Raw genomic sequence first — 485,842 nt, 5'->3', positions numbered from 1 at the left:
CCATCTAGCCAGAGTAGCCTTGGAAGCCGCTTCCCCCTTTCTGGGACCTCCAAACAAAATGAACAAACGATCCGACGCTCGGAAGTCCTGCGTTCTGCTCAAATATGCCCGCAAGATGCGTCGAACATCCAACTTAGCCAGACGACGTTGAGAGAGATCACCAGACCTATCCCCCAACACTGGTAACGAGATCACCTGATTTACATGAAAGGAGGATACCACCTTAGGAACAAACGAAGGAACTGTCCGCAAAGTCACTTTCTCCTTAGCCAAGGAGAGAAAAGGCTCTCTACAAGACAAAGCCTGTAGCTCCGAAATTCTACGCGCCGACGTAATGGCCACCAGAAACACTGTCTTTAAAGTAAGGTCTTTACACGAGATGGAAGCCAACGGTTCAAACGGAGGGCCTACCAGCGCCTCCAAAACCAAATTCAAATCCCAAGGCGGAACCGTCGGCCGACGAGGCGGACGAAGCAACTTGACAGCTTTCAAAAACCGGCACACGTCCGGCGAAGCCGCCAAGGAAAACCCCTGAATCTTTCCCCGGAAACAAGACAACGCTGAAACCTGTACTTTCAGGGAGGAGAGCGAGAGCCCCCTGTCAAGACCGTCCTGCAGGAACTCCAAAACTTCCGCGACCGAAACACGTAGAGGAACATAATCCCGCTCTTGACACCAGCTCTCAAAAATGCGCCACACCCGCACATAAGCCAAAGAAGTAGACCTCTTACGAGAGCGCAACATGGTATCAATTACCCTGGCCGAAAAACCTTTCTTCCTTAATCTGAGCCTCTCAAGAGCCAGGCCGTAAGCGAGAATGGAGCAGGGTCGGCCATCTCGATCGGCCCCTGAACCAATCTCACCCTGGACCCCAACGGAATCGGAGCCTGCACTAATAACCGAACCAGGTCTCCGTACCACGGACGTCGAGGCCAAATGGGCGCAATCAGAACCACTAGACCTGCATGGCGCCCGATCCGCTGCACCACGCGGCCCACCAGCGGCCACGGCGGAAATACATAGAGCAACTGTTGAGTCGGCCACGGGAGCACTAACGCGTCGATGCCCTCGGCCCGAGGATCCCTTCGACGACTGAAGAAGCGAGCGACCTGAGCATTGTCGGCCGATGCCATGAGATCCAGCACCGGCCGACCCCATTCCAACACCAGACGATTGAACACTGAGGGATGGAGGGACCACTCCCCGGGGTCTAACGTGTGCCTGCTTAGAAAATCCGCGCTCACGTTGTCCACCCCTGCCACGTGTCCCGCCGAGAGCCCCTGAAGATGAGCTTCTGCCCACAACATTAACTCCGCTGCCTCCACAGCTAACGCTTGGCTCTTCGTTCCCCCCTGCCGATTTACATATGCGACGGCCGTGGCATTGTCGGAAAGAACCCTGACTGCCTTGCCTTCTAACAGGCTGTGAAAGGACCGAAGAGCCAACCGAATTGCTCGAGTCTCCAGGCGATTGATGGACCAAGATGCTTCCTCCAACGTCCATCGTCCCTGGGCTACCTGACCCAGGCAATGCGCTCCCCAGCCCGAGAGACTCGCATCCGTGGTCAGCACCGTCCAATTGGGAGCGTCCAGCGACATGCCCTTCGCTAGATTCGGCGAGTGGAGCCACCAGCGAAGGCTGCGACGGGCAACCCCCGCCAGAGGGAAACTCTCCTCCAGGTCCTGACACTGAGGGGACCAACGAGACAACAAGGCTCTCTGTAAGTCTCTCATATGGGCCCTGGCCCAAGGAACCACCTCTATTGTTGCTGCCATCAGCCCCAACACCTGAAGATACGCTCGAGCCGAAGGCGCCCTCTGCGCTCGGAGTAGCCGGATCTGTCCCTGCAGCTTGGAAATGCGAGGAGCTGTCAAAAACACCCGGCCCTTCTTCGTGTCGAAGCGAACTCCCAGATACTCCAGGGACTGGGAAGGCACCAGGTGACACTTTGCCAGATTGACCACCCAACCGAGCGACTGCAAGAAGGTCACCACACGGCCGGTGGCCTCCTCGCTCTCTGACCTTGATTTGGCCCGAATCAACCAGTCGTCCAGATACGGATGAACCAAAATGCCCTGCAAGCGCAGCGCCGCCGCCACCACCACCATCACCTTGGAGAAGGTGCGAGGCGCAGTCGCCAGACCGAAAGGAAGCGCACAAAACTGAAAATGTCTCCCTAAGACCACAAAGCGAAGAAAACGCTGGTGCGCCTCTAGAATGGGAATGTGTAAGTAAGCCTCTGTCAGGTCTAGAGACGTCAGAAACTCTCCTTCTTGCACCGCTACAATAACTGAGCGCAAAGTCTCCATCCGAAAGGAGGGAACCTTTAGAGCAGCATTGACCTTCTTGAGGTCTAAAATGGGCCGGAAGGCACCCTCTTCCTTCTTGGGCACCACGAAGTAAATGGAGTAACAGCCCGTACCTCTTTCTAAACTGGGGACAGGTACCACCGCCCCTAAACCGATTAGACGCGACAGAGTGGTCCGTACTGCTCTTGCCTTGCATCTTGAATGACAGGGAGACACGAGAAAGAAATCGGAGAGGGGACTGTCGAATTCTAGGGCGTACCCGTCTCGCACTATCTGTAGGACCCACTGGTCTGACGTAATCTGGACCCACCTCTGGTAAAACAAGCGCAAGCGAGCCCCCACGCGAACCAGAGGCTGGGTCCCCAAACCATCATTGAGACACACGGGACGTACCGGACGCTCCCGAAGAGAAGCCTCGCCCCCCGCGACGGCCACCCCGAAAGGGCTGGGTTCTCTGGAAAAACCGACCCCTAGTCCCCCCAGAAGACCTACCGGGCCGATAACGTCTAGCCTCCTGAAAACGCCCCCGCCCTGCTGGCCCCTTAGACACCTTGGGACGAAGCTCAGGAAGCCGAGGGGCCTTAGCATCACCAAGACCCCTCACCAACTTATCCAATTCCTCCCCGAATAGCAGAGAGCCCCTAAAAGGGAGGGAACAAAGTTTAGTCTTGGAGGCGGCATCGGCCACCCAGCCCCGCAACCACAGGGCCCGCCTAGCTGCCACCGCAAAGGTCATGTTCTTAGCAGAGGCCCTCAACAAATCGTACAGCGCATCCGCCAAGAACGACGACCCCATCTCCAACTTGGCCAGCTCTTGAACAAGAGAAGCCCTATCAGCCTGCGGGCTATCCAGGAGCCTCTCCGCCCAGCGAAAACAGGCCCGAGCCACCAGACCTCCACAAACAGACGCTTGTAGCGCCAAGGCAGACAGATCAAAACTCCGCTTTAGAAAGGTCTCCAATTTCCTATCCTGAGGGTCCCGCAACGCGGCCCCCCCATCCACTGGAATAGCCGTAGCCTTAGTCACTGCCGTCACCACGGCATCCACCGTCGGGGGCCTGAGAGACTCCCTGTCCTCCTGAGGAATAGGGTAGAGCTTGGTCATAGCCCGAGCCACCTTACACTGAGCCTCCGGCGAATGCCACTCCTGCGTGATCATGTCTCTCAAGTCCGCATTCATAGGGAAAGAACGAGAGACCCGCCTGATCCCCTTAACCAAAGGATCCACCTGCTTCCCATCCCCAATGGGAGCCGCCGCAGGATCAAACCTTAAAGTGGCGGACACCTGCTCAATGAGGTCAGATAATTCATCCCTGTGAAAAATCCTAACCACAGAGGGGTCTTCCCCAGGCAAAGACAGGTCTCCATCCTGCCCTGCAACCGACCCCTCCTCCTCTTCCAGTGGACTAAAATCACCCTCAGAATCCGGAGGGGAAAAGACCTCTACATCTTCAGAGCACTCCACTCGAGGTCTTTTAGCGGTAGCCCCCCCCAATCTTGGACTAAGGGACTCCGCACCCGATGGGCCCGCCTTCCAAGCCTGAAACAGACTCCACACAAACTCTGGAGGGAACCCCATGCTGCCCGAGGCCTCCCCCCCAGCGGTACTCGAAATCGGGAGAGGCTGCGGCCCCACGACCGCCTCAGCGCTCAAAAGGCCCGAATCCAAGATGGCGGCGGTTCCCGCCAAAATCGGGACCGCCGCTGAAGCGCCCACCTGAGCCGGCCCACTCTCCTGCGATCCCGCAGAAGGAACTTCCGCCGCTAGCACCGGTGGCGCGAGTGATGGGGCCTTGGGCTCCCCACAAAACCGGCAGGGACCGCCAGCCGCGTCAACACCCCGACGCGCGCACAGCCGGCAACGAATTAACTTCCCTGACATACTCGCGCCTAAACAAAAAACAGCTGATTGCAACCGGCGAAGCTAAAAGAAAGAAAAACCAACACTCATGGCGCTTGCTTATTGACTCAGCTCTCCCAGACCGGCTGAACAACTCCGGAGACACCGGAGTGCAGCTCCTGCAGTTCTTCACACGAGGAGTTTTTTTTTTTTTTTTTTCAATATACTTTATTTGAGCCCTGCTGCTAAGATCTGAAAGGCACTCAAGGCTGCAGGATTAACACTGCAGCCGAGGCACAACGCTGGCCAAAACGGGAGAGCCAGTCGGGGGAGGGACCCGGCCACCCGGGTGTGACACCCCAGAGGGGACAATGGTAGGCCCCACCGGACCTACCAACCCCTTGCACACTACAGCGTTCCAGGCACAGGGATTACTGTACACCAACTTATCCCTAGAAAATCAGGAAAATTAAACTAGTCTCACAAAATCCTACCAGACCGGACAAGCTGCACAGGCTGCATGTCTACCCTCTGCTGAGACTGAGAAAATACTGGAGATAGAGGGCTAGCACAGGTTATATGTACTCAGTTTGAAGTTAGTGTTCTCAGTCTCCCTCTGCTGGTAGGCATGCATAACCCAAGCGTCTTGACCGGTCTGGAGGGTTGCTGAGGAAGGTGGGCTTTTAGCTTAGATTTGAAGACGGCCAGAGATGGAGCTTGACGTACCAGCTCAGGAAGTCTATTCCAGGCATTTGGTGCAGCAAAATAAAAGGAATGGAGTCTGGAGTTAGCAGTGGAGAAGGGTGCAGATCAGAGAGATTTACCCAGTGAACTGAGTTCCCGGGGAGGAATGTAGGGAGAGATGAGAGTGGAGAGCTGCAAAGTGAATGCACTTATAGGTCAATAAGAGCTGTTTGAACTGTATGCGGAAATGGATAGGAAGCCAGTGAAGTGACTTGAGGAGAGGGCTAATATGAGCATAACAACACTGGCGGAATATTAGTTGTGCAGCAGAATTTTGAACAGATTAAAGAGGAGAGAGATGGCTAAGTGGGAGACCTGTGAGAAGCAAGTTGCAATAGTCTAAGCGAGAGGTGATAAGAGTGTGGATGAGGGTTCTGGTAGTGTGCTCAGAAAGGAAAGGGCAAATTTTGGTGTTATTATAGATATTATATGTCCCTATCCTTTCTCCATGCCCAACACCTCTCTGTCTCCCTGTCCCTATGCTCCCTCCATGTGCAGCACCTCTTTTCTGTCTCCCTGTCCCCTCTCTCTTCTTCATGCACTCTCCACCCTAGGGCCAGTATCTCTCCCTCTCACCCCCTACCTCATAGTTCAGTATGGCTCCCTTCTGGGTCTCCAGTGTCTATCCCTCTCTCTTCCATCCAGAATCTTGTGGCGATCGCTCTTGCTGCTGGGGAGGCTGCCTCTTATATGGACTGCCTATGCTCAACCTGCTTTCTCTATGGACAAGCAGGATAAAATCAGCCACAGATAAGCAATATCATCCCTGATGGTGCCTGATTAGCTGATTGATTCTGCTGTCCATACATTGTAGGTCAGTAACCTCACTTTCTTTCACTTAGGGTTTGTCGCCTGTATTCAAGACAAACAAAACGTGCATGTCCTGTAGCTCATGTAGGGGCCCTTTTACTAAATTGCATTAGACAGGGGCCTCTTTACTAAGCAGCAGTAGGGCTACCACGTGGGTAGAGCATGGCAAAACAGCGCCACTGGGCATGCCCAGGCGCCCGGTTATAGTTTTTTTTTTTTTGCCACAGTTTCCCATGCCAGAAAATAATTTCAAATTTTCTAGCACGGGGGGATGGGGACTAGGCATGCCTGGCGGTAATCAGGCAGCGTCATGTGCTACCTGATTACTGCCAGGTTAGTGTGTGAGCCCTTACCACCTGCTAAATAGGAGGCCAGCTGAAATTTGGAGGGCCTATACCCTCACTTTCTCAGTCAGAAGCCTCACCCCAAACTATGATGATTTTCTTATACAAAAACAGACATCTGTAAATTGATTGGAGGAGTAGTTTAATGGTAGACCAAGAACCAGGAAAGCCTAGTTCAATCCCACTACAGCTGCTTGTGATCTTGGGCAAGCCACTTAACCCTCCACTGTCTCAGGAATAAACTTAGGGCTCCTTTTACAAAGCCGCGTTAGCGATTCTGGTGTGGCAAATGCAACGAAGCCCATAGAAACTGAATGGACTTAATCGCATTTGCCACGCCAGAATTGCTATTGCAGTTTTGAAAAAGGAGCCCTTAGATTGTGAGCCTTCCAAGGACAGTACCTGAATGTACATCACTTTGATAGCCTTTGGGCTTGCAGGTGGTATATAAGAACTAACCCATATCCCAGAAAATAAAGAAAGGCCACAATGCAGAAAACAGTGTTTGGAGAATGAGGCCCAGTGAGTAGCATGATGGAATTATTCCCAGGGAAACCAAGGTTCAAATTTTCAATCCCACCACTAATGCTCCTTGTGACCTTGGGCATGTCACTTTTGGGCTCATTTTCGAAAGAGAAGGACGTCCATCTTTCGACATAAAACAGAAGATGGACGTCCTTCTCACAGAGATGTCCAATTTGGTATAATGAAAACCCGATTTTGGACGTCTCCATCGCAAGGACGTCCAAATTTCAAGGGGGCATGTCAGAGCGAAGGCGGGACTTTGGCATGCCTAACACTTGGACGTCTTTGACCCATAATCAAAAGAAAACAAGGACGTCCCTGATGAACACTTGGACATTTTCACCTTGACGTGTTTTTATTACGAATAAGGCACAAAAAGGTGCCCGAAATGACCAGATGACCACTGGAGGGAATCGGGGATGACCTCCCGTTACTCCCCAAGTGGTCACTAACCCCCTCCCACCCGCAAAAAAACATCTTTAAAAATATTTTGTGCCAGCCTCTATGCTAGCCTCAGATGTCATACTCAGGTCCATGATAGCGCATGAAAGTCCCTGGAGAAGTTTTAGTGGGTACTACAGTGCACTTCAGACAGGCGGACCCAGGCCCATACCCTCCTACCTGTTACATTTGTGGAGGGAACAGCAAGCTCTCCCAAACCCACCACAAACCCACTGTACCCATATATAGGTGTCCCCCTTCACCCGTAAGGGCTATGATAGTGGTGTACAGTTGTGGGTAGTGGGTTTTGGTGGTGGTGGGGGCGGTGTTGGGGGGCTTAGCACACAATGTAGTGTGGAGTGGAGGAGTGGCCTAGTGGTTAGAGCACTGGTCTTGCAATCCAGAGGTGGCCGGTTCAAATCCCACTGCTTCTCCTTGTGATCTTGGGTAAGTCACTTAACCCTCCATTGCCTCAGGTACAAACTTAGATTGTGAGCCCTCCTGGGACAGAGAAATATCCAGTGTACCTGAATGTAACTCATCTTGAGCTACTACTGAAAAACGTGTAAGCAAACTCTAAATAAATAAAATAAATAAGGTAAGGGAGCTATGTTCCTGGGAGCAATTTATGAAGTCCACTGCAGTGCCCCCTAGGGTACCCAGTTGGTGTCCTGGCATGTCAGGGGGACCAGTGCACTACAAATGCTGGCTCCTACTTTGACATGGACGTCTTTGGTTTCGAAGATCACCTAAAGTCAGAAACATCCAAATGCAAGGACGTCTAAATCTAGGGATGTCCAAATTTAAGGATTTGGACGTCTCTGATGGTATTTTTGAAGCAAAAGATGGACGTCCATCTTTTTTTCGAAAATATGGGTTTCCCCGCCCCTGGATGTGAACGTTTTGCAAAGATGTCCAAATCGCAACTTGGACGTTTCTTTCGAAAATGCCCCTCCACGGCACCAATTCTGTATCAGCTTAAGGGCACACCTAAGCTTCTCTACAATACTAGTGCAAAGCCACACTGGCACACCAAAAGTTACATGTGCCTACTTACAACAGGTCAATGGCAGGTGTTAAGTGTGCACAACTGATAGTATTCTATAAATTGTGTGTGTCACTTGCTGACACAGCCATGCTCCACCCACATGTATGCCTCCTTGACAGTAACACAGTAAATGACAACACGGGCCATCCAGGCTGCCCAACAAGGTGGCCAGAGTTGCTCCCACCACTCTGTGTGGCCCCAGTCACCCATGCTTAAACACTGGTTGCATCATGCCAACCATATAGGCAGCCAAACATGAAGGAGTCTTGGTTATAACGACATACCATCCCCAAGTATTGCTGACAGTATTCAACTTACCAGTCAAGATGGCTTCCCTCCCCCCTGAGCTGCACATTCATAGCACGTGACAATACCGTGATCTTCTACACTGGAGTTGCCGAAGCTTCACCTGTCTTTTGCCATTTGGGGACACAGACTGTAGAAGTCTGTTCGGCATCAGCCTCAGTTCCCACTACTCTTACCCAAGATAACACCTCAACAGCAATGTTGCGTTTCCGTTCTATTTCTATTTATTTATTTTATTTATTTATTACATTTGTATCCCACATCTTCCCACATAGCAGTAGGCTCAATGTGGCTTACAGGCATCCCCTATGTCTATCCCACACATTTTTTAATTCACTCAGTTGCCTTTTACTAAGCTGTGCTAAGAAATGGGCTTAGCGTGTCCTTATGGAGGCTTTTCCCGCACACCAACCCCATTTCTAACACAGCTATCAAAGAGGGCTTTTTCCTATTTGTTTTATTTCTGGTCGTGTGCTAGTATACATTAAGATCATTTTTGAAACTACAGTATAATTTATGTAAATACATTAGGTTTGTATTTGTTTCAGTAAAGGGATTTAGAGGTGGGTGGGATGGGGGAAGGATTTGGGGCCAGGGAATTATAAGAAACCAGAGTTCCTGCCTACCGGTAGCTTTTGTAATGGGGTGGGTGGACTTATAGGAAGGGAAAGATGTGGTGTCTTAGCTTTCATTGTTTGGTTATTATTAAAATTTTGTATCAACTCCGTTGTTTAACTTGGTGGAAAAAAAATAATAAAAATTGTTTTGCAAGTAAGAAAAGGGATTTAGTGAAACATTTTTTTGCCTTCATTTTAATATAATTTGGTATCCCATGGTATGAAAAAAAATTCCTCTGCTGAAATTTTCCTACAGTCTTCCACTCATGTCAGAGTTTTCTCATAGAATATCTATTCTCTCCTGACATTGAGATTGCAGAGACAGGTAGGGCACTTGTAAAGTTTCCCAATTAACTCTCTTTTAGTAGGATAAGAGCAGAAGCACAGCAGAAATAGCAGAGCTGTGTCATGCTGAACTTGCTCTGAAAACCATCTGTCAACACTAGTATCCAAGAGGTGGAGGTAGGGGAATGGAATTGGAGATGCTTGGAACAGCAATCATACCTGTAAGAAACCACAGCACTCACAGCATCTGACACCCGTTCCACACCACTGCTTATATGAGTGAACAGATTTTCCAAACTATCTGAAAGCAAAGAAAACAATAAAATAAAAAATAGCCAAATTCAGCTGTCTGCACCAGTCAACACTCATCATGACTTGTAAAGTATTCGGAGATGAGCTCTCGGACTGTCTCAGCAGTGCTATCATCCATGGATTCACACATGGGATGGCTCGGCTGTGGGAACTTTGAGGTCTCTATGGCTTCCAACCACTTATCAACAAACTTTTCATTGTGTACTTGGCACACATTGTGGAGGATGCAGCAGGCCAGAATCATAGTAGGTACCAGCTCCACCAAGCAGTCATTGTGTGTCAGGAGGCACTGCCAGCGTGCCCTCAGGCGCAGGAAGGCATTCTCAATCACACTGTGAGCACGCTCCAAGCGGTAGTTGAATTTCAGCTGCTGCTGCGTTAAGTTCTGATGTTCTTTGTATGGCTTGAGAAGCCAATCCTGCAGAGGGTAGGAAGCATCTCCCAGTAATACATACTTTAGTGGCACCCCCAGGAAGGGTCGTGGGGGTTCAGGGAACAAACTGCCTTCTCTCACCAGCTCCCACAAGTAGGAATTCTGCAAGATGATGCTGTTTTCCATACTGCCAGGAAAACCAGCACACAGATCCCAGAACTTTCCTAGACCATCAACTGTGGCCTGTAGAACAACTGAATGCCAACAGCGACTATTCCTGTAGTCAGTGCTGCACTGAGAAGGGACAGTCAGGGCAACATGGAGACTGCCCAGAGCACCAATGCAGTGTGGAAAGCCCCAGCGGGCATTAAAAATTCGAGCCATATTGTCAAGTTCCTGCTCCTTGGGCTGCTGGAGATACAGAGGCTTCAGCAGAGAAACTATGGCTTGGCACACTGCCTTCACACATTTGTGCACCATTGATTGGTTCATACCAAACAGAAAGCAGATGACTCGGTACTCAGTGTTGGTTGCCAGCCGCCAGAGTGCAACGGCAACCTTCTTTTCCACAGAAAAAGAGGGCTGCAGGTGGCTTGCATGTCGGCAGAGCTTTGGCTGCAGCTGACCACAGACATAGAAGAAAGTGTCCTTGGACATTCGGAATCTTTCCAGCCAGTCCCGTGGGCCAAATTCCTTCATCACCACTTGCTCCCACCAGTTGCTCCTTCTGATGCTGGGCCATGTACAAGGATGAATAAAAGGACCCTCTCTCCTCCTGTGAGCAATCAACAGCTGAAAGGTTTACATACAAGGATAAAATATCAGCATGTATAAGCACTGGCAAAGGTAAGAATAGCATAGCTGAGGAAAAAGGAGCAACAGGCAAGCAGTATGAGCTTAAACAGCAGGAGCAATAAGACAAACATATTTTAATGTGACAGAGACTAATAGCAATTTAGAGACTAACAAGCTGGCTAAGGAATAAATTTACAATGACTAGAGGCCACTTTGTCAGATGCCTCTGAAGACGTGGAGGCATATTTTCAAAGCACAAATAGTAGCCTATGGAACTTTTTAAGTAATGTGGAGGGGAATAATCAAATGGCGCCGGCAAAATACATGGCCGGCAATGTATTTTGGCGATGCCGCAAACAGCTGGCCAGACCCGTATTTTCAAAAAAGATGGCCGGCCATCTTTTGTTTCAATAATACGGTTCCGGCCAGCCAAATGCCTTGGATTTGGCCGGGGTTTGAGATGGCCAGCTTCGTTTTTTAACGATAATGGAAAGTTATGTCGGCCATCTCAAACCCCGGCCAAATTCAAGGCATTTGGCCGTGGGAGGAGCCAGCACTTTTAGTGCACTGGCCCCCCTGACATGCCAGGACACCAACCAGGCTCCCTAGGGGTCACTGCAGTGGACTTCAGAAAAGCTCCCACGTGCATAGCTCCCTTACTTTGGGAGCCGAGCCCCCCAACCCCCCCCCCCCCCAAAAAAAAACCCCCCACTACCCACAAATGTACTGCACCCACTAAACCTGCTCCAGGGACCTGCATACAGCCTCTAGGACTTATTGCTGCTGTATAACTTTGGCACACCAGTTGACACCTGAAGACTAATCTCTTTGAAAAAGTCCTTTATTTGAATAAGCACATTTACTCACAGTTAACTGCAGATCAGAGGTTGTGCCCCACTGGCAAAGAGTCCCCTGGTACTAAGATGAGCAGTAGGTCAGAGCTGGCACAATGGTGTACAATGCCCTCTTTCAGCACCATTCAAGGTAAGAACTACGTTCTCTAACGTGGGTAACACAGGAAAGGGAACTAAAACTGGCTTACAAAAATGGCCACTACTACCGCATGGACTACAACAGGAAACAAAACAGGGCACACTCTGACCCAGTAAGCAGGGGGAAAGCACCAGGGGAGTAGAGCCTACCAACTACCAATACCTACACCCACCACAATGCATTGCTGTTGTGACTCTGCAGTGCAAATAACAGAAAACGTGTCACACTCACCCCAGAACCACATCACAAGCAGGAAAAGGCTGTCGGAGGACAGAACACATTCTGCTGTCATGGAGGTGGGTACAGCATTTGAGGCTGGCATACAGGCTGGAAAAAAAAGTATTTAAAGTGGGGGGTTTTTTGGTGAGAGGGAATTAGTGACCACTGGGGGAGTACGGGGAGGTCATCTCCGCTTCCTTCCGGTGGTCATGTGGTCAGTTTGGGCACCTTTTTGAGGCTTGGTTGTGAAAATAAAAGGACCAAGTAAACCCGGCGAAATACTGCTTAACGCCGTATTTTTTTTTCCATTATCGGCGAAAACCAGCTATCTGGTAGCCACGCCCATACCCACCCATGTCCCGCCTTCGCTTCGCCACCGACACGCCCCTTTGAACTTTCGCTGGCGAGGCGACGGGAAAGCGGCGATGCTGTCAAAAAAAGCAGCTTTCGATTATACCGATTTCGCCGCTTTTCCGAGATCGCCAGCCATCTCCTGATTTGTGTCGGGAAATGGCCAGCGATCACTTTCGATTATGAGCTGGATAGTAACATAGTCTAAGTGCTTTGAAAATGCGCCCCGCAGACTGTTGTCTAACACAATAAATCTATTAGTTTATAAGGTGCCACCAGATAATCTATTGTTTCTGCTATCAGATACTATAAAAATAACTTTATTTTCACTTAAGATTTCTACAGCCCCTCTGGAAGAGAAATGAAATGCATATCAGAAGCCAGGATATGTCTGCAATGAATAAGGAAATAGAGGCTTTTAAAATTCAAATATTTCTTACCCTTAATATTGTAGGTTTGACTGTACAGCTCTACAGATCCCTCAGATGAACTGTCTTTTAAGGGCCCTTTTACTAAAGAGCGTTAGAATCTGGGCTTAGCCCATCTTAACGCTGGACTTTCCTGTGCACTAAGCTCAGATGTAATGTGGCAGGAAAGTCATGATTTTTTTTTTTGCAGGTCCTGCACTATGTTCCATTAGCGCATGGCATTTGAAAAAAATTAACATGGGAACACATACCAGTTCTTATTTAGAAGGTGCTAAGTACTCCTGAGGTCACTCAGCGTTAGCATGTGCTAATACAAACACATTAGCTGGTTAATGCTTCCATGTAGCCCCTTTCCCACCCATAACACACCCCCTCAAAAAATATTAAAAAAGAAATAGTTAACATGTATGTAGCACACACTAACAGGCAAAATACCGCAAAGTGCTTGTAACATATTTTGTGGTAGCCTATTTTTCACACGCTAAGCACACATTAGGGCTTAAACCTCTTTAGTAAAACTGCCTCTTAATATAACACTTAAATTCAGAGCTGCCAAGTTACCCAGTTCCACAACAAGATTTTTTTAAACCACTCCTGGTATTCTGACAAGCCTATTATGATGCATTATGGGACCCGTAATACTGATGTCAATGCTTTGGGGTGTAAGTTTAAAATCAGGACTGGTCATAAGTCTCTCTCCTAGATCCGAGATATTTGGCAGCTCTTGCCTGCTGGATGCTTGCAGTACCAATGCCGCATTTTTTGTCTAGATTCAGTGTTGAGACACCTTGATCATGTCTTGTCTGTTTATCTTGACTAGACTGTAAGCTCTAAGGAGCAGGAACTTTCCATTAAGTGTCTCTCTTGAGCACTGTGTACATTTAATATGCTCCTTATAAATCATGATAATAACATGGGGCTGTAGGTGCTGATACCCAATAAATCAGGATCAATGAAGGGGGGGGTGGAAATATAGACAGCACACTGACCATCAGGAGTCTGCTATGCTTCTGCATGTAGTACTGACGAAGCCGCCTCCTCCTCTCCATATCTTCCCTTCTCTTGGAGGCCTCACTTTGTGGGCTGCATCTCCTGTTTCTCAGCATGTACAGCAAGGGCAGCAACCAGGACTGCAGCAGTTCAGCCTCCTCCTGCTTCTCAGGCATTTTCAAATCAAAGACAGTCCAGATGTGCTGCTTCCAGGAAGCATAGCTTCAAGGGTCAGAGTTAAAACAAGAGAGTGCAGAAACAGGCACAGCACACATAGGAAGAAGACCCTGATCTCCCTCTACTGGTCGTTAGCTGTAAATTCAGATGAAAGAGCAAAGCAAGAAAAACAAAACAATCTTTTTCTCTAAAAAGTACTGTTTCTACTGAACCTTGCTATTTTGGTCCTGGAACCCACCCTTTTAGCTGAAATGAGGGTACTTATCCCCCAAGGAATAGTTGCATAGCATAGTGATACCAAAAGAGGTTTTGGCCTCTGAAAGCTAGTCAAAAATGTATTTAGTCCAATAAAAAGGTATCACGTTACTTACCTTTTTTTGTTTGTTTTATATTTATTAACCAAAGGTACGGCTGCCAACCTGATTTCCCCATTGTATGCCCTAAGAAAGGAAGACTACAAATCCCAGCATGCACTGGGGTAAACCCAACTGGATCAGCCCTGTCCTGAAAATTTGGATCCAGTTGACAGCCTTAGCCTTGTTACTACTGCTACCTTTTCCCCACTGTGACTGCTGCCCTCCTATTGATTTATTTGCACTTACCCCTGAGAAGAGCAAAAGCGATGTACGAATAAAAGTAACATTACAATAAAATAAAACAAAAGTTCACAGAGCATCAAGCATTCAGGAACCAAACCCCAAAATACAATGGGCTCCTTTTCCTAAGATGCGGTAAGTGCTAGTGCACGCTAACCACAACTTTTAAAAGGGCATACCGCAGGGCGCACTGAGGCATCCTGGGGTAATAGCCCATTTCCATTTTTTTAAAGTCCTTTTACCCGCTGCGGTATAAGGGGGCAACACGCTGACGCTACCGCAGAGCCCCTTTTACTTTTTGAAACATCAGGGGGCTCATTTTCAAAACAGAAAAATGTCCAAACAACAACACAAATTGGCAGATGGACTTTTTTTTTTTTTTTTTTGCAAAAACCTCCAAATCGCTATTTTGAACATTAATTTTTAAGATGTTTTTCTATGCAGTTCATCTAAATCTCAAGGAGGCATGTTGGTGGCGTGTTTTGGGCAGGACTAGGGTGGGCTTACAATTTGGACACTTTTCTGTGATAATGGAACATTGTAAAAACATCCAGAGCAAAAAAATAGGATGTTTTTGGCTAGACCTGTTTCAATGATGGCTAAACGCTAAAAAGGTGCCCAAACTGACCAGATGACAACTGGAGAGATAAAGGCATGACCCCCCCCCTTAATCCCCCAATGGTCACTAACCCCCACCCACCTCCCTAACAGCTGAAAGTGATAGTACATGCCAGGCTCTATGACAGCTGCAGATATAATGGCCATTACAGCAGCAAGCAGGTCGCTGGAGTAGCCTAATTGTCAGTGCAATGGACTTTAGAGAAGGGGACCAAGGCCCATATCCCACTCTAACTGTTACACTTGTGGTGGAAAGTGTGAGCACCCTCAAAACCACAAAATACCTACTGAACCCACATATAGGTGACACCTATAGGCATAAGGGCTATTGTAGTGGTGTATACTTGGGTACAGTACGTTTTTTTTTGCTAGTCCTGAAGGGTTCACCATACAATATAAGGGGGTTATGAATATGATTTGATGTGTACCTGGGACATTTTATGTGAAGTTCACTGCAGTGCCCTCTAGGCTGCCCTACTGCTCTGCAATGGCTTGTTTTTGTGCATTTTCCCCTTGGACATGTTTTGTTTGAAAATGGCCCTAAAAGAAAGACGCACTGAGCACAAAAAAGTCTAAAATAGGGTGATTTTCAAACCAGAAAAATAGATGTTTTCTGGTTTGAAAATGACCATGTTTGGCACTGCATTTAAAATCAGATTTGGATGTCATATCAAAAATGCCCCTCCAAATATTGCAACCCAGCACATTAGTTCTGGGATCTGTTGTTTCCCAATTTCTACTACCAAACAGATTTTCTTCTCTTAGCCACTAGACGTGATCGCCAGTTTCAGAATCCCAATGTTTAACAACACTTGAAGAAATACAATTTCATATGAAGTGGATTTAATTTTGCTTTGTCACCCTATTTCTGAGTTGTAATGTAGGAGAAAAAAAGAGAAAAGTTCAGTACCTCATGAAAGACTCCAGAGGAAATTGGAGAGTCATGGGATAGGAGGTAGTATCCTACTGTGGATTAAAAACTGGTTAAACGATAGAAAACAGACAGTAGGGTTAAATGGTCAGTATTCTGAATGGAGAATCTTTTCCGGAGATGGGAAGGCGGTAGAACGAGAGGACATGAAATGAGATTGAAGGGGGGCAGACTCAGGAAAGATGTCAGGAAGTATTTTTTCACAGAGAGGGTGGTGGATGCTTGGAATGCCCTCCCGCGGGAGGTGGTGGAGATGAAAACGGTAACGGAATTCAAACATGCGTGGGATATGCATAAAGGAATCCTGTGCAGAAGGAATGGATCCTCAGAAGCTTAGCTGAAATTGGGTGGCAGAGCAGGTGGGGGGAGGAGGGGTTGATGGTTGGGAGGCTAGGATAGGGGAGGGCAGGCTTGTGCGGTCTGTGCCGGAGCAGGTGGTGGGAGGCGGGACTGGTGGTTGGGAGGCGGGAGGTACTGCTGGGCAGACTTGTGCGGTCTGTGCCCTGGAAGGGACAGGTACAAATTCAAGGTAAGGTACAAATTCAAGGTAAGGTATACACATATGAGTTTTTCTTGGGCAGACTGGATGGACCATGCAGGTCTTTTTCTGCCGTCATCTACTATGTTACTATGAGAAGGGTAGATAGTGTGGTTCCCCAAAGGTCTGTGCTGGGACCACTGCTTTTTAACATATTTATAAAAGGTCTAGAGATGGGAGTAATTAAATTAGCTGATGACACAAAGCTATTCAAAGTTGTTAAATCGCTAGAAGATTGTGAAAAATTACAAGAGGACATTATGAGACTGGGAGACTGGGCATCCAAATGGCAGGTGATGTTTATTTATTTATTTATTTATTTATTACATTTGTACCCCGCGCTTTCCCACTCAAAGCAGGTTCAATGCTGCTTACATAGTAATTGGGATTACAAAGTATTGGTGGAGAGAAATAAGTTGAGTATTATCGGAGTAATAAAAGAAATAGGAATGTAGAAATGCAGGGATGAGGGGAGTAGGAGAAGTATGAGCAAGGGTAAGTGAGCAACTGGAGGGTAGATGAAGCAGAGGGGAATGGGCAAGAGTGAAGGGAGTAGGAGAGGTGTGAGTAAGGGTAGGTGAGCATTGGGGGAGGGGTCGATGAGGCGAAAGGGGATAGAACAGGGGATAAGCAGGGGAAAATGAGGCAGGAGTTGTAGTCTAGGTCGTTTAATGTGAGCAAGTGCAAAGTGATGCACGTAGGAAAGAGGAACCCGAATTATAGTTATGTAATGCAAGGTTCCACATTAGGAGTCACCGACCAAGAAAGGGATCTAGGCATTATCATTGATGAAACGTTGAAACTCTTTGCTCAGTGTGCGGCACTGGCTAAGAAAGCAAATATAATGTTAGGTATTATTAGGAAAGGAATGGAAAAGAAAAATGAGGATGTTACAATGCCTTTGTATCACTCCATGGTGCAACCGCACCTCGAATATTGTGTGCAATTCTGGTCATCATATCTCAAAAAAGATATAGTGGAATTAGAAAAGATACAGAGAAAGGGAATGAAAATGATAAAGGGGATGGGATGACTTTCCTATGAGGAAAGGCTAAAACGGCTAGGACTCTTCAGCTAGGAGAAAAGATGACTGAAGGGAGATATAATAGAGGTCTATAAAATAATGAGTGGAGTGGAATGGGTAGACGTGAATCACTTGTTTACTCAAAAATACTAGGACTAGGGGGCACACAATGAAACTACAAAGTGGTAAATTTAAAATGAATCGGAGAAAATATTTCTTCACGCAATGTATAATTAAATTCTGGAATTCATTGCCAGAGAATATAGTAAACGCAGTTAATTTAGTGGAGTATAAAAAAGGTTTGGATGGCTTCCTAAAGGAAAAGTCCATAGACCATTATTAAAATGGAATTGGGGAAAATCCACTACTTACTTCTAGGATAAGCAGCATAAAATGTATTGACTGTTTTGGGATCTTGCCAGGTACTTGTGACCTGGATTGGCCACTGTTGGAAACAGGATGTTGGGCTTGATGGACCTTTGTTCTGTCTCAGTATGGTAATACTTATGTACCTATTATGGATATGCAGAAAAACTGACCTGTTGACAGCTTGACATCCAATGATTGGGAGTGGAAACCAAAGGACACGTCAATATTCTTCCAGAATCCAGATCTGCAGAAATAAATGTGCAAACTATTAACAGCTGGTAGCAAAATGCTATTGAAAACAACAGCAAAAGATTATTAGAAATAAGGGACTGCCTCTCGTGGTCCATCTGTAACGAGTCTAAAGGTGGGGAAAATTATTATTGTTTATTTATTTGTACTTATTGGACGGCTTTTTAATTTATTTGATATGTAGATGTAAATATCATGAACTAACAACTGAATATCACTAAAACAGCCTAAAAATTATTGTAGGCGTTAGAAACAGCAATTATGAACTCTGTAGTTTGTGTTTTTTTTTTCTACACAGTTCTATACAATACAGATGGCCAAATTTCAGTGAGAATATCCTGTTTCCTGATGGGTTAATCTTAGCTGTTGTAATCTGCCTTGGGAAGCCTGGTGTTATAAAGATGATGGAATATATTGAAATTAAATGGAAATAAAATTAAACTATCCTTTCATTGGGGCACATGGAATCACATCTTCATCTGTTTTGTAGAAGTTTACCTTTTAGATATACAAATGGATTATTCTGGTTTGAACATGTTTCAGGACCAAGGGATTTTATAAGTCAAAATAAAAATAAATATTTTATTTCATGCAGATCTCTTTTATTTAAACATAACTAAATGGTCTATAAGCCCTTAATGCAGTCCATTGGTTTTCTTATATTGTTCTTGTGATGACTTATACTGTGCCAAAACTGAAAACTCTTCTATCTGGTTGATAATAAAAGGAGCTCATTGTGAACATTATCCACCCTAAAAGGTTGTTTTGTGGTTGTATATGAAGAATTGTGATATTGAATAAATAAGTGTTTGCTTTTGTGTCCCTAGTCATGCATCCTAAGTTTATATAATCCTTTCAAGAAATCAAATTAATTGTTTAACTTATTAGTGGAACATAACCACAGAGGCATGGTATGGTCACATTTTCAATGTAGTAATACTAGGGCCCAGCTAAGGAACAGGCTATTTTGAGTTCATCTTCACTGGACCAAACTTGTTTTCCTTGTGCCATCACTATCCAGTGGGTAAGCAGAGTCTTAAAAGGTGTAAGCAGAGACATATAAATCACACATAATCCCAAGCAAAGTTGGGTTCAATTTGGCTTAAATTTGAAAATACAACGAGACAGAATAATAGAATTCAATTATATAATGGGAAGAAAGGGATATGTCTGAAACATTTAACAAAGTTGACATTAGCATATACCCAACTCAACATTTAAAAGTTTATCCTTTAATGATGCTACATGTTCAGAAATCATCCCAAGGCAGATTATAACAACAGTTAAGAAGATGAATCCATCAGGAAACAGGATATCCTCACTGAAATCTAGCCATCTGTACTGTATAGAACTGTATGAAGAAAAACGGGCACAAACTACAGAGTTTATAATTGCTGTTTCTACCAGCTACAATCATTTTTAAGCTGTTTTAGTGATATTAATTTGTTATTTATTTTCTCCTTCACCTTTTAATGCACTGCCAATCCAACTGAAACAGTTTTAGACTTGTTACAGATGGATCAACAGTAAAGAGGGAGAACGTGGATGCAGCAGCTAATGGGTTTCTTGCTTTGTTTTGAGTGTATGGCAATGACGGCTGCGCAGGGGAGTGGAAACAGAGATTAACCAACTTGGCTTCCTTGCTTACATTGGACTTGATAGGATCACTTCCACTCCTATCTATCAAACCTCTGTGGGTAATACCCAGTTAACGCACGCTTTCTCGCTCCCACTTTCACGGCGCATCTGGATGACGTTGCAGCCGCGCGACAATATTTGCGCATGTCTGTGACGGAGAGATGAGGTGACGGAAGTTGTGCTGGTTGCGGCAGGCTTAGGGTCTCTGTACTCGCCATGGTGACTGAGAAAGAAGTAGCGGATGTGGGTCGGGTGCTAATAGATTCCGGACAGCCTCTGAAGGCTCGCTTCCGTGCCCTCTTCACCCTGCGCAACGTGGGCGGCCGGACGGCTGTGGAGTGGATCAGTCGAGCCTTCGTGGACGAGTCTGCCCTGCTGAAGCACGAGCTGGCTTATTGCCTGGGGCAGATGCGAGATGAGGCGGCCGTGCCGGTGCTAGTCCGAGTGCTGGAGGACAGGGACCAGGAACCGATGGTCAGGCATGAAGCCGGTGAGGGTGGTACACGGGAAGCTGCAGTTTATGTGGTTTAAGTGGTGACATTATGATGTTTTTTTTTCTCCCTGTTTTATGTATAAATCTATTATGTCATGTGTTCATGGTAAGTATTGTAGGTTTGCGGCGTGAAAGTATTTTTTTAGTAAATATATACAGTAATTAACGGAGCAACCTGACACGCTTGACCTGGGTTCAGTCTTTTTTTTTTTCCTAAGGAGTTATTCTGTTAAGCTACAGTAAAAAAAAAAAAAAATAGCCCTTAACACACCCTTATGTGGGACTTTCTTGTATGCAAAAGCCATTTTCACTGTTAACTGTAAAAAAAAAAAAAGAAGCCTTTTTTGCTATATTTTTGCTTTCACGGCCACGTGCTAGTGATACTATTAACTGTGTGACCACAACAAAGCAGGAAAGTGCTTCCACGATAATCAAAACTGAAGAAGAGAGTGCCAAGAACAACCAGAAGTCCAATGTTTTCAAATAAAAGTTTATTCTCCAGTCGGTTCAAAACTCTGCTGCCCGTCTCATCTTCCGCCAGAGTCGCTTTACTCATACTACCCCTCTCCACAAGACCCTTCACTGGCTCCCTATCCGTTTTTGCATCCTGTTCAAACTTCTTCTTCTACTAACCTATAAATATACTCACTCTGCTGCTCCCCAGTATCTCTCCTCACTCGTCCTTCCCTACACCCCTTCCCGTGCACTCCGCTCCATGGATAAATCCTTCTTATCTGTTCCCTTCTCCACTACTGCCAACTCCAGACTTCGCGCCTTCTGTCTCGCTGCACCCTACGCCTGGAATAAACTTCCTGAGCCCCTACGTCTTGCCCCATCCTTGGCCACCTTTAAATCTAGACTGAAAGCCCACCTCTTTAACATTGCTTTTGACTCGTAACCACTTGTAACCACTCGCCTCCACCTACCCTCCTCTCTTCCTTCCCGTTCACATTAATTGATTTGATTTGCTTACTTTATTATTTTTTGTCTATTAGATTGTAAGCTCTTTGAGCAGGGACTGTCTTTCTTCTATGTTTGTGCAGCGCTGCGTATGCCTTGTAGCGCTATAGAAATGCTAAATAGTAGTAGTGGTATATGCTGTCCAGACCCTACACGGGCCCTGTTTTGGCTGTGTGCCTTCCTGAGGGGTCCCAACTTGACGGATAAGCAAGCAATATGGAGAAGAACCATTTTCTCCCAGCTCTTCTGTCTATTTGCAGATACCAAATGGGGATTATTACCATCAGCCTTTTTTTTTTGTTCTTAGTTGCATTATTTATCGCCACAGGCCCTGTGCAGGGCACAGCTTCCACCACAGACCTTGCAGCTCCGTTAACTGTGTGGCCACTTTTAAACACTTTTGCAGGAGCACTTGCCGCCTCCTGATTTGTAGGGCTTCAGTGTTATCCTTGTGCTAATCACTAACTGGTTAGCGTAGGAATGCTTGCTCTTCACACCTGATATGCCCTCTCAAAAAACAAACAAAAAAAAGAACTTAGTGCATGTACACATTCCAAAATTGCCACATGATGCTATATAGCAAATCCTACGGTAGTCTAATTTTTGCCGCATTAGGTGCTTGTTAGTGCTTAACATAGCTTAAAAGGGCCACAAAGAGGTGTATTTTCAAAGCAGACTTACAAAGTTCCAAGTCTAAGTGCTTTGAAAATGAGCCCCTAAGTGTCTTAATTTAAGGAGGAAGATTTCTTGTCAGGCCTTATATTTGATAAATTACATCCAGTGGATTTTATTTGTAGTTAAATATCAAAACACAAAACATCAGCAATGAAACATATATTTTGTGGTTGAGAAACATTTGTCTATTGTCAAGTGTGTGTATAGATATAGATAAATATATATCCCTTCTCCCCCCATCCTATATGCAACTGATTAAGAAGGCACTTTTACATTTCCTCCTCTCCCCCAAACTGTTGCTGTTAAGTGTTCCATTCTCAACAGAAAATGCATTTGATTTCTCCATAAAGAAATGGTTGGGGGCTCGGTTGTATGGGGTTTACTAACAATGCCTACACCACCTTTTGGACAAATATTTACTGCAGTAAAGTGAACAATTCCACGTCATTTCTATAGTCCACCCCTTCAAAGAAATAGAATAGATTGGTGAGGCAAGATTTCCATTAATCCATGCTTTTGAATATGCTCTGTAATTTTGTTCTTTATAATAGTCTCTACCATTTTGCGCAGCACTGACGTCAGGTTCACCGTTCTATAATTTCCCGGACCCCTTCTGGAACCTTTTTTAAATATCAGCGTTACATGGGCTACCCTCCAATCTTCCAGTACCACGCTCGATTTTAAAGATAAATTACATATTACTAACAAAGAACTATTGTTAGTAATATGTAATTTATCTTTAAAATCGAGCGTGGTACCAGTTCATTTTTCAATTCTATCAGTACTCTAGGATGAATGCCATCCAGTCCAGGAGATTTGCTACTCTTCAGTTTGTCAAATTGCCTCATTATGTTTCTTACGACTGGAGGATTTTTATTTTTATGGCTATTTGTCTTGTATGGTTGTATATCCTTTATTGTTGTCATTTGTCTTCATTGTATTAGTGTTACATGATTTATTTATTTTTTTCAAATAAAACTTATTTCTGTTCTTTCAGGGGAAGCTTTGGGAGCCATTGGAAGTCTGAAGGTCTTGGATCTGCTAAAACAGTACTCTACAGACCCAGTTATTGAGGTAAAGGTTCTGAGACTCTTATTTTTTTTGAATTGTAATATACAACTTAATAATGATATATAGAGATATATTTTTAAAGCGATCAATGTATAGCAGTAGGCAGGCACCTTCATTAAATGTTTCTATTTGTGGATATTCCAAGAGTCGGTGCAAAGTTAGGGGAGCCTAGCACAAATTCTCAGTGTTAACTGGCCTCTTTTTTTCTTCAGGTAGCAGAGACTTGCCAGTTGGCTGTAAGACGACTCGAATGGCTACAGAAAAACAGAGAGTATCCCGGCTGCAACCCTTACTTCTCGGTAGATCCTGCTCCCCCTGCTGAGGAGAAGGATATAGAAAAGTTGAGACAAACCTTACTGGACGAGTCCCAGACACTGTTTGACAGGTATCAGGCTATGTTTGCCCTCAGGAATATTGGCGGTGAGAGAGCTGTGCTGGCACTTGCTGACGGTAAGATATTGCCTCATTCAGCAATACTGTGACAATTCAGCTCAAATTTGTTTTTTCTATTTATTTTCTACCTTGAACATATCCCTCACTTTTTTATTAATCAGCGGTAGTCAAGGCCTTTGGTAGCCCATTCATAGCCACTGGCATCCCTATTTGGTGCTTGGCCGAGACATGCAGATTTAGCCGCTGAGAACCTTTGTTTATGACTTATATACCGTGTTTCACGGTGATGTGCTGTGGCTAAGAGAAAACAGGCAAACATACATAGTGCCATGTTTTTTTTTCACACAGCATATGCTCGAACAGCATGATTCCCCTGGTGCTTGCTCCCTTGTGAGTGAGATTTGTAGGCCCCTGTGCAAGGAGCTGCAACCTTTGTCTTCCGTCCGATCCTGATCTCAGAAGGCACGCTTTCAATGTTAAATTATTTGTCATTGCTCATTAGTCTGGTCCATTGCTTTTCTTTCTTGTTTTAGGTCTGAAGTGCAGCAGTGCTCTTTTCCGACATGAGATTGGCTTTGTCCTTGGTCAGATGCAGCATGAGGCCTCCATACCCCAGCTGTCTGAGGTGTTGGTGAACATGGATGAGAACCCTATGGTGCGTCATGAGTGTGCGGAGGCTCTGGGATCTATCGCCAAGGAGTCTTGTTTGGAGACATTGCGAGTCTATGCCCAGGACAAAGAGCGGGTAGTGAGAGAGAGTTGTGAGGTAGCATTGGACATGTATGACTATGAAAACAGCACAGAGTTCCAGTATGCAGATGGACTGAGTAAAATTCAAGCTGTAGAGTGACCTGCAGTGATTCCTGACTGCAAGATCTTTTTCAGTGTGGAAGGAAATAAAGTGGCTGCAAAGACTGAATCCCAGATTTATTTAATATGCTGCTTTTGATATCTAGAATTAAAAGGACATGAACACTTGCTGAATTCTTTTTTTTTTTTTTTTACTGTGTTTGTTACATTTTCAGGAACCCTGTGCTTGACTACATTAAGCAATATTTGTGTGTACTGGAGGTTATGCTAAGGGCTGTGGAATCTGTAAAACTGTACAGACTTTAACTCCAGCTTCAAAATAAGTTTGCAATATATTTTTCATCATTTATGCTTATTATACATATCTGAACCGATACACTCACATCACCCCTCTCCTCAAATCACTTCATTCGCTTCCGATCAGGTACCGCATTCAATTCAAGCTTCTGCTACTAACCTACAAATGTACTCGATCTGCAGCCCCTCCTTACCTCTCAACCCTCATCTCCCCTTACGTTCCTACCCGTAACCTCCGCTCTCAAGACAAATCCCTCCTTTCGGTACCCTTCTCCACCACCGCCAACTCCAGTCTTCGCCCTTTCTGCCTCGCCTCACCCCACGCGTGGAACAAACTCCCCGAGCCCATACATCAGGCCCCCTCCCTCCCCATCTTCAAATCTCTGCTTAAAGCCCACCTCTTCAATGTCGCCTTCGGCACCTAACCTCTACACCTCTACCCAGGAAATCTAGACTGCCCAACTTGACATTTTGTTCTCTAGATTGTAAGCTCATTTGAGCAGGGACCGTCCTTCTTTGTTTATTTTGTACAGCGCTGCGTAACCCTAGTAGCGCTCTAGAAATGTTAAGTAGTAGTAGTTATGCTTATTATACATATTTTTATCCTGGATCTACCTTGGTTAAGGGACCACATCGAGGATTGAAAAATAATAGAAAACTGGGTGGTCAAAGGGCCTAGGGGCAAAACTTCTTTTTCTATTTTGACTCCTAACCTTGTTATGTTCTTTTTGTCTATCTTGTATTATGTGTATGTTGCTTTTTTTGGGCCTTATGTACAGGTGGTGGTTTATCTCTTTAAATACACCCTTGCAACATTTTTCCTACCTCTGTCCTTCATATCTCTCTCCTATTATGCTCAGCATCTAATAGGGCTGACTGTCACCACCTCCGTTGCAAGGCCATTTCAGTCTACAGGACCAATACTTGAAGGCAACAGCTAGGTGCTGGTGCATTAGCTGTGGTTGCATCAGTACTCCTTAGGCTTTGGCTGAGCCTCTTTTCTGCATTCACTACTCTGTTCAGTTCTTTTTCCCTCTGTGCAGCTCTGCTAATGCATTTCTGTTCTGCGCTGCAGCATGTCACTTACTTATCTAATACTGTAAATACATTTAGAAAAAGCAGGTGTCCGAAAGGAGTCTATGAAAATTGGTTTGTAGTTTGTTCGACTTCTTAAACCTTTTAGGTACCAGGTACTCTGGCTTCAGGGATTTTTCCAGCCCTGTTGGATTCTACAGCCCAAGTTTTTTTTTTTTTTTTAATTTCAGAATATGTTCTAGAATTGTATGTTAATGGACTACTTAACTGGCTTAGCTGGGACAAAGGATTTGAGTCTGTCATGGGAAAATACTCCACCCCACCCCACCCCATACTTTCCTGTGTGTGTTTGGATCATAAAGTCTCTTAGAGGTGTAGGCTTCTCCATGCACAATCTCCTTACGTTTATAAATCCTCTTTCAAACTGCTCTTGTTGCTTCTGGATGTTGTAGCCGGTGCAGTTAGTCCTAGCACCTAACAGATATATTTAACCCTTCCCTTCCCAGCAGAGAGAAACCTCACTGTCATGTTAGGCTTTTTTAGGTTAAATAAAACAAAAAGGATATAAGATAATACCTTTTTATTGGACTAACACAGAAACCACACTGCTTTAGGCTTTTTAGACATTCTTGTACAACAAGGGTGTTGAGGTCTTTTTTATTTTTTTTTTCAATAGTAGGCCACATAATCAGAAATCCATTCATGCCTCCCACATAAATTACTTTAGTCTACTATGAAGGGCATTTTTTGGAAATGACATCAAGTCCAACTCTGGTTATTTATGGCACTTTTTTTGTGTGTGGCTTATTCGTTGTTAAAACAGGTCTAGACCAAAACATTCAACTTATAGCCCTGAATGTTTTTGTTTTGTTCCATTATGACAGAAAAATATCCATGTGTTAGGAATGCCCAGATCACACCCTTTACATGCCCCTGACACGCCCCCCCTCCCTTGAGGTTTGAATGCACTTCTGACAGACTTCATAGAAAAATGTCTAAAAATTGATTTCAAAAATATCAATTGGAATTTTTTTTTTTGTGAGAAAAACATCCAAATCCAGATTTATGCCACTTTTTGGCAGTTTTTCTCTTTTGAAATTCCCTTTGTGACTTACATTTGTAAAAATCTGAACTTTTCTGAAATTGTGACTTTGTGTCCATTAAATAGCTCTAAAATTCTTCAGAATCGTGTGTGCTAGCTATGTAGTTAAAATAGCAAATGGACTGTGTCACGTAATGCCTGAGTACTACCTCTAGCACCGACCTGGAGTTAACCTTATGGCCACCTGTAGGGTACTACCCAGGCCCACCTGTGCCTATATTGTCATACCCTCTGCCCACCTGCTGGGTCCAGTGTGCCTCAGGGCAAATCTCCCACCCGCAAGTTATTTTCCACGGTGGTTTCTAAATCCTAGGGGTCCCACAGTTTCCAGAAAACCACTTGCAGACAGAACACAAACTGTTCGGATTCTTAGTCGGTCCTGGACAACAAACTAATAGGCTTATTATAAAAAGTAGAATAGTGAACAATAAAAGTTTTAAACAGTAACAGGTAAAATAACAAGGATTTGGTGTTAAATCTAGCTGAACACTTTTTACTACCTAAGTACCTGGGGAGATCAGGAAAAGAAACTGGCCACAGGAATTGAATAGGGCCTCGCTGCAGAGGTCTGCTTCCTCCACACTCCCAAGTCTGAGACTGGGGAATTCCAGGCACATTCTGGGCTAGGTCTTTGGCTTCAGGGCTAATCAAGACGCTGAGCATTAGCACTAAGGGTGTTTGGCCAGTGGCACTGCAGGTTACTTTTCCCCTCAGGGGTTTCCTCTGTTCCTTTTGTGAAGGTAAGCTAAAAAAGAGAACAGACCTCTGCTACAGATATAATGTTGAGGTCAAACCCCGCCTGCTGGTCAATCAGGAAATGCACTGAAGGGAAGAAAAGTGTCAGGGCAGCATTACAAATGCATGAAAGTTCCCAGTTTTGCCACAGGCTGCAAGTCAGATGCCCCTATTGTAAAATATAAGAATATTCATACTGGGTCAGACCAATGGTCCATCTAGCCCAGTATCCTGCTTCCAACAGTGGCCAGTCCAGGTCACAAGTACCTTCTCACCCAGTACTTTCCTTGCCCTTAATTGTCTTTCTGTATTTTTAGATTGTAAGCTCTATCGAGCAGGGACTGTATCTCTGTGTCAGGTGTTCAGCGCTGCGTGCGTCTGGTAGCGCTATACAAATGTTAATAATAATAATAAAAAACAATTAGTAGCAACATTCCATGCTACCAATTCCAGGTCGAGTAGTGGCTTCCCTCATGCCCATCTCAATAACAGACTATGGACTTTTCTTCCAGGAACTTGTCCAAACCTTTTTTAAACTCTAACTTCTGTTACCACATCCTCCAGCAACAAGCTGCACAGCTTAATTATTCTTTGAATGAAAAAATATTTAATCCTATTTGTTTTAAAAGTATTTCCATGTAATTTCATTGAGTGCCCCTTGGTCTTTGTACTTTTTGAGTGAAAAATCGATTCACTTTTACCCATTCTACACTGCTCGTGATTTTGTAGACCTCAATCATATCTCCCCTGAGCCATCTCTTTTCCAAGCTGAACAGCCCTAACCTCTTTAGCTTTTCCTCATATGGGAGGAGTTCATCGCCTTTATCGTTTTGGTTGCTCTATTTGAACCATTTCTAATTCCGCTATATCTTTTTTTTTTGAGATACGGCAACCAAAATTGAATGTAATACTGAAGGTGAGGTCGCACCATGGAGCGATACAGAGGGATTATAATATTCTTGGTCTTATTTTGCATCCCTTCCCTAATAATTCCTAGCATCCTGTTTGCCACACACTGGGCAGAAGATTTCAGTGTATTGTCTTCAGTGACACCTAGATCTTTTTATTGAGTACCTACTCCAAAGGTGGACTCTAGCATCAGGTAAGTATGATTTGGATTATTCTTTCCAATGTGCATCACTTTACATTTGTCCACATTAAAGTTCCTGTTTAGCCAGCCACGCTAGTGGCTGGCTGTGTGTGGTACTGCTGACACAATCCACTTTGAATGGGCTGTGTCGGCAGTGCTACGCTGCTTTGTGTAAATGGGGGGGGGGGGGGGGGGGGCGGGATGAATTTCATTTGCCAGTTGGATGCCCAGTTTCCCAATCTGTATGTGTTGTGACAACTTTGAATAGCTTTGTGTCCTCTGCAAATTTAATTGCCTCATTCCGCTTTCCAGATCATTTATAATATGTTAAAGATCCCTGTGGCAGTCCACTATTTACCCTCCTTCACTGAGGAAAATGGCCATTTAACTCTACCCTCTGCCTTCTGTCTAATAACCAATTCCTAATGTACAACAGAATGCCTTATGGTGGAATCATGTTTGTCAGTCTGTGACCTCATCGCAGAGGTAGGATATAGTGATGGAGTGTGGTTGCAGTCGTTGAGCTTTAAGCTGCTGGGCTCCAAGAACACCACTGCCACATCTGTATACTTGTAGTGGGAGTCTATCTTTTTGCACATGGTGTGGTACTGTCTCTGTTAAGAAACATGGTATTAATGGTGGATAACGGACATGGTTAGAAGATCCCAGGTCCGAATACAAGGTTAGTATAATGGGATGGACATTCCTGAAATCCTCCAGTTAAGTATTTCTAGTCATCCTCTAACCTCTTGCTAGTGACGCAAGTTGACAAAAGGTGCTGCAGGGAGGATTAGCACCTGGGTCTTTACACTGAATCCTAGCTGGCTTAAAGATTGCTCTGCATTTTTGCTTGATCTGCAGCTAAGTTTAGAGTAGAGATTGACCTTGGCTGAAGGAAAAGCAAAGCAGACTGACCTGACTTGTCCACAGACTAGTGTTTGTCCTCTCCCCCCCCCCCCCCCCCCCCCCCAGTGCTTTGGACACACCATTGGTGTGCTTTGCTGTAGCACATATTACCTCCCTGCACAGAGCAAGTGCTGAAGGGATGTTAGAAATGGGAGAGAAATAAAGAGCTCTGGGCTTTTTTTTTTTTTTTCAGAGAAGGGGGGGTAGCTTTTGTCATTGGTCTGGATAGTGACTCTGCTGCTGTGAACGTCTCTTGCTTCTTGCAATAGGTTTCTAACAGATGAAGTAAGTGGGCTTATTCTGTCTGCCATGCACCAAGAAAAGTTGCTGTCCCAGTTCCTGGATTATTTTGTTTTTGAAAGTTAAAATGTATATTCTTGGTAATTTGTCCAGGATCAGAGCTTTCGGGCCATAATTTGGATTTACAGGCCTGGATCTGGATCCAGAGAAAATGCTGCTGGTTGGTTTTGTTAATAGAACTTCTGGAACCTGGAGTGGACTCCTTTGCATTCTTCAAGGCAGGTAGGGGCAAAACCAGGACTGTTCATGTTCAGGTCCTTAAATGTAGTCTAAGGCCTTAATTGTACCTGCTGATTCAGTAGAAGCCCAGACAGTGGCTGTGTTTTGCACATGACATAATTTTTAGTTTTGTTTTTTTTAAGTATTAATGAAATGCTGGTTCTTTTTCCCCACGTTTAAAATCGTTCCCTGCTTTTTCTTTTTTTTTTTTTTTTTTAAATTTCCCCACCCCCCCACCCCTTATTCTAGCAGAATTCAAATGGGCACATGAAGGCTCATAATACTGGAATGTATTTTTTCAACTATTTTGCCTCTTGCTCTCCCCCACCCTCTAAAAACCTCTACTAGTAATTGCAGCAGCTGTGACCCTGAATCTAAATTAGGCTACTTTTATGAAGTCCTATCTAGGCTAGGTGAAAGCAATCATATGATGTTACAAGTGTATGAGATCAAATAAAATCAGCCTCATAAAAGATCAATAAGATGGCTAATATAAAGACTGTCCTGAATCATTATTTATTTGGATTTCATTTAATATGGACATTTACATTCCACTTTACATCCTCAGTTCAAGGTAGTTTGCAAATTTTATGCCAGCATTAGTACAATATTCATCGGCATTTAAATCCCATACTCAGATTTTAAACTTAAATACTTTTGAAGCAACCACCCAAAATGGAGGCATCAAGACTGGGAAGACTAGGTAGGGCCATTTAGTCTTTATCTGCTGTGGTCTGTTATGTTACTATGCTTTTGGCTCAGCAAGTGCAAGATATACAAAACTTTGTTCTGTATTAATGCTACATATGCTTCCATTATTATGACAGTGACTACTCTGACAGGAGCAATGCTTTGTATCTAGAAACAGCCTGGAAGGTCATCTGAGTCTTCATCGAGACATAAGGTTATCCAACTTCATGTAGTGGGATAGACCGAAAGAGAAAGTCAGTACAATTTGATTCTGGTTGTTTTATAAACACCTAGTGTCATAAGCAGGGCTGCGTCTCTGAGGTTCTCAACAGCAGAGCTGGACCACTAGATGTGACATCGGACGTCCATATCTGTCTTCTCACCAGTACAATATTTTAAAACAGACTCCTGGAGATACAAGAGTTATAACATTAGAATCCCCAGATCTGCAAGAATAGAGAGAGAAAGCTAGTGAGATGGAGACTGAAAGTAAGACAAGTAGAAAACAAATTGGAAAAAAAAATCCAATTTTTTTTTCATTCAGCTAGATTGGGCCAATATTTTCTTTGCTGTGCCCTTCTACTCATCTTTTAGTTATTGTGTTTGCAAACCCCTGGGAGTAAGTAGGTGGCTTTTGGAAGAGCAGAGACTCTGGTGATGACTTTGGTGTACTTAATCGTGTTACTGTGGAACAAAACTGCAAGGTGCTTGTGCCCTTGAGGGTGGTGGTCTTGCAGACATCTGATCTCCAAACACTTGGTGTGGAGTCCAAAGGTAGGGGAACCTGAAAACAGCCCCTGTTGAAAGACTACATCAAGCAACAAGCTTTTTTTTTTTTTTTTAATTGCTGCACCCAAGTTGTACAGACTGATGACAAGTTCAGCTCTTCCACAATTCTCTAACAGCCTGAAAGCTATTGAACTGGTATGGAATTCAGAGCTGGGTAAGGAGATGGATTTGGACAGTCAGGGCAGTGTGTCATTTGAAGCTCAACATCTCTTTCAGCATGGCTCCCAGAAGGAGGAATCCCTGTACATAAACTACAGACCCCCATCCCTAGATGCCATTCTTTTGCCTAAACATGTACTGTATCTCCTGATGGCTGCCTTTGTGGTGATTGCTGTTGCTTATGCCATTGTGGGGCACCTTATCAAAGACCTGATGCATGACTTTGCTGGTGAGTGTCTGTGGCTATTTCCAGTCTTCTTTTGAATAGTATGGATTCTTAGACATCTGTGTAAGCTCTGATATGTCCTTGGATGCTCTGTAGGAAGATTTCATCTTCAGGTGCGAGGGATGGGTAAGGGGAGGGTCTTACATCCTCGAGCAGTAACAAATTCTTATAATTTCCTAAGCTGGGAAAATGGGGTAGGCATGGATGTATGCTAAATCCATATTCTTGTGTTTCTCTTCTCTTCAGACTGGGCCTTTGGTCCTAAGCCAGAAGAACAGAAAGGGACAGGTGGTCTCGGCTGTGCCATTGAGAACCAAGACATGGACGAGGAAGCGGTGCAGAAGGTGGATGAGATTTCCGTGTTTGTAGGGGAAGAATCTAACAGACCCTACGAAAGTAACAGTAAGTTCACCCAGAGTGGTAGCATTTCACCCTTGCTGGAAGCCAATCCCACTTCTCACCAGACAGGTCATCGGGCCACCTCTCTTTCAAGACCTCCTGCAGAAGTAAGGTCATCTGGTGTAGCTGGAAATCAACCTGATGAGAGTGGAAAACCTGCACTGGAAGACTTATGGAGAACGCCAACAGTCAGCAAACATGATGAACTAGGAAAGAAATTCCAAACAAAGCAGCAGCTCTCAAAGCAAGAAACTTAAGATGTTTGTTTTGTTCCCTGCCCCCTCCCACCCACCAGAATGTACATGATAACACAAGTGACTTGTATTTCTCTAAAAGTCTTGTCTCAAAGGGGGTAAGGGATTGGACTCAAAAGTGGAAGTGTTGGGCAATCTGTAGTCCAGTAGCAGTGGCTTCTTTAGCTGGTGCATCAGCGGGCATATAGAGTGAACCTCTGACCTATCTGATCTGGATGCAGGATGCCTCTTTCTTACTCAGACAAGCCATTGATTCTGTTTAGTGCAGTGGCATTCATTCTAGTCCTTGGTCCTCTCTAGCGAAGCGCAGCCAGAAAATTCTTGATTCTGGCCCTTTTGTCGTCAGGGTAGCCCAGTCACCGAGTGTGCACTGATTCGAAAGAGAGCATAGGGTGGGCCCATGCACTGGTTTGAATGAGCACACTCTTCGCATGTGTGCCCTATTAGCAAATAAATACTAAGGGCTCAATCTTCAAAATGATTTCAACAGTGAGGAGAGGCTTCTGATCATTTAAATAGCTTGTCCAGGGCTAACTGTGCATTTTCATTGGCACTTAACTGAATAAGGCTGTTGAAAATGCTTGGTTAGTGCTCAAGATTAAACTGGCTACTTAAGGGATGTTTGAGGACAGAGTTGCCACTTAAGTGGTTAAAGCTAACTTCATTAAAGACAGTTCTATCTTTATGCAGTTCTTTATAGCCAGTTAAGTGTTGAATATTGCACTTAAGCGGCTATAGTTGGTTGATTTTGTATACTTGGAAATTCAGTTCTTGAACCTGGACCTGACCTGGCATTGAATATCTGGGTGTAATGCTGGTGGTCATCCAGCACAACACTGAATATCAGCCCCTAAATGTAAGTATTTTTCCTGTTCTGTTTTGTTCATTAACAACATGGGATATGTCGACACTTCCTGTGTCGATACAGATGATAGGTAGGGAGGGAAATCCACCTAGGTGGATGAACAACAAAATCCCACGGGACCAACAAAGTGCTAAGGAAAGTGGGAAGTGGACCAATGACTCCAGAGACTGGGACAACTGGATCAAGTTACGAGAAGTTTTATTACAGACTTGACACAGATCTGTGTTTCAGTCACAGGCCTGCCTCAGGAGTCTCCATAATGTATATTTAAAAGTAAGCTGCCACAGGATTAAAAAAAAGTGTCACGCCGTTGCGTGTTCAAACCACAAGGCTTTCCAAAGGTCTTTTTCAAGACCATTTGTTCTTTTATCCTGTGGGAGTTTACTTTTAAATATACATTACGGAGACTCCTGAGGCAGGCCTGTGGCCAAAGCACAGATCTGTGTCGAGTCTGTAATAAAACTTCTCGTAACTTGATCCAGTTGTCCCAGTCTCTGGAGTCATTGATCCACTTCCCACAATACCGATGATAACCCATCTCAGTTACCCTCTAGATGCTCTAGTTTTCTGTAGGCCTGTAGTGAAAATTCATAACTCACATTCACAAATTTTGAGATAGCCACTTTTGTACAACAACCAACTCCCTACCCCATTGGAGCTACGTCATTAGCTAATGCAGGAAGTGGAAAAATCCAGTCAAGAATCAAACCCAAGCTCTGCCATATACTAAGCCGTCATGCATCAGGGTTTTCAGGATACCCCTAATGAATACACATGAGGGTGATTTGCCTATAATGGGTCTCCACTGTATATAAATTTCTCTTCTCCGAGGACAAGCAGGCTGCTTGTTCTCACTGATGGGTGACGTCCACGGCAGCCCCTCCAATCGGAAACTTCACTAGCAAAGTCCTTTGCTAGCCCTCGCGCGCCCGCGCGCACCGCGCATGCGCGGCCGTCTTCCCGCCCGAAACCGGCTCGAGCCGGCCAGTCTTCTTTTGTCCGCACTCGGTACGGTCGTGTTTTCGCCGTGTCGAGCCCCGGAAAGTCGACCTCGCGCGTCCAATTTGTTTGAACGTGTTTTTTTCCTTCGGGAAAGCTTTGTCCTAGTCGGGAAGTGCTCCGGAAACCCCCCGCCGGGTTTCGTGTAAATCCTCCCCGTACTTCCAGCTTTTTTGCCCCGGTAAGTTTTCTTTCGTCGTCGGGGTAGGCCTTTTTTCGGCCTCGGTCGAGATTTTTTCTCCCTCTAAATTTGGTGCTTCAAATTTCGCCATTTCGGCTTTTGATTTCGCCGGCGTGATTTTTCCGCCCATGACATCGAAGCCTTCCAGCGGCTTCAAGAAGTGCACCCAGTGCGCCCGGGTTATCTCGCTCACTGATCGACACTCGTCGTGTCTTCAGTGTCTGGGGGCCGAGCACCGCCCTCAGAACTGCAGTCTGTGTTCCCTGCTTCAAAGGCGGACTCAGGTAGCGAGACTAGCCCAGTGGAACGTGTTGTTCTCGGGCTCTTCGTCGGCATCGGCACCGGGATCTTCGAGTGCATCGACGTCGTCAGCGTCCAGACCATCTTCCTCGGCCGCCCCTGCATCGAGTGCATCGAGGCATCGGGCCTCTGCATCGGCGCCGAGACATCGGATAGCTGCATCGACGTCGGTGGTGCCAGGACCTCGTCTGCTGATGTCGTCGGACGGTGGTGCATCGGGTGGAGTGCAGGTGAGGGCTGTCCATTCCCCTGCTGGTGGCGGTGAGCCCTCGGGTGGGTCTCCGCCTACCCTGAGGGCTCCTGCGGTACAGCCCCCCCGAGATCGACCTTCTTCAGTCTCGGCCCCGAGGAAGCGACGGGTGGATTCGACGTCCTCCTCGTCGGTGCCGGGGAGCTCCGGTGACATGCTTCGGAAGAAATCGAAGAAGCATCGACACCGGTCTCCTCCCCGTGTCGGCACCGAGAGCTCTGGGTCGCCGAGGGATTCGGCACCCAGCAGGCATCGGCACCGAGAGGACCGCTCACCCTCTGTTCAGGAGGTGTCGATGCGCTCCGCTCTGGACAGCCCGGAACAGCCTCCACGCCCGGAACAGGTACTGACGTCGACGCCTGCATCGACCTCTCAGCCTTTCTCTGCAGCCGCTCTAAACGAGAGCCTCCGGGCCGTTCTCCCAGAGATTCTGGGAGAGCTGTTGCGCCCTACCCCTCCGGTACCGGCGGTGCTTGCGCCACCGGTACCGTCGAGCGTGGCGCCGGCTGGCCCATCGCCCAGGTTGAGGTCCCCGACGTCGGTACCGCGTGCGGTACCGACCGCGGCCACCTCCCAGGAAGGCTCCCCGACTACGTCGGCGGAGGGAGCTTCGCCGACGCGGGCGAGGGAGTCTACCTCTCGACGCCCCCATCGTGGACGGGGTTCCACGGAGTCGAGCAGGGCGAGGTTGCAGACACAGGTCCGTGAACTTGTGTCTGACACCGAGGGTGAGGCCTCGTGGGAGGAAGAGGAAGATCCCAGATATTTCTCTGACGAGGAGTCTGGGGGTCTTCCGTCTGATCCCACTCCCTCTCCTGAGAGACAGCTTTCTCCTCCCGAGAGTCTGTCTTTTGCCTCCTTTGTCCGGGAGATGTCTACGGCCATCCCCTTCCCGGTGGTTGTGGAGGACGAGCCCAGGGCTGAAATGTTTGAGCTCCTGGACTATCCTTCTCCACCTAAGGAAGCGTCCACTGTTCCCTTGCACCATGTCCTGAAGAAGACATTGCTTGCGAACTGGACCAAACCATTAACTAACCCCCACATTCCCAAGAAGATCGAGTCCCAGTACCGGATCCATGGGGACCCAGAGCTGATGCGCACTCAGTTGCCTCATGACTCTGGAGTTGTGGATTTGGCCCTAAAGAAGGCTAAGAGTTCTAGGGAACATGCTTCGGCGCCCCCGGGCAAGGACGCTAGAACCTTAGACTCCTTTGGGAGGAAGGCCTACCATTCCTCTATGCTCGTGTCCAAGATCCAGTCTTACCAGCTCTACACGAGCATACACATGCGGAATAATGTGCGGCAGTTGGCGGGCTTGGTTGATGCTCTTCCCCCTGAGCAAGCCAAGCCTTTTCAGGAGGTGGTCAGGCAGCTGAAGGCGTGCAGAAAATTCCTGGCCAGAGGAGTTTATGACACTTTTGATGTTGCGTCCAGGGCCGCTGCTCAAGGTGTGGTGATGCGCAGGCTCTCATGGCTGCGTGCCGCCGACCTGGAGAATAGAGTCCAGCAGCGGATTACGGACTTGCCTTGCCGTGCGGATAACATTTTTGGCGAAAAAGTCGAGCAGGTGGTAGAGTCTCTCCACCAGCGGGACACCGCATTCGACAAGTTCGCCCGCCGGCAGCCTTCAGCTTCTACCTCTACAGGTAGACGATTTTTCGGGGGAAGGAAGACTGTTCCCTATACTTCTGGCAAGCGTAGGTACAATCCTCCTTCCCGACAGCCTGCGGCCCAGGCTAAGCCCCAGCGCGCTCGCTCTCGTCAGCAGCGTGCGAATCAGCAAGGCCCCGCGGCTCCCCAGCAAAAGCAAGGGGCGAGCTTTTGACTGGCTCCAGCAGAGCATAGCCGACATCCAAGTGTCAGTGCCGGGCGACCTGCCTGTCGGAGGGAGGTTGAAAGCTTTTCACCAAAGGTGGCCTCTTATAACCTCCGATCAGTGGGTTCTCCAAATAGTCCGGCAAGGATACACCCTCAATTTGGCCTCTCAACCTCCAAATTGTCCACCGGGAGCTCAGTCCTACAGCTTCCAGCACAAGCAGGTACTTGCAGAGGAACTCTCCGCCCTTCTCAGCGCCAATGCGGTCGAGCCCGTGCCATCCGGGCAAGAAGGGCTGGGGTTCTATTCCAGGTACTTCCTTGTGGAAAAGAAAACAGGGGGGATGCGTCCCATCCTAGACCTAAGGGCCCTGAACAAATATCTCGTAAAAGAAAAGTTCAGGATGCTTTCCCTGGGCACCCTTCTCCCCATGATTCAGCAAAACGATTGGCTATGCTCTCTGGACTTGAAGGATGCCTACACACACATCCCGATACTGCCAGCTCACAGACAGTATCTGCGATTTCAGCTGGGCGCACGCCACTTCCAGTACTGTGTGCTACCCTTTGGGCTCGCCTCTGCGCCCAGGGTGTTCACAAAGTGCCTAGCTGTGGTAGCAGCGGCGCTTCGCAGGCTGGGGGTGCACGTGTTCCCATATCTCGACGATTGGCTGGTGAAGAACACATCCGAGGCAGGAGCCCTGCAGTCCATGCAGATGACTATTCGCCTCCTGGAGCTACTGGGGTTTGTGATAAATTACCCAAAGTCCCATCTTCTCCCAGTGCAGAAACTCGAATTCATCGGAGCCCTGCTGGATTCTCGGACGGCTCGCGCCTATCTCCCAGAGGCGAGGGCCAACAACTTGTTGTCCCTCGTCTCGCGGGTGCGAGCGTCCCAGCAGATCACAGCTCGGCAGATGTTGAGATTGCTGGGCCACATGGCTTCCACAGTTCATGTGACTCCCATGGCCCGCCTTCACATGAGATCTGCTCAATGGACCCTAGCCTCCCAGTGGTATCAGGCCGCCGGGGGTCTAGAGGACGTGATCCACCTGTCCACGAGTTTTCTCGAATCCCTGTATTGGTGGACGATTTGCTCCAATTTGACTCTGGGACGTCCCTTCCATATTCCTCAGCCTCAAAAAGTGCTGACCACGGATGCGTCTCTCCTGGGATGGGGAGCTCATGTCGATGGGCTTCACACCCAAGGAAGGTGGTCCCTCCAAGAAAGCGATCTACAGATCAATCTTCTGGAGTTGCGAGCGATCTGGAACGCTCTGAAGGCTTTCAGAGATCGGCTGTCCCACCAAATTATCCAAATTCAGACAGACAATCAGGTTGCCATGTACTATGTCAACAAGCAGGGGGGCACCGGATCTCGCCCCCTGTGTCAGGAAGCCGTCAGCATGTGGCTCTGGGCTCGCCGTCAAGGCATGGTGCTCCAAGCCACATATCTGGCAGGCGTAAACAACAGTCTGGCCGACAGGTTGAGCAGGATTATGCAACCTCACGAGTGGTCGCTCAATTACCGTGTGGTGCGACAGATCTTCCAGGCGTGGGGCACCCCCCTGGTGGATCTCTTCGCATCTCAAGTGAACCACAAGGTCCCTCAGTTCTGTTCCAGGCTTCAGGCCCACGGCAGACTGGCGTCGGATGCCTTCCTCCTGGATTGGGGGGAAGGTCTGCTGTATGCTTATCCTCCCATTCCTCTGGTGGGGAAGACTTTGTTGAAACTCAAGCAAGACCGAGGCACCATGATTCTGATTGCTCCCTTTTGGCCGCGTCAGATCTGGTTCCCTCTTCTTCTGGAGTTATCCTCCGAAGAACCGTGGAGATTGGAGTGTTTTCCGACCCTCATCACGCAGGACGAAGGGGCTCTGCTGCATCCCAACCTCCAGTCCCTGGCTCTCACGGCCTGGATGTTGAGGGCGTAGACTTTGCCTCTTTGGGTCTGCCAGAGGGTGTCTCCCGCATCTTGCTTGCTTCCAGGAAAGACTCCACTAAGAGAAGTTACTTCTTTCATTGGAGGAGGTTTGCCGTCTGGTGTGACAGCAAGGCCCTAGATCCTCGCTCTTGTCCTACACAGACCCTGCTTGAATACCTTCTCCACTTGTCTGAGTCTGGTCTGAAGACCAACTCCGTAAGGGTTCACCTTAGTGCAATCAGTGCATACCATTACCAAGTGGAAGGTAAGCCGATCTCAGGACAGCCTTTAGTTGTTCGCTTCATGAGAGGTTTGCTTTTGTCAAAGCCCCCTGTCAAGCCTCCTACAGTGTCATGGGATCTCAATGTCGTTCTCACCCAGCTGATGAAACCTCCTTTCGAGCCACTGAATTCCTGCCATCCGAAGTACTTGACCTGGAAGGTCATTTTCTTGGTGGCAGTTACCTCGGCTCGTAGAGTCAGTGAGCTTCAGGCCCTGGTAGCCCAGGCCCCTTACACCAAATTTCATCACAACAGAGTAGTCCTCCGCACTCACCCTAAGTTTCTGCCAAAGGTTGTGTCGGAGTTCCATCTGAACCAGTCAATTGTCTTGCCAACATTCTTTCCCCGTCCTCATTCCTGCCCTGCTGAACGTCAGCTGCACACATTGGACTGCAAGAGAGCATTGGCCTTCTATCTGGAGCGGACACAGCCCCACAGACAGTCCGCCCAATTGTTTGTTTCTTTTGATCCCAACAAGAGGGGAGTGGCTGTAGGGAAACGCACCATATCCAATTGGCTAGCAGATTGCATTTCCTTCACTTACGCCCAGGCTGGGCTGGCTCTTGAGGGTCATGTCACGGCTCATAATGTTAGAGCCATGGCAGCGTCGGTAGCCCACTTGAAGTCAGCCACCATGGAGGAAATTTGCAAAGCTGCGACGTGGTCATCTGTCCACACATTCACATCTCATTACTGCCTGCAGCAGGATACCCGACGTGACAGTCGGTTCGGGCAGTCAGTTCTTCAGAACCTGTTTGGGCTTTAGGATCCAACTCCACCCCCCGAGGGCCCTGTTTGTTCTGTTCCAGGCTACACTCTCAGTTAGTTGGTAAATTTTTTAGGTCAATCTCAGTTATGTCCTCGCCGTTGCGAGGCCCAATTGACCAATGTTGTTGTTTTGAGTGAGCCTGGGGGCTAGGGATACCCCATCAGTGAGAACAAGCAGCCTGCTTGTCCTCGGAGAAAGCGAATGCTACATACCTGTAGAAGGTATTCTCCGAGGACAGCAGGCTGATTGTTCTCACAAACCCGCCCGCCTCCCCTTTGGAGTTGTGTCTTCCCTTGAAGTGTATTGTCTTGCTACATACTGGACTGGCCGGCTCGAGCCGGTTTCGGGCGGGAAGACGGCCGCGCATGCGCGGTGCGCGCGGGCGCGCGAGGGCTAGCAAAGGACTTTGCTAGTGAAGTTTCCGATTGGAGGGGCTGCCGTGGACGTCACCCATCAGTGAGAACAATCAGCCTGCTGTCCTCGGAGAATACCTTCTACAGGTATGTAGCATTCGCTTTACATATTCATCAGGCAAATCCTGAAAACCTGACCCACTGGTAGCCCTAGAGAACTGGAGAGGAATATCACTGGTCTGAACCTTAAACCGTCCTGGTGATCCACAGACAGTTAGGTTTTTAGGTTATCCAAAATGAATTGATTTGCTTGCAAAGTCTCTAGGACAGATTTGGGAAGCCCTGTTTTAGCCACATCCATCACCCACATCATCAGGTTCTTCTTCCCATACTCTACATTATGCAAGTATGCAAATAACATACAATGACCAAGAAAAAAAAAGTTGGTTTAATCCACCCCACCTTTGGATTCTAGCTATTTTGCTGTGTAATTAATTTAAGCTTTCTTTGCATGACTAAATGCCTCCTTAACATGATTATACATTAGAAAACTGAGTAAAATATTTAAATCAGTTTAATTTTTGAAATGGGCTAGTTTTGCCCCAAGCATCTATCACAAAAGAAATTGCACCCATGAAAAGCACAATTAGGAGCAGATGACTAGGGGCAAAATGCCCAGGGCTCTCCACAGGTAGGGGCCACCTGAATGTACCTAATCCCCCACCCCGAGCCTCCACCCACTGCAGCAGGGATCACAGCAGAAAAAGCCTGAAAGCAGCCACACTGGCTAGTGGGGTCTTTCCTCTGCTGCATTCTGCCCACAGGAAGTTGTAGCAGGGAGGCAGGGGGAGTAATGCCTAACTAGATGGGAGGGAGGCAGAGGTGCTAGACTTGAAAGGGCAGAGGGAAGAGAGAGCAAATGCTGGACTTGGTGGGTGTGGAGGGGGGACAGCAGAGAGAAGAGATAGAAACTGGACCTGGTGGGAGTTCAAAATGGCTGCCGAGTAGGACGGATGCATTTTTGTTGCTCCTGCGGAATTCTTTTTTTTAGTGACTTAGGTGATCTATTCGCCACAGTCTTACCTCAGAATGCCGAAGAGAAGGGGGAAAGCCGCAGCTGTTGTCCCCCAGCGACTTGGAACCCCAACCCGAAGTGGCACTCTTAATCCTTTCTTGTAGCGGACACAGGTCGCTAGTACACCGGTGGGCGGCTCGCTGTTGTCTCCTGCGGCAGTTGAAGGCATGCGGGAAACACTAGAGCTGGAAGTCTCATTGAGCCCCGACGTTCGAACGCCTCCTCCTCCTCCAGTGCCTCGCGGGCTTCCCCCCTCAGAAGCGGCGTCTCCGAGCCTAACCCCGGAAGGGGAAGTAGCAGACGGAACGTTGGGGGCGAATGAAAGAGTGGAGCTAGCCACGCTGGTCGGAACATCTCTGGAGGAGAGAAACCGCTGTAGCGGGGCAGGCAACGCCTTACAACAACAATCAACAGAGGTAGGAGCCTTTTCATTTGCAATATCGCAAACCAAACCTCCCAATGTAACACTTGATTGCCTTTGGACACTTATAATGGATTTGGGCAAAGCTTTAATACCCCAGATACAGAAAGTTAAGCAAGATGTTGACCGGGTGGAAGATAAAGTTAAACAATTGAATTTACAGGTTGAACAACAGGCTAAAGATATACAACAATTACAAGAAGTTCAAAATACAGATTTAAAAGACTTAACTAACTTAAGACGAAAAGCAGAGATAATGGAAAACTTCTCTAGAAGCAATAATCTTCACTTTGTTAATTTTCCCTATTTGACTACTATGGCTCCTAAAGAGATTCTTCAAATAAAAGAGGAGAATATACCTCCTTTTGCTCAAGTGTTTTATCTCCCTCCCAGGAATCAACAACAATCAGAAAATCAACCCTTGGATGTATCCGCTCTGATAGAAATGTCAGATACAGAACAAGTAATACCTGCTACTTTGGTGGCTATGGTGGCTTTGTCGCCAGATAAGCTTTGGATACTAAGACTATTCTATAAAAATTCCGCAAAGCTCTTCAAGGGTTTAAAAATTAATATCTTTCCGGATGTATCTGGGGAAACACAGCTGCGCCGGAAAAAATTTCTACAGAAGAAGCAAGAAGTGATTAATTTGGGAGCAACATTTTTTCTGAAATTTCCATGCAAGTGCTTAGTCTCCTATCAATCCGAAAAATGTGTGTTTTTTGAGCCTGCCCAACTAGAGACTTTTATAACATCTAGAAGGACAGTTGGAATAGCTTTTCCGACTAGTAATAACATTTGATTAATATAGTATGATGACCAATATGCGTCCCTTCGCTCTCTTTATAAGATTTCTTGTTTAATTGCTTCAACTCTATTTTATTTTTGAACTCCCTCAACGTGGACTTATATTGGTTTGAGGAATATTTATGAGGATAATAGATTTTTCCTGAATTGTTGTAACCTCAATTTTCCAATTTTTCTTAAAACAAGTTTGTGTACTTGTAAAATGAAAATCGAATAAATAAATAAATAAATAAAAAAAAAGAAACTGGACCTGGTGGATGGGGAGAGGGGAGAGAAGAGAGAGAAACTGGACCAGAGGTAAAATAAGGGACAGAAGATGGACCAACAGAGGAAGAAACGGGTCAGGGGGTGGGGTGCAGCAGGAGGAAGGGAAGAGAGAAGCTGGACATAGGGAGGGACACAGACACAGAAGAGATGGTGGCCGTGGAGGAAATAGGGATACAGAGGGGCAAAACTGGACACAAAAGGAGGGAAAGGGACACAGAAGAGATATGGTGAACATGGGGGAGGGGGAGGATAGGACACACAGAAAAGAAGGACAGGAGACTGGAGAGTTTTTAAAAAGGCAGAAAAACACAGAAGAGATATCAGGACCAAAAGCAATGCTCAGGCAGCAAAGGTAGAAAAAAAAGTATTTTTCTGAATTTATTAATTGTAATATGTCAGCTTTAAGAAAGAGGGACTAGCAAGCAGGAAGCAATCCAGAAGCATGCTGATATTGTGAACTTTTATGGTTACTCGCCTTGACACAGCGTTACTTGTGAAACCTTGGCTGAAGTCGGTGTGTTGAACCGATGACCCACCGGTTGCTTTGTACCTGAACTTGAAAGCTAAGTTACTCTTTTGACTTTCATATGCTGTAGAATCCCGAGCTGATTCTGTTGAGCTTTAGCATCTCTTTTTACTATTCTTGGAATTAAAGGTTTTTTTTTGCCTATGATGATATAATTCCCAGCAAAAGTCTTCTCAACCCTTGTTATTACTAAATGACTACTTTGGTTGGAGGTTGGGTTAAATTCAGAGGCTTTTCCCTTAACTCCTTTTAAAATAGATGCACTCTACAGAATCCATAATCTATTGTTGAAATTACTATTTTTTGCCATTACATAAGAGAGTTCTTTTTTGCTGTGTATTTACATATAATACCCTCTCTTCCTTGAGTTGTGATATATAGCTTTAAGAAATGTGCCATCTTTGTGCCCTCTCCCCGTCCCCATTACCTTAGGAGTGATGGTGTTATTTGGGGGGGGGGGGGCGGGGGTCTCAATTTTTCTGCCCACTGTTCATTTAGTCTTAGCTATGCCACTGCAGGAGACCTTTTTAAACCCAAATATTTTATTGTTTAACACAAAGTAAGAAGCACCAGCAACCTCCAGCTAATATTCTGGCAGTCATGCTGAAGCAACACAGTTGCTCTTATGAAATTCATTTTGGGAAAGTTTCAAATCCACAACCAAAGCCTCCAAACAGTACCACTGCAGAATGAAAATGAGGTGCTAAGTGAGCTAAACATCTTTAATTTATTGTGTATTTTCAGGCAGAAGTTCCCCTCCAGTGCCCCAAAAACAATGGAAGGGAAAGAAAACTCGTTAAGCTTCTGAAGAATAATCAACCCTACTTATTTTACAATTGTAAAATTATCATTTCTTAGCCTCATTTTGGCTATGGGAGGCTCCAATGCTGACTTTCTTGCCAAGATTGAGAACCTCTATAATATGGGAATGGAATGGAAGGGGAGAGGTTAATGCTTTGCTATCTGTCAGGATAAAGCTGATGGTTTCTTGATCTAGTAGACGAGGGTAAGCAAATTTATCTCATACTACATTTTCCTAGCTATAAAAAACATCAGATATAAATCTATATTGAACAGCGATTTCTCACATACAGGTTCAAAATGGTGGAACTCCATCCCTAGTGAGATAAAAAAGATTACCAACTATCTAATATTTTGCAAATTTCTCAAGGCATTCTTTTTTAGCAAATGTTTTTGCATTGTTAGACAATGAACTAAACAGCAAATGTTATGATATCTTTGTTTGCTCTTTTCAAAATCTCACTGTTTATATTTTCTTCATACTTGTAAAAATATATTGTATGCATTTCTAGTCTTAATTATTGTAAGCCACCTAGAACTGAATAATTAGCATTCAGATTATATGGGATATAAGCACCAATAAATAAATAAATAAAGTAATCATGACCAAGAATAAACCCTTCTGCTAGGGAAAAAGTGCTTTGCTCATAGTTGCGGAGAAACTGACCCTACATTTAGTATTTCTCAGAAACAGTTGCTAATGATTTTTTTTTAAACCACCACTCTGAATAAAAGGGATCAAAAAATGTGGACTATTTTAGTAAAAATAGCCTGTGGGGCCACTAGCAGGAGTTGGTAGTCACTCTAAGGTCACCAAAAATATGTTGCGAGAACACCTGGCCTAGTCCCACTGCAGAGTTTATTCACAGCATCACCCTTTCTCTGCATTAAATCTGTGACTGGTCCTCTACCTTCCCACTCACTCTCACAACCTGGTCTCACTGATGCTGCTGCGCCTCAACCAGGGACTGTTGCTGCGATGACTGCACCAAAGTAAGTTAGGAGGAAGTATAAAAGAGGGGAAGAAATCCCTGTGTAATGGTATCAGTTTAAATTATCAGGATTATTGATTATGCTGAATCAGATATACCAATATAAAAATGCAGCTTTTAAAAGATGTATTGAAACTGCATTTCAATACCTTCTTTCCCCTTTTCCCTTGGAATTTCTGGTAGCAGGGCTAGTCAATTATAAACACTTAACAAAGACAAAAGAGAGATATATAGCTTCCTTCTCCTCCCAATTGAAGGACTGTTTAACAAAAGCATGAATAAAGTGGGTACCTGAAGGCTCATCCAGACATCTCCGAAAACCAAAGACCCAAGAGACAGAAAGTCTGGAGAACAAAGAACTCGGAGGAAAACCATAAACAAAACATTTGCCTGTCATCAGAGGTATACCTGCCCCCTCCCATCAGCTATCAGCCAGGACATGTGCAGTAAGGAAAGACTTGTAATGTGATCATATGAACACACTGAAACCTGTGCAAAAGCCCTCAAGCTATAGAAAGCCATTTGCCAGCAGATATCAAGGAAACGTAACCATGCTTCCCTGCAAACTACAATTCCCAAAATCTCCTGCAAACTACAATATCCAGGACATTATAAAAGGCCTAGAAACAGCCCAGCTCTCTCTCTTGGGACCTGCTGCTCTCTTTGGGATCTGCTGATGCCTTGCTCCTGACCATGTGCTCATCAATCAGCTGGACCACAGCATGCTTGTAACAAGGACTGTAAGTTAACCTATAACCTTAAGATTTGGACCTGTTACTTTGTTCTATTTTATGCACAAATTCTCTGTTCTAAGATCCTTTTAAAAGCTATCTCTCATTTGCAATATTATTTGTATATTAAATAAACCCTTTTGAAGCTAAAAATATAGTCTCTTTGTGTTCTGAGTATATGGTACCTTTTAAGGTTATACTGATAGCGCATGGTCACTTTTACAATTTAGTGCCATACTCTGAGTACATACTTTTAAATCTTGCAGTACCTGCTAGTGAAATTACAAGCATATAGCATTTAATTCCTTGTAATCTTGCAATTGTAAATCATTCTTACCTTGTAGGTAAGTGGTGGAGAAATTTTAGCGAGTGCTCTTAAAATATTCCCCTGCTCTTTGTTCTTCCTTAGCGTCCCTCCGGACCGGACCGGACCAGGATTGGACTGATGGGTTGTGCTCGCCTACCAGCAGGTGGAGACTGAGAAAAAACTCTGACTCTAGAGAGCCAATAGGAGCCCTGGCCATGTGACCTTAGCCTCAGTATTTTCTCAGTCTCCCAGCAGGTAGGAAGTGAGCCCATTAGTCTCTCTCCTTTTCTCTTTAGATATTACAGATATTTGTGATAATTCTTCTGTGCCTGGAATCTTATTTAGAGGCTTGACAGGGTTTCCTTTCTCTTCTTTCTTTGACAGCCTCGGGGGTGTTAAACTCGGGTGTCTCGAGTCCACCCCCCTTCCTCCCATTCTCCCTGGCTTAGCAGGGAAGGGCCATCCCTTTCTCTGGAAAGGTGTACCGTCTTTGGGAGAGGCAGCCACTTTTAACAGGTAGCTGCTTTAAAAGAATTAAATCAAATAAAAGGAAATTCAAAGAAGCAGCCTTTCTTTCCCCAGACTTCTAACGAGCAGGCAGCTCCAGTGTTTTATTATGATTGAGGGGTTATTAAAAAAAAAAAAAAACAGAAGAAAATAATTCAGTGTCTGTGACTTTAAACAGCGATTTTTCTCGTCAGATTTAATTTCCTCCATTTTCTTGCGTTTTGGCAGCGGCAGTTTAAAGAAATGAAAAAAAAAAAAAGAAAGGTGCGAACTGCATAAGCGCGGCCACCTGTTTTTTCTGATATGGCTTAAAAGTTCAAACAGCTGCTGTCGGTCAGGCGCAGTTCACGCAGCCGGAACGTGTAAATTTTGCTCTCCCTTCAAGGTTTCTTCGGGTCCAGTGCTGCCTCCGGTTTTTTCGGGGCCTTTTTCGCCGGCTGTTGTTTCTTCGCCGTTCCACTGGGCTTCGCTTGTTCGGAGGTGTTGGGCGCGCTGTCGACGATCACCACAGGGCCAGTGGCGTGAACGGCGGCCATTTTGTTTCTCCCTCCATCTTATCAGTCGGGGATCTCTCTGCTGAAGGTAACACTGCAGTTCATAGAGCAGTTCGGCTCCAAGATGTGTACACTTTTGTATGTGCTGAACGGCGTATTCTAAAATGCTCTTCACATCAGCAGGCAATATTTGATTGAAAGGGGGCTCCTTTCATATATGGATATATAACAAGCTTTTCTTCTTTTAAATTTCTATGTATCACGGGGCTGTTAACACTAGTTTTTTCTGGTGCTCAGTCATTTTTCATTGCCTGGTGGAAAATCTACATCTTATCATAATATCATAATTCATTTCAAGCATTTTCCTCAATAGCTGTAGTATTATACAGTGTTTTAAGAACTTTAGAAACTTTCTCTATAGGCATAGAGTAAATTTCTGTCTTTCTCATTCCCTGGTGAATAGGACTACATTGTCTAAGAGTCAATTGATTGGTACTTTGCAATTCTGACCATAATATCTTAGTTCCTTTCAAGCATTTTACTCCATGCCTATGATGTTATATAGTGTTTTAAGAACTTAACAGACACTCTCAATGGCTGTAGTGTTATACAGTGTTTTCTTTTTCCGACTTTAAGAAGCCTTCTCTAGAGGCATACAGTATATTGTTCAGATGCCATGGGGATATATCAGCTCTTTCATATTCTCTGAGGGACAGTCCTGTCTACCAAGCTCCCAGTCACTCAGCTGCCTTAGCAGGCATGCTTTATTCATGTCTTCCCTTCTTTTCCAACTGCCTTGAAGCCTCTCATATTTCATTTTAGCTTTCTTCTGGTTTTTACAGGACATATGGTCACTTAGAGAATAAAGTCATCCTTTCACTTAAAGATAGTGGACGGTCCTCAAACCATCTACTCGTGTTTGTCTCTACTCTATCAGTTCAGCATTGGCAGATTATAAACATCCTGGTTTGGTCCAGTATGCCTATACATACCATCTGCTATCTCTTCCTCTTCCTTAGAGACCTGATGTTATATCAAGCTTTCTTGAATTCAGATACAGTCTTGTCTACACTGCCTTCACCAAGTGGCTGTGGCACAACTTCACTTTTTTCGTTACAGGTAATTTCCAAGTTTGTCCTTTTTCATTTTCATTCTATGCGCCTTCACTCCAGAGTGTTCTTTCAATTGGAAGGGGATTCACTCACTTCCTGTGTATTTATACCATAGGTACATAAGTATGGTTATGCTGGGTAAGGCCTAAAGTCCATCAAGTCCAGCATTCATATCTAATGGGCATAGGTACATAAGTTTTGCCATTCTGGGGAAGCTCAAATGTCCACCTTTCTACAGCCAGAACAGCATTAAAGAAAAAAAAAAAACTCTCACGAGAGTATCGAACAGAAATCTCTGCTCTAAAAGCAAGGCTTTGCAGTAATTCTGCAAACTAACGCATACAATATTTGCCATGGCTGTTCACCACTAGGAACACCGGGGACCCTGGGCCTAGGTTCGGTGTTTTAACCTGAAACAAGCTCAACATTCATATCTATTGGGTGTGAGTCTGGTACTACTACTTAACATTTCTAGAGCGCTACTAGGGTTACGCAGCGCTGTACAAATTAACAAAGAAGGACGTTCCCTGCTCAAAGGAGCTTACAATCTACATCTCAGTGAGGGAGGACGCATGACCGTGGTATGTGGATTAGTGGTATGTGGATTAGGGAGATCCAAGAAATTACAGGCCGGTGAATCAGACGTTCATACTGGGACAATTTTTTTCTGTCCGGAGCGTACTACCATAGCTGGTGGACTCCTATATTCAGAACTTTCTATATTCAGAACTTACCCAACTATGGAACGCCATAGAGATAGGGTTGGAGTTTGTAGCCCTATTTAACTGGTGTCCTTGGTCACCCTTCCTCTTCTCCTCAGGATCCAGAGAATGGCTAGTTTTTTGCTTATGCATTAACCGGTCATTTTCAGCAGTACTCTCTCTTCCGTTCTTTTATAGATCTAAGAGGATGTTCATTGCGCTCTTAGGGTCATTTCATTCTTACCTAGACGACTGCCTAATTGGAGAAAGTCTTATCAGCAGAGTTCTCGGGTCACGCACCGGGTGTTGCATTTCTTACAGTCTCTAGGTTGGGTGGTGATTGTAGCCAGGCCTCTCATTTGATCTCTCATTTGATCTCTCATCAGATATCTCTGATTTTCTCTTTGTTTAGTCAGGTTGGCGCACAGTCTTTTGTCTCCTCTGCAAACATCCCAGTTTATATTTTTCTTGGTGACCTTGGGCCTTCGGCCATTTCCTCGCTCTATTCTGCAGAATGCAATTTTACTCTCTAATGCCCAAGAAGGAATTTTCCTTCATACTATTGCGAATCTCAGGGTCATCAATCGCGCTATTTAAGTGTCATCTAGTTATCTCAAGAACCTTAGTTCTGTCATTGGGATGCTTCGTGCAGTACACTTTTTGGCAGAAGCTTTTTTGTATATATTTTTTTTCTGGGGGACCTCAGCAATTCGTTTTACCTTCGGGTGAATTTTGTTTTCCCTACTGACAAACAAGGCGGAGACAGCTATGTTGGGCAATGGGTTATGTCATCCGCCAAGGAGGAGTTAAGAGTATACTCTTGAGTTTGTACTCATTTTTTTCTTAGTTGTGTCACCCTGCATTTAGGTGAATGGACTCTCATTTTTTCAGCCTTACTTCCTCACTGCGACACTTCAGGGCTATCTCTTTTGCCTTCAGGCTCATGAACATTTCTTGCTTCTTCCGTTCAGCAACAGTCTTGACGGAGACAGGGACAGATGCCAACGTCCAGCAGGGGTTTTTCAGCCTTCTTTATGCGTTTCTTCCATCATCTCACTAGGTGTTTACGCAGAACCAAGGCACCCTTCTACATCCGGACCCCCAGTCACTCAAACTTATGGCGTGGTTACTGGGTCTGCAACATCTTTGATATTTTCGCAGGAAGTACTTCAAGTTTTAATTGCTTCCAGACAGAAATCTACATTAAAGTCCTATGAATCAAAGTGGCGACGGTTCACTCTGTGGTACTCCTCTCGCCACTTCATTCCACAAACAGTATCCATTTTGCATGTTTTGGAATATCTTCTGCATCTTGCGAAATCTTGTCTGTCTTACTCATCCATTAGAGTTCATTTGGCAGCTCTATCAGTGATGCATGATACTGTTGACAACCGCACGCTTATGCAGCATCCACTGTCAAAGCGGTTTCTTAAAGGAGTCCTGCACCTGTACCTCCCGCTTCATCCACCAGCTAGGTGAACTAGGTGAACAGACTCTTAAAGTTCTGTTTTCTAGTAGCCATAACTTTTTCTATAAAGTTTTCCTCTTCAAGCAGTGTTTCCCAGTAGCCATTGCAGCAAGTAGATCTATGTGTGGAATACTTCTACGGTTGGTAACTTCTTTTCGGTCTGCTGTAGTTTAAAGTTTTCACCTTTCCCAATCGGTTTTTTCTTATTGGTTTTGTCCTTCTAGCCAGTAGGCGTAAAAGTTTTTCATTGTTTCTAACCCGCTATATCGCGAAGGATCAAGGAAATGAGAATGTCTATTTCTCTTCTCGCTGAGAGGGCAGTTCCACAGCGTATTACAACATATTCCACAACTTCAGAAGCGGGCTCTATTCTTACTATGGCGATTTTTGGTGCTCTCGGTGCACATTGGTAAGTTGGCAACTTAGTCCTAGTTTCATTTTATTTTGCTCATTGGGACACACTACATGTTAGTTGTCGCCAGGTGGCCTATGCAGCATGAACATTTCTCTGCAGTTTTCATAAGGTCCCTCCCTTCAGATTACTGCTTTGGTACTTCCCATCAGTCCAATCCTGGTCCGGTCCGGAGGGACGCTAAGGAAGGAGAAATTAGATCTTACCTGCTAATTTGCTTTCCTTTAGTCCCTCCGGACCGGACCAGGCCCCTCCCATGTTCTCTCTACTCTTTAGCTTCTTTTATTAAGTAGGAAGTGTATTCAGTAGGAAGTGTATTCATTCCTTTACGATTCGTGGAACAATACTATATATATACAGAACTTTACGTGGTCTATACCACTTCTCTGGTGGTTGCTGGTGAGCTCAATTGCTGGAATCTATCTATAAAACCTTAAATACGCCATACCACTTCTCTGGTGAGAGTTGTGGCTGAGCTCAGTTGCTGGAATATCTATAAAACCTTAAATATGATTTACCACTTTTCTGGTGAGAGTTGCTGGTAAGCTCAGTTGATGGAATATATATAAAATCTTAAGTGGGCCATACCACTTCTCTGGTTAGAGTTGCTGGTGAGCTATAAGACAAGTGAGCCATACCACTTCTCTGGTGAGAGTTGCGGGTGAGCTATATTATATGTGAGCCATACCACTTCTCTGGGGAGAGTTGCTGGTGAGCTATATTACATGTGAGCCATATCGCTTCTCTGGTGAGAGTTGCTGGTGAGCTATAGTACAAGTGAGCCATACCACTTCTCTAGTGAGAGTTGCTGGTGAGCTGTAATACATATCGGGCCATACCACTTCTCTGGTGAGAGTTGCTGGTGAGCTCTGATACTTGGCATTGCCGAGTGCTTTGTGGCTGCTAGGATTCCATACGGCACAGAAGGTCTTTCTTTCTTTCCTGCTTTGCTATTCAAATACTGAGGCTAAGGTCACATGGCCAGGGCTCCTATTGGCTCTCTAGAGTCAGAGTTTTTTCTCAGTCTCCACCTGCTGGTAGGCGAGCACAACCCATCAGTCCAATCCTGGTCCGGTCCGGAGGGACTAAAGGAAAGCAAATTAGCAGGTAAGATCTAATTTCTCCTTAAATATCATATTAGGACTGTGACAATTTTGTAACATTTTTAATGGATATTAAGAACATTTAAATTATTTCCGGTAACACCTGGATAATTGTGAATGAAGGCTTAAAGAGATCTCTGCCTAAGTTCCATTAAAAATGGAAACCCAAAGGTACAGGAGGAAAATGCCAAGTAAAAAAAGAAAAATAAGGTTATATTTTTGTTGGAAACAGGTCTACTGGCATCTTCTCTCTTATTGGAAGTTTAACAGCAAGAAATAGATTTCTCCCATTGTGATTAATGTGTATTTAAACTCTGGAATTCTTTGCCAGAGAATGTAGTAAAAGTAATTAGCTTAGCTGGGTTTAAAAAAGATTTGTATAATTTCCTAAAATAAAAGTCCATAAGCCCTTATTAAGATTGGCCACTGTTGGAAATAGGATACTGGGCTGGATGGACCTTCAGTCTGTTCCCAGTATGGAATCACTTATGTTTTTATCCTTTTGATTACTCTTACTGGATTATTGGTCTGAGCCAGCGTGGTATTTGTTTTACAAGGAGGTGGCACCACATAAACCTGTCCTGCATTTTGAGAGAAGAATGTAAGCCTTGATCCTGGCTTCTAAAGGCTTTGTTTATGGCAAGAGCACCCAATTATGGACTTTGGTTGCTGTGAGTCATTTCTGTCTCTATGACAACAGATCCAAAGTACTAAGTGCCATTTAGAATGACTGCTCCCCTTTTTGCCCACTGCTAAATCGTGTTAGATCAGTGGTTCCTAAACCTGGTCCTAGAGGCACCCCAGTCAGTCAGGTTTTCAGGATATCCACAATGAATATTCATGAGAGAGATCTGCATGCAGTGGAGGCAGGGCATGCAAATCTTTCATGAATATTCACTGTGGATATCCTGGAAAACCTGACTGGCCGGGGTGCCTCTAAGACCAGGTGTGGGACCACTGTTAGATTTTCAGGCTGAAGAGGTGAAGTCCTCACTGGGCAAATTCCAGGAATGTGGACATTCTCATGTCCCAGAGGTGTGTATAGAGAAGGAATGTGCTGGATGCAATTGACACCCAATGTAGTGTTAGATTCTTGCATTTCAGACAGCTGTGTGTTTTTTCTTTTTCCTTAATCATGCGTGGTACTCTTTGTTGTGTTATGTCATGCTCTCATCCATTTGATCTGAACCTTTGCTCAACAACTAAACAATGCTTGCACTTTTTTCTCTTGGAAAAAGTGAATGTTTTCCTTTTGGTAGATTGACCTTAGGAATGTGCTGTTTTTAATAATATCATAACACTGATATTTCTAGGGTTACCATATGTCTCCAGAAAAAAAAAGAGGCTATATTGAGCAAGTCCGGATTTTACTTCTATTGAAAGCAATGTAAGTAAAACCTGGACTGGCTTAATCTGTCCTCTTTTTCTGGAGCCATATGGTAACCCTAAATATTTCCTCTTTTATGTTATCTGTTTCTATCCAAAAACAGCCTATTGCAATATGTATCTTTGTTTTAGCACTTAATATCCGAAAAAAAAGGGCAAGGGAAAATAATTCACCAATAACCTGTGTGTGAACATAACAAAACCAAGCTAATGAAAAGCAAATATGCTTAACTTGAGGGAGGGAAAAACTTCAAAAGTCTGAAACTGAGCAACTTATTTACCCCATTCTTGAATAAGGGCTGACTGGTTGCTACTATATCTAACAAAAAAATCAGTTGTAGTCCAAAAACCTCTGGTTCCATAAATATACTACTATACAATTAACATTTCATATGTTAATTGACCTCAAGGATCACCATTATCACCAATACTCTTCAACATGATGCTGATCCCACTGGCAAAGTCCCTATCCAACCGTGGCCTCAACCCGTTCATCTATGCAGATGACGTCACAATCTACATTCCCTTCAGTCATGACTTAACAGAAATAACCAATGAAATCAATGACGGCCTGAACATCATGGACTCCTGGGCAAACTTAATCCAACTGAAACTGAACACTGAAAAAACACACTGCCTCATCCTCTCATCTCAACATAGCAAGTACAAACCCACATCCATAAACACCCCAGTACACACCCTCCCTACCTACCTCAGACAGCCTAAAACTACTCGGCGTCATAATCGACTGCAACCTTACCCTTGAGAGCCAAGTAAACTCCATAATAAAGAAAATGTTTTACTCAATGTGGAAACTCAAACGAATAAAACTTTTCTTCCCAAGGGAACTTTTTCGAAACCTAATACAATCAATGGTCCTAAGCCATACAGACTACTGCAACGGAATCTATGCGGGCTGTAAAGAACAACTCGCAAAAAAACTCCAGACCGCCCAAAACACAGCTGCCAGGTTGATATTTGGCAAAACATGCTTCGAAAGCGCTAAACCCCTCCGAGAAAAGCTACACTGGCTCCCAATCAAAGAACAGATCATCTTCAAAATCTGCACCTTGGTCCACAAAATTATCTATGGTGTAGTCCCAGGATACATGACAGACCTCACAGATCTACCAACCAGAAACAGATTCGGATCATCACGATCATACCTAAACCTACATTACCCAAATTGCAAAGGACTGAAATACAAAACAATTTATGCATCCAGCTTCTCCTACTTAAGCGCACAACTATGGAATGGACTCCCAAAAGCTGTGAAAATAATCCATGACCATCTAAACTTCAGGAAATCACTAAAAACCACCCTCTTCAAAAAGGCTTACCCCACCGATCCAATGTAAATCCCCATACCCAGCAACACAACCAATGATCGTACAGAACAATATACAATCATCATCCCTTCCATTCTCATGGTGCCTGATACACACCTACCTCACTTCGACCACAATATAACCTGTATTTGTTATCAACCGACGGACGAACGCCTGTACGGTACTATGTAAGCCACATTGAGCCTGCAAATAGGTGGGAAAATGTGGGGTACAAATGTAACAAATAACAATAATATGTATTTTATAATTCACAAAGTGGAATAAAACAGCACTTATCTCAAAAAAAACTTTTATTTATTCATTATTGTATCCCACATTATCCAAAAAGTAAATTTCAGTTTAATGTGGCTTCTAATTTCTTTTGGAATGAGATTCCACCATTTGGATCCCTAGATAACTAAATCCAGCTATATGAACAGAATTGTATTTAACCGACGGGTCCCGTTTCACCAACAGCTTCATCAGGGGATCATAGAGTGCGTGAACCTGAAAAAGAACAAACTTTGTAAACTGTTTTTGCTTTATGATGTGGGAAACAATTGAGTCACAAATTATAGAAATGACTTATTCCCGAACAGTATCCACACACTTACTGTGTTTCACTTCTGGCATTTCTTCAGTGCTGCTAGTGTTGAACATAAAAAAATGGCGTCCGAAGAAAACTAAAATGCCAACAGAGCTTGTCCAATCACAGCTCAAAATGTTAAACAATGTAATGACACTAAATCATTCATAAAAAAGCCACCCATTCAATGTGATTATTCAGGCCAAAGGGTTCCATGGATCTTAAATGAAAAAGCCAGCATTCACTCTACAAGAGCCTCATACTAATGTCTCTACCTTGTCTACTGGGAAGCACTAGGTTGCTGTCAAACCCATGCTGTGCTGAAAAGCAGTGTGCTACAAATGGAGCCCAATCTCTGTTTCAATACACTAGAGTGATGTTCATTAATCTGCAGGTGCAACAGTCTAATGGTCTTACCCACATAAATTTTATTGCAACTGCACCTTAACACATAGACCACATGATCTGATCTGCAGTTTGTGAAAATTTCTTGTTATGCATGTTGCCATCCATGGAGTTAGTAAAAGTGGTCAATTCCTAAGTCACAGCCTAGGTCTTACACAGGCCACATTTATGATGTCCCAGTGGAATCTGATCACACTAGAATCCTGCGACAAATCCATTGGTAATTATTAGACCATTGCACCTGTGGATTAATGAACATCACTCTAGTGTACTGAAACGGAGATGGGGCTCCATTGGTAGCATACTGCTTGTCAGCACAGCATGGGTTTGACCATATCACCTGTTTTGCAAGCAACCCAGTGTTTCCCGGTAGCTGAGTTGGAGACATTGGTAAGTGGCTCTTACAGAGCAAACAACAATGGATTCTTCACTTCTTCATATTGAATGGGTGGCTTTTTTTATGAATGATTTAGAGGGGCATTTTCGAAATAAAGGTCCAAGTTACGATTTGGATGTCTTTGCAAAACGGCAAAATCCAGGGGCAGAGAAAACCATATTTTTGAAAAAAGATGGACGACCATCTTTTGTTTCGAAAATACCATCAGAGACATCCAAATCCTTAAATTTGGATGTCCTTAGATTTGGACGTCCTTGCATTTAGACGTTTCTGACTTTAGGTGATTTTCGAAACCAAAGGCGTCCATGTCAAAAACGCCCAAAGCCATTTGGATGTGGGAGGAGCCAGTATTTGTAGTGCACTGGTCCCCCTGACATGCCAGGACACCAACCGGGCTCCGTAGGGGGCACTGCAGTGAACTTCATAAAATGGTCCCAGGAACAATAGCTCCCTTACCTTGTGTGCTGAGCCCCCCGAAACCACTACCCACAACTGTACACCACTACCATAGCCCTTACGGGTGAAGGGGGCACCTATATGTGGGTTTGTGGTGGGTTTTGGAGAGCTCGCTGTTTCCGCCACAAATGTAACAGGCCTGGGTCTGCCTGTCTGAAGTGCACTGCAGTACCCACTAAAACTGCTCCTGGGACCTTCATGCGCTGTCATGGACCTGAGTATGACATCTGAGGGTGGCACGAAATATTTTTAAAGATGTTTGTCTGAGGGTGGGAGGGGGTTAGTGACCACTGGGGGAGTAACGGGAGGTCATCCCCAATTCCCTCCGGTGGTCATCTGGTCATTTCGAGCACCTTTTTGTGCCTTATTCGTAATAAAAAAACATGTCTGGGTGAAAACGTCCAAGTGTTCGTCAGGGAAATCCTTGCTTTTTTCAATTATGGGTCAAAGACGTCCAAGTGTTAGGCACACCCAAATCCCGCCTTCGCTACGCCTTCAACACGCCCCCTTGAAATTTGGCGTCCTTGCGATGGACTGCAGTTGGAGACGTCCAAAATCGGGTTTTGATTATACCGATTTGGACGTCTCTGGGAGATGGATGTCCATCTTCCAATTTATGTCGAAAGATGGACGTCCTTCTCTTTCGAAAATGAACCTGTTAGTGTCATTACATCATTTAATGTTTTGGGCCATAATTGGACAAGCTCTGTTGGTGTTTTAGTTTTATTCGGGCACCATTTTTTGATGTTCAACACTAGCGAGACTGAAGATATACCGGAAATGAAACATAGAAAGTGGGGATACTGTTTGGGAATAAGTAATTTCTTTAACTTGTGACTCTGTTTTTGCTTTACGATGTGGGAAACAATTGTTTACAAAGTTTGTTCTTTTTCAGATTAAAGCACTCTATGATCCCCTGACGAAGCTGTTGGTGAAGCGGGACCCGTCGGGATTGTTTTTTCGAGATAAGTGCTGTTATATCCTGCTTTGTGAAGTATACAGTACATATGAAATGTTAATTGCATAGTATTTATTATATTTATGGAGTGGCAGTTTTTGGCCTATGATTGATTTTTTTTCTTTTGTCTGATATAGTAGCAACCACTCAGCCCTTATTCAAGACTGGGGTAAATAAAATTGCTCAGTTTCAGACTTCCTCCCTCAAGTTAAGCATACCGCTTGTTAGCCAGTTAATCCACAGTTTGGTTTTGTTGTGTTTTTTGCTTTAGCACAACCCACCTTTACTTTGCCAATAGCTTGTGTTAAAGTGTTAAAACATACACTATATTTTCTTACAGCCTCTGAACTTTGCCAGTACTGCTATTTAGTACTTGCTAATGTGTTTCAGCATGCACTGTTGGCAAAATATGTATAGAAAAAATGCTAATGACAAAATAAACTGATGATGTTGATGGAAAAACGAGAACACTTTTTTTTTTCAACGTACACCTCTACTTGGTACCACTATGAAAGGGAGAGTTGGTGTCCAGCAGAGTACAACACCAAGAAGCCCTATCTCTGATGTTTAATGGCTTGGTGGTCTTTGTCATCACTTGTAAAACAGCTCAGAGAGGAGGTTTCTGTGCTGTCCAGAAGGATCTCTGAGGTCCTGGAGAAGGAGAATGTTTTTCCAAACATTTTTCATTCTCCTCTCCACTTGCTTCTCCTGTTTCATTCACTCCTCAGAGAAAGGTTAATATTGTCTTGTTGCTATGCAACCCTGTAATCACACTTTAGATTTTACCCTCTTCAGTGCAATAAAACAAGTCGGACTTTAGGCCCAAGAAAATGAATTTATCATTCAAGATGCTTATTTTTTGCACACCGTTGTCAGATGATCAAGGAGTTGGTGAGAGGGGAGTGCCCTTTGAATCCAGGTCCACCTGTCTACCTATAATACTTGATTAAAGATCCAGCCTACTGTCTTCCTCTTCAGCTGAACAAGTGAGAAAGCAATTGATTTCTCAGAAGCACCATGTCGCCTGTTGCTCTTTCCTTGGGGCTCCTGCTTCTTATCTTGTCTTCAGAGGCTCAACCAGGTACGAAGCTGCTCTCCGTTATTCTAACTTGCAGGTTTGAGGTTTAGGAGGAGGTAGGGGTGGCCAAAAAAGAGTGGGAAACAATAATGAGATGAGGAGCTTAAGATGGGAAAAGGTATGTTTCTTTTAAAACCAATGGACATGTTTGTTATGATGCAGGCATTGGAGCTGTGGAATATTCAGCCAACAGATTTCATAGAAGCTTCTAAAAATAAATGAGACACAATCTTAACTGTTTATATGCACCAAAACAAATGTAGGGTGGCAAAGCCGCTCCCCCAAAATTCCCAGTTTGAAGCAGCAATAATTACAAAGCCTTTGTAAAAGATGGAGAGACTGAGAGCAGAAGGAGAAATGACTATTAAAGAGGGGGAGAGAAAGATAAGAACAAATGTGAACTAGGAAGGAGAGACTGAACAGAGGAAGGATCTTGAGAGAAAGAGGGGGACAGGAGACGGATGTAATCTACTTCATCACCAGAAAGACAGGGTAGAAAAACTGATATCTAGAAAGAAAGAGGAAGAACAAAGAACATTTGGGCCCGATTGATGGAACAGGATGTAGGGAGGAAGTAAGTTTCAGAACAGTACTGAAACAGGTTTTTTTTTAAACACACACAGATGTTTGTTTTGCTTTTGCTGTTTCCTTCTGCTCCTTTTGTTTTTGTTTTACCTCTACTTTTGTAACAGCACTTCCCTTCTCTTGCTACCTAGTCCAGTAGATGTGTATGGTGGGGTGACTCCCTTGCTCAGTGCCCATGGGCCACTTTGCATCCCTAGCCCTGGCTGACCCAGGAAGCTCAAGCTGAGTCTGGGAATCTCGAACCCAAGGTCCTTCTATTGGCTGCACTGAAACTAAGCCATTGGACCAGCTTCCTTGAATTTTATCTTAAGACATTCTGCAAGACCACAAAAACGAAAAAAGAGGATATTGGCACCTAAAAGGCTAAAGGATTTCTTGAAGCATGAGCTTTGAGGACAAAGAGTTTGCTTTGTCAGATGCATGACATCTAGTGGAGGAGGTGATCATATATATATATATTTGAAACTATTTCTTTTGTTTCAGCAGGAGGAGCAAAGGCCACAACCACCACTGGCACCAGGACCCTGCAGCCATGGCTGGTGGGGCTCACTGCTGTGGTTGTCTTCCTCTTCATTGTCTTCACCTTGATGCTTGTAAACAGACTCTGGTGCAAAAAGGAAAAAAGGTGGGGAGACTTTGCTTCTGTAATGATATACACAGAACCAAAGCAGGGCCTTCAGTGGGTGCAAATATACCAGCTTCCGGTCAGACATAAGTAACCAGCTCATAAGTACTGTGCCTCTGGAATGAGGGTTCAAAGACCCATAATCTGACTCAAAATGCTGTGCCAGAAGCTAGCCCTGTGAATTTCATTGTAACATAAGAGTATGCTGCTTAATTCAGCCGGCCTCACACGATATAGAAGTGATTTAAAAAAAATAGACTTCTGTCTGTTTAGGTGTTGCGTATTGTCACTTCACATCGCGGCTTGGAATGTAGGTGGTATTTTATCACCTATAAAGCATCAAGCTTTGAATCAGAAAACAATAATTATAACTTTTCTGCAAGAAACACATGGCCCATTATTCAGTGCCGGGACCCGCAAAGCTAGGCCGGCCAAAGTTAGGACAGCTTTTGAGCTGTCCAAAATTTGACTGCTTAGCTAGGTGGATGCTGGCAGAATATTACCAGCATCCGCATAACCCCGGGCTCCCCCCTAATGCTGCCCTGCACTGCCCCTTTTTTTGGGAACGATAGCATATATGAGTTTATCTTGTTAGGTAGACTGGATGGACCGTACAGGTCTTTATCTGCTATCATCTACTATGTTACTATTTTCATTCATGTTTTTATATAATTTCAATTTCTGTAACAAGAAATCATAAAAATCTCTCATCTCCATAAAGGCGGAGTGGAAACTTCCATTAAAAAAAGCAGGAGTGGACCCATTGAAATTTAAGTTTGCCCTTACCATAGCATGATCAAATATTTTAACGTTGCCTGAATCATCATAAAAATTCATCTAGAGATCAGAATATAATTAATTCTGGACATGGAGGAATGAGCCCTTGATAAATGTATATAATTACGCTCTGCCAGATGTAAAGTCCTCCACATATCCACCAAGTCCAGAACCTCACATAATAAAGGAATTCCTCTAGAAGCATGACTATATCCACCAGGCTTTCCATGTGACCTATCCAATAAAGGATCCCCAACTTCATTAAAATCACCCTCCACTAGCAAAGGAATCGTATTAAACTCCTGGACATGCTTGATAATTTGTTTGTAAAAATACTTACTGTAAAGGTTTGGTGCATAAACATTACATAACACTAAGTTTTGCCATTCAATAGTTAAATGTTACATCACAAATCTACCCAACTCATCTCGAATAACCTTGTGTGGGATAACCTGCAAGCCTTTCCGAATTAAGATAATAACCCCAGTCTTCTTATCTTGTGCAGGCAGTACCGCTGAATATCGGGGGTGGGGAGTGAGGAGGTAGCGACAAGTGATTTAAGTGGGCAGGAGCCTCTCTTACCCGCTTAAATTGCTTTGAATATTGGCCCCTTAGATACTAAGGAGCATTAAAAAAAACTATGTAAATGGTGGGTGGGAGATTATTTTGAAACTCCTGCACAAGATAAGATCCAATCATGTTATGCTACTACTTCAGAAACAAAAAAGCAACACTGGGCCTTCAGGATTGAGATGATCAAAGTCTCTTGTTTATTAATTGACAGATAGACCCGACACGGGCCGTGTTTCGGTGCACTGCTGCCTCAGGGGTCAGCTAATCCTGATCAAAAATTGTAGGTGGTACTGTCACAGTGTAGCACTGGACTGCAGATCAGAGAAAGAATAGAGTTCTTCTGATGCAAGATGATTGTTTAAGGAGTTTAAAAACAATCTTGCCAATGAGTCGGACTGAGTCTGTGGGAACTCTTGAATGACTGCTCTTAAAACATTTGCATTCATGCTTGTGATCCCCCCAAGCTTCTCTCTGGCAGCGTGCATCACAATATTTAGCAAACTTGCACTGGGAGCATTGAAGCAGGTGATCTTTCCTCAGGCAGGTCACAGCAGCTAAATGTATTCAGTAAGGGCATAGCCATGGGCTTTAGTTCTTCCTTCGCTGGGCCTAATCATCAGCCTCGCTCTGTCTTTTACTTCAAGCAGAACCACTAGCTACCCATTACACGCCGAAAACAGCACAAGATCTTGACCCTGACACATAAGGTTTTACATATTGGAATCCCTTCCTATCTTGCCTCTCTCATCTCCCCTTATCTTCCTTCCCGTGCACTACGCTTCTGCTCACCGTTTTTCTGTGCCAGCTGCTCATTGTGTGAGGCCTTCTACCCATCATTCAGCAATCTTTTCCATGACTCCGTCAACATTCATTCCCAGCAATCTTACTCTAAGTTTAGGTCCCTAATTAAGACCTATCTTTTTGAACAGGCTTTTTCTTAAGGGGACTGGTGCTGCTATGATAGCTGATGTTATTGATGTACAATGTGGTGTTTTGTTTTTCTTCAGTAAATTTTTTTCTCTTCTTTGTCTTGTCAGTTATTTGGAGTTCTTTTCTACTTTTATATCTTGATTTTAAATGTAAACCACTTTGATTTTATTGCTGAAAGGTGGTATATCAAGTTTTAAATAAAGATACGCTAGAAGTATGAAACTTTACACTGCCCTGTACAGTTACCTCAGCCTTTGTTGTTGACTTATCTCTGCCAGATCACTTATTGTGATCATAAAGGCAAGTCAATTGAAATAGTCAAACAGCTGTCTCAAATCAACTTTTGGAAAAAAAAAGTCTAACAATTAAAATATATGGGACAGCAATTAATTCTGTGTAGTTTTACATCCTCGGGATGGGGGGAGGGTATGATGTCACCTGGTTAGTATGCTCTAAATGTTTTCTATTCCCCAGTGATATAGTAAGTGATGGCAGATAAAGACCAGCATGGCTTGTACGTGTTCTCCCCCCCACCCTCCATGTCTGCCTGTTTTAAGTGTGAAAGTCATTTGTTTTGGATTTTTTTTTATTCCTTCCTCTTGCTAGATAGGGATCCTCTTGTGTTTATCCCATGCCTTTTTGAATTCTGTCACTATTTTGTCCCCACACTCTCTAGTGGGAAGGCATTCCAGATATCCACCACTTTCCCTATGAAAAAGTATTTCTTGATGTTACTTTTAAGTTTACTCCTTCTAGCTTGATTTCATGTTGTCCAGTTCTACCACTTCCCCATATTTGGAAAAGGTTCGTCTACACATTCAAGCCTTTAAAGCTCTTCTCATATGTCTTCTGGTGCAGATCCCATAGCATTTTGATCACTTTCCTCTGAACTGCTTCAAGTCTTTTTATATCCTTAGTGAGATACAACTTCTAAAACTGAACACAGTACTCCAAGTGAGGCCTCACTAATGATGTTATCACCTCCTTTCTGTTGGTAATGTCCCTCCCTATGCAGCTCAGCATCCTTCTGGCCAAGGCTACCCACTTGTTACATTGGGTTAAATGTTATTAAATGTTCTAATTTACAAAAGTAGAGATGGATGGATACAACTCAAAAACAGTAAAATAAAACTTGGAAGCTACTCAAACTGTTAGACTAGCACCACGGACAAGGCACTGCTCTCTCCCTCTTGGGTCATAAAGCTGATGTGCAGGACTGGTATTGGCTCGCTCCCAGGGGGCTCAAAGAACAATTCAACTTTTTTGTCTTTGCCTTATTCACTAAAACCCAGATGAGTCACTGAATCCCTTACACTTCAGTTCTAGGTAGCCCTAAATATGTAAGGCCAAGGTGGCTGTGGATACATTTGGATTGTAATTTTGATTCCAATATTGCCAACCTCTATCTTTCTCTTTCCACACAGGCAGGAAGGTGAAGAGGACTTCGCAAAGGCAAGGTAAATTGCTCCAGAGGGAGCTTTGGTTTCTGGCCTGCTCAAAAGAGAGAGGTTTGGTCTTCTGCCATGGCTCTTATCCGTCACATCTTGGGATAGCGTGGTGCCTTGTACACTAGCATGTGAAGTCACGGCAGTGCTGCCCCTGGCATTGTAAGCAAAAGGCTGATGCATCCTGCTCTGCTTGAGCTGGCCTGCCTGCAAACAGTTAGGGTCATCAGAGAAACTCGCATATGCAAATGTGAACTTGGATCATACTTGACCCATGCATATGATATTCATTATAGTTATCCAGGAACCTGCATTTATTTGGGGGAGGGAGAAAGAGAAGGAGGAAGGGAGGAGTGGAGGAGTAGCCTAGTGGTTAATGCAGCAGCCTGAGAACCTGGGGAACTGGGTTAAACTACCCACTTCAGCTCCTTGTGATTCTGGGCAAATCACTTAACCCTCCATTGCCCCAGGTACAAAAATAAGTACATAATATGTGAACCACTTTGATCATAACCACAGAAAAGTGGTATATCAAGTCCCATCCCCCTTTTGAGGCTGAAATCGAGAGCATTAGGCTTTGGAACTTCCTTTTACTATTACATTTGCAAAACACAGAGACAGACAGACTTTTGCATTAGCTGGGAGTTGTAAAGCTGTAGAAAGCCCTCAGGCTCCTCTTTTCTTTTCCTCTCCTAGACATTATCCTATGAACATTAATTAAATGTATTTGCCATGAACCCAAAATGTCAGTCAATTGACTGGAAAAAAAAAGAGGAGGGGAGCCCTAAGGTTAATCCAGATGCCTCCTAGTGGCTAGCTCATGGAGGATGCTTGCTTACTAAGGGGTCCTTTTACCAAGCTACAGTAAGTGCTAGTGTGTGCTTACCACAGCTTGAGAGAGCTTACTGCGGGTCCAATGGTAACTTTGCAATCTGTGCACGCACACCATGTGCTAAAAATTCTATTTTAAATTTTTTTGTGGAGGAGGCTTGTCTGGGAGGTGGAGAATGGATGTTTCTATGCTAATCAGAACATGATTAGCATGTGAGGCCTTACTGCCTACAAAATATGTGTAAGGCCTCACATGCTAAGGACAACATTACAGCGTGGCCATTAATGCTAGACATTGGAAACTTCCCTACCCCTGCATACTCCTGCCGAGATCATGGTGGAACAACATAAAATGATGATTTATTTCTTTGTGGTGGTGAAGTTGGCCTTGACCCAGACTTGGCGACAGCAGTCTCTACCGCCCATTCCTCAAATTCTCTGCAACTTGGACTTTATTTTTCAAATGTCTAAATTGACTGCAATGTGACGGGGACAATTAGCTATGTTTTCCAAAATTTGATGATGCTCTGAGACCTGGTGGTTTGCTCAAGCCCCTGGTGCTATTGGTTAGGCACCAGTTTCTCTTTGGGGGAGGGGGTTTATTGGGGGTGCTGTTTGGTTGCTATTGTTGCTCTGCTTTCGAGATTACTTGCTTATTTTTTCAATACACTTAAAAAAATTGGAAATTAGCCATTTTTTTTAGCTGTGAAAACAAATGGCTTTAGCTCATGGGCATAAGGGCATACTAAGATCACTTTTTCCCATACCTTTTGTAAAAAGATCCCTAATTACAGGAAGGGCCCATGTTCCGTGGATCCTGGAAAAGGACTGTAGCTGTAATGACTGGGCTATTTGGAGAGGATAAAACAATCCATGTAGTTGCAGCCCAAAAGAAGCTGGTTCTGACTACACCAGAAGGGCCAGGAAAAAGATGTTATCATACTTCCTTGTTACAGCAAGGACTGACCTCCAGTCCACTCCAACATTAAACCTGATCTTGCTACTGCAAACCTACAACTACAACTGCCACCCATTTCGCGCCCTAGTGACTTTAGATAGGACATTGAGGAGATCAGTGTTTGTTTGTCTCTTGATTGAGCATCATGTTGATGCTGGTTTTTCTTCTTATGCTTTTGACAGAAGCAAAGATGCAGGCTTCGATAACATAGCCCTGGAGGTGGAAGCGGAACCAGAAAAAAGCAACGAAGACAAAATCACGTCCATGTAAGATGCATCCCGAAAGCACCTGGCTCTGCTTATTTCCCCAAAGTACTCCGGTTCACTGCACCCATCTTTATTGAATGAGAAGGATTGAGTGCAGTTTGGAGTGGGCATGGGGGAGGGAGCAGCACCCTCTTCCCCCCCAAAAAAATATTTGTGAATTGGTCCTCCTCCCCCTGCTGCCAATATGATCCCCTTACCCTTTGCTTATTACCCTCCGTCCCATAAGTTAGTAGGCAAAGTACTGGAAACATTTGTTGGGACATAAACTGTTTGGACATTAGGCGTATATGATGTTTTTCATTCACTGATGTACACATTTCCACTGGTGATGTTGGGTGTGGTGGTGATCAGATTTTCTGCTTACACTAAATAGATTTCTTTTTGTCCAACAAGCTACTGTCTTTAGAATTTTATGATCTGGAAAATAAGATAGTTTGAAATGTTGTGCTAGATTTCATTTTTTTTATTTTCTAAGTTTTTTTATAGAAGGAAATTTGATGAATTGCCTGTTTTCCTTGGTTCCCCCCCACCCCTTCTGTGAACCATTTGGGTTTCTGTTTGCTGCTTTGCCTAATGTGGGGTTTTTTTTTTGTTTGTTTTTAATAAAGTCATTAAGATGCTATCTGCCTGCCTGGCTCCTGTTTCTCCTTGCACCATCAAACCTGTCTTATGAAGGTGCAGGAACAAAACCACCACTATAAACAAGTCACAGGAAAGGGAGTAGGGTGTATGATGGCCCTTCCAATATCGAGAAACCAGGAGACTTGAGTCCAAAACAATGAGTTTATTGTAGCAAATGTACCACTAAGACTCGAAATGTAGGAATGCATTTCGGTCCGTGGGTTTACGGTAAATTGAAGTGGTGAACTGATAATACAGAAACACAGAGGTGAAACGTGTTCAAATAAGCAGTAGTACAGACCTGATCTGTAAATGAACGCCCCAGCTCACTCTCAAAGTGCAATAAAAGGGGAAACTTTTGAGGAGTTTCTTTACCCTAATAAATTGTATATTTGAGATATCATCTTGCTCTGTCGAAGCCCATGAGACAATAATTCCTTGAGATATAGCCTGTAAGAACCTTCCCCTTAGCAGATCATCTTGGAGGAAATGTTTAATGTGTAGATTCCAAGTTTTAGTTGGAATCTGATACAAGTATATCATGAAAAGAGCAAAAACTTCCCTTTAAGGGTTCCACAAAGGCATCTCATCCAGTGACTCACCATATATCGGATAGGATTCTGAATTTTCCCTTGCCTAGTTATCTGGTAGTGTGCCCACAGAGCCTGTCAGCAGGAGGTAGAATCCAGAAACGCCCCCTCAATTCACACCCAGGGCAAGGGGTGACTGGCTTCCCAAGATAGAAGGGATCTAATCTGAACCACCCAAAAGTATCTGTTTAGATTGGATACCCCCAGTCCACCCTCCGCTCTCTCTCATCAGCACCATCTTGGAAACTTAGGGCGGGTGTTTTCTCCAGATGTCTTGAAAAAGTTTACGTTGCTGAAGTGTTTAATGTTCCCCAATGTATCTATCATACATGGACCCTATTCTACCACAACCACACCTTCTACTTGTGCACACTTTGCATTTGTTCAGAACCAGCAAACGCCGCTACGGTACTATGTAAGCCACATTGAGCCTGCAAATAGGTGGGAAAAAGTGGGATACAAATGTAACAAATAATAATAATAATCTTTTCTAGATCTCAGTATCAGAAAAGATGATTATCAGTTCATCACTTCAATTTACTGCAAACCCACGGACCGAAATGCATTCCTACATTTCGAGTCCTAGTGGTGCATAACCTACAATAAATTCCTTTTTTTGGACTCCAGTCTCCTGGTTTCTCGATGTTGGAAGGGCCATCATTCACCCTGCTCCCTTGTGTTTTCCCATCAAATTTGTTGCCATGGACTGAAGCTTGTCTTCCGATGGGACAAAGGAGTCTCAACAGAATGAGGAGCCTATCTGTAGTTATTGTGTTTTTTGAAATTACCACCCATTTGAGTTATTTCCTTCCTTCATGTGTACGGAGAGATCATTCAGTGTCATCAAGTTGAATGGAATGGAGTGGGTATGTGTAGGCTGCTCACCCACTACTCTCCCTTTTACCAAGCAGTGTGGGTGTGCATTACTATTCTTTTCTTTCATCTTCTAGCATAGAAATGATAGGCAATCAAAAATAATCTCATTTGTTTTCTCATGGTGTGTAAGCAAATTGTGAGATGGGTAGCCAAAAGTGAGAAGCAAACCCCCCCCCCCCCCTTAAAAAAAACATAGCTCATGAAAAATAACCTCCAGTTAATGGGGCTTAAACTAGTGCCAGGTTTTATCGTCCTCGTCGTTCTGTCAAAGCTGATGCCTGGACACATAAGAACTCTCCCATGAATGTGTCCATTTGGGAGCGCTGGACTGATCTGTCTATTTCTAGGCTCAATGGCTAATGGATGTGTAGTTCCTTTCTACTCTACCCTGTCAAGGTCCTTTGTTCTTAAAATATTCTATGAAAGGGGTGTTATAGGCAGGGTATTATAGGGGACAAAGTCTAAAGCTGTCTAGTCTGCTTCACTCTGGCTGAGAATTAACCTTAAATTTCCTTAATCAGCTGGTTGCTGAGTAGTTTACTGAAAACGTTCCCACCCCAAAGACATACCTGCCTAACACTTTTTTTGTGGATATAGCAGGTTAAATTCTATCTTTTTTCATTCCTTTTCAGTCAGGATAGCTAGACCCAGTTTTGCTGGGCAGGAAGCTGCAGTGCTTCCATCCATCTTCAGGTGATCTGAGTTAAGTGGGCAAGTATCATTTCAACATTAATTTATATTTAAATTCTGGCTTTCCAAATCAATCAAAACATGACTAACCCTAGCATGCTACTTTCTGGACATGGTAAGTGGGAAGCTGGGTCACCATAAGCTAGCTATGGCCATCTGCTGTTTTGGCCCTTTTAATTCACTAAGGGTCCCTTTTACTGAGTTCCTGTTACCGCAGAATGCACTTGGGTATCCTGCAGTAAGTTTCTAATTGGCATGACTAACCGATCAGTTAACTTGTCTGCATTACTGCCTATAAAATAGGTATCACCAGTGAAACTTTGCATGCCTTTGCAGCTGTTTTGGAGTGTTGGGTAGTTGGGCTACATAAGTACATAAGTATTGCCATACTGGGACAGACCAAAGGTCCATCAAGCCTGGCATCCTGTTTCCAACAGTGGCCAATCCAGGTCACAAATACCTGGCAAGATCCCAAAGCAGCACAATACATTTTATGCCGCTTATCCGAGAAATAAGCAGTGGATTTTCCCCAAGTCCATTTTAATAATGGTCTATGGACTTTTCCTTTAGGAAGCCATCCAAACCTTTTTTAAACTCCACTAAGCTAACTGCTTTTACCACATTCTGTGGCAACAAATTCTAGAGTTTAATTACAGGTTAAGTGAAGAAATATTTTCTCTGATTCGTTTTAAATTTACTACTTTGTAGGTTCATTGTGTACCACCAAGTTCACTGCCAGCATTCTGGCTTGGTGTTTTGCTAATATCACTTCATATTTTGTCTTTGAATGTTAAGGGATTTTTGAGCCCTGTCAAAAGGAAGAGGATTCTGCTATAGTGCAAGTATTTGAAGGCGGACATATGTTTTTACAGGAACCCCACCTGCCAGAGGCTGAAGCTAAGAAGCTCTGTGGCGGTTGGGTGGAGGCATGCTTTTGTTCTCCAGCGGTTGGGAAGCGGAATAGGGTGGTCATTATATTTAGGAAAGGACTTGGTCCAGAGGTGCTCTCTCATGTTTCTGATCAACAAGAGCATTAGCTCTGTCTGCTTGGGAAGTTCATGGGTTGATCTATTATGCTGTTGAACATTTTATGCCCCTAATGTGGATAATGCCAAGTTTTTCTGCTTTGTGTGGTAAATGTAATGTGGCCTTGAATGCAAATACTGTTTTGGGAGGAGACTTAAATTTTTCCTTGGATCCTGTTCTTGATAGGTCATCTGTCTGCCATCCCACAAAGATAAATTCTCGTCTTGTTTTCACTTCCCTTATGCAGAGCAATGGTTGGATAGATGTGGTGAGTTTGAATCCTTCGGAGAAGGATTTTGCATTTTACTCTGCCATGCATTGGACATACTCACAAATTATTATTAGATTTAGATTTATTAGTTTCTTCTAGCCACTTTTCTCCAGATTGGGTTACAATAAAACATCCGTAAAAACATTCAACAAAAAACACAAAAAGAATCCAATAAAGCAGAAGTACAGCAATCAATTAGAACAAAAAAAAAAAGCGCCTTAAACAAAAGAAAGTCTCTGAGCTGTTTCCGGAATGTAGGACTACTGGTTTCACACTTAAGTCGTTTGATTATTTTCTGGTCTAAGGATCTTGTTCCACGGCTTCAGACTTTTAAGATTCATAGCACTGAGCTGTTAGATCATGCAGTAGTTTCATGTTTGTTCTAATGGCCTGATAGTGTGGAGTGTCCTTCTGGCTGGAGGTTGAGCTCAAGTTTGCTTCAGGATGACTATTTATTGCGCAAGCTGAAACAATTGACAGACTTCTTCTTGTGGAATGAGTCTGAGGAATTGTCCTAGATTATGATTTAGGAGGCCTACAGTGCTGTTATAAGGGGGGAAGTGATCAGCCATGTGGCGCATAAGCAATGGCAGAGTGCCCAGCAGCTAAAAAATTTGGAAGAGGAGATCAAGTTGCTTGAGAGTTCTCTTTATGCTAGGCCTGACTCTGTATCGTTGATGAAGCTACAGCGCTTAAAATTTCAATTCAATGAGTCGCTTAGTAAATTTGTGTCTGGGCAGGCCTTTTATCAGAGTGCAAAGGTTGATCAACTCCTGACATCTTATTTGAAGGGCAGGAGGCAGAAGCGTGCAATTCATGCCATTCGGAGCACCTACTGATACCGACTGTATTCTGGAGCAGTTTAGGATCTTCTGTTCTAAGTTCTATACTTCAGAGGCTGCCCTGCAGGCCTTCTTTGTGATGCTGGATCTCCCTAGTTTAGGCCCTCGGCAGGTGAATCAGTTGAGGTGTCCTTGAACTGCGAAAGAGATACAACTTGCTATCAATGTGTTGGGCCCCTGGTCTGGATGGATTATCTTCTGAGTTTTTTTTTTTAAGTTTTGTCCTCTTAGTTGGTTCCTAAACTTTCACTTCTGTTTAATTCTCTGATTGGCCATAATAGCACTTCTGGGCAGTTTCTTGAGGCTGCTGTTATGGTGTTTCCTAAGCCCCGGGGAGATGCTTTCCTTGTTCAGAATTATTGTCCTTTCTCCGTACTAAATTCTGACATAAAATTTATGACAAATTATTAGCACAACATTTGGAGACTGCAGTGTCCCATGTTGTTCATCCAGATCAGGTCAGATTCCTCCGGGGACAGCAGGGTGTGGATAACACTAGGTTATTTTGTCATGTGATGCAACTTGCCAATAATTCTTTGTCAGAGGTAATCTCGGTATTGCTAGATGCTGAGAAGGCTTTCAGTAGCGTAGAGGGTTTTATGTGTTGGAGCAATTTGGTTTCCCAGCGGAGTTTGTTGCAGGGGCGTAGCTACGGGTGGGCCTGGGTGGACCCAGGCCCACCCAATTTCAGCCCAGGCCCACCCAGCGCCAGCACCCATTGCCGGCCACTGCTGCTTTTCCTGTTGAGCAGCAGGGCCGGCGCTACAAAAAGAAGAAGTGCTAACGGCGCTAAGGACGAGAAATGTTTAAAAAAAAAAAAAGCGTGGCACCGGCAGGCACTGTCTCGGCAGCCTTGAGGCATTGGCTGCTGAGGCATTGGCTGCTGCTCGCAGGCTCCTCCCGTCTGCGGGAGGAGCCTGCGAGCCAGCAGCCAATGCCTCAGCAGCCAATGCCTCAAGGCTGCCGACACAGTGCCTGCCGGTGCCGCGCTTTTTTTTTTTTTTTTAAACATTTCTCGTCCTTAAGTTAGCGCCGTTAGCGCTTCTTCTTTTTTGTAGCGCCGGCCCTGCTGCTCAACAGGAAAAGTGGCAATGGGGGCTGGCGCTGGCATGCAGGGCGGGCCTCGTCGAAGAAAAGAGGGAAAACATGGAAGGATGGGGAGAAAAAGAGGGAAAACAGATGGAAGGATGGGGAGAAAGAGGGAAAACATGGAAGGATGGGGAGAAAGAGGGAAAACATGGAAGGATGGGGAGAAAAGAGGGAAAACAGATGGAAGGATGGCAGAGAATGAGGGAAAACATGGAAGGATGGGGAGAAAGAGGGAAAACATGGAAGGATGGGGAGAAAAGATAGAAAACAGATGGAAGGGTGGGGAGAGAAAGAGGGAAAACGGATGGATGGGGAGAGAGACTCTGGATGGAAGGATGGGGAGAGACTGGAAGGATGCAGAGAAAGGTGAGAGACTGGAAGGATGTGGAGAGAGATGGGACACTGAACAGAAAAGGGTAGAGTGATACAGAGACACTGGTTAGAAAGAGGGAGAGAGACATTAGATGGAAGGATCAGGAGAGAGGATAGATGGATGGAAGGATGGGGAGAGAAAGAGGGAAGACGCTGGATGGAAGGGTAGGGAGAAAGAGGTGACACTGGACGGAAGGATGCAGAAAGAAAGAGGGGAGACTACTGGAAGGATGGGGAGAGAGAGGGGAGACTGGAAGGATGGGGAGAGAAAGAAGAGAGCTGCTGGATGGAAAAGGAGAGTAGTGAAAGACTGGAGAATAAGAGGAAGGGGCATGGGGAGAACAAGGGTGAGAAAAAGATGAAAAGCCATAAGTAGATGAAGGAAATTAAAGAATGGATAGTAAGAATGAATTAAATCAGGACAGAGAGAGAGAGGCAGAAAAATATTGAAGAAAGCAAAGAAAAAGGAGAGAAAAATGAGAAATGGCCAGGAAACCGTGGCAGAAGAGTTAAGCGAAAACGAAGGAAAGCAGAATCTAGAGACTGGGAGCGACACAATGAGAAAAAGTAAATGGCCATACAAGAAAGGTAAAGAAAATTATTTTATTTTTAATTTAGGATAAAGTAATATGGTACCTGTGTTAATGAAGTTTCAGAGACCAATACTTCCTTCCTTAGGTCAGGCGAGGATACCGTAACAGCATTATACTGACCTGAGGCAGGAGGTTTTGGCCTCTGAAAGCTCACTGAAAAGGGTGTTATGCTATTAAATAAATTTTCTGAAATCTGATGCACTGAAAAGCAGCACTTTACCCTGTGTGACAAATGCATCTGATTAGCGTGACTAAATTTTGCTGGGGGAGGGGGGTAGAGAGAAAATTTTGTGCCCACCCACTTTGGGTTCAGGCCCATCCAAAATTGGCAGTCTGGCTACACCACTGGTTTGTTGCCCTCTTGAGAATGCTGTACTCTTCACCTACTGCATGGATCTTTGCAAATAACAGGTTTTCAGCACCCCTCGAGCTGGTCCAGGGTACAGGGGTGTTCGCTCTCCCCTTACATTTTTGTGCTGGTGCTGGAGCCCCTGTTGTGTTCCATTTGGAGCAGAGCATCTGTAAAGGGGTTTTTAGTGAATGACCAGGAGTAAAAATTGTTTGCATATGCTGATGATATTTTGTTGTATCTTACTCAGTCACAGGAATTCCTCTGTGAGCTTGTCACTGTCATTAATCAGTTCTCTGTTTTCTCAGGATACTGTATTAATTGGGATACAACAGAAATCTTGTCCCTTAATTATTTGAAACCCCCTCGTGTGCTCAAGTAGGCCTCTCTGAGTTAAAGTATGTAGGTGTGTTTTTTGGGAGGGATCTGGCTGACGTAACTCGACAATGTTGAGAAGTTATTTGCAAAGGTTAAACAATTGTTAGCTCTCTGGATGCCTCTCCAGTTGACCTTGTGGGGGCGACTTGACACCATTAAAATGGTGATTTCCCCAAAGGTCTAATGTGTCCTTAGAATACTTCCCCTCCCCTTTTCTTGAGTGATCCTGCAAAGGATTGAGAGCCAGATGCATCAACCAAACGTAAAAAAAGCAAAAACGCAAAAGCTGTTACCGAATTTAAAAAAACAAACAATGCAGCAAAAAAACAAGTCGCACATGTTCGGTGCGGTATTTGAAAGTACAATGCATCAATCTGCTGGAATCCCCGTTGGTAATCGGCCCCTAAAGCATGCGCAGAGCAGCCAAGCGTTATGCTGGCTGCTCTGCGCATGCCACACACGTCAAACCCCCCCCCCCCCCAAAAAAAACCCCCAAAACACAAACATGTGGATCGGGAGGGGGCAAAGGCGCTCATCAGGAGTGTCCTGTATGGACGTCCTTGCCCCCCCCCGCCCGTGGTCGCCGCTGCTGCTCCCCGCTTCCTCCCCCAGCATGAAATAAAAACACAAAACAAAACTCAAAGCTTTAGGAGCCCTGGCCCCCCTCCCTTCCTGTCTCTAAACTCTTTCTCCACACAGCTCCGCCTCCCTCCACCCCGTGCCCCACCCCCGCCACCCCCCCTGAGATCGTCGCTCCCCCCTCCACCAGGCCCTCCCGCATTACCGGGCCGTGCAGCGCCTCTCACCTCTGTATGAAAGCGCTGCACGGGCAAGAAGACCATCAGATCGCTGCAGTCTTCAGGACGTCTCTCTCCTTCTCTGACCTGGCCCAGCCCTTGTCTGACGTAAGAAACCTACGTCAGACGGGGGCGGGGCCAGGGCAGGGAAGACGAAGGAGAGAGACGTCCTGAAGACTGCAGCGATCTGGTCTTCTTGCCCGTGCAGCGCCTTCATACAGAGGTGAAAGGCGCTGCACGGCCCGGTAATGTGGGGGGGGGGCCTGGTGGAGGGGGGCAGCGGCAGCGACGATCTCAGGGGGGGTGGCGGGGGCGGGGCACGGGGCTGAGGGAGGCGGAGCTGTGTGGAGAAAGAGTTTAGAGACAGGAAGGGAGGGGGGCCAGGGCTCCTAAAGCTTTGAGTTTTGTTTTGTGTTTTTATTTAATGCTGGGGGAGGAAGCGGGGAGCAGCAGCGGCGACCACGGGTGGGGGGGCAAGGACATCCATACGGGACGCTCTTGACGAGCGCCTTTGCCCCCTCCCGAACTTTTTTTTTTTTTCAGTTTTATAGTGATACAAGGGGAGCGGGGAGCAGCAGTGACCTCGGGTGTCAATAAAAGACGCCCCTGACGCGTGTTTTCACCCCCCCCCCCGCTTTTTTTTTTTTTTTTTACATTACAGTTTTCAGTCGGATAGCCCTAACCACAGGTACAGACCTGTCGTTAGCTTTCCGACACTTTTCATACGTTAGGGTAGTCGGAAAACTTTGATGCATCTCGTTTCAATGGGGTTTCTACACAATTTGCTCATCTGCATTCCACTTTCGTTTTCTGCTACCGTGGTCGGAAAATGGCCTTTAATGCATGCCAAAGTTCGAAAATTCTTCATTAGAGGGTCGTTAAAGGGTCATTAAAGCTTAGTGCATCTGCCTCTGAATGCCTCCTGGTGCAGTTTTTGAGGGAGGGCAGGCCGCCCCGTATTGCTCTGCCTAAGCTTAAGGTGCTGAAATCTAAGGGAGGTGTCTGCTTTCCTGATTTCCAGTTGCATCATCAGGCCTATCTGTTAATTCCAGGATCTTATTGGTACTCTAGGCTGACATTGGCAGAGGAGCCTTGCTGGCTCCACCTGGATTGCTGGGACTGAAGAGGCTGGCTGGAAGCTTGGATGCTCCTTGGGGGTGGGGGTGGGAGGGCTCGAGGCAGCTCTCTCTTTGGAACAACCCAGGCTTGCTTATTAATAACGTCTTGGTCTGGTGGCCCTTGTGGCAGTCACATAGAGTTTGGTCGCTTGCAGATGCTTTGGAGGGGGAGTGTTTGGCAACCTCTGAGTTAAGCTGGGCTTATTAGCTTCTGCCTACTCAGTTTTACCAATGGTGTTAATTGGCGCATGCCATTTGGGCCCAGAAACTGCAGTATTCAAGCTTTTGTCTGCTGTGCTTGAGCTTGAATTGGTTTGTGGCAAAGTATGAGGTGCAGGGCATCAGGCTTCGTTTTTATGATTCTGAAGGTTCTGGAAGTGACCATTGTCTAGGGACTCGAGCAGCAGTGGGTTTGTGATTTGGGGGTTGAGCTCACAGTGGCTCAATGGGAGGGTTTTGAGGTCAAATATTGGCAGTCTCTTGTTCAGCCTCTGTAAAGCAGTCATTTTTTTAATGGCACATAGGGCACTCTGGACTCCAGTGTGGCTACAGTGGGTATGGACTAGTAACTCTAATTTGTGATGTTCTTGCCACATTAGGCTTGGCTCTTTCCGTCATATATTTTTTGATTGTCCTAGCTTGAAGCTGTTTTAGAGCCAGGTATGGGCAACTATTCTGAAAATTTTAAAAACCGAGGATCCACTTTCTTCTTCACTACTGTTTTTGAAATCTGGTGCCCTGGGTCGCTTGGGCAGACCTAAGAGCTCCCTTTTAGACCTATTAATTGTGCTGGTGTTGAGGCATATCCTATCCTTTTGGAAGGAATTTAGTAGTGTTGGCCATCATGCTTGGTGGGAATAGTATGTGCTTGACTTATAGATATGAATTGTATTTGGCTACTAGAGCTTGTTGCCGTTCCCGATGTTTGCAGAAATGGCACCCTATAGCTGTGTATCTTTCTCTGTCATGCTGGTTATTACCTATGGTTGACGTGCTGCCTTTCCTTGCCTTTTTAAAATTTTGTTGGAATTGTTGCTGTTAATCTTGTTCCACCTTGTTTTACGCTGTATGTTTGAATTTGTTGTTTAAATAAACGTAGATTAAAATAGGTGTCGGTAAGTCCTTATGCGGTAATTCTTTTTCAATTAATGCAACATTAGCACTTGGCCATTAATTGAAAAAAATAGGAACTCGGCCATTTTCCAGCTGTGGTAAAAATGGCCTTAATGTGCAGGAAAAACCTGCGTAAGGGGTGCTAAGGCCACTTTTACTGCAGCTTAGTAAAAGGACCCTTTACGTAACTGCCAGTGCTGGTATTTTCCTATAGGAGGAAGAACACCACATGTGGAAGCCCTTTTACCAAATCGTGGTAAAAAGTGGCCTGTGGTAGTGTGGGCGCAAGGAATTGCCAGGCCACTTCTTACCAAACTGGGAAAAAGGCTATTTTTAAAATGGAGGTTGTTAATTGCTGTGTCATGCTAATATAAAATTGGTGTGTGGCCATTTACCACCTGAACTCTTGCAGGTCGGTAAGAGCTCACATGCTATCCCGGCGGTAATCAGGCAGCTCGTGGTGCCTGCCTGATTACTGCTGGGCACACCTACTCCCTGGCCCAATATCAAATTATTTTCTGCTGTTGGAAACGGCGTGCAGCAAAAACAAAATTATGGCTGGGTGCGCTCTGTGGTAATGCTGTTTTGCCGCCCGCTACCCATGCGGTAGCCTTACCGCCAATTGATAAAAGGGCCCCTTAGTCTAGGTGCTCCCTCTTTATAGTTCAACATTTTTATTGATGACACTTTGAAAAATAAAATCATATTCCACATTCTGAATATACAAAGATCCAAACTAGAAGTACACTCAGCAGAGTCAAATTGTTACTATCTGCCATCAAACTTTTTTTTATCCCTCTCCCACCTTCGTATGTCATGTTTTTATTACTTAATTGCCATGCTCGCATCAAGGTACATTAACAATCTGGGAAAATATCCTCTTCATCTGAGTATTTACATGACAAAACCTCAGATGTCTATCTTCAATATCTTCCCTCCCTCCCAACGACTTACAATTAACGTTGTACCACCTTCCACCCATCCTTTTGGTGGTGCTCCCTCTTTATTGAATTCCCTGTGACAGAGATTCTATAAATCGACGCCTCATTAGTGCTTAATGCCAATTCTATAATGGCACTTAGGTGCCCCCAAGTCATTAAATACTAGCACAAAGCCGAACTGGCACAGCAAAAACTAGGTGCCCACTTGCGACAGGTCAATGGCTGCTGTAACTTGTCATGGCTAAACTATGCTATGCAAAGTGCACAACTGATAGTATTCTAGAAGTTTTGCATGTCATTCGGCAACTTGCCCATGCTCTGCCCACTTTTACCCTCTTCTCCCCCTCCCCCCCGACAGTTGTATGCTTAGCGATTTAGGCACACAGAACAGAGCCCTAGTGTTTATGCATGTAACTGGCAAACATTGGCGCCACTCACGGAGGTCGGGTGCCACTGTTCTGTAAACTGCGTGCACTATTGGTGCTTAGTTTTAGGTGGCAGCTTCTAGAAGTTTCTGTGGCTGGCTTTGGGAGCACTAGAAGAGGGGCAGCACATGTAATGACTCAATAACTGCAGAACCTGAGTAAAATGAGTATACTTTGGGGTTAGAAACAAAACAAAAAGCACCAAGGGCCTTCAAAAAAAGGGAAAATAAAGTCTTTCCCCCTTTTTTTTTTTGAAGGCCCTTGGTGCTTTTTGTTTTGTTTCTTGGCTTTTTTGTGCTTTGCTCCCTCTCTCTGTTATATACTTTGGGGTTAAGCATGAGCACTGTGATCCCCACTGGGACAAAGTTCACAGCAGCATGAGATTGAGAAAGAAGTTGGGAAGAGCTTGCACATTAAGCAAGGATTGAAACAGCGAGACAGATTTAAAGGTACCTTGGGCCCCAGGCAATGCTCTAATCTGGGGCCCTTATGCTGTGTTTTTTGCTTTTTTATTTATGACAGTGGTTCTCAGGATACGCACAATGAATATGAATGAGATAAAGTTGCATGCCCTGCCCCCATTCTATGCAAATCTAGCTCATGTATATTCAGTAGGAATATCTTGAAAGCCAGACTGACCTGGCCCAAGGACTGGGTTGAGAACCACTGGCACATGGCAAGGGTACAGCAGTTCAGTCCCTGAGGCAGAGGTGGACTGAGGGAGGTCTGATGTTCTCTCTCCCCCCTCCACCCACCCACCATAGCCACTGCAATAAAATATTACTTTTGATGGAGGGGCTGCCAAGCCCTGCCAGCTGAAGACATCTCCTGCCTGAGTCGCATCTGTGCTGAATGAGCAGCACTTAATGCAGCAGGCGCATTTCGGCTGCTAATGCTGGCTCTCCTGTGTATGTGCAATTCAGGTTTAACTGAGCATATGTGAAAGAGCCGGCATTAGTGGCTGAAGCGCACCTGCTGAATTAAGTTCTGTCAGCACAGGTGCGACTGATAGAAACATGATGGCAGATAAAGGCCAAATGGTCCATCCAGTCTGCCCATCCTCCGTAACCACTAACTCTTTTCCTAAGGGATCCAATGTGCTTGTCCCACGTAGTCCTCATCTCCCATGACCTCTACCAGGAGGCCATTCCACACATCCACCACCCTTTTTGTGAACAAATACTTTCATAGATTCCTCCTAAGCCTATTTCCTCTTAACTTCATTGTATGCCCCCTCATTCCAGAGTTTTCCTTCATTTGAAAAAGGCTCACTTCCTGTACATTAATGCCCCTGAGATATTTAAACGTCTTTATCATATCTCCTCTCTCCTTCCTCTCTTCCAGTGTATACATGTTGAGGTTCATAAGCCTGTCCCTATATGTTTTATGTCAAAGACCACTTACCAATTTTGTAGCTGCCCTCTGGACCAACTCCATCCTGTTTATATCCTTCCGTAGGTCTGGTCTCCAGAATTGCACACAGGACTCTAAATGGGGCCTCATCAGAGACTTATACAAGGGTACTATTACCTCTTTTTTTTCCTGCTGGTCATCCCTCTCCTTATGCACCCAAGCATCCTTCTGGCTATGATTGTCAATCTTTCAACCTGTTTTGAAACTTTAAAGTCATCAGACACAATCACCCCCAAGTCCCGCTCTTCTTTTGTACACAGAAGCACTTCACCCCCTATATTGTACCGTTCCTTCGGATTCTTGTGACCCAAGTGCATGACCCTGCTGGAGACATGTTTGGCTGGTGAGGCTTGGCATCCCCGCCAGCCATGAAAGCAGAGGTGTATGCACACAGAGTACATACACACATTTACATATTCTTTGGACCATATGTAAATGTATGAGAATTTGTGTATCAGAAACTTATCTTCAATAAGAAAAGTCACTGAAGGGTGTCAGGGAAAACCTCATTGGATGTACTAGTTGATGAGTTTACATTTTTCACTACATACTGTTCACTTAATACCCCCCTCACAACTGCTCATTTTGAAAGTTTTGACTTTTATGAATAGACATAAAATTGCCACTTTTTTGGAGTCACCCACACTTGGCAGGGTGTATTACTTAACAGAATGAAGCCGCAAATTTCAAAAACTGACATATTCCAATCATTATATTAAAAATTAACAAAAGAAAAAACAGAAAATAAGATGGATACCTTTTTTATCTGCCAAAACCTACTTCCTTTGGTTAGGACAGTATACCATAATAGCCGTAAACTGTCCTGACCTGATAAAGAAGGTTTTGGCCTCTAGTCAAAAATGTATTTATGTCCAATAGAATGGTAATAACATTATTTTCCATCTTTTATGTTTATTTAGTAACCTTTAAAGTGGACTACTGCAGCTACCACATTACTTCATCCTAAATTACAAATAAAATTCATTTTCTATTGTCTGGCCTGGGATTGGTAGCATGGAATCTTGCTACTATTTGGGATTCTGCCAGGTACTTGTGACCTGGATTGGCCACTGTTGGATGCAGGATACTGGGCTGGATGGACCACTGGTCTGACCCAGTATGGCTATTTGTGTGTTCTAATTTTTCTAATTGTGTTGGTCTCAGTCTCTGGTTACTGCTTTCCTGTTTTCTTTTAAGTGTTTTTGCAAGGGTCTTCTTTCCATTTGTCATTTTTCACTTTCCTCTTGTCGTCATTTTCACCACTTCTGTCCAACTCCAACATAGATCTGTTCCTTTCAGCATTCTTCCATTTTTTTCTACTTCTCTATCCACTCAGATTTCATTCATTCCTATCTAGTCTTCACGTTCCCTCTTTTTATTATATCTACCTTCAGTTTTCCATTTTTTTCCACCAACTTGACTCTCCCATTCTCCTTTCTCTTATTCCCCAGTCTTTCACTAACCCTTCTCTCCCTCTCTGCCATCCAGTAACTCCTCTTGATCTCTCTCTACCAGCCCCCCCCCCCCCACCATCCACCATCCACCGTCCAAATGCTCCAGACTGCAGTTCTCTACACTTCAATTGCTTCCTCTGCCAGTCCTGCTCCTCTGACATTAACTTCCTCTTTTGAAGGGGGTGGAACAGGCAGAGGAAGTAGTGATGTGCAGAGAGCTGTGGACCTGCAAGTCTGTGGGCTCAGGAATGCAGTGAGTCCGTGGGTACAGAAGGCTGCAGTTGAGGCTTGGAGGCCTAGCCTCACTATGCCCCTTATACAGGCTGCTCAGACACCATCAACCCAAGGTTCCTTCCTGGTCCATGCACATCACCCTCAATAATTATATCACCCTAATATCACCCTCCCTGAACTGTCCTATCAAAATGCATTGACATTATACATTTCAATATTAAACTGTGTCTCCTCTCTCTTTTTCTTTCTCACTTTCTCGATTATATATATATATATATATATATATATATATGAAAATGTATCATTATGGCAGTGGATAAATGTATGAACTGATGGTTCTTTAAGTTTGTGTATCTGTCAGGACACTTACTTTGCTCTTTGCTGCTTCTGGAAAATGCTGCCCTAGGCAGCTGTCTTACCTCTGATGGTTAAGCTGGCCCTGGTGATATTGCTGCTGCTAATTTTAACACGACATATTTCAAGGGCTGCTGGATGATGGTCTTTCAATATTTAAGGATTTTATAACTAATCTGTTTCTCCAGCAGAGGGCAGCACTTACCTCTTCTTTTTTCCTCCCCTGCTAGACATAATGAATACATAGGCAATTTCAAAATTGGCACCCGCTGCTGTTTATTCAAAATTTGCCAGGAAAATCATATGCATTGCATAAGGGAGAGGACAGAAAATCAAGCCTGACCATTCCAGTTCTCTTTTTTTAGGCTCAGAGAGCTGCAACATTTCAACTTCTCTCCAGGGCCAGTGTTAGACACGCTGGGGGGGGGGGGGGGGGGGGGGGGGGGGGGGGGGGGGGCAGGGAAGAAATCTGTAAAGAAGCCCCAAGCTTACCAGTATGCTGTGCTGCCTTCAATTTTGGCCAGGCTTTGAGTCCCTTCTGGCATGGGGGTCTAGGGCAAGTGCCCTGTTTGTAAGCCCCCTTACGCTGGCCTGCTTCCCTCAATGTAAGGGCAATGCCCCATTACAAAGACAGGCACCAGTCTAACTATAGTACTTTAATGGAAGTTGTGGTTTAAATGGAGAAAAATAGTGATGCAGTTAAGTTTATTAGCATTTAATATACTGCTCTTCAAAGTACAAATCAGAGCAGTTCACAAAAATAAAATCAATATTAAAACACAATAAAAGAACTCCAACTAATTAAAGAAATGTAAAAATAAAGATATGAAAATCATAAGAGCAGCAAGCTTCACTGAACACAGCCCATCCAAATTAAGCAACATGCTTGAATGCTAAAGAAAATAAATGGGTCTTGAGAGATGCCTTAAAACGAGAAAAAGGGAAATGGGACGATATACCGCCTTTCTGAGGTTTTTGCAACTACATTCAAAGCAGTTTACATATATTCAGGTACTTATTTTGTACCAGAGGCCTCAGCACATAATTCAGGAGGATGTAAATGCAGTGGCATAAGTGAATGGGCTTCCAGAAACGGTACTGGGTAACCTGCACGTTGTGGCAGTTAACTACCTAAACAACAGTTGCAAGACTGTATCAGGCTTCCAAGAAAGCTGAGTAACCTGCAAGGGAAACCATGGTTGAAACCTAAATTCCAATAGGCCTGAGAAGACAGGACATCCTGGACAATGTTTATGCTGATTTTGGGAGTGGAAACTTGGAAATAAGACCAGAAAGGGGACCTGGGTGTTGTGTTTACTACTGTTGGTCTTATTGATCAATATAGTGAAAGTTGGCAAGGCCTGAAATGGTGTACCAGTGGAGGTAAAGGAGGCTGGCGTTACAGCATGCTTGAGATTGGGGTAGGGGCACTGCTGTAAGGTTTGGGTACAGAAGAGAGGGGTGAGGAACTGGTTTTGAGTTAAGTCTAGGAATTTATATATGTAGCTCACCAAAGTGGAAGAATTGTTGCAACTGGACACATCCAAATGGGGTAATTTGATCTTTCTCTGTTATCACGTACGGTGTTACTGTGAACATAACTATGCATGGTGATGAGGGATCCTATATTTAGTTCTATGTAGTGATGGGGCAATCCATGTATGGTGAGGGATAAAATAGCAGCATACAAGTGTTGGGGGGGGGGGGGGTGGCTGAAGAAAAGGCCAATCTGAGGTTTAAGTGGAAGGAGAGAAGCCTGGGAAGCTGCACTCATATATGAGGGAAATGGAGCACAGGATCGTGGGGAGAAAGCACTCAATTCAGGGAGCACCAGCTCTGTGACTTCCTCCAGCAGTCAATGCTCTGGATTTTATGTTTCTTCCTGAGCTGTTAAAATGAGTATTCTGCAAACTCAGTTGCATTTCTTTATCATTAATAATTACTGTTTTTCCCTTGCATGGCCATCCATCTCAGGGAGTTTTCTATTTTTGTGTGGGGAAGATGGACTGGCACTGGACCTCCGATCTAGGTCACTTTGCAGTATTTCTGGGGACCTCTAGTACCAACAGCTTTTCCTAATCTCATTCTTTTCCTGTTTTTCATGTCCAAGCAAACAAGAACACTTGAAGTTGGGGTAAGGGCAGGAGTGCCCCCTTCTATGCCATCATCCTGTCATGTTCAGGTACACAGTTGTAGGGACTAATTCTGTTAAACACCCAGGAAATGCTGAATATAATGACTTGGACGTATCCTAACGTGAGCTGCTTGCACTCAGTCACATGCTGTTCAGGACAGACAATGAACCCAAGCATAGGATCTAAAATGGATCCATCCATCAGAAAAGCATTGGAAGCTGGGAGGAGGAGAAGATACTGCTTCCCACACAGCTTAGGAAACATGGTATAAGGAATGACATATCAAATGCAAAGTGCTGATAAAGATGGCAAAGGGAGACTTTGAAAAGAAGAATGATTTATAGGCAAAAACACATACAGTACAGACTCGGCTATCCAACATAAATGGGACTGACCCGTTGTTGGATAAATGGAAAAACGGATAATACGGAAAACACTGCACAAACCCCTCAACCAATGCATAAACAAAGGCATAGAGTTCCTGATTTCCAAAAATTGTTCTGAAACAAACATTTTAAATAGAAATAAATGCAATGATGTCACTGGGGAGGGGGTCTGTCCGATATGCTGGATGGTCAGATGGCGAAGGACGGATAATCAAGATTGTACTGTAATAAGAACTTTGTTAGGTATATTAGAAGCAAAAAGCCAGTAAAAGAATCATTGGACCACTAGATGACCGAGGGCTGAAAGGGGTCCTCAGAGACCACAAGATCACAGTGCATAGAATAAATGAATTCTTTGCTTTGGTCTTTACTGAGGAAGATATGGAGGAGATACCAGTGCCAGAAATGTTTTTTTAATGGTGATGAGGTGGAAGAACTGAAACAAATATCTTTAAACATGGAAGATGTAATGGGGCAATTTGACAAACTAAAGAGTAGCAAATCTCCTGGAACGGATGGTATACACCCCTGATCAGTGGTGTGCTGGTAAATTTTTCACAACAGGCTCTCTCCCCGGTCAACCTTGGCGCCCCCCCCATCCACCACTGCGCCCCCCCCCCCCATCCACCTCTGCGCCCCCTGTCCACCTCTGCGCCTCCCCAAAATTGCAGAGCTGGCTATAGCCGGAGGGGGCAATGCATTACTCTCTCCAGGAAAAAAAAATTAAATGATCCCAGGTTCCAATCTAATTCATGATTAATATGGGATAAAATGCCATAAATAAGTAAACAAACAAACAAACAAATAAATAAATAAATAAATATAAACTTTTAACGTTCAGCACCTGATTCTCAAAGTGGACATATTCCAAGCACTATAATGAAAATAAAATTATTTTTTTCTTCCTTTGTTGTCTGGTGACTTTGTTTCTCTGATCATGCTGGCCCAGTATCTGATTCTGCTGCTCTCTATCTGTTCCCTTGACTCCGTTTCCAGGGCTTCCTTTCCATTTATTTCTTTTCTTTCCTCCTTTCGTCTTCATTTTTGGTCCTCCGCAGACTTGACTGTACAGTGGATCCAGCTTCTGCCTATTTTCTCCATCCATGTGCAGTTTCTCTCCTCACTTCCTTTTCCTTCATCTAATCTCCTTCCTCTATCTTCCCTCCATGTCCAGCATTTCTTCTCTCTCCCTTGTCCCTTCCCTCCCCTCCATCCATGTCCAGAATTTCTCTTGTCCTCCCCTCCATCCATGTCCTGAAACTCTCCTCTCTCCCCTGCCCCCTCTATCCATCCATACCCAGCTATTGCCTTCTCTCCCCTGCCCCCCTACCCATCCATGCTCAGCAATTCTCTTCTCTCCCCTGCCCCCCTCTACCCATCCCTGCCCAGCAATTGGCTTCTCTCCTCTGCTGCCCCCTCTACCCATCCCTGCCCAGAAATTGGCTTCTCTCCCATGCCCCCCTCTACCCAACCATGTCCAGCGATTCTCCTCCCTCCCCTGCCCTCCCCTCCCGCTCCCAAACATGTCCAGCGATTGACATCAGAAGGTGGGACTAAGGGCACGAACGAACACGTCGAAGCAAGCAGGGAAGGCTGGAGATGGGCAGCAGGGCTTAAATAATGCGGCGCTTCAACAGAGAGGTAATAAACAAGATGGATGGGAGCGGGAGGGGACGGTGGGGGCGAAGGACAATCGCTGGACATGTTTGGGAGCGGAAGGGGAGGTAAGCATGGCGCCCTCCTGCCATGCTTACCTCTGTAATGGAGCCGGCTTGCCCTAAACAACAACCGGCTCGCAAGAGCTGTCAAAATTTAACAAGTGGCTCTTGCGAGCCGGAGCGAGCCGGCTCCAGCACACCACTGCCCCTGATAGAACTAAATATGAACTCACAGAGCTATTATTCCTAATATGTAATTTATCTTTAAAAACAAGTATAGTTCTGGAAGATTGGAAGGTGGCAATGTAAAGCCAATTTTTAAAAAGGGTTCCAGATGTGACCCAGGAAATTATAAACCAGTGAGCCTGACATTGGTGCCGGGCAAAACGGTGGAGACTATTATAAAATTATTGAAAATATACATATGCATGGATTAATCGGACAAAGCCAACATTGATTTAGCCAAGGGAAATCTTGCCTCACCAATCTGCTGCATTTATTTGAAGGAGTGAATAAACATGTGGTTAAAGGTGAGTCAGTTGATACTGTGCATTTAGATTTTCAGAATGAATTGACAAAATACCTTATGAATGACTTCTGAAAAAATTAGAAAGTCAGGGGATAGGAGGCAATGTCCTATTGTGGATTAAAAACTGGTTAAAAGATAGAAAACAGAAAATAGGATTAAATGGTCAGTATTCTCAATGGAGAAGAGTAGATAATGGGGTTCCCCATGGGTCTGTGCAGGGCCCACTGCTTTTTACCATATTTATAAATGATCTAGAGATGGGAATAACTAGTGAGGTAATTCAATTTGTTGATTACACAAAGTTGTTAAATCACAAGAGGATTGTGAAAAATTGCAAGAGGACCTTATGAGACCGGGCATCCAAATGGCAGATTATGTTTAATGTAAGCAAGTGGAAAGTGATGTATGTGGCAAAGAGGAACCCGAACTATAGCTACGTGATGCAAGGTTCCACATTAGGAGTCACCGCCCAGGAAAAGGATCTAGGTATCGTAGTTGATGACGCTTTGAAACCCTCTGCGCCGTGTGCAATGGTGGCAAAGAAAGCAAATAGAATGTTAGGTATTGTTAGGAAAGAAATGGAGAACAAAACTGAAAATGTTATAGTGCCTTTGTATTGCTCCATGGTGCAACCACACCTCAAATATTGTGTGCAATTTTGATCACATCTCAAAAAGATACAGCAGAATTAGAAAAGGTACAGAGATGGATGATGATTTAGATGATAAAGGGGATGGGATGACATCCCTATGAGGAAAGGTTAAAGAGGTTAGGGCTCTTTAGCTTGGAGATCAGACAGCTGAGGGGAGATATGACAGAGATCAGTAAACTACTGAGTGGAGTGGAACAGGTAAACATGAATTGCTGTTTACGCTTTCCAAAAATACAAAGACTAGGGGGCACACAATGAAGCTGCTACATAGTAAATTTAAACAAATTGGAGAAAATATTTCTTCACTCAATGTATAATTAAATTCTGGAATTTGTTGTCCGAGAATGTGATAAAAGCAGTTAGCTTAGCAGGGTTTTAAAAAGGCTTGGCGAACTTGTAGGAGTGGTGCCAAGATGGCAGCAGCTTGAGTGCACTGCTCCATGTTTCATTTCCTATTTTTAGTTTCTATGGGCAAAAGGAAAGGAAAAATGAGAGTATATCCCTTGGAATCTTCCCTTTCCGGACCTATGGATGAGGTTGTGACTCATGGAGAACTCCAAGGAGATAGGACTGAGGACATTGTGCTGCTTGGCTACTGAAGTTTCTCTCAGCCCAGTCCATCAAACATCGCAGCAGCAACCAGACACCTTTCCTCTCAAGCAAGCATGACTAATTGCAGATCGAAGAGCTTGCCATTGATCAGTGCCCAGTTGGGGGGGCTGAGTTGGGCCCTGCTGTGCAGGAGAATGCGCTAGATATGCTAACAATGCAGGAGGAAATATCAGGATTTCTCTTGGCAGTGTCTTTGCTGAAAGAAGAAGATCCCTTGATGTTACATCATGGAGCAGAACCAGGTTAGTCATCCACTATTCCACAATTTGTGTTTCACCCTCAATGTCCTGAACAATTTTCTTTAGAGGCGACATGGAATGTGGTTGCATAGCTGGGACAGGCTTGCTAGTGCCTCTAAATGCACTGAATTTTAAACTTCAGGAACAAGAAAAAAAGCTGTGGAAAATTGGAAGAAAAGATTTCTGTTTTACAAACAGAAGTAAGGTACAGGTATCTTCTATCAATGAGGTTCATAATACCTTGATTAAAGATACTGTAATACAAATTTAAGATTTAAAGTTGGAACCTTAAAAAATCAAGCCATGGCGTTGAATCTACTGAAAATTAATCTTGAAAGGTACCATGAGAAGTTTTTTATTAGATATTTAACTGAAAGTTACCAAAACAGTCATTACCCCTAGAGTGCAAATAAATTATTTGCCACCATCTAATAAAGACCAATGATCAAGTACAGACTGAAACAGGAGCAGCTGCTGTAAACATTTCTGAGATTTTGGAAACATCTGACACAGAATTGAAAGAGCTTTCAACAGTGATAGTGACTTTTGCCTTAAAAACTGATAGAGACTTGGATGTTCAACTTTTCGACTGTGTTTGATCTTCAAGGCCCTTAAAATTTTTTTTTTTGTTACATTTGTACCCCGCACTTTCCCACTCATGGCAGGCTCAATGCGGCTTACATGGGGCAATGGAGGGTTAAGTGACTTGCCCAGAGTCACAAGGAGCTGCCTGTGCCAGGAATTGAACTCAGTTTCTCAGGACCAAAGTCCACCACCCTAACCACTAGGCCACTACACCCTGAGTATTTGAAGAACGGGATGACCCTCTACACACCTCCAACGCATAATTAATTGAAGAACGGGATGACCCTCTACACACCTCCAACGCGTAATTAAACACTGGAATTAGTTGCCGGAGAAAGTAATGAAGGCGGTTAGCTTGGCAGAGTTTAAAAAGGGGTTGGACGGTTTCCTAAAGGACAAGTCCATAGACCGCTACTAAATGGACTTGGGAAAAATCCACAATTTTGGGAATAACATGTATAAAATGTTTGTACGTTTGGGTAGCTTGCCAGGTGCCCTTGACCTGGATTGGCCGCTGTTGGGTGACAGGATGCTGGGCTCGATGGACCTTTGGTCTTTTTCCAGTATGGCATTACTTATGTACTTATGTTCAAGGGATATCCTTAACCACACCCTCTCCAAAAGATATTACACAATGTGATACCTGCAAGTGAGTCTTCTCCGGAGTAGCCCCCACACTCTGGAATGCATTGTCTGAAAGACTCCGCTTAACCCAAGACTATCTCTACTTTAGGAAACAGGTGAAAGCTTGACTCTTCAACCAGACCTTTAATGGAAGAAGTAACTAACTTCTTAGTCTCACATAAGTGACACAGGTTGCACATGCAGTAGGACATGTTTATCTACTCCTACCCTAGCTGAGATAATTATCTCTCTGACCTCATGTGCAACTTTCTTCAGTCACTTTATTTTCCAACTCCTCTTACTCTCTTACCTATCTATATGTTCCATCTTTGCTTTCTATTAAAATGTTCTATTACATATTGTGTTGATATTGTAAAGTAATATACTATGCCATACTTTGTGGTGTCATTTGAATATTTTTACTGCTGTAATTGTCTATTGCTTATGTTTGATTTATTCTTACTGTACACCGCCTTGAGTGAATTCTTTCAAAAAGGAGGTAAATAAATCCTAATAAATAAATTAAATAGCTAAAATATAAGGATGTTTTGTTTCTGAATAGTAAAGTAAGAATGTACCCAAATGTCTTGAGGAAGACCCCAAAACATAGAAGAGACCTGGGGGTATTCCAATTAGGAGCCATTTTCTGTTTAAAATTTCCTTGTAAACACCTAATTAAATATGTCTGTTAAATATGTTTTTTTATTCAACCTGGGTAATTGTCAACTTTCCTGGCTGCTAATAAGAAGATTGTCTTATCTATTGTAAGTTCAGAGAAATAATGTTTGGTTTAAAAATGTACTTGGGGATTTAATACACTCAACTGCCAATCTTTTTCCTCTTAATTATCAGTGATTTCCTTGACTATATGAGTGACTCTTTCCCCTTTCTTTCTTTCTTTCTTTCTTTCTTTCTTTATCTATCCATCCATCCAAATTTCTATTCCACACAATCCTACGTTCTTGGCGGATTACAAAATTAACATACTTAGGGGCCCTTTTACTAAGCTGCACTAGTGTGCTATGATTAGCATGGGAGTTTCCCTACACACTAAGGCCAGTTTTAGCACAGCTGCAAAATGGCTGCATTTCCATTTGTCCCATTAATGGCCAGGCTCTATTTCCAAATTAGTGCATGGCCATTAGCATATGAGCCCTTACCGACACCTGTTTAGTAGGTGGAAAGGGCTCATGCGCTAACCATGCACCAATTGGCTGGCATGCGACAATGTAGCTGTGCTAGGCAATTAGTGCTGGGCATGCCTACTCTACCCCAAACACACCCACAATGCTAAAAAATACAAAGCATTTTTTAGCACCAGGGAAGCATGTGTAGATGTCTTAACTACCACTGGGCGCCTTGCCACCCTCCAATCTTCAGGTACTACAGACGATATTGACAACAGTTTACAGATCACTAACAGCAGATCAGCAATTTCATGTTTGAACTTTTTCAGTACCCTAGGGTGCATGCCATCTGGTCCAGGTGATTTACTACTCTTTAATTTGTCAGTCTCAGTACATCTTCCAAGTTCACCAAGGTTTCTTTCAGTTCCTCTGCATTGTCACCCTTGAAAACCATTTCTGGTACAGGTAGATCTCTTACAACTTCTTCGGTAAAGGATTTTTTCAGTCGCTCCGCTATGGCCTTGCCCTCCCTGTGCTCCCCTTTTGCTCCTTCATGCTCTAATAAGTACATAAGTAGTGCCATACTGGGAAAGACCAAAGGTCCATCTAGCCCAGCATCCTGTCACCGACAGTGGCCAATCCAGGTCAAGGGCACCTGGCACGCTCCCCAAACGTAAAAACATTCCAGACAAGTTATACCTAAAAATGAGGAATTTTTCCAGTCCATTTAATAGCGGTCTATGGACTTGTCCTTTAGGAATCTATCTAACCCCTTTTTAAACTCCGTCAAGCTAACCGCCCGTACCACGTTCTCCGGCAATGAATTCCAGAGTCTAATTACACGTTGGGTGAAGAAAATTTTCTCCGATTCGTTTTAAATTTACCACACTGTAGCTTCAACTCATGCCCTCTAGTCCTAGTATTTTTGGATAGCGTGAACAGTCGCTTCACATCCACCCGATCCATTCCACTCATTATTTTATACACTTCTATCATATCTCCCCTCAGCCGTCTCTTCTCCAAGCTGAAAAGCCCTAGCCTTCTCAGCCTCTCTTCATAGGAAAGTCGTCCCATCCCCACTATCATTTTCGTCGCCCTTCGCTGTACCTTTTCCAATTCTACTATATCTTTTTTGAGATACGGAGACCAGTACTGAACACAATACTCCAGGTGCGGTCGCACCATGGAGCGATACAACGGCATTATAACATCCGCACACCTGGACTCCATACCCTTCTTAATAACACCCAACATTCTATTCGCTTTCCTAGCCGCAGCAGCACACTGAGCAGAAGGTTTCAGCGTATCATCGACGACGACACCCAGATCCCTTTCTTGATCCGTAACTCCTAACGCGGAACCTTGCAAGACGTAGCTATAATTCGGGTTCCTCTTACCCACATGCATCACTTTGCACTTGTCAACATTGAACTTCATCTGCCACTTGCACGCCCATTCTCCCAGTCTCGCAAGGTCCTCCTGTAATCGTTCACATTCCTCCTGCGACTTGACGACCCTGAATAATTTTGTGTCATCGGCGAATTTAATTACCTCACTAGTTATTCCCATCTCTAGGTCATTTATAAATACATTAAAAAGCAACGGACCCAGCACAGACCCCTGCGGGACCCCACTAACTACCCTCCTCCACTGAGAATACTGGCCACGCAATCCTACTCTCTGCTTCCTATCTTTCAACCAGTTCTTAATCCATAATAATACCCTACCTCCGATTCCATGACTCTGCAATTTCTTCAGGAGTCTTTCGTGCGGCACTTTGTCAAACGCCTTCTGAAAATCCAGATATACAATATCAACCGGCTCCCCATTGTCCGCATGTTTGCTTACCCCCTCAAAAAAATACATTAGATTGGTGAGGCAAGACTTCCCTTCACTAAATCCGTGCTGACTTTGTCTCATCAGTCCATGTTTTTGTATATGCTCTGCAATTTTATTCTTAATAATAGCCTCCACCATCTTGCCCGGCACCGACGTCAGACTCACCGGTCTATAATTTCCCGGATCTCCTCTGGAACCTTTCTTAAAAAATCGGAGTAACATTGGCTACCCTCCAGTCTTCCGGTATTACACTCGATTTAGGGACAGATTGCATATTTCTAACAGTAGCTCCGCAAGTTCATTTTTTAGTTCTTTTAATACTCTGGATGAATACCATCAGGTCCCGGTGATTTACTACTCTTCAGCTTGCTGAACTGACCCATTACATCCTCCAAGGTTACAGAGAATTTGTTTAGTTTCTCCGACTCCCCCGCTTCAAATATTCTTTCCGGCACCGGTGTCCCCCCCAAATCCTCCTCGGTGAAGACCGAAGCAAAGAATTCATTTAATTTCTCCGCTACGGCTTTGTCCTCCTTGATCGCCCCTTTAACACCATTTTCGTCCAGCGGCCCAACCGACTCTTGGCCGGTTTCCTGCTTTTAATGTATCTAAAAAAATTTTTACTATGTATTTTTGCTTCCAACGCTAATTTCTTCTCAAAGTCCTTTTTTGCCCTCCTTATCTCCGCTTTGCATTTGGCTTGGCATTCCTTATGATCTATCCTGTTACTTTCAGTTGGTTCTCTTCTCCACTTTCTGAAGGATTGTTTTTTGGCTCTAATGATTTCCTTTATCTTACTGTTTAGCCACGCCGGCTGACGTTTAGTCTTTTTTCCCTTTTTTCTAATACGTGGAATATATTTGTCCTGAACCTCCAGGATGGTGTTTTTAAACAGCATCCACGCCTGATGCAAGTTTTTTACTCTGCGAGCTGCTCCTTTCAGTCTTTTTTTCACCATTTTTCTCATTTGTCGTAATCACCTTTTCTATAGTTAAACGCTAGCGTACTTGATTTCCTAGTTTCACTTCCTTCAATGCCAATATCAAAACCGATCATATTATGATCACTGTTATCAAGCGGCCCTCGTATCGTTACCCCCTGCACTAGATCATGAGCACCACTAAGGACTAAGTCTAGTATTTTTCCTTCTCTTGTCGGCTCCTGAACTAGCTGTTCCATGAAGCTGTCCTTGATTTCATCAAGAAATCTTATGTCCCTTGCGTGTACAGATGTTACATTACCCCAGTCTATATGCGGGTAATTGAAATCCCCCATTATTATTGTGTTGCCCAGTTTGTTTGCGTCCCTGATTTCCTTTAACATTCCGCATCCGTCTGTTCGTCCTGGCCAGGCGGACGGTAGTACACTCCTATCACTATCCTTTTCCCCTTTGCACATGGAATTTCAATCCACAGTGATTCCAAGGAGTGTTTTGCTTCCTGCAGAATTTTCAATCTATTTGATTCAAGGCTCTCGTTAATATACAATGCTACCCCTCCACCAATCCGATTCACCCTATCACTACGATATAATTTGTACCCCGGTATGACAGTGTCCCACTGGTTATCCTCCTTCCACCAGGTCTCAGAGATGCCTATTATATCTAATTTTTCATTTAGTGCAATATATTCTAACTCCCCCATCTTATTTCTTAGGCTCCTGGCATTCGCATATAGACATTTCAAACTATGTTTGTTGTTCCTAAGTACATCATGCTTAGTACTTGACAGTATTAATTGGCAATCTTTTGTCTGATTTTTATTGTTATTTAAAGATACCCGATCTACTACAATCTCTTTTGCAACCTCACTATCAGGATACTCTATCTTCCCTGTTATGGTGATATCTTTGAAAGATACCTTATCCCGAACCATGCTCTTTTGAGCGACTGTCGGCCTTCCCCCCATTTCTAGTTTAAAAGCTGCTCTATCTCCTTCTTAAACGCCGATGCCAGCAGCCTGGTCCCACTCTGGTTAAGATGGAGCCCATCCTTTCGGAATAGGCTCCCCCTTCCCCAGAATGTTGCCCAGTTCCTAACAAATCTAAAGCCCTCCTCCCTGCACCATCGTCTCATCCACGCATTGAGACTCTGGAGCTCTGCCTGTCTCTTGGGCCCTGCGCGTGGCACAGGTAGCATTTCAGAAAATGCTACCCTGGAGGATCTGGATTTCAGCTTTCTACCTAAGAGCCTAAATTTTGCTTCCAGAACCTCTCTCCCACATTTTCCTATGTCATTGGTACCCACATGTACCAAGACAGCGGACTCCTCCCCAGCACTATCTAGAATCCTATCTAGGTGACACGTGAGGTCCGCCACCTTCGCACCAGGCAGGCAAGTCACCAGGCGATCCTCACGTCCACCAGCCACCCAGCTATCTATATGCCTAATGATCGAATCACCAAGTACAACAGCTGTCCTAACCTTTCCCTCCCGGGCAACATTTGGAGATATATCCTCGGTGCGAAAGGATAATACATCCCCTGGTGGGCAGGTCCTGGCTACAGGAGTACTTCCTACTTCACCAGGGTGATGCTCTCCTTCTAGGAGACCTCCCTCCTCCAAGGTAGCACAGGGGCTACCTGACTGGAGGTGGGACTTCTCTACAACATCCCTGTAGGTCTCCTCTATGTACCTCTCTGTCTCCCTCAGCTCCATCAAGTCTGCTACTCTAGCCTCAAGGGAACGGACACATTCTCTGAGAGCTAGGAGCTCTTTGCATCGGGCACACACATATGACACCTCACCAATTGGGAGATAATCATACATGTGACACTCAATGCAAAAGACTGGATAGCACCCCTCTCGCTGCTGGACTGCTGACTCCATCTTAGTGTTTTTTGAGTTTTTCCGTAATTTAAAACTTGCTAAAGTATTAAGGATATCAGCCTATCACTAACTTACAGTTCCTCCTTTAAACCCCAATCTTCAAGTTCCGAAAGCACAAGCAAAATTTGTTCACTTACCAGAGAAATATCCTCTTCTCCCAGAACTTATTAGAAGGAAAGCTGGTAGGAGCACTGTGCACCTTGAGCAGAGGCCCCGAGTGGATCGGAACGGACCTGGGAGTCACTCCGGCGAAGGCTCCGAGGATATGCAGATGAGCTGCAAGTCCTCCACGGCACCTGAGAAGGCAACCGGTGGGAGAGCTGGGCACCTCCAACCAAGAAAAGGCTTACCAGGGGTTAGGCCGAAGCCAGCATTCCTCCCCCTGAGGGTCACCTGATCCTGGCTAAGAAGTACCTGGTAGCTCTGGGTAGGTGGAGCGAAAGCCCTGGGTAATTGTGGCGAAGGCCCTGGGGAAGGTCGGGGTGGATTTGGGAGTCACCCCGGATGCAGCTGTGAGGATATGCAGAACGCTGCAAGTCCTCCACAGCACCTGGTAGGAGCACTGTGCACCTTGAGCAGAGGCCCCGAGTGGATCGGAACGGACCTGGGAGTCACTCTGGCGAAGGCTCCGAGGATATGCAGATGAGCTGCAAGTCCTCCACGGCACCTGAGAAGGCAACCGGTGGGAGAGCTGGGCACCTCTCAACCAAGAAAAGGCTTACCAGGGGTTAGGCCGAAGCCAGCATTCCTCCCCCTGAGGGTCACCTGATCCTGGCTAAGAAGTACCCACAGATTCCCCCACAGGCATTCTGCTTCTGGATGTGCCTGAAAAAGTCGTTATTGTGAATTTTTGCCTCTGCGGCAAGTTTCTCTTCATATTCTCTTTTAGCCTTCTTTATCAATGCTTTGCATCTAACTTGCCAGCACTTATGTTGCTTCTTATTTTCTTCTTTTGGGTCCTTTTTCCATTCTTCGAAGGATGTTCTTTTGGCTCTAATAGCCTCTTTCATTTCACCTTTTAACCATGCTGGCTATCATTTGCTCTTCTTTCCACATTTGTAAATACATGGAATGCATCTGGTCTGTGCTTCCGAGATGGTATTTAAAAAAAATGTATCATTGAAATATATTACATCAAGAAAAATCCTGAAACACAGCAAGTGTGATTACACAAAACACTTCAAGAATACACACTCAGCAATCTGAACTAAACATAAATCAGCTATGCTAGACCACACTTAAGGAGAAGAATCCAACCCAAGGAATGCCAGAGGAAGCTGGTCAAAAGAAAAAGATAAGAAACACAAAAAAAAAGAACTATGCAGTGTGTCCATTCCATATTAACTTTACCATCGGTTCTTTAGTAGGCGAAAGAAAAAACTAAAGAGCTAACAACGCAACCCCTCTACCTTCCAAGAAATATTGCAACTGAGAAGATTCATAAAACACATAACTATGTTGATTCAGGAAAAGTAAACACTTACAAGGAAACTTCAGTTGAACCCTGGCTCCTAAAGGAATAACATGTGGCTTAAGTGCTAGAAAATTCTTTCTACATAATTGAGTACATTTAGAGCCTCTTTATCTTGTAGGAAAGCAAAAGTCACCAAAAGTGTAGATCTAGATCTAGAGACACTTCTTCCATGGAGGTTTCCAAATTTGAGTAATACTCAGACTATCAGAGAACATCCACAACAGAATTAACATCTGGGGACCTTGAACGTTGTCTAGGAACTAGAAGATAATATAGCCTATGAAGAGGCAGACAGGCTAAATCTGAATATTTTAACTTCTCCTTCAAGAATCTGTAAAACAGATCCTTTGGGGATATTGTCATGTCTAGGAAAATTAAGCACACACAGATTTAAATGTCTCACATAGTCATCACAGTTTTCCAATCTTTGGTGAACTAACATTTTGTCTTGAGCTTGTGTGGCTTGGGACTGCTGAAATTGAGACTCTAAAGCAAGAATTTTTTTTTCCAGAATTAGCTTTCAAGACTTCCTCACATTTGTCAATCCTGGGTAGATGTTGATTAAAGAAGATTGAAGTTCCAGCACATACTGTGTGTATAGAGACTCCAATGCTGTCCATGTGGAGGGGCATAATGGAACAGAAACGCCTATCTCCATGGGCGTTTATCTCCGAGAACGGGTCCGTGAAGGGGCGGGGCGGATCGTATTTTTTAAAAGAAAAAGACGCCCATGTTTTATTCGTCAAGGTGTGAGCTGGGCGTTTTTGCTTTTCAGCGATAATGGAAAATGAAATCGCCCAGCTCAAAAACGAATAAATCCAAGGCATTTGTTCGTGGGAGGGGCCAGGATTCATAGTGCACTGGTCCCCCTCACATGGCAGGACACCAACCGGGCACCCTAGGGGGCACTTTTACAAAAACCAAATAAAAGGTAAAAGAGCTCCCAGGTGCATAGCACCCTTCCCTTGGGTGTTGAGCCCCCCAAATCCCCCTCAAAACCCACTGCCCACAAGTCTACATCATTACTATAGCCCTAAGAGGTGAAGGGGGGCACCTACATGTGGGTACAGTGGGTTTGGGGGGGTTGGACGACTAGTAGCATTAAGCAGCACAATTGTAACAGGTAGGGGGGGGGATGGGCCTGGGTCCACCTGCCTGACGTCCACTGCACCCCCTAACAACTGCTCCAGGGACCTGCATACTGCTGCTTGGGAGGAGGGTATGACATTTGAGGGTGAAAGTAAAAAGTTGTGAAACATCATTTGTTGTGGTGGGAGGGGGTTAGTGACCACTGGGGGAGTCAGGGGAGGTCATCCCCGACTCCCTCTGGGGGTCATCTGGTCATTTAGGGCACTTTTGGGGGCCTTATTTGTCAAAAAACAGGGTCCAGGAAAAGTGTCCTAAATTCTAGCTCAAAACTGTTCCATTATCGGCGAAGGGCGCCCATCTCTGTTCGCCCGATAACCACGCCCCAGTTCCGCCTTCGACACGCCTTCGATACGCCCCCGTCAACTTTGTCCGCATCCGCGACGGAGTGCAGTTGAAAGCGTCCAAAGTTCGGCTTTCGATTATACCGCTTTATTTGTTTTTGTGAGAAGAACGCCCATCTCCCGATTTAGGTCGGAACTTGGGCGTTATTCTCGTTCGATTATAAGCTGGATAGTCTCCAGTGTCACCTCTGCTGGCTTTGAAAGGTGGGGAATAGATGGAACAGAGGGAAGAACCCCTCTAACTCCACTCCCTTGCAAAGACTCTCCAACACCAGGTCTCTGAGTCAGGTGTTCCAAACCTGGCTATGCCCACGAAGAATTCGGCAGCAGAGGTCTGTCCACGAGTTCTCCCTGCGACGCTGCTTCCATCGGTAGGAGTGACCCCGCTGTTGCCGAAACTCACGGTGGTTAAGGAGGAACCGGTCCTGCTGAGCTGACTGATGTCTCACTCACGAGGCCAAAACTCTCCCTCACATTCAGGCCAGCCACCGTGCCCTGTGAAGAGGATGATATGAAACCAGTGATCTCAGCCTGCCTCAGTCCAAGGTTTGAGGATCTTCCCTTTCCTCTTAGGCATCGAAGAAAAAGAAAAAAATGGCATGAAAGCACCAGGTAATAATGAAACAGCAGAGAACAGGGAACACTGGCGTCTCACTGCAACGCCATCTTGGATCCTCCCAAGATGGTATTTTTAAACAATATTCTAACCTTTGTAGCCAATCTTTTTAACCATTTCCCTCATTTTATCAGTTGGTCTTTCAAAAATTAAATGCTGCTACACTAGATTTCATTTGTGACTTCATGCCAGATATTAGCTCAAATTTGATCATGTGATCACTGTTTCCCAGTGGACCCAACACTGCATTCCATTAAGGACTAGATCTAAAATAGCTCCCCCTCCTGTCGGTTCTTGGACCAGCTGCTCCAAGAATAAGCATTTATTACATCTAGGAATTTTACCTTCCTAGCACTCCTTGATGTAATTTTTATCCAGTCAATACTGGATCATTCATTATTATGCTTTTGACCAATTTACCAGTTTTACTAATTTCTGTAAACATTTCTTCATCTGTCTGTTCTGTCCCACTGGACGGTAGTAAAACCCCTACAAGAATAATCCTTCTCTTCACACATGGGATTTCTATCCATAATGGTTTCATGTAAAATATTTATTTTGTTTAACTCAATTCCCTCTTTAACATATAGCACAACCCCCCCCCCCTCCAATTTGATCCATTCTATCATTGTGATATAATTTGTATCTGTTAACACAGTGTCCCATTGATTGTCCTCTTTCCACCAAGTCTCTGAGATGCCCATTATATCTACCTCTTCATTCAGTGCTATATACTCCAACTCTCCCATCGTATTTTTTAGGCTTCTAGCATTTGTATACAGACACTTCAAATTGTGGTTTTTCCTTGCATCTACAAGCTGCTTAGAAATTAATGGGGATAATTTGCATCCTTTACTCTGCTCTCCCCTTAAACTTTCCTGGCTTTCTTTCATTATTGAAATCTCTCTGCTAGGATTCCTTAAATGTCCTGTTTCAATTGTATCTTTCAAGGATGCTCCACACCGAACTATGTGCTCCTGGGCGACTGTGGCTCCCCCCCCCCTCCCATTTTAGTTTAAAAAGTTAGTGCCAGCATCCTGGTTTTGGGGTCTCTGACCTGCAAGCTGTACTTTTGTCAGATAAAATGTATGTACTTTTTAGCCCACCTCTCTTTAAATAATGCACAATCTTTATGCTGCACAGTGTGCCAAGTTGGATCTTAAACTGTTAAAATGATTAATGGCATTTACGATTCACCCAATGGCTATGTTCTCACTTGGACTTGGATAAGAGCACACCAAGTCCGAGGGACTCTCGGTTTCTTCGGGGAGGGAGAGGGGTTTAAGATATTAATAGATAATAATTGTGACATTAGACTGTATACTTTTTCATTTTTATTGTTCTGAATAAAAATAATGCTCAAAAAAATGCTCAAGGTGCAGAAAGGCCCTTTCCCAGAAGGGTACCCGAGGCAAGGGGGGAATTAAACAATTTGCATCAGTGGGGGGGGGGGGGGGGGGGGGGGAGTGGGATTTGAACTCTGGTTTCATCCATAGTCCATTGCTGGAACCACACTCTTCCTAGTATCCAGAAACCCGCAGGGACATTCCTCAGAAACCCCTGCTCAAATATTATACAGCTAGAACTATTTTGGAGTATAGGAACATATTAAATAGGGGTTCTCTCTCCTGTTATCCATGTGTCCTCAATCTGGATTTTCTACATTAAAAAAAGAAGAAGAAATGATGTGCTTATATATGTCAGAAAGTACTGCTATAAACATGTGAAGCCTCATTAGGCATAGGATGTCCAGGTTGGGACATTCACAATTCCCTGCACATTTTACAAAAGGTTCTGCTCAATGCAGAGCTTTTTGTAAAATATATGCAAGATAACTACCTGAAATTTCAATAACTGTTTAAGGCTTTTTTTTAATTGCAAGAGGCTTTTAAATAGACCTATGGTAGATCTTAAATCTGGTACCAGATTATATTTTTGATTATATATTAGTCGAGTTTTTTGTTTTAAGATATGTACATATGTTGTAAACTACCTAGTGCATTAGTGCAGTCTAGACATTGTGGAAATTAATAAATAAATGTATTTGCTAGCATATACAATAGGAATATTGATTTCACATTAAAGGAGTGGCATCACGCAGGGCAATCCATGTTTAAGTGCCGGTAAATACACATATAAGTGCCAATGTCACAGGAGTGCACACACAAGTGGAGCCAATTAAGAGGAAGAGTGAAATAACTCTTATTTTAAACAATTTGTGAGCTGGTGTTAGACAACAATGAAGCAGCACTGGTGGAGACCCCAGGTTCAAATGAGCAGGTGGCTGACACTTATGCCTGTCTTAGGAGGTCTTTTACTAAGCGGCAGTAAGCCCAACACAGGCTTACCACTCACTAAACTGGAAGTACTGCCAGGCTACCGCAGCAGTAGTTCCCACCTCCAGCGTACACCATTTCCAGCGCTACAAAATATTTTGATTTTTGTAGTGCCAGTGTTTATCCAACAGTAATTGGGCAGTGCCGCCGTCTGCCTGGTTACCCCAGGTTAGCACAGGAACCCTACTGCCACAATGGGTGGCGGTGTGCTCCCCCCCTCCCCCCACGAAATGGCCTTGTGGCAAGAGCTTCACTTGACGCACAGCCATTTCTTAAAAAAAAAAAAAAAACCCAGCCTATACTGCTGCAGCTTAGTGACAGGACACCTTAGAGCAGGTATAAATGCCGAGGGAATTTTTGTTTTCAATATACATTGTAAAATGGGCAAACAGAAGTGTAATTTTTGTGATCTCCCAAACCCACCTCTTTAAAATCTGTGTTGAGTATGATTTCATATCAAGAATATTGAAATGATGATTTAAATTCATTTTGTATGATTGTTGAGTTTTATTTGAAATCACTCTTTTACCCTGATTTTGATTTTCAATTTGAAATCACATATTCAATTGTTTTTGTTTCTTTTTTTGTTAATAAATCAAAAATCATTTGCTGATGGATATTGATTTAATCTTAGAATTCATGGATTTATTACTGTAATGGTAAATAACACCAGTGAGGTCTAAACTTGTGCCTAAGCTACCAATGTCTGTAAACCCTATTTATATATTAATTTTTGCCGTATATGGACTTGTAATTCACACATCCAATATTGACGGATTAGTCTATAATCCTGTCCTGTAACAATTACATTTAATAGTAGTACCTTACTCTGCCGATTTTCAATTTGAAATCATTTGTTGACGGATTTCAATTTGAAACTGCAACTGGCTTACTGATTTTCATTTCAAATTCATTTTGTACTTAGTGATTTTGATTTGCAATCATTGTCCAAATGATTTTACCCAACACTGTGTACATCCCTTGGCATCGACACAAGTAAATAGCAGCATAGCAGCCAGCTCTGTGGGTGCTTGAGGACTCCCAACATTGAGCGAACTCCTTGACTGTGTCTAAGCAGGGGCAAACTCCATTGGGTTTAGCACCCCCAATCATTTTGAAGTTGGCTCCTATGAATAGCAGCAGTATAAAATCGGTATTCATGTATCAGTGCAACCCAACTGTTTTAATGCTAAGTCAGTGCTTCTGAATCCAGGCCTTGGGGCACGTCTAGCTAGTCAGGTTTCCAGGATATCCAAAATGCATATGCATGAGACAGATTTGCATACCAAGGGGGCGGTGCATGCAAAACTATCTCATGCATTGTGGATATCCTGAAAACCTGCCTGGCTGGGCATGCCCCAAGGATTGGGTTGAGAAGCACTATGTTGTCATTCATTTATGCCCAGAAATGTATGGGCAGTACTCTCGATGCTCTCCCAGTTTTTGGCTTCTGTTGTGGATAGCTACCAACCTGGGGGATCTGCTGTAAGCATGGTTCTGAATACTGAGACTTAAATCACTAAACCCATTTCCTATAGGGGGCAGCCCTTTAACAACAGTGACTTTTCCCTGTAGAAGTGCCTACACATTGCATAAACATACGGCACACTTTAAATACACACACATAAAATGCACAAATGTATTGCTACTGAGACTGGCAAATGCTAGATTGAGCCACTTGGACTATCCCAAACCTTTGTGCCTAACAACAGTTACAGCAAGAAACCAGACACAGACTCTTACCCATAACATGGATGGATTGGGGGGGGGGGGGGGGGGGGAAAGAACATCAGACTGTTTGATAAAGTTGTAGCATAGCTTGTTTATTTTTTATACATTTTTAGTTTTTTTTCTTTTAGTTTTTTTTTTTTTACTTTTGTTTTTTTTTTTCTTTGTTTTGCATAGGGGAAAATGAAAAAAAAAAAAAACAACCATATGGACTTGCAGTAACATTGTATGTAGGTGGGAGAGCATCAGCATCACTGTAATAATCGGCATACACAATGTTATTATCAAATACGGTGAAGGGGAGCACCAGGGTTTGCAAACCAAGCTGTCGTTTGGGATGGACACCCAGTTTATTGGGCTAGCTACAAAGCAATGGTGGGAGCCAGGCCAGGCTGCTCTATTTAGACTTGCCCAGCCATTCCATGCTGCTGTCCCCACCTGTTTAATATTGCCAATGGAAGGCTATAGGGTGAGGGGTATGTGGGGGGGGGGGGGCATGGGGAGGGGACATCAGAGGCAAAGAGGGATACCATTAGAAAGGAACATATAGCAATAAGCTGTGTGCCCTGGGGCACTGAGTTGGAATAGGGGTCAGGTACAATTAAAGAGTGCATTTCGGCAAGGTTTTGTGCACCCTGGTGCATTGTGGGTATGTGCGCAGCAAGCAAGCAAGCAACAGAATTAACTAGTTATTGTAATATTGGTAAAATATAACTGAAAACAATGAAATTAAAAATTATAAATTGCTCATGCGGAACCAGCACTGTCCTAGTGAAAACATTATCTTGTTTTTTTTTCCTCCCTCCCTCCCCCCTCCAAAGTTTTCTGTTTTTCTTAAAACAAAGGGGGAAAAAAATCAAATTCTTAAATTCACATCTGATGCTGAGAAAAGAGACAAAAAAGACCAGAGCAGAGAGAGAACCCCTTTCCAGAGCAGGCTGCCAGGTTAACCCTTTTTGTTATCACAGAGCCACACAGTACAAGTTTAGCTTTTTTTTCTCTGTGTGGTGGTGGTGGGGGAGAACAAGTGTTAATTACTTTGGAAAAGGAACACTCGCCAATTTCATGGCACCCCATACTTTCCTGTATTTTACATGATTTATTTTTTTGTTGAAAATTTCTCCAACTGGAGGTGAATTCTCCCTTTTGCTCTTTCCATTCTACAGTATTAAAGCTGTTGATACTGCACCCCCTCTAGCCAAGTGGAATATCCAGTCTATCTGGCTCAATATCTCCACCTAGTGGCCAGTTGAGGCATTACAAATTGATCTTGTATGTACTGTAGGTGGGATGGCTGGCAGTGGCTGAAGTCTGAGGGTAATGGCACATTTTCATAGGTTATAAAAGGAGGAATCCTTTGGACATGGCCTTGTGATGTGGTGCAAGGCTGTACAGCATGTGCACTGCATCCATATGGATTCACCAATCAGCTCCATACCACTTGAACAATCCGATCCAGTCCTAGCTTTTACCCATCAGTGCACTAAGAGCTTCACAAACCTGGCTGGGGGACCTCACAATCAGCCTGGTTTTCAGAATATTCACAATGAATATGCATAAGATATATTTGCATATGCTGGGTCACCAGTATATATGGATTTCTCTCAACCATTGGGGATACCCTTAATACATGATTGGCTGTGAGGTGCCCAGGACAAGTTTGGACAAATCCTGATGTCTGGACTCAGTCTTGTTCTCTGACCAAAGTACCCATCTACAATATAAGCGGGAAGCAGGGTTCAGTCAAGGGAAAGAGTGTTGGATCTGGGGTTCTTGTTTTGGGTCATGGTGTATTTCTATCTCTGAGCAGAGCACTGAGGGTTTTTTTTAATGCCTTCACCACCCAGTGGACACTGAATAATATACTTTGGTCATTCCCTTTCCCTTTCAAATTAGGGTTTTAAAAAAAATCCATGCAGTGTGGTATAACGGTTTAAAAAGGGTTTAGAATTCCTAAAGGAAAAACTCATAAACCATTATTAGCCATGCAGGCTTAGGAAGGGTCACCACTTATCTCTGGCTATGAGCAATGAGGAATTCATCTACTCCCTGAGATCCTGTTGGGTATATGTGACTTGGACTGTCCACTGTCACAGATGGGATGCTGGGCTTGATGGAGCTTTTGTCTGACCCAGTATAGCTTACTTTATAAAGTTTATTCCTGTGTACTGTTTCTTCCAATTAATTTGTTTCTCGTCATAATTTCAGTATAGGCCATTTTTTTTTCTGTCGCAGTTAGGGGCTGGTGCTCTGGATTAGTATATTACAATCCTGTCCTGGAGGTACACCTATCCTGTTGGGCTTTCAGGATTACCACAATGAGCATTCATGAGATCGGAGACCCACTGCATGCAAATCTACCTCATGCATATGCATTACAGGAATCCTGAAAATCAGTTGGTTAGATATACCTCCCAGTTAAGGTTGGGAAACTTTTCTAGACCAATTTCTTTTCTATATTTGCTTCTTCCTCCCCCTAAAGAACTAATGTCCTGTTAGGAACAACCAGGGAGGATCATTAGGCACTGTCAATCTAAAACAAGATTGCTTTTCTGTTCTTAAAGCCAGGGTGGGCCCAGTCTGCTTCTGCTGACATCCACTAGGGGGCCCCTGTGAATTCCCCCGTATGACATGCAAGCCATACCCTCCAGCTTGGTCCTCCTGACAGTTGTGTTTGGAAAGGGGATCCCTTTGACAGAGAGGGGCTGTGCAGATCATACAAAAGGTCCCCTCTTCCCCCTCCCCCCACCAGGAAGACAATTTTTACATGCAGAAAAAAAACACATACTTTTCTGAAACACCTACACCAATAAAGAACAAACATTTAAAAAAAAAAAAAGCCTGCAGCAAAAATGTTAAGAGGCACTCCTAGACAATGGGCTTTTTTTTTGGTATTGATTTATTTATAATGCTGCTGCTTTTTTTTTTTTTCTTAATTATTGATCAGCAGTTCAGACTGCTGTGTCCTGAATCTTCTTAAAATGAAACATTAAAACAAACAAACAAACCTCATAACCCAAAGCTCCACCTTTAATGAAATAAAGGTTTGGTGCATTCAAGGACACTGCAGCTTTTTCAGCTTCTTTATATTCTTGTCTATGATCTCTCTCTCTCTTTCAAACGTTTGGGCCACAATGACAATTAAGGACCGATTCCAACCCAGCAAGACTGATGCCCCTCTCCACCCCAGCCACTTCTCAGCAGCAAAGGGGGCAGACAGGGATCAGAAGGATCATGTTAAATTAAAGGAGAGATCACTGAGGCGGAGAAGATCCTAAACTCTGTGAGAACCCAGGATGATGTGCAAAAAAGAGGGACATACAAAAGCAAGACTCTTAATAAGAGTTAATAATACATACAAAAACAACATATTTTAGAAAGTAATAGATCTTCATAGATACCACTGCTGCTCATTGATGGTGCTGAAAACAGTTGCTGGTTCTTAGGTTTGTCTGCCCAGTCCTGCATAGTGTCTTCCCTCCTTCCCACCCCAATGAAACAACACTAAACCTCCATCTTCCAATTAAAGTCAGAAGGATTTTACCATTCGGAGGGGGGGAGGGTTCATTTCATGCCTGGGATAGCCAGATCTTCGGCTAAAGCTCTGTAGCACTGTATCATGATCTACAGGTGTACTTACATATACACATGATATATGGCTCACTGGATCTAGATGGAGATTATAACTCAAGATGGTGTAGTGAATTTAGTACCCAGCAGACCAACAGCTGGGTTTGCAGGTCAGTTAATTGCAGTTCAGCAAGAATCAGAAGTGCAGGGAAAGGGCAGAGAAGATACAGTAAGCATGCCACAGGCCAGGCTGGTTGCAACTTTCCGTTTTCTATACTTTATTTTTAGGATGGGGTGGAGGTAATTACTGCTAAGTAGGTTTCATGTCTAAACCATTGTCACTCATGGGTGCCTCCATACCAACTAAGACTTCAGAAGAGGTCTACCGCTGAGCATCTGATTGTCAGTAGAAGCTCTGAAAGAGCTCTCAGGTACTCAAAACACTACATGCCCCTTTCCTATGCTTTGGGTCTGACCTCTGCTCAGTTCCACTCCCCTCTCCCTTACCTCCCATGAAGGTTCATGAAATCTGCATAGCTACACTGCCAACTCCAAGCAAACTGAAATGTATCAAGCCTCCTTCTTTGCTTGCTCAGATCATTCAAAGGTATTTCCAGAGAGTAATGGGCAAGTTACTGAAACACACAGTGCTACTGTATCTGATTCTCTTCGCTGTGGCAGATGAGGAGGGAGTTAGGATGCTTCTGTTAGTAACAGTTTTAGGGGAAGGGAGAGAATCAACCACCTCATATGCTTCCCTCCCCTCCAAAAACCACCCCAACATGATTCAACATACTGGGGGGGGGGGGGAAGTTGAAATGAAGGAGGATACAGTCGAATTTGCACATTCCCTTCTAAGACAACTGGTATGTTGCAAGGAACACACAAAACCCCTTTATTAAGGATTTTAAAAAATTCACTATACACTATAGACCTAAATTAATATCCTGTGGTGGTCCCATCTTCACAACCATTTTATGGTGTGTGGCGATGACCCAGTGGGCCCTTGCTGTAGTTATTCTGGAACTGGAAAAAGGGTGCTGATTGTGGAGCAGTGCAAAGTTTAACAGGGTTTGAGTTGGGGGATGTTTTGGTCTGACTGGTGAGAAGTGGCTCTAAGTCATTGGCTTCCATGCCAGCCTTCCACTAGGATTATCAACTGACCCTGTGACATGTGGATATTACCCATAAAGATCTGTTATTCTTAGAGAAACTGCAGTTGTAAGCTCATAGACACAACATAAGGAAATCCAGGGCTGTTTCAGCCTGGCCAGATGTGGGAGTTTTAATTGACAACCCCAGTGGAAAGCAGCCATGAGAACCAATGGAAGAAAAACAAAATCAAGATCAAAATAAGCCAGCTGGATGCCAGTTTCCTTTAGATTACAAGGAATTCCACTGTATTTTACATAGACCTTTGGGGTCTATATTATGTTGCTTCAAGTGCCACCAACCTTGTACGCACCTGATGAAATTCTCAGAACCCCTGTGGATGTCATAAACCAGAAAGGCCTTGGTCTTCACTGTCAGTCCTCAAATGCCACCAACAGGTCAGTGTTTCAGGATACCCCTAATAAGTATGCACGAGAGAGGATGTGAAGACCAAGGCACTAAGGTGTTGTTATTGTTTTTTTTTTCTTTTTTTAAAACTTCATCTCAGTCTTTATCCATTTTAAGGGAAAACCTTCCATCTAGCTCTCATATCCGTTTGAAGAGTTTATGCAGAAAGCCAAGGTAACCTCTTCCCATCCAGTTACAAGTTTCTAGAAACCAGGCCATATGCCACTGTTTTACAGTGGTTTCTTAAAGCATTTGAAGATGTGTAATTCTATGGGGAAAACTGGACTACAGATCCCAGCATACTAAAGCTGATCTGAAGGTCACCCTGTGGTTATCACCAGCTATCAACATAGACTGGGAAACTATGAACAGCTGAACTTTAAAAAGTATTTTCCGTATGCAAAAATATGAAAGATGTGTTTTCATTCCAAAACCAAGAATCTCTCTTTTTGGCTGTTTCAATAGAGTGATTTGAAAGTCCTTAGAGCCACCAAGTCATTAGCAATCTCTACCAAAAAGACATGCCAACAACCCTCTCCCCAAGCCCCCTTTTTTTTTTACTTGAAAAGAAAAAGTACAAATGAAATTAGTTGCCAAGATGGCATCATTTATTTCTTGCATGGGGTGCTGTGTGAATGAATATTTTGTGCCAATTAAGAAATACCACACTTGCAAGGGTATCCCAAAGGGGGCCTTTCCAAAGCCATCGCCAACCCTCCCAGAGGCAGGTAACCAACCACAGCTCCTAAATCCTTCTCTACTTTTTTTGTTAATGCATTTTTGAAAACATAAAAAAACTAGTCACCAGCATTGCATTGTACTTGCAGAAACAATACTGTACATTGCATAAAAAGTAATTCTGGAGGGTGCTCTATGGCCCATTCTCCACAATGCGCGTGCGTTCACACTCACACACACACACACACACACACACACACACACACAATCACTACCTGCATCGTCTCTTCCTCCTCACGCACACACACTCAATCCAGCTACATCCCCGTCGTGCTTAAGCATGTAAAATTCAACAAGAGTTAAATGCCTTTCCTCTCTTACCCCTACCAAATAAAAATAAATGAACAAAAACGTGTACAGGAAGAACTGTACAGATCAAACAAATCCTAAAAGTCTCCCAAAAGTGTTTGCACAAGACTCTCACAAAATCATCCTGTGAAACTTGAACATATGCTGGTTCTCTCTAGTGTCAAAAAGTGTGTTTTGAATTGTTTACCTAGACAACTATCACTGTTGCCTTTAACACAAGCCTCTTTCTTGGCCATGATTATCCTAGTTGACTGAGGGACTCACTTCCTTTTCTCCTTCTGCAACAGAACACATTTCATTGGTTTTAAGGACGGTGGTTACTGGTGCACTACCACAGTTTGCAAGAGCTGAATTTTTTTTCTACTCTCCAGATAATATACAATTGCCACTGTGATTTTTGGCTCAGCAAAACAGTTCAATTTCCTTTCTTTTTACAGTAATGTGATATGGTGGTCTTAAAGATGGTTGACCCTGCCATATGGAACCTTCACACCTTTAACTCGGTGACCAGAACTTTGGAAGTACAGGAATATGTAAAAAAATCAATTCAAATCAAAGCTATCAAATCACTGTACTTTGGGTAAAATGGTAAAGAATTTAACACCATGTCAGACTGAAACACCAGCTTCAAACAGGGTGATACACTAATGGGAGTACATATCCATATATGAGCATCTAATTGAATTACTTTTGCATATATGAATACATATATAATATGAGCATCATTGTAAATCATTCTAAATATTAGAACCATGAAATGGAGCATTTTTGTATTTCATCAGTACAAAATGGTCAAAATCCTTCTTTAAAAACAGGGAAAGCTCCATGCAATGCTACAAGAGCTCATAAAGTTCAGAAGCTGGAACAGTCAGCATTCACTGGATTGAATACGGGGCAGAACAGTACTTGCTCCCCCCTCCAAGGGGACCATGGGGGTGGGCGCAGCCAGCCACACTCTCCTGTCCATTCTCTTACACAGTGCTGCTGCTTTACCTCATCACAGTAGTGTAGCCACAGGTGGGCCTGGGTGGGCCTAGGGCTCAGGCCCACCCAACAGTAGCACACATTTAGCGGTAGCTGGTGGGGATCCCAAGTTCCGCCAGCTGAAGATTCCCCCTGATGGTAACAAAAATGCTACTCTCCGTGATACCAGTACCTGCGCATGCTTAGTTTTTAGCGCATGCCTGCTGCAGACTGCCAAGGTGAAAAGAAGTGTTTTCCTGCCAGCTGAGATATTTGTTGGTGGTGGTGGGGGCAGAACACTTGGTGCCCACCTACTTCTTGCCTAGGCCCACCCAAAATCTGTCTCATCACTTCTTTTGCTAAATCTTTCTGGATTCTTAGACCAAATATGTTCCCCTTCCCCAGTCTGGCACTTTATTCTCTCTCCTACCTTCTTTATCAGGTCTGACTTTCCCCCTCCCCTACTCCCCATAAAGCAAAGACCCATATTCAGTTTCAGCCAGAGGTCCTTTACTGACCAAGGACTATAAACAAAGTATGCCTACAGTTCAAATTTTCAGTGGAGGAATACTGCAAATGCCAGGGAGGAACTCTCTGGCATTAGAAGAAGAATACATTACAAATTTCATTCTATACATTCAATAATTATTATTTTTAATTAAAAAGGAAGGAACCTAGCAGATTCCTGCTCTTGCTCTGGGTCTATGCTCACTGATTATCCTTAAGACATGAAAAATATATTGTTAAAAGACTGATCATACTTACTACAGGGAAAGTTAATGTCTTTTTTTGTTTGTTTCAAATAATAAAAAGCAAACAGAATTAAATCAACATGATTTTCTGCTTCTCAGCTGCTCTCTGAGATCTCCTCCTCAACCTAATGCCAAACTTTTAATGGGATGTGAAGCATGACTAGTATGCATATACAGTCAACCCCCTACCCCAAACAGAAATGAATTAAGAAAAAAATAGACCCAAACCAGGATTCTGATTGGTTATAGATTATTTGTGTTTAAATGAGTTACACATGCAGACAAAACTGCATATATATATATTCACACTGTTTATATTAAAAGTTCACTGGAAGACATACTTGAGGGGAGAGAATATCACCCATAAGCACTGAGGACAGGGATGTGCATGAATTTCACACCCAAAGCAAAAAGTGCAAAAATTGGAGTGTTCACCATTGTGAATATAATTTGTGAAAACAAAATACCCACTTCCCCACTTAATCGTGTACCTTGGATTCACGGATGCATGTTTTGAACGACCAGTTCATTTTGCAGTCCATTTCACTAGTGTTCACCCTAAATTGTGTAGTTTCCACAGTTCTGCTATGTTCCACTGCGCTTTCACCAGATGTTCACTGTTTGCATGATAGATTTTGCATGTGATTGTGTGGGAAATGTTTTTGGCAATAAAGCTGGCAAATGCCAAGTCCTCAGAAATCAATTATCTTTGCTTGGTGAAAAATGTATTTTTCACACATCCTTAGGGAAAAAAGGGCGAGTGAAAGGGTGGTCTGGAATCCAAAATGGCCAGATGAAAATAAAAAGATCTCCCCATCCCACTCAAAAATGGAAAAAGTATGGACTCTTTTGGGCTTCACAGTCAAATTAGGACACACGGTGAGTGTCCTTTTCAAAGAAAGCCCGTCCCATTTGTGAAGGAGAGTTTCATAAACATTATGTACATGCAATATTAAAGTCTGAGGTTCTTGTGTATGAGATGTTGTAGTTAAAGAGTTTCTGCATTCATGACAGCCTTATAGGAAGCCCTGTAGAGTAAGGTGAAATTAGGCCTTACCTGCTAATTTTCTTTCCTCTAGATCCTCCAGACTGTTCAAGACGCTTAATAATAAAAATGAAAGCTGGAATTTAGTATTTTCTCAGTCTCCCTCTGCTGGTAGGAGTGCATAACCCAAGCGTCTTGAACGGTCTGGAGGATTGCTGAGGAAGGCGTCCTTTTACAAAGGTGTGCTAAACACTATGGGTGTCTCTAGCATTTATAGCTTATTTTTAGCATGTGCTAAAAATGCTAGCCCGCCTTTGTAAAACGACCCCTGAATGCACTATTTTTACACCACTGTGTGTATGACTATTCACTGAAGAAACATGGGCGTAGAAAAATTCTCAGTATGGCCACGCAAACATGAATATTATGGGTTTCCTTCTTTTTCTTCTCTGTAGCAGGAAAAACAGGTCTGGGATTTTAGGGATTTTTCAAATTTTGATAACGAAAGCAAACATTTGGGCTTATATGGGAGAAGGGGCTAGGATTACTGACACAATGAATTGTCAGAGCTATCAACCCTGGAATATATAGTGATCATCTGCTGTCCTGGTTTTGTAATTTGTTGAAAAACTACATAATTCTAAGTTGTATATAGAAAATACACACACATATACACATACACACACACACACACAGCCAGGACTGCCTGAACTGTTTTTACCTAATCACCACACCTCTCTGTCCTGCCATACACCCCTCCAAGATGAAAATCACCTTCAAAAGACCAGTCTAATGTCCCATGGAGAGGTCTTCAAACTGAGCCTGCAGTCAACTGGGGGAGGGGGGCATCCTTTTGGCCAAAATTAGCCAGCATTGTTAATTCCTATTTGACAACCCAAGTTGCATACCAGGAATAGAGATTCTGGGTCAATGACACATCATGACCTTCTCCACAGCTAAAAGGCCTACTAAAATTGTTGCCAAGTCCAAAACATTTGAAAATAGGAGCCACATGACCAAAGCACTGGTTGGAAATACAGGAAGTTCCAATGCAATATTACAAACCAGATGGAACAAAAACAAGCCCTTAGCATTAATAAGTGTCTTTATGATGGCATAAGTATCCTTCCCCTTTTTTTCTAAATAGAAGTCAGTTCATGCAATTATTTCTGTGCAGTGATTATTAAAGTTAATATTTACTTTCAGAACGCAAGGCACATTATGTGGTATAAAATTTCGTGCAAATTAGGAAGATGATATTTTAAGGGGTTTTTTGTCATTTTTTTCTTTTTTTTTTCCCCTTTATTTTAATAGGGTGGTGTGTGAGTTGGGGATCTTAGAAAAAAGGTATGCCAGTAATACAGTCAGCCATGCACAGATCAGCCAGTGGCCGATTGGTTCAGCTTGGGTCACATAAATTCCGGTCCAAAGCACCATGCAATTTTCTTTTATTGTTGATTTTGGCTGTAGTATTTTTTTCTGTTTATGATTTGTTCCATCAGCTCCCTGAATGAGTTTGCTTGGATGTACAGTCCCCCGAGCAAGTAACTGGTGAATGGTGAGGGATGGCTACTGAGAGAAACAGCAGCAGCAGCATGAAACACAACTCCAGGAGAAATGTAGAGGCAGTTCCAAGAGGAATTTTGAAACTTCCAGCAGCAGCCTTAAAAGTCTTTTTCACAAATCTCAGCTGCTGGATTAGTATAACACACCGAAGTTAGGTTTCTTGACCCCCAATTCCAGTTTCTGAAGACCAGAAGACGGGGAAAGGGGGAAGGAGGGGAGAGGCGGTCTCAGGGGGAACTGAGGTGCTATGGATCTGTGATATAACATGAAAAACCTCAGCTACATTAGTGATATCTCCCAGATTTGTGAAAACAGTCCCTTCATATTGATGATAGGAATCTTTTAAAGCATTTCTAGAAAAAAGAAAGCATACCAAGGGATTTTCAGTAGCAACAATAACCAGCTAAGAGACAGGTATTTTGTTAGTTGTGACCTAATTTGGATTTAAAGGGTATGAGTAACAAAAAAGGACCACTCCATGCAGGGACAAATTATTCCCTTCTGCTTGCCTGCAATCCATCCCCCACCCTTCTAGATCTTTCTCCTAGATTTGAGGAGCTTATGCTTAAAAGAGGGGAACAGGGAGAGGAAAAAGGAGGTGCGTGGAATGGTGGATGAAAGCTGAACCCTTTCCCCTCAAAAAACACTGTTTTGGAGTGCACTAGGAGAAATTCACTTTTCTTTTGCCTCCTGGAAGGAACAATATTCTCTTGCTCTGGGCTCAGTAAGACCAGAGAACTGATACCAGCCACTGCAGAATGCACTGGGAAGAATCCAGTGAAAACTGGTCTAGAATCCCTCTCCTGATGAAGAGTTATTGTAAGGCATCCAAGAAACTACAACCTCAGGATGGCTTAAAAGCTGACATTTGGCTTTCCTGTTCTTTCTTTGTAACCCCCCCTCCCCCAACTCTTCTCCTGTTAGTAGCACATTTCCACTACCCAGCTGAAATGTGCTATGCCATCATGCTAAGAGTTGATGGGTGCTACCTGTGGGACATCTGAACTTCAGGGTGGGATTTTTCTTTTCATTTGCCCCTCCTCCTTGGTCTCCTTGAAAGAGGCAGAGGTGTAAACCCAGTAGTCTGACAACTTGAAACAATAAAGACCCCAGAGGCACTCAGCAGCTCATGGCTGGGAAGAAGATTGAAGACTTCGAGTAAGTCACCAGTTTACAGGCTGAATTCTTCATAGGAGGTGGGTCAGAGAGAAAATGAAGACAGGACTTGGTTTAGTTGGCATGGTGATTCCACTCAGCATTTACTGTTTCTGATTTCTGACAGTTGAAATGCTCCAGAAACCTTTGGCTTCAAGAAGGGCCAAAGAATGAGAAATAATAAACCGACTCCACTGGCTTATGCAGTTTCTTTATAGCACCACTTCTGCTGAGGTGATACAAGCCAGTGGTGGTCTTTGCTGTGGTATAACTTACCACTATATATGCACTTATAAATTACAGCTATTTGGAACCTTGGATCCAAATTTTGTCGCCTCCCTCTTCTCACTTGTCCAACAGACAGGTCTCAATATGAGGGTCTAGCAGAACAGAAGATGACAAGGCCACTTCCGGGTATGTGTTTGTTGTGAGGGGGGGAGGGGACACCTCCAAATCCTTGAGAGCATCCAAGGGGAAAGGAAGAATTTGTACACACCACTACTTCCCTGACATCTCCTGGCAAGCTCCCGTGGGAAGCAACCACTGTCTACTGCCCCCACCCACAATAGCAGATTTCACAAATCTGCCAGATGATTTTTGGTCTGTGCCTGTGAGCAGATGACTTCTAGAGATGCAGACACCTCTCAGAGCACAGAGTACAAAATTCAGGCACTTAAATCCATGAAGAATGAGCAAATTTAAGCGAGGCACAATTTATAAAGAGCACATGGGATTAAGATGCATGGATATAGGTGACCTACGGCCCTAGAGAAGGGACTACAAAGTGAATCCAAAAATGTATGGTGGATGCACATTGTGACTGAGCAAAATCATTTCAGGCTGTCTTTCAAAACACATACGGGCTCACTGCTGTTTCTGCTCTATCAACACAGAGCGTGGTGACTGGGAGAAGGGTGGGGAGAACAAGCATGCTGAAAAAGATCAAAAGTACTTCTAGAAGCTTCACCATCTTGCCGTGCCTTGAACTTAACGTATCATTAAATTGGTCGTCCTGATTTTAAGTGCCAAAGCAAGGCATTAGGATAGTCAAATCTGGCATTACGGAAAACCAGGACTACAACCCAGAGAATGCTCAGGGCTGGACCAAACTGCTGCTCCACAACTCCTACAGTGATGTCTTACCTGCCCATGGAAAATGCCAGGTGGAAGGACATTTGAAATGTACTAAAACTTCCATCAACCTTAAAGACAATAGACGTGGAATGAGGGAGGGACATGGAGATGCCAAGGGAGAGGTTTACCTTTGGAACCTGCCTTTTTTTTAAAAACCTTATCCACACTCCTCCCCTCTCCCTGTACACTCTGGACTTCAATCTCCTTCCTTCTCTCTCTTAGAAGGTTATGTCTACATTAGATGCACTGCACTGTGAGATTATAGTCACATCTTTTTGAGTGACTCTAGCAAAATTCCTCGTAACCCGAGGGTGTGGTCAGAATTTATTTCGACTAGTGGGTTCCCCAGATAGTCTATGTACAATGTACAGACTCAGAAAGGACAATCCACTCAGCAGCAGATTTTTGAAGCAGGCCTAAGGCCTTGTCCGAGTAAGACCACACAAATGGGCCTGAAACACCTTTAAAAATGATTGTTTCTGTGCAAATCTATACTAACATTTCAATACGGTGAGCATGCAAGATTTGTTCAGGTGGCCGAGTACATTCCTGACTGGTATAGTCCAAGTTCATGCCTGGCCACTACATGTCTGATTGACTTAGCAACTCCTTTCTTTAAAAAAGGAAAACAAAAATGGAACCTTGATTCTTAAAAATAATGACACACTTGACTCTTCTTTTTCTCACTGTTTTTTTTCTTAAAGTGCATGTTCCTATAAAAATATGCAATATTATGGACGCTGTCCCTAGCTTCAGCGCCTCTGTGTACAGGCACATAGACTGCTCGTCACTTGTACGAGCTTAACCTCTCTGCTTTCCTCTCTTTCCCTCCACTGAAACCTGGGGATGATCTGACCTGGCATGAGACTGCAGGTTTCATCCCAGGCTATATCATATTCTGAAAAAAAAACAAGAGACGGAGAAAGTGCACTAAGTTCATGGAAAAATGGAATTCAGTCCAAACACATTCCCCTCCATCCCCGCCCGACCCTATCTTGATCATCTGCGTGGATTCTGTCCACTGGTCCAGAACCACCAACATGTATTAAAAGAATTTGAGACTCGCATGCCTTAAAAAAAATTAATAATAAAAATGAAAGCCGGAATTTAGAAAAGTCTGTACCTGCATCATGTTCGAGACACTGAATGAAGACTCCTGGTGCTAAGTTCGTAGGAACTATAGACGGAATTTGGGGCAGGGAGTTAGGATAAAAGAAAATACAATCAAAAAAGTCCCTGTTTTCTGTTTAGCCTTAAATGGTTCACCATTCTTTAGAACAGCTATCTAGTGCTACATTATATATAGTCACACATTTGTTTTGCTACATTTAAATGATTATTTTCCTCTGTACCAATTTAGCATATGGGATTTAGAAAACAATGAAGATAATAGAAAAGAGATGCTCTTATTGGTTTCTGCCAGTTCTCCAAATTGCACATGACCGAGCACATCTGGCAGACTAATAAAGAACCAAATCACATGATTACAGGAGCCTGCATGGATCTAGGCTTTCAAACTATTTTTTTTTCTCTTTTGGTTTGAATTCCAAAACTCCTTGATACTTTATGCTTGAAGCTTGGAGGAGTGAGTTACAAATAACTTTCATTGTCTGTGTCTCTCACATAGGCTCTTAAAAAACCCAGGAGGCCCCCGCCCCCCCCCCCCCCCCCAGCATCTGCTCCTGTGGATAAAGGCCAGCATAGGCCTGCCCAAGAGCAGACAGAGAGACTAAATCGCTTCAAAACAGTGTTTTGTGCGAAGAATATGTGAGGTGAGGGTTAGGTGTGCTGTGGCCTCAGCAGGGGGAATCTATAAATGTGTGGGATAATATAAGCCACCTTGAATTGACAGGTGAGTGTTAAAATATTTATCAGCTCCATTCATTGTAATATTAACCTATCCCTTGCCATTTCCTGCAGGCTTCAGGTGCCAAGTGAGGTGTACACAGATTCGAAGAGCTAGACCCAATATCCCTCCCTTTTAACATTTTTACAGTTTCCTTCCCCTGAGGCGCTGCAGCAAAACACCATAAAATATACCAACCCTACCAGTCATAAGAGAAATTTTAACAGGGGTTAAGGAGTGGTATTCAGTATTTTTTTCTTTTAACTATCACCTTACCGCATCGTATTTGTAGACCTATGAGAATGAATGATTAAAAAAAAAAATTACAAATCTCTCCTTCAAAATTCCACCAACATCCCTGACTCTGTCGTGCTGAATGGTGTCAGTTCTTACTTCCCAACACACAACCTAAGACTGTACATGCAGGTAATATTTAAAAAATACACACATATGATTTAAAAAAACGCATCCGATCATGAAGTAAAGGCCTGTTACACATCTCATTTCATGCTAGGAGATGAAGGTCTATTATATGTGTGCCTCCTTCCATCCCCACTTTAAATGCTCCCATATCTGTCCCTGTACTTGGATGGGGAAGGGGAGAGGGTAGGACTGAAAGGTTCATAGTAGCACAAATGAATATTGATTTAAATGAAGGCTGGTGTAAATTTGTTCTTTACACTCATACGAAGCCAAAAAATTAAAATAAAGAGGATTTTTGCATATACAACCCTTGGAGAATCCGCGGGAGAGCTCCGGCGGCTGGAAGAAATCACTGCAATGAGTTGCATTAAGTCTCCGGCTAAGGCGGTGAGAGAAAGCCATAGTGTTTCCAGCAATAATTTTTTTTTTTTTTTTGCTTTTCCACCTTGCTTCGCTGTGATTCATTTATATTTTCTCTTTAGCGAAGAGGAAGAAAAAATAATATATGTGTTCGACCTCGCCTCTGGATCTCCTCTCTTCCCATCCACAGAGCTGCTGCAGGCCACAGCTGCAAGATAAGTTTGCCACTGGATGGTTTGTAGTCTGTCTCACCTGCAGTCTTTCGTTCCCCATGGCTGCCCATTTCAGGTTTGTTGTTGTTGTGGTGGTGGTTTGTTTCCTCTTTATGAATTTTATCTTTTTCTTCTCTGGCAGGGCTGTTTTCCCGGAACACAAGAGAAGGGAGACTTGGGAAGAGAGGGGGTGCCGGGGGGGTGGGGAGCTGTCGGTTAACCCAGGTACCAAGACTGCAGAAAACAAGGAAGAATATAAACATAAAGTTATTCTGATTCCCTGCGTGGAGAAAAAAAGCTTTTTTTTCAGTAAAGAAGTGAGATCAAACAATTTGTTTAACATAAAAACTAGAATTTCTCTATGATGTAATAAAGAAACTAGGAATGTCAAACTTGCTCATTCCTAGTTCCTTTAATACATCATAGAGGAGTTCTAGTTTTTGTGTTTGTATTGAACCTAATCTCTTTTAGATAAGACTCATTTTCAGATAAGCTCAGGGAGAAAATAAAGTGGTACATTTTGAAATTCTATATACTAAGACAACAATTGTATGTACTTTTTACTCCAAGGACTTTAGTTTCTTAGTTTCTCTCTCTCTCAACTTTGTTTTGATATACTGCCTCTTTTGAAGCACAAATCAAGGTGGTTTACATATACCTATGCAGGTACTTGCACTGTCCCTGGTGGGCTCACAATCTTAAGTATACTGTACCTGGGGCAATGGAGGGCTAAGTGACTTGCCCAGGGTCACACAGAGCTGCAGAGGGAATTTAACCTGGTTCCCCAGGATCTTAACCCACTGCTGACCATTAGGTAGCAATGGGAATTGAACCTGGTCTCCCAGGTCCGCAACCCACTGCACTAACCATTAGGCCACTCCTCTGCTCTTAGAAACATCCTGAGAAAAATGTCACATGGTGGTCCTCAACTTTGTGGTTGAATTCTGCTGAAAGTCCACATGAAGATTTTAAAATGCAATTTATATCTGTAGACTTCCTCTCTCTCTCTCTTCTCCTCTCCCCACTACTTTGGTACATCTTTCCCCACCACAGATCAGGACTGAGTGGCAAAGCAATTATCAGAACTGGGGCTAGAGTGTTAATATCCTAAAAGTGCCCATTTGTCTCTTAAGAAAGTTCACGTGGTCAGCTTGGGAGCCGGTGTAAGCATATATTGTTGAAATATGCACACAGTATTTCATAACCTGCAAGTATGCTTCATGACTCTGTCCAAACTTCTCCCTCGGGTACTGTAAAAATACGTGCTGTCTTTTCACCATATTTACTTTTACAAGCGGAGTAATTTTTGACAAGCCTTTTATGTACCTACAAAGGGTTTATGTGCAAAATATCCTTTACAAATTACCCCACAGAGCAGGAGTACTCAAACCTGGGCCTGGGTATACACAGGTCAGTTGGGTTTTCAGAATATCCCTAATTATGCATGATAGAGATTTGCATGCCTGTCACCTCCATTATATGCAAATCTCTCCATGCATAATTAGGGATACCTTAAAAATCCGACTGGCCTGAATGTGTACTTTTCTTTGTTAACAATTGTTTACCAGGTGCTGAATTCTTAGTCGTCCCCTCCCCCCCTTCATTTTGGTTGTTTAAAAAGCAAAGGCAAATAGAACAGACCTGAGCAGGAAAATCTGAGGGTTCTGTCTTGCTGTGTCTCCAGTGCTATTGAGGTTAACTCTCCTGGGACCCAGGGGTTAGATCAGGTCTCTGCTCTCAGCCAGTGGATGGCTTCTAATTTGCTGGTTTCCTGTATGATCACTAGCTAGCTCCACTTGCAGGGGACCAGGCTGGGTGCTCCCAGCCCACAGGCACTTGTGCATGGCATAAGGGAGGGCTCTGGTGTGGTTGAAGGACTGTTATTTTGCTGAAGCTTCAAAGGTCTGAAGGAGAGGTTTACAAGCAAGGCATCCTTCCCCATTAGCACTCCCCTTTCCCTCCCTGGGCTGGCAGAAGGAGCAGCTTGTCTGCTGAGGAGATAAACGTCAAGAGAAAAGATAGAAGAGAATAAAGGAAGGGAAACCAAGGAAAATTTTCCAAAAGATCTAAGGAGGGCACAGGTGTACAGTCTGTGCTGTAAGGTTATGTAGCACCAGGCAGAACAGTCTCTGGACAAAATGGCATTCTGAGAAGGTGTTGCTTTCAGTGTCCCTTTCTCTCTTGGGCTGGCATGCTTGAAGTCTCACAAACTGATTCAAAAGGGCAGTGTGGTGCCCTCCTCGGCTAGTGCCCTGTTCATCCACATCTATGGTTGTTCCAGCAGTGAGACTATAGGCTGACAATCCCATCCTGGTGCACTTTGGTATCTGCCGCAGTGCTGGTATTAGTGGGTAGCATCAGGAAATATAAATATCTGCAGCCTTGTAAAATGATTGACTGGTGAGAGGTTGGCTGTACTATTTTTATTATTAGAAGATCTTTTTATTACATTTTGTAAAGATTAGGTATCAAGAGTATACAAGACTGAGAACTGATGAACCCCACCCGTTATCTTCCCTTTGAGCAATACATCAGAAAATGATATTAACAGATACAACTATCATCATAATATTGGTTTAGGATCATTGGCAGTACCATTTTTTTTTTAAATGCCGGCTGTGGGGTGGAAGCAAGCTCACTTCTTTCTTGTCCCATTTGTATCTGGTCATCCTTAGATGGAGTATGACACGTGGATGGGCATAATCAAAAGGGGCGGCCAAGTTTTCCTAAGGACGTCCTCACAGGACGTCCTGGTGAAGGGGCGGGGAAACCTGTATTATCAAAACAAGATGGGCGTCCATCTTTCGTTTCGATAATACGGTCGGGGATGCCCAAATCACGAAATTTAGGTCGACCTTAGAGATGGTCATCCCTGATTTTCGGCGATAATGGAAACCGAGGACGCCCATCTCAGAAATGACCAAATCCAAGCCATTTGGTTGTGGGAGGAGCCAGCATTCATAGTGGACTGGTCCCCCTGACATGCCAAGACACCAACTGGGCATCCTAGGGAGCACTGCAGTGGACTTCAGAAATTGCTCCCAGGTGCATAGCTCCCTTACCTTGTATGCTGAGCCCCCCAAAACCCACTCCCCACAACTGTACATCACTACCATAACCCTAAGGGGTGAATGGGGGTACAGTGGGTTTCTGGTGGGTTTTGAAGGGCACACATTTACCACCACAAGTGTAACAGGTAAGGGGGGGATGGGCCTAGGTCCGCCTGCCTGAAGTGCACTGCACCCACTAAAAGTGCTCCAGGGACTTGCATACTGCTGTCATGGAGCTGGGTACGATATTTGAGGCTGGCATAGAGGCTGGAAAAAATATTTAAAAAAAATTTTTTTTGAGGGTGGGAGGGGGTTAGTGACCACTGGGGGAGTAAGGGGACGTCATCCCCGATTCCCTCCGGTGGTCATCTGGTCATTTAAGGCACATTTTTGTGGCTTGGTCGTAAGAAAAAAAGGACCAGGTAAAGTCATCCAAGTGTTCATCAGGGATGCCCTTCTTTTTTCCATTATCGGTTGAGGACGCCCATGTGTTAGGCATGCCCCAGCCTTCGCTATGCCGCCGACACGCCACCATGAACTTTGGTTGTCCCCGCGACGGAAAGCAGTTGAGGATGCCCAAAATCGGCTATACTGATTTGGGCGACCCTGTGAGGATGCCCATCTTGTGATTTGTGTCGAAAGATGGGCGTCCTTCTGTTTCAAAAATAAACCTGTTGGGGACTCACTGGAGGAAGGTATCATTGAGGTATTGAGTTCCTGTGATCCTGGGTTTGGGGGGAGAGAAGGGAATTGGACACAGTGGAGGAACTCAGAAGAATCCTTCTTCAGGGGTCTTGGAGGACCCTTGATTCTGGATTTTGCGGGGGGGGGGGGGGTGTTGGCGATAATGGAAGGGACTCAGAAGGATCCTTCTTCATTGGGTTGTAGGGGTGATGTCAGAACTCGGAAGCCCCTTAAGTCTTTGGGTGGGGGATGGGGATTAATGAGGCTTGGAGACTCTTTCTTGGATCTTAGGGTGGGGGTTATATTGGGGCACAGAGGCCCCTTCTTACTGCTAGGGATTTTGGTGGCAGTGCATGGGAAACTGAGGCTCAGAGACACCTTTTTCTTGGGGGGGGGGGTGGAGGGAAGGACAGATTTTTGCCTCATAGGCATTCTGCATGTTGTGCTGGGAAGGAGTGGAGGAATTCCTTCACCAAGTGACCCTTTCAGTTTGGGTCAAATTACACAGGAAATTTCGAACCACAGCATGGCTGCAAAGAATTTAACATCTTGTCCGAGACAGACATAACATTTTTGACCTTTACCAGGTGCACATTATAATAACAGCTGTGGAGCACACACCACTATTTAATATGGGCCCAATGAAGACCCATTTGTGTCTGATGCTCCTTCACTTTCTTTCTGGTGCTATCACATACGAACTAATATATGGGGGGTTAGCATAATGTGTAAAGGCTCTTAAATTCCCACATCACAACTTTGTGAGGGGAGAAGGGTAGGGAACAGGCAATGGATCTGAGGGCTGTCTCTATTGGCATATTAGCAGACTTACTGACTGACCATCACTGTGATGAAAGCAGAGACTCATGGCAAGAAATGGGATTCTCTCATTCCTCTCCTCGCTTGCCCAACCTGTCCCTCAGCCTATTATCCACTCTGAAACCCTCTCTCTCAATCCCTTTCCCATAACTCTCACTACCAGTACAACCCTTTTCCTTTCCATCTAACCCAACAGTCTTTTTTTCTATTCCTTCCTTTCTTATGCTTCCCTAGTACTTTCTCTCCTTCTTCTGGCTGTTTTGTCCTGGTTGGGGTGTGTGTGTGTGTGGGGGGGGGGGGGGGGGGGAGGGGGGAATGGCTACATATGCGATTAAGATAGCGTGGGGTAAGAAGGGCCTGAACATACCACTCCACTTAAACATATCTGGACAAGAAGAACAAAAGCAAAACAAGAAAGCACATCTTTGTTTATTACTCTGGCTTTTCTAGTTTTCTTTTTACTTCTCTAATTCCTTATGTTCCTGCCAGATCTCTTCACTCTTCTCAACAATAACTGTTAACCATTGCTTCTCATAGAAAGGTCTGTCTTGATATCACACAGTGAGGCCCCTTTTTACCACAGCGGGTAAAAGGCTGTCATTGAGGCGAAGGTAAAGGCTCAAGTGGTAACCCGGAGCTACAAAAAAATAGAAAATATTTTTGTAATGCCGGAAGTGGAGCATGCTGGGGGTCAGGGCCGCCAAGGGGGGGGGGGGGCAGGGGAGACAAAATTCCCCAGGCCTCCAAGAGGGGCCCGGCACCGGGGTCAGGCCGCCAGCGCTGCAGTCCCCGGTCTCACCTGCCTGCCTCCTCGGCTCCGGGCCCCCTGCATTCGAAGCGGCAGTCACAGATTGCCTCCCTTCGGGCCTTCCCTCCCTGTGTCCCGCCCTCGCGGAAACCAGAAGTTACATCAGACGAAGCGGGACACAGGGAAGGAAGGCCAGAAGAGAGGTGATCTGTGACTGCCGTTTTGAATGCAGGGGGCCCGGAGCCTTGTAGGCAGGCAGGTGAGACCGGGGACTGCAGCGGCGGGGAGAGCGACGAGGGGCGGCAGCGGCGGTGTGGGGGTCAGAGGCAGGGTGGCCTTGCCCCAGGCCCAGCCTAGTCTCTTGGCGGCCCTGCTGGGGGTAGAAACTACCGCCGGGCTCCTGCGGTAGTTCTGGATAAGCAAAAGGCAAGTCTGTTGTTGCACGCCAACCCTTTAGTAAAAGGGCCCCTTATTGTTTTGAGGCTGCCTTTGGACAAGTTATGCACTATGCAGCCCTTTTACTAAAGGGTTGGTGCCAATCCGGAACGACTAGTTCTCACCCCCAGTGCGCACCATTTCCGGCGCTACAAAAATGATTTTCTATTTTTGAATCACAAGTGTTTACCCAGCAGTAAACGGGCAGCGCTACACACTGCCCAGTTACTGCTGCGTTAGCGCGGGAGCCCTTCCCGCCACCTCAATGTGGCAAGTGGTTAATTTTTTTTTCTTTCTTCACTGCAGAGAGCTAATGGTATGACTTATGTGATTTTTTTGTCACTTTTCCCACATCCTTTTGTATTTTTAAACCAATTTTTAATTAGCTTTAATAAATAATATATGTTGTTGTGTATGTTTCATAATTTCTTTATATTAATTTTACATTTTAGCTAGGATATATAGATTATTTTCTAAAACTATGTACCCGTCTTCTCATTTGTTTTTTTTCTTCTTAATTAAAGGCCAAGCGGCAGTAAAACATGGCCTGCGGTAGTGTTAGCGCATGGAATAGCTGCGCACCAAGGCCACTTTTTACCACGGCAGGAAAAAAGTATTTTTTGTTTTGGTGTCGTTAATGGCCGTATGATAATATCAAAAGCGTGCGGCCAGCTGTGCCCTGTCACCTATTTAGTCAGCAGTAAGGGCTCAAACGCTAACCCGGCGGCAATGCCCGATTACCAAAGGGAATGCCTCCTTCCCGCCCTACCACCACTTAGTAAAAGGGCCCCTTAATTTCTGTAACTGCAACGATTTTTAGTGGAATATGCGATATATATATATCAAATAAACTTGAATCTTGACCCTTGATCAGTCGCCCTCTGGCAACTCTAGTATTTCTAATGAAGGCAGGTGGCAGCCCTGTGAATGAGGAACTGGCACTGGATGGCAAAACTGGGAGGGGGCAACACTAACATTTTTTTTTTTTGGAGATTTTAATCCATCTTCCCAACTCTGGTGGTAGCCAGCTGGCTAATGCCTGAACTAGGTTTTACTGGTACTCCTGCTTCCAGCTGAAGCTGTCTCTAAACACAAAGAGAAGCCCAAGCAACAAACCAATAAATAAAATCATTAAATCCTCTTTTATATTGACTGCAATTACATCCTGAAGCAGGGGTGATGGAAACTTTGCATGTGAGCCCCTGCCTCCTTAATCTGGAAGAGACATGGAAAGCCTAAATCCAGCCACAATCTTTAAAAGGAAACAAATACAAACAACTCAGTTTTGTTTTTCTTCATCTCTTCAGGGAGGAGAGAGACAAGCAGAGGAGCTGCAACTTGCTGAAAGCTGATTAGCTGTAAATCAATACAGGCGGGACGGCCGCTCGGCCCTAGGCCGCTGCTCCATTGTTCTGTTCTTACTGAGCCCCAAGTTCAAGCTACGATGACATCATGTCTGGTTTCCGCTGGCAACCAGACAGCTCAGGCACGACCCTCCCACTGCAAGCTGGCCCACTCCTCCCTCTCTGCCATTTCACAGTCCCTCTTCTCCTGACCCCCCCTCCTCAGCTGAGGCACTGCAGCAAAGGCCATCAGTCAGTCAGAGCTTAGTCCTACCCAGCTGTGCAGATTGGGGTGTGGCTCTGGGGTGTGATGGCTAGTAGAGCCCTGAAATACCTGCTGGAGAAAATCCTGGGATGTGAGCTCAAATCCTGACCCATCCTCCTGTTCTACAACAGGACCGAAGATGAAATACTCACTCTATTCACACAACTGCAATTAAACAGCAATGATTGAGCGAGATTTCTTCCCACTCCCTTGGATAACTCTGTTCGGGCCAGATGCTAGAAAGCTGCTGCTGGGATGTTTCTAACATGCTATATGGGGAGCCATTTGGATGCAAATGAAAATATATAGAAGCTCAAATTGTCTTGATTAATGGGGAAGAAGCAGTGTAGGGTGCTGGATGAAGTGATGAAATACAGTAATTTCATTTGGTCGAGGGATTTCACAGAGACGCACACACATTCTATACTTTTCAGAATTTCCCTACAATCACCACATTCATAATGCAACATGTTCAGGCATCAGACAGTACATATATGTGCTGAACATGGTGCGAGGCTGGGACCTCAACACCTGGAAAAAAGGGAGGGGGAGGTCATCCTGTTTCCTTACTATTTAAAACTCAAAGCTGGGAAGACAGGCTGTAACAGCAAAGCAATATCTACTCAGGAGATTTATGGTGTCATAAGACCTACTGCAATAGCAAAAGGAACCTCTTCCCCTGTCATGCAAATCCAGTTCAGTATGCTCTCGGCATATACCAATGAAAAGGGTTCAGGAAAATTGTGCTGGTGTCAGCATGAGAGAGGAGAGCTCTCATGCTGTGCTGGTGTCAGGTATAGGGAGAGGGGCTCCCTCAGTCTTTGCTAATGTTATGTATAACAAGATGGGCTCCCTCATTCTGTGCTGGTAAGAAGTATAGGGAGAGGGGTCTCTCAGTCTGTGCTGGTGATAGGAACGGGCGAGGGGGGCTCCCTTGTTTTGTTCAGTTAGGGAACAGACTGGGGGCACCAAAAAATTGACAGAAGACTCTGCTCAGGAAGTCTACAGAAAATGAACAGTTTAGGGGCATTGAGGAAATACATTACCCATTTTATTCCCTCTCTATTATCATACACATAATTTGCTTTTCAAGGTGGGTGAAAACTTTAAAGAAAACATTGTTCAACAGCAAAAGAGTGTCTCTGTCTGTGGATTGTAGATTTACGATCATTAGTAATTTAAATACAAAACCGGCATGAATGCAGTGCTGATATTAGACTTGTTGAGCCCCAGGGCAAAAAGTGGGGAGGGGGCCCCAAAGCCCATTCCCATGCTATGCCTTCTTCAGTTTTAGCCATGCTTGAGGCCCTGTGACACAGAGGCTCTGGGCATTCGCTCTGTTTACCACCCCCTAACACCAGCCATGTATGGGTGCAGGGCCAGGGTTTAGGAGTACAAACAGGGCAGTCACCCTGGATCCCCAGGCCTTCCCATAACTGAAGGCCTTCTTACAAATGTCTGCCCTGGGCCCCAGCATGTGGGGATGAGACACTGCTAGGGGTACATTTATAATAATTCATATCATCACTTTCACTTCCAAAAATGATTTCAGATGTATCCATTGGCCAAGTGAAAAATGTGCTTTCTCCCTTGTGACTTTCAGGGCCTGCTGTATTCTTCAGCAGGGCCGCTGAGAGACTAGGCCGGGCCAGGGCCGCCCCGCCCCGCCTCCCCCCGCCCCCGCACTCACCTGCCCGCCTTCACGGCTCCGGGCCCCCTGTATTCAAGGCAGCAGTCGCAGATTGCCTCTCTTCGGGCCTTCCCTCCCTGTGTCCCACCCTCGTCTGATGTAACTTCCAGTTTCCGCGAGGGCGAGACACAGGGAGGGAAGGCCCGAAGGGAGGCGATCTGTGACTGCCGCTTCGAATGCAGGGGGCCCGGAGCTGAGGAGGCAGGCGAGACCGGGAACTGCGGCGCCCGTGGCCTGACCCCAGCGCCGAGCCCCCCTTGGAGGTCCGGGAAATTTTGTCCCCCCTGCCCCCCCTCTCGGCAGCCTGTTCTTCAGCATTGCCAGACCTGCCTCTTTGTTCAGGTCAGCAAAGTCTTCATTTATCTGTCTCTCAGTTCTAAATTATTCTGACTGACATATATAAGACTTTTTTTCACTTATTTTCCCCAAGTATGTTATTAGGAATAATTGTGGACTCAGGGGCGCAGGTTTTGATGACCCCTTCCTGGTGGTTAGAGAAGCAGTGTCTTCTTCTAGATCCATACAGTATGAAGTCTGTAGAACCCACAGTTCACACTACAGGACGCAGTGAGTCTGCAAGGTCACATTCAGAGGGATGGCAGGCTCGCTGTGCACACCAACATCCCAGAGCTCTTTATGCTGACAGAAGGAGGGGTATCTTTTGACCTCTCACTCCAATGCTGCTCAGATGGATTATTATTTTGGATGAGGGAGGCTGGGGGAAATGTTTACATTTTTCACTGAGGGAAAAGAAGTGTCCCTTGTGAAGACAGAGATTTGTCTGCTCTGCTGTGTACAATTTCATGAGTTTAGAAGTAGGCAACATCTGGAACTCATTACCTAGGGCGGCAACAGAAAATGGAGCATTACTGCAGGGTGGGGGAGGGGATCAATGCGGGTTGGGAGGTGGAGTAAAAAAAAGTGTAAGCAGTGTTCTCTAAACACCCCTGTTGCTGCTAGCAAGAGCTTCCTAAAACAGCCCTTTTAGGTTTACTACCCATGATGGAACTCCACCGACTATGATGCCTCAAGGACTGTTTCTGCTCAGCTACCATTGTCAAGGTAGGTACGGGATTCAGGGCAATGTCTAAAGAGGTATTCAACACTCTGCAACAAAATAATAATTTAAAAAAGTGACAATGGACAAAGTATATAGGACAAGGTACAGAATGAACTATGACCAGGGACTCTGGTCTTCAACAGAGTTCAGGAAACTCAAAGTGGGATCATGATCTTCCCAATAAATAGGGATTAATATTCAAAGTGATTTTACTGGCCAGACATTTGCTTATTTCCGATCTGACCAAGAAGGGCAACCTTCGAAAGCTAATCAAGAAATGTATTAAGTTATGTCCAATAAAAAAGGTATCATGTTATTTTCTTTTGTTTTATTTCTATTGATTACCTTTAAAAGTGGACTAACATGGCTACCACACCTCTCTACTGGCCAGAAAAAAAGCTCTTGCTTGCTCAGGGCTATCCGCTGTTATTCAGTGGCTCTTAAGTTTATCAATTTGATATACCGCCTGTTTTAAAGCACGAATCGAGGCGGTTTACACACAACTATACAGGTACTTGCACTGACCCGGATGGCCTCACAATCTAAATATATTGTACCTGGGTCAATGGAGGGCTAAGTCACACGGAGCTGCAGAGGGAATTGAACCTGGTTCCCCAGGATCTTAACCCACTGCCAACTGTTAGGCAGCAATGGGAATCGACCCTGGTTAGTGCCCCTGAATATCATCACAAAACTCAGTCGGCTATTCTGTGAACAGTTTGGGGGTGGAGTTGGCACTTATGTAGTTAAGTGCCGATATTCAGCACCTAAGTGTCAAAGTTTAGCGGTTAAACTGGACTATGTAAAAATCAGTTCTATCTTTAAGCAGTGTCGCTTATGCAGTTAAGTGCTGAATATCGACGTTAATTGCATAAGAGATAGATGGCCACATAAACCCAGATATTCAATGCCAGTGCCTAGATATGGACCGGTACTGATCATCCAGGAAGAACACCAACACTGGCTGAATATTGACCCTATACTCTCCAAATATATCCCACTGACATGCCTAGTGACCCTGGGAAACTTACTTCACCTTCTGTTGCTTCAGGTACAAATTTATACTGTCAGCCCTCTGGGGCCAGGGAAATTCCTTCTGTTTCTCATTGTAACTCGTGCCCCGATGATCAAAACTCTGATGCTGCAGGGAACAGCGCTGGAGTTTTACTGCCACAGCAGAGCCCTGACCTAACTCCCTCGTGATGGAAATTAATAGTATATAAATGATATGTGTGCTATTAGCTTCCATCATAAGGGAGTGTCAACCAGGGCTGTCAAGTGTCAGCCCCGGGGGTCCAGTGCACATCCGGAACCCCCACCCCTCCATCGGTAAGGCCCCAGGTGTCTGGTGGACCCCGAATCCTGCACACAAATAAAACCAGCCTGGTGGTCAAGTGGGACCTCTGTCCTCTCCTCTGGCCGCCGCTGCTGAAGGTCCAGTGTGACCCTTGACAGGAGGCCATCCTCCCCCACTGAAAGGCTTTCCCTGGTGGGCCTAGTGATGGTGGAGGGATCCCGTGACCCAACCCCTTCCCCAGTACCTTAGAAGTTGGAGGAGGAGGGACCAGCACTTCCTCCTCCTTGGCGGATGCCACCTCAAGATGGCAGTGCCCTGCCCTACCTGGTGCATCATGGGATGCATGGGGCGGGGATTTAACTTCCATATAGGGAATTTCTCCCTTATATGGAAATTAAACCCTGGCGCAGGTTACACTGAACTCTCCTTTTAACTCTAATGCCAGCTCTGAGCTGGCGTAGAGTTAAGGCAGTAGAAGCGTGGGTGAATCAGAGCGTAGTCTCTGATCATGAGTGGGGGGGAGGAATACCAATAAAATACCAATACCAATAAAATATAATTATATTTTAAATGAGCTCTGCGGTATCCCCTGGTGTGCTTGTAGTTTCACATGCTAGAACCCTCTGATCATTCTGCGCAGGTAAATGAGCCCCTACGTCTTGCCCCATCCTTGGCCACCTTTAAATCTAGACTGAAAGCCCACCTCTTTAACATTGCTTTTGACTCGTAACCACTTGTAACCACCCACCTCCACCTACCCTCCTCTCTTCCTTCCCATTCACATTAATTGATTTGATTTGCTTACTTTATTTTTTGTCTATTAGATTGTAAGCTCTTTGAGCAGGGACTGTCTTTCTTCTATGTTTGTGCAGCGCTGCGTACACCTTGTAGCGCTAAAGAAATGCTAAATAGTAGTAGTAGTAGTAGTAAATGCAGGTGCTAGTGGCCACTAGCACCCACATTAACCTTTGATCATCTCCCTATCACTCTCAGCTGCCAATGAAAAGGCCTGAGCTAAATATATCCTGTTTTTTCTCTATTCCCTATTCTTTGGGCCAGCTCAATCAGAATCCATACTGGGATCCTAATGCCATAAGCCTTTGTTCAGCAGTGCCTGAGGGAATATTTTCTCACTAGTTTAATAGACTCTCTCCACTGCTCTTAATCTGGTCATTTACATTAATTACTTACATTATTAAATTTGCTATACCACTTTTTGCAGTAACCCCAAAGTGGTTTACAGAGCACTATATAAAACCAAAGAAAACAGGTAAGAGGAACTACCAGAACCTCTTCCACCCCACCCCCACACAAAATAAAGATATATCACAAATAAATCAGGCAAGACAATGCTAATCGCTCATGCCACTGGCAGTCAGCCTTCAAAGGGTTGATTAAAGAACCCCTTAAATTACAGAAAGATAGCCTCAAAGACTCTATTTCAGGAGGACACACCCACTCAATCTTTCAGGATATTTACAATGAACATGCAGATTGATTTGTATACAATAGAGGGAGTGCATGCAAATTTATCTCATGAAAACCTGACTGTCTGGGACTGGGTGTGTCCCAAGGACTGGGTTGAGAACTGCTGCTCTATTTGACACACCAATGAGTTGATGTAATACCCCAAGCCATGGTTCACAGTAGGCCTGTGAAATAACACAGGGGGACAAACAAGTGTTTATTTAATTGAATCCTGAGGCCTGTTAGGTCACAGGGCCAGGAACACAAGGTAAAATGCCTCTGTAGTTCAAGAAGCACAGTCTTAAGCAGGCCTCTGGCTGGCAGGCCCAGATCACAGTCTGTGGCTGGTGGGGCTGCCATGCCCTAAACACTGCCTGTAAGTCCTTCTCAGTTCTTCTCCGAGTTCTAGGGTCTGGCTCCAGCCAGACCTCGGAGCAAGGCTCGCAAGTCTCAAACGGGAAACAAAAGTGGCTTATCTCAGCCAGGTCACAATTATTAACTGTAAGTTGTAGTGGCATATGCTGGGGCTTTCCTGGGACTCCTTAACCTCAGTCTGGCCCTGTCCCAGTGGCGATCCTAGCCGGCATGAAACCCGGGGTGGAGCGCCGATGCGCCCCCCCCCGGTGCAGCGTGCCCCCCCCCCGGGAGCACGCCGCTGGGGGGGGGGGGGGTGCCGCGGCGCGCGCCTGTCAGCTGAGTTCGCTGACTTCGCTGCAGCTCCCTCTGCCCCGCCGGAACAGGAAGTAACCTGTTCCGGGGCAGAGGGAGCTGCAGCGAAGTCAGCAAACTCAGCTGACAGACGCGCGCCGCGGCACCTCCCCAGCGACGTGCACCCGGGGTGGACCGCCCCCACCTTGGTACGCCACTGCCCTGTCCTTTATACTTCCTGGTTCCGACTCCACCCTTCCTGGCTCACTTCCTTCCGAGGCATGACTAGTGTTCTTAAGGTGGCTGGGGCTATCTGAGGGACTATTCTTAAGGGTGAGGGGCAGTGTTTTATAAACCCCCTTCATAGTTGATATTCAAAGCGATTTAACTGTCCAAAAACGGTTCCTGGCCAGTTAAATCACCTGTTTGGGGCTAACCACTAATTTTCAGTGGCGCTTAATTGGTTAGGGCCGAACTCAAAACGGGCTATTTTGCAGTCATTCTGGAGGTGGAGTCAGCAATTGACCAGTTAAGTGCCGATATTCGCACTTAACTAGCTAGGTTGACCGCATAAATGGGACCACATAAAAGTCAGTCTTATCTTTATGCAGTTCACCATATCCAGTTAAGTGCTGAATATCTCACTTAACCCACTATCAGGCTTATTTTCGAAACAGAAGGACGCCCATCTTTCGACACAAATCGGAAGATGGGCGTCCCTCTTACAGGGTCACCCAAATCAGCATAATCGAAAGCCGATTTGGGGCATCCCCAACTGCTTTCCGTTGCAGGGACGACCAAAGTTCCCAGGGGCATGCCTAACACATGGGCGTCCTCAACCCATAATGAACAAAAAAGGGCGTCCCTAACGAGCATTTAGACAACTTTACCTGGTCCAGTTTTTCTTACAACCAAGGCACAAAAAGGTGCCCGAACTGACCAGATGACCACCAGAGGGAATCGGGGATGACCTCCCCTTACTCCCCCAGTGGTCACTAACCCCCTCCCACCCTCAAAAAAGAACTTTAAAAATATTTTGTGCCAGCGTCTATGCCAACCTCAAACGTCATACACAGGTACATCGCAGCAGTATGCAGGTCCCTGGAACAGTGCACTTCAGGCAGGCGGACCCAGGCCCATCACCCCCCTACCTGTTACACTTGTGGTGGTAAATGTGAGCCCTCCAAAACTCACCGGAAACCCACTGTACCCACATGTACTACTACTACTACTATTTGACATTTATAAAGCGCTACTAGGGTTATGCAGCGCTGCACAATTTAACATAGGTGCCCCCCTTCACCCGTAAGGGCTATGGTAGTGGTGTACAGTGGTGGGTAGGGGGTTTCGGGGGGCTCAGCACACAAGGTAAGGGAGCAATGTACCTAGGAGCTTTTTCTGAAGTCCACTGCAGTGCCCCCTAGGGTGCCCGGTTGGTGTCCTGGCATGTCAGGGGGACCAGTGCACAACGAATGCTGGCTCCTCCCACAACCAAAGGGCTTGCATTTGGTCGTTTCTGAGATGGGTGTCCTTAGATTCCATTATCGCCGAAAATCAGAAACGACCAAGTCTAAGGACGAACATCTCTAGGGATGACCTAAATGTCAAGATTTGGGCGTCCCCGACTGTATTATCGAAATGGAAGATGGATGCCCATCTTGTTTCCATAATACGGGTTTTCCCGCCCCTTCGTCGGGACGTCCTGCGAGGACGTCCTCAGGAAAACTTGGGCGCCCCTTTTGATTATGCCCCTCCACGTGTTAGCCAGCACTGTAAACCTGGAAATTCAATGCCAAAGCTCAGACATAGCCCAGCATTGAATTTCCGGGTATGACACTGGCGGTGTTCGCTGCTGACTAAATATTGGGCTCCAAGAAGGTAATTCTATAAGGAGGGTACCAACATTCAGGTGCCAAGAACACATATAAATGACCAGAATACCGGTACATACGTGTATAAATGCCAATATTCCAGCTACACGCTATTCTATAAAACATAACACAACTCTTCCATTGTACGATTCCCTAGTGTGGCTGTGTCACATGAACTTTATCTTACCACAGCATCACTTTGTATTTGTTTACACAGGAGTCTGTAACGCCTCTCCGGTACTATGTAAGCCACATTGAGCCTACAAATAGGTGGGAAAATGTGAGATATACATCCCTAATTTATACCAGATCTATGGCAGGTATAAGTGGCCGTGCCTAAAATATTTGCCCTGTTACACTAGTATTCTAAAAAGGCGGTATATCAGATCCATGGCCCCTGGCCCTTGCTCCCTGTAAAGGAAATTAGGGGGGGGGGGGGTCAATATTTAGATCGTGGGAGTTAGACCGGCTAATTCCCCCAGTCAGCACTAAGCCAGATATTCAGTGACAGGCCATTGTAGTGCTATAGAAATGATAAGTACTAGTAGTAGTAGAGACTGGCATTGAATATCTGGTTTATTTTTTGGCTGATTTGAAGATACCCCACTACGTCAATATTCAGACTTAGCGGGTGTGTTCAAACCAGCCAAAGATATACCAGGTTTTCAAGCAGCCAAACAGTGTGATATCACCGGCTATCCGCTAACTGCTAACTGGGGATATTCAGCGGGGGATAGCTGGTTGTCCCCTGCTGAATATCAGCAGATAGCCGGTTAAGCGCTATTTAACTTGCCAGTAGCCGTTCTGGCCAGTTAAATAGCGCTAAATATCGGGCAGTAGGTGCCTACTTTCCTTTAGAAAATCAGCTCCAAGTAGGGGCCTTTTGGTCACCTAAAAATAGATGCTCCTCTACTCCTGTGGAGGGCAATTTAATAATTTTATAAAGTCACTTTCACAGACATAGGGCCGGATACAGTAAATGGCACTGAAAGTTAGGCGCTGGAAAGATCCGCACTAACATCACATTCTATAAAGGGCACTTAGCACTGAATCACGTGATCAACCTGGTGTAAATCCTGGTGTGCACGTTGGGTTTACAATCCTAGAATTCTATAACATCACGACTAAATTATGGGAATGCCTCTGACTCGCTTATGCCCCTCCTATGGCCATGCCCCTTTTTGTGCTGTACGTGAGATAATGTTGGTGTACAAGTTTATAGAATAGCGTGCGGGCAGAAGCACGTACAAATACAAATAGTTGCCAATTAATGCTAATAATTGGTGTTAATTGGCTCATTAAGTAATGATGTTGTGCATGCATCTCAGGATCGCGCTGGCACACAAATTTTGGCAAGCTTTGAAGAATCCTCTTGCAAAATTATCCCATATGTAACAGTAAACCAGATGGCAAGATTGTGTGTACTGCATGCACATTCAGCGCAGGCATGTTCTGGATGCGGTTTGAACATAAGAACATACCCCCTCCCCGATATTCAAAACCATTTAACCAGCCAGGAATGGCACATGGCTGGTTAAATGGCACTTAACTGGCTATCCAGCAATTTTCACCTGGGGATAACTGGCTATCCCCCACTGAATATTCCCGGTTAGTGGCTAGGAGATAATCGGCTATATTGCACGACATACCTGGCTATCCCCGAATAGTCAGCACATAGCCAGCTATTGTAAGCAGTCATATCGGGGTATAGCTGGTTAAGATTAAACTCTTTCTTGCCTGCTGCCATTGATTCTCTCTCTGCTGCTGTTTAAAAAAAAAAAATGGCTTCTAAAACTTCAAGCAACGGCCTCACAAGGCTTCCGAGGAAGTCTTGCGCGGCCACCAACTGAAGTCTCTGAAGCTATTTTAAAGAAACAGCGGCAGAGAAAGGATCAGCGGAGGCGGGAGGGAAAGAGTGGGGATCTTTCCTGCCCCACTGGACCACCAGGATGTACTGAGGTCAGTGACGATCCTAGGTCAGCTGCCACCTGGGGCGGATCGGCGATGCGCACCCCCCCCCCCCGGATGCAGCACGACCCCCCCCCCCCCCCCCGGCGCAATGACACCCTCCCGGCGCATCAACCCCCCCCCCCCCCGGGTGCATTCTTGGCTGCTGGGAGCAGCTGCGTGGCTCTCGGCTCCGCTGGCTCCCTGCTTCCTCTGCCCCGGAACAGGAAGTAACCTATTCCGGGGCAGAGGGAGCAGGGAAACAGCGGAGCCAACAGGCGTGCCGCTGCTCTCTGCACCCCTCCAGCGGCGTGCACCCAGGGCGGACTTCCCCCACCGCCCCGCCCTTGCTACGCCGTTGACTGAGGTCCAGGGCAGGAGGGAGGGGAGGGGAGAATAATCCACAGTGTTAAAAACATCAACATGTTTTTTTTCCTTTTTTTTTTTAAACTATATTTGTTAAATGTCCGTATCTCAATGTTTGTGCAAGAAAAAGGTGAACTTTTAAAGGTTTTCTAAGAGGATCTAGGAGGATGTCAGGGATCCCACTGTATCTGTCTTTAACCATTTGCAGATTGAGTCATGCATGGGGGGGCATGGGTGAGAGGGAGGGAGGGAGGGAGCTGGAAAAAACTTTGTTAAGGGGGGCATGCATGGAGAGGGAGGAAGGGAAAAGGGGAAACAGAGCACACAGTAGAGAAGAGGATAGAGAGGAGAGGGGTTATATGCTGCTCATGGGTGGGAGGGAAAGGAAAGGAAAGGGAGATATGTTGCTCACGGATGTTTGCTTTTTTTGAAAATGTGCATTTAAAAAAATGCTTTTTAGCAGAGTATGGAAGAAAATGCATTTAATTTACTTTTATCAATATTTATAGAATCTGGCTTTCTTGGGGGGAGGGGGTCCAAGGTGACTGTGAAGCGAGGTGTGATGTAGTGCGTTGGTGCAGGGGCTGGGTGGGCCGGGGGTGGGAATGGAGGAGATTACTTGTGGTGGGCGCGGGTTAGGTTTTTGCGGGGATGGGCATGGATGGGTTAGTTTCTCATGGGGATGGGTTAGATTTCTGTCCCCGTTCAACTCTGTAGTCAGAGGGCATATTCAGTGACACTGTGCACTTAGTTGATGTTGAGTATCTAGGCATAGCCTTCTGAGTGGGGTTTAAGCATTAAAACTCCTTTTAATATCTACCCCATACTTAATAAAATATGTACAATCATGTGTACTGCAGTTATAAAAACATGCAACTACATTTCTACAGGATTTGCACTAGTACATAAGTACATAAGCACTGCCATACTGGGAAAGACCAAGGGTCCATCAAGCCCAGCATCCTGTCTCCGACAGCGGCCAATCCAGGCTTCAAAAACCCAGCAACCCCCCCCCCCCCCCCCCCAAAAAAAAATAAAAATTAATAATGTTCAATGGACTTTTCCTTCAGGAATCTGTCCAAACCCCCTTTAAATTCCGTAAGGCCAGCTGCTGTCACTACATTCTCCAGCAACGAGTTCCAGAGTCTAATTACATGCTGAGTAAAGAAAAACTTTCTCCTATTTGTTTTACATCTACCATATTCTAGCTTCATCTTGTGTCCCTTGGTTTTGTTGTTGTTTGAAAGTGTAAACAATCGCTTCACATCTGTCCGCTCTACTCTGCTCATTATCTTGTAGACTTCTATCATATCACCCCTCAGCCGCCTTTTCTCCAAGCTGAAGAGCCCTAACCTTCTCAGCCTTTCCTCATAGGGAAGTCGTTCCATTCCCTTTATCATTTTCGTCGCCCTTCTCTGCACCTTTTCTAATTCCTTTATATCTTTTTTGAGATGCGGTGACCAGAATTGGACACAATACTCGAGGTGCGGTCGCGATACAATGGCATTATAGCATCCTTGTGTTTGTTTTCCATCCCTTTCCTAATAATACTCAACATTCAGTGCGCTTTCTTAGCCGCCGCAGCACACTGAGCAGAAGTTTTTAACGTCTTACCCACGATGACTCCCAGATCCCTTTCTAGGTCCATAACTCCTAACGCGGAACCTTGCATGACATAGCTGTAATTCGGGTTCCTCTTACCCACATGCATCACTTTGCACTTGTCAACATTGAACTTCATCTGCCACTTGCACGCCCAATCCCCCAGTCTCGAGAGGTCCTCCTGTAATCTTTCACACTCCTCCTGCCACTTGCCAACCCTGAATAATTTTGTGTCATCTGCGAATTTAATTACCTCACTAGTTACTTCCATCTCTAGGTCATTTATAAATATGTATTTTATACAGACACACAAGCACCTGCAAATAGGTGTTTTTTTGCCCTCTTAATCCAGGTAACTAGAAGTAACCTCTACATGACTGTACAAGGCTGCACGCCTCCAGAAGCTCTTTTTGGTACCTCTGAGGCATCTGAAGTGCTGGCCAACCCAGGGTGTAAAAGACCTAATTTGGCAACTATTCAGTAATTCCAACTTCTATACCGCCCCCACCTCCCAGGACATTGCACCATGCCACCTCCTGCAGAGAAGTCTGTGGATTCTGATGCCTTGCTGAAAACCCTTTTCTTGCCAGCAACCATGGATTCAGCAGTGAAGCCAGTCACCACAGCTTCTCTGATGTGCTAGCATTCACCCACTAGTTTTTTTCTTCATCAATAATTTGTAGATTTTCCTTTCTCAGCACAACTATGAGCACAGTGCCTGGGGCTGCCTTTATTCATAAGAGCAGGGATGTGCTGGCTTTGCTTTCCAACTTGGAAGAACAGGAAGTGCCCAGAGCCAAAAATATACAGGCTGGTCGTAACCCAAGCTGGGTCCTCCCTGCTTCCCTCTGCAGGAAGAGCTAAGAACCAGTGAAATCCTGTCTCTACTGAAAGTGACAGGGTCAGCCTAAGCTGCAGGCTTTGCCACCAGTATAATTGGGAGACCCCCAGTGAATGAGCCAATGATATATGACTTTATGTTTATCTGTTTTATATTCTAGGCTCATCTTGTGGAGGAGTAGAAGGCCCGAGAACCTGGGAAACCAGGTTTGATTCCCACTGCAGCTCCTGTGACTCTGGGCAAGTCACTTAACCCTCCATTGTCCAGGTGCAAAATAAGTACCTGTATATAATATGTTAACTGCTTTGATTGTATCCATAGAAAAACAGTATATTATGTCACATTTCTCTCTTGTATGCAGATCTGGAAGTATTAGACTATTATTATTAATTTGGATTTTGCTCATACCCATTCCAGTGGTAGTTCAAGGTGAGTTACATTCAGGTACAGGAGATATTTCCCTGTCCCTGAAGGGCTTACAATCTAAGTTTGTACCTGAGGCGATGGAAAGTTAAGAGACTTGCCCAAGATCACAAGGAGCAGCAGTGGGGTTTGAACCAAGCAATCATGGATAGGGAGGTCCAGGGCTACTGGGGGGGGGGCGCAATTCCCTGAGCCCAGCCTCCAAGGGGGGGGGGGGGGCGCAGCACTGGCAAGCTTCTTTCTGCCTGCCTGCTTCCGGGACTGTCTCTCTCCTGCTCCTGTGTACTGGGACCTGGATGATGCAATCATCCGGGTCCCAGCACATAGGAGCAGGATACCACAGGCCGAGGGAGGAGCAGTCAGACTATCAAACCTCCTTGAGTCAGACACAGGAAGGTAAGGGGGCAGTGGCCCAAATGTGTGTATGTGGGGGGGGGGGGAGGCACGACGCAGCAGCACAGGTGGGGGGGGGGCAGTCGATGGTCCATCCTTGGACTCTGCTGTGTCTCTTGGCAGCCCTGGGGAGGTCCAGTGCTCTATCCACTACACTACTCCTCCACTAACACTCAGAGCAAAACAGTGGCATAGCCAGACTCAGTATTTTGGACAGACCCTGAGTTAACTTGGATGGGCCTTTCACACTCCCCCACTTCCCAGACATAAAAAAAATTACAGATTTTTATCACCTACTCCGCATCCAACATCTCTCCCCTCTCTCCTCAGTGGCATCCCGGTATCTGCCTCTGAACTCCACCTCTACCAGTGTACCTTGCAGGACGCCTGCAGCAAATCATTTTTGCTGCTTGCCCTGGCCCTGCCCTTGCTGACATCAGTGCTGTGGAGGAAAGCGGGGAAAGAGCAGTGTGGTGCCGCCACTGGGTGGGCTTGAGCCAAGAATGCTTTGGGCCTGTGCCCACCCGTAGGTACGCCATTGGAGCAAAATGGGTGGTGGTAGCTAAAAGGTGCAAAAACAATATCATGCTAGTCCCTTGATGTGTCGCTCCCTCTTCCGGACTTCTTCCAAAATTTCTTATCTTCTTAATTTTTGTAGCTGGATATATGCAGGTTAATATTCAGCCAGTAACAGTCACCACTGCTTAAATCACACCGAAATATTCAATGGCAGGCCATGTTCAGGCACAAGCACTAAATATTCGGATCTTCAGCAAACCCGGAAGTTATGCGGGCACTCGTACCCACATATCTAAAAGACCGGACCACTTTTTATACAGTCCTATCTGCCCAGTTAGGTATATGGACACCAGCACTGAACATGAGCTGGTGCCTGCATAACTTCTGGGTCCGCCCTGACTCTGCCCTGGCACTGCCCAGATTGTATCCAAACCCCCAATGTCTAGGAAATTCAAATTACATACCTGTGCTCTTTACTATAAGAACTATAAATCAGCACAGCATACAATTAAAAAAACAATAATAGTAACATAGTAAATGATGGCAGATAAAGACCTGAACGGTCCATCCAGTCTGCCCAACAAGATAAACTCATTTTACATGATAAGTGATACTTTATATGTATACTCGAGTTTGATTTGTCCTTGCCATTGTCAGGGCACAGACCGTAGAAGTCTGCCCAGCATTCCTTTTGTACTAAAAGTTCTGAAGCTAATGTCGAAGCCCCTTAAAATTTACACTCAAGCCCATCCATATCTATTCTGTCACAATCAGGGCATAAACTGTAGAAGTCTGCCCAGCACCAGTTTTGCTTCCCAATTACCCATCGCTACCCAATCTCTGCTAAGATTCCGTGGATCCATTCCTTCTAATCAGGACTCCTTTGTGTTTATCCCACGCATGTTTGATATGAATGTACTTAAGTTCAGGCAGATGCAACCATAGTGGCAATTGGTTGAACTGGTGGAACCATCACTGCGCATTCAATGTTCAATGTTCCAATACCGACTGATCAAGACACCAGCAAAGGTATCAAACCACATTAAATATGAGATGCAAAATCAAATATGATGCTGAAAATTCACACAGTGTCTCATAAAAAATCAGTACTTATCTGTATACATTGTCCTCAATACCCAGGAAAAGGTCTTCCTTACGTAATGAACAGTCAACTCCATGAAGATCTCATTCAATCCAATCAAGCTCAATACAATCCACTCGCAGTGGTTGCCCTTTCCCCAAGTGAAAAGTTAAATTAAAATTAAAAAGTTGATGGGACTAGAGAAGCGACAGCATCAACTTTTTTATTTTAATTTCACACTTGGGGAAAGGGCAACCACTACGAGCAGATTGGATTGAGCTTGATTGGACAATGAGATCTTCATGGAGTTGACTGTAGTCATTACATAAGGAGGACCTTTTCCTGGGTATTGAGGACAATGTATACAGATAAGTACTGATTTTTTGTGAGACACCGTGTGAATTCTCATCATCATGTTTGATTTTGCATCTCATATTTAATGTGTTTTGATACCTGGGCTGGTGTCTTGATCAGTTAATATTGGAACATTGAATACTGAATGCACAGTGATTGCTCCACCAGTTCAACCAAATGCCACTATGGTTGCATCTGCATGAACTGAGCACATTCATATCACATTTTCTATATGTGTAGTAATTATTTTCTTAATTGTATAGTGTGCTGATTTATAGAACTGCCCAGATTGTGCCAGGTGGTCAGCAGCATTGCCTGGGTTAAAAGTCACTGAATATCAGTAACGAGAGGACCAATAATCTGCAGATATCACGCCGGAAAACATGAAGGGCAGATAACCCAGGCAATCTGAGCTTGAGACCTTTCCTGGTTGAGAATAAATGATTGAGGTGTTAAGTGCCACAGAATATCAACAGCCAGCGAGCTCAGTTTGGACTAAGAGGGCAAGAGCCTCTCTGGCACTTTCTAGAGATTTATAAATTTGGCATCTAATGTTATGTGTTATTTCCATGCTTAAAAATCAGCACAGAAAAGCGTTATAATGGAAGTAAGGTGCCAAAAAATGGCAGATCTGCCTGAAACTACACTTAAGAGTAGCCATACTGGGTCAGACCAATAGTCCATCTAGCCCAGTACTCTGTTTTCCAAACAGTGGCCAAGCCAGGTCACAAGTACCTGGCAGAAACTCAAATCGTGGCAACTCTCCATACTACAAATCCCAGGGCAAGCAGTTGCTTCCCATGTCTGTCTCAATAGCAGACTACAAACCTTTCCTCCAGGAATTTGTCCAAACTTTTATTTAAACCCAGATACGCTAACTGCTGTTACCACCTCCTCCAGCAAAGAATTCCAGAGCTTAACTACTTGTTAAGTGAAAAAATATTTCTTCCTATTTGTTTTAAAAGTATTTCCATGTAACTTCCTCGAGTGTCCCCTAGTCTTTGTACTTTTGGAACGAGTAAAAAATCGATTTACTTCTACTAGTTCTACACCACTCAGGATTTTGTAGACCCCACTTACAAGCCCAGTTACAGAATAGTGCCTAAGTGTTTCGGCGTGGATCTGAAAATGGGGTGTAACAATGGAAGGGACATGGGTGGGTTAGCGGCGTTCCCTTAAAATGCGCGGTTTAATAGAATTCAGGGGATCCGCGCCTACTTTGCATGCTGGGATTTATACCTGCTTTCAGTTGGTGTAAATCCTTGCTCCCAAAGTTGGGCACAGATTTCGGCACTACACACAATTCTATAAAGGGTGTCCATCCTTAGATACCCTTGTTAGAACACAGTTTAGCACCGATTTTTTGGCACCATATACTGAACTAAGCCTTAATGCATGCTGTCAACTCCATTGTGTTTTCTACCTTCCCAATTTCTTTCTTTGCTCTCCATAATTAAAGTTCTCGTGCCCTGGCATCCCGTGCTGTCATCCTACCTTGTACGTGTGAACATAATACTTGCAAGAGACTCTGATGATGAAGAGGGCATGGCTAATTAGGAAAACGTTTCCTCTAAAAATTCTTAATGAGAAAAGGGGCGTTCATCCAGTAGGTGAAGAGATCTCAAAAGACCTTTTTAATGGGAGTGGCGCCGAATACTACAGAGGGCTTTAACATCAGGAAGAGCCAGAGACTGAAACTCTTTCTTTTCATTTCTTAAATGTTTTTGCGAAAAGAAAGGATTGCAGTTGCATGACCAGCGCGGCCGCCCATTAGTTTTTAAACGATTTTACTTCTAACGTCACTGATCAATAGGATACATTATAATTATTCTAATCCTTAAACATCTCCACCCCTCCCCTGATTCCCACCAATAAGAGTTTTATGTTTATGAGATTCTTGCTATATTGCCTTTCTGTAGTAAAACCAAAGTGTAACCTGATTATGGAAATTATATGATCTCTCAGATCAAACACATGCAAATCTCTTTCTTATCATTATTCATTGTGAAGACCCTGAACATCCCAGCTCTGTCAGGAAAACTTGTGTATTTTCAGTGGGAGGACAGTATTCAGAACCACCTGCTTTAGATGGCTCAAAAAAAGGTTTGCACAGCTGCCTGACAGCAAAAGTAGAACCTTCCTTTTCAGAGGATGAAAGATTGCTCAAGACCAGGAAGACGAAATTGTTCCAGGGAGATGTTCAGCTGCAAAGCTTTTCAGTCTCTTTCACCCCCCCCCCCCCCCCCCGGGAGGTGTCCTAATCTCTGCATATGATTCACTACAGAAAGATGAGTACTGCACAGTGGTTCATAGAGGGGGTGGGGCATATCATTAATTGCCTGAATGTTTACCTGAAGTACTTCCTTAGAGACTGTGGTAGTAATGTAGCTTTTAATGGGTCCCATATTCCACTTCTTTCCCCACCACGTCAGCAGGTAGTGCATGTGATCCCTGGAGGGAGGGGGAAGGAGGGAGAATAGGGCGCTGCATAGCACAAATATACTTAAAAGGCATTTATCAGTTATGGAGCTTATCACCAGTTTATATAGCAAGTGTGATAGAGAACAGCCTGTTCCCTGTGAATGAAAGGGCCACTCACCTGAGCTGACACCAAATATGTTCCTTCTCAGGAAAGGAAAACAACATGAACCAGCTAAATATTAATCTAGGAATCTCTCCTCCCACCCTCCCTCCTCACTACAGTTAACATCGACAGTGGCCTCTTGCTGCTTGGGGCAGAATCCAGAGGTGGAAGGGAGGGCAGACTTCTCCTCATTTTCACAGCTGATGCCGTGGGGTAACTACAGGGGCCACAGTGATTCACTTGGCCAGGTCTTCCTGCTTATCCCAGTCTACATACAAATATTCTTTTGCTTCCTTGATCCCCATTGTAACTGAAACACATGTTCCTTATTCAACCACAATACCACCTGTATTTGTTTCTTTACCGGACCTGGCGAACGCCTGTACGGTACTATGTAAGCCACATTGAGCCTGCAAATAGGTGGGAAAATGTGGGATACAAATGTAACAAATAAAAATAAATAAATAATGAAGATTCCTTAAGGAGTGGGGCTACAATCCACCCTATGAGGGTAATATTGTAACAGGCAGCCTAAGTTTTGTGGGAGACACGCATGTAAGTACTTTCCCTTTTAGAAATGACCCTATAAGAAACACAGGCAAACATTTACATCTGCTCTGATGCATGTGTAATTTTCTATTTTATGGGCTTGTGTATGTATTTTGCAAAATATCTGCAGATGTGCAAACACTGCCCCTGGGAATACCTCTGATCAGGTCAGACAAGCTTATGTGCATACGGGATTTATGTGCATAAATTTAGACATATATCCCCCCAATATTCAGCCAGCGGTGGACAGCATTTTTTAAAATGCTGATCATTGCCAGCTAAATTATCCCCCGATATTCAGTGCCAGGCCATGTCCGGGCACCGGCACTGAATATCGGGGAATAATTTGAGGTGGGCAGGCTGCCGGTGGTTTTGTGGGCCTAGCCGATATTCAGCTGGGGCAGCATAAGAGTTATGAGGCCCCGGCTGAATATCGGGCCAGGTGAGCTCTGTATGCCCCCCCCCCCGTGCCAAAGTCACCTCTTTCCCTCCCCCCAGCCCGCATTATGACCCCCACCCCCAACTGTGAAGGTAAGCCCCCGGGCTTACTTACATCCCTGGTGGTCCAGCGGGGTCGTTAGGAGCAGGATCGCAGCATCCTCACTGCTGCTCTTTGTGGCGCCTCTGTACAATGGCTGCCTTGACCTCTCAGGGGCTTACCTTCACGATCAGGGGCAGGCGGGGGGGGGGGAGGGAGTCTTAATGCAGGCTGCGGGAGGGAAGGAGGGGATAATTGGGGCGGGGGGGTTCAGGGTTTTTTTTTTTTGAAGAAAAAAAGTTATGTGGATGCCGGCCCAATATTCAGAGCCGACACCTGCATAACCTGGAGCTCTTCACTAGTGTCAACTGCAGCACCACTCCTGACTTGCCCACTTTTGGTTTGGGCAGTCTCAAGGGATATTCGGCGGCACTGTCCGGTTAAGTGCTGCTGAATATTCCTGGTTAGGTGGCGGGAAGCTATTTATATGGGCAGGAGAGTCTCCTGCCCGCTTAAATCTTTGAATATCAGGCCTCATATATACCCTATATGTGTAAAGTGCTTTTTTAATGTAGAGAAGTGTCTTTAAAAATTACCTCTGCCTCCCCCCAGCTTACGCATGTTTATAGTCAGTGCATGGAACTTAGTAATACAGGTACTAGGATACAGGACCAGATTCAGTAACTGGCACCCACAAAAAAATCTGCCGTCATGTTTCTAATGTATGGTTCACTCTCTGTACAGCAAGCCCATGTGACAGCCACCGGCTCCATTTCATGCATATAAACCTGGCTGCCTTATTACATCTCTGTTGGCGTGCTGTCCTTGATTTATGTATGTTCCGCTAAGTGTTAGTCAGGCATATTTTTTTATTTACTACTTGTTATCAAGGGGGGAAATGAAAGTTGTTAATCAGTTGTTTGAGAGATGTTTTTTTGGAAACTGCCCCCATTGGGGTAAATTTTATAACAGGGTACCTACACTTAACCTACAACTGCAGAGTGGAAAACTACACAGCCCTACCAGTCAGCTTCACTCTATTAAGTAATTCATCCTGTGGAGTGCCTGGATTCAATGCCCGCTCGAGCACAACTGTAAATGTTTACGCTCATACACTGTAACACTTCCACTCAAACTCTGCCCCTCAAATGTTTTCTGTATAGTGCACAGCAGCTTTCACCACAAGGACTTTTAGGCATGACTTTCTCAAAGGGCTCCTTTTATTAAGTGGAAGTAAGCCCAATGCGGGCTTACTGCTAACTATAATGGAAGTACCACCAGGCTACTGCAGCAGCCCGGCGGTACTTCCCACCCCTACAGCGTCGTCATTTCTGGTGCTAAAATTATTTTATTTATTTTTGTAATGCTGGACTGTACCAGCAGTAATTGGGCACTGCCTCATGCTGCGGGGTTACCGCCGAGTTAGTGTGGGAGTCCTTAACGCCACCTCAATAGGAGGTGGTAAGAGCTCCCCCTGAAATGGCTGCGTAGCAAGTGCTTTATTTGCCGCACGGTCATTTCCCGCAGTGGAGGAGGGTAGTTAGTGGGGTCCTGCAGGGGTCTGTGCTGGGTCCGTTGCTTTTTAATGTATTTATAAATGACCTAGAGATGGGAATAACTAGTGAGGTAATTAAATTCGCCGATGACACAAAATTATTCAGGGTTGTCAAGTCGCAGGAGGAATGTGAACGATTACAGGAGGACCTTGCGAGACTGGGAGAATGGGCGTGCAAGTGGCAGATGAAGTTCAATGTTGACAAGTGCAAAGTGATGCATGTGGGTAAGAGGAACCCGAATTATAGCTACGTCTTGCAAGGTTCCACGTTAGGAGTTACGGATCAAGAAAGGGATCTGGGTGTCGTCGTCGATGATACGCTGAAACCTTCTGCTCAGTGTGCTGCTGCGGCTAGGAAAGCGAATAGAATGTTGGGTGTTATTAGGAAGGGTATGGAGTCCAGGTGTACGGATGTTATAATGCCGTTGTATCGGTCCATGGTGCGACCGCACCTGGAGTATTGTGTTCAGTACTGGTCTCCGTATCTCAAAAAAGATATAGTAGAATTGGAAAAGGTACAGCGAAGGGCGACGAAAATGATAGTGGGGATGGGACGACTTTCCTATGAAGAGAGGCTGAGAAGGCTAGGGCTTTTCAGCTTGGAGAAGAGACGGCTGAGGGGAGATATGATAGAAGTGTATAAAATAATGAGTGGAATGGATCGGGTGGATGTGAAGCGACTGTTCACGCTATCCAAAAATACTAGGACTAGAGGGCATGAGTTGAAGCTACAGTGTGGTAAATTTAAAACGAATCGGAGAAAATTTTTCTTCACCCAACGTGTAATTAGACTCTGGAATTCGTTGCCGGAGAACGTGGTACGGGCGGTTAGCTTGACGGAGTTTAAAAAGGGGTTAGATAGATTCCTAAAGGACAAGTCCATAGACCGCTATTAAATGGACTTGGAAAAATTCCGCATTTTTAGGTATAACTTGTCTGGAATGTTTTTACGTTTAGGGAGCGTGCCAGGTGCCCTTGACCTGGATTGGCCACTGTCGGTGACAGGATGCTGGGCTAGATGGACCTTTGGTCTTTCCCAGTATGGCACTACTTATGTACTTATGTACTTATGTACTTATGAAGTGAGACCTTCCCTTTTACCAGCTGTGGTAAAAGGGGGACTCGTCACGTGAGGAAAACACGCGCCGACGCCACCGCCGGCCCCGTTTTGCCGCAGCTTGGTAAAAAGGCCCTCAGACAGTATTTCTCAACCCAGTCCTTGAGGCACATCTAGTCTCATCAGGTTTTCAGGATATTCACAACGAATATGCATGAGATAGATATGCATGAACTGCCTCCATGGTATGTAAATCTATCTCATGCATATTCATTGTGGATATCCTGAAAACCTGATGGGACTAGGTGTGCCTCATGGACTGGGTCGAGAAGTGTTGCTCTATGATCTCATTTGTATGCATAATAGAATTTTATGCAAAAAATGGCCTTATAAAATTGCTCTCTAACATCACCAGACAAATATTTATTATTTCAGTGCTCTCCCTTGAAAAAGAGGGAAATGGGGAGGGGAGGGGGCTGCAGTTCTCAGGATATGGTAGGTTCGAGTTACACAAACAGCAGAAGGCAATGTGCCAGGAGTTATTTAGCTATGTTCCAAATGTCAGAATAGAGGACATGGCACAGGGACCTGGCCAAATCCCATAGCCCAATGTATCAGGCTTTATCGTAACGTGCCTGGCCACCAACCAAAAGAATCAAATCTTATTGCAATCCTCGTACACCCTGTAACTCTTCTATTTTACAGCGTTTTCACTTTTCTTGGAAAAGGAGTAGCCTTGAGGAGCACAAGCAGGCCTCCTTTTCAGGACAAGCAAACCACTTTGATAGCTTTCAGACTTGCAGGTGGTATATAAGAAATTAAATTAAATTTAAAAAATAATGTAAAACTGATGTGCTGAGTGAAATCTTCCTATTAGTCATGCTTGGTTACTGTGAAAATTATCACTGGAGTTTGAGACCCTGTCTTAAAAGTTGCTTCCACCAGTTTTCAGCCTCCTACACCTATGCCCCCCGATGCTCAGAAGCAAAGGCGGGAGCTAGAGGTCATTAGCACCGGACTAGTGCCCGCATTTGCTCTCATAGAACGCTGAAAGGGCTCGAGCGCGCTGGCTCACACTGCAAGTCGCATGCAAATGCATACAAACAAGCTCATTACCTATTCCTCCCTAATGCTCAAAGGACAGTGCGCCAAAGAATGGTGACCTGCTGCTGGAAACTGTACGCCAGCTCAGAGCTGGCATTAGGGTTGTGCTGAACAGTGAGGGTGGAGGGATGGAGGATGAAAAGAGCCCTGTCCGAATACCCCATGGAAAGCTTTAACATTCTCATTGGAAAAGACATTTGTGGTGTCAGAGGCGGACGTGTTAGAGTAGAGGTTGGAGAAAAGCGCAGAGTCAGCATGAAGGAGCTGGGCATTATTTAAGGTATGGTGCTTCATGCTAGCTTGGACTAAACATGGAGCAAAAAGGTACCTGAAGGTGGTCTTCCTAGTCGGCTTGTTGTCAAAATTGGCACTCCTTCTTCCTCCCCCTACCCCGGGCATTGTGGACATGCTTAACGCACAAGTCTTCAGTGCATGTGCCAGACACTGTCCTCCCACTCAACTCCCTCATGCTCATTGCTATGAGAGTGCCTACATTTGCATCTCATTAGCATCGAGAATGCTTACATTTGCATCTCATTAGCACTGAGAATGAGGGAGTTGTTTTTCTGCGCTGATCCAGCAGTAAAATTCCAGCATTGTTTGGAACAGCGTTGGAGTTTTGAGAATTGGGCTGTTATTGTCTGAGTTAATTTGCATGTTGCTCACACCTTTTTCAGTTGTAGCTCAAGCAAGCTCCATTCAGGTACACCGAGTATTTCCCTGTCCCCAGGTGACTTACAATCTAAGCATGTTCCTGAGGCAATGGAGGATTAGGTGACTTGCTCTAGATCACAAGGAGTATTTGTGGGATTTGAACCCAAGGCTCCCCCCCCCCCGGATCACAGCCTCACCACTAGGCTACTCCTCCACAGCTGGAATCACCTCTAATGCCTACATTAGCTCTGGCTTTTCTCTTGAAGCATGAACTCAGCTTCTTCTGGCTCCATCACAGGTTGAATACTGACCTATGCCTGGATCACATCTAATAGTAATACAGGCTCTCCTCTTCCATCCAAATAACAAGGTTTCCTGTCCCTTTAACAGCCAAATGCCTTTCTGCTTAGTATTAATGAAGTGCCAGAACATACAGAGAAGCCTTGCTGCCTTCCAACAGAGAAGCAGATGAGAGGAGCCTAACCACTGCCAAGCTGCACACACAAGTGGCTGGGGAAGCAGGAAATCCATTGGCCAATGGCCTTTCCACTGCACATGTAACCAATCAAATGCTAGGGCCTGTGCCAAGGCCACTAAATAGTTTTGTAGGGTGGGAGGAGGACTGGCACGGAGGTTTCAGGTTTATAAAGATTTGTTTCGCCTATTTTTGCCAATTGTCTGTTCTTTGTATGTGCTGAGTTTTAAACCAGGATCTGCTCTGATATTTCACAGAGGGCACAATTGTCAGAAGTCTTTTTTTTTCTGAAGGTAAAAAAATCCAGATATTTATCAGAGGAAACACACCTTCTGAAAATACCCCTACCCCTTTGTGCAGTGCTTCTCAACGCAGTCCCCGAGGTACACCCAGCCAGTCCGGTTTTCAGGATATCCACAATGACTATCTAGCTTATTTTCGAAAGGGAAGGACACCCATCTTCCGACACAAATCGGGAGATGGGCGTCCTTCTCCTGAGGTCACCCAAATCGGCATAATCGAAAGCTGATTTTTTGCGTCCTCAACTGCTTTCCGTTGCAGGGACGACCAAAGTTCACGGGGGCGTGTTGGCAGTGTACTGAAGACGGGACGGGGGCGTGGTTATGAGAGGGGCATCCTAGGCCCATAATGGAAATAAAGAAGGGCATCCCTCGCGAGCATTTGGTCAACTTTACTTGGTCCTTTTTTTTTCACTACCAAGCCTCAAAAAGGTGCCCGAACTGACCAGATGACCACTGGAGGGAATGGGGGATGACCTCCCCTTACTCCCCCAGTGGTCATCAACCCCCTCCCACCCCCCAAAAAATTAAAAAACATTTTTTCCAGCCTCTATGCCAGCCTCAAATGTCATACCCAGCTCCATCACAGCAATATGCAGGTCCCTGGAGCAGTTTTTAGTGGGTGCAGTGCACTTCAGGCAGGCGGACCCAGGCCCATCCCCCCCCCCCACCTGTTACACTTGTGGTGGTAAATGTGAGCCCTCCAAAACCCACCACAAACCCATTTTACCCACATCTAGGTGCCCCCCTTCATCCCTAAGGGCTATGGTAGTGGTGTACAGTTGTGGGGAATGGGTTTTTGGGGTGTTTGGGGGGCTCAGCACCCCAGGTAAGGGAGCTATGCACCTGGGAGCAATTTGTAAAGTCCACTGCAGTGCCCCCTAGGGTGCCCGGTTGGTGTCCTGGCATGTGAAGAGGACCAGTGCACTCTGAATGCTGGCTCCTCCCACGACCAAAGGGCTTGGATTTGGTCGTTTTTGAGATGGTCGTCCTCGGTTTCCATTATGGCCGAAAACCGGGGACGACCATCTCTAAGGACGACCACCTCTAAGGTCGACCTAAATGTTGAGATTTGGGCGTCCCCGATCGTATTATCGAAACGAAAGATGGATGCCCATCTTGTTTTGATAATACGGGCTTCCCCGCCCCTTCGCCGGAACGTTCTTAGAGATGGACGCCCTTAGAGATGGTCGTCCCCGTTCGATTATGCCCCTCCACGAATGAGAGAGATTTGCATACCAAGGAAGCAGGGCATGCAAATCTATCACATGCATATTCAGGCCCTGATCCTCAGAAGCCAATGCAGGCACCAGAGAACATTCGTGCCGGACTGGAGTCCACATTTACTAGTGCACAAATGCTCAGAGGCTTGGAGCATGGGAACCAAAGATCTCGCTGAACAGCAGCACAATGACACCTCGGAGCTGGCGTTAGGATGTCTGCCCTGCGAGCTTGCGAAGAGTCTGCCCTTTCCAGACAGGACAGGAATGCCACCAGCCAATCAAAACACAGAGTGGGCGCTAGGTTGTAATTGCTGGAGAGAACGGCACAATAATGGGAGAGAAGGAAGCATGGATTTGGCACTCTTCTCTCTAACAATGCTTCCTATTTGCTTGTCTTTTATGTCAACCTTTCAGGTTTAACAGAGGAAGTTTTATTTCCCACTCTTTAAGTATGCAGCCCCTCTTCATCCAATCCTTTCACCAACTCTGTGTAAAAGCAAGGGAAAGGCTTTTAATTTGTGACAGAGGAAGTTTCATTCACTCTCCATCCTTCAGCAACTCCTTCTCTCCCTGCCCCATCTGTGGATCTTTTGTGTGCATGCCCAGGCACAATCCTCCCCCTTAACTTCCTAATGCTCAACGCTAACAGTGCACCTATATTTGCAGACCATTAGCCTTCAGCATTAGGAAGTTGTTTTTGCCATGCTGATTCAGCATTATTTTTCTGGCGCTGTTCCATACAGTACCTGAGTTTGGAGCATCAGGGCCTCACTTGGACCAGGGGCGTAGCTAGGTTGGGCCCCTGCAGATTTAGCCCTGGCCCCCCTGCTTTCACCCCTCCCGCCGCCAATTCTCCCCCGCCACATTCGACCCCCCCCCTCCCGCCGCTGCCAACCCTCCCCCACCGCCGCCGTTGGGTACCTTTGCTGGCAGGGGTCCCCAATCCCCGCCAGCCAAAGTCCTCTTCAGCATCGGTCTCTGGCACATTGCTGATCTGGATTTTGTTTCTGTGAGTCCTGACGTCCTGCAGGACATCAGGACTCACAGGAACAGAATCCAGATCAGCAATGTGCCGGAGACCGGTGCTGAAGAGGACTTCGGCTGGCGGGAGTTGGGGACCCCCCCCCCCCCCCGCCAGCAAAGGTACCTGGCGGTGGTGGGGGAGAGTTGACGGTGGCGGGAGGGAGGGTAGAAAAGGACGGGGGCGCCGGGAGGGGGGGGGTCAAAGGTGGCAGGGGGGGTTGGCGGTGCTGGGAGGGGGCTAAAATGTGCCCCCTCAACTCAGGCTCTGGACCCCCCTCCCGCTGAAGTCTGGCTACGCCCCTGCTGTGGATATCCTGAAAACCTGGCTGGATGGGTGTGCCCAGAGGACCGGGGCTGAGAAGCACTGCCTAGTGTACTATTCACCGCACATGCACATGTATTTTTTTCCGCCATGACTAGGGCCACCCTGGAAATGCAGAGGCAGGGAGATTATTCCCAGTGAGCAGCATGCCTCTGGAAACTCTGCATATACTTAAGTATCAGTGGTGCCTGATGAGTAAGAAATCCTCAAAGGGTAACTCCACGGGGAGCTTCCCTTTGAAAGAGGCAGCCTGCAGCTACAAAGTACAAAGGGCTTGCAAGCACTACAGGCAGTATGAAAAACTCCCACGGAAGGGGCCTACTTACTAAGGTGTGTTAATGTGAGGAGTCAAAAACAGGTTAATGAATGTTATGGAAAATACCCAAAAATATATATCAACAGGAGGAAAATATTAATAAGCTATGCAGCATGGGAAGCAGCATATTAATATTAAAATGCCTCAGTATGAATTGTAGTAAGCCAGAGAGGGCACCTGGACGCATCAAGGAGGATATACAAGACCCTGCCAGAAACCTTCTATGGAGCAGAATATCAGAAATGAGTTTCCTGCTTGCCAAGTTACTGCTTAAACCGTAAGCTCCTACTTGGGCAGAGACATGGTTACACTACTTGAATTGCAACTTGCTCGAGTTCAGATTTGGAAAAGGCAAGTAAATAAATTTCAAGTCTAGATCCAAGTTGGAGGAGCTCCAAACACCATTTGATGTACTGTGGAAACTGACAGAAACCAGTTGTCCTTCTGTTTCTTTATTTATTCAAATCAGTTATTGGAAAAATAACAAAGATCTTGATGCTTCTTTATTTTTTTTTCCTTTGTTTCACCGGCAAAACTTTATGCTGAGATGTAATATGTTATTGGCAAGGTGTGCTGCAGATATTTCAGGCTAAGGTGGCCATTTTCTTTCTCATTCCTATTCAGTGGGCTACAAATGGATAATTTTTCTTTTTCACCTCTCTCTGAACTGCAGAACTGTTAGGCAACTAGAAAAAGACCCTCCAGTGGAGTGGAGGAGTAGCCTAGTGGTTAGTGCAGTGGACTTTGATCCTGGGGAACTGAGTTCAATCCCCACTGCAGCTCCTTGTGACTCTTGGCAAGTCACTTAACCCTCCAATACCCTTGGTACAAAATAAGTACCTGAATATATGTAAACCACTTTGAATGTAGTTGCAAAAACCTCAGAAAGGTGGTATATCAAGTCCCATTTCCCTTTCCACCTAATCAGATATGTAACTAATTACAAACACTCTTTAGCAAGATAGTCGCTAAAACAAGTCATTCAACTCACATCACTTTTATGGCTGTCCCTGAGAAACATGTGAAAGGACAGGAAAATATAAGGCATAACAATCATTCCCCCCTCCCAAATAAAAGATTTTGCTGTGGTTTATGTCCCTTTCTAACAATTAAGATTTCTTTTGTAGACATCAGCAATTGCAACAGTTGATGTATTTATATTAGATTTACCACCTGCTCTTAGCGATAGTCTCTGCAGTCGGGATGGGAAACTTAGGTCTGAAGGACTATCTGAAGCCCTCTGTTGTTTCTTACCTGTGGCTGATAGATGCTTCCAGGATCTCTTGGTCCTAGTCCCACGAAGGAACGGTTTGCAGGAGGCGTGCCAGGGGCTGAGTAGGCTGAGGAACAGAGGAAAAAAAACACATTATAGGTGCGCTTCTAGTTCACAGCTCATTGGGGGGTCCTTCGCATCTGAAGAAGACACCTATGTATTTAAGGGATAATTCTCTATCGATTGTCATTATAGATATTAGCATCAGTCTGCAGTTACGCACCAACACTTAGGCATGAGCACTTCCACCATGTCAATGACTGGTGTAAATCTCCTCGACTAAATGTTACAATCGCACTTGTAACTGTCTGTATTCTATAACCTTAGCACGTAAGTTCTGGCCACAACCCTGACCCACCTATGCCCCTCCCATATCCATACACCCTTGCAGTTACACACTATCTCCCTAATTCTATAAAAGTCGCCAAATACTGTGCACGCAGATTTGGGCATGCGTCCAATATGCATGTGCAATTTAATTGGATACTGAGCTAATTAGCTCCAATAATTGCCACTGATTAGATTTAATTGGCATTTACACGCAATCTGAAAAAGGGGTGTGGAAATGGGAGGGTCATGAGCATACCATAGGCGTTCCTTAATGATCATTGTTATAGAATAACAGGGATATGTGCCTAATGTAGGCGTGTACATTTGTACCACATTTCAGTTGGTACAAAAGGCCGGGCCTAAAGTTAGGCTTGATTCCTGGGCATAAGCACTATCCTATAAACTACGCCTAACTTTAAGCGTGGCTTATAGAACAGCACTTTGCTTGGTGTCATATATAGAATCTAGCCTTATAGAATTTGTGCACTAAGGTTATAGAGTGCCAACTAAGTTCACTTATACATGTAACTGCAAATTAGTGAAACTCTAACAACTAAAGGAGAACACAAACTCTATAGAAATAATTCCAACCTAATAAAAGGAGTTTGTATTATAAAATTGGTTTAAAGGTGTCCCAATCAATTGCGAGGGAAAAAAACTTCCACCTTAAGTATAACATATATATCAAATGGAACCTCAAACCTCCACACAAGGGACCATTCCAACGGAATTTAACACACCTTGCATAATTCGGAGTCCATTACTATCATAGGTTCCTCCCAAGAAGGAAAAGGAGAAAAACCCCCCAGATGTAAAAACTCAGACTACATGAGAAAAAAACGAATGGGATGGAAAAACTCTCTTTCCTTCTTGTATCTACCAATTAAATGGACACCTAACCCAAACCAACCCAACCTAGGCTGTTCCCTCTCTCAAAGAACTACCAAAGAACACTCCCGAGAGGAATACCTAAGCCCTTGTAAAATAGGAGGGAAAACTAAGGGGCAACAGTCTAACTTCCCCCTTAAACCTTAAATGTAATCCCCCTAAAAAGCCAACTTGCTAGAAACATGCCAGCCAGTAATATGTCTGAAAAATTACTTAGCTTAGTCCAAACAGGGCTATTTCATTGGAAAAATACCCCTCAGAAGGTCTCCGGAGCCTTTAAAAAAAAATCTTCAACTGAAGAAAATGCCAGCCCTCTAAATCTTCGGCCGATGACAAACGCCAGCCCTCCAACAAGAGTGTCCTGTTTCGCCAACCTTGTGGCTGCCTCAGGAAGGGTGCTTACAATCCATCTAACATTGTAAAAAACAACACTGAAAACCAAGCCTCAGTCGTATAAATGCCAAAGATGGTGCAGGAGCATTTATACGACTGAGGCTTGGTTTTCTGCGTTGTTTTTCTATCCCATTCGTTTTTTTCTCATGTAGTCTGAGTTTTTACGTCTGGGTTATACTTAAGGTGGAAGTTTTTTTCCCTCGCAATTGATTGGGACACCTTTAAACCAACTTTATAATACAAACTCCTTTTATTAGTTTGGAACTGCAAATTAGTGCCAATTAGAGTCAATTAACATCAATTGGTTGTTAGTGCCAATTGGCAGCTAATTTGTCAATTAAGTTACCTATGTAATTGTAGATATTCTATGACCAGTGTAGGCAATTTTGGCTAGATCCTGTTTATCACGCCTTAATTTCCACGAGAAAATCAAAGCGTATTCTATAAAACATGCTTTAATTTAAGCATACAGTGGGGGAAATAAGTATTTGATCCCTTGCTGATTTTGTAAGTTTGCCCACTGACAAAGACATGAGCAGCCCATAATTGAAGGGTAGGTTATTGGTAACAGTGAGAGATAGCACATCACAAATTAAATCCGGAAAATCACATTGTGGAAAGTATATGAATTTATTTGCATTCTGCAGAGGGAAATAAGTATTTAATCCCTCTGGCAAACAAGACCTAATACTTGGTGGCAAAACCCTTGTTGGCAAGCACAGCGGTCAGACGTCTTCTGTAGTTGATGATGAGGTTTGCACACATGTCAGGAGGAATTTTGGTCCACTCCTCTTTGCAGATCATCTCTAAATCATTAAGAGTTCTGGGCTGTCGCTTGGCAACTCGCAGCTTCAGCTCCCTCCATAAGTTTTCAATGGGATTAAGGTCTGGTGACTGGCTAGGCCACTCCATGACCCTAATGTGCTTCTTCCTGAGCCACTCCTTTGTTGCCTTGGCTGTATGTTTTGGGTCATTGTCGTGCTGGAAGACCCAGCCACGACCCATTTTTAAGGCCCTGGCGGAGGGAAGGAGGTTGTCACTCAGAATTGTACGGTACATGGCCCCATCCATTCTCCCATTGATGCGGTGAAGTAGTCCTGTGCCCTTAGCAGAGAAACACCCCCAAAACATAACATTTCCACCTCCATGCTTGACAGTGGGGACGGTGTTCTTTGGGTCATAGGCAGCATTTCTCTTCCTCCAAACACGGCGAGTTGAGTTCATGCCAAAGAGCTCAATTTTTGTCTCATCTGACCACAGCACCTTCTCCCAATCACTCTCGGCATCATCCAGGTGTTCACTGGCAAACTTCAGACGGGCCGTCACATGTGCCTTCCGGAGCAGGGGGACCTTGCGGGCACTGCAGGATTGCAATCCGTTATGTCGTAATGTGTTACCAATGGTTTTCGTGGTGACAGTGGTCCCAGCTGCCTTGAGATCATTGACAAGTTCCCCCCTTGTAGTTGTAGGCTGATTTCTAACCTTCCTCATGATCAAGGATACCCCACGAGGTGAGATTTTGCGTGGAGCCCCAGATCTTTGTCGATTGACAGTCATTTTGTACTTCTTCCATTTTCTTACTATGGCACCAACAGTTGTCTCCTTCTCGCCCAGCGTCTTACTGATGGTTTTGTAGCCCATTCCAGCCTTGTGCAGGTGTATGATCTTGTCCCTGACATCCTTAGACAGCTCCTTGCTCTTGGCCATTTTGTAGAGGTTAGAGTCTGACTGATTCACTGAGTCTGTGGACAGGTGTCTTTCATACAGGTGACCATTGCCGACAGCTGTCTGTCATGCAGGTAACGAGTTGATTTGGAGCATCTACCTGGTCTGTAGGGGCCAGATCTCTTACTGGTTGGTGGGGGATCAAATACTTATTTCCCTCTGCAGAATGCAAATAAATTCATATACTTTCCACAATGTGATTTTCCGGATTTAATTTGTGATGTGCTATCTCTCACTGTTACCAATAACCTACCCTTCAATTATGGGCTGCTCATGTCTTTGTCAGTGGGCAAACTTACAAAATCAGCAAGGGATCAAATACTTATTTCCCCCACTGTACATTATAGAATATGCTGAGTGGTGCTCTGCACAACTAATTGTAGTTACGGTCAATTACGCCAACTAAAACCTGGTGTAAATCCCCATAACCCGCCCATTCCACTCCTGTAACCATGCCCACTTTTCAACTATGCAACTTAGAATTTACGCACACCATGTTACAGAATACACTTACCGAGTTGTGCACATAACAATTAATGCCAATTAGTGCTGATAATTGCTTGTTAACATCCAATTAACAGCGCTGATTAGCTAGTTAACCAATTAAGTTATGTGTATTGTTATAGAATACACTTCGACTTCCATATGGAAATTAAGGTACCATATATAGAATCCTGGTGTAAGCGTAAAATTGGGCACAGAAGATTATGGAATGAGGGGGTTATTGTCTGCAAAGCTCATCTTTGGATAATTCTCACGCTGGATGAAGTATAAAAACCTGTAGAGAATCCAGTTTTATCTGCTGCTAGAGTTCTGTGACCAATATTACTTTTTGTAGTAAATTCTCCACAAGAAGATAGCTGCTCCCTAAAGGTCTGCGTTGAGGCATTTTTTCTGCTTGCATTTATATAATAACAGGTTGGATTCAGATGCACCTTTCAGTCCAACAAAATCTGAAGATATTTCCAGTCAGAACACTAACAGAGATAGCTCCAGGGACACACCTCTGATAAAATTACAATTTAAAGTGGATAGGGAGCCTGTTTGGATGAAAGGTGCCATGTGAATAAAAATCAGGTGCGTAGCAAGGATAAAAAGTTTGTAGCTTTGGACTTGAATAATAACCCAAATCTCACAGACAAAATGCCATGGGCCAGCACAATATCACCACTTACAAGTGACCCTCAGCTCCATTCCACCTCAGCATTCCTCAGCATTTTTATCTAGAGGAAACACTAGGACATTTCCATTGTATCTTGATTTAAAAGATGAGTGCTTTCTGAGAGGGGAGGAACTGCGGCCAAAAATATTCCTGTTTCTAAGCATTGATGAAATGTCTAGTGGTATATTATTATTATTGCAAAAAATATATACCACTCATCCAGACTACAGCCTTCTCTCAATGCCTTACAGTACAACGTGCATAATATCATCACAGCACAATAACAAACAGAACAAAACATACTGAACCTCTGCTCCTTCTTTCCCTATTCTCTCTCCCTTACATGTTCCCCCATCCCCACATGCTTTTCTTAGCCTCATTCCTTCTCTCATTCTGCTGTTCATTCCTTCTCCTTCTCCCATTCTACCTAATTCCCTTGGATTCCAGTTCTTCACATTTATTCTGGAGACCGCACCTACGGAAAGATATAAACAGGATGGAGTCGGTCCAGAGGGTGACTACAAAATTAGTAAGCGGTCTTGAACGCAAAAATTATAGGGACAGGCTTATGAACCTCAACATCTATACGCAGGGAGAGGGGAGGGAGAGAGGAGACATGATAGAGATGTTTAAATATCTCAAGGGCATTTATATACAGGAAGAGAGCCTTTTCCAACTGAAGGAGAGCTCTGGAATGAGGGGGCAAATGATGAAGTTAAGAGGGAATAGGCTTAGGAGTAATCTAAGGAAGTACTATTTCACTGAAAGGGTGGTGGAGGTGTGGAATGGCCTACTAGTGGAGGTTGTGGAGTCGAGGACTGTTCCAGAATTTAAAAAGGCATGGGATAAGCATGTGGGATCGCTTAGGAAAAGGAAGAGTTAGGGGTTACAGAGGATGGGCAGACTGGATGGGTCATTTGGCCTTTATCTGCCAACAAGTTTCTATGTTTCTAGCCATCCCACTGATGAAATCTGCTCGAAAAATAGTTGGATATTTATCTATTCAGTTACCACAATGACTAAATAATTCCCATTCTGAGTAGTAATTGTAATATTCAAATAGCCTAGAATATGAGACAAAGATACTCCTCCCAAATATGACTCACAAAGAATCACAGACTTTGTTTCATAATGGCTGAGTAATTTCCATCCATGTCACTACCACAAACCAAGACACAGTAACATAGTAGATGACAGCAGATAAATTGCTGAATGGTCCATCTAGTCTGCCCAACAAGATAAGCTCATAGTATAAGGTATGATATGTATATTTGGTCTTGATTTGTCCTCACCATTAACAGGGCACAGACTGTAGAGTCTGTTGTCACTGGCCTTGTTCTCCACTTATGGAAGGTAAACCTGTCCAGCCTCGAACAGGGCACAGATCATAGAAGTCTGCCTGGCACTGGCCTTGTTCTCCAGTTACAGAAGCTAAATCTGTCCAGCCATGATCAGGGCAAAAAACGTAGAACTCTGTCCAGCACTGGCTTTGTTTCCCAATTACTAGTGTTTCCATCTAATCACTCATAAGCTTGTTTGGTTCTACACCTTCTATACAGGATTCCTTTGTTTTTATCCCATGCATTTTTGAATTCCGTTATCATTTTCATCTCCAACACCTCAGGCAGTAGGGCATTCCAGGTGTCTACTACCCTCTCTGTGAAAAACGTCTTCCTGACATTACTCCTGAGCCCCCCCCCAACCTCAATTCATGTTCTCTAGTTCTACCGCCTTCCCGTCTCTGGACCCAATATGGTCTGTGTTTACCTGTATCACTGCTCTTCAAATCAAGTGTCCTCTACTCTATTACTACTGTTTTCCAGAACTTCAAGACAGATGCCTCTCCCTGTATCAATACCCCTATGCTCCACGTTCACCTTGGAAGGTGTCCATCTACACCATCATGACTGTTCTCCAGACCTACCAAGACAGGTGTCCATCCAGTTCAGTATCACTGCCCTCAAGACCTAACATGGCAGATGTTAGATATTAGAGTACAATAGATACCCATGCAATGACAGTAACATTTCGAGTTCTTCTCATATAATTTATTCTGTTTTGGAAGATAAGGTCCAGTGGTGCTTACTGGGTGAAGTTGGAGAGGAGGTTCCTCCATCTGAAGTTGTCGTCGTTGACTTGGAGTCAGGAGGAATCGTCAGCCGGGGCATGCCAGGTGGAGGGGGTGGTGCCAGCATCTGTGTGGAAATATAGTGGCCGGGGACTTTGACTTGACCACTTCCATTTAACTTAGGAAACAGAGCACACAAACATGCTAGACTCAGAGCAGCAGGCAAAACCTTTAGAGATCACAGCAGCATCTGACATTCCAATAAAAAGGCGCATCATGCCATCCCTGGGGCTGAGGCGGGGGCTGCACAGGGTAGCTGTCTCCCATTTCTCCTCCCTAAATGGAACTGACCACCAAGACAAAGCAGGAGCTAAGGAGCTAAGGACCTGCTTCTGAAGAGCTCAATGCACTTCTGACTCCACCTGTCTCCCAACAGCTGGAGTGTATTTACAAAGTACCTGCCTGAGAGGTGGGAACAATATATGTCAAAGGGTTCTCACCTTCATTTGATGAGATGATCCTTAACGTTATATTATTATTAATAAAGAAGTGATTTCTGAAAAACCATCTAACACATCACTCAGTGACTGGCAGCAGCGACTGTTCTTTTCATTAACTATGTGTGATTAGAGCTGGTGAATATTATTGTTTGTCAGCTCTGCAGGCCTTTTAAGATACGGTAATGGGTTCATACCCAGGGTCACAGCAAGATATGTGCAGCCGATGGGGCCACACAGGGCACAAGGGAGGTGGGGGTGTCAAAACTGCACCCTGTCCATTGCCTCCTCTGTTTGGCTGCAACAGAATGGGTGGGCTGTGAGCTCTAGGGGTATTTCACACAGGGTGCATTTCTGGCTCAGGATATGCCTGTTTACACCTATGGTTTTGGGAACCTCTGCCATAGGGAGGGCATGCTATGCACCAATGGAGCTGTCCATGGTACTTTGACAACTTGGATAGTAGGAGATAAGATTAGTTGTGTCAATACTTTTGAAGAAGTGATAAAGCAGTGTTAGGCCTGGAGTATGGAGTAAGTGAAGGTAGGCAAATGACAGCAACTCTTACCGGTCCAGGCTGCTGAGCTGATGGGTCACAGGCCAACGAGACAAGATCTTTAAGGGGATCCTGAGGGTTAAGATGAGGAGGGTAGCGGATGGCTGTATGCTGGAAATATGTAGAGGCCGTCTGGGGAAGGATTGATGTGGTGGGGAAATGTAGAGCGGATGAAGGATGTGGGCTTCTTGTGATGCCTAGAGAAAAAGGTGGGAGAGAAGAATGGAGAAAAGGAGAATGGAAAGGGAAGGTGGGAGGGAAGGTGCAGAGAGGATATGAGAGAGAGAGAGAGAGAGAGAGAGAGAGTACAAAAAGGGAGAAGAGAGAAAGAGATGAGAGAAAGGTAATGATAAAATGAAAGACAGAGACAGGCAGAGAGGAGAGAAACAGAAACAATTATTATTTTGAAATGCTAAAGAATAGAAAAGCCCTTATCTTCAGCAATTTCACCTCTAAGGATATGATAAACCCTCTCCCCCCCACACCTTTTCTTTTACAGGGGATGTCCTTACCACTGTGCACAGCAATGACGGGGCGATGATGCTGGGTGAAACTGCTGAGCCTCGGGGAGGAGTCCTGGGGAGAGGGGCTGTGAAAGGGAGACTTGTCAATCTCACTCTTCTTCACCGTTGGGGAGATCCCTGGTAAAAAAAAAAAATAAGAAGCCACATGATTTAAGTGTTCATTACACGCAAGCCCAACCTTCACCCATCACCAAATCTATAACTCTTCTTTCTAAAGAATGTCATAGCATCAAAGGCAGTGTCAATGGAATGCTCCAGAAACAATGCAAGAAGCAGGTTAAATCTCAAAACCAAACAATACTGTTGGTTACCAGCTAGTTTCATGACATCTGGACAGGCTGAACCATGGAGTCTATGGGTTTGAAGGGCCACTTTTTTTAGGGGCCCTTTTACTAAGCTGCGTATGCGCCTACACGCACCAAATTGGAGTTACCGCCCGGTTACTGCATGGCCCTTGTGGTAATTTCAATTTTGACACTCATCTGCTACGTGCATCTGAAAAATATTTTATTTTCTGATGCGCGTAGATAATTATCGCCCGGTAACGTGTGAGTCCTTACTGCTAGGTCAATGGCTTGCGGTAAGGTCTCAGACCCAAAATGGATGTCCGGCAATTCATATTTATGTGGTTATCTTGGCCAGTTAAGTGCTGATTCTGCCCCCTGGAATGTCCCCAAAATAGCTGGTTTTGAGGTGGGAGCTAACTGGACATTTTCAGCAGCATTATCCAGTTAAATGCCTATGAATATCACCCATTAGCCCCAACAAGCAATTTAACCAGCCAGGAACTGTTTCGGGCTGCTTAAATCGCTTTGAATATTGATTCCCTAGTGTATCTGGATGTAACTGTTCTTGAACTACTACTGAAAAAGGCATGAATTCAAATCCAAACTCCCATCCATTTTTCTCTTCTTACTGTGGGTGTCACAAATTCTACCTGCTCGGCAGCTTTACCTTTGTTTCTTTGCCATTAAGCACCTTTTGTGCTTATTTCAGACTTTCTTAAATTTCAGTACTGTTTTTGCCGTATCTCAAAAAAAGATATAGCAGAATTAGAAAAAGGTCTAAGAAGAGCGACCAAAATGATAAAGGGGATGAACTCCTCTCATATGGGGAAAGGCTAAAGAAGTTAGGGATTTTCAACTTGGAAAAGAGACAGCTGAGGGGAGATATGGTTGAGGTCTAATAAAATCCTGAGTGAAATAGAATGGGTAAAAGTAAATTGATTTTTCATTCTTTAAAAAAAGTACAAAGACGAGGGGATCCTCAATGAAATTACATGGAAATACTTTTAAAACAAATAGAAGGAAATATTTTTTCACTCAATGAATAGTTAAGCTCTGGAACTCATTGCTGGAGGATGTGGTAACAGTGTATCAGGGTTTAAAAAAGGTTTGGACAAGTTCCTGGAGGCAAAGTCCATAGTCTACTATTGAGAAAGACATGGGGAAGCCACTACTTGCCCCAGGTTTGGCTGCATGGAATGTTGCTACTATTTGGTTTTTTGCCGGGTACTTGTGACTTGGATTGGCCACTGTTGGAAGCAGGATACTGGGCTAGATGGACCATTGGTCTGACCCAGTATGGCTATTCTTACGTTCTTATGCCTCCACTACCTCTAGGGATCCAAATAGGTTCATGTAGAGGCCTACTCCATGCAGCCACCATTCGTTCCTACAATAATATGCTTCCTTACCTGCCTGTGCCTCTTTTCAGCCTTAAACCAGCCTTATTTTGTTGTTTAGAATTAAGTTTTATTATTATATTGATGCTATTTTAGTTGTTTTAATTTGCTTTTTTTTTTGTTTGAATTAAATTTATATTCCAAGTTGATTTAAAATGTGATATACTGCCCTAGGGTGGGGTATTTAATTGTAAACTGCTCTAATATATTTATGAAAGGCATCTATATTAAACTAATAACCTGCATTTCCTCACCACATTCTATATATCCCTATTGCCCTTTGGCCCCACCAAAGATAAGCACAAATGCTATTAAACAGAAAACAAAAAGAGTCAACATCATATACTAGGGTTTCTTTCCTTCACAGATTTGTTTTATAGTCAAAGACAGATGAAAGAACCAGCTGCAGGGAAGACTCTGTGCAGTGCAAACAATTATTCACCATACTAAGATATTAAAAAGCCACGGGCCGCTTGCAGTAGAGGTGGGATGCAGGGGAAAGGGGGAGCAAGAAAAGAAGGGGCTGAAGATGGGATCAGGAAGAGAGTTTGGTTCTGTGCAAGGAAAAAAATGCAATGAAAACGGGAAAAGATTTAAGGCTAGGGAAGCAGAGACAAAGAGAGAGTGAGTAAAATGAACTTGTGGGTTTTTTTTTTCAATTCACAATAAATTCCAAAGCAGACTGAAACCAGCTCTTGACAGGATTCCAGATCAAACCACAGACTGTACAAAGGCATTAAGTGAAGGAAGCTGAGAAAATGAAAGAGAGAGGGAGGGAGGGAGGGAGGGAGGGAGGGAGGGAATAAGGCAAAGAGAGAGAAAGAGAAAGACACACACACACATACAACAGCCTCAGCCAGGTCAGCTAAGGACAGGCTCTGTTCTGCTGTAGTAAACAATTTCAATACTTCAGTACTCTGTGCCCTGGTCAGCCCTTCATGCTGAGGAGCTGCTTTCTACCTGCTTGTTTCTCTCTCCATGGGTATGGAGACAGGGTAGGTTCTGCCATCTGTCTCTCCACAGCTAGGAAGATTGGGATGGGGGGGGGGGGGGGCTCTGCCTGACTCTCCCTCCCTCCATATTTACTGGGAAAGTGTGGGTTTTGTGAGTGTCTTTCCTTCTTTCATTAGGCAGCTTCAAGAAAAGCTCTTTCCAGGTAGGGCCAGAGAACGTGAGCGGAGACACAGGTCACTGATGCATGCTAGTGCTTCAGTTTTATGGGTTAAATCTCCAACATTATTGTTCCCCATCTGGGTTACAGATCATTTAAGGAGGATTTCACCATATATCCCAGATGTGCCAGCAGGGATTGGACTATAAGGCAGAGAAGGAAATGGATTTATCGAGAAATGCCTTATCAGGAGCACACTTACACCGGTAACTGAACAAAAGAAGCCCCAGGGATCCTGTCTGGCCTGAATGTCCATCTGCATTTCAAGCATGGGTAATAGTCACTAGGTCAAAATATTGACTGTTGTCACAAAGGGCAGTTTCTCTATCTGTAGATGTGCTCACTGCAAGGTCATGGCACTGATTTGAATATAGGGATATTACTGTGCGAAATGAGATAGGTTTTTAATGATGGACCCAGTGGAGCACAAACTTCTTTCCACTTAAAATTTCTTATTAGCAAAATCTCCCAAAGGGGAATCAGGAGACCCTACAGAAGGTTGAAACTTTACTAATCAGTTCATGCTGAGGGGGGAAGGGGGACCTATCCTACATGTGGGGCTGACACTGAGGAAAGGGGATGCGAGGGATGGGTTTGGGGAATGGTTGATTATGTTGAATTATGATGTTGTATGTTGACTGAATTTCTTCCATAAAGTTATAAGCTTTGAAAAAAATTTCTTATTAGCAGTTTCTCCCTCTCCACCCCACCCCCCTCACTTTTCCGTAATTCTTTTGCTATCATTTTTTTCTACCTGCCAGCATTTATCACCCACCCTCCTTCCATTTTCCCATCCACCATCTCAAAATACGTTTGTTCATCCATCGGGCTTAGGTAGTCAGCACCAACCATTTTATTGTGGGGGGGGGGGGGGGGGGGAGGGAGAAGGCCAAAAGGCTGCTGAGAACACACCATCCTGGACTCTTTCCTTCTTTTCCTACACTACTGCTCAAGAATCTTCTGGCCAGGTTAGAAAACTCGTTATTTTATCTATATATTTTTTATTTTTATCTAATTTAAATATTTGTACATTCATTTCTTGCATCCTTTCCACCTACTACTTTAAGCCACATGGATACTATAACAACCTGTCCCCCCCCCCCATCCACCTACAAAATGACTTCAATTGGTACCTGAATAATCTGCCAGCTACCTCCAACCCATCCAGGATGACCTGAGCCGGTCCTAGTGGCAGAGGCAGCCCTTCCAAAAACTTGAATTATTCACTTCTCCTCAGAAACCAAAATATCACAAGGGCAATGAAGAAGCCCAATAGCTTTATCTGTTGTAAAAATTCACAGGTCAATATTTAAACAGCGTGATTGGTGCTTCTTTTAAACACAGGCCACATTTAAACATATTCCCGAATATTTGGTGGCAACTGATATCCATGTATAGCAATGAATGTCACGGTTATCTGGGTAATGGTGATATACAGCACCATGATCTGGATGACAATATGCATAAAGTAAACTAGTATTGTTTGCTGTCTTGGGTTATCTAGGTATCAGTGCTAAATATCACCCATCTCTGGCCAACTCCCAGCTCCACCCAAGCTCTGTCCCTGGACAGATAGTGCCAGGACAGTCTGTAATAATTTTCAGTGGCATTATCCAGATAATGTTTCTGGAAATCCATGAATAACCCTGGATAACTGCCTTTGAATATCGGGCCCCTCACACTTTTATTGGTTTTTATATTCCTCTCTTCTTTGCTCCTTAATTTTGCCTTTGCTGATCAACTGCAGTGAGTCGAGGGCTGCTTGATGGCAGCAGCCTGAAAAGTGAGCCTTATGGGCTCACCTAGATGCATATCTACTGGATCATTCCTACATTGTTCCAACACACAAAAGGCATCTCAGTTGGTAAAAAATCCAGTTTTGTCCACTGGTATCAGTCCACTAACCTGGCAATGCCAGCTGCTTGGCACATTAGAGAAGATCCCACAAAACAACTACAACCAAAAGGACATAGCCTACACTTTAGAATCTATTTACAATATGCACGGACTGAGACAGTGGATAAAGGTAAGAGACACTGACCAGCAAGTTCAGCAACCCATCGCCAACTGTAGACAAACTGAATTCTCTAAGACATGGGTAGGCAAACTTGATGACCTGGGGTCCGTACTGGAAGCCATGCCTGGATTGGGAGGTGGCTAGGCGGAGTCCTCCCCATGGGTTGGGTCGTTAGTGCAGTTTGAGGAGTGGGATGGAGGTAAATTAGGGGCATATACAAAACAAAATTTCTCAAGAGACCTAAGACAAAACTAAAGGAAAAATCTCTTTGGATTTAGGTTTTAACAGGATGTAAAATGTGGTATTAAAATTACAAAACTTAAAAAGGTTGAGCATGTAACAGAAATGGTAACTTTTGTTCCCTGCTGTCCACAGGTTTCAGCTGACAAAGCTGCTTTTCCTCGAGGTGTAACCCACATGAAAATTGCCAACAATGGCAAAAACTCTCTCATGCCTGTATCCCCTTGGCAGTGTCTCATGCCTGTATCCCCTTGGCAGTGTATGACTGAACTCTTGGACCAATGGGAAAGTTCTTGTAAACGAGCAAGACAAAAAAACACAACAAAATCCTAATAGACACAATTAAAAAAAAGGGGGGGGGGGAGAGAACTTGGATAGAAAGTGGGAAATACTCCCCCCAGCCCAAAAACCCAACCACGGAGTGAGACAGCCAGCAGTTGAAACCACCTGAAAGGGGAGGATGCCACTTTAATTAGCTCTCCTTCCTCCCTCCCTCCACTCCCCTTCTTTTCCTAATGAAGAGTTAATTGGTGCTGTCTAGACAGTAAAACAAAAAAGGAAAGAAAAGGAAAAAGGAAATAATGAAAGAATTATTTCTTTAGACACCACCAACACCTGGGGAGTGGGAATAGCAAAGGGGGGAGTAAAGTTGCTGACTTCCCAAGGCTAGGTGGGAAGACTACACATATCCAGGGGGTGGATCTGTCTGTCTGAATATGGAGACAGCTGTTCACTGAGAAAAAAATGTTAAATCTATTAAATTACAGGTGGTCCCTTCTCAGCCTCTCTTTAGTTACCATTCAAGTACAGGGTCTGAGCCATTAGCTGAGGAGAGGGGATTAATATTCAATTACTCAACCTTTCTGGAGCAAGAGCAGGGCTGGCCCTGTTACTAGGGCAGCATCATTTGGGGGTAGGGGTGATGGTGTGGCAGGAGAGCATCCTCTCTCCCGTTCCCTCAGTGCATCTTCTCCCCACCCTTTCCCTCCCCTATGCAGCTGCTTTCAGGTGCCTCTTCTGAGGTGGTTCTGGATGTGCCTGAGATAAGAATGGGTGGGCACAGGCCCACCCGTAGCTACGCCACTGATGCATTTCCTGCTGAAGGACAAATGGATGTGGCAGTGCTTTAGCGTGGGCCTTAGGTACACTTGGGCTGGTCCTGCTCAGAGTGGAGGAGGTGGGAGGTAGGGAAACAGAGATATGCTGGACACCTTGGGGAGGAGAGGCAGAGAAGGGGAGATGCTGGGCTATGGAGGTGTAGGGAAGAAGAGATGGTGGATATGGAGGGGGTGGCCTTGAGCCACCCCTTGGTGAGGGCAGAGGGGGATGCCTAGTGGTTAGGGTGGTGGACTTTGGTCCTGGGGAACTGAGTTTGATTCCCACTTCAGGCACAGGCAGCTCCTTGTGACTCTGGGCAAGTCACTTAACCCTCCATTGCCCCAGGTACAAATAAGTACCTGTATACAATATGTAAGCCGCATTGAGTCTGCCATGAGTGGGAAAGCGCGGGGTACAAATGTAAAAAAAAACCAAACAAACTAGGATGTCAGATATCCATAGGCTGGCCCTAGGAAAGAGTGTTATGATCTTTGACAAATCTAGAGGATTTAAAAAGCTCCCTCTATATATACATGTGTATCTATGCAGATAAATGTGCACATTTGTACATAATTTATACAAGAAGAGGTACAAGTATATGGATGTGTACATATGGAGACAGGCATGTGCTGGAACATATGTGTTATCAAAGTATCACTAAAGTATTTTGGATTTATGTATACAGCGCCTGTGATCATGCCTTCTTCCTTCCCTCCCCTCTTCCCCTTCCACATGCAGTTGCTCACCCCCTTCCATGTCCTCCGTCCAGTTGCGACTGCTGCTTGTGGGGGAGCTAGGAGAGGTGTAAAACTCACCCCCCGGACTGGTGTCAATATCGTCCTCCATGGAGCCCGATTTGTGCCGTTTACTCCTGGGGGATGGGGGATTGGAGAGCACAGAAAGAGGGAACAAAGACAAAAAAAAAATCAGAAAGCACGTTATCAGGGTAATCTCCAGCACCGACTTCCTCCACTGAACATGAGGCCAGGAAACTTAAGATCAGACAGGATATCACACAATTTCTAGCTGAAAATGGATGCGCCACCGCCCACTGAAAGAGCACTAGGAGTTAGAGTAGGCAACAGCTAACATGACGTCCTCATCAAATCCAGTTTCCACACCAACCTTAAACGAGCTGCAGCACAACTTTGAATTTGCTATTAAAAAAAAAAAGCCCTGGGTATTCTTTAAATGCTGAAACAATAATTCCTAACAGAGCCACAGACACCCTCTCTCTACCACGTGTTTGCCTACGGATGCATGTGTGCACATGAGAATGTTGGTTTCTATCAGCTTTGTGTGCACTTTTCCAGCACGGGAATGGAGAGAGACCCAGGCACCATGGCCCCACCAATTTTTTGCCCAACACAGCATCAACAACATTGAGGCAGGGCTGGAGATTGGATGTTTTGCCCCTGCATCCTTTCCTCCGTCCATCTGCTTACCCCAATGTGTGGTGCAATAGTTGGTGGAAGGGACCATCTTCAGTCTGTCCCATGTTTCTTTAGGGGTATGTACAGGCTTGGGGTTTAATACTGATTCTGGGGCTGATGTCACCCTCTAATGCATGGTTGAAGTACAAGACTCAGGCCAGCTGATATTAAGTGCTATTTAACCGGCCAGAAACAGCTCCTGGCTGGTTAAATAGCACTTAACTGGCTTTCCGCGAATATTCAGCAGGAGATAGTTGTTTATCTCCCGCTGAATATTCGTGGTCAGTGCATAGCAGCTAACCAGTTATACTGTGTGATATAACTGGTTATCCGTGAATTTTCAGCACTTCGCCGGCCAAGTTAAGCGGCCAAATTGGGCTGCGGAAATAGCAGGCCTAGCTTTGGCCGCTGTAAACTTAACTGGCCAGTGCTCAATATTAACTTAGCCGGTTAAGCCAAAAACAAAAACCATGGATATTCAATGGCGGTCACCAGAAATGGCCCAGCATTGAATACCCAGGCTCAGCGCCAACTGCGGGACATAGCTGGCCTGCCTCCTGTGGACTGAATATTGGCCCCAGGGAGGTTAGTACTTACCCACTGGATGAGGTGCTGGCTAGTGTCCTCCTCATCCCAGCACTGGAAGGGTTCAGGTCATAGGCCAGGTGACCCTGCAGTTCACCCAGGGAGAAGTTTGGCCCTGTGCCTGTCACAACGGGCGCTGCAAGGTAGAAGAGATTTAAAAAAAAAAAAACAACCCAAAATAAAGCCATAAAGAACAAGGAACTCAGTACTGTGAAAAGCAGGGATAGAGCTAAAGCACATTCTCAGGGGAGGGCCATGAACCTTCAGGCCAGAACTGCTCAGTCACTGTTCTTGGGAAAGCGTTTACTGCAGACCAACCTGAGATGAGAAAAGGGGATTCCTTCAGTGTGAAGCACTGTGTCACATATGATACTATGTCTCAGGCACTGGATAGAATCCAGAAACGCAACTTCATCTGTCACCATATAAAAAACACACTCAATAAAAAATAACAGAGAATATCAAGTGCAGTGCAGAGGTTTCATGTGACTGAGCAGCTCTGGACTATGCACATGGGGGTGATTCTGTAACTGGGCGTTACAAGTACAGTGTCCAAATTACACAAGCTGTGAGCCTATCCTATAAGAGCATTTACACACATTGGGCCAGATTCTATATATGGCGCCCAAAAAAATTAGCGCCGAAAAAAGCGCTTAGTGCTATTCTATAAACCTCGCCTAAAGTTAGGTACGATTTATAGAATACGTGTAGCGGCTATCCTGTGATTATAATATAGGTGCAATCACTTATGCCAACTAAAATCTGGTGTAAATGCCCACGCCTTATTTAGGCACAGATCGGGTATATTCTGTGCACGTAATTTTCAGAAACACCCATGACCCACCCATGCTCCTCCCACGGCCACGCCCCTTTTGTGATCCACACTTTAGAATTTGTGCGCACCACTTTACAGAATACGCTTAGAAAGTTGCACACATAAATTCTAATTAGTGCCAATTAGTGCTGATAATTGCTTGTTAGTGGCCGATTATCAGAGCTGATTAGCTTGTTAAACAATTGTTGACAAAGGGAACAGAAGAACAGGAACCCTCGCAATCACACAGACGCACCAAACATAGCGAAGGTGACACAAAATAGTAGAAGCTAGATGATGTTCAAAATGTAAAAAGTTTATTAAAACATCTAATGACTCAAATAAGTTGGGTTTCAGCCATAAAGACCTACTACAAGAGTCTTCTGTTGGATGCTGCTAAATGCGCTAGCTTTCCAAATATACAGTGGGGGAAATAAGTATTTGATCCCTTGCTGATTTTGTAAGTTTGCCCACTGACAAAGACATGAGCAGCCCATAATTGAAGGGTAGGTTATTGGTAACAGTGAGAGATAGCACATCACAAATTAAATCCGGAAAATCACATTGTGGAAAGTATATGAATTTATTTGCATTCTGCAGAGGGAAATAAGTATTTGATCCCCCACCAACCAGTAAGAGATCTGGCCCCTACAGACCAGGTAGATGCTCCAAATCAACTCGTTACCTGCATGACAGACAGCTGTCGGCAATGGTCACCTGTATGAAAGACACCTGTCCACAGACTCAGTGAATCAGTCAGACTCTAACCTCTACAAAATGGCCAAGAGCAAGGAGCTGTCTAAGGATGTCAGGGACAAGATCATACACCTGCACAAGGCTGGAATGGGCTACAAAACCATCAGTAAGACGCTGGGCGAGAAGGAGACAACTGTTGGTGCCATAGTAAGAAAATGGAAGAAGTACAAAATGACTGTCAATCGACAAAGATCTGGGGCTCCACGCAAAATCTCACCTCGTGGGGTATCCTTGATCATGAGGAAGGTTAGAAATCAGCCTACAACTACAAGGGGGGAACTTGTCAATGATCTCAAGGCAGCTGGGACCACTGTCACCACGAAAACCATTGGTAACACATTACGACATAACGGATTGCAATCCTGCAGTGCCCGCAAGGTCCCCCTGCTCCGGAAGGCACATGTGACGGCCCGTCTGAAGTTTGCCAGTGAACACCTGGATGATGCCGAGAGTGATTGGGAGAAGGTGCTGTGGTCAGATGAGACAAAATTGAGCTCTTTGGCATGAACTCAACTCGCCGTGTTTGGAGGAAGAGAAATGCTGCCTATGACCCAAAGAACACCGTCCCCACTGTCAAGCATGGAGGTGGAAATGTTATGTTTTGGGGGTGTTTCTCTGCTAAGGGCACAGGACTACTTCACCGCATCAATGGGAGAATGGATGGGGCCATGTACCGTACAATTCTGAGTGACAACCTCCTTCCCTCCGCCAGGGCCTTAAAAATGGGTCGTGGCTGGGTCTTCCAGCACGACAATGACCCAAAACATACAGCCAAGGCAACAAAGGAGTGGCTCAGGAAGAAGCACATTAGGGTCATGGAGTGGCCTAGCCAGTCACCAGACCTTAATCCCATTGAAAACTTATGGAGGGAGCTGAAGCTGCGAGTTGCCAAGCGACAGCCCAGAACTCTTAATGATTTAGAGATGATCTGCAAAGAGGAGTGGACCAAAATTCCTCCTGACATGTGTGCAAACCTCATCATCAACTACAGAAGACGTCTGACCGCTGTGCTTGCCAACAAGGGTTTTGCCACCAAGTATTAGGTCTTGTTTGCCAGAGGGATTAAATACTTATTTCCCTCTGCAGAATGCAAATAAATTCATATACTTTCCACAATGTGATTTTCCGGATTTAATTTGTGATGTGCTATCTCTCACTGTTACCAATAACCTACCCTTCAATTATGGGCTGCTCATGTCTTTGTCAGTGGGCAAACTTACAAAATCAGCAAGGGATCAAATACTTATTTCCCCCACTGTACCCACGGATAATATCACACCTTATGCAACTACAGAGCTATCAACCACTGTGATATTATCCGTGGGTATATTTGGAAAGCTAGCGCATTTAGCAGCATCCAACAGAAGACTCCTGAAGTAGGCCTTTATGACCGAAACACAACTTGTGTTGAGTCATTGGATGTTTTAATAAATTTCTTACATTCTGAACATCATCTACCGTCTACTATTTTGTGTCACCTTCGCTGTGTTTGGTGCAATTAAGTTGCACATGCAAATCGGCTATGCGTGCTGATTTGCGCACACAACTTTAGTTGATGTTTATAGAGTCTGGGGGATGATGGACTGAATTAAATAAATGGCACTCAAAAAGAATGAGTGCTACATGCTACTCTATAAATGGAGTTCAAAGTTGGGTGCCGTGTAAAGAATAGCGCTCAGCATCGGAATCTACACCCAATTTTAGGTGCGAGGATTTACACCAACTGAAACCCCAGGATCCCCAGAATTCTATAATAGTGTGCGCATGGTTAGTGAATGGCCCTGTCATGCCCATGCTCCTCCCATGGTCATGCTCCCTTTGAGTTGCACGGTAAAGAATTTACACGCCCATCTTTATAGAATAGCATAGCATGCTGTTAACCTAAAAAAAGCACTTGGCTTAAAATCCTTGGTATTGGAAGAATACGCAATACTGAGGATTTTAAGCCAAGTGCTTTGCTATTGCTGTAGAACACTCTCATGTTTGTTAGGACATTGGACTCCTGATGAAGGCTTAGGTTGAAACACGGACTGTGTAGAATCCATCTTCAAGCAAGTGGGTTTAAGCAAGTGACTATATATACGCTTATTACAGACTTGTATTTTTAACCGGAGTTTTCGCCTTGGTCTTTCTCACCTCTTGCTTTTTGATCTGGCCCATGTCTGGGTACCAGCACTAAATATCTAGTTAAGTGCAACGGGCCAGAATACGATATTCAGCCCTTAACCAGTTAAAATAGCCCAGCCAAAGGAAGAACTGTTATTTATGCGGTCCTACTTGGCTAGTTAACTTAACCAGTTAATGGCTGTATATTGGCCATTATCCGATTAAGTTCAGACTCTATTCTGACTCTGTTCCTGCTCCGCCCACACAATAGCTGGTTTCAGCTTTAGCGGTTAGAGGGGACATTGAGTGGCACTATCTGGGTAAGTGCCCCTGAATATTCCCTTGGGGTTGGCTCAGCGCCAGTTAACCAGGTGAGAAGTTCTCTTACTTGGTTAACCGACTTTGAATATTGACCCCATAGTATTCTAAAATTTATGTTGGTAACTGTGCACCCAGTCCATGTGTATACCTACTTTCAAACTACACGCTATCACATTTAGGCAACGTTTTATAAAATAGCAAGTAACTAGTATGTTCAGATTTATGAGTGTATGTGTAGACATACACCATATAGTGGTCTCCAACATTTTTCATGTGAATATGAGAAAGCTCTGAGGGCCACCAAAATATTTCAGACTTACACATATAAGCCTATATTAGTTAAATACTACTCTAGCTTCGTCTTACCACTGCAGTACAAGTGCATCTAAATATGAGTCCTGACCTTTGACCTGTCTTACTTCTGTACATATGTATAGCATAGGCCTAGTAAGTCCTATTCCTACCCTATACTGACCTACATCCATGCCTGGCCTACAGCAATCATTTTTTTCAAACATTGATGAGGTCTTTTACTAGGCCACAGTAGTATTTTTAATGTGCGCTAATGATTGGTGTGCGCTAAACACTAGAGACAACCATAGGAATATATGGGCATCTCTAGCATTTAGTACATGTCAATCATTAGCTAGAGCTTGAAACGCTACCACAGCTTAGTAAAAGACCCCCTTAGTGATCTATCTGAGTGGGTAAGATTGAACATGATGCATTTGCAGAACATTTCAGCCAACTGTTTGAGGGACACAATGGAGGACCTTGGGGGCTGCACATTGGAGACCACCAACATATACGCATATGTGCCAGTATTCTGGTCACTTACATGGGTTCTTGGTGCCTAAGTGCTGATGCTTTCTTTATAGATTTACCCCCATAGGAGGGGATTCAGTAAATGAAGATCTACACTAACTAGTATTCCGCAAAGGGCATTCTGCACGTAGCAACCTTTACAGAATACTAGCTTAGTGCGCATCTTTCACCTGACTTTGGGTGCAAGCACTTAACGCCTGCTCAAACCTGGTGTAAATGCTGACGCACAACTAATGGCGGTTGGGCTATAAATGACCCTATTTTGAAACATTGCACCTAAATTCTGGGAACGTCCCTCATCCGCCTATGCCCCTCCCATGGCCACGCCCCCCTTTTGAGCTACATGCCATAAAATTTAGGCACACGTTATAGAATATGGTGCAGGGTAAATCTGCAAGTAACTCCAAATGAGTGCAAATTAAGACCAATTTTTTATTTTAATGGCTCATTAACTAGCTAGTAGCTTGCATGTAGACCTGGGATCCACACCCAAATTTGCATGACCAACTTTGGTCAGCCTATCAGCACCTGGACAATACACTAATAGAAAAATAATGACCATCCACTCTGTGCAGGAAAGAGTTTTACAGATAAATATGATTAAGTGCACGCGTGTGTGTGTGTGTGTGTGTGTATGTATGAATGCCCGACCGAAGAAAAAGCTGGAACTTGAAGACAAGACTGGCGCAGGCAGACAGGACTGGAGCTTGAAGACTAGGCTTGAGCTGGAAGACTGGGCTGAAGCTGGTAGACAGGACTGGAGCTTGAAGACTTGGCTTGAGCTAGAAGACTGGGTTGTAACAAGGCAGGAAGTAGGGCAAGAGCAAGGCTGGAACATGGAGCAGGTGCAAGACTAGAACAAGACACAGGCAGGAACAGGGAACAAACTGGAACAAGGCTGCAACACACACTAGAACAGTCTATGAGACCTTGCAAAGGCTCTGGCTGGGAGTCAGGATGGGACTTCCTTAAATACTATCAGACAGAAAGTGATGACATTAGTCAGCGCCTTCTTGCAGCGCTATAAAGGAAGTGCTGGGTTTTCAGGAAGTAAACAGATCCTTCTTGGAAGGGAATGCTGCTGGAGACCACAGAGAACAGGTGAGAGGCGTGACAATATGCATATGTATGGATGAGTGAGTGTATGAATGTATACATTTATATGTGTACGTATGGATGAATGTATGTAGGTGCATATATATGTATGAATATATGCAAGTATGTATAAACATAAGAACATAAAAGTAGCCATACTGGGTCAGACCAATGGTCCATCTAGCCCAGTATCCTGTTTCTAAACAGTGGCCAAGCCAGATCACAAGTACCTGGCAGAAACCCAATTATTAGCAACATTCTGTGCTACCAATCCCGGGGCAAACAGCTGCCTCCCCATGTCTGTCTCAATAGCAAACTATGGACTTTTCCTCCAAGAACTTGTCCAAACCCTTTTAAAACCCAGATACGCTAACCGCTGTTACCACATCCTCCAGCAAAGAGTTCAAGAGCTTAATTATTTGTTGAGTAAAAAAATATTTCCTCCCATTTGTTTTAAAAGTGTTTCCATGAAACTTCCTGAGTGTCCCCTAGTCTTTGTACTTTTGGAACGAGTAAAAAATCGATTTACTTCTACTTGTTCTACACCACTCAGGATTTTGTAGACCTCAATCATATCTCCCCTTATCTGTCTCTTTTCCAAGCTGAAGAGCCCTAACCTCTTTAGCTTTTCCTCATACAAGAGGAGTTCCATCCCCTGTATCATTTTGGTCGCTCTTCTTTGAACCTTTTCTAGTTCTGCTATATCTTTTTTGAGATACGGCAACCAGAACTGAATGCAGTACTCAAGGTGTGGTTGCACCATGGAGTGATACAGAAGCATTACAGTATTTCCGGTCTTACTCATCATCCCTTTCCTAATAATTCCTAGCATCCTGTTTGCCTTTTTGGCTGCTGCCGCACACTGAGCAGAAGATTTCGGTGTATTATCTACAACAACACCTAGATCTTTTCCTTGAGTGTTGACCTCCAAGGTGGACCCTAGTATCAGGTAACTATGATTCGGACTATTCTTTCCAATGTGCATCACCTTGCATTTGTCCATAATAAATTTCATCTGCTGTTTGGTTGCCCAATCTTACAATTTCCTAAGGTCTTTCTGCAATATTTCAAAGTCCGTACTTGTTTTAACAACCTTGAAAAGTTTTGTATCATCTGCAAATTTAATCACCTCACTCATCATTCTGATTTCCATATCATTTATAAATATGTTAAATAGCACCGGTCCCAGTACTGATCCCTCTGGCACTCCACTATTCACCCTCCCCCATTGAGAGAAATGACCATTTAACCTTACCCTCTGTTTTCTGTCCAATAACCAATTCCTAATCCATACCAGAACCTTGCCTCCTATCCCATGACTCTTTAATTTTCTCAGGAGTCTCTCATGAGGAACTTTTATCAAAAATCTGAACTTTCTGAAAATCTAGATACAGTACATCAACTGGCTCACCTTTATCCACACGTTTATTCATGCCTTCAAAGAAATGAAGCAAATTGGTGAGGCAAGATTTCCCTTGGCTGAACCCATGCTGACTGTCCCATTAAACCATGTTTATCTACGTGTTCTGTAATTTTATTCTTGATAATAGTTTCCACTATTTTGCCTGACACCGATGTCAGGCTTACCGGTCTTTAATTTCCTGGATCACCCCTAGAACCCTTTTTAGAAATCGGCGTCACACTGACCACCCTCCAATCTTCAGGTACTACGGATGATTTTAATGACAGGTTACATATTACTAACAACAGATCAGCAATTTCATGCTTGAGTTCTTTGAGTATCCTTCGATGTATGCCATCCGGTTCAGGTGATTTACTACTTTTTAATTTGCCAATTTGGCTCAGTACATCTTCCAGATTCACTGAGATTTCTTTCAGTTCCTCCACATCATCACCCTTGAAAACCATTTCCATTTACAGGCAGATCTCTTACATCTTCTTCCGTAAAGACAGAAGCAAAGAATTCATTCAGATTCTCCACTATGTCTTTGTCCTCCCTGAGCACCCCTTTTGCTCCTTCATGATCTAACGGTCCCATAGATTCCCTCGCAGGCTTACTGCTTCTGATGTACCTGAAAAAGTTGTAACTGTGAGTTTCAGCCTCTGCGGCAAGTTTCTTTTCATATTCTCTTTTAGCCTTCTTTACTAATGCTTTGCATCTGTCTTGCCAGTGCTTATGTTGCTTCTTATTTTCTTCATTTGGGTCCTTTTTCCATTCTTTGAAGGACATTTTTTTGGCTGTAATGGCCTCTTTTACTGCACTTTTTAACCATAATGGCTGTAGTTTTCTCTTCTTTCCACCTTTGCAAATACGTCGGATGCGTCTGGACTGGGCTTCCAAGATCTTCTTTTTGAATAACGTCCACACCTGATTTAGTGTCCTAACCTTAGCAGCCAATCCTTTTAGTTTCTTTTTAACAATTTTCCTCATTATAGTTGCCCTTTTGAAAATTAAATGAAGCTACAGTAGATTACCTTTGTGGGTTCATCCCAGATAGTAGCTCAAACTTGATCATAACATGTTTTCCAGGGGACCCAACACCACCACCCTGCATGCCACCAAGGGCCAGATACAAAATGGCTCCCCCTTTCATTGGTTCCTGGACCAGTTGCTCCAAGAAGCAGTCATTTATTACATCTAGGAATTTTATCTCCCTGGCACTTCCTGATGTAACATTTATCCAGTAATTGAAATCACCCATTATTATAGCGTTGCCCAATTTGCCAGCTTTCCTAATCTCTGTAAGCATTTCTTTATCTGTCTGTTCATTCTGTCCCAGTGGACGGTAGTACAGCCCTACAAGAATACTTCTTCCCTTCACACATGGAATTTCTATCCATAATGATTCCACGCTGCTATTTCATGTGGAATGTTTATTTTATTTCACTCCATTCCCTCTTTAACATAGAGTGTAACCCCCCCCCCCCCCCCCAATTTGATCCTCTCTATCATTGCAATATAATTTGTACCCTGTTAACACAGTGTCCCATTGATTGTTCTCTTTCCACCAAGTTTCTGAGATGCCTATTATATTTATCTCATCATTTAGTCCTATATACTCTAACTCTCCCATCTTATTTTTTAGGCTTCTAGCATTTGTATACAGGCACTTCAAATTGTGCTTTTTCCTTTGATCTACAAGCTGCTTAGAAGTTGAATGGGATAATGTGTATCCTTTATCCTGCTCTCTCATTAATCACACCTGGCTTACTTTCAGCATTGTTGAAACCTCTCTACTGGGGTTCCCTAAATGTCCTGTTTCAATAGTATCCTTCAAGGATACTCCATGTGGAACCATGCGCTCCTGGGCAACTGATGGCTTCCCCACCCTGCCCCCCACATTCTAGTTTAAAAGCTGCTCTATCTCCTTTTTAAAAGTTAGTGCCAGAAGCCTGGTTCCATTCCGGTTAAGGTGGAGCCCGTCCTTTCAGAACAGTCTCCCTCTTTTCCAGAATGTGGCCCAGTTCCTAACAAATCTGAATCCCTCATCCCTGCACCATCATATTAACCACGCATTGAGACATTGGCGCTCTGCTTGCCTTGTGAGTCCTGCATGTGGAACGGGGAACATCTCTGAAAATGCTACCCTGGAGGATCTGGACTTCAGCTTTCTACCTAAGAGTCTAAATTTGGCTTCCACAACCTCCCCACCACATTTTCCTGTCATTGGTACCCACATGTACCAAGACAGCCAGCTCCTCCCCAGTACTATCTAAGATCCTGTCTAGGTGACACGTGAGGTCCGGCACCTCCAACCCAGGCAGGCAAGTGACCAGGCGATCCTCACGTCCACCAGCCACCAAGCTATCTATATGCCTAATGATTGAATCACCAACTACAACAGCTGTCATAGTTGATGAACAGAAGTTTTTGGAGACATATCCTCTGTGTGAGACGATACTGCATCCCCTGGTAGGCAGGTCCTGGCTACAGGAGTACTTCCTGCTTCACCAGGGTGATGCTCTCCTGCAGTCAGTGGCGATACCGGATATTCAATGAAGGGTCATTTCTGGTAACCGGCATTGAATATCCAGTTTATTTTTGGTCGGTTTAAACTCAACCGGCCAATCCAGTACTCAGCGCTGGCCAGTTAAATTTAAACTGGCCAAAGACAGACCTGCTATTTCGGTGGCCCGATTTGGCTGCTAAACTTAGCAATGCGCTGACTATTCAGCAGGAGATAACAGGTTATCCCCTGCTGAATATTTGTGGATACCGGTTAAGCACAATTTAACCAGAAATAGTGCTGAATATTGGGGGGGGGGGGGGGGGGGGGGGGGGTGAGGGGTTTGAAAACTTACTAGGGCTGAGTGTATAACTTTATACTCAAAGGGGTCAATATCCAAAGCAATTTAAATGGGCAGGAGAGGCTTCTGCCTGGTTAAGTTTCTTGTATGGGGCTATCAGCAATTTTGTGGGTGGTCCAGGGAAGAAGTTAACACTTACACAGTTAAGAGTCGATATGCAGCTTAAAACACAGTCCTATCTTTGTCCAGTTTAAGCAGGCAGTTAATTGCCAAATATTGCACTTAGGGGGTCTTTTACTAAAACTTAGCTCAAGTTATCTGCAGCCCCATAGGAATAACACGGGCTCTGCTGCAGATAACTCGAGCTAAGCTTTAGTAAAAGACCCCCTTAGCTGGATAAGTGATAGTTGGCCACACAAACCTGAATATTCAATGCCAGTACCTGGACATGGTCTGCCTTTGAAGATCCACGGTGGCCAAAAAAAACCCCACTAACTGCTGCCGGCTGAATATTTCCCCCAAAACTTTACTAACCTCTTAAATTTAGGAGCGTAAAAAGTGGACGTCAACAGAGACGGATTTAAGGTGGGGTAAAGATGTTAGGAGTTTAGAACTAATCATTTCTATAGTGATACTAAGCGTACACATGACATGCAGTTTTTTTTTCTGTCCCTAGTGGGCTCACAATCTAAGCTTTGTACCTGGGGCAATGGAGGGTTAAGTGACTTTCTGAAGGTCACAAGGATCTGCAGTGGGAATCAAACCCAATTTTCCAGGATCAAAGCCCACTCCACAAACATTAGGCTACTCCTTCGCTCCAAAGAAGTCTACTAGTAAGATTAATGTGCAGCCCAGTATTCAGCAAGATTTGAACCTGCACGAGAAGACCCCAATGGATTTCAAGTCCATCACCATAACCACACGACCATCAGTACAACCTAGCCTCATAAAGTTGGGCAAAAAAATGGCAGGCCTAAATTTTAAGCTCCTAAATTAAGATTTATTTTCAGCTGAAAAGTTATGTCCTAAGTCTGGCTGAAAATAGGGCACGAATTTAGGTGGCTAACTTAGGAGAATACATTTAGAAGCGCAGCATTTTCTGAATATTAAAATTTCAGGAAGGGGGAAGAACGCGGGGCCTAAAGGTTAACTGAAAGGGGTGCAAGGCTGGAGGTTCATGAAAGGTGCTTAATACTTCTGCACTGGCCTAGGGAGCAGAGGAGATGGGTCTTTTCTTTACTCACTTCTGGAAACTTGAATGAGTTCAGTGACACTAAAGACTCCAGAGGTGACGAAGCTCTCCTGGAAATCTGATGTGTCTGAGGAGGAGAAAAGACAGAATTTACTATATTTCTCACTAAGACAAATTCCATGCACAGCTGAACACCCAGAGAACCCACCCAGATACACCTCAACTGCCTGGTTCAGAATAAAGAGAACCTTGCTCATTCAACAGCTGCCAGTAGATTGTGCCACCTTTCAATACTTCCTGAGAATAAAGCAGAACTGCAGAAGGGGGTGAGTGCTCCTGCATCCCAGGAGCCAGAAACAGCCAGGACTGTGGAAAAGAACATGCGGGCAAACAATAACAGAGTCTCTGGAGAAGGCTTAGCTATTCCTTTCTGGTTCGCCTTTTTCTTTGGTTGGCTTAGACAGCACAGACCTAAAGACACAAGTTCAAATTCAATCAATGGCTCTCGTTCATCATATGAATGTGATAATCACACTGTCTTGTGAGGGGCTTTGCAAATTAATTGCACATGGTTATGATATTCTGACCCAGAAGTAGGTGGACTGGGAGGGGCAGAAAGCCTGCGCTCCAAGCAAATCCTTGCAGCAGGTATTCAACTCACAGGGCCGAGTGCCATGTTTGGAAAACAGCAAATATTTGACTTTAGGAGCTGTTGTTCAGCCTCCCAGGCGCCGGGGCCAAGGCAATGTGGAAAATCACGAGGAGGGGCAATGGAAAATCTTTTTTTGTATTTTGACACATTGCACAGTTGCAATGGGCACTGAAAGAAACTGGGGGAGGGGGTCCTCTTACACTTAGGGTATTACCCTTTGACATCTTTACTCAGGTTGCAAGCAGTTTCTCCCCACTCTCCCTTCTGGAAGGACAAGGCAAACAAGTGCAAAATATTTACTGAGCAGTTTTGTGCTTCAGGGCAGGCAGAAAGCGGGAGAAACCTTTCAGCCAATCTGGCTCCAGCAACTGTAGTAAAGCATGTGACTCTCACATGAACAACCAGAGGGCTTGCGGTATCACTGCTCTGACATTAAAACCACAGGAGCTGCAGAGAATGAGGGGGTAATGAACACACCACAACTCAGAAGTCCAGCAGGTCCATGAAGGGAATGCACTTTCAGGCAGGTGGCACATGTCCAGCACCACAAGCTAACAAATGGCACATATCCTCACAGACAAAGTATATGTCTGCCAACCCATCTCTACATCTTGAGGAAGGCCATGGCTAGATTCGTCTCTGTTCAAATACAAGTTGAGGAGTCTCCTGAAACTGGCAGGATAACCTTTAAATCAGAAGCATACAGGACTGAATTCAGTAAATAACGCTGAAATTTTGAGCGCCATTAAAAAATCCGTGTTAAGCATGATTCTATAAATGGCATTTGCCCTTTCTAGAATCGCACTTAGCTTGGATTCCCGCACCCAACTTCTGGCATGAGGACTTATACCAACTGAAACCTGGTGTAAATCCTGGCGGACAAGTTGGAAGTGGATCTCCCTAATTCTATATCATTGCGCACATCTAGAGAGAACATGCCTGACCTGTCCATGCCCCTCCCCCTCCCATGGCCACACCCCTTTTGGGCTATGCCCCTTGTGATTTGTGCGTGCAGTGTTATAGAGTACCATGTAGGAAGATGCAGGCGCAAATCTAAATCGGTACCAATTAACATTAATAATTGATTGTTAGCAGCCAATTATTGCCGTTAATTGGCTTGTTACCCGTGCATCTCAGGATCACACTCAAATTTGTGCGTCCCTGATAGAATCTAGGGGATACCGTGGTTGAAAGATGATAAACAAGCTTTTTAGAATTGCTCCCCTTCTGAATATACATCATGAGCTAATCCTGAGCATTTCACAGTGAAGGGATCCCAACCTGCTTGGCAGAAACCCTGGCTCTGCCTTCAGAAGATTGTCAAAAAATGTATTGTTAATCCAATAAAAAAGGTATCACCTTATTTTCATTTTATTTCTGTTTGTTACCATAAATCCTGGTGGAACAGACATTGGTAGCTTGGCAGATAGAGAATGAATCTATCTATCTATCTATTAGACTTTACATACCATTTTAGTGAAAACATTCATTCAAAACTCAGATATGATTTACCTCTTGAGCCTGGTCCATTATTTGCATGATGACACAGGAATTCTTCACACCATCATCATCTTTCTGCCTCAGTCTTTCACTAGATTTTGCTCTCCAGCCCATTGCTTCCACCTGTGCATGCTGTCCATTAAATTCCCCAGCATCAAGAAGTCATTCACTTACCCAGTGTGATTGGTTTAGTGTCTTCCTGGTCTGAGCCAATGCCGGTCCGTGGACTGCCATCCCGATCAGAATCTGAAAAAGAAAGAAAGATCCAGATTTACTCTTGGTATATGTGCTTGGGTGCAGTGACGTAGCTACAGGTGGGCCTGGGTGGGCTCAGGCCCACCTTGTCTGGCCCCCAAAACAGTTCAGTAACATAGTAAATGACGACAGACTGACAGAAACAGATCAGCAAAGGCACCGGAGACCGGTGCTGAAGAAGACTTCGAGTGGCGGGGGTTGGGGACCCCCGCCAGCAAAAGTACCTGGTGACAGTGGCGATGGGGGAGGGTTGGCGGCGGGGGGGGGGGGAGTCAAAAGTGGCAGGGAGGGGTCGGCAACTGAGGGAGGAGGGCTAAACTGTGCCCCCCACCTCAGGCTCTGGACCCCCCTCCTGCCGAGGTCTGGATACGCCCATGGGCCACGGTGTAGTGGGTGGGGTGTAGGTGCTAGGGGATGTGTTGCATAAGTTGCAGTTCCAGCTCAGGACACTCCTGCTGTACCCACACCACTCTTAGACATGTTTGATATTTAACCTATGACAAGGGGCCAGATAATCTCATAAGAATTAAGACACTTTCTCATCCTGTTTTTGCTTTCTCTTCTACCTCTTCCTTGAATTTGTAATGCTGTTCCCCTCCACCCCTCTACAGAAGGAAGTGGACTACAACACCCAGCATACATTGCACATGGAATTTCATAAAAACAAAGCGTCGATCTGGGTTGATCAGTGATAGTTCATCAGTAATCCTGAGAACCTCACTCAGCACACGGAGAACAGAGCCAGAGGAGTTTTTCCGCCTCATGAGATAAGTATTAGACTAGTGGCTGCAACTGGGTTACCATCTCCGCCCTTCCACCCTCTTTTAGTTTCAAGTTTGATGAAAAACACAGAAACTGTGTAGACGGTGGACGCACCACTCTGCCATCCGTCCATAAGTTAACATTCAAAGAATGGGAGGGAAGGAAACCAGGCAGTGTTTCTGAGAAATGGGGTGTTATGGGTTGGGAAAGAGAGTGGAATATAAGGCTAGGAGACAAAATACCAGCCACAGACAGGGAACAGAAAGAGGTGGGCTCCTGGGCTAATGTTAAAAACTTAAATCTCTGACCATGGGAAAAATGAACTGTTAGGATCTTGGTTCCCATAGTGACAGAGAAACATTTTTTTGGTCTGCCTTATATAATATAATTTGCATGGCTAATGGACATCCTCTGTGGTGTCTCTGCACCAAGCAGAGCATGTTACCAGGCTGCAGTATGATAAATGAGTATTTGAGCCACTGGGACCTGCCCTCACCCCACAGCTACAAGACACCCTGGCCCACTTAAACAAGCACATCTTACAAGCAGATACACTGATACTATGTGGCCCTGTAGCAGCTTTTCACTATTCTTGTGTCTAGGGGTAGGGAGTGGGAAGAGAAGAAATGGACCACAGGCTCCCCCCCCCCCCCCCACACACACACACATTTGGGTGTAGGATTGATTTCTGACCCACAATGATCACTCCTTCTCCACAGCACACAACATCGATTTTCCCCATCCTCCTCTTCACTCATCCTATAGAGCAGCACTGGGAAGGCATAAAGCACTGATAATCTTGATTCTTTTTCCATATTTTATAGAACAGCACTCAGGAGCAGAAGGCACTGATGAGTTTCACCCTTGCACAATCCCTCCTTCTCACTGCAGGGCAGTGCCCAGAAGAAACAGCATCTTCACAGTGTATATCAGTCATTCCTCATTACCTCCTTCCAGGGCTGGCTCAAGGGATAGTGGCAACCTGAGTCTACTTTCTTTGGCGGTGCATCCTTCCACTGCATCACTTCTGGTTCCCCCTCCCTCCTCTCCTTCTGCAGGTTCAGCATCTCTCCCCTCACCCCCGTCCAGTTTCTCTTTTTCCTTCCATCCAGAACTGTGCTCTTACCTCTCTCACTCCCTTGCGGTCCTGTAAAGTTTATGTTAGTCGCCAGTGGCAGCAGCAACATAATGAAAGGCTGCCTTTGGCTAGCTCCTGGGTCTTCCCTCTGCCATGTCCCTCCCACAGGAAATTACATCAGAGGAGGCAGGATGCAGTGGAGGGAAGACCCGGGGCTGGCCAAAGGCAGCCTGTCATACTGTTGCTGCCGCCAGTGACTGACGTAAACTTTACAGAACCATGGGATAGAGAGAGAGGTGAGGAAGCATTGCTGGTCCCATGTGGAGGGGAAAGAGAGAAGGAGAGGGACTGGATCAGGGGAGCTCAGAGGCTGGGTATTGTATTTGTGTGTGTTTTTTTTTCTGTGACACATCCCAGATGACAGGAGCCCTTAGTGGAGAACTCAGAAGGATGCTCTGTCTCACACCTCTCTGCTTGGATCTGAAGTTTCAGGATACCCCTTGGGATGGCTCAGAGGCCATGCTGTGTGTTGCCCTGAGGAGGACCTGGCTTTGGGTCTTCTGCCTTCAGGGGGGACAGAGGCCCAGCCATTGTGCAACAGTTCACACTTATGGCTGGGATTAGGGTCCATGATTGCAGGCTACCAGATGCATGGCCCCTGGCCAAGAGCTGTGGCTGCTCTGACTGGACTAAAGCTGGGAGGTGCTTGTTGTGATTGAAGGTTCATGGCTTTGGATCCCAGCCCCGGTTCTGACTGAGGTGAAAGCCCAAAGATAGAAGAACCAACTGCTGTACCAAATGCCTCTCCCCAAAACAAAGGAGAATGGTGTACGTGCAATTCAGTGAGTATATCGGGAGCCATTAGGGAGAATTTCCTGATACCTGTATCAAATGTCCAGAGATGATCTTTTAAACAAAGTCTCTCCAGAAAACCCCAACATCAGACATGGTGATCCCTAAACCTTTGAGCCCCGGCCAGGTCTATGAGACAACTCCTCCCTACTCTTTTCACCAGGGTGCTAGGTCTCATTCATAGACATAGGCTGCACTGATTCTGTATCTGAAACCTCAGGAAAGGCTGACCTGTCAGCCCCCTACGTTTCTCTCCAGCATTTCTAGGCAAAGAGCTGGGGGGGGGGGGGGGGAATAAACAACCACATGCAGAGGACTGAGGGAGCAAACCACTGAAGTCTGCTCTGCAGCTATGAGCAATGCCTTTAAGTACCACTAGGGGGACCTGCTCAACTGTGAGCCACCAGACGTCTGCGGCAAACATCGAATCAATAGCTCTTTTCTTTCTCTTCAGGCTTGTCTAGCTCGGCCTAACATCAGACTTCATAAGTCACCTTGCGGGCCTGATGCCTAAAGCATTTTGATCATAGACGCAAGTATTGTGATTGCCTCAGTACAAAAAGGGAAAAATCCTTTAATATTCTTGCGCCAGTGTTTGCTTGCTCATGAATTATTGTGAATTGTTTTTCTTTTAAAAACTTACCATAATTTACTGTGACTGCTATGGAAACCTCACTTTCCCCTTCCTGGATTATTCTCTTCTTCCCTCCAATGGCTTCTCCATGCAGAAGCGACAGCTAAGTCATTTCCCCTTCAAGCCAGATGTATTCTGGATGGTCCAGCTGTTTCTTGGCTGTCATTGTCTACATACTGCTCAGATGAAGTCAGCTGATCAGGAGCTGCCTGGAGTTTTCTGGGGCTGTGTGCACAAATCAGTAACTGAGGCTGGGGAGGGGGGGGGCTGACCCCCAAAAGTGTGACCACTCCTAGGTACCCTTAATCCTACTGCTTGCTTTTTACTCTAGTGTGAGCCAGAAACAAATTCCATTCTGAGGAAATGTTTGGTAGAAAAGAACTGGGAATTTGTCTCTAGAAGTTGGGGAGGAGAAAGTAGTTAGGGGTATCCCATGTTCTCCTTTCCCACCCACCGCTCTCTATTTCTAATAGACTGAAAATTGCAGGAAGAAACCAAGAAAAGCATCTCTTCAAATTCATCATCACAGTGCACTAGATTGCACCAGCACTGACACCCCCCCAAAAACAAATAGCACCCCCTCCCACACCACTAGTGCTACAACACACCCGAACCACTAGCCATTCCTTTTCTCATGCCTGTCGCACTGTCCACCCTGTCACCCCCCTGCCCCACTCGCCTCTTGCTTCTTTCTAAAAATAATCACGCTCCTCCTCTCTGTCAGCAGCTGCTGAGCTCAGCACTATGTTTTCTAGTGCATCCTAGATTAGATTTGAAGATCTGTTCTCTGCAGGTTCAACATTGCAGATGCAGTGCTGGGCCTCCCTACCTCTGTCAATCGAATAAGAAGATCAGACACACTTGATTTTGGGAAGAGGGGAATCCTATTTCTGGGTGCCAGATTTAGCACATAGAACCGGATAGTGGTGGTGGTGGTGGTGGTGGTTCTATTCCCCCCCCCCCCCCCCCCCCCCCCCAGAGAACAGATTAATCCAAGTTCTGTTTTGTCCACATGCAGCAATACACTTGCAATTTTGATTTTCCAAGGGAAATCAATGAGATGATCAGAATTACAAGTCCATATAGGGACTGGGCTAAAACTAGCACTGGATTACTCTCTTCTTTCTGACATGGAGCCAGTTGGCAATACTAGGAGTCAGTAATTGTAGTGCTATGGCCTGAAATTGCAGTTAAAATGCTCCGGGGCAGCAGTTAGAATATGTTCATTGTCTCAGGACGGCATGAATCAGGCCAACAGTTCTATTTGGGAAATGTAGAAGCAGGAAAGAAGAAGGGGAAGAGAGAAAAAGGTGCACTGGTCCTATATCAGAGCCCATCCAGGACTCAGCTGGCCCTTTTTCTAGCTCTATAAGCAAATGGTGAGAAGCAAATTACGTGACACAGCACAAACTGATGGCCTTATATAATTTACTCTGTGGCTTAGAATGTGGGCTAATAGTGCCCACTGACTTCCTATACTGGTCCTCCAGCCACTAGAGAGAGCTCATCCCACACTACTATGTTCCAGGGTGCCAAGAAGGAGTGTCTAAGTAACTAACATGCATCATATACTTATGCACCAAACTGGGTGGACATCAAATGTTAAAGTGATAGAAGCATCTGACTGGATGAATTAATAACTTCCTTTTAATCGCTGGGTGACTAGACACCTCCCTATCTCAAGGGGAGAAGCTATGTTGGTTTGGGGTTTCCCTAGTACTATTAGGGTTGCCAACCAAATCTCTTTTTCCAGGGCAGACTGATCCAGCCATGGGTTTCCCCCAGTTCATGCATGGACAAGTGTCAAAATTAGAAGTCCACAAATCACATGCAATAGGGGTAAACCCAGGCCTTGGAAAATATAGAAGGCTCAGCTCAGGCCATCTGTTAGGACAAACAGGGTGTTGCCTGGTAAAATAATCAGTCCAAGGTCAGCAGCAGGTCCCGTTATATATATATATAAAACGAAGCAATATCACCAGACTCTGGGATTCTGAATTTTGAGACTGCATTACTAATTGCTGCCTTGCTTCAGCGCTGCACAGCATACCTAGTGGGATATCTGAAAATCCTCAGCCCATTTACCACCTATTTCTAAATTTCAGTGCCTAAGGGTCACCAATCAAAGGACAGGCTGAACCAAGGCCCCTGGGTTTGCTCCCATTGCACTTCTGGGCTCACAGTTCCATTTTTACTCAGACGGGCGGGACTACGTTCTTCTATCAGGTAAAGCAAAGATTGTCTTGGCCTGGCCAGTTGATATGAAGCCAGCTGGCTAACCTAGACAGGGTAACCCAAGAGTTTATCAATGTCAAAGGCTCTGTTGCAAGCACAGTATAGTATATGAACACCTGTACTGAACATTTTCATACTCTAGTTTCTTCTCTAGAACAATCCCTGCTCCTCCCCTCACCTTCTCACCCTACCTAGTCAACCTATATGTCCTCATGCAGTGCCGATCTGAGCTGCGGATGGGCTTCTGTTCTCTCTAATTCCTCTGGATACTGCACAGGAAACATCATCAAAGTGTTTCACACTGTGGCATCATTTCTCTCTAGCTGTATCTATCCATTTCTACATATACATAAAATGAAGGTATTTAAGAGAACAAGCCAAAGCCTGTTAGGACAATGCAAACTGTTTTACCATACCACTTATAGGAAAGTATTTGCAGAGACTGTTTTCAATTTGTTTTTTAATTTTTTTATCCTGGTAAATTCCAGTATGGTAGGCGCAATTCCAGACCACCAATGTTTCAACGTGCCTTGGCAATGGAGACGAACGAGAAGGGGGAGGGGTCCAGTGCACCCGAGTCCCGCTCCCAGCCTCACCTCTTTCAAACCTGCACTTTGCCATGATAGCAAAGCTATTAACTTTTGTTTATTTATTCAAAAAATATTTTGTTCTTCTATTAACTAGGTCCCAGGATTTCTGGGCCCCCAGTTTTTTGTGGCATCAGCTTCTGTTGACAGTCATGCTGGTGCAGCGCCAGCTTAACTTACAAAACTCTTCCTACAAAACCCTTCCAAAATGCTTTTTTAAAATTGATTCTCTTTTCGTTTCTTCCCTCACTCCTCCTGTTTGTTTGACTTTTAGGTTTTCAGTAGTCTGCAGCTTGGCTGTTGCTTTGGAAGGCAAACACCACAAGCACGCTGAAACAATCAAAAACCCTGAACCTCCATGTTTTTTTCACATCCACTCCTCTGTTTCCCCTAACACATATATCATCTCCTTTTACCTCAAAATGTGTTTTCTTTTTTTTTGGAAACAGTCATTATTCTCATTTTGTTGTTTGAATACCTGAAAAATAATAATATTGATAATTATTTCTGCGTGTCTACGTGTTTCTGGGCCAAGCTGAAGTCAGTGTCAAGTTATGCTGTATTGTTTGAATGTGCGTGTGTTGGGGGGGAGTGGATGGCAGAAATGCACATTTTTGGGGTTGCTAGAGGACCCTAGTGTGGGGAAGGGGCAAGACTGTAAAGGGAGCTTAACCTGGATGACATCACTAGGAAGGTGGTTCCCTGCAGCCATTTTCTCAATCTCTTTTCCCAGTCTGTTCCCCTCCTGCTTGTCAGCCATTTTGTGTTCTTTGGAACACACTGCATTCAGTATATGGTTTCTCTTTTCTCCTGGGATTAGAATAAGGGCAAGGGATGTTTCACCTGATCCCCAAATCAGGCCTGCTGCTGCATTGGTTTTTGCTTTGGGTCTGCCCATTGCTTTCCTTTTCTCCTTGTTACACTACATTTGCCTGTAAGAGTTAATCAGAATCCTGCCCCGTGCCAACTCCCATTGGTACTATACAGCTGCTGGCAGCCTCGGTGTACTGGGTGTGCCAAACCTTCTTGGAATGCTAACTGTTGGAAAAAAAAAAGACAACTAATAAAAACTGAAAGAAAGCATGAAACAAAATCAGGGGAGGAAGAGGGCTATTAAAATATACAGAAAAGAAGTCACAAAAATAAATTAATTCAACTTTCACGGTGCTGAGTCAAACCAAAGGAAAAAAAATGAAAAGGAAAGCATGAAGAAGGAAGAAAACAGATTAAAACGAACTGCAAAAGGAGTGTCCTTTATAAATAACTTTGTTTACTTTTTAATCAAGTTCTTGGCTGCTAGCGGCATGTTTGAGACCTTTTTGTTGGCAGCCATGTTAGACTCAGGAGGCAAAAAAGGAAAGAAAAAAAATCCCTAGATAAAACCCCCCTTCTTTTCCTCTTGGCGGCCATTTTAGGAATTGTGTGTTTGGAGAGGGAGTTTAAAGAGGTGATCTGCAGCCCGGGTGCCAGAGAGATTCAGTGCCAGGGCAAGGGCCAGAAGGGGGGTGTAGTGGGGGTGTGACTATTATTAGTAGTATTTTTTATTGCTCTGCATCTCGGCTCCCTGACAGCGATGGCTGTTTGGAGATGATACAAGACACAACTGACTGAGAGCCAAGAGAAGGAGAGAGAGGTCTGGGCTAAGGGGAAGAGAAAGGAAAAGGGATTGTGTTTGCTTGAGAAACATGCAACAAAAAAAAGGCAAAGACCTGGCATACACTTATACTGTACGTTGTCCTACAGGGACCCACTCCTCATTCACACCACACTGTCCAAGCCCTGTGGTTTTCAGCAGCAATAGTCTACGTTGCTGATGTACAAAAGTCCCCGTAAAAAAAAAAAAAAACCTGCTGCTTTCAGATTTCCGGTTAAAGTTAATGCAAATGAGTTGCTCGCAATTACAGCAAACAGCTCAGTCGGGGAAAAGCCAGCACATGCGTAACAACCACCCATGCAGAGGCCAGTCACTCGTTAAGCGTCGAAGCTATGCGCATGCCCAGAACAGTGTGTGCTACGGACGCGCCTTCCACAGCGTCCCACTGCTACACATGACTTTCATACACGCATATAAGCAATAAATCACCTGGGCTGTGAAAAAGTTTCTTTTTGTGGAGATGCATGCCAGCTTTCACTCCCCCAGGGGGGGTTTATTGCTTATATGTGCGTGTATGAAAGCCGTGTGCAGCTTTTCTCCTAAACTATGGGTGCCATGGGTGCGCCTCAACAACGTGCTTTTTTTTGTTCCAAAACAACTTCTTCACAGTGCTGTTATGTGCGGGACACACACAGGTGCGCAAATACTACAACAGCCTGCTCTGATGAGAAGCCACCATCATGCTATGACAGCTCCTGGCCTCTCATTAAATTTCCTCGTAAAAGATAAGCGCCCCTTTCTATGCATCGCTCAGAAACGGCTGTGCATCGCTCGGAATGCACATGCAAAAATTAATCAGCTTGTTGTAATAACTTTGCTATGATTCTTGTTGGCTGCTACTGCAAACGGTAAAAAGCAGGCAGAACCCCTTTGCGCATTTCTCCCTGAATACTGTGCTCGTTAAACCGGCTAGAGCCAGTCCAAATCATGTTTTGCTGGCATGGTAAGGTTTGTGCATGGAGCCCGAGTTTGCACAGTATTCAGTTCTTTCAGGCATTTGTCTCTAGAAGCTGCTAATGACCAGCACACTTCTTACAATAAGCAAATAAACAATTGAGACCCAGATCTTCCTGCATAGCTCTGAAAGCTCTTGGACAGAGACAAGACAAGACCTCCTTCTCTGGGATTCCTGTCTGACAGCTGTCCACAAGGGCTGCACTTCCCCTTCCCATGAATCAGGAAAAAGGAGGACTCTGTCGGTGGGGGAGGGGGAAATGGTGCTCAGATCCCTGTCCCATGCTGGAGACTGACTGCTGAGCAGAGGCAGCTCCATGGGATGCCATGACAGTCCAGCTGGATGTGTGTAGGGTTACATATTTTGTCCCCCAAAAAGGAGGACACACGCCCCCGCCCCTTTCACATCTCACCACGCCCCCTTTCACGCCCTCGCTCCGCCCCTGTCACATTTCCCCTCCCCCCTGTCACACACCCCATCACCCCCCCTCCCCTTACCTTGCTACTGCCCTGGTGGTCTAGTGACCTCTTCGGGGCAGGAAAGAGCCCCCTCTTTCCTGCCTGGAGCGCTGCCCTGCATGCATCCTTCCTGTGGTGATCTCTGCGCCGATTCAAAATGGCCGCCGAGAGTTGACGTCTTGCAAGGTCACTTCAACTCTTGGTGGCCATTTTGAATCGGCGCCGAGATCTCCAACAGGAAGGATGCGTGCAGGGCAGCGCTCCGGGCAGGAAAGAGGGGGCTCTTTCCTGCCCCGAAGGCGGGAAAGAGGTCACTAGACCACCAGGGCAGTAGTAACTAAGGGGAGGGGAGGCTAGCAATCTGCCCGTTTGTCCGAATTTCTGGACAAACGGGCAGATTGGCAAAGCCCGCCAGGTTGCCCGGACATGTCCTCAAAAAGAGGACATGTCCGGGTAAATCCGGACATATGGTAACCCTAGATGTGTGGTCCCTCTCGTGGGAGGCAAAGCTGGAAGGTGATCCAGATTTATGCAAAGCCCAGTCTAGAGCACTGTACTTAGGGCTTGATTTCAGACCAGGAGGCCCGACGTGAGAAATCCAAGAAGCTATTTATTTTATAAAGGCTGCACACATGCCTATGTACCTTTATAAAATAGATTCCCAGAGCCAGCCCCAGTAGCGCATAAATGCTGATGCAGAAGCTTACCCCTGCTCTGAAGCTGAAAATGGGCATACATACATCGTAATTCCATCTCTGCTCAAACTCCACCCTGAGAACATGTACAAGCCTAATCATGTAAAAGCAGGTACACTTTCTCCCAAATTCTAAATATGGCGCCTTAATTTCCGCGTGGAAATCGATGCGTATTCTATAACTGTTAATTGGATGTTAACAAGCACTTATCAGCACTAATTGGTATTAATTAATATTTACGGGCACAACATGGTCTGTAACATGGTGTGTGTAAATTTTAGGTTGAATAGTTGAAAAAGGGGTGTGGCCATGGGCAGGGTATGGGCATTTCTAAAATCTATGCACATTATTACAGAATACACCCGCTCTGCACCTAATTTAGATGTTGGGATTTACGCCAAGTAAAACATGGCCTAAATGGACATGACCAAATTTGTTTATATGGAGAGGTGCTCGGCGTAATTCTATATACCATGCGGAAGTTTAAGCCTATTCTATAAAATGTAGGCATACTATAAAGGATACGCCTAGGCGTATTTTTTTTACCGTGCGGATTTTTCAGACGTCATATATAGAATCTAGTCCTTTAACCAGCTTATAATTCGAACGAGAATAACGCCCAAGTTCCGACCTAAATCGGGAGATGGGCGTTCTTCTCACAAAAACAAATAAAGCGGTATAATCGAAAGCCGAACTTTGGACGCTTTCAACTGCACTCCGTCGCGGATGCGGACAAAGTTGACGGGGGCGTATCGAAGGCGTGTCGAAGGCGGAACTGGGGCGTGGTTATCGGGCGAACAGAGATGGGCGCCCTTCGCCGATAATGGAACAGTTTTGAGCTAGAATTTAGGACACTTTTCCTGGACCCTGTTTTTTGACGAATAAGGCCCCCAAAAGTGCCCTAAATGACCAGATGACCCCCAGAGGGAGTCGGGGATGACCTCCCCTGACTCCACCAGTGGTCACTAACCCCCTCCCACCACAACAAATGATGTTTCACAACTTTTTACTTTCACCCTCAAATGTCATACCTCCTCCCAAGCAGCAGTATGCAGGTCCCTGGAGCAGTTGTTAGGGGGTGCAGTGGACGTCAGGCAGGTGGACCCAGGCCCATCCCCCCCCCTACCTGTTACAATTGTGCTGCTTAATGCTACTAGTCGTCCCACCCCCCCAAACCCACTGTACCCACATGTAGGTGCCCCCCTTCACCTCTTAGGGCTATAGTAATGATGTAGACTTGTGGGCAGTGGGTTTTGAGGGGGATTTGGGGGGCTCAACACCCAAGGGAAGGGTGCTATGCACCTGGGAGCTCTTTTACCTTTTATTTGGTTTTTGTAAAAGTGCCCCCTAGGGTGCCCGGTGGTGTCCTGGCATGTGAGGGGGACCAGTGCACTATGAATCCTGGCCCCTCCCACGAACAAATGCCTTGGATTTATTCGTTTTTGAGCTGGGCGATTTCATATTCCATTATCGCTGCAAAGCAAAAACGCCCAGCTCACACCCTGACGAATAAAACATGGGCGTCTTTTTCTTTTAAAAATACGATCCGCCCCGCCCCTTCACGGACCCGTTCTCGGAGAATAAACGCCCATGGAGAATAGGCGTTTCTGTTCCATTATGCCCCTCTATGTGTACCTATTCTTTACATGAACACGAGGTCATACAATTTTAAAGAACCCTTTTCTCCATGTAAACCAGGACTTACACGTGCGAAAAAGCTTTATAAAATTACCCCCTTGAAAAGAAAAGTCTGAAAATCCTAGGTGTCCTTTTACAAAGTGCGCTGAAAAATGGCTTGCGGTAGTGTGTAGGCGAGAGTTTTGGGTGCGCTCCGATCCATTTTGAAAATTGCCGCGCGTCCCATTTTGGGTCTCAGATCTTACTGCCGCCATTGACCTAGCGGTAAAGACTCACGCGGTAACCGGGCAGTAATGACATACGTGCGCCAAATGCTACTTGACGCGCGTCTGAAACGCGCATCCAAAATATTTCAGATGTGTGTATCGGGCACACGCCAAAAATGAACTTACCGTAAGAGCCACACAGTAGTCGGGTGGTAACTTCATTTTGGCGTGCGTTGGGCACGCGTAGATGTTTACGCGGCTTAGTAAAAGGCACCCCTAATGAGGTGACGCTATTGTTCCCCCTTCCCCCTTATGTGACTTGGCTCCTGCCCCGGGGACTGTCATGCACCTATGACTTTGTGCTCTCTGCCCCAAAGACTGGCACACCTCCTCCCTGAACAAGCTCTGCCAAGTATGCAAAGTGGCAAAGAGATTCCCACCCCCACTCAGCTCTTCACCAGGCTCGACACATGTGCTCTGCCCCATCTCCGCTCCCTGAAGGTTTCCCAACAGAGCATGGCTAGAAGAGGCCGCAGTGCCCGGGGATGGCCCTGCCGTTCACAAGCAAAGGAGACATCATTAAGATGATGATGACTACAAGGAACAGAGCCAGGGAGACTTTACTGCTCCTGCTGGTTTGTGCTACCACAAAGCTGTCCAGCCTCTCTTGAGCTAAGATAAATTAGGCCCAATGCAGCTGAACATGTGGTGATGGCAGTGCTATAAAATATCAACTTTGGCCTGATTCATGTTTTTTTTTTCCTCTCTCTTTTTCCATATGAACCTTTAAGCAGTTATAGCTTTTATTTAATTTTGCTATTTGCACAAATTTTTTACAGCCAATTGAATTTTCAGTCACCAAAGTAGTTCCCAGAGCAGCTGTATGCTGTTTGTCCATTTACACGGTCTCTTCCTGTTGTGTGCACAGTATCTGCAGAACCCCCCAGAGATCTGGTAACTCGTAATGGATAACCCACTGGGACACTGAAACTCTCAGCAGCCCAAATGCCTGCGCTCCATGGACAGTGCTATCTGCCATCAGTCAGCCCTATATGGCTTCTTCACCCTCGTTCCTGTGCAGGAAAATTTCCAGTTGACAAGAGTTGCACAGTATGTTAGGCACCAAATCCAAAAACACAACAGGAACAACAACAACATCAAACAAGATAAGCACAGCCTGCCCATCAGGACCTGGATTAAGGGGCAAATACACACTGGGGTTAATATTCAAAGTGATTTAAATGGCCAGGAGAGGTTCTTGGCCGTTTTAAATCACTTGTCCGCGGGCTAACAGGGTATATTTAGCGTGAATTTAACCGAAGAGTGCCACTGAATTTACCGGTTAGCACTCAAGCTTGGGCAGTCCAGGGCAGAGTTGGCTCTTATCCCGTTAAGTGCCGATACTAAACACTTAGGGGTCGTTTACCAAGCCGCAGGAAAAAAGGCCCTGTGCTTCCGGTAGGGGCTGTTTTTCCCGCACGCCAGGACTCTTTTATCGCAGTGGGTCAAAAAGCCCCCAGACAATCATGGCCATTCGGTAAGAGAACTCTTACCCGCATGGCCATGCGGCGGGGAACCCTTACCGCCACCCACTGAGGTGGTGATAAGGGCTCCCGTATCGGGCTTACCAATGCTTTGTAAAAGAGCCCTGTAACCGGGTAAACAAGACTACATAAACACCAATCCTATCTTTATCCAGTTAACTTATGCGGTTAAATGCTGAATATCACATTTAACCTGGTAATGATCTGGTTATGTATAACCGGGTATTCAATGCTGGTGCCCAGATACAGTCCAGTCACTGGGTAAATCTCTTTATCTGCACCCTTCTCCTCCACTGCTAACTCCAGACTCCATTCCTTTTATCTTGCTGCACCATATGCCTGGATTAGACTTCCTGAGCTGGTATATCAAGCTCCATCTCTGGCAGTCTCAAATCTAAGCTAAAAGCCCACCTTTTGATGCAGCTTTTAACTCCTAACCCTTATTCACTTGTTCAGAACCCTTATTTTATCATCCTCACTTTAATATTCCCCTTATCTCTCTGTTCGTCCTGTTTGTCTGTCCTAATTAGATTGTAAGCTCTGTCGAGCAGGGACTGTCTCTTCATGTTCAAGTGTACAGGGCTGCATACGTCTAGTAGCGCTTTAGAAATGATAAGTAGTAGTAGTAGTAGTATGTGTAACTGGGTATTCAATGCTGGTGCCCAGATACAGTCCAGAATTGAAATAACCAAGGATAGTGCTGGCAGCGACCAAAAAAACACTCTGAGCGCCCCTGGCTAAATATCGACCCCACTGGAACTGTGAAGGGAGGGAAGGCTGTGGCGTCTTCTGAGGGTGCAGAGACTTCTCATTACTACCCTCTCTCCTCCCAACAATGAGATCTTCCCCCAAGGTGCACCTTTATTTTAAGTTGCTGTTCCCCACCCTCTCCCCTTTTTGGTGCTCAGTGTATCTTGTTGTCTCACACTTCTACCAAACGTGCTCCTCAGTCTGAGTGCTCTTGCTTGACTCCTGTACTCAGCATATTTACACCTGGTAATCTATGCATCAATCTTCTGCAGAGTATGCGTCATATCTTTTATGTAATCTAATTTGTGCCTTACACTAGGAAAAGGCAAATGACAAATGAATAATATACACAACAGCCCAGCTATAAAAATTGCTCCAACTGATGGGCGATCTCCAGACAAAGCAGGCAAACTCGACAGGAAAAGATAACTGGGTAGCTTCACCAATTTTATACGCAGCAAAACCACCGAATGCACTGACGTAAAGCTGGACCTGTCTTATTATGACATGAAGACAACATAGAATATCTGGGCTTCCACATAAAAGCTACACGAATGAGATCCCCAATATCAGTATTCTACGTATAAGTTACTGCACTCCAGCACAAGCCGGTAGAACTCAAAAACTGTATGTATATTTTCATCAGTCGTCCAACCTTTCAGACAATTTTGTTGGTTCATTTTTGGCTGATTGTTGTTATGGCTTGAACACAAATAAATAGTTTCCTAATACACGACCAAGTCACATAGATGGGACTAAGAAACAGAAAGGAGGTAGGAAAGAGGATGAAGGGGGGAGGGAGATGGGGAGAAATGTGAAAATGTATGCTGATGTGCATGTATATGTTGCATTCGGTAACAATGTTGTTCTTCTGATAAAATAGTTTGCTATCTACTATTACTACCAATAAAACAGATTTAACATAAAACAAATTTTTAACATACCAAATCTTGTGAAATTCCCCCCCAAAAATAGAAATCCAAAAAACTACAAATATTCAAAAGTACTTATCTAAAAAAAAAAAAAAATTCATAGAAATCCATCATCCAAATGTAAAGCTGTCAAGCAGGAGTGTTACGACACATAGAGAAACAGGAGGACGCCCTCTACGAAAGGCAGGTGATAACCAAAGCGAAGTAGAGGGTGGCACATAACTCTGAAGCTGGGAGAATTCCAAAACAAACTCTTTATTAGGCACCAAAATGAAAAAGACCCGACATGGGCCTGTGTTTTGGTCAGTTCGGGCACCTTTTCGTGGCTTGGTTGTGACAAAAAAAGGACCAAGTAAAGGGGTATAAATATCTATTATACAAATCTATGCATATATTGCTATATCTGTAAAGGCCCTATATATTTTTTTAAAAAGTTATGGCGATCATTTTAGAAGCTCTACTCCCATTCTGGGTGCATAAGCCAGCATTTAGACATCTTGATATAAAAAATCGGGACATACATGCTTATAGCGGAAATATATGCATATGGCAAGGGATGTGATATGAATGTTTCGGGGTGAACTAGGGTGGCATAAAAAGATACATGTGTGTCCCCCATTTCAGCAGGGGAATGCACTTTTCTGTCCGCAGACATCAGTATTGGGATTTACCTGGTCCTAGGGATGTCTAGGTTAGAGAAAGTGCTCAGTTTGTGCAATGCTCTATTAGAGGGATTAGGGTTGTCACCTCCTTAATCCCCCAGTATTTCTGTCTCCCTTGAAAGCGATACCTGTGAATGTTATTAGGTACTGTGATTTATTGTTGAAGTAAAGACATGTGGGTTTCTAAAAATGGCTTACATACACATGTATATTATGGCAAACATATGGCATGTACTGAAATGCCAACACGTATGAACATGTGCTGGAACATACATGTCTGTGTTGCCGTGTGACATAAGTACATAAGTACATAAGTAGTGCCATACTGGGAAAGACCAAAGGTCCATCTAGCCCAGCATCCTGTCACCGACAGTGGCCAATCCAGGTCAAGGGCACTGGCACGCTCCCCAAACGTAAAAACATTCCAGACAAGTTATACCTAAAATGCGGAATTTTTCCAAGTCCATTTAATAGCGGTCTATGGACTTGTCCTTTAGGAATCTATCTAACCCCTTTTTAAACTCCGTCAAGCTAACCGCCCGTACCACGTTCTCCGGCAACGAATTCCAGAGTCTAATTACACGTTGGGTGAAGAAAATTTTCTCCGATTCGTTTAAATTTACCACACTGTAGCTTCAACTCATGCCCTCTAGTCCTAGTATTTTTGGATAGCGTGAACAGTCGCTTCACATCCACCCGATCCATTCCACTCATTATTTTATACACTTCTATCATATCTCCCCTCAGCGTCTCTTCTCCAAGCTGAAAAGCCCTAGCCTTCTCAGCCTCTCTTCATAGGAAAGTCGTCCCATCCCACTATCATTTTCGTCGCCCTTCGCTGTACCTTTTCCAATTCTACTATATCTTTTTTGAGATACGGAGACCAGTACTGAACACAATACTCCAGGTGCGGTCGCACCATGGAGCGATACAACGGCATTATAACATCCGCACACCTGGACTCCATACCCTTCCTAATAACACCCAACATTCTATTCGCTTTCCTAGCCGCAGCAGCACACTGAGCAGAAGGTTTCAGCGTATCATCGACGACGACACCCAGATCCCTTTCTTGATCCGTAACTCCTAACGCGGAACCTTGCAAGACGTAGCTATAATTCGGGTTCCTCTTACCCACATGCATCACTTTGCACTTGTCAACATTGAACTTCATCTGCCACTTGCACGCCCATTCTCCCAGTCTCGCAAGGTCCTCCTGTAATCGTTCACATTCCTCCTGCGACCTTGACGACCCTGAATAATTTTGTGTCATCGGCGAATTTAATTACCTCACTAGTTATTCCCATCTCTAGGTCATTTATAAATACATTAAAAAGCAACGGACCCAGCACAGACCCCTGCGGGACCCCACTAACTACCCTCCTCCACTGAGAATACTGGCAATCCTACTCTCTGCTTCCTATCTTTCAACCAGTTCTTAATCCATAATAATACCCTACCTCCGATTCCATGACTCTGCAATTTCTTCAGGAGTCTTTCGTGCGGCACTTTGTCAAACGCCTTCTGAAAATCCAGATATACAATATCAACCGGCTCCCCATTGTCCACATGTTTGCTTACCCCCTCAAAAAATGCATTGATTGGTGAGGCAAGACTTCCCTTCACTAAATCCGTGCTGACTTTGTCTCATCAGTCCATGTTTTTGTATATGCTCTGCAATTTTATTCTTAATAATAGCCTCCACCATCTTGCCCGGCACCGACGTCAGACTCACCGGTCTATAATTAAGACACTCATGCTTGTAAAATGGATGCTCACACCACATGTAACTCACACATACAAGTCCATTCCTAGATATATTTTAGAACAGGCTCCATGCCCCAAATTCTGTTTATGGCACTCAAAATTGGGCACGCAAATATGGACATGCAGCCAATTTGCGTCTGTAATTTAAATGAACAGCGAGGCAACTAGCACCAAGAATTGGGTGCTAACAATCAATTACTGGTGCTAATTGGCAATAATTAAAATTTATGGGGCCGATTATTCAGACTGCGGGAGGTAGGTAAAACTTATGAGCCTGGATATTTATTTGTTTGTTACATTTGTATCCCACATTTTCCCACCTATCTGCAGGCTCAATGTGGCTTACATAGTACGAAGGCAGTTGCCAAGACCGGTAGAGAAAAAGATACAAGGTGATATGTGGTTGAATTACAAGTGCAATTGATTCAGACATAATGGGGGTCAAAGGAGGGAAGGTTACATATGTCCAGTCCGATCGTTGGGTTTGCTGTGATGCAGAGCGTAGACATCTATGTTGGGGTCGTAGGATATGCCCTATTGAACAGGTAAGTTTCAATGATTTCCTGAAGTTTAAATGGTCGTAGATCGTTTCACTGCTTTTGGCAATGCGTTCTATAATTGTGCGGCTTACATAGGAGAAGCTGGATGCATAGGTTGCTTTGTATTTGAGTCCTTTGCAGTTTGGGTAGTGGAGGTTAAGTATGTCAAGATGATCTGGTTCTATTTCTATTTGGTAGATCTATGAGGTCTATCATGTATCCTGGGACTACACTGTAGATAATTTTGTGGATCAGGATGCAGATTTTGAAGGTAATGTGTTCTTTAATTGGGAGCCAATGCATTTTTTTCTCAGAGTGGTTTGGCACTTTCAAATTGTGTTTTACCGAATATCAGCCTGGCTGCTGTGTTCTGGGTGGTCTGGAGTTTCTTCGTGAGTTGTTCTTTGCATCCCGCGTATATTCCGTTGCAGTAATCTGCATGGCTTAGTACCATTGATTGTATAAGTTTACAGAATGTTTCCCTCAGGAAGAAAGGTTTTAGGCGTTTAATTTTCCACACTGAATGGAACATTTTCTTTGTTGTGGAGTTTACTTGGCTGTTTCCGGTGACCAACATTGAATATACAGGTGTTTTTTTTTAGCTAGTTTCAACTTAACTGGCCAAGCTGATATTCAGCGCTGACCAGTTAAGTTGAAACCGGCTAAAGATAGTCCTATTTTGGCAGCCTAATCTAGCCGCCAAACTTAGCCGGCGAAGCACTGACAGTCACTGGATAGCCAGTTATATTGCACGATATAACCGGCTACCCGCTAACCCCCGGATTCTATATAGTGCACCTAGTGTTCCATGTCGAAATCCAAGCGTAGTCTATAATGTCGCAGTGTAACTAATTGGCCCTAACAAGCTAATCAGTATTGATAACAGATCTTTAACGAGCAATATGAGCACTAATCGGCAATAATTAGAATTATGCACACAACTCACTAAGCGCATTCTGTGACACAGTGTGCCTAACTTCTAATGCACACAGGCAAAAGGGGCACAGTTATGGGTGGGGAAATGGGCGTTTCATGGGTGTTCCGAAATTTTGTGTCTTATTTTTGTTGGTGTAAATGGAGGTGTGTAGTTTTAGGCGCTGAGATATCAACTAAACATATTCTATACACTGCGCCTAAATCTAGGCAACCGCTTATAGAATATGCTTAGTCAGCATTGACTTTCCATGCTGAATTTTTTAGGCGCCCATATACAGAATCTCCCCCTAAGCGTTAACCGTGATATTCAGCTGGAGATAGCAAGCTATCTCCTGCTGAATATCGCTGGATAGCCGGCCGGACAGGAGCCGTTCCTGGCTGGTTAAATGTTTTTCAATATCGGCCGTTATGTGCACATCTTCTTAGTTGGGATTCTATAAAGATGCTTGCGTAAATGTTTCCGCACAGATCCAAAAAGGTGGCGTGGCCATGGGAGGGGAATGGGAGGAACACGGCGGTTCCTAGAATTTGTGCAAAATGTTAATAGAATATGCCAGATCTGCACCTAATTTCGCTGTGAGGTTTTTACGCCAATTTCAGTGCACTAAGCTCTTCAACTCAGACCGCCATTCATAGAATAGCGCTTAGTGCTCACTTTTCTCAGCGCCCCGAATTTGGGTGCCATTTACAGAATCTAGGGGTCCTTTTGCTAAGCTGCGGTAAAAGGGGGCCTGCGCTAGCAGGTAAAAGGCTGTCTTTTTTGGGGGGAAAAGAAATGGCTCTGCAGTAAGTGAAACCACTTGCTGTGTGGTTATTTCGGGGGGGGGGGGGGCATGCTCCCGCAGTAACTGCCAGGTAAGCATCAGCGCTACAAAAACAGAAAATATTTTTGTAGTGCTGGAAACAGCATGCGCTGGCGGTGGGAACTACCACCGGGTGCCAACCCTTTAGTGAAACAAGGTGACAAGGATACTATAGTTCCTAAAAGTGTTCTGTCATCTTGTTCTGCTCCCAAACTTCTGAAAAGCGCATGTATGAACAACGGGAACACAGCGTCTCTCTGAGCCTTTGCAAGGAGCCTGGCAGCATAATAAATACAGTGGTAGCTCCAACACATGACAGGTGGTGGGAGACAAGGGGGGGAGAGAATGTTAAAATTCACTTTCTGTTCTATCCTGTCCTTCCCATCCACCCCCATCACTTTTCTTAATTGAAAAAAAAAATCCATATGTTTCGAAACTGCGTCTGAAAAAAAATTAATGCAGCATCTCCTAATGCTATAGATGCCCTCAAGGCACAGAATGCACCACCCCCCTCAGGACACAGTCAGTAACATAGAGAGGCATAATCGAACGGCGTCGGCCATCTATATGGGCAGTCATCTATATGGCCGGCACCGCAAAGAGCAGTCCCGAACAGTATTATCAAAAAAGATGGCCTGCCATCTTTCGTTTCGATAATACGGTTCGGGCCGGCCAAATGTCAGAGATGGCCGGGTTTGAGATGGCCAGCATCAGTTTTCGCCGATAATGAAAACCGATGCCGGCCATCTCAAACCCAGCCAAATCCAAGGCATTTGGTCATGGGAGGGGCCAGCATTTGTAATGCACTGGTCCTCCTGACATGCCAGGACACCAAATGGGCACCCTAGGGGGCACTGGACTTCATAAATTGCTCCCAGGTGCATACCTCCCTTACCTTGTGTGCTGAGCCCCCAAAATCCCCCCAAAACCCACTCCCCACAACTGTACACCATTACCATAGCCCTTATGGGTGAAGGGGAGCACCTACATGTGGGTACAGTGGGTTTTGGGGTGGGTTTTGGAGGGCTCCCATTTACTACCACAAGTGTAACAGGTAGGGGGGGATGGGCCTGGGTCCACCTGCCTGAAGTGCATTGCACCCACAAAAAACTGCTCCATGGACCTGCATACTGCTGTCAGGGAGCTGCTGGGTATGACATTTGAGGCTGGCATAGAGGCTGGCAAAAAATATTTTTCTTTTTTTTTTTTTTAGGTAGGAGGGGGTTGGTGACCAATAGGGGATTAAGGGGTGGTCATCCCCAATTCCCTCTGGTGGTCATTTGGTCAGTTGGGGCACCTTTTTGAAGCTTGGTCCTGAAAAAAAGGGACCAAGTGAAGCCAGCAACAGGCCCATCAAGGCCAGCTTTCTTTTTCCCATTATCGGGCGAAGCTGGCCATCTCATGACCATGCCCCCATCCTGCCCCCATCCCGCCTTCGCTACCCTACCGACACACCCCCTTGAAGTTTGGACAGCTCTGCAATGGAAAGCAGCTGGCGCCGGCCAAAATTGGCTTTCGATTATACCGATTTGGCCAGCTTTAGGAGATCGCCGGCCATCTCTCGATTTGTGTTGGAAGATGGCCGGCGATCTCCTTCAAAAATAAGCTGGATAGTAACATAGTAGATGACGGCAGATAAAGACCTGTATGGTCCATCCAGTCTGCCTAACAAGATAAACTCATATGTGCTACCGTTGCCAAAAAAAGGGGCAGATCAGGGTGGCATTAGGGGGGAGCCCGGGGTTATGCGGATGCCGGTAATATTCTGCCGGCACCCACATAGCTAAGAAGTCAAATTTTGGACAGATCAAAAGCTGTCCTAACTTTGGTCGGCCTAGCTTTACGGGTCCCGGCACTGAATATTGGGCCGTGTGTTTCTTGCAGAAAAGTTATAATTATCGTTTTCTGATTCAAAGCTTGATGTTTTATAGGTGATGAAATACCACCTACATTCCAAGCCGCGACGTGAAATGACAATACGCAACACCTAAATGGACAGACTATGAAAATTAACAATCTATGTTTTTAAAATCACTTCTATATCATGTGAGGCCAGCTGAACTAAGCAGCATACTCTTATGTTACAATGAAACTCACAGGGCTAGCTTCTGGCACAGCATTTTGAGTCAGATTATGAATCTTTGAACCCTTATTCCAGAGGCACATACGTGCTGGGTACTTATACCTGGCAGTTTCAGGCCTAACCATGAAAACTAACTACTGCCAAGTTTAAGAAATGTGGGGCACTAGGAAGGACTTTAGGAGTGCCCTGGGCTGCCTTCTGTTCTACACGTGTAATAAATTTGGTCCTATGTGTTAAATGAAAAGTCTAGTCCAGTCGGGGGGGGGGGGGGGGGGGGGGGGAGGGAGGCTATGCAATCCACTAGCTTGAACATTGGGAAATCCCTCCATGTGGCCAAAGGGGCTTCCCCTTTTCAGCAGCTCTCCCTGCCTCAGCCACAGTGAGAGTGGGAAAAGTTTGAAGACACCCACAGCTAAACCAGTGCATGTCTGGGAGGGAGGAGGGGAAGCTGAGATGTCCTGAAAAACTGAAAGAATGTATGGATGATGGGAAGGGAGGTTTGGAGTAAAGAGAGAAATGAAAGGTTGGTGAAGGCAGGCACAGGGGGAAGGAGGCTGCCTTGTTTTAACAGGTGCAAAGAGGGGAAACTTCAGAGTCTGTTCCAGAACCTTAGCAACAAAAGGTCTTTTTCTGCCCTGTGTAAGCTCTGATCCATCATCTGCAACCTTCATCTCTTTATGCTTCATTCCTCCTTCCCCCTCCCAACCCCCAACTGTATCTTAAGCCCAAAGTCTAATTCCTTTCCATCTGTACAGCTCTAAACTGGGCTGTTTCCCTTCGTCCCCTTTAATCTCTACTCCTTCCCTCTTTCATTCCTGCCCTCTCTCTTTTTCCATGTCTTCAGCTGTTCCTCCCTTTCTAGTTCCTTTCCTCTCTCGCTTGCAACTAAACCACAGTCCATCCTTCTCTCTCCTTTTTGTGTCTAAAGTACAGTCCTCCCTTATTCTCTCCCTCCCAGGCACCTCTCTAAACACTAATCCTCACTGCTCCTTTCCTCCTTCCCTCCCTCTTTCCTTTGCCTACATCAGAGCTCCAGGTACCCCATCTTTCTCTTTCCCTTCTCTCCCTCTTGCCCCTATCCTCTCTCCCCGCACCTAAGCTTCACTGCTCTTTCCTTCTCTCCCTTTCTCTCATCACTGCACACGTAAGATGTCCCATGTTGTTTCACTTTTCTCTCCTCTCAAAACACAGAGAGGCGGGCTGGAGAATGAAACCCAGAATAAATGCAGATTGTGTAACATTTGATTATATAATCGCTCCGGGAAGACACAGTGTTCTGGCCCTAGGGCCTGGCTGGAGCTGTGTAAATCAGCTGCTGAAAGGTCTGCAAGGGAGGGGAAGGCAGCCTAGAGCCAAGTGCTGCATCTCTGCAGAGGAATTCCCAAGGATGGCCTCAGTCACTCTCTGCAAAGGACTCTGTCTGTAATGCAAGGTCAGCAACCAGCAAAATCAATGACATCTACAATATGCTACTTTGATAGAACACAGTCACCAACTGGCTAAGCCTTCCCCTGGGATAGCTGGGAGAAAGGACATGTGGCCTAGAGAAGTCATCCCTCATTTTCCATCTGGGTCTCAAGTGAGATGGGACAAACAGAATTGTCTCACACATCAAAAAAATCAAAGAAACCCAAGTGGACAGGCTCTGAGGTTTTTGTACATTGAATAGTGCAAAGCACAGGGACATTCTGTCACTGAACGAGGGTGATGTGCACAGTGCAAGGGAGCAAGATAAGGCTGTCCAGCCTTCTAAAAAAAAAAAAAGGAATGGAGATAGGTATTTTGGTCTCCTCTTGGCCATAAAAGAGAGAGAATGAGACTAAGGACCTGCTGGACATTTTTTTCAATCCCTGATTAAAAATATATCCTTCCTCCCCCTACATACAGTGGGGGAAATAAGTATTTGATCCCTTGCTGATTTTGTAAGTTTGCCCACTGACAAAGACATGAGCAGCCCATAATTGAAGGGTAGGTTATTGGTAACAGTGAGAGATAGCACATCACAAATTAAATCCGGAAAATCACATTGTGGAAAGTATATGAATTTATTTGCATTCTGCAGAGGGAAATAAGTATTTGATCCCCCACCAACCAGTAAGAGATCTGGCCCCTACAGACCAGGTAGATGCTCCAAATCAACTCGTTACCTGCATGACAGACAGCTGTCGGCAATGGTCACCTGTATGAAAGACACCTGTCCACAGACTCAGTGAATCAGTCAGACTCTAACCTCTACAAAATGGCCAAGAGCAAGGAGCTGTCTAAGGATGTCAGGGACAAGATCATACACCTGCACAAGGCTGGAATGGGCTACAAAACCATCAGTAAGACGCTGGGCGAGAAGGAGACAACTGTTGGTGCCATAGTAAGAAAATGGAAGAAGTACAAAATGACTGTCAATCGACAAAGATCTGGGGCTCCACGCAAAATCTCACCTCGTGGGGTATCCTTGATCATGAGGAAGGTTAGAAATCAGCCTACAACTACAAGGGGGGAACTTGTCAATGATCTCAAGGCAGCTGGGACCACTGTCACCACGAAAACCATTGGTAACACATTACGACATAACGGATTGCAATCCTGCAGTGCCCGCAAGGTCCCCCTGCTCCGGAAGGCACATGTGACGGCCCGTCTGAAGTTTGCCAGTGAACACCTGGATGATGCCGAGAGTGATTGGGAGAAGGTGCTGTGGTCAGATGAGACAAAAATTGAGCTCTTTGGCATGAACTCAACTCGCCGTGTTTGGAGGAAGAGAAATGCTGCCTATGACCCAAAGAACACCGTCCCCACTGTCAAGCATGGAGGTGGAAATGTTATGTTTTGGGGGTGTTTCTCTGCTAAGGGCACAGGACTACTTCACCGCATCAATGGGAGAATGGATGGGGCCATGTACCGTACAATTCTGAGTGACAACCTCCTTCCCTCCGCCAGGGCCTTAAAAATGGGTCGTGGCTGGGTCTTCCAGCACGACAATGACCCAAAACATACAGCCAAGGCAACAAAGGAGTGGCTCAGGAAGAAGCACATTAGGGTCATGGAGTGGCCTAGCCAGTCACCAGACCTTAATCCCATTGAAAACTTATGGAGGGAGCTGAAGATGCGAGTTGCCAAGCGACAGCCCAGAACTCTTAATGATTTAGAGATGATCTGCAAAGAGGAGTGGACCAAAATTCCTCCTGACATGTGTGCAAACCTCATCATCAACTACAGAAGACGTCTGACCGCTGTGCTTGCCAACAAGGGTTTTGCCACCAAGTATTAGGTCTTGTTTGCCAGAGGGATTAAATACTTATTTCCCTCTGCAGAATGCAAATAAATTCATATACTTTCCACAATGTGATTTTCCGGATTTAATTTGTGATGTGCTATCTCTCACTGTTACCAATAACCTACCCTTCAATTATGGGCTGCTCATGTCTTTGTCAGTGGGCAAACTTACAAAATCAGCAAGGGATCAAATACTTATTTCCCCCACTGTATATATATATATATATATATATATATATAGTGTTCAATGGGATCACTTAAAAAAATGTAGACCTTGTGTTTCTCTTTACTCATAGCAGTAAACCTGAACTTTGCCTGCAGAATGATTTGAATTTCTCAGAGGTCTTCCATGCTAGAGACATGGCCGGCAGAACCCCTTTCTGTTTAGGGAGGACCTTTGCCTCTACAGCTTCCTTAAGTTCCCTAGTTGCTGATGCCATGTGAGAGTGGAGGACTAGCTTAGTGGTTAGAGCACTGGGTGGCAACCAGGGAAGCCTGGTCTGAATCCTGCTGCTGTTCCTTGTGATCTTGGGCAAGTCACTTAACCCTCCACTGCCCTTTTACTAAAGCTTGGCGTGCACTAAGTGCCACTTGGCCTGTAGGTCTAATGTCTGTTAGTGCACAGTAAGCTTTAGTAAAAGTCCCCTTAGAGCAGACCAGTTTTGCCCAAGTTCAGTCCTGGAGTACCCCTTGCCAGTCAGGTTTTCAGGATATCCACAATGAATATGCAAGAAAGAGATCTGCATATCATGGAGGCCGTGTATGCAAATCAAGTTCATGCATATTCATTGTGGGTATCTTGAAAACCTGACTGGCAAGAGGTACTCCAGGACTGGACTTGGGAAACACTGCCTTAGACTGTAACCCTTGTAAGGACAGAGAACTTACCCTGTATACTTGACTTTAACTCACCTTGAGCTACTACTGAAAAAGGTATAAGCTAAATCCAAATAAATAAAAATAATAAAATGTTGGTTGTCTTAAAGAGTCACTTGGGGCTGGTTGGGTCCTTCTTTAATGGATATGAATTTTGTGATCCACTTATAAAGACTCCAAAAGAAAGAGAAGGCCCCCCCCCCCCCCATGCACAACAAAAGGGCAAAAAAAAACCCCAAATGGGGGTGATCAATGAAATTCCAACCAGGGGAAACTATTTATTGATAATACTAAAAAATGTATAAAGGACCAGATTCTATATACGGTGCTGTAAAAATCAGCACTGAAAAAAAATACACTTAGGCATATTCTATAAACCGCCTAAATTTAGGAGTGGTTTATAGAATATGCCTAGTACCCCTTCACACGACTAAAGTTAGTCACAGGTATATTTACACCAAGTAAAACTTTGTATAAATGCTGGTGACTAAGGCATAGAGCGGGTGTATTCTGTACCTTAAGTACATAAGTAATGCCACACTGGGACAGACCAAAGGTCCATCAAGCCCAGCATCATGTTTCCAACAGTGGCCAATCCAGGTCACAAATACCTGGAAAGATCCCAAAAAAGTTCAATACAGTCTAATTCCCTTAGTCTGAATATCGGCCCCACTGTACCTACATATAGGTGATACCTGCAGGCATAAGACCTATTGTAGTGGTGTATAGTTGGGTACAGTAAGTTTTTGATGGGTTTTGGAGGGCTCACCTTACAATATAAAGGGGTAACAATGAGATGTGTACCTGTGACCTTTTATGTGAAATCCACTGCAGTGCCTCCTAAGGTGCCCCACTGCTCTCCTGGGATGTCTGTGTGGTCTCCTCATACATCCCAATGGCTTCATTTTGTGTGTTTTTCCCCTGAGCGATTTTTTGGAAAATGGTCCAAAAAGATAGATGCACTAAGCGCAAAGTGTCTAGGAAATGGCCATTTTTTGAAACAAAAAGACATTTTTCTGGTTCAAAATTTGCTATGTTCGCCACTTGATTTTTAGACGTTTTCAGAAAAACATCCAAAATCGGATTTAGACGTATTAAAAATGCCCCTCTACATTACTCGTCTTTCTAAATCTGAGCTCAAGAGGAGTTACAAGTTCAGATACCCAAGTTATTTGCATATGATGCAGAACGGATTTAGGGTTGCATATGTGTTTACATGTCAAGTGGTGCTTAGATAGCAACTCTGGCTGTATCAACTAAGCCCCGGTGCTCGGCTGGCTTGTATAGTACAGGATGGGCTGGAAAGAGCTTCGACAGAAACTCCAGTAATTTGGAACACGAGGACAGTGCCGGGCAGACTTTTACGCAAATGAAAAGATGGATTTGGATAAGCTAGAGTGGGCTTTGATGGCAACTCCAGTAGTTGGAACAAAAGGACAGAGCTGGGCGGACTTCTATGGTCTATGTCCCAGAAACACCAAAGAAAGACCATGATCAAGTATACAATATCACATTCATTGTTGATTTAATCTTGAATCGATAATGAATGTGACTATTGGGCAGACTGGATGGACCATTCAGGTCTTTATCTGCCGTCACTTACTATGTTACTATATTGTAGGCTGGATCAAATTGGTGGAGGGGTGGCGCTATATGTTAAAGAGGGTATTCAGTCAAACAGAAGAAAAAGCTCTGCAGGAAACAAAGGGATCCTTTTACTAAGAGGCGGCCAAAGGGGGCCTGCACGGGTAAAAGGCTGTTTTAAAAAAAGAAATGGCCGTGTGGCAAGTGAAGCGCTTGCCACATGGTCATTTCAGGGGGGGGGGGAGCACTTACCACCACCCACTGAAGTGGCGGTAAGGGCTCCCATACTAAGCTGGTAGTAACCGGAGAGAGTGTGGCACTGCCCGATTACCGTCGGGTAAACACCAGCACTACAAAATTAAAACATTTTTGTAGCACCAGAAATGGTACACGCTGGGGGTGGGAACTACCACGGGGCTGCTTAGTAAAAGACCCCTGCCAAAATACACTGTGGATACGTTATGTGTGAAGGGAAAGAAAATAGTGTTGGGAATATAATACTATCTGCCTGGCCAGAATGACCAAATGATGAAATGTTAGTAGAAATTAGAGAAGCAAACACATTTGGCCATGCAATAAGAATGGGTGATTTCAATTACCTGAGTACTGTATGGATAAAAATCATATCAGAACATGCTAGGGAGGTAAAGTTTCTAGATTGAATAAATGACTCGTTCATAGAGCAGGTGGTTCAGTAACACACAAGAAAGGAAGTTATCGTAGTTAACACCATAGTGGAAACCAGAACTTATACCAAGAGGTAATGGTGTTGGGGCCACTTGGCAATAATGATCATAACATGATCAAATTCGACTTAATAACTGGAGGGAGGACCCTAGGGAAATCTATGGCGGCAGCATTTCACTTTCAAAAGTGACACTGATAAAACGAGGAAAATGAAAAAAAACCTAAAAGGCACAATTAGAAAGCATGGTAGTTTTTTTGAAGGTCAGACCAGATTTAGTTCACAGATTAAGGGGGTCTTTTACTAAGGTGAGCTGGCGTTTTTAGCGTGCGCTAAAAATAGGCGCATGCTAAACGCTAGAGAGACCCATAGGAATACATGGCATCTCTAGCGTTTAGCTGATGCCTATTTAGTGCACGCTAAAAACGCCAGCGCACCTTAGTAAAAGACCTCCTAAGAAAGGTGGTAGGAAGGCCAAATGACTGCTGGCCTGATTAAAAGGTGAGGTGGAAGAAGATATCAGCCAAACAAACATCTTTCAAAAAATGGAGAAATGGCTCCAATAAAATGATGCATTGCAGAACAGCCAAAACTAGAAGTTGAGGACCCCACCCTGACGCAGCCAAAGGCAAAACATGGCCCATGTTGGCAGCGGGTCCATCAGAAAATTAAGATAAGTGGTGTTTAGCTCATATATATAATTTAAGAGAAAGACATTTTTTTTTTACAAAGTTTTGATAGTACTATGAAGGGGTTATAAATGGTAATGTCTGTTATACATGAACTTTACTATACCATAATATCACTCTGTATTTGTCTTACCGGAATGGCGATCGCCTCACGGTACTATGTAAGCCACATTGAGCCTGCAAATAGGTGGGAAATGTGGGATACAAATGCAACAAATAAATAAATAAATAATAAAGTGACCGATGAGGAGACAGGCAAATCGCAGATTGTATAGTATTTGTATTACAGCACTTATATTCCGCCTTTAACCAAAGCTAAAAGGCGGATTACAAAAGATCAACTTCACATCAGAAGGAATCTACAATAAAACTCATTCACAAATTAAAATTATTTCACAGATCACATGGAAAACAGAAACAATCGATGAATCCGGAACAAATACGTTTTAAGAGCTTTGCAAATAAAAAACAAATATGAAGTGATTTGTCTAATATGCACTGGGACACTATTCCGGACTTTAACATTCCGATATAGAAAAGAGCATTCCCAGATTGATTTTAACTTCCTATTTTTGATTGCTGGATAATCCAAAGTCAATCTATGCGCACTCCTTAATGACATTCTCAAAGGAGGAATAGCTAAAGCCTATGTAACATTCTTAGAGCCCAATCCATAGACGCTCTGCAATTTTACAATGGATACGCGGCTTCACCTTTAACTAATATAATTTATACAAAAGCTTCATGGAATCTCCCCAACATAAAAATCAGTCTTGCAAATGTATTTTGTAAAAATTGCAGCCTCTTCTTTAAATTCAAATTAACAGCACAACTAAATAAGGCGCTAAAATAGCTTGGGCAATAATCCGAAAACTAGTAGGACTCAAAGAAGACCTAATAGCTCTCAGTTTACGTAAGTTAAAAAAAATGTCTGTACTAAATCATTAATTTGGAACTCAAAATACAATCTGAAATCCAGAATTACCCCTAAGACATTGGATTTATCCTCAAACTTGAGAGTTTTCCCTGAAGACAACTCCAAACCATAATATTTTCATTTTCAGGTCCGTGTGAAAAAAGCTGCCACTGAGGTCTAGAAGACTGTTACATAGTACGGTGTTGTGATAAATTTAAATAGAGTTTTTAGTGTTGGGTGACATATGGTAAATTTTTGAACGACCCTCACTACTGAATTTATAAGTTGGATTGTGTATGTGATTTATCCAATAAAATAGGAAACAGCACTAGATGCAAAGCATTGGTAAGGAAAAAAAACAGATTTTGAAAAAAACAAACAAACCTTGCTATACAGGCAAAAAAACAAAAACAAAAAAAAAAACAACCCAAAAAAATCTCTTTCACATATTCAAAGCAAGAAGCCTTTGAGGGAATCAGCTGGACCACTAGATAATAAAAAGGTAAAAAGCTATTTTAAATTGTTTAACTTAATGATTTCTCTTGCGCTCCAACTGATTGCACCGCACTGGAAAAATAATCAGCTTGTTTCATTTCATGAATGGTGGAACCTGCTGTGTTCATACAGGCGATATGAGGAAATAGCTGCCATAAGGTTTGGTCATGTCTCGTCCTTTTATAAAGCATGGTCACTGCTAGATAGCTATGTAATCCTGTAAAAGGGAATTAACTTCCTAATAGTATGTTTGTATATGCTGTTCTACTTTATTTTTACCAACCCACTGTCACATTTATTTTGTATTTTTATTTTTTCTTATTTCAATAATATATGCAGATGTATGTTTTTACAAATATTGTATTGTTTAAAATTAATAAAGTTTAAAGAAAAAAAAAGGTAAGAGGGGACAATGTGACTCAGGGGCCCTTTTACTCGCTCTTTCAGGACTACCGCCAGTCCAACGCAGCCACCGGCGGTAGGCCCGCCCCGAGCACACGCCATTTCCAGGGGAAAAAGAAGCCCCCAGAAATGGCTTGCGCGGCAGTAACCCAGCAGTAATCGGGCATCGTCACGTGCTGCCCAGTTACTGCCAGGTTAGCGTGGGAGCCCTTATCACCACCTCAATGGGTGGCGGTAAGGGTTCCTTGCCATATGGCCACGTGTTAAAAGTTCTTTTACTGCAGGGCCATTTATGCAGAAGCGGAGCCAGGTTGACGGCGCAGGGGGAGCGAGAGTGGACTTCCGACGGCGCACATTTTCAGTGCAACACGACGAAAAAAAATAGGTGCCAGCAGAACTCCATTTGGGTGAGCGGCCGCTCCCCTGGCACCCCACCTAGCTACCCCACTGCATGTGTGCCTATGGTCTTTTTACATGATGCAGGGCCGCCGAGAGGGGGGCCCAGGGGGGACAAAATTCCTTGGGCCCGGGCTTCCGGGAGGGGGGTCCCAGCGCCGCAGTCCGGCCCGCTCGCCCTCCGTCGCTCCCTGGCATTGAACTTAAGCACCTCACCTTCGAAAGCGCAGCAAGCAGTGGCAGACCACTCCTTCCTTCCGTGTCCCGCCCTCACCTGACATAACTTCCGCGAGGGCGAGACATGGAAGGAAGGAGTGGTCTGCCACTGCTTGCTGCACTTTCGAAGGTGAAGCGCTTAAGGTCAGTGCAGAGGGCCCGGGGGTGAAGAGAGGGCCCGGCCCGGTGGCGGGGGGGCCTGGTCCAGTTTCTCGGTGGCCCTGACATGATGTGATAAAAAGGGCCCTTTTTCCCGCGACTTGGTAAAAGGGCCCCTTAGAGAAGACAAAGCCATAGTTGAGAGACTAAATTGATTCTTTGCTGTGGTCTTCATTGAGAAAGATGTAAAGGGTCTAACCATTCCAGAAATGGTATTTAACAGTTAATAAGAAACAAAACAAATCCCAGTGCATCTGGAAGATGTATTAGGGGAAACTGACAAACAGGGGCCCTTTTACTAAGCTGCGTAGGCGCCTACACGCACCCAACACGCATCAATTTTGAGTTACCGCCCGGGTACCGCATGGCCCTTGTGGTAATTTCATTTTTGATGTGCGTCCGCTACGCGTGCCAGAAAATAATCTTTATTTGCTGACGCACAGCAGAAACTGGGTGGTAATTGTCATTCTATGTGCTTAGACGATTACTATATGGTTACCACATGAGATCTTACTGCTAAGTCAATGGCTGGTGGTGAGGTCTCAGACCCAAAATGGACACACGCCAATTTTTATTTTGCCGCATGTCCATTTTCGGCAAAAAAATAAAAAAAGGCCTTTTTTTAACAGGTGCGCTGGAAATGGATCTGCATGTGCCCAAAACTCCCGCCTACATTAGTGCAGCCCATTTTTTGGTGCATCTTAGTAAAAGGACCCGAAAGAGTAGCAAATCACCTAGACTAGATGGTATGTATCCCAGAATAATGAAAAAACTCAGAAATCAAATGGCAGATCTACTATTAGTAATCTGTAACCTGTCATTAAAATAATCTACAGTACTTGAAGATTGGAGGGTGGCCAACATAACACTGATTATTAAAAGTGGTTCCAGAAGTGATCTAGGAAATTACAAACCCATGAACCTTACATCAGTACCAGGTAAAATGGTAGAAACTATTATACAGAACAAAATTTCTGAACACATAGTTATTGTTTAATGGGACAAAGCCAACATGGATTTAGGCAAAGGAAGTCTTGGCTCACCAGCTGATTACATTTCTTTTGGAAGGCATGAACAAATATGTGGATAAAGGTGAGTCAGATGATACAGTATATCTGGATTTTCAGAAAGTATTTTATTTTATTTATGTATTTATTTTGACATTTATACCCCACATTATCCTGAACATAGTTGAGTTCAATGTTGCTTACAATAAATAAAACGACAGGCAAGGTTTATAATATCATAAACAAAATATCAAGTAAGAGTAGAGCAGCACAAATAAGGTGCAAATAAGAATTAAATAACAAACCATTCATGGCCAGTTATAATCTAACACATTCCATCAATGGGTAGAAGTTTTCAGTCTTTTGTGAAATACCAAGTAATCAGGCTGACCCTTGATTGCCTTTGGCAGTGAGTTCCACCACTTAGCACCTTGGTATCTAAAGTCTGGAAAACGAAGTCTGGGGTCCTTTTACTAAGGTGCGCTGAAAAGTGGCCTGCACTGGTGTAGACTCATGTATTGGACGAATGCAGGTCCATTTTTCAGTGCGCCTGCAAAAAGGGCCTTTTTTTGGACAAAAATGGACGTGCGGCAAAACGAAAACTGCTGCGCATCCATTTTGGGCCTGAGACCTTACTGCCAGCCTTTCACTTAGTGGTAATGTCTCATGTGTTAACCGGGCAGTAATCATCAGTGCGCGTGCAATGCTGATTACCGCCCGATTAACGCATGCGCCAGAAATTTTCTGGCGTGTGTAGTGGGCACACTTAAAAAATGAAATTACTGCCTGGGACATTCAGCAGCCAGGCGGTAGTTCTGAATTGGAACATGTTGGGCAAACTTAGGCACATACGTGACTTAGTAAAAGGGCCCCTAAGCATGCAGGACATGAGGGGGAAGAGAGTGTAGGGCAGGCAATGTGGCGGCGCTGGAGACCGTTGCTAGACAAGGCTTCAGCTGGCAGGGGTTGGGGACCCCCACCAGCCAAGGTGTTTGCTGCAGCAGTGGGTGGGGAGTGCGGGGCAGCAGGGAGAGCGGTGAGGCGGCAGCGGCAGACCAAAATGTGTACCCCCACCTTGGGCTCTGGCCCCCTCCCACCGTGAGGTCTGGCTACGCCCCTACCCTATACAATGCTCAATTTCACTAAAAGGAACATGCAGGATGTGAGGGGGAAGAGAGGGCAGGGCAGGCAATGCAGAGGCGGCACTGGACAAGGCTTCAGCTGGTGGGGGCTGGGGACCCAGCCAGCAAAACCAGGGGCCTAGAAGAAATTTGGGGAGGGCCAGGCCCCCATGGCACCACGTAACTACGCCACTGGTGTAGGGGAATAGTTATTATGGGCTGCATGTAATCCGGTGTCATGCCATATAACAGTGGAGTAGCCAAGGGTGGGCCTGGGTGGGCCCAGGCTCACCCACGTTGGGCTCAGGCCCACCCAGTAACAGCACACCTATGATGTGGTTGGCAGGGATCCCCAAGCCCCACCAGCCAAAAACTCCCAACAACTGTCCCTCCTGTATAACTTGTAAATAGATTGTAAGCTCTTTGAGCAGGGACTGTCTTTCTTCTGTGTTTGTACAGCGCTGCGTACACTTTGTAGCGCTCTAGAAATGTTAAATAGTAGTAGGCTCAGGCCCACCCAGTAACAGCACACCTATGATGTGGTTGGCAGGGATCCCCAAGCCCCACCAGCCAAAAACTCCCAACAACTGTCCCTCCTGTATAACTTGTAAATAGCAGATCTTTGCCTGCAGAGAGCGGCGACTGATATATACTGCTCGCACCGGCTCCACAGCCTTCCCTCTGATATACTCCCACCTATGCGAAAACAGGAAGTTTCATCAGAGGGAAGGCTGTGGGGCCAACATGAGCAGTGTGTATTAGTTACTGCTCGCTGTCAATGAAAATCTGCCATTTAAAAGGTATGCACAGGAGGGGAGGATGTTTGAGAGACCTTATGGCATGTATGCAGAGTTCTTCTGCCCACCCATCTTAGGCCCAGGCCCACCCAAAATTGGGTGTCTGGCTATGCCCCTGCCATATAATATTTGAAAGACAACAACACAATTTAAAAATAATCCTGGCTTTAATGGGCAGCCTGTGCAGCTTGTATAATAATGGAGTGGCTCTATCAAAACGCGATACCTTAAGGACAAGCCTAGCTGCTGTATTTTCAGCCGTTCTGTATTTTGTATGTTTGACAAAGTCCCTCATGAGAGATTCCTGAATGGGATAAGAGAGAGGCATGTCTTCTTGAGGACTGGAAACTGGTTAAAAGGTAGAAATCAGAGATGAGAGTTAGTAATCAATTTTCTCAATGGAAAAAGGTGAATAAAGGAATCGCCAGGATCTGTATTTATAAATGACCTGGAATTGGGAAAGAGGAGGTGATCATGTCTCCAGATGACATAAAATTATTCACAGTTGTTTAGTCACAAGTGAGAAAAATTGCAGGATGGCTTTGTAAGACCAGGAGATTGGGCATCCAAATGGCAGAAGAAATTTAATGTGGACAAGTACAAAGTGATGCAAAGGGACATACCATGAAGTTACAAACTAGTAGATTTAAAACAATCAGAGAAACAATTTTGCCACTCAACATATAATTAAACTCTGGAATTTACTGCCAGAAGTTGTAAAAACCAGAATTGTTGGGTTTTTAAAAAGGTTTGGAAAAGTTCCTGGAAGAAAAGTCCCACAGCTATGATTAGGGTAGCCTTTGGGAGAGCCGCTGCTTCTCCCTGGCAGTAAGTAATGTGGAATCCTGTCAAGTACTTGAGACCATGCGATATGGTGGTGCATAAAGATTTCTAATAAACATAAAGCCATTGGAAATAACACACTGGGCTTGATGACCTTTGGTCTGACCCAGCAGAGCAATTCTTACCTTCCTAAGATCTGTTGCCTGTTTAAACCCTGAATAGTGGTGTCTCAGATTATTCAGCAAGCTATTGGCTCCTATGTCCTCTGCGGTCCCCTTTGCTCAGAGGGAATGAGCCTTGTCTATGGGAAGGAAGCCTGTGTGCTACTCCAATGTGGTATTTTCTCTTGCTGTCCCTAGGATTTTGAATTCCTTGCCTGGTAGAAAAGAATTATGTAACCTTCCAAAGACAAGTAAAGGTCCACTTGTTTGAACAGGCATTTGGGTAGATGTAGTTTTTTAGGGGCAGTGGATTCCGTGAATGGGTGATTTTTTATTAGCTACTTCCTTTACAACTCATTTTGTATTTTTACATGCTTATATCATGTGCGTTTTTTTTTGTAAACTGCTAAGATCTATTTTTGATCAGATCTACAGGATATGAGGGGTCCTTTTACAAAGGTGTGCTGAAAAATGGCTTGCGGTAATGTAGGCGCAGGTTTTGGGAGTGCGCCGATCCATTTTTCAGCGGGCCTGTAAAAAAAAGCCCTTTTTGTTTTGCCGAAAGTGGACGTGTGGCAAAATCAAAATTGCCGTGTGTCCATTTTGAGTCTGAGACCTTACCGCCAGCCATTGCCCTAGTGGTAAAGAATCAGGGTGGTAATGACCTGCGCGCGTCCATTACGCGGGCCCAAAAATAAAAAATACTTTTCAGAAGCACGTATCGGACGTGCGCCAAAAATGAAATTACTGCAAGAGCCATGCGGTAGTCGGATGGTAACTCCATTTTGGCGTGCATAGACACTTACGCGGCTTAGTAAAAGGGCCCCTAAGTTTGTTTGCTAAAATGGATAGTGTTGTCACTATAATGTATTTTTTTCTCCTTTTATTTTAACCACTTACAGGATAATAATAGAACAGGCTGCCTAATCCAGCAGGTATGCACATAAGTTATACTAGTTTTCTAAGGGACACAGTCCCCTGCTCTTTAGTGAGCAAAAATTTCTAGTTTTACCTAGCATGCACAGAACAGTGCCCCTGGCTCTGGATACACTTCTGCCCAAATCAGACAAACTTACGTATACACAGGGTGGATAAACACAGATTTACACCCATAAATTCTGAGCACATCTGCATGTAAAATGTAGTTTCATCCTTGGAAATACCTTTTAAAATGACTTCTTTTTGGCAAAACCTGTAGAAAGCATCATGCCAATAGAGTTTTCTGAATCTGAGAGACAGAGACAAGGAATAACACAGGAAGGAAAAGAAGAAACAAATGGGGAGAAAGATTGAAAACTATGTACAAAGACAGGAATGGCAGAGATAAAGAGAAAGGAAGGGCTACATAAAGCCAATGAAGGAAAGGTCAAAGGAGATGGAGGGAGGAAGGAGGAAACCTACAAATGGAAAGGCAATACAACAAAACAATATTGCCCAGACATGTGTCCAAAATCTATTTTTTTGTGCTACACACTTTTTGTGATACAGCTATCTTGAACTTTCTTGTAGCTAACAGGGAGGCTACAAATTGTATACAAATCAAAAGAATAGTGACATTATGTAGCTAAGCAGCATCTTGGAGAAAATCATTTGCTACATATGTAACAGTCAAGAAGACTAACTTGTTATCAGAATATATTTCACAAAGAAATCATTTATTCAGTGATCAAAAAAAAATCAATCAGGCCATCTAGTCTGCCCATACTGCTAAGGATATATCCCCAGCCACCAGCGGTAAAGTGAGACCACTAGCAGGAAATCATTCCTTATCCAAAGACAAGTTTTCGTGCTCCACCCACTTAGGCAGATGTGCATGTAATATCCCCTATTTAGCTCACACCCAGCACCCTTTCCTTCCCTAAAAACATTTGCAACAATCTAAAGACTGACCCTAAACTCACCTCCTCTGGGTGTCTTACTCATGCTGCTGTTGCAGAAGAATTGTTGGCTGCTATACTTTATCCCAAGTGGGATTTCCCACTTGGGGCAGACAAAAAGGTTTCATGAACCACACTTCACTCGAAATGCTTTGGAGGGACAGAACACCATGAAGGAAGCTAAAAAGATATGTGTGTATGTGTAGGGTGGGAGGAGTTATCAATATGGGCTACCGTTATTAGTAACTAGGTCTCATTGAATAAAATGGGACCTGTGCTAAAACAGCATGAATTGTTGGTAAAATAATACACCTTAATGGGCCACAATGATAACTCCCCCTCCTCCCCTTTAGTGCGAAGAGTTTCAGCCTCTGGTAACCAGAGCTTATATTGTGACATCATAATACCTCATTCCACCAATGTCTAAGAGCCAACCTCATCAGTGATGTCACAATGGTTTGATTGTCCTACACTTGAATCACTATTATTACATATAGCAGTGATTTTGATCTCTACAGACACATCTTTTTCTTTAAGGTGGAAGTTATCAACCTGGGTTACCGTTAAGCCACGTTAGTTTGCTATAAACTTCAGTTATTAGTAACTAGGTCTCATTGTATAAAATGGGTCCTGGGCTAAAATAGCACGAGTCAGTGGTAAAATAACATGCTCAATATCCTAAAGAAATATTTGAAGTGGGTAGTAGAAATAAGTAAAATAAATAAATAAATACATACATATGTGTTATAGTAAAACACCTGGGCCCTTAGTTTAGAAGCTCTGTTCATGTTTTGGACATCTGAAAACTGGCATGTAAGTCATCTATATTGCATGAAAATGCAAATCTCAATTTTATAAAGCCAGGATACCACATATAAAACTGAAGCACATCCTTATTGCCAGGGGGGCATGGGCTGGGTGTGTTTTGGGCAAGACTACGAAGGGGACAAAATATGGACATCCAAATCCAATTTCAAAAGTGGAAAGAATGGCTTATGTCCAAAAGGATGGATGTTCTTATTTAGATCTGGTACTCGGCACATCCAGGTTACAGAAAGGTGCTCTGATTGAGCAACTCTCAACTGGAAGGGTTAAGGCAAGTCACCTTCCTCCTTAATCCACCACTGGCTGCTGTCCCCCTCCCTTCCCTGAATGTAAAACTGGCAAGGGACAGCTTCAGGAACTATGGAAGTTTGTGGTACTAAAATATTACATTAACGTCTTTAATAGTCTGGCAGGCAGAGTTGAAGAGTAGCCTAATACCAGGGGACCCGTTTGTGATTTTTTTTTAATTGTGAGTCCTCCATGGACAGAAAAATACCTACTGCACCTGAATGTACACTGCTTTAACAGCCTTTGTGTTTTCATGTGGAATATAAGAAACCTGAAGGCCTGAAGGCTATCAAAGTGTTGTACATTCAGGTACAGCAGGTATTTTTCTGTCCCTGGAAGGCAGACAATTAAAAAAAAATATATCACAAATAGCTATAGTGGGAGTTGAGCCAGGGTCCCTGGTTCTTAGCCTGCTGCTCTAACCATTAGACGACTCCTCCACTCCATAGGGATGTCTATGGGGTCATTTTATAACATGGATGCTCCTATGCTGCCACAGTGATGTCCATGCCGTGTGTTCTGCCCTGTTCATAGTTTGGATGTTTCAGGGGACCCTTCTACTAAGCTGCAATAGGGCTAATGCATGGCAGGGCTGCCAAGAGGGAGGGGCAGGGAGGGCAAATTTGGCACCCGCTACCCATGCATCAGGGCCGCCGAGAGACTGAGTAGGGCCCGGGGCAAGGCCACACCCCCTTCAGGATCGCCGCTGCCCCGCTCCCCCAAGGATCGCCCCACCCCCACCCCTCAATCGCTACTGCTGTCACCTCCCTTTCCTGCTCCCAGGCCACCGGCGCCGCAGTTCCCAGTCTCCACCTGCCTACCCTCAGCTCCCTTCTGTCTGTCGTCGGACCCCCTGCATTAAAAAAAAATCTCTAAAGCAGCAGTGCAGCGCCTTCTCTGCGAAAGCGGCAGATCTCCTCGGGCGGGCCTTCCCTCACTGTGTCCCGCCCTCCTCTGATGTAACTTCCTATTTCCGCGAGGGCAGGACACAGTAAGGGAAGGCCTGCCCAAGGCGATCTGCTGCTTTTGCACAGAAGGCGATGTGCCTGCTGCTTTAGAGATTTTTTAAATTTATTTAAATGAAGGGGGTCGGATGGCAGGCAGAAGGGAGCAGAGGGTAGGTAGGTGGAGACTGGGAACTGCGGCGCCGGCGGCCTGGGAGCAGGAAAGGGAGGCGACAGCAGTAGCGATAGAGGGGTGGGATGGGGCGATCCTTGGGGGAACGGGGCAGTGGCGATCCTGAAGAGGGTGCGGCCTTGCCCCGGGCCCTACTCAGTCTCTCGGCGGCCCTGATGCATGAGTAGCGGGCACCAAATTGACACTACTGCTGGGACAGCGCAGGCACCTGGCGGTAATTCCAAAGTTGGCATGTGCTGTTTCCTGTGGTAGAAAATAATTTTCTACCACAGGGGGGAGAGGGAGGGGTGTGTTCCCGGCTGTAATCGGTAACGCAACCACATTGTCGCGTGCTGCCTGATTACTGCACAAGTAGCACGTGAGCCCTTACCACCAAGTAAATAGGTGGCGGTAAGGGCTCAGGCAATAAATAGCCGTGCGCTACTTTTAATCTTAGCACACAGACATTGACTGCCCTATTTAAAAAAAGGCCTTTTTCCCTGCCAAGGTAAAAAAAAAATGGCCCAGCCCATGCCAATTTCATGCGCCTACCAGGGGCGTAGCTACATGGTGCCATGGGGACCTGGGCCCCCGTAGATTTGGCCCTGGACCCCCCTGCCAAACAACCCTCTCGACCCCCCCTCCCGCTGCCAACCCGCCGTCGCCTACCTTTGCTGACGGGGGACCCCAACCCCCGCCAGCCGAGGTCCTCTTCTTCCTTCGTTCTGTTTCTGAGTCAGACTCAGAAACAGAACGAAGGAAGAAGAGGACCTCGGCTGGGGGGGGTTGGGGTCTCCCGCCAGCAAAGGTAGGTGACGGCGACGGAGGGTTGGCAGCGGGAGGGGGGGTCGAGAGAGTCGTCAGCAGGGGTGGGGACAAAGTTGGTGGTGGCGGCGGGGGGTGTCGGTAATGGCAGGGGGGGCCGGCAATGGCGGGGGGGTTGGTGGCGCCGGGGGGGGGGGGCTAAAATGTGCCCCCTCACCTCGGGCTCTGGACCCCCCTCCCGCCAAAGTCTGGCTAAGACCCTGGTGCCTACACTAACGCAGGCCACTTTTTATCACAGTTTGGTAAAAGGACCCCTCAGTTTGTAAACAGTTAAGTCAGCTTTATCAAGCAGGGACTGTCTCTCTGTGTCACATGTTCAGCGCTGCGTGCGTCTGGTAACGCTATACAAATGTTAATAATAATAAGTCCAGAAACACATGTAAATCAACACGAACATACCTAAAGCTGCATTACCCAAGCTGCAAAGATCTTAAATACAAATCTACTTACGCATCCAGCTTTTCCTACATAAGCACACAACTGTGGAACGCACTACCAACAGCCATGAAAACAATGTACGACCACCTAAACTTCCGTAAATGACTAATGACTAACCTGTTTGAGAAGGCATTCCCTACCGATCCAACCAAAATGCCTGATCCCGGCAACACAACACAAGTAAAGCACGTAAAGACCATAAAACAACTTTTCCACTGACTGTTCCACATGAACATCTTATTACCACAACATCACTTTGTATTTGTTCACACCGGAGTCTGCAAACACACCTCCAGTACTATGTAAGCCACATTGAGCCTGCAAATAGGTGGGAAAATGCGGGATACAAATGTGACAAATAAATAACTACTATTTACTACTATTTAGCATTTCTATAGCGCTACAAAGCATACAAATAAATGTAGTTCCGGATTGACGCACAGCAAGCCAGTTGCCGCGTGCTAACCCTTTAGAAAAAGGGCCACTAAAAAAGTATGCATGAAATTTGGGGCTCAAGTGTCAGCTGGTAGGTAGTTCCACAAATGTTTTTGTCTACCTCAACTTTGCTAATTCTGACTTGGGGTAAAAAAAAAAAAAAAAGGACTTGGTAATGCTTATTTAGATGCCAGATCTGAGTTGGCTCTGTGCTCAAGGTCGCCGTTTTAAGCTAGGCCTGCGGCAGCTGCCACCTTTGCCATAGCTAAAACTGGCTATGAGAATGTCCAGATCAGAAACACTGAGCCTTTTGTAAAATATGTACATGGATGTCATTATACACATTCATATTTACCAGCACATACGTTAAATGCATTGATTTCAAAACCTACAGTGGTGGAAATAAGTATTTGATCCCTTGCTGATTTTGTAAGTTTGCCCACTGACAAAGACATGAGCAGCCCATAATTGAAGGGTAGGTTATTGGTAACAGTGAGAGATAGCACATCACAAATTAAATCCGGAAAATCACATTGTGGAAAGTATATGAATTTATTTGCATTCTGCAGAGGGAAATAAGTATTTAATCCCTCTGGCAAACAAGACCTAATACTTGGTGGCAAAACCCTTGTTGGCAAGCACAGCGGTCAGACGTCTTCTGTAGTTGATGATGAGGTTTGCACACATGTCAGGAGGAATTTTGGTCCACTCCTCTTTGCAGATCATCTCTAAATCATTAAGAGTTCTGGGCTGTCGCTTGGCAACTCGCAGCTTCAGCTCCCTCCATAAGTTTTCAATGGGATTAAGGTCTGGTGACTGGCTAGGCCACTCCATGACCCTAATGTGCTTCTTCCTGAGCCACTCCTTTGTTGCCTTGGCTGTATGTTTTGGGTCATTGTCGTGCTGGAAGACCCAGCCACGACCCATTTTTAAGGCCCTGGCGGAGGGAAGGAGGTTGTCACTCAGAATTGTACGGTACATGGCCCCATCCATTCTCCCATTGATGCGGTGAAGTAGTCCTGTGCTCTTAGCAGAGAAACACCCCCAAAACATAACATTTCCACCTCCATGCTTGACAGTGGGGACGGTGTTCTTTGGGTCATAGGCAGCATTTCTCTTCCTCCAAACACGGCGAGTTGAGTTCATGCCAAAGAGCTCAATTTTTGTCTCATCTGACCACAGCACCTTCTCCCAATCACTCTCGGCATCATCCAGGTGTTCACTGGCAAACTTCAGATGGGCCGTCACATGTGCCTTCCGGAGCAGGGGGACCTTGTGGGCACTGCAGGATTGCAATCCGTTATGTCGTAATGTGTTACCAATGGTTTTCGTGGTGACAGTGGTCCCAGCTGCCTTGAGATCATTGACAAGTTCCCCCCTTGTAGTTGTAGGCTGATTTCTAACCTTCCTCATGATCAAGGATACCCCACGAGGTGAGATTTTGCGTGGAGCCCCAGATCTTTGTCGATTGACAGTCATTTTGTACTTCTTCCATTTTCTTACTATGGCACCAACAGTTGTCTCCTTCTCGCCCAGCGTCTTACTGATGGTTTTGTAGCCCATTCCAGCCTTGTGCAGGTGTATGATCTTGTCCCTGACATCCTTAGACAGCTCCTTGCTCTTGGCCATTTTGTAGAGGTTAGAGTCTGACTGATTCACTGAGTCTGTGGACAGGTGTCTTTCATACAGGTGACCATTGCCGACAGCTGTCTGTCATGCAGGTAACGAGTTGATTTGGAGCATCTACCTGGTCTGTAGGGGCCAGATCTCTTACTGGTTGGTGGGGGATCAAATACTTATTTCCCTCTGCAGAATGCAAATAAATTCATATACTTTCCACAATGTGATTTTCCGGATTTAATTTGTGATGTGCTATCTCTCACTGTTACCAATAACCTACCCTTCAATTATGGGCTGCTCATGTCTTTGTCAGTGGGCAAACTTACAAAATCAGCAAGGGATCAAATACTTATTTCCACCACTGTACATGTGCAGAGAGTGGCATCAATCGGCAGCTTCCACGTGTAAAGTGCTGATGACTATATGTGAAAATGCTGATTTTCACTACTTCTGTACATATAAGTGCCGGCAATTACACATAAGGACTGTATTCTAGACCATTAAGGGCCAGATTCTATATAAGGCGCCTAAAAAAACCACATGGTAAACATTTCTGACTAAGTGTATTCTATAAGTAGCACCTAGATTTTGGCACGGTATATAGAATATATAGTTGATATCCCCATTCCTAAATATTCCGCAGCCTGGTACAATCAATGGTGCTAAGCCACCTAGACTACTGTAATGCAATCTATGCGGATGCAAAGAACAAATCATTAAGAAACTCCAAACTGCTCAAAACACCGCAGCCAGACTCATATTTGGAAAAACGAAATACGAACGCGCCAAACCACTAAGAGAAAAACCACACTGGCTTCCACTCAAAGAACACATTGTGTTCAAAATTTGCACCCTGGTTCATAAAATTATTCACAGCGAGGCCCCGGTCTACATGACAGACCTCATAGACCTACCAACCAGAAACACAAAAAGGTCAGCATGCACATTCCTGAATCTCCCCACTGCAAAGGACTAAAATATAAATCAGCATATGCATCCAGCTTCTCCTACATAAGCACGCAACTATGGAATGCACTACCAAACGTCATAAAAACACTGCACGACCTAACAAACTTCCGAAAATCACTAAAAGCCAACCTATTCAAAAAGGCATACCACAATGATCCATCCTAAATACCAGACAATGAAACTTATACCAGAACTGGACAAAACCGAACCCTCTATACTTGATTGCTTAATTTACTCTGTCACTAATGAACTTTTAACGCAATACCACTTTATTTCTTATTCCGGAAATGAACTCTCTATACCTGACTGCTTAAAATACTCTCCTGCTTATAATCGAACGAGAAAAACGCCCAAGTTCCGACCTAAATCGGGAGATGGACGTTTATCTCACAAAAACGAATAAAGCGGTATAATCGAAAGCCGATTTTTGGACGTTTTCAACTGCACTCCGTCGCGGATGTGGACAAAGTTGATGGGGGCGTGTCAGAGGTGTGGCGAAGGCGGAACTGGGGCGTGGTTATCTGCCGAACAAAGATGGGCGCATTTCACCGATAATGGGAAAAAAGTATGCGTTTTTAGCTAGAATTTAGGACACTTTTCCTGGACCCTGTTTTTTCACGAATAAGGCCCCAAAAAGTGCCCTAAATGACCAGATGACCACTGGAGGGAATCGGGGATGACCTCCCCTGACTCCCCCAGTGGTCACTAACCCCCTCCCACCACAAAAAATGAAGTTTCACAACTTTTTATTTTCACCCTCAAATGTCATACCCAGCTCCCTGACAGCAGTATGCAGGTCACTGGAGGAGTTGTTAGGGGGTGCAGTGGACTTCAGGCAGGTGGACCCAGGCCCATCCCCCCTACCTGTTACAATTGTGCTGCTTAATGCTTATTAGTCGTCCAACCCCCCCAAACCCACTGTACCCACATGTAGGTGCCCCCCTTCACCCCTTAGGGCTATAGTAATGGTGTAGACTTGTGGGCAGTGGGTTTTGAGGGGGATTTGGGGGGCTCAACACACAAGGGAAGGGTGCTATGCACCTGGGAGCTCTTTTACCTTTTTTTTTGTTTTTGTAAAAGTGCCCCCTAGGGTGCCCGGTTGATGTCCTGGCATGTGAGGGGGACCAGTGCACTACGAATCCTGGCCCCTCCCACGAACAAATGCCTTGGATTTATTCGTTTTTGAGCTGGGCGCTTTCATTTTCCATTATCGCTGAAAAACAAAAACGCCCAGCTCACACATTGTTGAATAAAACATGGGCGTCTACTTTTTCCCAAAATACGGTTCGGTCCACCCCTTCACGGACCCGTTCTTGGAGATAAACGCCCATGGAGATAGGCGTTTTCTTTCAATTATGCCCCTCTCTGTCATTTATGAACTTTAATGCAATCCCACTCTGTATTTCTTATTCCGGTAATGGCGATCGCCACTACGGCATAATGTAAGCCGCGTTGAGCCTGCAAAGAGGTGGGAAAATGTGGGATACAAATGCAACAAATAAATAATAAATAAATAAATAAAACTACATGCCTCCATTTACACCAACGAAAATGTGGCATAAATCCCTGCACATAGATTTACGCAAACCGGGCCATATTCTATAACTACGAGTGTAAATTTTGGAATGCCCTCAAAACGACCATTTCTCCACCCATAGCTAAGCCCCTTTTGAACTGTGCGCATTAAAATTTAGGTGCAGTTTATTACAGAATACGCTTATCGAATTATGGACCCCTTTTACCAAGCTGCGACAAAAGGGGGGGCCTGCACTGGCGTCAATGTGTGTTTTTGACGTGTGCCGAGGCCCCTTTTTACTGCAGCAGGTAAAAGGTAGGTCTTTCTTTTTTTTTTTAAGAAATGGTTGTGCGGCAAGTGAAGAACTTGCTATGCACCATTTCGGGGTGGAGCCCCGCCACCCACTGAGGTGGCGGTAAAGGCTCTCGAGCAAACCTGACAGTAACCGGGCAGGAGCGGCACTACCTGATTACCGCTGGGTGCACACTGACGCTACAAAAATAAACACATTTTGTAGCGCCGGATATGATGGCGCGCTGAGGGAGGGTATGATACATACCTGTAGCAGTTGTTCTCCGAGGACAGCAGGCTGATTGTTCTCACGACTGGGTGACGTCCGCGGCAGCCCCCACCAACCGGAAATAAGCTTCGCGGGACGGTCGACACGCAGGGCACGCCCACCGCGCATGCGCGGCCGTCTTCCCGCCCGTGCGCGACCGCTCCCGCCAGTTGAATGACTAGCAAAAAATATGAAATACACAACTCCAAAGGGGAGGAGGGAGGGAAGGTGAGAACAATCAGCCTGCTGTCCTCGGAGAACAACTGCTACAGGTATGTATCATACCCTTTCTCCGAGGACAAGCAGGCTGCTTGTTCTCACGACTGGGGTATCCCTAGCTCTCAGGCTCACTCAAAACAAGAACCCAGGTCAATTGAACCTCGCAACGGCGAGGAAACAACAGAAATTGACCTACGAAGAACAACTAACTGAGAGTGCAGCCTGACCAGAATAAATTCGGGTCCTGGAGGGTGGAGTTGGATTTACACCCCAAACAGATTCTGCAGCACCGACTGCCCGAACCGACTGTCGCGTCGGGTATCCTGCTGGAGGCAGTAATGTGATGTGAATGTGTGGACAGATGACCACGTCGCAGCCTTGCAAATCTCTTCAATAGTGGCTGACTTCAAGTGGGCCACTGACGCTGCCATGGCTCTAACACTATGAGCCGTGACATGACCCTCAAGAGTCAGCCCAGCCTGGGCGTAAGTGAAGGAAATGCAATCTGCTAGCCAATTGGAGATGGTGCGTTTCCCGACAGCGACCCCTAGCCTGTTAGGGTCGAAAGAAACAAACAATTGGGCGGACTGTCTGTGGGGCTGTGTCCGCTCCAAGTAGAAGGCCAATGCTCTCTTGCAGTCCAATGTGTGCAACTGACGTTCAGCAGGGCGGGTATGCGGCCTGGGGAAGAATGTTGGCAAGACAATTGACTGGTTAAGATGGAACTCCGACACCACCTTCGGCAGGAACTTTGGGTGGGTGCGGAGCACTACTCTGTTGTGATGAAATTTGGTATATGGAGCATGAGCTACTAGGGCTTGAAGCTCACTGACCCTACGAGCTGAAGTAACTGCCACCAAGAAAATGACCTTCCAGGTCAAGTACTTCAGATGGCAGGTATTCAGTGGCTCAAAAGGAGGTTTCATCAGCTGGGTGAGGACGACGTTGAGATCCCATGACACAACAGGAGGCTTGATAGGGGGCTTTGACAAAAGCAAGCCTCTCATGAATCGAACGACTAAAGGCTCTCCAGAGATGGCTTTTCCTTCCACACGATAATGGTAAGCACTAATCGCACTAAGGTGATTTCTTACTGAGTTGGTCTTGAGGCCAGACTCTGATAAGTGCAGAAGGTATTCAAGCAGGTTCTGTGCAGGGCAAGAACGAGGTTCTAGGGCCATGCTCTCACACCACACGACAAACCTCCTCCACTTGAAAAAGTAACTCTTTTTAGTGGAATCCTTCCTAGAGGCAAGCAAGACCCGGGAGACACCCTCAGACAGACCCAACGCAGTGAAGTCTACGCCCTCAACATCCAGGCCGTGAGAGCCAGAGACTGGAGGTTGGGGTGCAGCAACGCTCCGTCGTTCTGCGAGATGAGAGTCGGAAAACACTCCAATCTCCACGGTTCTTCGGAGGACAACTCCAGAAGAAGAGGGAACCAGATCTGGCGGGGCCAAAAGGGCGCGATCAGAATCATGGTGCCGCGGTCTTGCTTGAGCTTCAGTAAGGTCTTCCCCACCAAAGGTATGGGAGGATAAGCATACAGGAGGCCGGTCCCCCAATGGAGGAGAAAGGCATCCGACGCTAGCCTGCCGTGTGCCTGAAGTCTGGAACAGAACAGAGGCAGCTTGTGGTTGGTCTGAGAGGCGAAAAGGTCCACCGAGGGGGTGCCCCACGCTCGGAAGATCTTGCGTACCACTCTGGCATGGAGCGACCACTCGTGCGGTTGCATGACTCTGCTCAGTCTGTCGGCCAGACTGTTGTTTACGCCTGCCAGGTACGTGGCTTGGAGGAGCATGCCGAACCGACACGCCCAACGCCACATCCCGACGGCCTCCTGGCACAGGGGGCGAGATGCCGGTGCCCCCCTGCTTGTTGACGTAATACATTGCAACCTGATTGTCTGTCCGAATTTGGATAATTTGACAGGACAGCCGATCTCTGAAAGCCTTCAGTGCGTTCCAGATCGCTCGGAGCTCCAGGAGGTTGATCTGCAGATCCTTTTCCTGGAGGGACCACAGACCCTGAGTGTGGAGCCCATCGACATGGGCTCCCCACCCCAGGCGAGATGCATCCGTCGTCAGCACTTTCGTGGGCTGCGGAATTTGGAACGGACGTCCCAGGGTCAAATTGGTCCGGATGGTCCACCAGAGCAGTGAAGTGCGGCAACTGGTGGAGAGGCGGATGACATCTTCTAGATTCCCGGTGGCTTGAAACCACTGGGAAGCTAGGGTCCATTGAGCAGATCTCATGTGAAGACGAGCCATGGGAGTCACATGAACTGTGGAGGCCATATGACCCAGAAGTCTCAACATCTGCCGAGCTGTGACCTGCTGAGACGCTCTGGTCTGCGAAGCCAGGGCCAAGAGATTGGTAGCCCTCGCTTCGGGAAGGTAGGCCTGAGCCGTCTGGGTATTCAGCAGCGCTCCTATGAATTCCAGAGACTGAGTAGGCTGGAGATGGGACTTTGGGTAATTTATCACAAACCCCAGCAGCTCCAGAAGTTGAATAGTGCACTGCATGGACCGGAGGGCTCCTGCCTCCGAGGTGCTCTTGACCAGCCAATCGTCGAGATATGGGAACACGTGCACTCCCAGCTTGCGTAGATACGCCGCCACCACCACGAGGCACTTCGTAAACACTCGTGGGGCAGAGGCGAGCCCAAAGGGCAGCACACAATACTGAAAGTGCCGTGCGCCCAGGCGGAATCTGAGATACTGTCTGTGAGCTGGCAGTATCGGGATGTGAGTGTATGCGTCCTTTAAATCCAGGGAACATAGCCAATCGTTTTTCTGAATCATTGGCAGAAGGGTGCCCAAGGAAAGCATCCTGAACTTTTCTTTGACCAGGAATTTGTTCAGGCCTCTCAGGTCTAGGATGGGACGCATCCCCCCTGTTTTCTTTTCCACAAGGAAGTACCTGGAATAGAATCCCTGCCCTTCCTGCCCGGGTGGTACGGGCTCGACCGCATTGGCGCTGAGAAGGGCGGAGAGTTCCTCTGCAAGTACCTGCTTGTGAAGGGAGCTGAAAGACTGAGCTCCCGGAGGACAATTTGGAGGCAGGGAGGCCAAATTCAGGGCGTATCCGCACCGCACTATTTGGAGAACCCACTGGTCGGAGGTTATGAGAGGCCACCTTTGGTGAAAAAATTTTAACCTCCCTCCGACCGGCAGATCGTCCGGTACGGACACTTGTAGGGCGGCTATGTTCCCGTGGATCCAGTCAAAAGCCCGTCCCCGGCTTTTGCTGTGGAGGCGCAGGGGGCTGCTTAGGCGCACGCTGTTGACGAGAACGAGCGCGCTGGGGCTGTCCCTGTGCCTGGCGAGGCCTTCGGGCCGGCTGGTTGTACCTACGCTTTGCAAAAGAATAGGGTGCAGCCTGCCGTGCCCGGGAAAAAACGCCCACCCGTGGGGGCGGGTGCTGAAGGCGCCCGGTGGGAGAGCTTGTCGAGAGCGGTTTCCCGCTGATGCAGTTGGTCCACCATCTGCTCGACCTTCTCACCGAAAATGTTATCCCCCCGGCAAGGGACGTCAGCCAGTCTCTGCTGGGTGCGGTTGTCCAGGTCAGAGGCACGCAGCCATGAGAGCCTGCGCATCACTATACCTTGGGCCGCAGCACGAGATGCCACGTCACAGGTGTCAAAAATCCCCCTGGACAGGAACTTTCTGCACGCCTTCAGCTGCCTGACCACCTCCTGATAAGGCCTGGACTGCTCCGGCGGGAGCTTATCGACCAGGTCCGCCAGCTGTTGCACATTGGTCCGCATGTGGATGCTCATATAGAGCAGGTAAGATTGGATGCGGGTCACGAGCATGGAGGATTGGTAGGCCTTCCTCCCAAATGAGTCCAGAGTGCGAGACTCCCGCCCCGGGGGCGCCGAGGCGGTATCCCTCGAACTCCGTGCCCTCTTGAGAGCAGAATCCACGACCGCTGAGTCATGGGGCAACTGGGGCCGCATGAGCTCTGGGTCAGAGTGGATCCTGTACTGGGACTCTGCTTTCTTGGGAATGGTGGGATTAGTTAGTGGTCGCACCCAGTTCCGGAGCAGCGTCTCCTTCAGGACATTGTGCAGCGGTACCGTGGAGGACTCTCTAGGTGGTGATGGATAGTCGAGGACCTCGAGCATCTCGGCCCTCGGCTCTTCCACAGAGACCACGGGAAAGGGAATGCTTATAGACATATCCCGCACAAAGGAGGCAAAGGAGAGACTCTCAGGAGGTGAGAGCTTCCTCTCCGGTGACGGCGTGGGGTCCGAGGGAAGGCCCGTAGACTCCTCTGAGGAGAAATATCTCGGGTCCTCCTCTTCCCCCCACGAGTCCTCATCCTCGGTATCGGACATGAGCTCATGTAGCTGCGTCCGGTACCGGGCCCGGCTCGACGTCGAGGCACCGAGGTCTCGGTGTCGTCGAGCGGTGGACTCCCGCGCCGGCGGGGACGGAGCTCCCTCCATCGACGTCGACGGGGACTCCACCTGCGTGGCTGTCGAGACCGGCACCGCAAGCGGCGGCGGTGTCGACTGCCCCGGCGCCGGGCTAGAGCTCGCCGGCGCCACAGTCATCGGCGCCGAGGGCGCAAGCACCCCCGGCGCCGGCACAGCCTGGCGCATCAGCCCTTCCAGGATCCCCGGAAGGATGGCTCTGAGGCACTCGTCCAGGCCCGCTGCCGGGAAAGGCGGTGGGGCCGGTAAGGGTGTCGGTGCCGGAAGCTGCTGGGGGCCAGGAGACGGCACCGAGGTGCCGGAACCCCGACGCGTCGGTACCTCCACCACCGACGGAGATCTCTCCTCTCTGCGATGACGCTTCGGCGTCGACTCCTCTTCAGGGTGCACCGAGGGCTCCCGGTGACGGCGCTTCTTGTCTTTTTTCCGGTGCACGTCACCGGTGCCGGAGGGCATGGAGGAGGAGGAGGTCGATCCCCCTCGGTCTCGGGGTACCGGGTCCGACAGGGTTCGGTCCCGTGGCTCACGAGTTGAGGGAGTGACCGGGGCCGACTGCCCACGCGGTCTCTCTACCCCACTCTCGCCGGCGGACCGGCGGGCCGACGGGACCTGTTCTCCTGGGGTCGCTGCCATCGGTGCCGATGTCTCGGGCATCGATACCGGTACCGATGCCGTCGAGGTCGACGTCGAGGGGCCGGCGCAAGTTCCAAAAAGACGGTCCCGCAGAACTTGCCTCGCAACCTGAGTCCGTTTCCGGAGACCGAGACACAAAACGCACGACTTGAGATTGTGCTCCGGCCCGAGGCACTGGAGGCACCAAGCGTGGGTGTCGGTCTGCGAGATCGGCCGGCCGCAGCGACCACACTTTTTAAATCCACTCGGGACCTTCGAGGACATCGACGGAAAAATCGCGTCGGCGAAGTCAAAGTCGGCAATGGTGGCTACAATCACACCACGAAAACTGAAACCGACCGAGCGGCCACTAGGCCGCAACGAGGCGTCCCCGCTAGAAAGCGAGGGAAAAAAAGGAGCGCGTGCTCCACACGCGCAAAATTCTTTTTTTTTTTTTTTTTTAAGAAAAGAGAAAGAAGAAGAAGAAGAGGCCGAACAGGCCAAAAGCGACGATCCGCGTAAACGCGGTCGAAAAAATCCGGCGGCTGAAACGAGAGAGAGGGGAAAACACAACTCTCTCAGTCGCGGAAAAAAAGTAACTGGCGGGAGCGGTCGCGCACGGGCGGGAAGACGGCCGCGCATGCGCGGTGGGCGTGCCCTGCGTGTCGACCGTCCCGCGAAGCTTATTTCCGGTTGGTGGGGGCTGCCGCGGACGTCACCCAGTCGTGAGAACAAGCAGCCTGCTTGTCCTCGGAGAATGGGAACTACTGCCGGGCTGCTGCAGTAGCCCTGTGGTACTTCCTTTTTAGCAAGCGGTAAGCCCATATTGGGCTTACTGCCGCTTTGTAAAAGGGGGCCTAAGTGCATGAATTCTAATTATTACATAAGTACATAAGTATTGCCATACTGGGAAAGACCAAAGGTCCATCAAGCCCAGCATCCTGTTTCCAACAGTGGACAATCCAGGTCACAAATACCTGGCAAGATCCCAAAAAAGTACAAAACATTTTATACTGCTTATCCCAGAAATAGTGGATTTTCCCCAAGTCCATTTAATAACGGTCTATGGACTTTTCCTTTAGGATGCCGTCCAAACTTTTGTAAACCTCCCTAAGCTAACCGCCTTTACCACATTCTCTGGCAACGAATTCCAGAGTTTAATTACACGTTGAATGAAGAAAACATTTCTTCTATTCGTTTTAAATTTACTACATTGTAGCTTCATCGCATGCCCCCTAGTCCTAGTATTTTTGGAAAGCGTAAACAGATGCTTCACATCCACCAGTTCAACTCCACTCATTATTTTATAGACCTCTATCATATCTCCCCTCAGCCGCCTTTTCTCCAAGCTGAAGAGCCCTAGCCGCTTTAGCCTTTCCTCATAGGGAAGTCGTCCCATCCCCTTTATCATTTTCGTCGCCCTTCTCTGCACATTTTTTAATTCCACTATATCTTTTTTGAGATGCGGCGACCAGAATTGAACACAATATTCGAGGTGCATTATACAAAGGCATTATAACGTCCTCATTTTTGTTTTCCATTCCTTTCCTAATAATACCTAACATTCTATTTGCTTTCTTAGCCGCAGCAGCACACACTGAGCAGAAGGTTTCAACGTATCATCAACGACGACACCTAGATCCCTTTCTTGGTCCGTGACTCCTAACGTGGAACCTTGCATGACGTACCTATAAATTGTCAATTACTGCTCATTATTGCTTGTTAGTTGCTGTTATCAATGCGTGTTAGCTTGTTAAGCCAATTAAGTTATGCGCATTGTTATAGAATATGCTTGAATTTCAGTGCAGAAAGCTGGGCACAATATATAGAATCCGGGGGGTAAATGAACTGGTGAAGCTAATTGGAAAGTGAAGATCTGGAAGGTACATTTTTACATTTGAAAACTGATACAAAGTACCAGGGGGAAAAGCGTAACTGCCCCACCTCAATTACTGGTTTCAAGCCCTGGTTAAAACAAGCCCTTTGCAGAAGCTTATGTGGGTCTCACGGGAGGTGCAAAAGCTCATGGGGAAACTTTCAAAATATACATGTACTGAAAATACAACCAAACCATGCCCATGATGTGCCCCTTTTCAATCTGTGTGTCCCAGGCCATCTACTCATGTAAATAGTGTCATTCTGAGATGCCATTTACAATGCATGCAATCTACACATGCAAATGCCACACAAGACTTCCAAGATGACCACCTCTCTTTGAGTTTTGCAGGTAAAAGTGCAATTATCTGAGTAGGCTGAAATATGTAGCTGAAACTACTAGGAGTTACAATTGACCGAAATCTCTCACTAGAAAGCCATGTGAAAAATATAACAAAGAAAATGTTCCACTCAGTGTGGAAACTCAAAAGAGTTAAACCTTTCTTCCCAAGGGAAATATTCCGCAACCTGGTACAATCAATGATACTAAGCCACTTGGATAACTGTAATGCCATTTACAGCGGATGCAAAGAACAAATCATTAAGAAACTCCAAAATGCCCAAAATACTGCAGCCAGACTCATATTTGGAAAAGCAAAATACGAAAGCGCCAACCCCCTAAGAGAAAAACTACATTGGCTCCCACTGAAAGAACGAATTGCGTTCAAAATCTGTACTGTGGTTCATAAAATCATTCATGGTGAAGCTCCGACATATATGTTGGACCTCATAGACTTACCAACCAGGAACGCTAAAAGATCAGCACGCACATTCTTGAACCTCCACTACCCCAGTTGCAAAGGACTTAAATATAAATCAATATATGCATCTAGCTTCTCCTACGTCAGCTCGCAACTGTGGAATGCACTACCAAAGGCCTTAAAAACAATGCACGACTTACTAGCCTTCCGGAAGTTACTAAAGACCAACCTGTTCGAGAAGACATATCATATTGAGCCATCAAAAATGACATAACATCAAAACTTGATTAGAACCAGATGATTTCTCAATTTGAACTTCCCCAGCTGTAAAGGACTAAAATACAAGCTGATGCATGCCACTACCTTCTCCTACACGAGCACACAAATATGGAATGCTCTACCCACAGACCTGAAATCAATTGTCGATACAAATAACTTTCGCAAATCTCTGAAGACATACTTCTTCAACAAGGCCTACAACGAGAACCAACAGCCTCACTAATTCACTTTCCCAACCTAACCAGTTATGAAAATCTACATCTACTATCACCCGCCTAATCACTTCCTCTTTCTTCCCTACTTAATCCCTACACACTACTAACTGTATCTGATATTCTGGAATGGCAATGTCATAACAAAACTCTGTAAGCCACATTGAGCCTGCAAATAGGTGGGATAATGTGGGATACAAATGCAATAAATAATAATAATAATGATACCGTATTGTCTACACCTAATTGTATCTATAAATTTGTCACCTACGAACATTAACGCATTACCCCTTATCTCTTATGCCTGTAATGAACTGCATATCCAATCTACTTTATAATTTACTTCTAACATTTATGAACTTTATTAGAAACATTACTTTGTATTTCTCGCTCCGGAATGGCGATCGCCATCACAGAATAATGTAAGCCACATTGAGCCTGCAAAGAGGTGGGATAATGTGGGATGCAAATGTAACAAACAAATAAATAAATAAATAAACATTTGCTATGGTATGACCTGGGAGTGTACATTGAATGTCATTTTGTTTAGTACACACACAATTAAATAGAGCACACCAACACATTCTAATGTGTGTTATTTCATTTAAGGTCCACTCAATTATTTCAGAATGTCCTATAACAAAACAGCACGCACTAAAATAAAACAAACAAACAAACAAACAAAAAAGGAACAAATGAAAGAACCAAACAAAACTAAGCACGATTTTCTCCGCCTCACCCTGCTGTTCCTGCTGCCAGGCTTGCTGATGTTACTCAGAACAGAGCATTTACCTGTTTTGCGCTGAAAATCTGTGACCTGCTGCTTTTTTTTTCTTCATTTAGCTATAACAGGAGTAGGCAACCCCAGTCCTCTAGGGCCACAACCCAGTTGGGTTTTCAAGATTTCCACAATGAATATGCAAGGGAATCTATTTGCATACAACAGAAGCAGTGTACGCAAATCAATCTCATGCATATTCATTGTGGAAATCTTGAAAACCCAACTGGTTTGTGGCCCTGGAGGACTGGGGTTGCCCATCCCTGGGCTAGGAAGTGAAAAGAACTATCTGTTATTCAGGGGGGAAAAAAGTTAAGGAATGGCTTTTTACCCAATCACTTCCCATCCTACTCTAGACTGCAGGGTTTCTTAATTTGCATTGTCTGTCTTTCTTTTCCTCTAATGGGTAAGGCTGATAAGGGATTTTAGTTAACTGCAAACTGTTCATGTATGCTGTTTATTTTATTGTAATTATATGCTAAGGCTTCTTAAGTGTTTATAAATTGTAAACGTAGGTGTTTATTTTCTAGTTAATGTGGGGTTCTTCCAAGGTACAAATAATTGGCCTTTATCAGCGTTTTTTTGTGTTCAGTACTGGTCTCCGTATCTCAAAAAAGATATAGTAGAATTGGAAAAGGTACAGCGAAGGGCGACGAAAATGATAGTGGGGATGGGACGACTTTCCTATGAAGAGAGGCTGAGAAGGCTAGGGCTTTTCAGCTTGGAGAAGAGACGGCTGAGGGGAGATATGATAGAAGTGTATAAAATAATGAGTGGAATGGATCGGGTGGATGTGAAGCGACTGTTCACGCTATCCAAAAATACTAGGACTAGAGGGCATGAATTGAAGCTACAGTGTGGTAAATTTAAAACGAACCGGAGAAAATTTTTCTTCACCCAACGTGTAATTAGACTCTGGAATTCGTTGCCGGAGAACGTGGTACAGGCGGTTAGCTTGACGGAGTTTAAAAAGGGGTTAGATAGATTCCTAAAGGACAAGTCCATAGACCGCTATTAAATGGACTTGGAAAAATTCCGCATTTTTAGGTATAACTTGTCTGGAATGTTTTTACGTTTGGGGAGCGTGCCAGGTGCCCTTGACCTGGATTGGCCACTGTCGGTGACAGGATGCTGGGCTAGATGGACCTTTGGTCTTTCCCAGTATGGCACTACTTATGTACTTATGTACTAAAATGTATATGTGTCACTTAGGAGTCAGCAGCGCAGAAAAGAAAAGCTGGAGGAGGAGTGAGAGAGTAGGAGGGGGAAGTAGTGTAGTAAAAAGAAATCTATTTTCACTTTTTTCAATCAGGAATGTTTTATCTGTGTTTTACTGGTTAAAACCTAAAGTTTAAAGCCCTAATTATACTTCAATTTGATGTCAAAAAGAAAATGTAAAACATCAAATATTAATAAATCAATGACAAATGCATTGATATCAACACACTTATTAGGAAAAGGCCCAACGGGCAAAGACAAGCATAGAAGGGCTGAGGCAGAAAGCTACTACAAGCAGAAGCACATGACTACCGCAAGGTGTACGCACACATTAATGACTGCAGAATGCAGATGGGGGTTCGGTGCAGGAGTTAACTTGCTTGGTACACATAAGAACATAAGTGTTGCCATACTGGGTCAGACCAAAGGTCCATCAAGCCCAGTATCCTGTTTCCAACAGTGGCCAATCCAGGTCACAAGTACCTGGTAAGATCCCCCCAAAAAGAGTAAAACATTTTATGATGCTTATCCTAGAAATAAGCAGTGGATTTTCCCAAGTCCATCTCAATAATGGCTTATTGACTTTTCTTTTAGGAAATTATCTAAACCTTTTTTAAACCCTGCTAAGCTAATTACTTTTACCACATTCTCTGGCAACGAATTCTAGAGTTTAATTACACGTTGAGTGAATAAATATTTTCTCCAGTTTGTTTTCAATTTACTACTTAGTAGCTTCATTGTGGAGTACTTTTACCAAGCTGCAGTAAAATGAAGCCTGTGCTGGCATCAGTGCATGTTTTTGACGTGGGCTGAGGCCCTCTTTTACCGCAGCGGGTAAAAGGCTGTCTTTTTTTTTTTAAGAAATGGCCATATGACAATTGAACCACTTGCCATGCAGCTATTTCGGTGGTGAGAACTTACCGTGCAGCACTGCCCAATTACCGCCAGGGAAACACCGGCGATACAAAAATAAAAATATTTTTGTAGCACCAGAAATGGCTCTCGCTGGGGGTGGGAACTACCACTGGGCTACTGCGGTAGCCTGGCGGTAGTTCCAGTTTAGCGAGCAGTAAGCCTCGGTTGGGTTTACCACCACTTCGTAAAAGACCCCCTGCACGCCCCATAGTCCTAATATTTTTGGAAAGAGTAAACAAGCAAGTCACATCTATTCATTCCACTTCACTCAGTATTTTATAGACTTCTATCATATCTCCCCTCAGCCATCTCTTCTCTAAGCTGACAAGCCCTAGCTGCTTTAATCTTTCCTCATAGGGAAATTGTTGTATCCTCTTTTTCATTTTTGTCATCCTTCTCTGTACCCTTTCTAATTCTGCTATATCTTTTTTGAGATGCGGTGACCAGAACTAAACATAGTATTCGAGGTGTGGATGTACCACGGAGTGAAATAAAGGCATTATTATAACACTAGTAAAAAAGGCCTGTTTCTGACACAAATGAAACGGGCGCTAGCAAGGTTTTCCTCGGAGTGTGTATGTTTGAGAGAGTGTATGTGAGAGTGACTGTGTGTGAGAGAGAGAGTGAATGTGCGAGTGTGTGTGTGTGTGTGTGTGTGTGTGAGAGAGAGAGAGACAGAGAGAGAGTGAGTCTGGGTGCGAGTGTGTCTGTGAGAGAGAGAGTGTGTGTGTGAAAATGAGAGTGTGTGCAAGTGCGTATGTGAGACACTGTGAGAAAGAGAGTGTGTGTTTCACACAGATACAGTGTGTATGGAAGAGAGAGAGTGTGTGTGAGACACAGACTCTCTGTGAGACTGAATGTATGAGACCAAGAGAGTGTGTGAGTAACTGTGTGACACATAGAGAGTGAATGTGATACAGTGTGAGACATAGAGTGTGTGAGAGACAGTGTGTGAGAGTGAGAGAGAGAAAGACATTGACTGTGAGAGAGAGAGTGTGTGTGTGACAGAGATACCTCCCCCCTCCTCTCTGGTGTCAGGCCCCCCTCCCTCTCTCTGGTGTCAGGCCCCCCCTCTCTCTCTCTGGTGTCTGAGCGTTACTGTGCAGGATGCTGAGCTCTGGCTGTGCTTCAAGGAACTGACCACTCCTATTTAATAGAATGCACCTCCAACATTCTGAAGCCAAGAAACCTCGTGTGGTTGGTCACTTCTGCTTGTGACGAACCCGGAAGTACGTGATGTCAATTCAGGAGATGGATACAGAGAGCAGGAATGCCTCAGCCATGCAGTCAGCTTCAGAATGTTGGAGGTACGTTTTATTATATAGGATTCTAATTTTTGTTTTCTATTTCTTTTCTATTAATTCCTAGGATTCTATTTGCTTTCTCAGCTGCTGCTGCACACTGAGCAGAGGGTTTCAACATATCATCAACGATGACACCTAGATACTTTTCCTGGGTGGTGAATCCTAACATAGAACCTTGCATCACATAACTATAATTTGGGTTCCTCTTTCCCACATGCATCACTTTGCACTTGCTCACATTAAACGTCATCTGTCCAGTCTCCCAGTCTCGTAATGTCCTCTTACAATTTAACAACTTTGAATAACTTTATGTCATCAGCAAATTTAATTACCTCACTAGTTATTCCATCTCTAGATCATTTATAAATATGTTACAAAGCAGCAGTCCCAGCACAGACCCCTGGGGAACCCCACCATCTACCCTTCTCCACTGAGAATACTAATCATTTAACCCTACTCTCTGTTTTCTATCTTGTAACCAGTTCTTAATCCAATAGGACATTACCTCCTATCCCATGACTTTCTAATTTCCTCAGGAGTCATTCATGAAGTACTTTGTCAAAAGCCTTTTGAAAATCCAGATACACAATATCGATTTTTATCCACATGTTTATTCATCCCTTCAAAGAAATGTAGTGGTTTGGTGAGGTAAGATTTCCCTTGACTAAATCCATGTTGGCTTTTGTCTCATTAATCCATTTATCCAATTCTTTATAATAGTCTCTACCATTTTGTCTTGCACCGAAGTCAGGCTCACCAGTCTATAATTTCCCAGATCACCTCTGGAACCCTTTTAAAAAATTGGTGTTACATTGGCCACCCTCCAATCTTTTTATTTATTTATTTTATTTATTTGTTGAATTTGTATCCCACATTTTCCCACCTATTTGCAGGCTCAATGTGGCTTTCATATTACCGTGATGATGATTTTAGGATAAGCAGCATAAAATCTGTTTTACTGTTCTGGGATCTTGCCAGGTACTTGTGACCTGGATTGGCCACTGTTGGAAACAGAATTCTGGGCTTGATGGACCTTCGGTCTATTACTAACAATAGCTCTGAAAGTTCATTTTTCAGTTCTATCAGTGCTCTGGGATGTATACCATCCAGTCCTGGTGATTTGCTACTCTTCAAATTGTTAAATTGCCCCATTACATCTTCCAGGTTTACAGAGATTTGTTTCAGTTTCTCTGACTCATCAGCACTGAATACCATTTCTGGCACTGGTATCTCCCCCACATCTTCCTTGGTGAAGATCGAAGCAAAGAATTCATTTAATCTCTCAGCTATGGCCTTGACTTCCCTGAGTGCTCCTTTAACTCCTCGTTCATCTAGCAGTCCAATTGATTCTTTTACCGGCTTCTTGCTTCTAATGTACCTAAAAACATTTTTAATATGTGCCTTTGCCTCCAACACAATCTCTTTGCCTTCCTTATCAAAGCTTTGCATTTGACTTGCCATCCCTTATGCTGTTTCCTATTAGTTTCAGTCAGATCCTTCTTCCATTTTCTAAAAGATTTTCTTTTAGCTCTAATAGCTTCCTTCACCTCGCTTTTTAACCATGCCGGCTGTTGTCTGGCCTTCTTTCCTCCTTTTTTAAATACATGGAATATATCTGGTCTGGGCTTCCAGGATGGTATTTTTGAATAACATCCACACCTGATGTAAAGTTTTGTCCTTTCCAGCTGCTCCTCTAAGTTCTTTTTTTTTTTTGACTAGTCTCCTCATTTTATCATAGTCTCCTTTTTGAAGTTATATGCTAACGTATTGGATTTCCTTTGTGTACTTACTCCAGAGATTATCTGAACATGCTATGATCACTGTTATCAACTGGCCCCAGCACCATTACCTCCTGCACCAGAACATGAGCTCCACTAAAGACCAGGTCTAGAATTGTTCCTCCTCTTGTTGGTTCCTGAACCAGATGCTCCATAAAGCAGTCCTTGACTTCATCAAGGAACTTTACCTCCCTAGAATGCCCCATTTACCCAATGCAAGAAATTCACCACCAGGTCTGAGGAAGCGTAGAAATGTTAGTCAACAGGATTTTATGCCAGTTTTTGGGATTTACTGCTAGTTCTTTCTTTCTTTCTAGATGAGTGGTCTTCATTAATTTTTAAGTTGGGGCCACTCTGTATCCAAATGAGCTGAAGGAGAGCCACCAAATATCTTCCCATGCGAGGGCTCAACACTAGTGTGTATCAATGACATCCACCATCACCAGCCCGCCTTCAAACTTTTTATTGGGTGTATCCACAAGGAGGTGGCCATTTCAAAATACATTCCCTTTGTCTATTGAGAAATGCCTTGTCCTTCAAGCATGCGGCAAATCCTTCCATCCCAATACAACACATACAAACCAACAATAATAAACACCCCAGACCATACTCTCCCTATCCCAGACAACCTGAAAATTCTCGGCGTCACAATCGACTGTAACCTCACACTAGAGAACCAAGTGAAATCTACTACAAAGAAAATGTTCCACTCAATGTGGAAACTCAAACGCCTGAAACCATTCTTCCCAAGGGAAACATTTCGCAACTTGATACAATCAACTTCAGACCGCTCAAAACACAGCGGCCAGGGCTTATATTTGTAAAAACATGATTCGAAAGTGCCAAACCCCTCCGTGAAAAACTACACTGGCTTCCAATCAAAGAACGTATTGCTTTCAAAATATGCATCCTGGTGCATAAAATCATCTACGGCGAAGCCCCGGGATACATGACAGACCTTATAGACCTACCAATAAGAAACACAATAGGATCAACACGAACATACCTAAATCTCTACTACCCAAGCTGCAAAGGACTGAAATACAAATCAACTTATGCATCCAGCGAGACATAAGCACACAACTATTGAACGCATTACCTAAAGCCGTGAAAACAACATATGATCACCTAAGCTTCCGGAATTCATTAAAAACCAACCTATTCAAAAAGGCATACCACACTGACCCAACTTAAATACCGGTTCCTTGCAACACAATGAAACCAAAGGTCATAACAGATATATAAGAACCTTTCTACGATTCTCTTCCTCTATAAAACTCCCTAAAGTGTCTGTAACACTTGAACCTTGTTCTACCAAAACATAACTGTATTTGTTCATACCGGAATTGACGAACACCTTTACGGTACTATGTAAGCCACATTGAGCCTGCAAATAGGTGGGAAAATGGGGGATACAAATGTAACAAATAAAATAAAATTTCCCTCTTTCTGTGGTAAGCTTGGGTAAACAGGCAGCGAATAGCAGAAAAAAATCCAGAATGATGAGGGCTACCCAAGAAGTCTCCAGGGGCCACCATTGGCCCCCAGGTTTTGCATTGAAGAACTTTAAAAGACAGAATGGAAGGAACAGCTGTGTGGGGAGGTAACAGCAGCTTCACTGTGCGCATTTCCAAAGAAAACGAATACCAGAACACATCTGCATATAAATATTAGCCTTGTGAAAAATGTATGTCCAAATCTTTTTGCAAGACTAATATTTATAGGCAAAATAGCATGCGCAGATGTGCTTGGCACTCATCTTCTTCACAGTTCTTATTCCCATCCAGTGCAAAATGTGATTCACAGTACTAATAATAAACTTTCATATGCTTCAGAGAACTTTCCATAAAGTCATTTTTTTTATATATAAGGACGTGTTCATACGTTTCCAAGGGAGAAACACACACACTGGTCTTCATATATGTCCATGCATATAATCATAGCAAGATTCTTCTTTAAATTAATGCCCCCAAGTGCCAAATAACATATATTTTGTGAAAAAAATGTATTAAAACTGTTACTCGACATGGTCCATGTTTCGCCGGAGCTGTTTCAAGGCACCCACTGTTAAATCTTTAAGCCAGTGGAGGAGTAGCCTAGCGGTTAGTACAGCGGACTTTGATCCTGGAGAACTGAGTTATATTCCTTCAATTCCCACTGCAGCTCCTTGTGACTCTGGGCAAGTCACTTAACCTTCCACTTCCCTAGGTACAAATAAGTATCTGTACTATCACACTTATTTTCAACACAAATTGGGAGATGGGCGACCTTCTCGCAAGGTCGTCCAAATCGACATAATCGAAAGCCGATTTTTTGAGACCCTCGACTGCTTTCCGTCGCGGGGATGACCAAAGTTCATGGGGGCGTGTTGGCAGGGTAGCGAAGGCGGGACTGGGGTGTGATTAGGAGACGGTCGTCCTCGGCCGATAATAGAAAAAAGAAGGGCGTCCCTGACGAGCACTTGGCCGACTTTACTTGGTCCATTTTTTTTCACGACCAAGCCTCAAAAATGTGCCCGACCTAACCAGATGACCACCGGAGGAAATCGGGAATGACCTCCCCTTACTCCCCCAGTGGTCACTAACCCACTCCCACCATAAAAAACAAGTTTAAAAATACTTTGCCAGCCTCAAATGCCATACTCAGGTCCATCGCAGCAGTATACAGGTAGACCTGGGGGGGGGGTTGGGGGGCTCAGCACCCAAGATAAGGGAGCTATGCACCTGGGAGCAATTTCTGAAGTCCACTGCAGTGCCCCGTAGGGTGCCCGGTTGGTGTCCTGGCATGTGAGGGGGACCAGTGCACTACAAATGCTGGCTCCTCCCACGACCAAAGGGCTTGGATTTGGACGTTTTTAAGATAGACGTCTTTGGTTTCCATTATTGCCGAAAACCGAGGACAACCATCTCTAAGGTCGACCTAAATGTCAAGATTTGGGCGTCCCCCACTGTATTATCGAAACGAAAGATGGACGTCCATCTTGTTTCGATAATACGCATTGCCCCGCCCCTTTGTGGCACCGTCCTTAGAGTTGGGCGCCCTTAGAGATGGTCGTCCCCGTTCGAAAATGCCCCTCCACGTAAACCACTTGGAATGTAGTTGCAAAATCCACAGAAAGGCAGTATATCGAGTCCCCTTTCCTTTCCTTGTTACTTACGCCCAGGAATAAGCAGTGGGCCTCTCATCAACCTGGCTAATACTGGTTTATGGAGATTTCCTTCCAGGAATGTGTTTAAACTCAGCTATGCCAATTGCTTTCACCACATTCTCCAGCACCAGATTCCACAGCTTAATTGTACATCCAGTGAAAAAACCTTTTCTGCTGTGTGTTTTAAAAGCTTCATGGAGTGTCCCCTAGTCCTAGTTCCATTTGAAAGGATAAATAGCCCCTTCCTGTTTACCCACTGCATCACACTTGTGTTTTATATACCTTTACTGTATCTCTTATCAGCCTTCTCTCTTCCTCAAGCTCAGGAGCCCCACACTAGTAGACTCAGAAAATTAATGTTGATTAGAGAGGGGACAGCACGAATCTGACTCGGTATAAAGAAAGATTTTATACAATGAATGAAATATGGGTAGAGAAAGAAAGGCGATTATCAAGAGTGACCCCCCAATAGTTTGATTGTGTCCTTAACAAAAATCTGAATGTTATGTATAGTAACATAATATAGTAGATGTTGGCAGATAAAGACCTGTACGGTCCATGCAGTCTGCTCAACAAGATGCCTTGAAAATGGCAAGGACAAATCAAGACCAGGTATACATATGAAGCATTACATACCATATGTAATGAGTTTATCTTGTTGGGTAGACTGGATGAACCATACAGGTCTTTATCTGCCATCATCTACTTTGTTATGTATAGTGGAGAGAGAAGGTAGTGTGTTAGAGGAGGGGGGAGGGAAGAGGAGGCACAGACTGGAAATAAAATGGCCATAGTCTTAGAAGTATTTAGTTTCAGATGGTTATTAGAAAGCCAATCAACAATCAAATTCAATTAGTGAGATTTCAGAAACAGCCTGAGTAGAGCGTGAATGGAACGTGAAAAGTAGCTGAATGTCATCAGCATATATGTAGAAAGAAATACCCAGTGACTAACAAGCAGATGATCAAAAGCCCTGCGTTGTTCCAAACAGTGCTCCAAAAATAGCACTGGAACAGCGCGGGGCATTATTAGACCTATGATCAGGGATAACTGCATGCAAATTTAAGCACGGAATTACCTCTGATCATGGGGTAGAAGTGCGGGAGAATTGTGCCTCCATGCTTTTTGAACTGCTTCTTCTGTCCTAAGGTAACTTCAGTCTACTAACACTGGTGGGACAGCTCAGCATCTCAAGGAGGCAGTGGCTGTTTAAGCAATGTGGTAAATGTCAACATGTCCCCAGTGTCATCCTCCTTGGAAAACAAGGGTCTCTTTCTGCACCTCCTTCACATTATGAGATACATTTCTGCAATTCATTGAGCAGCATCCAGATGAGAGAAGAGGGTGCACAGATAATACACACAAACAACTAGGCAAAGAGTCTGAAAAAGATACAGAGTTTGCATCAGGGCCGGTTCAACCTTTAGGTAGATCAGGTAACTGCCTGGGGCGTTAAACATCAGTTGCAATCAAAAGGATGGGCAAATTTCAAATAACTCATTTACTTGAGTAAATTGCTTTCATCAAGTGTGTGAGTGTATGCACATATGCAAATATGAAAAAAGTTTAAAATGTTTCAAAGTATGATATCCAATTATGCATTTCAGTAGGATCATTTACGGCATAAGGACAAGTCTATTTCTTTGGCAGTTCTCCCTATTTTATTTTTGATAGTGGAGATTTGTGATGTTCTGTGATTTTAATGTATGTTTTGATATTGTGCATTTTTTGTAACCCACTTTTGATGTTAAAGCGGGATATAAATTTTTGAAATAAATAAATAAATAAGACCTCAGGGGCCCTTGAAAGATCATTGAAGAGGGTGAAAATGTCAAGGTTTGTCTAGGGTACCTAATACCCTTGCAAAAGCCCAGAGATAGAATGGGTAAAAGAAGTAAGACTGCAAAACAAAAAGATAATGATAAGATATGGAAAAACACAGAGAACTAGAGACAGAATAGAAAGAGGTGCAAAACAAAGTGTACAGACAAAAGGGAAAGTAGATTAGGAAACAGGAAACAGAAAATTAGTCAGGGGAACAAGGATAAAACATGGAAAAGGAGACAGCAAAAATGAATATGGGTAGAGAAAGCTGAAAGGAGAAGTATTCTACCTTTCTGTTATGCCGTGTTAGAATGTGATTAACCCAATAATTCTTATATACACTTCTGACGCCAATTCTATTTTCTATAAAGGATTTAGGGGTCTTTTACTAAGCCAGGTGTCTACGCGCACCCAACATGCGCCAAAATGGAGTTACCGCCTGACTACCACGTGGCTCTTGCGGTAATTTCATTTTTGGCGTGCGTCCAATTTGTGCGTCTGAAAAATATTTGTCATTTTCGGGTGCGCGTAACGGATGCATGCCTAGTGGCATTTGGCGCACGTAGGTCATTACCATCCGGTTACCATGGGAGTCTTTACCGCTAGGTCAATGGTTGGCAGTAAGGTCTCAGACTCAAAATGGACACGCAGCAATTTTCATTTTGCTGCACGTCCATTTTCGGCAAAAATATTTAAAAAAGCCCTTTTTTACAGGAGCAATAACAAATGGATCGGGGCGCACCCAAAACCCGTGTCTACACTACTGCAAGCCATTTTTCAGCGTGCCTTTGTAAAAGGACCCCTAAATTTCTAATGTGAATAAATAGATTTTTATAAAGACAAAATCTGAGTGAATAGATGGTTTTCAACTGCCATGCTTGCTCACAGACTCAAAACAGGGAAACCCTGTACGACGACGAATCACAGCAGGCAAACGTAGAGGCTGACCAAACACGAATCACCACTGGAGATATAATCCAACAGTCTTTATTGATGTAAATAAAGGAAGGACCCGACACGGGCCGTGTTTCGACACATGCAAGCGCCTACATCAGGGGTCAAACAGTAAGCTCTATAGGTGAAAAATAATGATAAAATAATAATAAATGAGAACAGTAAACAAACATATATAGCAGTGTACAAAAAAACTAAATATAATTTAAATTTAAACCATGTTCATAATAATCAACATATAAATAAAAAACATAAAAGGAAAAAACTTTATTTGGAGAAAATATATGTTTAGTAAAAAATGGAAAAATTATGAAAGCAAAAATAAAATAAAAAATAAAAGATAAATTACAAACGCACATATATCTTTGAAAAAACAATTAAAATGTGAGTTGATAAAGCATTCACAATAATTAAATTTAAAAAATAATAGAAAAGTATCGATCATGAGTATGTTCTCATTTATTATTATTTTATCATTATTTTTCACCTATAGAGCTTACTGTTTGACCCCTGATGTAGGCGCTTGCATGCATCGAAACACGGCCCATGTCGGGTCCTTCCTTTATTTACATCAATAAAGACTGTTGGATTATATCTCCAGTGGTGATTCGTGTTTGGTCAGCCTCTACTTTTGCCTGCTGTGCTCACAGACTGAAGCATAGCCAACTGGCTCCTTTTCATCATCTATAACGGCTCAAAGTGACTTGTGAAATTCGTATCCAAAATCTATAAACAAACAACTTCTTACAAAGCAGTGGCCAGTAATCTTTCAAAAATTCTTCTCAAACACACATGAGATCCCCTCATTGTCTGTTGACATGATTCAGGAGACGGAGAAATCCCTGTGTTAAATGAAGGGGTTTCTCTGTGTCCTGAATAGCTTTCTCCTTCCAGCCTCTAGTTTCTTTTGTTAATGGCTAACTTCTAGGAGTGTGCACTGAAATAATTTTGGTTTTGTTTGTCATATTATTTTAATTTTTTGTTGTGTTGTAAATTTTTTTTCAAATTTCACGTTATGTCATCAATATTGTGCATTATTCTTCAATTCAACACTATTAATGAACGGTTCCAAAAATCCTAACATTTTGGAATTTTTTCTGTTGTTTCATTTTTAAAAGGACATGAAACGACACAGGAAATGTAATTCACACTTCCTATTTTATTTTTTTAAAAATGCACATCTGTAGAAGCCTTTAAGACTTCAGAGACAAATACACTGAGATCAATGTTCAGATACATTTAGAGGTGCACACTTACAGTGTGACACAATGGCATGTTTCCAGTTCTTCCACTTGCAAACTGAAGTACAGTAGGCTCCAGTAGCGTAGCCAGGAATTTTCAACATGGGGTGCCTCTCATGCTGCATTTCTCTCCCACCACATCTCGCCCTTCTCTTTCCAATCCTGCAAAGCTCTCACCATTCCATCCCTCCCCACACACCCTCAAATCACCTCCAGTCTTCGCCCAGGCAGCACCAGCAGCACTTGTAGGCTGCCTGTGGCCTGCACCAAGGCTTTCTCTCTGAACCGTCCCACCCTTCAGAAAACAGGAAGTTGCAGAAGGGGCAGGGCAGTTCAGAGAGAAAGCCCCGGTGCAAGCCCTCAGAGATCTTATGTACTTGTCCCAAGCTCTCTTGAATTCAGATGCTGTTTTTGTCTCTACTGCTTCGATTGGGAGGCTGCTCCACCAAATCACCGTCCTTTCTGTAGGTGACCAACTTGCTCAGGGCCCTTTTACAAAGGCATGTCAAAAACTGGCCTGCAGCAGTGTAGGCGCGTGTTTGTGGTGTACGCTTGACCCTTATTGTACCACGTCTGGAAAAAAGGGATTATTTTCATGGGTCTGAAAATGGACATGCGGCAAAATGAAAACCAGTGCACATCCATTTTCAGCCTGAGACCTTACCGCCAACCACTGACTTAGTGGTAAGGTCTCACGTGCTACCCAGGTGGTAAGTATGCAGCACGTGCCAAGTGCCATTTACTGCCAGGTAGGTGCCCCGCGGTAAAAAATAGAAAATATTTTCTACCGTGTATTTTCGGCACGTGCCAAATTTGGAAATACCACCCAGGGCGTGCGGTAGCAGGCGGTAATGCCAATCTGACGTGTGTTGGATGGGCATAGGCCCTTATGTGCCTTTGTAAAAGGGCCCCTCAGCACATAAATGCAAAGGGATACACAAGGATGGGCGAGGCACGGGCAGGTTCACAATTACACATGCTAAGGTGTCACATTTATGCCTGCTGTTGACATGGCGTAAATGGCAGAGACTAAATTTTGACACATAAATGCCACTTTATGCTACTACTAGTGGAACTATGCCCATTTCCTCAACAATGAAACAGACCCTAGGAAGGCTGTCAACAAGCTTTTTCTCTCTCTCCCCTGCCCTCCCCTCCATGTCCAACGATTCTTCCGTCCCCTCCATGTCCAGCGACTCTCCTCTTCCCTGCCTCCCATCCGTGTCCTGCAATTCTCTCCTCTACTGTCCTCCCATCCCATCCATGTCCATTAATTGTCTCTGCCCTGCCCTGCCCTGCCCTCCCCCCCTCGATGTCCTGCGATTCTCTCCTCCCCTCGATTTGTACCTGAACGTTCTCTGGCTGGCTGGCGCTGGCTTCCGTTCCGTTCGTAACATCCCTCCTGATATCAGCTCGCCTCCAGCGTTCTCTTCGCTCACACTGTTCCGCCCTCTGACGTCATTACGTCTTGACGCAAGGGCGGGACAGTGAGGGGGAATGGAAAGCAGGGGGCTGGCTGACGTCAGGAGATGTTACGAACCCAGGCAGCCAGGAGATGTTACGAACCCAGGCAGCCAGACATGGAACGTTGGAGGTGCAAATTATTATATAGGATTCTATAATAGACTCTGGGTGCCCAGATGCTGTTGTAGACTTGGCACTTAATATGCTGCACCTTGAACCTTGACTTTTGGGTGGGGAACTTTGAGGGTGTGTGTGGTTCTGTCCGCCCGATATTCAGCGCTATTTAACCAGCCACTGTAGCATTCTTTTTCTGGGGATCTCTCCAGGAACAGAAAACTATACGTTCCTAATGATATAAGACACCTGCAAGCCTGGAGGCCATTCAGGTACAGTATGCATTTTTCTCGTCCTGGAGGGATCATATTTACAAAAAAAAAAAAAAAAGAGTTACAGTGAGATATGAACCTGTGTCCCTTGGTTTACAGTCCACTGCACTTACCTATAGGTTACTCCCCTGTTCTGGAAGGATGTCTACGTGGCCATTTTCATAAGAATGCTGCCAGACAGAAGGGTCACGTGACGCAGTGAGCGACGGTGGATGCGTGATACATCGTCTGCTCCAGAGCCCGCTTTAAAACCCGAGTTTTACATAGCCCAGACGGCAAAACACACCGGGAGACGTTGCACTCACCTGATAGGCGTGTATGGACAAATTTGTAATCCAACACGCCATGGCAGCAGCAGTAAAACCAGCAAAAAGGAAGGACGAAAGGCTCCGCGGAGCCGAAAACAAAATGGCGCCCGCCACACCGCCGGCTCCCCGAGCACAAGAGCCAAGTGAATCGTTGGTATCGGAAATCACTGATGCGGTGGTGCGGGCGCTTGACTCGCGTTTTACACAACTATCAGAGCAAATCATCGGGATCACAGCGGTCACAACGGAGTTGGGCCGAAGAACCGGGGAATTGGAAGCAAGAGTCTCTGAAGTAGAAGATATCCAGGCAGAGCAGGGAACAAGTATGGAACGGCTGGAACAGCTGACAAAAGAATACCAAGAAAAGCTGGATGACCTTGAGAACCGTGCACGGAGGGAAAACCTAAGGTTTGTGGGATTCCCAGAAACGCTGGCAGAGAACAACATCAAGGCAACCCTCGAAACATGGCTGGTAGCGCGATTCCCCGAAGTCTGTGAGGGGGGTGAAATACACTTGGACAGGGCACATAGAATAGGCCAAAAAGCGCCTCGAGAAAATCGGCCCAGAGTGATCATAGCAAAGTTTCACCGATATACCCAGAAAGCAGCAGTCCTCAGACTCTATAAAGCTAATAAAGAAGAGGCCAAGTTTGAGGGCGGGCCCATAAGAATATTCCAAGATTATTCAGCATCATTGACAGTAAGGAGAAGGGCCTTTACACCAATCTGCACCCGGCTGGTAGAAAAGAAACAAAGATTTGTCTTGCAGTACCCGGCCACTCTAAGGATACAAACAAGTAATGGATGGAAGAACTTTTCAACTCCAGACTTAGCTCAAGAATGGATAACCTCCTCACTGGGGTGAAAGTATGCGCGGAGGACAATGGCTTTTTGCAACAGGGATAAGGAGGAGACAAGCAATATTGCCCAGACCACACGATGAAGGACAAATTTCTATAAGTTAATGGCTGTAAGTTTTGCAATGTTAAAATGTTATATGGTGTGTTGTGTTGAAGGGAGAAAGAAACTATTCAAACAATGTTTAAGGGGGTTGGAGGCGGGCTCTGGATGTGTTTAACGGACCCGCTTGCCGCAATGAGCGAGCTGGAAGGGGAAAGAGGGAGCAGAGGGAGTAGAGGGGGGCAGGGGGGAGGGGGGAGGGAGAGTGGGAGGGGGGTTAACCCTATGCCAGGTTTTCAAGTTATTTATACAATGAACAAGATAGATGACACCATGTACATATTTATAGCACTCTTGGGGGAGACGGGTCGAGGCTGGGAGACCCAGAACCCTAAACTATATCAGAATTTTGAATTCAGCTATCATATGAGAAGCAATGGCTAAACCAACACCATTGCGCTTGGCATCTTGGAATGTATCCGGGATAACCTCCCCAATTAAACGGACCAAGATACTAGCCCATCTGAAACGGAATTCAGTATCTATAGCATGTTTGCAAGAAACAAAACTTACTGAGGAGGAGCACCAGAAACTAAAACAGCAATGGGTGGGAGAGTGCTACTCCTCTTCCTCGGCGGAGGGCCGCCGGGGAGGGGTAGCCATTCTTATAAAAAAGGGCCTGGCGGGCCGAACGCGCATGGTAGAAATAGATACAGCTGGACGATTTGTGCTGGTACATTTAAGTTACCAAGGGAAGGAATACTATATTTGTGGGATATATGGGCCCAATACGCGAGACCCACAATTCTTACAATCATTAGTACAACTAGGGACAAAATATGACTCAGCCCCTTGGATATTGTTGGGAGACTTTAACCAGGTGCTGGACCCGGATCTTGATAGGTCATCCAGTACAGCCTGGGGAGCACTCAGGAGAGGTACAGGGCTAGACTATCTCTGTAAAATGTTGGAATTGGTAGACCCCTGGCGCCTCCTGCACCCAACGCACCGGGAATACACACATTTATCTAAAGCACATCATACGTAGTCCCGCATAGACTATATATTAGTGACAAAAACTTTGTTTGAAGTTGTACACACAGCAGAGGTAGGATCGATGGCAATATCCGATCACACCCTAATCTGGGTGGATATGGAATTGGGACTAGCAGAGGAATACCATGCGCGCTGGAGATTCCCTACATATCTAGCAGTAGACCCAGATTTTCGTGCCTACTTAGAAAAGAAATGGGAATACTATGCAGAGATGAATGGTCAACATCAAGAAACACCTGGGTTATTCTGGGAAACATCAAAGGCAGTATTGCGAGGAGAAATCATTAGCTATGTAGCGGCGAGAAATAAAAGTCTAACACAGGGTATAGTGCAACTAGAGCGCCAGTACAGGATTTCAAAACAGAAACATCAGCACCGGCCATCCCAAGCTCACTATGACCAAATGATGGCAAATCTAGCAGGACTCAACACATTAATCCATGAAAAAACACGAAAATACTTATTTAATAGACGGTTTCAATATTTTAAATTTGGAAACCGTACGGGGAAATTGCTGGCGCGGATAGTCAGAGTGTGGACAGGGAATTCTCACATCTCTGTGCTGAGGACTCCAGAGGGAACTAGAAAGCACAGACCCTTAGACTTACTGAACCTATTCAGAGATTATTTCTCTGGGGTGTTTAGGGCAGAGCAAGAGTCTGAGAGTACAGCAATACGGGATTACTTGGAGGACTCAGGAATCCCAAGTTTAACACCAGAAATGAGAGAACAACTTAACGCCCCACTAGATGCACAGGAAATACAAAAAGTGATAGGGTCGCTCTCGGGAGGCACAAGCCCTGGAACTGATGGATTCTCCACAGAATATTATAAGCTGTTATCTCATAGAGTGAGTGTGCCTCTGGCTAAATACTTTGATGAAGTGGTAGAGCAGGAACGATTTCCCCTAGGAGTAAACGAGGCACTCATAACATTGATACCAAAGCCCGGAAAAGACCCAGAAAGCCTAGAAGCGTACAGACCAATTTCCCTCCTCAATGTTGACCTTAAAATATTAGCAAGAATACTAGCAGACCGATTGGCGAAGCATCTCCACCATGTGGTTGGGGCACATCAAGTGGGGTTTGTACGAGGCCGGCATCCAGGTCTTAATGTCAGGCGAGCTTTGCTAGCCTTAGCGCATAGCCGAGAGACAGGAGACCCTCTTCTACTGGTAAGCCTGGATGCCGAAAAAGCCTTTGACAAAGTGAGATGGGGGTATCTTTTTGAAGTACTCAAATATGTGGGTCTGGGGGGCTGGTACTTGCGTGCTGTCACAGCTCTATATACGGAACCACAAGCTCGTATATTAGTAAACAAAATGGCATCCCGGGCGTTCCAGGTGCAGAGGGGTACGAGACAGGGGTGCCCATTGTCACCACTCTTATTCTTACTATACATAGAACCGTTCCTACGAACGGTAGAGAACAACGCGGAAATAGCAGGAGTTGCAATCCCCAGCCTTCCCACGAAAGTGCTGGCCTTCGCAGATGATATCCTACTCACACTAACACAACCACAACACTCACTGCAAAGTCTATTAGAGTTGATAGATGAATTCGGCTATCATTCAGGGTTCACTTTAAACAGACATAAATCAGTGGCCCTGCCAACCACACCAAGGATAAAGTCACAGTGGCAGGGACCATTCCCTCTGCAGTGGAAAGAAGGAAAAATAAAATACCTAGGAATATATCTCCCTACCAATTTGGACCAATTACACCAAACCAATTTGGCACCACTCTGGGAATCCACAAAAGAAACACTACAAATGTGGCGGAAGCTGACCTTATCACTGTGGGGCAGAATAGCAGTGTATAATATGATAATAGTTCCTAAGTGGACATATATAACTCAGGTACTGTCACTTCTCTTGACCCGCAGGGATGAATTAGCATTACATAGGATAGTAAAACAATTTCTATGGAATGGGAAAAGGGCCCGGGTATCTTTAAAACAAACATATCTACCTAAAGATAAGGGAGGGCTGGGGGTGCTAAGTGTCAAATGGCTATCCATTGCAGGCTGCATGCGACACATAGGAGACTGGTTTCGAGGAACAGGACATTTCACATATCCAGAGGCAGAATGTAGGATGCTTGGGAATGTACATTTCAGCTATTGGCTACATGCGGGACCAGGTAAAGTAAGAACGCCAAAACATATCAAATTCTTGTTTATACCATTAAAGAGAGCATGGCAGTGGATCTGCAGACTGTGTGGTCTAGATGCAGAGGTCTCCCCATTTCTGCCAATCAGGGGAAATGCAGACTTCCCGGTGGGTAGGTCATCGCGTACCTTTACACAATGGGGAGAGGTGGGGATTTTCTTCTTATTCCAGATTATTAAGAGAGATGGAACATTACAACCAAGAGAGGTCTTGCAGAGACGCCAGGGGTTAGAGATCAAAGATTTCCTAGCCTATGCACAAATACAGCACTATATACAATCTCTTCCCAGGGCAGCGCTTAACTATGAAGCGCAGGTAAAGTTGGTAGAAATTCTAGATCTGGAAGCAAAACGGGCGGTGCCCTTAAAATACTACCATGCGCAGATTCGAGCCGCTATGCCTTTAGCACCATACCGGGAACTGGCACAGGCGTGGTCAAGGGAATTGGGGTTGACAATTGGTGCAGATGTAATACAGACATGCCTGCACACATGCTATAGAGAGTGTGGGAGTGCGGAATTACGAGAAACCCAGTATAAATTTGTGATGAGACTATTTATCTCCCCCCACAGAGCATTCAGGGCCACTTTAAGACCAGCAGATGATTGTCCGAAATGCACAGGAGGAGGGGCACACCTGGGCCATATGTTCTGGCACTGTCCCCCAATATTAGGATTTTGGGCCATGGTCTGTAGACAGGTCTCTATGATGTGGAAGGTTCAATGGGTCAGGCATCCGGGACTTTTGTTTAACATCTTCACGATTCATGGATCATCCAAAGCAGGACTCCGCTACTTTCAACGCCGAGCTGTGCTGATGGGGAAAAAAACGATTCTCAAACTCTGGCTCCAGGAGGAAAAACCCACTACTCAAGTATGGAGGGCATACATGATATCGTTGAGTGCCCTAGAACGCAGGGCAGTACAGGATTTAGCCACTCCAAAGGGCGAGAAGTACCTCCAATGTTGGTTACCATTCCTGGACACTTTAACACCTCAAGCGCGAAGCAGAGTACTTAATGGATAAATATAGTAATAACATATAGCAACCTGGTGAGGGGGGGAATGGGGGGGGGGGAAAGGGGAGGTATGGGGGGGGGGGAAAAAGAAAATGTAACGATGATATATAGAATCTGTTAAGACTATAGTACCAAGACGCATGGTCGGCTACTGTTGTAACTTATTTTGAATGCAAGATTTATTGTAAAGTTTATATCATCAATAAAACATACATTAAAAAAAAAAAAAAAAGAATGCTGCCAGACAGATTTGCCTGTGCCTTGTCATTTTGGTTTGTAAAATGGTTGTTTAGGATGGACATCTCCACTGTAACGTTCTTCTCACATATTTTTGAACAGGAAATCTGGACATCTTTTCTATCTGAAAACTGTTGTGAGATGGACTTTTTTTTTTAATGTTATGAGTAGGACGTCCCAATTCTGACTTAAATGCTCTTTCATAAATGCCCCTCTATAAGTATGGCTGGACAAACAAACAGATGATGAACAGACCCTTCCCTAACAGGTACAATTTGCCGATGTGAAACACATATTAGATGAATAGGATTTTGCCTTTCAGAGGAACATTTAAGGACTCTGGTACAGATAATTATAATGAATATTGCAATATCTTATATTTAGGACTACTGATGAAGCAGAGGTTGAATATTCCACTGCTACAGAACACAGCAACTAAATTAATTTTTAATGGACGTGTGACTCAACAAGCAACCCCTTATCTAATTCAGCTGCATTGGTTGCTGGTATATGCCAGAACTATATTTGAGTTGCTGTGTTTAATATTTATTTATTTATTTATTAGGACTTATTTATCACCTTTTTGAAAAAATTCACTCAAGGCGGTGTACAGTAAGAATAGATCAAACATGAACAATAGACAATTACAGCAGTAAAAATATTCAAAAACAATACAAAGTATGGCATGGTATACTATTTACAATGTCAACACAATATGTAATAGAACATTATCATTGATAGCGAAGAGTAAAGCAAAGATATAACATATAGAAGGGTAAGAAAGTAGGAAGAGTTAGAAAGTAAGGTGATTGATTTAAAGAAAGTTGCACATGAGGTCAGAGAAATGGTTAAATATTATTTCAGCTAGGGTAGGAGTGGATAAACATGTCCTGCTGCAGTACATGCAGCCTGAGTACTCCTTGTGTATGTGAGTGAGACTAAGGAGTTAGTTCTTCCAGTAAAGGCCTGGTTGAAGAGCCAAGCTTTCAACTACTTCCTGAAGTAGATTAAAATCTTACATGGTTATTGCCCCAGCCTATATGTATCAACTGGTTGAATTTTCTAGGAATAACAGGACATTGCATTCCAGTGGCCTATCCCACCACTACACAATTCCACTATATAATAAGTTTGGATAGGCTGTTTTCATTCCAGGCAGCTGTGCAAAGGAACTCTCTGCCAGATAAGACTAAAAGAACAGACAACTATATGGAATTTCGATGTTCAGTGAAAACTGTTTTTATGAAATGTCAACTTTATTAAATCAATGCAACGTAACATTCTGTTCAAACAGGCATCCACCTACACATAGACATGTTCATTTTATAAACTGTTTTCCCCCTGCCCTTCCTCATGTCACCTAAATTAAACTCTCAACACTAAGGGGTATGTTAAGGAGTTTTTCAGTCAGAGTGCCCAGAATGGCTCCCAAATAGCCAAAAATCACTTTATCACCTTTCCCCCTACTCTTACTGCAGTCAGCTTCAGTGAAAACTTCTTTAATTTCAAAAATATTTGATGGAGTGCTAAGAATTCTTTGTGCTTTGTACACTGGTTGCTGTAGTAGTGGGCAGTGGCGTTCCGACCCTAGCTGACACCTGGGGCGGATCGCCGATGCGCCCCCCCCCCCCGGGTGCAGAGCGACACCCCCCCCGGCGAAATGACACCCCCCCCCGGGTGCACGCCGCTGGGGGGGGGGGGTGCCGTGGCGCGCGCCTATTGCCCTGTCTCCAAGTTTGCAATTCGCATGTGTTAACTGCTCCCTCTGAGTTTGCCCCGGAACAGGAAGTAACCTGTTCCGGGGCAGACTCAGAGGGAGCAGTGAACACATGCGAATTGCGAACTCGGAGACAGGGCAACAGGCGCGTGCCGCGGCACCCCCCCCAGCGGCGTGCACCCAGGGTGGACCACCCCCACCGCCCCCCCTTGGTACACCACTGGTAGTGGGTTTATAGGCATTGGGTGGGGGGTGGTGAAGGGGGTATGACTATTTTACACGCTTCTTTATGCACTATCCTCCAGATTCTATATAGTGCGCATAAATATAGACACATTCTATAACTATGGACGTAAATTAACTGTTGTAACAAAGCTGTTAAGCTCTTAACAAGCAATAACAAGCACTAATTGGCAACAATTAGAATTTACACACGTACATTGCTAAGCATATTCTGCAACGTACTGCTCCTAAATTCTAAAGTGCACAGGCAAAAAGGAGCGTACTTAGGAGCGTGGAAATTGGTGCTCCGTGAGCATTCCAAAATCTACATTCATTGTTATAAAATATGGACCAGTGAGTGTAAATCTACGTGCAGGGATTTACACCAGTTTACAGTTGGTGTAAATGGATGTGCGTAGATTTAGTCGCATGAACTATGCCTAAGTGTATTCTAAATACAGTATATTCAGAATATGCTTAGGTGTAATTGCCTAGCGTGCATTAATTTTAGGCCCCATATGTAGAATCAGGCCCTATGTGCTGACTTGCATCATTTTATGGTTCTGTAATCCTCTCTGAACTATTTTGGAAAACTTGGAATAGAAATAAAAAATTAAATGAAATTTAAAAAGATGCGTCCCTAAATTTAGGACCCTAAGGGTATCTTTTACCAAACCATGGTAGGGCTTCCATGGCAATGGAACATGGCAAATTGGCCTTACCGCCAGGCTACTGAAGGAGCCCGGCAGTAGTTCTTGCGTGCACCACTTCTGCTGTTTACAAACGGTTTGGGTTTTTTTTGTGCCGGGTTAGTGCGGGAGACCTTACCACCTCCTAAATAGGAGACAGTTAAGGGTTCCTCCAGGAAATGGCCGCGTGGCAAGTGTTTATGTTACCAGATGGCCATTTCCTTTTTTAAACGGAAAAAAAAAGCTTTTTACCTGCTGTGGTAAAAGGGAGCCTCGGTGTGCAGCAAATCCACGCGCCAACACCACAGAAGAGTCCCTCTTATTGCAGCTTGGTAAAAGGAACCCTAAGTTAGGAACCCATTTTCAACCTCATTTAAATTTAGAATTCTAAATTTAGGCCTAAAGCTATTTTCCTAGATTTCAGATCCTAAATTAGGAGCCTGGAGCTAAAGCTCAGTACCAAACTCCTAAGTTTTTTTTTTTTTCAGGCATAAACCCACCACAGGTACTAATGGGGACAGTGGCGCACCTTTTTGGTTGGAGGAGACAAACAAACCAATCTCGGTCCCATCCCTGAGCTGTCTAGTTATTGATGCTGTGTGAGGTGACATACTGGTGGGGCCATGGCCCCCGTGGCCCACCCCTTTCTGCTGCCTAACCATTCACTTTTTATGATTGTTAATTTAGCAGCTTAGTAAAACTAGTAGCCTATATTTAGGTTATCAACCCTAGCACATTTTTCAAAGGGGTCAATTTATGCTTCTAACCCTTTTGAAAAAATCCCTCCCAGACAAAAATCCCTTCAGCAGAGTACATAAGTCCCTTAACCGGTTGAGAAATGAACGCTAAGAGAACCCTCTACATTTACAGAAGAAATTAAATCCCTCCTTCCCTTCCAAATTCTTCTTTGGCTGCATTTAAATTATTTTCCTCATCACTCTTTTTGGGGGGCTGTGTCCCACATTTGCAGCTTGGCTTCACTTCAGCCTTCCTCCCCCATCCTTCCACTCTGAAGGAAAGTTGAGGAGGAATATTCAGGAGAAAGAGAGAAAAGGCAAATTCAGGTCATTTTGGCAGTCACCGCAGCCTGAATATAAATATTATGTTTCTAAATTCCATACTGCTGAGTTACAGAGCGGGGCAAGGAAGAGGAGGGGGAGAGACAGAGCTTGAATGGAAGACAGAAACAGACAGGAAGCAGAGGAAACTGAAGGGGAAAAAGTGTAAGGATGGAGAGCAAGAAAGTATGTTAAAGGCCACAAATGAAGGGAAAGGGGTATAACTCATGCAGTTAATCATTTCTACAGTAACCATATAGATATATAACAGACTCTACCCTACGGAGCTTACAATCCAGGTAAAGATACTCAAGCAGAGGCTTGGAAGCAACTTGTGACCAGGGTCCTCGGTGTGGCTGTAACCTGCATAGAGCAGCGGGTACAAATCTGGCCACCTTGTTGGGTAAACTGGATGGACCATACAGGTCTTCATTTGCCATCATTTACAATCAGCCCGACATTCAAAGAATTTATGCTTCTAACTTTGAGAGTTACGCTCATAAACTGGCCTCTCTGAAAATTTACTAGGGCTGAGTGCACAAATGTTTACTCAAAGGGCCCGATATTCAAAGCGATTTAACCGGACAGGAGAGGCTCCTGACCAGTTAAATCTCTTGTGACTGCCTAAGTAGTGATATTCAGTGGCACTTAACTTGACAGTGCCACTGGATATTCACCACAGACCACCCCTGCGCTGTTTGGTTAGTGCCAGGGCAGTCCTTGGGTGGAACTTGGGCGGAGCATGGGATGAGCCGGGACCTAACCAGTTAGTGGCCATATTCAGATCATTAACCGGTTAGATAAGTGACTATACTTAGGAGAGCAAAAAGGTTATCCTAACTCTACCACAAAGCTAACCAGGCACTGGTCTGAATATCTGCCAATGCGCGGTTAGCTTCTGGGTTATGGCACTCGCCCCCTTTCCCTCCCCTGACCCGATCACTCCTCCCTTCCACATCTTTAAAGGCTGGCCGAGGCCCCCATGCTCACAGGCCCCACTAGGCCTATCTGTATGTATCTGGTAGTGGAGCAATGCCCACTAGATCCTGCCTATCATGGCACCCAGTGAAAAATGACTGCTGCAACCTCTAGAGGACACTTCATAGTACTACAGTTTTGAGAGACGCTTGGTCACCTGGGGGGGAGAGGGTGGTGGGGTTCTCATGCCCACCCACTTTGGGCTCAGGCCCACTTGAAATTGGGTGCTTGGCTATGCCACTGGCACAATTTTATTAAAATTCTGAATGATCTGTTGTGATGTATTATCATGCAAAGCAGCTCGTTAATTCAGAATCAGGTGGCATATGAAGGAATTCACTCATACTTTTTCTTTCTTTCTTTCTTTCTTTTTTTTACATTGATAGCTACATCTGAGTGAGGTATGGTTATGGGAAATATATCTTTATCTTTCTTAGTCACAGATCGCATTTCTTGGTACTTGAGGATCGTCTCTCTCTCCATGCAATTCACTGAGTAATCGCTTGGGACTGACACCTCTATAAATGCTATTCAGGTGGTTTTTCTCTCTTACCACTATAACCGGTTTTCTTGCATCCAGCTTTCTACCAGTTTACTCGCATCTTTAGCAAACTCACCAGAAATCCCACAGCTTAGTAAAACCACTGATGTAGGTTATTCAAAATTGTCCCCCAAATCTACTGCTTGAAAAAAAACGTCAAATATTTGTATGTAGCTCACTGACGTAAGGGACTGGACGGAAAAGAAAAAGAGCGAGAGAGAGAGAAGAAAAAGGGTCAGAGAGCTGATAGGAGAAAAAGTGGAAAGCATGCAAGAAGGGATCTGGAATGTAAGCTTTAATTAGAGGGAGAAAAGCAGGGTTAATGTAAAAGCCAGAAATCACGTTCTTTTCCACACACCCAGCTGCTGGATTCCAGAAGGTTTTCATTTTTTGACCAGAGACATCTCAGGCACCCTTTATCTGAGTCAGGCCTGCAAAACTAGCAGAACCAGCCAACCAGAATCTGCCTGGTGAAATGAAAGTGGGTGGGAACAGGTGGCCTAATGAGACTAGGATTACCAACTGGATCCAGATTCATCCGACAGGGTTGATCCAGTCCTGGACTTACCCCGATGCATGCAGGGGACTTGTAGCCTTGCTTTTCTTAGGGAATCCAATGGGGTAATCAGAACCACAAGTCCCTGCATGCAATGGGGTAAGCCCAGGACTACTGGATTAACCCCGTCGGGCGAATCTGGATCCAGTTAGCAACCCTAAATGAGACCCAGCACACACACGGGATGGGCTGTAACTTCTCAGATTCGCAGCTCTCATGGGTCAAGGGAGATCCCATGGGTGGAATGGAGTAAGGCAAATCCTTTCATCACTGAAACAGATCATTTAATTTTCTGGCTTGGATTTTGTCAGAGATTGCTGAAGAGGTGAGAATCCATCAATTTCTAATCTGACACAATTTCTTGAATCTTCTCAGGATATATGGCGCAGAGATGACTGGTTGCCAAGCCACGCAGCGCATATCGCTCCAGCGCTTTAATGGTTTTTTCCACTTACACACTCTGCGAAGCTGATTTATCTTAACAGCCGAGGAAGACATTTTGCCGAAACACAGCCCATGTAGGGTCTTTTGGATCAGTTTATTTTGGCAAATAAACTCTTGGGTGCTCTTACTCCTTGTTTGCCTTGATTTATTTTTTTGCCACTTTCCTCACTTTCACCTGTATTGTTTTTGCTTTTATTTGTTTTTTTTATATTAACCTCTAGGGCCACACTAGTAGTCACATTTATGACTGAAATAGTCAAAATTGCAATCCTGAAAGTGTATTTTTCTAACAAAAAAAAAAAAATGGTGACATATTGTGGAAAAGTAATTATAATGGGTTGATGTATCAAGGGCTACCCAACTGAGAAGGAAGCAGTTTTTGCAATTTAAATCTACTGGCCTTATGTTTTGTTTTCTTTGTCTACATTTTCCATGCAGTTCCTTTAAGGGGCCAACTATGTTTATAGTGATCCTTCTCAGCTGGAAGCCTCTTGGTGTTAATTAGTTTTTTTGTGAAGGTAAGGGGGAATGCATTATGATACTCTCTGTGTATTTATATTTGGGAATTCCTGGCTCACACTGTAAGCTCAGTTCACTGTGATATGGTGATTTTTTTTGTAATTTCCTCTCCTTTCAATGTTGGGATGATTTATTTTTTCCCTTAATTGAATGTGTCATTTCCTTTTGTATTAGAAAAAAATATAATAAATATAAATTTTTAAAAATACTTTTCAGCTCTTTCATTGGTGTAAAGTAACAGGGGTTTTACACACTGTAATGGATCGAGGCAGTAATTTTTCAGAGCTTGTATTTGGGTGGGTGGGAGGCACAAGGCTAAAGGTTTCCCTAAGGTGTTTAATACCCTGCAACTCAGTTTGCTATCGCCTCCCAACATAGCTGCCGAGAGGGGGGCAGGGGAGACAAAATTCCCCTGGCCCAGGCCTCCAAGGGGGGCCCGACACCGCAGTCCCACCCGCCCTCCGTCGTCGACCGTCTGCCACCGGGCCGGGCCCCCTGCATTGAAATCACAGCACCTCTCACCTCCGTGTGAAAGCGCTGCAGGCAGCAGGGCAGCAGATCGCCTCCCTTCGGGCCTCCTTCCCTCCCTGTGTCCTGCCCTCGTCTGATGTAACTTCCGCAAGGGCGGGACACAAGGAGGGCCGAAGGGAGGCGATCTGCTGCCCTGTTGCCTGCAGCGCTTTCACACGGAGGTGAGAGGTGCTGTGATTTCAATGCAGGGGGCCCAGCCTGGTGGCGGACGGAGGGGGGCAGGTGGAGGGGGTGGAGCGGCAGCGACCTCAGGGGGGGGGGTGGAGGGGGGAGCGGCGACCTCGGGGGGGGGGGGGGGGGGATGGCCTCAGGGGCAGGCTTGCCCCGGGCCCGGTCCAATCTCTCGGCGGCCCTGCCTCCCAAAGATGGCTGTCTTATGCTTCCTTCCTCTTAACACAGTGCTGGGATCTTGGGTGGTGGGGTATTAGGGAAGGATCCACCCTACTATGTGCTTAGAACCACACTCTGCTGCATTCTAGGCACCTCAGCGATCTCACACCCATGCACTACTCAGTTCCAGCTTTGAACCACTCCCTGCTGCATCCCATGCACCTCAGAGGTCTCACACCCATGTACTACTCAGTTCCAGCTTAGAACCACTCACTACTGGCACCTCAGAGGTCTCACACTTGTGCACAACCCAGTGCCAGCTTAGAACCACTCCCTGTGGCATCCCATGTACCTCAGAGGTCTCTCACCTGTGCACTACTCACTTCCAGCTTAGAACCACTCCCTGCAGCATTCCATGCACCTCAGAGGTCTCACACTCATGCACTACTCACTTCCAGCTTAGAACCACTCCCTGCTGCATCCCATGCACCTCAGAGGTCTCACACCCATGCGCTACTCACTTCCAGCTTAGAACCACTCCCTGCTGCATCCCATGCACCTCAGAGGTCTCACACCCATGCACTACTCACTTCCAGCTTAGAACCACTCCCTGCAGAATTCCAAGCACTTCAGAGGTCTCACACCCATGCACTACTCACTTCCAGCTTAGAACCACTCCCTGCTGCATCCCATGCACCTCAGAGGTCTCACACCCATGTACTACTCAGTTCCAGCTTAGAACCACTCACTACTGGCACCTCAGAGGTCTCACACTTGTGCACAACCCAGTGCCAGCTTAGAACCACTCCCTGTGGCATCCCATGTACCTCAGAGGTTTCTCACCTGTGCACTACTCACTTCCAGCTTAGAACCACTCCCTGCAGCATTCCATGCACCTCAGAGGTCTCACACTCATGCACTACTCACTTCCAGCTTAGAACCACTCCCTGCTGCATCCCATGCACCTCAGAGGTCTCACACCCATGCGCTACTCACGTCCAGCTTAGAACCACTCCCTGCTGCACCCCATGCACCTCAGAGGTCTCACACCCATGCACTACTCACTTCCAGCTTAGAACCACTCCCTGCAGAATTCCAAGCACTTCAGAGGTCTCACACCCATGCACTACTCACTTCCAGCTTAGAACCACTCCCTGCTGCATCCCATGCACCTCAGAGGTCTCACACCCATGCACTACTCACTTTCAGCTTAGAACCACGCCCTGCTGCATCCTATGCACCTCAGAGGTCTCACACCCCTGAACTACCCAACCATAGCTTAGAACCATTCCCTGCTGCATCCCATGCATCTCAGAGGACTCACAACCATGCACTTGAGGGTTCAAAGCCCAGGACTGCAGGGCTCTGCACAGATCCTGTTTAGTGTTCCAAATGGGTAGAAATGATTCTGTTCTTCAGTCTGTGCCAGGCTCACCCTTGCCTTAGAAATATTACATTGCTTACAGTGTGCAGATATCTGCCACATGACATTCCCACTTGTTAAATGCAGTGGGAGGAGGTGGGGAGCATGTCTTGCTGTCCCATGGACCTGCTGATCCATACAAGTATGTCTGTACAAAGTCTGGGAGAAAATTACAACTCAAGCCAAGAGGGCCGAGGGGTGCAATATGAGAAAACAGAAGAAAATGAGAGATAGGATGAAGTAAGAGACAAGAAATGAAACAAACTGAGACAGAGAGAAATTAAGATGAAAAAAACGAGATAGGGAAGGAGAAGGGGAGTGAGAGAGTGCCAGAGAAAGATAAAGAACATTGACGGGACAGTTGGGACAGTTGGGGGAAGGACCTCAAGAGATAAAGGATAGGTGAAAAGCAAAGAAAGTAGGAAGAGTTAGGAAACTGCATGTTAGCCAAGTGGCTGCAATGTAGATATGAAAGGAAAGACTCCAGTAAAACAACCAAGAAATGTTCAGCATGTCTGACCGTGAGCTAACTGTCTAACATTCAAGAGGTGCTTGAGAAGGAAGGACACGACCTCTCTCTGGATATTTTGGTACTAACCATGTCAGTAAAGAGGTGCATAACGGCACAGAACATTCAAAGGTCTTACTAGACAGGTGTTTTGACATGCAGATGACTTTTTATGGAAAAGGTGGTCAATTTCACTGTTTTAAAATAATGCATTTTAAATCCAGCTGAGGAATTAAAACACAGATTTGGAGTGGTGGACTCGTGGCAGCAACTTGCTTTGCCAAAATGATCGCAGCTGCAGGACGTTCAGTGAAGGTTCAATTCAACCAACTACCTCTAAGCGTGTGCAGAAATTTATCGATGCTGTCTTCAGATAAGGTAACTCAATAGGCTGAAGCTGCTGGAAAAGAAATCAAATTAGGAGGTACACTGTGGTAGAGCAGAGGTTGAAACATGTCCTAAAGATCCCACAGCCAGCTGGTTTTTCAGAATATCCATAATGAATATATGTGAGAAACAAATTGCAATGAATTGGGAGATTCAGTACATGCAAATGTACCTTCTACATGTTAATTGTGGATCTTCTGAAAGCCTGATAGGCGGCAGGGTCACAAAATAACTCTCTGGTACCCCCTATTTCTCACTGGGTTTGCAGGTGACTGATCATACCTCAATTTGTTAACCAATAGTTGTTTTTTTTTTGTTACATTTCTACCCCACGCTTTCCCACTCATGGCAGGCTCAATGTGGCTTACATGGGGCAATGGAGGGTTAAGTGACTTGCCCAGAGTCACAAGGAGCTGCCTGTGCCTAAAGTGGGAATCAAACTCAGTTCCTCAGGACCAAAGTCCACCACCCTAACCACTAGGCCACTCCTCCACTTTTCTCCTGGGATTTGGAGAGAGGTGTGGAATGCCACCTGCCATGACATCAATATGTTTCATGAATCTCTTATTATTGAGTCATTAAAGGTCATCACATCCTCATAGGACGGGTTCTAGCAGGGCAGGCTCTAATAGGGTGCAGGGGTGAGGAAAGATCAGTAACCTGGGCCCATGCAGGAGGTGGAAGCAGTATGTCTCTAAAGGGGCTGAAGGCAGAGCACAACCTGCTTCGGGGAGGATGCCACATGCATCTCTCCTGTTAAGACCCTCTGGACATGTTCATGGACCACTACACAGAAAGGGATGGGATTGAGCTCACACCAGTAGCAGCACAAAGCGAGTTACCTTCAGGTGCTGTAGATCAGTGTTTCCCAAGTCTAGTCCTGGAGAACCTCATGCCAGTCAGGTTTTCAGGATATCCACAATGAATATGCATGAACCTGATTTGCAAACATTGCCTCTATTACATGCAAATCTGTTTCATGCATATTCATTGTGGATATCCTGAAAACCTGACTGGCATGAGGTACTCCAGGACTGGACTTGGGAAACACTGCTGTAGATAATTCCTTGTCTCTGGAGGATTTACAATCTAAGGGGTCCTTTTCTAAGCTGTGTTAGGTGCCAAGTGCTCAATGTAGCACAAATGGCCTAACGTGAGATGGACGTGGTAAAGTGTTCCAAATTGGTTTTGTCATCTGCATGCACTAAGTATGCAGTATTTATTTTTATTTTTGGAGGGAGCATGTCAGGGGCAGAGAATTCACTAACCAGCCAGTGCACTGACATCACTGATAAGCTAACTGGTTAACACGTCCATAGCATGGGAGCCCTTTGTGTGTTTGTTGTTTGTTCTCTTTCCTACATGGAATTGAAGTTCTTTTATGGTTTGTGTTTATTGTTTTTAATATTGTATACCACTGTGATCTTTCTGTGGTAGAGAGCCAGGTGGTTACAGTAAATTTAATTAACTGTAGCTGTAACTTAGCGCCTCCTAAACAGGAGGTGGTAAATCCTCCTGTGGTAAAAAAAATTTTAAATGGCCACTCAGTAATGCTAACATTACTGCAGGGCCATATATTCAGGAAATGGAGAAAAAAAAAAGCCCTTTTTGACAGCTGTTTAGTGCATGGGAGAGCCTGTGCAAAGATAGTAAAGGAGCTCCCTAAATTTGAATCTGAAACACTGGATGATTAACGTGACCTGCCCAGATTCACAAGCAGAGATGGTGGGATTTGAACTCTGAATTCCCTGGTTCTCAGTCAGTTCTAGCCATTAGGCTATGTCATCACCCCTCCCTCCAGAATGCAAAATGCTCCCTTGAGTGTGGGGGGAGAGGCAATCCCTTCACTTACTATCTCCTGAAGCTGGCTCTGGATCCTAGCTAAGCAAGTGAACCAAATTGATCAAACCCAAGCCACACTAGAGACCACTAACTGGGAATGATTTTCTCATCTTGCTTTCCTATTGAACGTAACTTTCCTCACAAAACCTTAGCGGCTTGTGACTCCAATTCGTAACCCTTCAATTCTTCAAGGGAACTTTATAACAAGGGCACCGTAGGTAACCAGATTTCTAGCGAAAAGAAGAAATAAATGTAACGAGTTCTAGGTGAGACCTTTCTATTGGACTAATTTAATTCATCTGTTGATGAACGATCCAGGGTCCTGCCCTTTTTCGCCACCATTCCTAGAGACTGATATTTAGACCACGGGAGTTCGCCCGACTAACTCCCACGGTCAGCGTTAAACCCAGATATTCAATGCCAGGCTGTTTCCGGTGACTGGCATTGAATCTCTGGTTTATTTTTGGCCAGTTTGAACGTAACTGGCTAAGTCGATATTCAGACTTAGCCAGCTATCTTCAAACCGGCCAAAGGTATTCCATTTATTCACGTGGACAAATATAGCCAATAAAGTGGGACTGAAAACTGGCGGATAGCCGGGTATATTGACCGATATAACCGGCAATCCCCCGCTGAATATTGCCAGATAGCCGGCTATTTATTTATTTACTTTTGCAACACTTTATGTACCGCTGAAGCTGATGGACAGATCACAGTGATTTACAAACAAAACAAAAAGCATGGGAAAAGAACTACAAAATGCAAAAGGAAAGGAACCATGAACACAGGAGAGCTAATTAAAACAGCATCCACATTCGGAGCTGACATTTATACCTGCGTCTCCCAGGTACCCACACCCAAGAGGCATTTAAGTGGCCAGGTGCTGATCCTAGTTGGTTAAATGCTTCTGAATATTGGGGGGGGGGGGGGGAATAGTTCTCAAAAGCTAATCACAGGTGGATCGTGTTAGTCCGATACAAAGAGCTCACCTGAAGCTTGCCTGCTGACCTTCTCTTTAGGTGTCCATGTGGAAAGGCACAGCATCAGCATGATTTGTAACAGAAAACAGGAGGGACAGGGGCTTGGTCACAGTTATAGGAAAACCAAGACGATAGGGTATAAGTTTAAAGAACGTTCTGAAGGCACGAAGAGCATCCCTAGATTGCAAGAGGATGGAATCAAAGCAAAACTTTAATGGCTTTCATACTTTCAAACAAACAAACAAAAAAGCATAGAGGGGTGTCACTGTTTCTATTTTAAAATTAGACTGGATCAGCCTAATTGGTACCTAACTGGAACCATAAAACCAAGAGAACTTACAAGGAGTTTAGATTCCAACAAGCTCCAAAATCTTGAGTGAAAATGAAGTTCTGTTTCACTTTTGTTATCTTTTCAGTTTGAAATATGAATTGGGGAGAGGGGGCTCTTGGCAGAGCGTGCATTTTTCTTAAGTCATATACAATGCTTTTCCTGCACCCATGGAAATGAGCAAGGTACTTGTAGAACAGACCTACCTTTACGCCCATTCAAATCATAAAGTCCTCCCGAGGACTATTCCCTAACCACGCCCTCTCCAACAAAAATCACGTGATGTGACACCCGCCAACAAGCCATCTCCAGCGTAGCCCCTCCCAGAAAGGCTTCAATGGATGCAAGACTATCTCTACTTCAGGAAGCAGGTGAAAGCTTGGCTCTTTTCCCAAGTAATTAATGGAAGAAGTAACTAAGTCCTGCTATATCATGTGCAGCTGGTGTTGCTTATCCACACCTATTCTAACTGAAATCATTTTCTTGCACCTTTTCTGACCTCTGGTACATTTTTTCCTTAAGTTAGCCAACCTCATTTCTAACTCCTGTTACTTCATTTTATCTGTCTGTATGTTCCATCTCTGCTTACACCCTATGTCTTTTATGAAGATGTTTTAATGCATATTGTATTGATATTGTGAGTAGCAGACTATACCATGATGCATATTGTTATTTGAATATTTTTCTACTGTTGCAATTCTCTGTTGCCTATGGCTGGCTCTACACTGCCTTGGGTGAATTTCTTCAAAAAGGTGGTATATAAATTCAAATCAGTCAATCAATCCAAATAAATAAACAAATCCAAAGAAAGAAACTAATTAGTTATTCCATTTGGGCAAACAGAGACATATCACTGAAAGAGAGAGAACCAGAATCCCAGGAATCCTGGTGAGTTTTTGCACATTGATCTGTCTGTGACTAGGGGGGAAATTATTTTCAGAACTCCCTCCCTTCTTGATTTAGGTGGACAACATAGGCATCCCTGACTATTCCTCTTGCCCTGCCATTTCTGTCTCCTGCCTTTCTTGTCTGCCTTGCCAGACGATGGATAGATCTCCACCAAATGAGGACTGACCAGCCACGCAGTTTCTTAGTGGTAAAACATTAGGTCACAGCTTTATTGATACATCAACATGTATTCACAACTTAGTACCCAAGCCATCTGGTACTTCATTAACCATCGTGTAGGCCTGCCATGCGATCCAGCAAGGCCGTCATCATTGTCGCACGATGAGTGTGGGTTGGGGGTGGCACCCGTTGTGAAGCAAGGCGGCCTCATCCCACATCCGAACAGGCTCAAGTATGAGCACGCAATTCCCCGAGGGGTACACCGGCCCGACAAGTAGGGCACCCCTCTCTCAATCATAGTCTCTAGTCCATCCAGTTCCTTTCTGGCTCGGGTACTTCCGCTGCTGCAACACCTGTGACTCCAAGGTTCAGTTGTTCTGGGGTGGGTGGGCTGGGACTCTGCCATGCGCTCCTGAACAAAGGGGGTTTGTGCTCCATGGGGGCTGCTTAAGACTGCTTCAGCCTACTCCCATCAGCCTCCTGGGTCCCTGCGGGTTGTGATGACGTCTGTAGCCTCCACGCGGCTCCCGCGATAGGTGGGAGCCGCCCACGGGTGAGTGCAGGGCAAGGTGGCACGGCGCCATGTTATCTCCGGCTGCCGTGCAACCAAGGCCCTTCACCTCCCCATTTCTCAAGTGCTTTTATCAGACATCTCTCTTTCTCTCTTTAAATCATACAAGGTGCCATGCTGAGGCAGACCAAGGTCCATGGATACCCAGAATTCTCTGTCTCTCACAGTAGCCAGTCTAGATCACAAGTACACTATTCACAGATCTCTAAAAGTAGATTTTTTTTTTAATACTAACAAAGACACAAGTTCCTGTGACTTGGATGTTTACATGCCCTTCCCTACAGGAAGCCAGGGAAGTAGGTTTCAGGGCATGTGACTGGAGTAGGAGGGTTGGACACCGTGGCTGTATGAGCCAGCTGGAAGGAGCAACCTGTGGATCTGTGTAGCTTTGGGATTAGATGATCATCTAGGCATCAGTACCGGACACGGACAGGGTGGAATATGGAGAAGCTAGGAGGCTGATCTAGTAAAACCAGTTTAAAAAAGTGAGTGGGAAAATTTCAGTGGACATTTTCTTTACTATTATAATAACAAAAAAAATTAACTCCTGAAGCAGTAAACACATGATACGTAAGTACATCAGGAGATTAACAAAAGAAAAAAGAAAACACGTTAAATTTAGTGCAGGATAAATGGTAAGAAAATCCCACATTTTACTACTGATTTTAACTTCAGTGGTTAGAAGTGAAAAGTTAACACACTTTCAACCACTGAACTAGAAAACTTGGACCTCTGGTGAAGATCTGAAGTTTGCATCTTTAGCCACAGAAGCTAACCAGGAAAGGATAGGTACAGCAGTGCAAAAGGAGGGTTTAAGGTAGGGTAGGTGGTTAGAAGGGAGGAACTGATAGATAGGCAGGGGAGACCCAGGCTTTGATAAATCTCCCATCTTCAGGGATGCCAGACTTGGATCTCTTACAGCTTAGTATTGGCTTTGTTTCCTAATGCTGAAATTTAACTTCTGGGTCTGGTATGTTAGCTAATTCACATTCCTAGGGCTTATGTTAAACTGGGGTTCTTGGGTGTGAGGATCCACCCCAGACTTGGGAGACTCAAGTCTGTGACCCCAATACACAGGAACTAAAAGTCTGCAAAGAACTTAATACTAGCCCCAGAAATGTGAGCTAATTTAACTATGTCTGACCAAGGGTTAAATTACCAGCAGTAAAAAAAAAAAAAGTGTTAAGTACTTCAGAGTCTTAATGCACTCCTTGCACTGGAGAGTCATAGCTAATCCCTTCTTTTAAAGGGGATTTTCATGGAAGTCTAATAACTTTAGTGCGGTTTTAGCAATATTTTTTTCTGTGCTAAAACCTTTATTAAATCATGAGTGAAGTTTAGTGTAGAAAAGGTGTGCTTAGCTAAGCATTCTTTATTCCATTAACTCCTGGAAGCACTAAATCTGTACTTGTGCCTTCTAAATTTTGCAGGGTGATGGCTAAAATCATCATCGCACTCAGCTCCTGCGAAGTTCACAGGTTAGATGATTGTTGCTGTTTTCCTGGTCTTGCAGCGTCTACTCCGACGTGGCAAGACCAGGACAACAGCAACAATCACGATGCCAGCCGCGGAAGCCTAAGAGAAGGTTAGATGATGTTGCACAATGCTTCTCACACTTTTTGTGGTTGCAATGGCATTTTAGCAGGTTAAAATAAAAAAAAAACAGCATTACCACTATCCTACCTTTTCTCCTATGCCTTTGCTTCAAGCTGACTTGCAGCACACAGGCTAGGGTTATACCATCCCATCAGCCTATGTGGGCCAGTGCCATTGCTCTCCAGGGTGGTTTTTTGTGGGTTTTTTTGCAGCCCTAGTTGTGACCTCAAATGAGAATTTTGTGATCCTATTTGAGTTCATGAACCATAGTTTTCGAACTGCTCATGTAGAGATTAATGTTTCCTATAAATCCAAACCAATGACAAAGGAACACTTCTAGCGCAGCCATTTTCGGATTTTTAAAGGCAAAACACTCAGGGGCCCCTTTACAAAGTGGCAATAAGCACAATGTGGGCTTACCGCTTGCAAAAAAGGAAGTACCGCTAGGCTACTGAAGCAGCCTGGCAGTAGTTGTCACTCCCAGAACGCCATCATATCCGGCACTACAAAATATTTTTATTTTTGTAATGTCAGTGTGTACCCAGCAGTAATTGGGCAGCACCGTGCACTACCCAGTTACCGCTAGGTTTGCGCAGAAGCCCTTACCACCACCTCAATGGGTGGCGGTAAGAGCTCCCCCCCCCCCCCCCCCGAAATTGCTGGCCATTTTATGAAGAAAAGAAAGATCTACCTTTTACCTGCTGCGGTAAAAGGGGGCCTTGGTGTGCGTCAAAAACGCACACCCGACGCCAGCACAGGCCCCATTTGCCACAGCTTCATAAAAGGGGCCCTCAATTAGAACAAAAATTGTCATTTGTTTAAAACATTTATGCACTGCTTTTCTGAATCCTCCTGGGTCGCTGGGCATGGGAGGGGGGTCCAGAGACCAGAGAGGTGGGGGTGGAAGGGGGTCCTCAGACCATAAACGGAGGGGGGGGGGGAAGGGGGGCCCTGAGAGAGGGGGGGGGGGGGTGGAGGCACTCACTCACTCAGTCTCTCACATACACTCTCTCTGACACACTCTCTATCACACTCTATCTCTCTGTCACACACACACAGTCTCTATCTCTCTGTCTCACACACACTCTCACACAGACACTCTGTCTCTCACACACTCTCTCTCTCACAAAAACACACACACACACTCCATCTCTCTCTCTCTCTCTCATTCTCTCTCTGACACACACACTCCATCTCTCACACACACATACTCTCTCTCACATACACACTCTCTCTCTCTCAAACATACACTCCGAGGAAAACCTTGCTAACGCCTGTTTCATTTGTGTCAGAAACGGGCCTTTTTTACTAGTCAAACATAAAAAAGCGTATAAACTCAATGGGCCAAAGCTGCTTATCTAGGCAGAGCTGGCCAGAGCCATCCAGATTTTCAGTGGCATTATACAGGCAATGCTGCTGAAAATCATTATCAACTGCCTTGGTGCCCTTCGGATAGAATGAGGGCAGTCTGGGGGCGGAGCCAGCATGTATCTAGTGAAATTCATAACTAGTATATGGACAACCATCTGGATTCCTTAGGACACGAAAAGCTCTGTCCTAAATTATCTGGATTTTGCATGTGAATAAAGTGCTGAATATCTTTTCTCTTATCTATTTATTTATTTGGATTTTGCAGTGGTAGCTCAAGGTCAATTCCATTCAGGTACACTGGGTATTTCTCTTTCCCTTGGAGGGCTCAGCTTACAATCTAAGTTTGTACCTGTTGAATGAATGTTCTTTCCTATCAATTTTATGAAGTTCTGCTTTTATTTTCAATTTTGTAAACCGCTTTGACTCATTTACGAATGAAGCAGTATATCAAATTAATAAACTATAAATGATTATCCAGGTATTGGTGGCAGCTAGTGCCAGACCCTGAGATTAAGTGCCATACATAGAAATCAGTTGGCACTGGGTATAATGGCCAGCGTTTAAAAGAAACACAGACTGTGAAACCCCACAAGTATCCAAAAATGTGATATCTGCCACCAATCGGCCATCCTTCAGAAGGGGGCAGACAGATGCTCTTCTTGAACATTCCACTTCGTCATCATGTCTGAACCACACAGAGCTAAAACTTCCCAATCTTTTGGGTTGTGTGGACATCTTATTAAACATCCAAAAAGTTCAGAGACCCCAGTGGTGTTCCTAGGGTGGCTGACAACCGGGGCGGATCGCTGATGCGTCCCCCCCCCGGGTGCAGCGCGACCCCCCCCCCGGTGAAAGGACACCCCCCCGGGTGCATTTTTACCTGCTGGGGGGGGGGGGGGGGTGCCGCGCCTGTCAGCTTCGCTCGTTCCATGCTCCCTCTGCCCCGGAACAGGAAGTAACCAGTTCCGGGGCAGAGGGAGCACGGAACGAGCGGAGCCGACAGGCGCGCGGCCCCCCCCCCCCCCCAGCGGTGTGCACCCGGGGCAGACCGCCCCCCCCCGGTACGCCACTGAGAGACCCCCACATTCATACCCACCACTCTTCTCAGCCCCCTTCCTGTTTCCAATAGCTCTCTATCTCCCTTCCTGTTTCTTTTGCTCTCTCCCTAGCAAGTCCTCGACAGTTTTTTTCTTTTACTTCCCCAACAGTCTCTCTTTCTCTTCCTCACCAATCAATCTCTCTCTCTCCCAGCCAGTTCTCCCAGTCTCTCTCTCCATCTCCTCATAGCCAGTCCCTACCACCCCACCAGCCAGTCAGCTTGTCTCCCTCACCCAGTGGGTTTTTTTCTAGTGAAAAAGGTGCCAGTACTCAAATGTCAGGCCACCTTTCAGGGGTGGCATTGATCATTGAGGGACCCACCCCACAGTAGCCAGGCCATCTACAACCAGTCACAGAATCTATAACAAGGCAGAATTGGGGTGTAGAGCCTGAGCACTTTCATTAAAACTTGGGGACCATGGGTCAATTTTAGCAGATAATGGAAAAGGTGCCGGTATTCAGTACCCCGAAGTACCTCCTCAAAAAAAGTCCTGCCCTCACCTCATCTATAAGTGCACTGTTGTTTCCTAATCAGACCTCCACCACAGATACCTCTTGTCCCACTCCTATGACCACTTGTGCTTCTAGTCTGCAGAGCCACCGCCAATCCCAACACCACAGCTGGTGCTTCTTCCGGTCTCTGTGGCTACTGATGCTGCTACCGACACTCCTGCAACCTCTGGATTTTATTTGCATGGATTATGGCAAGATGAAAAACCCTGTCCCGTGGAACCCCTGTAATGGTCTCAAGGACTCCCAGGCGTCCATGGATCACAGGTTAGGAACCACCAGCACAGAAGAATGTCCTTCAGAAAGGTAACAGTCATCATGGTTTAAAACCAATATTACAGGTAAAATTCACACATACACACATGTATATATCTTCATAAATAGTTAAGTCAGTGGATCTTTTAACCAGCATGTGATACGTATCTCATCTCGTACACAGCCACAGTATTTCTAATTTGACATATACCCACATTCAATTATGCCTCAGAATTTCCAAGGGTCGCTTATTTCAGTTTCCACTTTCCAAATCATCATGAGCAGAACACTGGCCGAGAGCAGAGTTTACTCTAATTAGTAATAAACCAAATGAATGCAGTAAACCCTGCAGATTAACAGTACACGAGGATCCCAGTGGGCTTTATTATTTATTTTTAATTTAATTTCCAGTTCTTAGATTTGGTCTTTTTAGCACTGTGTCAGATCAAGATACACTGCAACTTTGGCCAATGGTAAATAAACTGAAATACAAAAACACAATCTACATAAAATACAGATACCACCAATATCCATACCTGTATAATCCAAGCACGTTGTTTTAATAAAAATCCTTACCCACTACTTAATAAAACCTCTTAGCTTTCTTCTAAAACCCTGCAAACAGAGACACAGCTATGCCAAAACAAAAAGGACCCAAAAAACCAAGATATGCCTCTTCTAAGACAATTATATGATCCCCACCAGCCTAAGTGGAGGAGAGACCTAGTGGTTAGAGCACCGGTCTTGCAATCCAGAGGTTGCTGGTTCAAATCCTGCTGCTGCTCCTTGTGATCTTGGGCAAGTCACTTAACCCTCCATTGCCTCAGGTACAAACCTAGATTGTGAGCCCTCCTGGGACAGAGAAATATCCAGTGTACCTGAATGTAACGCACCTTGAGCTACTACTGAAAAAGGTGTGACCAAAATCTAAATAAATAATAATTACAATGCCAGATCCAAAACTGTTCCATCCATTGTACCAGACTCCTCCCAATCCCTATACATAAAACATAAAGTAACATAGTAGATGACGGCAGAAAAAGACCTGCACGGTCCATCCAGTCTGCCCAACAAGATAACTCATATGTGCTACTTTTTGTGTATACCCTACTTTGATTTGTACCTGTGGTCTTCAGGGCACAGACCGTATAAGTCTGCCCAGCACTATCCCTGCCTCCCAACCACCAGCCCCGCCTCCCAACCACCGGCTCTGGCACAGACCGTATAAGTCTGCCCAGCACTATCCCTGCCTCCCGCCACCGGCTCTGGCACAGACCGTATAAGTCTGCCCAGCACTATCCCCGCCTCCCAACCACCGGCTCTGGCACAGAAAGGGACCGTAGAGTCACTGTGGATGTTACATTGAAATCCTCACCTCAATGCATGGCCGTGGTCAAGAAAGCAAATTGAATGCTGGGAATTATTAGGAAAAGACTGGAGAATAACATGGAGTATATCATTTTAAAAGGGTATGAGCATTTGAGATGTGCATAAACCGGCAGGTAAATGTTTATCTTGTATAAATTAAGTTCCCATTTTACAAAGCTGGTATATGCATGTCAAAAACTCAAGTGTGTGCAGATGGTAAGCAGGTGTGATCTGGGCATGTTTTGGGTGGGTCTAGGGCAGGGGTGGCCAACCTTGGTCATCAAGGGCCACAACCCAGTTGGGTTTTCAGGATTTCTCCAATGAATATGCATGTGATTATTTGCATACAATGGAGGCAGTGCATGCAAACAGATCTGATGCATATTCATTGAGGAAATCCTGAAAACCTGACGGTTTTAGCTCTTGAGGATCGAGGTTGTCCACCTCTGGTCTAGGGCATGCCTACAAGATACACATTGTGATTTGTAGGACGCCGTTCTGGTTGCCCTGTAGTCTTTTTCATACCTGATTGCTACTATGAATACTATTTGAAGGGGAAAGAATTTATCTTGGTAGATGGTTATGAGCCTCTTAAATGGCTGCAGCAGGAGAAGAGGGGGTTGCGATGATCAAGAGGATCTAAACCCTTCTCAAGAGTGCTTACTTCTGTTCTTAACAAGGACAAGCATAGAACCCCTGGAAGGGAGAAAAACCTGGCAGGTCCTCAGGCAGGAGGGAGGCTTCACACCTGCAGTGCCTTCCTAGAGGGAAAGGAGTCAATCCTTAAGGAGGGGCTGTCATTTAGATCCAGCCCAGTTCCCCTGCCTCACTAAACAGTATAGATCAGAATCAAAGTGAGGCTGAGGAGGTGGGGAGGGACTGACCAGTTCTCTCAGAATAGCACTAATATAGAAAGCCCGCTGAATCCAGAGGCGGAGGGAGAAGGGAGCATGGAGAACCCCAAAGTTAATGCAGAATCCAAGAATCTGGGGAAGAGAGGAACTGGAGCCTGGTGCTCACCAGGGAAAAATAGTGTGGTGAGACAGGGAGTGACCTGCCTGAAGGAGGGTCAGAGGAGCAACTGCAGAATGAATGCAGTTTGTTCTGGACGGAGGAGAATATGGGAATTTCTCCGGAATAACCCAAAACTGCAGTTCAGCCATGCACACTTTGTAGGTAGGACTGTTCCTGGCAGTCATAGCCCATGTCTGGGATCACCTTAGTGAGAATACCTGGTCAGTGGGAGGTACACTGTGGATATAGCTTTAGGCTGCGTCCTGGAAATGGTGGTTCAAACTTATGGGAAGTGTATGAACTGTCATGGACTCAAACTGACAGTTTGTTGCTGGAAGAAATGTTAAACCCTTCATATGTTGTTTTGCATAAATCCTTTTAGTGGCAAAAGCCTAGTGAAAGCAGTGAGTGCTGTGCTTAATAATAAACTTGCTGTTGTGAATCTTTATGGGCTTTTTTCTTTTGAGTCCTGAGTCAACATGTTACAGAACTGCCAAGTTACCCATTCCAGGAGGGAGACTTTTTGACCAGTCCTGGATTTCTGCCTACCTCATTCTGATGCATTATGGGATCTGCAATACCGATTTCAATGGATAGAATCATGGACTACAAATACTACACTGCTTTGGGATGTAAGTTTAAAACCAGGACTGGCCAAAACAACTCCCTCCTGGAATGGGTAACTAGGCAGCTCTGCATATTATAAGGACTTGGTGCTGTGTTTTGAGACTTATGGGTGAGTGCTGATAAACTACACCTGATGCTTGGGAAGGCAAGACCCTACAGAGACAGGGCTCAATGATTTTCCACAAGGACTTTGTACACTTAACTCTGATTACTGAATGTGATCTATTTTGCTGAAGAAAAGACTTCCTGTTTTGGAACTTGGTTGCTTTAAAGGCTGGAGCTGGAGAATTGAAAATCCTGGACTGAAGTAGATATAAGTCATAAGCATCGCCACACTATGACAGACCAAAGGTCCATCTAGCCCAACACCCTGTCTCCAACAGTGGCCAACAATCACCTGACAAGATCCACGGAGCAAAGCATTTTGTACTGCTTGTCCCAGGAATAGTGAATTTTTCCCTATGTCCATTTAATAACATTCTATGGCCTTTTCCTTCAGGAAGCTGTCCAAACCTTTCTTAAACTCTGCTAAGCTAACCGCCTTAACCACATTCTCCAGCAACAAATTCCAGAGTTGAATTACGCACTGAGTAAAGAAAAATTTTCTCTTATTTGTTTTAAACTTACTGCACTCCAGCTTCATCGCATGCCCCCTTGTCCTAGCATTTTTGGAAAGCGTAAACAGACGCTCCATATCTACAGTGGGGGAAATAAGTATTTGATCCCTTGCTGATTTTGTAAGTGTGCCCACTGACAAAGACATGAGCAGCCCATAATTGAAGGGTAGGTTATTGGTAACAGTGAGAGATAGCACATCACAAATTAAATCCGGAAAATCACATTGTGGAAAGTATATGAATTTATTTGCATTCTGCAGAGGGAAATAAGTATTTGATCCCTCTGGCAAACAAGACCTAATACTTGGTGGCAAAACCCTTGTTGGCAAGCACAGCGGTCAGACGTCTTCTGTAGTTGATGATGAGGTTTGCACACATGTCAGGAGGAATTTTGGTCCACTCCTCTTTGCAGATCATCTCTAAATCATTAAGAGTTCTGGGCTGTCGCTTGGCAACTCGCAGCTTCAGCTCCCTCCATAAGTTTTCAATGGGATTAAGGTCTGGTGACTGGCTAGGCCACTCCATGACCCTAATGTGCTTCTTCCTGAGCCACTCCTTTGTTGCCTTGGCTGTATGTTTTGGGTCATTGTCGTGCTGGAAGACCCAGCCACGACCCATTTTTAAGGCCCTGGCGGAGGGAAGGAGGTTGTCACTCAGAATTGTACGGTACATGGCCCCATCCATTCTCCCATTGATGCGGTGAAGTAGTCCTGTGCCCTTAGCAGAGAAACACCCCCAAAACATAACATTTCCACCTCCATGCTTGACAGTGGGGACGGTGTTCTTTGGGTCATAGGCAGCATTTCTCTTCCTCCAAACACGGCGAGTTGAGTTCATGCCAAAGAGCTCAATTTTTGTCTCATCTGACCACAGCACCTTCTCCCAATCACTCTCGGCATCATCCAGGTGTTCACTGGCAAACTTCAGACGGGCCGTCACATGTGCCTTCCGGAGCAGGGGGACCTTGCGGGCACTGCAGGATTGCAATCCGTTATGTCGTAATGTGTTACCAATGGTTTTCGTGGTGACAGTGGTCCCAGCTGCCTTGAGATCATTGACAAGTTCCCCCCTTGTAGTTGTAGGCTGATTTCTAACCTTCCTCATGATCAAGGATACCCCACGATGGTGAGATTTTGCGTGGAGCCCCAGATCTTTGTCGATTGACAGTCATTTTGTACTTCTTCCATTTTCTTACTATGGCACCAACAGTTGTCTCCTTCTCGCCCAGCGTCTTACTGATGGTTTTGTAGCCCATTCCAGCCTTGTGCAGGTGTATGATCTTGTCCCTGACATCCTTAGACAGCTCCTTGCTCTTGGCCATTTTGTAGAGGTTAGAGTCTGACTGATTCACTGAGTCTGTGGACAGGTGTCTTTCATACAGGTGACCATTGCCGACAGCTGTCTGTCATGCAGGTAACGAGTTGATTTGGAGCATCTACCTGGTCTGTAGGGGCCAGATCTCTTACTGGTTGGTGGGGGATCAAATACTTATTTCCCTCTGCAGAATGCAAATAAATTCATATACTTTCCACAATGTGATTTTCCGGATTTAATTTGTGATGTGCTATCTCTCACTGTTACCAATAACCTACCCTTCAATTATGGGCTGCTCATGTCTTTGTCAGTGGGCACACTTACAAAATCAGCAAGGGATCAAATACTTATTTCCCCCACTGTATCTTTTCCACTCCACTCATTATTTTATATACCTCTATCATATCACCCTTCAGCCGCCTTTTCTCCAAGCTGAACAGCCCCAGCCACGTTAGCCTTTCCTCATAGGAAAGTCGTCCCATCCTCTTAATCATCTTTCTCGCCCTTCTCGGCACCTTTTCTAATTCCACTATATCTTTTTTGAGGTGCAGCGACCAGAATTGAACACAATACTCTAGGTGCGGTCGCACCATGGACCGATACAGTGGCATTATAATATCCTCATTTTTGTTTTTCATCCCTTTCCTAATAATACCTAACATTCTATTTGCTTTCTTAGCCTCAGCAGCACACTGAGAAGATTTCAACGTATCATCAATGATGACTCCCAGGTCCCTTTCTTGTTCTGTGACTGCTAACGCTGAACCTTGCATGACATAGCTATAGTTTGGGTTCCTCTTTCCCACATGCATCACTTTGAACTTGCTCACATTGAACATCGTCTGCCATTTAGATGCCCAGTCTCCTAGTCTCGCAATATCTTCTTGCAACTTTTCACAATCTTCCCGCGATTTGACGACCTTAAACAACTTTGTGTCATCAGCAAACTTGATAACCTCGCTAGTTACCCCACCTCCAGGTCATTTATGAAAATGTTAAAAAGCAACGGTCCCAGCACAGATCCCTGAGGGACCCCACTAACTACCCTTCTCCATTGTGAATAGTGACCATTTAATCCTACTCTCTGTTTCCTATCTTTCAACCAGTTTTTAATCCATAACAATACACTACCTCCGATGCCATGACTCTCTAATTTCCTCTGGAGCCTTTCATGAGGGACTTTGTCAAACGCTTTCTGAAAACCCAGATACACAATATCCACCAGCTCACCTTTGTCGACATGTTTGTTTGCCCCTTCAAAGAAATGCAATAGATTGGTGAGGCAAGACTTCCCTTCACTAAATCCATGCTGACTTTGTCTCATCAGTCCAAGCTTTAGAATGTGCTCTGTTATTTTGTTCTTAATGATAGTCTCTACCATTTTGCCCAGCACCGACATCCGGATTTGTGGGTTTTTTCCAATGTGGAGTGCAAGAGTGATTAGACCCAGTGATGTGGTCTGTGCCATGCATTGCGCGACACTGCAACATTTACTCCTCATTACAGAAGGAGAATAAACATCTATGAACTAACTCCTAACAGATCGAAGTTATGATTTACACCTGCCACCAAGCACGTTTAGATTTTGGAGAACTGCTTTGATTAGAGGAGGTTGCTCCCTTAATTCCCCAGTAGTTTTTGTCCCCCTATCCCCCCCCCCCCCCCATAAAGTCAACCTGGCAAGGTAAAATTATGCCTTACCTGCTGATAATTTTCTTTCCTTTAGTAGCAACAGATGAATCCAAGAACTGGTGGGTTGTGTCCACCTACCAGCAGGTGGAGATAGAGATTACAAAGCTGAAGGCAGTGATACCAGACAGTCAGCTCTTCCTTCACTTCAATATATGTCTCATCACCAAGCAGAATCAGACAAGAAACCAGGAAGCCTTCCTCACCAACCATGCAAAATAGAAACTTGTCAGTCTGACTTAAGAGAAACCAGGACTGCGATGGAGTCCTCTTCAGTGGTTTCTGTTCTTTTTCCTCTTCTCCTTTGTTTTTGTTTTTTTTTTGTTTGTTTGTTTTGGGGTTTCTTTGGAAACTAAAGACAAGGACAAGAACAGATAGGCAAAACATGCGCGGCTGACAAAGGGCGGGATCCTGGATTCATCTGCTGCTACTAAAGGAAAGAAAATTATCAGCAGGTAAGGCATGATTTTACCTTCCTTAGCGTTTGCAGCAGATGAATCCAAGAACTGGTGGGATGTACCAAAGCAATCCCTAAGTAGGGTGGGAAGTCACCGCTCCCCGAGACAGAACTGCCGCTGCAAAGGCAGCATCTGAATAGAGAAAGCACACCCATTCCGCCCAGAAGTAGATAGCAAACTCGTGAAACGAGCCTGGAATGCCACCGGCAGGATGCAGCCTTTCCAAAAAATCCACAAAGTATCTGCAATCTGGGTTTGCTCTTCCTCTGCCTGGCTTCCCTTGCTTCTCTCCTATTGGTCTTCCGGTTCCTCCTTCCCCTGCTCTTGTCCTATGGCTGTGCCCCTTCTCCCTGCTGATGTCAGACGCCAGCACTTTATCAGTTGAGCTCTCCCTAGACTCCTTGCTTCGGCTTCTACTTTGGTAGGTGTTACTTGCTCAGTAGTGTGCTTCTCCTCTACTTTGTTCTTTGTTGCTGACTATGCCAGTACCTGGATTACTCTCGTGTCTGCTGCCTGCCTACTGACTCTGCCTGTAACTGGATTACTCTCGTGTCTGCTGCCTGCCTCCTAACCTTGCCTGTACCTGGATTACTCTCATGTCTCAACCAGCATCCAGACCAATGTATCAGCCTGCCTATCTGATATCGCTGCCTGGATGTCTCAATGTCATCTGAAACTTAACATGGCCAAACCGAGCTTCTCATCTTTCCCCCTAAACCCACCTCTCCTCTCCCCCCTTTCTCTATTTCTGTGGATGGCACTCTCATTCTCCCTGTCTCATCAGCTCGTAACCTTGGGGCCATCTTCGACTCCTCTCTCTCCTTCTTTGCTCACATTCAGCAGATTGCCAAAACCTGTCGTTTCTTTCTCTTTAACATCAGCAAAATCCGTCCCTTCCTCTCTGAGCACTCTACCAGAACCCTTATCCACACCCTTATCACCTCTCGCCTAGATTATTGCAGCCTGCTTCTCACCGGCCTCCCACTTAGCCATCTCCCTCCTCTTCAATCAGTCCAAAAGCCTTCCACTTAGCCATCTCCCTCCTCTTCAATCAGTCCAAAACTCTGCTGCGTAACTCATTTTCCGCCAGAGACGCTATGCTCACATTAGCCCTCTCAAGTCACTTCACTGGCTCCCTATCCGTTTCCGCATTCAATTCAAACTTCTCTTACTGACCTATAAGTGCATTCACTCTACCGCTCCCCAGTACCTCTCCACTCTTGTCTCTTTCTACGCCCCCCCCCCCTCGGGTACTCTGTTCTGTGGATAAATCTCTCTTGTCTGTCCCCTTCTCCTCTACTGCTAATTCCAGACTCCGTTCCTTTTATCTCGCTGCACCTCACACCTGGAATAGACTTCCCGAGCCTGTACGTCTAGCCCTGTCTTTGGCCGTTTTCAAATCCAGGCTAAAAGCCCACCTCTTTAATGCTGCTTTTGACTCCTAACCACTACTCACTTGCCCTGTACCCTTTTATCCCCACCTCTTTAATTCCCTTACCTCTTAGTTGTTCTGTCTGTTTGCCGGTCCTATTTAGATTGTGAGCTCTTTGAGCAGGGACTGTCTTTTCATGTATGGTGTACAGCACTGCGTATGCCTTGTAGCGCTATAGAAGTGATAAGTAGTGGTAGCAGTAGTAGTGTCTGCTGCCTGCCTACTGACTCTGCCTGTACCTGGATCACTCTCTTGCCTGCTGCCTGTCTGGCTGTCACGTTCATCACCCCGCTTCCTGCTCCATCTCGTAAGCCCTGCAGGCCGCCCGCACCTGGGGAACAGCGGTCAGCACAGGTGAAACCCGGGGTTGTCCGGCCGCCAAGCAGAACCTGGTCTGAGTACCGGGCTCGGCAGCGCTCTACTTGATACAAGAACTCACAGGTCTGACAGTCTCCCATCCAAGTAGAAACCAGCCAGGTCCAACCCTGCTGATCTTCCAAGATCAGAGATCAGGCACACTGAGGGTGGTGTGCTCATAGACAATGCCTGTACTGCCAATATAAAAAGAGTTTCACAAATGAAGGAGGGAAACTTCCAAGCTGTTCAAGCAACTGCCCTCAGAGAAAAACTGAGGGGACAGAGAAGTCTGTAAATAAAAATACTAAATAGGCCCTTTCAGAGGCCCAACATACAAGGAGCCCTGCTCCGATGCTGTTCACTGTTTCCCACACCAGTAACAGTCTTAGCCAACGCAAGAACTGTAAGAAAATCTAAACTCAAGGCACATCGCAGGACCATCAGATTCCTTCTGGAAAACTTAGCCCTCTAGAACCCATCTGCCCGAGATAAGCATAAAAACTCCCCCAATCATGAAAAGGGCTACAGAGGCCAAGCTCTCTTAAAAAGAAAGGTTCAAATTAAGGGTCCCAGAGCAGAGGACATAGTAACATAGTAACATAGTAGATGACGGCAGAAAAAGACATGCATGGTCCATCCAGTCTGCCCATGTTACATCCTGCTCAGAAAATATAGAAACAGCTTAAAGTAGTTCTGTTCTTCCCCTGGATCCCCTTGCGTAGTGGGGGCAGTTTGAGAATAATTTGTGCCACTGCCCCAGCTACATGCAAACAGTTTCTGACTCAACAGTGATTTTGGTAAAGGAAACCAAAGGCTGGAGAAAATAAAGGGGAATCCCCTGTACCAGCAGTCTCTAATAGAACACAAGGTCCTTTAGGAGAAGCCACCCCCCCCTCCCCGCCCACATCAAGGCCGCAGGGCGGGGAAAGGATCAGAGCTGATATCAGGAGAAAAGAGAGGGCCGCGCCAGCAACGCCAGCAAAAAGGAACGTATTCCTGCCATTTTAGTGCGGGAAAAGGCTGCTCAGGGAAAGGCAACTTCAGCACTTCCCTCCCCAGCATTCAAACATGCCACCACACAAAGTCCCACTGCGGAGCATCTTCTACCACAGTGGGAACAGCTTTCAAATGCCAGCGTCGCCCACATTAAAGCACAGTACCCCCGCGCCGAAAAGAAAAAGGCAGGGACTCACCGAACAGCAGGTATGTCCGGAGGAGAAACAGCGTCCCACAGACGCAGCAGCCTGATGCCTAACCGGCACACAGACTGAAAGCACAGCACTAAGACAAGGAAACCCTGTACTGCCCGATCCTGTCAGAAATCTTGTTTTGTTTTGTTTTTAACACCAAATGAAGGCAAAGGAGCTCTCTTGGTTTTGTTTTGTTTTTTAACTGGTGAGGAAGGCTAGAGCTCTAACGATCAGGAGGCAAGGGGGGAAAGGGTGAAGCAGAGACCCAGAAGACTGAGTATGCCCCCAAAGTCGGCACCACCAGCCAGACACCCCTAAACTCAACTGGCCCACAGGACCCAGGAGTATCCCCAACAGACAAATCCAGGAGCTGCTGAAGTGCTGTCCACCACCTGCTGGAGACAGAGATGTACTGAGGTGAAGGAGGAGCTAGCCGTCTGGTATCACTGCCTTCAGCTTTGTAATCTCTATCTCCACCTGCTGTTAGATGGACACAACCCACCAGTTCTTGGTTTCATCTGCTGCATACGCTAAGGAAGGGATATTGGTCTCCATGACAGCATCAGGAAAATACATGTTTATATTTGTACACTGGCTACGATAAAGGTGTATGTATTGTATACACCAGGGATGTACAACCTCGGCCCTTGCAAGGTCTGGTCTTCAGGATTCCCCCAATGAATATGCATGAGATCTATTTGCATACAATGGAGGCTGTGCATGCCAACGGATCTCATGCATACTCATTGAGGAAATAATGAAACCTGACTGGATTGTGGCCCTTGAGGACTGAGGTTGGACAGCCCTGGTATACACATTTATGTGCTAGTGTTCAGTCTGTTGAAAACTTTGACATTTAGTTTTCTAAAATGGATGTTTATGCCACACATACCCAGCACATACAACATCCATTTCTCCTGTATTTTAGAGTAGGCTCTGTATCTGCAGATTCTGTTCTGAAACTTGAGCCATCCTGAGCTGATTCTCAATTCTGACTTCGATGTCCTTTTCAAAATGGGGCTGCATGTGTTCATATCTAACCACGGAGTGACTGCATCTAAAGTACATTGAACAGTTCTGGTTGCCCCGTTCAAAACAAAATGTATCAAGACCAGAAAAGCTACAGCGAAGGACAACCAGAATGATAAAGAGGATGAAACCACTTTCCTTAAGAAGAAGGAAGGTTAAACAGGTTAGGACTCTTCTGCACGGAGAAGAAATGGCTGAGAAGTATATAATATGATATAAAACCCCAGTAGAATAGCATAGCATATGATAGAGGTCTAGAAAATCATGAATGGAATAAGCAAGTACACAGAGAATGGTTATCTACATTATCAAATTGTACTGATAGAAGACTCGCCATGAAACTAACTGCTAGTTGTAAAACAAATTGGGAAAAGTGTTTTTTTTTTTTCACTCAACCCACAATCAAGCTGTGCAATTTGTTGCTGGAGGAGGCAGTTGAGGCATCTGACATAGCTGAATTTAAAAAGGGTTTCACTAATTTGCTGAAGAAAAAGACCATAAACCATTATTAGCAAAGATGCACTTGGGAAAGTCACATCTTCTCCCTGGGATTGGATCTGCAGAGTATTTCCTAGTGGCCCAGACTGGCCGTTGTGGGAGACAGGATGCTGGGCTTAGTGGACCTTTAATGTGACCGAGCACGGCACCTCTTATGTATCAACCTGAAGGTGCAATTCACTGTTTGGAGAATGTACGTAGACTGGGGCATAGCCAGACACTCAGTTTTTGGAGAATTGTATATTTATGACCAATTCTTGTTAACTGTAACTTTATTCAGTATATTGTTAATGTAATTGAATTCTGTTAAATGTATGCCACATTGAACTGAAATTAATCTTCAGATAATGTGGGATATACGAACACATAAATAAATATTGAGTGGTTCTACGCTCAAGATGAGCGATGCATGAAAATCCCTCCCCATGCCCAGCATCTCTTCCTCTCCTCCCCATAGGCCAGTGTTTCCCAAGTCAATCCTGGAGTACCCCCTTTACCAGTCAGGTTTTAAGGATATCCATAATGTTTATGCATGAAAGAGATTTGTATACAAATGTATATGAAAATCAATCTTATGCATATTCATTGTGGCTATCCTGAAAACCTGATCCGCAAGGGGGTACTCCAGGACTGACTTGGGAAACACTGCCCTAGGCGATTGGCCGTCTCTCAACTCTCTCCCCCTCCCCGCCCCTGCATACCTTTTAAACTTTTCAGTTCTTCACCAGCAGTGAGCAACAACTCATACCTGCTGCTCATGCCAGCTCCAAGCCTGATCCTGCCTATGCAAAAACAGGAAGTTGCATCAGAGGGAAGGCTCAGGGCCGGCATCACCAATATGTATGAGTCGCTGCCAGTGAAGACCTGAAAAGTTTAAGAGGTACAGAAAGGCGGAGGTGGGGGAGTAGGGGTAGAATTGAGAGATGCTGGAACACCGAGAAGGGAGGGAGAGATTCTACTACTACTACTACTACTTATCATTTCTATAGCCCGTCTCATCAGCCCGCAACCTCAGAGTCATCTTCGACTCTTCCCTCTCCTTCTCTGCCCATATCCAGCAGCATAGGAGCTGACTTTGTGGGTGCTGTGGGTGCTTGAGCACCCTCAATATTGAGAAAATTCATTGTATGTGTCCAGGGAAGGGTTATTTCCACTGGGCTTAGCACCCCCAATAATTTTGAAAAGTTCGCTCCTATGTCCAGCAGACAGCCAAGATCTGTCGCTTCTTTCTCTACAATATTAGCAAATTCACCCGTTTCTCTCTGAACAGACCACCCGAACCCTCATCCACTCGCTCGTTACCTCTCGCCTTGACTATTGCAACCTACTACTCACTGGCCTCCCACTTAACCATCTATCCCCCCTTCAATCCGTCCAGAATTCCGCCGCGCGTCTTATCTTCCGCTTGGACCGATATACTCACATCACCCCTCTCCTCAAGTCACTTCACTGGCTCCCGATCAGATACCTTATACAGTTCAAGCTTCTCCTACTAACCTATAAATGCACTCAATCTGCAGCCCCTCTTTACCTCTCTACCCTCATCTCCCCGTACGTTCCTACCCGTAACCTCTGCTCACAGGACAAATCCCTCCTATCAGTACCCTTCTCCACCACTGCCAACTCCAGACTCCGCCCCTTCTGCCTTGCCTCACCCTATGCTTGGAATAAACTTCCCGAGCCCATACGCCATGCGCCCTCCCTGCCCATCTTCAAATCCTTACTCAAAGCCCATCTCTTCACTGTAGCTTTCGGCACATAACCACTTACCTCTATTCAGGAAACCCACACTGCCCCATTTGATTGACTGCATACTTGTCCTTTAGGTTGTAAGCTCTTTTGAGCAGGGACTGTCCTTCCTCGTTTGAAATTGTACAGCGCTGCGTAACCCTGGTAGCGCTTTAGAAATGTTAAGTAGTAGTAGTAGTCGCTACTAGACGTACGCAGCGCCCTGCCAGTCACACGAGAGATCCACTACTGCTGGGTGGGCCTTTGCCCACCCGAACCCAGTAGAAATGGAATGAGGTGTCAACAAGAGAACTGGAGCTGGAGCATGTCAGATGATGCAGAAAAAGGTCAATGAAAATCCTGACATCAAAACCAAACTACACACACAGGCATAGCCACTGAGGGGGGGAGGGGCAAAATTCCTTGGGCCTCCAGGGGGGGCCCGGTGCAGGGGTCTCTCTCTCTCTCCTGCTCCTGACGGGACCCAGGTGATCGCATCCCGACAGGAGCAGGAGAGAGAAATCTCCGGCATCGAGCCCTCCTTGCATTGTCTGCCTAGCAGCTGCTGGGTCCTCAGGCCGCGCATGCTCAGGTTTGAGACTGAGAATGTGCGACCCTCAGGAAAGCAGCCGCAGGAGAAGGCAATGCTGGGCAGAGCAAGGAGCCATGCTGCCATGCAGCTGGTGGGGCCAGCCAAGGTAGTTCGGGTGGCGGTGATGACGATTTTGGAGGGGGTGGAGGCGGCGGTAATAACGATTATGCCCCGGGCCCGGCCCTGCCCCAGGCCTGGCTCAGACTCTCGGCAGCCCTGCACACAGGTGGGACCCACCAATGATGATTTCCAGCCATAAGCACTGCCATTTTTCATAGTATTCCTGAGGCTCAGGCCACCAATGAGCTGGTATTAAGCTAGTCATTTAAAACTGAACTGCATGCAACCAGGGACCTGAGATGAGAACACATGGACAGTAACGGGGTGGGGGGGGGGTGAGTTGAGTTTCCTGCACCAGCTGTTTGTCACATCCAGATGCCAGAAGAGATCCTCATCAGGGCTTATAGCCCAGGAGAAGGCACAGCCCCACCCCACTGGCTCCTTCCCAGGGAAGAGAGGCACAGCCTAGGAGTGCCACAAACAGCACCAGCTGTCTCTGTTGGCACCAGGATGTTCTCCCATCTGCTGGCTATAGATTACTGCTTCCCTGCAGGAGATCACAGCTCATTAATCCTCAGAGGGAGGGAGAGAGAGAGCAGGGCTACTACCCTGTTAGGGCTCAGGCCTCAGGACCTTCTCATTTCAGCCTGTTCTGATAAAACTCTAATTTTGAGAATATTTAATAGAAACATGATGGCAGGTAAGAGCCAAATGGCCCATCCAGTCTGTCTCTGCCCATACACAGCAACCACTATCTGCTCCTATCCCTAAAAGACCCCACCTGTGCACCTGTCAGAGGCTGTCTCTCTCTGCATTTCCCACCCTAACCATGCAGTAGATTTAACACAGCTATACAGTGTCTGTTGGTGCACTGAAACAATTTCTAAGTGTGATGGGGTCCTCAGACACTAGGAGAACTCTTGTATCCATTCTTTCAGTGTTAATCTTAGAGCATAAAGTCAAGCAGTGGTAAGACAGATCACTGTTACATGAATAACACCATAACATGGTCTATTTATGGCACTTACCTTTTAAATGACATTTATAGCGTATAAACTATGGTGATCAAATGGTGAAACTTTATTACTGGACTCGTATATGAATCTGCTACAGGATTTCAGTCCTGCCCTGCAGCACTCCCTGTTACTCCTGTACTGACAGCCTCTTCCCCCAGCCCTGCCAATGAACATTGGTGCGGCCCTGCAGGACTCCCTGCTCTTCCAGTACTGACAGCCCCCTCTCCCAGTCCTGCCAATGCACCTTGGTCCTGCCTTGCAGCACTTCCTGCCATTCCAATCCTGTGACTATGCACCTCAGTCCTGCTCTCCAGCACCCCCTACAGTTCTAGCACAGAGACCCCATACAGCTCTGCCAGCACACCTCAGCTCAGCAGCTTCTCAAGTTACACCAGTCCTGTGCTCTCTCTCTCTCTCCTAAACCAAGAGAGATTTCCAAGGCAAAATATGAGTGGTTTTGAGTTAGGGATACTGTGAAATCATTAACCTTTTGCTTTACCTAGAATCCTGCTCCTTCCCCTAGGCACTTTCTCTCAAAAAAAAAAAAAAATGGCAAGAGAGTCATTTCAATGTCTGAATATTAGGTTATTAACACAGATGTCCCATTCCTTTCCACCAGAATCTAATGCTCCATTAACTCTTAATTTAGGGAGGATTAACTCAAAGTGTTGCTATTCCTGCCTTTGGGAACAAGACAGTTGTCCCTAAACAAACCCTTTAGCTCCCCTTTCACTTTTCTTTGGCTGCCAGGTGGACCCAGAGAGCTCCAATATGAATTCCCCCCCCCCCCCCCCCCATGATGAAAGAAGAATTCATTACCCTCTCTGCTGGCACTAGTCAGAACATAAATCCTTCCCTTGGGCATCACGCTCTGTTATTTCAGCCTTAATAGCCTGCGAATGCATTTGTCCCCCTGGCAGGTGAGAGGGGCAGCACCGCTAACCCATGGCATCTGCCACACCAGCTGCCCCCTTCTTCCCTTCCGTCTTTCCCTCATTGTAGTGCTGAGAGAAAGTGGGTACTGTGCCAGGCTCGCAACTGCGAGGCCCCATTAAAGGGCATCATTGCTGCCAAATAAAATCTCTGGGGTGGGGCGAGAGGGGGAGGGGAGAGTGACAGGTGCAAGCCAGACAAATTCGTTCTCATCTTTTATTCATGCCACCCTAAATGCAGTCTGAAGCTATTTCCTCGCCTCTCTCTCCTGCAGAGGAACAGACACTCATTTTTCTTTTTCTGATATCTATCAGCCCAGGGTTTGTTTGCAGGGTATCCTTTTGGGAGGGGGGAGTTTAGCTGATCCTCCTTTTTTTCACCCTTTACTTTCTTTGGCTGTTTGTTTGCTCTTTTTCTCTCTCATAGTCCAATGCCTTTCTGTGTAGTCATTTTATTCATCTCCTCAGCCCAGTGTAACAAAACGTCTAAACATTTTCATAGACCTTTGTTTATTTTTTCATTATCATATATGTGGCAAAGGGACAACCCACATAATCAAGTCATCAAATCTTTTTTTTTCTGTGCATTTTTGGGGCCCATTACATAGCCGGTTAGACTGAAAGGCAAAACAGTGGCCCTGTATTTCAGTCCAACTTTCAGAATAAGGTAGACTGACACTTTTGTTTCATCCTGACTTTGGCTTCTAGAAATAGAACATTTCAGTAATCATTATATCCTCTCTGCTGATGAAGAAAAGGAGGCGGGATCAATATTTTCCCACTATAAGCAAGGCCAGCCCTACCATGATGTTGACTAGGCTTCTGCCTAGGGTAGCAGGCCTTGGGGGGCAGCATTATGACTAATGTTGCAGGAAAGCTCTTCCACAAGAAATGTTATACTGGGTCAGAGCAAAGGTCCATCTAGCCCAACCCCAACCAGAAGTCCCCTGTGACTGTCCTTGGTGCTGGGTGAGTGCCAACCCTGCACACCTGCTACTCCTGCTCAGTGTATTGTTTCTAGCAAAAAAGGTGCTGGTAATCATATGCTAGGCCACCCTTCAGGAGTGGGGTGATCGCTGAGGGACCCACCCCACAATAGCCAGGTCCCTTGCAACCAGTCACAGAACCTATAACAAGGCAGAATTGGTGTGTAGAGCCTGAGCTCTTCCATTAAAACTTGGGGACCATGGGTTAATTTTAGCAGACAATGGAAAAGGTGCCGGTACTCAGTACCCACAAGTACCCCCTCAAAAAAAGCCCTGCTCCTGCTGGAATTCTGTGCCAAAAAAAAAAAATCAAAATTCTGCACACAAAATTTGCAAATACTGCAAAATTCTCCAAGTTTATTTGTCATAATTTAGACAATATTAAAGCCCCCCTCCCTGTACACAGATACCATCCATATTTTCCTAGCCCCCTTCCTAGCGCCTACAGCATCCACCTTTTTTACAGCCCCCTCCCCAACACACCATCAATAATTGTTTCTAGAACCCCCACCATCCATTGTTGTTTCCACCCCCCCACCCCCCCGCATCCACCCACACTCACCAGGGAGCTGCAATGAGGAGGAGGTGCATCGGAAGTACCTCTTTTGGGGAAGGAAAAAACCTGACTCGTTCCCGCCAGCAGCCTCACGAGATTATCGCTTGAAGCAGTGGCGTAGCCACAGGTGGGCCTGGGTGGGCCAGGGCCCATCCACTTAGGGCTCAGGCCCACCCAACAGTAGCACATGTTTAGCGGTAGCTGGTGGAGATCCCAAGCTCTACCAGCTGAAGACTTCCCCGATGGTAATGACAACACTACTCTCCACGATACTGGCACCTGCGCACGTTCAGTTTTCAGCTCATGCCTGCTGCAGACTGCCAAGGTGGAAAGAAGCATTTTCCTGCCAGCTGAGATATCTTTTGGTGGTGATGGTGGGGGGGGGGGGGGAGAATATTTGGTGACCACCCACTTTTTGCCTAGGCCCACCCAAAATCTGTTGTCTGGCTACGCCCCTGGCTTGAAGTCTCTCTCAGCAGCCATTTTGAAGAAGTGGAGCAGCGGCCAGAGAGCAGCGGCAGCGGGCAAGAAAGAGTGGGGTTCTTTCTTGCCCCCAAAGAGGCCACTAGACCACCAGGGAGTGTTAAGATAGGCCTGTGGAGGGCCCACTGAGGCTTGGGGAAGAAAGCCAGATACTGCGCAAAAAGGCTGAACCCTGCGCGGCTGGGAAATTCTGCATGAATTCAGTGCTGCGCAGTTGCGCACAATTCCATCAGCAGTAATCTGCCTCAGGATTGCACACATGTGACTCTTCTGTCCCTATGCTCTCTTGCCACCTTTGACCTCCCTTATTCACAGCACGAAGTTGTTCTCGGTCCATGTTGTAACCTTACAGCTTGCGCCAATGCACTGCAACGCCTCACCACTTGCCCCAAGCAATGCCTGACGGATAGAGCACAGTGTAATCCTTCTAGGAGAGATATAGCTCCTGCTGTCCAAGACAGCCCCTATTACAGGTAATTAACTTCACTGCTTGCACTGATGCAGAGCAAGGCCTCATCTCCCTGCTCAGGGCTGCCCCAAATAGTGCCCGATGGATCGAGAGCAGCATAGTCCTTCCAGGAGGGATTACACAGGTAGAAAGGGAAGATGTGTAAGGCATACTGGGCAGGGAAAGGTAGGGGAGAAATATTGGGGAGAAGAAGGGGAGATGTGGGTCACCAAGTGGAGGGGAAATGCTGGACTACAAGAGGTAGGATGGTTAGGGCCAGGGGTGTGCTGGTAAATTTTAAACAACAGGCTCTTTCTCCGGACGTAGCCAGCTCTGCAGTTGGAAGGGCCAGGGGTGGTGGGGGGGAGAGCAACACTTGCCTCTCTCTCCTCCCTCCCTTCGTGCGGGCATGCTAGGCATACCTTTACTGGCAGCCAATAAATGGACTGCCACCACTCCCTATTTCTTGCTCTGAGCAGCATGCTGGAACTTCTCTCACATGCTCCAGAAGTCTCAGCCTGCTGCTCAGAGCTGGAAACAAGGAGCGGGGAGCAGCAGCAGTCTATTTACTTGGCTGGCAGGGCTCAGCATCCCCACCAGCAAAGTAAAAGAGAATTCAGCAGGGGGCCCAAGCCCACATTTTGGGAGCCAGTTGTTAAAGTAGCCATGGAGGGCCCTACTTCAACAACCAGCTCCCAAAATTCTTAAAAACTTAACAACCGGCTCTTGCGAGCCTGTGAGAGCCTGCTCCAGCACACCACTGGTTAGGGCCTTGCGTTGCCCTTTGGGAGGGGGTGCATGGCAGAATGTTCACCTAGGGCGTCAGATACTCTTGGTCCAGCGCCGACTACAAACCATGTGCTAGAAGGAGGGGGATGGTAGAGGATAGGTCTGAAGAGTACAAGAACTCCCATGGAAGTGGGGAGGGGGCATGTTTCAGAGCGATGAACTGTTCAATGCTAAAATTATCCACCTCTCCCTATGCCTCCTGGACCTTCTGTGCAGGTATATCAGGACCGCTTCATGCAGAAGCACCCACGAAGCAGGAAAAATGCCCAAGCAGCCTGCAAACTGCCTTGTCAGCTAGGGAAAGCTGCAAGGTCTTCTTTGCCCTCTCAGTTTCTGCAGCATGTCTATCGGTGTGCCTCTCCCCCCCCCCCCCCCCCCCCCCTATAAATAAGTAATAGCAATAGTGGCTCAGACAGCCAGCCACTTTATATAAACAAACCCCAAAGAACAGCAATGTTCTCTGTGTTGTTCCCAGCAGATTAGGCAGATTCATTTTTCATCTGGCTGGGCTGGAACCCAAAGTGCTGGCTTCGGCCCTCAGCTCCGAGGGCCGCTTCTGGTTCCAAGTCTGCAGCAGAATGCATCACCTTGAGCTGACTCACAGTCAGAGAGAGAGAAAAGAAAGAGGAAGAATGAACTGATAAATGTACAATGAAGGGAGGGGGCAAGCACTCATTAATGAAAGAATTTACAGGACCAGGGAAATCAGATTGAAGCCACTGACCTCAAGCAGTAATTAAAACTCTTAAAGCTGCAGTACCAGCTCAGTCCCAAAAGACAGCAGCTTCCCTGTTCCTTGGCTCTATTCCTTTGCCTTTACACTTTTCTTCCCAAGTTCCCTTTTCTTATGTTTCTGAACCTATGCAGGATTTAAATCCTTATTATGACCACAACCACGTCACTCTCAAATTCTTCTTCCCCTATCCCAGGGTCCCTTTTACTAAGCCACGTTAGGCTGTACATGTGCCCAATGAGCGCCAAGATGAACTTACCGCCCGACTACCGTGTGCCTCTTGCGGTAATTTCATTTTTGGCGCGCGTCCGCTATGCGCGTCTGGAAAATATTTTTTATTTTCGGACGCACGCCAAGTGGTATCTGACGCTCGTAGGTCCTTACCGCACAGATTCTTTACTGCTAGGTCTATGGCTGGCGGTAAGGTCAGACACCCAAAATGGACGCGCGGCAATTTTGAGTTTGTCGCATGTCCATTTTCGGCAAAAAGTTTTAAAAAGGCATTTTTGGTACATGCGCTGCAAAATATTTCTGCGAGCCCAAAACCCGCGCCTACACTATCGCAAGCCGCTTTTTACCGTGGCTTAGTAAAAGGAGCCCCCAGCTTCCAAAACCTGTCCTAGTGACTACACAGGCAGCCACTATGATAAATGTGGATGCATGGGAGACCCCCCTGTCATATGTAAATTTCTCTTATGCATATTCATTCTGGGCATCCTGAAAAATTGGATTGTGGAGTCACCAGGCAAAGTTTTGGCTGTTAGGTTGCTTATGCACCATTATCTAATCTAATCTCACAGTTTATATACTGCACTTGTTCCAACAAGAAGTTCCCGGCGGGTCACAGTTCAAAAACCCACACAAAAGTGGAGAATAACAAATTAATCTAACAAAATAAAAAGTAATTAATTATAAAATTTATCAAATTAAAAAAAGTCTTCAACTTCTTAAATAACAGCCTATAGTCTAGTTCTGAACGAACTAGACCATGTAAAAGCATTCCACACAGTAATAGCTTGAAAAGAAAACATAGAACCAAGCTGACGTTTACACCTTATGTCCTTACATAAGTACATAAGTATTGCCATACTGGGAAAGACCAACCTGCTTATAATCGAATGAGAAAAACGCCCAAGTTCCGACCTAAATCGGGAGATGGACGTTTATCTCACAAAAACGAATAAAGCGGTATAATCGAAAGCCGATTTTTGGACGTTTTCAACTGCAATCCGTCGCGGATGCGGACAAAGTTGATGGGGGCGTGTCAGAGGTGTGGCGAAGGCGGAACTGGGGCGTGGTTATCTGCCGAACAGAGATGGGCGCATTTCACCGATAATGGGAAAAAAGTATGCGTTTTTAGCTAGAATTTAGGACACTTTTCCTGGACCCTGTTTTTTCACGAATAAAGCCCCAAAAAGTGCCCTAAATGACCAGATGACCACTGGAGGGAATCAGGGATGACCTCCCCTGACTCCCCCAGTGGTCACTAACCCCCTCCCACCACAAAAAATGAAGTTTCTCAACTTTTTATTTTCACCCTCAAATGTCATACCCAGCTCCCTGACAGCAGTATGCAGGTCACTGGAGGAGTTGTTAGGGGGTGCAGTGGACTTCAGGCAGGTGGACCCAGGCCCATCCCCCCTACCTGTTACAATTGTGCTGCTTAATGCTTATTAGTCGTCCAACCCCCCCAAACCCACTGTACCCACATGTAGGTGCCCCCCTTCACCCCTTAGGGCTATAGTAATGGTGTAGACTTGTGGGCAGTGGGTTTTGAGGGGGATTTGGGGGGCTCAACACACAAGGGAAGGGTGCTATGCACCTGGGAGCTCTTTTACCTTTTTTTTGTTTTTGTAAAAGTGCCCCCTAGGGTGCCCGGTTGGTGTCCTGGCATGTGAGGGGGACCAGTGCACTACGAATCCTGGCCCCTCCCACGAACAAATGCCTTGGATTTATTCGTTTTTGAGCTGGGCGCTTTCATTTTCCGTTATCGCTGAAAAACAAAAACGCCCAGCTCACACATTGTTGAATAAAACATGGGCGTCTATTTTTTCCCAAAATACGGTTCGGTCCGCCCCTTCACGGACCCGTTCTTGGAGATAAACGCCCATGGAGATAGGCGTTTTCGTTCAATTATGCCCCTCCAAAGGTCCATCAAGCCCAGCATCCTGTTTCCAACAGTGGCCAATCCAGATCACAAATACCTGGCAAGATCCCAAAAAAGTACAAAACATTTTATACTGCTTATCCCAGAAATAGTGGATTTTCTCCAAGTCCACTTAATAACGGTCTATGGACTTTTCCTTTAGGAAGCCAGCCAAACCTTTTTTAAACTCCACTAAGCTAACCGCCTTTACCACATTCTCTGGCAACGAATTCCAGCGTTTAATTACAAGTTGAGTGAAGAAAAAGTTTCTCCGATTCGTCTTACATTTACTACATTGTAGCTTCATCGCATGCCTCCTCGTCCTAGTATTTCTGGAAAGCGTGAACAGACGCTTCACATCTACCCGTTCAACTCCACTCATTATTTTATAGACCTCTAACATATCTCCCCTCAGCTGCCTTTTCTCCAAGCTGAAGAGCCCTAGCCGCTTTAGCCTTTCCTCATAAGGAAGTCGTCCCATCCCCTTTATCATTTTCGTCGCCCTTCTCTGCACCTTTTCTAATTCCACTATATCTTTTTTGAGATACGGCAACCAGAATTGAACACAATATTCGAGGTGCGGTCGCACCATGGAGCAATACAAAGGCATTATAACATCCTCATTTTTGTTTTCCATTCCTTTCCTAATAGTACCTAACATTCTATTTGCTTTCTTAGCTGCAGCAGCACACTGAGCAGAAGGCTTCCTTAAAAACTGGATGCCTAATAGTAAGCTTTCACGAACCCTAACAGAATTATAGAAATAATGAGGTCCTTTTAGTAAGGTGCGCTGAAAAATGGCCTGTGGTAGTATAGGCACGGGTTTTGGGCGCGTGCAGAATCATTTTTCAGCGCACTTGTACAAAAGGCCTTTTTAAAAATTTTGCCGAAAATGGACGTGAGGCAAAATGAAAATTGTCGCGCGTCCATTTTGGGTCTGAGACCTTACTGCCAGCCATTGACCTAGCAGTAAAGTCTCACACGGTAACTGGGCAGTAATGACCTGTGCATGCCAAATGCCACTTGACGCGTGTCCGATACACGCGGCAGAAAAAAATATTTTTCAGCTGCGCGCCAAAATTGAAATTACTGCAAGAGCCATGCGGTAACTCCATTTTGGCACGCATTGGGTGCACATAGACGCTTACGCAGCTTAGTAAAAGGGCCCCAATGAGAGAAAAGTTGAATTAAAAATCCAGAAATGTTCCTATATAATACCTGAAAAACTAACCATATACAAAGCCAATGCAATTCTCTAAAGTAGCCAGAAACACTATCATACTTCTTTAATCGAAAGATCAACCGTACTGCTATATTCTGCAAAAGTTGTAACTTAGTTACCGCTCAGTCCAACATATAAAGAATTACAGTAGTCCAAATTAGATCTAACCAACATCTGGACCAACACAGCAGAATGTGACCATTGAAAATAGGATCTTACCAACCTCAATTGATGCATATGGAAAAAAAGATTGTTTCCAAACTTGGTTAATCTGGGCTTCAAAAGTCAACGACTAATCCAAGATGACTCCCAGGACCCTAGATTCTTTTACCACATTTAAAGTCATTCCATTAGGCAGTACTAAGTTAAAAGGAATGTAATTCACAGAATTAGAAAATCAAAACACTTTTGTCTTAATCTGATTCGATTGAAGCATATGTTCTATAGCCCATTTCTGAATTTTGTTCATGGCAGTAAAAATTCTATCAGATGTTTCCTTTAAAGTAGAACTTACATTGACCAGCATTAAAATATCATCAGCATGTGAGAAAAAAACGCTCACCCTCACCCATAAGAATATGTGAAAGACTGAACAGCATAGGGGACAGTGGTGAGCCCTAAAGTACTCCACAGGTAGACACCTAACTCTTTGACATTTTGCCCCCACCCCTTCCAGACAGCGTAGGATCTGTTCCTCTCTAATCCAATTTAACACAGAGCCAGACAAACCAAATCCACTCCATAGGAGCCAACTTTTCAAAATGATTGGGGGTGCTGACATTTATTTTTATTTTTTATAGGTGGTACATTTCCTCCCTCTCCCTCTCCCCCTCCCCTCTCCCCTATCTCCTCTGAGTTCCAAACCCCCCTCCCTCTCCTCTGAGTTCCAGGCCCCCCTCCCTCTCTCCTCCCCCCTCTCCCCCATCTCCTCTGAGTTCCAAACCCCCCTCCCTCTCCTCCAAGTTCCAGGCCCCCTCCCTCTCCTCTGAGTGCCAGTCCCAACCCCAGCCCGACTTCTTCTCCCACAACAGTCCTCCGTCCACTCCTTGTCTTCCTGCCACCCAGAATTTAAAACTCATTTTACCTCGGGTCCTGGTGGCAGCAGTGACAGGCGAGCAGGCTCAGCGCTTCAGCCTTCCCTTCTCTCTCAGCTCTGGTCCCGCCCTCATTTTCTGTTTCTGCAAGGGCAGGACCAGAGCTGAGAAGGGAAGGCTGAAGCACCGAGCCGGCTCGCCTTTCACTGCTGCCACCGGGACCCGAGGTAAGATGAGTTTTAAATTTTGGGCTGCAGGAAGGCAAGGAGTGGATGCAGGACTGTTGAGGCTGAGGGCGGGCAGGTCGGGTTGGCTGGGAACTTCCGGCGGGTTAAAATATTGGGGGTGCTTGAGCACCCACAGCACCCACGGAGTCGGCGTCTATGATCCACTCAATCTAGTCAACAGCCAAGTCGTGATCCACTGAATCAAAAGCTGCTGAGATATCATATTCAGAGGCATAGCCAGACCTCAACGTTTTGGGGGTCTGGAACCCAAAGTGTGTGAGCAGCGGGGAGGCACAGTTTGGCCCACCTCCCTGCCGCAACCCCTGCCCTGCCGCAACCCCACATACCTTGGCTGGCAGGGATCAGTTTGCATTAAAAAAAGTTTCACTAAAACCAACCATGCACGTGATGTGAGAGGAAGCAGGGCAGGCAACGCGCAGAGAACAGCGCTGGAGAAACCAGGGGCCCCGGATCCAATTTGGGGGGGGGCACAGGCCCCACCGTAGCTATGCCACAGATCATATTTAAGTAAGATGATCTGTTTAACCTTACTTAAATGTTCTTTAACAATTGTAATTGATATCAGTACTATGTTGAGGTCTAAACCCAAATTGTGTAGGTTGATAGCATGAATATCTAGTGAGATAACTGCTGACTTGCAAATGTTTCTAACAACTTAGGGGCCTTATACAAAGGCGTGGTAGGCTCTACCTGCGTGTTGTACATGCTAAAACGAGACTACCGCCAGGCAAGCATGCCCCCTGGAGGTAATTTTGGATCTGGAGCACACCCACAACGTCGTGACAAATTATTACTTTTTATTTCCTACCGCACTCGGCGTTTCCAACGTTAATTGGCAGTTGGCGTATTGCAACCAGTCACCACACGTGTAGTGCGTGAGCCCTTACCACTAGATCAATGGGTGGCATTAAGGGCTCAGGCTGTCAATAGGAGCCCGTAGGTTTCAATTTTACCGCAGGCCCTTTTCCCGGCCCATTGAAAGAAAGTCCTTTTTCCCCAGACATGGTAAAAACTGGCCCGGTGCATGCCAAAGACATGCGCCCATGCTACCAAAGGCCACTTTTTGCCGCGTCTTAGTAAAAGGACCCCTCAGTGATCAGAGGAATCCCCGCTATAGAACTAAAACTAGAAGTAAGTGATAAATCCAAATTCTGAGCTTTTGGTATAGGAGTAAGAGCATCTCTTCTGGAAGCTTCTCAAACATCAGGCTATTTGAAAAGGAGACAAGCCACAAAATGATAGTAATCGATGAATTAGCAAACAAATTAGAAGGACAAATATCTAATACACATCTGCAAGCAGGGCCGCCGAGAGACTGGCCTGGGCCCGGGGCAAGGCCGCCCCCGCCCGCGCCCCCCCCCCCCCCGAGGTCGTCGTCGTCACCGCCCCCTTCTGTCCACCACTGGGTCGGGCCCCCCTGAATTCAAATCATAGCGCCTCACCTCAACCTCGCTTCGTGTGAAAGAAGCGCAGCAGCGGCAGTCTGTAGATTGCCTCCCTTCGGGCCTTCCCTCCCTGTGTCCCATCCTAGCGCAAGTTACGTCAGACGAGGGTAGGACACAGGGAGGGAAGGCCCGAAGGGAGGCGATCTGCAGACTGCCGCTGCTGCACTTCTTCACACGGAGCGAGGTCGAGGTGAGGCGCTATGATTTGAATTCAGGGGGGCCCGGCCCGGTGTTGGACAGAGGGGGGCGGGCCCCCCTTGGAGGCCCGGGCCCATGGAATTTTGTCCCCCCTGCCCCCCCTCTCGGTGGCCCTGTCTGCAAGATGACATTTTTGGCAAAAATAGTTGAAGATCCCTAAAAATAATGGGCTCGAAAGAGTCTCATATTTGATCTACAACAATATCTACCTCTGAATCGGGATTCAAAACTCAAAAATATGAATCTGTTACCTGCAAATTGATTTTTAGTAAGATCATCATGTATTTTCTGAACTTTTATATAAAAAAAAGTCAGCCAAAATCTGTGCATTAGGTTGAGCTTTAAGCATCTGTTTTACGAGGACCAGGAGGAGAAAGAAGATAGTTCACTAATGTAAATAGCTTTTTTGAGTCAACTAAATCAGTACCGATTACTGTAGTATAATAGGCCTTTTATTACCTCAGCACAGTGAACATTCCCTATTCCTCCCCAATGCTCAGAGGACAATGCGCCAAACAAGGATGCTCTTTCCGCTGATAACCCTATGCCAACTCGGAGCTGGCATTAGGGTGTCTGGGGTACACATTTCTGGAATCTGACCAGCCCTGCTGGCGCGAAACACAGGCTTTCTAGCGGTTTCTCACAGAAGACAGTCCCTGTACCCCCTGCGGGCTTCTCCCACCAGTCGAGCCACCAGCCCCCACATTCAAGTAAGTCAGAATGGCTTCCTCTTCAATAAGGATTTTTCTCGGGGGGAGAGGAAACGTTAGAATACCTCCATCTCCTCTGCTCATGTGGGAACCACTGCCAAAAGTCCAGAGTTGGGCGACCGGTACCTCTCTCTCCTTCTTCCCTCCTCCCCCCTTTGGCGTTCTGGGCATTCGCTCGAGGGCTGTGCTTAATACACAATTCTCCCGCCGAATTCCCTAATACTCAAAACTATGAGCATGCCTATATTTGCATCTCTATAGCGTTGAGCATTAGAGCGTTGTGTTGGTGCGCTGTTCCTGTGCTATTTCTCTGGCGCTGTTCAGTACAGCATCTGCTCGTCAGTGTGTAATTACAAACAGCACTTACACAGTACAAATATAAGTAAAAGGAAAACTCAACTTTGATGTTGATAAAATACTTAACGGTGAAGCACCAGGATACGTGACAGACCTCATCGACCTGCCAATCAGAAACACTACAAAATCCACACGATCATACCTAAACCTCCACTACCCAAGCAGCAAGGGACTCAAGTACAAATCCACCTATGCATCCAGCTTTTCCTACTTAAGCGCACAAATATGGAACGCATTGCCAAAAGAAGTAAAATCTACGTTCGACCATCTAAACTTCCGGAAAGCACTAAAGACGGAACTGTTCAGAAGAGCATACCCCACCAACCCAACATAAAAAAACCTGGACACTTGCGACACAATGCAACCAAAGGCCGCAATAAACACTACTTGTACCTCATTCCACCACATTATCACTTTGTATTCATTCATTCATACCATGTGTTTGTTCAGACTGGAATTGGCTAACGGTAATATGTAAGCCACATTGAGCCTGAAAATGGGTGGGAAAATGTGGGATACAAAAGCAACAAATAAATAAATAAATAAATCAGGTTTCCCAAAAACGACCCGAGGAACTCTCAGCCAGCTGGGTTTTCAGGATATCCAGGAAAAAAAAAGGTCCATGAGAGCAAATTGTACATGCTGAGCATCCAGTATATGTAGATCAATAGAGTATGTATGAATAAATCTTGGAAACCCAACTAATTCTCAAGACCCAGGACAAGTTTGACTTTTAAGTGGCAGGAGTGTATATAAGTGAAAACATTCAAGCATTACTACGACAATCTGACAGGGTGGGAGGAGGGCGGTGGGTAGGAATTATGCATGGGGACATCAAAGCATATCATTGATATTCTAACAGGGTGGGTGTGGATAGGTGAGGGGTGGGGTGATCAATAGAGGAATACAGCTTTATGGTTTATAATGGGCTAGGAACCCCAGATCCTTGTTAAGTCCTTTCTGTTGGGTGTTAAAATATTCAATCATTCTGACTTCAAAGGTCTTACGTTCTTGTATGGTTTTAAAGTTACCTTTCAGGATTCTCATTGTGAAGTCACTGGTACAGTGTCCTGGTCCTGTAAAATGTTGACCAACAGGCGTGGGAACCCTGCTGGCACCCTTCTTCCGATCTGAGGAAGAAGGGCAACCTTCGAAAGCTAATCAAGAAATGTATTAAGTTATGTCCAATAAAAAAGGTATCATCTTATTTTCTTTTCCATGTTTTATTTTGTTTGATTTCTATTGATAACCTTAAGAGTGGACTAACACGGCTACCACACTCCTCTACTTAAGTGGCAGGAGTAAATCAGACTGCCCATCATTACAGATTTTCTCTTTCAGCCCAAGAGGAAAGTCTGAGACATAGAAAAATGTTTCAACGCCTTCTGGAGTACTTCTTCATTTGAAACAAAAGAATTAAAAAAAAAAAAGTGTCCCCTTCAAAAAGAGAGGGCTGCAAGTGTGGGAGTGAAGCTTTTCCTTTTCCCCACAACCCTACATCTCATCCAGGGAAGGAGACTGCTGCCACCAGGGTCCCTCAAAGTCAATTCAGGCAGCTTCAGAAACTACACAGCCAGTCCCCAAAAACAAATGAAGGAAAACAGGAAACAGCAGGGGATTAAAGGGATAACAGGCCTCTTTCTAAAATAGGAATGAACAGGAAAAGTGGGGGCAACCTTCTCTTGCCCACCACCCCCCCCCCCCCTCTCAGAGCCTGCTGTGGGCACATCTGGAGAGCTCCAAAGTGACAGGGGTGAGTAAGTGTCCCGGCTGCAACCTTTTCTGACACCATCTCTTGTTAAACTCTCCAGTGGGGATGACACTAGAATCCCATTCTCCAAAAGCTCCCCACCCCCAGCATTACCACCACCGTAGACAAACACATCATTGATAAGATTTACCAGCTGCTCAACACATCCTGACAGATATTATTTATGTGAAAAAACCCCAAAATGCCTGCAAATAGGACAAAGATTAATGATATGCAACGATCCTAAGTTTCATCCTCTTAAAGAAGCAGAACAGGCAATATGAGCTTTTAGAATTTTCAGGGGTAAATCTAAGTAAATCCAGGAAGTTTACCCCTTGCTTAAAATTTTGGAACAATCCTATTCCTTACATTTCTAATGGTGGAAACATCTAAGCAAATGAAAGTGCTGAGGCTAGTGGTAATTTCCACAACCTTTTGTAGGTTTATATGTAAAGTATGAATACAGCATAGACAGCTGAAGAACAGATTTCAGCCTCATGCAAGACTCATATTAATAAATCAAAAGCATGAATACGGCATGGACTGTTGAAGAGAAGATAATCTGAACCCAAAGTCCCCTGTCTGTGACTGTCCTTGGTGCTGTGTGGGTGTCATCCCTGCACACAAAATTCTGCGCAAAATAAATAAAGCCCACTGTGGGCTTCACATTGATACCAGACAGAGGTCAATTTTCAAACTGCCCACACATCTGCAAAGTTCACGGGTCATTTTTACCCACAGACTTTGCACAAAACTTTGTACCGATTTTCAAAGTGAACGTACGTGATTACATTCACTTTGAAAAAAATACCTAAAGAAAAAGTACCTGCAAATACTTGCACCTTCTTCTTCTGTGGTTACTTTTCCCGAGTGAAACACCATAACAAGTTTTCAAAATTCAGAAGTGCATGCTCAGGGGAGCTACGTACAATTTTAAAATGCATCTATTTTATGAACACTTCCATAAAGCGGTCCTGCACCAAGTTACCCCTCCCTCTGAAGCAACTTTGTGAATTATTCTGTGCTGGTTCACTGGTATTTTACAATGTATGTGTACATCCCGTAGCTCCACCCACATGTTATCCTCAGGGTCATCGAGGTATGCTCCCGTGATATTGTCACCGTGCATATTTTCAACACGAGTATCCCCCTATGTGACGCATGTTTTAACATCCAGAAAATGCAGGTAAAATTATGCCCACAGTGGCACTGTCTGCCGGATTCTATATAGCGCCTAGAGATCCACGCTGAAATCCAGGCGTACTCTATAACAAAGCAAATCTGCGTTTTAACAGTACTTAACAAGCAACAATTAGCACTAATTGGCAATGATTAGAATTTACGCACACAACTTGCTAAGGGCCCTGTTTACTAAGCTGCACTGTAGGGTCGCTAACGTTCCAGTGCGTGCTAAAAATTAGCGTGCGCTAATGATAGAGACACCCATTATATTCCTTTGGGTGTCTCTAGCATTAGCACGTGCTAAAAACGTTTGCACACCTACAGCCTGGCTTAGTAAACAGGGGCCTAAGTGTATTCTGTAATACACTGCACCTAAATTCTAATGCGCACAGTTCGAAAAGGGCGTGGCTAGGGGTGGGGTGGGGAAATGGGCGTTCTGTGGGCATTCCCAAATTTACATGCGTAGTATCTACATGCAGGGATTTACACCACGCTTTCATTGGTGTAAATGGAGGCACATAGTTTTTGGCACTGGGATATCAACGAAGCGTAATCTATATACCGCACCTAAATCTAGGCGCCACTTATAGAATACACTTAAGCAAAAATGTTTACCGTGTGGCAATGGCGTAGCCAAGGGTGGCCCACCCAGTAACAGCATACCTATGATGTGGCTGGCAGGGATCCCCAAGCCCCACCAGCCAAAAACTCCTAACTGTCCCTCCTGCAAACCTTGTAAATAGCAGATCTTCATCTGCAGTGAGCAGTGACTGATACATACTTCTTGCACTGACCCCACAGCCTTTCCTCTGATATATTCCCGCCTATGTGAAAGCAGGAAGTTGCATCAGAGGGAAGGCTGTGGGGCCAACATGAGCAGCACGTATTAGTTGCTGTTCACTAATGGTGAAAATCTGCTATTTAAAAGGTATATGGTAGGTGGGGGGGATATTTGAGAGACCATATAGCATGCAGGCAAGAGAGGGAGAGATCAAATCACTTGTGGGACAAGGTGGACTTCTGCCCACCAATCTTGGGCTCAGGCCCACCCAAAATTGGGTATCTGGCTACGCCCCTGCCGTGTGGATTTTTTAGGCGCCTTGTATAGAAACTGGTCCTATGTGTGTAATTATACCTGCAGATAGGTTGGGCAACTTTCAAAAACCTATTCTGTGAGTGATGTGCTGTTTTACCGATAGAAATGGTTTTACAAATTATATCTTTGTAGGACATGAACATAGAGCAGATACTGAGAAAGAGGTTTCTAATAAAAAGGAGCACTGCCAGAGCCAAAAAGTGCACGCCTATTATGTTACAAAACGTTTAAAAAATGTATAATTAGAATATATTAGGAGTAAAAAAAAAAGATGACCCGGGTAGGAGTTAAAAATCACACATTCAGATAAGTTAGTTGGAAGAATGTAAACAGCACCTGCAGCTTAGACACGGAAGAATGACGCACACATGACCAGAAGATAAAAGAAATAGACCACGTTACATTGTATCGTCCTACAATATCCATCCTAATGTATCTTTCCTTCTGCAACTTTATGTATTATTAAACCCCTTAAGAGAATCCATTCCATTCCAGCTTACTGTATGTAGCAGCTGCTGCACTGGCCCTGTTCTTTCATAATACACACAGAGAGGGGCAGATATTCTGCCGGCGGGCTCAGCATTTTGCCAGGGTTATCCCAGGAAATTCAATGCTGGGCCTTGTCTGGGCTCCGACATTGAGGGGTCCTTTTACTTAGGTGCCCTGAAAAGTGGCCTGCGCTACTGTAGGCACGTGTTTTGGATGCTCGCAGATCCATTTTTCAGCACTTCTATTAAAAAATGCCTTTTGGGGGGGGGGGGCTGAAAATGGATATGTGGCACTTAGCGGTAAGGTCTCGCGCCTTAACCGGGCGGTAATGGTCAATGAGCGTTCAAATGCCGATTACCGTCTGTGTGCCGGAAAAAAAAATTATTTTCGTGGGTGTGTAAAAAATGGGGCCACGCGGTAATTCCAAATTGACACGTGTTGGGCGTGCGTAGGCGCCTACGCGGCTTAGTAAAAGGGCCCCTGAATTTCCGGGTATATGTAGGTGGCAAAAACATAGCTGAAGTATAAGGGGGCCCATGGTGGCGTCGGTGTGTGGGTTTGCCGCACGCCAAGGCCCTCTTTTACTGCAGCAGGTAAAATGTGTGGGGGGGGGGGGAGGGTTTCAAAGGGAACGTACATGGTCGTGCGGCTAAGTCAGCATGCAGCCATTTACTCCCGGATCCCTTATAGGAGGCGATAAGGGCTCCCGCACTAACTGGGCAGTGTATGACGCTGCCCGATTACCACCTGGCACTAGAAAAAAAATGTTCCTAGTGCCGAAAATGGCGTGTGGCGGAAGCTGGAACTACCACGGGCTCCTGAGTGAGTAAGGAAGGAAGGAAGGTGGAGCAGAGTCTGGGAGCCATGGTCTCAATGATAAAGAGGCCAAGCGCTAGGTCAAATAATAATTTGACCTATAAGTGCATTCACTCTGCCGCTCCCCAGTACCTCTCCACTCTTATCTCTTCCTACACCCCCTCTCGGGTACTCCGTTCTGTAGATAAATCTCTCTTATCTGTTCCCTTCTCCTCTACTGCTAATTCCAGGCTCCATTCATTTTATCTTGCTGCACCTCACGCCTGGAATAGATTACCCGAGCCTGTACGTCTAGTCCCATCTTTGGCTGTTTTCAAATCCAAACTTAAAGCCCACCTCTTTACCACTGCTTTTGACTCCTAACCACCACTCACTTGCCCTGTCCTTTTATCCTCACCTCTTTATTCCCTTATTGTTCTGTTACCCTTACTATTCTGTCTGTTTACCTATCGGTTTACCTGTCTTATCTAGATTGTGAGCTCTTTGAGCAGGGACTGTCTTTTTGTGTATGGTGTACAGCGCTGCGTATGCCTTGTAGCGCTATAGAAATGATAAGTAGTAGTAGTAGGTGCTTACCTGGTGGTAATCGGGCAGCGCCATGCACTGCCCGATTAGTGCGTGAGCCGTTACCGCCTCCTATAAGGGATCTGGGAGTAAATGGCTGCGTGCTGACTTAGCCGCACGACCATGTACGTTCCCTTTGAAAAAAAACCCCACATTTTACCTGCTGCAGTAAAAGAGGGCCTTGGCGTGCGGCAAACCCACACACCAACGCCACCACGGTATACCTTATACTTCAGCTATGTTCTTGCCACCTGCATATACTTGGAAATTCAGGGGCTTGATAAGCCGCATAGATGCCTACACGCGTGCCCAATATGCGTCAATTTGGAATTACCGCCCGGCTCCTGTCTGGCCCAGGCGGTAATTTCATTTTTTACGCGTGTCAGAAAATAATTTTATTTTCCAGCCCACGGGTGGTAATTGGCATTTGAACGCTCGTTGCCCACTGCCGCCTGGTTAATGCATGAGACCTTACTGCTAAGTACTGCACGTCCATTTTCAGCCCCACAAAAAAGGAATTTTTTTTTTACAGGTGCACTGAAAAATGGATCTGCGCGCGTCCAAAACATGCGCCTACACTAGCGAAGGCCACTTTTCAGTGCACCTTAGTAAAATGACCCCTCAATGTTGGAGCCCAGACACTATGCATACCCTCAATCAATCCACTTTGAACCTAATTTTAGTGTTCAATTGGAAGAGCATTCCAGAACCTCTGTGGACCGTTCTCAGAAGTTGGAACAACAGGCCACGATTGTGGAGCCTTTGGAGAAGAAAGTTAGTTTTATGCAGGATACTTGTGGCTCCTTGGTTAAGGATAAACCTGTTCGCTATAGGAAACTGGAATATCTGGAGAACCAGACTAAGAAGAATACTTTTTGCTTTACGAATTTTGCTAAGACACCTTTACTGGCTCCGTTGGACACGGTCCAGAAGCATATGAGAGAAATACTGAAGCTCAAACCATAGGTGGAATAGCCTCTGGTGGGAGCCCAGTATCTAAGGGGCATGTTTACTAAGGTGCGTTAGTGTTTTTAACGCGCATGTACATTTAAGGCGCGTTAAACACTAATGCACCTATACATTTCTATGGGCGTGTTAGTGTTTAATGCGCGTACACCATTTACGTACGTTAAAAATGTTAGCGCGCCCACAGCGCAGCTTAGTAAACCTAGTCCAATATCTGGTCAGATCTCTTTTGAAGCTCCTGACGCGGCCACTATGGACTTAACAGAGTTCTTTTGGATGTTGTCACCTCTAGATCCACACTTGTGGCTACTTTTGCTCTGGAGAATGACTGGAATGCGATTCTCAGACTTTATTTCTGTTCAGTGGATCAGTTGTTTTTGAGATCTAAAGTTAGAATTTTTCCTAATTTGTCAAGAGGGACTCGGAAACAGCAGCAGGAGTCTTTGGCCATGCAACTTAAAGCTCAGAAGCTGAGTTTGGGGTTTGTTTTGCGATCTCCTCGCACCTTGTGGTAAAGTTTTGAAAATAAGGTATATAAGTGTTTTGACCCAAAACAACTACTGGATTTTATTATTTCTCAAGTGGAGCTGAAGGTTGTGACACGTTAGATTTTTCTGCTATGGCTGGATTGGAAGCATAGGACTGAGTTTATGTTTGTTTTATATTTCTTTCTTTTTATATTATTTTATATTATATTACATATTGTGTTGACATTGTAAGTAGTATATTATGCCATACTTTGTATTGTTATTTGACTATTGTTACTGCTGCAAATGTCTATTTCTCATGTTTGATTTATTCTTACTGTACACCACCTTGAGTGAATTCCTTCAAAATGGCGGTAAATAAAGCCTAATAAATAAATAACTGTGTCCTGGACTTGATTCCTTATTATCCTTGTTGTAGTGGTTGAAAATTTTAGTCCTCTTTTCCTTTGTATTATATTTCCTGTTGCAATTGGTGATAAAGAGCTGCAAATCATATGTGTGCTGTGAGACCAAAAATAAGGAGGAGGAACGTGCACAGTGCACGCGCACAAGAGTTTTCTGATAAGCACGGCTCTTGTGCTCATGCCAAGGCAAACTCGGTAGTGAAGAAGACATCGGCACCACTCTTCTGCACCTTTAAATATAAGCTTTTAATTTTTCTTTCACTGGAAAGACTTATATTTAAGCGCAGAAAGCAGGCGCCAATGTGTGCTTTCACTTTCGGGTTTGCTTGAACACATTTGTTTCTCAGTACAGGCTTCCTCGGGCTTCCTTTCAGTTTCAAAACAAATCAAAACTGGCAGATTTTAAACAGAAAAATCATAAGACATTCTTTTTTCAAATCCTCCAACACCACCTCCGAACTGGCGGTAGCTTTCCAGCGTTAAGAGCAGGGTTTGTTTGTGCATTGTTCTCTGAGCACTGGGAGACTGGGAGAGCAGAGCAAATTACCTCATTAACATCCTTCTGTCTACATTTAATTACAATTTATGGCCATCTTTGGTGCGCACGTTATTTCCTGCGCTAAAGCCCGCTGAACATTCTGCGCAGATTAACACCAGCGCTAGTCCAGCACAGATCGACTCTAACTCTGGCGTTAGGTTCTGAGCATCAGGGCCTAAGTAAGTGCAATATGTATGAGGATGTGGAGAAGTGGCCTACTGGTTAGAGCAGCAGGCTGGGAGCCAGAGAGACCAGAGTTCAAATTCCACTACCACTCCTTGTGGCCTTGGGCTAGTCTCTTAGGGGCCTTTTTACTAAAGGGTTGCCCCATGGCAACACACAACTACCACTGGCCCAACGCGGGTGCAGGTAGTAGTTCCATTCCCAGCATGCGCCATTTCTGGCGCCAGTGGAAATGTTTTAAAAATATTTCCGCGGGCGGCTACCCGGCGGTAATCGGGCAGTGTCACGCGCGCACTGCCTGGTTACCACTGGGTTAGCGCAGGCACCCTATTGCCACCTCAATAGGTGGCAGTAAGTGCTTCCCCCCCCCCCCTGAAATGGCCACATGGCAAGTGCGAAGTTACCGTACGACCATTTCTTTTTTTTAAGCCTTTTTACCCGCTGTGGCATAAGGGGCCCTGCAGCACAGCAAAAATGGCCGCTGCCCCTTTTACCACAGCTTAGAAAAGGGCCCCCTTAACCCTCCATTGCATCAGGTACAAATTTAAGATTGTAAGCCCTCTGGCAGCAAGATAAGATTGGACTCAGATACAAATCAACCTATGCATCCAATTTCTCCTATTTAGGTACACAAATGTGGAATGCACTACCAAAGAGTGTGAAAAGGATCCATGACCATCTAAACTTCAGGCGATCATTAAAGACCTATCTGTTTTGCAAGGTCTACCCTACTGACCCAACTTAAATGCCTCAACTCCTTACATCGTATTGGACATTATATATTCCTTATTTCCTTGACCCTTATTATACTTGTATACCCTAACCTTACCTGACCCTTATTTTATACTGTATTTGTTTAACATCTACCGGACCTGGCGATCGCCTTTACGGTATTATGTAAGCCACATTGAGCCTGCTAATGGGTGGGAAAATGTGGGATACAAATGTTACAAATAAATAATACCTACTGTACCTGAATGTAAATTGCCTTGAACTACTAAGGGCCTGATATTCGAAGGGGTTCAACCAGGCCAGAGACTCTGCTGTGGTAAAAAGGGCTCTGGTGCACGGGAAAAATGGCTCCTGTCGCTACCGCAGGGCCCTTTTTCCCCGAAGCTTAGTAAAAGGATCCCTTTATGCAGTAACTCATAGCCCGTTAAAGGCTGAATATCATACTTAACTAGCTATGTGTTAATCAGCTCAGGAAACCCAGAAATTCAGTTCTGGTGCCTGGATATGGCCTGGCATTGAACTTCCAGGTTTAATGCCAACGGTGGTCAGCATAAGGCTGATTGCCACCGGCTAAATATCAGGCCCGAACTGGATACCAAGCTGCAGGAAAAAGGGTCCTACGCTAGTGGCAAGGGTTGTTTTTTCCGCAGCCGGTAAATGCTGAAAAAAAATGGCCATGCGGTGAGATAACTCTTACCGCTTGGCCATGTGGGGGGGAGCCCTTACCGCCACGATAAGGGCTTCCGCACTAACCAGCAGTAACCAGGCAACAAGTAGCGATGCCTGATTACCGCTGGGTTATCGCTGAGCAAGCCATTTCCGGGGGGGGGGGGGGGGGGGTCTTTTTCCCAGGGAAATAGTGTGTGCTTGGGGCTGGAGTACTGACGGCAGCCGCGTTGGGCAGGCAGTAGTCCCCAGAAGAGCAAGCTGTAAGCTCGCATTGGGCTTACTGCTGGTCTATAAAAGGCCCCAAAGTAAGCACATAAAGTTAGAACAGCAAAAAGGCTGCCCTGACTTTAGGCACCGGTTAAACTTCTGGGTCAGTGCAGATACCCAGATATTCAATGCAGGAAGCTGTTCATGCCCCAGCAGTGAGTACCCAAGGTTAGTTCAGCCCATGGCTGTGAACAGTTTACAAGCCGCTTATGGTTGCAGGCTGTATCAAGGACGTAGCCAGACCTCATGGTGGGAGGGGGCTACAGCCCAAGGTTGGGGGCACATTTTGAATGTTACTCTGCCACCCTCCCACCACCACACCTCGCCCCCCCCCCCCACCGCCTCGCCCCGTCAGAAACAAATACCTTTGCTGGCGGGGGTCCCCACCCTCGCCAGCCGAAGCCTTCTTCAGAGTGGTCTCCGGCGCAGCCGTGTTTGCTGCCTGCCCCCTGCTCTTCTTCTTGCTCCTCCTGTGCACGCTTACGCTGAGCGTCAGCATGCACAGGAGGAGCAAGAAGAAGGGCAGGCAGCAAATGCGGCTGTGCCAGAGACCGTTGAGCGTCAGCGTGCACAGGAGGAGCAAGAAGAAAGAAGAGCAGGGGGTAGTCAGCAAACACGGCTGCGCCAGAGACTGCACTGAAGAAAGCTTCGGCTGGCAGGGGTTGGGAACCCCCGCCGGCCAAACCAGGGGCCTGGATTAAATTTGCGGGGGCCCAGGCCCCCGTAGCTACGCCCCTGGGCTGTATATTCTCCCCTAAATAAGTAACAGAAGAGTGAAGTTCTCTTTTCACTTTAGGGATGCAGGAGACACAGCATAGCAGGTGATATTAATTAAGCACTTTGGTCAGACTTCTCAGCTGAAGGCTGAGAGGGAAAGAAACCAAACTTATTATTCTCTTGGCACGGTCTCACTGTTCCCACCTGGATTAGTTTAACATGGGGGGGGGGGGGGGTGAAACTACTCCCCTGCTTTCACTCTGAATATATCCTATAGATTAAATGCAGCCAGTGTAATGCTTTAATTACATCCACCAGGGAAGAATGTTTAAAATTTACTGAACATACACAGTTTGTCTTTTTGGGTCTCTCATCTTTCTTACTCTTTTGTTTTGTGATACAGACAGGGTTAATCTTCAGTGGGTCAGAATGGAGACAGGGGACATCAGTCCTGCACGTGATGCCTGAGAGACTTCCAACAGCGGCAGACGGTGTACCCAGATCACAAAGGCTGGGCACACGGTGCCTGGCAGATTGATGCCATCTGCTCATGCTGAGCAGGGCTGGCAGCCTGGCGACGGCCACCTGGCAGTCAGTTTGCCTCTCAGTGGCTGTGTTCTAAGGGTGAGAGATGCCAGGCCTGCCCCTTCCCATGGGACTGAGATTTGCCCGAGTCCACTGGCAAACAAAACTCTTGTGTCTGTGAAAGAGGCAAGATACAAACAGGCTTATGAGTTAAAGAGACACTGCCAGCACTGTGACTAACCAAGGCTCTGGCACAAGGAGAGCAAGCTGTGGACACTGTAAATGGGTAATAATCACAGCTAGAGTCAGTCAGTGTAAAAATTACCAAGTGCATAGGTGACAGTATAACTATTCTGAGAGGTGACAGTGAGATTCAGACCCTCCTAGCAAGTTAAAAAGAAAAAAACAGTTAACTGAGCTCAGCAAGGTATCCAGCTCTCATTTTGTGCACGGATAAATGTATAAGAAGAAAAGTTTTTGGGGGGTTTTTTTTTTTCAATTTTGCACTTCATTTTCAATTTTTTTGTCCTTTTTTCTTTTTTTTATTTGTTTTAGCATCCATTAAAACAACAAAACTGAACCAACCTTTTGATGATGGTTTGAAAGATGCTTCTATCTTTAGGGATAAAACAGAGCAACAAAAGTTATTTCCCTGCCACTGTGAAATGACAGCACAGTCTTAGCTCTCTCCCTTGACTGGCCGGACTGACCAGTGGAGCCTGCTTCCCTCTCTGACACCAGCGCAGGCTGAAAGAGTTCCTGCGGACAGTAAGATCCTCCAAGATCTCTGCCTATTAATGCTAAGCCTCCGGATGTTCCACTGTCTCACAGTACAAAGGCTGGATCTCAGTTATTTAAAATTTGTGACTATCTCTGGGAAAAGGTGACTAAAGTAGCAGATCCAAAATGTTGGGAATGGCCAATTTTTCATGTCTTGGGTCCATAAGCAGTCCGTAAAATTTACACTTTTGAACTTTTGTAACAGGGGTTCACAACCCAGTCCTCGGGACACACCCAGCCAGTTAGGTTTTCAGGATACCCAGTATGAATATTCATGAGATAAGATTTGCATACAATGGCGGTAGTATATGCAAATTTATCTCATGCATATTCATTTTGGGTATCATGAAAACCCGACTGGCTTGGTGTTTCCCAAGGACTGGGTTGAGAACCCCTGCTCTAACAGAATTAAAAACCTCATTTTTGGTTTCTGAGTACTTTAGTCACCTTTTCCCAGAGATAGTTGCATTTAGGGGAAAAACCTACAAAAAATTTTTCTTTTTGGCTAGGCTCTGGGAACACTTTCCTTCCTGTAACTGCAGAGAACAGGGGATTAAGAATTCTTAAGTCTGACTAATGAAGTGGTTCCCAATCCTGGTCCTGGAGGAACCCCAGCCAGTCAGGTTTTCAGTATATCCACAATGAATATTCATGAGATAAATTTACATATATTGGAGGCAGTATATGGAAATCTCTCTCATGAATATTCACTGTGGGTATTCTGAAAACCTGACTGGCTGGGGTGCCTCCAGGAACAGGGTTGGGAACCAGTGGACTAATGTGCTGTTAGTATGAGTGGATGGGGTTGCTGGTGAGAGCTGATTGGGTTTGGATGTGCTGCAACATTTATGGGCTGCAAAGTCTTTGTGGATGTTGGAAGATTCTGTGATCTGTCAGGGCTGTATTGCCCAAAATATTTACTTTGGGTGCCCTTTAGGTTGACAAGTCAGGGTACTCTTTAACGATATATGCTTGCCAATGGATTTTTACCATTTGCTTATCTTATTTAGACTGATATTTTATTATTTTCCTGATTCATAACCATCTTTTTTATTTTCCTTGCTTACACTTCTTTGAACAGCTTGTTCAGAAAGCACTATAGGCAAACTAATCGCCTGATATTTAAAACCATTTTAACTGGCCAGGAATGGCTCCTGGCTGGTTAAATAGCATTTAACCGGCTATCTGGAAATATTTAGCGTGAGATGGATGGTTATCTCCTGATGGAATATTGCTGGTTATATCGCACGACATAACCGGCGATCTGCCAATATTCAGTGCACTGCCAGCTAAGTTTGGCGGCCAAATTAGGCCACCAAAATAACTGGAATATCTTTGGCTGGTTTAAATTATGCATGAACTTGATTTGCATACACTGCCTCCATTATATGCAAATCTCTTCATGCATATTCATTGTGGATATCCTGAAAAACTGATTGGCAAGGGGGTACTCCAGGACTGGACTTGGGAAACACTGTTATAGAATACCGCTTATGCATGTAACTGTAACAATCATGTGTGTGAGAATGAGTCTTTTTGGGGATAAACTGGCCATTTTCAGCGGCACTTATCTGGTTAGCACCAAACTGAAAACCAGCTATTTGGGGAAGCATTCTGGGGGTGGAGTTGGCATCTGGCCGGTTAAGTGCTAATATTCAGAATATAACTACTACTACTACTACTATTTAACATTTCTAGAGCGCTACAAAGTACTGGCTAGGTTAACCGCATAAAAGTCAGTCCTATCTTTATGTGGTAACTCATAGCCGCCCAAGTGTTAGCCAGCTCCGCTAACCTGCAAATTCAATGCCACGACATGGCCCAGCACTGAATTTCTGGATTTAGCGCTGGTGGTACTCAGCAAAATGCCAGTCACCACCAGCTGAATATCAGGCCCCAAAACTCAGGCGACAAAAACTGGCTACATGCTTTGCATATGCTACCTTTGCAACCGGCTGCGCATGGACAAAACAGCGCACTTATGCTTGAAAACACTAATCTATCTGTGCTGTCCTACTTCATTCTACACCTCTGTTAACCTGGCAGTATGGGGAAGTTCAGGCACAGTTTTAGCTGGGCAAAAGCAGAAGAATTTTGTTTTTCAAGATTCTGTTGATTAAAGTTTGCCTGCTGGTATCAGTAGTGCTATGTTAGGGGACTCGCATTGTGTCAGAAGAAAGGGTCCCATAGCGGCTCTCGCAGTGCCTCTCCCCTGTTCTCTTGATGTTTTTCTACAGATTGCCTTTATCAGTTACCAGGCACTCAGCCTCATACAATACCATTCTGTAAACCCCACGGGCTTTCAACTGAAATAATAGACTTCAGCTCACTCTGTGGGGAGAGAGAGAGACTCCGAGCTTGCTCAGGACAATCCTACTCTTGTTTTCCCAGCGCTTTTCAAGATATAAGATTGGCTTCTTGTCCCTCGTTCCCTTGCCCTTCTAGATATACCCCACCCTCTCTGATTCAGTATGAGAAAACCCCCAGTCTAGGTGCAAAGGAAACTCCATTAATTTGGCACTCATGCCACTCATCATGCTGCCCTCTCTCTCCTTGGTTCTCAAATCAGCAGGGCAGCAGCTCTCATCAGAACTGGACCATGCTGGCACAGGGTAAGAAAGGGGAGATGCTGGACCACTAGGTAGGAGGGACACAGAAAGCTGGACTCTGGGAGTGATGCTGGACAAGCAGGAGGAGGGGAAGATAAGAGATGGAGAGGAGATTCCTGATCCAAAGGGGGAAGGGGAAAGGAAGATGCTGAACTATTGGGGTGGGGGAGAGAGGGAATTGGGGGGAGGGGAGGCAGGGCACAAGATTTAAGGTTTGCTCAGGATGCCTAATATCCAGTAGCGTAGCCAGAAATATTTTCACAGGGAATGTATCTCCTGCTCTCCCATACCGTAAAATCACTTCAAGTCTTTGCTCGGGCAGCGCCAGCGGCATTCATAGGCTGCCTGTGGCCTGCACCGGGGCTTTTTCTCTGACCCATCTCACTCTTCAGAAAACAGGAACTTGCAGAAGGGGTGGGACAGTTCAGAGAGAAAGCCTCAGTGCAGGCAGATTGGAGGTGATTTTAAGGCACAGGGAGCTGGGAAGGGAAGGGAGATATGGCAGGCCATGCATGGACGGTGGGAGATATAAGGGAGGGAAATACAAAGTACCATTAATACTAATTCACTGACACTCTGACAGGGGGTGCATATGCAACAAATGCACCTTGAATGGCTGTGCCACTGCTACTGTCCTTGCATTGGCCCTACTCTGGCACAGTGGTGTATATGAGTGGAGGAGTAGCCTAATGGCTAGTGTAGCAGCCTAACAACCTGGGGAACTGGGTTCAACTCCCACTGCAGCTCCTTGTGTCTCTGGGCAAGTGACTTAACCCTCCATTGCCCCAAGTACAAAATAAATACCTGTCTATAATAAGTAAACCACTTCAATTGTAACCACAGAAAAGAAGGATATCAAGTTTTATTCCCTTTATATGTATGTGTGTACCTTGTAACTCTGCCCCAGCTCTTGCCTACTTGCAAGCCATATAAAAACAGATTTAGCAGCAGCAGCAGCACATTTTTATACATATACTAGTAAAAAAGGCCCGTTTCTGACACAAATGAAACGGGCGCTAGCAAGGTTTTCCTCAAATCCCCTGCAGCCACCCATGTCCAGCGACCCTCCTCTCCCCCTGCTTCCCCTCCTACCACCCATGTCCAGCAACCCTCCTCTCTCCCCTGCCCCCCTCCAGTCACCCATGTCCAGCGACCCTCCTCTCCCCCTGCCCCCCTGCAGCCACCCATGTCCAGCGACCCTCCTCTCCCCCTGCCCCCCTCCAGTCACCCATGTCCAGCGACCTTCCTCTCCCCTGCCCCCCTGCAGCCACCCATGTCCAGCAACCCTCCTCTCTCCCCTGCCCCCCCTCCAGTCACCCATGTCCAGCGACCCTCCTCTCCCCCTGCCCCCCTCCAGTCACCCATGTCCAGCGACCCTCCTCTCTCCCCTGCCCCCCCTCCAGTCACCCATGTCCAGCGACCCTCCTCTCTCCCCTGCCCCCCTCCAGTCACCCATGTCCAGCGACCCTCCTCTCTCCCCTGCCCCCCCCTCCAGTCACCCATGTCAAGCGACCCTCCTCTCTCCCCTGCCCCCCTCCAGTCACCCATGTCCAGCGACCCTCCTCTCTCCCCTGCCCCCCTCCAGTCACCCATGTCCAGCGACCCTCCTCTCTCCCCTGCCCCCCCTCCAGTCACCCATGTCCAGCGACCCTCCTCTCTCCCCTGCCCCCCCTCCAGTCACCCATGTCCAGTGACGCCCTGCCCCCCCTGCAGCCACCCATGTCCAGCGACCCTCCTCTCTCCCCTGCCCCCTCCAGCCACCCATGTCCAGCGCAGTGGCGTAGCCAAGGGTGGGCCCAGATGGGCCCGGGCCCACCCACCTTGGGCTCAGGCCCACCCAGTAGCAGCACACCTATGATGTGACTGGCAGGGATCACCAAGCCCCACCAGCCAAAAACCCCCAACAACTGTCCCTTCTGTATACCTTGTAAATAGTAGATCTTCGCCTGCAGCGAGCAGTGACTGATACATACTTCTTGCACCGACCCCACAGCCTTCCCTCTGATGTATTCCTGCCTATGCGGAAACAGGAATTTGCATCAGAGGGAAGGCTGTGGGGCCAACATGAGCAGTGTGTATTAGTTACTGCTCGCTTCCAGTGAAAATCAGCTATTTAAAAGGTATGCAGGGGAGGGGGGATGTTTGAGAGACCATATGGCATGCAGGCAAGAGAGGGAGAGACCAAATCACTTGTGGGACAAGGTGGAGTGCTTCTGCCCACCCATCTTGGGCCCAGGCCCACCCAAAACTGGGTGTCTGGCTACGCCCCTGGTCCAGCGACCCTCCTCTGGACATGGATCAGCTGTGAGGCATGTTCCCCCCCCCCCCCCCCCGGGTTCTGAAGTTGACTCATAACTGCCCAGACCAGGCAGACCACAACAGAGGGTTCGGAGAAAGAGGTCTCAGCTAGGGGAGTGGGGTGTCCATGGCAGGAACTAATAGGAACACTGGATTTCAGCTAACTGGGCCTTGAGTGAACAATACTCTGGACTGGATGGTACCATGCAAGAGTGTTGACAAGGAGCTTTATCCATTGCTTGGTCTGTTGATCAAAGGCATGGCAGGGAAAGGAGAGTGCAGGCTAGCAGTGCCAGGAATGGCTAGCAGTTAGATTTGACGGTTGATAAGGCTGGCTTGGGTTCCAATTATAGGTTATCATTATGACAACTGAACAAAAGCTACAGCACTGATTGTTTCCACTTTATCCAAGCTACGTGACTAAGTGTAAGTGTGCATGTAGGGTGTAGGGGGGGGGAGCTGAGGGAGGCTAGAAAGGTGCTGAAGAAAAACAAAGGCTGTCAGAATTATCCATCAGCACACTTCCGAGACATTCATGCTTGCCACCTGTGGCCTCTCTTCTGGAGCCAGGTAAAAGCCTGTATCCCCATCCTGGCCATGCATCACCCCCCTAACACAGATACTCTTGCATTACTGCTAAACACTTCTGACAGCTACCTCAGCCAATTTACCTCCACTCCCATACCTCGACGTTCCAAGTTTTCTTTCCTTCTACTGTCAATACCTATCCAAGAATACTCAACACAAACAGAAAACCTATCTAGAAAGTAGGAATACCAAATCTAAATAAATACATATCCGTCGCTATTCAGCCAATATCAGTAGTTTTTTTAAACACTGACCGCCACCGGCTAAATTAGCCTCAGATACTTAATGCCAGGCCTTCACCAGCAATGAAGATCTGTGCCTGACATTGCTAGTGGCCACCAAAACTTATGTGGGTCTCAGCCGATATTCACGTAGGACCTGCACAGGCAGGTTGGATAGGCCTTATGTTCTTTATCTATCTTCATTTTTAATTTTTTTCCTGTTTATATGGGTCCTGGTTGAATATCGGCTGGGACTTGTGCAAGTTTCATCCACATATGAAGCAGCTCTGCACCCCCCCCCCCCCCCCAATGCAGATCTCAACCTAACTCCCAGCCCTCCAGGTCCTCTAATTCTTTTTCCCACTCCTCCCAGGCCCTAGACTACCACTAGAGATTGTGGTGGCCATTTTCAAGGAGGAACCGAGTGGAGCAAGAGTGAGTGGAGGTTGCTCCTGCCCCAAGGACCACTAGACCACCACAGCCTGTAAGTAGGCCCAAGAGGACTGTCTGGGGCTTGGGGGGGGATTGGAGGTTCTGGGGTGGAGGGGTTCAGAGCTTCATTAAGGGGATGGGGAGCATTGAGTTTTGACCCGAATGATAACTAAGCAGGTGCCAGCAATATTCAATGCCGGCACTCACATAGCTAAGTGACTGAAGTGAGGACTGCTTTTTATACAGTCCTATGTGGTTGCTTAGCTATGCGAGGGCCAGCACTGAATATTGCTGGCACTTGCACAGCTATCAACTCCTTCTCCGGAACACCCCCTTCCAGCCCACTTCAAAACTGGCTGGTTAAGTTTCGCTCAATATCGAAGTCATAAGAACATAAGCACCGCCATACTGGGAAAAGACCAGGGGTCCATCAAGCCCAGCATCCTGTCTCCGACAGTGGCCAATCCAGGCCTCAAGAACCCGGCAAAAACCCAAAAACAAAGCAAAAATTTAAATTAATAATGTTCAATGGACTTTTCCTTCAGGAATCTGTCCAAACCCCCTTTAAACTCAGCAAGGCCAACTGCTGTCACTACATTCTCCGGCAACGAGTTCCAGAGTCTAACTACGCGCTGAGTAAAGAAAAACTTTCTCTTATTTGTTTTAAATCTACCACATTCTAGCTTCATCTTATGTCCCCTGGTTCTATTATTGTTAGAAAGTGTTAACAAATGCTTCGTGTCTGTCCGCTCCATTTCTCTCCTGCCTGCTTATATCGCTTTGAATATTGACCAGATAAAGTTCAGGAAGAATATCCCAAGAAGTGTTGCTAGTTCCTCCATTTTCAGAGAAAGTTGTCCACGCTAGCACTGCGTCTCATTGGAGCCAACTCTGTGGGTGCTGTGGGTGCTTGAGCACCCCCAATATTGAGAAAATTCCTTATATGTATCCAGGGAGGGGTTATTTTCATGGGGCTTAGCACCCCCAATAATTTTGAAAAGTTGGCTCCTATGCTGCGTCTACCTTTGGACACAGAGACACATCTCTTCTTCTCATCACGCCTGTCCTATGAGTATCATGCTTGTGCAAGACACCAGCTGTCAGAAGAGCATATAGTAAGGAGGCTTTAACATTCATCTGTCTGCAGGGTCGCCGAAAGACTGAGCCGGGCCCAGGGCAGAGCTGCCGCCGAGCCGGGACAAGGCCACCGCCCTCCCCCCCAAGGATCACCGCCGCCCCCCGCAATTACAAATACCTTGGCTGGCGGGGATCCCAAGGCCCTGCCAGCAGATGAAGCCTCCCTCCAGCCTGCTCTTCATCACCAGAAGAAGTCTGCTGTTCACTCTGCTGCATTGCCTGCCAAGTGGCTGCTTTTTCTCTCACATTGCGCATGCTCGGTTTCAAAACCGAACATATGCGCCCTGAGGGTAAAAGCAGCCACTTGGCAGGCAATGCAGCAGAGTGAACAGCAGACTTCTTCTGCTGGCGGGGCCTGGGGGGGGACCCCGCCAGCCAAACTAGAGGCCCTGGCCTGAAGCCCTGCTGTGTCCGCTCCTCCCCAGCCTCTACGGGGGACCCAGCGCCAGAGTTTTCTTCAGGAGCAGGAGAGAGAGCAAGATCCTGGAAACAGTGCCGGGCTCCCCTTGGAGGCCAGGCCCAGGGGATTTTAGGCTACAGTAGCATCAGCCTTCATTCACCACTAGCTCAAGGGGGGAGGGGGGCTCCCTAATGCTATACCCCTCTCAACTCATTCCGTTTTTGGCCAGGTATGTGTGGGTAGGGTAGGGGCCATACTTTCCACACTCCTTCAGTCTTGGACCATAAATCTGGCTTCTAGGTGTTGTCATTGTGTGATCTCAGACTACCTCCCTCCCCCCCCCCCCTCATGGGTCATCATCAGTGCTGCCTCAGCAAGTGGAAGGGAATCAAACCTGAGACTACTGTATGGCAGAGCAAAGCATAAGGGCTGAGCAGCACAATGCCCAGACAGCAGGTCAGAAAGGCACAGCACATGGCACACAGAATCCAGACAGGTAACCCCCCCCCCCCCTCCCCGGTAGAACTTGCTCTCATTGCTGCTACTGTGAGATTGGGCACTCCTGCAAGGCTCAGGTCATTTGTGCTGAAGGCACATGACTCTGGGGAAGGTGATACCAATTGCTAAAAATAAGCCTGGACTAGGAGAGATTGCATGCACTGCAGGGGCAGATAAGCCAGAACCAGGACAAGGAACATGCAAATGCCAGAACCAGGGCAAGATTTTACAGAACTGATCTAGACCGCAAACATCATTTGCTGAACTTTTTCTCTTAAGCCCAGCCTTTTCTTGATGGATGACTTAAGATGTTAGATCTCAGCAAGGAAACTGTGGGTTCATCATGCCTTCCCTCTCTATCAATGTATTCTCTTGTGCTGCAGCCAGCTTTTTCCCCCTGCTCTGGGATGATGGAGTTGATTCCTGGATTTGGAAGGGGGGAGGGTTGGATGGACAGGGGCAGAGTCTCAGATTATCTGCTCATCAGAGAAACAGAAAAGGAAGCAAGCCAGGAGGTGCCAGTGCATGACCAGGTCAGGTGTTAGACATGCTGGGGGTCCTGGAAGAAAGGCAGACCCAAAAGGCACAAGCAAAAAATGCCTGCTTCTGCTTCTTGGGACACCTCTGTGGCACGAGGACTCAGGGTCATTGCCTTGGTTGTGCTCCCTCCGCCCCCCCCCCCCCCCCCCCCACAACACTGGCATTGAGTACATTCATCAGAGTCACTGATCTGCCATTATACAACCTCACATTTGACTTTCAGCCATCAGACCTCCCTTCTCCCAAACTAGGGTTGCCAATTACTTATCAATTACATTGATTCAGGCCCATGTAACCAGCTTACCCTTTAATTCTATAACAGCTACAGGGCCAGTTTAACCATTGGACCAGGTGAAGCACTGGTTCAGGGCACTGACAATAAAGGGTGCCAAAATCAACCTCTGACCTCAAGCGGTTTAATGTTTAAAGCAATGGTTCCCAAACCTGGTCCTGGATGCACCCCAGCCAGTCAGGTTTTCAGGATATCCACAATGAATATTCTTGAAAGAGATTTGCATGCACTGTCTCCACTGCATGCAAATCTCTTTCATGAATAGTCATTGTGGACATCCTGAAAACATGACTGGCTGGGGTGCATCCAGGACCAGGTTTGGGAACCACTGGTTTAAAGCCTTCTCTTCTCCCTACTCCCCATGGATCTGACCTCTCTCCCCTCCTCTCGTACCCCTGACCCAGTCTTTCTCTCCCTCCCTCTCCACACCCACGGGTCTAGCATCAATCCTTCTTTGATTCTCTCATTCCCCCTCCCCTCCCCAGTTCTGTAAACTTTGTGCTACTTACTCTAGTTGCTTTCGAGCAGGCCCTGGGTCTTCCCTCTGCCGCCCTGCCTTCTCTGATGCAATTTCCTGTGGGCAGGTCACAGTAGAGGAAAGATCCAGGGCCTAGCTGAAAGCAGCCTGTGTTCAGGCTGATAACTCACGCAAGATTTACAGAACCACAGGAGAGGGAGGAAGAGGGAGAGAGGAGAAGGAGCGATGTAGGCCTGGCAGGGAGGTGAGGGGGGGAAGAGAGACCAGGTCAGGGGGAGGAGAGGTGAGCAGAACTGATGCGGGGGGGGGGGGGGGGGGGGGGGAGGCATCAATCCAATCCAAACTGGCTCAGGGTGCCACAATCCCTTGAGCTGGCCCTGAACAGGTCATCTAAAGTTAGGTACCAGCAGTGCAAGTAAGTTATAGAATATTTGCACCTACACATGAGTCAGGCGACTGTTACGTGTGTAAATGCAGGCCTCATGCCAGAGCAACAGTCTATAACTTAGTGCCTAAATGCAACAGGGGGAGGAGGGGTATGGGAGTGTCCAACATGTATACTCACATTACGCACTAAAGTGCTGAATATAGGTGCACATTTGCGCCTTCTACTGACATAGTAATTTAAAACTCTATGTCTGATCTTCAAGGCCCTGAAAGGAAATGGCCCTGAGTATCTGAAGAATAGGATGATCCTCCACACACCGCCAAGGCCACTAAGGTCCTCCCAAGGACTTTTACTAACTACACCCTCTCCAAAAGACATTGTGATACCCCCAAGCGAGCCTTCTCCGGAGTAGCCCCCACACTCTGGAATGCACTGCCTGAAAGGCTCCGCTTAACACAAGACTACCTCTACTTCAGGAAGCAGGTGAAAGCTTGGCTCTTCAACCAAGCCTTTAACGGAAGAAGTAACTAACTTGTTAGTCTCACTCACACACACAAGGATTGACTCGGGCTGCACATACTGCAGCGGGACATGTTTATCCACTCCTACCCTAGCTGAGATAATATTTAACCATCTCTCTGACCTCACGTGCAACTTTCTTCAAATCAATCACCTTACTTTCTAATTCTTACTCATCCATATGTTACAACTTTGCCTTACCCTTCACTACCAATTATAATGTTCTAGTACATTTTGTGTTGTCATTGCAAGTACAGTGATACTTCGGTTTTCGTCGATAATCTGTCCGAAAACAATTGGCGAAATTCGAAACTGACGATAACCGAGGCAATTATTTCCATATGAATCAATGAGCAGGAGAACGCGTGGGTCACCCTTTGTTTTCGCAAAATTAACAGCGAGGTCACATGGGCACGCCGACGAAATCCGAGGCAACCGACGAAATCCAAGACAAAGTTTTCACGAAAAAAATCAACGAAAACCGAAACCGACGATAACCGAAGTTAACAAAAACCTAGGTATTACTGTAGTATACCATGCCATACTTTGTACTGTTGTTCGAATATTTTTACTGCTCTAATTGCCTCCTGCTCATGTTTGATCTATTCTTACCGTACACCGCCTTGAGTGAATTCCTTCAAAAAGGTGGTAAATAAATCCTAATAAATTAATAAATAGTGTAAGCGGCAGTGCCTAAATGTAGACACACAGATGCCAGCTTACACTACTATTCTTTAGCAGCACTAATGCACTATAGCATCGGCTCACAGCCTGTGTAATTTTGGCGAATAACTTGTAGCGCACAGTTATAATATTGCCTCCTATGCGGACACACACCTGCAAGTCTCACACTCACAGCGCATCTCTGCAAATAAAATCTCTCTTGCTCAGTCTACCTCCTCGATCTCCCACTATGGTCCAAGGTAGTACCACCACCTGCCCCCTCCCTCCTTTCAGCAAGAGATTGTTTTCTGTACATTTCCTCTAACTTCATATCATGACCCCCCCCCCCCCCCCCTTGTCCTTCAGATATTCTTTTGTTGCAAGAATAAGTACTGGCGAGGTGCAGCAGATATCATCAAAGCTGCTCCTCCCGCACTCACTGCCTGCTCTTATTTAACCACACTCCGATGACACTTTCAGAATAAGCCCTTTGGATCAGGGACCAGCAGCACACAGTTCACACCATATATACACAATAATCATAGGCAGATTGTATATCTATAATATAACACAAGAGTAGCAATATTTGTTGTAGTACTGCTGAAATAGTGTACTTTATATACATTATTATATAGGAAGGATCTTAAATCATCATCTTTTCCATAAGCTCTAAGAGCTGAAGGAACATTACTAACATCTGGAAAACCATGACCCACACAGCTGCCTCTCTGAAAACATCTAAAAGGAACAAATCAAGAACCCTGGGCTTCACTGTCCTCCCCCCACCCCCCAACTCTCCCAACCAAGGTTCCAGGATATCCAACTCCACTCCAAGTGATCCCCATCACTGGCAAACGAACAGACTCCTTTTAAGCTGTAGCTGATTTTTGTGCTCCAGAGACCCAGACTGGCTTGCAGAAGAGACATAACTACCCCTGGAATAGATGAAGGTGACAAGCATCCAGTATCTTCCAAATTAACTAGATTAACTAGCAGCTGGTATAGTGTCAGTCCTCCCCTTGGCAGCTACTGCACTCATACCACCAGGCCCAGCAGCAGTAGGAAGGTTACAACTCCCACACTGACAGAAGATAGGAAGCTGAAGCTTAGTTTGTAAGAAGCCTGGCCGAGCTGCTGCCACCTCTGCCAGGGCCTTGGCTCCCAGAGAGACCAGACCTTGCCAACTGGCTGAATTTATGAGCAATGGACTAGGCTTTTCCCCAGTACTGCTAACCAACAGAAACTTTGTGTTGGCATCCTGACCACATGCCTGACAGTACTCACAACCCAGCTTTAACTGAGGGACATCAGCACTGCCAAGGGAAGGGCCAAAACTTCACCAACACACTAGGCCAGTGGGTCCCAAACCTAGTCCTGGAGGCACCCCAGTTGGTTAGGTTTTCACAGGGCTTTTTTTGAGGGAGTACTTGGGATTACTGAGTACCGGCACCTTTTTCATTGTCTGCTAAAATTGACCTATGGACCCCAAGTTTTAACAAAAGAGCTCAGGATCTACACACCAATTCTGCCTTGTCATAAATTCTGTGACTGGTTGCAAAAGGCCTGGCTGTTATGGGGTGGGTCCCTCAGTGATCACCCCACCCCTGAAGGGTGGCCTGGCATTTGAGTACCAGTACCTTTTTCGCTAGAAAACATGCATTGGGTTTTCAGGATATCCACAATGAATATTTATGAGAGAGATTTGCATGCACTGCCTCCACTGCAGGTAAATTTCTCTCATAAATATTCACTGTGGATATGCTGAAAAGCTGACTGGCTGGGGTGACTCCAGGACCAGGTTTGGGACCCACTGCACTAGGCAACATGCAGTTACATGGGATCCTTAGTCCCCCCTGGAGCTCTCTGTCCAAGCTTCCAGGGTTAAAATTTCAGCGCTGAGAATAGAAGGGAGCAGTAGAAAAGGGAAAAGGGCAAGGATTGTGAAGGTGAGCATGGACGCACTATGACTTTTCTTTCACAGCGTTGTCAAGAAATGCCAGGTCACTAAGAATGTGCGGAGCCAGGCCTGGTTTTCCATTTCATCTATGCACTTGTAAGTTTGGCCCTTCCTAGATAAACTGCAACAACAGGTCTACAGATGCACTGAGGTCTTGGATTGCCTCCCCTCCCCATTTCTTTCCCCTTCTTTTGACTCTATACTCCCATATTTCAGAGATACCAAGCCAATCAGTTCCGGGCTGGAGACTTTATGGCCAGTTCTGGTTTTGAACTTACATCTCAAAGCAGTATGGGATTTATAGTGCCTGATCTTGCCTACTGAACTCAGTGCTGCAAATCCCATAAGCCACCACGATAGGGTGGTCAGAAATCCAGGCCTGTCCTAAAACTGCCATCCTGGAACTAGGTAACTTGGCATCTCTGCTCCCCCCCCCCCCCCCACCCCTTGGCAGTGCACTATATACATTATCAATACCACCTAGAAATGAAATCAAACCTGTATCCTGCTAGTGTTCATCCCAAAGCATTTTGGTTCTTGTAGTACCTCTACGTTTCTGCTTGGCTAGAGAAAATCTATGGCTTTAAAATCCTCTCCCCTTCTCCTGCCCTTCTAGTGGCTATACAATGTGCTGCATTTGTTTATTTTTATTAGAATAACTAGAGACCACCTGACCTCCCAGAGAAACTCAAAATGAAAAACACAGGAGCAACCACCAAAAGTATCCCAGAAAAGAGTTAACCAATCAGTTCCCTCCCAATTGAATCTCTCTAATCTCCTCCCCCTCTCCCCCCCCCCCCCCCCCCCCCCATCTCCCTTGTGTGAATTCAGCAGAATTAAGAGTTCCTGTTACACACAGCTCCTGGAACTAGCTCTAAGATCCAGCCTTCTACCCCTCCCCCTTCCACCTCTTTCCTCCCCCACTTCCCAGATGTAAATCACAGCACTGATGAGAGTGTTAAGAGTCTATGCTCCTAGCAAGTTATCATTTCCAGATGCCCTTGAAGGCAGCTGCAGCACCAGCACTCTCCCCCCCCCCCCCCCTCCATCCCAACACACACATACCATGTTCCCCCATTCTTCACTGACCACCTCAGCAAAAGCAATAAACCACAGGCTCTCAGTGGCAACTGGCAGCAGCAGGGTAATATGCGATAAAAAAAAATCAATTCTTGTTCCTTGCTAAGATATATTTACAGCCCGCCTCGCACTTCCAATCTGAAGGAAGAGACTGCAGAGATAAGAGGCCTGCATCCCTTGATGCTTAGAGGGAGACCCTGCTCGCCTCCCCCCCCCCCCCCCTCCGAGACCTGTTCCTAAAAGTCCAAGCAGTCACCCTGGCTCAGGGCAACTGGACAGAAGTAAACTAAAGAATTCCTTGCAAACTTGTGCATAGTGAATCCCACCTGGCTCCATGTCTGCAAGTCAGGCTGATACAACCTTGGTTTAATCTTCCCCCCACCCCTGAAAGCTAAACTGAAGGTAACTACAGTGGGCCCCTTCGGGAGCCCAGGCAAGGAGCCCAAATCTTCAGTAGACAAATAATCTTTCATAGTATAGGGAAGACAGGTGTGTATCCTCAAACCATCAATGGTTTCTGCAATATATGAGGCCAGGAAGCCCCCTCCTTCTTTCACTATACTGCAAAACACTGTGTGCTTTAGCAATCCCTCAGAGTCCAGACCTTAAACAGCAGAGGTTCAGGCTTGGGCGGCTGCTGCTACTGCTGGAAAATTGTGCTGACATGAGAAGAAAAAGCTCTTCAAAATTTTATCAGCTCAGCGCGAAGGGGATCCGATGCAGACATGTTCCAGACTGATAAAGTGGGGCGGAAACGGAGGCTGCATCTTAACGAGGTACCGTCTGCGCAACTTGAGAACATTGCCAACAGCCAGGTCCAAGCTGGACGGAGGGGACAACTTAACCATTGCAGGGCCAGCTACTTCTGAAGTCACAGAAAGAAATGAAACGTATTTCCATTTGTTCTGTGTCCCTCTTTCAGACATGATCTCCCCCTCTGCCGGTGGGGATGAAGTGCTAAACAATGGACAGCTGTTATCAGTGGCATACCCCTAGCTTGCTTGCCACCTGGGACGGGTCGCCGCTACGCCCCCGAGACGCCTCACCCCCCACCCACCCCCGAGGCGCATCATCCTCATCCCCCAGAAGCATATCACTCCCACCCCCACCCCACAAAGCGCATCACCCCCACCACCCTTCCTCCTATCAAGGGGAGGTGCACGGAGCAGTTGTGTGGCTGCCAGTTCTGCCGCTCCCCTGCCCCAGAACAGGAAGTAACATCAGAGGGGGCAGGGGACCAGCAGAGAAGACAGCCCTGCGACTGCTCTGTGCACCCCCTTGCTGCCTGCACCCGGAGCAGACCGCCCCCCTCCACCTACTGGCTGTTACTTTAGTCTGCTGGATCTGCTCTTTGAGAAGGGGTACAAACGATCAGTTTCAGTGCCTGACTCCCTGCACACATTCTGCCCTGACTGATTCTCTGCCTGTTGAAGTCATACTAGCTCAGAGGTGCACACTAACCCCTCAGCTCTATATAGATTAAATTTGGCTGTGGATCCCAAATCCACATGCAAGCTAATTAGTGAGCCATTAACAACTGGTGTTAACTGGCAGTCATTTGGGTTTTTGAGAGGATCTGCCCTGCGCCCTATTCTATAACATGCACACCTAAATTTTATAGCGTGCAAATCAAAAGAGGGTGTGGGCATGTGTGGGTTTTGGGTGTTCTCAGAAATTACGTGCGATATTATAGAATAGGCTAATTTATGCGCCCAAATGTCAGGAGTTGCACCCCAGTATTTACACCAGGTTTTAGCAGGCGAGTGCCGTACCCAAAGCTAGGTGCAAAATCTGTGCTGAACTAGCATTCTATCAAGAGTGCAGATCTTCCCACCATTTACTGAATCCCCCCTAAACAACCAGTGGACCAGTGAGTACCAGGAACTTCTCTGTCAACCCTGACAGAATGGCACAAACATAATACAAAAGTAATCATATTCGGCCTGAGATTCAGCCTGCAGTGCCCAGTAGTTCTGAAACAGTTAAGCCCAGATATTCAATGCTGAGTCATGTCTGAGCGCTGGCACTATACATCCAGTTACAGCATTCACCCGGAAGTTAACCGGGCACTGGGCGGCATTCAGACTGGTGCCTGGTTAGCTCAGCAGACAAAGTTATGATAGTTTTTTTTTTTGCTGTCTAAACTTTATGCACTTATTAACCAGTTAGCTCTGCTAACCAGTTAAATGCCAGCTCTGCCCAAGCTCCATCCCTGGACCTCCCTGGCTAACCAGAGATAGTGCCAAGAGGTGGTTACAGACAATATTAAGTGGCACTACCCAGCGGTGTACCGAGGGCAGGGTGGTCCGCCCCAGGTGCAAGCTGCAGGGGGATGCAGCTCCGCCTGTTCCCTGCTCCCTCTGATGTTACTTCCTGTTCCAGGGCAGAGGGAGCAGGGAACCGGCGGAGCCAACAGCCGCGTGGCAGCTCCCAGCACCCCAGGAGATGAGGCAATGCACCCGGGGGGCTGTGTCTTGAGATGAGGCACTGGGGAGGGGGGATGACGCTGCTGCACCTGGGGGGGGTGCAGCGGCAATCCGCCCCGGATGCCAGCCGACCAAGGAACACCACTGGCACTACCCACTTAGGTGCTGCTGAATAGTGGCAGATGGTTAGCTCAGCGGCGTTTAACCAGGTGGGGTATTGGACCCTTTCTGTTTAAATTCCTCCCTTGCATGGCCACCTGTCCTTAAATCCTCACCCACTTGGTTCACATCAGGAAACCATTGTACCAGCCTGCCAGTACATTTCCACTTTGTTCCACACACCCTTCTGCCTGGGCCTTGCCACAAGGCTACTTTTTAGTTGCCCAAAAGTATCACCAGGGAGCAGCAGCTGCTTCATCCCTTCCACCAATAGCCATCATCCCTAGGTTAGCAAGCCTCTGCAGGCAACCTGTAAGTCTTATTTCTAAGGACCCTCAGAACCTAGGTAACAGGAGACAGGGGTGCGATATCAGTTCCTGCCATATGTGGTCACTCTCAGGCCAGGACATGGCCACCATGTTACCTACCAACATGACTTGCAGGGCTACACAGAGCTATGCCACGTATCGCTAAGCAGCTTCCAGGAGATGCCTTCCCGTGTTGATGCCGTGCTGGACACAGGTGTTGTAAAGAATGTAAATTCATCAGCTAAGAACCCGATGTCCCAATTGGAAATAGAGATCTGAAGAAGGGACACCTCCCCCAGGCTCATGCATTCTGGCAGCTCAAGAAAAATTTTTTGCAGACTAGAATACTTCCAAACAGAGGAAAAACCAAACACCTGAGTTTTAATGGGTGTCATGTTTTTACAGCTATAATCTCAAGGGTATATGTGAGTGGAGATTACAAGAAAATTAAAGTCCTGGACCCCACACCAGAAAATAGAGACAGCATTGGGGCCAGGATCAGTCTAAGGATATTAGGAACCCAGGCAAACTTTCAGCCTTCTACCCCCTCTTTGCAATTAACTTTTAAGCTCTTTGCCCCCTCTCTAACAATAGTAACTGCCCTAACACCATTCCTAACAGAATAATCTGGGTAAATGGGATACTTGAAAACTTGTCACCTGCCCTGCTGGCAAAGGGGTAAAAGTATTGCCCATATTTCTTTCAGTTTGTGTGACTGGCAGGACCTGTTGTTTTGATTTGACTGTAGCTGCTCTTTGGTATCCCTCAGAAGCTGAAGCCCTAGGTGACTGCCTAGTCCTGCTGAATGGTTGGGGAAGGGAGTCATTAGACTGATTACAGTATCAGGAACAGGATGCGCTGGTCTAATTTACATCTTCTGTCTCATTGTATACAGCTTGTGAATATGTGTTACCAGGCTTCCCAGCTCCAAGATGCAAGGAGGCAGAACCAGGCTTCCTGGCTCAGTCTATCCCAGATGAAATGCACTTTTCTGCCCCTCTCCTACATTTCCCTGTAAGATTGGCACTGAAAAGAGATTAAAATTCACATATATATTCTGATATTTGCCATATTTTGCTCATATTGTCCTACATAAGTACATAAGTATTGCCATACTGGGAAAGACCAAAGGTCCATCAAGCCCAGCATCCTGTTTCCAACAGTGGCCAATCCAGGTCACAAATACCTGGCAAGATCCCAAAAAAGTACAAAACATTCTATACTGCTTATCCCAGAAATAGTTGATTTTCCCCAAGTCCATTTAATAATGGTCTATGGACTTTTCCTTTAGGAAGCCATTCAAACTTTTTTTAAAACTCTGCTAAGCTAACCACCTTTACCACATTCTCTGGCAACGAATTCCAGGTTCTGCCTTCCAAAGCTATTCAAAAAGGGGCTAATATAATGCCGGACCATTTCCGGTAACCTGCATTGAATACCCAGTTTATTTTTGGCCGGTTCCAACTTCACCGGCCAAGCTGATATTCAGCGCTAACCAGTTAAGTTGGAACCTGCCAAAGATATTCCAGGTATTCATAGGGCCAAACATGACCGCCAAACTTATGCTGAAAATCACCGGATAGCCAATTATATCATGCGATATAACCAGCTAGCCACTAGCCACTAACCGTGAATTTTCAGCGGGTTATAGCCGCCCATGTCCCACTGAAAATTTGCAGATCGTTGGCTAAGTACCATTTAACTGGCCAGATGCCGTTCCTGGTCAGTTAAATGGTTTTGAATATCAGGGGGAAATGTATTAAGTTACGCTAACAGAAAAGTATCATCTTATTTTCTTTGTTAGGTTATATTTCTATTTATTATATTTAAAGTGGACTAACGTGGCAACCACACTATTTTATGCACCTTCCTGTAACCCCTCACTTAAATCATTATAACAAAACTAACGTGACAGGAAACATTTTCACTTTACCAGGACCCAACAGAGGTTTTAAAGGTAGAACCATCTTAAATGCAAGCAGAGAGCCACTTTGAGAAGAACCAGTTCCTGGCCAGGGAAAGTGAAAAGCCTGAGCTTCTTATCAGCTGAGTATTTACAGCCCAGGGGTTGTTACCAATTAGGCAAATCAGCTGACTGAAGGCTGCCTGGAGAGTGACCCAGACATCTGGGGTCAAGGTTAGAAGGCAGCAGGCTGAGAATCTCACTCCACACCCCTCAGAGAAAGTCTCTGGAGCAGGGGGCATTACACTGGCAGAGGGGAGGGCGCTCTCTCTCTCTCACACACACACACACACAGGCCTTTTCCTCAACCCCAGTCTTCATTTCAACAGCCTGTTTAGGGGATTAGGGAAGGGCCCAGCAAGGGGCCAAAGGGGGCAGGAGCAAAAGTCTTGTCATCTCCCTCCCCTTCAGTTTACCTCACCCTCCAAAGTACTATGTAGCTCTGCCCTGACTGTAAACTGAAGGGGAAAGTTTAGAAGAAAAGTGTTTGCTTCTAACTCAGTTTGCCTCAGACTCTGGCCCCCTAGACCCTTGCACTCTTGCTTCCTCTGACTCCTACACACAGACTTGCCAAGATCCTTCTCTGCTGGAGTCAGAGCCTTCCTGTAATTTCCCCCTCGACCTTTCTCTAAAGTTTTCACATTCTACTCAGTTGTCAAAGCGCAGCCTGAGTGCAAGAACATACCAACCGGGCCAAGCTCAAATTCCTCCTAGTATGGTTGTGGTTTGTTTTGGGGGTTTTTTTTCCTGGTGATTCAAAAAATTTCACTCAAATCATGCCTTCTGTAAAACCAACCAAAACGGGGGGGGGGGGGGGGAGTCAACAATAATTATCCTCTCACTTTTTCCTGAGCTCTAGATATATCAAAGAAGCAAACCATGAGAAGGGCTCCAGGTCAATACAAAACAAGAAACAGAACACAAACCGGCACAAGACAAACCCACGTCATTTCTTTGAGATGGCTCATAATGCTTCAGACCAAAGAATTGCCACTGAGAAACTCCAAACAAAATGTGACCATGTTGCCAGGACTCAATGCCATGCTCTTCCCTGGCCCCCAATTTCTACCAAAGCTTTTTCTCTATTGCAGGTCTACCTTTTTTTTTTCACTCTCCCCTTTCTACCCTCTTTTCTTAGAACCTAGTGTGAGGGCTCGCCATGAGCTCCCCTGTTAACTGGAAGTTGAGCCACCCCCTGCCCTCCAATGCTTATGAATGCAAAAGCAGGCTCGGGAACTAAGTCTAGCTGGCTGTTTGGGAAGGCACCTAGGGCTGGATTCCATATATGGTGCCAAGAAATCAGCGCTAAGCGGTATTCCGTAAAGGGCTCCTAAGGATGGCCGCCCTTTATAAAATAGCGTGTAATGCCAGAACCCACGCTTTACTTTCAGCACAAGGATTTATACCAACTGAAAATTAGGCACAAATCCCCCTCATTCCATAACATTGTGCACATTTTAAGGGAACGCCCCTGACCGACCCCTGTCCCTCCCATTGTTATGCCCCCTTTACAGATCCGTGCGGAAACACTTGGGGATGTAAGTAGTTCTGCGTACATCTACCATTTTTGGCCCATTTCGGTGCCTTGCTTCCATTATAACGCTTTTCCATGCCAATTATTGCGTAATGTTAGGCACTGTGTATAGAATTCCCTAACTAGAATGGGAACTAGTTAAGTGGTAATTACAGATCAGGTAATTACAGATCAGGGGCACGGGAGCAGAGGAGAAGGTTGAATGGAAGGGTAATCTTACCTTGAGGCACAATGGACCGTAAGTTGGGGGGGGGGGGAAGGGGGCAGGGTAAGGTAATGACTCCAACTGTATGTTTACTTTCAATTGCTGTACAGTGGGAAACTGGTTAACCCTGGTTGGATAAAATCTTCTTGCAAAGTGCTTCCAAGGCCAAGGCTTCTTCCTGCTCCTTGGAGGCATCCTGCCCTTATACATTCTTAGAATCGACAAAATAAAATTAATAAAACACAAACCATCACATATAGCAAAAAAATGAACAACTACAAAGCCAAAATAATTAAAATAAATATTCACAAAAATAGAAACTTTAAAGGTCACCGAAAACCTCCACACAATCTGCTAACTCTGCTTCATTATCTGACTCCCTCTGATGCCAAATTTGTTTTTTTAAATCCAACCAAAACAAAAACAACAACAACAAAAAACACAACAGGTTTTTAGGTTTATAGGGCAGGCCCTTCTTACAATGTTCAGATCAAGACACAGGAAGTGGCAAGCAGACATTTTACCTCCTGCAATTCTTCCTCCCCTTCCCAGGAGACCCCTCTCTCTCTCTCTCCTAGGGAAAGCAGGCCAATGAGCACACTTTGAATTGATATTGCACAATGGTAAATACATTTGGATTCTGTGTCAGAACAGATTATCAGGCTGGATGAGGGGAGGGAGGAGGGCAAGGAGGAAGAAGCATTTTACACTCTACACAACTGGGCCACATAAAAAATTAGAAAAGAACCCACATTCACTGTCAGCTCCAGCTGGAAGAAAATGCAGGAGGAGGGAGCACCTACCTCTCTCACGAATGAAATATGCCAGGTAGAGGTCAAGCTCCTTAACGGAAACACTAATGTGATGGGGCTGGACACACAGGATGTGATTGGTGCACTGTGCCGCCTTGATAAGCCGCTCACCATCTGTACTCTCCAGTGGGATCCCCTTGAACAAGATAACCATGACCAGGTCCAACCGCCAGACCTTGTCTGCCTGCCGCAAGCAGTCAATGCGGCGCATCTTGCCCTTCTGGTCCGGGTTAGATAGGACACAGCAGGGTGCTTTCTTGCCAGTAATGGAAAGCACAAAGTCCTCCCGAAACTCGGGCCTGATGTCCTTGCGCAGTTTGGCCAGCAGACGGGAGGCCCATTTCTGCTTGACCTCAGGCTTTTCGTTAAGCAGTTCGTCCTTGACGCCCCGCTCTTCGTCCTTTGTCATCCTTTTCTCATGCTTCTTGAAGTATTTTCTCTTGCGGGCCTGCAGGTTGAACCACGTGTAGGCGAAGGCACGGACGTGTGGGAGCAGGGCCTCGATGAAGGGGTGAAACTCATCCTGCAGGAAACAGGTCAAAGGGGGAGAGGAATGGAGGGAGGGAGGGAGGGAGAGAGAGAGAGAGAGAGAGAGAGAGAGGGAGACAAGGAGAAGGTGTAAGAAAAAAATGAATAATGGCAGAACAACAGGGACAACCTGACTCTTTGATTTTGATATCCATTAAAAAAAAAAACAAAAAAAAAAACCTAACTAGCCCCTGTAGACCAAAGCTAATTATAGCCCAGAGCAAATAATTATTCCTTTTAAAGCCTGAAAATTGACCAAAGCAGATCCCAGTGCACTCATCAATGGGTATTTCTGATACACAGATCTAATCTTTTATTTGCTAATAATAATAATAATAATAATAATAACCTAATCATCACAAGTAATCTTGCTTACAGCAATATAGAAAATACATAGGAAAGTAATAATAAAAAGCAAGAAAAAAATATTACACGAAAAAATATAACAAATCCCTGACATTTCAATTTAGCTCACCAATACAAACAGAGACGGAGTTATATCAATTGGAGTACATAATTAAATAAATTGGAAAAAAAGAGAAACATTTTCCTCATTGGGCAAAGCTTCTTCCTTGCAGTACAGCCTTCAGACCCCTAATGTTTTGTTTTATTCGTATTTATTATCTTTAAACGTGGACTAACATGGCTATCACAGCACTTTACTCAAATCCCTTGGGAAACCACTAATTGGAGGACCAACCCCAGGACTCACTAATATTAAGGCACAGAGAATTACATTTTTTGTTTTTGCAAGGGAAGGGAACAGGGGTCCTTTTACTAAGCAGTGGTAAAAAGTGGCCTGCAGTAGTGTGGACGTGTGAAATTGGCACACACTGGGCCATTTAATACTGCAGCTGGGAAAAAGGGCTGCTTTTAATGGGTGAAGTAAGTGGTTGTGCTCTACAATTAAAAGTAGCGCGTGGCTATTTACTGCCTGAGCCCTTATCGCCACCCATCGACCTAGTGATAAGGGCTCACACGCTACTCCCAAAATTATTAAGATTAGAGGATACAAATACCCGTTTTCATAAAACCCTAAAAACATATCTTTTTCAAAATACATTTGATAATAATGCAGGACAAAGAAAAGATAAAAAAAAAAGAGATGCTAATTTACAGCTTGAATTATTATAAATTTGTAGGTTTGGTGTAATTGTTATTATTATTTGTTATTAACTTTTGTATGGTTGGTTTGCTGTGCTTTCCTATCAATTACTGGATTTCCTAGATGTTATTATGTGTGTTTTTAAATGTTTTTTTTAACATGTAAACCGTTCTGTTTTGCCAAAGCAATAAGTAACGGTATAGTAAATAAATAAACGATAAACGATACTTGTGCAGTAATCAGGCAGCGCGTGCCAATGTGTCCGCGTTGCCGATTACCACCAGGATCACCCCCGCGGTAAGAAATAGAAAAATATTTGCTACCACGGGAAACAGTGCATGTCAACTTCAAAACTACCGCAGGAAGCCCGTGCTACCCCTGCGGTAGTGCCAATTTCACGCACGCTACCCGCTTCTTAGTAAAAGGACCCTTATCGTTTTGGGGCTCAAATATTTTTTTGTTTTGCCTCGGAGACTGAAACCCCTCTCCACACAGGTTCCTTTCATTTTTAAGCTTCCCTCAATGTCAGGTGTCACTACTTGTTCAGTGTTCTAGATGCAAACATGACCTTCACCCTGCAAACAAGAAATTTAATGGTTCTCTCCATTGGTGGCTCCCTGTAGATGTAACTTTTTTTTTCTTTCAGTTAATTAAAATACCACAAAGAATTGAAATGCCAGCTACAGCTCAGTACTGCAACAGAATGAAACAGGGAAACTTAAGACTCCTAAATTTGCTTCTCTGTTCTTTTTTTTTTATCCGGGTAATATGCATAAAAACAACAAATTTAGAAGTTAAAGAGATGCAGAAACCGGACCTGCATTTGGCTTCCAGACCTCCCTGCAGCTCCAGGTCCCTGTGCTGGATTTAATATGGTTCAAGTTACAAATAATTGGGAATTGCATCAGGCAAAATTGCTCACTGGTGCCATTCTGGTGCTAGAGTGGTTGGGAAATTTGTATTTTTATATGAAGATGACTGTAATATGTGACCACTCCCAAGGTAAGGAGGCAATAAACCCTCGATGAAACCTCATCCATTTTCCCCTCTCCATAACACAAATACAAAATGAAACAAAGTCAGCCCTGCCACTCACAAAATGCAAAATCAGGAGCGCCATTAAACTTTAGAAAGGCTTTGGGAGACCATCTCCCCTCCCTGACCACCAGCAAAACGGAGGGACCCCTCTTCCTTCCCTGACCACCAGCACGGAATGAGGGAGCCCCTGTCTCTGTTTCTAACACCACTACAGACTAAGGGAGCCCCTCTCCCTATACCTTACACCAAAACAGACTGAAGGAGCCCCTCTCTCAAGACCAAAAGACCCCTCTCCCTTCCCTGACCACCAGCACAGAATGAAGGAGCCCCTGCCTCTGTTTCTGACACACCACAGACTAAGAGAGGCCCTCTCCCTATATCTGACACCAGCACAGATTAAAGAAGCCCCTCTATACCTGGACACAAGCACAGATTATGGAAGCCCCCCCCCCCCCCCCTCCTCTGCTTTACCATCAGTACAGACTCTTGGAGACCAACTTTCTTGCTGAATATCATATATTAGGGCATCAAGGAAGGAGTTAAAGACGTAAATTTCAGTCCCTGTCACCTCAAAAGTCTTATCATCCATGAAGAGTACAAAGACATGCTCATTAGAATAATGTCTTGATTTGTGCAGCTCATGTCTGCTGATGTAGGGATTTTTAGAGTTTCTAAATAGTGCAAATGGAATGAGCAGATGGAAAGAGCTAGGATGGGCAATTCTGCAGCCAGGTGACAAGTGTTTACTAATGAAGTACTCAATGAAAATGAACAGACTGCGGGAGCCCCCCTCTCCCTGTACCTGACACCAACAGTGACTGAGGGAGCCCCTCTCCTTATATCTGACACAAGCAACGACTGAGGGAACCTCTCTCCCCTCCCTAATACCAGCAGAAATAAAAGGAGTCCCTCTCCCTATACTTTCACAAGCACAGACTGAGACATTTTCATTTCTACGTGCAGAAATGTTAGAATAGGTACAGTTTAGAAAATACCTCGATTGCAACAAAACAAGGTTAAAACATTATGAATGAAAAAAAACAGCAAACAAATTTATTATATTAAAGAAATGAATTTCTTATAAACCTATTGACAAAGTTCAGTAAACAGTGAATCTGGTCCTTGGTAGTGACACTTGTATGAGTGACTTCATTAACATTATTTTCACAGTAATTTCACTGCCATCCAGCGATATAGGGAGAGTTATAATTAGAAGCAAAGAATGCCAGATAGGCCGTAACATTTTTCTTTTATCATGGCCTACTGCTCTCAGGCTGGGGGAGTCAAGGGAAACAGAGCAGAGGGAGGGAGCTGTGCCGGGCACCTGCGTGTGTTGGGAGAAATACTCAGTGAGTAGAATACTTTACTTTTTGGTGCTAGCCTTCAACTGGCACAAGAAAGAAGAAAGTTAGATCACTCTGCAAAGGAAATTAGATAAGTAAGAAGCAAGGGAGCAGTGAGTGGCCTTGAGAGCTTTGCTCTAATAAAGCTGTGTCTGGGAGGGAGATTGTCTTGGGAAGGTAAAAGGAGGGAATGGAAGGTGTAACTCATTTCTTTAGATCAAGAGGATGTATATAAAGGATCCATATCAATTTCAACAGAGCCCCCCCCCCAGAGTTGGTCTTAGCAATTGCAGGGCCCTGTGCAAATCAGTTCAATGCCCCCCCCCCCCCCCACCCACGTCCCTGCCTGCACCTCCCACCTGTGCCCGCCACCATAGGCCATAATTTATCAGAGTTTAAAAGGAGGTTTTAAGCTCTTGGAAACCCACCTCACCCTGTACCTTGATGTGTGTCCACCACGTTTCAGTAGAGAGCAGCAGACAGCAGCAGCGATTTTCATATCCTCTCAGCTGCTGAGCCCAGAGCCTTCTCGCTGCTTCATCCCGCCCTTGCGGAAGCAGGAAGTGACATCAAAAGGGGGTGGGACGCAGCAGCGAGGAGGCTCTGGGCTTGGCAGCTGACGGGATATGAAAATCGCTGCCGCTGCCTGATGCTCTCTACTGAACTGTGGATGCACGTTAAGGTACGGAGCAGGGAAGTGTTCCAAGACAGGAGGACAGACATGCCAGAGATGCGGGGCCCCTAGGAGCATGGGGCCCTGTGCGACCGCCCCTGTTTCCCCTGCCTAAGACTGGTCCTAAGGCCTCCTTAAACACATACATACCACCCCCCCACACACACATATATACCTACAAAGATATCCCCATTAAATGTACACTCTCACACCCAAAGACATCCTCTGTGCAAACGCATACAGGCACAGACGCAAAGGAATCCCTTTGCTAAATGTACATACATCCCCTTGCCCACATACCCATGGCATCTACCCTGCATGCAAAGCAAATGCTACTATATATAACACTGCATGATCCTGCTATCAACTGACATATTAATTAGCTATTTGTCTTTCAAACAAACTCAGGTGAAGACTTCTCAACAAAATAACTAAACAACTTGTACCATCTAGTCTGGTGCATGTAGTGCACCAAGGATTTTGCTTAGCCTAAGACCCAGTTCACTCTTTGCACTTGTCCTGTAGCCAAAAATTGCCAGATGCTGCTCCAATTCATCGCAGAGTGGGAAGGCCATTCATAGTTGGCTCTCCATTCCTTCCTTCAACCAACAAGTGCACTTTGTTATCTGGTATCCCTCCTTTCTCAAGCATGTTGGGCTGAGGAATCATAACAGCAAAGGACTAGGGGACAGAAGAAGAGGGACAATGGTCTACCCAAATCCACACTTCCCAGGAGTGATTTTCATGAACATCTGAAGACATGTGGGAACCTTGTGAAGGGTCTCACACATGCATGCAACCACGACAAGCTACAGAGAGAAACAAAATATTCCACTAATATATCTGACAATTATAACCAAGAGGGGAAACAACACTTCATTAGAGAAATTCCAATGACTACCCTGCCTAAAAAATGGTGCAAACAGTCACCGAAAGCATGGTTGTCATGGAAGGGAACATATTTTTTTGGTAGCCACCTCTATTTATTTGATTTTCCCCTAAAATATTAAACTACCTTTAGCCAACTCCTAATCCTTCTTCCACAATGACAGCAATCTGTCGACAACTGTGTTTTGAATGTTGAGCTAGCAGGAAGACCATCCATTTATTACTGAATGCACCAGCGAGTTAGAATATACCTCTGGGCTCCAATGAGTCTTTTTTTATTTAATTCTTATTCTTTAACTCTGACAAGTAATTTGGGACTACAGATTGCTCACAAACGGGAGCTTGAGTAGCAGGACTGACTTGAAGCACCAGCAACAGACTGAATTAGTAGGAACCATCAGGTTGGTGTTCTCAATTGGCCCCAGTACTAGTTCCACCTCCTAAGTAAAATTACAAGTTACTCAGAAAAGAAATAACACCATATAATTTGTTACAGGTGCTTCTGTAGAAACTTGAAACCTCCTCCTGCTCCCTTCTCCCTCCTCTGAGGGTGGATAAAGACCTTATTAAGACTGGTGCCCAGTTAACTCACTTACTTAACCGGCTAGCAGCCTGAATATTGCCTCTAACTGGTTAAGTGCTGGCTCTACCTACACTTTACCCCTAACCTAGCCAGCTAGTCAGTGGCGGCCCTACCAGTAGGCCACCTGAGGCGGGGGCCTCAGGCAGCACTCTTGTGAGGTGGTATCACCCTCTGCCCAACCCCGAAATTACCTTTTTCTTTTCTTGTTTTTCAAAGGAAGGCGGTGGCACTGACTCCCATAAGCTGCCCTGCCACTGGTCCCAGCCCCTTCTCTCTACTGCAGGTGGCCCACCTCTGAGGCAACAGGAAATTACATCAGAGAGGTGGACCACTCGCAGTAGAGAGAAAGAGCCGGGACCAGTGGCAGGGCAGCCTATGGAAGTTGCTACCACTGCCTTCTTCTGAAAAGCAAGAAAAGAATAGAAAAGGTAATTTTGGGGACAGGGAAGCAGGAGGGGAGGGGCGGGGCGGGCGACGGGGTGAGAGGCGATGGCAGTGGAGGAGCCGGGGAGGCAGATTGTATTGGGCCACCCCTTTGACTACTGCCTTGATGGTCAGAGGGGGATATTCAGTGGCATTAACCAGTTAAGTGCCGCTGAATATCCAGACATGGCCAACTCAGCAGGATTTAACCAGGCAGGTGCCTCTCCTGCCCTTTTAAACCATTTTGAGTATCAACCCCTTGATTCTTTGAAACACTGCACAGGTTTTAAAATAAATAGAGGCTCATTTTCAAAGCACATAGCCTTACAAAATTACATATATTATACGTAACTTTGTACTGTAAGTCAATGTGCTTTGAAAATGAGCACCATAATTCTAATTAATTATGAAACACTGGTGGCAAAAAGAAAAGCATTATTTGTTGGTATATATAGGACATAGACACACACAATAATCAGAAGATGTTTTGTGGCAAAAAATGATGTATTCTTTGATCCTGAACAGTCACGAGATTTTTTGAGTGCAAGAGAAGTGGAAAGGGTGGGTGTTGTTTCCTATACTTAGCACATACCAGCTGTAGAAACTTGTTAATCTTTTCTGTCCTTTTGGTTATTTTTTCTTTTCTTCTTTAAGGGGCCCTTTTACAGAGCGGCAGTAAACCCAACGTAGGCTTACCCCTCGCTCTTCTGGGGCTACCACTGACCCAACGTGGCTGCCAGCGGTATTTCCGTCCTGAGAGCGCGTCATTTCTGGGGGAAAAAGAAAACCCCTGGAAATGGCTTGTGTGGCGCTAACCCAGCAGTAATCGAGCATCAACGCTCAGTGCTCAGTTACTGCCAAGTTAGCGTCAGTGCTCAGTTACTGCCAAGTTAGCGTGAGAGCCCTTATCACCACTTCAATGGGTGGCAGTAAGGGTTCCCCACCACATAGCCATGCGGTAAGTTATCTCACCGCAAGGTCATTTTTTTTGGGGGGGGGGGGGGGATTTTACCGGTTGTGGAAAAAACGGCCCTGGCATGCGGGAAAAACAGCTCCCACCACTAGCACAGGGCCCTTTTTCCCACAGCTTGGAAAAAGGACCCCTAACTTTTTACTGGGTTGGTCCCGCCTCAAATTATTATTGTGAACTAAGAATCTGACTTAGTTTTCTTCTTATGCTACTTGGTGGGATTTTTATTTATTTCTAATTTTCAAGTGCGATTACTTGATTTGTAAGTGACTTGTTAATAAATACAATTTAAAAAAACAATCAGAAGAGGGTGTAGTGAAGGTAGAAATTGGTCAAGTGGACCTAGGCTCCGCCCAGTAAAAAAATCTGCCAATCTGCAGCTGCCCAAAATGGAAAATAAACCTCAGAACATCCATTCTGGAGCTTGCTGGTGCTTTCTGATGGAGAAAAGAGTTGAGCTGCACTGCACAGGACAGAGTGATTCAGCTGTGTACACAGCAAGAGGAAAGCAAAGCTATAATCCCCAGTGTGGTCACAAGACACAGTGTGCTTATTGTATTTCTTCCCTCCCCACCCCCCTAATTCAAAAAAACTGCATTTCTAACAAGTTTAAAATGAACTCTGCGGTGGCCAAGGAAAATTCATTCTTTAGTCTGAAAGCAGAGCTGTCAAGTGATTAGGTTTTTGGAGGATGATTTTTGGAACAGTCCAGCTTTTTGGACGTACATCCCAATGTGCTGTGGAATTTGCAGTCCTCCGAGTATACTGCTTGAAATTATCCTGAGAGCACCAGATAGCTTCAGGATGGGGATGGCCAGAAATCCAGGACTGGCCTTAAATCCCCCCCCTCTTTCAACTGGGTGACCTGGCAGCTGTGATAAAACAGGGGTCCAAACTCAGGTGATGGCCCCATGGATAGGAAGAAACCCAGTTTCAGAAGGGGAATTCCAGGCCAGTCCTAGCTTTTTTTTTACACCCTTCTCTTCCTCATGCATTCTGATTCCTGTAGTAATGATGGACATTCAAAAATCCAGACTTGGCCTAAAAGGCCTGTCCCCTAGAAACCGGGTGTGATCATGTCTTTACAGGGACGTAGCTACGGGGGGGGGGGGGGGGGGGTCACAGGGGTCAGGACCCCTGGTTTGGCAAGTGGGGGACCCCAACCACCGCCAGCCAAAGCCTTCTTCTGTGCGGTCTCCGGCGCAGCCGCGTTTGCTGCCTGCCCCCTGCTCTTCTTTCTTCTTGCTCCTCCTGTGCATGCTGACGCTCAGCAAAGGTATTTGTTTGTGAGGGGGCAAGGTGAGGTAAGGTGGTGGGGGGGCTAGAAGGTGAGGCGTGGCGGTGTGGGGGCGGCACTCAAAATGTGCCCCCAACCTCGGGCTCTGGCCCCTTCCCACCTCTGCAGAGCAGTAAGCTCCATTCTGGGTCACTTCTATTGTAAGCTCCATGGAGCAGGACCCTCAGTAATGTGTAGCTGTAAAGCAGTGCATATGTCTAGTAGAGATACAGAACTAAGCACAGTATTTTCCATGGCAGAACCCACTGTTTTCTTAGGTGCCCCCCCCCCCCCCCCGTAAGCCATAATGGGACTTCGTTTCTTCTAGTCATTGGTTGTTTCCATTCTTTTCCAGCTACTACATGGCTAAGAAGAAGAGATGCATAATCTGCAGCTGATGTCACTACATTTAATGACCTCATCTGGAGAGAAAACACATGCTCAGCTTTGTACCTACCGTTTGTTCTATATTCAAAGAGCAAACTAAGCAGATGCCATTTATAGACTGGAACAGAACTGGGAAACTAGAGCTATTTTTAATGATCTGATCAGAACAATACTTTATCCATTTCTTCTATCCTATGCTTGGCTGTCTACCTCCCCCTTCCCCCCCCCCCCCCCCTTTTAAAACTGTCTGGGGTAAGAGCTAACTGGAAGGAGTTACTTCACACTTTATCAAACCTGTCTGGGTTACCGTTTTCACCAATGAATATCGATGCAAAAATCAGCATTCAAGGGAGACCCCCAAATAAGCAAATTTATCTCATTAATATATTAAATCACAGGGATCCTGGGAAACCTGACTGACTGTGGGGAAACCAAAGCCAGGTGTGGAAAGCTCAGAGCAAATTTACAATATAGGGAAAGAGAGCTTCCAAGTAACTATTGCAAGTTTAAGCTCAGTCTTGGAAGGCAAAAGACCAACCTGTGAGACACTGGCAGGCTCATTTTCGAAGGAGGACACCCATCTTTCGACATAAATCAAAAGATGGGCGTCCTTCTCACAGGGTCGTCCAAATCGGTATAATCGAGAGCCAGCTTTGGGCGTCCACAACTGCTTTCTGTCGTGGGGATGATCAAAGTTCCTGGGGGCGCATCGGAGGCATAGCAAAGGCGGGACTTGGGCATGCCTAACACATGGGCATCCTCGACCCATAATGGAAAAAAAAAAGGGCGTCCCTGACGAGCATTTGGACGACTTTACCTGGTCCTGTTTTTCTTATGACCAAGCCACAAAGAGGTGCCCGAACTGACCAGATGACCACCAGAGAGAATCAGGGATGACCTCCCTTACTCCCTCAGTGGTTACTAACCCCCTCCCACCCTAAAAATACTCTTTAAAAATCTTTTGTGCCAGTCTCTATGCCAGCCTCAAATGTCATACTCAGGTCCACCACAGCAGTATGCAGGTCCCTGGAGCAGTTTTAGTGGGTGCAGTGCACTTCAGGCAGGCGGACCCAGGCCAATCCCGCCCCCCCCTACGTTACACTTCTGGTGGTAAATGTGAGCCCTCCAAAACCCACCACAAAGCCACTGTACCCACATCTAGGTGCCCCCTTCACCCGTAAAGGCTATGGTAGTGGTGTAGAGTGATGGGTAGTGAGTTTTGGGGGGCTCAGCACACAAGGTAAGGGAGCTATGTTCCTGGGAGCAATTTCTGAAGTCCACTGCAGTGCCCCCTAGGGTGCCAGGTTGGTGTCCTAGCATGTGAAGGGGACCAGTGCACTACGAATGCTGGCTCCTCCCACGACCAAAGGGCTTGCATTTGGTCGTTTCTGAGATGGGCGTCCTTAGTTTCTATTATCGCTGAAAATCAGAAATGACCAAGTCTAGGGACGACCATCTCTAAGGACGACCTAAATGTCAAGATTTGGGCATCCCCAACCGTATTATCAAAATGAAAGATGGATGTCCATCTTGTTTCGATAATACGGTTTTCCCTGCCCTTCCATCGGGACATTTTGCGAGGACATCCTCAGCAAAACTTGGGCGTCCCTACTACTATTTACTACTATTTAGCATTTCTATAGCGCTACAAGGCATACGCAGTGCTGCACAAACATAGAAGAAAGACAGTCCCTGCTCAAAGAGCTTACAACTTCGATTATGCCCCTCTCAGTCACCCAGAACCCTCCTAACAAAGTCAAGAATACATAAGAACATGGACCCTTTACTCTCAGAAGCTAAACAGTGTTAATGCAGAGCAGCTGGTGTAGGGACTGCTGCATATCTGAAATCAGTGCGGGGGGTGGGGGGGGGGGAGAGCACCAGCCTTCCACAGATTGCTTTTCCTCTGTGGTCAACTGTTCCGGTAACACTCGCCACCCTACTGAACACCATCTTTGCACCCCCATCCCAAACCTTAACACCACTTACAAAAAGCACTGTACAGGTGAGGGAAGACAGCACCGTGGTCCCTCCCATGCAGATATGCATTTTTTTCTTCCATTTTTCTCTTTTCTATTGTGACTATGGAATTCCAGATTTTCTAATAATATTTTATTGTACATTGCCTTGCTGTGTTAACAGAAAGGTGGTATAATAAAAAACAAATAAACATAAACATATTCACAGAAAGGAATAGGCATGGAGCTCATCACTTCCCCGTGCTTACTTGCTTCTGAGCACCCTTTACACATATCCCTGGGGAGGAAGAGGTACTCCAAATATGCATGTGCCATTTTATTTATTGGGATTTATTAACCACCTTTATGAAGAGATTCATTCAAGGTGGTATGGACAACCTACATTATCTGTACATAGTGCTCATAGGAACGTATGTTTGTTGAGTGATCCTAGCTTACTATTTGTGAGGGATTCAGCCATGACATCTGCATCCTACCAATTTGAAGAGGCAAATACTGGTTTATAAAGGTCATGTTAGTGCTGTAGAGTCCTCTTATAATAATAAGAATGCTTTGCAATTAAAAAATAAAAACATCCTCTTTGTTCTTTGTAATATGCTGTAGCTACTTCCATAACAAGGGATACACTGGGATGCTGGTTTTTGTATTTTTGTACCCCACTTTGAACATATGATTTTGGAAAAACGGGTAACAAGGGTTGAGAGAAAAATACATAATATCATAGGATATTTTCCATCAATACACTTGTGGTGGGAAGTTAAGAAACATCCCTCATCTCTTACCCTTCATCCAAGTTTTCTTGCTTCTGTGGTGGCTACAACAGAATGCAATGCAGAGACCTCAGACTGGTTGCTGGGTTTCTGATACACTAGGAATTCCCAAGGGAAAGATGCTCAGGACACCCAGCCTGCTCCTGCAACCTGAACTGCTCCATCAGCTTCTGTCACCCTGCGTTCCATGCAGTCCCCTTTCTTTCCCCATCTTCCACTCCTCCTCTCCCATTCAAGCAGGCTGGAGGAAACAATTACTAGGCCATAAATAAAGCTGTTAGGAGACCCACAAATTACCAGGTAGCCCCTCTGTAATTAGTTTTCCATAATACCTTCTACAGTGTGAAATGTGACATTGACAGCAGCTGCTGAAACCTCCTATCAAGTAACAGGCTGCAGGATGGCTCATTGGTAAAACACATAAAGAGGGGCATAATCGAACGGAGCGCCCACGAAGGAGTGGGGAAACCAATATTATCGAAACAAGATGAGCGTCCATCTTTCGTTTTGATATATGGTCGGGGACACTGAAATCTCAACATTTAGATCAACCTTAGAGATGGTCGACCTAAATGTTGAGATGGTCGACCTTAGAGATGGTTGTCCCCGGTTTTCGGCGATAATGGAAACCGAGGACGCCCATCTTAGAAATGACCAAATCCAAGCCATTTGGTCGTGGGAGGAGCCAGCATTCATAGTGCACTGGTCCCCCTCACATGCCAGGACACCAATTGGGCACCCTAGGGGGCACTGCAATAGACTTCAGAAAAAGCTCCCAGGTGCACAGCTCCCTTACCTTGTGTGCTGAGCCCCCCCAAAAACCAACTCCCCACAACTGTACACCATTACCATAGCCCTTAGGGATGAAGGGGGGCACCTAGATTTGAGTACAGTGGGTTTGTGGTGGGTTTTGGAGGGCTCACATTTACCACCACAAGTGTAACAGGTGAGGGGTGTGGGCCTGGGTCTGCCTGCCTGAAGTAAACTGCGGTACCCCCTAAAACTGCTCCTGGGACCTGCATACTGATGTCATGTAGCTGGGTATGATATTTGAGGCTGGCATAGAGGCTGGAAAAAATATTTAAAAAATTATTTTTAGGGTGGGAGGGGGTTAGTGACCACTGGGGGAGTAAGGAGAGGTCATCCCCGATTCCCGCCGGTGGTCATCTGGTCAGTTCGGGCACCTTTTTGAGGCTTGGTCGTAAGAAAAAATGGACCAAGTAAAGTCACCCAAGTGCTCGTCAGGGATGTCCTTTTTTCCATTATCGGTCGAGGATGACCATGTGTTAGGCATGCCCCAGTCCCGCCTTTACTACGCTTCCGACACGCCCCGTGAACTTTGCTCGTCCCCACGATGGAAAGCAGTTGAGGACGCCCAAAATCAGTTTTCGATTATGCCAATTTAGGCGACCCTGGGAGAAGGACGCCCATCTCCCGATTTGTGTCGAAAGATGGGTGCCCTTCTCTTTCGAAAATAAGCCTGAAAGTATTTTATATGTGTAATCCAACATTTTTTCTTTAGTAGCTAGATTAAGGTCCCTGATCTCTGAAATACATCTGTTTGAACACTAACAGGCTTATTTTCGAAAGGCAGGTAAAGGAAGTATGACCTAGCAACACTGTGGGCAATGGGGTACAAAGACTGGTAGCAGTAGCCCAACTCCCCTGAAATTGCTAGCAGGTTGGTGGTGGGGGACCTGACAACCTTGCTAGTTTTGATACTTTGTTGATACCTAGTGGGTTTCAGCTTGAGATTGGGGGTGGGGGGGGGGGTGAGTGTTGAAGCTTAGTGGGTTGTACTCTAGAATTGGCTCGAGTTTAATACACCACGAATAAAACTGCATCCTTGTTTAACCCACAATGGTTGACAGATGCATTACAAATAGAAGAGTGTAGAGGCTGATCAAATGACGATTCCACCACTGGAGATGTTATAGAGAAATACTTTATTGATGCAAATATTAAGGGACCTGACAAGTTTCATGTTAAAACACTCAGGTACTATGATTGTCACGTCTTCAAGTTTAGTTTAGTTCTATTCAATTTTTATTTCATATCATCTAATTTTATCATTTGTATCATATTTATTTCATATATTTTAGATGTTTTATTTGGTTTTATATTTTTGTATTTTGACTTCTTGTTCTTTTAGAATTATCCATTTGGCCCCTGATGTAGACGGTGTGATATGCCGAAACACGGACTGTGTCGGGTCCCTTAATATTTGCATCAATGAAAGTATTTCTCTATAACATCTCCAGTGGCGGAATCTTCCTTTAATCAGCCTCTACTCTCTTCTATTTGATCTTCTTGGCGTAGAGGTTTTTCCCTGTTTGTGTTTTCACTGTCAGATGAATTACAGCAGGAGGGAAAGAGGAGGAAGCGTGTAAGAAAAGGAGAGTTAGGGACAGGTTGAGCTGTGCGGAGAAGAAGAAGGGGAGGAATTCAGGCCTGCAAGTGGTGAATTGTCTACGGTTAGAGATTAAGCTATATCTTTCATTCCAGCAGACTGGATGGGCCATTTGTTTTTTTTCACTGCCATCCAATATGTAAAATAAAAAATTGTTTTTATAAATGAATAATTATAACTGTGTCTGGACGGTACAATTTAATTTACTGCTTCATGGCTGGCGCACCCTGTCTAAGGCATCATTTCAGGTTGCACAAATGATTTTTTTTCCCTTCTGCAGCACTGTTGATGTGCTTCTGTGACTTTTTCTGACCATGGTACACAGCAGTAATTGCCATTTGCTCAGCTGTGGCAATTTAATGAGACTCTCCTGCCCTCAAAATCAGGAGGGACCTGGAAGTCTGCTTCTGGGATGAAGGCACAGGCAGAGAGGCTCAAATTGTCCCCACTAGAGCACTCAAGGTCAATGGATCCCACTGAGGATGAGAACACCATTACCAATTTCCAAAGGCACAAAAGTGACACCCTATCCCCCCCCCCCCAAAAAAAAAAAAATAAACTGACCCCTGCTCTGAAATTGTCAAGTACTAATATTTTACAGGGCTTAATTTGTAGATAAAAAGGAAATGAAACTGTGGGGCTGGAGGAACCAAAGAAGAGGGGTTAGATTTGAGCAGTGGTCTTCAATAATTTTTTAATTGGGGCCACTTTAGATTCTAATAAGTGAAGGACAACCTCAAAATATCTTCCCATCTTCCCATGCAGAGCTGTGACACTGCTGACCAACCTGTGTCAATTACACCCATCCCCACCAGCTTGCCTTGAAGCTTTTCATTGGTGTATCCTCAAGGAGGTGGCCATTTCCAAACGCCTTCTCTTCGTGTATTGAGAAATGCCTCCTCCTTCAAGCATGGGCTCTTCTCCCCATTTCCCCTCTCTGTCCTGAGCATGAGTAGAGGAGGAGTAGAAGAAGAAGCATAAAGATGATGGGGACCACCACTGGCCCCAGGGCCTTGCGAAGAACACAGGATTAGGGAGTAAAGTGACTGTTCTGTGCTCCACTCCAGGTTCACTCTCTCATCCTCTTCCCTGCAGGCTATCTGGAAGGCAGGGGCTGGAGCAGAACACCCCTGCTCTGGGTTTCAAAATAAGTGGAAATGTGTTCCAGGTGCTTCCTTCAGAAATGAAGCTCTATTATTTTATGCCAGAGCAGAAAGCAGGAGATGCAGGTCCAGCTGTACTGTGCTGCTCCTCTTTTAGAAAAGAATATCAAGTCTGTTACAGGACAGGCAAATTTCTCCATGAATCTGTTTGTTCAGGGGCATCCAGATCTTGCTGGATTTTCTTGCCCTTCATTCAAAGTATTTCTGCTGCCTGCAGGCTCTGCTCATTTTCATTTTGGTGCCCAGCGGTTTCCTCCTGTTCCTTCACAAAACCAACTGGGGCTATGGAGCCATGAACCTTCATGCACAACCTGCTCCTCACATCTCCCCGTCTAGCCCAGCTGTCTCGGTGACAAACTCAGCCAGCACATCCCAGATCCCAGCTCCCTCTGGAACCAGGTACTGAGTCCAACTAGTAGATGAGCAGCGACACTCCTTCTTTTGCAGTATCTCCAGTCATGGTTTTGCTCACAGAACAAGCACCAGGCTGTCCCACATGGCACTTAACTAGTGCCAGCTGTTCTGAAACAGCTGGATCAGGAGGAAAGAGGCCACTGGGTGTCTTCTAAAAACTGTCAGAAGGAAGAGTCTTTGTTCAGTGGCAGGGGTGGACTGACCATTTGGGCAACCGGGCAGTGCCCGAGGGCCCAGAGGCTGTGCCCGGATACCCACCACACACTACAGCCCTCCCCGGTCCTACCTTTAAAGGCGCGCCGCTGGTGATCTAGTGGTCTCTGCGGAGGGGAACATGTCTTTCCTGTCCATTGTGCTGCCGCTATTCCCCCTGCCCGGTACCACTGTTTTTTTTTAAATGGCGTCTGAGACTCCCTGCGGAAGTTTTGCAAGACTGTCAAGACCCACGAGACTACTGCGGAGAGTCTCAGCCAGCATTTTGAGAACATGGCGGCGCTGGCAGACGGGGGAATAGCGGCAGCACAACGGGCAAGAAAGAACATGATTCTCCCCTCCCCCCGCAGAAACCACTAGACCACCAGGGCCCTTCAGGTAGGACTGGGGCAGTGGGGGCAGCAGCATGGCGGTAGGGGGGTGTTGGGCAGCCAGGCGGGGGGCCCAGACCACTCTCAGTCCGCCCCTTTTCTGTGGGTTATCACAGAGCTATGACTGCTGGAATCTTTCCCAGTGATCCCCATCTTACCTACTCCCAAATTGTCCACACCCCTTGTACACTTGCTCACATCTCTCTGTATTTATTCACTAACACACAACCATGGCAGGCAGAGTTCATATCCTGTTTCTCCTGTTGACACTCTTTGTGACCATTCATCTTCTTCTACCTTAGGAAGAAATTAGACTGGGAGCCCACCTGGGCAGAGAAATAAACTTGATTGTAATTCGTTCCCAAAGTTAGATTTGGAAAAAGTGAGCAATACATCTAAAAAAAATACAAAAACGTCTAGCTAATCATATACACACACACATTCCCCTACACACAGGAACATAAGATTAATTCATAGGCATGTCAACACTAAAACTCTTACACAGAACTGCAACAGTGCAGAGGAATATATTCAGATCAGGGCTATGAAGTCAGAGTCAGCGTCAGAAGCAATTTTGGGTGGAGTCAGAGTCAGTAAAAACATTCCGACTCCGACTACAACTCCAGCTTCCAAATAAAAACTTACAGCATTATAATATGTGATAAATTTATCACTACATGTATATGTATCTTCACCCTGGATCTAAACTACTGGTAAATATAAGTATTTACCAGTACTTTAGATCCAGAGCAAAAAATGTAAACCTTAATATTAGTAGGAGTCGGAGCCGAAGGTTTGGTGTACTGACTCCATAGTCCTGATGCAGATAACTACATCCAGAGACGCATTTACACATAAAGAAAACCAAAATCACCAGTATGCAGACAGGTAACACAATAGTAAGGCACAGTCTCACACACACACAGCACTTTCTAACCACCAGCTGTAGTATTCGTTCCCTGCAGAATATCCCCAAACTATCGATCTCATGATAAATATAACTGAGACCCTTTTGGGGTGGTGGAAGAGGTTGAGTGATGCTGTGTCTGGAAGGGGACTGGTCATTTAGCCATCAAACTCCCCATCTCTAGCTCAGGAGGTGAAAAGTTCACTTCCATAAAGAGGAAGGGAGGGAGGAAAGAGCAGAATTCATAGTGGGGACAGCCAGTGCTCGGAATATCCTCTCGGATCATATGACAACACAGGATTCAGTGGCTTCATTCCAATGGCATCTCCTAACTCTTCCACCTCCTTGCAGTGGTGTAAATTCTACCTAGACAAGCAGTGCAGAAAATCCAGAGAAGGAGCGAGACCCACTTGTGTCTTCTAAGGTGGTTCCCCTTATCACTCTCAGGGTCTTTATTTGAATGCCTGCCACTATCTCCTTAGCTTGGTGCATGATGGGGCTCCTAGACTAGGACACACTGCAAGTAACATGAGGAGCACAAACATGATGTCTCCCTGATAACTGAGGCAGGGATGCTACCCTCCAAGAAAATAAATATTCTGTGATAATCATGCTTCAGCAACAGCACATTGGAAGGCACCAGATTTTCAGATAACACTGATCCCATAACCTAGCAATACCATGTGTGTGTGTGGAGGGGGCGGTCCATCTCTAAATTATACTGACCCAGGACCAGCAGGGCACTAGGAGTGTAACAGACACAACACTGACTGCCCCTGTTCTACTCAAAGAATGACAGTGCAGGGCAGCAGTAGGGTAACAGGGTTCTAAAGGTATAATTTTATGCCTGCATTCTAGTTTTTAATGTTTCTTTACTTATTGTTTGACCTTTCCTTTTTCTCCATCGAATTTCCGTGATGTGGGCTGTGTTTTTCATTGTTTCCTTGATTTATGTAAGAAATGTTGTGTTTTTTCTTTACATATTGTAAACTTAATTTGCAAAATTAAAAAAAAAGAAAATAATTTTCAGCATTGTTTTTAATGTTTTCCTTTTTTTTTTTTTGAAAATTTACTGCAAAAAACAATGTGCAAGCCCAGAATCTGCCATGCATTTACTGCACAGGGCAGACAGTTGGAGCAGGGGCACTGCATTACATGGTAGGACTGATAGCGCAGGACTACCAGGTATCAGCCCACACATGTAATGCAGGTCCAGGCACTAACTGTGTGACACTGACAGCTGACTGATTCCAAAATGGCACTGATGAGTCCTAGTGGAAGTTCTGTGATACTGCCGGTTGTAATACTTTAAGACCACTGCTAGAAGTCATTGGCGTCATTTTGGAATCAGGCACTTACCCAGGCAGTAGGGGAGTACCACCTACTCTGTACCACCAATTCAGACCCCCGGGGTAAGCACGGGGGCATCAGGGGATTTGGAGGAACGGGTTTGCTATCACGGGTGGGGTTTTTCATGGGGGGGGCATGGCTGTTGATGGGGGTTGGGGCCCAGATCTGGAAGTTTGGTCATTGACTGGGAGAGAGGCTGGGGGCTGTATCAGAGTGCAGGGTGTGATCAGGAGGTGATCAGGGGCTGGGGGTTGTATCAGAAGGTGTGGGTGTGAGTGGGGGAGATTGGAGTCTGTGCTGCTATACCTCCTGTGACAGCGTGCTGGGCTACTGGGCTGCCAATAACATTGCAAGGAGAAGTCTGTGCGTTAAAATTAACAGGCAGAGAGCAGAGCAACTCCAGCACTGTGCAGACTTCCCAGAAGGCCCCTCTCTCCTTATTAGGCAGATTTCCATACACCACATCCTGCTGGGGACTGGGTAGGAGGGGGTACAGCTTGTAGCGGGCACACTGTGAGCACACTTGCACCAAAAGTTTTTTTCTGTCATGGGCATGCACACCTCACGCTCACAAGTTTATATTTACCTATGTTTCTTTCCACACTTGTGCTTATGATATTGTACAATTCAGATACAGTAGGCACAATCTGAGTTAGTATCTGAGTCAGTGAAGAGTTAGGTGACTTGCCCAAGGTTCCAAAAAGGGTAAAAGGGTCATAGATTTGATATATCACCTTTCTGTGGTACAACTAAAGCAGTTTACACGTATTATTATATGCAGGCAACAGCAGGAGTGGAACTTGAACCTTGACTTCCTCAGTTCTTAGCCAACTACTCTAACCACTAGCCTACTCTCATTCCTAGTCAATGGGCATCATGGACTTGCATACATTGGCTCTATAAAACTTTTGCTAATTCATATTGTCCTTAGCAAGTATAAAAAAAAAATATATATATATATATATATATATAAGAAATAAGCTGAGTCATGAGAAATGGCCCTCCTAAATAACAAACTGTCTGCACAAACATTAACACATCTCATATGCGCAATGCCTTCTGAAGATAAAAGCGAAGAAAATGGTATGGGGTTTGTGTCACAAGACGAATGGGGAGAGACTTGAGGACCTGAACATGTACACCCTGGAGGAAAGGAGAGACGGGGGGGGGGGGGGGTGATATGATACAGACATTTAAATATTTCAAAGGTATTACTCTACAAACACACCTTTTCCAGAGACAGGAAGGTGGTAGAATTAGAAGACATGAATTGAGGATGAAGGGGGGGGGGGGGGCTGACTCTGGAACAATGTCAGGAAGTACTTTTTCACAGAGAGGGTAGTAAATACCTGGAATGCCCTCCCGTGAAAGCTGGTGGAAATGAAAACAGTAGCTGAATTCAAAAATGTATGGGATAAACACAAAGAAATCCTGTATAGAAGGCAAGGAAACAAATAAGCTTAGCAGTGATCAGATGGCAACACCAGTAATTGGGAAGCGAAGCCAGTGCCTGGAAGACTTCAAGGGTCTGTGCCCTGAACATGGATGGACAGATTCAGCTTCAGTAGCTGAAAAACAAAGGCCAGTGCCCTGCAGATTTCTACAGTCGGGTGTCCTGAAAATGGTGAGGACAAATCAAGATCGAGTACATATGTAGTATCCAGTGGCGTCTGACCCTAGCTGACACCTGGGGCGGATCGCCGATGCGCCCCCCCCCCCCCCCGGGTGCAGCGTGACCCCCCCCCCGGCAAAATTACACCTCTTCCCCCCCCCCCCGCGAAATGACACCCCCCCCTGGGTGCACGCCGCTGGGGGGGGGGTGCCACGGCGCACGCCTGTTGCCCTGCCTCCGAGAAAGTTCGCAATTCCCATGTGTTCACTGCTCCCTCTGAGTCTGCCCTAGAACAGGAACCTGTTCCAGGGCAGACTCAGAGGGAGCAGTGAACACATGCGAATTGCGAACTTTCTCGGACTGAGACAGGGCAACAGGCGTGCGCCGTGGCACCCCCCAGCGACATGCACCCGGGGCGGACCGCCCCCCCCCCCCCCTTGGTACGCCACTGGTAGTATCACAACACATTATGCTATGAGTTTATCTTGTTGGGCAGACTGGATGGACCCTACACATCTTTATCTGCTGTCATCTACTATGTTATTATGTAGATCACCGTTAACAAACATTTATATAGTGCCACAAGATGTACACAGCACAGTGCAACACAGTTAAGAGACTGTCCCTGAGCCAGGGAGCATACAGTGTGATCTTGTTCTCTTTCAAACAAGCACTTCTCTTTCATATGCTGATTTACAGAATTCCCTCCTTAGCCCTGAAATACATCAAGTTAGATGGTCCAGACAGAGAAAAACAAAGGGCCTGGAGAAGCAGCTGGATCTGTCCAGCAAGTTTCCATGCTTTCAGTCCCACTTCTGCAGAGTTATAGGGCCTGCCTGGTGCAAGTACTGCAATTCTGCTGCACTGCAGTCATTATTAGGGTCCCTCTCCACCCTTCACTGCTAAATTGTTTTCCAGCTGTCAAGCAGCCATTTCTAGGGCCTTCCTAGGTGTTTCCAGCGCCCGTTCACATCTCCTCAAAGAGCAGCGCAGCGGAAAAAGAAAGCTCTATAATAAAGAAACCCTGCCGGAAAAGACACTGCAAAAACAAAGCTGCAGAAAAACTGTGCAAATAAACAGCAAAAAAAAAAAAAAAAAAAAGTCTTTGGTGAGCCTAGATTGAGGGGCAATAAAAATATCTTACATGCAAAAGGCTCTGACAAGGCCTGGTGCCAGAGATTCCTGGCCCTGGTGCCAAGTCTGAGAAATGCCCTCCCCTCCTGCTCAAGCATAATTATTTATTCAGCTTTTAAACAGATTAATAAAATGTGTTGACATCCTGTTTGGATAAAAAGGTATGATCCGATCCAAGGTATAGGAAGCACTGCTCTGTGGATGCATTATATTCTGAAGTCTTTGCCTTCAAGCAGAGGCTGTCATGTAACAGGTGACTCTTTCTGAACTGTCTCCTTTATTCCTGTGCTCTTGTGTTGGCTCAGACCCCTGGGGGCCCTCAATCAGACAGTAAAGAGGGTTTGTCAGGTCTAGATCCTCCTTGCAGGGCCCAGTCTGTTTGTTCTCTGATGAAGGACGGAATGCAAACATCTCCCCTGCCCCAACAGAAATATTTTTTTGGCAAGACACAAAAGACTATCCAAAGCCATGCAGTGGAGCGGCATGTGGGATGGAAAGACTAAAAGGCTTATGCTTATGAACATTTTTAACACTGGCATTATGTTTTTTCCAAGTGGCAAATTGCACTAGATGTATACCCACAGACTGTAAAAGACCAATGAGTTCTACGTAGATACTGGATTTTTCATAGTGGATACTGTAAGGACAGACACGCAGACACAGAAAAGTTATAAATCAATAGAAACAAGAACACCGGCAGGACTACAGGAAGAGAGAGTGTGTGTGTTTCAGCAACTGATAGGTAAGGCGAGTGGGAGAGCGCATGCAGGGGGTGGGGAGCATGCATGCATTCCAAAGAAAGAATGACACACTGTGGCGTTGGAGAGGCATTCTGCCTTGGCATGGGATGCCAACTGACACAACAGATCAGCAACAAGTCTCTGCAAAGCCAAGGAGGAACCTTCCCAGACCCAACCTAGTGGCAACGTGGTCATTCGGAGTGCAACACAAGAATTCCACTCCAGTCCAACACCTTCTTTGTCCTGTGCAAACATTTCTAAGCCTGGACTTGTTCCAGAAGGATTCATAAACTCCAGCTGCTGCAGCAGATCAATAATGGACTTGTCTCATAAAAATTCCCACCTGTCCCTGTGGCCAGCATGACTGCTTGGCTTATTCACCATCTCCCTATTCCCAGTTATGGCAAAGGTCTCATTTAAACTTGAGGGTGAGGCAGCAAAGATACATGAATGGGTCTAGCCGGAGCTGGAACGTTCCCTAGACCTAAAGCCAAACACGAGGAGAGTGCACAGCTGGAGTTCCTCAATGTTCAACCATAAGCAAGGAAGAGAACCTATAACCCTTCCCCCTCTCCCCCCCCCCCCCCCACCAAGTTGAAACTGCCCTCCAGAACATATATAAACGGGATACTCCAATCTTCAAATCCTCCCTGCCCTTTCTATATGAAGTAGACAATATTACTGATCTAGGACAGTGTTTCCCAAGTTGGTCCTGGAGCACCCCCTAGTCAGTCAGGATTTCAAGATATCTGCAATGACTATGCATAAACGAGATTTGCATACAAAGGAGTCAGTGTATGCAGATCAATCTCATGTATATTCATTGTGGATATCCTGAAAACCTGACTGGCAAGGGAGTGCTTTACTACTACTACTACTACTAACATCATTTCTATAGCGCTACTAGACGTATGCAGCGCTGTACACTTGCAGGAGGTCAGCAAGAATTTGAAATGTATGAAGTCAGCATGGGCATGGGATTTCAGCCACAGATATTTGGCAGATCGGGCACAGGAATGTAGATAACGGATTCTAGAGGTTAGCCAAGGCTGGGGTTTGGTTCGCCATACAGAAGGGGGAATGGAAGGAGCAAGAGTATCCAGAGCAGAGAATGGTATTAGGGGAGGGGATGGGACTTGATATACCTCCTTTCTGAGGTTTTTGCAACTACATTCAAAGCAGTTTACATATATTCAGGTACTTACTAGTGGTGGAAATAAGTATTTGATCCCTTGCTGATTTTGTAAGTTTGCCCACTGACAAAGACATGAGCAGCCCATAATTGAAGGGTAGGTTATTGGTAACAGTGAGAGATAGCACATCACAAATTAAATCCGGAAAATCACATTGTGGAAAGTATATGAATTTATTTGCATTCTGCAGAGGGAAATAAGTATTTGATCCCCCACCAACCAGTAAGAGATCTGGCCCCTACAGACCAGGTAGATGCTCCAAATCAACTCGTTACCTGCATGACAGACAGCTGTCGGCAATGGTCACCTGTATGAAAGACACCTGTCCACAGACTCAGTGAATCAGTCAGACTCTAACCTCTACAAAATGGCCAAGAGCAAGGAGCTGTCTAAGGATGTCAGGGACAAGATCATACACCTGCACAAGGCTGGAATGGGCTACAAAACCATCAGTAAGACGCTGGGCGAGAAGGAGACAACTGTTGGTGCCATAGTAAGAAAATGGAAGAAGTACAAAATGACTGTCAATCGACAAAGATCTGGGGCTCCACGCAAAATCTCACCTCGTGGGGTATCCTTGATCATGAGGAAGGTTAGAAATCAGCCTACAACTACAAGGGGGGAACTTGTCAATGATCTCAAGGCAGCTGGGACCACTGTCACCACGAAAACCATTGGTAACACATTACGACATAACGGATTGCAATCCTGCAGTGCCCGCAAGGTCCCCCTGCTCCGGAAGGCACATGTGACGGCCCGTCTGAAGTTTGCCAGTGAACACCTGGATGATGCCGAGAGTGATTGGGAGAAGGTGCTGTGGTCAGATGAGACAAAAATTGAGCTCTTTGGCATGAACTCAACTCGCCGTGTTTGGAGGAAGAGAAATGCTGCCTATGACCCAAAGAACACCGTCCCCACTGTCAAGCATGGAGGTGGAAATGTTATGTTTTGGGGGTGTTTCTCTGCTAAGGGCACAGGACTACTTCACCGCATCAATGGGAGAATGGATGGGGCCATGTACCGTACAATTCTGAGTGACAACCTCCTTCCCTCCGCCAGGGCCTTAAAAATGGGTCGTGGCTGGGTCTTCCAGCACGACAATGACCCAAAACATACAGCCAAGGCAACAAAGGAGTGGCTCAGGAAGAAGCACATTAGGGTCATGGAGTGGCCTAGCCAGTCACCAGACCTTAATCCCATTGAAAACTTATGGAGGGAGCTGAAGCTGCGAGTTGCCAAGCGACAGCCCAGAACTCTTAATGATTTAGAGATGATCTGCAAAGAGGAGTGGACCAAAATTCCTCCTGACATGTGTGCAAACCTCATCATCAACTACAGAAGACGTCTGACCGCTGTGCTTGCCAACAAGGGTTTTGCCACCAAGTATTAGGTCTTGTTTGCCAGAGGGATTAAATACTTATTTCCCTCTGCAGAATGCAAATAAATTCATATACTTTCCACAATGTGATTTTCCGGATTTAATTTGTGATGTGCTATCTCTCACTGTTACCAATAACCTACCCTTCAATTATGGGCTGCTCATGTCTTTGTCAGTGGGCAAACTTACAAAATCAGCAAGGGATCAAATACTTATTTCCACCACTGTATTTTGTACCAGGGGCAATGGAGGGTTAAGTGACTTGCCCAGAGTCACGAGGAGCTACAGTGGGAATCAAACTCAGTTCCCCAGGATCAAAGTCTGCTGCACTAACCACTAGGCTACTCCTCCAGCTCATATAAGAAGAGACAGCCTCATTGACAGACTTGGATAACATAGTGGTTGAGAAGAGGTTTGAAACACTGGAAGACAACGTAGAAGAGTAAATAGCCTGAAGATTCCTAAATGTATTGGTGGAGATTGGATGGGACTGGGGGGGAGGGTGTTTAAGTGTGAAAGTTATCAGATGATGGTCTGAGAGGGGAAGAGCTGAGGCACAGAAACTGCAGAGTGAGTAGTTGGAGAAGAAGGTAAAATCAAGACAGTGGCCATTCTGGTGAGCTGGGGTAGTGGAGCACAATTGAAGACTGAAATAGGAGGTTAAAGGGAGAAACTGAGAAGCATAAGTGTCAGAGGGATCATTAGCATGAATGTTAAAATCCCCAAGAATGAGGGAAGGAGATGAAGGTTCAAGAAAGAAGGAAAGCCAGGAGTCAAAGTCAGTGAGAAAGGAAGAAAGGGACTTATCAGGGGGTTGATAAATGACTGTTACTCGGAGAGGTAGAGGAGTGAATAGACAGATGGAGTGGACTTCAAAGGAAGAAAAGCAGTGAGACTGAGGTGAAAGAAGAGGTTGAAATCTACAAGAAGGTGAGAGTAATAGCCCCGACACCAACTCCGCAACCAACCGGGTGAGGAGTATGAGAGAAAAGGTAAACTCCATGACACATAGCCACAGCTGAAGCAGAGTCTTCAGGGCAAAGCCAAGTCTCAGTTAGGGCAAGCAGATGGAAAGTAGGAGAGATAAAGAGGTTGTGGATGTAGGAAAGTTTGTTGCAGACACAGCGGGCATTCCACAGAGCACATGAGAAAGGCAGAGAAGAAGGAGAGAGGAGAGGAATAGAAATTAGATTGGAGACATCACGGTGTGACCTGCACTGAGATCTGATGTGGAGGACCTGGATTGGGACTGATATCCCAGCGGAGAGCAGAAGAAGGAGCAACAGAGTACGAAGAAGAGAAGGAAAGACATGACGACAGTGACGAAGGCGAGATGTACTCAGACAGAATGGAGATGGTTGAATGAAAGGATGGAAATGTTGAAGGTTGAGAGCTGAGAAGAAGGGAGAAGACAAAAGAGATGGTGAGATGATGAAAGCAGAAGGTGGACAATCTGTTCCTGCGGTATACAGTTGTTTCAGATGGAGAAAGACATTGGGAAGGGACAGTACCAAGAAGAGAAACTGTACTGGAGCCATACGAAATAGCAGAGAAAAAATACAAAGTGTATAAAGAAAATGTTTCGCCGCTTGGTACCTGGAGCGAAAGCCCTGGATGGATCGGGGTGGATCTGGGAGTCACCCCAGAGAAGGCTGTGAGGATATGCAGATGGGCTGCAAGTCCTCCACAGCATCTGGAAGGCAGCTGCTGGAAAAGCTAGGCACCTGGAGCAAAAGCCCTGAAAACCTGACTGGCAAGGGGGTACTCCAGGACTTACTTAGGAAACACTGATCTAGGGAGAAAACACAGTGGCCAACGGTGATCCCCAACTGAATGCATTTTTACACAAGACATCACTGGCTAACTCTACACCTGCCCACGGGCCACTGCTAAAGTGCTGAGGGCATTAGTTTCCATCAAACAGTCGCGCAGCTATTAAAGTCCCATATCTGCCACTTCTGCACCTAGGTGAGATGTAGCAGTGTTGGGGGGGGGGGCTGAAATGACATTAGGATGGCACAATCCTAATCCACAAACACTCAAACAAGCCCTCTGAACTGAGCAGGGGTTTTCTTCCATTATAATATATATATGCAAACACTCTTCTGGGATCCTTGTTAACACTAGAGCTTCCCAGATTTCTAATTGCTTTGAAGTGCCCTTTAATCCTCATTCACCACACTATTAGAGGAAATTTATCAGCTGTATTTGAAGCTATCCAAGACTAATTTGAACTGTGCATGACTATATGAAATCAGGGGCTGCGGAGATGAGATGGGGGAAAGGGGCTTCCCAGTCTAAAATAACTAGCCCACGAACATGATTTCCCCCTCCCCACACCTGACAAGATTTTAACAACGTTGTTTGTGCTCACTCCAGAGCTTGTGCAACACGATGCAAAATAAAGTGCACTGGCATAGAGAGGGGAGTGAACACTGCACTAATGGAGTCGCACAGGCTCCGAAAAACATGCAGTCCCTCTCATGGAACACACAGCCATATGGGAAATGCAGGAACACTAGGCAGAGTGCACCAGCACAATACCAAAAACTCCGGGACAACATATGGAGGCCCCTAAGGCCTTACTCTCCATTCACCAGACCACCAAAGCCAACTCGTGCTGCTAAGTTCCTGTCACTACTAAGGGTGCATTTTCACAGGTGAAAAAGAAATATCAGATTCCAAGACAGCAAAGGGTAATTATCCTTCAGTCAGACATGCTCTGTAAAGGTAGCAGGACAGCTATGGGCCAGGATTGTATTTCTTTTCTGGAAGGGCAGCACCCCCATCCCCTTTCTACCCTATTTTCAATGTCTCAGCACCCCTGATAAAAATAAAAATAAAAACACAAGGACAGGTGTTGAAATGAACAACAAAAAAACAGAGGGAAACAGCAGGAGTGACAAACAAGGAAAGAAGTGTGAATAAGTGAAACGATGCCTCCCCCACCTCTTCTTTGTTTTTTGTTACATTTGTACCCTGTGCTTTCCCACTCATAGCAGGTTCAATGCAGCTTACATATTATATACAGATACTTATTTGTACCTGGGGCAATGGAGGGTTAAGTGACTTGCCCAGAGTCACAAGGAGCTGCCTGTAGTGGGAATTGAACCCAGTTCCCCAGGACCAAAGTCCACCACGCTAACCACTAGGCCACTTCTCCACATCTCATGGACAGTGAAAGTCCAAGATAAAAAGAGAAGATAGGAAAAGGAAAGAAGATTTGGTATAAGACCAGGAAGCAATGACCCCATTGCACAGAATATTCAGTGAGGGTGAGGGTGAGGGTGAGGGTGGGGGGGGGGGGGAGAAAGAAGAAACAGGCAGACAAGCTCCTTTTGGTAGCATTTTTGCTTTTCTTTTTTTGTTAGTTCCTTCTATCAAAAAAGGAGAAGCGGGTTTGATATTGTCTCCTTCCCTTCTGTGGTCAAAAGAAGCCATTCTTTCGTCTCCTGCTCTAAGGTGATCCAAACCATGATGGGTGAAATACTATAAAAGAACAGCAGATAATGGCTCCCAAGAACTATTCATATGGGCCACATAAATTGCTTCCACTGATCCTACTGGCTTCCCTGATTTTGAACCCACTTTCCCACGGCTAAGAAATCTCTGTGCTTGTCCCAGGCTTCTGCAATTCTGCAAATTTTTTTTTTTTTAAATATGCCACTTCTAACAATGATAGCGATATGCAAAATAAAGAAAAACTTTTTAGCTTTTTGTTATTCTTCCATTTAACACTAGGCTTATTAAAAATAAAAATTATCAATACAGGAGAAAAAGTTTTGAGGAAATGAATCTTCATTAATGAGGAGCGGTTGCAAAGAGAAGGCTGTTTCCCCAGGGAAAGGAAAAAGATCTTGTTTCATCTGTATTGCCAGGTATGACTTGAGCTGACCTTCCACAGGTCATGGTTAAAGAGAGACTCCTGTCAACTTAACAGGCCAAAGTCAGAAAAGTAAAACAGGGGTGAGAGGGCAACCTTCTCCAGAGCTGCTACAGACCCTCTGCAGGTGTCAGAGCAAGACCCTGAGAGGTCAGCCTCAGAGGTCAGAGCCAGAGACCTAATCACCCAGGGCTGACTTAACCACTGTGCAAGACTGGCAGTCACCTAGCTTCAGGCTGAGGAGGGGTGGGGGATGGGGCAAAGGCAAAGAGCAGCTGCAGTGAAAGCAAAACAATAGATACTGAGAGTTACAGTAAGGCAAAAACTAACAATGAGTACTTTTACTTGCAGCACGGATGAGCAATTTTCAAATAGACCATTTGCCTGGATAAATTACTTATGGAAACTGCCATCTGGGTATGCATCTATCTATCCATATCTCTATATAATAATCGGAATTATTAGGAAAGGAGTGGAAAACAAAACTGAGAATGTTATAATGCTTTTGTATCGCTCCATGGTGCGACCACACTTTGAATACTGTGTGCTGTTCTGGTCACCGTATCTCAAAAAAGATATAGTGGAATTAGAAAAGTTACAGAGAGGGGCGACAAAAATGATAAAGGGGATGGGATGACTTCCCTATGAGGAAAGGCTAAAGCGGCTAGGGCTCTTCAACTTGGAAAAGAGACGGCTGAGGGGCGCTATGAAAGAGGTATATAAAATACTGAGTGCAGTGGAACAGGTAGATGTGAATCACTTGTTTACTCTTTCCAAAAATGCTAGGACTAGGGGGCACACAATGAAGATACTAAGTAGTAAATTTAAAACGAATCAGAGAAAATATTTATTCGCTTAACGAGTAATTAAACTCTGGAATTCGTTGCCAGAGAATGTGATAAAATCAGTTAGATTAGCAGGGTTTAAAAAAGTGTTGGACAATTTCCTAAAAGTCCATAAGCCATTATTAAGATGGACTTGGGGAAAAACCAGTGCATATTCTAGGATAAGCAGCATATGTTGGCCACTGTTGGAAACAGTATACTGGGCTTGAAGGACCTTCGGTCTGTCTCAGTATAGCAGTACTTATGTTCTTATGTTCATTTTTCAAGCATTGTAACCTCCTCACTGTTCCACTTTACCCCTAGTCGTTGCTACAGCATTGTAGCCTACTCGCTATTCCACTTTACTTCTACCTATTGCTCAACTTCTCCTACTACTACTACTTCTCCACTACTCCTAGCCATTGCTACAGCTTTGTAACCTACTCACTGTTCCACTTTACTCCTAGTCATTGCTACAGCATTGTAACCTACTCACTGTTCCACACTATTCCTAGTCATTGCTACAGCATTGTAACCTAAATGCTATACCACCTTACTCCCACATTTTGCTACAGCATTGTAGCCTACTCACAGTTCAAGTTTACTCCTAGCCATTGCTACAGCATTGTAACCTACTCACTGTTCCACTTTATTCCTAGCCATTGCTACAGCATTGTAACCTACTTGTTATTCCACTTTACTTCTACCTATTGCTCCACTTCTCCTACTACTTCTCCACTACTCCTAGCCATTGCTACAGCTTTGTAACCTACTCACTGTTCCACACTACTCCTAGTCATTGCTACAGCATTGTAACCTAAATGCTATACCACTTTACTCCCACATTTTGCTCCAGCATTGTAACCTACTCACAGTTCCAGTTTACTCCATTATTCCACAACAGGAAGCTCTGGAGGTGCTAAAAGATGTCTTAGATTCTTGTCCCCGGCCTTAGACTGTTCCTACTGAGTTTCTCATCTAGTTAGCCTCAGTAGTAATATAACATATTTATTTTATGTTTGTTGGTAGAACGTTTCAGCACTTGAGGGGAGAAGCCATGGGGGCATCTTTTGCACCTTTGGTGGCTAATATATTTATGGCCAATTTAGAAAGAGCCAAGATATAACCTTCAAAGAAGTTCAGGCTGGTCCGATGTTGATGACGTTACATCGATAACGTATTTTTTATTTGGAATAGCACTCAAAACACCGTGTGAAAAAATTAAATACTATGCATGCTACAGTTCGTTTCCAATATGAGTGTCATCCTTTTGAGTGCACATTTTTAAACGTTCGCGTGAAGTTGGAACATTTAAAACTACTGTCTATTTGAAACCCACTGACTGTAACGTTTTGCTTTCCTTTGACAGTATGCATCCGGTCCATATCAAAAATAGCTTACTATTATCTCAATTTCTGACCTATAGATGAATCTGTCTACACACAAAGAAAAAGCAGAATTTTTGAAGGACAAGTTCATTACCAGAGGTTATCCTCAGAAGGTAGTGAAGAATGCTTATAAATGAGCCTTGTTTAACAACAGAGACTTATTACTTCAATCAGGACATTATATATCCCTGGTGGAAGATTTAGTGTGCATTTTCAAGTATACTGATTTTTCTCCTAAGGAGGCCAAAGTAATAAAATGCCACTGGGGGGTACTTGGAGTCCATGAGGTTTTTTGTGAGTCTCGATGCATAGTATCATTTGCAAGAAATAAGAATCTGGATGATATTCTTGCCCCTTCTGCAGTATGGTCTAGGCATGAGGATGCGCATAAGGGACACTGTAAATGTGGCCAATGTTCAGTGTGTGACACTATAGAGGAAGGGGAGAAGTTTTGGTGGCTTGTGGGTCAGGAGACAGTAATCTATAGTACCACGAATTGTAACACCAGCAGAGTAATTTATATGATACGCTGTCCATGTGACCTACTGTATGAGGGCCAAACGAAGAGGAAATCGTATGTCATATTAGTAGAGCACAGACACTGTTTAAAAGTTCAAAAATTGGATGTGCCCATGGTAAAACACTGTGTAGATGCAGGACATCCTTGCTAACAACCAAAGGGGTGACATCTCTAAAATTCTGCGCCAGCGGGAGCAACACTGGATACATGGGACAGAATGGACCTATAGAATGGGAGGCATTCTTCTGACAAATGGGTCTGTCCCTTTAAAAACGTGAGTGTCTGATTGGATCAATGATGTTCAGTGTTTTTAAACCGTCTGTTGCCATCTTGAGCCCTTAACATATTAAAATAGTTCCTCCTCCTGACGCATTTGGGCAAAGCAAGGGGGCCCTTCTTGGGGTTCAGGATTTGAAAATGCAGCAGCTATTGTAGCCTACAGCTTTCCAGGGGCTGGACATTTGCCCTGGGTCTGGTGTTGCCAGTGGACGGTGTTACTTACACATAAGTGGAACATTTTTTGCATGCTGAGTTCTATCCCTTGGATCTGTATCAGATGATATGTAGACAAAAATTTGAGTAGAGATAACACTATATTTATATTTTTTCATAGATTGTGCGTGTCTGTTTTTTTCTGCAGTGGCTTTTCCTCCTGGTTCAGGAGTTGTTTCCCACTGTGGCTTTTGCAGTTCACTATTAAGCCGATGAGAGTTAGCCCCAAAGGGTTGCAATTTGTAAAAGTCTTTGACTTTCCCTGGGCAGTTGAGGCTTGGTTGTTTAAATATTATTGATCTGAAATAGTGTTTTTTCTCTCTCAATTTTTGGAGTAATTTTTTTAATGTAGTTAGATATTTTTGCTCTTCCATTAGATAATCTTTATTAGACCACTTTACTCCCAGCCATTTTTCCAGCACTGTAATCTACTCATTGTTCCACTTTACTCCCAGCCATTGCTCCAGCACTGTTTTGTACTTGCAGCTCCACTTTACTCCCAGCCATTTTTCCAGCATTGTAACCTACTCGTTGTTCCACTTTAATCCCAGTTATTTTTCCAGCATTGCAACCTTCTCACCATTCCACTTTACTCCCAGTCATTGCTCCTGCTTCATATCCTGTCTGCTGACTTCATTTCAAGACCTGTGGTCCAGCTGACTCCCAATCCGCACCTTCAGCTCTTACTAGCTGCAAGTTTCAGGTTTGTAACTTTTCTTATACAAGTGCAAGCTGCAACTCAGGCTCCTACTGCTTGTAAACTCTAAATCCATGCTTCTGTATCCTGAATGTAGCTCTGGACTCCTGGGCATGTTTCCAAACTATGCCTGGTCCAGTCTGAGCACCTACGCCTGGGGCTGAGCTCTGCGTGGAGTCCTATAGCTAACTACCTTAAGGGTAGTAACCTGACAGTAGACTATAAAACATTTTTTACTGGACCACTGTAAGAATTAATCAAATTACAAGCTATACATGAGTGTTCAAAGTCCAAAATACAGCAAAAAGCACCAAGAGCCTTCAGAGACGGGACACACTTCTTTATTGATAAAAATCAATATTCCAATATGGACCCGGCATGGCCGTGTTTCGGCGCACAGCGCCTTCGTCGGGGGTCAAATATATTCTAATATGAAACGAGTGCTAAATGCAGCAACTGAACTTCCTCCCTATGAAAACGGACCTAAAGAAAGGAGGGCCTTTATGATCTCGACTACTCTATAAAATAGATGGATTGTCTTCCGTTTTCATAGGGAGGAAGTTCAGTTGCTGCATATAGCACTCGTTTCATATTAGAACATATTTCACCCCTGACGCAGGTGCTGTGCGCCGAAATACAGCCATGTTGGGTCCATATTGGAATATTGATTTTTATCAATAAAGAATTGTGTCCCATCTCTGAAGGCTCCTGGTGCTTTTTGCTGTATTTTGGACTTTGTTCTGTACTTTGGACCCTCTCTGTATTGTTGTAGATGAGTGTCGAAAACCACACAGATCCAGTTTTTAAAGACATGAGGCTTAAGTCTGAAGCAGGAGGCACACATACCTTGAGAGAGGGACCAGAGCTGAAATTCCAGCTATATGTGCAGCTAGAGCAAGTGATTAACTGCAATTACATCACTTAGCAGAAGCTACAGTCACTTAAGGTATCAAATACTGTGAACAGGAGATCTACAATCTGTAGAATTCTGTGTGATCGCAAAACCTCATCTAGACCATCATCATCTTCAGACATATCCTCTGTGTGTCTAATGCACCCTGAAAAATCCTTAATATTCTCCAAGACCAATGTAGTATCTATAGCTTATCCATTACCCACTGGGAATCTTTTAAAGAACACATGCCCAGGGGTATTTCAACCTATAGAGCCCCCAAGAAAACAGGGAGAACTGGATTTCTGGTTACTGTGGCAGTAGTCAATAGATGCGGAACTGGTCCCATTCCCAACCTCGCCTACACTCTGACCAGTAAGGAAATATTACATCTATTCAAAGGAACAGCAGGCAGGAAGCTGAACTAACCTTTTTGCTGATTAAATACAAAAAAATTCCCAAAACACACCCAAAAAATACTACTTCTTTAATGTTAGCCAGTACACCAGTATGACTAAAGCTCCAGTTGTCATGGCAGCAAGACCTAGACACCATTCTCTACCACATTACTTCCAAAATATTTAAACTATTAAACTAAGCAGGCCTCCCTGTTGTCCTTTCTCAAGACAATGTGGACCTCCTGCCCCCTATTTCCACCAAAATAAAACCCTTTCACAGAGGCTTTGGAACAAAGGTGAAAAAAAGACAGTGGTTGTTCAGTTTGTTTTCAGGCAAGAATATGCTTAACTGAGGAAACTGTGGGCAGTAGGACCCAGCTTTGCCAGGAGGCATAATCATGGTTGAGGGAATAGAAACTTACAATGCAGGAGGCAAAATCAGTTGGCACTTCAATCTGTTTCTATTAGACACTGGTGACAGCAACTGGGACAGAGACCTGGGAGGGATCATGTCCCATGATCTCAAGGTAGTGAAACAGTGGAATGAGGTGGTGGGCCTATAGAAATGCTAAGTAGTAGTAGTAGCTGGAGGGATGATAGGGTGAATAGAAGAGTGATGGAAGAACCAGCAGAAAACAACAGGGACGTGACAGTGTTGCTTTGTATGTGATTACTGAGCCCTCACCTGGAATACTGGCTCTGATTAAGAACTTTTGGAAATTAGAGATAGAAATGCAGTACTTTGATTTTTTTTGAAGAAGAAGAAGTGACAATGTTTTCTGATGCAGGTTTATGAATGCTTTAGTGAAGAATGCTTGTTGTATTTACATTTTTTGTTCAGATGTTTTTATATGTGTTTTTGTGATCCTCCTTGGTTTGAGGTGAAATAGAAATAAAGTACATAAATATTGTCTCCAATTCTGGAGCTTGTATGGCCAGAAGTACAATGAGAGGGTGAAAACAGTCCAGAGAAAGGCCACCAGATTTTGCAGGGTCTACACCAAAAGCCTTATGAGATGACACTTAAGGGCCTAAGTTTGTATACCCTACAGAAAAGGAGACACAGGTGGATATGAACTGTGAACACCCGTCTAAAATTCCGAAAAGACCTCAAGTCTCACCTCTTCCGGAAAGCCTACCCAGCAGACCTGAACTAATTCATGAACAATGCATCACATCTATCGAACTAAGAAATGAACAATACCCCTTCCACATAATCCTATTACTTCAAACTGTATAAATTTTACCACTCCAGTTATAATTAAGTGTACTTCTACCCTTATCCTACTCTCTATTGCTCACTAGAAGCTGTAGTCCCATCCCCGGAGACTTATCAGATTCATTGGGATTACTTCTCTCTATATGCTACTGTATATTCGTCCCAGAGTTGTATTCTTTTTTCCGGAACCTTATCAGCTTCCTTGCACCTACTGTTACTCTATTTTCCACTCTGTATATATTCCCGGAGTTGGTACTCTCCTCTCCGGAACCTGTAAGCCACATTGAGCCTACTGCTATGTGGGAAAATGTGGGATACAAATGTAATAAATAAATAAATAAATATGACAGAGACATTCAAATATCTGAGAAGTACAAGGGATGGTTAAGAAGCAAATTTGAGCAAAACTGGCTACAGATGAAGAGCCGGCAGCACTGTGGATCCAAGGATAGAGACTCAGGTTCGTTATCACATAATATTTATTCCATGGAAAGGGGGTGGAGCATAGGCTGTGGAAAGGGGTGGACCACGGACCTACCAGTATTTTGCTCAACACAACATCAGTAGCTTGAGAACTTGTGGGTAGAGGAAAAGATTGGTTTGTTTAGCCCCTTCAATCAAAAGGAGTTTCTTGCTGTCCCTAGGGTGTGGATACACAGATGGCCCCAGCAGAGATGAGGTTAAAACCTAGCCCACTTGAAGAAAGCCAGGGACACTCAAAGGCACAGAGGGTCTCTGGTTGCAAAGAAGTGCAGAGGAAAGCCAGAATCACCTGGGGACTATGGCACCGCACTAGGAATGAAACTGAACAGGTTAGATGAGCTTATGACCTTTTGCTGCCTTTACATTCTGTTTCTATATATTGAATGACTGAGCTCATTGTCTGAACTCTTCTCTCACTGTCTGGACTGAAACATCCTATTCCCAGTCTGATGTTCAGTTTCCAGGATCAACCCACCATCTACAGTTCAAAAAAGGCTCTGGTTTTCTCACTGGAAGGTAGGTTTTTTTTTCTCCTCACCTGCAGGCCGTTCATTCCTGGCTGAGAAACATCCCATCTTCCACAGCGGTGTTTTGTCTCGTCATCTTGGTACCCATAGAGCACTACCCCATTTTCAGACTCCCTGCTGCTTCTACTCTCCAAATCCAAAAAAATAAAAAATAAAAAAATTTCAGTTAATTTTACCTTTTTAAAAGGGCATTTTTTATTCATTCCTTACAATAAAATTTAAGACAGGGGCTGGGCTGACAGCTCACAAGCCACACTGTGTACTGCGGAGAGGAGTGATCCATATTTGATTTACAAGCCTGGCTGCTGCTCGGTGGGCCTGCCAGGACTGGGAATGCTGTGCAGGCTTCTGAAGGATGACCTCACTCAATGGCCCCTTGGCTAAAGAACTGTCACCACAACATCTGGCTAAGCAGGAAGGGAAGGAAGGGAATACAAAAATGAGGGAGAGGCTAAATGGGTTGGTTGTTGCTCATGAACACTCATGACATCAAAGACCAAGCAGAGGATGGTTAAATGGGCAGGAGAAAAGTGCCAGGTTGAAAAGAAAAGACGAATAGAAAAAAAAAACTCCTCTCTCATAAACAGTGTAGGTGGACACAGATAAGTTTACATAGTTTGTTTCTAATCTTATTCTCTCTGGGGGGGGGGGGGGGGTCAGTAAAAGCACAACACAAAATATTGACAAACCTTTTAGGAAGCAAGGAGTGTGTCCACATGAAGCTAAGGTGGGTTTTTGTCCAGTCCATTCAGGATTTAGTATGGCAGGTAAGGGCTGGACCTTGTCAGGTTACTGTGGTATGGACTTGTCCCCTTTAGGAATAAAATGAAATTATTTGTGTATGAAATGCGCTCTTTCCCTTTCTGTATTCTCTACAAAATGCAAGAAATTATTATATGCAAATATGATGAGATGAGGAGCCTCAGGGCCTGGGCTGGGGAAAATGTCTGATTGGCTGAGGTTGGGCCGGATACTGGGCCACAGCGATCCCTCAAACACAGGAGCACAGATTGTGTTGTTGAGCTCATAGTGGGTTTCCATCTGTGCCACTTTGTTCCATTCCATTAAATTATAAGACATGAGCATTTTAAAAGGGGGCCCTACGGGAGGTGAATTTCCCTACACCTCACCTTTCCCAGTATAAGGCCCAGACCATAGAGGAAGAGGGATGGGAGGAGGAGCCAGAAACCAAGTTGGGGGGAGGGGAAAGAGTTGCCAAGCCCATTCCTCTGAATGAAGAACTGCTAAGGCATACTCTCTCTCTGACACCCAGTATAATGAGTTTATTGTTCCTATATTTACATCCTGGTTCAGAGATTCTTCTAAAGGGGAAGCTATTTTTACCTACCCGGGATGTAAAATGAGACAGTACATGGAGCAGCACTACACAGCCAAACCTCTGTGAGTCTAGGGACCAACAAGCACATGAATAATAGGGATATACAGACCATTTAACAAGTTAACCACTTAAAGACTGGGGGAGGGGGAGGAGGGAGAGGAGAAAGGGCCAGAAGGGAGCCCCATGGAGGAAGGCAGTATGATATCACACAGGCCTGGAACATGCAAGCAGGAAGTGCGAAGTCAACCCTGGCTCATGTCCGACTCACTGTCACCTGACCCTGCAGCAGACTAGGGCCAGATTTTATTAAATGTTTACATGAAGAATAAATAGCAAAACTCTATTTACCATTTAACTGTTTAATATTTAACATCCCTAATGAGCACACATGCATACATACCCACTGATAACTTCAGTCTTCGCCACAGAGAAATGCTGCTATGAACTGATAGCACACAGATGCATTCAGATGGACACGCCTGTACCCACCCAAGCAGACATGTGCTGTGAAACTGAATTAAGAAGCGCACCCCCACAATCAACACCTCTTTCAAGATTACTTATATGCTACTGAGCTGAAACACAAGATCCCTCAGTCCAATGTGGCCTTTTCCCTAGAAGCCAACTTTTCAAAATGATTGGGGGTGCTAAATATATTACATAATACCCCTCCCAGGACACAGCAAAGGAGGTTGCTCAATATTGAGGGTGCTCAGCACCCACTGCACCCACATAGCTGGCACCTACTACTACTACTTAACATTTCTAGAGCGCTACTAGGGTTACGCAGCACTGTACAAAATAAACAAAGAAGGACGGTCCCTGCTCAAAGGAGCTTACAATCTAAAGAACAAAATGTCAAAGCACCTGTGTCCTTTCCCCAGCTTCCAGGTATTAAAACTTAAGAGTACAGAAATTTCCAAGTTGGGTTTTGAAAAATCTAAAAAAAAAAAACCCCCAGCTACATCAAGGAGCAACACATAGATACAGTTAGCACAAAAATGAAAGCTGCAAACATAGAGCAGATGGTCTTAACGTTGTTTGGGTCCTGCGTCCCTTTAACTGATCAATGAAACCCAGCACCCCCTTTCTAAACCATGTGTCCACTAGTGACTGACAGCTGCTTGTGTCGCTATTAGATCAGTCCTAACTACTAACATGTCACTAAAATTACAATAGTACACAGTCCTAATAACTGCCTTCATTCTGTCTAAAAAGTTTCAATAAATTGCCTCAGATTTCAAGACCCTTCTCTGCAACATTGGTTAAGAACCCCTGATAGAGAAGAATAAGAAGGTCTGCATTTAGGAATAGTAACATAAGCAAATACCTAAGACGCCATATTTTGAATAAATAAAAGAGCTGGGCTAAACAAGAGCCTGGTTCTGCCTGCTTAAAAGCCATACTCTATGATCTGTTGGGGGAAGAACCTCCCTTCCCCACTGCTCTCAAATGCAGCTCTGGGAATCAGTCCTCCCCGCTCCCCCCCCCCCACCACCACACCCCTGAAAAGAGTGGCTTCTCATGCCTTCTCGGCTGGAACTGCTGACCTTAATGAAAGTCTGGAACTAGGAACATGAAAATGATCTAAAAATTAAAGAAAAAAAGACCTAAAACCTAAAAACAGATTGTAGTTTACAGGTGCATCTTTTCAAAATTCTGACAGTATACATTTTTAATTAAAAACAAAAACACACACCCGAGTCCAGAGCCAGAGCTGAAACTCAACTGCAAACATCTGTATTGGCCCATTTGTCCACATTTAATGAAGCAAAAAAAAAAAAAAAAAGCCTGTAGTTCGCCTAAGAAACTTCAACTCCAGAACCCATAATCCAAAGAAGCTATCTGCACATGAGCTACAGAGATTGTGAGAGTCCTTCTTCAGATACAACACTCCTCCCCAAAGAAAGGGAAGCTCAAAAACCTCATGTTTTGCAAAATATTAAAAAAATGCCAGGACTGGTTCAGAAAAGCACTTAACATTCAAACGTACAATTTAATTTAAAATAAAAATGGCAAAGCAATCTCCTTCTATTTCAGAGGCTGGGTCTTCAGGACTTTTGCACCACAGCAGTGGACAAAAACTTCCTGAGATATTCCAGAGTGAACTGGCACCAGAATGGCGCAGCTATGATGTAATATGTGCTTCATAGTTGCTTTGGTAGCTTTTCACTTAAATAAAAGACGGGGGGGGGGGGGGGGGGGGAATCAGGAAGAACACAGACCCAAATCACATTAACATCTTTTTAGTGGAAAGTCCTCCAGATTCATTACTGCTTAATTTGCATCTAGATTTGTTCACATAAGGTAACTGCTATCCAGACTTTCCAGAGCTACGTATTACACTAGACTGTTTCCTCTCGTTCCTGTCCTCTTTTTTTCTTCTTCTTTTTTTTTTTTATCCCATTGAGGTCTCCTGTCCTTTTCTTTTTGGTCTTTTTAAAATATATTTTTGTACTTGTTAACAATAAAAAGTGTGTCTGCAACTGAACTCAACACAATTACAGTTTACCAAAAATGTGCTAGCACTGGCCTAACATATGTGTTTCATCAAGATAATATGGGTAGGTCTGTTTTATAAGTATTTAGCTTTCCAGAGATTAAAGGCAGCAGTGGACATTGCAGGATAGTATGACCTCACAGAGCTCATGATCAGCAGGAGATTCCTGGGGACAGCGTGATGTCACAAAACAATTTATTTAAATTTGCTTTTCTGCATGTTTAGCACATTGCAGATGATAAAATATTATAAAATAAATATATGTCTACACAAATTCCTATATAGCAGCCATAATACACACTAGTATCAAAGAATCACAAATAGAACGCATTAAAAACCATGAATATTACAAATTATTTAGGGGCTCTTTTAGAAAGCAGACGTAAGCCCAACATGGGGCTTATCGCTCGATACAGTACAAATAGAGAGGGCAAAACAGCATACAACCAAAAAAGCAACACTGGGCCTTCAAGACTAGGATAACAGGAGTACTTTATTAACAGGTGACCCGACACGGGCCGTGTTTCAGCGCCAAATGGCGCCTGCCTCAGGGGTCAGAATATTGATATGGTAGTGTATGAATAATCTGGGTCAAGTGCCTCAACACGTTAAGAGTGTCTTACAAAATATCCGCTGTAGCGTGAAAAAAACGCGGTCTCTAGCCGGTGCACAGAAAGCTCTTTGCTAGAGCCCGCGTTTTTTTTCGTGCTACAGCGGATATTTTGTAAGACACTCTAACATGTTGAGGCACTTGACCCAGATTATTCATACACTACCATATCAATATTCTGACCCCTGAGGCAGGCGCCAGTTGGCGCCGAAACAGGGCCCGTGTCGGGTCACCTGTTAATAAAGTACTCCTGTTATCCTAGTCTTGAAGGCCCAGTGTTGCTTATCACTCGATAAAAGGGAAGTACCGCCAGGCTACCGCAGCAGCTCGGAGGTAGTTCCCTCCCCCAGCGAACACCATTTCCGGTGCTACAAAAAGGTGGGGTTTTTGTAGCGCCAGTGTGTAACCGGCGTTAATTGGCAGTGCCACATACTGTCTGGTTACTGCCAGGGTAGCATGGGAGCCCTTACCGCTACCTCAGTTGGTGGCGGTAAGTGCTCCCCCAAAATGGGCACGCAAAAAGTGCTCGACTTGCCACATGTCCATTACTTTTGTTTTTAACCTGCCTTTTACCCGCTGCAGTAAAAGGGGGCCTCATCACGCGGTCAAAACCACATGCCGACGCCAGCGCTGGCCCCCGTTTGCCACAGCTTCATAAAAGGACCCCTTAGCTTTTAATTACAGGGCGTACTCAGCCTTACCAAAAGTCTGTTTAAAAATAAGTCTTGATCTTTTTTCTTCAAACATAAGTAAGGTAAACCGTTTCCATGCAGAACTCTGGTGCCTGGAGCATGAACAGAACAGGCTTTCTGCCTAGTTCCTGTCAGTGTATCTTTTGTTATGGACAGCGCTGCCAATAGGGCGAACTGAAAAGATCTGAAACTTCTTGTGGTAGTAAAAGAAGAGCAGATCTGCTAAATATATCAGGTCCATTTGATTTAGGGTTTTGAAGAGTACAGGTGAGAATTTCACTCTGCTCTCAACTGGGAGCCAAAGTAGCTCCTTCAGCCCAGGCGAGATACAATTGCCGCCTGACAGTCATACTGAATTTATTAACACGCTGAATGCAATAAGGATGCTAATGCCATTTTTTTGTTTATCTGTTAAAATTGTATTGTTGAATTATATAAAAATCAATAAAGTGCTTTGTCAAAAAAAGTCATGCTGCCATGGTTTGAAAGAGTTGAAGGCTAGATAAATGGGGTTATTTAGCTCCCTTGCCAAAAGAAAAAACAAATATATATATATATATATATATATATAGTAACATAGTAGATGACGGCAGAAAAAGACCTGCATGGTCCATCCAGTCTGCCCAACAAGATAAACTCATATGTGTATACCTTACCTTGATTTGTACCTGCCTTTTTCAGGGCACAGACCGTACAAGTCTGCCCAGCAGTATTTCCCGCATCCCAACCACCAGTCCCGCCTCCCATCACTGGCTCTGGCACAGACCGTATAAGTCTGCCCTCCATATATATATAAATACATCAACTAGGGCTGCTTTTCAATGAAAATTTTAATCATGCAATTAACAGTATGTTATTTTTTCCCCCCTGCAGCTCCTTGTGATTCTGGCCAAGTCACTTAGGGGTCCTTTAACTAAGCTGTGGCAAAAGGTGTTTTGACACGCACACAGTGGGTAAAAGGCTGTTTTCTTTTTAAAAGAAATGGCTGTGTGGCAAGTGAAGCACTTGCCTCGCGGCCACTTCGGGAGGGGGAGCACTGAGGTGGTAGTACGGGCTCCTGTGCTAACCCGGCGGTAACTGGGCAGTGCACGGCACTGCCCGATTACTGCTAGGTAAACACCGGCGGTATAAAAATAAAAATATTTTTGTAGCACCAGAAATGGCGCGTGCTGGGGGTGGGAACTACCGCCGGGCTGCTGCGGTAACCCAGCAGTACATCCGGTTTAGCGAGCAGTAAGCCCACCGCTTAGTAAAAGACCCCCTTAACCCTCCATTGTCCAGAGTCAAAAGGAGCTTACACTGGGAACAAAAATAAATATACAACTTGAATTACGCGTTTGCAATTACATATTTTAATAAAAATGCAGCCCTAAATAAATTAAAGAATAAACTAATGAAAGGATAATAAATACAAAATACAAATTGACAAATTCCATATTAAAGACTCTAAAACAGCTTGCAGAATAGCTATAAACTGCCTTACAGTTTTTACAAGCCTACTTCAGAAATGCAGCTCTAATAGCAACAGATCTTTGTACAAGGAAAGTAAACAAAAACAAGAGACGCAGGGAGTCTATATGGTTCTCCAAACAAGTGGCCAAAAAAATAAGGGCAAAAGAGGCTGTGTTCAAGAAACACAGAAGAACAAAATAAGAGGAGCATGGAAAAGATTACCAGATTAAACTCAAAGAAGCGAAGAGGGAAATACGGCCAGCGAAAGCACAGGCGGAAGAAAAAATAGCTAAAGATGTAAAGCGAGGTGACAAGACCTTTTTCAGATATATTGGGGAAAGGAGAAAAGCTAGGAATGGAATTGTAAGACTGAAATATGCTGAGAACTGCTATGTGGAGAGTGATGAGGATAAAGCAAATGTGCTAAATTACTTCTCTTCCGTGTTCACAGAAGAAACTCCTGCAGAAGGAACACGGTCAGCTCCCAAGGGTATATCTGGGAATGGAGTGGATATTACACCGTTCATGGAAGAAAGCGTTTATAAAGGTGTGAGCAAAATCTAAATAAATAAACACCTGAAAATCTGAAAATAGACAAAGCTATGGGGCCGGATGGGATACGTCCTAGGATATTGAGGGAGCTCAGAGAAGTTCTGGCGGGACCTCATAAGGATTTATTTAATAGATGTTTAGAGACAGGAGAGGTCCCTCTTCACAAAAATGGAGACAGAGAAAAAGTGAGAAACTAGAGGCCGGTAAGCCTCATGTCAGTAGTAGGAAAAATAATAAGAGTTGATGTTGAAGGAAAAGATCGTTAACCTTTCCAAAGCCAACAGGTTGCAGGGTCCGAAGCAACATGGCTTTTACCAAAAGAAAATCCTGCTAAACAAATCTGATTTCTTTGACTGGATGACTAAAGAACTGGATAAAGGACATGCACTAGATGTAATATACTTGGATTTCAGCAAAGCCTTTGATATGGTTTCTCACAGAAGACTCATTAATAAGATGAAAAGGCTGAACTTAGGACCTAAAGTGGTGAACTGGATTGGAAACTGGTTGACAGACAGGCAACACAGGATGGTGGTAAATGGAATACGCTCAGAGGAAAGGAAGGTGAATAATGTAGTGCCTCAGGAGTTGGTACTGGAGCCAATTCTGTTTAATATATTTGTGTGAGACATTGCTGAAGGTTCAGAAGAAAAAAATTTGCCTTTTTGCGGATGATACCAAGGTAGCCAGTAGAGTGGATACCCTGGAGGAAATAGAAACCATGAAAAGAGATCTCCAAAAAATAGAAAAATGGTCAAAGGTCTGGCAGTTAAAATTTAATATCAAGAAGTGTAGAGTGATGCACTTGGGGTTCAAAAATCCAAAAGACAAGGTGGTGGCCACGGACAGAAGGACGCTAGGCTGCATAGACAGGGGTCCAGCAAAAGAAAGGAAGTGTTGATGCCCCTGTACAAATCATTGGTGAGGCCCCACTTGGAGTATTGTGTCAGCTTTTGAGGCCGTATCTTGCTAAGGACGTAAAAAATTGAAGTAGTTTGGAGAAAAACGACAAAAATGGTATGGGATTTGCGTTAAAAGAAGTATGAGGAGAGACTTGAGGACCTGAACATGTACACTCTGGAGGAAAGGAGAGACAGGGGTGACATGATGAAGACATTCAAATATTTGAAAGGTATTAATCTACAAACACACCTTTTCCAGGTGTTAGAACTAGAAGACATGAATTGAGGTTGCAGAGAAGCCAACTCTGGAATACTACTACTACTACTTGATATTTCTAAAGTGCTACTAGGGTTACGCAGCGCTGTACAATTTAACATAGAAGGACAGTCCTTGCTCAAAGGAGCTTACAATCTAAAGGACAAATGTACAGTCAGTCAAATAGGGGCAGTCTAGATTTCCTGAAAGGTATAAAGGTTAGGTGCCGAAAGCAACATTGAAGAGGTGGGCTTTGAGCAAGGATTTGAAGATGGGTAGGGAGGGGGCTTGGCGTAAGGGCTCAGGAAGTTTATTCCAAGCATAGGGTGAGGCGACTCAGGAATAATGTAAGGAAGTACTTTTTCATGCACAGGGTGGTAGATACCTGGAATGCCCTCCAGTGAGAGGTGGCGGAGATAAAAACGGTAACGGAATTCAAAAATGATTGGGATAAACACAAAGGAATCCTATATAGAAGGCATGGAAACAAATAAGCTTAGCAGTGACTAGATGGCAACTCCAGAAACTGGAAAGCAGACTTCAACAGTCTGCATCCTGATCAAGGCTGGACAGATTCAGCTTCAGTAGCTGGAGAACAAGGCCAGTGCTGGGCAGACTTCTATGTCTATGACCTGATCTTCGCCGGACATATAGGCCTGTGTTGGGCAGACTTCTCGGTTTGTGCCCTTATCTTTGTTGGACAGATTTGAATGGGCTGGAGTGGGGCTTCGATGACAACTACAGTAGTTGGAGAACAAGGCCAGTGCTGGACAGACTTCTACACTCTGTGCTACAAGTTTATCTTGTAGGGCAGACTGGATAGACCATACAGGTATTTATCTGCCGTCATCTACTACGTCACTATGGGCTAGGTTTACTAAGCAAAACTATGGGCACTTCAGTATTTTTAACACGCATAAATGATGTATGCACATTAAACACTAACGTGCCCATAGAAATGTATAGGTGCATTAGCATTTAACGCGTCGTAATTCTACAGGCGCATTAGAAACACTCACACACCTTAATAAACATACCCCTAAATTATTTTATGTATACGCATATACATACACATATATACAAATGGCAGTCAATACATTTATGGTAATCTTAATTATAGCTTCAAAACAATAAAATTTCACTAACTTTATTGACCACCTCTTGTAAGTGCATATACTCACCTCCTTAAAGTTTGCGTTACCTGTAATGTTCATCCCATGCATAATCATTATCGTATATATTATCTATTGCCATACACCATTATCTACATCTGTCGGTTATTTATTCTATGTTCTGTCTGCAAAGCCCAACTGCTTGGATGCTCCCTGTCATTACAGGCATACTTAGGGCCCAGTTTACTAAGCAACGCTAAGGGCACGTTAGCGTTTTTAGTGCGCGCTAACGATTAACATGCGCTAAACGCTAAGTTGCCCGTAGGAACATATGGGTGACTCTAGCATTTTTGCATGCGCTAAAAACGCTTGCGTGGCTTCGTAAACAGGGCCCTTAATCTATTTAGGGGCCTTCTACGAAAAGCACTTAAACTGCAGTTCACATGCGGGAACAGACTACCACACTGCAGGGCCGCCGAGAGGGGGGGACAGGGGGGACAAAATTCCCCGGGCCCAGGCCTCCGGGGGGGACCCGCCGCCGCCGCCACAGTCCAGCCTGCCCGCCGTCACTCCCTGGCATTGAACTTAAGCGCCTCACCTTCGAAAGTGCAGCAAGCAGTGGCAGACCACTCCTTTCTTCCGTGTCCCGCCCTCGCTTGGCGTAACTTCTGTGAAGGAGTGGTCTGCCGCTGCTTGTTGCTGCGCTTTCAAAGGTGAGGCTCTTAAGGTCAGTGCAGAGGGCCTGGGGGTGGCGGTGGCGGGTGGAGGGGGGGCCCGGCGACCTCAGGTGGGGGGGCCCCAGGGGCGGCCTTGTCCCGGGCCTGGCCCAGTCTCCCGGCGGCCCTGCCACATGGCCGTGTTCAGGGGATTTGCAGTAGGTTGCCTGCTACTGCGCATTAAATTGCACCTTACTTAGGGGCCCTTTTACTAAGCCGCGTACGTTTCTGTGCGCCCAACGCAAGCCAACATGGAGATACCGCCTGACTACCGCATGGCTCTTGCAGTCATTTCATTTTTGGCATGCGTCCAAAAAAAATATTTTTTACTTTCGGGTGCTCGTAATGGATGTGCGCCAAGTGGCATTTGACACGCGTAGGTCATTACTGCCTGGATTCTTTACCGCTAGGTCAATGGCTGGCGGTAAGGTCTCAGACTCAAAGTGGACATGTGATAATTTTCATTTTGCCGCATGCCCATTTTCGGCAAAAAGAGGCCATTTTTTGTAGGTGCGCTGAAAAATAATTCTGCACCCGCCCAAAATGCGCATCTACACTACCATAGGCCATTTTTCAGCGCACCTTAGTAAAAGGACCCCTTAATCTAAATTCACAAAAACGTCAGGAGCGTGGCATGGGTGGAGAGTGGGCGTGGAAGGCACTAATTTGCTAAACTTACCGCTTCCTAACACAGAATTAACGTGGGATCGTTTACCACCTCCTAAAGAGAAGGCGGTAAGTGCTTCTGCATTAACCGGGAGCAGGTACAGCACTTTTAACCAAAAATTAATGTATGACCTGTGATACAAAATAGTGGGAACACTCCCTTTTGAAGCAGTGCTAGTTTTGGGCTTGCCGGATGTTAAAATCCTGTCTTATAGTGCATTACGGGGTCCTTTTACAAAGATGCGCTGAAAAATGACTTGTGGTAGTGTAGGCGCAGGTTTTGAGTGCGCGCCGATCCATTTTTTTTTTATTATTCAATTTTTATTAGTTTTCAGTTATACATTTACATAATATAAATGCCAGGAAAAAAAGGGAAAAAATACATTAAGGAAAATATTCTTTTCCTAATAAATAAAAACATAGGAAAATTGCCTTTAAACTTAGTCCACACTAACATCAAGACATAAGGAAATTAAGAACAAAGAAGGAAAAAAAAATTATCCTGTCAATTGACTCAAAGAGAGGAGAGAGCACATTTCCAAACCAGCGGTTTCAGCTACCTGCAGGGGCTGTCGAGGTCAGTTCAACACCACCACTTTCTTTAGCAATAATAAATTGTTGCAACTTAGCTGGATCAAAGAATACATAGTTAATTGAATTCAAAGAAATTAAACATCTACATGAGAATTTTAAGGTAAAAGTTCCTCCCAATGCTAAAGTCCGTGGCTTTAACCCGAGAAATTATTTCCTCCTTCTCTGTGTAGATTTACTCAAGTCAGGAAAAACCTGTATCCTTGATCCAAAAAATTGCTTGGAAATATGTCTGAAATAAAGCCTAAGTATGTTATTCCTATCAGTCTCGAAGACGAAAGTAACCAAAAGAGTTGTATGTTCTGTAATTACCTCCAACGAGGTTTCTAAGAATTCAGTTAAATTTTGATCAGGAACAGGTTCTGCAGATGGTAATTTTATTCCTGTGATGTAATAAGCTTTTACTATAGGAGGAAACAAGTCTTTCGCGCCGACCCATTTTTTAGTGCACCTATAAAAAGGTCTTTTAAAATTTTTGCCACAGCAAAATCAAAATTGCTGCGTGTCCATTTTGGGTCTGAGACCTTACCGCCAGCCATTGACCTAGTGGTAAAGACTCACGCAGTAACCGGGTGGTAATGACCTATATGTGCCAAATGCCACTTGGCACACGTACGTTACGTGTGCCTGAAAAGAAAACATATTTTTCAGACATGTTTATCGGACGTGCACCAAAAATGAAATTACCACAAAAGCCACGCGGTAGTCGGGCGGTAACTCTATTTTGGCACGCGTTGGGCTCGAATAGACGCTTATGCGGCTTAGTAAAAGGGCCCCTACATCTCAAATTTAACACATTTTAGTAGAAGGGTCCGTGAAGTTGCTGCATTTCTTGTTATCATACCTATTTTACCTATGTCGGTGGTTCTCAAACCTGGTCCTGGAGGCACCCCAGACAGTCAGGTTTTAAAATATTCACAATGAATATTCATGAGAGAGAGATTTGCATCGAGTGGAGACAGTGCATGCAAATATCTCTCATGGATATTCATTGAGGATATCCTGAAAACCTGACTGGCTGGGGTGCCTCCAGGACCAGGTTTGGGAATTACTGATCTATGTGCTTGCTCATTTTTCTTTCAAAATAGATCATAAATAATAACAAAGAAATAAATTGTATAAATCACACACACACATTGCAAAAAAAAATCCTAAGGGGTCCTTTTACAAAGCTGCGGTTAAAAGTGGCCTACGGTAGTGTGGGTGCGTCTTTTGGGGGCGCGCTGGGCCATTTTTTTAACGCGGCAGGGAAAAACGACATTTTCTAATGGGCCGGGAAATGGGCGTACACAAAAATTAAAATTAGCACGTGCCTATTTACAGCCTGAGCCCTTGCTGCCAGCCATTGACTTAGTGGTAAGGGTTCACATGCTACCCACATGGTAACCATGCAGCGTGTGCCAATATGGCCGCACTGCCGATTACCGCCAGGAACGCTCCCGCGGTAGAAAATAGACAAATATTTTCTACCACGGGCTCCAGCGTGCAGCAGACTCAGAATTACTTCCAGGCATATGCGCTACCCCAGCGGTAATGCTGATTTGGAGCACTCTACCCGTGCATTAGCCCTCCCACAGCTTTGTAAAAGGGCCCCTAAATGAATTAAAAATTCAAGTAGCTCCAGATCTAGACAGTTTGGTAGGATCTTTTCTATATACATAAAGTTCACCATAAAGTTCATCTTCCCTTAAAAGCAACAGCCCACACATTCACAAACATATCTTCAGAAAGCTCAAATTCTGCCAGATGTGTATTGTGCTATGCAGTTTATTTTGGAGGTGGAAAAAATTGCTTCTATGGCTTCCAGCTGTAGTTTAAATTACAGAGCAACTACCAATCTAAGCACGGCCAAGAGGAAAATGACCAATAAGAGAAGAACAGCTACAGCTTTGGCAACCAACCAGAAAGTAGCTGCAGCATCAGCGACCAACTAGAAAACCTGTCTGCAAAACAGTTGGGCTCTGATAGTGGAATGTATTACTTTTCAAAAACACTACCAGAGGAGGCGGGGGAAAAAACATTTTAAAAAGTCTTTTATAAACGATTTTCCATTATGTATCTTCTCTCAGTTTTGTATTTTTAGGCAAATATATGTCTTGCTAATTCTTCTTTTCCATATTCCCTAGGAGCAAAAACATAAAATCTATCATTTGCTTATTACTTAAATATGTCGGGATTCTGCACAGAAAGATAAAGCAGAAGTTCCACCGGGAAGAGAATACAAAGTCTGTCTGGCACACATACAGGGCAAGAAGAAGTATCAATATGTATTTTCTGAGAAAAGCAATCCCCTTCCAGGTGTCGCTGCCCTCCTGCTTGTGGTGCTCTTGGGGCCCTTGGGTTTAATCAGAGAGCAGGTCATGAAGCTCAGGCCTACTGACCAACTGGCAATGTTGTCAAGCCACGTCAGAGGGTGGCTCTGGCATCAGAAGGCAAACAGCTTCCCTGCCACATGCTTCATGGTTATATTTTGTCCCTATAAGGAAGTTTAGTAGGGATGTATATGTGAATCTGGCCCTCGAGGGCCACAAGCCAGTCTGGTTTCCAGGGTACTGTTTGTTCAATCAAAATATATAGAAAACAGAACTCAAGACATAGTCCCTGTGTATAAGCAGAAAATCAAATTTGGCTGCAGCCCCTTCGAAGGACCGACTTGAATCTGCCTACCCATCATGTCCCATGTCACCTAGGAATTTAATTCAGCTGGGCTGAGGTGTGACTAAGAAAGCTCTGATCCATGCTAGACCATTAGATCTGGGTATACAATTTAGGTACTAGCACAGTGCACGAACAGCGGTCTGGTATTTTCATGGGCATCTCAAATAGAGCTCTCCCCTGAATTTCACCTTTGAATGTGTTGCACTTCATAGATCTCAGGCACCAGTGAAACTGTTTGTTACAAAATCTGCCCTGTGGTCCCTTGGGCAGGCCAAGAAGGCTGATCTCAACACTATCCTCACCTGGCAAAATAAATGTATGTAACTGGAAGGGTTCATAGACACAGAGCAGGGCGAGGAAGCTCCATGTAGCCTATCTGCACTCTATAAACAGTAAATTATCATTCTCCTCCCCCCCCCCCCCCACCTCATGAAATGGAACCACCTGCTTCCCTCAGCCCAGACCCACTCAACAAGGAAATAAATTGAAAAAAAATTTAAAAAACTACAGTGCCACAGTCACCATGGTGCTCTCACTCATTGTACAGATACAAAAATTGTTTGTTATCCATGGGCATGATCCACAACTATAAAAATAGTAACTAGGATAACATATCTGCAGTTTGTTTATTTTCAACTTTGGGGTCCACATGGCATTGCAAAAACTGTTTCCACTCCACAAATAGTTAAATCACTGAATACGTAGGAATGTACAACTAAAACCTACCCCCCAACCCTCCCTGACAAAGAGAGAATGAATTCTTTAAAACTGGGGTGATACCTTGCCCATGGGAGCATCTTCTTAACAAAATGAAAACAAAATAAATTGGTGGGATTTTTTTTAATGTTGCTTCTCTACCTATCTTCTCTGAGAGGATGCATTTGGAGTGTCAGCATGAATCGCTGCCACGTTCTATTCCTAAACCTCATTGCTAACATGTGGCAAATGTCCATTCAAATTAAGATTTTTTTAAATATACAATTTAATAAAAGGAAAAGAGGTGTAAGAGTGAGTTGGGGGAAATGCAAGGAGAGGATTTTAGAAAATGGCCAAAAAAACAAACTTGTGACACCAGCTGTATGGAGTGAGCAACCATATTTGCCACGAATTCAGGTAACCTGACCCCTGGACTATTATCAAAAGTCCAAACAGTGAGGGAGTGAGCAAGTCCAAGAAGCACACAGCACAACTGGCATCTGTTGTGCATACAACGGAGGGGGCAGTTCAGTAAATTTCTGTGGCACAAAAGAGTGGCAGATAACCAGAAAAAGAGCCAAAATGTAATCAGTAGAACACTCTCTCTTTCAGGGATATGGTGCAGGCACTAAACTGTAATTAAACTTGGGGGGGGGGACAGAGAGAGAGAGCAAGGGACAACTCAACAGCAATTGCTCACAGATGTCCGAGCATGGCAAATTTTACCACCCTGGCAGAAACAAGCATTATGAGGTATCTGAGTCGGGGGGGGGGGGGAGGTAAGGAAAAAGTACCCTATAATTGTCATTTAGGCTGCTGCCTGCCAAACCATTTGAAACTAAACATCATTTCAACTATGAGGCTTTTGGTGACCCTTTGTACTGGTATCGAAGGAGTTAATAGATATTGCCCAACATGGAGAGGAATCACTGCTTGCCACGAAATTAATGGCGGAATATAAAGAACACTAAAACTCAATTCCAGCTCCTGGAGCGCTGATCAAAGCTGAAGACAGAAGAAATAAAACCCCTTTCTGGCTACATTAAGCCCTTAACATTCAATACTGTGCCCAATAACCAAGAAGAGTTTTTTAAAACTCCCCCAAAAGATCCAGAGCACTGCTGGCGATGGGCTATCATGACGCAGACAAGACTATTAGAGTGGAATTGAGGTGGGAATGACTTTTAGGCCTATATGATCAAAACTTTACTCACAAAGTAAAATTAAAAAAAAAAGAGGCAAAACAAATTGAACCTCAACCTACCTTAAAAATGTGTGTGGATATATAGATATAAATAGATAAAAGGAGAGAGAGATTACAATTGAAAAGTCATGCAGCAGTAGGTCTCCTACAAACTTGCTACCTATGACAACTTGTCCCACTGGCACGTCTACAAAAGGGCACATGGAGATCTTATATTAGATAAAGTGCTGTTTGCCATCCACATGAACTGTAGCACTGCTCCAACCCCTGTGCCAGACAGCAGAAAACCAAGCCCTCCTCTTCCACTTGGCCTTCTTACTGATTTTAATAGCATTTCTGGACATCAAGAAAAAAAAAACCGAAGCCCCCCCCCCCCCAGCAAAAAGGAGCCTCTTGTTCTATAATGCAACACCTCCCCCAAGTTTCGCAGCTGTTGATTTCTTATATATCAAAAACAAACACAATGCCACTACATAACAATAATTACCCAATTTAATAAATTTCTCCACCCTCACCAGCAGCCCTACCCTGTAACAGTCTTATGCAGAATAAGTGGCTCCCGCCCTTTTCTTGCAACTGTAAAATAATAACAACAATAATAATAATACTGTACTTGCATTGTTTATAAAGTCAAAGTAATCGGGGGTGATGGGGGTGGGGCGAAGCAGAAACGATCCCTCGCCAACCTGGAGGGCAGCACAAGGAAGCAACGGAGTGGCACAGTACCTGGGTCAGGCAGAGAGGAGAGGAGTACATCATGGTTTTGAGAGAGCTGGCAAACTCCAGAGATGAAAGTTACTGACTCATTTCAGCGACTGCACCGGCGACTTCCCTCTCCCTCTCCAGATGACGGATCCCAGAGACCAGAGAACCGATAAGTACAAACATTCAACTTTTCTTTGAGGATTTTCGAGGCTTATTTTGTTGTTGATTTTTTTTTCTTTTCTTTAAAAAAATAAAAAGACCTCGGGAAAAGAAAAGCAAACCAGTAACCAAAAATAAAATATATAATATTAACCTTCCCCTACAAACACACCCAGAAGGATCTCAGCAGATAAAAACGAGCCGGGGAAGTTGGGAAAGTGTGCTCCATTTGGGAAATGGGCAGAGAAAGGGAAAGAATGAAAAAATTAAAAAAAAAAAAAAAGGAAGGAGGGAGGGAGGGAATGAAAGTGACGCGACAGATCAAGCCCGTCCCTCGAAAAATAAAATATGACATCCCATTTAAAGGGCCAGGATCGTACTGGGGCGGCCGCTACACTGGGCGAGAGAGAGGGGCAACACGTACTGGAGCCAGCTTTGTGGGCACAGTGGATGCTGAGCCCCCCAATATTGAGCAAGCTCCCTCACTGTGTCCAGGGAGGGGTAATCTGTATTGTTTGTCACCCTCAATCATTTTGCAATTGTTGGCGCCTATGGCTACAGGGGTTTATGGTGTTTGGTGAGGGGGGGTCTAAAGGAAGCGTTTAGAATAAGTAAGCTGAAAAACATAGATAACTAAAAGTGCCAAAAAGGGGAGCGGAAGGAAGGGAGAGCAACATAAGGGGGAGGGGGAACAAAGGGGGAAACGACACAACAAAAATATGATACCATCTCCCCATTTTAAAATGTAATAAAGATCACATGAAGCATAGTTACACACTGTATAAAAATCAAGTCTTCTAACTGCACCAGATTCATGAGATGACTCGGGTCAGAAGGCTGGAGGGAGGTAAGTTCAGTTATACTATTCCTATCATAATCATTTATCAGGGCCATTCGGATTCTCCTTCTCTATATATTTAACGTCATCACTAATGCAAACCTCTTGCTATTATTCATGGGTACTGTTTTTAGTACAGCCTTCCTGGGTCCCTGCTATGCCAGTGCGCTCCCCTCTTCCCTCACCCCCACCTAGGATGCCATAAGGCAGGGATGGTGGGAGATTGTGCATCATACTTAGAGTTGTCCGCATTTGGCAACATTATAAAATACAATTAATACATTTATATATATGCATAAGTAATTTTTAAAAGATACTTTATATCTCTCTCTATATATATATAAACAAAAAATATATATACAAACAAAAATTAAACAAACCCCAAACTATTTATCCCAGGCCCTTCATGCAAGTATAACCAAGACACACCAGCGCAGCAGACAGAGGACAAGCTATACAGATATATCATCAACAGCAAATAAGTTATACACCTGTTTTACCTTAAATCTCATTGGGGGGGGGGGGGGGGCTGCTCAAACGTGATTTTCTTACACATAGGTTTTAATTTGACATTATACAACTGTGTATTTGCTCCAGTCATTGATTTATAGCCACTAGTACATATCATCATATATTTCATTTATTTGTAACCTACACGCTTAATTCGACACAATACCAAAAAGCCGGAATAGTATGTGCTCTTTTCCGCACCGTCCGAATACCCATTTTAAAAAGCTCAAACCTGCTGACACTGCAGATAGCTCAGCACTCTCCATTAGAACGCCCTTAAACAAAAGTATCTTTCCCACTGAAGCCTCTGGGTTAAACTTTTTGATGCGTTGTAAATGTAATTACACTGGTGAATCACATGCAGCCGTCCAACGGCCTCTTCTTTCCTACAGAAAATAACGATTCCAATATTTGCCCGAAATGCAGGTGGAAAAGAAAAGCCCTTTATATTTTTATGCTCCTCATCAAATGTGAATTGCAAAGTAAAACCTGGCTCTTGTCAGGAATTATTACCCTTTGGGGTGAAGGTGAAGAATCAAGCCACCACTTCAAAGCAAATCCGAATGACAGTGAGGTACCAAGCAAAACTGGAAACCGCACGTTTCCACTTGCGAAAGCAAAGTGAACATACAAACAGCTTTTATTCTAAGCGGAGACAGAAAGGCAAAGAGAATCGCTGCTCATGAGTGAACTTGAGATGGGCCATGAAGCCTCACTAGGGTGTTTGACATCCTAATAATAAAAATAATAATAACAACAGTATCTCAAACAATAAGCCTCTGTCCTGACAATAATGTTTAAAAATAAAATTAGGAGAATAAGATATCCTTTTTTAAAAGTGCTCCTAAAACTCTCAATAATCACTACTAAATAATGAGGGTGAAACCAAGTAAACAGCTTTTATAAAATATATCCTGCAAACTGCAATCTATTGGAAATATTAAAATAAAAATAGTTACTATTTTAGTCTTTCATTTTACACGCTAAAAGTATCCCATTGGCTACAAACAAAAACCCAACCCTTCCCTTTCTATCTGTAATTTAATATTTATATTTAATTTGCAATAAGCTGGCGCTTTGGCGTTTCCATTTGAAACTTTTTCTTGAAAATGTGAAATTTATTTTTCCTGGTTAAAATGAGGCGGGCTTAGCACTCACATAGGTTGGAGACTGGAGTCCATGTTAGCCGAGGCACTTTATTTTAGGGGTGGGGGTAGTTAACAATGTTAAGGCCCAGCAGGGTGTATGGACCAAACTGGAAGGCCAGGCCAACTATATACTGTTAACCGTATGTTCATTTTATTCGAAGGTCAAGGTCGAGAAAGTAAACGCGTCTCATTTCACTTCGGACTGATCAGTCCCTTTCACAGTATATACTTTAAAAACTGAATTATACGGTGCTTCTCTCTGCCACTTTGATTTGAAAGAACTGGGGGAAAAAATCCCACCACTTTGGAAAAGGTCAATTTGTGTAGGCTTTTTTTTTTTTAAGTGAAAGGTCCTAGGACGAACCGCTTTGCCAAAGGTAGAAAAACTACTAGGGAGGGCACGGAACCAACCCCCTTCTCGTCTTTTTGTTCGTAATTAAAGGATAGACGTATAGGAAAACAAAACAAAAAAAATGCCAACTATTCTTCAGTATTAAACGTGTGGGGCTTTGAAAGGTCTTCCTTTTGGAAGCCAATGGTGTGTAAGGTAATGCATGTGTTCTACAGATCTTTCTGTTATCCGTACATGTGTCTGGGTTTGCAGGCAAGGATGGGGGGGGGGGGGGGGGGGGGAGAAGGTTCACCTTAGGACTCGGCTTTTGCTGCATTACTTGCCTGTGGTGCACAGGCGCAGCTGCAGAAAGTCTGCCTGCGGGCCTGAAAGCCGGGCAGTGACAGCGGGGAGCCCTGAGTTCCCCACGGCATCGCTCTCAAGTTCAAGTCGGTGCAGATCGCCTTCCTCTCCGCCCTCTCCTTAGCGGCCATTTTCCGCTACCTCCGGCGCTCGCATAGCAGGGCCGGGGTTGGCCCTGATCTCTCCTGCTGTTTTCTTCCTACCCGCCAGAGCAAGGTGGAGAAGCGCTGCTGGCGATGGTGAAAGGGGGGGGGGGGAGTAGGGGCAGCCCTCCCCGAAAGACGTAGAGGGCATTAACCTTATGTCACGCCTTCTTCCCGCAGCCGCCTCCCTGTCTCTGACATGAAACTTAACTCAGCCTGAAAGCACTGAAATGCCAGCACTATCCTTCTCCCCCCCCCCCCCCTGGCCCCATATATTATCGCCTTCAAAATAAACAGCAACGACCTCCCACCCCAAGCAACGACAAGAACCCATCTCCTAACATCCTTTTTCCTCCCGTGTCCCCTCTACCCCAGCAGCAAATAATCGCTTTTACGGAACAACGACTAGAAAAGAAACCCAACTTTACTTCCTGGGCAAGAGAGCAAGCAACTACACAAGCAAATCTTAGCCTGCAAACAGAAAACAACCACCACCACCATCACCACCACCAAAGCAACCTTAATGTAAAACTGAAAGTGGTACCAGAACCTACCATGGCCCAAGTCAGATGCACCAGATTTCAGAAAAGTTGTTGACCAAAGAAAGAAAAATATTCAAAACGGGACAAGAAACCTCCCCCCAGTAAGCTCCAGTTTGGTCAGGTCATTCTGGATGCTGCTTCCTGCACCGACCTTTAATAACGGTAAAGTCCACCTGTCTGTCTGCCTTTACTTCTTTCCCTTTTGTGATTTTTTTTAAGGGGGGGTTGTTTTAGAAGGAGAAAGGCCGGTAGCGCATCTTTCGTGCCATTTCCTCAAAGACAGGATGCCGATGGCAGACGGGCACGCAGGGGCAATCGGTTCGGAGGATGTGATGCATGCCTGCTATTCGGAGAAGCCGGAACACTCTACGCTGACTACGAGCAATCGGAATATTTAGCGAGGAGACGGGTCCTGCAGCTGGGTGCCACTTGGTGCATCTTTACCCCCTCCCCCCCCCCCCCCCCCCCATGAACACTGGAAACAGGGCTCATTGTATATATTTTGTCCTCCTCTTTCTAGCTCTGGTGGCTGTTGCTCAGTGCTGCAAGGTTGTTGGGTATGTTGGGATTATTATTATTTTTTTTTTTTTTGCAAATACAGTAAAAAGAGAGCGAGGAACAGTTGGATATAAACACACAAATATACAGATATGAAAATTAAAACATCACAACTGTCTCTTCACCCCCTCTAAAAAAAAAGCAACTAGGATACACCACCAGCAGCGTTCTACTTGGCAGGCAGGACTCCCTCCCTTCCCCCCTCATTTGACCTCCCCCTTCTCAGCAGTCTCCTCCTCTTCCTCCTCCCCTTTCTTCTTAGCCGTGAACCCGATGCCGTTGGAGCTGCTTCTTCACCCAGGAAGATCCTCTGCACTGCAAGTGGCAATTCGGGGTACAAGAGGAACGGAGGGGGTGGCCTCGTTAAAGTCTGTGAATGGTCTGCTTTTTTTTAACTTTACAGGAGGGGTTTAGATTGTGCTGTAAATGTAATAGCGTCTAATCGATGCCTACAAGTACAGAAGGTTGCTTTAGGTGCAGGGAAATACTGGTTGGGAAAGAGGAGGGGGAGGGACGGTTCTGTAGATTTTACACGACACTGTTGAGACAGGACCCTGGTGGAAGACCTGACTATATCCTACAGGGGCCAGTTGGGCCTGTGGTGCAGCTCTTAGCAGTTCCCACCAGGCCAAAAGACCCTCACGATCCTATTCTTTCCATCCATGCTTTTAACATGGTACATCCTTACCTGTGTCTGCCATTCTGCACAAGAACTGATGGATGGCCTTTTTATTATTATTATTAATTTTTTTTTATTTTGCTGTTTCAGACTTTCTGGCATCAGAACAAATTATGGCCAAAACCAGAATGTAACAATAGGAGAGAGGTCAACTGCTTCTGTTGACCATTGAGGATTATGGTCATTGCAGCTGTCCAGTCATGCCACATACATGTAAGTGAAAACAATGTTTCAACCATCGTGCTGTGACGTTTTTCATGGCTGAAAAGACAATTTCATTTACCTGGACATGATACAACCAAGACAGCTACAATGATCATGACATCAGCTAGGAAAGCCTAAGAGAACACACCAAGGACTAGCGTAAATCAAGACCTCTCACCCTTCTTGTGACCACAGTCAGGTTTTCGGAATGTCCACAAGGAATATGCATGGGATAAATTTGCAGATACTGCAGCCCCACTGAGCACAGTGATCCATGCCACGAGAATATCACGACTAGACTAATGAAATGCCTTGTACACTGGTCAAAGCAAAAAGAGTTTGCATCAGCTTCAACCAACTAATTCAGAATGCTGTAGCATGACTGATAGAAGGCTGCGAGTGGCGTGACCACACCCCCTTTCTGCAAAAACTACACTGGCTACTACTACCTTACAGGGCTAAATTTAAAACTCTGTCCCCCCTGTTTACTAAGCCGTATTAGCGGCTGCTGCGCTAATGCCGACACAATCCATTCACTTTGAATGGGCTGTGCCAGCATTGCCGCAGGGCAGCCTCTAGTGCAGCTTATTAAACAGGGGGTATGTTTGACTTTCAATAAGTTAGCCCTTTACACACCTTTGAGACCTCTAAGGTTCTCTCAAGGATCATCACTATATGTACCTTCATCAAAAGAAATTGTACGATGTGATACCCACCAGCGAGCCTTCTCAGGAGTGGCCCCCATGCCAGGAGCGAAGCCAGATCTCAGCGGGAGGGGGGACCAGAGCCCGAGGTGGGGGGCACTGTTTAGCCGCCTCCCTCCGCCGCTGACCCCCCCCCCCCACCACTGCAACCGCAAGCCCCCCCACCGCCATCGCAAAAACTCTCTTCTGTCACCGCCAGGTACCTTGTTTGCTGGTAGGGGTCCCCAACCCCTGCCAGCTGAAGAGTCTTCTTCAGCGCCGGTCGATTCTGGGGCCTTCACTGTGTGATGATCTGTTTCGAACTCCTGACGTCCTGCACCGTGCACGTCCTGTATGTAGCCCTGTGCAGGACGTAAGGCGTCAGAAACAGATTATCATACGACGAAGGCGCCAGAGTCGACCAGTGCTGAAGCCTCTTTGGCTGGCGGGGGTTGGGGACCCCCGCCAGCAAACAAGGTATCTGATGCAGCGGTGGTGGCGGCGGTGGGGGGGGCGGCCGGGGGGGGGTCAAATGTAGAGGGGGCCAGGGCTTAATCTGTGGGGGCCCATGCCCCTGTGGCCCCACGTAGCTACGCCCCTGCCCCACGCTCTGGAATTTACTCCCAGAAGGGATGTGTATAACTCAAGACTACCCCTACTTCAGGAAGCAGGTGAAAGCCTGGCTCTTCTCCCAAGTCTTTACATAGAATGACTGACTATACACTTATTCTGCACCTGGACTAGCTTGCTACACCCACTGTAACTTAGACCAGTTACTCGTGTACCGCCCGCTTCAAAAAGACCGCTCAGACCCGCTCGGCAGCCTTTTCTCCTGTGTCTGCTGCCCACCCGCTGTGACCCCGCCCCCTTCCGGCCTCTCCACCAATGACACAGCGGGTCACCCGCTACGTCACCTGGGATGGCGGGGAAGCCGGAAGCAGGGGGCAATTCGGACCAGGGAGCGAGCATGCGGCAGCTGCCATGTTATGTCCGGCTGCTCTGCATTCGCTTCGCTTGCCTCCTTATTCTGCTAACATTGTATTATATCTCTGGTATTTGAATTTCAGTGCTGTTAAATGTGTATATTTTTTATACTGTTTCATGGTATTCAGTTTCAATTTGCTGTTTTCAAATTTACTTCATTCATTGTATTTATACTTGGTCATTTTACTATTGTTATGCTGTTAACAAAATTGTAAGTTTTATATTAAACTGTACCTGCTGTACACCGTCTTGGCTGAATCACTTCATAACAGTGGTTAATAAATCCCAATAAAAAATAAATATGTAAATAAGTTCATACATATTCATTGTGTTATAGATGATTATACACATGTGCTATGGGGTGGAGGACTAAGATATATTTGGGAAGCCTTGCCTTATGATAAATATTTGGTCTGCTTGCATGGATGTGTGTTTTATGTGTGATGCATGTACTTTGTTACACATATCGATACATGCACCACTGCTACAGACTGCTTGCAATGTAAGGCAGGCATAAGAACATACTAGGTCAGATTGAAGGTCCATCTAGCCCAGTATCCTGCTTCCAACAGTGGCCAATCCAGGTCATAAGTACCTGGTGGAATCCCAAAAAGTAGCAAGATTAAGCCAAAGGTCAGCTACCAGGAGATAATATCCATATTTTTAAAAGAAGGAACAAGAGGTCCTAAAATCCAGTCCTCAAGGGCCATTAACCTGTCTAGTGTTCAGGATTTCCATAATAAATATGTATGAGATGTTTAATATTTCTTTCCATATCTTACCTCCACTCTATGTAAACATCACATGCAGGAGCACTGGACACCTTGTTGATTGGAGGAACCAAACAAATCAAACTCTGGTCCCACCCCCAAGCTCTCTACTGTACTGTAGTTGCTGATGCTGTGTTGGGCAAAATATTGGTCAGGCTATGGCCTCAGTGGTCCACCCTATTCTGCTTCCTATGATCTCATACATATTCGGTGCAAAAATCTTGAAAGCTGCAGTGGATTGCCATCCTGGTAAACCAGATTTGGAGACCTCTGTGGTGTACAGGGTCTACATTCAGCCCCCTCAGCAGAAACGTCAGTGATGTTATCAAGAACCAACAAAGCTCCCTTACTACTTGGTTAGTGTCCTTGATGTCATAATTGTGCATCAAGGGCCAGATTCTATATAAGGCGCCTAAAAAATCTGCACGGTAAACATTTCCGCCTAAGTGTATTCTATAAGCAGCACCTAGATTTAGTCGCAGTATATAGAATACGTTTAGTTGATATCCCAGTGCCTAAAACTATGCGCCTCCATTTATGCCAACAAAAACGTGTAAATCCCTGCACGTAGATTTGTACGCACTGGGCCATATTCTATAACTTAATGTGTAAATTTTGGAACGTCCATAAAATACCCATTTCCCTGCCTAAAACCACACCCCTTCTGAACTGTGCGCAGTAGAATTTAGGTGCAGTTTATTACAGAACACGCTTAGCGAGCTGTGCGTGTAAATTCTAATTATTGCCAATTAGTGCTCATTATTGCTTGTTAAGTGCTGTTATCAGCGCTGATTAGCTTGTTAAGCCAATTAAGTTACACGTGTTGTTATAGAATATGCTTAGATTTCAGTGCGCTGTATACAACTGGCAGCAAGGATTCTGATCTATAGGCACATGATGCTATGTAGCAAACTATTTAGTTCTAAGGTTCTTCATACCAAAAAAGCTGGACTATTACTTTTGTCTGGCATGCGAGCATAGCTTCAGAGCTGTGAACAGAGGATGTGTGGGAACCTTTACATAGGGCTTCTCATTTTAGGTTTTTAACTGATAAACATCAACAGAACACCTCTGATGACTGATACAAAAACATTTTAACTAGTTTTTTGCTGTTTAAACTAAAAAAAAACATTTACTACTCTTTTGCCCCTTCCCTGGCTTATCTCATATCTTTCACTCAGTTTTTGTGCCTTTTTTTTTTTTGTGGTAATGACGATGCTTAAGTGATACAAACCTACACATGTAATTCCACCAGAAAAGGTGCCATGCAACTGTACCTATGGTGCAAATACACCAATAAATACAAATGGTTTTTGCATCCTCAAAGAATCCTTAATTAGCAGGAAAACAATTTTACAGGGCCCGATATTTACAAAGAAAAGTAAGCTTAGGAGCTTAAGTTCCCAGCTGAAAATTCATCTTAATTTAGAAGCTTAAAAAGGAATGCTTATAAATTTAGGCCTGCCGTTCATTTATGAGCCTAGTGCTGAAAATCAGTACTAAGCTTCTCCTCCATCCTAAATCTGTCCCTGTTGCCACCCAATTTTTTATGCTCTTAAATGTAGGAGTGTAGTGAAATTTTCCAGTCAATATTTAGCCAGCAGTGGTCAGTGTTTTTTAAAAAGGCTGACGCCACAGGCAGAATTAGGCCCGGATATTCAATGCTGGGCCATGTGCTGGCCATTGGGTATTATGCAGGTCCCAATATTCAATTGGGACTCGCATAAAGAAATGCAAGAGACTTCCAGGTCCCCGTCATTCCCCTGTGATCCAGATTCTCCCTCCCTTCCATCCTTGAAGACAGGAAGCACTCAATGAGGCCCCTCCCATTCTTCCCAAAGGCCCCCCCCCCCGGCCTTCCTTGGATAACTCTAGTGGTCAGGGGGGGCCCACGGGCAGAAGCGATGGCCACTTGCTCCTGCCTGTCACAGCTCTGGTCTCAAAATAGCTACCATGACCTCTAGTGGCAGCCTTATGGTACTAGTGAGTACTGGACAGTGCAGGGGCAGTTAGTGCGGACATCCAGCTGTACTTTGTGGTTAAATGCTTATTGCTGTTCAATATCAGCGGTTAGGCAGGCACAAGTGATTTTAACCAGGCAGAAGGTTTTTCTGACCAGTTAAATCACTTTGAATATTGACCGGTTTGAGTATACATGTTAGACACTGAGCTCTAGTACATTTTCAAAGAGGCCCATTTAGCAGTTTACCTCTGCATTCTATTAGTGCAACCTAAGTTGCACACGCAAATCCAGTCGTATTCTGGATTTGTGCTTGCAACTTAATTACTTAACAAGCCAATCAGTGCCGATAATTGTCAATTAACAAGCAATTATTGACTCTAATTCGGCATTAATTAGAATTTATGCACAGAACAGTCTAAGTGTATTCTATAACATGATGCATGTAAATATAGTTGAAAAGGGGGCATGGAATGGGTGGGTCATGGGCATTTCTAAAATCTATGTGCATTGTTATAGAATACACCTGGTCTGCGTGTAATTTAGGTAACAGCATTTATACCAAGTTTTACTTAGCGTAATTGCCTGCGACTAAATTTAGTCGCTCAGTGTATTCTATAAACCACGCAGACATTTAGGCTTATTCTATAAAGTACACCTAAATTTAGGCATACTTTATAGAATACACCTAGGGGTATTTTGTTTTGGCGCCAATTTTTTAGGCATGATATATAGAATCTAGTCCATAACTCTTAAAGTTAGGAGCATGACTATACAGCCCACAAGGGCAGAAAACCTCCCTATACAGTATTGCTACCTGCTACCTGATCTTGTTGAGAACATCATGATACAATGACCATTAACAAAGACAGGAAATTAAGAGGCCTTATTACCAAGCCACGCTAAAACGTGGCCTGCGCTATCCCCAATGCAGGTCTTCCCTGTGTGCTGAGGCCACTTTTAGTGTGGGCTTACCGCTCACTATACAGGAAGTACCACCAGGTTACCGCAGCAGCCCGGCGGTACTTCCCACCCCAAGCACACCATCATTTTTGGCGCTACAAAATTGTATTTATTTTTGTAGTGCCAGAGTGTACCCGGTGGTAATTGGGCAGTGCCAAGCGCTGCCCGGTTACCACCGGCTTAATGCGGGAGTCCTTATCCAAAATGGCCATACAGCAAGTGCTTTTCTTGTCACCTGGCCATTTCCTGTAGGAAAGCGAGACTTCCCTTTTACCAGCTGCGGTAAAAGGGGGCCTCGGCGCGTGTGTAAAACACGCGCCAATGCCAGCGCTAGCCCCCTTTTGCTGCAGCTTGGTAAAAGGGGCCCTTAGTGTTTAGCGCATGCTAATTTTTAGTGCACGCTAAATCTGATAGTGTGCCTTAGTAAAAAAAGGCCCTAAGTCTCTGTCTGCTCATTACTTGTATTCGCTATGTATGGAACAGAGAATACAAAAAGAATTTCATAATGCTTCTGTACTGATCCATGATGAGACTCAGCCTGGAGTACTGTGTGCAGTCCTGGTTGCCCCATTTCAAAGTAATTGTAGCAGAACTGGAAAAGGTTCAGAGAAAGGAAACAAAAACAATCGAGGGAATGGAACTTCCTTATGAAAAAAAGCCAAATAGGCTGGGCTCTTCAACTTGAAAGCGGGATGACAGAGGAGAGGTTTATAAAATAATGAATGGGGTGGAAGAAGTTAACAAGGAATCTTATTTCCCCTTTCAAAGAGTTCTAGGATGAATCTGGGAAACAAACAGGTAGCAGATCTGAAACAAATTGGAAAAAGTATTTTTCCGCCAGCAATCAGGCCGTGAAATTTGTTTGCAGAGGATGTGGTCAAGTCATCTAGGATAGTTGTGTTTAAAAGGGGTTTGGAGGAGTTCCTGGAGGAAAAATCCATAAACAATGAGGTGGACTTAGGAAAGCCAATGTTTATCCCTGTTAGTGAGCAACAAGGAGAAAGGGTCATTGTGACCTGCCAGGTATTTCCAGGTGACTCAGATTGGCCACTGTCAGAGACCTTTGGCACACCTTACATGGTCGTTGCAAAGTTATGCAAATATAGCAAAGTCCATTTAAGGATTTATTCTACTTTTGGTATAATCTACTTTGCCTCTGTTCTTACCGCAAAGGCCTGGAGAATTTACAGGTTATGATAGCTTTTAAATAAAGGACCAAACAAGATGTTGAAGTGCAGGAGTTTTCCAGACCACACAAACCCCACTGTCAGATGTGTATTACCATTTTCCTTTCTTTTTGAAAGAATTTCCATATATGCATGCCAAACGACACAAGCCAGGTTTAAAAACAGAAAGTGGTATAAGGCCTTTTTGTTTAATCCTAAGGAAACCATTCTGGATCTTAGAATGTTATTAAAGATTTTTATTATTTTAATCTTAATTCCCCCCCCCCCCCCTTCCTTTTCTTTCATTACTCTGCAAGGCAATGCCCGGTAAACCTGTGATCACCGGCAAACATCCAGAAGAGAGAAGATGAACTTCTCTGAGCTTGGCCAGAACAGCTCTACTTGGAACACGTTGAGGCATATTTTCAAAGCACTTAGCCTCCCAAAGTTCCATAGAAACCTATGGAACTTAGCCTCCCAAAGTGCTTTGAAAATATGCCTCACAGTTCTCTACTTGCACAGATGCCGAACGTGGAAAGAACATTAATGCTGTTGCCAGACTGACTAAATGCACAGCTCCTGGTTTTTTTTTTTATTTTGTTTTTGTTTTATTTTTGTCTTTGACAATTTGACTGAAAGAGAGAAATAAACAAACTGGGATTCCCTCCTCCCCCCTCCCCCCAATCGGGATGAATGCAGCCTTTTCACAGATTTCTAGTGAGTTTGTGAAGCAAGTCTAAAGGGACGACTTGCAATGATGCATCCAAGGCGGCGGGCGGGCAGGGGGGGGGGGGGTTCCCAGTAATGCTGGAATGAGCCTGCAGCCAGCTATGTCTACTAGATGTTTTATTTTGGTGCATAATTTGTAGGATAGTTTTTTTTTTTAAGGAGAAAAAAATTGGACAGTGACATTACAGAGACCACAAGGAGTGGCCTAGTGGTTAAAGCACTGGTCTTGCAATCCAGAGGTGGCCGGCTCAAATCCCACTGCTGCTCCTTGTGATCTTGGCAAGTCACTTAACCCTCCATTGCCTCAGGTACAAAACTTAGATTGTGAGCCCTCCTGGGACAAAGAAATATCCAGAGCACCTGAATGTAACTCACCTTGAGCTACTACTGAAAAAGGTGTGAGCAAAATCTAAATAAATAAATAGTGTATGTCAGTGGTTCGGAGGCACCCCAGCCAGTCAGGGTTTCAGGATATCCACAATGAATATTCATGAGAGCATAGGAGCCAACTTTTCAAAATGATTGGGGATGCTAAGCCCAGTGGAAATAACCCCTCCCTCGACACATACAAGGAATTTTCTCAATATTGGGGGTGCACTCAATATTGGGGTGCTCAAGCACCCACAGAGTCAGCTCCTATGCATGAGAGAGATTTACATGCACTGCCCTCCAACTCATGCAAATCTCTCTCATGAATATTCATTGTGGATATCCTGAAAACCTGACCAGTTGGGGTACCTCTAGGACCAGGTTTGGGAACTACTGCTGTATGTGATGTGACTAGGATTTACTGCTTCATGAGCATGAGAAGAAAAGGAACGGAGGACACCTAAGAATAAAACAGGAAAGCCACATTGCCTGAAAACAAGGGACCTTTGGCAGTCCTGTATTTTTTTACATCTTCAAAACCTATCAGCTTTGTCCTGGCACAGGCTGCACTTAAATTCAATTCAAAGAAAACCGCAAAAGCGCTTATATCCAATTGTAGATGTGCACAGGGGAGGCTGGGGGAAGATCAGATGAGTTGCCCAGTTTCACAAAGAGTCAATGGGAGGCAGAATTTTAACTCAGGAGCCTCCACAGGCCTGTAGATTTCTGGGTTAACCACTAGAACCACACCTGTGGCTAGATGCTAACAAATAGGATTCTATGTAACTTGTCTGTCTGTAATTACAAGGTTCCACCCAAAAGGTTATACTTCAACTGTAAACTTTTTAACCACCATCTGTTGCTGACAGAATTAAAACACACTCTCTGGGCTGTTCACTGCAGACTGCCATTGTGTTTGAACGTGTGTATGCCAATTTGGGCTGGAATTAGTGGTTACCTTTATCATGCCCTCACTAAAAAGCCTCAGGTGATTTAAACCCAGGGGCAATTGCCTCTTTGTGTTAAAGGCTTAACAGAAACAGAGAAAATGACAGCAGATAAAGACCATATGGCCTATCCAGTCTGGCCATCCACACTGACTGATGAGTTCTTACCAGAAACAGACTGCCTTTACAGATGTGTGCAAATTGCACTGAAAGGCAATCTATTTGTAAGGTATATGAAAATAAAAAATGATCTTATGTTGGATAGAATTATTGAAAATAAAAACTTGTATTTCTGCACCTCTTCAATTACTAAAGTCTACAATCCCTTTCTCTTGCTCTCAGAGATTCTCTGTGCTTGTTCCATGCCTTCTGGAATTCAGATCCACAATTCTGTTCTCATCTCCACCCCCCCCCCCCCCCCCCCCCCCCCCACTAGGAGGCTGTTCCTCCCCAAAGGACTCCTAGCAATTTCTTCCGTGAGGAAGAGATGACCGTCTACTCCCTCCGCCGGTTATTTTATATTTAAAAAATAATTCACAAACAAAAATTCCTAAGTAGCTCCAGTACCTTCTGGCACGCAAATTAATATATCCAACTTACCAAAAACAAACTAGTCCCAGACTTCAATCTAATGCCCACAAATCTCAAATGTATCTGCTTCTGCAGAATGGGAGCCAACCAAACTGTCTTCTTCCAAAGCCAATGAGCATTGCTGTCTTTTGTTATAAGGGTTATTTCACCTATATCTCTTTGCATGTTCTTTATTGCAAAAACTAAAATCAAAACAAAGCACACAGTTGTGTGCAATTTGATTTCCAGTTGGCCATCACTGTTTCTACAAAGGGAGATCAAACTCCATTCCACCTGCAGCCTAAGCCAGCTTTGAGCCCAGACTTTCATAGCATGGAGGGTTCAAGTGTTGCATACTAAATCTGAGCAAATAAAGACCTGCATGGTCCACCCAGCCTGCACAACAAGGTGCCCAGAGCTGTATCTGGCACTTCGTGCAGGTGTTACTTCTTCATGATTAAACACTGGCATCATAAGCAGGGCACTCGGCAACTTGCCACCTTGAAACCTTGCCAACCTCTTATGTGCAGTTATGATTCAGTCTTAGAACATAATACTACAATACCGTTGTTTTCAACCCTAAGAATGTCTTTCTCTCCTTCACCACCACTAACTAGTATAATTTATTTAATAATATCAGCTTTATGATTCCCCCCCCCCCCCCCACATAGAGATATACACACCTGCAATCATAGCCTATGCTTTGAATATGATATGATATATACATACTTTATCTCTCTCTCTCCCTGCTAATTTTGGGCAGAGACAGAGTAGAAGTCTGCCTGGCACTAATCCTGCTTCCCAGAAAGTCCACTCCAGCCTTGATCCTGATTTGTTTTTGCCATTTACAGGACCCAAACCATAGAAGTCTGCCTGGCATTGGTCTTACTTCCCAACCTCTGGAGTTGCCGTCAAAGCTCAGTCCAGCTATGAGGTCATTTAAATTTTGTTTTCATTTGATTCCATCCTTTTTCTATATAGGAATCCTCTGTGTTTATTCCTTGCATTCTTTTATTCTGTCACTGTTTTTGTCTTCACAACTTTCCTCAGGAGGGCATTCCAGGCATCCACCACCTTTTCTGTAAAAAGTATTTCCTGATGTTTATTTAAATATTTTGTATATTTACAAACTGCCTATCATAAATCTAAGTGGGTTACCTTGTATCTCCAGGCCAGGCTGATCCCTGCACTGCTTTCAGCTAATAAATGGGACACTGCTTCACACTGAAATGCAGCTGTACTCTGTATAGCATGCAGCCCTTCACATTCTGCAAAGTAATAAACTCACCCTGCAGCCATGTCAGTTTTTTTTCTTTACTGCAGAGCAGGGCTGCGGAGAGATAAAGCTGGGCCTGGGGCAAACACCCCGCCTCCCCGCATGTGCTCCCAAGCACAAACCCTCGTGTGCATGCCCCCCCCCCCACTGCACAGGCCCCCTACCACCAAGGCCTGCTTACTTGCTTAATGCTTGTCTCCTGCTCATGTATGTCGGGGCCGCGTTAAGTTTGCTCTGCTGCACAGGTCCTTCTTTCTGTTGCGTCCCCTCTGTGTTTGCGGAAACAGGAAGTACTTCACACAAGAGGCGGTATGAGGCAGGAAGAAGGACCTGCCTGTGGCTGGCAGAGCAGAGTTAACGCAATAACCTGGCTCTGTGGCACACAGGAGCTGGAGACCAATCAGCCATGCCTTCACTGGGCAGGCCCCACTTGGAGGCCGGGCCTTGGAGAATCTTGAACCCCCTCTTAGCGGCCTTGCTGAATATCCAGACATAAGTGGCTGGATGAAACCTAGCTGGTTAAGTGCGATATTCAGCCCTGGAGCTTGCTGTTCTGACAAACGCATTCAAAAAGAACTTGTACAAGGCATATGAAGTAGCAAATCTATAAATTTAAATCAAAAGGTAGCACCTATATGTGACCAACAGCAGAATCACTATATTATTTGAGAGAAATTGAAAGAACAGGGCACTCACCATAAAACCTTCTCGTCGTGGGAGACAGTACGTTGGAATGAAAAGCTCCCACATAAAGATAGGACTGTGTTTTAAGCAGTCCTATATAAGCGTTTATTTTAGGTTAAGGGGCTGACTATTGGCACTTTACCAGCTACATGATGACTCTGCCCCCAGAAAACCCACAAAGTAGCCAGTTTTGGCTTAAGTGCTAAGGGGGGATTCTATAAATGGCACCTACAAAAAAATCTATGCCGACTAAGTGTATTCTATAAGCGGTGCCTAGATTTAGGTGCGGCATACAGAATACGCGTAGTTGATATTTCAGTGCCTAAAACTACACGTCTCCATTTACACCAATGAAAACATGGCATAAATCCCTGTGTGTAGATTTAGGCGCACTGGGCCATATTCTATAACTATGCACATAAATTTCGGCAGGGCTGGTCTTAGCAAGTGCGGGGCCCTATGCAGACCAATTTGATGGGGCCCCACCCTAGCCCTGCCCCCACCCTAACTCCGCCCCCACCCTAGCTCCAGGGCCCGCCACCCCTCCCTCCGAGCTCCAAGGCACCCAGCTCCAGGGCTTGTCGATCCTGCAGTCAGTGCCAACTGAAAGCCATGTCTTTTTCACAAACACAGATACACCCTAATCCACTATAGAATAAGTAATCATAAACTTTCTATTTAGACAAAAAATAAAATGAAACCCCAAGATGCCAGACTCTACATACAATGCAACACCACAGAAACAGAAAATGTCCCCTAGTACTGTGCAAAATATAAAGACAGCAGATGTAAATTTGAAAAAAACTAACAAATACCAATCACCACTTTACAAATTAACAAATAGAAATAAAACAAATATAGAAAATAAAATACCATTTTATTGAACTAATATATTTAACTTTCAGAGGCCAAAACATCCTTCCTCAGGTCAATACAGTATAGTACTGTTACAGTATCCTATCCTGACCTGAGGAAGGGGGTTTTGTTCTCCGAAAGTTAGCCAAAATGTATTAAAATTAGTCCAATAAAAAGATGACCTTGTTTGCATGTTCTATTATAAACATTTATTAACATATCTACAATACTACTTTATCCTAAAGCAAAAAAAATTTAAATATATATTTTATTTACAGTTTGTTGTCTCTGGTTTCTGCTTTCCTCATCTTCTTTTCACTGTCTTCCTTCCATCCAGCATCTGTCTTCGGTCTCTCTCTGCCATCCAGTGTCTGCCCTCTCTGCTGTCCCCTCCATCCAATGTCTGCCCTCTCTTCCTGCACCTTCCATCCACATCTGCCCTCTATCTCTGCCCCTTCCAACCACCATCTGCCCCTGTCTGCCCTCTCTCTCTCCCCATCCATTCACTGTCTGCCCTTTCTATCCCTTCCATCCACTATCTGCCCTTTCTCTCTGCTCCTTCAATCCACCATTTGCCCTCCCTCTCCCATCCATCCAGGGTTTGCCCTCCCTCTTGCTCCCCCATCCAGGATCTGCCCCTCTCTCCGCCCCTTTTTTTCAGCCCCCAGTTCCAGCCCCACTATCCCACCAGTCCCCCATTTTAGCCCCAGCCCTTTTCTCCCACCAGTCCCGAGCTTCAGCCCCCCAGCCACTTCTCCCTGTCCCCTTTTCAGCCCCCAGTCCCCTGTTTCAGCCCCTGCCCCTTTTCAGTCTCCAGCCTCTTATCCCACCTAACCTCCTTTTCAGCCCCCAGTTCCAGCCCCCTTCATCCACATGCCTTGTTTTAGGACCCCCCTTTTCAGAACCATTCTCCCACCTGACCCACGCATACCCCATTTTCCCACCAGCCCCAGGCATGGCCCCCATTTTCCCATATTGCCCCTTCTCAGACCCAGTCCCCTTCTCCCATCCAAGAACCCCAGTCCCCTCCCCACCCGTCCCCTTCAACCATCCAAGAACCCCCTCTCCACCTCAGTCCCCTTCTCCCATTCAAGAACCCCAGTCCTCTCCCCACCCGTCCCCTTCTCCCATCCGAGAACCCCCTCCCCAGTCTCTCCCATCCAAAAACCCCAGTCCCCTCCCCACCTGTCCCCTTCAGGCATCCAAGAACCCCCTCCCCATCCCCTTCTCCCATCCTTGAACCCCCTCCCCACCTCAGTCCCATTCTCCCATTCAAGAACCCCAGTCTTCTCCCCTCCAGTCCCCTTCTCCCATCCGAGAACCCCCTCCCCAGTCTCTCCATCCAAAAACCCCAGTCCCCTCCCCACCCATCCCCTTCAAGCATCCAAGAACCCCCTCCCCATCCCCTTCTCCCATCCTTGAACCCCCTCCCCACCTCAGTCCCCTTCTCCCATTCAAGAACCCCAGTCCTCTCCCCACCCGTCCCCTTCAACTATCCAAGAACCCCCTCCCCACCCCCTTCTGCTTCTCCCATCCATGAACCCCTCCCCACCTCAGTCTCCTTCCCATCCGAGATCCCCCTCCCCAGTCTCTCCCATCCAAGAACCCCAGTCCCCTCCCCACCCGTCCCCTTCAATTATCCAAGAACCCCCTCCCCACCCCTTCTGCTTCTCCCATCCATGAACCCCTCCCCACCTCAGTCTCCTTCCCATTTGAGAACCCCCTCCCCACCCCACCCTTCCCCCACCTGACAGCCCCACACCCTTCTCCCATCTGAGTCCCTCCCCACCTACCAGCTCCATTCTCCTGCCGCCCAGGCCCACCACCCTCACTGCCTTTAAAAAAAAAACAATTTGAAGCGCTGGAGTAACAGGCAGCAGCGCCTCGCGTCTGCCCTTCTACTAAAAATCTCTTCGACGACGTCATTGGGCCTTCCCACATTGAGTCCCGCCCGCCCTCGCGGTAATTGGAAGTTACCTCAGAGGAGGGCAGGACTCAATGTGGGAAGGCCCAATGACGTCGTCGAAGAGATTTTTAGTAGAAGGGCAGACGCGAGGCGCTGCTGCCTGTTACTCCAGCGCTTCAAATTGGGTTTTTAAAGGCAGGACAGGACGAGCAGTGCCGGGAGCGGACTCGGAGCACCCCACCACCACCACCCGCTGACATCTGGGGCGGACCGCCCCCACCACGTCGCCGTCGCGCATTGTTGAACTTGGGAGGGAGGGAGAGTGGTGCTCGGGGGGTCGGGGCAGGGCGACCTGAGGCACGCTGCGCGGGGCCCCCCTGAGCGTGAGGCCCTATGCAGCTGTCTCGGTCGCTTCGCCTTAAGACGCGCCCTGAATTTTGGAACACTCAAAGTATCAGCCTGCCTGTCTGACATTGCTGCCTGGATGTCTCAGCGCCATCTGAAACTAAACATGACCAAGACTGAGCTTCTTATCTTTTCCCCTAAACCAACCTCTCCTCCTCCCCCATTCTCTATTTCTGTGGATAACACTCTCATCCTTCCTGTCTCATCAGCTCATAACCTTGGGGTCATCTTCGACTCCTCCCGCTCCTTCTCTGCACATATTCAACAGACTGCTACAACCTGCCGTTTCTTTCTCTATAATATCAGCAAAATTCGCCCTTTCCTTTCTGAGCACACTACCACAACCCTCATCCACGCTCTTATCACCTCTCACTTAGACTATTGCAACTTGCTTCTCACAGGTCTCCCACTTAGCCATCTCTCAAAATTCTGCTGCACGACTAATATTCCACCAGGGTCGTTATGCTCATATTAGCCCTCTCCTCAAGTCACTTCACTGGCTTCCTATCCATTTCCGCATACAGTTCAAACTCCTCTTATTGACCTATAAGTGCATTCACTCTGCAGCTCCTCAGTACCTCTCCACTCTCATCTCTACCTACATTCCTCCCTGGGAACTCCGTTCACTGGGTAAATCTCTCTTATCTGCACCCTTCTCCTCCACTGCTAACTCCAGACTCCGTTCCTTTTATTTTGCTGCACCATATGCCTGGAATAGACTTCCTGAGCCGGTATGTCAAGCTCCATCTCTGACCGTCTTCAAATCTAAGCTAAAAGCCCACCTTTTTGATGCTGCTTTTAACTCCTAACCCTTGTTCAGAACCCTTATTTTATCATCCTCACTTTAACATTCCCTTATCTCTTGTTTGTCCTGTTTGTCTATCCTAATTAGATTGTAAGCTCTGTCCAGCAGGGACTGTCTCTTCATGTTCAAGTGTACAGCGCTGCGTACGTCTAGTAGCACTATAGAAATGATAAGTAGTAGTAGAAACACCCATTTCCACGCCCATAACCATGCCCCTTTTTGCCTGCGCGTGTTAGAAATTAGTTGCACTGTGTTACAGAACACTCAGCAAGTTGTGTGCGTAAATTGTAATTATTGACAATTAGTGCTCATTATTGCTTGTTATCAATGCTGATTAGCTTATTAAGGGGACCTTTTACTAAGGCGCGTAAGCGTCTATGCGCACCCAACACGTGCCAAAATGGAATCATCGCCCAGCTACCGCATGGCTTTTGCAGTAATTTCATTTTTGGGGTGTGTCCAATACATGTGTCTGAAAAATTTATTTTCAGATGCGCGTATCAGTGGCATTTGACGTGCGTAGGTCGTTTCTTCCCAGTTACCATGTGAATCTTTACCACTAGGTCGATGGCTGGCGGTAAGGTCTCAGACCCAAAATGGATGCGCGGCAATTTTGATTTTACCGCACATCCATTTTCTGAAAAAATTTTCAAAAAGGCCTTTTTTACAGGCGCGCTGAAAAATGGATCAGTGAACGCCCAAAACCCATGCCTACATTACCGCGAGCCATTTTTCAGCGCACCTTAGTAAAAGGACCCCTAAGCCAATTAAGTTACACACGTTGTTCTAGAATACACTTAAAGTAGCAAATATGAGTTATCTTGTTGGGCAGACTGGATGGACCGTGCAGGTCTTTTTCTGCCGTCATCTACTATGTTACTATGTTATGTTATGATTTCAGCGTATATCTCTAGGTGCACTATAAAGAATCTGGGGATAAGTGGGGAATTCTATATATGTCACTGAAAAAGTAGCCATTTTTGACTTAGGCACTAAGGGAGGAATTCTATATATGTCGCCAAAAAAAATCAGTGCAAAAAAACCTCATGCTTAGCATTATTCTATAAACCTTGCTTAAAGTTAGGCACGGTTTAAAGAATACATGTAGCTCCATCCCTATGACTAAAATGTAGGTGCAGCCATTTATTTAAACTTAAACCTGGTGTAAATAGCTACGCTTAACTTAGGCGCGAATCGGGCATATCCTCTGCGTGTAAGTTTTAGGAACACCCATGCCCTTCCCATGGCCACATCGATTCACGCATTAGAATTTACATGCACCACTTTACAGAATATGCTTAGCGAGTTGCATGCATAAATTCTAATTAGTACCAATTATTGCCGATAATTGCTTGCTTTGGCCAATTGTCAGCACCAATTGGCTTGTTAATCAATTTGGCCACACTGCCAAATCTGCACAGGCAACGTTAGTCGCCATATATAGAATTCCCTCCTAAATGAGCATTTTCAGTGCATTATCTGGTAAGGTGCCGCTGAATATGCCTGGTTAGCCATGGACAAGTGATTTAAATGGGCAGGATCCATTTCTGGCCATTTAAATGGCATTGAATATCAACCCCTATAATTTAAAAAAATGTTTTAGGTTGTGCCTGCAAATTTTTATTTGACGTCTCAGCCATAGTTGGAACTATTATAAAATAACTTCATGTTGCATGGGATCTGATTGCTGTGCTTGTGTGTCGCGTCCGTCTGTGACTGATCCCACATGTACTTGGGCTATTTTCAGATACCGTTGCCAATAAGGCTGCTCCAAGGGATTTAACGGAATTAAAAACTAATGACATTTGTTCAACATTCAACGTTTTTATCACCCAAAGATGCTTATGCAAACATAGTGGATTCTAGCAATGCATAGAAGGTGATGCACTGAAGACCAGGAAGGGCTGGTGGACAAACCCTGATGGTCACAGAGTGGCAGAAAAGTAGCCTCTTGGACAAGACTTCCTCAGTGAGAACACTGGGGCCACATAGACAATTCCTCTTTCCAGGGCTTTAAAACTGAACTGAATAACTGGCTTTTCTGATTAGCTTTTGGAGAAACAGTCTGATTGAAACTACCAACGTGTGTTACCCGTTAACCCTGTGTTTGTGTGTGTGTGTTTATTTTGCTTTTTTTTTTTTTTTTTTTTTGCTTTTCCTGTATTTAAACGTAACTGCCTTAGGGGCCCTTGTACTAAGCTGCGTAGGCACCTACGCGCACCCCATGCCTGCCAATTCGGAGTTACCAGCCGGCTACCACGTGGCCCGTGCAGTAATTTCATTTTTTGACACGCGTCCGCTATGCATGCAGGAAATATATATTTTATTTTCTGGCACGCGGCTAAAATCGGGTGGTAACTCTGACTTGATGCATGTAGGTGATTACCACAGGGTTAAAATGAGAGACCTTACCGCTAGCTAAATCAACGGCTGGCAGTAAGGTCTCAGACACAAAATGGACGTGTGCCAATTTTTATTGTGCCGCACGTCCATTTTTGGCAAAAATGAAAAAAGGGCCTTTTGTACAGGTGCGCTGAAAAATGGATCTACGCGCATCCATAACATGCGCCTACACTACCGCAGCCCCTTTTCCAGCACGCCTTTATAAAAGGACCCCATACTTTCCTATACATTGATGGAATTCCTTTCCTGTTTTCCAAGTACACTGCTCTGCTCTGCCTGTTAGCTAGAGTGGTATAGAAAGTTTTGCAAATCAATAAATATGCCTATCATCTGGTGTCACTAGAAATAAAGAGGGAATAATTTGGTCAGAAAAAAATAAAGCAAGTTGATGTTCTCAATCTACTTTCCAATAGGTACATGTCCACCTTCACAACACACATGCACTGGCATTCTTCTTCTAACTCTCAGCATGGAAACGGATACAGCAGTGTTTCCCAAGTCCAATCCTGGAGTACCCTTGCCAGTCAGGTTTTCAGGATATCGTCAATTAATATGCATGAACTTGATTTGCATACACTGCCTCCATTATCTGCAAACCTCTTTCATGCATATTCTCTATGGATATCCTGAAAACCTGATTGGCAAGGGTACTCCAGGACTGGACTTGGGGAACACTGGTATACAGAGTTCAAATTACCCTCTCATCCATTTAGGCACACTGACAAGTGGCAGAAAACCAAGGAGAAAACTATCCAAGGTGCTGGATTTCTAGGGCTGCCAACCTAGCGCCTTTCCAGAAGTGCTAAAAATCACTAAGGAAAAAGAGACACACTTATTTGTAAATTCTCATAGGCCAATATACAGCCTGCAGCAGACAGTGGAGGAGTGGCCTAGTGGTTAGAGCACCGGTCTTGCAATCCAGAGGTGGCCAGTTCAAATCCCACTGCTGCTCCTTGTGATCTTGGGCATCACTTAACCCTCCATTGCCTCAGGTACAGACTTAGATTGTGAGCCCTTCTGGGACAGAGAAATATCCAGAGTACCTGAATGTAACTCACCTTGAGCTACTACTGAAAAAGGTGTGAGCAAAATCTAAATAAATAAATACATAAGTTAGCCCCGGATATTCAGTGCCGCAGTGGTGTTCCTTGGTTGGCTGCCACCCGGGGCGGATCGCTGCTGTGCACCCCCCCCCCAGGTGCAGCATCATCCCCCCTGGGTGCAGCATCCTCCTTCCCAGGTGCAGCATCCCCCCTGGCGCATCACCTCTAAACATCCCCCCAGGAGCATTGATCTTACCTCCTGGGGTGCTGGGAGCAGCTGCGCGGCTGTCGGCTCCACGGGCTCCCTCTGCCCCGGAACAGGAAGTAACATCAGAGGGAGCAGGGAACCATCAGAGCTGACAGCCGCGTGGCTGCTCCCTGCACACCCCCTTCAGTGTGCACCTGGGGTGGACCGCCCCCACCACTTGGTCCTCTGTACGCCACTGCAGTGCCGAGCCATGTCTAGGCAATGGCCTGAATGTCTTGTGCTAATTTAAGCAGGGCTGACCACTGGAGCTTAAGCGGGTCCTGGTCGAGCTTTGAAGCTGTCCTAAATTCACCCAGTTTGGGTACCGACACTGAATATTGCTGGCACCCCCATAACTGCAGGCTTCTCCCCAACTCTGCCCCCTGTACTGCCCCCGACCTGCACACTTTAAGGGTGGCCGGTCTGAGGTCAGAGATGATATTCAGCGGCACTGCCAGGTTAAGTTCTGCTGAATATCAGCAGTTGGGCAGCCTCAAGCGATTTAAGCAGGCAGAAGCCTAACTGCCCGCTTAAATCGCTTTGGATATCAGCATGTCTGGGTTCAACATTCATGGGCTGTGTAAATTGCCTCCAGACTTGCTGTATTGCCATCAAGATGGATGTCAACAGGCATGAGAATCACTGCAGCAGGTAAACATCCTCAGGTTAGCTATGTGGCACATGGCACATACAGACAGCTAAACTGAGGAACAGGAAAGCAGTTCCTCCCACCAACCCAGCTGCTGAAGTCTGTCTCTAATCTTATCTCTCTAATAGTGAAAGTGATAAATGCCTCTCTCTTGAGGTATTGTACTTTCTATCCCAACACCTGGCTGATATCCTGAGTTGTCCTGTGGCTCATAAAAGAAGAATGAAGTGTTTGCTATGAGTTATAGGCCTACTGGTACTGGTCTTTATTTACTGGGTCACAGGCCTGCAACATTTTAAAACCTGTTTCCTTTCCCTATTGCTGCTGGAGTGTAAGGTAGAAGCCGCCACTGGCTTCAAACTAATATCCTGTAGATTCCATATAACATGGATGTTGGGGTCCAAGATGTTTGACTATGCTATCTGCGTTATATGGGGGTGTGAGGGAGTATACTGAGGTGCAGGTGTGAACACTGCCATTTCATTGGAGTATGGTTTGTCATCTTTCTGTTATCTCTTTTAAATACTTTCCTCTAGTGACACTGAGCTTATGGTTGCATATTGCTACTTCTCCGGAGGATGGTGTGTGACCCTTTTATCAGCTCTATTATTCAGATTCGCCACTTTACTGTTACATATATTATGCATGGGGTGCCTTCTCTTGATGAACAATGATGTTAGTGTTTTTTTCAGTTTTGTTTTTTGAATTTCAGATTTTGCCTTGGTTATGTGAATTGAACATGTGCTGGCTTTTTCTTCTATGGTGCGGTTCACTTTTGGCTTTTAAGTGAGTTGTTAGCTTTTTGTTTTCACTTTCAAATTTTGTCTTTATATATACTTGTTATTATACTATTAAATGATGCTACCACTGGCCAGATCTTTATCCAATCTAAGCCTAAACCCATATATTTATGTTGATGATGTGACGATATATATTTCGTTTAAAAACGATTTGTCAGAAATTGCAGACAAAATCAACCTCAGCTTCCAGGTTATGAATTCATGGGCGGATGCATTTCATCTGAAGCTCAGTGCTGAAAATACACAATGCCTTATAATATCATCGCAATATAATAAAATCAAATACACCAATATAAGCACCCTAAATCATACTTTTCCTGTTGTGGACACCTTGAAACTCCTAGGCGTAACAATTGATCGCAATCTAAATCTAGATAACCACGTGAATAATGTTATAAAGAAAATGTTCTATGCAATGTGGAGGCTTAGAAGAGTAAAACATTTTTTCCCAAGGGAAACATTCCGTAACCTAGTGCAATCTTTAGTACTGAGTCATCTGGACTACTGTAATTCCTTATACGCGGGATGCAAGATTCAAACCATCAAGAGACTTCAGACTGCCCAGAACACAGCAGCCAGAATGATTTTTGGAAAGGCGAAATATGAAAGTGCTGGACCTCTTAGAGACAAATTGCATTGGCTTCCTCTGAAAGATCGAATTGCATTCAAGATATGCACCTTAGTTCATAAAATTATTTACGGAGACGCCCCTTCCTATATGTCAAATCTGATTGATCTACCAGTGAGAAATAACAAAAGTTCATCACGCACTTGCTTAAATCTCCATTATCCCAACTGCAAAGGAATTAAATACAAATCAATACATGCATCCAGCTTCTCATATATCTGTAAACAACTATGGAATGAATTACCAACCACCTTGAGAACAACACATGACCTGATGACCTTCTGGAAATCACTGAAGACCTATCTGTTAAAAAAAACATACAAAAAAGATCCCCCATAAAATACCGACACATAAACTTCACCAGATACAAGTTTAATGGAACTGTTCAAATTTGTTTATTCTAACTTACACCCTAATTATTGAACATTATATTTTATCCTGTTATCATTATGTTATGTTCTATCTAGTTACCCACTTCTCATTATACACAATTTTCTTATGCACCATAACTGCAACAAGGCTGAAATTATTATTCCGTTAAAATGATTGCCATTATATTCTCATGCACCTTATTTGTTATCTATATTCCGATTTCCTTATCCCATTAATGTGATGATAGTTGTATATTGTAAGCCACATTGAGCCTGCAAATAGGTGGGAAAATGTGGGATATAAATGCAGCAAATAAATAAAGTTATATCTTAACCTTATTTATTATTGGATTACTGTAACGGTCTATTTCTTGGCATTAGGGAAAGGGAAATGGGACTTGATAGGTATTACTGCCTTTCTGTGGTATTTTGCAACTACATTCAAAGTGGTTTACATATATTCAGGTACTTACTTTGTACCAGGGCAATGGAGGTTTAAGTGACTTGCCCACAGTCACAAGGAGCTGCAGTGGGAATTGAACCCAGTTCCCCAGGATCAAAGGCTGCTGCACTAACCACTAGGTTACTCCTCCACTCCATTCAGTGTCAATATCAGAAAAAAATGCAAATCATATGGAATACAGCTGCTAGACTAATATACAGATTAAATAGATATACCAGTGTTTTAACTCATCTCAACAAACTGCACTGGCTCCCCATAGCAGAAAGACTCAGGTTCAAAGCTGCTTGTTTAGTTTTTCAAATCCTATAGGGTTTCACCTCTGAACTGCTGACTAAGACCACTTCGCTACCTCTGGTCCAGTCTAACAGACTGAAAGAATAACTGATGCTACCATCACCATTTCAAAAGACAACACGATATCAGAAGATTTACAGCTCTCTATTCCCCATACTTGAAGTTAAAATATGGAACTCTCTACCTATTGCCATCAGAACAGAACACAGCTACCTTAGCTTCAGGAAGAGGCTAAAAACCTTTCTGTTCCCAAAGACTGTTTCATCATAATTCATCATGTTGTCTACCTCCTAGTAAGACCCACTATCCTTTCTTATAATATTTTTGATCTCATACATTACATCAATTTTATCTAATGTTCTCATACCTCACACTAACACTATCTGCTTTTGTCTCACTTAGCTTGTAAACTGCACTGAACTCTGGAAATGGAATATTATTTATTTTTTTAGATTTGCTCACACCTTTTTCAGTAGTAGCTCAAGGTGAGTTTCATTCAGGTACTCTGGATATTTTTCTGTCCCAGGAGAGCTCACATGGGTTTGTACCTGAGGCAATGGAGGGTTAAGTGTCTTGCCCAGGATCACAGGGAGCAGCAGTGGGATTTGAACTGGCCACCTCTGGATTGCAAGACCGGTGCTAGGCCACTCCTCCACTCCATATTAGTGGTATACAAGAGTTGGTTTGAATTGAATGGACCTGAAGTGCTGATGGAAGACTCCTACCTGCTACAAGGTCTAGAGAGAAAGGGAGCAGTCATAGGGGGTCCTTTTACTAAGCTGCGGGAAAAAGGGCCCTGCGCTAGCAATGGTGGCCATTTTTCCCACGCGCCAGGGCCCTGTTTACTGCAGCGGGTAAAAAAAACCCCAGCACACATGGCCACGCGGTAAGAGAACTCTTACCGCATGGCCATGCGGCAGGGACCCCTTACCGCCACCCATTGAGGTGGCGATAAGGGCTCCCGCACTAACCTGGCAGTAACTGGGCAGCACATGGTGATGTCCAATTACCGCCGGGTTATCGCCGCGTAAGCCATTTCCGGAGGTTTTCTTTTTCCCCCGGAAATGGAGCGTGCTTGGGGAGGGACTGCTGCCGGCGGCCGCCGCGTTGAGCCGGCGGTAGTCCCGGAAAAACAAGCAGTAAGCTCACGTTGGGCTTACCACCGCTCTGTAAAGGGGTCCCTTAGTTTTGTAACTATATGTACTAGTAATGTGACCCCATTTGGGATTCTGATGTAATATGTAACAACAAACAAACAAACAAACAACCACCCCCCCACAAGGTCAAGCCCCTTGACTGTGTTATAAGTGACCCCAGCTTACACTGAGATGTGTTATATGGGCTCTATATTTTTGAAAAAAAGTTATCCTTGCCCATTGATATTACTCTAGTGAAGCACAGAGGCTTGAATACAGGAAGCTGGGAAAGATCTCAATTAAGGCTGAGTGATTGTGCTAGAATGACTCCAATCCTATAGGGCAGTGGTTCTCAACCCAGTCCTCAGGGCGCACCTAGCCAGTCAGGTTTTCAACATACCCACAATGAATATGCATGAGATAGATTTGCACACCAGCATGCACGTCTATCTCATGCATATTCATTATGGGTATGTTGAAAACCCAACTGGGTAGGTGCACCCTGAAAAGCACTGCTTTAGGGAAAAAAAGCTAAAACAAGTACTTGCCCTTGCTCCAAGCCATGCACACTTTAAAATGAAATAATCTAAAGTCACACTTTGAGGCTTCCTTTCCTTCTTAATGGGAGTGGAGGACAAAGTGCAGGGCACTGCTGTGAACTCTGGATGCCAACTGCAGTTATTGAGGTTAATGCCTGTGTGCTCCTGAGACCTCCTGGGACCCTCTTAGCGCTGCCATTGGGCCACTCATGTGTTGATTCAGCACAAAGGTATCACAACCTGCTAAGAGTATCCAAGTTTCCCCCCTAGACCCAATATGATTTGGCATTACAACAGCAGTCTCTAGACCTGGGTTTTGTGCTTCATTTTCCATGTATCTGTGTGATAATTTTTAAGGATAAATCATATATGTTTTTTGATCCTGAGCACTTGTTTTTTAGGTCTACAGAGAATGTAAGTATGTGCATGACTGTCTTCACTGCTAGGCTGGCTATGAGAACATGTAAGTCTAAGTGCTTTGAACATACACCTCTTGGTGTCTGTAAATTTGAAGTTGTGGTTATTCAGATTTTCTTTATTCTTGGCCTGTTACTATGGTGGACAAATGTTTGGAATAGTTTCTCATTGATATTTGTCTTTTCCTTGGATAATTCTTATTATTTCTTTGTATCACAGTTTAATTCTCTTGTGATTATCTAATGCTTGGAAAATGAAAAAATAAAAACAACTAAAAAAAACAAACATGTCTTACACCAGAAAATCCACTGCCCCAAAGGGAACATGATAGCACAAGCCAGATGCATACCATGAAGTGCATTCTTACACTGATGTTGTGCTGGTTGTGCCAATTGATGACAAGAGGAAATGGATGCTGCATTAAAACATCAACAATGGATTGCTGTAAAAAATGGATGGCACCGGAAGGTATGTGGACTGTGGGTCTTCTCTTGGCTTGTTCAGGCCCTTGGTATAGATGAGGGTGGCTGTGCTGCCAAATCTTACTTAAATACATAAGTAATGCCACACTGGGAAAAGACCAAGGGTCCATTGAGCCCAGCATCCTATCCACGACAGCGGCCAATCCAGGCCAAGGGCACCTGGCAAGCTTCCCAAACGTACAAACATTATATACATGTTATTCCTGGAATTGTGGATTTTTCCCAAGTCCATTTAGTAGCGGTTTATGGACTTCTCCTTTAGGAAATCGTCTAACCCCTTTTTTAACTCTGCCAAGCTAACCGCCTTCACCACGTTCTCCGGCAACGAATTCTTATTTCTGGACAGGTCCCTGAATCAGAGTCAGTGACAGGAACAAAGGGAGGAGGTGGTTACTAGCTGAGCCCTGTGAGGTCCTGTATTCTTATTACCCATTAGGATGTGCAAGTGTGGGGACTGGAGATTGCTGGGATTTGAACTGGGGACTGGTCTCAGTGGTGTACCGAGGGGGGAGTGGTGGGTGCGGTCCGCCCCGGGTGCACGCCGCTGGGGGGGTGCTGCGCGCATGTCCGCTATGTTCATTCTGTGCTCCCTCTGCCCCGGAACAGGTTACTTCCTGTTCCGGGGCAGAGGAAGCATGGAAACGAAGCGGACAGGCGCGCGCCACCCCCCAGCGGCGTGCACCCGGGAGGGGGGTTCTTTCGCCGGGAGTGTCCTTTTGCTGGGGGGGGGGGGGGTCGCGCTGCACTCAGGGGGTGGGGCGCATCGGCGATCCGCCCCGGGTGTCAGCCCCCCTAGGAACGCCACTGACTGGTCTGTCTACTAGACTAATAACATCACCACAGGGAATGCTGAGGTGTCAAAGAGAATGAGCCTGAAGCCAGGTCCAGTAATCCAGGGACAGATTGAAGACGTTGATATTCATAAGCAGGGCTGCAGAGTGGTAAGTAACATAATATAGTAAGTGACGGCAGATAAAGACCTGAAAGGGCCATCCAGTCTGCCCAACAGTCTCATTCATTCTCAGTTCTAGATTGAATGAACAATGAACGTGATATTATATATTTGATCATGGTCTTTCTTTGCTGTTTCAGGGACAAAGAACGTAGAAGTCTGCCAGGCTCTGTCCTTATGTTCCAACTACAGGAGTTGCTGTCAAAGCCTATTTGAATCCATCTTGTCATCTGAGGGACACAGACTGTAAAAGTCTGCAAGGCACTGTCCTCACGTTCCAAATTAAAGGAAGTGAGGTTTCTCTTGTAGAGATCATAAATCAGGTCTTAAATCAAGTAGTTTTCACAGAAGAAAATCCTGGAGCAGGACCGCGATGGACTGGAAAAAGTACAAATGATAGTGGAGTGGATACAGCATCATTTACAGAAGAGAGTGTGTATGAACAATTTGTAAAGCTAAAGGTGGACAAAGCCATGGGACCGGACGGGATCCACCCCAGGATATTAAGGGAGCTCAGAGAGGTCCTGGCGGGTCCTCTTAAGGTAAAATTATGTATCATACCTGATAATTTTCTTTCCATTAATCATAGCTGATCAATCCATAGACTGGTGGGTTGTGTCCATCTACCAGCAGGTGGAGATAGAGAGCAAACTTTTGCCTCCCTATATGTGGTCATGTGCTGCCGGAAACTCCTCAGTATGTCGATATCAAAGCTCCATCCGCAGGACTCAGCACTTAGAGAATTACACCCACAAAGGGACACTCTGCCCAGCTCACCACCGCCGAAACGGGGGAGGGGAATTAACCCAGCTCATCCCCACACAAGTGGGGGAGGGGAATCCGTCCAGCTCATCCCCGCGGAGCGGGGGAGGGACACCACACCCGCCGATGCGGGGGGATCTGGCTTATCCTGCAACCGCAACCGCGGGAGGAGCTGACTGACCCTAACACCGCCGAAGCGGGAGGGGTACAAAGCTGCCCTACAGCCGCACGAAGCGGGAGGGAGTGCCGGCAGAATTTAAATCTCAATCCAGCCCCGTAAAACGGAGGGGAGAGGAATGCAGCAGCTCACTGTAACACAAACTCGTCTCAACTCTTGAAGAATCCAAGTGAAAGAAGAACTTGAACACGAAGTCCTCCTGAAGTAACTGAAGGCTAAACTTGAACCTAAAATTCAACCAGAATATAAACAGTACAGATATCTGGGAGGGGCTATGGATTGATCAGCTATGATTAATGGAAAGAAAATTATCAGGTATGATACATAATTTTACCTTCCATATCATCAAGCTGATCAATCCATAGACTGGTGGGATGTACCGAAGCAGTACTCACCCAGGGCGGGACATAGAAATCCCTGATCGCAACACTGAAGCTCCAAACCGGGCCTCCGCCCGAGCAGCCACAGTCAAGCGGTAATGCCTGGCAAAGGTATGGGCCTTCCCCGCGGCCACCTAAGCCGCTGCAATGGCTTCCTTGCCCATCTTGCCACTGTAGGCTTAGAAGCCTGCAGACCCTTACGAGGACCTGTAAACAGGACAAACAGATGATCCGATTTCCGGAAATCATTGGTCACTTCCAAGTATCTGATGATGACTCATCTCACATCCAGAAATTGAGAGCAGAGTATTCCTCTGGGTAGACCTCCCTACGAAAGGAAGGGAGACAGAGCTGCTGAATCACATGGAAGCGAAAAACAATCTTGGGCAGGAAGGAAGGCACTGTGCGAATAGTCACTCCTGCCTCAGTGAACTGCAGAAAAAGCTCTCGACATGAGAGTGCCTGGAGCTCGGAAACTCTTCTGGCTGAAGTGATAGCCACCAAAAAGACTGCTTTCAACGTCAGGTCTTTCAGAGATGCCCTCGACAAGGGTTCAAAAGGCGGCTTCTGCAATGCTCTTAGCACCAGGTTGAGATTCCACGCAGGCACCACTGAGTGCAGAGGAGGGCGCAGGTGATTAACTCCCTTGAGAAAGCGCACCACATCTGGCTGCGAAGCCAGGGAAGCACCCTTCAGGCGGCCCCTGAAGCAAGCCAGAGCCGCTACCTGAACTTTCAGGGAACTGAGCGACAGGCCTTTGTCCACACCTTCTTGCAGGAACGCCAACACTGAAGAAATTGGAGCAGTGAAGGGAGAAAGTGAGCCTGCTTCACACCACGCTGCAAAGATACGCCAAACCCTGGCGTAAGCAGTAGAAGTAGAGCACTTCCTCGCTCTCAGCATAGTGGCGATGACCTTGTCTGAGAAGCCCTTCTATCTCAGATGCTGCCGCTCAATAGCCAGGCCGTAAGACCAAAGGGGGAGGGATCCTCCATCACCACGGGACCCTGATGAAACAGGCCCTGCTCCACTGGCAGCCGCAGAGGATCGCCGACTGAGAGCCTGATCAAGTCCGCATACCAGGGACGTCTGGGCCAATCCGGACCCACCAGGATTACCCTGCCGGGATGCTTTGCCACCCGGTCTAGCACCCTGCCCAACATGGGCCAGGGCGGGAACACATAGAGAAGCTCTTGTGTCGGCCACTGTTGGAGAAGAGCATCTACTCCCAGGGATCGAGGGTCCCGTCCTCTGCTGAAAAAGCGCGGCACTTGACAATTGGCCGATGACGCCATCAGATCTAGGCTCGGCTGGCCCCAGCACTTCGTGATGCCCAAGAACGCCTGAGCAGATAGCTGCCACTCTCCGGGCTCCAAGGTATGGCGACTGAGAAAGTCCGCCTTGACATTCATGACTCCGGCAATGTGGGCCGCTGACAGCTGTTCCAGGTTCGCTTCCGCCCACTGGCATAGATTCATGGCCTCCTTGGCTAGAGGAGTGCTCTTGGTACCTCCCTGGCGGTTGACATAGGCCACAGCCGTGGCATTGTCCGACAGGACCCGTACAGGCTTCAACACCAGTACCGGGATGAACTCCAACAACACCAACCGAATGGCTCTGAGTTCTAGGAGGTTGATAGACCACTTGCCTCTGCAGGAGACCAGAGCCCCTGCGCTGTCCTTCCCAAGCAGTGGGCTCCCCAGCCCATCAAAGAGGTGTCTGTCGTGACGACAATCCACTCCGGGGTCATCAGAGGCATTCCTGCAGACAACTTGTCTGTCTGCGTCCACCAGCTCAGCGCCTTGCGCACTGCTGGGTCCAAGGGAAGGCGCACAGCATAATCCTCCGACATCGGAGTCCAGCGCAGCAGCAGAGATTGTTGTAGTGGTCTCATATGAGCCCTGGCCCAGGGCACTACTTCCATCGTGGCCGTCATAGAGCCCAACAGCTGCACGTAGTCCCAAGCCCGAATAGGAGAGGCTACTAGGAACTAGTCCACCTGAGCCTGAAACTTGACAATCCGATTGTCTGGCAGGAACACTCTGCCCACTTGGGTGTCGAATCGAACTCCCAGATACTCCAGGGACTGAGTCGGGCGCAGCTGGCTTTACTCCCAGTTGATGATCCACCCCAGGGAGCTCAAAAGAGCAACCACCCGGTTCACAGCTTTGCCGCACTCTGCATAAGAGGGGGCTTGGATCAACCAGTCGTCCAGATAAGGATGGACTTGAACTCCTTCCTTCCTCAGGAAGGCCGCGATGACCACCATTACTTTGGAGAAGGTCCGCGGAGCAGTAGCCAACCCGAACGGGAGGGCTCTGAACTGGAAGTGTCGGCCCAGTACTGCAAAACGCAGAAAGCGTTGATGAGGAGGCCAGATGGGAATATGCAAGTACGCTTCCTTGATGTCCAAGGATGCCAGGAACTCTCCTGCCTTCACTGCCGCTATAACAGAGCGGAGGGTCTCCATGCGAAAGTGCCGAACTTTCAAGGCCCAATTGACCCCTTTGAGGTCGAGGATAGGCCGTATAGAACCTCCTTTCTTTGGTATCACAAAGAAAAAGGAGTAACATCCCTTGCCAAGCTGATTTTCTGGCACCGGAACGACCGCCCCCAGGCGGATCAGATTGTTCAAGGTCTGCTGCACTACCACAGCTTTGACCGGAGACTTGCAGGGAGAGAGTACAAACCCGTCTTTTAAGGGTCGGCAGAACTCTAGCTTGTAGCCGTCTCTGATGACTTCCAGCACCCAAGCGTCTGAAGTTATTGTGGTCCACTCGCCCATAAATGAGGACAGCCGTCCTCCAATCTGCACTGGGGCGTGGACCAAGGCCCCGTCATTGGGTACGAGACCCTGGGGGAGGACCGGAGGGAGCACCTCCGGGACGGCGGTCTCTGCGAAAGGAATGCTGCTTGGGGGAGAAGTTCCTCTTGAAGGAAGAGGGGGCAGAGGAGCCCGACCTGCCCGGGCGGTACCGACGGGCTTCCTGAAACCGTCCTCTGGAGGTACCAGGGCGAGTACTAGCCCGAACCCTGACCTCTGGTAACTTCTTGCCCTTAGACGTGCCGAGATCGGTCACGATTTTGTTCAGCTCGACCCCAAAGAGCAGCTTGCCTTTAAAAGGCAATCTAGCCAGGCGGGATTTAGAGGCGTGGTCAGCAGACCAATGTTTCAGCCAAAGCCACCGCCGCGCAGAGATTGTCTGAGCCATGCCTTTCGCTGAGGCCCTCAAGACATCATACAGCAAGTCTGCCAAATAGGCTAAGCCCGATTCCAGGGCCGGCCAATCAGCCCTCAAGGAAAGATCCGAGGGGAAAGCCCGCTGCACCATAGTCAGGCACGCCCTGGCCACATAGGAGCCGCAAATTGAGGCCTGCAAACTTAAAGCAGCTGCCTCAAAGGACGACCTTAAGGCCGCCTCCAATCTTCTGTCTTGGGCGTCCTTTAGGGCCGTGCCACCTTCCACCGGCAACGCCGTTTTCTTAGTCACCGCAGTGATTAAAGAATCCACGGTAGGCCACAGATAGGCCTCACGTTCACTTTCAGTCAAAGGCTAGAGGCGGGACATAGCCCTAGCCACTTTAAGGCTCGCTTCCGGGACATCCCATTGAGCCGCAATTAAGGTGTGCATGGCATCATGCACGTGGAAGGTTCTAGGCGGGCGCTTCGTCCCCAGCATAATGGCAGAGCCAACAGGGGCTGAGGGAGAGACGTCCTCCGGAGAGGAAATCTTCAAAGTGTCCATGGCCTGTACCAACAGGTTGGACAAATCCTCTGAGCTAAAAAGCCGCGCTGCAGAGGGGTCATCCGCTCCATCCGAGCGGGGATCCGTCTCCTCCAAGGAATCCGCAAAGGACCGTTGGGAGACCTCAGATACGCTGCCCTCATCTACAACGGAGGAGACAAAGTCCTCCAAGGCCTGGGAATCAACCTGAGGGCGTTTACCTCTGGGAACCTCAACCTCTTTACCAGACGAGGGAGCAGGGGCAGCGTTTTGCATAAGGAAGGCCTGATGCAGCAGCAAAACAAACTCGGGGGAGAAACCCCCCAGACTGTGTACTTCCGCAGCCTGGGCAACAGCCCTAGACGCACCCTCAACCGGCGCTCGCAAGAGCGGGGGAGAGACATGCTGCGCATCCAAAATGGCGTCCAGCGCGACACTCCGCGAAGGAGCCGCGCGGGAAGAACGGCGCTTAACTTTAGCCGCTTTTGTGCCGTCGCCCAAATTAAGGGCGTTCATGGCATTAATGTCTCCAACCTCAAGGGCGGCCCAAGAAGAAGCCGTCCGAGCCGCGTGGCCGGCCAAGATGGCGGAGGCGAGGAGTGGGGGATGGGCGTTTATGGCGGGAAAAATCGCCACGCCGGAGGAAGGACCGGGACATTCATCGGCCACGAAACTGTCACCCAACAAGGGCAAATCAGGCTTTAAGACCCCCGCATCCCCTCTAGAAGCGCCCAAGCGATCCGGGGAGCGACTCTTTACGCCCTCGCCCTCCGACGCCATATGCCACGTGGAGATAAATCGGGGAACCCCCTGCCCGCTATAAAAAGGTAAAAATTACCTGCTGTCCGCTCCGAGCTGTAACGACCTGGTGTCCCAGTGAGTAGCTGCAATAAACGTTTAAATAAACGTCGAAATAAACGCCTTTAAGGACGTTCAAAATTATTATTTTTTTTTTTAACGGAGCCAGCGGGAGGGGGGAGAAAAGGAGGGACCTGGCACCACCAGGTTTGCACTTGCTCAAAAGAGCCCTCAACCCCAGGCACTCAACAAAACCTAAAAATTAGGCTTGGAGGCCTAGCCAGAGCTGCTGCTGTGTGTGACCACCACCTGCTGAGATAGAGAACATACTGAGGAGTTTCCGGCAGCACATGACCACATATAGGGAGGCAAAAGTTTGCTCTCTATCTCCACCTGCTGGTAGATGGACACAACCCACCAGTCTATGGATTGATCAGCTTGATGATATGGAAAGATTTGTTTAATAAATCCTTGGAGACGGGAAATGTTCCGAGGGATTGGAGAACGGCGGAGGTGGTCCCTCTTCACAAAAGTAGTGACAGGGAAGTAGCTGGAAACTACAGGCCGGTAAGCCTCACTTCGGTTATTGGAAAAGTAATGGAAGCGATGCTGAAGGAAAGGATAGTGAATTTCCTGGAAGCCAATAAGTTGCAAGATCCGAGACAACATGGTTTTACCAAAGGGAAATCGTGCCAAACGAATCTCATTGAGTTTTTTGATTGGGTGACAGGAGAATTGAATCAGGGACGAGCTATGGACGTAATCTACTTAGATTTCAGCAAAGCTTTTGACACGGTTCCCCACAGGAGGCTTTTAAATAAACTGGATGGGCTGAAGATAGGACCTAAAGTGGTGAACTGGATTAGGAACTGGTTGACGGACAGACGCCAGAGGGTGGTGGTGAATGGAGTTAGTTCGGAGGAGGGAAAGGTGAGTAGTGGAGTGCCTCAAGGATCGGTGCTGGGGCCGATTCTGTTCAATATATTTGTGAGTGACCTTGCCGAAGGGTTAGAAGGTAAAGTTTGCCTATTTACGGATGATACTAAGATCTGTAACAGAGTGGACACCCCGGAGGGAGTGGAAAACATGAAAAAGGATTTGAAGAAGCTAGAACAATGGTCTAAGGTCTGGCAATTAAAATTCAATGCGAAGAAATGCAAAGTGACGCACTTAGGGAATAGAAATCCACGGGAGACGTATGTGTTAGGTGGCGAGAGTCTGATAGGTTCAGACGGGGAGAGGGACCTTGGGGTGATAGTATCTGAGGATTTGAAGGTGACGAAACAGTGTGACAAGGCGGTGGCTGTATCTAGAAGGTTGTTGGGCTGTATAGAGAGAGGTGTGACCAGCAGAAGAAAGGGGGTGTTGATGCCTCTGTATAAGTCGTTGGTGAGGCCCCATCTAGAGTATTGTGTTCAGTTTTGGAGGCCGTATCTTGCTAAGGATGTAAAAAGAATCGAAGCGGTGCAAAGAAAAGCTACGAGAATGGTATGGGATTTGCGTAACAAGACGTATGAGGAGAGACTTGCTGACCTGAACATGTATACCCTGGAGGAAAGGAGAAACAGGGGTGATATGATACAGACGTTCAAATATTTGAAAGGTATTAATCCGCACCTTTTCCGGAGATACGAAGGTGGTAGAACGAGAGGACATGAAATGAGATTGAAGGGGGGCAGACTCAAGAAAAATGTCAGGAAGTATTTCTTCACAGAGAGAGTGGTGGATGCTTGGAATGCCCTCCCGCGGGAGGTGGTGGAGAGGAAAACGGTAACGGAATTCAAACATGCATGGGATAAACATAAAGGAATCCTGTTCAGAAGGAAAGGATCCTCAGGAGCTTAACCGAGATTGGATAGCAGAGCCGGTAGTGGGAGGCGGGGCTGGAGGTTGGGAGGCGGGGATAGTGCGGGGCAGACTTATACGGTCTGTGCCAGAGCCAGTGGTGGGAGGCGGGACTGGAGGTTGGGAGACAGGGATAGCGCTGGGCAGACTTATACGGTCTGTGCCAGAGCCGGTGGTGGGAGGCGGGGATAGTGCTGGGCAGTCTTATACGGTCTATGCCAGAGCCGGTGGTTGGGAGGTGGGGCTAGTGCTGGGCAGACTTATACGGTCTGTGCCCTGAAGAGCACAGGTACAAATCAAAGTAGGGTATACACAAAAGTAGCACACATGAGTTGTCTTGTTGGGCAGACTGGAAAACTCTTTTTATTGGAAAAAACTAAAAACAAATAACATACAAATCAAAAACAAGCCCCTAGCTATACACGGTCCTCCTATCTATGTACACCCCCTCCCCCTCCTCAATAGAACAGTGGAAACTGTTTATTAGAAAGACCAAAGAAAAAAACCGGACATGCAAATCAAACCCCAGGCTCCTAGCTAGACATGGTCTGCCTATCTATGTACACCCCCTCCTCAATAATACAATGGATCAACCCCCCCCCCGACCCCCCACAACCCCTTCAGACAACTGGCACACAATCCCCTGGGAAGCATGTCCCCTCATGGCGGCTTAAGCCTCACGTGTCTCCACCACCTCGAAGCCACCCCCACCCCTTTTTCCACCCTTTCCCACTTCGCCGCTTCCTGCACCGCCCTTACCACATCCCAGCTGACTACCTCCGCCGGCCGGACCTCCTGGTACAGGGACACCCTGCAGCGCGCCATCCAGAGGCAGTACCGCAATATCACCGAAATCAGAAAGCGTGTTACCGGATCCCCGCGTCCCTCTCCACCCTCTGGGCCATACACCCAGTCCGCATAGCTGTAGTTGCGGAAACTGGGGATCTGCAGCAACGAGGAAACCCGGTCAGAGACCTGGACTGTAAATGGGCACCTCACCAGGAAATGCTCCATCGTCTCTTCAGTTCCAGCACATTCCTCCCGTGGGCACCCTCTATCCCGCACATTGCGATATTTCAAATTTCCTCGGACGTACAGTCTACCGTGAAAGGACAGCCACGCCAGGTCTTTATACTTCACCGGGATGCGGTTCGAAGCAATCAACCGTAACCCCTGCTGCATCCGTGGGGCCGGCGCGTCCCTCAGCGCCAGAGGAGCTGAGAACACCTGCGCCCGTACTCTGTCCATCCAGACCCCCCGTTGTCCTGCCTTCACCTCCCCCACCGTCAGCCCCCACACCCTCACCAATTTCACTAGGGTCTTGCAATAACTCACCCCCCCCGGAGCCCCCCTTCGCAGTGCCACTACCCTCCCCCCCTCCCGCCATAGGTCCCAATATCTCGGCCACCACTGCAGGACACTCCTAGCCCACCCCGGTGGCTCCCGCCCTCCCCAGATTGAACTGCAGGAACAAAGCGCTGAAAAACAGGACTGGGTTTATCATGCCCACCCCCCCCTCCCTCCTAGGCAGATAGGTAACATTCCGTTTTACCGGATTCGTCCTGTTGCCCCAGAGCAGCCGGAAGAGCACCCCATACAAGGCCGTGTACCGGCTCTCCGGCAGCAGGCAGATGTAACTGACGAACAGAAACAAAGGAACTAAGTGTGCCTTGATGAGCTGTACCCGCTCCCCCATGGTCATTTTCCACCCCTTCCATCTATCCACCCTCCCCTTCACTTCTTGGAGACACCTATCCCAGTTGTAGAGCCTATAATCCCCCTTCTCGAAGTATATTCCCAAGACCCGTATACGTTCCACAGCTGTAGGAAACCTACCTCCCAACTCAAATTGCAGCCCCTGATCCCCAACCCACAGGCTATTGGACTTTTGAAAATTGACCTGCGACGCTGTTGCCTGCGAGTATTCCTGGATCAGGTTCTGCAATCTACCTCCCTCCCTCTGGTCCGCTACCCACACTGTAACGTCATCTGCATACGCCACGACCCTTAACTGGTTATTGTCCCCCACCTCCACCCCTTCCAGCCCCTCCGCCCCCCCCTTCTCCAGCCGTCTTATAAAAGGGTCGATGGCGTATGCATACAACAGCGGGCTGAGTGGGCACCCCTGTCGGACCCCTGCCCCTATCTCAAACCCCTGCCCTCTCCACCCGTTAACCAGGGGAAAACACCCCGCATGCCGATAGAGTAGCTGTAATTGCTCTATCCAACCCTTCGGAAACCCATAGCGCTCCAGAATGCTCCATAGGACACCCCACTGCACTCTATCAAACGCTTTTTCCTGGTCGAGTGTTACCAACAGCCTACCATGCCCTCCCACTCTACTGCGTTCTACCCCCTCCCGCACCCACGCTGCAGCTTCCAAGACCCCTCTCCCTTTAACCCCACATGCTTGCGAGGCTGCTAGCAAATCCCCAGACACCTGCCTCATTCTCTGGAATAGCATTCGCGCAAAGATTTTTCGATCCGTATTAAGCAGTGCTATAGGCCGCCAGTTGGCCAGCATCGCCGGGTCCTTCCCCTTACTTAGTAGGATAAGAGCCGCCTCTGTCAAGGAACTAGGCAAGGAACCCTCCAACTGGGCTGCCCCCCATACCCTCACCAGGATCGGCACCAGCTGCTCCTTAAAGGCCTGGTAGAACTCAGTTGTTAGCCCATCCGGCCCCGGCGAGGTCTTCCTGTGGAGCGCCCCGATGGCTTCCTCCACCTCCTGTTCTGTCCACGGGTTCAAGAGGGCCTGAAGCTGGGGTCCCCCGTGACCTATCCCCGGGGTTCCTTCCACATAACACTCCATCTGCTCCATATCAATCTGCTGGGCTGAAAGGAACGCCGCAAAGTGGTCCCTCACTGCCCCCAGAATCCCCTCCCTGGTGTCCTGCAGGACCCCCTGTGCATCCCGCACCCCCTCCATCACCCTACGCGCCCTCCGCTCCCGGCAGCATGCGAAGGGGTCCGGGCTACACATTTTCCCGAAGTCCCGCTCATACACCAAGGAGGTGTAGCGGTTGTACTGTACCTGCTCCAGGAGTGCTTGGAGATCATGTATTTCTTCCTCCCTCCCCCCTTGTGAAATCAATGTGTCCCTCTTTTTCTTTATTGCCATGCCCAACTTTGTCCTTTCCCTCCCCTCCCTTCTCGCCTGTCTGAGAAAGAATCCCCGCGTTCGTCTTTTCACTGTATCCCACCACTCCCCCAATGACTGAAATGCCCCCTGCACTGACACCTGATCTTCCAAAAACCGGCGGTACTCCTCCCTCACCTGCTCGCTACCTAACCACTTTAAATTTAGTCGCCATAACCCCCTCCCTGGCCTCTGCGCTGCCGCCCCCCCCACCTGAAGGAGGACCATGTGGTGGTCTGAAAAGTCCACGTCCATGGTTCGTGGACCCCCCAGACAAACCCCCTTCTTTACCAGGAATCTATCGATTCTACTTTTACACTGCCCTCGAAAGAACGTGAACCCCTCCTGTTCCTCACAGAAGGCCACATGCGCGTCTACCAGCTCCGCCTCCCGCATGATCCCTGCCAGCCTCACCCCGTCATAGCCCACCTGTACCGATCGTCCCCCACTATCCTTTTTCCGCAATATGGTGTTAAAATCTCCCCCCCAGACTACTTGGCGCGAAGTGTATAGGTAGGGCTTGATCTTCCCAAAGAGGAGCACCCTTTCCTTCTTGCTTTGGGGCCCGTACACATTTACCACCCTCAGTGCTCTATCCTCCCAAATCGCATCCACAACAAGACATCTCCCCACCCCCAGCTCCACCACTCGCTGAATATTCACCCGGTGGGACTTAAATAAGATCCCCACCCCACCATACCTCTCCCCCGCCAACCCCCACACCGAGGGACCCCACTTCCAGGCCCGCCTTGCCCGCCTGATCACCTCAATGGACCGCAGCCGAGTCTCCTGGAGCAGGAAGCAATCTGCTTGGACCCTCGCGAACCAGTCATACGCTAAACCCTGCTTCTTCGGAGAGGCGATGCTGGCCACATTCAGCGTGGCAAATGTCAACACTAAGCCTGCCATCCTCATTGCGAGTCACGGGTCTGCTCACTCCCAACTTCTTTCCTTATCTCCTGGGATACCCCCTTCTTACCCTGAAGCAGGTCCTCTGCTATGCGGTCTACATCATCCCCTGCCAGATCCCCCTCCCCCCCCCGCAGCCATCCTGTCTGCACCTTACCCCCCCCTCCCCCTTTCTTCCTTCCTTTCTTCTTTGCTCTATCCGGACCCACCCCCTGATCCCTCCCTCTCCCCTCTTCACCCCCGCCCCCTACCTCCTCCTCCGAGTCCTCCACCTCCCCCAAGTCCTCCAAGTCCTCCAGATCCTCCTCTAGCTCCACTCTGTCCCCCCAAGCCTGCACTTGGGCCTTCACCACCTGCCCGGCCCCCTCAGCTTTCCTCTTACTCCCCTTTCCCCTCCCTCCCTCCCTTCCCTCTTCCTCCTCCCTCACCCCTCCCCCTCCCCCCAGAGCCTTCCCGCCCTTCTTCCTACCACCAGTACCCTCCTCCAGTGCTTCCTCATATTTCCGTTTGCCCTCTCCAATCCCCCCTGCCGCCCCCTCTTCCTCCATTAACTCCACCTCTTCTCCTTCCCCCTGTTCTTCCTCCTCCCTCCCAACCTCCCTATCCTCCTCCTCCTCCTCCAACACCTGAAATCTGTTCCTCCCCATCTTCCCCTGCAGCGACCCCTCCCTGCCCACCCCTACTTTCCCCCCCCTCCGAAACTTCCCTTTCCTCTGTGGCACTTGTACCCACTCCCCCTCTCCCCCCTGCTCCACTCCTGACCCAGCCCCCTGCCGCCCCCCCTCCTGCATCCCCTCCTTCTCCCCCCCTTGCCCCTCCCTGCCTATCACCCCCTGCCCTATCCCCTCCTCCATTACCCCCCCTCCCCGTCCCTTCCCCCACATATCCCACTCGTTATGGGCCGCCCTAGGGCAGTTCCGATATGCATGGCCTAACCCGCCGCAGAGGTTGCACCTGATCGCGGTGCAGTCCTCTGTGGCATGCTGATCCCCGCATCTTCCACACTTTACCACTGGGCATGACATGCTGAAGTGCCTAAACGAACCACATCTGAAGCACTGCCGCGGCTGCCCCTTGTAAAAGCACAGTATCCTGTCACGACCGATAAAGGCAGCCGAAGGAATGTGCTGGACCACATGGCTCTCCTGTCTCAATTTGACCAGGGCTCCCCAACCTCCTGCCCAAACCCTGCTTGGATCCGGTAACTTTGTAAGTGGGGATCTCAGCTCCGCGTACCTCTGTAGCCAGTAGGCTAAATCTGCCCCAGAGATAGACTCATTTCTCACGAGCAGGGTGATCTGCACCAGGTCCGGCTTGCTGACTGGAATGGCCCTGAGGTCCCGCCACTCCCCCTTTCCCCTCACCCCCTCGTACCTTTCCCAGAATATTTCCATCCCCCTCTGGGTCATGAAGCTCAAGTCATATTCTGGGATGTTGATGGGGTGTATACACGCGTAAAAGTCCTCGGGTATAAACCCCATCCCCATCACCAGCCTCAAGACCCGATCCCTGGAGGGCATTGCCCCCTCCCCTATCCATTTGAGCTGTACCACATTTCGCCGCTTAGGCAGCTGTCCACCCCCTGTCCCCGCTCCCCCCCAACCCCTCCCTGGGCCCTCAAAACCACCCGATCTCCCCCCCTCCCTCCTTCCCCCTCCCTGGACTACTGCCGCAAAGGACTTGGACCCCAGCCCCCACCGCCCCCCCTCCACACTTGTTCCAGCCCTTCCCTCTGCCTCCCCCCCCTTCTGTCCCTCTGCCCCTCCCCTCATCCCTCTCCCTTCCTCAATATCCACCGCCCCCTCCCCCTCCCGTTGTCCCCCGTCCCCTTCCCTCTCAGACAAACATCCAGCAACGTCCATAGTCAGTTCTGCGGCTTGGGCTGCCTCCAACTGATTGTCCTGCCCATCACCACTTCCTGGAACGTCCCTGCTCGTCCCTGCCACTGCAGGCTCCAGCCTCTGGGCTAATCGCCTCCTCTCCTCTGTCTCCTGGCGATACTCTGGCACCTGCCCAGTCAGGTCTGCAGCTGGCGATACCAGACTCCCTGCTCGCTCTGCCCCCGAACTCCCTCCAACCTCCGGCACCAGGGGCGAAGCCTCCGGAACTCCGCCGCTCCCCTTGGCTCCTCGCTCCCAGCCGTCCTGCAGGTCTGCTCCACCACCCGCTGCACATCTGTTAGACTTGCCATGTCCACTTCTGTAGTCAACGAAAGTCTCTCAACAATCGGGTTACTTCCCCCTTGCTTCTGGTGCAGTCCCTCCTGCGTTCTCCCAATGGCTGGCGCTTCCCGGGGGCATGGCTTGTCTGTTCCTGATTCCGCCACAGGCTGGCTGTTAGCACCCCCCGATTTCACCTCTTGTAATGGACAGCTGGTCAAATGAGCTCCCAGCTGCTGCCCGCTCCTATTCCTCTCTCTCCGACCCCTCTCCTGTAAACCGCCAGCTACTCCATGCTCAGGGAAGACATCCCCTGCTCCCGGACTTCGTGGGCGGGGCTTCTCCAGATGCCATGCTGCTTCGGTTTCCACTTCAGTCATTGCAGACCCGGCCAAAAATACCGGAGTCTGCCTCTGCTGACCCTTTTCCAACAGGGCCTCCTTCACGGCAACTGTCTCTGCTGTTTGCACAACTGCAGGTAAGCCCTCTGAGACTTCGACCACCACCTCTGTAGAAAACAGGCTGCTACCTGCGTCTCCCTCTGCTGCCTCCATTATCTGGAGTTTTGAAAAGTTACTGAGTTCTGTCCTCCCCTCCACAGGTAGGATCTCTACTCCAGCCCCCACCTCAGAGCCATGTCCTGCCGCTGCCTCCTTATCCTCTGGCTGCTGGGTAAGTGCTCTAGACTGTGTTGCCAACTGTCTCATGTATTTTAAAGTGGGGTCACCTCTGAACCCAGACAACTCTTTTGAGTCTAATGCTGCTGAAGACACTGAAGCTTTCTGCAACTGTAGTGTTCCTGAACCCCCAGACTGTGGTATTGAAGCCATCCTTTCTCGGTTAACATAGAGCTCCCTCAAAGGATTCACAGAGCCCTTTTTTAAACAGTTCAACAAGTGTTCTTTTTTCCCCAACAACTTTGATATCCGGGCTTCCTCTTTAACATACATTTGTCTGTGCTCCGCTGGGGCAAATTTACACATAGTTCTTGCCATTTTCAGACGTTTTCCTAGCTCCACTACTTCTTTTTCCACCAGCTTAATTCGTCTTACAATATTTACCACACTACTTGCTGGATCATCAGGGTCATAGCTCACTTCAAGGAACTCCTCATCTGACGATCCACTCTCCTCACTCTCACTCTCAGCTGCCTCCAGCAAAGGCTTCTGGCAAACTTCCATCGCCTCTTCCTTCTCCCTTCCTTGGAAGCGCCCTTCTGGGGCCTGTACTATCTTCCTCCCCCCTCCACTGTCTTCTCGCTTACCTTCCGCAAGCTGGGCCATGGAGGGGGAAATGCTCTGGTGGCCTCCACTGGGCTGCTTCTCCCTTCGGTCCACTGGACTCCTTTCCCTTCTCCCGGTAGTCAAACCAGGGAGAGAGCCACTCCTTTCGGCCTTCTGGTCCCAGGCCCCAGGAGGCCCCATAGCCTGGGACTTTCCTGAGGCCTTCTCCCCAGGGACCCTCCTCATCTTTGGGGAGGGAGCTAGGTCTCACTCCCTTTCCACTGGAAGTCAGCAGAGCTCTCTAAAACACCTCCTTCCTCCTCAGCAGACTGGATGGACCGTGCAGGTCTTTTTCTGCCGTCATCTACTATGTTACTATGTTAGACTCCAGCTCTTGTTTAGCCCAGTTATTTGGTGCCTTCAAATATGGTGCTCTACTCCTAAATCCAGACCCACGGTAGTCATGCGCCTGAAGAATATAGAGTGAGCTTGAAAAGGGGCTGCTGGGAACTGGGAAGCTGTTCCTAGCAATTTGAAAGCTACCTCGCCCAGGTTTGGACCTTTAACACTACTTCTAGACCAGAATGAAGCATCAGCTACCCATGCTTTGACCTGGCCTGTATGCTACTTCTGATAAACGTTGGGTTGGTTCAAGCTGCAGAACACTCAGAACTGTCTGTCTCTCCCCACCCAAGCACCCCTCTTCAGGAAAAGCCTCTGGGCCAGGAAGCAGAGAGTGAGCACCAAGACAAGTCTGTGGCCCTATATGCAGAAAGAACATCCATCTGCACACCTCAGGTCCTAGAATGGGTTAATTTGACAGGTCTGGTTATACTGGAAACAGTACTTGTCTTGCAGAATTCAAAGAACGGAGCCCTGCACATCATGGAGTCCCACCGTTCCTCATTTCTACTCCTTCTGGAATTATTAGGGGCTAGGGTTGTCAACTAGATCCAGATTCACCTGACAGGGCTGATCCATTCCCGGGCTTGCCCCAATGCATGCAGGGCCTTGCTTTTCTTAGGGAATCCATTGGGGAAATCAGAACAACAAGACCCTGCATGCAATGGGGTAAGCCCTGGACTGGATCAACCCTGTCGGGCGAATCTGGATCTAGCTGGCAATCCTATTAGGTGCTGAAGAATCCCAAACCTGTACAAGTCATAGCCTTTTGGAATTGAAGTTTAGAGTTTTCTAGAACATGGATGAGCTCTGAAAAATGGAAACCCTGTGTAAAACACTCAACTGTTCCTTTAGAGACAGAGCTGTTAAGAAGTGCAGACAAACTCTTTTAGGTGTTTGGCTAATCCCCAAGTGTTCCTGCACGTGACTGGCATGGACAGGATCTACGATGAGTCACAGAATTCTGCTTGATCTTTTGGCTCAACCTTGTCTTGGGAATTTTCCATCTCACCTGGCCTCCCTTTTGCCAAGGGGTTAACAAGATAAAGCCGAGGCAGAATAGACTGGAAGATAAATGGCGGCGTTGGGGGCAGGGAGGCGTCTCCATTTACCTGCTGCCAGGTGCTCAAACAGACAGCATTTACCGCCCAAGCTGTGTCTCCTGTGCCAAGTGCCCATCTTGCGGCTCAGCCCCTGTGATGTGCACTGTACCTGGCATCCTGCCTTCTCTGCTGATAGTCTTCCAGAGAGACAAAGACAGACAGACGCACAGAAAGCATTAATGGACGAGAGTTTTGGGTGCAGTCCAGTCCAAAATAAAAAAAAAAACCCCAAGCAGCTCAGTCAATGAAGTTTGTTTTGAAGTAATTGATAATGAAAGGAATCCTGCAGCCCAGACGGATGTTTCCTTAGTGCCAGGTGGCACAGAGCTCTGCATGAGCCGGTCGTGAACGGAGGGAAGGGTGTGGCAAGTGCTTCCTAAAGCTGCAAAACCTGTGCTCTTTGCCAGCAGTACTTTTTTTTCTTTAAATATTTGTCAACCTCATTTCTCTCTTTGAAAGTTAACTTCCTCGCTGTCCTTGATAAGGAGCAGTTTTCCAAGGCTAACACAGAGGGGACCTGCCCTTAGATGGCAAGGATTTGTTTGCAGGAAAATTAGGACCCGATATTCTTAGGCTTTTTTCCTCCCAGTTGTGCTCTAGAGTTACTAAGAAGCACTTCCGCATTAGTGCACACTAACAGGGTTAACGCGCGTCATTTTCCTGCAGGTCCCATTTATTGCAACAGAACCCACTAATAACGCGTGTTAACTTTGTTTAATATACGCTAATGTGGTCGTAATGGTTGCTGTTTATGCCTATGGGAAGACTAGTTTAATGAAAGGGAAAAGGGTAATGAATTTGATATACTGCCTTTTTGTGGTACAATCAAAGCCACATCAAGCCCATAATCTGTAGCCTACCCTGCCCTATTGTTTTATAATCATTTTGACCTGCAAAATCCATTAAATGTAGCCCTACTGAAGAATTGGAGTCACAACTTGGTCAACTTACAAAAGAGAGAGAGAGCCAGAAAGAATACAAGCATGGGTGTTTTTTTTTTGGGGGGGGGGGGGGGGTGGAGGGAGGAGGAGATTCTTGAAAATATAGCATGACCATCTTCATATCATGAAGGGGCTCTGCTGACCCCATGACCACATTCCTGATGCTGTGAAAGGATACCATCGATGACAGAGTAAATGCCACACTTTCCGATTAGACACAGCTTCACACATGATACAGTCTCCCAAGGCGTAACAGATTACAGAATTAATGTGTTTAGACTAAGGGATTCACATTTATTATCCCCCTCCTCCTCCACAGGGTACTACTGAAAGATTTTCCAAAACAGCTTTACCATAGGAGTTGATATTTTATACAGTGAACCCCCCAAATCCCTGTCCAAATGCATGGGAAGCTTCTCTTTCAGAGCCCAGCACTGCCTCTCTAGACATCTTAGGCAGTTTGGCCTATCACACCTTTCTGCCTTTACAACCTCATTTCTACAGTGCAATAATTGTCCCATTATACAAATAGGAATGATGAAATCTTTATCCTTGTTGACAATAAAAAAAAAGTGTGCCAAAGGGCGAGGGAAAGAAGATTGCAAATGTCTGGCACAGAGCAGCACCCAACAGTGTGCCAAGATGATAGAAGTAGAAAACATCCCTTCTCTTTTTAATTGGCCCTGTACTCCCCTTCCTCTTTGGAGATGCTATTAACCACCGCCAATGGATGCTGGTAGAATTTGTCTGTGAGCAATGCACGACCTGAATTTGTGCCATCTCGTGTTGGCATCAGTCTGTCTCAACTGTCCTAAATCTTCATTGCCAGACATCATTTGTAGTTTTTATAACTTGCCTTAAGAAGCTGCTGCAGGATTTCAACATTCACAAGTGTCCTAGTGAACCAAAAATGTATGTAACCTGGGTCACAGGCATCCTACCCTCATGTGAGGAAACAGGGCAGACAGGGTTATCATAGGCAGATTATGGTTGACCTCTAGCAGTCTAGGACCACATTAAAATACATATTAAAAAAATCAACCTTAAAAGTTAGGGAATGACGAAAAGAGAGGCATAAACTAGAAAGACCTGCCACTAAGAAGGTGACAGTTGCTAAGGAACACAGTCAAACTGCATCACTGTGCAGGGGGGGGGGGGGGGCGTCTGCTATTAAAAGGGACCAAACAGGCAACTTAGGGGTATGACTCAGGTACAAGAAGAAACTGACCCAGAAATGTAAGTAGAGGTCTACAGACTGACAAATACATCAGGTATGAGAAGAGACTGACCCAGAGAGGTAAATAGAGGTCTGCAAAATGACAGTCATTGAGAAGCAGGTGGGTTAACCCAAGGACAGGTGTTAATTGCCAGCACAGACCAAGAGAAATATGTGCATAGCAACCTCAGGCATTTATGTCAGGTGGAACCTGCCTTTCACAGCTCTCCTACTCTCCCAAAAACCTCCTTGGCCCCCTCTTAATGACTGCATCCAGACTGCAGGCCATAATTGAGGATGTGGAGTAATGCGCCCTGGCACCAGTGCCATGCTGGGATTCTCTCTAAAAGGCAAATAAATCTTTGAAACGCATTCCTCCCCTGTCAAAGCTGAAACCTTAAAACCTCATCCAACCTGGTCACATGGGCTGGCCTGGCTGCAGTCCTATCTTCACCTTGGAATTTAAGCTTTTCTCCAACCAGTCTGATCAGTCAGCCAACAAGCCTGATGCTTGCATAACAAAAGGAGAGGACAGGAATTAATAAAAGTGTGTTGCAATCTAAGGCTGCTGGATCGATACCAGTGTAATCTACAGCTGCCGGATGGGAATTAGCAGTACAAACTCTTCAAGCAGTCCCAATTAACCCTGTGATTACCGGAGTCCCACTGAGGAACAAGGAAGAAATGAAGCCTGCCAGATTCCATGCACTCTAAATCATGGAACGGTTGACTTGGTATGACCCATAATCACTACAGCATTAAGGTGCAAACAATATGTCTTAGAGGTGTTGGGATCAGAAGAAGATACATAAGAACGTAAGAATAGCCATATTAGGTTAGACAATGGTCCATGTGGCTCAGCATCCTGTTTCCAACAGTGGCCAAACCAGGTCACAAATACCTGGCAGAAACCCAAATAGTAGCAACAATCCATGCTAACAGTCCCAGGGCCAACAATGGCTTCCCCCATGTCTATCTCAATAGCAGACTATGAACTTTTCCTTCAGGAACTTGTCCAAACCTTTTTTAAACCCAGACACAAGTTCCAGAGCTTAACTATTCATTGAGTGAAAAAATATTTCCTCCTATTTGTTTTAAAAGTATTTCCATGTAATTTCATTGAGTGTCCCCTAGTCTTTGTACTTTTTGAAAGGGTAAAAAATCAATTTACTTCTACTCATGCTACACCGCTCAGGATTTTGTGGAGCTCAACCATATCTCCCCTTAACCATCTCTTTAGCCTTTCGTCATATGAGAAGAGTTCCATCCCCTTTATCATTTTGGTTGCTCTTCTTCGAACCTATACTAATTCCCCTATATCTTTTTTGATATACGGCGACCAAAATTGAATGCAATACTCAAGGTGAGGTTGCACCATAGAGCGATTCAGGGGCATTATAGGTAATCAATAGAAATCAAACAAAATAAAACATGGAAAAGAAAATAAGATGATACCTTCTTTATTGGACATAACTTAATACACTTCTTGATTAGCTTTCGAAGGTTGCCCTTCTTCGTCAGATCGGAAATAAGCAAATGTGGTAGATGACAGTATATATAAGTAAAACATCCAAGCATTTCATTGATAGTCTAACAGGGTGGGGGTGGGTAGGAGGTATGCATGGGGACATCAAAGCATTTCAGAGATAGTCTAACAGGATGGGGGTGGATAGGTGAGAGGAGGGTGATAAACATAGCTATACAACTTTATGGTTTATAATGGGCTAGAAAACCCAGATCTTTGTTAAGTTCTGTCTGTTGGGTGTCAAAATATTCAATCATTCTGACTTTAAAGGTCTTACGTTCCTGTATTGTTTTAAAGTTACCTTTCAGGATTCTTACTATGAAGTCACTGGCGTACAGTGATCTGGTTTTGTAAAGTGCTGACCCACAGGGGTGGGAACCAGGCTAGCACCAGCATTCTTCATGTGATGTTTATGTAGATTAAATCTTGTCTTTAGCATCTGGCCTGTTTCTCCAATATAGCATCCTTCGCTACATTTTTTACACTGAATTATATATACCACATTGGAAGTTGAGCATGTGAAATATTCCTTTATGTTGAATATTTTTTTTTTGTGAATGACTGTGGGGTCCTGTGAGATGTTTTGGTGTAACTTACAGCTGGCTATATTGCAAGGATGTGTGCCCTTCTCTTCGTGTTCAGTCTGAGTTGGGAGTTTACTTCTGATTAGCTTGTGTTTTAAGTTGGGTGGCTGTCGGAAGGCCAGCATTGGTGGGACTGGGAATATCTCTTTCAGTAATTCATCCTCTTGGAGTAATTTCATACACTCGAATTTAGGATTTGTTGGTCAGAAAAAGAAAGAAAGTGAATGGCTGTCCTGATGGGCCACTCCTGCAACTACCAGTGGCTCCTAGGTTGGCCATAACTGCTCCGTTATACCTTTAACAGAAGATAAGGGGGTGCACAGCAAAATAAAAACCCTTCCACAGAGAATATTAATATGTCAGCATTTTAACAGCATTCAGGTAAACGAACAGCATGTGCTGATTTTCTATGAGGTTACCAACCCGAGACCTTTTTGAACTTGCTCATTTTCCGCCATTGCAGGAGTAGTCAGTGGAACCCCCTACTGGCCACACTTGGAATCTCTCTCTCTCTCTCTCTCTTTTTTTTTTTTTTATTTAAGAAATGTAACCACTGTTCACTGCATTAAAGATATGCAGGTGCTACTTATGTCTCTACTTAATTATTCACTTTAGGGGGAAAAAAAAGCTGTCAAGATCCTTCTTCAAAAAGCATATGATCCAAGTAGGATCAAATGAGGGATTACATGTTCAAAGTAACAAAGTAAGTGGTGGAGGTAGGGCCTCCTGTCAGCAGCCTATCTGTTCCGGTAGCTCTGGTTACTACCTTTTTTAAATCTAGCTGCTCTTACACGTCTTTAGAGAGGTTTTTTTTTTCCTTTTAGAGAAGGACAAATCCCAAAGACATGCTCCACAATATACTTACTTAAAGCAAGTTTCAACTCTGACAATATGCCTCAGCCCTGCTCCGCAGCAGTCCGTCTCATTGCATTATTGAGGTCCACTTGCACTACTCAGCCGCTGGACCTCATTGAAATAGCAGTGGAAGCTTGGGACAAACTGCTGTTGGGGGTGTCTCTGGCTAAATAATCACAGAATTTAAGAGGGCATGGAATAAGCTCTTAGAATCTTTAGCTGCTAGAGAAGTGGGAAGAACAGATAGCCTGACCCAGCCAGCAGCATGCATTTAAGCGTTTATAGCCCAGTACTAACCCAATTTAACAATGGATGTTGGGGCTAACAGAATGTATGCAAAGTGGTTAATAAGAGATGTTAGAATTCCTAGTGGAACACAGGTATCCACTTGGGCCAGTGGTCTGGTAGGCTGCAATGACAGAACTCATCAGTAGCTGGGTTTGTCTGGCAGGCCTGTAAGTTCTACAATAACTAGAAGTTCTAGTTGATTTGTTGAAATCCAGGTGTTCAAACAGCTGGGTCTGTCTTGCAGGCTATGCTAGGGATCCAAGAGACTAGCATCCCAATATTTAAAAGATTAATGCTCCTAACTTTTGAGTTATGCTCATTAATTGGCCACTTTGAAAATGTACTAGGGCTGAGTGTATAACTTTATACTCAGCGGTGCCAATATTCAAAATGATTTAACTGGCCAGAAACAGCTCCTGGTCAGTTACATTGCCTGCTTGGAGCGAACTGGTCATTTTCAGTGCATTTAACCACTTAGTGCTGCTGAAAATGACCAATTAGTTGAGCGCTGCTGGCTGAATATTGAGTTCAAAAGGATCAATATTCAGCCATCGTGAAACTCTACCATCTTCCTGGTTTAAACTGTCCAACCTAGGGCTGCTTCCAATACTTCTTACTATAATCAACCACAGTTTACAAAGTGGTTCTTTCCCCAGTGCCTGGAAGTTTGCCCTGGTCCTCCCCATCTTGAAAAAAAAAAAAAAATCCAAACTCAGCCTGTCTGTGCCCAGCCATTACCGTCCCAACTCCAACCTCTGTTTTATATCTAAAATCCTTGAAAACGTTATCTTCTCTCACCTAACATCCTTCTCAGAAAAGGTTTCAATCCATACCCCAGACAGTTAGGGTTTAGACCTTACTATAGCACCGAGACCATGATAAAAGCATTACTTAGTGAAGTGCACTCCCAGCTTGACAAACACAACATAGTTCTAGCAGTTTTCCTTGACATATCTGCTGCCTTTGACCTTGTAGATCATTCGTTACTTCTGTCACACCTTGCTACCCTTGGGATCACTGGCACAGTCCTTTCCTGGTACTCCTCATTTCTGTCTCAGCATTCCTTTCAAGTTTGCACTCATGTTGAGGTTTCAAAACCCCAGCAGCTACACTGTGGTGTCCCTGAAGGTAACCTGTTTCTTAGCACTCTTCCTCACTCATCCAATCTTCTGGGATTTCCTCATATTTTTATGCCAGTGTTTTTTTTTTGTTGTTTGTTTTTTCTACTAACCCTTTCTCTCCCCTGATCTGGCTTCTCTCCAAGCCTACCTGGACCAAGTGGACAGGTGGCTAGGTGTGCATAGATTACTACTCAATGAGGACAAAACAGTAGCTTATTGGTTTACTGGTGCCCTACCACAACCATCTGCCCCAGTGACACTTTTCCTTAGTCACCTCAGGCACAAGCTTTCACTATCTTGGAATCATCTGGGACTTCTTCTTATTGTTTTTACCCCAAATCTATCCAAATCCTGTTTCCTCGCATTTTGTCAGTTACGAATAATTCACCATCTCTTCACACATGATAACTTTCATGCCCTTGTACTTTCATTTTTTATGACCAGATTAGACTATTGCAATATAGTTTACACAGGTTTGTCCAGTCATACTACAACCCCCCCCCCCCCCCCCAAACCTTCAAATGCTCCAAATCACCACTATCAGGCTACTTTGCCATGCCACCGTACAGATCATGCTACTTAAAAGTCACCATTGGTTACCAGTTAAGCAGAGGATAATTTATAAAGTTGCAGTTCTTACCTTTAAGGTTCTGAGGTTTAGGACCCCAGATTATTTATCTAACCTCACTATACTTTATTGCTCTAGCAGAATCCTTTGATCCCTTAATGACCATCGTTTAGTTTTGCCCAACCCGAAAGCAGCTCAATTAGAATCCACCAGATACACTACCTTCTATTATTTGGCATCCTCCACTTGGAATAATCTCCCTCTGGAACTCTGTGGTAGCTTGTCGTTTAAGAGTTTCAAGTTGGACCTAAAAACCTGGCTGCTTAACCAAGCATACCATGCTCCTAAGTCCTCAAATTGTCTAATGCTGGTTCACTGGAACTACCCGTCATCTTCTTCCTTGCTCCTTCTTCTACCAACCTTTCTCACTCCTTCTTAGCGTGAATGGCCTTGCTGTCCTATTATTAATTGGTGTTCCTTTCTTACTCTATGTTTGGCCTGTGCACTGCTCTGCTCCAGTTGAGTGGTATAGAAACATTTAATAAACTATAAAGCAATTTAACCAGCCAGAAATGGCTCCTGGCCGGTAAAATCACTTATTTGGGAATAACCACTAATTTTCAGCAGCGCTAAACTGGTTAGTGCTGCTGAAAATAACCAGTTAGCACCAAAATGAAAATTGGCTATTTTGGAGGCATTCCAGAGGTGGAGTTGACACCGATATTCAGCGCTTAACTGGCGAGGTTAACCGCATAAATATGACTGCATAAAATTCAGTCCTATCTTTATGCAGTAACCCATAGCCAGCTAACTGCTGAATATCACACTTAACTGGCTATGTGTTAACCGGCTCCAGAAACTCGGAAATTCATTATCACTGACCAGACAGCCCGGCATTGAATTTCTGGGGTTAACACCAGTGGCGGTCAGCAAAACACTGATCACCACTGGCTGAATATCGGGCCTAAAGGGGTTGATATTCAAAGTGATCACTTGTCTGGGTGTATTCAATAGTACTTAACTAGATATCGCTGCTGAATATACCCAGTTAGCGCCCACGCTGAAACCGACTATTTTGTGGGTGGTTCAAGGGTGCAGTCGGCACTTATTCGGTTGAACTTAACCGGATAAGTTAATTGGATAAACGGGACTGCATCAAACACAGTTCTAGTTTTATCCAGTTTTTCTTTGCTGGTCAGGTTCCGAATATTGCACTTAACTGGATAAGCACTACAGGGAAAATTCAATATATGGCACCTAAAAAAATCAGCGTGGAAATCAATGCCAACTAAGCATATTCTATAAGCGTAAATCCCGGCATATAGATTTAGGCACACTGGGCCATATTCTGTAACTATGTGCGTAAATTTTGGAACACCCATGAAATGCCCATTTCCCTGCCCGTAACATACCCTTTTTTGTCTGCACGCATTAGAAGTTAGGCGCAATGCATCACAGAATGCACTTAGCGAGTTGTGTGTCTAAATTCTAATTATTGCCAATTATTGCTTGTTAAGAGCTGTTATCAACGCTGATTAGCTTGTTAAGCCAATTAAGTTACGCATGTTGTTATAGAGTGCGCTTGGATTTTGGGGCGGATCTCTAGGTGCGCTATATATATTTTTTTATTACATTTGTACCCCGCGCTTTCCCACTCATGGCAGGCTCAATGCGGTAGGCAATGGAGGGTTAAGTGACTTGTCCAGAGTCACAAGGAGCTGCCTGTGCCGGAAATCGAACTCAGTTCCTCAGTTCCCCAGGACCAAAGTCCACCATCCTAACCATTAGGCCACTCCTCCACTCCGGGGGTATCTGTTTATGTATCACCGGCTATTGAATGCCAGGGCCACCGAAAGACTGAGCCGGGCTTGGGGCAAGGCTGCCCCCTGGGGCCCCCGCTCCCCGATCCCTACCACTGTCGCCTCCCTCTCCTGCTCCCAGGCCACCGGCGCTGCAGTCCCCGGTCTCACCTGCCCGCCCTTGGCTCCATCGATAGTCCCCTTCCGTCCACCACCGTGACCGGGCCCCCCTGCATTCAAATCGGCAGTGCCTCTCCTCCATGTGAAGGCAGAAGATCGCCTCACTTTGGGCCCTTCCTCACTGTGCCCCGCTCTCGCGGAAACAGAAAGTGATGAGGGCGGGACACAGTGAGGGAGGGCCCAAAGGGAGGCAATCTGCCACCTTCACATGGAGGTGAGGCGCTGCTGATTTGAATGCAGGGGGCCCAGTCACGGTGGCGGACAGAGGGGGGCTATCGACAGAGCCGAGGGCGGGCAGGTGACACTGGGGACTGCAGCTTGAGAGCAGGAGAAGGAGAGAGACCCAAGCGCCGGGCCCTCCTTGGAGGCCTGGGCCCAGGGAATTTTGTCCCCTCTGCCCCCCCTCTCGATGGCCCTGTTGAATGCTAGAGCCCAGGCATAGTCTAGCATTGAATATCTGGAGATACAGCTGACAGTGACTAAAAAATACTGACCACTACCAGCTGAATATTGACCTCAAAATTTCACTAAACTCCTAAATTTAGAAGCAAAAGGGCAGGGGAAAAAGTTAAGAGTTAGTACTGATCTAAGAAAATGAATGTTAGTTATAAATTTATTAGCATAATTTTTAAGTTCCTAAATTACTATGATTTTCATAAGTTTGGCTAAAAATACGGCACAAATTCAGGAGCTCAGCTTCTTTTCTTTGTTAATATCTGGCCCCAGAAGTTTAAGCAGCAGCCATGCTAGTATTACTGACTATTTAGATTATCACTGAACCTCTTGGTTAAGTATGATAAAGGGGAAGAAAAAGCAAGGGATTTTATATTTAATTCACTTGTAGCTCAAGATGGGTTAATTCAGAGACAGTAGGCAGTTTCCTGTCCCCAGAGGGCTTAAAGTCCATTTACTAAGGTGCGCTGAAAAATGGCCTGCGGTAGCATAGACATGTGTTTTGGGTGCGCGCAGAATTATTTTTCAGCGCACCTACAAAAAATGCCTTTTTAAAATTTTTGCCGAAAATGGATGTGCAGCAAAATGAAAATTGCCACATGTCCATTTTGGGTCTGAGATCTTACCGCTAGCCATTGATCTAGCGGTAAAGTCTCACGTGGTAACTGGGTGGTAATGACCTATGCATGCCAAATGTTACTTGGCGTACATCCGATACAAGCGGCAGAAAATAAAAAAAACATTTCGGACACGCACCAAAAATGAAATTACTGCAAGAGCCACGCGGTAGCCATGCGGTAACTCCATTTTAGCACGTGTTGGGCACACATAGACGCTTACACGGTTTAGTAAAAGGGCCCTTAGGTAGGTGGGTTGCCAGGGGAGTGACAGCCCCCCCAAACGGACTTCTGACGGTGCAGGTGCCTATTTTTTTTTACACAGTCCCATCGGTCTGTTGCACCACCCCACATGGCAACCTGGATACGCTTCTGCTTACAATCCAGATCTACACCTAAGGCAATAAAGGGTTAAATTACATCCCAAATTACAAGGAGTAGGTGTGAGATTTGAACCCTGGCTTCTCTGGTTCTCAGCCTGCTGTTCTAGCCATTAGGCTCTCTTTATGTTCTTCTACCCAGACTGCTGGAGTACAGAGGAGGAAGACAGAAGGAATGTGAGAGTGAGAAGATCTTGCAGGTGGTAACGTAGTAAGGGACGGCAGATAAAGACCTGTATGGTCCATCCAGTCTGCCCAACAAAATAAACTAATTTTACATGATATTCGATACTTTATATGTATACCAGAGTTTGATTTGTCCTTGCCGTTCTCAGGGCACAGACCGTATCAGTCTGCCCAGCACTCTTCTTGTACTAAAAGTTCTGAAGCTAACATCGAAGCCCCTTAAAATTTACACTCAAGCCCATCCCTATCTATTCAGTCACAATCAGTGTCGCCACCCAATCTCCGCTGATTCCGTGGATCCATTTCTTCTAACCAGGATTCCTTTGTGTTTATCCCATGCATGTTTGAATTCCATTACTGTTTCATCTCCACCACCTCCCGCGGAAGGGCATTCCACGTATCCACCACCCTCTCTGTGAAAAAATACTTCCTGACATTACTCCTGAGTCTGCTCTCCTTCAACCTCAATTCATTTCCTCTAGTTCTACCACCTTCCCGTCTCCAGAAAAGGTTTGTTTGGTCACACACTGTGGTTGGCAGCTGGGATGACTCCTTAGGTTGACACAGGCAGACTGGGAAGGTAATTTTGTAACAGGGTACCTATTCTCTGAAGGCACATATTTCAACTCTCCTTTAGCTCTGCCCAACTTCCACTTCCAGGAATGCTTACACGTATACCAAGTTGGCAACCCATCGTTTTATGCAAGTTTATTCCCAGGACAATTTAATAAGAACTGTTTCTGTCTATAAACCATTAAGAAGGCTTAGAAAATTACACCCTGAATGGGCAAGATGGTCTTTTTCTGCTGTCATTTACTAGGGTATTATATTCTGTTTTAAAATGTTTTTATGTAGACTCCTAAGGCAGGCCAGATAGGCTGAAGCATGGCTCTGTTGAATCTTGTTTGTTGGACAATAAGCTTTTAGACACTTGGAAGCATCCTCTGTGCATTCCTTTGAATTACCTTTGCTGTTTTTGTGTGTGTATTAACTAGGCTCCTACATTGATTCTGCCCTGCAGCACCCCCTGCTATTCCAGTGGTGCACCTCAGCAGTAACTCCTGCTTTTCCAATACAGAGGACTTCCTCCTTAGCTCTGCAATGTACCCTGACACTAGTTGTGACAAGCTTCCCCCCAATACCCCAGCACTAAGCATCCAGGGTACTTCAGCTTCTAATCAGAAAATCCCTTGAGAAAGTGCACTGAACTTCCCTTCTGGTATGTGGAGTGTCCAGTGTACCTCTGTACGTGTGTTTCAGTACAGGGTAAGAAAAGATCGTGGCAATGCCTCTTGAACTTGGCACAGTGCTGTTACAAAGAGTTCCCTTTCAGAGCTCACACCCTGCCCAAAAGGTGCCAGCTTTAACCTGTTCTCACATGTCCACACACCCTCCATACCTCTAAATTAAAAACAGGCAGGCAGGAAAAGGTGAGGGCTGTGGCACTGCTTCAACTAGCTCCAGATTCGCCTAACATGATTGATCCAGTCCTGGGATTACCCCAATGCATACAGGGACTTGTAGCCTGGCTTTTCTTAAAGAATCCAATGGGGAAATCAGAACCACAAGTTCCTGTATGCAGTGGGGTAAGGCCAGGACTGGATCAACCCTGTTGGGTGAATCTGGATCTAGTTGGCAACCCTAAGCTCTGTGAAGGCAGAGGTGGTGCTGCCTGCATCTTCGCTGGGGTTAGGACACATTGCCAGGGCAAAGTGCTGGATTTGAACCATGCAGCTAGTCTGGACACCACAGGATACTCAGTCCAACCATTTTCACAGCAGGGCTGCAGCCATGCTGACATTCCTGCAAGATGACGCCATTCACTGTAAATGTTTATTCAGAATCCAGCAGGGCCTGCACTGCCAGAAAGCATCCGTCAGACCTCTACAACTTATTCAATATGCTTCTCCCTCCCTCTGCTAAACTCAGGCTGATGGAATCAGCATGACCAAATTAATTTAAGTAACAGCTCAAAACTCTTCAATCGTTCTGGTGCCCATGGGTAGAGGCAGCTTAGGTGTTGACAAGCTCTATAGTTCTGATAGGGGAGAAGAGAAGGAAGAGAAATAGGGACCTTACCATAACAAAGTGGGGGAGGGGGCTCACAAGTAGACTGTAAGAGGTAGTGGAAATAAAACAGGATCTATGAATTAAACCGAATCACTGGGGTGAGGTGGGGCCTCTGCCATCACAGCAGGAATGAAATATGGGCTGACTGAATAGGTCTTTGATTGCTGTTCAAATTGTGTTCAGTTCCACTGCCCAGAGCTGTTACCAGCTTATTGGAGAGGGTGGGTTGAGTGTAAGAGCTGCATATGTTACTTAATATAATATTTACTCCCCCTTCCCACTAGCACACGCTAAAGATGGGCAACCAGAAAACTTTCATTTTGTGTGGTTTCCTAAATTGTTTAGGGAATGCTTGTTTTGTTCAGGTGTATCCCCTCCCCTTGTGTCATCATGGGAGATTGCACAAAATAAACATTTTCTGGCTCCCCTGTGTCCCCCCTGTATCCAAGCCCCCCTTCAGGCCTACTTCCCTAATAGTCTAGTCAGGTTCACTGAGGCAGGAGCAATGCTGATCTGCTCTTTCCCATGGCCACAGCCTCATCCAATATGGCGGCTGCGACCTTCTTCCATAGTCTTGAAGCACCTTGAAACTATGGAGAAAGGTTGCGGCCACCATTTTGGATGCTGGTTTAGCCATGGGCAGGAGCAGATCAGCACTGCTCCTGTTCCAATAGATCCCAATAGATCACCAGGGAGGTAGGCCTGAGGTGGGCCTTTCCTGTTCTGAGCCACGTGTACTGCACGATGTAAAGAATAAGAATCAAATACTGGTTCTGTGTTCGATGATTGCTTGTCAGCAGCTTAAGCAATGCTCAATGAGTTAAATCGAATCCGAACTATACAGCACACAGCCTCTCGCTGGTTTTCTCTCAGATTCTTTTAATTTGTTTTTACATCGGTTCATCTTTAAACAAGAAGTATTTACCCCTGAAGCAGGTGCATGTTACGCCGAAACATAGCTACATCGGGTTCTCCCTTGTTTTCAACCACTGAGCACAATAAAGAATCATCCTGGTTCCTATTTTCATTGATTGACTCCACTTCTTTCATTTGTCCTAACTGATTAGCACATGAGCCCTTACCACATACAAAGTAGATGGCAGTAAGGTCTGACACGCTAAATTTTGTTAATGGCAACATTAGCACATGAGCATTAATTTGGAAAATGGAAAATCAACCATTTTCTGGCTGTGATAGACAAAGCCTTAGCACGTTGGAAAGACTGACGTAAGGGCATGCTAAAGCCCCTTTCTACTGCAGTTTGTAAAAGGATCCCTATATGTTCCACAACTGCTTACACCTTATGCTGTTTACCAGGGCCACCGAGAGGGGGGTTGGGGAGGGGGACAATATTTCCTGGGCCCAGTCTCCAAGGGGGGACCCAGCGCTGGCAAGCTTCTTTCAGTTCCTGCCTGCCTGCTTCTGGATCTGTCTCTTTCCTACTCTTGCGTGCCAGGAAGGACCCGGGATGATTGCATTAACACAATATCATGTTAATGCAGTCATCTGGGTCCCACTACTACTACTACTTAACATTTCTAGAGCGCTACTAGGGTTACGCAGCACTGTACAAATTAACAAATAAGGACAGTCCCTGCTCAGAAGAGCTTACACTCTAAAGGACGAAATGTCAAGTTGGGGTAGTTTAGATTTCCTGAGAAGAGGTGTAGTGATTAGGTGCCGAAGGCGACATTGAAGAGGTGGGCTTTGAGCAATGATTTGAAGATGGGTAGGGAGGGGGCCCGGCGTATGGGCTCAGGGAGTTTGTTCCAAGCATGAGGTGAAGCAAGGCAGAAAGGGCGAAGCCTAGAGTTGGCGGTGGTGGAGAAGGGTACTGAAAGGAGGGATTTGTCAAGAGAGCGGAGGTTACGGGTGGGGACATAAGAGGAGATGAGAGTAGAGAGATAAGGAGGGGCTGCAGATCGAGTGCATTTGTAGGTGAGTAGGAGAAGCTTGAACTGTATGCGGTATCTGATCGGAAGCCAGTGAAGTGACTTGAGGAGAGGGGTGATATAAGTATATCGGTTGAGGCGGAAGATAAGACGTGCGGCCGAGTTCTGGATGGACTGAAGGGGGGATAGATGGCTAAGTGGGAGGCCGGTGAGGAGTAGGTTGCAGTAGTCAAGGCGAGAGGTAATGAGAGAGTGGATGAGAGTTCGAGTGGTGTGCTCGGAGAGGAGGAGGCGAATTTTGCTAATGTTATAGAGGAAGAAGCGACAGGTCTTGGCTATCTGCTGGATATGCGCAGAGAAGGAGAGGGAGGAGTCGAAGATGACACCAAGGTTGCGGGCAGATGGGACAGGGACGATGAGGGTGTTATCAATTGAGATAGAGAGTGAAGGGAGAGGAGAAGTGGGTTTAGGTGGGAACACAATAAGTTCCGTCTTGGCCATGTTTAGTTTCAGGTGACGGTTGGACATCCAGGCAGCAATGTCGGATAAGCAGGCCGATACTTTGGCCTGGGTTTCCGCAGTGATTTCTGGTGTGGAGAGATAAAGCCGGGTGTCATCAGCATAAAGACGATAGTGGAAACCATGAGAAGAGATTAGGGAGCCTAAGGAAGAGGTGTAGATTGAAAAAAGAAGGGGTCCAAGGACAGAACCCTGGGGAACTCCAACAGAGAGCGGGATAGGGGAGGAGGATGAGCCATGAGAGTGTACTCTGAAGGTATGATGGGAGAGATAAGAGGAGAACCAGGAGAGGACAGAGCCCTGGAACCCAAAGGAGGACAGTGTGTCGAGAAGTAGGTTGTGATTGACAGTGTCAAAAGCGGCGGATAGGTCGAGGAGGATGAGGATTGAATAGTGACCTTTAGATTTGGCGAGGAACAGGTCATTGCAGACTTTAGATAGTGCTGTTTCTGTCGAGTGTAGGGGGCGAAAGCCGGATTGAAGCGGATCGAGGATGGCATGAGAGGAGAGGAAATCAATGCAGCGGCTGTGAATGGCGCGTTCAAGAATCTTGGAGAGGAAGGGTAGGAGGGAAATGGGGCGGTAGTTGGAGGGACAGGTAGGGTCAAGTGATGGTTTTTTGATGAGTGGTGTGACCACGGCATGCTTGAAGGTGTCTGGGACAGTTGCAGTGGAGAGAGAGAGGTTGAGGATATGACAGATGGTGGGGGTGATAGTAGGAGTGATGGTGTTAAGTAAGTTGGTGGGGAGGGGGTCTGAGGAACAGGTGGTGGATTTCGAGGAGGAGAGGAGATGGGCGGTTTCCTCTTCGGTGATAGCCGGAAAAGAGGAGAAGGAGGCCTGGGTAGGTTGGTTGAGAGAGTGGGTTATAGAATGAAGAGGAGGAGAAGGTTTAGTGGTGAATTCAAGGTTGATCTTCTAGACCTTGTCACGGAAGTAGTCGGCCAGAGATTGCGGAGAGAGTGAGAGGGGAGTGGGAGCGGAGGGCACTTTGAGGAGGGAGTTGAGGGTGGCGAAGAGACGACGAGGGTTAGAGCTGAGGGAATTAGTCAATTGGGTGTAGTAGTCCTGTTTGGCGAGGAATAGGGAGGATTGGAAGGAGGATAGCATGAATTTGAAGTGAATGAAGTCATTATGGGCGTGAGATTTCCTCCAGAGGCGTTCAGCCGAACGGGCGCAGGAGCGAAGGTATCGGGTGCAAGGGGTCAGCCAGGGCTGGGGATTGGTACGCCTTGTGGGACGGGAGATGGACGGTGCAAGGGTGTCAAGAGCAGAGGAGAGAGTGGCATTGTAAGTGGAGACAGCTTTGTCAACAGATTTGGAGGACAAGATGGAAGGGAGGAGGTCAGAGATACAAGAGGATAAGGTGGGGGGGTCAACAGCCTGGAGATTTCTGGACGTAGTAGTTAGTGTGGGGCGAGATTGAGGGGGAGGGTGCTGAAGTGTGAATGTGATTAGGTGATGGTCAGAGAGAGGAAGAGTTGAAACGCAGAAATTGGAGGGAGAGCAAGTGGAAGAGAGGACGAGATCAAGACAGTGGCCAGATTTATGAGTAGGGGTGGTGGGGCTCAGTTGGAGGTTGAAGGAGGAGGTAAGAGTGAGGAACTGAGAAACATATGAGTCAGATGGGTTATCAGTGTGAATGTTGAAGTCACCAAGAATGAGGGATGGGGATGAGGGCTCGAGAAAAACGGTGAGCCAGGCATCGAAGTCGGTAAGGAAGGAATGGAGGGATTTATCGGGGGGGGGGGGGGGGGGGCGGTAAATGACTGCAACTCTGAGTGGCAGTGGGTGGAATAGATGGATGGAGTGAACTTCAAAGGATGAGAAGCAGTGAGACTGAGGTAGGGGGAGAGGTTGAAAACTGCAGGAGGGCGAAAGTAGTAGCCCGACACCGCCACCGCGGCCAGCTGGGCGGGGCGAATGGGAGAAAAGATAGCCACCGTGGCATAGGGCTGCGATTGAGGCAGAATTGTCAGGGGTGAGCCAGGTTTCAGTTAGGGCAAGCAGTTGAAGGGAATGGGAGATGAAGAGATCGTGGGTAAAGGGAAGTTTGTTGCAGATCGAGTGGGCGTTCCACAGGGCACACGAGAAGGGGAGGGAGGAGGGGGATAGAGATGAGATTGGAGCTATCGCGGGAATGTTTGCATAGATGAGGTGAGGGCGAGGACAGGTGTGGGGGACCTGGGTTGGGATTGATGTCTCTCGCGGATAGCAGGAGAAGGAGCAAGACAGTGCGGAGAAGGGTGGGAGAGGAAGGTCGACGAAGGCGACGAAGACGGGATGCGCTTAGGAAGAAAGGGGAAGGGTTCATGGCAGGAAGGAGGTGTTGAAGGTTGAGAGCTAGGAAGGAGGAGGAAGACAGTAGGGATGGTGAGGTGGTGGGGGACAGGGGTAGGTAGGGTATTGCAGTAGCGAGGAGGACGGAAGAGGACAGGGATGGGTAGTGAGATCGTGTGGTAGATGGCGGTTGGAGTGCGGACAGGTTTCGGGGTGGGTGGTAGTCTGTCGGGTGAGTGGCTAGTAGGCAGGTTGAGTGGCAGGAGCAGGTGGATTGGGTAACAGGCGGGCAGGAGCAGGTGAGTGTGGTGGAGAGCACGGCAGTAGTGCTGGAACAAACTGGAATGGTTTGAAGCAGGAGCTGGCGGACTACACGAGCTGAAGCAGACAGACTGGAACAGGCTAGAACAATCTAGAATAAGCTGATGCAGACGGGCTGGAACAGGCTGAATCAGGCAGTCTGGAGCAGGCTGGATCAGGCAGTCTGGAGCAGGCTGAATCAGGCAGTCTGGAGCAAGCTGGCTGGAGCAGGAGGTCTGGAGTAAGCAGGGAGGCTGGATCAGGCGGACTGGAACAAGGTGGAGCAGGATGACTGGAGCAAGCAGGGAGAAGCTGGAACAGGCGGGCTGGAACAAGCTGGATCACGCGGGCTGTAACAGGTAGGAGCAGATGGACTGGAGCAAGCAGGGATAGCAGGATCAGGCGGACTGGAACAAGCTGGAAGAAGCTGGATCAGGCGGACTGGAGCAAGCAGGAAGAAGCTGGATCAGGTGGACTGGAGCAAGCAGGGAGAAGCTGGATCATGCAGACTGGAACAAGCAGGGAGAAGCCGGATCAGGCGGACTGGGCAAGCAGAGAGCGCAGGATCGTGTGGACTGGAACAAGCTGGATGAAGTGGACTGGAGCAAGCAGGAAGAAGCCGGAACATGCGGACTGGGGCAGGCAGGAAGAAGCTGGATCCCGGCACGCAGGAGCAGGAGACGAGTCAGAGGACAGACCGAGGCCGGAGGAGCAGTCAGATACAGGCAATGAGGTACCTCCTTGACACAGTGACAGGAAGGTGTGGGGGCAGTGTGAATGTGGGGGGCAGCCTGAGTGGGGGGGGAGGGGGGCGTGGCATGGCAGTGGACCAGGCGGGGGGCAGTCCAGGTGGGGAGGGGGGGGGGGGGGGGTCCTGCCCAGGCCTGGCTGTGTCTCTTGACAACCCTGCTGTTTATTAAAAATATGTATTGGGTTGACATTGTAAGTAGCATATACTATGCCACAACGTATACTGTTATTTGAATATTTTTATTGTTTGTTTGTGGCCTATATCCAGATTATTCTTGCTGTACACTGCCTTGGGTGGAATTTCTTCAAAAAGGCAGTACATAAACTCTAATAAATAAATTAGGGACCTTTTACAAAGCTGTGGTAAGCACTAATGCATGTTTAGTGCTTTAATGCGTAGCAAAAAGTTATTATTATTATTATTATGACATTTGTATCCCACATTATCCTGAACAAGCTCAGGTTGAATGTGGCTTACATTCAAGAAAAAACCATCAAAAATATACTACAGTCAGATAATTAATTATAATATTTTAACATATTAGGAATAATTTGTGTGTTTGTCATGAAGCTAGGTTAGAGTATTGGTTATGCTGAAACATATAAGAGAGATGGCAACATTAGTTTATTGTCTTTTGATAAGATATGTACTTAATAGAAAAGCCTTTAGTAATTTACTGAGTCTCAGGTAATCTTCTAATTAATTGCTTGAGTAGAGAATTCCAAAGTTTGGTCCTCTGATATGCAAACCCTGCAATAAGGATTGATTTGTAAGAAAGACCTTTGCAGTTTGGATAATGGAGCGTGAGGTATTCTCTAGATGTTTTTGGCATACCGCAGGGCACGTGGAGTCATCCCTCAGTCATTTCGGGATGTGTGTGTGCTACCCACATGCTAAAAAATTAACTTTTTTGCAGTGGCGGTGTATCTTGGGGGTGGAGAGTGGGTGTGTTCTGCGCTAATTGGTTAGTACAGCTACATTGCTGCACAATAACCAATTAGCGCATGCTTAGCGTGCAAGCCCTTACCATCTACGTAATGGATGATGGTAGAGGCTCAGGCACTAATCTGATTTAATGACCATGCACTAATGGCAAAATTACCCCCCCCCCTGTTTACAAAGCTGTGCCGCAACGCTGACACAGCCAGTGGCATACCAAGGACTGGGCGGTGGGGGCGGTCCACCCAGGGGCACACTGCAAAGGGGTGCAGGGAACAGTCGCGTGGCTGTCGGCTCCGCCAGTTCCCTGCTCCCTCTGTTGTAACTTCCTGTTCTGGGTCACGGAACCAGTGGAGCCAACAGTTGCTCGATGGTTCCCTGCACCCCCAGAAGCATAGGCGCCCGGTATAAGAGGCTTGGGGAGGCTAAGCCTCCCCAGCCAGAAGTGCAGCAAGGCCGTGGCGGTGGGCGGACCGTGCGATCCCCGTCTAGTGCGGTATCGCTTCTCCCCCGGTGCTCCTGTCACGTTGGCTTTCAACTTCGAGGCTTCCGATCTTTGCCCCCCCCCCCCCCCGGTCTGGTGCGGTGTCGCTTCTCCCCCTCCGCTCCTGTAAACGTCGTCTTTCAACTTCAAGGCTTCCTTCCGGTAGCAGCAGCAGCAATGATGTAAGCGCTGCTTTCAGCCTGTCCCGGAAGCACTCTCTGTACAGCTTTCCGCGTAGGAGGGACGCTATCCAGAGAAGGCTTCCGGGACAGGCTGAAAGCAGCGCTTACATCATTGCTGCTGCTGCTACCGGAAGGAAGCCTTGAAGTTGAAAGACGACGTACAGGAGCAGAGGGGGAGAGCGATACCGCACTAGTCCGGTTGGTGGGTGGGGGTGGGAAGCGATGCCAGCCAGCTGCCAGACCAAAGGGAAAGGGGGGTGGAGAGAGGAGGATGTGAGATGCCACATCTAAAGGGAAGAGGGAGGAAGGAAAGCAATGGCAGGGCATGGGAATAGGAAAAAGGAGAGGGTGGAGAAAGGAGTGAGAGTGATGGAAGCAAGAAGGGGAGGCAAGAGAAAGGTGGGATGCATGAAGGAGAGGAGAGATGCATGAAGACGCAGGAGGAGAGAGAAAGAGAAAGTGGAAAAGTGCAGGGGAGAGTCAGGGACATGCAAAAGAGCAGGGGAGAGCCAGAGAGAGATGGGGAGAGAAAAAGGGGACATGGAAAAGAGCAGGGGAGAGCCAGAGAGAAAATGCTGGAGGGAACAGGGGTACAGAGAGAGAGATTAGTGGAAAGATGGGGGAGAGAAAGAAGGGACATGGGCAGGAGAGAGAGAGAGAAGCTACTGGGGAAGACCCTAGCTGTCAGACAGAGAAATGCTGAATGAAAGGAGGGAGAAAGAGGGAAAATGCTGGAAGGAGGGGGCAAAAAGAGGGAAGACACTGGACTTAAGGGTAGGGAGTGAAAGAGGAAAGACACTGGAAGGATGGGGATAGAGAGGACATGCTGAATGGAAAAGGGTCGAGAGAGAGAGAACTGTTTAGAAGGAAGGGGAGATAGAGGGAGACAATGGATGGAAGGAGAGGGAGACAATAGACAAAAGGATTGGGAGAGGGTAATGGGTAGAAGGATGGAGAGAGAAAGAGGGATGACACTGGATGGAAGGGTAGAAGAGAAAGAGGGAAGGTGCTGGACATGGATGGACGGAGGGGAAGGAACAGAGGAGAAATCTGGACATGGATGTAGTGGAGGGCAGGGAAGACAGGAGAAATGTTGGATAAGGATGGAGGGAAGGAAAGACAAAGGAAGGAGATGTACACGGATGGAGTGGAAGGGAGAGAGGAGAAATGCTGGACATGGATGGAGGGGAGGAAAGACAGGAAGTACATGCACATGGGGAGGGGAGAAATGCTGGATATGGATGGAGGGAAAATTGCTGAATTTAAGGGCTGGATTGGAACACTTTGAGGGCAGATGCTGAAACTGGAGAAAGGATAGGGACAGGGCTACAGGTGGTAGACAGGACGCATAAGGACACAGGAGGATGGTGGACATGTTGAGAGAAAAAATATCAAATGCAAAGAAGACACTGGGACCAAAGCGAATAGAAAAACTAAATGATCAGACAACAAAGGTAGAAAAAAGTATTTTATTCAGAATTTATTAACTGGAATATGTCAGCTTTTGGAAATGTGCATCTGTTTTATTTTGCATGTAAGTTTCAATTTTTCTAGTATTGCTGCATGCTGAGTCTGACTTCTTGAGGTAACTTTCCAGTTTTGCCTTCATATCTGTTGTGTCATGTGTTTTTCATGTGTAATCAAGGTGCAGTATTCTACTAGTGTGTAGTATTTACAGCCCTTTTTGGTTTGTTTTTTTTTGTTTCACTTGGTTGTGTACTGGTGTTTTAGAGCCCAGAGTAATTACAGTGCTGCCTTTCCACGCATAAGGTTGTAGCTCGTCCTGTCCTTGGAATTAGTGTTGTTATGGTTTGCTAAGGTTATGAGTGTGTTTTTGCACAAGTTTGTGTATAGTGTTTTGCAGTGGAGAGATTGTGTATTGGCTTTACTGAGGTGGCACCAAAACATCGGAAAGGGTTTTAGAGCCTAAATCATGACACACTACCTCTTGAAGGATCTACATATAGTCATTAATAAAAGGAGCTCATTGTGAACACTATCCACCCTAAAAGGGTGTTTTGTGGCTCTACATGAGAATTGTGATATTATGATCCCTTGTTTCATATTGTCTGCATTTTCCATATGGGTGGTATATTGGTGTATTAGAGTCTGCCTAGTGTTATGATACAGTAAGGTTCTGAGTGTGTTTTTGCACAAATTTGTGCATAGTGTTTTACAGTTGAGGGATTGTGATTAGTATATGCTTTGAGCAACCACTTTATTCTTTGACATATGATACATATCTAATATCTAAATTTAATAAAAGGTATTAATTGTGACTATTTTATTTTTACTTATTTTTTTCTGTTAATTGTGGCTATAAGCTCCGCCCCTGGCTCCACCCCTAACCCCGCCCCCTTTAGCCTCCCCAAACAGTTGGGCCACCGACCTCCTATGCCCCAGAAGGTAAGAGTGATGCACTTGGGGGGGGGGGGAGGAGGTGATGCACCGGTGGGGGGGGGGGTCGTGATTGCTAGGGGGGGTTGGTGATGCGCCTTGGGGGGGGGGCACAGCGGCGATCTGCCCTGGATGGCAGCCAACCTAGGAACACTATTGGACATAACACATTGAAAATGTGATAGGGATGGGGTGGGGATGGAAAAGAATTGACTGGAGACAGGGTGAGGATGGGGACCAGATTATGTCCCCATACACACCTCTACAGTGAACAACCTAGTTCACAATCCTTGCAGCAAAGAGTTTGGTGGCTTTGGTGTAGATAGCTGCCTTGGCAATTAAAACAGTAAACCGGCAGACTTTTTCATCTATGGTAGCCTCCAAAGAGTCTATTGGTGGCCATATTTGAGAAATGTTTGCCTGAATTAGGTAAGCGCACCAGCAGCTGCTAGCATGGCTTAGTAAATAGGGGGGGGTGGGGGGTTAGTGTGTGGCCATTAATAAAAAAAAATAGGAAATGCGACCATTTTACCCCAGCAGTAAAAATGTCCTTAGTGCATGGGATAGACCCACGTAAGGGTGTGCTAAGGCCACATTTTACTGCTGTTTGGTAAAAGGGCCTCTTAATCAATGGTAAAAGGATCCCTTACAATCAATGGTACTAAGCCACCTAGACTATTGTAATGCAATCTATGTGAGATGCAAAGAACAAATCATAAACTCCAAACTGCTCAAAACAACGCAGCTAGACTCATTTTTGGAAAAGCGAGATACGAAAGCACCAAACCCCTACGCGAAAAACTACATTGGCTCCCGATCAAAGAACGCATCGCCTTTAAAATCTGTACTCTAGTTCATAAAATCATCTACGGCGAGACCCCGGGATACATGACTGACCTCATTGACCTACCAGCCAGAAACACTACAAGATCAACACGCACATATTTAAACCTTCATCACCCAAGCTGCAAAGGACTCAAATATAAACCAACCTATGCATCCAGCTTCTCCTTTATAAGCACGCAACTATGGAACGCACCACCAAACGCCTTGAAAACAACACACGACCTATCAAACTTTCGGAAATCACTAAAAACTAACATTAAAAAAGGCATACCCTAATGACCCAACTTAAATGCCACGATATGAAGCGTTTGTTTACACTTTCAAACAACAACAAAACCAGGGGACACAAGATGAAGCTAGAATATGGTAGATTTAAAACTAATAGGAGAAAGTATTTCTTTACTCAGCGTGTAGTTAGACTCTGGAACTCGTTGCTGGAGAATGTAGTGACAGCAGCTGGCCTTACGGAATTTAAAGGGGGTTTGGACAGATTCCTGAGGGAAAAGTCCATTGAACATTATTACTTTTTTTGGGGGGGGGGGGGGGGGGGTTGCCGGGTTCTTGAAGCCTGGATTGGCCACTGTCGGAGACAGGATGCTGGGCTTGATGGTCCCTTGGTCTTTTCCCAGTATGGCAGTGCTTATGTACTTATGCTCCTGCAACACATCGAAACTAATACTTGAACTGGACACAACTCTACCCTTCCTCCTTATTCCCTAAAGTGTTTGTCATACATGAACTTTCAACAATGTCACTCTGTATCTGTTATACCGGAATTGGCGATCGCCATCACGGTTACTATGTAAGCCACATTGAGCCTGCAAATAGGTGGGAAAACGTGGGATACAAATGCAATAAAATAAAATAAAATAATAACACACAAAAAGCTTGAACCAAGTTAGATGTTTCAAGTTATACCTGCTTTTTGTGCAGGCCACCTAGGTGCACAGTTTGTGTGTTTAGTGACTGAATATCGCCATTGAGGGGTGTAGTTATCAATGTGGACTTCCATTAAGGCGTGATATTTTTCTGGTAACCCCAGATATTTATAACTTGGTCTCATTGCTTTAAGAGAAAAGTTTCAGTGTGGGCTACCATTAAGATGGGCTATTTTTACCACCACATGTGTTATTTTAGCACAGGTCCCATTTAATGCAATGAGGCCTACTTACCAATAATCCAGGTTAACAGCCTGTGCCGATAACTTCTCATCCAAATAGGACTTGTGCTAAAATAGCACTAATTAGTGGTAAAATAATCCACCTTAACAGCGGTCCACGTTGATAACTTCCTCCCTAAATGATTCAAAAATCCTATTTTCTCAATAAGCTGCAGAGCATCTTTCTTGAGCAGAGAGGGTCTTTACTAGGGTCAACGAATGCAGTTTGTAAGTACTGGTCCAGTTTAGCAAGCCGGACTGCTTACCTAATTCAGGCCAGCATTTCTCAAATATGGCCACCAATAGGCTCTTTGGAGGCTAACATGAATGAAAGAGTCTGCCAGCTTACTGTTTTAATTGTAAAGGCAGCTATCCACACCAAAACCACCAAAATCTTTGCAGCAAGAATTGTGGACTAAGTCATTCACTGTAGAGGTGTATATGGGGACATAATCTGGTCCCCCATCCTCACCCCATCTTCAGTCAATTCTTTTCCATCCCCACCCCATCCCTATCATATTACTACTATCCTCTCACCATCCCCGCGGATTTCCCGTTGTCCCTGTCCAATGCACACCTGTAGTTCACAACAAATTTTCTCCAAGCACTGTCATACTACCTAAACGGTCTTTCAGCTACTAATTAATGAGAAAGATGGTAAAAACATTTTCCCCAACTTGTGAGGGTCCGGTGGTACCTCTTCCAAGAATAGGCTGTACCCCTCATGGTGCAGTTGCACTATCTCAAGCTTTGGAGAATTTATTAGCACCATTCTGCCCTGGCTTTGAATTTACCTTCACAACAGAAGCCTCTGTTTATTCTCAAACAACCTGGTAACTCCTTGCACAGAGATAAAACTCAATGAATGGACATTCTTAAAAGAGCAATGAATAGTCAGGGCTGACCCAACACCTTCTCTAGGCTTTATTTTCAGCATTTAACGCTAAATGCCCCCACAAGGCATTAATGGACTGCTAGTCAGCTATGATCAAAAAAGTCATTCAGTATATTTGATAAGAAAACAATTGCTTGAAAAAAAGGAGGAAAACAGCCTCAGAACCCCATCAGGAGCTTAAATATTCTAGCCCAAAGACTAGAAAGGGTATTTACCTCACAGGCTGAAAAAAACCTCCTTTCTCCGCAGGTAGATAATCATGAAAAAACTCTTTGTTTTGCTTTTTATTAACTTTTTATAGCCGAGTCTTGATTAAAAGGAAGAACTTATCTCTGGTTCCACCGATGGTGGCCAGCGTTTCGCTTCAAGCTGCATCAGGGTGAAACAGGACCAAATAACAGTGCCACTTATAAACACTAATTCAGTATGTGGCTCTGCCCACCTGTAGCTACACCACTGTTTGTAAGCAATATTAAGTAAGGATAGACAGAAAAAGGTTGGCCTTTTTTTTAGATGCTGTCAAAATTTAGAGTAGGGTAGACACTCTGGAAGGTGTGGATAATATGAGAGCGCATCTTGGACACAATATATAGAATCCAGGGGTTAATGACTAGTGTGTGTCTGTGTGTGCGCTGGGGGGGGGGGGGGGTAGAATAATCATTGATATCTATATAACTAATAGGGCAGTGAAGCACCAACTATGTAATAGAAATTAAACCCCATAAGGTATTAATGGACTTCTAGTCAGCGATGACAAAAAACTGTCTTAGTATGCACTGTAAGTCATTCAGTATATTTGATAAGAAGACAATTACTTAAAAAAAAATTGGAATACCAGACTTTAAATGCATACTCTGTGTAGTGAGTTAGTGTTTATAAGTGACACTGTTACAGTAGTTGGTCCTGTTTCACCCTGATGCAGCTTGAAGAGAAACGCTGGCCACCTTGAATAAATATGCCACCGGTTGCTACATATTCTGTAGGTAGCAAAGTCACTAATACAGTGGTGTAATACACCTTTGTATATCTTGTCCGAAGTACAAAAAGGATATGACCTTTGTTGGTTGTCCATCTTTTGGAAACTCAATAAAAATCGTTATTACCTTATAAAGGGTTTGGAGGATGGGGAAGGGAGGATGCAAGAGGGCGGTGTTACTGATGCAATAAATACCCTTTCGCTACTAATAGATATTATTATTATTATTAACATTTGTATAGCGCTACCAGACGCACGCAGCGCTGAACACTTGACATACAGACTAGGAAAGTTGGGCACTGCTACTAGCATCCATTAAACCTCTGTACTGCAACTGGTAAAAGAGCCTTGTGAGATTTCAGAAATTATTTTAATAAAAAGAGAGAACACAGTGGGGGATAAGTTACATAAGGAAAGTATTATTCAAAGTTCTTATAAAAGTATTTCCTGTGCTAAGAGAGAAAATCTTGGCAAACTCAAGGCCTGCACTGGGCCCTATGTATATGAAAAAATAAAATACATAAAGAGGTCCTTTTAAGTGTGCTACATTTTGCAATTACCATGCCTTAATGCAAGAAATCAATGCTCAGTAAGTGTAAATTTAACAGGGCACCTGCAGGGATGCTAAGAGAGGGGGCGGGGGAGAAAGATTCCCCTGGACCTGGCCTCCAAGGGGGACCCAATGCCGGCAAGGCTTCCAGTGGCTGGCAGGCAGGCAAGCAGGCAGGCAGGCAGGCAGGCACACACATATTAACATACATAGTAAATGACGGTAAATAAAGACCTGTACGGTCCATCCAGTCTGCCCAACAAGATAAATGAAGGAGCAAATGATGGCCCCCATAGTTGTCCCGGAAATGTGCTTGTAAAACTCTTCATGACCAAAGATACCAAAAAATGAGTGAGCACTTTCAGGAGAATTTTATAAACGACGCTTAAAATTGCGCACACAAATTTAGGCACCTGCCCAATTTGCGCGTGCAATTTAATTGAGAAACTAGCATATTAGCACCAATAATTGGGCGTGAATAATCAATTATTGGTGTTAATTGACAACAGTTTGGATTTACGCATGCATCTTGCTAAGCGTTATTCTATAAAGATGCGCGTGCAAATCCTATAGCGGTCAACTGGAAAATGGAGTGGCCATGGAAAGGCATGGGCAGGTCAGGGGCTTTCATTAAAGATGCGCACACTATCACAGAATTTGGGGGATCCACATCTAATTTAGGCGTGGGGATTTACACCAGGGTTCAGTTGGTGTAAATCCTTGCATATAAAAGTTGAGCTCAAATCCTGGCACTAGCGCTATTCTATAAACGGCGCCCAACTTGGTACAGCATTTATAGAATTGTGTTTTGTGTGCATTTTCTCGGTGCCCAAATTTGGGTACCATTTCCGGAATTTAGTCCTTTGTGTGGTCATACTCATCAATGCTCCCAAACTGCTTCTAATACCTTAATGGAGTCACACTGAGGGGGATAACCATTTAAAGCGAGTGTTCATACTACTACTACTACTACTATTTAGCATTTCTATAGCGCTACAAAGCATACGCAGCGCTGCACAAACATAGAAGAAAGTCAGTCCCTGCTCAAAGAGCTTACAATCTAATAGACAAAAAATAAATAAAGTAAGCAAATCAAATCAATTAATGTGAACGGGCAGGAAGAGAGGAGGGTAGGTGGAGGCGAGTGGTTACAAGTGGTTACGAGTCAAAAGCAATGTTAAAGAGGTGGGCTTTCAGTCTAGATTTAAAGGTGGCCAAGGATGGGGCAAGACGTAGGGGCTCAGGAAGTTTATTCCAGGCGTAGGGTGCAGCGAGACAAAAGGCGCGAAGTCTGGAGTTGGCAGTAGTGGAGAAGGGAACAGATAAGAAGGATTTATCCATGGAGCGGAGTGCACGGGAAGGGGTGTAGGGATGGACGAGTGTGGAGAGATACTGGGGAGCAGCAGAGTGAGTACAATAATCGTTCGGCTGCAGAAGTCAAAGAAGTCCAAAATGTGTTTGCATCGCCTAGCTAAAATGGAATCCCCAACCCTCAATCTCTCAACAAATGACCAACACACATGCTCACACATTCCAACAAAGAATCATTGACGAAAATTATTGGTCACCCAGGAGGCGTTTCCAATTTTATATGTATCTGGTATTTTGTATTAGGGGATGTAACTAGGCAGGGCATAGAGGGAGAATGAACGTGGAGAGTATATTACAGTTAGCACATGGCAATTCTTATGCGCTGACAATTTTGCAGTTAGTGTGGGTCCACATAATGCCTCCTACATAGGAGGCACTCAGGGGGGGTCTTTTACTAAGGCATGCTAGCGTTTTTAGTGTGTACTAAACGTTAGAAACGTCCATATATTCCTCGCAGAAACCAGAAGTTACATCAGACAAGGGCGGGACACAGGGAGGGAAGGCCAGAAGAGAGGAGATCTGCGACTGCCTCTTCGAATGCAGGGGACCTGGAGCCAAGGAGGCAGGCAGGTGAGACCGGGGACTGCAGCATCTTGGAGGCCCGGGCCCGGGGAATTTTGTCCCCCCTGCCCCCCCTCTCAGCGGCCCTGACAAATGCTAATATTTAGGGTGCACTAAACGTTAGAATTGCCATGTGCTAACTGTAATATACTCTCCACGTTCATTCTCCCTCTATACCCTGCCTAGTTACATCCCCTAATACAAAATACCAGATACATATAAAATTGGAAACGCCTCCTGGGTGACCAATAATTTCTGTCAATGATTCTTTGTTGGAATGTGTGAGCATGTGTGTTGGTCATTTGTTGAGAGATTGAGGGTTGGGGATTCCATTTTAGCTACGCGATGCAAACACATTTTGGACTTCTTTGACTTCTGCAGCTGAACGATTATTGGTTATTTTAGATGAACACTCGCTTTAAATGGTTATCCCCCTCAATGTGACTCCATTAAGGTATTAGAAGCAGTTTGGGAGCATTGATGAGTATGACCACACAAAGGACTAAATTCCGGAAATGGTGCCCAAATTTGGACACCGAGAAAATGCACACAAAACACAATTCTATAGTTGTACCAAGTTGGGCGCCGTTTACAGAATAGCGCTAGTGCCAGGATTTGAGCTCAACTTTTAGATGCGAGGATTTACACCAACTGAACCCCGGTGTAAATCCCCGCGCCTAAATTAGATGTGGATCCCCCAAATTCTGTGATAGTGTGCGCATCTTTAATGAAAGCCCCTGACCTGCCCATGCCTTTCCATGGCCACACCGCTTTCCAGTTGACCACTATAGGATTTGCACGCGCATCTTTATAGAATAACGCTTAGCAAGATGCATGCGTAAATCCAGTTGTCAATTAACACCAATAATTGATTATTCACGCCCAATTATTGGTGCTAATATGCTAGTTACTCAATTAAATTGCACGCGCAAATTGGGCAGGTGCCTAAATTTGTGTGTGCAATTTTAAGCGCCGTTTATAAAATTCTCCTGAAAGTGCTCACTCATTTTTTGGTATCTTTGGTCATGAAGAGTTTTACAAGCACATTTCCGGGACAACTATGGGGGCCATCATTTGCTCCTTCATTAGCCAACCTCTATATAATAACATTTGAGGACACATATTTATATCACTCCAAAGCCACCGAGAGACAGTCGGGCCTGAGACAGGGCCCTCGTGGCTGCTGACCCCACTCAGGTCACGCTCCACTCAGGCAGCCACCACTGCCCCTCTCACTTGGGCCACCACTGCCCCCTGCCCTCTTGCCATCCTGTCTGCTCCTCCCTCGGTCTGTCACTCTCCTGCTACTGTGTGCCGGGACCCAATTTATCCCATTAACACAATCACCTGGATCCCAACACACAGGAGCAGGAGAGAGACAGACCAAGGAAGCCTTGCTTTTTTTAGGGCAGTGGTTCCCAGACCTGGTTCTGGAGGCACCCCAGCCAGTCAGGTTTCCAGAATGCCCACAATGAATATTCATGAGAGAGATTTGCATGCACTGCCTCCACTACATGCCAGTCTATCTCATGAATATTCATTGTGGGTATCCTAAAACCTGACTGGCTGGGGTGCCTCCAGGACCAGGTTTGGGAACCACGGTCTTTGGGAATCCAATGGGGAAATCAGAACCACAAGTCCCTGCATGCAATGTGGTAAAGCCAGGACTGGATCAACCCTATTGGGCAAATCTGGATCTAATTGGTAACCCATTGTGCATATTTAGACCTGTAGGGGGGAGGCTCAGGGAACTGAGCTGTGTAAAACTTACATTCATGTGTGTGTACAGTATGTGTGGAGCAGGCAGGCCAAGGGCCTGAGCTTTGTACATTCTCCCTGCTGGCTGCATACAAAAGGCCTCTCTGAAGGCAGTTTGAACATGGTTGCCAGCCCCTCCCCTGCTGTCCTCTGTTAACCTGCAGACAGCTAGCAGGATGATTGGTCAGCAGGATTTGCATTATGGGTTGGGAAAAGCCTCTGAATCCCACAGAGGAGACTGGGAGAGCTGCCAGCTTTTATTCAACAGGAACTTAACGAAAACATCTTTGATTTGACTTAATAAAGGAGCCCAAGCTGCTAAAAAGCATCCCCTTGTGATCACAAAGTTTCTTCTCTCCTAGACCCTCGCTTCTCCACTCAGAACATGAATTTAAAGTCATTGTAACAAAACAAAACAAAAAAAAGAAGCAGCCCTGGAAATCTCAAGTTCCCATGGGCTGAGACTTCAGGGTGCTTGTGAGGGCCTGAGCAAAATCTAAAAGGCTTGGACCCTCCAAGCTTGACGTGGGTTCTGGGCTTGTCTGTATTTTGTAATTTGCATCCCAGTGAATTATGGGCATTATAGTCTTGCTCCTTCCAGATATGGTTCACAGTGGGAGGCGTGTCAGAGCCAGCACTAGGCCTTAGTTATTTAGGGGGTCTTTTACAAAAGTGCGGTAATGTTTTTAGCGTGAGCTAATGATTAGCACGCACTAAATGCTAGAGATGCCCTTAGTTACTGGGTTACTGTCGTTTGAAAGAAATTCACCCAACAGAGTGAGCAGCAAGAGCAATCTGGACATAGCCAATAGACAATTTCAGCAGAAAAAAAAATATTCAAATAACAATAGACATTATGGCATAGTATGCTACTTACAATGTCAACACAATAAATAATAAAACATCTCACAGTAATAGACAGCATAGGATGTAAGCACAGGGGGAACATATTTTCACGTTTTCCAAAGCAGCAACTAGGTTTGTGAGCCCTTGGGCCACTGCCGAGGAGCAGCAGTGGCAGGCAAAACCACCCCACACCAGAGGCAAGGCAGAACTCGGACAGGGCCAGCTAGACTTCACCTGCACTTGACCACCGTTCCTCAGGAGTTGAGCCCCTGAGTGCAGGTGGCCGGCAGGACTTACCGGACAGGGCCGGAACTGGATACCAGCAGCAGGATACACACAGGGACTAGAACACACAGGGAGGCTAGGTAGAATACTAGACTAGGACTTTCAGACAGACAAGGGACAGAACTGAAACCTGCAAGCAGCCACTGAAACAGGAACAAACACTGGTAGACAAGAGACAGAACTGAAAGTTGCAAGCAGCAACTGAAACAGGGAAAAAACACTGATAGATAAGAGACAGAACTGAAAGCTGCCAGGCAGCCACTGAACAAGAAACACAGACAACCTAGAACTAGACAAAGACATACAAACAAGAAACAAGACTGGGAAACAAGCAATAAGGTACAAGAAGCTACACAAAGACTAAACTAGAAACAGGCAAGAATTACAGACTATAACTGGACTAGGGCCACCAGGGGGCAAGATGACTGAGAGCCTGAAACCAGGGCACGACCGTGACACATATAGACTATCTTAAGATAGAGTAACAAGAGTTAAATAGAAAATAAGGGGACTAACTTAAAGAAAATTGCATGTGAAGTGTGACTGTCCTGCTGCAGGAATCTCCATTGGCCTAGAACAGGGGCCTAGCCAGACACCCAATTTTGGGTGGGCCTGGGTCCAAGATGTTTGGGCAGAAGAACACCGCCGCGTCCCACAGGTGATTTGGTCTCTCCTTCCCTCACCTGCATGCCGTATGGTCTCTCAAACATCCCCCCTCTCCCGCATACCTTGTAAATAGCAGATTTTCACTGGCAGCGAGCAGCAACTAATACACACTGCTCATGTTGGCCCCACAGCCTTCCCACTGACGCAACTTCCTGTTTCCGCATAGGTGGGAATACTTCAAAGGGAAGGCTGTGGGACCGGTGTGAGCAGTATATATCAGTCGCTGCTCGCTGTAGGCGAAGATCTGCTATTTACAAGGTATGCAGGAGGGACAGCTGTTGGAAGCTTTGGGCTGGTGGGGCTTGGGAATCCTTGCCAGCCACATCATAGGTGTGCTGCTACTGGGCGGGCCTAAGCCCAAAGTGGGTAGGCCTGGGCCCACCCTTGGCTATGCCACTGGTCTAGGACTATGACTTCTAAATTTGACAAATGAAATAATTTGGCTTCAAGAAAATGTAAAAATTGATGGTGCCTCTGGAGCAAATAAACTAAACCAAAACCCCTAGAAAACAAACTATAAGTAATAATAATAATAATAATAATAATAATAATAATAATAATAAAAGCAGTTGTTTAAATAACAGTCTGTATTCTACATGTTCTCTGACTCCAGCCAGCTTTATACAAACCCTGTGCACACAGGCTGATCCAGTCCTGTTTTTCCCATTGTTTAGATAGCTTTATACAAAGACTTGGAGTGGAGGAGTGGCCTAGTGGTTAGGGTGGTGGACTTTGGTCCTGGGGAACTGAGGAATTGAGTTCAATTCCCACTTCAGGCACAGGCAGCTCTTTGAGACTCTGGGCAAGTCACTTAACCCTCCATTGCCCCATATAAGCCGCATTGAGCCTGCCATGAGTGAGAAAGTGCGGGGTACAAATGTAACAACCAAAAAAACAACAACCCAAGACTACAAGTCCATGCATGCAAAAGAGATAAAATCAGCAGTGGATCAGCTTGTCTGTGACCAAACAACAAAAAATATTGACGCTAACCACACTCCACTCACATCCGGTTTCTATTCAAAAGTAATTGAAAATGGAGTTAATTGACTTTTAAGTAAATATTTCCTCTCTCTCTGGAGGTGCTCTAAGTTTCTGGGTTTCATCATATGTATAGTACTAACAGGTGTACACAGCGCTTCACACACACACAGACACACAGAGTCCACAGTCTCTGCTTCTTGAACATTACAATCTAACAGAAAGAGACAGACAGGCAATAAGCACAAGCAAAACTTATTGGGACAGACCAAAGGTCCATCAAGTCCAGCATCCTGTTTCCAACAGTGGACAATCTAGGTCACAAGTACCTGGCGAGATCCCAAAAAAGTACAAAACATTTTATGCTGCTTATCCCAGAAATAAGCAGTGGATTTTTCCCAAGTCCATCTTAATAATAGTCTATGGACTTTTCCTTTAGGAAGTTGTCCAAACCTTTCTTAAACCCGCTAAGCTAATCACCTTTACCATCTTAAACTCTGGCAACAAATTCCAGAGTTTAATTACACGTTGAGTGAAGAATAATTTTCTCTGATTAGTTTTAAATTTACTACTTTGTAGCTTCATTGCATGCCCCCTAGTCCTATTAATTTTGGAAACAGTAAATAGACGCTTCATGTCTACACGTTGTTCCACTGTACTCATTATTTTATGGACCTCTATCATATCTCCCCTCAGCCATCTTTTCTTCAAGTTGAAGAGCCCTAGCCGCTTTAGCCTTTCCTCATAGGGAAGTCGTCCCATCCCCTTTATCATTTTCGTTGCCCTTCTCTGCACCTTTTCTAATTCCACTATATCTTTTTTGAGATGCGGTGACCAGAATTGAACACAATATTCGAGGTGCAGTCGCACCATGGAGCGATACAAAGGCATTATATTGTCCTTATTTTTGTTTTCCATTCCTTTCCTAATAATACCTAACATTATGTTTGCTTTCTTAGCCGCCGCAACACACTGAGCAGAAGGTTTCAACGTATCATCAACGACGACACCTAGATCCCTTTCTTGGTCCGTGACTCCTAACTTGGAACCTTGCATTACGTAGCTATAATTCGGGCTCCTCTTTCCCACATGCATGACTTTGCACTTGTTCACATTAAATGTCATCTGCCATTTAGACGCCCAGTCTCCCAGTCTCGTAAGGTCCTCTTGTAATTTTTCACAATCCTCCCGCGATTTAACTACTTTGAATAACTTTGGAGTAAAATCAGTGAGGCCAGCTACAAACAGTGACATCTCCTGGATATATCAGGACTAGAATAGTGGATGGGCTACAGCTGAAGAGACAGATCACTGAAATAGCATCATCCCCATCCACCGACAGCCCGCGCAAGAAGTCAAAGGAAAAACCTTAAATTTAAATCTCCTCATTAGGTGACAGTGAACACATATACCATGTTTTAGTGTCACCTGTCTCCCCTCCAGCTGGAAAGCACTGTCCTTTAGTCCGCATTTTGAGGTGGTCACTGTGATGTGTTCCTTAAAACACAGCAATAACACCTTTTATAATTCTGTCTTGAACAGCATGTACTGAACCTATAGTAGACTAGAAAGTAGGCACTTGGCAGAGGTGAGTAAACAGTTGAGCCCTGCTTTATTGTAATCATGTTTTACAAAAGGAAAACTGGGCGTGCAGGCCCAGTTTAGAGGGCCCAGATTATGTAAGAATCACTAGGGACTGAGAACAACAAACAAGCAGAAGGAGGCTGTATAAGACTGTGACCAGGGACTCAATGTGGAAACTAAAAAGAGTAAGACCTTTCTTCCCAAGGACCATCTTCCACAACCTGGTACAATCAATGGTACTCACTGTCAGTCATCTAGACTACTGCAACGCATTATACGCCGGCTGCAAAGAGCAAATAATCAAGAAACTTCAGACAGCTCAGAACACAGCAGCTAGACTCATATTCAGAAAAACACAATATGAAAGTGTGAAACCCCTACGAGAAAAGCTACACTGGCTCCCACTTAAAGAATGCATCACATTCAAAATATGTACCCTAGTTCACAAAATCATTCACGGAGATGCCCCAGCCTACATGTCAGACCTGATAGACCTACCACCCAGCAATGCTAAAAAATCATCCCGCACTTTCCTCAATCTCCACTTCCCCAACTGTAAAGGTCTAAAATACAAACAGTCGCACGCATCAACCTTTTCCTACTTGAGCACACAATTCTGGAACGCGCTGCCGCACAGCCTGAAAGCAATCTATGAATTAACTAACTTCCATAAACTACTGAAGACCCATCTCTTTAACAAGGCATACCACAAAGATCAACAAATGTGAACTCCTACACATATATCCAGAATTGGCTTGTAGTGTTTGCTTGTTACACTACTGCCATGTTTCATCAATGTCATGTTACCCAAGATCCTATGTAATACTAAATGTATATACTCTTTTATGTTTCCACCATTCATGATGTATTGTAAGCCACATTGAGCCTGCAAATAGGTGGGAAAATGTGGGATACAAATGCAATAAATAAATAAATGCCACAAAAACATTGGACAATGTGGCAATGGAGAATTATACATGAATGACATTGATAACAGAAATGTCAGTAACAAAGGGGTCGCTATTCAAAACAGCGGCGTAGCTAAGGGTGGGCATGGGTGGGCCCAGGCTCACCCTGTTTGACCCCTCAACACACTTCTGGGGTTTCCACCTGGCTCCCTGTCTTCCTTTCTTCCTTCCCCGGATCCGTCTGCGGCCTGGCAACTCCCTATCTACCTTGTTCGTGAGCGGCAGCAGCAACGCATATCTGCTGCCTGCGCTGGTCTCTACAGGCTTCCCTCTGTCACATTCCACTCTCATTGACATCATTTCCTGTTTCCTCTGGCAGGACGTGACAGAGGGAAACCTGAGAGACCAGTGAAGGCAGTGGATGCGCGTTGCTGCCAAGGATATTTGATGCTGCCACTCATGAACATGGCGAGGTACACTGGGGGAGTTGCTGGGTTACAGGCGGGGGGCAAATACCAAATTTGGGGGTGGAGGAGAGACAAAGAGATGCAAGACAAAGGGGGGGTGTGCTTTGGAAGGCTCACCCCAAATAACCGGTCTAGCTACGCTTCTGATTCAAAGGGGTTTAAGTGGACAGGAGAGGCTTAAGTGAATAGTGCCACGGAATATTGCAGTAACCGGCCATTCCCTAACTGGATAGGTTAGGGATGATCCAGGGAAGAGTTTGTGTGGAGTTGCAACTTAACTGGTTAGTGCCAATATTTGCTCCACTAACCAGCTAAGTAAGCACATAAAGGGCCTGATGCTCAAAACTCCGGCACTAGAGGCAAGAGTGCACATCCCATAGTGCAAGAACCAGCCCCCCCCCCCACGCCCAAAGCAAATGGGATGCAAATTTTATGCGTGCTAGTAAAGTGAAAGCAAGGGGGAAGAATGTGACTGATGTGTGCACACAAGGGCTGTGCTTACTGTGAAACTCCTGTACACCGGGAAAACAGGAAGTGCAAGAGCACATGGGCACCCTTCCCCCACACCATGAAATATAAGGCCTCCCCCCAATTTTTGCAGCTTAAATCCACTAAGAAGGTCACACCAAACTGCAGGAAAAGAGGCGCCAATGCCCACCCTCAGCCCCGGCTTTGCTCGGACTTGCAGATATGGTTTTTTTTTCTCACTATCAGCACTACACACTGCACGGGCTTCTTTCTCTTTTCAAAAGAAGCCTAAAACTGGCAATGTAATGTGAAAAATGTAGAAGAAATTCTTTCCTCAAAACCCGAACGCCATCCCCGACATTTTGAGCTAGACCTGTTTTTATAACAAATAAGACACAAAAAGGTCCTCTAAATGACCAGAAGACCACTGAAAGGAATCAGAGGTCCTTGACCCCCTCCCACCCCACAAAAATGTGAATAAAAATATGACTTACCATCTTCTATGACAGCCTCTGATGATAAAGTCAGGTCTACTAGATCAGCATGCAGGTCCCTGGAGTAGTCTAGTGGTCGGTGCAGTGCACTATGGAGTGGGGTACTCTGGTCCCTATCTACCTATACCTGCCACACTTGTGGTGGAAACTGTGATCCCACCCAAAGTCACCAAAACCCTACTGTACCCACATATAGGTGCTCTCTTCACCCATAAGGGCTACCGTAGTGGTGTACAGTGAGGGGTAGTGGGTTTTGGAGGGCTCAGGGGACAAGGTAAAGGAGCAATAGTGAGATGTGCACCTGGGAGCATTTTTATGACGTGCACAGAATTGCCCTCTAGGGTGCCCCACTGCTCTTCTGGGATGTCTGGGGGGACCAGTCTACTAAAAATGTTGGCTCCTCCTACATCCCAATGGCACGAATCTCTACGTTTTGCACTTATTCATTTTTTTTTTTGAATGGACCAAAAAACAAAACGTCCAAAACACAAAACCTTGTTCAAAACAGTATTTATGAAAAAAAAGATAAGTGTTTTTGTTTTTCAAAAATGAACTTTTTTCCTATTCGGATTTTAGACATTTTATGTAAAATGTCCAAAGTCGGATTTAGACCTCATATTGAAAATGCCCCTCCACGTACAAAGTGCAGAGCTAATATCATAGGTTACTTTCAACTCTTCATCAGACAACAAGGTGGGTTCATCATTTTCCAGAATATCAGAAACTTTAATTAATCCTTTAAGTGCCCACCTTTCATAGACCCTGTCAGTCATTCCGGGCTCAAAATCCCCAGTACCCACAACAGGAAGGTATCAAGAGCAATGGGGATGAAGCCCATAATGCTTTCTAAAAGTACCCCATGCTCATCGCATCGGATGGAGGAGAAAACATTGCTTTTAATAGCATGCAAATTACTCTGGCTTTAACAAATGTGTGCTAAGAAAAACAGTCACTCAGTGGCGTTCCTGGGGGGGGGCGGTGGGTGCGGTCCGCCCCGGGGGCACGCCGCTGGGAGGGTGCCATGCGCCTGTCGGCTCCGCTTGTTCCGTGCTCCCTCTGCCCCGGAACAGGTTACTTTCTGTTCCGGGGCAGAGGGAGCATGGAATGAGCAAAGCCGACAGGCGCGCAGCACCCCCCCAGCAGGTAAAAATGCACCCGGGGGGGGTGTCCTTTCGTCGGGGGGGGGGGGGGCGCATCGGCGATCCGCCCCGGGTGTCAGCCACCCTAGGAACACCACTGCAGTCACTCACCACCATGTTTTTCTGCATAGGGGCGTAAGAGGTTTCTCCTGGTTTCTCCCGGTCAGTGCAACTTAACACTAAAGAGCCAAGTGACATCTACAACAAAGAAAATGTTCCACTCAATGTGGAAACTCAAACGCGTGAAGCAATTCTTCCCGACGGAAATATTTTTCAACCTGATTCAATGGTACTAAGCCATTTAGACTACTGCAATGGAATTTATGCGGGATGCAAAGAACAAACCTTAAAGAAACTTCAGGCCGCTCAAAACACGGCAGCTAGGCTTATCTTCGAAAAAACGTGATTTGAAAGTGCAAAATCCCTTCGTGAAAAACTACACTGGCTCCCAATCAAAGAACGCATTGCTTTCAAAATCTACACTCACGTTCCTGTTGATTCGGATGTTTCTAGTTGGTAGGTCGATCAAGTCTGTCATGTATCCCGGAGCTTCAACGTAGATAATTTTGTGCACTACCCAAGCTGCAAAGGACTCAAATACAAATCAACTTACGCGTCCAGTTTTTCCTACATAAGCACACAACTGTGGAACGCATTACCAAAAGCCTTGAAAACTACAAACGACCACCTAAACTTCCGGAAAACACTAAAAACTCACCTTACCCTACCGATCCAACATAAATGCCTGTTCTCTGCAACACAACAAAACTAAAGAACGTAATGGACATAACACAACTCTTCCGTTGTACGATTCCCTAGTGTGGCTGTGCCACATGAACTTCATCTTACCACAACATCACTTTGTATTTGTTTACACCGGAGTCTGTATGTAACGCCTCTCCGGTACTATGTAAGCCACATTGAGCCTACAAATAGGTGGGAAAATGTGGGATATAAATGTAACAAATAAATAAATAAAATAAATAAAAATGAGTGGAGATTCGCTCATGCACTGACAGGAAGGCAGACAAAAACACCCATTAAAAAATCTCTGGTGGCCCAGTGGACCTTTCAGCTCTACTCTGCAAACATTACCTGGTAGCCCAGTGGGCTTCAGACACTCCCTTTGGACCTCTCCCCTCCATGTACAGGGAGGCCCTCGACTGGACCCTCCGGCACCCCACCCCTTTGGACCAATAATGTTCACTTTATTCTGGGGAGATATTTTCTTCATCCCTCTGCTGTCTTCCAAAATTGTGACACCTGAGCCCTAGCAGTGCCATTCTGGAGGATGGTGGGAGCCATTAAGAATTTGGTGTTTTGCATGCGTTTTATTTATTTTTGGATTTAGCTTTTGCCTTTACAGTGGTAGCTCTAGGCGTGTTATGTTCAGGTGCGCTAGCATTTCCCTATCCCTGGAGCGCTTACAATCTAAGGGGTCCTTTTACTAAAGTGCGCTGAAAAATGGCCTACGGTAGTGTAGATGCGTTTTTTGGGCGCGCACGGATTTATTTTTTAGCACACCTGCAAAAACTGCCTTTTAAAAATGTTCGCTGAAAATGTACATGCGGCAAAATTAAAATTGCCGTGCGTCCATTTTGGGTCTGAGACCTTACCACCAGCCATTGACCTAGCGGAAAGGTCTCACACGGTAATGGTCTATGTGCATCAAATTCCACTTGATGCCCCGTAGCTGCCGCGCATCAGAAAATAAAAACTATTTTTTCATACATGCATAGCGGACGCACGCCAAAATTGAAATTACCACAAGGGCCACACGGTAACCAGGCGGTAACTCCAATTTGACATGCATTGGGCGCGCATAGGCACCTACGCATCTTAGTAAAAGGGCCCCTTATTATCTACCTGAGTGAATGGAGGGTTTTGCATGCCCACCATGCTACCCTTTATTAATACTATATTTGACTCTAGGCAAACATATATTTGTGAGTCCCTACTACGAGCTCTTCCATAAATTTGAGCCATATGCACACTTTACCCGCCCCTACCCCAGACCTCTATTTACTGCCTGTCTCCCCAGGCTGGCTTCCTCCACAGTTCACCTATTCTCAGGAGACCCAGGGCCAGTGTGGAGGGAGGGGGGTGCAACCGGGGCAATTGTTCTGGATCTCTATGCCATATTGGCTCAAACCTGCTGGCAGGCTTTGGGAACCCCCTCCAAATTTCCAGTTTAGGCCTACGCATGTCTAAACCCAGCTCTGCTCTCCTGAAGTGGCATGGAGTAGAGAAATAGCCTGTGGGTTACAACTGTAGAGGCTGAGAACCAAGGAAGCCAAAATTCATACCTTCCACTGCTTCTCTTTGTGACCTTAGCTAAGACACATCTGCCTCAGGTACAGACTTGAGATTGCATGCCCTTTAGGCTATGTATCCACCAACTGTACCTGAACTTGTAAATTGTCTTGAGCTTGGATTTGAAAAGGCAAATAATTCAGTCCAAATGCTCACACTTCTTGCCTCCCACAAGGGAGTGGGACAGGCCTCTTGAGTGTCCTCTATCATCTCTGCACTCATTTTGAATCTGCTGTTGCACTCAGGAACAGTGTGCAGCTTCCCAAGGGCTCCTCTGCAGAGGTGAGCTGAGGAGGGATAGTAAGTAGAGGCCATGGCTGCTGAGGGAGGGGGGCAGGGGGGACAAAATTCCCCAGGCCCGGCCTCCAAGGGTGAGGGCCCAGCGCCGGCAAGCTTCTTCCTGCCCTTCTGCCTGCTTCCGGTTCTGTCTCTCTCCTGCTCCTGGATGCCAGGACCCGGATGATTATATTAACCCGGGCTAGGGTTACCATATGTCCTCTTTTAAGAGGACATGTCCTCTTTTTGGACATTTTCAGATATGTCCTACAGGATTTTTAATTTTTAGGGAAATGTCCTCTTTTTCTTTTATGTGCCTATAACCAACACACCTACCCACATAATGAGAGGAGCCCTCTTTAGCTTATTAGTCAGTCTGGATACATGGGGGTAATAAGAGAGAAAAAGGCATTGCTGATCAGTGGCGTACCAAGGGGGGGCGGTGGGGCGGTCCGCCCTGGGTGCACGCCGCTGGGGGGGTGCCGCGCGCCTGTCGGCTCTTCGTTTTCATGCTCCCTTTGCCCCGGAACAGGCTACTTCCTGTTCCGGGGCAGAGGGAGCATGAAAACGAAGAGCCGGGAAGGCACGCGGCCCCCCCCCCCAACGGCATGCACCCGGGGGGGTTCTTTTGCCGGGGGATCGGGGGTTCTTTCGCAGGGGAGGCGTCGCGCTGTTCCGGGGGTGCGCTGCACCCGGGGGGCGGGGCGCATCAGCGATCCGCCCCGGGTGTCAGCCCCCCTAGGAACGCCACTGTTGCTGATCCCCTCTCTGCTCCCCTGCTGGTGGAATCTGTCAAAGGAATTTTGTTTGTGTAGCACGATTTTAAGCATGTGTCATGCAAAGACTTTCACACATCTCAGAAGCCAGCCAAAGGGATATGCAGGGCCGCCGAGAGGGGGGTGGGGGTGGGGCAAAATTCCACGGGCCCGGCCTCCAAGGGGGGCCCGGCGTTGGGGTCTCTCTCTCTCTCCTGACGGGACCCGGGTGATCATGTCCCGACGGGAGCAGGAGAGAGAAAACTCTGGCGCTGGACCCCCCCTTGGAGGCTGGGGAGGAGCAGACACAGCAGAGCTTTGGGCCAGGGCCTCTGGTTTGGCTGGTGGGGGTACTCCCAGGCCCCACCAACAGAAGAGGTCTTCCTCTAACGCTGCTCTTCACTCTGCCGCATTGCCTGCCAAATGGCTGCTTTTCCTTTCAGGCCGTGCATGCTTGGTTTTGAAACCGAGCATGCGCAACGTGAGAGAAAAAGCAGCCGCAGGGCAGGCAATGCAGCGGAGTGAAGAGCAGCGCTGGAGGAAGACTTCTACTGGTGGCGCCTCGGGATCCCCGCCAGCCAAGGTATTTGGAGTTGCAGCGAGGGGGGTGGCAGCGGCAGTGATCCTGGAGGGGGGGGGGGCTCAGTCTCTCAGCGGCCCTGGGATATGCGCTGTTATGATAAGTACGCTTAGGCTCAGATTCAGTTAAACTCAAACCCAGAAGTTCTTGAAAAGTAGAATGTCTACTGCTGTAATGTAAGTAAGTCACTATTTGATGTGTGTTCATTAACTACAATTAAATATTTCTTTAGCAAAGGTAGCGACCATTTTTATTTTTTCTGTCTTCTTTTTTTGTCTCCGCAAATATGGTAACCCTACCCCAGCCCTGGTAGAGGCAGGCAGACAATGAGGAATGATATGATTCAAGGGACCTGGGAGGGATTAGAGCATGTTTATTGCTAGACTCCAGACTGCTGACAGATTGCTGGCATTTATATTGCTGATTTAAAGGCTCTACCAGCTACTGGCCTCCCTTATTTAAAACTACTGGTTGGCAACCCAGATCTGACCCCAAGTCCCCCACATCTGTAAGAAGCTTTCCATTCGTACGAGGGAGATTTGGCAAGACTCTGGGCCCTGAGAAGGCCCTAGACATAAACCAGTGGTTCCCAAACCTGTCCTGCTTTTCTGGATATCCACACTGAATTTGTATGAGAGAAATGTTCATGCAGTGGAAGCAGTGCAAGCAAATCAATCTCATGAATATTCATTGCAGATATCCTGAAAACATGACTGGCTGGGGTTTCCCCAGGACAGGTTTGGGAACCACTGGCATAAGCCTGCTTTGCCCATGTATTTATCCTGCCCAAGGGCCCCTTTAGGCTCTATGCACGCCCAACGCACGCCAAAATGAACTTACCGCCCGACTACCATGTGACTGTCGCGGTAATTTCATTTTTGGCGCGCGTCCACTATGCAAGTCTGGAAAATATTTTTTATTTTCAGACGTGGATAGCGGACGCACGCCGTGTGGCATCTGACGCACGTAGGTCCTTACTGCGTAGATTCCTTACCGCTAGGTCTATGGCTGGCGGTAAGGTCAGACAGCCAAAATGGATGCGCAGCAATTTTGATTTTGCCGCATGTGCATTTTTGGCAAAAAATTTTAAAAGGCATTTTTGATACGTGTGCTGAAAAATATTTCTGCGCGCACCCAAAACCGCACCTACACTATCACAAGCCACTTTTTTTTACTGCGGCTTAGTAAAAGGAGGCCCAAATGTTTGAGCCTGATATCAGAGTCTGCAATAGAACTTCACATAATCAAGGAAAGAGAGAACATGAAAGCAGTAAATGACCATAAGGCCCAGCTGATATCTGGCCTTCCCCTTACAGAAATGCCAAGTTACCCAGTTCTAGGCTGGAGATTTTGAGCAAATCCTGAACTTCTGGGGACTTGCAGCACTGATTTCAATGGGCAGGATCAGGCACTGTGAATCTCACACTGGCCAAGTCTCTAGCTGTCACTATTTTTGAGGGGGTACTGAGTACCGGCACCTTTTCCATTGTCTGCTAAAATTGACCCATGGTCCCCAAGTTTAATGAAAGAGCAATTTTGCCTTGTCATAGATTGTGTGACTGGTTGCAGGGGACCTGGCATCCGTGGGGTGGGTCCCTCAGTGATCACCCCACCCCTGAAGGGTGGCCTGGCATTTGAGTACCTGGCTTTTTTGCTAGAAAAAATGCACTATTCCTTTGTAACCAGGGACCCTCTGTGCTTATCATGGGCTCTCTTTAATTACATTGCTGTTTTACTTGGAAGGAAATTCTCCCTCAGGGTTCTGAAAAACCCAGGGGGAGATGCAGTCTAATAGTGGCCTGCCGAAACTGCTTTTTTCAGTTTTGGCCAAAACCAAAACCGAAACTGAAAACTCAAGTTTTTGTTGTGTGAATGTGAACTAAGGAGGGCCAATGAACATTGTCAGCGCTTGCAGTCTGTATCCCTCTGCTAAACCTACAGTATCCAAGCCAGAATATAATTTAAATAATGAAAGACCATATTTTACTTCCAAGGATAAAAGCCTTCACACCCATGGACCAAGGCTAAAGAAAAATGAAACTAAAAACCATGGTGCTTTTACAGTGGCTGACTTTTCATCACAGTAGGAGTGTGGCTGATACCATAACTCCACAGAGAAGCCAATTCCTAAGGAGCTTATCATCCCAAATTTAGGGCCTCTTTTACTAAACCGCACTAGCGATTTCCGCATAGCAAATACGACGCAGCCAATGGACTATGGCGTATTTGCCATGCCGGGAATTGCTAGTGCAGTTTAGTAAAAGGCCCTTACAGACTTAAATTCCTGCTAAAATTGTGTGTCAAAAGCATTTATTTGAAGCATTCTATGTATGAACTGTTGTGCAAGATCATAACTGTATTATCTGCAATTGTAGGATACCCCCCCAAACCCCCAAAAGAGTACTCCCCCCTCCCCCAGGACTTGCCCTAGTTTTCTAGTAGTATAGTCAGGGCAGGAGTGATGCCCCAGGCATGGCAGCTATTTTGAGAGCAGAACCAGAGAATGGACAGGAGTAACTGGGGACTGCTCCTGCCCCGACTACACCACATAGACCACCACAGATTGTAAGATAGGCCCAGGGGGTCCTACAGGTGAGGGGGAGGCAATTGGTGAGGATCCAGGAGGAGGGGCAACTCCTGTTCGGGGGGGGGGGGGGGGAGACAATTGGGTCAAAGTACAAATTTTTGCCTTCCACTGAAAGTACAGGGTCATTTTCAGCCAAAAATTAAAATAGCCTTTCGACTGAAACCAAAACCAGGCAGAAAAACTATTTTGGGCCAGTGTGGCACAGTAACCAAAACTGAAATTCTGTTGGCCTCTACAGTCTAAGCTAAAACAAATTGCATTCATACAGCAGGGTGACTGTAAACCAGGACAGGAAGCCACCCATGCCAGAATCCTCAGCAGCAAAGCACAGCACCTCATAAACTGCCTCCTCCATCTCTACAAAGCAAATACCAGAGTGGATCCCCTCCCAGGAGATAGGAAGTCAAAGTGTGACAGGCAAATGGCTTAAGATGATGCTGTGCAGCCACCCGCCAGAAAGCTCATTGCCAGCTTTTCTTTTTTTATTTTCTGCTTGCCACTTCAGTCACTTGGCAGCTCGCTGGCGTGCAGTGCGTTAAAGTTCACTTCCCCTGGGCACAGCTTCAGACGGGAGCGTTTTTTTTTCATCCCCACTCACACTCCACCCAGGATGTGCCTTTCTCATGTAGCTCACTGCTGCCCTCTGCTGGATCCACTATAGAATCTTTCACAAAGCTTTAGTAATAAATAGAGATAAAACATAGAAAAGGATGGCAAAGGCCATATGGCCCCATCCAGTCTGACCATCCATATCATCTACTATCTCTTCCTCTCCCTAAGAGATGCCTGTCCCACGCTTTCTTGATTTCAGATACAACCCTTGTCCCTACCACCTCCACCAGGAGATCATTCCACACATCCATCACCAAAAATAAAGAAAAGAAAATAAGATAATACCCCCCTTTTTTATTGGACTAACTAAATACAGTTTTTAATTAGCTTTCAAAGGCAATATCTTCTTCTTCAGCTCTTTTAGCACATCAAGAAGAGAGGCTATCAGAGCTACCCACCAATTCCAAAATGGGCTGACAGAAATGCAAATTCATACAGGTAATAATAGAAGGAGGGAGGTTAAGACCAGGACTGGAATAGAACAGCAGTAAAAAAAAATAAATAAAAGAAAGAAAGAAAGATCCAACTGAGATCCAAACCATCAAGTTATCAATCCCAAAGGACTCTGTATTCAAAGGATTTATGTGTTTATTTTTGGGGCCTTTTTTACTACGCTGAGACAAAATCTGGCCTTAGTGTGTCCTAACTCCACCCCTTTTATTTTTTTGTGGAAAACACCTGGATATTCAATGACTCATGCAGGGGATTTTGGCACCAGTTTTCTTGATGACCTTTCACCCCTGCGTGGATACGTATATGTTCTGTTGGTTTTACTTGCGTATTTTTTTTCCAGCAATACTGCTGTGTGTCTGTGAGCACGCTGCCATCTCCTGGAGAGCGTTTTGATAACTGTGTAGCCATTGTGCTGTTTTTTTTTTTTTTAAATCTGCTGTGGTGTCTTATCCAAAAGGATATAACATTTTTTGGTGGTGAAGATCTTTATATACACCACATAGCCTCTGACGCAGCCCCTTTATGGGCAAAACACGGCCGGTATCGGGCATTGTATTGGTTTGAATTTCTACAATATTCTGTATCTACTACTGATCTGTTTTG

The 485,842-nt window shown here is 45.6% G+C and overlaps 5 protein-coding genes and 1 long non-coding RNA gene across 11 annotated transcripts; 4 read left to right on the top strand and 2 right to left on the bottom strand.

Moving 5' to 3' along the window:
* Positions 1 to 8,678: 8,678 nt before the first annotated feature.
* On the bottom strand, positions 8,679 to 19,950 carry LOC115480319 (protein ANTAGONIST OF LIKE HETEROCHROMATIN PROTEIN 1-like). The gene is made up of 4 exons (XM_030218911.1): positions 19,881 to 19,950; positions 18,154 to 18,227; positions 13,730 to 13,952; positions 8,679 to 10,746 (listed from the first exon to the last, which is right to left on the bottom strand). The coding sequence occupies exons 3-4, from the start codon at positions 13,904 to 13,906 to the stop codon at positions 9,628 to 9,630; spliced, it is 1,296 nt and encodes a 431-aa protein (XP_030074771.1). The 5' UTR covers positions 13,907 to 13,952; positions 18,154 to 18,227; positions 19,881 to 19,950; the 3' UTR covers positions 8,679 to 9,627.
* Positions 19,951 to 20,032: 82 nt separating this feature from the next.
* Positions 20,033 to 24,440, top strand: DOHH (deoxyhypusine hydroxylase). The gene is made up of 4 exons (XM_030218399.1): positions 20,033 to 20,360; positions 22,996 to 23,072; positions 23,282 to 23,519; positions 23,996 to 24,440. The coding sequence occupies exons 1-4, from the start codon at positions 20,087 to 20,089 to the stop codon at positions 24,310 to 24,312; spliced, it is 906 nt and encodes a 301-aa protein (XP_030074259.1). The 5' UTR covers positions 20,033 to 20,086; the 3' UTR covers positions 24,313 to 24,440.
* Positions 24,441 to 31,520: 7,080 nt separating this feature from the next.
* Positions 31,521 to 33,707, top strand: LOC115480199. Its single transcript, XM_030218698.1, has 2 exons — positions 31,521 to 31,823; positions 32,067 to 33,707. Exons 1-2 carry the CDS (start codon positions 31,598 to 31,600, stop codon positions 32,474 to 32,476), a joined length of 636 nt encoding a protein of 211 aa, XP_030074558.1. The 5' UTR covers positions 31,521 to 31,597; the 3' UTR covers positions 32,477 to 33,707.
* Positions 33,708 to 58,420: 24,713 nt separating this feature from the next.
* On the top strand, positions 58,421 to 66,125 carry SMIM24 (small integral membrane protein 24). Of its 2 annotated transcripts, none has more exons than XM_030219285.1 (4): positions 58,421 to 58,531; positions 59,600 to 59,738; positions 63,443 to 63,475; positions 65,435 to 66,125. In XM_030219285.1, the coding sequence occupies exons 1-4, from the start codon at positions 58,468 to 58,470 to the stop codon at positions 65,520 to 65,522; spliced, it is 324 nt and encodes a 107-aa protein (XP_030075145.1). In that variant the 5' UTR covers positions 58,421 to 58,467; the 3' UTR covers positions 65,523 to 66,125. The 2 variants fall into 2 exon arrangements, with proteins under 2 accessions (XP_030075145.1, XP_030075143.1); XM_030219283.1 differs by having other exon boundaries at positions 59,597 to 59,738.
* Positions 66,126 to 111,034: 44,909 nt separating this feature from the next.
* On the bottom strand, positions 111,035 to 395,717 carry NFIC (nuclear factor I C). Of its 5 annotated transcripts, none has more exons than XM_030217301.1 (13): positions 395,635 to 395,670; positions 375,627 to 375,749; positions 374,949 to 375,060; positions 338,758 to 339,289; positions 183,325 to 183,396; positions 181,051 to 181,125; positions 169,693 to 169,816; positions 168,409 to 168,533; positions 161,441 to 161,569; positions 160,941 to 161,125; positions 159,894 to 160,053; positions 153,291 to 153,376; positions 111,035 to 117,728 (listed from the first exon to the last, which is right to left on the bottom strand). In XM_030217301.1, exons 2-13 carry the CDS (start codon positions 375,683 to 375,685, stop codon positions 117,711 to 117,713), a joined length of 1,677 nt encoding a protein of 558 aa, XP_030073161.1. In that variant the 5' UTR covers positions 375,686 to 375,749; positions 395,635 to 395,670; the 3' UTR covers positions 111,035 to 117,710. The 5 variants fall into 5 exon arrangements, with proteins under 5 accessions (XP_030073161.1, XP_030073160.1, XP_030073162.1 ...); XM_030217300.1 differs by lacking the exon at positions 395,635 to 395,670 and adding an exon at positions 391,610 to 391,975; XM_030217302.1 differs by lacking the exon at positions 395,635 to 395,670 and adding an exon at positions 391,610 to 391,975 and having other exon boundaries at positions 111,036 to 117,728; positions 159,894 to 160,002.
* LOC115479422 lies at positions 395,699 to 403,994 on the top strand. Its single transcript, XR_003943691.1, has 3 exons — positions 395,699 to 395,784; positions 396,950 to 397,072; positions 403,907 to 403,994. It is a non-coding gene; the product is annotated as an uncharacterized LOC115479422 (long non-coding RNA).
* Positions 403,995 to 485,842: the final 81,848 nt, after the last annotated feature.

This window comes from Microcaecilia unicolor, chromosome 11 (genome assembly GCF_901765095.1).
Source record: "Microcaecilia unicolor chromosome 11, aMicUni1.1, whole genome shotgun sequence".
NCBI lineage: Eukaryota > Metazoa > Chordata > Amphibia > Gymnophiona > Siphonopidae > Microcaecilia > Microcaecilia unicolor.
This window is presented reverse-complemented; position numbering and strand designations above follow the sequence as displayed.

What these genes read in the sequence shown, in the direction of transcription:
- LOC115480319 (XM_030218911.1), bottom strand. Translation starts at nt 13,906, where the DNA reads ATGCCTGAGAAGCAGGAGGAGGCTGAACTGCTGCAGTCCTGGTTGCTG. An exon ending in AGCATAGCAGACTCCTGATG is followed by an intron (nt 10,747 to 13,729) that starts GTCAGTGTGCTG and finishes TAAACCTTTCAG; the next exon opens with CTGTTGATTGCTCACAGGAG.
- DOHH (XM_030218399.1), top strand. Translation starts at nt 20,087, where the DNA reads ATGGTGACTGAGAAAGAAGTAGCGGATGTGGGTCGGGTGCTAATAGAT. An exon ending in GATGGTCAGGCATGAAGCCG is followed by an intron (nt 20,361 to 22,995) that starts GTGAGGGTGGTA and finishes CTGTTCTTTCAG; the next exon opens with GGGAAGCTTTGGGAGCCATT. An exon ending in CTACAGACCCAGTTATTGAG is followed by an intron (nt 23,073 to 23,281) that starts GTAAAGGTTCTG and finishes TTTTTTCTTCAG; the next exon opens with GTAGCAGAGACTTGCCAGTT.
- LOC115480199 (XM_030218698.1), top strand. Translation starts at nt 31,598, where the DNA reads ATGGATTTGGACAGTCAGGGCAGTGTGTCATTTGAAGCTCAACATCTC. An exon ending in CCTGATGCATGACTTTGCTG is followed by an intron (nt 31,824 to 32,066) that starts GTGAGTGTCTGT and finishes TCTTCTCTTCAG; the next exon opens with ACTGGGCCTTTGGTCCTAAG.
- SMIM24 (XM_030219283.1), top strand. Translation starts at nt 58,468, where the DNA reads ATGTCGCCTGTTGCTCTTTCCTTGGGGCTCCTGCTTCTTATCTTGTCT. An exon ending in GTCTTCAGAGGCTCAACCAG is followed by an intron (nt 58,532 to 59,596) that starts GTACGAAGCTGC and finishes CTTTTGTTTCAG; the next exon opens with CAGGAGGAGCAAAGGCCACA. An exon ending in TGGTGCAAAAAGGAAAAAAG is followed by an intron (nt 59,739 to 63,442) that starts GTGGGGAGACTT and finishes CTTTCCACACAG; the next exon opens with GCAGGAAGGTGAAGAGGACT.
- NFIC (XM_030217301.1), bottom strand. Translation starts at nt 375,685, where the DNA reads ATGGACTGGACAAAAACCCACCTTAGCTTCATGTGGACACACTCCTTG. An exon ending in CACTAAACCAATCACACTGG is followed by an intron (nt 181,126 to 183,324) that starts GTAAGTGAATGA and finishes TCTCCTCCTCAG; the next exon opens with ACACATCAGATTTCCAGGAG. An exon ending in CAGCTCAGCAGCCTGGACCG is followed by an intron (nt 160,054 to 160,940) that starts GTAAGAGTTGCT and finishes CTGTTTCCTAAG; the next exon opens with TTAAATGGAAGTGGTCAAGT.